The sequence below is a fragment of the Falco punctatus genome, assembly GCF_963210335.1.
Source record: "Falco punctatus genome assembly, chromosome: 2".
Taxonomy (NCBI): Eukaryota; Metazoa; Chordata; class Aves; order Falconiformes; family Falconidae; genus Falco; species Falco punctatus.
In genome coordinates this window covers 83564233-83987062 of record NC_137581.1, presented here as the reverse complement: position 1 = coordinate 83987062, position 422830 = coordinate 83564233, and the positions used below count along the sequence as shown (strand labels likewise).

The 422830-nt window shown below is 40.9% G+C and overlaps 8 protein-coding genes and 3 long non-coding RNA genes across 23 annotated transcripts; 5 read left to right on the top strand and 6 right to left on the bottom strand.

The window, feature by feature from the left end:
* The first annotated feature begins 6262 nt into the window (after positions 1 to 6262).
* On the top strand, positions 6263 to 44906 carry LANCL3 (LanC like family member 3). Of its 3 annotated transcripts, XM_080374358.1 has the most exons (6): positions 6476 to 7095; positions 33206 to 33329; positions 34221 to 34418; positions 36536 to 36743; positions 40507 to 40674; positions 41595 to 44906. In XM_080374358.1, the coding sequence occupies exons 1-5, from the start codon at positions 6550 to 6552 to the stop codon at positions 40637 to 40639; spliced, it is 1209 nt and encodes a 402-aa protein (XP_080230484.1). In that variant the 5' UTR covers positions 6476 to 6549; the 3' UTR covers positions 40640 to 40674; positions 41595 to 44906. The 3 variants fall into 3 exon arrangements, with proteins under 3 accessions (XP_080230485.1, XP_080230484.1, XP_080230483.1); XM_080374359.1 differs by lacking the exon at positions 41595 to 44906 and having other exon boundaries at positions 6263 to 7095; positions 37867 to 40643; XM_080374357.1 differs by having other exon boundaries at positions 40507 to 44906.
* On the bottom strand, positions 40852 to 45944 carry LOC308058502. The gene is made up of 3 exons (XR_013925852.1): positions 45815 to 45944; positions 45507 to 45647; positions 40852 to 40989 (listed from the first exon to the last, which is right to left on the bottom strand). It is a non-coding gene; the product is annotated as an uncharacterized lncRNA (long non-coding RNA).
* Positions 45945 to 46631: 687 nt separating this feature from the next.
* On the top strand, positions 46632 to 65476 carry XK (X-linked Kx blood group antigen, Kell and VPS13A binding protein). The gene is made up of 3 exons (XM_080374356.1): positions 46632 to 46880; positions 57104 to 57366; positions 62355 to 65476. The coding sequence occupies exons 1-3, from the start codon at positions 46636 to 46638 to the stop codon at positions 63179 to 63181; spliced, it is 1335 nt and encodes a 444-aa protein (XP_080230482.1). The 5' UTR covers positions 46632 to 46635; the 3' UTR covers positions 63182 to 65476.
* On the bottom strand, positions 51328 to 57094 carry LOC308058503. Its single transcript, XR_013925853.1, has 2 exons — positions 53639 to 57094; positions 51328 to 53009 (listed from the first exon to the last, which is right to left on the bottom strand). It is a non-coding gene; the product is annotated as an uncharacterized lncRNA (long non-coding RNA).
* A 3476-nt stretch (positions 65477 to 68952) lies between the features above and the next one.
* LOC308058501 lies at positions 68953 to 79640 on the bottom strand. Of its 2 annotated transcripts, XR_013925850.1 has the most exons (3): positions 78196 to 79640; positions 77887 to 78038; positions 68953 to 76501 (listed from the first exon to the last, which is right to left on the bottom strand). It is a non-coding gene; the product is annotated as an uncharacterized lncRNA (long non-coding RNA). The 2 variants fall into 2 exon arrangements; XR_013925851.1 differs by lacking the exon at positions 78196 to 79640 and having other exon boundaries at positions 77887 to 78189.
* CYBB (cytochrome b-245 beta chain) lies at positions 76497 to 99021 on the top strand. Its single transcript, XM_080374353.1, has 13 exons — positions 76497 to 77004; positions 79647 to 79742; positions 81177 to 81287; positions 85113 to 85197; positions 86439 to 86584; positions 87397 to 87587; positions 90796 to 90925; positions 91732 to 91824; positions 93226 to 93479; positions 93770 to 93932; positions 94747 to 94893; positions 96079 to 96203; positions 96910 to 99021. Exons 1-13 carry the CDS (start codon positions 76960 to 76962, stop codon positions 97034 to 97036), a joined length of 1713 nt encoding a protein of 570 aa, XP_080230479.1. The 5' UTR covers positions 76497 to 76959; the 3' UTR covers positions 97037 to 99021.
* Positions 99022 to 110101: 11080 nt separating this feature from the next.
* Positions 110102 to 117866, bottom strand: DYNLT3 (dynein light chain Tctex-type 3). Its single transcript, XM_080374360.1, has 5 exons — positions 117723 to 117866; positions 116499 to 116540; positions 114494 to 114617; positions 113423 to 113500; positions 110102 to 112338 (listed from the first exon to the last, which is right to left on the bottom strand). Exons 1-5 carry the CDS (start codon positions 117750 to 117752, stop codon positions 112262 to 112264), a joined length of 351 nt encoding a protein of 116 aa, XP_080230486.1. The 5' UTR covers positions 117753 to 117866; the 3' UTR covers positions 110102 to 112261.
* A 398-nt stretch (positions 117867 to 118264) lies between these two features.
* SYTL5 (synaptotagmin like 5) lies at positions 118265 to 232946 on the top strand. Of its 3 annotated transcripts, XM_080374350.1 has the most exons (18): positions 118265 to 134575; positions 163893 to 164387; positions 177725 to 177940; positions 188790 to 188905; positions 190292 to 190424; positions 192309 to 192434; positions 196924 to 197080; positions 198631 to 198760; positions 200600 to 200706; positions 205291 to 205383; positions 209438 to 209503; positions 210434 to 210612; positions 211421 to 211523; positions 213696 to 213857; positions 217460 to 217568; positions 219080 to 219215; positions 221798 to 222006; positions 222599 to 232946. In XM_080374350.1, exons 2-18 carry the CDS (start codon positions 164269 to 164271, stop codon positions 222739 to 222741), a joined length of 2304 nt encoding a protein of 767 aa, XP_080230476.1. In that variant the 5' UTR covers positions 118265 to 134575; positions 163893 to 164268; the 3' UTR covers positions 222742 to 232946. The 3 variants fall into 3 exon arrangements, with proteins under 3 accessions (XP_080230476.1, XP_080230478.1, XP_080230477.1); XM_080374352.1 differs by lacking the exon at positions 209438 to 209503; XM_080374351.1 differs by lacking the exon at positions 118265 to 134575 and having other exon boundaries at positions 158391 to 164387.
* A 938-nt stretch (positions 232947 to 233884) lies between these two features.
* On the bottom strand, positions 233885 to 281912 carry SRPX (sushi repeat containing protein X-linked). Of its 2 annotated transcripts, XM_080374354.1 has the most exons (10): positions 281688 to 281912; positions 254015 to 254074; positions 248632 to 248823; positions 247843 to 248019; positions 241596 to 241722; positions 239472 to 239593; positions 238618 to 238797; positions 238031 to 238164; positions 236649 to 236770; positions 233885 to 234433 (listed from the first exon to the last, which is right to left on the bottom strand). In XM_080374354.1, exons 1-10 carry the CDS (start codon positions 281755 to 281757, stop codon positions 234253 to 234255), a joined length of 1365 nt encoding a protein of 454 aa, XP_080230480.1. In that variant the 5' UTR covers positions 281758 to 281912; the 3' UTR covers positions 233885 to 234252. The 2 variants fall into 2 exon arrangements, with proteins under 2 accessions (XP_080230480.1, XP_080230481.1); XM_080374355.1 differs by lacking the exon at positions 254015 to 254074.
* A 1451-nt stretch (positions 281913 to 283363) lies between these two features.
* On the bottom strand, positions 283364 to 350679 carry RPGR (retinitis pigmentosa GTPase regulator). 7 transcript variants are annotated; one of them, XM_080374342.1, is made up of 17 exons: positions 349536 to 349911; positions 347297 to 347422; positions 340659 to 340751; positions 336962 to 337024; positions 335238 to 335396; positions 333671 to 333820; positions 324736 to 324894; positions 316956 to 317111; positions 315805 to 315929; positions 314478 to 314660; positions 313359 to 313524; positions 311925 to 312031; positions 310060 to 310125; positions 294392 to 294676; positions 294139 to 294178; positions 292727 to 292812; positions 283364 to 291700 (listed from the first exon to the last, which is right to left on the bottom strand). In XM_080374342.1, the coding sequence occupies exons 1-17, from the start codon at positions 349771 to 349773 to the stop codon at positions 291479 to 291481; spliced, it is 2424 nt and encodes an 807-aa protein (XP_080230468.1). In that variant the 5' UTR covers positions 349774 to 349911; the 3' UTR covers positions 283364 to 291478. The 7 variants fall into 7 exon arrangements, with proteins under 7 accessions (XP_080230468.1, XP_080230469.1, XP_080230470.1 ...); XM_080374343.1 differs by having other exon boundaries at positions 283364 to 291685; XM_080374344.1 differs by having other exon boundaries at positions 294392 to 294598.
* A 137-nt stretch (positions 350680 to 350816) lies between these two features.
* OTC (ornithine transcarbamylase) lies at positions 350817 to 405586 on the top strand. Its single transcript, XM_080374348.1, has 10 exons — positions 350817 to 353443; positions 357526 to 357664; positions 358255 to 358336; positions 366042 to 366129; positions 372330 to 372483; positions 379403 to 379525; positions 380228 to 380281; positions 380403 to 380552; positions 381592 to 381729; positions 383807 to 405586. Exons 1-10 carry the CDS (start codon positions 353367 to 353369, stop codon positions 383864 to 383866), a joined length of 1065 nt encoding a protein of 354 aa, XP_080230474.1. The 5' UTR covers positions 350817 to 353366; the 3' UTR covers positions 383867 to 405586.
* The last annotated feature ends 17244 nt before the right edge of the window (positions 405587 to 422830 follow it).

Genomic DNA, 422830 nt, shown 5'->3' with positions numbered 1-422830 from the left:
GAATTGTGCTTTAAAATGTGTCAGTCAAAAAGAATTCCTGAGGAGACTGCAGTTTTCTTGAGCATCAACCTCGTTCATTTTCAATGTCTTATATTAAGCCATCTGTTTCATTGAGTGGACAATAACTATACATGCAAAGTCAGGTTATTTTATGTTTTCCGAGGTCTGCAGGCTGTAAGGGATAATTCATCAGCATCCCATGGAGAGGAGCCAGTATTCTGCAGATTCATGAAACCAGGCTACTCTCACTTGCACAAAGCTGGACCTGTGCAGTCTTCCATGACTCAGTGTTCCCCAACCTAGGCTACTTTACTCCTTAGGTTACGCTGAAAATAGCTGGGGTAGAAAGTTCTCAGGAAAAGTCTCATATTAAAGTTTTCATTTTTGTAAACTTAGCCTTGTCTTCTGGTTTTGTTAGTTTGACTGAAAAACACCCCAAACCCTTAAAAAAAAACCCAATAAACCACCTGGATGAGGTTTTGTTTCCAGACAATATTGTATTTCTGTGTGTGTGAGACCATGCATGTGTACACATCTTGTAACATAGAGCACATCACCTGGCACTATGACTGTCTCAAATATGTCACGCTAAGAGATTTAGACCTGGTCAACATGCATAGCCAAGATAGAAATTTTAAAAAAGGTCAAATGCTGCACTAGTTTTGATGATTCAGAACTTGGGAATCTTCCACCCACATTAGCATATATCTAACTTCCTAGCATATAATTAAAGGGTCACTTGTTTCTGGAGGTGCTATCCTTCCTCAAGGACATACACCCATTATTATTATCATCATTAGTTGCGTTTAAGACCCCAGGATATTTCCTATCAGACTTAGCCTTACAGCCTGAAATTCCAACAATGTGCGTTACTACTCAGTGCCTGCAGCTGTGCCCTGTCCCAGGGCTGCAATGGGCCCAGTCACTGTCCCCAGCTCTCTTCATCACCTGCCGGTGCTGTAGGGTGAGGCCTGTGGTGTTAGGTCCCTGCCCTGGCAAACAGAAGCATGACTCATTAATGAAAGTCTAACATTTCCATCACAGCAATTACTAAGACAAGCTAGCACAAAGGCAATTGCAAAATGTACAGAGAAGGAAATTCAAGTAAGACATCACAGATAAAAATGTTAGCTGCTTTCAGGTAAAAACACCACTGATTCAGATATTGATTTTTTTGTTCCTGTACTTTGAAATGTTTCCAAATTTCAGCTCTGACAAAAACGTTACAATTCAAATCTTGGATATTACACTGACATCGATTGTAGAAAAGATGTCCTTAAGGAAATTTAAAATTTACAATATATGTTGTACTGACAGACTAATTAGGAAGACAAAACCAACTATTTTGTTTTAATATTAACCGTGGAGTGCACAGTGGGATTTTTTAAATTTTGCTTCCTTATTCCATTAGACAATGTCAGAACCATGCAGAGAATTGCAGGTGAACTACTGCTCTCGAAGCATGTAAGAGTACTCATGGTTATGGTTCATTAGAAATCACCCTGAACGCAAAAAATAAAAATAAAAATGCCATAATCTGCTGGACAAAGAAACTGTGGGATGTGACAGACAAGTCTGAAGAAAAAAGCTCCACTATCCTTCTAGTCTGAGTAGGTTCAAGCCAAGGGAAGAAATGTTAGGACTAACAATGTCTATAGAAAATGCTCAGGATAGAGTCAAGGTAAAGCTATTTTGAAGTTAGGCTTTTACCAGTTAAGCCAAAACTCAGAATTTCAAACCTCTTGTTCTGCAGAAAGCCCTGGCATTTGTCAACAGCTGAATGGTGACTCACCCATCACAAGTAAGTCTACGCAGAGATGCTGAATAATGTTAATACTGTCTTCAGAGACTTCATAACAACTTCTATGCTTTCATCTAAGCTGAAACCCTTACTGAAATCAGCCCACTTCTCCAAATTAAGAATGTGATATTTGGCAAGCAGAATCAATTCTGTAAGCAATGAGAACCTCAACCCACACTTTCAGTATCTTGTTACAAGAACCTTTAAGTTGTTCAAGGTATATTCTCACAAAAAATAAAACCCAACCAACAACAACAAAAAAAGAAAACAAAAAAACCCACCAAAACTTTTTAGCCCAGTTTCTTAAGGAAACAAGGTTTGCATGGTTATGTGTGACTGTCCAAATATTCAGCATTTCACACTATCCCCATAATTTTGCATCTGTTGGCCAATTTCAACCAAATTTGGTAATAAGACAAGAGTCTCAAAAAAAATTAAACTCCTGTTCAATTCCTAAATTTCATGAAACGGAGCAGTGGACAGAAATTCAGCGTGCCCTTGGAGCAAAAAGTAATTCAGCGCAGCCCCCTACCATGGGCCAATTGTAACTCAGCTCTGCTCACCAGCCACAGATACCTCCCAACTCCCCCAAGCCATTCACAGCACACACAAGAGCATGGCTGGGATGCAGTGACGAAGGTGAGAAATACCAACACAGGACAGGCCTGGGAATAAGATGTGATAATGGAAAGCAGACAAAAAAATCAGTTGGACACCAGACCTTATTAGTTCCACTGCTCATGGACCAGCTTGCTCAATACACGCAAGTCTCAGAGTGTAAGCGGGCTGCAGAAAAGCACAAGAGCAGTCACTGTGTACCTACTGGAATTCAAATGAGGTAGGATAATTTAACTACCTGACACAATATTTAACAATCTCTGTGAAATAACATACTTCTAATTTTTCTTGTGACTAAATGGCAATACATGCAGTAAGACTTTTATCACTTCTGTCACACAGAAATCGGATTATCAACTATACACAAGTAACAGAATAAAACGTTGACTTAGGAACAGATTCCATCATGCAGTGCCAAGAAGCACTCCATTTTCAAAACAGGTCCTCCTACCACTGTCAACTGATCATCATGGAACAAAAACCACAAAAGCTTTAATGTAGCTTTTTAAGTGGAGTCCAAACAGAACAGGATAGCTCAACCTGAGAAATTAAAAAAACAGTTATGGTATGAAAACAGAATATACCGAGCAACCAGGGACTGCTAGGACAATGTGGCTACCAAACATCAATGCTATGAAATCCCTGGAGCTGCCTCCGCTGCATGACTCCTTGTCAGACTCCTCCATATTTTGGGTACTAGGGTGGTCTCTGCAGTGCACAGTGACTTTCCTCTTCAAGAACCTATAGCAAGGAAGGTAGAAGAGCATATGGGGGAATACAAGTACTTCTTTCCTAAGGCAGACATGAAACAGCTCCACCTACTTCATTCCCTTGTGCCACCTGACTGAGCCACTCTTTAGGAGTGTGGATTCCCAGAACAAAGCCCAAACAGGCAGGGAGAGGAGCTAGCTGCAAAGCTGACCTGCAGTGGCAAAGTTCTCTGGGGAGGGAAGAGCAGCACTGGGCAGTGAAGGGAGTACCCTGATTTTAATAGGTAGGATGAGAACTAATTTTGAATTTAATAGCTGGTGTGCTCAAACGAGCCTGAAGACCCTCTAGCACAACCCTGCTAATGCATTCACACCACTAAATACACTTCTGTTACTGAAGCTCAGCCTGTGTACGGGAGCTCAGTGTATCACCTTTGGCTCAGGAAAGACACGGAATACTGGGTAAGAACAAAACTGGCAACCATGTGAGTATCCAAAATTCCTGAAGGCACATGAAATTGTTACCTCAGCAAAAAGCATACAAGACAAATGACAGACTAACCTGTAAAACATTTATTAGAAGATGTCTCCAGTCCTTACACTACAACTGAGGAGACTACTGTGCTCTGTTGGAAATATCAGATGGCACAGATTCCCTGAAGGAATATGTAAATAAAGAGGTAGAAAACAAGCGTACATGAACGCATATACCAATAAGTAGTTAGCCCTACTTGGACCATGAGTTGGACTAGATGACCTCCCGAGATCCCTTCCAACCTGAATTATTCCATGATTCTATATTTTATCAATATGCAACAAGCACATCTCCAGAACACGTGTTATGTAACGATGGATTTATTAGAACAGAAGGAAGAGGAGGGAATTCACATTTTTCTGAAGCCATACACTGGAGGCCCACATGTACTCTGGGACCCGAGAGGAGGGCAAAGGATGACCTGGTAAGAGACGCATGATCTACATCTCAGACATTTGTATCAGGACTGCATCTGTGCTTGGCTGAGTGAAAAAAGAGACAGAATGCATCCAGTTCAAAAGCATGAAACCTCTGTACATGAAAACATGAGCAGTTTAAGACTTAGGGGGTTTTACAGTTATAAGAAGCGTATGTGTAGCTCTTCTTTCAGCTTTGGTGGTGTAATACTTTTATACAAAAGTACAGCAGCAACTGTCATCATCATTTCTTGCTTGCTTGCTGTATGACATCTGCTAACCCTACCGTGGCTAAGCACTCTACTTTGTCAAAAGACTCTCCAGAGCACAGAAGGTGTTCTTTTTCGGCATGTCATTACTGACTCCTTTTTGAAAAATATTATAACAGTCTTATTCGACACTCATATAGAAAAGTGTTGCTAACCCAACTGATTTTCTTATAAAGCCTGTATTTTTATTAAATCCTTTGCTGCTGAAACTGGCAGAGATCCATTTCCCCTTGCTCAAGTTCTCAAAAAGAGCTGCCCCTGCCAAGGTTACTTGCTCAGTTCCTTTCAGTGCTGGGAGACAAGCACCTCCAGTGACAGGATTCCTTCACATCAATGGAAGACCACATCTGACACACTTCCCACCCCAGAAGATTGCAGGAAAATACCAGCCCCTTTAACTTGGAAAAAAGATTGAAAAGATGGAGCAAGCATCCCCAAAATGTGTAATAAATGGTGTCAGAATGAAAAATAAAACTCCTAAATTTTCACTTAAAAGAGCACTTAGGGAATACACTTCTCCACAACAAAAAGAAATTATGCTGGAAAATCCTTAGCTGCCGTATCAATGGGCCAACCCAAAGCCAGTTTATGACAGAAAATAACACATGAATGAGATGTCCTATCCACTGGCAGGGCTTTTTCACATTTTCAATGCTCTAGATTGCCAAGACCTGTGTGGTAGAAACCACATATGGTACAGTTGTGAATAAGCCAGAAAATGGGGCTTTAAGTAACGCTGTACAAAGACTAGTGCTTGGCATTTGGAATGTCCATAAACATGGCAAAAATGCACTGAAGGAAAGCATAGAAACCAAAATCAGAGGGATGGAAGCAAATGGCTCTGAGCAGATCATAAACCCCAAAAAAGGAAGAACAGGACAGATTAGCTGAAATGAAAAGTGGGTGTGAAAGTGCAAGTGAGGAGCTTCACAGCTGAAGGTACTTTGATGTTGAGGCAGGAAAAGGGCTGAAACAAGCGGCCACCATCAAGCAGAGAGGCCAGCCACAGCTCCAGAAGGTCTTTCAAAGTCTAAAGGACAGCGCTTTAGTTCTTGCTACCACTTGTGCCAGCTGCTGGCTACCAGCTGGAGCCTTCAGCAAGCTGCTCCCTCCACCTTCCTTTGGGGAGGTCCCCCCTTACGGTGGCTGCACCCCCAAGAGGAAGCATCAGACACCACCAGGTGACTGCAAGTTACAGACCTCTGATGCTAAATTCACTCATGCTGCACAAGTTCACATCGTCAGTGGAAGATGTATCAACTGTGTGTTTGTTTGCTCTTAGTATCTGTTCCCAGATTGACCTCTTTTTTTTCCACCTTTCTTTAAATCCGGAATCTGTTTGGTGGCCTAGATTTTCAGTTCTTCATAGGCTCTGCTTGACTCGTGCATGAAGGAAAGAAGACAAAGATGGCCTTGTGCCACTGCTGGTCTGCTGGGGACTCGCTTAGCTTTCCACCTTAATTGGCCTCGGGCTGCCCTCAATGGGGTTTGGCGACATCCCCCAGCCTTGGCTGCCGCGCCAGGGACAACCCAGCAGCCTCTGCCCCGCATCTCGGGCGGGCCCGGCGCCCGTCCCCGGGCCAAACCCGCCGGCGGCAGCGGGGCGGGAGGGGGTGGAAAACCCAGCAAAGCCCTTTGCCTGGGGGACCCGCGGGCGGCTCGGGCAAGGGCGCGGCACGGCCTGCCATGCGGGAGGGCAGCACAGCGCCCGGCCTCCCGGCCAGGACGAGCTGGACACCAGAACGGGGGCGCGGCTCCGCGCTCCGGAAAGCCGGGTCAGCCACAGCCGCCTCCTCCACGCCTCAGCGGCCGCCTCGGCCGCGCGGGCTGGGGGCAGGTGGGGCGGCGGCCTGCGGCACCCGCGCCGAGGGGCGCGGAGCGGGGCAGCGCCGGCCGCTCCGCCGCGGGCTGAGGCAGGCGGCGGCCGCCCCGGGACAGACCCGTCCCCGGCACTGCCGGGGCGACCGGCCGGTCTGGCCGCCAGTCCCGCTCTCGGCGGTGCGGCAGCGGCCGCCTCGCCCGCCGCCCCTCGCGTCCTCCCGGAGAGCCGGCGGGCGCCGGCGGGGGCGCCCCGTTCCCGCTCCTCCCGCCTCCCTGCGCTCCCTCCTCCCGCTCCCCCGCCCCCTCCCCCGGCAGCTCCCCGCTCCCGCCCTCCCGCCGCTCCCCGCTGCGCAGAGCGCCGCGCCGCACCGGCGGGGGCATGGAGAGCCAGCGCTGCTTCGCCAACCGCTTCGATGACTACCCGGGCAGCCCGGCGGCGGCGCCGGACAGCGAGGTGGCGGTGCCGCTGGTGACGGCTACCATCGAGCGGATCCTGCGGGAGCTGCCGCCCCTGGGCGGCCCCCGCGGCTGCCAGGGGGGGCTGTACGGCGGCGTGGCCGGCGTGGCCTACATGCTCTACCACGTCGCGCAGTGTCCGCTCTTCGCGCCGTCGCGGGAGGCCTACCTGCGGGCGGCCCGCCGCGTCGTGGACGCCTGTCTCCGCTACCAGGAGGGCGGCGGCGAGGCCGACGCCGACACCCGCGCCGCCTTCCTGCTGGGCGGCGCCGGGGTGTACGCGGTGGCGGCGCTGGTCTACCGCGCCCTGGGGCTGCCCGACTTCGCCCGGCCGCTGGGCAAGTTCCGGGAGCTGAGCGAGGTCTGCGCCCCGCTCTCCTTCCTCGACTGCGGCTCCGACGAGCTCTTCGTCGGCCGCGCCGGCTACCTGTGCGCCGCCCTGGTGCTGAAGCAGCGGCTGGGCATGGAGGTAAGGGCGGGGGGCGGCGGAGTCACCCCCGGCGGGACCGGCCCAGTCGTCGGGGCCGCTGCCGTGTCCTCTGGGCGCTGGCGGCGATGCCCCGGGCTGGCACCGCGGCGTCCCGCTCTGCGCTGCCGCTCAGCTCTGGGCTACCGTGCAGGGGGACGCACCGGTGCCGGGGGACTCGACAGCAACGGGAGGAAAGGAAAGGAACAAAAAAAAAAAAAAAAAAGGCAGCTTTTCCAGCGCACAGTGGGGGCACGCTTCGGGAGGCCCCCCGGGGTGCCCTTCTCTAGTAGCCGTTTCTCCGCAGCGCGCCTCCCCTGAAGCGGGAGGTGGCTCTTGTGCAAGCGGGAGGGAGCGGGGTCCCGGCCCCGCACCCGCGGCGGGTCGCTCGCCGGGCGCGCCCGGGGAACCTGCGGTTGGTTGCCGGGTGGTGAATTCTTCGGCAAAAGCCACCCCGGGCTTTCCAAGAATATTTCTGTAAAATGAAGCAGGTGAGGAGAGGAATAGCGTTGGGTAAAACAGAGTAAGGAACCGTATAATGATAAGCGGTGCTGTACTGTAATTTGCAAGCGAGAAACCAGATATTCAGAGGCACTTGGTTTTATTAACGCCAGCGTACAGAAGCTGGTGGTCTTTTGGAAGTCTGACCACGTATTTAGGTGCTTTTCGTGAATGAGAGCTGGTTTTTTTCCGGAAGTGGGAGATGTGAGTATGGCTCAACAACGTGCTGTTGGTTTCAGTAGTTGGGACTTTACCCTAGGATATTGTCATTGTTGTTGCTGACAATTCAGAGCTTCCACCGACAGCATAATAATTAATGCAACTGATTCTGTTTGCTGTGGTGTTTGTTCCCAAGCGGTCAGTTGGTATCTGAGCAGGCATTTGTTAGTTTTTTGTTCCTGTCCTCTTGTCAGGTCCAATCTGTGTTTCCTCTGTTAATCACTGATTTGCAAGTTCATATGCTTCTGGCTTGCTTTCCTCCTGGGAAGGGAAGCAACTATTACAAGTAAATAAATGATGTAAAAACAAGTGGCTCTGCCCCATCTAGTACCAGTCACTGCAATCAGAGTCAAAGGAAGCTTATTTAATGGAGGACTCGGGAGTCTCCAGGGTATCCAGAGAGGGCAAGAAGAATGTTCAGCTGAATATTTTGATTGCCTTGAACAAAGATGCTCACAGCACTAACCATTTAAAATAGCATAAACATACGTGCTCTTTCTTTGTATAGGATTGTCTGACAATCATAACCATAAAAATGGTTATGTTAACATATGTAACCATAACATAAGCAAACTTTTCATTCTGACAGCATTTTCTATGAGAGGAAAGTTTTGTAGAAGCATCACAATCCTGTGACTGCCATCCTGAGGGGATAGTTCCTCACAGAGGAATAAGCTGTTCCTATTAGTTCAGTTTGCACTGGGGGAGTGTGTCTGGTACCCATGTCAGTGCTTATGACAGTGTCATGACATACCAGCTGAATGAAGTGGCACCCTGGACTCGACTGCGTCATTTAATTCCTTCATCCGTTTTGTCTTATGTCCTTTAGAGCAATTGCTGAACAGTTTGGAGAGAGGTACAATCCCCTCCAACAGGCAGTGCAAGGAAGGGGAAAGCTCTCCTCTCTGCTTGCGTGCTTGTTGAAAAAATCATACTTTATGCAGCTGTAAAGAGCTAAACACCCCCACAGATGAGCACAGGTATGCACTTACTGTGGAATCCATTTGGCAGGTGGGTTAAGTACAATCATAGAGGGGTTTATTTTGCCAATAAAAACATACTATGTAGCCCCTTGCTGACGTTTTAATTGGTAAGCTAACATCCTTCCATAGTATTATTTATGCTGTCACCACATTGTCATTGTAAATGTGTAGTGCAAGAAATAAAACAATCTAAACTGTTAAGTGTTAGTAAAACCAACTTTAATTTTTAATTTTAACAAAAATTAAAACTTCTAATGAAAATATTTTGCTCCTTAATGAGAGAAATTACAATGATTTCTGGTCTGTGTGTACTCTATGCTTGAGCAAAATTTGCATCCTTTGATAAATGTTCCCATCCTAATACAGAATTACTTTAATTAGTACATTGCTAGACCAGACCCTACATCCCTTTACAAATGAAGAAAACGATGCCCAGAGAGAGTGCATGTCATTTATTACCCAAGGTCAAGCAGTAAGCCAGGTACATCCCAGAATAGAAGCAATGTCTTGTGATTCGAACCACTGGAAAATGCTACCTCCTGTAATTTGATTGTGCACAGTCTCACATGGCTCATTGCAGCATGTTGTCTTGTTTCCCACACGCTTTTTTTTGAGAATGCTGTGCAAACATTTCAGCACAAAGTGAAATCCATTCCTTACATTGAAAGACAGCTGCTCCTGCCCGTATGGTTGGTTTTTTCCTCTGAAGAAGTCAAATGGTGACCTATATACAAGAAATTGCTTGCCATTGAAGAAAGGCTCTTTGAGCAAATTTTACAATTTATGTTGTGGGTTTGCTTTTTGGTCTTTTCTGGACAGGGAAGGAAGGAGTTTATTTTATTTTAGAGAACACCAACTTAGCTCAGCTGCTGTGTCCTGATGCTGTAGCTTCTTGCTGAAGAGTCTCGGTGTTTTAAAGCTTCACATGTTCTTCAGAAAGTTAATGGACGGTCCTGAAGGATCCAGTCTGTTGAATAACATTGACCTCATGTGAAGAAGGCATTTGCGTTCAGCTGGTTTTCAGAGTTTTAGGCTAATACAGCATTTTCCCTGATGAATTAATTGGGAGTTTATGCATGGGTAAGGATTACTTCAGCAGTCAAGGCTTAGCAGAATCTGACTTTCACGAGACACTATGCATTAGGAAGGATGCTTGTTTTCATCCTTTCTTTAATTTCCTTGACATTGTAGTTGGTGCTTCTCAGGGAGAGATGGGTAAAATATTGTTTTGGCAGAAACAATGGGTCATTTGTATATGGTACTTATAAATAAGATGCATGTTCTTTAGCTGACCTTAACTGCTGTGTTTTCACTGTCCAGGGGAAATTTTGTTTCTGTTCTGTCTTCTTTGGGTAGCTCTTTTTCTTCTGCTTGTAGTGTTTGTTCATTGTGTGTTCTCGGGGAAATCTGTCAGTCCTGTTTTTAATTGCCTCCACTCCACCTCTGTTTGCTTGTGCAAACAGTGCTAAGACACCGTTTAAATGGTGGTCCCATCCCCCAATGTGGACGGTATTTTATCCTCTCCGCATTTTTTCCCACTCATGTTTCTATCCCATTTCATGGTTGATGGAGCATGGTGTGCGTCTCAGTAGTTGCATTTTCTTGGGGCAATGTAACTGTCAGATGAGGAAGGAAAAGGTACAGGAGTTCAAGTGGCTTCCTACATCACCATCTGCTAAGATGTTACTGCCTTTTAGCAGAGCTCAGGTTTTCGTTTAGAAACTGACTGAACCGAAGGGCTTGACTGACTTCCACTAGTTCTGGGTTACAGCAGAAGAGACAGCTACAGACAGCAGTGTACCACGTAGGAGGCAAGGCAGCATTTTGCATGACTGCCTGATGCTGTGGTTTCATTAGAGACTGTAGTTTTGAAAGACATTGGGGACACCGTAAAAGATCGTTGCCTGTGGTTGCAGTGGTGACAAGCTGAGCAAGCACACTAGGCCAGCAACGCAGCCAAACCAGTTCCCTCGGGGGCTGAGCCACTGGGGTGAGTCTTGGGAGCCTGCAGAGACCTTAAGCTCTTTCATGCCACTATGTGGTTAAGCTTTTTGTCTCTGTGGCAGAGGGGCGTCTCGATTTCCTTTTCCAGTATGTGCGATGTTATGATTTGGTGTGTGTTTCCAAGGTTGCTGTCCTGTTACAGGAAGGGCACAATTCTGGTGCTACTCCTGATGTTACTCTGCTATGGGATGTCCAGAAAGGGCAATGGTCTTTCTAGTAGGACTCCACTGAATGTAGGGCCTGGCTGCTGTCTGTCACCAGAGCCTCATTTCTCTTGGATCTCATGAGATTGCAAATCAAGCTGACCACCTTCACCTGGTATATGAAAAACAGAAGTAGCGCTGCTGTGCAGTGTCTGGGATCTGGATGCCACAGCAAGGGAAGTGGGAGGCAGGACTGGCTTTAAAAAGCAGTGGAACAGACTGATGTGCAGTGCATGTGTCCTGACAGGTGCAGCCAGTGTATTTCATAATGTTCTGGGAAAGAAGATACAAATGAATAAAAATTAATTTTCACTTGTTCCTTAGAGTCTTCCCTCCAGCTAGTGTTAGAAGACTATTGTAGGTTAGTTTGCTCCACATTTTTGGTTGTGGTTTTTTTAGTCTCTTAGAAAAAAAATCAGAAGGTGTGAGAGGAAGGGGATTGCTGAATCCTGCCTAGAACATGTTAATTTGCAACTCTTTAAAGCACAATGTAAATGTATTAATGCTGGACATGGTGTTTATGAAAGGTACTCAATGGACTGATCATAGAAAGGGAGACCTGCAGACTACCCACAGAAGAGATGCATTTCCAAGTGCTGTAGTGCCAAATGTCCATATTAGCCTTTTAATCTCACCTGCACCTGAAAGGGAAGGGTTGTTCTTTGAGGTGAAATTTCATTCATTTTCTGTGTCTATTTAAGTCCTTTCTGTGAAAGAATTTGCCAGTTTATCTGAAACATTGTGGTGTTTGAAATGTCAAATATTGTGGTGCTAGCTGGAGATGTACTGATTTCATTATTTCATTTTACACAGGCCACTACACAGCCAGGATGTTGTTTTTTACCACAGAGGATTAAAAAGAGATAACAGTAAGGATAAAAAGCTTTCGATCCTAGTCTGCCTCTTTTAAATGTACATTCTTCTAGCCATGGTTTCCCAAACCACACACGGTCTAGATTTTGCATCGATTTGCTTAAATTGTTGAATTTAAACAGGGAGTTGAAAACAGGAGTTTTCTAAAGTAAACAGTGAAACAAAGGGAATTATTTGCACCTGGATTTTTTTTTTTAAAGCATTTGGATATAGCTTGGGTCTACTTTTCAGAATTTCTCTGTTTGTCTTCAGGAGGGCATCACAAATCATTTTTATTTTAAACAGCCTTCAAATCCTGGGATGAGCACAGCTTGATAATGGCCACCTGGATGCAGTTTAACACAGTGGACACTGTTGTAGTTAGAGCAGAAAATTTGGGGTTGAAAATGTTGAATTTCAAGTGTATTGTTTAACAGCCAGTATAAAGGCACTGTAGTACAGAGGGTTTACTGTGGATCCTTCCAGGATTGGAGGTTTGATTGACACAAGTTTAGCTACATACATTATATATTCTGCTGCACATTTCAACTGCTTATAGCTGAAGAGTGGTATTAATCTGTCATCGTCTTCTAAAAAGACAGTTTTGCACAAAAGCAGTGTCATATCTCTGTACTGCTTTGTGCTGTTGAAATAATGTTTGTCGATGCAGCAGCATCTTTTTGCTGAAAAAGCAGCCCAAGTGGTAATCCTGATGTTATAATATCAGTTTTTAACAAAAAAAAAAAATATATTTAGTCAGAGCATCTCTTGTATCCAAAGCAAATCTCAGCTTTCCTATCCTCCTTATAACTCCTTTAAATTTCATGTACTGGAATTTAACTCTTAAACCTTTTCAGTTCAGTCACCTTCCTCGTCATCACCATGGAGAACTTTTACATCACCCTTTGGAGTTTGTGGGTACTAGTCCTTAGCGTTCTAGAAGCAAGGGTGTCGAGCACAATGCCTTTGTCCTCCACAGAGCAGAATGTGCTGCCTCTGGCTTGAAGATGAGATCAGTGGAATAAAACGCAGGAATCTGAACAGGAGCATTTTTGTGAAAGAGGTGCTGAGCAGTTCTTTGGACCTGTGGAGTGTATCTGGTGACTGAATCTTTAGAAACATCTGGAACCATCAGAGCGTTTGAAGCAGAGAAGCAGGGGATCTTGCCAACAGAGGTACAGGGCTTGGGTGGAAGCTACTGTTCTTCACAGCATTAGTTACTTGTGGTCAGTTTGCTGGCACAGTGCAGGAAGTTTCTTAAATCTATTGCCTTAGGTTTTTAGATTTTTGTATGTTGTATTTTACAAAATAATTTTAGTACGATGCTGTGTTTCTACAGATAGCTATATTTGATATTTACGATTTCCTCCATGACAAAGGCTAATAGTGATTTTTTGGCATGGTTCTCACAAAGGACCAAAAGCCATGCAGTTAACACTGGATGACATGGGAAGAAGAAAGCCTGCACGTGTAGAACATGCATATATGGTGGAGTGTGTGAAGGCAGAGAAACAGGAAGGCATGGGGGAAAAAGACATTTGAGAGAGGCTGAACAGAGACGAGAAAAAAAGAGCCAAAAAAAAAAAAAAAAGATAAAAAAGCAAAAGAATAAGTTACCGGCAAAAATATAAAAATTGAAAGCTGCAGAGAGGCAGCAGAATTCAAAGATTAAGGGAAAAAAGCAAGGAGTAATGTAGTCCCAGGAGCAGGGGAGGTTTAAAACTAAAATCAAGTTCACTTGCAAACTGGTGTGGATCTGATGGCTGATGTGCTTGATTTGGAAGAAAATAAAAGTTCAACAGAAGAGTAGAGACAGAAATAAAATGGGTCAGGGAACAGGCAGAGGAGTAAACTACATTTCATTGAGGAAAATTACTATTTTTGTCTGCTTGGTTTTTGTCTGTCATTCTTCTGTCACCATATTCTCTGCATAGGCTCATACACTTACAAAAATAGCTGTTGTCACATTCAGTGCTTGCAAATTCAGAACACAACATTGTGTTATATTTCATTTTTTTTTTTCTAAGGAATAACTGAGATGACTACTTGACGTCTGGAAACAAATATGGGCATTTTCATGAACATTGCCATACATACTTCTTCTGACATTTTCCTATTACATGCATATAATACTGTAAATTAGCATGTAACCTAAATGGTAACGCCATTAGTAAATCTTACTTGGGTACCAGGATAAAAAAGCAAAAATATGAGAGACTGAGCTGCTCTTAGGAGGAAGAAAAGAGCAGGAGGCAAACAATCGCCAATGAAAGCGTAACATCCTCAGCACTTTACAGCACTGAAATGGAGGATAAAATTAAGCCTTAAGTTTTCTTTGTACTCATTTAATACACATCATTAGAGCATTAGACTTATACATAAATCATAGCACAGCTATGCCACAACTAGCAGTGCTGAAATACAGAAACCATCCTCTTCTTTCCTCTCTCCTCCACTAAATCAATAGACTCTACTTCTCTCCAGTTAATTAGCTGGACAGTCTTTAATCAACCTACCACCCTATTGACAGATTGTATAAAGATAGCAGAGCAGTTTACTCGGCCAGTAAGCTGTTGTCTTCATCCTCGCCTCCAACCAGTAGAGGGGTTCTGTAGAGAGGATGAAGGAGGCAACTAAAATGGGCAAGTCCTGTGATCCTGCTCTGCTGCTGCAGGAGCGTCCCATCACAGCCTGGTGTAAGGCATTTGGTATAAATGGGAGTTTCGTCTGTCAGCCGACTTCTCTATTACACCCCTTGTTTAAAAAATGAGAAATCAATATATGCAATCAGGTCACCATTTTTGATATGACAGTCTGTCTAAATGCTCATTGTCTGTGTCTGTCGTGTGGTTCCTTGACCATTGACAAGCATGAAATTAAGCACCGAGTGATGTTGCGTAACCTTCTGTCCACTCCATTACAATAGAGCTCAATGAAAATACCCTGTCAAAAACAATTATTTCTTATCTATGTTGTAGGATTATTTTCAAGTGATAGTTAGTGAGCTGATTAATTTTTCTAGGAATAGCAAGGCAAAGTAATTGAAATAGCTATTTCATCTTAGGCAAACATGATCAAGGAGTATCTTAATAGCAGTCCAAGCTGTTGCTGAGTCATTTGGTGTTTCTCAGCTCAGTATATTTTGATGTCTAAGTGTAGAGCCATAAATCTATTTTTGCAGCAGATCAGCATTCCTGAATTCCTCATTTTAATGGCTTAATATCTCCTGCTGAATAACAGTGGATTATAAGTGAGACAGAACGGATGTCAGCACTGAATGACCTGGGGGGGAAAAATGTGGCAGATAGATAAATCTTCTAGCTGTCCAAGGCATTTAGTTGTTTTGTGTGGCTAATCTTTTTCCTCACAGAAGACTACTTTTCCCTCATTGGCACAATGTAAATGTAATTGAGGATTGTAAGTTTGGGGTGAGCTGGTCAAGTTTAGGTTTCATTGTGAAGGAAATGGAAGCTGCTGTTAACTGTGTGTGGGCCTGGGGCTGGAAGCAGCACAAGCCTAGGCAGCCCTTCACTGGGGGGTCAGTGCAGAGCTGGAAAATGGCGGGCATTGCGTATTCCATACTGGCAGTGTCCTGCAGTTTGTCTACTCAGTCCTGACAATCAAGTGATATCCCTACCAGAATCAAAGAAGTGATAGGCACGTTGAGAGGTAATTCAGGCTGCCGTCTAGCCCCCAGGCAGGTGCCTGTGCCTGTGTCATCCCTGGCAGCCTCTCTCTTAACCTGCTCTTCACACCCACCAGCGATGGAAGATCTGCAGTCTGCCGTGCCTGTCTGAGACACTGGTTTGTTAGCTTCCCTGTTAGAAAGTGTAGCCTAATGACTAATCTGAATATTGCTGTAGTTTAAGCGTGATGTTCCCTGTGCTGTCCATTGAGAAACAGCGAGAAATTCAGTTCCTCTTTCCAGCAGCTCTTCATATAGCAAGACTGTTATAATTTCTACACTTAATCTTTTCTTCTCTAAGCAATCCTAATGCCTCTGATCTTCCCACGTGTTGTATTTTCTACACCTCTAGTCATTCCCATTGCATTCTGCCAGACTCCTTCCAGCCTTTCCTGAAGAGTGCCAGAAGTTGGACACATGGTTCTGGCACAGGCCTTTCCAATTGAGCAGAGAGGTAACTTTGTGTTTCTTCCAGGTCTTGTTTCTATTTATACAGCTCAGTAAGGTGTTTGCCTCTCACGCCAGTGTGACACTGACTCACATCCTGCTCATGACCTGCTATTATCCAGCAGTCTTTTAATGGGCCACTGCTACATGGACAGGTATTCATTAGGAAAAACCTCTGAACAAGTGAAGTAGGTAGGGGTCATGTAAAGACAGGGAATCATTGAACCATAGAAGCTGTGCTGTGATAACACAAAATGAGAAGCTTCTTCAGCTGAAGGAGCTTTGTTTCATTATATCCAGCTAGAGAATCTCCTTTCCCTTTTCCCTGAGTAAAACTGGGAATACGTTACTCTCTGTTGTAACACCTGATGTGACACCATTATTTATTCAGAGGGCATCTGTGAAGTGGTAAGAGTTCCTTTGTGGAAGTATAGCTGGAACAATATATCTGAGGGGACCATATTAAGTCAATTATTTTGTACACATTAGAAAATCTGAAGAAGTGTCTGGAGGTTAAATTTAGTCTGTTCTTGTGATTTACTTTTGCTGCTAATGTGAAGATAAAGCTCATTCTTGTCTCTCTCCCTAGTTCCGTCATCTTCAGTGAGGGCCATTTTATATATTCTTTGATTCACCAGCAGCATGAGTCAATGGAAATCTGTCTTTGTATTTTTATAAAAGTTTCTTACAGCTTCATCCAGCATCACCAAATGTGGGGTTTTTTGGCTTACTGGAACTGTCCTAACAAAAGCAAAGATTTCCTTGCAGTAAAGTAATACTACAGGCAGAGGCTGGAAAGCATCAGCCTTGTCGTAGATGTTCATAGGACTTTGAACATGCCATTTTCACTAAGGTTCTTCATCCCTTTGTAAAGCAAACTCCTGATCTCTAGATATTTCTACTTGCCATATGTGAAATGGCTAATGTTATACTTAATTGTTTTAGTTTTCTAAGGCTAAGCCAGTGATTAATTAGTGAAAATTACAGTTATAATAGCAACGGATCCCAAGATACACATTCTATGTGTAGCTGTTTAAATTTGATTAGACGTAAGTTGGCCAAATATGAACTTGGGGAAAATTCTTAAGTAGAACAGCGAAACAAACTTCTTTAGGCTCTTTAAATAAATATTGATTTGTTTGTTCTTGATCTTGCAGAGCTGAATCAATCATGAGCTTTCTTATGCCAGGCTGCTGTTTTCGTACATACGCAATTTTTTATTATGCCAGCAAAAATACCTGGGAAGAATGCTTATATAACTGCAACGCATCCAGAAGACAAAATGTAGACAGAATTGTGGTATGAATGCATTTGTCCTATTTTGATTTTGTTTTCTAAACACTGTGGGACTGCTAGCTTATTTTGGCAAAACAATTATTGTGAGGTAAATTTTTCAAAAAACCACACAAGTAAGCTGAGTCAAACTCAGAGTTGAACCTAAAAATCTCCAGGAGACTACAATCCATACCATCTGTCTGCACAGTGTATCAACATACTTAAATTTGGATTTGCATCAGTCATAGAGTCAAAGCATGGCCAAGGCTGGAAGGCACCTCTGGAGGTCTTCTGGTCCAGCCCCCTGCTCAGTGCAGGGTCCACAAGAGAAAGGCTGTGTCCGCTTGGTTTTGAATATCTCCACTGTACAGCCTCCCTGGGCAACCTGTTCCTGTGTTTGGCCACCCTCACAGTAAAAAAGCTTTCTCTCTACATTTAAGTAGAATTTTCTGTCACTGGGCACTGCTGAGAAAAGCCTGGGTACATCTTCTCTACTCTCTCCCATCAGGTTTTTTCCATGTTGATAAAATCTCCCCTGAGCCTTATCTTCTGCAGGCTGAACAGTCCCTGAAGTTAATATGCGGAAGGAACTTACGGAAAGCCAGAAAAATGTGACTCCCATAAATTTCAGTCATTCCTGTTCAGTTTGCCTCATTCTCCAAAAGCAGGCTAACAATGCTATTCCACCTCCTCTGACTTCCCCTAGTACCTTGGATGGGCAAAGGATTGCAGATTTTTCCCCTGCACCTGCAAGCAGGGAAGAGCCTGAAGTCCAGAAGCATTGAAAGGAGCCATTCAGCACTGTGCTTTGCCATGAAGCCTTAAACACCAGTTGCATCCCTCTTTGTCAATCTTTGCCATATCAAGGAAGGTCAAAATCTTCCCCCAGTAGCTAAGTATTAAGGTTGACAGAATTGTTCCTGGCTCTTGCAGGTGATTGGGGAAGTTCTGGATCTGAAGAGCTGTAGGGTAAAGATACTTCTTTTTCTTTAACAGAAACAAAGCAGTCTTAGAGCATGCTGCAGCCCAAGGTCTTCTTAGTGCCTTGTACCCCTGCAGCACTGAACATCTGTTAGTGAAAATGTCTGGATGATCCTAAGAGGCAGACCATGCCCCACAGTTAAAGACAAGATACACTCTAAAAGTACCTGTCCCCCTGAGCTATAGGAAGATTATTTCCTAAGCGCCCCTATTAATCAAACACCTCATTTGCCGCTGGAGGAGGGGAGTTACCTGTCCCACATTATGTGTGAGGAGCCAAGGATGCACCAGGGGAAGGAGATGAAACCTTTTTCTGAAAGCTGAGTTACAGGCCAGGGGTGATAAAACATTCTTCCTTGTGTCTGCAGATAGCCAGGACACCCCTCAAGCACAGGGGCTATGAGGGAAGTTCTTTTGTTTTGTTTTTACAGAATCTTTCTCAAATTGTGCAAGACACGTATCAGAGTACTTCTGTGTCCTTCTGGGTCCTTAAAGTGAAGCTGCTTTAGTCCAAGGGCATCAGAATATTAAGCATACAGAATAGGTCAGAAAGGCATCTGGCAAAGAACTTTAAATACATGTACTTTGACTTAACAAGCTTGATTTGGAAAACATGTTTTGTCATCTGTAGGTCCAGAAATAGCTGGCTGGGCCCTCTTGTCTCACTTTGCACAGTCCCTCCTGTAGGGCTGCAGAGAACAGTCATATAACGTGTCAAATCCAGCAAAAGAGACATGTGGCATTGAGCGCACCCAGGGCAGCGACAACACAATGTAATCTGTAGCATGAGATAATAGTAATTTCTGTTAGATAATTATACAGCACTTTGAGATCTTCAAATGCAAGGTAATGGCTAAGTGCAGTGGATGTTCATTTTTTAGTGGTGGGGGTGGTATTTCTCTCACAGTTCTTATTCCTCTTCCTCTTTTCTGTGTGAGGTTTTAACTCTTAATCTGTACTGCGCCTTCTGACACAGCAGTCTCTTTTTCCCAAAGCATGCTTAGTTTGTACACAGTCACAACTGAAAATAAGTAGCACAAAGGGAGGATTGATGACTTTCCTACTTTTGTTATAGTACCAAATGGCAATCTTTTAATCAGGAGAAAAGTACAGATGGCGATCCCGTTGCTTACCAAGTAAGCTACATTTTAAAGAGTGCAGTATCCCATACTGCCTCAAATTAATCCCATGACTCTTTACTCTGCCCTTGAAATGGGGCAGTATTGAATTACAAGTGACTGACTATCTGAAGTGACTTGAATTGTATTTGGAGTTGTGGGCATATTTCCAGGCAAGGCTAATGGCAGTGTATGCCACTGGAAACTCTTGTTGCTGTCCTTTTGCTTCAGGACTGTCTTTGTCAATGTGTCTGGGAGGAGGATCTGGGAGCCACATACAGATCATCAGGATTTTTACTACATCAGACTGCTACCACAGTCTAAGGGTAGGGTAAAATTCAGATGACTCAGAGGACTCGATCACCTTCATCTGGTTTTCCTGCATTACGTTGTCAGCATTCTTCTTCTAGCTTAAGTTGATATTTCTATTCAGTGGTTTATTGGCATGGCACAAATTGTAGATCATCACACAAAGTAAAAGTGGCATGATGCCAGCATGGAGTTCTCTAGAATTACCTTTGCTTGAAAGCAATGCTGGTGCTACTTTAAAGTGACTAATTATGCTTCTGTTAGCCTGTGAATTATGCTGCTGTGTCATTTACATCATTTAACTAATTTCGCAGGTAGCCACATTGTTCCTCAGCAGCAAATATTTAGACATACTTCTAGATGTCACATGGCTCATAAATATCTGCATAATAGAACTATGCATATAAAGCAGCATGACTTGGAGGAATAAAGAAGTCTTGTGAGACAAACAAGATCACTTGTTGTAAGTAACAGAATTATAAAATTAGTGCCTGATGAAAGAGCAGTAGCCAATACCCTGTCTACATTTGAATAGGGCTTTTGATGCAGTGTCAAAGATAATCTTCCTTGAAAACCTAATTCATGCTGGCTTGGATGGGGACATTGTGGATTTGGAATTGGCTGAAAGACCACAAGCAAAGCTAATCATAAAGGACTGATGTAGGAACCAGCCTTATTTATTGTCTTTATTAATGATCCAGTAAAGACAGCTCACTGGATAAGAATTGCTTTGGCTTTTAAACCGAGGCAAATGCCAAATACCATACACAGGCATAGGGGAAGTATTAAAAAAGCTCAAGAGATTAACAAATGAACTAAAACAAGGTTTATTTTTAGCAGTACAAGCACATATAGCTGGGGACAATTATCTGTAAGACCTTGTATGCTAGGAAGAAACTGAGACTCAAGTAAGCTGAACATGACAGGGCCGAAGTTACTCATGTACTCAGTTCACATGAGTGTTAGCATATTGTCTGCACGTGTGCTGCTTCACTGCTTTTCTATCTGGATGTAACATGATAGCACATCCGAGTTCTACGCTTACTTTCATGTAAATTAACATTATGTTTCTTTACATTTTTTCTGCATGGAAATGAACAGTTAATATAAATGAAAAGTCATAACCAGTGCTGATAGAGGTTAACACAACACAGCATCTAGAAGGTCAATGAAATTTTGGACTGCCTATGCAGCTGTACCACCCAACAGAGCTATTAAGGATTCATCTGTGATTCTTCAGGCCTTTAGGCTGGGTATACCTAAATGTCCAAGGCATCTAGTTTATGCCCTTGAAGTCTTCTGGGCATCTTTTGATAGGCATGCAAATCCTGGGAGTGCTGTGTTGTGAGGCACAAAAGCCACAGCAAAATTCATAAGGCAGTGGCTGCATCACTCACCATCCATGGAGCTCTGGTACAGATTTACAGTGCTCTCTTTTTGCCGTGTATTTATGCAACTCCTTCCAGTTGCCATCCCACAGTAGTAGCCGTTTGCACTCCATCTCACCTGCTGTAACTCATCTCTACCTCTTCCCAGCGACTCTGTGAAGCTGAAGTTGGGGAGCATGTCCCACGTAGCCCCTCTCTCACTTCTGCAAGTCTCTCCCAGTTTGCTGGAGGTACTCTTCTCACAGAGCGCCAGGCAAGGTCTTGTCTGCCGTGGAGTAAAAGTGAACTAGGCATTCCTGTTAGCCAGGGCAGAATGTGTTCACCTCTCATCACTCTTACAGGTTTTAAGACTAAATTGGTCTCTGAACGAATTACAGTCCAAGCTGGGGTCATAGTTTCTTCCTTTTTATGTGCAGTAACTTTGAGACTTCATCGCTAACCTGGTAATTCAAATTCACATCGCTTCTTTTTCTGACACAGTGCAAGAATTTAAGCTGATGCCTCTAAGCTGTGTGCTGATGGGATTAAGCAAGTCTCCCTTATTGCAGCTGTGATTGAAATTACTTACATAAAATACTCAAACGTTCTTCAGAACAGGGCCTGGAGGAGGTGCCCCAAACTCCAGGCTCCAAAGTTGCTGTGTTTCTTTGTCACCTGAAGTGTAAGCATGGCAAGAAACTGTTCCAGCATGGCAGAAATGCACTAACTGCGGAACAGCTTTGAGTAACTGTTCGCAGGCTCTGTTACATACAGCACAACATGGACTCTGTCCAAACTGTTGAACGCTTCCACTTGTTTGCAGTGAGGAGCACAGTAGTGTATACAAACAAATCTTTCTTCTTCAGGATTTGTTTTCAATATTCCATCTGGTTTAATATCTTGTACCAGTACACTAGATGACTCAGAGTAGCTGCATGTATGTCTGTGGAAGGTAATTTTGAAATGTGTTGTCTGTAACGTGCCTAACATGCACTTTTTAAGGATGGGCTTTATGCTCTGAAGCACAAGGGTTTACCGTTCTTCCAGAATTGGTGGGCTGAGTTCCTGGTGTTGATTGTATGACTTGGCCTTGCAACATCTGTCAGGAATAAATGTTCTTACACTGTAATATTTGATGTGTTTAAAGGTGATAAAATAGTTATTTAAACTACACAGGCTCTGAAGAATTGTAATTGTGGGGCAATTCTGGCGATTAACCCAAAATTTTTTAAAATCATTCTCAATTTAATTATAGAGAGGTTGGTTTGTTAAAATTCTACAGTGTGAGTGGGCTCAGCTGCATTTTGCAGAAATAAATTCCCTAGCTTACTTGAGTCTTGGAAGAGCAGAGAAATATTTTGTCTTTAAACTTGCTGCTTTTCATAAGCTATCATTTTGTTCTTACATTACAAGATAAAATAACTTCTTGTGAGCTTTATCACATCAATTATCTTCTGTCCAGAAAATAAGTGTTGCAGTCTGTTTAACTTCACACACTCTCTGCTTGATTTCTTAAATTTTATTTTATTTTGATAATGGGAGAACAGACCTGGAGAAATACCAGAAGAACAAAGCAATGACTGCTATAGTAGCTTTTTAATAACCATTTCAGTATTACTGTCGTGCATCCTAACACTTTTTGTTTGCTTTCTTCAGTGCAGCAATACACTTAGCCGAGATTTTCACTGAGCTGTTCAACAACACTATGCAAATTGTCACATAATAATTTAGGCCCTTCTTTTCCGTGAGTGTAAGTTTTTGAGAAGGTCAAGGACTCCTCTAAGGTGGTGAACTGTTACAACTATGCATGTGTTATACAGCTACTATCTAGGCATTCCATGCATCCCTACGTATTATCTTAAGATGTAAAACCCCACTTTTTCAAGTGGGGAAAACCCCCACAACACTGAAAGCATTGTGGTTGGGAGCCTCTAACACTGGAACCATGTGCTCTTTCTTGAACCGTAATTTGAAAGAGATGAAGAAAATAATAGTATTTTGTTTTTCTGTGTAACTCTAGTTCATCTCTGCCAGTTTAGCACAGTAACAAGCTATAAGTCTTTTATGGCTAGTTTTCTAAATGCTGCTTTCTGTAGCAGAATTCATTAGCATTTGGTACCAGTGGTTCTGAGTTGGGAGTGAAATATTTGGTGGGGTTGGGTGGAAGAGTGCGAAGTGGGTGCTCTGCCTTAGCCACTCTCCTCCTCCATAATTTTTATTTTTTTCTGGTTCTGACGCTTCTGCCATAAGGCTTTCAGGAGGCATATCTGTTTTCTTTAGTTTGCTAAGCCTGTGAGTGATGTATGTTAACTTGTATAGAGGGAGAAGGTCTGAACACACAGAACACAAGCCTAAAGGCATTGCAGATAGATGGGGAATTGTTGCATGGGGAAGATAAGAGGACTGGTTAGTGATGGAAGATGAGGAATTAAGTATTTTTAACATAAAGAGGAAAAAAGCCATAAGGCTGCTTAATAATGTATAGAATGAAGTGTTTTGTCTTCCAGTGTTTCACATCTACCTGGCATATTTTGTGAGTTGCAGCCAGGTGAACAAAGCTAAACAAAACACAGAAGCAGCCAAAAAAAGGAGGAACAAATAAGTTACAATACCCAGCAACCTGCTTCATATGTATAAGTAAATGATGTGCCATTGTTTACATTGCAATATTTGATTAGTTGAAAAGTGGTAAAATGTTTTTGACAGGTGTACTCCAGGCCCAATCCAGTAGTCCTGACACAAAAAACTTTCCCCTGGAAAGCAGTGGAAATTGGACCTGTGTCCTACAATCACAGCTGCACCTGCGAACCATGACCCAGTGTAACAGCTTGAAAGGCACATGAATTCCTGTTAAACTGAGTATCAAGCAAGATTGTGACGATAGTTCTGTCCAGTACTATTTGATGGTGGGTGTATAAACTGCGATCTTCCATTTTATTGCTAGGTTTTTAGTTCCTCAAACAAGGTATTTCCAGCAGCAAAGAAGCTTTACAGCAGGAGTGTAAAGCTCTGCCTAAGCACAAAAAATAAGCCATTATTTGGAATTCTAGCTTCAAGGGAGTGCTGCCTCGAACCTCAACTGAAATTTTTAATCCTCTTTCAGTTTAGATGTGGAAGATGGTATATTGCCCAGCTTGTCACAGGAAACAATCTCCTTGAGAATATTTGTTGACATGAAGCAAAATTCCTCAGGAGTTCCAGGGAGAGATACTGCTATAAATGCAGCTTTATTCAATAGAGGCAGAGAGTGTGCACAGCCTTGAACTAAAGAAAAAGTGATGAAGAAACCCAAATATTTTTATTGTGTGTAAGTCACACACTCCACAATGGTGTAGAGCAATGAATGAGAAGGCATCTGCTAGTCACTTCTCTCCAAAATGACTAAAATGAGAGTAGGGTCAATCCTTGAAGAGTTAGATGTTTGCTCAGCTGTATCCATTTGGTTTTTCTACATGGCTTCTGCCAGCAAGGTCAGCATTTTACTCTGTCAAGTAAGCCATATTCCTGTAGTCTCGATCTTTAAAGGCTATCTCAGATAGAATTATTATCAGTCTCAACAGACTATGAGCCAGCCTTGTAGTGTTATCAGCCAGACGTGGAATAACAGGAATTTACAAGAATAATTGCATGGCATAGAAACCCTGGGTATTGGCCTGGTTACTAGATGAATTACTGGATTCCATTCCTGACGGTCATGAAACTACTGTATTTTTATATCTGTGTTAGATGCTACACCAAATGGTAAAACTTTCCGTGTTTCTTATATAATACTTGCCAGGAGTAATACCCCCCAAGTCAGATCAGTGAGGACTTTGATATTAAAAGCTATATGAATGATCTGACAGGTGAAATAACTTTGACAAATTGAAAAAAATGAATACTGCATGAAACTGAAAAGGCTGTTTTCCATCACTCTGAGTGATTAAGCTGACACTATTAAGACGAATTGAACTATGAACATCTTTAGAAATATTCTCAAGGAACTCGCAATCAATCTTCCTCAGTCCCCATCCAATACTTTTTATTTATTGCATTACGTAGTTGCTTTCAGTGTAATCTTTTAGCTTTATTTATCTTTTTTGGTGGTCTCACATGAACTATATCATTACCGTTGTTGAAACAAGTAAAGCTTTATTGTTATGTACAATTACAGCATGAAAATAGTGCTTATGATAAGCTGGAAGCTGGTAAAAGGTTGTGCAACCATATAGGTTCTGTTTAGTAGTTTGGTCAGAGACATGCCTCAGCAAAGGATGTGGTAGAAAAACATTTAATCATCCAAATATGCCATGTGCTGACTTTTCTCCAGGCCTGTACCACACTGAATTTGGATGTAGACTCTTCTCTTCAGACACAGCTAGTTAACTTAGACTATGGGGCTCAGGAGCCCTTTCACTCTTTTACCACTCCCACCCTGCCACCCCACCCCTTTACCCCCTTTTCCTTTCTCCCAGGGCCAGGTACGCCAGCCCCAGCTCTGTTTTGTGGCACCTTTTGCAATGCAGCGCCCAGCTGGCCCTTCCCAGCCCAGACGAGGAGTACAAGAGCTGGGCAGCCACCAAGCACGTAGCCGCCTCTACCAGGAGAGATCACTATTGCAGTAACATTTTGTTAAGTCAGGTGTATAAAGTGAGACGCAGTGCTCCTCTCCTTTTGCCTTTTTTAAGCAAGTATCAGTTTAAAGGAATTTTATAGGTATTGGCAGTTTCCCATAGAAACCTTGACTAATTTTCTCAGAGCTTAGATTTTGGAGATGAAGCAGTGATGTCCTCATTTTCTCTTACCCCTTGCAGCAGTGCTTTCCACTGCCTGATTTCACTTCAGTATTTAGTGGCACCTTCAAAATTAACTATGTCCTCATGAACTTGGCAGTAGTACAATTCATAATCTTAAAAGGTCCTAGCACGGACATTTATTTCTCTTTGCACATTTATACTCCTCAGAAGTAAATCATTACATTTTGTTAGATCAGTGCCTTGTCAGATGCCGAGTGCTCGCCTTTCCAGTTGAAGGAATGAAGGAATGGAAGTGTGCAGTTCTTTCTGGAGACCTTCAGGGTATGTTAAAATATGGCCTATCAGCTTTCTTTGGGTTTTAGACACAGTTGCCATTTTCATTTCTAGAACTTGTAAGCCTAGGTCAGCTTCCCTGTGAAAAACATTGGCCTTTACCAGTTGACTCGAGATCAAGTTCTGCCCATCTCATGTTGACCTGCAGATTAATGCACAAACACTAATATATTCATTTTTCCAAGAAACAGTATCCCTAAGTTCCTGGTAGCAAATGGTAGTGCCTAATTAAACTAGACTTGCATAATTTTTGAGTGCAGACTAAGTGCACAGCCATGGTTACTGTAGTGTTTGGGGAGGCTCCCTCATCTGTGTTAGAAAGCTTTTATCTTTTGCAAAGGCTGTTTCATGAACCCTGTTTCCTGCTGTGCTGGAGCTGGAAGAATGGATAGCACTTCTTATGCCTTTGCATAGCTTGCATACAGTCAGCCAGTTCAAGCAGTGGGACAGCTTTGCTACAACAAGAAATGTCTGTGAAACAGATGAAGGCATGGATTCACTTCCAGTGAACCGGCAGACCCGCTGTTAAGGGGAAGTAAGCTGATCCAAAATACACAGGCAGGGCAGATGTTCCTTGCTTACTAGTGTAAAAAATGGGATGGGATCCTTGGGCAGCACAGCTACAACACTGAGCTGCCTGTTACCCAAACAAGAGTGCAAGGTGCCCAGCTTGGAAGGTGTTTGTCATCATAATGCAGAATTGTCAGGGACATGTATCTAGAGTGCAGAAGGATAGATCTCCCTTCAGGAAATGACAGCTTCGCACTGCAGTTTTGGCATAAGGTAACTACAGGGCTTGTGTACTGATGTACTTTCTGACTGAGACTAAACAGAGTCAAAGGATTTCCCACTGGTGAAGAAGTTTTTACATGAATAATCTTCCTCCTGCCCATACGGGGAGCATAGATGGAAGGAAAGCAGTATCTGTGCAGCACTGATCTCTGACTTATTTGCAGCTGTCACAAACAGCTCCGATTTCTGTTGGAGGAGTGGTTGACACACAGGAACTCCAAACAAGGATTTGGTTTGCAGAAAGGTGATCACTGATACATCCATTTTGGCCAGTTCCCAGGGTCTGTGCCCACAGAATGGCTCGACCATGCATTATGGGGTTGTTGAATAATAATAATAATAATAATAATAAAGGAAAAAAGAAGAATTTTACTTTTTTGTTGGAAAAATTTGGGGTAGAAATCTGTAATATAGAAGAAAGCCTCTCCAAGCAGCATCAGGTTTGTTTCTCAGTTAATTTGCAAGTCTTATATTTTTACTGTTTTTAAACATGCTTTTCAATTCATGGTCTTGAATTTGGGTGCAATTCTAGGGAGAGATGCTTGAAATTGAATTGTTGGTGCTCTGTGCTGTGTGGTAACTCTAACCCTTTACTAGGCAGAAGAGAACCTGCAGCTGGGGTGCAGACAGCTTCCATTTCAAAGCTGTAACACAGAAGTACATCCCAGGGTACCTCACTTCTTCTGTGATGGGACTTGTTCTCCTGAGAAATTCCCTGCTGTCTGTGCTGCTGACCAGCCATGTTCAGCTGAACAGCACCCAAGTTCTCAATAGGCAGACTAATACCTCCTCAGTGATGCTGGTTATCTGAACAGCTCTGCTCTTAGATCCATTCCTTGATATCCTTCCTGCTTCAGTTCTCCAGCAGCAGAGAGCGGGGTGGTTGTGCTTCCATACTTTCTTCAAGTAAAGAGGGTGATGGGAACCTCTTGTTTCCTTTCCAGGACCTGGGAGAACCACTATATTAGAACTACACGGCTGTATCCAGCCAGACGCTGGTGCAGTTGAATGAAAGGTGTTGGAGCCTGACTGTAACTGGAGAATCTCATGTTTTCCCTCTCTTTTCGTTGACCCCAGACAAGGGAAGCTTGAAAAAAGGCCAGTTGCCATTTTTTCCTTGAAACTCTCCAGTGTTTGAGACACAGTGAATAGAGATGCTTATTGCATTTGACCCGTGTAGCAGCACCAGCTGCTCTCAGACAGCCTCTTAGCTACAGGCACAGTTGTGCACCATCCTTCTGTGCAGCACTTCACTTGCAGCTGTGTCTGAAATTTTCCCATTCTGAAGATTTAACAGCAGAATTTGACGGGTTTAGCGCTGTGCAGTCTTGGCAGGTGAGACCTGTGAAGATTTTGTATTCCGTTAGCAATAACCAAAGTGCTGTATTGTCATCTTTACCAGTAATCCGATTCATCAGGAATAAGTGCAGTCTTCAGTTTCTGATTGGACCTGTGATTAGTGACCCACAAAACAGGACAGGACTGACATTGTTGCCTTCATGCTGGTGAGGCAAAGAGCAAGCCTCAAAATCCCCAAAATTTACATGTTAAAACCAAGCAATACCAACGGGATCTATAGGGAAGTCTGTTTTACTCAAGATTGCAGTCAAGTACGGTTTTCCAATGAACTGAAACAATCATACTAGTAGTTGTGCTGAGTCTACGCACCTTGTCATGTGGTTGTGTTAATATGAGAAAATTGGGAAAGTATGCTCTCTAGAAATTGCTATTCATGGTGCTGTTACAGCGTGAACATACTGCAGTAGCAACAGTATCGGTAGTACTTCAGGAACTAATCTGATTCCTTGAACAAAGTTTTCAGGACATTTAAAAAATATATTATGATTTTGAAAAGAAGGGTGTGCTCGACACTGCTTATAAGAAAAGCAGACAGGTGTGCACTTGGAGCTGGGTTCCCTGCTGTAGGAGGTAGTTCAGGCAAACTGGGATAACGCTGAGGGGAGGCAGACCTCTCTGTCTTTGTGCCTGTTACATTTCTGTGGCTTTGGGTGTTAGCATCACCTGAAAGAAAAAAAACAGCTGGCCATGACATTGCACACAAGGTCCCTGAAAAATCCCAGCCCGTCTTTGGTAGAAAAAAGTCAAACTTAAGGAGTGAACTTAAACATCACACAGTGCAGTAAGGTATTACCAAGTTGGCTACAGCATCTTTCCGCTTGAGTCAGCTGTCGTGCTGAACAGGGGCATGTGTATCTTTTTGCAGCATTTTTGAGTATTATAACTAGTTCACAAGCTCCCTCTTCTGGGCTTCCAGGATAGGAGACCAATGGCAAAGCTCCTGTTAGGTTATTTGTAGACCAACCCATTTTTTTTTTCAGCTTATTTTGACACTTTCTACAGCATCAGAAGAAGGTTATGATCAAATTCATGTAAATGGATTTTTAGAAATATGACAGAGAAAGGCTTGATGTGTTAGATGCATATTAATATTTTTTACATGCGTAGAAGGTGGCTTTTTCCACAGTGATGTAAATGTCGCTGTTACTTCATAAAGGTACTGATGCATCTAAAAAAAGGTAATGATACTTGGCATTCAGCAAAGATACATACAGGAAAGAGCACTAAGAAAATAAACACAGGTCTGTTAAAAGAACTAAAAGCTTACAGTCCTCAAATATTCTCAATACAGTATGCAGTTTCAGGTAGCAGTGGTTTTCAAAAGGCAAATCATGAGCCAAGGGGCTTTGTAGCAAACATTCAGAAGAATAATGAACCGCTGAAAGTGTTACTGTCATCAGAAGCAAAGAAGAGCTAGTCCTTCTTTCTGCCTGATCCTCAAGGTCAAGATATCTGTCTACAGTTTTTGAAACAATTATCTAGCACCCAGCATTGCCATAACCAATATATTACAAAATCTCTCGTAGCAGATTAAAAGGAGTTGTGAAATTGCTTCCAACTAAACAATCTCAGGTTGAGAAAGATTGCTAACAACAAAAAAGGGCAGTGTTCTCTAATTGCTGTAGACATAGCACTCCTTTGCTGACTTTTAACAAGGATTTACAGAATAAAGTACCTGCCTTAAATAATTCACAAATTTGTGGAGTGCCTTAATGGGAGAAGGCATATTGTCTGCAGTGGCACAACAGAAAAATGGAGAGACTTCAGAGGCAATCACAGTGGCTTTTTACTATAAGTAGGGCTCCTAGGCACAGGCAGTAGTACAAATACTACATATTACAGTGCTGCTCAAGTGTCGTACTTAAAGTAAGAGCTATAGGGGAACACAGCTGTCACCAAGGTGATTGGAACTGTTGTTTAACAGTACACAACATCACTGAACAATGATTTAAAACAGAAAATAAGGAACTCCACTGACCAATTGATACAAAAATTGCAGGGATAATGCGGAACACATGTATTTTAAACTTTGATCTAGTGAGGGTACTAAAATGAACACATCCAGTGTAACATGATAGGTTGTGGTGTCCTTAAAAATACTAAACGTGTTAGCTGAAATATTAAACCACCAGCAATATATCTCTTAATGTCAGTAGTCTTTGTAAGTACTGACATGATAAAGAATAATTTTACCTGCTGTGTAGCCAGCTCATATTAAATGACATTCAAGAAGTTTCTCAAAAAATGTAGCTATCTCAAGCATGAAATTTTTTTCTGAGTATAGGATATTCTCATATTGGCTTTATTCTTCATCAAAGCATCTGACAGCTTTCAACAGTAGGTGTGATATCAACATGCAATTTATTCTTTCAAAGCCTTTGGGATAATCAGTTTATTTCTTTGCCATCCCTAATGAAACATACTCTTTCAGTAATTCCTGGGTCAAGGAGACACTGTGACTACACTGAAATAAAAATTAACTTTGTAGAACCATGGCTACACGTACGTCTGTGGTTATGATTTATGTGGTTTATGATTGTTGTTTTGGTCAAAAGTTTTTAGCTGTTTTATTAAAGCTGTTGTGAGGGAGCCTACAGAGACTGGCCACATATTATCTGTTTCTTGGTAAGGTGAAAGAATTGGTTGAAATAAAATGTAGCAACCAATGGAAAACTTAAATGTGATTTCTGATCATTCAACCTGTGGAAGTCCATTAATAATGATGGTAAATGAATGTTTCTGTTCCAGCAAACCATTTCCTAGAATAAGGAGCAAATACAAAACCTTCATATTTAAGTGTTTTGGAAAACAGAGGTAACAGCGCAATTACTGTGGATTTAGGCAATTGGTAAGAGAGACTTGGAGTCAGCATGGAAGTTTTCTTACCTAGCTATTAGTTAGGACACATCTTCTACCCGTCTTAAAGCGTACAGGTCAGTGAGTAGCCAGAAGGTTGCTTTCAAGATATACAGGTTATTTTCTTTTACATTTTCTTCAGTAATGTGGAAGAGGGTCAGGAAGAGTTGATTTCTATCGTCCATTCTAATTATGATTTTAAATAATCATTTTCATCTAGCTTTGCATGTGAGCTTTTTTTGCATTCTGAAAAAGAGGTGATATTCATTAGCATATTTCATTATGCCAGCCCAAACAGTACACTATGTATAACTGAAGTAATCATAGCGCTTAAGTGTTTGACTTTTTATACTTACATTATATAAAAAAAGGGTGAACAATGCATTTCTTCCTAACTGATACTTCTTTGTGCAGTGTTGTGCAAGGCTGGATTTGGGTAGAAATTTAAATCCATTCAAAATACACCATCAGTACTTTAAAATAGCCATTATTAGGTCCCAAACTGCAAGATGGTAAAATGAGAGCTCTGGAGAGTATGCAGTGTGTCTCACCATGTCTCCGCTGTCCTCATTTGCTTAGGATTTAAACTATTTCTTTAAATTCAGTGAAATTAAAACAATTAATTTAAAAATGACTGGCAATGAGTGAAATCTCCAGATGTTAATGGCTTATTTACTTCTACTGCAGTAACATTAAAGAACACTAATCACGATCAGAAGTAGGTTGTTTTCCAGGTTGTACAAATAGCATAGTCATTTGGAGCAGCTGTAATAAAATGCCTTGTTAACAGGGAGCAAGGCAAGATAGACAAAAAAGATATTTCAGCCATTAGTTTTCAGTGAAGTTTTAAGTGACATTAATTTTCCATACCATCTTATACATGCCAAATGAGAGAATATAGTTTATAACAGATGCTGCATCCATGCTTAACACTGACAGTATTATTTAAAGAGTAAATCCTGTGGTAATACAAACTATGGCGAAACCAAATGTGTTCAGAAACACTTTAAAAACATTATCTTGATATTCCAGTTAGTTTTGGATTGCTGTTTATCTTGACAGGGATATTTCTACAGCCTTTTTCTTTTTTCTGCCTCATTTTGCCTGTTTTCTTTCTCAGTTCACTTTTCCTAAGTTGAAATATATTTTTGCAAAGTACAGCTGCCATACAGGTTTCCCCCTAAAGCCAAAACACTACTTCAACTAAGTTACTTAAATTACCTGGGTACTGGTCCATAACCTACAGGTGTGGCTGACACAGAGGAAATTGCTGATGATTGCAGTGAATTGCATATAATTAGAGCTGTATTTAAAACCTGGAAAACCAGCTCCTCACTGCATGCTTTAGGTCAGTGACTTGGAAAAATGAACATCTGGTGAAAGGTATGGTTTTTTCAGTCTTAGCTTTGATGTAATTAAGGCATTGGTCATTTCTTTGGACTGCATTAAAGGCAGTGTTGACCTGTTCATGATGATAAAGTCCCATAAACATAGCTAGCCTGTCTTCACAGAAACCTGTCTTGCGCTTTGTTTTTCTTAGCATTGTCTTGAAATAAGAAGGCCTGATTCTTTTACTAAAACACTTCTGAACCTACATATGTAGTATTGGTTTTTCAAGAAAATTTGGGATCCTCTTCCTTTCTTCCTCTTTTTTTTTTACCATGCTTGCAGAAAAATCTGCCTAGCTTGGTATGCCCCGATAAAGCCTGTAACATTTACTCCCTCTCTAGGTCTGTTTGTCTTATCTGCTACTCTGGAGGCTGATGTTCTGCAGCTTGCCTGGTTGCTTGTTGTCAGGTGCCATCCTGGGAAGGAAAGGCAGGAGTTCTTAGTGGGCCTCTTTTCACTTCTTTTTTGCAGCTAAAGATTTGACACTTTCCTGAAACAGGATGAAATTCTTGTTTTGAGAAACATTATGTACAGTTACTATTTTGTGTAAGGAGCTCTTAATAATGATGTCTATTATGGCATGCTCATAAGATTAAAGGCAGTACTTTGTCTTGTGCACCAGCAAAAATGCAGAGTCCTGATAAATGTCTAGAAAATAAAATTATTATAATAGACTTGATGTTTGGTTTGATGTTTCTGTTTAGGTGCTGACCCCAGCACAAATAAAATCAATTTGCCTGGCCATACTAGAATCAGGAAAGCAGTATGCAGTGAAGAAGAGGAAACCGTTTCCACTCATGTATTCCTACTATGGAACAGAGTATCTTGGTGAGTAAAACACACCAGCTGTGTTGAAAGTGATGCTGTGTTGTAGATGTTTCAGAAATAAAATATGTAAAAACCACAGGGTGGGATTTCTTCTGACTGAGTTGGGACCATCCAACTGTGTGGAGAAGGTTCACAAAGAGAACAGTCGGGATGTTATTTGTAAGCTGCTGTTGCCACACAGTGACTTGCCGAGCATTTTTTGCTGTAGCAGTACAACTCAAGCATATGGTCAGCTCCTATCCATCACGAGCGGCTTATCTGGAGCTCTTCTGAAGCAGTGGTGAAAGGTCACTGAGCAGGTCCCTAGTGGGGCCTTCAAGGCACGATATCACACTGCAGAAAGTGTGAGATTGGTTTGTGGATGTTAGTGAGTTCTCTGGCAGGGGAGCAGAGGTAGAAATCTCTGAGTGGTGCTGCTCCACAGACCCTGGCAGGTACAGACAGTTCTTGCACTGAAATTCAGGTTTTAGATGACTGATACTGTCAGTCAGTAACTGGGAATACTATTTATGGTCCAGTTACATTTTGGGTTTAACAAAGACTTCAGAATACCAATCCAGATTCAGTAGCGTGTGAAGAGTAGTGTCTTGAAACAGTATTCAGTTTAGGTTCAGTTCAGCTCCACACACTGACTTTCAGTTATATCAGAGTGGAAGTAGAAAAAAATCATACATATTTTTGCATATTTAGGGGAACTGGAAATGACAGAAGTAGTAACAAATTATAGTGTCAAGCACCTAGAAAGTTTTTATTCCAAGCACCTGTAACGTGCATGAAGAAGATGGAAGAGCCATGCACTTGACAAGGAAATCAGTTCCCAGGGAAAGCTGCTGTGAGGTGAAGGCAGGACCTAAACCCACCCTCTGATTTGACTCTTTCTGTTCTTTACAGGTGCAGCACATGGGCTTTCATCAATCCTTCAGATGTTGCTTTCCTATTATGAGTACCTGCAGCCAGCAGATCAGGAGCTTGTATGGCAGAGCGTTGATTTTCTTATGGACCAAGAACAGAACAGCAACTGGCCTCCTGAGCTGGGAGAGACAATCGAGCGGGAGAATGAGCTTGTACACTGGTGTCATGGAGCTCCAGGTTCTTTTCCCATTGATGCTATGACTAGCCAGATGCTGATCACATTGCTTTTCCATGTTAGGTGACTCCATGTGATTGCCATTGATCGCAGGTTAAATTTGACCAATTTTGGCATTTTACGAAATTCAGGCAAACTATTTAGGCTTTTTCTTTCATTAAAGGGTGGCTTATTGCTGAAGCAGCTGTAATGATAGGTTATTTTCTGCTTAAAAGTAGGGGTGATCATAGCTGAAAGAATTTTGGTGATCCTGAACTGTATGTTTGCCAGTCTTGCTCTGTTTCATGACAAGACCTCAAAGAAAGGTACAGCTGAGTCAAAAGACAGCATATGGCTGGACAGAAAAATAGTATGCATAGATGTATCTGTGAGTTTTGGGAAGGCCTTCAGAATACCTTTTTTCCCTGCACATCAGAGTCAAAGTTTATGCTGCACTTATTACATGGATAATGCATAAATTTGACCAAAGTATTTTCATGTGAAGAGGAGTTTGTACTTGCAAGAGGCATTTTTCTGAAAGTCACCCATACAAAACTGCTTTTCAGAGAAAAAGAGAATTAATCCTTAGTTTGGGTTCATGAGGCAAAGCTGGCCGATGTCTGTCAGTTCAAAATCTAATCCTATACCTTAGCAATTTTAGCAAGTAGTGCTGTGTATTGAGTTTTTATCCCCAGACAGAATTTTATTGCTGACTAGTATTGGCTTGGTAACATGAACCTAGATGCTTGCAGAAAAACTTCCTTTTATTAAAGAACATCCATGAGCATTGATGCATTGCTTTTAAAGGTGTTCTATTTAAAGTAACAAAAAGTACATTATAATGAACATCCTTTAAATGTGCTTTCTGGTAATGCACTTTTTTGTTGTTGTTGTTGGTATGATTAAGGAACAACCTTCTTGCTCTTGTACACTAGGGAAATGAGGGGAAAACAGCTTTTGCTTACCAACCTTTTTTATATTTAAGGGGAAAAAATTCTCCTTCTCTGGAGATATTCAAAACCCGCCTGGATGTGATCCTGTGCAACCTGCTGTAGATGAACCTGCTTTAGCAGGGGTTGGACTAGATGATCTCCAGAGGTCCCTTCTGACCCTGGCCATTCTGTGATTCTGTGATTGCTTCTGCAGTATGGCTGCCCTAGTGATGGAACCCGCAGGGAAGATGCCCTCTTTGTTTCAGTATCTTCAGAGTGGCCTTTGACTTTGCTTTAACTATTAGTGAAGGCATATGCAGTGAGACTCAACCAAAGTGACAAAATCCCAAAGAAGTTACTTTAGGGGACATGTAGAGACATGCAAATTCATGAATTGCTATTGTTCTTCCCCAGAAAGTCCTGTATTCCATCACTGTTCTTGGGTAGTAACGCACATGTAGCTTACAAGAACACTTTTCAGCTATCTCAGTGTATGTTATATTCAGACCACAAGTGAGCTATTCTAAACATTTCCTTAGGCACTTGATTTCTTTTTTGTCATATGCATTCTTTTAAGGTTACTGTGAACTGAGCTGCGCAGTGCTCTGTTGAAGATTGTGATTATTTTATCTGAATCCCCTCTAAAAATGTCAGCTGGTTTTGGTTTTTTTACAGAAGTTAGTATGCATATCTGTAGATAGAATAAAGCAGCTTAGACCCCACTGAGAAAAAAAAAAAAAAGAGCAAGTTTCTGTTTCTCATTCAGTAAAAAATTGTATCTGTTGCCAGTGTAAGAAATGATCTTGTCCATCCTTGTGTTTCTGTCACTGTAAATGGGTGAGGTGAAGGGGGATTTGAAAACAATAGAAGACATTGCTAAGACTTTACTGTTTTAAAGGCAAAAATGTGACTGCTGTTTTACATTGATAAAAGACTGGGCATGTTAGAGTAAACCCTGAAATTCAGTAATGCGTTGAAAAAGATTGACAGTGGTGTTGTCACAGGGAGTGGATAAGTACATCTTACCATATGCTTTTTAGCATATCGGATACGCTCCCCTCCATGTGGCATATATAGATATGTAACATTGACATGTGTAGTGCATGAGACTGCAGGTTTTTTAGTGTATTAATCTTCATTTTCGTGTGTGTTGTACAGAACCCTTGCCCTGATTACTACAAAAGACAATCTCGCTGCTATTTTCCTAGGCATTGCATATTTGTTTGCCAAAGCTTACCTGGTTTCCAAGAAGCCTCAATATCTGGACACTTGTATCCGCTGTGGAGAGCTAACTTGGCAGAAGGGCCTGTTGAAGAAGGGACCTGGAATATGCCATGGAGTGGCTGGTAGTGCTTATGTGTTCCTGCTGCTGTATAGGCTCACTGGGAACTCAAAATACATATACAGGGCACAAAGGTTAGCATTCCTGCCTTTCTAGATTCAGGGTCATATTGGAAAGTTGCAGGAACATTTGTAAAGCTGCTCAGTCTGTGATCACCGCCCTTGGATGTAAACTGAGTGTTCAAGCCTCAGGTGCAGTTCTGTGAATTGTGGGGCAGGTGTAGTCGCGTGGGGAGCCCTGCGGTCCTGCTTCCAGGCTGCCTGTGGTGGGAGAAGCACTGAGTTCTCCCAGGCTCTCTCCCTCCCTCCCTGCCCGCAAGCCTGCGCTCCTTCGGAGGGAGCAGAGCAGGTGGGGAGGAGCAGCGTGCATCCAGGTCTCATCCTGACATGAGATCAGAAACCAGCCAAGTTGCGTACCCAAGTCCAGGAGCAGACTAAAATGTGATTTGTTCTGATTTTTCACAGCATTTAACACTATACCTTACTATTAAAAGTGGAAAATAAGTATAGGACCTGCCTTGCTGTTATTTTACGTTTTTTTTTTTTAATTTATCATTCCCAGCTTTAGCCAGTTTGGCATTGTGCTGTTCAGCTTAGCTAGTGGGGTTAATTCCATTTGTCCTGATGCAGGCAAGTATGGTCTGCTGAAAATTCTGTCACAGTGCTGCTGTTATCTTTAATTATATTTCTGTAATTTAGTGTACATATTTAAAAATACAGTATTCAATGTTTGTTACTGTTTTCCTTACTACATAGAATAATGAGGGGAAGTGGGATAGTAATTAGGGTGACATTTTCAGCTGTTTCCTTTGAAGTGAGAATATTTTATTTGTGTAGTTACTTCAGCATTACAGCATTTGTTGCATCAATGTCAAGCATTGCTTGCATCCTGCTGAAAGAACAACCAAGGTAGAAGGTTTTTAAAAGTATGTTTAAAGATGCGTCCTACAAAAACCAGAAAAAATGTATAGCTCTTAAACAAGCATAATGCACGTACAGATTGCAAAAATTTGTTAGATCTCTTCTAGAGATCTAATGGACCTCAGTTTCATGTAAAAATTAGATAGTGTAAAATTTGCAGATAATAATGAACATTCTATTGTTCTTAGTCATTGAATGTTATTGAAATAATGCTTTCAAACAAGTAGACATAGAGGGACATAAAATAGTAACTTTTTTTTTTTTCTCTCTCTCTTAGGTTTGCAGAGTTCTTATTTACAGAAGAATTTAAGGCTGGTTCCCGGGCATTAGAAAGTGTATATAGTCTGTATGAAGGTTTCTCAGGAACTGTGTGTTTCCTGACTGACTTGCTGCAACCCAACCAAGCTGAGTTTCCTCTCTTCAGTGTCTTTGTCTAGAGAGTATCATTCTCCAGTGCCACGTCCTGGTGGCTATGGGAAAGGGCACCTGCGGTTTCACTTATTTGTCAAGACAGGCTATTTACGAAACAAGCCACTGGTACCACTAATGCTAGCCTTAATGTAGCTGGGAGTCAGGTGAAAAAGAAAATACTCTGGGGTTTTGGGAGGGAAGTGTGTGGTCAAAAAAAATGGGTCAGTGGAAAAAAAATGGGGGAAGTGATTGAATCTGATATGATAGATATTTAGCTGTAATAAGAAGCAAAATCTAATTATTGAAATGAGAGAGAAAGGGGCATTATCAAATGTTTAATTTGGTGGTTGCACAGTGGCGGGAAAAAAAAAGCAAGCTAGAATTACAGGGGCATGCAAAAAGAGGAAACAGTGATACATCCATTAGGTTTTAAAGAGACCTGCAAAAACAACTCTTCATGCAGCAATGCATTGATTGGGGAGGGTGTTGTAGATGTGTCACTACACTGCACAAAGGCAAAATCTGGAATTTTTTTACCTAAACCTACATCTACTATTTTTAGTAACATGTATTAGTAGTACCTGTCTCTTGGATCTCTTTCATCTTCATATGCATATAAAGATTATTAGGTAGATAGCTTTATATTCAGCCTGCAGTTTCACAAGTTCATTTCAGCTAGTGGGGTTTCATGTGCATAATTGAGAACTGAACTTGACCCTTCCTTTCAGAACTCAGTCTGTGGCAAGGAGCTGGTCTCCTTACTGATTTACTGTAACTTTGTCACTTCTTGTCAATACTTTCCCTGTCACAGGGAAGATGAGTGGGGCCATGGAAAAGACTTGGATCAAAAATTTCTATAGCAAAGGTACAGCAGGCAGATGCTTTCTTCACGATACAGCATTACTAGATAAGTATTGTTTGCTGACACAGAAGCTTCCTTTAAAAATTAATTGCTCATAGCAGCATTTCTGAACAATAACGTACATATTTCAGAGAACGGAAAATCTGTTTTCCTTGATGATTTGTTCACTACAAACACTGCAAACTGAATGCAGACCTTGGATGGCATACTGATCTTAAGAAAAACCTCATAACAAAGCTCAAATTACTTCTTTTCCTGGTTAACAAAGTAATGTATGTGCCCAAATGATTTGTAGCTATAGAAATAAATGAGTTGCTGAACATTAGTTGCACTAGCACTTAAGGTTGCAATATATGCTGGTTTATATGTATTACGTATATGACATGGTACTTGAAAGCTAAAGAAAATGCTAACGTAGATTTGTACTAAAAAAAATATAAAATCAATGTCTGTATTTAAAATAATACTTACTATTTATTTATTTTTATTTATATGGGAATAATGTAGTGCAATAACCTTTAAAGACAGATTGGGAAGACCAGAATGTCATAAAAATTGAAGTAAGTGTGAAAAAGCTGACATACATGCACTGCCAAACAATGCAGTCTCTCTTCCTGCATTCTCAGCTGGAGAAGATTACAATTTCTTTATTTTTAATGCCTTTAATGGATTAAAGTTCCCATTTAATTTCAGTGGGCCTTGATCAGGCTATAAGTTGGAGCCAGGTCTTGCAGTCCTTCTGCATATTAATACAGTAATCCCATTCGTGCTCTTGCCACTGTTATTTTAATGAGATGGCTTGCATTATTATGAGCTGCAGTTTAGGATTTCTGCTATTTTGTCTTGCACTGTGCAGCTTACTTAATCACAGAAGTAACTATTTTTAATTAGTAAATAAAGCAATGCAGTTCTGTATCAATTTGTGAAGAATTTATGGATTTTTTTGTGAATGGAAATGTTAAAATTCAATATACAGTTGTTACATGTTTATTATTTGTGGGATAAAAGGACTTTCAAGAAAGCCATTAATGTAACTTTGTTACCCTGAGCAGTGAGATGTGTACACGTACGAGGATGTATTTCATCGGGAGGTATACATGTGAGGCTAAATCAAAAAGATAACGGAGATGTGTGTGTGCTCTGCCCAGACATGTTGAAACGTTCCTGTTAGATCAGAGCAAAGCCAGCTGTGAGTAGTGAAGATCCTAAGTCCATTTCTGTAATGAAAGTGGCTCATATTTTTCATAACTGGAACCTTTTCAAAGAGATGCTTAAGGAAGGTAAAACTTGGCCTATCCACTTTTCCCCTGTGGTCAGTAAGTTTTCAGTCTCAGTTTTTATTGTAGGGTGATGTCACTCAGCCAAAACACGTAAGTAACAACATTTGTGCCACAGCATTTAGGTAGCTACAGTAACTGTATTCTACCTTATTGTAAGACAGAGAAGTAGGTTCTGCCATGTAGACTCAAGCTGTTGCAATCTTACATTTATTTCCCATCCTTTTATTTAGAGATGCAAACACAGAACAAAAACACCTAGTGTTTTGGTAACTACACTGTCAAAAACCCAAACAACTCCAAACTTAAGCCTCATGAGAGTATGTGTATCAGAATAGTAATCACGACCTTTTGATTCTGTCCCCAGAGCCTACTTTTTCATTATCAATGGACCACAATGTTTAATTGTTTCCAGTTATTTATTTCTCAGGAGATGCTTGAAGAAGAACGTGTTTGCCAAAACCTCAATAAATCTAGAGCACAATAGATCAGTACAGTAACCTGACCAAGTCACGAATTTTAACATATGCCACATGTATGTTAAAATTTACCATAATAGAAGTAGATAAAATCACTCCATTTTATCATGCTTAACTTCCAACTGTCATGTCTGCATTAATCTTTTAATGTAATTCTTCATAAATGGCAGGAAATACACATTAAGAACTCATGTTAGGCTTCTAGGGGTTTTCCCTCTGTCTCTTTGTAGAATTAATTCCTTCTGATTTACATTCAAAGGAGACTCTGATCTGCTCTGTGTTGTGTTCAGCAGTACCCACAAAACAAATCTTGTCTCCGCAACCATTCTCCATGTGCAAAACCATGTGTTTGCCTTCATTTGATACTCATCCTGTGAGAAAGAATAGTTATTTTTAGAAAGATCTAGTCCATTCAACAAGGAGAAAAACCAATGTAACCGCCCAGTTTTCAAAATCTAGATCCCAAACATCTCTCTGCAAGTTATGCAAATTCGGCACTAGCATCAGCAAGAGCAGCATGCAGACTTTGTTTACGACACAAGATCAGTAACATAAACATCCAGTCTCATGGGATACCTCTTGTAAAATCTTGGAATGTAATCGTTCATCTGTTTTATCACACGTGGCAGTTTGAGCTCATTCTTAGAGCTTCGTGGCTTTTCTCACCTGACCTTGCTAGGTCAAGGTGGCTACTAGATGTGCTGTAGTCTCAGCTTCTGAACACAGTGTAAATATACCCCGGGGCTCTTCTGAAAATGCCAGTCATTAAATGAGCGGTCTTTTTTCATCTTTTTCCTCCTCGTAATTGTCTAATATTTTTTCCTTTGTACTATATATGCTGTTACATACATGCTGTTGCAGCCTTTATTTATTGCTTTTAAGGCATTGACAGGAAAGCAACCTGAGCAGAGCCATCAGCACTTTTCAGTGTAATAAAAAAATAAGGTCCTTTGTGTTCCATCCTTACTGCTTCAAGGAATCGATCATGCAACCTTTGCTAGACATTCTGAGTGAGATGCTGTCTCCTTCCTGCTCCTGATTCAGGCCCTAACAGACTGAAAAAGCGTGTTCCTGAACAGATTCTGCCATGGTGCTGTGACAAAAGACTGTGTTACCGGAAACTTGAGAAGCCTCTTTCAAAGTGTAAAACACAACTTACCACATCATGTTTGCACATTAGTTTCTTGACCGTGTTTAGTTTCTAAAGTGTAGGCAATAGGAATTTAAGTGAAATAATAGTTATTTCTGGTTATGCTGTTAAAGCAAAGAGGATGCATTGTATTGGTATTGGTGCTTATTGTGATGTACCTGTGTTTGTGTGATGCTGTTCGTGAGTAAAGCTGTAGATTACAAATCAGTTTAAGGAGCTATATACTATTCATTTGTTTTGATAGGTCATCCATAGATTATTGTCATGGAATAATTTTGAGGGAAACCAGATCTCTAATGTCCAGATATTGTGATTTCAGGACTTGTAGAGCCAGATGCAGTAAGTTTCAGCAGCAGTACAGTTCTAACAAATACACCTCATTTTTTTCCTGCTACTCACAACTTCTCAGCATGATAAGGTATTGATTTTGTGCCACTGCTTTTAATATCTGCTTTGTTTGGATTGTTGTTTCCATCAGTTTCCCTGCCTGTCTTTCCCAACCTATTAATAACTTCAGAGGGCTGAAGAAGCAGCCCAGGTCTTCTGTTCTTTGAAATACGATTGATAGATTTTACTTAAGAGGGGTGTTCCACTTACTTGCATTACATTATTTTACTCTCCCAGGTTTTCTCACTGGCTCTGCCATTTCCCACCTGCTAAGGAAAAATCATTATACTACATAACAACTGTCACTGATGTTTTAAATCATTAAATAAAACAAAGAGAGACTTTCAAGGGAGCATGTTAACTTCTCTAGTATCTCAGTCTATGCAGATAATCAAAACCAAGTGAAATGGCTAAACATTCCAAAATACATATTTAAATAGTTCTGGGAAAAAATGCACAAACATATGCAAGTAAAGTGGTCGCCCCTTTTGCTACTCTGTGAAATTAAGTAATGCCTCTTGATGTTCTAATAATAATTATATGGACATGTAGATAATATGATAAGAATACTGATTAGTTTTTAAAATACTGTGGAAAAAACCAAATTGTAGGTATCTGATATATTCAGAAACATTCATGTTTAATATGTGCAAATAGAAACTCTCATAAGCAATCAGATTTTTCTACCTACATCGTTATCTGCATATACAGTTATAGCATCTACCAACATACTGCATGTTTTACGCAAACAGTGACCTATTTTAGCCTATGCATACATTTTGAGAATATGTCCTTGTTACTTGGACCTGTAAGATCCATGGACAGAGTGTATCTCTGAGGTCTGCCACGTAAATCTCAGGTGTGGTAATTTCTCCTACATACCTTGAATATTCACTGGCATGAGTGCATATTCTAATCTGTAGGAAGATTAGTGTATATCAGGAATAAGAATTGCCCTGTGAATTTTAAAAAAGTAATCTTCCTGTGAAGAACTATACCAATTGCTGGCTTACAGCACAATCTAGATTGCTCTGAGAAGACATTTCAGTTTATAACAATATGTCCTGGACTAAGTAGTAAGCAGCAGAAAGCTAAATTGAAAAGAAATAAGAAAATGACCAAAAATTACGCTACTGAGGGAACAACATACTTCAAAGCCATAAGCCAAAAATGCTCAGGGCCCACAAAACAATACTGCAATTTAGGGATGTAATAGGCATTTTCCAAGAGAATAGCACAGTTTGCTTCATTGCACAGATAGCGGTACAGCGTGCACTGTACAGGTTTTAGCTTCATTGCCATTGCAGCAAAATCATCATATGCCTCCCTGTGAAGGCGTTGCCTGTAGCTGAACCTACTGCCTACTCCTAGCATTCAACGGAATGGAAGCGATGTACACTATCAATGTTTAGGCAGTTTAAAAAAATAGATTGGAGAGGCCAACATGCACCAACTTTTTGACCTCCTTTGAGTTATTAAACTTCCTAACTAATCTGCACTGTCTCTGATGTCACTGTTGGTCCTGTACCCTGTATATTTAAAATTTTAAATGATGCTCTGAAAAAAGTCAATTTCTAAATAGCAAACAGCTTCGAAATACATAAGGCCATGTTTATTTTTAATACTTACAAGGGAGAAGGTGGAGGCATTTAGGTCAAGTACAGCCATACAAACTAGCATGGCAGAAAATTAATTAAAAACTCATTTTGCCTAGTGGTATAATGATATTTGAATAAAAGATTCTTTATAATGCAGTGATACTTAGCAACAGCACTGCATGACTGTGCATGCATACTCCCCTGAAAATTTTATGTAGAAGCCCTGAAGTCAGTTATATCCCATAGTGAATAGAAAACAAATCCTATTCATTTCCTTCTGCTTCATATAGAAGAGAAAGGCTGTCCGACCAGAAACTGAACTCTGTTCCTGTCTTCATTACTATGACCATGCATGAGAGAAGAAAGAATTTCTCTAACAGTGGTCTGATTTTGTCACTGATTTGGCCTCCTGCACCCATTTTAAGGGCCTGATATGCCACCTGCTGATGTCAGTGGTGAATCTCCCACTTGATTTCCTGTGGAAGGTTAGATCCTTCACACATGTGAAATAGGGGAAAAACTACATAATTCCAGACTCCAAGCTTACAGACTTTCCTTTACACAAGTCCCATGAAATTAGTAAGGCTTGTTCATCCAGTAAGAGGAAAGCACAGGTGTCTGCATATGCAGGGTTCAATTTAATAGCAGTTTTATACCCATTTTCCTTCAACATGTCTGCAACTTACCTGAATGCCAATATGAACAAAAAGTACAGGGAACTGAAATGGCATTATTTCATGTCCAGTTTGTGTTGGTGACACTTGATTATTCAATATTTTCCAACATATAGTGTTCATCTCTTGACTACGTGCTACACCCTAGATTGGTTTCTCAGTGTAATAGCCATTTGCAGCCATAATATGGTACAGGCCCTTAGAATCAAGATAGATTTGATTCTTTAGAAATGCACCTTATTGTTTAAAAGCAGGACCCCTGCTCTTCTAATGTTTTAAACACTGTGATCTTTCAGAATGTGTTTATTGTATTAGTTTTGTATTGTAGATTATGATAGAAACTAGATTTTATAGCTTTTTAAAAGCAGTGATAATACTAAGCTTCATAGTGGCAGAAGAAACTCTGTGTATATCCATATTATGAATATTAAAGCTGTGAGTATATTTTGCCTTAAATAAAAGCCCAACCTTGAACAGTATGGTTTTGCATTGGATTGCTTGTTTCTATACTTACCTTTCATAGTGCTAGCAACTTCCCCTTCCAGAGCAGTCACAGCTCAGGGCTCCAAAAGCTTTTCAGTGGTGTGTTATCAAAGGTAGAACCATTCATTGTGGAATTTGGTAAAACATCCAGGCTGCACATAGTGATTAGGTAAAACTAACTGGTGGTAGTTGCCCACAACATAAGAGAAGACAGGTTGGTTTTGGCCTGTAGGTTAAAGTTTCCCACTTAGGTGTTTATTTTCAGCCTGCTTAAATCTCAGTACAGGTGGCCTCTTCTCTTTCCAGAAAGACCCCTCCGTTCCCAGTGAAGGGCACTGAAGCATTAAATTCACCTAGGCCCGCCCATAACAAGGTTTTCATCTTCGCCACGAGCTGAGCTCAACTAGGGCTGAACAATGGGACTCCAAACTTGCCAATGCAGCAGTACACTTGCCAGAAATGGCCCAAAGCGTTATTGGCATTTTTTGTATATAAATCTGGTGACAGCCTAAGTTGCATTAAAGAATAGTAGGACACATACAGAAGTAGCCATTAGTGTTATCCCATGAATGGTCTAATAGCTTCCCAAACTGTACCTTGCCTTCTTGCTGTGCTCCTCGTAGGTCTCAGGTTGGTAGCTAACCTCCACATGCTGGTCTGCTGTTACTGGGAACAGGCAAGGAGAAATGAGATCTATTGGGACAGGCATCAGAGCCAGCTGTGCACGAAACAAGTACCTGCACCAAGAGGAGCCAAGTGGTGATGAGTGGAGACTGCTGTGCAGGATACAAGCACCGTCTGCCAGCCTGACTTGGTACCTCAGGAACTTTGTTTCTTGCCAGGTGCTTGGATTCAGGATGTTGTGGAGAGACTGCAAAGGCTTGTCTTTCCCTCGGGCTATTACCTTTTGCTGCTTTTCCACACGGGCATCAAGTGATACTGCCAGGGTGACCTTGTGCATATTCAGAGTGTCTCCAGAGTTCTGGTGGCAAGGGAGAGGGGCATGGGGTGGTCTGCTGGCGAAGGCAAGAGGCCTGGAGACAGTAGGCAAATGCTGCTGGCCAGCAGCTGGTGTCACAGAAGTTTGTGACCCAAGGAACCTGTGAAGGAAGAGGCCTGGCAGGCGGTGAAGGGGCACTGCACCAGCCCGCCCGCTGGGGTGACAGGGGTCTGAACCAGGTGTATCGGGGGGGCTCGCTAGGGCTCACTGCTCCTTTCCACAGTTTTGTGGTTGGGGTGGTGGTGCTTTTTTTATTAATCAGCTGTCCCTTAGCCTTTTCTGTTACACGTAGTCATTTCCTGCCAGGTGCAGGCCTCTGCCTTCGCCCCCTCCTGCCAGGCTGTGCTCCCCAGCCTGCCGAGCCCCCGCCCCGGGCCGCCCCGCCCTCCCATCGGCGCTGAGCGCGGTTACCCATCCCACAGCCAGAGGGGACGCGACGAGTGAGTGCCCCTCAACGCGCCACTGGGGAGCGTTCCTCCATTTACGCCCCCATAGGGCCGAGCGCACCCGCACCGGCTCCGCCACTGGGGGGTCCCCGGGGACCCCCGCGCCTCCCCCGGGGCGAGGGCCGCGGGCCGGCGCCGAGGGCGCAGAGGGCGGCGGCTGCGCCGGCGGCTCCTGACGGGCGCCCCCTGGCGGGCGCGGCGCCGCAACGGCGGCTGGGCGGGCCGGGGCGTGGGGCGGCTGCGGCGCGGCGAAAACGCGCCCGGCGGGTGGCGGCGGTGATGAAATTCCCGGGCTCCGTCCTCGTCTCCCTCGTCCTCTTCGTGGCCGAGACGGCGGCCGCGCTGTGCCTGAGCGGGGCGTACCGCGCGGCGGGGGACCGCATGTGGCAGTGGCTGACGCTGCTGTTCGCCCTCCTGCCCTGCGCGCTGGTGCAGCTCAGCCTGGTCTTCATCCACCGCGACGTGAGCCGCGACCGCCCGCTGGTGCTGCTGCTGCACCTCCTGCAGCTGGGGCCCCTCGTCAGGTCGGTGAGTCCCGTCCTCGCCCTCAGCGGGCCGGCCCGGGGGCGCCCCGGCCTTTGTGCCGGGTGGCGGCCGCCGCCGGGTCCTTGCCGGCCTTATTTCCGAAGCTGCGGGGGGACCTTCTCCCCGCGAACGGCCGCAGGCGGGAGGGGCGCGGCGCTCCCCCCGGTGGGCACGGGGCGCCCGCGGGCTGAGCCCGCCGGAGGGGCCGGGCGCGGGCGGGGGCTGCGCTGCGCTGGGGCTGGGGGCAGCCCGCGCCCTCCCGCCGCTGCCGGGTCCTGCGCTTGTTTTCTGGCCGTGTGGCTTTCTATAAATGGTTGTGCCTGCTGGCTTATCCGTAGCGCTTTACTCTGAGGTTACTCTTCCAAGAGAGAAAAGGAGACTCACTCAGTTGCTAGTTCAAAGCCGTGGCGGTACCCATCCCGTCTGTGCGTCTTGGAAATGCTAGCAATGTTTTACTACGGCTCTTCTTTCCAAAGTGAGCTTCTTGCCCCAAATTGCTTTGGAGATTTTTCAGCTTCGGTTCAAATTCTCACTGAAAACGTCCTTGGGGAAAAAAACCCCAACAAACAAACAGGTGAAAAGTTACAGAGGTGCTGCAACCCCATGGCAAAGTGCTTGTTTGCCAGGGGCTTTCATTTTAAATGTATCTTCAAGTCTCTTTTTCAAAAAGAAAAGGAACGAAATACAGTGTTTCTGTAGTAGAGGCTAGGAGAAGTATCCCTAACTTGCTGAAATTCCTGAACAGTGTGGAAAAGGAAGATTTGCTCACGCTAATGAGGGTGAACGGTTTGGGTGTTACAAAACATCTTACACTTCAAAAACAGTGAATTCCTCTATAACTATGGCTGAATTATTTTTTGTTTGTTTGTTTTGTCGATGTTTTAAAGATATATGAGTTACTGATTAACAGTTAAGTTCTTGAAGAGCTCCGATTTTCTAAAAGCTAAGAACAAAATACTGCCACATTCTTTGCAAATGAAGAGTGAGGCCAAAGAGAAAGCAACTATCAAAAATTATGTTCATGGCTTTTGTCATTCTAAATCAATTTCTTGAGGTCAGACAAGGAGAGAATGTCGCGTCAAGCTGCGAGACATGAAGAAGCAAAAAAAAAAAAAGGACGTAAGCAACAAGAACAAATTAGAGGATTTTCTTTCTAATTATCTGAAAGAGATATAGACTTTTTCCTTGACCTTAACTATCAGGCATGATTTCGCTTTCTCTTTCTTTCTGATAGTCAAGTTTATCTGTTTGCTACACAAGAATCATCTTGAGCAGAACGTGCTGTCTGCTGTGTTGGTGAGCTCCCAGCTGCTGTCACTGCTATAAAACTAGTGGGCATACAGAAGCCCTCTCCTCTCCGTGATGCTGCAGTCTATGAGTGTGTCAACAGCTCTGCCTTTCTCAAAGATTTATGAACTTAACGTTTCCAGGAGGTTTGGAGATGTTCTGGAAGTGTTGCAGCACGCCTGTGCCACAGTCCCGGTGGCATTATTTAGGCAGTACGAAGTGATGCATTTTAACCTCTCTCTAGACCCAGGGTAACTGGAATTATAATTACTAATAAAAAAAGGGTAGTACACTTGTGCCACCTGAAAACCTTAGATCTTGCTAAAGACTCTACAAACAAAGAGGAGAAGTTTCATAGAAAACAACCTCTCTTTAGATTCACGGAAATGGGTCTGTAGGATACAGTACAGCAGTGTGGGAGGGTGAAGTGGTTGGTCAGAGACAGACATTAAAATTTTGGGGTGTTTTTTTTTTCTCTTTTCTTCTCTTGTCTTCCTATCCATAGCCTATTGTTGTATCTGTCGGAAGAGGAGACCAATCACTTCCCATCAGGTGTAGGTCTGCACTGTAAAAGATGAAGTATTTCAGCACATGAAATGCCTTACCTTTCCCTCCTTTGTGCAGGAGGCTTTGTGTCCCTTGTGGACTGGAATACACACAAGTCTGAGGTGATTACTAGAAGGCAAAATACTTTTTGGCTGTATCATCACTTCACTGTGACTTGAACCACTGTAAGCTGAAAAGGACCATTGTCCCTGGAGTAGTTTTGTCCCATCCTTTCAGGCAAACCTTTGCTCCTTTGCACCAGAGAGTCCTGCTCTTGTTTGTCACCTGCTTCTCCAGTACGAAGCCTTATTCCATCCCCTGTGTTCGGTCTCTCTTACGTTTCAATGGCACAGTGTTGGGGTTTAACCCCAGCGGGAAACGAAGCCCCACACAGCTGCTCGCTCACTCCCCCCGTAGTGGGATGGGGAGAGGATTGGAAGAGTAAAAGTGAGAAAACTTGTGGGTTGAGATAAAGGCAGTTTAATAGGTAAAGCAAAAGCTGTGAATGCAAGCAAAGCAAAACAAGGAATTTATTCGCTGCTTCCCACCAGCAAGCAGGTTTTCAGCCATCCCCAGGAAAGCCATCATGCGTAACAGTTTCTTGGGAAGATGCCTTAATGCTGAAGTTTGTAAGTAATGCCTCCTTCCCTCAGTTTATATACTCAGCATGACATCCCATGGTATGGAATACCTCTTTGGCTAGTTTGGGTCACCTGTCCTGGCTGTGTCCCCTCTGGCTGGCAGGGCCTGAGAAACAGAAGTCCTTGACTTAGTGTAAACATCACCCAGCAACAACCAAAAACATCAGCATCCTGTCAACATTGTTCTTATACCAAATCCAGAACACAGCACTGCACCAGCTGCTAAGAAGAAAATTAACTCTGTCCCAGCTGAAACCAGGACACACAGGCCCAGGGCTTTTTAGGGAAGAGTGGGACAAATCAGGTCAAACGAGACACAGACAGTAGAGCCATCCCAGGCCCTGTCTGCTTGCAGCATCAGAATGAAATGTTAAAGAGCCTTTAGGTTGCCTCAGGTGGCACGCTTCAACAGAGGGTAGTCTGCTTCATCTGCTTTAAAAAAGCTAATGCTGACTTTTTAGCCACCTCTGTGGGGTTTGTGACATGATACAGGATAGTTAGTATTGCTCTGTTCAGACTGAAATACCCAAATATCAGTGCACTGCTTTACAAACAGCCCATGTACATTGTGTGAGTTTTCATCATCTTAAAAGCTAGATATTTTTCTCCCCTTCCTTTTTTCCTTAAAAAGTTAAGTTTAAATTTTGGGGAATGGTTTGGAAATATCTTGGCAGGGAAGGAGGGTGTTTAGCTTTGCAAGCCAAATGATCCAGCCTATTTTGAATCCCCTGTGCGACAGGGGGAAAAAGTACATTCCCATATAAAACCTTCTTGCATACCACCACCTTCCCAACACACCCACACTCCACCTGTTCGGGAGGCACTCGCTGTCCTGCTGCTGCCACTGGAAGCACTAAAATTAGGAAGCATTCCTCTTCCTGGAGAGGACTTTTGCTGTACTGGGAGAGGACTGTTAACGCACCCTTTTTTTAATTCCTTCTCCCACTCCCTAAGAATGTCTCTGTAAATCCGGAGCAATTTGTAGAGTAAAATTCCTGCCTCCCTCAGTCGCCTGGCTCCGGTCCCCAGGATAGAGGCACACTGGAGACTGTGCAGAGAGTTGGCTGGAACAAAGTGACTGCAGGTCTCTAGACACGGTGGGGGATTCCTGCAGCATTTCAGATAAATGCCATTCCTTGTAAGAGCACTAATTTGTCTGGATGTTTAGAAAATATATTTGGATAATTTTTTTTTTTTTGTAATAGGAGATTCTTTTACCACATAAAGTAAATTATAACACAAAAAATGACTTAAAATGATAGCCAATGTCAATGAGAGCTTAAACACATTTTTCTTTAGAGAAGACCATGATGAGCTTTTTGGCTCATTATCGGCTACTTGTGAGCCAAGGACTGTCTCTTTGTTCCCTGTTCGTTTGGATGGCACCTGTAGCGCTGAGATCATCTTGAGATTATAGGTGTTGTGACAATTTGAATATATAATAACTGGATGTATTTTTGTTTACTGCTCCACACTTAGGGATTTGTTCAAAGTGCAAATAACTCTTCATGAAGGGGGTGCCAGAGAACCCTCTGTTAATTTGCTTCCCCTTTTCTATTCTGCAAACAATCAATAGATCAGGAGCTGAAGTGAGGAGTACAATTTCCAACAAACCGACTTGAACAGAGAGGGCTTACAGTCACAAGCAGGGGTGTTGGTGGTATTGTACCATAAGTCTGCTGGATGTGATGGTTCCCTACCATCTGATTTACTGAAGACAGTACTAAGTGGCATATCCAGAAAGGACTGGTGTAAACTTGGCAGTGCGTCCTTCTGATACTAACTTCATGGAGAGGAAAGCTAAGTCTCTGCTGGTCTTTGAAATTACCTTCCCTAGTGCTCTGTTAGCTGAATGGGGGCCTGCAGGCTCTGCCTTTACGAGGAATATGCAGTTAGGAGATGGCTCTGTCTGCAGAATGATGAACTCTTGCAAAAAAAAAAAAAAAAAAAAAAAAAAAAAAAAAAAAAAAAAAAAAAGGCAAAAGCAAATGTAAGAGGCAAGAGGCCCCTATACAGAACAGTAATGACTGTTTTCCTCAAATTTTGATGGGACAAGGATATAAACAATAGGCTTTTTTTTTTCTTTTTTTAAATGGGATCAGGCTTTGTTTCTCAAGGCATAAGGAGAAACAATTACATGTGTTTGTGTACTGTGTAGACAGCAGTAAAGCAGATGCAGTAGGAAGTTTGCATCAAACTGCCAGAGGAGCTGGTGTTACAGCCAAAGTTAGATTCTGTGAGCTGCAGGAAGTAAACAGAACAAAACAAACAAAAAACCCACCAAAAAAACCCACAAACTCAAACCCAAACCAAAACACCTATAGGCTGAAATTTTCAGTTATTAATGTTTCAGGCACCTAAATCTGCAGTTTGAAATCCAGTAAGCTCTAATGGTGCAGATAATGCTTCAGTCACGTTATACAGAAGCATTGTCTCTCGTGGATAGTGACCTGCTTTATAGTTCAGAATAGCACAGGTCTAAAAATCTCTCTTCTTGAGGACTTCCATTGGTAGACTTTACTGTAGGAGATTCTGCTAGCTCTAAACTTGACAACTGTTGATGCATCTCCCTCTTTTCCAGATGGGAGGAATGTAAGAATATGCCTAGATCCTCTTCAGGCTTTTTTTTCTTTTTTTTTTTTTTTTTTTCTTCTTTTCATCTTTATTCTTGAGCAGATGTGTTAGGCACCCATGATGCGATGAACAGAAAGTCAGCACAGATGGAAGGTAGAATGATGAGTGAGGAACAAATCTTTGCCTGACACAGCTAAGTAAATCTACAGGACTGATAAGTCTTTTGCACACTTCTCTAAAGAAAATGAATTACTAAAAACGGAGTCATTAGAGAAACCTGCCTGTATGTTTGCCGTGAGCATGGCACGTGAGCATGCCTTCTCTTGTTGATGCCCTGTGTGGACCTGTTGAAAGGGCCCTAAACATGACTGCATTGCAGGAGGTGGATTGTGCAGAAGTTGGGATCTCTCACTCCTGTTCCTCTGGATAGGTCTTAAATGGACGTTTGTTCTTGGAACACTTGCTGGCTGTGCATCATTCCCTGTTTTCATTGCCTGCTCCCTCTTCCCACCACTGTTATTTTGCCTGTATTTAAATCCCACACATTCATGATTAAAAGAGAGAATGAGGTGCTCGCTCTCAGCAGGCCTATAAGGATAGGATTATTCCTCCTACTGACTGTATAGAAGACGAATGTGTTGCTGCTGAATCACTCTTCGTAGGCACCATCAGGATCCTTGAAAAAGTGTAGCTCTTCTCCTTGCCAAGGTTTGGCAGCAGGAGAGAAAGTGGCACCATCTTTTTCTTACCTGTTAGGTTTCACTGTAGAGAGTAGATCTGGCGGGGTTTTTTTTCTTCAGAGTAATTTTAGTTCCTTCAGAGACTTTACTGCAGCTGTCATTGCTTTACATGCAGTGAAAATGGCCAGCTGCATGCCTTCTGCTGTTGATGCCACATGTGGACCTGTTGAAAGGGCCCTAAACATGACTGCATTGCAGGAGGTGGATTGTGCAGAAGCTGGGATCTCTCACTCCTGTTCCTCTGGACCGATGAGCAGTGAGCAGCTGGGGCTTCTGGGGAATTCTCCATTCTGTAGCAGTTTGTAACCACGGAGGAAAACTGGTATGTGCAGGAGGGGGCCTGGGAAGCAGGACCACAAGTAACAATCAGTTAGTTGAAAGGAATGCGCTCGAGCTTGTGGGCCATAAGCCCTGGTGATAAAGGGAGAGGAGAAATTACTGAAGGGTATAGAAACAGGGACCAAGTATCAAGTTGAGACTATACAAGGAATAAGGCGGTCTGTTTGTCAGCTTGCTGAAGGACATGGTGCAAGAACTGCAGACTTTGTCTTTAACTATTGCTGAATTGCTAAATAGCTAGCGTGAGATCTTCACGCGAGTTGCCACATAGTTATAGAAATCACAAGTTTTTGGACCAATCAGAATAAGATGTAACAATTGCTTATGTGTATATAATCATGCTATTAGGCTAATTAAAGTGACATTTGCTTGCATCAAGCTGTGTCCCTTCTCTCAATCGCGGCAGGTATGAAGCAATCACCTTCTTGCATTGTCTCTTTAGTGCGTTTCATACTAAAAAAATAGTAAGCCAGTTCATTTAAAGACAAGATGCCCAACCCTTCAGAATGTACTTCATAGGCAAAGTTGTAACCTGGCACAGGTACATGATCTGAATTGGTACTTACTTTGTCACTTCTCATCTGGATGGTTCTTCAAGTGCCTATGCCCCTCTTACGCCCTGTTACTTACACATTTAGATCGGTGGTTTCTTTCTAGTGTATCGGCTGCCAGTCTGCTGTTTGCAGAAGCTGCTTGAGCAGTGGCACCAGCTACAGTCTTCAGTGCGTTTGTTATTTGCCTCAGAAGGCATGACCTCCAGAGACACTCTTGCGTGGGATGGGGAGGGCTTGGGAGGAGATGGGCACCATTACTGCTGTATTCTGAATGCTTGCACATACAGTTTTTATTACTCTGTTGTACTGGTAAATGTCCCCTTTAGCTCTCAGGTTTGCTCATCAGATCATTTTGCCATCATTTGCTTTTCTATACAGACATCAAATTTCCCATTACAAACAATATACTAATACTTAGCTAATAAATACAAATGGAATGCTTTGCTCTGAAACCTAACATTGTGATTATAACATTGGCTATAGTCAGTAGTCTTATGAATTTTATCTCTTTTATGGGATTACTGCATACTTGTTAGATGGGTCCTTTGACTTAACTCTGGCCATGTGATTAGAAGGAGGCTGATGCTGAGATCTCATTTTCCGTAATAGCTCAGACTTGCCCTCAGCTCAGGATGAATAGATAGCTGTGAATACTAAGCGAGACAAAAATGTTCTGGGATCCTTCTTTTGGAATAAAATCAGTTTGTGGGTTTCAGAATCTCTGTTGACTTCATAAGCTGTTGTGCTTTATTAATTTTTCACACTTTATTTTTGGGTGTGTGAATTCTTTCACACAGAACAAGACTGGCAGGGACTGAAAAGATTAACAGGGGAAAAATAGAAAGTCACCACTGTGAATGGAGCTTCCAGCACACCAGGTACTTCATATAGCTTTAGTGATAATGGTAGCTCAAGTCTAGTGAATCAAGGATACTGCTACAGGATCCTAAAACTGCTCTCCATCTAGAGCAGTTGAAACTTGCTAGGGGTCCAGTTTGGGGGGGAGGAAACGAAGTCAAGTTTATTAAAATAAAAATCAGTATGCTTTTATTTGAATTTTTATCGGTGCTATCAGTGCTGCTTTACAGCTCAGTCTGTGAGCTTTCCCCTGAAAGACTGTGATAGACTCTGACTTTGCAAGTGTTAAAAAAAGTCAGGCTGAGAAGGAAACAGGAATTCAAAGTCTCAGACAAGCATAGCTCCATGATTTCTAATTATGAGATACTTTTAAATAGATGATAAACCTTATTTTTACATTACAAAAACTAATTGGCCAAATCTGACCTGTCAGAGACTTGGAGATGCTGCATTCCAGCAAGTATTACCTACAGAGGCAACCGGGCGGAGGAGACAAACCCCAGCAGACACAACAGAAGGGAAGAAGACAGCTCAGTCATCATCAGAGGCTGATGCCTACACAAGAAGATGCTATGCATGTCAAGCTTGGGAGGAGAAAAGAGCAGAGGTGGCACGACAAGTCGCCCTTGCAGTGGGGGTTTCTCTCCCCAAAGCTTCCCTCTGGGCTGGAAGCCAGTCCTCATCAGTTCTGCTGCTCACACTACAATTGCTTTTCTTCTTGAAGCCTGTACCAGTGTTAGGTAGAAAACAGAAAACAGGTTGTGTTTGCACAGGGTTTGGGCTTTTGGGGTTTTTATTTTTCAGTGGTCAATGCCATTTATCCTTTATAGTCTTGCTGTACATGGACTCCTCCACAGCAGGCCCTGTATTTTTAGGACCCTATGCAATGTGACAGAAATAGAGGTTTTTCTTTCCTTTCCCTTCCCCTTCCCCTTCAGCTTGTGACTTCACCTGTATCTCAGTAAATCCTTGCTTGTTATTACTTCCCAAAGTTGACTGTTACCCTGTCTGGTTTGGGACCTGCTTGATGCCCAAGCCACACTTGATACCTTCATATCCAAGCAACTCTCTTAGAATAGTTTTTCTAATTTTTTTTTGCCAATCTAAAACTAGTCATTGGAAGAAAGTTGCAGAAACTTTCCTCTCCTTTCAGAAATCTATCTGAGGCTGTGTTATCTCCTTTAATACTCAAGGAGCCAGATTGCCCTTGCTACAGCATTTGCTGCTGCCAAGCCCTTCAGCTCTTTTCTATTCCCTCCCAAATGTATGAATTATTGTCTGTGCATAGGTAGAGTCAGCAGGTGTGATTTATGAAGTGCATGTGCTGACACTACTTTGTTCCTTGGAAGTTAGTCTGTGGTAAGTTAGACCTACATAAACAAGAAGGTTTGGTTCCCCCCCATGTCTCAAGTATGAAGAGCTGCAGCAACTGGAAATACTGTGTCTTCTTATTTAGAATATTTTTGCAAGATTGTGTTTAATATTCCTTAAACAGTGCAATAAACGTAAGCAAACATAAGGAGTAAAGCTCCTATTTCTGTGTCTTTTAAAAAAAAAATTAATTTCCAGAGTTGTGAGGCTCTAAGCTCCTTCTTCTCTTTATTGCTGCTGTGGCTTGTTACTCATGTTTTGGACCGTTGCTTGGTAAAGCAAGTGTTGGAGTCCAGCTGTGTGAGGTGTGTGCACGTGCTCATACCCTCAGCTTCTCTCCAGTGTCTTGAGATATTTTAAGGCAAAGGTATGAAAAGTGATTTTATTTCCTGTCCCATTAGCATGCCACAGATGTATGGATAACCAGAAGAGAAAGGCAGAGAATCTGAAGACATACTTCTGACTTAGGTCCTGGGTTGGCAGCCTGTGAACATTGTAGTGGATGAGTAGTTCAAGGGCTTCAATAAGACAGCAGAGATCAAGGACAGCTCATAGGAAACAAATAAACCTCCTCTCATGTCTGAGTAGTACAAGCAGTCCAAAGGGCACTGCCAGATTCTTGCCCACTAGTTGCTTGTAGTTTGTAGAACGGCTGCAGAAGCGTGGCTAGAATCTCTGAAGATCTGCACAATCCAGGCCTGGTATTAGAATAGGCCTGTAATCAGAATTGTGCTGAAGTTGCTGTGATGGAGTTAACAAGAAAGGTGGCCTTCAGCTATTCTTGAATCCTGAGACCAAGTAATTATGTTGTGCCAACAGGCCGTGGCTGTAACGAGATACAGCTGCTGGGAAAGCAGGTGCAGGGCCAAGGAAGATAGGGACCGGTATGGGAAAATAGGGAGTAACAAACTACAAGGCTGAAGCACAGCAACACAATTAGCTACATGGATAGAGTGCTTATTTCAGTCATGATAATTAGGGGTGTGAGAACCGTGCGTGTTTAGAGACTACCAACCAATTATATTTCTGCTTTACCAATATGCATGTGTATCGGTTCTATATAAGTAGTGTTAGAAACTAATAAAGTTGAGCAAGATGCATAACTCATATTGAGCGTCTTCTTGACTCCGGCGAACCCTTCTTCCAACAGTAGTTCATGTTTAAAAGAGTGAAATCTTGTCATGTTCCAAATTTACCAGGAGGAGACAATGTACAGGCTTTGCTCTATGAACAAATGACCTAGGACTTGTTATGTCATGGCTTAAAATACTGAGGAGTGGGAAGGCTTATGCTTTTTTTCCTTTTCTTGTAGGTGTGTGGAAGTCTTTTACATTTACTTCCACGCTGGCAGAGTTGAAGAGCCCTATGTCAGCATCACAAAGAAGAGGCAGATGCCCAAGGATGGGTACTCAGAAGAAATTGAAAAAGAAGTGGGACAGGCTGAAGGCAAGCTGTGTACGCACAGGTCTGCATTCAGCAGGGCGTCTGTGATCCAGGCGTTCCTCGGCTCAGCACCCCAGCTCACGCTCCAGCTCTACATCTGTGTCCTGCAGCAGGAGATCACGGCTGCCAGAAGTAGGTAGAGCTGTTATCACCTCCATATTTTGGTGGGAGGGAGAGGTAAAGGGTCAGCAGTCAAGTGTAGCTGCCCTGGACAAGAACCAAACGTATTGCAATGGGTTTCATCTCCCTGACAGCTTTTGATGGTGATGTTGCTCTCAAGTTTATATCATCGTATTTTAGACTATGACACTCCCTGTAGGATACTTGGGTTATTATAAAAACACTAATTTGATAAAGTGGCCATTATGGCATGAGAGGGAGGCAGCTGGAGGGACTGAGCTGTCTTCATGAAGAGGAAAAAAAAAATTACCTCTGTTCCATTTTGGTTTTGGGAAAACTCTGGAAAATTCCTTGGTGTACAGTGCAGAGCATGTTTTGCCGTGCTGCATTAAGGAAGCTGTACTTTCAGGAGTGCAGTTTCAAATATGGACTGAGGACATGAACTGTCTTTACTTGTGCCAGACTCTGAATTTGGAATCAGAAGTCAGGACTCAATAAGCCGGTATGCAAATGTGGCCATCTCGTCTCTGGACTCAGGCTGTTAAGCCTTCACCAAGCAGTGCTGCACCACGTGGACTTACCAGGACACACCTTTCTTATTGTGGGACTCTGCATCTTGTTCCATGACGTGCTGCAGTTCCTTGGGGGTGGGGGGAAAGTCTTGACTTGCTGTCTCGCTGCTAAATGAAGAACCTACTCTAGCTGGTTGTAGGACAGCCATCTTTTGGTGTAAGAAAGGACTGTGGCACCTATGTGAACTATGGAGGTTGTTTCCACTGAAATAGAAAATCGCTCTTGTTACATCGCTGAGGCCCCGAGAGGCCGGGGATCTTTATTAGCTTTGCAGCTAGGGAGGCTGAAGCTAGGGTGACACGTTACAAACCCGAGTGCTTTCTTCGGTTCAGGTGCCTTGGTTGGCAGTGTACCGAGGTAAGGAACTAAGATTTTTTGGAGAAGCCTTTATAACATCAGGGTTCTCCCCTCAACTTGGGGAATAGAAAACATGAGTATAGTAAAGGGTGAGTCAGCACATAAGGGTATTACAACATGTGAAGGTCTTAATCAAAAAAGTACTTGTTTAAGGTCATAGCAGTAATTAATTGAAAGACATTGCTCCTGACAGTTTCTGAAGTGCTTCACAGCTAAGGTAGCTTTTCGAGCAACCATGGCATCTGTGACATGGTATGAGAACAAAACACTGAATCCTTTGCTGAGCAGTGCAATTAGCAAGATTTCCAGTCACTTTGCTGCAGATGACATTTGTTTCTCAAAGATTACCTTTTTGTTGTATTTTTTCTATTACCGATGTTGACCTTACTGGTCATGATTGGCAAGGAGAAATGCTGTGTTCCAGATGATTAGAGAATGGCATATTTAATAATGATTTGTAACACCCTATTACTTCTGACTTTTATCAGTTGCTGCTGAGATGAATTCTGAATCGTAGACTGGTAAGTGACCTTCTGTGGGTGAAGTTAGACAACCAGAGATTGCTGGTTCACCAGGGAGTTCGGTGAATCCGATAGCAAATGTAGTAGTAGTGTTGTGTCTCCCAGGAGCCATCTCCATAGCAGATGTAATTCTAAAATACAGAAATCAAAAGAATTTAATTTCTTTTTAATTCTTTTAATCAGTGAATTAGGAACAATGGCAATGTCTATTAAAGCTCATTCATCAGAAAAATGAAAAATCCTAACTGTATTCCTCTTGTGTGTGTTTTACTTTCTGCAATCTCTTTAGCCAACTTATTTCTGCTGTAGTACCTTGTGTCCACCAGTATTATTCAGTCTCCAGAGTAAAGGGCAATGATGCATAGCAGCACAGTTTCAGCCTGTTGTTTGTTATGTGTACATGGGGATTCTCATATATAGGTACATGTCTTCAACCTTCTGACCTTGCAGCATCGTCAAAGTAGTTTAACAGCCAGTCCAGCTCTTCCACACTTCAGATGCCTTCACCTTCCATGTTCTTTGACTCTCATCCTCCGAAGTGCATGTACTTTTCCATTTGTCTGTTTATAATTATCACTGTTGTCTTATATCTTGACTTCCACATTATTTTTTTTCTTGCCTCCTCATCAGTGTCTTGTTTTTCTGGATTCCTATGCTACCCTGTCCATTACCTTGTGTAAATTCTGCTTGGTCAGTGGTAATGAGGTCAGTATCACCTGTGAACCTAAAACTGTTTACCATCATGCTGCATAGTATGGCTTGTCTCTTTCAGATCTGTGTGAAGCTCATTATTGCTTTCAGTGTTGAACTGAACAGTTCTGAAAAGAGCATGAACCCTTCCTAGCCCTTTGTCAACAGGAGCTGTGCTGCTCCTTTCTTGCGTATTTCATGGCATTCATTATGGTCCTCTTCTGGATGATCAGGTTCTTGCCAGTGTCTGGCATTCTCCAAAACTGCCATTTTACTGTCTGCCAAGAATGTAAAATGAAGAGAATTAGAGAGGTGCAAAAGCAGCACAAAGCCTCTAGGTTTAGTGATGAAAGACACAAAGCTTCAGTGACTGTTGAGCATGAAATTTATGGAACTGTTGTTTGATTAAATGCAACACTGGAAACTACCTGCAATAGCCAAATCTGAGTCCTAGTTCTAGACCCTTGGCTCTTTCTTTTGTTACAGTGTAACTGGGAAGAGGTTTCTAACTTGTTAGGGTGTGAAATGTCCAGTCTGACTTTGAAATGGCCACTCCCAGAAGAGATGCTGAGGTGTCTTGTGTATTTGGGCTTCACCCTGTACTAAATCATAAAATAGTTTGGGTTGGAAGAGACATTTAAAGGTCATCTATTCCATCCTGCTGTAACCTTGCTTCAAAGAGGTGGCAGACATCAGGCTCAGGTTCACTTACACACTGTTGGGCAGCTATCCTGACCTCTTAAGTAGTACCACCTGGAGAAGAGCAAAAGCAGAAGGTGCCAAAAAGACCTGAGTTAGCATTAATTACAAAAACAGCTAGCTGGGGATTAGGGGTGGGGGTGGTGACTTGGCCCCTTTCCTTTGAAAAGGTCCAGTTCTCAGTGTGCAGTATTGAATGTGGAAGATCCGCTTCTGTTAAGAGCAATCTTTTCGTAAGTTTAAAGTTTTTGTGCCATTAACAACAGTCAAATTATCTTTCTCAAGTGTTACTTACTGTGATAAAATAATCCCAAAAGGCAGATTTCCTACCATTTAAAAATAAAATTATTTGCTGAAAAGGGTACTTTTTAAAAATGAAAATTTGTACCAGTGACTGCCATCTTCAAAACTAGAACTTTTGGGTTTATGATTTTTTTTTTCAATTTACCAATGTTTGCAATGTCATTTTCCTAATGTTCATGACTGGGCTTTGTAGGTGGTCTTACTAGATACCTTAGGATGCTGCTACAGTTGCTTCTTCTCAACTCATCAAGCTCTGACCACAGAATACTTTTCTGATTGTTTGAACAACATATTTTCAGTGTCAATAATTCTTTCTATGTTGAAATTATGTCTTAAAGCCAAAAAAATATTGTATTTAGGTGTCTTGCCATAAGTAACAAAAGAAATACCCTTATTTTTCAAGGGTTCTGATTATCAGTTTAGAAAATATAGTATATATAATAGGTAGCAAGGTTCTTCAGCTGAATATAAGATTTCAGTAATAGGTATTTGTGTTGTAGCTTATCTAAGGCAGAATTTACTTAGCAATTTCTCAAGTGGGAAGGACCAAGTCTTGAAAACACCTAATTAAACAACCCAACAAAATAGAACTGTTCTTCCCTGAGTGACTTTGTGAGTGTACACCTCTGAGTTGTAAGAAAAGTACAGCCTTCTGGCAGTAGGAAGGAAGAAGCGAAACACTGCCTTTGTAAGGACTGATGGGGGATTTGGGACTGTTCCAGGGAAAGATACTTTGTTTATGAAATTTTCACTTCTTTGCCTGCTCAGGATGAGTAAAAGCAACCATAATGTCACCCTCCCACATTTCCCTTTGTGGCTGATGCAAACCATCTTTCTCACAGACTTAAAAGTGATGTTTGAGCTGAAGGTTTGGTGGCAGTACTGATCTTTGGGCAAGGACCAGGACTGGACTGCTACATTAAACCAGAGTTAGCAAGACGTGATTCTATCAATGGAGAAATGCCTCTTTTGAAGGGTTGAGTTTTTAAGACAAGTTTGAGATTAAAATAGAATCCCTAAACCAAAAATGGGTAATAAGATTAACGTCTTGACTTATGAAAGCAGAAAGCAAGCAGAGTCCCAGGACAGCAGCACCCTGTCCGAGCTGGGTAGATTTCTTGTTTATTTAACTCTGAGAATGTTCTTCTGCTTCACTAGCTGCAGGAATTTATTTGTTCTTTCACAGTTCTAGAGCCGGCTCAAAACTACTGGAAAGCCTTTGTGAAGAGCCACAGGATATTCTCAAGCTGTATTCTTGACTGCACTCGCTTGCTCTTCTGCTTTCAGCCAGTGTTTTTCTAAAACATGTTTAAAAGTTCTCAGATCAAGTACAGTGCTGTAAGAAAGTTGTTCAAAAACAGCTATTAAAGACTTATGTTAAACAAGCAAATACATAACCATTTTCGGAGAATATATGCATGACCAAACTGGCGTGTGCAAAATTACTGTATAAAATGGCAAATGTTTTCCAGCTTACTGAGTGCTATTGGAAAATTAGATATAAAGGTTTAATTCATTTTTTTTCAAAATAATTCAGATGTTTGAGGATCAGGGTGGGAGAGAGGTTAGCTAAAATGACAGAGAAAATACATGTATGAACAGTCTGTGGCACGGGGAGGAGGGAGAGACACTTGTGACTGTTAAGTGCCTTTTTTTCTTTCTATCTACTTGGAAAAGTAACAAATAGGGACTAAAATAAGAAGCAGAGTTAGAGTAAGAACCCAGGAGTGCATACAAGGAATGACTTCTTTGGCATTACGTTACCCAGGAGTGCTGTGAAGACAACTGCATCTGCACTACTCTGTGTCTGCAACTTCTGCTAAGCTCAAGGTCCTGATTTGTCTTTTCTCTTTGTAGGTATCTTTATGGTCCTTTCTCTCCTGTCAATTGTATACGGTGCCCTACGCTGCAACATCCTGGCTATTAAGATTAAGTATGACGATTATGATGTCAGTGTGAAACCAGCCGCCTACCTCTGCATATTCATGTGGAGAAGCTTTGAGATTGCTACACGGGTTACAGTGTTGGTGCTTTTCAGTTCAGTCCTTCAAATCTGGACTCTCCCCGTTGTACTAGTGAATTTCTTTGGTTTTTTCTTCTACCCATGGATTCTATTCTGGCAAAGCAAGTCTCCATTTCCTGAGAACATAGAGAAGGCACTGAGCAGGGTCGGTACTACCATAGTCTTGTGCCTTCTTACTTTCCTGTATGCTGGCATTAACATGTTCTGCTGGTCGGCAGTGCAGGTGAAGCTCAACGATCCTGACTTAATTAACAAATCCCAAAACTGGTACCGACTGACTGTGTATTACATGCTGCGATTCATAGAGAATGCGTTCCTCCTGTTGATGTGGTACATTTATAAAACCGATATCTACCTATATGTCTGCGCCCCATTGTTGGTCTTGCAGCTTCTGATAGGTTACTGCATGGCTGTCCTCTTCATGTTGGTGTTCTACCAGTTCTGCCACCCTTGCAAAAAGCTCTTCTCATCCAGCATTTCCGAAGGTTTGCTGTCCTGTTTCAAGTTCCTCTGCTTTATTTGCAAGCCTCCCAAAACCACCATACTGACAGACAAGGCAGAGGTGAAATCTCCTGAAACTACTGATGAAGCACGGAGCAGCAGCAAGTCAATAGATTCTCAAAAAGGGAATCCTCATCAAAGTGTTTCTTCCAATGCTTAGTACAACTGGAAGCAAGTAGGTGCCTTTGGAAGGTGGTAGATCACCTCCTGGGAACATTGTGTATCTTGGACATTGCGTCTTGTGGATGGGTTCTCTTTCTTGCGAGTGTAGCACTGCATGATGACTGACAAGCCTACCTTTATGGAAAACTCACGTGTGTATGGAGAGCAATCACTGTTTGTAGACTTCTATTTCAGTGTTCTGCACATTTTATTTTCACATTCTTATTTTGAAGTTATTTGAGGAGGCATCCTTCAAAAACTGGCCTGATGCTCATCTTACTCAGGAGATCTGAGGATGGAAGGAAAGGCATTTTATTTCAGACAGGATGTCATTATGGCATGTCACCCTAGCATGGAAACACAGCATAGACCTTGGCTATCTTATTGACTGTTGTGGTCTGCTTTGATCAAATTGCTCACTTTTTTTTTACACTCTAATCAGTGTAATAAGATAATACTTCTCTCTGTGGTATAAGAATTGGACTCCTACAATGCACTGTAGTCTAGGTTGCCAAGAAACGGTGAATTAGCCAGCACTACTACTGAAATGTGATTGTTACTGAGAATGGACAGATGGGTTATTGGCTTTGCACTGTCTTACCCTTCGTGTTTCCTGCTTGTTAGTAAGGGAATTAAATTTAACACATTAATTGTGATGTTCTGGAATAGCTCCTTTTTGTGATATTATAGTTTATCTAATACTTTTTGTGCTGTTCTGGTATTAGGGTGCTGTTAACTTTATAGAACTTTAAATATCTAAAGGTTAGGCAGATAGTGTGAGCTAATCATGTAGGTGCTCATCTCCAAGGAGTAATTCAACCCATCTTAAAAATGTCCTCCAAGTCAGATGGTATGCATCATTCTCTGGAGACCAATTACTCAGTGTTAACCAGATGCCTTGGCAATTAGTTTTGGCTGTCTGTCTCCCTTTTAAATGGCTGAAGTTGAGACGAGCGCTATCCTGATTGTCAGAGGGTTGGCCATACACCAAGCAGGCAACCCGGTGACTTATGTGGGGAGAGAAGACACTGAGTCCTTATTCTTGAGGCTGTGCTATGTTGTGGTTGTTTAGTATCAGTAGTTCAAAACTCTCTGGCTTCTTTACCTCAGAAATATCACAGGCTTGAAATCTGAGAGAGGAAATGGAAGTCATTGACTTTTTCTTCTATGCACTGTATCACCACAAGTAAAAGCGTTTCTGTATTTTGCAAGTTGCTGAGAAAGCTTTAGCAGATTAACACGCAAAAGTTTATTGGAAATACACAAATGACCTCAGGTCTGAGGTCATTTATAATGAAATATGTTGCATGCAGTGCTGCAAAGAGCTAAGCTGGTTTTATTTTGCTCTTTCCTGCACTGTAAATGAATGTCTTCATACTTCAGTTTTATAATGGAGTTACAGTTTTTATTTTGCTCAATATGTGTCTGTGTGTGGTATGTGTATGTAGGTCTTATTAAATTATTGATGGGTGGTAATTGGAATTTTTGGCCTGAGCTTGCCATGGGAATGTACCTCATGTATCTGCGAAGATACTAAACACTTCAGTTCTAATTTCTCTGTCTGAGGAACACAGAATAGCGAAGTGACTTCTTGAAGACACTACTGTATTTCTCTGTACTTCTGTATGTAGAAGTACAGTATAGTATTTCTCTGTGATTTTCTAGATGTAGGAGAATGTTTCAGATTCCTTATTTGGAGCAAGTGAGAATGTAAGCCTTGCTTCCAAACCTGCAGAGTTCAGTGCACGGGGCCAAATTTTCAGGTTTCTTAGCTAAAACTGAGTATCAGACTTCATAGCTGGATGCTCATCAGTAATCAGGGGATTATGGTTGTTGCCTGTCTGCAGGTGTACCTAGGTCTGAAATGTTAGTCTTTGGGGGGCAGGGGGGGAAGTGGCGTCATATATAGAAGTACTTCATATCTGAAAAGAGAGCTTTCAAATCCTCAAAGCAGACATTGGACACTGTAAGTGATGGTGCAGTTGTGATTTTGCCATTTGGAAACGGTGGAAGCTTCGTAAACCTCAGCCAGCAAAACGTTTGTGCTACAGTGAAGTCAACAGTAGGAGAGTTCCACAGCCAGGAGTGCAGTGTGTATGCATAGTGGGTACCATTGAACTTCACATACCAATGATGAAGACTACTGTATATGCATATTTTTAGAGAGTGTGCCATATTACTTCCTATTTTTATACTAATCTCCTGAAGTGCATGCATAGGGAACTGAATATTTAAATCACTGTTATGAGAGTGAAAAATAATAATAATAAAAAAGAAATATTTGTATGGGTTATATGATTGTCATGTGGTTTTGCCTTAGTTGTGCAGACTAACCAAATACAGTTTAAACACTCCATCAACGTAAAGGCTGTTGCTTTTGTGGTGCCTCATGTCACCACATCATGGAGTGCAGGTTGACTAACAGTGTCGTTGCTCCGTATGCTCTGATCTAGCTGTGCTGGTAGAAAGAAAGTATGAGAGGGAGTCACAGAGGCAGTGATGTTCTGTTAAGACCAGTGTTTTAATGGACAAGCTTATTTTTCTAAAGTGCACTGTATACTAGGAAAGAGATTTTCTCAGGATGACGACAGTCTAGACTGTTGTCAGTACACCCCAGCGGCTGCACTGAGAGGGCGGTATTAGCTAGAGGATGTGTGTGAATGAGTGATCTCTTGCTGCAAGTTTACTGTGGTTTTGCTCTCCTCTATGAATGTTAGAGGCATATGTGTTCAACGGAAGGGTATAGGACTACTCTTAAAAACCATATTCATTTGATTAGTCCCAAGTCACACAAATAATTGCTCAGTGAGGATTATTCACATGTATTAAGAGTATGCAAGATCTGACACATAGGTTTTCTTTTATACTTGTAAAACAACACAAATTAAAATGTTGAAACACTCTCTTGTGTTGCTATCAGTTCTTAGTCTGCTGCTTTCAGAAATCCAAGGTAAAGGTTATAGAGCATGCTGTCATCGGTTACCATGCAGCAGAAGAAATGTTTTCAGGCAGACCTGACAGAAGGATAATCTGTGATTGATTTGGGAGTTCCTTACCTCCAGTCAGCGGTGCTTCCAATGCTGTTTAGCTGGTTGGGGTCTCAGCAAAAAATTTTGCAGGAGCCAGGCAGTTTGAGACCAGCTCAAGAGACAGAACAAGATCAGTATAGGCTACTTATTGGCATAATGAGAATATTCAGTGGGTTTGCATTGGGAGTCAGAAATTATTACTTTATAAAGGATCTTTTAACTTTTTTCTGCACACTTGTTTCATGCTCATCTGGATTTACCAGGTGCTTGTCTCTGACCTTGGGAATAACCAGCAAAATCCACACTGAGGAGGATTGAGGAGGCAACATGACTGCATAAAAACTTTGTAACACATTTAAGTGTTTGTAAATGTATATGTAGACATAAAATGTGTATTTTATAAATACAGGAGTATATAGATACATTGTGATAGATTGTAATATGTGTAAATGAGGAGCAATGAGAGAGGATTTTAGAAGTCCTGGTGGTGATGAATACTACTATCTGCTAGTAAGAGCAGTGCTCCGTAACACATAGTGATTAATCCTTTCTTCTAGACATTATTTTCAGTCTCAAGGTGTGATTTGTAAGTTAATACCCAGCATATATTTTTTTTAATCAAATGTATATTAAAACTTCAATGTGAAATTTCAGATTTAGGCACCATGTTGATAACTTCTGTTTCCAACATGGTTTCTTAAAGAAAAGGTTACGTGACTACGCTGTTTCTCTGTAAGTCCTGTTCTCCACAATACATATCGAACTCATTGGACATACTAAAATTAAATTTTTCTGAGGGAAGACATCTGAGGAAATAAAACAGGTTTATACAAGCTTTGTGAAGACTATCAGTTTCCAGGAGGAAAAGGTGGGAACTGATAAAATAATCCTACTGATGATGAGAAAGGTTGTAGCGTGAACTTCTTGCTGACCACTTAGCAAGCCAAGCAATTGGCACGCTGTAGGTGTTATAAAACTGTATATCACTCAGCAATCCACATAACTGCTACCTCTTTCCCTTAGCATGAAAGAGGACTAGAAGTTCTGGGGATGAAGAGATACAGAGGGAAAGAGGAACTGGTGAATACCTGGGGTAGGTAAACTTTAATCTAATTTAAAACAAAAAAATAAAAGGGGTGTGGGGATTTCTTCTTTAATTCCCCAGTACATTTTTTTTCCCAGGGCAGCTGATAATATCTGGTCTAAAACCATACACCATCTATTACTTCCTGCCTATATTAAGGACTTACGTACCAAAGAAAATGGGATTTTGAAGCCAAACACCATAGTGGATATATATAATCCTGTATTTTAAAATGCAGTCGAGATGACTGCCTCGAGTCACTCAGGAATCATCTCAGAAACATGAATACATGATAATTGGGCAGAGATGGTGAGTTTGAGTCATCAGAGACAGAAGACTTGAAAAGTAAGAGGTGTTAAAGGTTGCATAATTTCTTATGGACCAAGAAAAATAAGTATAGTAAAACTGTTAGGTCTTGGGTTTACCCCAAAGCAAATGGGGCCAAAATGAAAGGTAAGTGCTTTGAAATGACAAAGTGAAAGTTTACTGAATTTCTCCCTTGAGTGAACAACAACTTCATGTCCTGGCAGAAAACCCCAGTTTTATCCTTTTTTGGATTTCTCAGTGTCATAAGGAAAATCTCTTGCCACTGAAATTAAGTTCTACAGAAATGAGGAGTGTCTGCGTTCAGGTATGAAAATACTGCCTTTCAGGTGTGAAATTCAGCTGTGAATGCTGCTGTGTGAAAGGCTTCTAATCACAGACTAGCATTAATGGGTTAAATGCATCTAAGCAAGGGATGGCTGCTAATTAGTTGGATATTGCTTACTGAGATCCTTCTGGAATAACATCACAGTTGTAACTTTGTGGCTCTGAAGGTGAGACCTGATTTAATGAACTAGAAACAGCCTGTCTTAAACACCTAGTGTGCCTTCATGTTCATAATTGCTCAAGCTCCTGTTTTGACAGAGCAAACAGGGTGACAGGGAATAAATGTTACATATTTTAACTTCAGAAGTTTCTTTCATCAGCTATTCTTTTCATCTGATTAATGTGCCCTGTCAGTACAGAGCTTTAATCAGCCAGATACTTTCAGGAAAATGATCAGGGATGGATTCAGATAGAGAGTGATGCCAGAGGTAGTCAAGGTGAAGATTAATTCATATCTGGCTTCTAGAGTGGGAGCTAAATATCAAAACAGTAGCACAGCACCTTACAGATGAGGTACTAGTGTTGCATGTTGTTGTTTTCATGCATGGATTTGCAGTTCTTGTGAATCTGTGTTGTGGTAAGACACGCACTGAACTCAGCAGCTAACGAGAAGTACTTGCAATTGCTGTAGTCTTGCAGTTGGTGGCCCTCGTAACACCAGTTATGTTCTTTAGAATACATGTCCTCACTACTCCTCCTTCCTCTCTGCTGCTTCACTGTGGTCATTTTAAATAGAAACGAAGAAACAAGGCACACTGAAACACTCTGCTGTGTTTTTCAGTAGGGCTACTCTTTACAGCCAAAGTTGCATGGCTGTTGGAAAGGGCTGAACTGATAGAGTGCATCAGTTCTTCATTGCCACGTTGAAAAATTGAGTAATTATGGGCAGTACAGTAACTCAAAAGCATGCAGGTGTCATTTAAAAAAAATAGAATGGAAAGGAAAATTTCAGAAAGGAGTAGCATCAGCTTTGGAACTACAAGGAAAGCAAGGGAGCCTTACAACTGCAGAGTAATTGGGTCTTTATTAAACCCTTTTTTTTCATTGCACTTGTGGATTATTGCAGGCTTCCTTCCCACCCCCTAGTTATTTTTTGAGCAACAAAGACAAAAAAGACTAAACATGAGAAAAAATATTTTATGGAAAAAAATAAAATGTCACTGCAAGCCTTCAGAAATGTGTGGGACAACTCAGAAACATGTTGCGTTGAGGCTGTGCCTAGATCTTTCCACTGGTGCTCTGAGATGCATGATCCAACCCCCCACAAGGAGTCCAGGTCCGTGCAGGCAGTGTACTCCAGCCTCAGAAACAGAGGTGGTCTCCCTGATCTAGACATAGCCTCGTTTTTAGAAAAATTCTTTGTTGTTTGTCTGGTTTAATACCAGCATAGTCTTAATTATATACCTTGTGTTGCAGTGCACACGTTAGTTTTGACTCTGCTTCTCAGCACAGCTAGGCAATTTCCATGCTAATGGTCAGAACAGAAATATTACTACTGACATAATATGTAAGGTTTGCTTAGCTGATTCCAGTTCCCTTATGCATGTAAAGTAAAGCAATGACCCATGCAGTATATCAGTGTTTTTAACACCGTGTGGTAGCTGGCTGGTTCCTGCTTGGATCATATTTTTTTTCATCAGCCGACAAGATGTGATGCCCTGTAAAAGCGGTATCTGTTCTTTACAGACAGATAAAATATAATTGATTGGAGAAACCCAAGACATTGCACATGCTAAGCCTTAGTCACGGCGATTCGGCTGTGTATATCAGAAATGAACCAAACTACTTCAGAGTAAGAGGGAAATGGGAGCATTGCAGGCGAGACAGGTTATCAGGTGGGAGCAGGCAAGGAATGTAATAAGTGAAAAATTACTTCTGCCTTGCCATGAAATACAGACCTCAGTAATGATGTTGATGTTGTGCCATGAAGATAGATGGTAAGGCAAATTCAGGGAAGGCTAAAGAGTGCTGTACCATTAGCTTATCAAATGACTCATATGCCAATTACACCTGGCTCTTCAGCATAATTTGCCCTTGGTACAAAATTAAATGGAAGCCCCCCAAGGGCCCCAAGCAGGAGCCCATTAGCAAACACCTATAAATCACTTGTCCTGTAGCAGTCAAGGGCTTATGTGTTTGAGCTGTCTTAATAAACCATACATCACTGTTCTTCCCAGGGTACAACAGCAAATGAGCAGTTGTCTCTTCAAGCAGAGAAGAAAAGGGGGAAAAAATGGCAAGGGAAAGGGAAAATTTACTACTGGGAGATCTAAAATTAAAAAATACAAACTGTGTGTGGTCTTAAGCATATCACTTATTCACAAGAACTTCTGTTGTGATAGAAAACAAAATGCAATTCTAGCATTTTTAAGAGCGTATTTGTATGGAAAAAAAATTGACAAAGGATTGGAGCCTGATTTGGCAGAGCCTCCGTGCCAGGTAGCAAAAGTCTCAGCGAGGTGGGGTTGTGTCTCTGAATACAAAAGAAAGTGTTGTCAGTCACTGTAATTAGCAGTCAAATGTTCTGATTTTGATCAAGGTGGACACAGTCCCCCTTAGCTTTGGCAGGAAACTGTACGTGAGAAAGATCCCTAAATCCAGCTGAGAAAGGTATCTCCAGCCTATTGCTACTCCCATGAAAGCCTGAGCAATGAAAATAGCAGAATATCATTAAGCCATCATATCGTATATTAAAAGGTCATAAAAACAGGAAAGAGAATGAATAAATAATATTGTGGAAATTGTATTCCCCAATCTAATCCATTCATTTTACTTTCATTTTTAATAGTGGTTTCTCTAGAAGCACTCAAAATGTATTACAGGAGGGAGGTGCGTGTGTGTGTATGCATAAACTGCTGTAACCAGTCTTGTAACAGGAGGCTTCAGTAGCTATTAATCCAAGGGTAATTCAGCCTGGAAGAAAGTCATCCCAGTCCAAAGCCCAGGTTATGTGTCATTTGTATCTTCATTAAGTTTTCCAAAGAGATGGATGGATGCCTTCAAGCTTCTCCTGAGTGTAACTGAAGCCAGCTAGGGCTTTGCAGGCTACTCACAGACAAGTGTCCGAGTTACCAGGGCGAATCTAGAAGTAAAAAAGCTTTATCATGACAAATGAGTGAAGAGAAACGCATGAATCTAGTGATTGTGTGACTGAAGTGGTGTAATTCTATATTAAGAGGCAGTTTTAAGTATGATTTAGCAGCGTATAGGCTTCAGGCTGAATCTTGGCATGGGGGTGAGCTATGTTTTAACATATCTGAAGGATAGTTTTTAAGTAAAGGCTTTAAGCAGAAGCCTGTTCCCTGGTCCCTCAGTTCATTATATTATGTTATCTTGCTTAGATGTGTCCGTTAAATATGACAACATTCCCCAGTGTTTCCCCTGTTGGTATTACTGAAAACTAAAAGCCCCCAGTAAAAACATGACTGAGTCGGAGGCTTTATCTGTCAGGTGTCTGGTTGTGGACAGGCATCTGCTAACTGAACTGTGTCACCTGTCACCTGCATGCTGAGGACTGGGAGAGAGAAAAATCAGCAAAAGCTATCACAGCACTCCTTTGTATTTTATAAGACAAACTGCAGCAATGTAAAGTAATATGGACCTGTGCGGCTACAGCATTCACACCTGGGTAGCTGTTCCTGTGCGTGAAGGAGGATAGTGGAATACTTCTGTGGCTGTGTAGTTACATCGATGGCATTTCTGCCACTGATGTAACACAGGCACTAAGACACCCAGCCAGCCAACAGAAGAAGCTACATCAGGGTATGGTGCAGGTATTTCCCTGTGGAAGCGCTGATCCCTGGATGGCAAATTAACATTTAATACAAAATATAAACTTGCATTTACTGACAGCGGGCTTGATTTCTTCCTCAGCTTTTAGAGATTTTTTTAGAAAAAAAATCACAGACTCCCCAGTGTCTGTAGGAGTACTGCATGTAGCCTAACGAATGGGAACGTGCCCCAGCAGACACCTAAGGAAAACCTGCCTCACCCCTTCCCACTGCCCACCGCCCTGCACGCTACGCCAGGATCCCTTGGGGAGCAAAACAACAGGGTTTCTCCCCAGACAGGAGATTCACTGCCAGAATTAGTCCAGGGACTGCTGCAAAAGGCAATAGGTGCAGACCCCCACAGATCTCACTCCCCAGTGCCTGGCCCAGCCCACTAATGCCAGCAGACCTCTCCTCTCATGCCTTTAAATGGACTCCTCTTTGCACAGCACGCTCTTGGTCATGAGCTACTGATTCAGAGCTTTAGCAGGCTGCTTTGCTTCTCATTGTGGAAGTGGTGATGCAAATGTGTCAGGAGTGACACAGCTCCAGTGGATCCTATTTGGAAGCACAGAGGTGGACTAATGGATCTCTGGAGGTCCTTTCCCAGACTGTGATCGTGAGCTGCTGATTAGAAATGGGCTTTGACAGCCCAGCCCTGGAGGAGAGAGGGAAAAGTAGGAAAGGTTTTGAACAGGGATGCCATGGAAAAGGGGACAGAAGGGCAGGTGCTTACGGTGGGAAGGTCTGGGACATATTGGGCACATCTTCTCTAGCTGAGCTCTGCCCCATGAGTGATGTGGGGTCCTGGATGAAGGTGCTGGCCCCGGGCCGGTGCGTGCTGCCCAGCAGGGGCATTGCCCAGCCGCCCGGCCATGCAGACATCCTGCCGGGCGGGTGAACACTGGCCTCTGAGGCGCAGCTCTCCTGCTGAAACCTTGGCTTGTTAGGTCTGGGTTGAAAGTCTTCTAGGCAATGCACAATAATAGCATAGGGGAAAACTGCCCCCCCCCCCCCCCCCCATCTTTCAAGATGTTCAAGATGTTTTCCTGAGTGGCAAATTGCTGGTGAAGTCCCTCTCCAGGCAGAGAAGCATTACTCTGGCCTATCACAGGCATGTAGTGGATCTGAAGCCGTGGGAAGAGAGGTCTAGATACACAGGGAGAAGCAAATAGATGATAGTTGTATTCCAGTCCCAGAGCCAGACTAGCAGATCACAAAGCCTGGGACTCTGCCAAAGAGCTGCCATCTGGGCTCCCTCTCCCTCAGTCCCACGCAAAGCCAGGTTATTTTGGCCTCTGCTTTTAGGCGTGGGTGGTTATGCTGTCCTAACTCTACTCCAGTTCTACCTGGAAAATACTGCCAGCTTAATGTAATAAAACATCCATCTGTACTCAGGGTACGTCGCTGGTAGTGGCCCTTCCTTCCAATAACGTAGCAGTGCGCAGCCATCCTGACCTGTTCTGTGATAGCGCTGTTTGACTTCAGGCCAAGACTGAGACGGCAAACAGCGCCTGGATCATACGTGGAGCACGTGAGCCTCTCGTGATCATTGCAAAAGGCAGTGTGAGGAAGTACTGGAGCAGGGACCTGCACTGAGGGTTACAGTGTAAAGCAAAGACATAGAAGGATCTGCCAGTCCTTTCTGGAGTCTCACTGACACTTTTTTTCCCAGCTCACATCTGTCCGCTTTTCTGCCCTCCTCTCAGCATGGAATCATTTGTTTTGTAAACAAAACAGAAGAAGCAGAAGTTTCAGACCATGTTCTTCCCTTGAGTGACAGCTTCAGGCTGTGTGTGAAGGCAGTCCCTTCAGGAAAGACAGCTTGACAAGTCTCTTGTCCATTTCTGCCTCTTCGGTGTGGGATCAAGGGAAGGTTGGTAAACAAGGATTGCACAGTATTCAAAATAAAAATTTCAACCTACAAAATAAAAGAAGCTATTTGAGATCTCTCCTTGGCTTTCCTCCTGCTACATGGGAAGGAGCTCCATGATCCCAGCTCAGCAACTTCCCCAGCAATGCAGGAGCTGGGTCTCTTTCACACTGTTCTTCGATCACTCTCTTTCAGGGTTTGTATGTGCAGAATGTTACATTGTCCCTTTTAGGAGGCAGGTGTGAAACACCTAGGCTTATTGCAACTATCTGGCATTAAATTTGTGCGGGAATATGCAGAATACTATTGCACAGAGCAGGACAGGGACTAAATTAATTTTTAAACAAGGGGCTAAAATTACTGTAAGGAAATTAAGAACCCTGAGACCTGAATACTTTTTCAAAATTATCCCACTGCAAAAGGATCACTGTTCACTGAACCTTCAGTGCAAAGAATGAAAAATGCTGTGCATAATCAGCTGGGTTGAAAGACATTTTAAAAACAGAATGAGGTGGTGTTTAATTTTTTCCATACTCTGGTTTCACACACTCCTACGTAATTAGTACACAGCTGCCAATGTTGCCTTTTCTTGTACAGGATGCATTTTTCAAATTAGACCAAAGTACAAAGGATGTGAGTCTTTGTAATATTATAGCAAAGATGTTTTGCTTAAGCACCAGAATTAAGTGAAGGGTGATGCGTGGGTGGGTTTGGTACCAGTTCTGCTCACACCTGTCACCTGCAGCAACTAGTCAGAGTTCTCTGTGTGTTGTCCCGTCACTTTTGAAATTAATGGGAACACGCACAGACATCAAGGAGCGCCAGAACTCACCAGCTGTGGAAAGGCCCAGCACCCCTACCCTTTATTTGGAGTTCAGGCAGTGAGATCAGCTATGTGTGTTTGACAGGTGCTAGGCTGGGAGCAGCTGAAATATATTCTGCTTCATGCCCTGTAGTCAGACTGTTAGGAGGACATCATACGTTGCGACTGCTGTGACTGATCTAAGATCAGCCCCTGCTGGGTTTGTGGCCTGCTAGAAACCTCCTGAGCCAGTAAATCCATGTTTCAGTGGCTCTGGTGCCTGAGGAGCTTCCAGGCAAGGCAGGGCTGCCAAAGCTAAGAGCATCCTGGATGCCTGCACTTGCTCACCCCAGAGAAGCCTTAAGTATCTTAGCCTGAAGTAAGGGGAAGAAAAAGGCAGTGAGAACATTGCCATTTCTGGGCAGGGAGAACGCGCTAGTCTTCACAGCAAGAACGGGCATCCACAAATCAGCACTACCCCCCTCCTTTCCTTTCCTTTCCTTTCCTTTCCCATCCTCTCTAGCTCTTCAGCTCCCAAAGGCTGCCTCCATAAACAAAACTACGGGGGACCAGACCCTCTGCTGACACCCATTTGGGATGGCCATCAAAGGGACTGTTACCACATGAGAGCCTGTTAAATGAGGTTGCTGCAAACCCCATTTAACAGGTTTTGAAGACTTCATTTTGGTTTTCAGCTACTGAAGCTTGGGAGGCTCCTGTGGAGGAAGGTGATTAAAAGGCTGCCAGTCCTGCCTACACGGGGAGGTGAAGGACGGCTGTTCGTCCCTGGCCTACATTTGAGCAGTTACTTCTATATGTCTCAAGAGTGAGTAATAATGAAGAATAGAATTCAGATGACCTGTATCATTCAGACAGCTGTATTTGTCTATTTGTTTTAGCAAAGTGTAGAAACGTATGAGATTTTTTTTCTATAACGGATTTTTCAAGTCACAGTTATGACACCTTATGGAGGCCAAATTCCAGGAAAAGTTAAATAAAGATCGTGGTATGTTGGAAGTAGAGGCAAGAAGAGAGTAGCCAGAACACGGGTATTTGCCCTGGCTCCCCTCGTCCTCGTTTTTACACCATAACCAAATGTCTCATCCCTGCCAGAATCAGGCCCTGAGGAGGCTAGTTCCTAACTGAGTCCAAAGTAAGGTAGGCTGTGCCGAGTCACTTTTCTGATCGATGTGAGTCGTGCAGGTTTTACTCGTGCCAGCTCAGTGGTTCGTCATGCTCTCAGTGGCAGATGAGACCAGCATTTACTCTGGAGAGCAAACGTCAGTCATACAGATGCGGCGCGAGGCTTGCTGCTTGCTCCAGTAGGCACAGGATCAGGCCTGGGGAAATGTCGCCGTGATCTAGAGCCGTTAGTACGACACCAGGCTGCTCCAGGCTCGCTCGGGCTTTCAGAGCCAGAAAATTCTGCAGGGTCCAGTAGGGTGTCACAGGTCTGGCAGAGACACCACTGCTCAAACTGCCATTCTGCTACTTTCCAAAGCCTAAAGAGATCTTTGAAGAACACCATAGGTACATACACACGTCTGTGGAAAGAAGGCAGCCTTGTGTCGGTCGCTCTGGGAGGCGATCTGCATTTCTGTGGTGCGGTGGGTGGAATACACTGGAGAATGAGCCAGCAGGAGACAGGTCTGGATGCCTTGCTCCTCCTGGACCTGCCTGGACCTCACCAAAGGATCCCTGAGCTCCAAACTACCATTTTGCACTCTTTATTGCAGATTTAGGAATTGTGATGCCCCAGAGGCAAAAAAATCAGAAATCATTAAACTCCCTTAACTTTACATTTTTTTTAAAGCAAATACACTTGGAATAAATATCCTCTGGCTTGTAAGCTCTAAAATACATTTGGGCAATTTCCCGTATTTTTCTCTCTAATCACAAAAGCAAAATGCTTATTTCAATAGCCTTCTTACATATAGTGACATGGTTCCTGGGGCTGAGGTCTCTGCAAGAGTGCAAAGTATGAAAAATAGCTTATCTAGCGACACATCTTCAGTTTCGTCCTGAGCAGAGAAGAAGTAGCAAGGCTTCCAAGTACCAGACAACAGGAGTGTTAGATTACATTTGGAAGCCTCTGTAGACATTGAATTACTGGAAGAGAAATAATTCTAGTGATTATTTATCAAAGATGATCAGCAGGAACAGCAACTCAGACCTGAGGTGATTAGAAAAAGACAAGACTGGGAAGAGATAGCCCTTCTGTGCATTCTGTGTTACATTTCAGCATTGAAAGTTATATAAAGTAGCAATACATTTTTAGCAGAAAACCTGACCAGTTATGTTATTTATTTTATCCTCTGTATCACAAGGAAAAAATAGCTTATTTCAACAGTTTATATGTAGTTCAGTTATGAAAAGTTATGCATAAAGATAGTAGAAACACGTTTGAAACCGAACTATGGACATGATTCAATGGTTAACTTATTTCCTAAATGAATGAGAAAGGAAACAGGTTGCTGCAAGCTTCTGCTCTCACTTCCTTGTGAGAGAAGACATAGGCGCTCTCCCAGAAAGAACGGGGCCGTTGTGCACACTCGTCTCAGGCAGTCATGGGTAACTGGGTGGAGAATGAAGGACTGTCCATCTTTGTCGTTGTAAGTACAAGTTTTATTGTGATTTGTGTCTAGTGAAAAGTTCTGCAGAAAATTGTACTAAGCAGCTCTCACTGTGCCAGTGAATGATTATGCTGAAACCAGGGCAGCAAGCACAGTGAAACACTTCAGGAGAATAAATTTTAAGGAGCTCTGTCCAGTACCTCAGTTGCTGTAGGCTTCATTGTCAGCTGAGCAATGATCATATGCTAACTTTCGTTTGCTTTGTTAGAAATATTTAAGTATCTGAGGTTAGTCACTTAATTATGTGTGCTTCAACAGAGAAAGCAATTACAACCACCCTTTCTTGCACTTTTATAAACAAAAGTGAGTGTAACTGGAAGCATAGCATCTTGATGGCATAAAATTTGTGTTATAGTCAGATTCCAAAATTTAGAGCAGAGATTCATGAATTCTTCATTAAGACAACTAAGTATTTGAGTTGAGTTTGTATACAGCTTGCACAGAGTGGCTGTGAAAGTAGGTTAAGTTAATTCTGAGCAAGGTTTAAAAGTATTGAAAATCCCAGTTGCATTTAGAAGTGCTGGAGAGTAAAGCTGTACAGTCCTCCTTGGAGAAAATGTAGACAGAATTTAATATTTGTGTTTTATTTTTTTCACTTCACAGTGTGATACAAAAGCTATAGGCATACAATTTATATATATATATATATATATATACACACACACACATATAGATACACGTAAAACATGTACAAAACCAAAATGTAATACCAGTTAAGGTATTGTTGCCAAGTGTGGTTACTAGCCGTAAAAAATGAAAGGAAGAAAAAGAAGACCTAGAACATATACATTTGTGGTGACTGAAATGTGAACATCTCTTCTCCAAAAGGTATTCCTCCTGCTATGAACAATCAATACTTACATTGTAGATGTGCAGCTCTGATTTAGGAAGATAACCTTGGCACTTCAGTGCTTTGCAAAGCAGTAGCTGTGTTTGCTGTCACCTTCAGTGACTTGAGGAAGTTGAAACTGCCAAAAGGTGAATTCTGGGGTGGGTTTTTTTCCCCACCAGAACTGAAATATTAAAAAATTAGGAGGCCCTTATTTTATTCAAATAAGGAATTTCTATTTAGAGCCTCAAAGCTATAACAAGGTCAGCTAATAAGGAAGGGAACTAACGAAGTCACTGATAAAGAATCCAGCCAAAAGGACAGTTCACTGGAAGCCTTACTGAAGTGTTTGGCTTTGTCCTCTACAGCTTCAGTGCACGCTGGCTGGGTACAGGGCTGTCCAGTGCTTGAAAGAAACAGGACAGCCACAGTTTCTGTTGGTGTACCTCAACAAAACAGAAACATGGCTGCCTTAACCCCAGCCTGTGCTGCCTCCACTGTCCCTTAGCTGAAGAGCACAGATGGCTGCTAACTCTTCAACTCAACCCCCAGTTGCCAGAGGGTGTCACAGTGTGTTTCGGAAGGTCCATGTTCCACATGGGTTAACACCAGGAAGAGCTGTGAGAGACCTTCAAGGATCATGCCAAACATCCTGGTCTTCTGGGCATGCTGACGGGCATGTGGGAGTGGAAACACTCTCACTTTAAATACGTATCCTAAGCATTTAATCCTGAGATGAGTTTGGTTTTTTTAATGAGGATTTGGGGATTTCCCATATACTGCCTTACCCTGATGGAAATCCCTTCGTTCCCTGTATTTATGTCACAAGGGTAATACATTTTCAAGATCTAAACTAATCCCAAGTTTTTTACAGTGTCAGTTGGGCCAAAGAACTAGCAAAATGTATGGGTTAGGAGGGGTGAGGGGCTGTAATGTCAGTTTCTGGCATCCTTAACTTATAATCAGAGGCTGGGTTTTTTCATCAGTTATTAGACTTCGTTTTCACACACCACCTAGTAAATCTGCTTTAGATTGAGGATACTCTGATACAGATTGGTTTCACTATGGGATGTAAAATCAGGAGGGCAAATGCCCAGATTCACTATCATCTCTTTGGATGGATGGGCTTGTAGCTGCCTTAGATAGCTTTGGAAAGAGCTAATAACTTCTCTTTCCCTGAAGAAACCTGCACCATAGGATATGCAAGAATGAGAGAATACTGCAGTACAGTTACAAAGAAGCCCAGTATTGGGTAGTCTAAACACTACCAAAATGCCTGTGTTGAATATTTCCTGCTGACTGCTTTCAGACCTTCAGAGCCCTACGTGCAATTTAGGCCATCTATATTTAGATCTCAAGCTTCTTTGTCCTTTGGCACAGTTCCTAAGTCTTCCTCTTACATAGGTTAATATGTCTGAATAACTGCCGTTTGGAAGAGACCCTAAACCTTAATGATGTTTGGACATTCAACTAGACTTGCAGACTTAGCTAAACACCTGTAATATGATGGTCCTTATATAATCATGCCTAAACCCTTTGAGCTATGCAAAAGTTTCAGCTACCCATTGCTGTATTTTGGTTTTTGCCACTCCCGTACTTCTGTGTGCACACATCAGAGCCTATTTCCACCAGAAACATTTCTGTTGCCTGTCCTGAAGCCTTTATACCCTGCAGTGCACCTCTCTGCAAACAGGAGCACAATGAACCAACTGACCATTATCTGAACTCTGTAAATTCAGATGTATAATCTCTAACAACAAACTGTAAAGCTTCCTGTTCATTTCTATTTCAGCTTGTGTGGCTGGGGCTAAATGCCTTCCTCTTTTGGTGGTACTATCTTGTGTATGATGTTCCACCAAAATTCTTCTACACCAGAGTACTCCTTGGCGTAAGTACAAAACGTGTATTAAATTGGCATAGACAGCACATAGCATTTTTCCCTAGTTTTATTTGATTGAAGGAGGATCAAGTGGCTGGAGCTGCAAGTTCCTGTAGGAGTTAAAAGTCACATGCAGACATATAACTGAATGCAGACAGATGCCCAGTGCTTCTGAATAGAAAGTTGGTACATAAAATAGACAGATCCCATTCTGAAGATGTTTTCAGGTAACTATTATGCTCCTGGTAATTAAAGTGAACTTAAATTTTGGCTGCTTTATTAAGCAAAAGATGAATAAAATATTGCTATTGAAATATTGTGCAATCACTTCCCTTTGCAATTATTTTTCATAGCATGAATATTTTACAAAGCTATTAGCTCTGAAAAGCAATCATCATTCACACATTCATCAAGCCTGTGAATACTAGTCAAGTAGTGAAGTGATCCTGGACCCTGGGCTACTCAGTATAATCCCACTGGTTAATGCAGCATTGTGTGTCCGACTGCTTCCAAAGCTGCCACGGGTCATGACCAACTGACAGAGAAAACTAATTTGTTCACATATTTTAAAAGCCTGATCACTAACAAAAAAAGCAGGCTAAGCTTCAAATTACAGAACATAGCACTTTTTAAAAGGCTTGCAAAGCTATGGTTTAATTCAACAAAGCACGAAATCCCATTCTGCATATGGCTTCGCATCTATGGATCAAATTCTGTCCTTTGCAATCATGGTGCAGTTGCCTTTGAAGTCACAGAGACCTGTGCTTGGATAACTAGAGCTCAGTGTAACCCCAAGTCAGTAACTGTGATCTGAAACCTGAAAGGGTCCGAACAAACGCAAGGAGGGCAAACATTATCTTTTGCTTCCCTTCACTGTGTTTGGATTAATATGGTCATTGTTCCCTCTGTTCAAACAGCCTTTGTTCAAAAATCTGAAATTGTACAGGGTGAAGAGCAACATTAAGGGAATATAATCCTAAAAGATGAGACAACAAATTTCCCTAGACTCCCTTTACTGACAACAGAGAACATAAAACCGCTTCCCTCATAAGCTGCCCTTCTGTCTACCACACCCCCCCAGCCAACTGAAGCCCCAGCAGTGAGACTTTCTTTACAGCCTTGGGACAGAAAATTTACTAATGGCTTCAACTTGCATCTGTGCTTGGCCATTGATTGTCAGACATGACAGGGAGCTTTTTGTACAAGCCTATTATTTCAAAACTGGAAATAAAAGCTGTCTATCTGGTGGAATGTGTTCTGCCTCACCTGTGTCTCTGACTTGGCCAGAGCATGACTACTCTGAAATGTGGACATTGTTAATTAACTCTAGATCTCACACTCACGAAAAGTTGTGATATAATGCATAAATGAAATCTGTGTCTACCCATGTTCTGGATAATGCCTTGGGTAATGCATTAAATAACATTATCTTTCCAATTACAGCGTGCTTTGGCTCTGGCAAGGGCCCCAGCAGCTTGCTTGAATTTCAATTGCATGCTGATTCTGCTGCCAGTATGTCGAAACTTGCTCTCCTTCCTCAGAGGATCAAGTGCGGTAAGATGAAGAAAGAATTTCAAAATTTATGAAAGATAAAAACCTAAGCAGCCTTGCAAATATACTAAGCAACTTCATCCAAGTTCCCCAAATATACCGTACTTTGGGGATGTCCTCTTTTAGGAAGCAGATAAGGCTGATGAGCAAGACTGAGGTCTGTATGCCAATGGTGTACCTAGAGCTCTGTTGAGAGGTTTAGCCTTGAATTAGCCTCCTTCAAGTCTTTAAACTTGAATGCATTTTTTCCTGCCTCCGGGGCATCGTGCTGCCTTGGCTGCAGGTGCAAAGCCCTTCTTCTGGCAGGCAGAGCCATTGGTGCTGCTTGCACAGGTTCACATCATTTGTCACTGATGCAACACCCATTTACAGAGGGAGATACTAGCCCATGTCTTCTGTCTTTGCATGTTCAGTTCTCAAAGTAAATGTAGGCTTTCACAGACTTTCAGAATGGGACTTTTCCCACCTGTTTCATTATAGTCTTTCTTGTCTGAGGTGCATTTCCATCTCAGGGTGAAATAGTTTTCAGACCTTTTGACCGTTTCTAGCTCCCAAATGCAAATGTTATACACAGCACTGAGGAACCACCACTAAGAAGAGGACAACTGATTCTCAGTGACAGCTGGAGTATCTTCCTATGGTAGTACTGACTGTATCACACTGTTGAAATCTAGATTTCTGGCTATTACAGCAGAAATAACACAGAAAATGCATGCCATGGTGCAGTGAAAGAAGCAGTGGTGTCCTCGAGCTCATGAACTGTCCTTCCAAATATATAATGATTCCTCCTTTCTTTCTAGCCTCTTTAATATACACATAGTCAACAAAACCAGTTCACAGAAGTTGGTTTTCATTTATAAATCTAGCATAAATTCTTACACACAAATGAGAGAGCCTGTGGGGGCTGAAAAAGCAGAGCAAAAGAGGAAGCAATAAAATAGATGCACTATTTCAAGAGTCCTTCATAGGGGAAGAGAGCAGAATACAAAGTAATAAGAAAATAATCAGAGACAACCCCGGCTTACCTCCATCTGGTAGATATATCCTGACAATCAGTGAGGCTGAATAAATGAGATGTGTCTGCCTCCTTAAGCTCCTAAATTACATTTAGGAGTAAGGACAGTGCCCTGCCCTTTTTAAGGCATAACACTTAGGAACAGAGAGTTGTAACTACACAGACCAGGCTTTCAGCCTTGTGCTATACCCCTTCAGATTCTGAGATGCTACAAAAGCAGACAGCCATACCTGCCACCTATGTAAAAGGAAAAAGAACAATAAGTAAAACTGTAGGGTTAAAGCTGTTCTTCCCTGCCCTGAGAAAGATCAACTAGTGTCTGCCAAGATTTAGAGCTGACTCCCCAGGCTGCAGAAGTCAATCATGAACGTAAATTTATTAAGAATTAATGTTGCTGTTGCATGAATACAACTGGAAAATATTGATGAGCTCTTGATCATGCAAGGACTTCATGAGGTCTAAAAAAATAGATTTCACGGAGGTCAGGCTGAAAGCAGGTTGGGCAGAGGTCTTCTGAGGTCAAAGCAAAAAAAGAGCTGAAGACACTTTTGGGAACATTACTGGAGGGCTAAAAACTCATTCCAAGTGTTGAGAATTGTACTCCTGCTAGGACTTTAAGCTACTTGTTCTGAATTACTTATCTCCTAACATCTATAGCTTAACTTTTCTAACCAGGATCTCGATGAAGCTGTCCCTCTTATCTCAGTGTTCATGCTACAGAGTAAGGCCTTCTGCCTTGGGCACTGTGGTAGAGTCACTCAGGCTACACCCCAGTGTGCAGGTGAGAGCCATGCAGAGAGCTACAGCTCCCTTTCTGCTTCCTTCCTGCAGCTCGTTGTCTTGCTGGTGGCACTGGGCTGTGTGATGAAGCAAAGGGCCCCGAGGATGAGCAAGGAGGGGAGGGAAGGCCATAAAATAAGGGCTGTTAGATGGTGCTTGTTTAACTTCAGTTGCTTTTTGCAATTAGGCCGTACCTCAGGAAGGAGGTAATTTTATATCTTAGGCAAACATGCACAGCCCAGTGTGCCAGTGGTAGTGTCAGGACTGTGGTGGCCGTAGCACAGGAGTACAGCTGCTTATACTTGTTCTGTTGTCTGTAATTAGCTGTGCTCTGCAGGTAACACCTGTGAGGATCTCTTAAGAAAAATCAGGATTTTAAAATGTCAAATAACTTACTGAAAGGGCAGTGACCTTTCCAACAACAATGTCATTGGGGTTAAGGAGAGGGGAGGATTGTTGAAACTCACTGTTCAATAGGAGTGTGCTGGAAACTCTTGCCCTTTACATCCTGCCATCCAGAAATCATACACTACAAATTTATTTGTGATTAATTGAAAGAACAGCTTTGTTTTCTTTGCATGCCCTTTATTGCCGTATTCATCACTGTTGTTAATGAGCCTCAATACTTTTTTTGCCATTGCTTGGCCTTCTGCTTCTTGAACAGAAAGACCAAGTGCTTTTTGCAAGGCAGTCAAGAAGAGCTCCACTTCCTTTACTATGCTACAGTTTATTCTACAGTCTTCTTAATTGTGTCTCAAGATACATGATACAGGAAAGGACAAAATTCTCCTGGCTGTTGTTATAGTCTGCTGAAGTCATTGCAGTAGCCCCAGAGCGTTAGAGCTGGCCCTTTAATCAATTGCACAGCTGGAGAATAACTGGAGAGAACTGTTTCCTGCTCATCTGTTTATCTGTACAGTTAACACTCATGGGACATTTAGAAATGGACTGGTATGGAAGAGTAAGGCCACTGCTGGTATATCTCCACTAAGTAACGAACAAATCAGAAATTAAATTGTTCTGGTGTTTCAGCACCCCTTCTGTTTCACTCCGGGATGGGAGCTGGGGTGATCAGCTCCACCTTCTCAGCTGGGAAGATGCATTACCTTACCCTGGCCTCCACAAAGTTAATGTCCAGCAAAACCTGGGAGAATATTTTTGTCTCTCTTTATTCATGGTGTGAAACATTTACCTGGTTCCTGTGAGGAAATGTTTGTGTTAGTTTCCACAGTGTTTTCTTCCCTTTGCCAATCAGCAAAAGCAATATAAAGATACAACATAGGATAATCATGCTTTCTACTGTGTGGAGACAGCAAATGCTAGCTTTACAGGAACTTAAAGTTATAGGAAAACTCCCACTGACTGCAGCACCATTTAGATGGGGCCTCTTAGGAACTTAACATTCCTCATGAACGTATTGTTCTGTTTTTCTTAAGAGCCAACTTGTTCAGTTTGTATCAGCAGAGATTTTCTCTTTCTGTTTCTCTTTGTGTAACTCCAGAAACAAGTTGTAAGTGAATGCCTGGCAAGTACACCCAGTATTTTGGGGAAGGAATCACTTTGCATTACTGACCATAAGTGACTAGCACATTTGGGGTGGAAGCTCCCTGAGACAGTCATACCCAGACTTTGCAATCCATTTCTACAGCATGAACCACAACAGGATCCTGATGCTGGGTGGCGACTTGCCACTACCAAAGCAGTCACCCTGCCATGGCAGACTGTGACCCCTCCTTCTGTTTATAGCATGTACTTTAACACAGATAATATATGTACTTTGTCATACTGGATGTTAAGTTTTTTCTCATTATCAAGTGATTTGTTTCAATGGAACACATTAAAACATCATCTGTTATTCCTGTAGTCTGAAGTATGGGAGGAAATATTTTTGTCTATATTTAGGAATTCTAGATTTTTACTAGCAATGCCATCAATTGTTGTGCTCAGGCCCTCTGTTTTTGTTCCTACAATTAAGTAAGTGTGCATAGAAATCACAAAGAGTCTTCAAATACTTTCTTTCTTCAAACCCAAAGTGCTGCTCTACCCGCGTCAGACGACAGCTGGACAGGAACCTCACCTTTCACAAAATGGTGGCATGGATGATCGCTCTTCATACTGGTTGGTACTCAAATGTTTCTTTGTTTATTGCTTTGTCATGTGTTTTACACAGAACCCAGCTGGGATTCAAGTTCTTAAGGATATGTGTAGAGATGTGATTTCACTAACCTAAAGGAGTCAGCATGTGCCAAGGCTTAAATCAGTTTTCAGATACTATTCTGCAACTGGCAGAGAGCAAAAGAAAAATAAGAAATAATACTTTTCCCTTGATCCACCGGCAGCATTTTTGACACAGTTTAATAAAGGATGTTTAGCAATGCCCTGAGAACCACATACTCTGGCTTTAATTCTTGTTCAGACTTTTTTCTTTGCTGGCATGTCTGAAACAAATAATACAAATGATAAAAGGGTATATAAAAACCTGGACAGGCCACGGGAATATTTTCATATTTTATATCTCATTTCCTAAACTGAGGGGTTTCTTTTTTTTTTTTTCCCCCATCACATTTGTCACTTCTCAATGCAAGTACCTTACAAAGGTATATCCTAGAACAGTCTTCATATCAGTAGATTACTTGAGTTAAGCAAGTTCCCTTTCTGAGCTGTGGCTGAAGACTCACCACCTCTTCACAGAAAAGGAGCAGGGCGATGCAGTAAAGTAAGGCCACAGAGGAGGGCTGCAGCAGCGGATTGCCTGGGGGTGTTAGATCTGTACCCATCAGGCCCTGTTTTGAAGGTGAATAGGTAGCCGGTGATACAAAAGGGAGAAAATTTTGAAAAGCATTATACGGCTTGCCCCTGCAATAATGTGTAGTGGAGGTAGTGTGAAACACCTCAGCTGTACTAGGTTTATGAACACATCCAGCTCATCATGAACATTGTTAGTGATTATTAGCAATACAGCAGAACAAAGCAGCACTAGCAAATGTGACACCAAAGAGATCCAGATTCATTTTCTGGCTTTTCTACATAAATCCTGGATAATCCTGACAAATAATTTAAGCCATCCCATACTTCAATTTCCCATGTATTAGGATACTACTACTCAAGTTGTTGAAAGCCTCTGTTGAACAAAGATGTGCTGGAAACTTACCTTTACTTCTTTCTCCCACCCAAAAAGAAGTAAACTTCAGTTGGTAAGGTAGAACATGTCAGTGATCTCAAATTTTGATGAAGAGGGTGAAAGTGGCAAAGGTCTTAAGCTTCCATTGACAAATGTTCCAAAGTTTCATATGGTAGCCAAAACCACTGAGTACTTGTCTTGTGCTTAACAGTGATTATTTCTTTCCTGTCACTCCTAGCAATTCACACCATTGCACACTTATTCAACGTAGAGTGGAGTGTGCACGCCCGTGTTGAAGAGAAACACACTCTGGCAGCTGTGCTTTCTAGCCTTGGTGATAACCCAAATGAAAGCTACGTCAACTTTTTTAGAAAAACTATTGGAGTAAGTGACAACAGACTGTGTAAAGTCATTATTACATTTATTTAGATGATCATATAAGGCTATTTGAGCAAAGTACCTGTTTCTAGTGTGCACAATCTGGATTTGGGCCATCTTGCAGCAAATCCTTTTATAATTCACTCTTATATATTTATCAGTAATATTGTTGCTGAATTTTGGCATTTAAACTTTTTCACCTGAGGATTTCAAAGTAGTTTTTTTAAAACATTATGTAAAAACAAATACTCTGTAAAGCAGTCTTGTGGCTAAGGAAGACATGGCACACAGAAAGGTACACAGAAATCAGGGGAAAAGTTTTGAACTTGGGCTGCTTAAGCCCTGGTTAACAAAAACCAAAAGTAAGGAACTTCCCCATTCCTCAGAAGCACCAAGTGTCCAGTGTCTGTACGAGTTAAGAGACCCACAGCTGCACGCCACCACTGGAAAGGAGAGCTGTCATTTAGCTCCCTGAAAATGGATGTAGGACTCCAGCTTTCAACAACAGAGCTATGCAAACATATTCACCTTCCCCAAGCCCATACTGCTGAGCAACAGCAGAGTAAGAAACAATGTTCGGTGTGTGAATTGGTGGGAAATCTTTTTCCTCTACTTCCACTTACTTTAGTAAAGGCAAATCTGCAGTGCAACAAAAATGGAGTGGGATTTTGGGGTTGTCGGCATACAAAATTGATAGAGGATGACTTAAAGATTTACAACAAAGCAAAGGATTTGCCAAGCAAAACATACTGATGGTTCAGCTGGCTCTGCTTTGATGTGACCCCTTCCTTAGACCAACGTGTGCAATTATTTCACAGAATCCTGTGGGAGGCCTATATGTTGCTTTCACGTACTTGGCTGGTCTCAGCGGAGTTATCATCACACTGGCCCTCATACTAATCATCACATCATCCACCAAAACCATCCGAAGGTCGTATTTCGAAGTATTTTGGTACACCCACCATCTCTTTGTCATCTTCTTCATTGGCCTTGTTATCCACGGTGCTGGGTGAGTATTCACATTTATCACACAGTACATAATAACTACTGTATCTTATTGTAAAGCCTTCTACACACATAAGTATAGGGACTTAAGCTACCAAGCAACAGTTATTTGTGATAGCAATGCTGGGCCAATGCAGGCTTTGAGAGCCAGTGGCTCTCACTGATATGTACAACAAGCTATTCACATGCATGAAGCTTCATGAGAACCTGGCATAGTTAAGCTCACTGATACTCAATTTCTTCTGATATTCTAATGGGAAAGCTGTTTCCCAAGTTTTTTTCTAATTGTTAATTTATCTTTCTCTCCTAAAAGGAATTCCATCACATACATGCATGTAAGAACATCTCAGCATAAAAATTATGTAGGCCCTAGGATTTTGTTGGGTAAATGAAAACTCTAGTAACACAGATTTATCTTTCAGATTTGGATGAACTTTTAATATCAGCAGCATTTCAGAACAGATTTTTAGCTGTTGCAGCTCAACCATAGGCAACTGTAAGGTTTTGTAACTTCCAAATGCCAAACATCTTTTTCCACTATTGGCTCATTCTGTACCTTCTTCTGAAATAGCTGAGAAGCCTAGCAAAACAATTTTAGTGCTATGCAAACTCTATTTTAGCACTTAGAAAAATGAACTTTAGTTCCATTTTTCAAAACCACAGAACTGACGCATAAAGAAAGACAAAAAAGGCTAAAGTATCCAAGCCACATCTCATAGTTCATAATTATACAACATTGTTCATTTTAAAGGAAATTTTAGGTGCACTAGAAAGTATGCTTTAAAAATGCTCAGCAAAAATGACTATTCAAAAACACTTCCTCTCAGTCCAGTAATGCCAGAAAAAAGACAGAAATGAGAGCACAACAGGAAGAACAAAAATAGAAGGCAGATGAGGATCACCACCAGCATACTTGGCCATTCCAACTTCCAAAACAAGAAGGAGAAGGTGTGAGCAAAACCTGTTGAAAGAAAAGGACAAGTGGTTCATGTTTCCTGCAGCAAAGACTGTATAGTTACTGACGAAATGTACAATCTTGCTAGTAGTAACTACACAATGCTATCAGAAAGCAATTCTTCCTAGAGGTCGGTGAGGAGTATGTGTTTCAAAAATGTTGACTTTTTGCTTATTTGGATGTTCAGTATACTTCCACCGTTTTAATTGCACTATGCTGAAAAGACAAGAGTTTGGGCAGCCGTGGGGTTGAATGTGGTTGTCAGAGAACTTCAGCTGTCCTTTCAAAGGAGATAAACATAGGAATATTATTGTCTGTAGAGGGAAGGATGCTTTCTGGCTGTGAACTCAGTGGCCTCACTTATTTCGCCTTAAAGGCAAGAGGGACATTTTGAGTTTAGATAAAATACTAATACACTAGTTGGACAGGTTTTTACACTGAAGGAAGGCATCTTACGTGTGCAAAGATGGATGTTATGGAATAAGTATGATCTGACAGTCTCAAAGTAACATGCTAGAGAGAGGCATAGATGTCAAGTTTATTTCAGGAGACAGAAGGCTGTGTGTCATACTTAAGCATATATACATACATACAGATATGTATATACAGAAAACTGAACGAAAGATAATTAACAGAATCAAAGGGGCATATCCCTGTCCGTTACAAGCCATTACAGCACTTTAGCAGCACTGATGTTTTTTTGTGCATGACCTAAGTGTCACGGACAAACATCCTAAACTTCCCATCACAGTAAATGTAAAGAGGAGAGAGCACAGAGATGCAGATCACCCTGCTTTGGAAGCTAAAGTAAAACTTTCAACTGAAAAAGAAGTAGCTATAAGGCTATACTACTGAAAGCTTAGTTACAGTACTGGAAGAGCATCTGCACTGAGTAATGAGGGAAAATAAGTCTTTTTTTTCTCCTGTACAGGGTACTGGCATTGTCAGACCTTGAATGGAGCATAGGACAAGGCCAAGAACCTCAGGCTCACTTTCCCTTAAGCAACAGGGTGAGGAGTGGCAGGAAATGGGCTCCTCCTGCCCCCCAACTCATCCCAGAGGGCAGCTCAGATGAACCCGTTGTCATTAGTAGGGAAGTAAACTGCAGCTGGTGATGTTCCTGCAAATTGCAACTCATGACACTCCCAGGACAGTGTCATTCCTTCCCTTTATTTTTCAGACAGGATGTTAATCAAACCTTTAATGAGGAAGAGGTTCGTTAGTAATATTTGTGAGCAGTGCAACTTTTAAGATGGTGCACAGGCTTTCTAAAAATCTTCTGATAAATCTTAAAGCTGGGCATATATATGACTTACATACCACGTGTTATTTGAAACATGAGAAACATAGTCTACTTCATGGAAACCGAGCTAGAAAAGCAGAAAGAGAAGTCACGGGAAGAAGATAACAACAGAATCATATTGGCATAAAACTGAACAGCCTGATCAGAACCAGACTGTTTCTAAGGAAAATCAGTAGATCTTAATCTGAATTTCTCTACTATGACCCTCATCCTAATTACAATCATTCTGGGGACTCTTACATGCCCTTGAGGTTGGCACAACTCCAGACAAAGGCAGGAAATAGTGAACAAGATCAGAACATACTTTTCCCCCTCAAAACTGAAACTGCCTTTCAGCTTTAGCTCTGCCACTGGAAATACAGCTGAACTGGAGAAGTCAGACTTCTCTATAATAAAACAAACAACAACAACGAACCCTAACCAAGCAAGAATATAGAGGCCAGATCATCAGCTAACACAAGCTGATATAGTTTGCATAGCTGCTTTGCATCAGGAGTTCATCTGTGTTCATCCACACTGACTGAACAGCTACTCCACAGCTTTAGAGGGAGAGCAAGGGTCAAAGGAAGAATGTATGTTGGAAAGAGCTCTCCAAATTTCTAAGATAAACAACAGAAATTATTTCTGTCTGGTCACTAGGAAACTGGCTACCTTGCCCACTCCAGGTTTTGTTTTTATTGAAGAAAAAAGTAGGGTAACTCTGGAAAGAATGAAGCTTTCCTATTGTGACTGCATCCTGAAAATGGTAATGGACATACCTCTACATTTCCTAATCTTGTAGTCAGTATTTTTCCCCATAAAATTTCTTCTCCATTTTTATCACTTCAATAACATTTTTGTGGTTTGATTGTAGCAGTCAAGCTATATCAAAGCTGTAGAATAATAATAAGGGACATATACCTTCATTTTCATTTCATCGCCTTAATGATTCTTGGTTTGTTTTTTTTTTTCCAGGCGTATTGTACGGGGGCAGACAGATCAGAGCCTGGCTGAACATAATCCAGAGATTTGCTACAAGAACTTCACTCAATGGGGGAAGAAGGGGGCTTGCCCAATCCCCCAGTTTTCAGGGAATCCTCCTATGGTAAGAACAGTTGTCTTGAGTGTAAATCCAATTAAAAATGTTTACAGTTTACTCTTCTTTTGTTAAATAGCATATGCATTTGCTGTGGAAAAGTTGCTGTGTAACCCCCAGCACTCTTCAGTGGCTGCTTTCTTTACATAAAGCAATAGATTTTGACAAAATGGATTATAAGCAGAAATGGACAGACAGACAGACAACCCCCTTCCAGTGTGCCATAAAATGAGCAAAATTAATAGGCAAAACAAAAGCGCAAATCATATCTGTTTACCCAAAATGTATTTTGTGGCTCATGGGGACTTCTAGAAAGTGCTATAATCTACATAATAAATAGTTTCACATTATTAATGGACTGATGATAATTACCAGAAAATTAATGCGTCTGGAAATGTGACATTGAAGCTTCAACTTTTATTGACTAACCAGACTGGTTGGTTGTTCACTTTTCAGACTGATCTGTTAACAGAAACCACATCTCCTACAGTAATACAGACCTGAGTCAACAACACATTCAGAGCTTTACTCCACAACTTTGACTTAGTTACCTTAATTTTTAGACAAAGACAATATCACTCATAGGAAAATACCTTGCTGTAACTCTAGTGGCAACTAAAAAGCCAGCTGCAACTCTCAACAGAGAAAGAAACCCCCTCTGTGACCAGAAGTAATTTTGAAGGTGTCATCTCTCTTAAGGGGTCCCTACGCTGGTTGATACAGAACCTAGATTACTTGTCTGCTCATAGCATTTCCAGGACTCAATCTGAATTGCCATCTTCATTACCTGACTTCTCATTTTATTCTGCTTACAGACATGGAAGTGGGTAGTAGGTCCCATGGTTTTGTACCTGTGTGAGAGGCTGGTGCGGTTTTGGAGGTCACAGCAGAAGGTTGTTATTACAAAGGTATGTGGTGACGCTATGCTTAACACCCAGCAAAACTTTATCAGTTTTTCCAAACGGTGCAGCAAAGCCAGCAACTCCTACAATGTCATCAGTGAAAGGAACGTTCTGGCTGCTATCATGATGCTAACCTCTAACATCTAAATGTAGCCTGCCTCTAAAAGAGAGCAAGAGGAGGAAGTTAGCTATGCTGCAGAACTGAATCTTAGGAAAGAGAAATTAGTTTTCTTTTTATTGAGTGAAAAAATTCGTAATATAGAAATTCCACAGCCTTAAGAATAATTTAAGATCTTTGTTTTCAAAACTACATGGATATTTAAGAATTCTGATTTTTCAGCAGAACAAATGACTCCTGAAAAGGAGAGTGAGGGGGTGCCTATTTTGTGCAGCCAACGCAAATGATGAACTTCTGTTCCCCATTGTGTGTTGCAGACATATAAACACTGGTTCTGAAAGTCTGACAGTCAAATTAGCACAGCACTAAGCTCAAACATGTAAGAACTACCCTGGCCTTTCCCAGTGTAATTTCCTCACATTCCACACATCTTGTGGATGTATCCTGTTCAAATCATAGCAAGCTTTAAGGGATGACATTCGGTGTCTCTACTGTGCCCTAGCACAATGCTGACATGTTGGAAGGATCCTAGTGTGCTTTTTGATAATTTTACTAAAATATCTCTGAGCCATTTCTACACCATATGTCTATGGTGTCTGCTTAGTGTCTTGTTGGCAGAAAATTTCTTCCACGATGCTAAACTCTATAATTAATACCTACATTAATAGATAGACTTGATTCTCCCGTTTGCAAATCTCTTCTGAAAAATGAAAATAACCTTGGCAGACAACTTTAGGATTAAAAAATCGTAGTGATGGAAATACTAGCCTTGCTTCTAGAATACTGTTCTATTTATTCTTGGCTAAAGATAGGCAGAATGCAAATGTCCATAGGTCCCACACACAAAAACATAAGTTTCCAGAGGCACTGTCTACCCAATTCCCTGTCTGTATGACAGCCCTGTGTTTTTGCCCCTACATACACTGTCAAATCTATTAATACTGTGCGCTGTGCCACTGTGTAAGGTGCATCTGGAATTCACAGTGTGCATACATAGATCTGGTGATATGTTACAAGACGTGCCAGTTTGACCTGTCCCTTCTGGAGTGACCGCAAACATGGTGTGAAAAAATACTTCAACCAAAAAAATTCAGCATCTTCTGCAGTCTTTCATCTGGCTGTCAGGTGCTGTTCCTCACTCCCAGTTCTGCTGGGAACAAAATTTCACCTGCTTGCCTTGCTGTCATAGCAGAGGATGTTGTTAGTGATGGAGGATGTAGATACATCCAGTGAACAGTGAAGACAGACTTTTCCTTTTCCCTTTTTTACCCTTGTCCCTCCCGCTGTAGGTGGTCATTCATCCCTTCAAGACAATTGAGCTCCAGATGATGAAGAAGGGCTTCAAGATGGAAGTTGGGCAATACATTTTTGTCAAATGTCCAGCAGTGTCCAAACTGGAATGGCATCCATTTACATTAACCTCTGCTCCAGAAGAGGATTACTTCAGCATTCATGTCCGTATTGTAGGAGACTGGACAGAGGGTTTGTTCAATGCCTGCGGATGTGATAAACAAGAATTCCAAGAGGCATGGAAGTTGCCCAAGTATGTACAAAAAGTCTCCACAGGGAAGTCAACCAACACCTATGACAGTTTAAATTTTGCTCAACCAGTTTGGTGGCACCTGTGATACAATCTTTAACTACTTCCAACACAGATGTGGGCCTTGGATGGCTCTTTACAGTTTCTTCCCATTAACACCACCTCTTCTTTTGCTGGCTGGTATTCAGCCCAAATGTGTGTTGTAGCAGACAAATACCTACCTTTTTACTGTTATTTTAAATGGTGCTGATAAATATTCACTATTGATTTACTAAGAGTACTTTCAATTTCAGGATAGCTGTGGACGGCCCCTTTGGAACAGCTAGTGAGGACGTATTCAGTTACGAAACTGTTATGCTCGTTGGAGCTGGAATAGGGGTCACCCCCTTTGCATCTGTACTCAAGTCTGTCTGGTACAAATACTGCCACGATGCGACCAACCTAAAACTCAAGAAGGTACATTTCCTCTTTCCCAGAACCCATGGAATTGCTCAAGGGATGGCAGCCCAAATCAAAACAGGCCCAGCAAAGCTGATGTGGCTCCAGACACTCATGAGTCCTACGAGAAAAGTCCAGCTACCTCACAAAACTAGCAGGCAGAGAAGTAGGAGGGTCATAATTAAAGGAGAAATGGCCTACAAGCATAATCTCACATACAAATCCTCACTGTGGCCCTGGGGATTTCCAGTGGAGATGCTGTTCAATCTGCATGAGAAACAAGAAGTCCAAGGCACTGACACAGCCCATGCAAATATTGCATTCCTTCCCTAAGCACAGAGAAAGCAATACATCAGTGGAAGAGCACTGCTAGCATCCTCCTCTCCCCTCCTGCCTCTGGAAACTCCCTGTGCAGAGGTGGGGGGTCACACTTTGCTCTTATGGTCATATTCAGAGAACAGAACTGGTTTTGTTACCTATTTTAATTTACCTTGCCTGCCAAGGGAGGTAGAGTCTACCTCTAAATCATTTATTTATGTCCTAACAAACTGTTTTACAATAATGTATGTGGGGAAATATCATGAACTAAAAATGTCACCCACTGGTGGAAGAGAAATAGAAAGATATTTCCTTGTTCTTGCTGTCACTCATTCTGCTTCACGACCCTCCCAGCATCAAAACTCCTGAATAGCTTCCATAAGAGCCTACCCATCTACTGAAGTAGTTGGGGCAATTTCTACAAGAACTCTACAATCCCCATTCTGTCAGCAGACATAAAACTAGGAACCGTAAGTGCCTATGTCCCCTGACAGCTTCCTCTTGTCTCTTCCAGATTTATTTTTACTGGCTTTGCAGGGACACTCATGCCTTTGAGTGGTTTGCTGACCTCTTGCAATCTCTGGAGGCTCAAATGCAGGAGAGGAATAACGCAGAGTTTCTCAGCTATAACATCTACCTTACAGGCTGGGATGAATCTCAGGTAACAAGATGGTAGAAAATATTGCTTCCATATGCACAGAGATCGATGTTCGCAAGTCTGTTATGTTTTGATGAATGTCCAAATGGGCCTCTGTCTGGCTCTCAGAGGTTTTACATGCAGACAGGTATTACGCATCAGAAGTTACACGGGATCAGCTGCTAATGTGCACTCTGACTTCCTTTGTGGACTGCTCTAGGAAGCAGTCTGTCCTCACAGCAGCAACCCCAGCTGACCATGCAAGTATCTCTAAGATAGCTAATATTGCTTAAAATATAATTAATAGCATTTGGGACTAGGGAAGGTAATGCACAAAGTCTGAGCAACAGCAGCTCATTTGTTTGAGGACTCTCATGAGTTCTCTGTCTGGCCCCATGCAGGCAGGTCGCTGTGGGGATAGAAAGGAGCAGCTCGTCATCGAGCCACTTCAGAGTGTGGGATGGAGTCAGGAAAGGTGCTCTCTTTGTTACTTTTAGTGATGTTTTACTTTACTTATGTCTCACCATTGCAAAATTCACCATGTGCCTAAAGTTCTGTAGCTAGCTAGATGGACAGGGAGGGGCAGGAGCAAGATAGGAAGTTCTCACACATGGGAGGGGTGGGGGCAGAGAAGGAAAAGTCCCACAATTTTTGCTTGGGGAGAACATTACCTGTAACTTTTTCCTCATATAAAAGTGCTGCAGAACTCTGCAAGGCCTGAACTTGTGCTCTTAACCACACCTTCTCTTCCTGGCTTTACTTAGCTTAGCTGCTTTAGATGAAAGTTACACAGGGAGAGTGGACAAGACCTCCTCATATGGGTCGAGGCTTCCCGAGATCAAACTGGCAAGACTTCATTAAGGTCAAAGGAGTTGTATTATTGTACCTGAAGGGAAAGTTCTGTTTTAATTTACAGCTTTATTTTACAGTTGTAGACCAAACCACTTAATTGCAAAAGAAATGTAATTAATTGCTGTGTTCAGTGCTTCATAGCTTTAACTCTTGAGATTGCCCAGTCTGGGGAAAAGGAGGAGGCAGACACCGATAGTCAGGACTTCACAAATGTTAGCCATCCTTGCTAAACACTATAAATTCCATATTCTTGGTTTGGAAATAATTCAGTGTGTATTGATGTTACTTCTTTAACAGGACATAATACTGCCATATCTAACTCTGTCTTTACGCTGTCCTTTGTTTCATTTCCCACAGGCCACTCACTTTGTAGTGCATCATGAAGAAGAGAAAGATGTGATTACAGGCCTTAAACAGAAAACCTTGTATGGAAGACCTAACTGGGAAAATGAGTTCAAAACTATTGCAGGGCAGCATCCTGGGTAAACTTGTACAAATTGATAGTGTCCGTGGACTTCCTCTATCTAAATGCCATAATAGCATATTCTTGTTCCTTTGGCTGATAAAGTCTGAGGAACAATTTTTTTCTAACATTCTCCAGGTATTTTATATTCTTGTTTCAGCCATGGATGTGATCTTGACCAAATTGTTCTAACCAATATTTTTTTAAAAAATCATTCCTTTTTGGTGAGGTACCTCATGCAGTGTCTGATTATTAGCAATAGTTTTAGAAACAACATACCCCATCATTCCAGCTAGATAGGAGTATCAGGTGATGTCTGAATACCTCCTAAAATACTATGTACCTCAAAACCCCAAACCTGCCTATGGATGACCTTTAGCTGAGCACCCAAAATCAATAGGAAAAAACCCAGAAGAGTTCCTTTCAAGAATCGGTGCCGTAAGCTCTTCGAAGCTCTATTTCCTTGATTCCACTGAGGTCAATAAACCTGTCTTCACTGACTTCTGCTGAGCTTAGATTTAGCCCACCGTTTGTTTTAAAGGCAGTAGTAAGCGCCTTGCAAGTTTTAAGGGGTTATAAGTTTTAAGGACTAGACATCAAGTTCTACTTCAGTTCCTGTAATTGAGAAAAAAACCTTGCACCTACAGAACATAAGATTGATTTACATGAAGAACATCCAATTGCTCCATACCTAGTTCCTAACCATATTTTCATTTTCTTCACAGCTCCAGAATAGGTGTTTTCCTCTGTGGACCTGAGGGCCTAGCTGACACACTCAACAAGCAGAGCATCAGCAACTCAGAAGCTGACCCACGAGGAGTACATTTCATTTTTAACAAGGAAAATTTCTAACTCCCAAGCATGTGTTACTCATTCAATATAATTTCTAAAGACTGGATCTCTTTTTCTATTTGGAATCTGAGGACAGCCCAGCTTCTAATCTCAGCTACACTAACGCAAATCCCTTTGCTTCTTGGGAATTATTTTGGCACTGTGGCAGGGTAAAAGAGTCAATTTTTACCTTAGGGAAGTTTGCACTGCCCTCTGTATGCTGGCAATTTAGTAGAAATCTACTTTGTCTGTGTGAGGGGATTTCCCCTCAATTAACTGCCTTTATCCTCCTGTTATTTGTAATGACTGCTGAAAGGTCTAGGCAGCCATATGCATTTGGGAACCAATGCACACTGATAAAGCTTAATGCTATTAAACAATAAAGCGTTCTAGCGTAATGCTTGCTATTAAGAGACAGCTTAACCTGGCTGCAGCCAGTCCCTGGAACAAGACAGGGTTGGGGAAGGGTGACTTGGAAAGGTTGTTCCTTAAAAGAGAGAATCTCCTTTGAGCACCAGCATCTTTCAGGTTTCCGAATAAAAGCCTAAACATCTTGTCCAAGAGGTAACACAGGCAGCTGAAAAGCAGCTGTTCCTCTCTAGGGAAGTGGAGAACTGCAAAGGAACCACCTGGATTTCCAAGTGGCACCCCCACCCCAGCTGCAGGGGGATGACAAGCACGGTTTCAAACCAAGTTCTGCACCTGGCATGTGAGACATTGCTCAGCTGCTTTGAACATGCTGTTTCACATCTTCAAATTCATGGTGCAGTGATGCAAAAAAGAAGAGATTTTGTGTTTTCAAGACTCCCATTTCTGATTTTCAAGGCTTAAAAAAACTTGTTCCTAAATGATTTAATGGGTATTTTCTGGAGCGTTTTTAAATACATGCAGTGCTTTTGGCCCTGTTATTCAGCTGTTCCTCTTTGATGGTGAAACAGGTTTCAGAAAGCAATGATCATGTGGGCAGTAGCTGGAATAGCTACAAATCGATCTTCTGATGTGCACAAGACACCCATACACAGCACAATACTTCTGGATGTACACTACAGGTAACAGGTTCTAAAAAAAAAAAAAAAAGAACCAAAACTTTTAATACCAGCAAGAGAGAAAGAAAATAATTAAAAAAAAAAAAAAGCATTAAAACCAGTAGCATAGAAAAAAAAGGAAAAAGTGCAAAAAGCCTTGAAAAAGCTGCCATTTAGTACACCACAGTCTCCCGTTCAGCCATCACCTGCTTAGTGACTTTTAAACTCTGCAGCCAAGCCCTGTGATAGCTCCTACACAGCATGAGACCTTATTGACAGGTTCTTACAGTCACAGAAGAAAGTGGTGGTCTCCTCCTGCAATTTCAAATTTGTGCAGCCATCTGGTTGCATGCAGCATATTTTACATGTCAGCTTGCTAGACAGGATGTGTTCTCCCTTTACACCACTTTTAAATCTTATCCAAGCACCCCATGTGACTTCAAAAGGACAGCTTACCAGTTTCCTATTTATTAATACCAGTTTCTGGCAAAGATCAGCTTGGTGGGGAATTTTCCAGTTCTTTCCCTCAGAAGAGCCATATTTAAATCCACATAATTCTGTTTGAAACACCTCTATTAAATCAGAATAGAACATAAGCAGAATTAAAGAAGCTTCTGCTGTGGAATAAAAATCATTGCTACTGAAACATAATAAGCTGTCATGCTGTGCAGAAAGCATTGAAATATTTGCCTTTGATTTTATTAGAAATGTGATCAGGATGCTATATATTGTTAGTAACTGGGCAAAGAGGAATTACAAGAGGTCTAAAGGAGACAGCGTATTTATCATGTGAAGAGTCTTGGAAGGGTGTATTTTAATTCATACATTCATTTTTTAAACATTGCCACATTTGTTCTTAAAACTCCAGGGAACTTTCCTTACTCAGGCCACTTGCACCAGGGTTTTTTTGTCACCTTAAACTCATGAAATGGATTTCTGTGCTTGTTAATAAATCACTGTTTTCCTAAACCATAAAAAAGCGTCAGCAGGTAAGAGCGTCTCAGTTTCTTTCAAAGGTTTGTTATATTAAATCCTACTAAAATAGCAAGCCATGCATTATCAGTCATGGTATGAATATGAAGGTTTTTTACAATCTAGGATACATGAGTGAAACAGATAGCACTGAAATACAAACATAAGAAACAAACCAGCTTGAGACCTCCCTACTCTTCAGCAAAGTACAAAAGGATGTCGGCAGTACTGTTTTAAGTAAATGTCACTGTCTTATCGAGTGGTAAAAGAGTAAAGCCCTTCCTCCAAGTGCTTGCCTGGTCTATAGAATCTATAGAATCCTATAGAAACCACTACAGAAAATCAGTGGTTTCACTGGTCAGCCACCTTAGACGCAGAGCAGACCTTTTCTTAATAAAACATCTTTTACAACATGTGCATTAGATATAAACCCCATGCTTTGCTAAATTCATTGACAGTTCTGGATGTGACGCCACCACAGCCTACCAGGCAGGACATGCAGGGCTCTTTATTCACCCAGAGGAGAAGGCCAGGGCAACAGGCTACAGGTGAGCTTAAACAACATTCCTCTTTTGTGGCCAAATGCCACTGCTTGCACCCCAACCATTGCTTTCGGCTGGGCCTCTTGCCAAAAAGTTCCTCCTTCTGTGTGTCTGGGGATTTTCTCTCTTGGGGGTGGGGGAAGGGGTCACTTTCACAATAAACTGTTTCTTTTGTTGTCAAACTGCTGACTCCAAAGGGCCTGCCCTAGGAAAAAAAAAGGGTGTCCTCTCACCTTTGTTTGAGAAACTGCATGTGGTATTCTGCAGTTCAGGCAATGCTACCTGGTGCCATGACCCTGCTGCAGCAGCACCAGCAAGGTTTGCTGAAAGGCAGGGACATCTCAAAGTTGCTTCTGTGGGGGGGGAAGCAGTGCAAGGGGAATGGCATTGAATGGTTGAAGGCAGGACTTGAAGACTTGAAGACCGTATTTCATTGACGAGGGTCAGTTGCCACAAAACTCTTGCTCCCATCTTTACCAAGCTCTTGATTTTCTGGGTGCCAGATTAAAGGAGCTATGATGCTTCATCTAGTGGAGCTCTGCCACTGCCCGTGCTCGCCAGGGTCTCTGGGCACCCTTCAGAACCACGCGCACTTTCAGTGGGATCTAACCACTGCAAGCGGCTCTCCCGTTACAGCTGTCTGCAGAGATAACTGTAAAAGAGGCCAGAACCTCTAGCGTTCCCGACACCACCAGCAGAGGCAGGACCACAGTCTGTGCGACACCGTGGAACTCGTGCTGTACCTGAGCTTACAAAGCAGGCAGATGTCTGATCTGTCCTTCCATCCAGTTCCACAGATTCCCTACTCAAATGAAAAATGATCTGCTGATGGCAAGAGAAAACAGTTGTTGGATTATTAAAATAACTGTTTCAACTAATGGAAGCAACTGGAATTTAAATTCAGTGACTGAAGAGAAAAGTTGGTCTCACTTATGGCCTCAGCTCAGCATGTTTTCCTTCCCTTCTTACATAACATTTTATCTGTCTCCCCATATGTAGTCATCTGAAATAAGCAGTTAATCAATTCATTGATATCCTTGATCTCCAGTTCACTGTAATTAGTCTTACAGTTAAGGACCCTGACCCTCCAAGGTGCTAGGCTGCTCTGGTTTCCATTGGCCTCATCTTGATTTTGGAAACTGAAAGGGGCTTTGGAAGGGGCATGGCGCCTGGACATATTCAGACAATATATTCAAGTAAGACCTTGATATGTGCTGGGTCTCATCTAATCCTCCTTCCTTCCCTGGTACATACTTGCAAAGCGTGCACACGGGCAAATGAAACCCAAGTTTTCCTAAGTTTAAACCTACAATTAAAATGCTACTCTGCCCGTTCACCATCTCGCATGTCCCAGGGGAAGAACACCCCGCTTGCACAATACGTCTTCCTCTTTTCAGTCTTTAAGGTTTTCTGTACTGGGTGGAGATTTTCTGCTTTTTAGTCCTCAGATGGTGAGTTAAACTAAATTAGAAACAGAAAAAGAAACAAAAAGCTGCCTGTGAAACACAAGCTATTTTGAACAAACAAGAAATAATGTTAGGGTCTTGTTACTGCACTTTTTCTCAGGATCCAGCTCTATTTTGGAGTGTTCTTCTTGAATTAATGTTGACTCTTCTAATTTTTTCAAATTTCAATTAGTTCTCTTCAGAAATCATAGCGAGGTGTAATTCCTGACACCTCAAACACATAGGTATATATGCTCAAAGGAAGTTAGGAGCATACATTAAGATTCTAATGGTTATAAGCATTGTCAGGATCAAGATCCTCATGTCTGTGTACAACAGTGTCAGTTCCACAGACGCAAACGAGAGTAATTTGTCGTAGACCACACATTTGTTTTTGCATTTCATATAGACCTTAGCCACCTGCTAGTCTCATTTATATTCACCACATACAAACCAGCCCAGACTAGCAGCAAAATTAATTAGAGTGGAAAAGTGTTGAGAGACTTGCTGAAAGCTTATAAATGCTTTCTAGCCCCATCCTGCACCTCCACTAGCCCCCTTCCGTCTCTTTCTGCTGGTTCTCTTCTGCTTGGCTGACTGGTGTATCTCTGCCCACCCAAATACCACCAATTTCTCTCTGTTCATCCTTTCCTAACAATTGTTGCTGTCACCCCTTCACTCACCCACTTGTCCTGCTCCCCAGCTCTGCAAGATTCCTGAAAATTCCCAGCTCCCACAATCTTTTTGCTAAATTTGCAAGCGCTTGTGCCCACTGCAAGTACAGGGAGAGGCACAAGGGCTTCGCTCCAAGCTCCAAACGGTGCAGTGCATGTCTCACATAACATGTTTCAGCTCCAACCTCCCCAGTCACTACAAATAGATCAGCACTGTAGCCACCTCTGTATTGCCCAAACAAACTATTTTGGTCCCCTCATGTAGTATTCTCTCCTCCTGCTTAATGATTTTTATTTTAAATTCTATGATGAAGGAAATTTATGAGCTGTTCTATTCTAGTATTTCAGCATGTGTGGGTCAAATGATGTACTTTCATCCTGTAAAACATACCTCCATTTGACTCTATATTTCATTTGCACTGTTCGGAAATGAGGGAAATGGCCAAAAAACCTCACTCCCCCCACAAATACTCACCTACCTGTCTAAGTGTTATCCTAGAGGGAGGAACGAAGGAAAAGCCAGCCAAAGGGGAGCACCTCTCTGCCTTGGAACTGATGCTTTATAATTCTGCAAAGAATTTACAAAGCAAAGTGCCCTGCAAATAAGTCTTTGATTGATTTTGTTTAGTACTTGTAGGTCAACGGGTGTTAAGATCAGAAAATATGCAAATATGATTCACCATGAATTTTACGACCTTCGGGACAAATGGGTTTGCAGAGACATTTTTGGTCAAGTCACCTTTGAAGTAAAGTGTAGATGCTTCTGATGCTGGTTTTGTCTTTTTACACTCCTGTGAGTTAGACTGGACCATGCAAAAGTCCAGGGTCTGCACTGTGGCTCTGTACGGTTTCTCTTTGAATGATGGAGAGCACTGAGAAAATTCAGGTGGAATTTTCCTGGGTGCAGAAATGGCATAGGGAAGAACTGGGACACAGCAACTGCCGTCATCTCTCTGCAATTAACCAAGACAAAATGCAGTTGTCAATACCACCCTCACAGACCAAAGAGGTTTCTACCCTGCAATCCCATGCAGCCAGGACATAAGTGAATATTTCTTGCAGGATGACCCAGGCTGGGCACGTTTCCATGAACAGCTGATGAAGATAGTTGCTGCTGTGGTTTTCTCTGCCTTTTTCTCACACTTCCCTTTTATCTGTGACAAATCTGATACTAGCTTAAGCCGGTTTTCAGGTGGCAAATTCAGACAAGCCCTCTGAGACCTTAACCGTGCCCAGACAGCAGCAAGGAAATAATCAGCAAAGACTGACAAAGCAACTATGAGAAACACTTTCTAGAGCCAAGCCCCCTGAGAGGACAGAAAAACAACGCTGTATACCATCAGCAGCTATACTCTGCCTCAAAATTATGAAAGTTTCTCTCAGTTGTTAAGAATTCATGAAATATTCTCACTGTAATATGGCTGCAAATGGTTAAGTAAATATGGGCATTGCTGTCCATCTCATATGCATAAATTAAAAACTCAACAGAGACCTAACGCTACAAGCCAAAACAAATAATGATAGAAACAATGTGTAAAGGACAGCAACACGAGTTGCAGTGAAATAGCACTTACAGAGGACTAACTGTTGCTCAGTTACCCAGTATTACTTTGCAACCACTTTACAGGAAACCTCTGGAGATTAGATTCTCTGCCAGTTACTGCTGCAGCTAGAAGTGAGCCCTTTCCCTGCCATTTCACAGCCTCTGAGGCAGGCAGCAAAGCCTGTGTTGCAAACGTAGCTAGGGAATCTTGCCTCAAGTTAGTCATTGTTGGTAATTTAATGAATGCCCCAATGCCTTTATTTGCATTAATCTGTCAGATGTTTAGCTAGTACCACTATAAAAGGCATCGTAAAGAATGAAGTGACCATTTGGGGACTGCGGGTTTGTATGTCATGTGCCCTCACATTGCTGCCTGAGACATACCAGCAGCTTTTCCCCAAGCAGCCACTCCGAGTAACAGCTCTTTGCAAGATAGCCATAGCGATATGAGTGCTGGCCTAAGCGTTGCATTGCAGGGCCAATATATTAGTACATTTAGAGCGCTTGCCAGTACTCCTTTTTGACAGCCTGCAATAATACAATATCCTATTTAAGCCCTTTATGCACTGATTCCCTCTGTAGGTGCTTGCATGCCTAAATCCTTTTCCAGGGTGGTAGGGTGGTGAACTGTAAATTAGCGGAATACAGGTATCAGTGCCAGATTAGAGATAAGATCTCTGTGGCAACATATGGGGAGGGGATCTTGAGGCCTGCAGAAAGGGAACAGTAGTAATCAGGGAGGGAGATGATGAAAGCCACTATGAGTCTTGGTTTGTGAGGCTGGAAAGGAAAAGCAGCATCCCCCAACTATTATGCTGCAAAAAAAAATATCTGACTTTCTCAGACTCAGGGGTTGATAGATACAGGCAACTTACTACTAGGAAAATTTAACAGGTACATCTGCATTTATGTAAGCAAGAGAAACTAGCCCCAAACCCAAAAAAATGATTAAAGTCCTCATGTTACTTTCAGGTCGTTTGCAAAAAGTAAGCTGCAACCCATTAAGATGGCCACTTCCCCTTTAGAAGTAACAGATGTTCCCTCCTTACTTAGCTAATGTCCGCAGTCATTTAATTTGTTTCAGGATGCTGGGCCTTTCCCTTCTCTCCCTACCAGTAGCATGCAAACACTGTTCATTGCCAGCTAATGGGGACAGCTTTTGCATTTTGTAACGGCAGAAGGAAGCTGTATCAGCAGAGAAAATACTGCTGGGAGAGTTAGCAAATTGCTACCTTACATGCCAAGCAGGTATTTACTCCTGCTGAGGGAAGTGTCAGTGGGAAAAGTTGCCCGGTTCTGGCCTTTGCATATGCTGTAAATGTCACACAAGCTGCAACAGGAACCTCGCACTTCATTTGTCTTGTTCTCCACCTAAATCAAGAGTACTCTCATCTTTCTAAAAAACAATCAAACCAATTTCTTGCTAATATAATTACCAGCCCTTCTTTCATCTATAACTGAAAAAGTATTTTGTGTGATTGCCGATGCTCCCATTTTCATCTTAAACCCCTAACTTCTAACTCAGTGCAACTCTCAAAATGCCGTGACTAGAATTTTTAAGCAGGCAGATCCCTAGTCCTCTGTAGTTGTTGCCTTTGACATAGTCAGCATCACCATGCTCAGCCATGATCTTCCTCAGAGATCTTAATCCCTGTCCTCATCTTGAGACATCTTGGACTCAAATTCCTCTCTAGGACCACTGTTTTTGGGGTGGCTAATATTGCTTCTTTGTGTTCCTAGGACTGCTCGTGTCAATCCATTGCAGTTTTCTCAGTCAAACTGAACAGCTTTCAGACAGTAGCTGGGCTTTTCTTTTATGTTTGAAAAACATCCGGCATTGGGGGGCATTGTTCCCAACTTAGTGCTTCTAGGTGATGCAGTAATAATAGCATCATTATAATAACACTTACTACTACTACTGTTATTATTATGGAGAACTAGGATCACAAATTCCAGTGGCTACTATTCGAGCAAAACTTAATTTAGGTTTCCAAGCTAGGTTTATTTGTTTAATCTGTTTTTCTGAATGAGACAGGAGCTGAGGGAATGAATGGATTACTGAAAAAGGAAGACAGAGACTAAGTTTTGTAAATTCAGCTCATTTCAGATTTGGTCCTACGAGCTGGAGTTTGCCTCTCATGTAAATCATCTACCTATGTGGAAAATAAAAAATAAATCTGGAGCTCTGTATTCTTTCTGAAGTTTCTGTTTCAGCTGTGGGTGTTTTCCATGCCCCTTTACACTGTCTCTCTTTGCTTTTCTCTGTTTCAAGTTTGGCTTATAAAAGAGAAAACATGCAAATTTTTACAAGCTTGACCAGCTCCAGGGGGTAAATGAAGGAGGTTGGCAATATATACAACCAATTCTATTTTTAATGCTTCAACATCTGTCCAGTATCAGTAGATATGACTACTGTTGTGGTCTAATATATGAATGTCATGAATTAGCCCCACGTTTCTTCTCAAGGGAAAGTGTTTTTAACAGTAGCAACACTGAAATTAGAAGTTCGTCATACCTACAGTTAAGCATGCGTACAAAATGCTTATTTTTATGAGGCCCAAGAGCTAATACAAAAATAGGTGAAGTCAGAAGATGGGCGGGCAATTGCCTCACACACAGCCCACAGCTGCTGCCAGAATTCCCAGCAGGGAAGTAGTAAGAGCATCGGTGAGGTATCTGCCTCCTTGCAAGGACAGCCAGTTTGCAGTCTCGTCTTTCCCGGAGGCTGCAATTTCGCAGAAAACATGTTTCAAGAGGAATGGCACAACCATAACTGCCCCGTGCTGCTTTGTAAGAAAGTGACTGCTACGTGTCATTGCTGCTAAGACTGCAGTCAGGGCATCCCCACGTTTCCCATCGTAGTGACTGCACTTGCCCTCCCGCCACTTCTCCTTTTCCCGGTTCCTCACTGCCCGGGGGACCAGCCCGCCCCCAGCCCCGCCGGCAGCAGCCGCCCCGCAGCCCCCGGGCAGGTGACGGGCCCCGCGGGCAGGCACCGCCGCTTCTGACGGGTGCGGTGACACGCAGCGCTCGCCCCGGGAGCGGTGCCCGCCCGCAGCCCAGCCCGGCCGGGCCGCGCTCCGCTTCCTCCGCGGCGGGAGCGCCGGGGCCGCGATCGACCGCGCTCGGCCCCGGGCCAAGCCCGCGCTCCCGCCTGAGCCACCGCCGGGCCGGGCCGGCACCCCGGCCGCTGGGGCTCGCCGCGGCTGTGGGCGCGCTGCCGCACCGCCCCCCGCCCCCGCACCGCTCTCCTCGGGCGCGGCTGCTGCGCCCTCCCGCAGCCCGGCGGGGCTGGAGCACGGCCCGTCCCCCCACGGGAGCCCGAGTGACGCTGCGGGGCCCGCGGCCCCCTCCCCGCGGCGCCACCTGCCGCCGGGCCCCGGAGCCGTGAGGGGGCCGCGCCCCCCCGCCTCCCGTGCAGGAGCGTGGCAGCCTCGGCCCCGCAAAATCCCGAATGCCCGCGGCAGGGATGGCCGTGCCCGCCTTGAAATGCGGGGGCGCAGGCCGCCGGCGTGCACCGAAGCTGCGGGGCGGCCAGCTCAGCACGTCCTGCCGTGACAGGGACATCGGTGGGGGCACGTCCCGCCGCGGCGGCAGCCCGGCTCGCCGGCGCTGTGCTCCCAGCCGAGCTCAGCGAAAGGCGGCACAGCCCCCCAGCGGCAGCAGAACTGGGTGTTCGGAGGGGCTGGTCGTTTGCTTCACGTGGAGCTATTCATGAAACGAAAACTGGAAAGCATCTATTTACCGGCTGCTACTCAAACGAAGCCGCAATTTTGCACGACCCCCGCTCCGGCCCGAGGCAACTGCATGAGTTTAAGATGTCCAAACAACGGTACAAAGAGACGAGCTTGGGAGATCTCGGCGCCAATCCCTAAGCTTCACTTGATCCACATCTAAATCTTAAAACCACTCAGTTTCTTCCCCTCCAGCGCCAGCTTTGCAAGCTGTCTCTACGAACAATAATTTCAATTATCGTTCAGGGGACCTGTAAAGAGTGCCATGAAACAGGCAACTATAATTTGTTCACATTAGCAGACCATCTAGCTACAACCATGGTTACAGTTTAAGATTAATTTCCTGAAACGTTCAACTCTGGCATGAACACTATACAGATATTACAGCATTGATCTGGGAGGTCCTTACATATCTTTGAAGACCTTTCAAACTGAAAAATGACATCACTTGGAACCCTGCAGTAGATTCTTGTGTGGTTTGGTCAGATCAGTTTCAACAGCCACTCTAGAGGCTCACACAGAGAACAAGCCCCCAGAGTTATGGCCCAAGATCGGATAAAGTCGTGACGTTGGATAAAGTCATAACATCAGAGTGCTGTGAGTACCAATAAAGGCAGCCACAGCCTTGGCGTTACCGGGCCCTCTCACTTTTTCTGGCTAATATCTAAATGCTGAATTGTATTGTCTCTGGCCAGGATATTTGTTTGTATGAGCTTTGGAGCCTTTCTTTTGATACCTAGACATTGCTGAAGTGGAAATAAGCAACAAGAGATGAAATCATAGATGAACGAGATTATCTATGTATGACTCAGAATTGTTAGGGACATTGATAAATAAAAGGGATATAAATAAATACAAAATAAAATAAAAATATATGTCTGTGTGAGAGAGACTAGTTATATACCAAAAGATCACACTTTTTTGGTCAAACAAGGGCTTCATCCATCTCCCTTTCCTCCAGCCTCTAATTTTACCCAGGTGCTCATGAACAAGCATTGAATAAAAGCTGCCTCAAAAACTTCAGTAAACTCTACAAAAACAGCTGAGAATGTTTCATTTCTTCCTAATATGTTTGCAGATATTATTATGATTCTGATTTAGGAGGTGCTGTTCAGAAATGATTCTACTTAAATCCAGTATAGGCCTATGACAAGAACCTGCTGACTAGAAAGAAGTTTCTTGTAGCCAGGTGACGTAGTTCATCTCACTGCCTTCCCCTGTGGATGGATGATTTTAACAGTCTTGTTTCTGAACTCTGTGGTCTCTACACTGTGAAGCTATGTAAGCATGTATTACAAAGTCAGTAACTAACTTACAGATAGGTAAAACCATCTACTTAAAATGGTAGTGCCACTGCAAATTTTGCCTTGCCTCTTCCTCCGCACTCTTGTACTACCAGTAGCTTCTTTGCACGAGAGAGTAAACCTAAGTGCCTGATACAAACCATAACAGCCTGTGAGGTGTGCTTCTGTAACCCTGATTGTCCTTTCCGAGTCATTTTAGGTCAGATGGTGGGACAGGAGTTACAGTGCTGTTTGTAGCTGTTGCTCTAGCACTACTCTTCCTTTTTAGAAAACTTAGGTTAACAAAGCTGCTGTCACAGCATGTTTCCTGTGTTTGAAAACAGTTGCTTGATAGAACACGAGAGCTAAAACCTCCAGTTACTTGACAGTGATTTAAACTCATTGGAGTAAAAAAACCCTCCCTCAGCAGGCGTCTTGTGTTTGACTGCACCCTTTTTTCTGTTGTGGGGGGAACAGAGAAATTGTCCCACCTACAAGCCAACATCCACAGACCCCTTACCTGGCGTAGACCCAACAGGCTAGAGTGGCTCACAGGCAACAAAACATAAACATAACTGCATAGCTTTGGAGCCACTTTGCAACTGGGTGCATTGCCACATTTACAGAATACCACACCCGAGCTCAGATACTCCCCAAGACACAAACTGGTACTGGCTTCAAGCTGGGAATGTCCTGCAGACACACAGGCAGAGCTTCCTTGCTCAGGATATTGATGGAAGGGTGCAGTCTGGCTCCGTGCTTGTGTCACACTGACTGTGCTAAAGCATCCCTCTCTGAATTGAAGGGGAACAAAACCACCTGGTCAGATTGTACACCCCAGTAATCAAGTAAGAACTGTTCATTACAGGAATCTGCTGCACTCCTCTTTGAAGGATCTGCCGTATTAGAGCAAACCCCTATTTTCTCCACATGGCAGCTACCGTACTAATGCATATAGGCCACCAGTAGTTAACGTTCTCTGTTATGGTTTATTTAAAATATCAGTGCTCTAACATCCATGTCAGACTCTAAACAGGCTAGCTACCAGCTGGGATTTCAGCAGGGTCTGTGAAGCGCATTAGATTGCAAGAATCAAAATTGAACATACCAGGATTTGTACTTGTTTCATCGATCAAGTTGAGTGTAACGGGAAGATAGTCATCAGAAAGCTAACATGTCACTGACAGACATCTAGCAGGCAATAGAAAGTAATGAATCTGTTCCCTTACTTTCCCTTTCACCTCTTCTGTCTAGATGAACAAAATCTGCATGGGAAGAATAACACGCGTTGTCATGAAATCCTATGTAGGAACATATAGCTCTGTATATATGAGCTATACCTTAACGCAAACTCTTCTGTCCCATTAAAAAGATCCCTATAGTTAACTCATTGCCTTGATTGTAACAACTAAGAAAACATATTGATAGAAAATACTATTGAAATGTTGCTGTGGGTTTTCATATTCTGTAACTCATAGTTTTATCCCTGAAAACAAACTACTTGGAAAAGCAACTAATGGTGTTCAGCATTTGTTTTCAGAGTTACATTAAATACAAGTACATGTTTGCACCCACAGAGAATGAGGAAAAGAAAGATTAAATGGGGAAAAAAGTTAAATTCACTAGAATATGACGTAGAACACAAATACTTTTCCCAGAGTTTCATAATGATTTTTCTGGAGTAACAAAACTTTAACTTCCATCAAGACAAGCAGTAAGAGGAAGAGGTCTGAGTAAACAAAAAGTGTAAGAAATTAAGCATCTGGGAACTAGCCTTTGACAAGGCCTCGTCTCTAAAATGCGCACAGAATTTCAGTAACTTTCCCAAGTTCTCACAATTGTATACAAGTGAAGGAAAGTAAGAGGAATAGTTTTATCAGTTCCTGTTTATATTGATCAAGAACACAAGACAAAAATACAACTAAGGCAAAACTTTTTTTTTTTTGGTAGAAAAATGAAGCAGTCTTATAACTAAGCAGTATTTTCTAGGTTTCTTCTGCAGCAGAACCTTAATCAAGCCTCATTAAACTGATAGTCTTACTCAGTGCATCTTGTTTTCAAGTAAAGCAAAAATAGCAAATGAGATTACAGGCGGCTATTTGGAATATTTCTTCTGACCACGGCACCTGAATGCCCATTAAAGGGAGATAACAGCCAGTGCTGCTTTCACTCACCCAATTCTGAAATTGTATCAGCCATACCAAATCTTTTTCCAGCTGCCACCCCACTTGTTTCTTCACTTTGCACAATCTCAAATATCAGTGAAACTACTGCATTTTTGTCAGTTCCACATCTCAGCTCTTGGATGCTGCTGACACCTAGTTCAGAAATTGCTGTCCTAATCCAAATGATGTTAAATTATTGTACATTTGAAGGTCAGTACAACGTAAACATACATCTTCATGCTACACTTGCCCATTAGGCAAATGCAGTATTACAGTATTAATGTGACTTGCACTTAGGTAAAAGGAGAACTATATTTGTCTGCAAAGCAAGGGATCTTGAATAATATGAATTACACATACACAAGTTCCTTCTCATAGGTATATGCATTTTAAGCAATGAAATGGGTTTTAGCTTGTTCTTTGTACAGGACACTTGCTACATGCCCTAATAGTTATCTGAAAAAACACCTGAACAAAACTGCATAATAGTGCTTTAACATTCATTTGTTAAAATCCAAAACAGCCTTACAGTAGCTGTTAGGTAGTTACCAGTCTCTTCCAAAGACATGCAATAATAAAGAAAAAAAAAAAATCTATCCTTAAGCAGCATCTGAGAAAACAACTTAATGTAACTGCCACTTAGTGGCAGCAATCATTTAGGCATTTTTGGTATCGATACATCTCTTTATCATATAATTCATACATTAATCAACAAAAATGCAGGCCCCAATCCAGCAAATACTTGTGTGTGTGCAAATCTTTTTCTTCCACGTGGAATATTTCAAGTTAAGACTCATCAGATGAGCAAAGTTAAGAACTTGCATAAATCTTTACAGGAGTGGAATTCTTAGTGCTTTAAACTTTAACTATTATTTCATACGACTAAGATCCAATTCTAGACTTAGAGAACATAGGAAACACTCCTACAAAGAATAGTTATGTTGCTTTAAGATAAATGTTTTCAAATCTAACAGAAGCCTTTAGAAATGTGTGTGTCTTCTCTCTGAACACGTTCCTACTTGGGAATAATGTGGGTCCAGTCTTATTGCCCTAGCTCCTGGCTACTGCATGAGGAATCAGTAAAGTGCTTATCACAAATTCCACAATTGTGGCATAAAATCAAATTTAAGTAGCTTTGGAATGTTTTCAGATATATAAACTATGAATTAAGGGCTGATGTCTGATCCTCAGCATGTTTCATGGAATCAATAACAAATATTATGTTTTTCATTTGAAGATAAATTGGAATTCTGCTAGGACTAGGTATATTTCACCTTTGTCCCAGTGAAGTCATCCTCTACCTCCAGCGGAAAAGCTTAACTGGATTTAATTTCAATGTAAATGTTCATGCTTGACCAAAACTTGATGCTCATGCAATTTCACAAGCACCAGCATTCAATGTAACAGTTAGCTTTGTTTAATCAAACATGAAGCACCAGTAGTTTACAGTATATCCACTCTGAATTGTGTTCATAATTTGCTCCCAAATGCACCATAATCCTGAGTGGTCTTGCTTGCCCTTCAATCCTTCCTTTGATGTGTTTCATTCCTCTCAAATAAAGTATCTTTGATATTAGCTTTGATATAAATTGTATTGATCTTTGTGGCATCTTCTCATTAACATACTTCTGAATATTTAAACTACTAAAACTTTATCTTTAGATACATACATATATATTTTAAATGTTTTGCTAGCTTTCAGATAATTAATCTATGAGAATCGGCTTAGACTGTATGCTCTCTGTAGAGAACTTCTGTATGCTCCTCATACAAAAACAAATGATGGTTTAAAATATTTAGCCATGTGTTTGGATGATTTTTTTTTAAAGGCTTCGGTGTTGCTTGTATTTATCTTCCAGTCAGCTACAGGATAATAGCAACAGCAAACACATTGACAATGCAGTTCATTGTTCGGTTTTCCCATCTCACTGTGCAGGCTCCTAGAAGAGATTATTACAAAGTAAAAATAGAATTCCAGTGTCTACATTCACTTTATTGCAGTGTAAATTATGTCAAATTAGTATGAATAATTCAGCTGTGATTTAAGTTAAGTACTATTATGTCACCTTGGCTATAAATAGACTCCATGCTGCAAAACATTTTCAGTAACTTGTACATTGCTTACTACCTAACATGAGCCTTTAAAACTTAAGACAGTTTCCAGGAAAAGACAATTTCAGTCTCTTTTTAAAAGCTGGACTAGCAAAAATCCTTGAAAATCTCATACTGAAACTGGCAAGATAACCAGACAAGAAATCAGAAAAAAGACTGGATCAAATACATTCTAGTATAATTACTTTCTGTAACTTTTCCTCTTCTATTGTATCACTGCCTTACAAGCAAAGGAAACATGAAGATTAAACTGTACTTGTTTACATAACTTTTTTTTTTTTTCTTAACATTAGTTGACTTTCTGATGCCATTTCTATTTCAAAGTTAAATCTTGGTGCCCTCTTCTAAAAAGATCTTTCTGAGTCTCTGACAGACATAAGATTATTTTAATCTTGTTCCCCTGTGATACTCTGAACCTGGGAAAAAATGCATAGAACTAATTTGGAAGCAATAAAACACATCTAAAGCCTGGGTGATAGTTAAGCAACTGAAACACATACCATTGGTCAAACTATTTCTATTTTTTACCAAGTTCTGTTCTCCTCCAAAGGAGCACTGTCTCCTACAGCAGACAGGCAGATGTTTAGGACTACCCACTTGCATTTACTGCGGGTAACATTTTACTGTCTCTTCAACTGATCTATGGTTATTGATGAGGATTAAATGTTTTGACTCTCGTTTCAGAATGAAGGTGTTGCTACTCCTGGTTCTCACACTTTACAAAGCAATTGCTCTTAATGCAGGCACTGACTGCTAACAAAATACTTCTGCTGTGCTTGTAAACAGTATCTAATCCTGGAAGCTACTGCTTCTACGATCACTCTTGAAAAAACGTTCAACCTCACTATTACAGCTGAACAATAATTAACATTTCTTTTACTACAAATTTTTAATTTGAGTGAGGAAACTTACCATCAGTTGTGGTATCCCAGAAGCATGAGCTTGCTGTGTGAAGACCAGCTCCACTCCTCTGCATCACTGCGCAGGTTACTGCAAGATACAGTCATAAAATCAAGGAGTTAATTATTAAAGCAGAACAGGTGAATCATTCAGTACTTCTGAACTCAAGCCTGCATTATGTTTTCAAATGGCTGGCAGGTGGCTTTCAGTTAAGTCAACACCTTTTTTGACAACCCCCTCGCCCCCAGCATTTTCCTTAAGAACTTGGTATTCACTTCATGATTATTCTTACTTGCACAAAGACAACGGCTGTAACAAAATGCTTGCTAATAGGATTATGGGTTTTATCTTTTAAACTACTTAGATATGGCTTGTGTCATGTGCACCTCAGAAGGGGATTACAGGTGCTGTCCTCACAGGTACAGCAGAAGTCACAGCTGATGAGTGCTGTTTCCGAGAAGTACTGTTTGACTGTTCTCTGAAACCACCACACTCTGGTAACATGCAGCATTTCTAGACTGACCTGCAGCACTCATATAACCTGTGATAACCTGAATCCAAGACTTTCAAAACAGAATAGAGTGCAAACACTAGCTATTACATTAACACTCCACAAAATGACCAAAATGGGTTAAACTTTTACTTAGTTCCATTTCCCTTCCTCAGATATGCATATAAATATCATGGGACGTGGTTTAACATACAGGACTAAAGTCTTTCAAATGTCTGTATTTATAGTAAGGTTAATTCTACTGAAGATTCTATTTAAGATAAGCAATTCTTTCCTGAACTGATACCAAAAAAGTTGATATAATTGTTTTGGGGTTGCTTAACAGTCAGGAAAGATTGTGTAACGTGTCATCTTGTGTGCTAAGTGTTGCTAGCATGCTTAGCTCAGGTGAAACTGCCAAGGTTTTACCACAGGTATTACTAAAAATTTACATAACCGAAGAGTTCAGGTACCTACTCTGCTTTGTTTACAGTTTAAAACTTTCTACTGAGTATTGCACTGCATTCAAAGGAACCTTTCAGCAATTACTCACTGTGATTATATGTGGTAAAAGTATGACTGCTTGTACTTACCAATGTACTTATATGTTTTTCCGAGTTTTACCAGATGTGTTAGTGACTGTTCTACTATAGCAGCAGTCCACTGGTTGACTTTGTTGGGATTATAATCTGTCTTGCCTAAAACATTTTCTATGCACTAAAATAGAGAATTAAAAAAAATAGTTTCAGTAAACACACTTCAAAATGTAGAAGTTTAAAAAGTCTCACATAATCCGAGGAATTTTATCTGGCAATTTGATTCCTTTAAATCACTTGAGTTTGTCAAGTATCAGCAGCTGAACAGGAAATAAAATGAGCCTTCTCGTAAGCTTATTTTTAGTACGTACTTGCTACATCATTACATGGAGAAAAATGAGGCTCTGACTGAACATTTCTGGTAGGAAAGACCTTAGCCATATGCTTTAAGTACCAAGTTAAGTGAACGGATCTATTCACCAGTGAAGACACTAACACATGCCACTGCTCCTAATGACTGCCTACTCCAGCTTGGCTTTCAGAAGCTACTGTGATGGAATCGTACTACTCAAATCAATAATGTCAGCTTGGGCTGGCCAACCTCTCAGAGCCTGCAAGCAATATACTAAAATACTCAGAGCCAGAGCAACAATAGTGAAATGTATACCCCAGCTCAAAAGATGAGGAAGATATGAGAGAGTGAAGCATCCTATTTTGCAGCACAAGAAATACCTGAACTGCTTGAAAATTGCATGTTCTCCCACAGCTACAGATTGGCCAACTCTTGCTTAAACTTAAAGTGATTGAACTGTAACCCTTCTCTGTAACTGTAACTCTTAAACTGCATTCTCTACTACTAACAAATTCACAATTACGTGCTGATGGATACTGCTCTAAAATTGAGAAATCTGGTTAAAAAACATACACCTGGAAAAGGTAAGCAAAATAGAACTATGTTCTCCTCTGATTTAGTAAGATGAATCCCACACACTAACCATCCGCTAACAGGCTGTGTAAGAGACTTGTGCCCCAGATCTTAAAAAGTCCAATTAGTTCTGAAGACAGTGTATGAAGCTGGACAAAGGACTCAATGGAAATAAATATTCACAAAACAGAAGAGGGACAAAAAGATCCCTTGGAGATTTTGGTCCTTTTAGAAATGAACCCAGTGCCAGAGCTCCTTGGCTCTGGTTAAGCTTTCAATCAGAGGCAGAAACACCTGGCTTTATTCCCAGCGTCTGGAGACTCTGTCATGCCGTATGTGGCCTTTCACGGCAGGGACAGTTACATAAGGGGCTGAATTATCGTTTATCTGACATCTAAGAGCTTGCTGCTGTGCATCAGAACAGTTCTAAAGGTGCAGCCCTTCCCCTTCCTGACAGGGCACGTGGGAAGGGAATCACAGAGCCCCTCTAGGAATTCCTTTCTCAGAACGGTATTTCTCTGCAAAACATGACAGCATGCTGTATGCAGCCAGCTCTTCATTAATCCCTTTCGAGTTACTAGGTATTTAATTTAGACCGTCCGGCTACTCACTTTCAACCTGATCTTTTTGTTGAAATTTTTTTTTTCAAAAGCACCGCTAGAATAATGAGCTTATGTAGTGCAACCTTGTGCTCAAGCGAAGGCTAACTTCCAAGTTTGATCACGTCGCTCAAGGTCTTGTCCAGTCAAGTTTTAAAAATCTTTAAGGATGAAGACTCCACAAGCTCTTCCTGCAACCTCTCTAGTGATTAGCTAGTCTCTAGCTGGATCAAAGAGGAAAAAAAAAATGAATCAGAGCGAACTTCTCTTGCAACTTGTGACTGCTGGCCCTCACCTTTCCGCTGTAATGTGAATTCTGGTACTCTCTTCTCCCATCTACCTTCTCTTTAGGTAGCTGAAGAGAGATCAGATGAGGCTTAAAGCAGCTCCAAATGAAACTCAGTCTTTATTTGATACAAACAATACTTTCATGTAAGACTGAATTTATCTGGGAAGGTCAATGAAAGTAACAACTTTCACTATAGTGCAAGATAAGGTCAATAATTTCTTTGAAATACAGCTTCTAGCTAAAACCTACCTCCTTAACTATGTTGTGGGCCTCATCAGCATTGAAGATCATCTGTAATAAAAATTAATTATTATTATATCTGATAGAACAGAAAAGGAATAATGCAGTTTTACTCTAACATGTAAGAATCAGGCCCCATGTCTGGTTACTCACACTGTGTAGTCTCTTAGTATAATTCTAAAATTACTTTTTTCCCCAGCACCATACAGATGTTAATCGGTATCATTTTGGTTGTCACATTTGAGTGGCTCCCTGGGCCTCAGTGAGCTTGGAAACAGTCTCAATTTACACTTTCTGTAAAGATTAAATTTCACCACTGTCTATGCTTGTCATGTTCTCTAAGCCAAAAAGCTAAATGGCAATTTTTTTTCCTCTGAGCCCTAATCTGGGATTTACTGGAGTCACGGATTTACTAACCCGTGCGTTACACCTTCCTGCCAAATGGCAACACCAGGTTTTGCAACCCTGGTATCAAAAAGACTGGCTTCCACAGTCATTAGTTTACCCAAATAACTTTCTCAAGTGCAGAAAAAGCCTGCCAGTTTTAATGCCTCCTGTTTTCTCCCCGTTCCTACTCATCAGAATTTAGCTTGGCTTCTAAAAGAAATATGGCATGTGCCATGGTGCCGACTGCCTCCTCGTAACTGTGGATTTCAAGCACCTGGGCATGGACAGAAACCTCGAGGGCAGTATGTTTCTATGAGGGTGTTTTGATTTTTTTTTTAAACGCAAACTGGTGGCTAGAGACCCGAAGTAAGGCTCCCTGGGGAGGGAAAGGCTCCTCAGTCCCGGCTGGCAGGGAGCGGCCTGCAGCGCAGACCGGGCCCAGCACTCGCTGCTTTTCCAGGGGTGATACACGAAAGATGGCCGCAGCCCGGCAGCACCCCGCGGGCGGCAGCACCCCGCGCCGCCTCCGCTCCCCCGGCAGGCGCGCTCAGCCCCCGGCCGGCCGGGCCGCTGGCAGCAGGAGGCCGCGGCGGGCAGAGGGCAGCGCCGAGCGCCCCGCCCGCCCGGCACGGGGGTGCCCCAAGGCGCACGGCCCGCCCGCACCGCCGGCAGCCTGCCCGCCCAGGGCAGGGGCTACGGCCCCGCCAGCGACGCCCGCCCCCCGCCGGGCTCTCGGCCGGGCTCCTCCGGCGCGGGGGGCAGCGCGGGCCCGGGGGTGGCTGGCGGAGGGCCCCGCACCCCGCCCGGGCACAGCCCGCAGCCGCGTCGGAGGGTGCCGGCCCCTACCTCGTCGTTGTGCGGGTGAAACTCCTCCATGGCCCCGGCGCGGGCGGCGGCTGTTCCGGCGGCGGCGTCGTCGTCCCTGAGTCCTGCGCGGCTCCGCCTCCGCCGGGCCGGGCCGGGCTGGGCTTGGCCGGGCGGGGCCTCCTGCGGCAGCGGCCGGCTCGCAGCGTGGGGGAACGGGCCGCCTTGCAGGCGCCCGCTGCGGGGCGAAGAGGCCGGGTCTCCGCGGGCCGGCGGGTCCCCGGGGCCAGCCGTGCCGTGCCGGGGAGCAGAGGCGCGGCCGCCGGCCCGTGGTGTACAGCCAGGCCGGCAGAGACCCCCAGCAGGCGCTCGGGCTGGCGGGGCGGCCCTGGCTCCTGCTCCGTGGCCTCTGCCAGCTCTCGGCAGCGCCGGGCGACCCCGCAGCAGGTACCGTGCCCTGGTGGTCACAGTCCCGCGTACAAATACGTATCTGTAGTTGTATTGCTGTACGTGTGCCCCTTGCTGCACACACCGAACTGCACAGGAGCGGCTCCTACACAGAACCCCTGCCCCCACACACACCCCGCTGCCTTTTTTCCCCTCTGTTTCAGAATGGTTCTGTGCCACTAACCGGACACAAAGTTGCCGTTCGATTTTTGAGAATGGCAAATCGCGATTTCAGGTTCTTTTTAATTCCACTTTATTATGAAGAATTGATCCTGAGTTTTATTTGACTCGGTACATCGATACACACAAATACATCACGTCTTTCCTCTCCACGAAGTTGCCCAGGAAACAGGAAAGACACCCAGTGCAAAACAGTGCGGAACTGTCAGACAGTGCGGGCTGTGGTTGTTGTTGGGTTTTTTTAAATTATTATTATTTTGGGGGAAGGTCTTGCATAGATTTCTCTCCTGTGATACCTGGTATTTCTACACCAGATGGAGCACAAGGAGACGACTGAGGCTGCCCCGCTTGTTCCATGTTGGCGGTGTCTGTTGGACAGCCAGCTGCTTGCCGCACCGTGTTGTCTCCATTGCACACTCACTGGAAACAATCTGAAAAACATGGAAGTGCGGGAGGAAGCAAAGCCAAACATTTTGATACAGCCTTGCCCTCAAATTAGCTTTCACATTTAATATTTGCTAATGGCTATAGTAGAAGACTGAACGCAAAGACTGAATCTCTTTAAGAGCAGACACTTTATGAGCAAGCACAGATGGATGTAGTCGTAAGGAAACACCTGAAACAAAATCTCCTTCAGTACAATTTTTTTCTGGTGTGACCTCTGCAATATTTTCGGAGGCTAAGCTAAGGTTAAAATTGCATGTTTATTTTTAAAGAAACAAAAACTACTGGAAGCATGTGTTGTATATGCATTGGCAAGCTGTAGACAAAGCTAATAGTGCTAAAATAACTTACCCATGGGTCCTGTGCATTTTTGTATGCTATTTTCAGAGACCATGCATCTTTACATCTGTATCTTTGGATGCAGTATAATATCAAATGAAAGCAGTTTCTAGACTATTTTTCATTTCTGATTAGAAATGTTCAAATAAATACATTCTTTGAAATATCAGCAACACTCAGTGAATTCCATGGAAAATAGACAGGTTTCCTGAATAACACCGATGAGTGTGTGTGTGTGTGTGTAGGTCCTAATGCAAAAAAAATTACCTATCCTTCCTCCTCCACTACCTTTACAGATAGAAGGGTAGCAGGAGATCTGAGGAAATTCAGAGACCATCAGGCTCAGCTCAACATCCAGAGAGCCATTAGAAAAATAACAAAACAAACCAATATTAATCCAGGAAGTGTTTACAAATAAACACCCAACATCACCCATGAACACCCAACACAGATGTGTCAAGAGTATATGTCAAATAATCTGATTTTATTCTTTGGTAGGACAGCTGGTTTAATGGATGAAGAGGAAATAAGTAAGGGGGATGTTATTTGTAGTAATTTTGTCTTTTTATGTTCTTCCATATAAGAACATTTAATCTAGGGAAAAAGTAACCAATCATTCCTAATAAAGAGTTATCGAAGTAGGAGGAATAAACACAAGAAGATGGGTGGTTTTTTGCCCCAGGAGCAATAAGTTTTAGTTTCAATAACTGGAATCATGGAATAGAAATGGTGCTTATAAAAGGTTTATAATGACAGCATGTTGAAAGAAGTTACAAGCACATGGAATGACAGGATCAAAATTTTTAATATTGAATAGGTTGGAGAGAGCAACAAGAGAAATTTCATTAAAAAGAACTCTCTGTACAACCAGGACATCAAATACACAAATACTAAATGGGGACTAATTGTGTAGGCAGTAGTCCTGCAGAAAAAAATATGGAATTACAATAAATAGGAGCCCAAGTATGATGTTATAAATAACTAAATGTATCAAAGAATACCGTGAAGCACACAGAAGGCAATTGTTTTGCTTGATGTTGATCAGGCATTGAATGTAACTCTCAGCCCAGCGTGATGGCGGGACACAGACAGAACAGTAATTCTTCCTGAAGACAAGAAGACTGAAAAGGAAGCTTAGAAAATGTCATTGGTGAAGGAACTGCATTTGTTTTATATCCCTTCCCAGTCTTCCTCGTAGATGTCTTTGACTGCATAGCGATTTACTGAAAAAGGTGATTAATGGGACAACGATGAAAGCTAGGACAAGAACTAATGGCTTTAATTTGAACTCAGGGAGATTTATGTTAAATATTAGGAAAAAAAGAATCCAAGTATAAGAGTAATAAAGCACTGAAGCAGACCTGGTTTTGGAATCACCTCCGCTGGATCAATAACACATTAGATGAGACAACATGCAGCAGGCAGCTAGCTAGCCTTTAGAGAGGAGGAGGTATTAAATCATCTTTTGAGATAGTTTCAGACTTAGATTTATTCAACTTTCACAACTATTGACTGGATATTTTCCTTTCTTTCCTAACAGATTCACTTTTTATCTAATGTCAGTAACCAAAATCACTAATATTTTAATTTTTTTTTCCTGAGAATGACTAATGCTTTCACTGATTTCATAAGAGCAATACTAAATTGTAACAAGGAGCCAGCACATTTCTTTTCAAAGGGAGTTAACTGATAACATTGCTTAATTCTTTATTACACTACTGCAACTTGTAAACTGAAAAATGCAAATGGGTTGGCAGCATAATTAGTTCTACAAACTGTAATAGGACATGCGAAAAGTGCTGGAAGAAGTGGCTCAGAAACACAATTCTAAATCTGAAAGAGCTGTAGGCTTTCATCTTTCAAATGCAGAACAAGAGCTCCTAAAAAGAGAGAGAGAATAAACAGAGCAGCTCAAATAACTTGTTAATTAAAAAGCAAATATTTGAAGAGGATTTGGTATATTGGAGAGGTGGCAGTCTGCACAGGCTGTGCAGATCCTCCACTGCTTGAGCACAGCCAGTGAAAAAATGTGAATACTAATGCAGCTAAAATAGTATGCCTCCTGCCTCAATTTTTCCTTTAAATTGTTGTAAACATTTTAAACCTTCACATCAACCTTAAACTGCTGAATACGAAATCAGTAGAATTCTAGTATTTAATTTTTCTTACTTAGCTCCTAAGCCACATATGGCTGGATGTTGGAGGAAGGATCAGCATGTGCTGCTCTTGTTCTTGCTCTTTTCCTACACACTCACTGCTCAGTACCACAGGGAACGGAGTGGTAGATTAGATGGACTTTGGGCTAATCAATATGGCAGCTTTTGTGTTGGCCAGATCAGGGATGCTTGGCCCTAGCAGACATTTTAATGATTTGCTTCTCTGAATTATTTTTTTTCCCAGGAATTGTTTTTGTGTTAACTGCAGCGACTTGTTAGACCTTCCTTGAAGAGCTGAATGCCCTCAAACAATTGTTGAAAAAATTCTTAGTGAATTGTCAGAGACATCACTATTTCCATAGCTACAAATGTCCTGCCAAAGCCAATTCTGTATTTTTGGAATCAACAGGGTACTGGGAAAGCACATTGTGATCATGAGTGAGAACAGGAGTACAGCACGGAACCTGTGCAAGCGGCTTAGCCCAGCCCTGTGGAGCAAAGTGTGGAGCTGGAACTGCTGCTACCACATCTGCAGGGTGCTGCCTTCGGCCTGTTCGGCTGCTGGGAGCAGGGCGTCTGTTCAGGCCTGAGCTGGAATGGCTGTATTGCAAGTCCAGGCTGTATTGCAAGTTCCTTAGAAGCTGATGTGATTTGTCAGATGAGCTTTGTGATACGACAATGTACACAGTCAACTTTAGGGTTAATCTTGACCAGCTGTCACAGTTAAATGCCCTATTTATTGTCTGTAGTAAGTGTTTAAAATGTACATCAAGGTAAAGTAAGTTCCTAGTGCTAGCAAGCTTGCATAGCACTCTAGTGGCTTACCCACTTAAATGATCCAAAACATTACCATTAGTGTTATGATATATGAAAAATGAATAAATAGGAAGTTTTAATACTTTTTCCTCTATTTTACAATAGTGAAACTTGTATTAGTATTACTTGGATTTTTATAATGTTATTTTCTGTAATCATAGCTTACACAATGTGTTTGAAATCAGAATGAAGCAACAATATTTTACTCAAGTTAGCTATCTCTTCTAACTATACAGAATTTCCTGATGCTACATATATTTAAAACGTGCAACAAAGTCATAACTGGTAAAAGCAAATGATCTAATGAAATCTCTTCAAAGGAACAAATCAAAAGCACGTTCTTACTTGCACTACGCATTAAGTGGTGCTTTGATTTATGTGTCATTTGCCTTTGAAAGTACAGTACTATGAGCTTTAAAAGGAATAAGAATGAATTCCTTTCTTAATGTGTTGATTTGCAAAATGTTCTATTTTTTATATTATTTCATAATACTGCTTCTAGTTGTTTAGGAGGTTCAGTTGCAAGACTCCACTTAATTACTGAGAATGCTTCCAAAACTTCAGCTATTTGGTCAAAAACTGTCTATGTAACTTGCTATTTCATCTTGAAATTTTTTTGGAAGATTGATGAAAAACTGGCTAGGATATTTCCTAAAATGAAGCTAAGGAAAAAAAATGTTATTTTCATCACAGTAAAAAGACAGACAATTTTTACAGCATTTTATTTTTAAAAAGTCTAGCACCTTTAGAGGTAAAAAAAAGCAAACCCAAACTTATTTGGCAAGGAGATAATCCAAAGAGCAAATGTTGGAGGAGTTTTATGAAAACTCACCCAAGCAAGTCCAATTATAAATCTCTGAAAAACTGTCTGCACATTTTTAGAGTAAGTTTGTTCAAGGTCACCATCATTACTTAAAAATTCTGTTTGTACTGAATACGCTGCTGGTCTATGCTCTACCCACTAGCTACATGAACATAACAAGGCTTTGCATTCAGCTGCAGCTTCTGAAGGCCATTAAGGCTATGTCTGTTACGGGAATGCTTTCTGCTTTCCAGGTACTGATGTGTAGTTGGGTGGCATCCTTATTTCATCTTGGGAATAAGTGTATTACATAACTTCATTCCTCTTCCCATGCTCAGATCCCCTGCCTCCCAGCATCCTGGGCATACTGCCCAGGCAAAACTGTGGCACTGATAAGCAGAGCAATGGTCTGCACAGTTGGTGGACCAGGACCCCTGTAACGTGCTGCAACATATCAACAGGTAGCTGCAGATGAGTCTGTGGCAGTTAGTACTACAAAAGAACACTTAAACCCCCTCTTTTCTCAAGCACCCCTGCCAACTCTTGCATGTTGAGGCAACCAGAGGGGTGCAACCTCACTGGCTTAAACAGAAAAGCCATCATCAGAGAAAGAGGATTGAGGGACAGTGTTACATCTGAAGATGGTGTGGACAGGATAGGCTGAGACAGACAGACAGACAAGAAGGGAGAAAAAGCATGGTAGGTAGGGGACAAGAAGGTGACAGCCAGCACGGAGCATTTCAGAACACAAAGCCCAGCATATCTGAATTTCAAATCAAATAGCTGAGAATCCCACTGGCAAAATCAAAGATACTCTAGCATAGAAAAAATGTCACATGCCTTCTTGCAACCCGAGGGTTAAGTGTCTTAGAAAGGCTATTACAAACGAATGCTGCAGCCATTCTAATATAGCAAATCAGAAGCATTATTCCTATGCAACACGGCTATTCAAACAGAAAGTACAGAGCTGGAAGGGGAGCAGAGGGCTTGCCTCTTTCACTTCCTAAGCTTTGAAACTTGTCCTAGCATGGAGCAGACAGAACAGTGTCATGTCCTTGTGTCCAGGCAACTGTGCAAACATATTTCACTTGGGATAAAAGCTGATAGACATTTTTTATTTCTATTTCATGGGAAATGCTGACATTTCAGACCTTACAGTTTTAGCAGAAATTAAAATTTCAAAATGAAATGCAGTTTGTGGGCACTGGTCACCTGCTCACTGAAGCAATATATTTGTTGTGGCTCTCATAAGGGGACAAAACGATCCACGATGAAAACAACTTCCACTGGTCCATACCACTCATACATGCTGGAGCTAGCAGACAACTACTACCGACAAGTTTATCTGGCAATCAAGAAGAAAAAGTGTTTGATGAAGATAAGAGGAGGCACTAACAAAATGTACAATGAGACTGACTGAAGAGCTGAATGCTGCTGTGCATGGCAGCAATTCAATCAGTACAATGAAATAGCCCAGGAGAAGCTATTACCTGTCCTGAAGGATGTTTGCAGGATTTTCATCTTCATAAAATCTTGTGTTTGATACCAAACATAAGAAAAGACAGTGACATATCTAATATCTCTAGTTTTGAAATGTAAATGTTAGCTTCTAAGGAAGAGATACGATGAGGTTTTAGGCTTGTTGATGATATTGATGGGTGGTCCTTGAGAACAGTTCTCTCCTGGCTGCCTTTAAGAAATAGATAAACTCTTACCTAGAGAGAGAACAGCACGCTTACGGCTTAACACAGGGATCTGACTTCTTCGCGTTTTGTTTCCTTCTGTGCTGGCATAGAGGTCTGAAATAATGGCACAAACCTTCTGTACTGGGTTTACATCGTATAGTGCTGGCAGCGGTTGGGGCGCTGCAGGGGTGGCCTCTGTGAGAAGACACCAGGAGCTGCCCCCATGTCAGCCACAGCTGGTTCCAGCTTGCTCAAAACCAGATCTGCTGCTGCCCAAAGCTGGGCCCATCGGCCAGGCTGGCGGTGCCTCTGATAAAGCATTTAAGAAAGGGTAAAAAACCACAGTGCAGGAGCTGTGAGAGAGGAGTGAGGAAAATTGTGAGAGAAACAGCTCTGCAGACACCCAGGTCAGTGCAGAAGGAGGGGCAGGAGGTGCTCCAGGTGCCAGAGCAGAGATTTCCCCACAGCCCATGGTGAAAACCATGGTGACACAGGTTTTCCCCCTGCAGCCCATGGAGGACCCCGTGCAGGAGCAGGTGGACATACCCTGAAGGAAGCTGCAGCCCATGGAGAGCTCGTACAGGCGCAGGATCCTGGCAGGGGCTGTGGCAGGGGAGAGGTGCCCATGCAGGAGCACTCTGTTCATGAAGGACTGTACCCGCTGCGAAAGAACCCGCACTGGAGTATTTCCTAAAGAACCACAGCCTTTGGGAAGAACTGATATTGAAGAAGTTCATGAAGGTTGTGTCCCATGGGAGGGACCCCACACTGGAGCTGGGGAAAAGAGTGAGAAGGAAGGAAGGAGTGGTGGAGAGCAGCTGTTAGGGACTGACCACAGCCTCCATTCCTCATCCATCTGCAACGCTCAGTGGGGAGGTAGAAGAGTCAGGAGCTAAGGAGTGAAGATGAGCCTGGGAAGAAGAGAGGGCTGGAGGGAAGGTGTTTTTATTTTTGTCCTTGTTTTTCACCATCCTACTCTATTTTTAACTGTCAATAGATAAAATTAATTTTCTCCAAGTGGAATCTGTTTTGCCCATGACAGTAATTGCGAAGTGATCACCTTGTCTTTATCTTGACCCACAAGCTTTTCTATCCTGTTTTCTTCCCCTGCCTTGAGGAGTGATGGAGCTGCTGGGTAGGCATCTGGCAGCCAGCCAGGGTCAGCCAGCACACCTTCCACCAACAGATTACAGCTCCCTGTGTACATCGGAAAGCAACATTTTCTCCAAACTGCTAGCTGTTCTCTAAGTGTTACAGAATAACTGTCAGTGTGGTTTTATTCAGTAATAATCGGCAATTAGAGACACAAGAAAGAATATCAACTTTCTTAGAGCATGAAAGGAAGACACATGTGCTGTTTATCATTTGTTCCACTTCAGTCATTTTTCTAATGATTTTATAAATACAAACCAGGAACAGCAGGAACAGCTAAAGAGCAGAATGCTGAAGTAAAAACCTAGCACAGATGATATGACTAGGCATTCTCCATCCTATGGCTTGTTTTCTTCTGCTGTAAGTTATGCCTATGTTCCAGTAATATAAGGAAATGAGAATATATCTAACCAGTCAAAGGCAATGGACACTGTATTTAGGATGTATTACTAACTTTTTATATCTATCACTCTGTATCAACATCTCTTGGACCAATCCTACCTGTAACTGGATTTAGAAATTCAATGTGTAATTGTGTGTGTGAGTGGAAAAGACTTGGTTTCCCAAGTAGATCAAATGAGCATTACAGAATATATTTTACTTTTCCATTAGCAAAACAGCATGACAGGCAACTTAGTGGGAACTGCTAGTGATCACAATTTAAAAATAAATACCTTAAAGCAAAAAAATCCCATGAGTTTATTCACGTTTGGGTTTTTTGGGTTTTTTTGTGTTTTTTTTTTTTTTTTTTAAATGAGAAATTGGCTGGGTTCAGTTTAGAATGGTTCCAGATCTATTTCTTCAAAATGTATTGAATTACTTCCTCCTACAAATCCAAATTCACCACAGATGGTTTATGAACAGTGTGTGATCCTATATTGAAATTCTCAGTTGCTGTTTGGTTTACTTAGGTACATGGGTAACCTTTGAAGTCAGAGAACCACAAATAGATAAAGTCTTAATGAGGCTATTCGTAACACTATGAAGGCTCAGAAATTTGAATGATTTCTGAGAGGACTGTTTTGTTTGTCAAGATTTGGAAATGTGTGGTAAAGAAAATTACCTTCGGTTAGCTTATAGTGTAAACATGAAAGTCTACCAAAACTGCCTGTTCACCCGTTTCTAACTCTTCATTTGCTCCTGTTAAATGATCTTAAATAATATCTAAAAATGCACAGAAATAGTGTTGTTTTAAATGCTATTCAAGCAGTCATCATAATGCTGTTGTAGGATTACAAATTACAAGAGCTTCTGTCCAGAAACTCCTACAGCATTCATGTTTGAAGATGACAGGTTTTATATGTATAAACATCTAAGTAAAAACAAGAACTGTTTTTAAAATTATTTGTTTAAAAACATCTAGCCTATGAATTTTGTTATTGTGCACTATGCATAAAAACATCTTAATCTCGGTCTTCTATAATTTAGAAATGCTGCAGTATCAGCTACTAAAAGCAGGCATGCTGCTATCCTTTTCTTGAATGCAAGACCTTAATTGCATGAAAGTTAAATAAAACATGTGGTTATTTACCATGACCAGAGGACTTGTCTTTAAAGCTATTATTTGATTTACTGAGATGAAAATAACCATTATAGGACTGGGATGCATTCCTGTCATTGTTCTTAATACAGCAGATATAAAATGCCATACCACTAGACACGGAATTAAAAAGTGACAAGAATGTTACATGAATGCATTTACATTTTGGTGATTATTTTTTTCTTTTTGTTTGGGAAAAAAACCCAAACACACATAATTTTTAAGGTGGAGCAAACACCACAGACAGCCAACCTGATGTGAAGGCTCAGAGCCAGCATATGGAGTGGTCCAGCCCCTCTCCCCTCAATTTCCTCCCTCAGCAGCACAATGCTGCTTTCCCTGGCAGAGGCTCTGGTCCCCCACTGACTCCTCACCCTGGGAACAGGCTCACTAAATCAGCAGCCACAAAAACTGAGTAACTTTCTGCTGGTTTTCTGCAGTGGCTTGCTAAGAGGTCAGACAGACAGCAGAGCAAGGGAGAACATCATCGAAGAAAACTGGTAGTAAATAGTGGATTTCACCTTTAAATGGCTGTAAAACATTGGAGTAACAGCCTTTTAACCAAACATGACCTTATTTTCCCCAGGTATCAAAATAGTTTTTTAAAATAATCCTTTTGTATAGTAATTTTTCATCTGTACCTGTACTAGGAGGTACTGTTAGGCAGCAAAAAATCCTAATCATTCTTGCCAGTCACAGTCCTGCTTTAAGGCTAAAAGCTAAAAGGGAAGAGAAACTGAACATCCCTTTTTGTCATTCTGGCTGAAAGAATTAAAAATATTGTCCAAACTGCTTTCCAACGTTCCATAGAAAAGCATGAATATAAGCTAATTTTTTGGACTGATGGGCTTCTCTGAACTGGAAACACAAGGACTAGCAGTTGCCTTAATATGCTAAGGGAGAGTCAGCCAGCAAGGAGATGTGATTGTACCCTAAGGGCTCTAAGAAGTAGAGTGTACATTGGAAGATGTGCTTTCTACAAAGACAAAACTGGATGTCTGCATAGAAACCGCCTACATAAGGTAGGTATATACGATCTTTCTATAGGGTTCAAGGCAACACAGTCGGGCTGTGTTCGAAAGTCATTTAAACCACATTGAAGAAACACTTCATTCGAGATGACAGCTTTTCTCTTTGCACAAAACATCTCATAAGACTACAACTTGAACAACAGCACTGAGCAAAGCATAACGCAAATGAAAGACAGACAAATTAGTGACTCTTGCCACATCATTGAGTTTTCCAATGGGAGAAGAAATCTTTTATAAAATAAATGGAAGTATTTTTGCTGTGAAGATGTTTTTCCAAACCCTCTTTCAAATGCAGAATGCAGCTTCCCACTTCCTAAGCACTGTTTCTTGTCAAGGATAAGTGGAATCAGTTTATTTGAGATAAATACCCCTTCATTTTCTGACCAGAATGGAAAACTTTGGTGTATAAAACCTGCTTTAAATGTTTGGTGTTGGTGTTAACAAATATCTTTGCTTGCAGCAGAATACTTCCATCAATGAAAGACAAATTTGAGGGTCAATGCTTTGGTACACTATGTTAATCCAGTGTGTGAACCCTGTAGTTTTATAAACTCATTTTCTAGTTGGCATATATCAAAGTGATGCAGTGAGACAAGATGATGAAAAGACACTGCTGAAATATCTTGATCCTAGAGTAGTTCAGTGACAGCAAACAGAGGAAAAAGAAGAGTTTCATCTGAAACCCTAGAAATTTTTGCAAACCACATATTATTGGCAAGCTCTGAGGGTCCTGTGTATGCATTTTCAGCCAAAGTAACTAGTAATCTTCTAGAGTTTTAGCGAGATTTTGTTAGAAGAAATGGCATAACTTTTCACATCTCCAGCAAAAATATTGAGGCTAAGTGTGAGAAGAAATAATTAGTGAGCTAGGAGAAGACAGTATATGCTCATTCTCTGTTGTGTGGCATTTTAGTGTGGTTTTGATTTTTTCCTCTGTATCTTCAAAAGAGTCCTAAATCTTGTAAATCGACAATTAGATGATCACTAACATTTAGGTGACATTGAGCTGTCTTCTTGATGAACCTCACAGATTTTATGTATAGGAAACTACTAGTTTCATGAAATGTTTCTGTATTTTGTAGAGGCCATTAAAACTTTGCAATAAAACATTTGTGAAAAATACAGACACTTTACTGATGGATTTGCTAACTTATAGAAATGTAGCTAGCTATTTTGAAGTAAAATGGTAATTCTAAAAAGTACCTTGGTACATTTAGGGTGAAATTATATGTTAGGCTCCCAGTTTATGCTTTGAAGGTGTGTCACACATATTCAAGTTCTTTTAATGGTCCCTTTAGAGTTGCTTTGAGGACCACTTCCTGATGTCCTACTGTGGAACATGTCTTTATGCAGCATTTCATTCTACAGCTCATAATCACTTTGTGTAGTTCTTGCTTGTGCAAAGAATGCCATAGCTGACACCAAAATAATGGTCTATAGAAATAGTACACACAGCAGTGGGGGCTGTAAGAGCATTCCCTTAGCTTGCACAAGTTCATTCTAGGCAGTAATTGGTTTAACACAGCACAGTGAGACACTCATAAGTGCATTCTCTTACTATTTTTCTTTTAAATGTACTAGAGAAAAACAGAGGCAAGTAAATAGATTCCTCATTTTACGTGAGAAAGAAGTTGCTCTATTTGATATATCTTTAAGTCCACTTTTGAGTTCTCTTCTAAAAATAACAGGAGACACTGTAATTATCCTGAAAAGCTTTTTGTAACTACCTGCTTTTCTAAATCTTTTCCCTGGCTGAAACAGAAATGGCCTTGTCTCAGAACAGCTAATGACATGAGTTCCTCCTTTTTCATTTCTAAGCCTGTGACATATAATTTTCCTGTTCATGTAGTATCTAACATTAAGAAGAACCTTAAATAATTGCCTTTTGAAAATGTTGCCCTCTTGCATAAGAAAAAGCTTCATTCTTCTTGTATAATATTTTCTGCACTCACATCCTGCTTTTGACAACACTTATTCAGTATGGAGAGGAAGAGGAGGCTAAGATGACCATGAATAAATGGAATGAAGCTTGGAAAATATTACTTTTCTCTCAGAGGCAAGTTTCTTGGCTTTGCAATAAGAAAACCTCTTCATGCTGCATACATAAAAATGGTGCTTAGTGACAAGAAGCTCTGATTTGCAGCCCAATACCATTGTTAGAAACACAAAATCCAAGTCCTAAGAAAAGAAGATGGGTTTGGATCCCATGGCCACTTGATTACACTGATCTCATGCACATTTATGATGCTCACTGAATAAAACAGAGTTGACTGGGTTATGTCAAATTCCAGGAAACCCCATATGTCACACACTTGTCAAGCAGAAATTGTGAAGGAACAGTCTCAAATTAAATTAAATATGTTTTAATAAAATTAAAACAGCAGGCATGATAACATTGATTGAATGTCTTATTTCAAGAAGGAATGCTGAAAGAGCTGATGAATGGTTTAAAGAAACATAGTGATGCTATTGCTTCTGCAGCAATTACTGTATTTCTTTTTGAAATGTTATTTTGCCTTATTCATTAGTGCATAAACCCAGGAATTTTTTCAAAACATGAATTTGACTTTTTTTCCCCTTTTAACTGGCAGTGGAGAGAAGCACATCAGTATGACAAGCCATGTTAAAGTTTGTATAGGGGCCCTTTTTACACAAATGGCAAAAAGTTCTTAATTTAAAATGCAGAACATACACGATCTCAAACTGCTGAAAAAATATACAGCAATAAGACGCATGTATTGAAGTAGCTTCCTTAACTTTCTGACCAATGGAAGACATTGCTGAAGTCTCTGTTTTTGGTTGTTTTTTTTTTTTATGCAGACCTCCACCAAGTGACAGCTCAAAACCATGATCAAGTTAGCAAAATGTACACTCCTTCTCTCTTCATTATGACTGCAATTATGCTTTTGGAAAATAGCCCAGGGAGTGCTCAACTCAACAGTGAGAATTTCCATATCTCAGCTTCCTTGACAAAGCTTTCTTTTTTGTTCTCAAATTCTTCCTCTAGCACCTGTGTTATTCAGGAGTGAAATGTAAACAGTTAACCCACAGCAGCTCTCGCTGTTAACAGCCATGGCTGTTTATTAGAAAATTCTTTTCTATTTCATTTCTATTTCTCTTACTGAAAAAAATTTGTTTTAGCAAATTGCATCAATAACCTAGTTTTCTGGTATTTACTGTAAGATTAGATGAAGGTGAGGAGAAATAAAAGTTTGCGGAACACTCTGTTAGGCTACCTGAAGCGAAGGCAAACTAGGTTTTGTTTATTATTAACGTTATTGAACTGAACTGTGGTTTTTTGTGCAGTTTCTTCACATCTGGAAGATGTTGTGGCTGTGTGAACCGGGATGTCAATAATGTTTAAGTTCCTTGATTTCTGGTGTGTGGAGTTAGCAGTTCCATATCCAGAGAAGAACACTGACTGGAAAACAACTGACCCAGATGACAAGAGAGTTGCCCCAGCACTCTGGGAAAGGCTATGAGCACTGCGAGTCATTCCTAATAAAGCTGCAGCCTGGGACCATAGTTGAGTAATTCTCTACAGTGATGCAAGTGTTACTGATGGAGACTGAACCATAGAATCATTTAGGTTGGAAAAGACCTTTTGAGATCATATTGTCCAATCGTTAACCCAGGACTGCCAAGTCCATTAATAAACCATGCCACTAAGTACCGCATCTATGCGCTTTTTAAACACCACCAGGGATGGTGACTCAACTACCTCCCTGGGCAGCCTGTTCCAATGCTTGACAACCCTTTCAGTAAAGACATTTTTCCTAATATCCAATCTAGACCTCCTCTGGCGCAACTTGAGGCCGTTTCCTCTTGTTGCTTGTTACTTGGCAGAAGAGACCGACCCCCACCTCGTTACAACCTCCTTTCAGGTAGTTGTAGAGAGCGAGAAGACCTCTGCTCAGCTTCCTTTTCTTCAGGCTAAACAAGCCCAGTTCCCTCAGCCGCTCCTCATAAGACTTGTGCTCCAGACCCTTCACCAGCTTCACTGCCCTTCTCTGGACACGCTCCAGCACCTCCATGTCCCTCTTGCAGTGAGGGGCCCAAACTGAACACAGCACTCGACGTGCAGCCTCACCAGTGCCCAGCACAGGGGGACGGTCCCATCCCTTGTCCTGCTGGTCACACTGTTTCTGGTACAAGCCAGGGTGCTGTTGACCTTCTTGGCTATGAAAGAAATATCGAAATAATACCTTGATTCTAAACAGGACACATATTTCTGTAATCCTGAATTTATAAAGCCCTCAGTTCTTATGGTCTGTTAGGGATCACAAAGGATGCTTAATAAGTATGGACTGGTATGGGGCAAGGCTATGGGGCCTCCAGTCTGTAAAAGCGACTGCTTTCTATCCCAACAGAAACACAAAAGGTCTGCAATTTTTCTCAGAAATTCTCCCTGTACTTGAGTATCCCGGTTGGTAACGCTGTATCTGAGCTCTCTGGCTGCTGTGCAAATGGCTATCAGCCCTCCCTTCCACCAGCCCCCCAAATGCCATTTGTAAGATGAAACTGGACAAAATCATATAAATCTGAAGCTGTTGTTCTAATACTTAAAATTAAACCATGCATTACAGAATATATTCACCTGTGTATCTTTCTTGATAATGATTCACACTGTTATAGAGACCCAATGTGTTATTCTGATAACTACAAACAACATACCTGAGCATTCAAGCGTGGAGTAGGCCTCTTCAATAGCTTTTCCCAAGTCAAAGAATGATGTTGTGAGTACATGTAGCAACCTCAAATTAGCCTTCAAAGAGGTTGTATTTCTATACTAACCAAGTAAACATTGTACCTCCTAAGTATAAACTTCCCAACATACGTATCATTTAGAAGAATACAAGCACTGTAGTTTCTTAAAAACACAGCTCTAGGAATTTGAAGGTAACAAGTAATGTTACATTGCTATTGTGCATAAACTGCAGTTTTTATGCTAAAATTTTACGTGAGGAAGTCAAGCAGGAGGTTTTGGCTGCACGCATTGAAATTCTTTGAAAATGATAAAATTAGATCAGTTTGAAAGTCAGTTACAGCTGTGAAAAAGAAAAGCCTCTGAAGTATTTTCATGTGGCGCACCTCTGTTTACTGCACCAGTTTCAAAACTGTATTTTAATATGCTAGGAAATATAGTAACTGTTAAATTAGTTTCCTTATCTTTCTTTAGATGCCTGGTATGCGAACTCTTCAGATGCCTGAGGATGCCTGTGAGGGTGAATGGATCATTCTATTCATCTGGATGAATGAAGATGCTGTTTTGCTTGGTTACTATTGAAATTTGGAATATTTCAATTTTTTTCCAAATATTTCAGAATACAAGTAATACTTGCAGCTGTTTGAAAAATCTAGCTCACTTGAACCATTAGAAGCGGTGGTCATAAAGCTTGAGAACTATTGTATGTAGCTGTAGGGAGGGCAGCTACAAGTGCCTTTTATCATTCGCTTAAGCACTGTTCTCCCCTCTGGACGCTTCCCTCACCCAGCACACGGAACAGGTACAGCTACTATTCGCTAATGGCTGAAAACTCCTAAAACTGTAAATAGGATTTTTTTTCCCTTTCCAAGCCCATTCTGAGACACCACTGAATCTCCTCCTGAGCTGCTAGCTCCACGCAGCCGAGACGGGGCTGAGGAGAAGGGGACGGTGCCGACGGGAAGCGCGGCGCTGCGGGCTGCGCACCCTTCTCCGGCCGTGTCGGAAGGGGACACCCGCGGCGGCGGGCGGGGACCCGGGCGGGCAGCCCGCGCCCCGGGGAGCGGGGACAGAGGGGAGAAGGCCGGCTGGCGGCCGATCCCGCTCCGCTCCGCTCCGCCCCGACGGCGGCGGCTCCGGCTCCCGCCCCGCATCCCCGGCACGGCCCCAGCCGGCCGCTTCCCACCGGCGAGCGGCGCTGCGGGGCGGCTGCTGCCGGAGGGCGGCCGCTGGGGAGCGGAGCGGGGCTCGCCCGGCAGCAGCCGGAGCGGCGCGGGGCGGCGGGGACGGCTGGGCGCTGAGCCCGCCCCGGCCGCTGCGGGCGGGGAAGGGAAGGAAGGGGCGAGGCTGGCTGCCGCAGGGCTGCACCTGCGGGGCCGGGGCCGCTCTGCCCGTGCCCTGCGTGGCTCCGTGCGTGCTCGGCGTGGCGTGTGCGCCCCGAGCCCCAGCCGGGAGCTGAGCCCGGCGCCGGCAGCGGGACTTCACCCCCAGCTCCGCAGAGCTGCGGAGTTGGCATCAGCAGCCCTCGGCCGCCTGGGCGGCGGCGGGGATGCTGCCGAGTCTGTGGATTTTTCTCCTCCTGCCGAGGTTCCCGGTAAGTCTCCCTTTCTTAACAGCAGCTGCTGGGGGCTTCTTTTCCCCGAGAGAAGGGCTGGAGGGAGCGGAGGAGGCGCAGCCTGCGGCACGGTCCCGACGGCGAGCGAGTGCCGCGACCTGGCGCCGCGCTGGGCCGGTCCGGTCCGGCCGCGGGGCTCTGGCTGCCCCCGCGCCGCGGCTCCTGGCGCTCGTAGCCTGGCGGGAGGCGCTCGCACGTCTTCCCGGGCTTTATTTCTTGGTGCTTTCTACCGTGCGGTACCGCGCACACTGAAGGCGGCGGATCGCCCGGCAGCGATGCTGTTTGTGGTGGCGGTTCAGTGGAGGGGGTGAAGGAACGGGCGCGTAATTGTCCCCTCTGTCACTGAGCAGGTGAGGGGATCCGCGGCGCTCAGGTGAAGATGAGCTCCTGTGTGCTGCCTAAATTTTTCTTCCAGGTTTTTGCTTTAAAAAAAAATAGTCTACTTATTATTACATTTTATTGCGTGACTATAAAAGAAAGGAGTAAATGCTACAGGCTGAGAACCACTTAGAGAAAGTAGTTTGGGCTACCAAGTAGTCACTGAGTGCAGCCAGCCACTGTGCATTTCAGCGTGCCGATGCGGGGCTGCACCGCGAGGAACAGTTAGCTGGGGATTCTGCACCCCAGAGCAGAGTTTTGGAAAACCTCGGGGGAGCTGATGAGCGGTCAGCCCCGGGAGTAGCCCTTGACGTGAATGTGAGAAGACAGAGGAGCGGGTGGGCAAATTACCTGCGAGGTGCACAAGTGTTGTTTTGCTCTATGCACTTGGGGTGAGAGTCACAAGGTGCAGTCCACTGCAGTACATGGAACATTCGAAAGACACTTGCTGTAAAGCTGCTTGGGTCACATATTGTTTTGAATGGATCCAAAAGAAAGAAGTGATTGGATTATTGTCTAGAAATGTCACGGTGAGGAAAGGGCTCAAGAGAGGTTTACCAACATCCAGTGTTGGAAATTTGAAGTGGGACATCCTGAGACTAAAAAAGCAAGATGCAGGGTTTTTTAAAAATAATAGCACTTATTAGACTAATAAGTTTTTAAAGTTTTTCATCATTAAAAAACTTTAAACCAAGGATGTTCATTCTAAAAACAGGTCTATTTTTAACAGGATTTAGTATGGGGAAATCTTACAGGCTATATATAGGGGAGGCTGAAACAAGTGATCTTAATAAACCCCTATTGCCTCTATTAGGTGCATAGCTGGGAAAGCTGTGCCATTTCTGAGAGTACACTCTTCAGATACTCTCTGTTTCCTTACCTTTGCTCCCCCAAATTCCTTTATACTGAGAGCAGCCCTGAGAAAAAGGACTTGGGGGTGTTGCTTGACAAGAAGCTTAACATGGCCTGACAATGTGTGCTTGCAGCCCAGAAAGCCAGCCATATCCTGGGCTGCATCAAAACAAATGCGGGCCATCAGGTCGAGAGAGGGGATTCTTCTGCTCTACTCTGCTCTTGTGAGACCCCACCTGGAGTACTGCATTCAGCTGTGGGACCCCCAACATCAGAAGGACATGGACCTGTTGGAGAGAGTCCAGAGGAGGGCCAGGAAGATGCTCAGAGGGCTGCAGCACCTCTCCTATGAAGACAGGCTGAGAGAGGTGGGGTTGTTCAGCCTGGAGAAGAGAGGGCTCCAGGGACACCTCACAGCAGCCTACCAGTGCCTAAAGGGGCTACAGGAAAGCTGGGGAGGGACTTTGTACAAGGGCATGTAGTGACAGGACAAGGGGAGGTGGCTTTGAACTGGAAGAGGGTAGATTTATATTAGCTGTAAGGAAGAGATTCTTCACTGTGAGGGTGGCACATCACTGGCACAGGCTGCCCAGAGCAGCTGTGGGTGCCCCATCCCTGGCAGTGCTCCAGGCCGGGCTGGATGGGGCTGTCAGCAACCTGGTCTGGTGGAAGGTGTCCCTGCCCATGGTAGGGGGGTTGGAACTAGGTGATCTTTAAGGTCCCTTTCAACCCAAACATTCTATGATTTTATGGAATCGATGGTTAGCCTTTTGCTATATGCTTTTCTGTGTATATCTATATGAATTATTCCCCAAATGCAATTAAATCCAGGGGTCTCTGTGCTTCTGTTTTGCATCTAGGTGATTATAGTGAAGATCTGTAAGGTGAGAGTTGCTGTTCACAGATCTGAGTAGTTTGAGGAATGTGGTTTGTAAGGCTGGAGGTATGGGTACGACTTCCAGATGGTATTAGTGTGATTAAACATTTTAAGTGATTTAACATGTTAACATTTCTAAGCTGTCTCCAGCACTATGCTTACTGTTAAGAAATACTTATTAACACATTTTGACTTCTATAGACTTCATGGTAGTTGAAATCCTAAGTTATTTAACCAAAATTCTATGTGAGTTTTGGGTTGTAGCTGTATGGTTTAGAGTGGAAAAACAGCAGGTATGAAGGATCTCATTAAACAATTTTCTGTGTGACATTGCAGTCATCTAGTTGTTTGCCTGTCTGCAAAACATGTTCTTATTATATGATGTTCTAAATCTCCTTATCAAGAGAGATTGATTTCTTATCTGATGATTAACAGAACTGTCTGTTGGTAAGACATTTGGTCTTGCAGGGTGGGAGGGAGGAAGGGAATCCATTTGATACAGCGATGGCTGAAGGCAGCTGCAGTGCAGGATTGCTCTGTGACTGAGCACTTTGCTTCCCAGTTCTTTATTGCTATTGCCTTGCCTACATTTACTCTGCCTTCTAATCAAACTTCCTTCATACCGGGGTAAACATGTTGATGTGTTGTCCCAGAGCCTGGAAACTTAGGAAAGCAGAATAGGTAAGAAAGCTGAAAGAGCCGACCTTGAAGAACAGTGTGGACCTGAGTCTAAGGGCGGTAGGTAGGAGGTATGTATATTTGTGGTAGGCACAGGAAGCTGATGTGTGCATATTTCTTTTTGGATCTTTAGAATAGTTTTTCTCATTTATTTATATAGATTTCATAATTTTATATATATATATATATAAACATACATGTAAAGTGTGTACCCATGAACATAACATACATATATGCCAATGAGACCAAACAGCCTGGCTCTGCTGCAAAACAAAGTCTTTTTAAGCCTGTATCTTAGTCTGCCCTGGGTGTGACCAAGTGGACCCATTCTGTGTGGCTTTCCATATGCTGGGACACAGCTTCAGAGCAGAATCAATTGCTCAGGAAATGCATTTATCTGGATTTTTTATGGTTACCTCAGCCTGCACTGAAAATTCTGCATAATTCAATTACTACAATCTATACCCTTTATTTTCAGTGTAACTTTTCCCTGGGTGTGCTTTTTGTATTGCTTAGAAATGTAAATGGATATCAGAAATGAAACAAAATTCCATCATGTTTTTTACTGTATTCCACAGATGAGTATTAACAGGAATCTCCTTAAATGAGCATTTTATTTATTTACTTTTAAGGAGTTGCTTTGCATCTTCAGTGCATCTCTGGAATATTTAAATTATCTGGGGCATCCCTCTTGTTGACATACAAGTTCTCTTTTTCAGTTGCTCTGTCTTGGTTCTAGATGAATTTGTCCTAGTGTTTCTTTGTGAGAGATTACCTTTCACCACAGCCATTTCACATGAGGGAGACTGGTTTTAGGAGGGATGGCATTGTACATTGGGGTAATTTGTGATCTGAGTGCAGCTGAGCTTATTAATGTGTCTCCACTGGGACTCTGGTAACTTTTGGATTGGACTAATATTTCACCTGTACAGCCTGGCAAACTGGAAGTAGCAGTGTATCAGCAGATGGGAGGAAGACATATTCAGAGCATGAATGTCGCCAAGTTTTTATATAATGTATTACAGGGGTGGGGACAATGCAGGAACTGTATACAGCCCCAGCGCATATCCAGGGGTTGAACAGGAGAGTGGAGCTTGAATGAAATGTTTCTTTTATATGTATGGTATGGAACTTGCAGGGTATTATCTGAATACCATGGAAGCAAATGTCCATGGTGATGGGAACATTGTTTCTGAGGATTCTGTTAGACAGATTTCTGGGAGGAAGCATTGTTTGAAAGCAAGCCATTTGTCATTTGCAGATGTATTTTTCATTTGCAGTTACTATATGGCACAGTTGATGGCTTTTTGAGCGCTTGTGTGTGGGTTGAACCTGAACTTGTCTCCTTACTTCTGAGGGCACTGCAGAACTGTACAAAAAGTCAGACTTGGGAAAAGAAGTACTTTAATTGCTTCTAAAACCTCATTCCTTTTCCTGAATCATGGCACAAAGTCCTTAGTGCCTAATGGGTTGGGGAAGAGAAAAATCAAGTGTATAAGGAACTGAATTCCCATTCTCACAATATTAAACCTGCTCATGATAATAAATAGGCTAATGACGCTAAGGATGGCGAGTGCTTATACATACGTATGACTTCAGGAAGCTAAGAGAAGTGTGCTATACATTCAACTAAATAAAGATATGGTGTGGGAATTAGTGTCCATTCACTGTAGGCACCAGTGCAGCGATGATAGTAACTGCATTATGGAGTGTGTTAACATGGACAGGCAAGAACTTGAACTGTGACTGGGAATGGGGAATCTTCATCCTGTGTAAAGTAATCCAGAAGACTGGAATGTGATGTGAGTATTCTTGAAACCTGTAGGTTTGAAACATATTTGGGTTTTACATTGGAGATTATTAGTAAAAAATTGCAATATGGCTGCCTGCAGTGAAACGTTGCATTGCGGAAGGTACTTTTTCTAACAGCTTTTTCTACACTAGCTGTTGTTTACGTAACATTTTTTACAGTTGCCAACTATAAAACAGCTTCTTTGACTTTTGTCGTGGTCTGGAGTTAAAGTACAAATATATACTTCTCCAGGAGTATGTCTATTGTGTGGCTCTACAGATATATTTAAAGAAGACTTAGATGGTAGAGTACTGAAAACATCGATTTTGGCATCTTTATCCAGATTAGAGCCCTCTTCATTGTTATTACCAATGTTAAGTTTTAGAGGGGAAAAATAACAAGGCCATAGCTAAGCTTTTAATAGGACTGTAGTTTTTAACCCTGTATGGATTTGAAATCCTTGCTGTGAGAACAGTATGGGAAAGTGGGATGCAGTTAGGAGAAGAAAAATGATTAATGCACTGGACAATAATAATTTATTAGGTAAGACTGCAAACTAATCAGGGAGAAGGCTATACCCTCTTGGTGTTTCCTGCTGTGAAATGATTATCGCAGCAAAGAAAGGTGGAGAAGTATGAGTAACCTTACTCACCCCAGCACCAGCCAGATGACAGTCATGTTTGAGCAGGAGTGCCCTGAAAGATGGGTGTGAGGGATTCTGCACGCCATGGTGCTGCTGGTGTATTTGTAAACACTGTGCTTTCGTACAGCCTTTCTAAGTGCAGAACCTGGATGGAGGCCATTTAAGGGAATTTAACTGCACATTCTCCCAGTATTTGGGCTGTCAACATTTCACACTAGATATAATATGCCTTTGCATTTCCTCTTTTTCCTGAATGTCTTCAGGCAGGGGTTTATTTTGAGTATGATTGTGAGAATCTTGAAAAGAATTGTTTAAACAGTATCATCCATGATAAGGCACAAGTCCCCCTTGACCAAACCTTTTCTTAAGTTTTTGTTGTTGTTGTTGTTTTGTTCTGGTTCTTTTTTTTTGTGAGACAAGCTCTGATTTAGCAGGAATTTGGAGCTTGCCCTGAAACTGCTTTGAACCATGACCTTCCTTATGATGTTTCATTTCTGTTGTGGAAGGAAGCAGAAACATCCCAACTCTTTGTGGGACATGAGCTTTAAAAGTGCATATTCTCAATTAAGTGTTTAAATAATGAATTTAAGATTGTTTATATCTGAGTTGAAATTATGAGCTCACTTCTAATTAATTTTGTGCAAACGTTTTAATGTTAGTTTACGACACCTTGTTTCCAAATATGAGAAGACTGGGTTTGGAAGTAAAAGCAATTAAGACATGATACCTGCGAAAGTCTCCACTGATTTAGTGAGGATAATGCTGATGATTGCTACAGGTGTTTCTAATGGTGTAATTTTTCAGAATAAAGTTGGATTTTGAGGAAAAGAAATGTTGTAAAGGATTTCTGTTCCTTGCCCACATCCTTCAGCTTCCGATGAGATTGTAGATGGTTTTGATTGACAGTCTACAATGGCCATCTACAATGGCTGTAGATGGTCATCTACAGTGGCCTGACCATTGTCGAAGCCTGGATGTTGCTCCGGTAGCACCACTGTGTGAGAAAAGGGAATTCAGCTACAGTTTACCTCCCTGCGTGAATCAGGGCTGCACAACATCCAGTAGCAAAACCTGTGAATCAGCACAAGGTGCTGTATTTAAGTTCATCACTTTTCAGAACAGAATTAAGTCTTGGGCATATTTAGAAAAAAACTACATATTTGATGCTTTTACACTTAAGAGTAAGACCTGTGGTTCAAAGATAGTGATGTAGAATTGTCTTTCAGTTTGCCACCTTCTGAAGATTGCTCTTTCTCTCCCAGACTCAAGATTGAAGGAATTGCTCCTGCATAAAAGCAAAAAAAAAAAAAAAAAACAACCAAAAAAACAAACCCAAAAAGAGCTGTGAGTTTTGTTTTACCTTGCTTTAAAACTCTTTGCCTTCTACTGCTTTACTGAAATGACCTGGCTGAAAGTCCTCTTTCTGAGTAAGTGCAGTCTGTCTTCTGGCTCTTTCCTGTGCCTGCTGCCATCATGAAGGTTCTGGCTTCGTTGAAGCTCTGCACTCATTCACATGTTGGCTTCTAATGAGATTGATCTGAGTCAGTGCTGTTACTACATTATTTTCATTAACTTAATTTTATACACACTGCAGATCAATTCAGAGACTTACTATGTCTGTAGCATGTCACCTTAAAATGTATAGCAATATCACAAATGATGCTTTATTAGTCTGACCTTTCTCCCTTTATTTGAAAAAGTAATGTTAGAAAAGGAATAACTGTCTCTTAACCTTAAATCTGGGCAACATCATATTTCATTCGATACCGAAAACATAGCAATCAGACAACATAGGATGGATTGCAAGTTTGTTTGGGGGCGGGTGTGTGTGTCAATTTGTATCACTAGCACACAAACAGCTGGATTTGAAAACCCCATGAATTAATAAAAAAAGAGAGAACTTCAAGTGCACAAGCTATTTGTGGTAGAATAGTTTATTGTAAGTACTGTGTGTAGTACGTAGTTTTTTGATTGCCCTGTGCTCAAAAGCTAGAAGTAATCGAAGTCTTGTTTGATACTCTTTGTCTTTTGACTTGATACAATCCTTCTGATTCTGCTTGGAAGTAGATGGCACCTGATGTATAAACTTGCACTTTTTTTGAAGCTGCCTTTATTTTTTACATTCTCCAAAATGCCTCTCTTGACCTTCTGGTTCTTGTTAATGGTGAAGCAATGAGACCAGGTTGAAGTTTATCATTGTGACATTTGAGGAACAGAGGAACGGCAAGAGGAACAGGATGATGTATCACCACATGGCAGTCTCCTGCAGCTAGGGATGTGACTTTCTGTTTTTTAATAGGGAATTCAAATGACAAAATAACCAGTAACAAGGCAGGGATTGCTAAATATAGCAGAGTTGCTTGCCTTGCTGTTGTCACTGGTTTTGCAGTGGAGATACTTTTCATTTACGTAAGTGCAAGCTGAAGCCAGAGGGAAAAATGACAGAGTAGTTTTTTCCCCCTTCAGGTGTCAGAGTGCTCTGTCCCTCCTGTCGTCTCATTGCATCTGGTGAAGATGCAGTGATGTTTGGCAGAGAAGATGCTGGGGCCTACTGCATGCCCCCAGGTGGCTGGATCACACCACTGACTTTGGGAGGGAGGAAAGCACAACCGTGAAATGGGTCAAGGCAATAAAAGACACTTAGAAGTTCAACATTAGAGTTCAACTACAGAAAGCTGTGGCTTTGTTCAAGAAGAATGAATATGTGTATGAACATACACATAGAAAACTCTCTCAGATTGATTCACAAGCAGAAATTTTTTGTTAGGTAACTATGCAAATGTCTTCAGACAGTTATGCTTGAGGACAGCAATGAAGTAATGCTCAGTTATTAGTGCATAAATTATGTGTGAGAGAAGGCTGAAAGCTTTCTTTCCATTACTGCAAATATTCTTGAGCCTTGTTTTCAATGTAAGATCCCTCATTGTTATTTTTTCACTTTTGTCTTTCCTCCCCAAAACAAGCAAACAAAAACCACCTGTAAATCGTAAAGGATAAAATACATAGCAAGACAGTCTTTCAGTATTGTAAGCAGATATTTGAACAACATTTGGGGAAAGAAAGCACTAAAACTACATACATGAGGTCTTAGAAGTGTGTTATGTTTGTGTTCCTGGGGATAAATAATTCTGGCATCCTTTTATGGGACTGTAAGGTGTTGTCTTTTATTGTAATGCTAACGTTCATACCCAGATAGCAGGTTTTGGGCAAGAGAGTAGCAGCAGAAGGATTATGCAGTGTCATGTCTCAAGGGGCAATAGGGAATAAGCAGGAGGCCAGTGACAGCAGTCTGGAGTTTTTTGTGGTTTGCCAGTGAACATGGATAGTGCAAAAAGAACATGGTCCAAGTGCATGGCCCCCTAAAAATAAGGAGAATCTTTTAATTGGTCAAAATTAGCATTCAAGCAAATGTTTCTGAATTATCCAGATGCCATTTACTTTTGTATTATAAAATTTCTGCATCCTTAAATTAAGGTGACCATATTCTTTGCATTAACTATTAATACATTACTACTTTTCTGTTATTATTTAAGGAATCCCACAATGTTGATCCATCCAACTTATTACTGCTGCACCTCTGGTTAATACCTGCTGGAGTCTGAGGATGTTGATTTATAAATACACGGCACAGTACACCATAATTTTGGCTTTCTGCCTGTGGGTTTTGTTGTGCTGCAACAGTATGATCTTCAGTAGTAGAGGCTGACTTCTCTAACTATGTTTGGAAACCCTCTCATATAAAGAAATGTAAATGGAAGATCAGCATGAGACAATGTATAGAAAAAGTTGAGCAGTAACGATCATGACATTGTCATAATGAATTGCTGTGCGGTACCTGAGCTGTCCAGATATCTCTAGAAATAAATGGAAATTTTACCAGTTAAGCTTCTTGGGTAAAAAGGTGTGCAGTGATTCTAGCAGAGGAAGAGCATGCTTTAATGTGCTCAGGGACCGTGCTGGCTTATTGCAGCTACCTGAGACCTTCCCTCCCCCCCCCCCCCCCCCCCAACTATTGTAATAAAACATATTCAAGTGTGAGTTTGAGGGAAACTAAGAATGGAGCTGAACCCACCTGAACAATATAATGACAATTCTTTTTCCTCCAACAGAGCCACCTCAGTTTATGTTACTGGAGGAGATGGATCCCTGTATGTAAAGCAGTTTAAGCTGGGCTCTCTTTTCTCCTGAAGAGTTCTGTCTGGCACAATGGATGAAGGGAGTGCTTTTAGTGTCCTTCCACACACAAATTTAAATGGTTAATTCCCTCATACATGGACACTCATATATGTGCACCCCTACACATCTGGAAATCTGCTGGAGGCTGGTAGTTCTCAAGCTTATATGAAAATTCAAATTGTGTGAAATTGAGATATGCGCGTGTTCGTGGGGGCAGATTTTAATGACAAGCTTGAAAAATCAAAGTAGGCTTTCCAACATTTCTGGTAGTTCTGAACTGGAACAAAATCTATACAGAATAGGTTTGAGTAGGTTTTATTCTAGAGTGAGTTTAGAACAGAATGATTGTTGCAGTCACAATGGTTGAAACACAGAGAAAATAATTGCCTCAAGCTCTAGCAAAACCAGATCATTTTTCATAGCTGTTTTTTTCACCCTTAGAGTCTTTTTTCCAGCCCCCTGTACAATAGTTCTTCACACTCTTATTCCAGTAGAACACCAAGGCTACTTTACCAAAACACTCTTATGCCTTCCCCACACTGAAAGGCTGCAGGTATATGTGTCTGGAGACGTCTCAGGGCAGGGGAAGCTGTGACAAAAGGCAGGGTGCCCGCTTACTGCAGGTGAGCAGTCAGCCAAGCTGAAAACAGCAGAATAGCATTTAAGGTTTACAACCATTAACCGTGATATTTTGCAGTGAGGTTTCATGACCTATGCTAAGTGCAGTTTTTCATGTTCTCTGAGAGCAAAGCATAAGCGTGCTCACATTAGGTCAGAAAAAAGGCGCAGTGAGGCTGGTGTTTCTGACTATGAAAGAACAGAAGAAATGGGGCAAATACCGAATAGCTTCATTTTCCTTCCCACAGTTCTCTATAACCCCGTAGCTAAATGGATCCAGTGACCCTGTGCTTCCTCAGTTATGTTTGTATCTGAACTGTTGCAGTTAATAGACCCAACAGAAGTCTAAAAGTTAAAGCGAGAGCTCTACATTTTGTGAAGCCTCCTGAATGCAGTTTCTTTATTGATACCCCAGGGTATTCGTCTTACCTTTCAGTACCTTGCTCTCTCAATCTACCCATTTAATTAACATTTAAACCATTTATAGTATTGACCTAGACAAGAAAGTTATCAAATGCATTATATGTTTTGGTGTGTGGTGTTTCTTCTTTTTGCTAAGCAAATAGTTTCAGCTCTTCCAGAAACCTCAGTTTCATTGCTTAGGGGGTGACACAGTTGTTTATGGAAAAGTCTTGAAAGACTGTCCATTCTGATAAGGGTGAGAACAGATGGAATTAATTGCTTAAGGTATATTGTAAGTGGCATAACCAGCAATTCTTATACATCAGGTTGCCCAATATGTCTTGCATGTTGGGTGTTTTTCATTTTGAATTAATTTTATTTTGTGGCTTGGGTGGGGTTTTTTCCATCCCATTCCCCCAGAATCAGCGCAAATTTGACCACTGGGAAATTTCTGTCTTCGTGTATTTGGTATCTCTAGCAAGTCTTTATCAAACTTGCAAGAGCTATGCCTTCCTCCACAAGCTTAAAATGTGCTTTTAAGAAGACAGATTGTAACAGCGTCTGCAAAAAGAGAACCCCTGATAGGAAATGCTCCCTATCCTGTTTCTTAAATTTTAAGTCCCCGTCCTACAGCTTGTATATGAATTTGTGAAAATGGAAATCGTTACATCTATGACAAAGTAAATGTGGTGGGCTATTTTTCTTGCTTGTTTCGGAAATTTTAGCTAGAACATGTCCCAAAACATCAGTGTGAGTACCATGGAAAATTTCATCTCTGATAGGTAACTTGGCAAATTGTTAGGAAAATGACCTTTCATAATGGAAAAAATATTTGTTAGTTTTAAATGAAGAGGCTTCCTGGCCCACCTAATGTTACATGCAAACCAGGAAAGAAGGGACCCTATTTGCCACAGGAAAATGGAGGACTTCAGCAATTTGACATAACGTGTGCATTTTAATGAGATGTCTGGTATATGCATAATACCAGAGAGCCTCATGATCCTTGATATATTTTCCCTCGAGATAACCTCTTGAGGCAGGAGAAGAGGTTCTCCCTGTATTGGCTGGCAGCTGCAGTATGGAGAATTTCAGAGATTTGCTGTGGTTTGCGTGCAGTGGAAACAGTTTTTTCTCAGTAGCAGTCTGCTGTTCCTCTCAGAGGATTATCGCTTTTTTGTATTTTTACATGGTGAAAGAGATTCTTGTGAGCAGTGGTGGACTGCTGATTAACATGATAAAGTATCACAGAACAAAAGTGTTTAAGAAACTTTTTGAGGATTTTTGGATTTTATAATAATTTAAATGGAAATTACTTATATAGATGGAACTTTAAAAGTTTCTATAATAAATTACTGACGAGACATGATCTGATTGAAGGGCTAGAGTGAGCCAAATAATACTAAACCTGTCTGATCTTTAAATGCCTTTAAATGAATTGTCGTAAGCTTTGCCTGATACTACAGGAGAAGTGAATACTGGAAAAGCTGATGGAAATTTCAGAGAGCTCAGCACAAGCAAGATGTCAGAGCAGGTAAATTGACAGATGGATTTTGAGAAGTTTCATGTGTTATGTATTCCCCAGCGTTCTGGTGAACTTGACACTGAGCCCTACTTAACCAGTTCTGCAGCAGCATGGAAAATTAGTAATCTGAGTAATCTGTGTCCAGAAATTAAGTGGTCACTTAGTCCTGATTTTTCATCTACTCCAGGCTAGAGGGCATGTTTCAGTGTCTAAAAGCATTCAGATATTTCTGTTCCTTTTGTCTCCACAGTGGGTTGTGAATGATCTTCTTGTCAGGTGGTTTGTAACAGCAGTAAGATCTGCATTCAGTACATCTAGGATCAGTGGATTCATATATTAAACCAATTTTATTCCACGCCTAGAGACCCGGAAATCTAACTGTGCCTCTCCTTTTGCCTTCATGGGTAGGTCTTCCCTGTTTCCAAACATTTGGACTGAGTGTAAACAACTAAGCTGTTTTTTTTTTAAATTTAAACACAGTATTTTTCAGTATCCTGGCTTACTCCCTTCACAAACAATGAGGAGAACATCCTACGGGTGAGATCATCTCCCATTCAGCTCCTCAGTGATTAGCCAGCGACAGCCTCTGGCTCAGTCTGCCTGTAGTCCCAGAAAAATGCCAGTCTGACTCAGTGAAACAAACTGAGTTTTGCTCACATGTGGGCAAGGTGTCCTTGGCCCAGGCCACCTCCAGACCTCTGCTTTCTCTTCTTCTGATGTGCGGGCTTGTGTCTGTTGTTGTGTCATGGGAATGCATACCTGTGTCTTGAGCCACGGGATGGATGCTGCCTGTGCACACCAGGTTGTTTGGAAGGATTGGATCTGCACAAGGAAACTACATCTGGGGATTTGGCTTCCTAGTGGGCTACGAGGTGCAGCACAACAGATTTTATCCTCCCCTATTATCTCATCTGCCCGGTGTGTGATGAGCTGACTAGCTGCATTTACTCATGCAAGTTCACAAGTTGAGGGAAAGCACTTGCATTACTATGAAGGAGAAATAACGGTAAGGGAGCCCAAGGTGGGAGCTGAATGACTCTTATACGTGAGATTTGACAGGTCTGCATCTCTGATGGTAAAGTTCCCCTCAAAAAAGGTTGCTGCTACTGAGAAATAAGGTCATGGCTATAAAGTAGTAACTTAATTCCTTTTTGTGGGAATTCATGTTGCACCTGCATTCAAGCTGTATGCAGAAAATGTGATTTTTCAGGTGACACTGGAAGAACTGTGGGCAAGACTCGCATAAAAGGCTTAACTGTGGTTTGGTTTTTCATTAATGTAATGAATTGAATCTTAGAATAACCTTTTGTACTGATGCATGTGAAACTAAAAAATTAATTCTCTGAGGTTTTAAGCAGTGCCTGTAGCCCATTGCAGTGGTGGGCCATTAAAATCCTGTCGTAGCTTGAAAAAAAGTAAAAATATATCACCACTTCTCTGTGTGCACACCAGTCCTGCAAAGTTTGTTTGTTTATTTATTAATTTTTGCATCTGGTTGAACTTTCATTATCTTTGTGCATTCAGTCTTTTGGTGTACTGCTAGCATCATTGAACTACACAGTAGAGAGAGACCATCCACTCATTTTCCACAGATTAGTGACCATTACTGTAGTATAATTAAACTTTGTGTATATCTCTATTAGTTTATCACATCTACTGGGTAACAGAGCGAAAATACATCAGAGTTAGTTTATCGTGTCTTGGTCATAAAATCCAATGATCTAAAGATGGATCCTTTTCATAGGAAAGTACATTTCAGCCTGTGCCCCTTTTCCTTCCCCCCACTATGCATTGGAGAATGTGCCCAAGCTCTAATTTAATTCAAGGAAGGCTTAAACTTTTGTTGTTGCTTGATGAAGTAGTATCCCCTGCTTGAATGCCAAGTTTCCTTACGGCAGGAAACCTTACTGAGGGTGTTATATGCAAACAGCTCTGCATCCTGTGGTCTCTCCACAAATGCTTGAATTCATACTGTGTGTGACCTATGGACCAGCATAACTGCACCGCAGAGCTGCGTGAGCAAACGGGCTGCTAAGCAATACTGAATTAAGTTAGAAAGTTCTTCCATCTGCCATTCTGTATTGTTTGGAAATGTACCGTGCTTCCATTTTTAAGAGACTATTCAGTATGGCAACAGGTAGTTTATTTATAAATTTAAGATGTGAAGGAGTGGAGGGAGGAAGGCTGAGGCCAAATATATTTGCTAAAAAGAGTTTCTAGGACTCATCATTTAAGAGGGGAAGGAACTGCCCTTTCTATAGGTGATCTAATTTATTATTTGAGTAAATTCTTGCAGTAATGGATTAAAGTACTAAAGACAATTTTGTCTTCAGACACTATTTTTAACAAGTATGTAACACTGAATGACCCCTATAGAGAGAGTCTAGGTTCATAAAAGGGGTCAGGATAGCCTCTGTTCTTCTTGGGGTTGGTCTGTAGTTTTTTGGATTGAGTTTGAAACAGCTGAGAAGTAAAAGGTTCAATAATTTGTTACTAAGCACGCAGTCCCCTCAGATTGGAGGGGAATATTTTATCTTTTGATCTGCTTTTAATAGCCTGAGGTGTGTTCTTTACGAGGGTCTGCTTTTCGTTCAGTAGATCATGTGTGACAAATGCAAAGCTATGTTGTTTGTTGTTAGCTTCTGGTTATATTGTCTGCTTTCAAACAGCAGTTTGAAACTGTAGTGTGTTAGCTAGATTTTACTGCTTCATCATGAGCATTATATGCCCTAATAACATTCGATCTAACTTCGAATTTTTGGGGTTTGATTTTGCATCCTTTTAGAAAAAGCTTATATAAACAAAAGCTTATAGAAACTTATATTCCTTAATGTCTTCCAAGAAGATGTCATCTCACAGCTGGAAAGGCCATTTAGTTTCTGGGAATGGCTTTCTTAGTGTCTTGCCATCCCTTTGTTGGAAATGCTTAGATTTACAATAGTGCTTCTGCTTTTAAACAAATGTTGCAGAGAACAGTTTCAAATTTCCCGTTGGTTTTAGGTGCCCTTTTGAATTTGAATATAGAAACATAATCATGTTGCTTATAACCAGTTTTCCAGTTCATCCGTTTACATGTGTCACTATCGCTTTATATTGAATAGAATTAATTCTCTACAGCTCTGTAATGGTGTATGTGTGCACATATATAAAAATATGTAATGGGTAAATTGATTTCTTTTCCCATGAAAAAAGATGTTTTGTGGCTTTTTGGAGGGCATTGGGAAGACTTTGCAAGGAAAGAAGAGGATAAGCGAATGGCTCTTGTTCTCTGTAACAAGGTGAAGTACTTTACTTCAGGGCCTGACACAAAGGTGCTGGGAGTCCATAAGTTTCTTTAAAATCATATGGGATTATGGATGCTCAATATACTTCAAAAATGAGGCTGTCTGTAACTGGAGTGTCCAGCTTCCAAGGTACATTAAATTACCAAAGTAGTTCCCTTCCACATAAGTCCTGTCATTAACTTAAAGGATTTTTACTTTTCTATCTAAAACTTAAGATAATAAATCAAAAATACTATTTAGATCAGTGTTTGTAAGGCACTTGGATACATATGTACAATATGGTAGAAAAAGTTGAGTCTTTTATTAATTCTGCATTCAGGAGTGAGAAAATGTGCCACAAATGAGGCATGGGCTATGTACGGAATGGTGAAATTTTGGGCATTTACCTTGCCTTTATCTTTCCTGTCTTGAATGGAACAGGAGTCCTATGGAAAATAACATTTGCGATTGCGTATTTTTAAAACTTTCTCCTATTGCTAAGTGAGGGGAATAAAAATTGATACATTTTTAAGGTGTTGAACAGCTGAAAGTCTAAACAAGCTGAAGGCTGTGCCTAAGACTTTATGGCTTAGAGTGTTTTATTTTGTTTCTTGAAGAATTCCAGGAATAGCATTCACAATACAGCAACAATGGCCTTAGGGGTTTTGTGCACGCACACAAGCTTAGTTGCTGAGGGTTGGAGTAGTTTTGATATTCACAAGTGGTAAAGGCAGGAATTGTTATGGAATATTAACTTGGGATGATCAGAAGGTGTTTTTGTCAAGACCTTTTTTTGTTTGCATTTATTTACCCTGGTTTCTGGGAACATTACTTTAGGGGCATTAAATCTATCAGAAAAATATGTGTGTTTGAGTATGCTGATTTGCAATAATGATAAAGGAAAATAAAGATGTAGATAGAGTCAAAATCATAGGCTTTTTCAAGATTGGGGGTGGCTTGTTCTTCTGTCATAAAATAACAGGCTTTCAGTCCTGACATGTTCTTCCTCTGAAGTCTCTGAGGGGACCCAAATGGTTGTCAGTACCCAATAGTCTGCATGTGGAAACACGGGGCAGTATTTGCTGGTGAGTGGTGTTTCAGTACCAATGGACCGGGAAGATCACTTGATCTAGTATTGTAATAACTCACAGAAAAAAATCTGTCTTTTTCCTCAGCCATCTGGGTTTACCATGTAGGGAGACATTTTTTTCTAGATTTTCTCAGAAGATAAGCTATTCTGCCCCAGACAAGGGGCATGCATGAATCCTTTTGAGAATGCCTGCTAGGTTGAAGAGCCTGAGCGATGTGCAACAGCAAGCTGATACACTATTAAATGTAGGGAAAGTAACAAAACCTACCCCAAATCTCTATGCTCCAAGTCAGTGGTCAAATAGATAAATCTTACTAACCTTTCAAGAGTCCCAAGCTAAAACTGTCCTTATCACTCCTGTATACTCCCTGAGGTCGTCTATTAAACTATAGGTTGCTGCACATGATATCTAAGAAGAAATGCTTAACTGTGGAACATGAATATCCCACATTTTACCGGTGGGAAAAAATGTAACTCTAATCACACCGAGAAATTATTAACCAGGCTTCCATAAATGTATCCTTAGCTTCTAAAACCTGTATTGGTGAATAAGCAACTTGGCTTTACAGGTCGTGATGGGCTGATTGCTGTAGGTTGGCAAGAGGCAGCCACAGTGGCAAGGGGTACTGCTATTAGCCTCTCCTGACTGTGTCCCCTCATCTCGGAGAGATGTGCTCTCCTGGTGACGACACACGGCCACCATTCCTTCCATGCTGGCAAACTTGGCTGCCTACTGTGTGTACACTGGACCGTCTCAGAGATGACGTGTCCATCTCTGAAAGACCTTTCATATATTTCCTACTAGAACTGTGCCTCCACTGTGCTTTCCAGCTCAAACACAGGCCAGTGAGTAGTTTCACATAATGATAGGTTGTGGTATCGTTTCAAGTGGCACAAGCTGGCTGTATTGCAAATGCAATCAAAAGGCCAGAACATTTACTATGCAGATTGCTGGAGTAAATCTTGGCCAAAAGGAGGCAGAAAGCTGCTACAGAAAGGTCAAGTTATGATTAATATCCTGTGAATGCAGCTCCGCACAGTCTTTCCCCTGAATAATTTATCTTGCAATTTCACCTAAAAGCTAGTGTCCCAATAAGATGTTGCCTGTGCCCACCACCTGTTCTTCACAAAGCTTGAAAGAGTAGCTCTAGGATGGATAGAAAGTCTGGAATCCCACATTCAGGTTCTTGAACTCTTTTGCTTCTAGCGTCACGGGAATTACACATCTAGCTGGAAAGAGAGAGAGAGGTATCAGGTATGGTAACAAAGGTAGTCTGAAGTGAAGATAAATGGTTAAGGATTTGTTTATGTTTGAGTAGGAGCTGCTTCTTGAGGGCTTCTGTGTCCTCCTGCTGTTTGTGCAGCACCCGCTAGTATCACTTTATGGAATTGCCTTGTCAGGTCATGGCCAGAAGGGAAGATAAGAAAGCTTTGATCCTTTTCTTATAGTCAGCATAAAGTATCATAGTGTAGTGTTTGATAGGTAGCCTTTAAGTCTGGAAAATTCAGATTGCTAACAAAGACTGCTCGAGGCCTTGGGTCTCAGAAGGTATTTCTGCAATGGAAATCTGTATCTTCTGTCATGTCCTATAAAGCTATTTTTAGCAGTTACATCTGCTTCCTTCTAGTTTGGAGCACTTCCCACACTGATCCATTGTGCTTTGAACGTCACTCCTCCAGCTCTGTGCCTGGCTGCTGCCTGCTAGCCACTTTTGAAGACCACTGCCAAATCTTTGCTGTTGCTTTTTGTGCAAACTAGACTGAAGCCAGACAGCCTGTTCAGCACTGGCAACTTCAGCTGCATGCCCTTTTCCCAGGAGACATGCACCTGAGGCACTGCACGGGCTGTTCCGAGAAGGCAGAGAGTTTTAAAACAACCAAGAAAACCATCCCAGATGTTCTCTTCCTTTGATGAGCAGAAGGAACCTGTCACTTTGCCTGTCGTACAGTGTATGAAAAAGGATGCCGATCCTGTGTGTGCTCCTGTCAAGCAGTCTATATAGGTTTTTGCTGAAGCTTCTCATTGGATTCATTGGGGTCCTAGTAAGATCAGGTGGCAGCACACAGTTCTTCTCTCGCTGATCTAAGTTCTGGTCCTCAGTCATAGATGATATGCATGGCTGCTCCCCACAGACCGTGTGCTATTACTTTGAGCCGTCTTGGATAGACATCTCTGTTACAAATCTCAACTTGGGAAGCAGAAGGAAGCCTCCACATATTCCATACCTCCTCTGCCCTGCTGAAAGTGATCCTCAGGACTCTGGTAGCTGATGCGCAACCCAGTCTTCAGACGGCAGCGCAACCTGTGAAAGTGAGAGTACATTTTCTAACTGGATTTTGGTGAGGCTTCCTCCTGCCTGCTGCGAGAATTTTGGAAACTGATATGCTTACAGACAGAGACTTTCCAGTCATGCTCATTTTGAGGTAGGCACACAGGGGCAACATGCTGATGTATTTCATGGTAAGGTTTAAACCACCTTTATTTGCTGTTTGTAGAGAAAAACATTGTAGCATTTTATTTAATGAAAAACAAAACAAGGCAACACTCCAAGCTCATCTCACTTTCTGATTAAGCTGTTTATATCCTCTGGTAGGTTTCTGGACAGGTGGCTTTGTGAATAGCTCATTTTACACTGTAAATGAGAAGCAGGATAATTTTGCTCACGTTTTGTATGCCTGCACTTGAGGTAGTTATGCTGCATCCCCTTCACGGTCAGTGGAAAGAAATGGATGTCACTAGACAAAGATTCCTCTGTCCTTTTCTAAAATCTTCTCGTGAATATGAGGTGAGTCATGCCCTAGAAATGCCTGTTTCTCTCCATCGCTTATAGAGTGGGGCTGGATGACTGGGTCAGAATAAGTAAGAGAGCTGATAGAATAGAATCATAGGATGGTTTGAGTTGGCAGGGACCTTGAAAAATCACCTCTGTCCCCCTGCCTTGGGCAGATGTCTCTCCTAAAGTTTTTTTACGCCTCTGTAGAGATGTCATATACTGTATGGTACCATACCTTTGGTGTGCACGAAAACAGACTTATTTCTTTTCATTAAAATCTGAATCCAGTTCCTTTGCTAAATCAAATAGAAAGCTATTATCATGCGTAGCGGAGGATGAGCGCTATTACACCATACTGTTTTTGCAGAAAGACAAACAAGCACTTAGCATCTAACGGGCTGAAATAATGGAGAACTGGATTTCTCACCTTCTACGCACACACACACATGACATACACACATTTCCTCATTCAAAGCACTCACATGCAAGGTACGGGTTTCCTTCTCCCCAGACCCAGAGGGCATATCACTGGCTTGGTGGATGCTTTTCCAAATGGCTGCTCTTCTAAATGCTAGTTCCCTTTTCTCTGCCTGCAGCCTGGCTGCAGTTTCTCAGCAGTCTTCCTGCAGCCCCCTTGCAAAGTGCAGATATATTTTAATTTTTCTTCAGTCATGAAGAAAGCAAAGTCAATGACAGAATTTTACCTAGTGAACTAAACCTCAGATTGATAGTCATGAGCTTTTCTGCAGAATGAAATATTTGATAAATTCAAAGCATCTTCTTTGGAGTACTCTTAATTCAGCACAGTAGTGAAAACATTTGAACTTGAAGACTTACAAACAATTTTTTATTGAAATTTTTGAAGAATCCTCACCCATTTCTGTAGAACATACCTGCTTCTGTTTTCTATAAGAAATTTGTGTTGGGGGGAGGAAAAACAACCAAGCAAACCTACTGATGTGTCAGTGAATCATTTGCTGCAGCTAAAAGAAACAGATACTTTTTTTGTGAGAACATCTGATTAAATAATGAAAATAATCCTCTTGGTTTATCACACTTTTTCTGTTTTAAGTAGGGTGAAGCTTCCTGTGATAGTGCTGCAGTACAGAGCACTGCCTCAGGGATCTCTCACACAGTCAGTCACACATGACGGCTGCTGTCCAGAGCAGCCTCCAGTCCCGGTGAACAGGGGACAGGGTGTTTAAGGAGGATGGAGACAGGCCATAACCAGATCACAGAGCACCAGCTGCTGACCAGTAACAGAGATGATAATGGCTTCAGGTGTCCTGTGTGTGTTAGTTCATTCCTGTCCCACGCATCCTGGTGTCAAATGCAATCATGTCAAAACATTGCATGTACTAAGTTAAGTTCTCCTAAACTCACTGTGTTGGTAGTTGTAAGAAATGCTAGCCGTTAGAAAGAAGGATTGGGACACTTGCTGGCGTTGTACTTGCTTTCTATTTTTAAGAGAACTCAATATCAAGAAGTGATTTCTTGCTCCAAAATGCCAAGCCTGTGTTAATGTGGGGAATATACCACAAAGTATAGAGACACAGGGCTCTTAACTTAAAAAGTATTAAGTATAACTTAAAAAGTATTAACGTAAAGTTCAGTACTGAATGAATACTGCCTTCATACACGCTGTGACTAAGCAGTAAGACTGAGATGACTCAAGCCCTAAGTCATATTTTCGTGGATGATTTAACATTGTACAGATTTTTTTTGCTTAACAATAGCAAAAATATTTTTTTCTTCCTTCGTTCGTTGGTTCAGATCTGTTTGGCTTGTTTAATTTTGCAAGCTGACGCATTGAATTTTATTTCCATTCTTACCCTGGGAGGGTATAATCTTTTCTGATTAAATGCTCAGCCAGGAAATTGAACCACGTTTACTCAATGATGAGTAAAACAAAAGGAAAAAGTTGCCACCCTGTTGTGTCATTCTTCCCCCTCCTTGCCTCCTGTTTGTAAGTATGTTAGCTAAAGCAGTGTAATATAGAGAAGATTATTAAATATTTGTTTATTCCAAAGCATCACCTAAGAGTTAAATTCTCTCATTTCATTGTTTTGTAGGATCTCTGGGGAGGCTGTGCTTGTGTTCACAGCTGTCTGGTGTACTCTACCTTTGGTCTGTTCTGCACTTGCGTCCCTGCCTGCATGGATGCTGCCTTTCTCCCAGCATAGTGCACTTGAAAAATAACACGAGGTTGTCGGGGTAGCAGCCAAGCAGTATACTCAGCAGGGAGTTACAGTGGGCAGTGGTGTTCTCTGTTGCATGTGGTATGTAACCTGACCATTTGGGCAGCTGTGTGAGCCTAAAATTCTGTAGCAAGGAAACAGAAAATGTCATTTTTATTTTTCTAAAAATGCTTTTTCATGTTACTTGAAGATTTTTGTAAGGGTTGAAAAACAAACAGGTCTCCGCCTGTAGTAGGAGCATGGTGTAACGAATGCTTAGACTGGCTATGCTGAGCTTAGTCTTAGCTGTCTTATTTGTATTATCAGGCATGTTAATTTATTGCTTTTTTACCCAGTAAGGTGGAATACTTCATAGACTCCATAAGCTTTAACATTATTGGTTTTGTCCTCAAACACATGATTTTTGAAATGTTATTACACTAGCGCTAGAAACTAGATACAGCTTGCAGGCATTGACTGTGGCTGGAGAGAGATCTGCAGTCCTGCAGGTATATGACAGTTTTGCCAAGACATTACCAGAAAGCTGGAATTGTGCCTGACCTAAAAAATAAACTGCTTCTGAATCCATTGTTTCTGTTTGATTAATGAATCTCAGTTTTTCTGATTATTATGAAGTCAAACACGCTTATACTATGTGTCTTAGGTAGACTTACAGAATTAGAGTTTCAGCTTTTCTCTTGGCTTTTGTTAATTCCAGTGCACTGATACACATTTGTGTGATGGTATTCTGTGCTTTTAATGTCTCTTCAGACAATGAGGCTGCCACTCATACGTGGCCCTTGCTTTAATGCAATATAAGAATTGCCAGTTCATAAATTTTCCTGTTCCTCTATCTAAAGATCTTTGAAATTTGTTCTTAACCAAATAATCTGCTTACTATTTGCACTGTAATACTGACTAGAGCTCTCACTCAGTTTAACCCGTGTGCCATTAACTGAGATCACATTCAACAAATCTGGTTTGATTTTCTCTTCTTGCCACTTGATTTCAGTGTCTTGAGTTGCTCTTCCTTACCTTGCAAATTTATTGGGTTTGTGCAACAAGTATTTCCAGGTGCTTCAGTACCTCCTGGCCCTTAGTTTGCATACCTGGGCGTGTGTACTCTGCAAACACATCATTGAGAAGTGAAGCTGGTTTTTCTTGCTCCTGTATACCGTATTCTGCAAGCAGTATGCTTAAGTTAAAACAGAAAGAGACACAAGCTGGCCATTACATCTCAACATGGCAAGCTTTACAATTGGTACAGGTTCTTGGTATGATAAGAAACTTTTTATGTCTTTCTGCCATTTTATTAGGCTTAATGTTGGCAGTCTTTCCCTTCCTTCCCCCGTATTAAGCTTGCATACAGCTGTGCATCTCAGAAAAGATAAAAGATAACTGTGAACATGGACCATGTTTTGGTGGTTGCCTAATGATATCGTCTTACTTTTGAATTTTATTTCAGTCTGCCATGTGAATCAACTCGGCATACACGAGACTTGTGTGTTTTAAGCAGCACATATGTGAAATGTGCTTCTTTTCATTTGAGTGCCAAAGCTGGGTGCGTTGGGCCAAAATCACCAGTCTGTGATACACAGCGTGAGCACTCAGCTGGGAGGTGGGAACTGTGGCCTCCTGAAGCATGTGTAAGAGGCAGCAGTGCCATCAGTCCTGCTCCTGCTGAGTTTCCAACTTGGCCGTTGTCCCTTATGCAGCTTGAGTTTGGGCAGTGGTTGGTGCCTTTTCAGATGATAGATCCCAGCTTCTTATGTGATAAAAGTCAATTACAGTGCACCATGCCATGTTGCATTTGGCTACTGTTGGTGCCTGTCCCGGAAACTCCCATGCTAGTAAAGATGTGTAGTGCAGGCTACATATCTCTGCTGGCAAAGAATTTCCCACCAGCAGTAGGTGAAGGCTCTGTCACTCAAGCGATGTGAAGTGGTGCCGTGGTTCCCATGCCACTGCAGTCAGCGCACGTGGAAAATGCTGCCTCTGTTGCTGAGTCACTAAATTGTTCCACATACTGGCTTCTGGCTAAGTAAACATAATGGCTCAGCGGTGGGAGCAATTTCTTGCATCAAGGAATTTGATAATAGCACCATTGAAGAAAAGAGGATAATTCCTCTCCCTTCATCTCGCTTCCTTTTGGCTCTGCCCCTTGAGAGCAGGATGCTTCTCCTGCTTGCTGAGGACATGGGGGAGAAATGAGGGGAAAACATTCTGTAGTGCAGATGAGGGTGTTGGTTTGCTGGGTTTGGCAGGATACATGCGGCAGTGACAGCAATGCTCGCTGCACCTGTGGTAACTACAAGTGTCTCTGATGGCAGTGGATTCATTGTGTGTCCTGTAGCTCTTACCTAATATCCCTCACAACGATTCCATTTGGAGGGTGCTGTATTTCTAATTCTTACAAGCAGCTAGCTATGCTAGCAGTTAGCAAAAATAAATGGTATGTTCTTCCTCACATGTTCTTCCTCTTCCTTAATGCTTTTTCTCTTTTTCTCTCCCCTCCCACCCCCTCACCCCCCACCCCCCCACCCCACCTTAAACAAGCCTTAAGTAATACTTTTGTCTTAGGAGGGTGAGCAAATACTCTCTGGATAGGTGTGCTACCTATATACAGTGGATGCAGGTATACTGCAGCATAAACTGCACCTTACTATTCACTTGTGTCTAATTTTGCTGTCATGTGCTAGTAAGAGTCTGTTATTTCTAATGCATCTTCTCTGAACAATAGCTTCAGAGAGGAAGACTACATTCAAGAAATCCCTTTTTACAGGGATAAAAGAAGTGGGGAAAGCACATGGATAGTCCCAGTGAGCAGTTTTACTCCTTTCCATGAGGCAAGAGAAAGCAACCACATACTTGAGAGGCTCACTGTCTTGCACTTGAGTCACTTCACTCATTCCTCCTCCATTACTACTTCCTTTGCAAGTATAACATTAGATCATTGTTTTACTCTGACTTAAGAAATTAGTGCTCTATCTACATACTGAATGTAGATTAGAACTAAGCTCATTCTTTTAGAGGGCTTTGCATTTTTCCTGTGTGTTCTAATTTGCATTTTAGTGCTCTTCAATTGCTCTGTTGAGTGAAATCTTCACTCAGTTTAGGATGAAAACAACTACATTTCCTAACCAGCCACAGGGCTGCTTAATAAAACATCAAAAGTCTCTTAAAAGGAACATTGTTGCTTTCTAAAAGCTAGCTGGCTGGTTTTGTTTTTAAACCCTAGGTGGGTTCATAATTCAACTTTTGTCAGCTAATTCATTCTTGACTATTTACAGAGAGAGACAAAAGTAGTGCAGGAAAGGAGAAGAGCAAATTTTCCTGTTAAATCTTAATGTGAAATACAAATCTGGTCTCTAATCATGTGTTCTCTAAAGCAGTCTTTAGTGGTAGCTTATTAAAAACAGTATCTCATTACTTATTGCTCTCCTTTTCTATAGAGCAAGGATTCCTGCTGGGTTAACAACTATGTGTATAGCGGAGATGCCCACCACTTGCCCTGCATATATGGGTGCTAAACCAGATGGTTTCCTGCTGTGAGGCAGGTGATGCTTTGGTACGTCTTGTACCAGCACATGGCAGAATGAAGGCAGTGTTACCAGCTTCAGCACAAAATTTGTCTAATCAGACAGGAGTGAAGTAGGATGCAGGGACAAGGGGTTTTTGACTAGACCTGAGTCACATAGGGTAAAGATGCCTGCACTATTTTCGGTCCTGAAAGACAGCCTTGCAAGAGTAATATTATCTAAGAAGTGGGAAAACTCGGCTTATGCAAAAGTTAACTGCTGCTAGTGCTTCAGCTGGCTTGGGGCAGAGTAGTGCCTCAGCAGAGGTCACGAGTGTAATGTGTTTGGAAGGGATCTTGTCTGAACAAATATGAGCTTCTCTTGAGATAGTGGCTGAAGCTTCAGCAGCTAGGCCGTGGCCGGCTAGGAAATCTATTTGCTTTTGAGTAGCAATTTCATAGTGCAGAAGAAAATGTGGGAGGTGAGTCTGAATCTTAATGTCAATTAGCTGGTTAGTACACTTATGTTAGATAGCCTGTGGATGGAAAACTGTCTATCTCAGCATCAGATACGTTACTGCAGTTACGTGCTCAGTGTTGTGCTGGGAATTGTGCTCCCCCAGCAAGGCAATGAGGGAAATCTGAGGATGCTGGGGTTTGTTATTGGTGGGTTTTATGCCTTGCTAATGCTGAGTATGAGATCATTAAGCAGGCTGCTGTCCCGGCTCTTTAGGCAAATATTTTTGCGAATTCACAAGATATTTTAACCTACCTAGAGCTGGTTGAACACATAAGCAGGTAAAATGGCATTTTATGACAGTTGCTAAATCCCACTGTTACTTGACAAAGGCAGTTAAAACCCGCAAGATTTTTGTCATAAATAAGACTAAAGGATCTATTCCCAGGTCTGTTCCGTAAAAATTAGAATTGTGATTAGAATAAAACTTCAGTTGATTATAGTCTTTCTCTAAGAATAGATTTTACTACAAACATCTTTCTGTTAATGTGGGTAACATGAATGTAATTTGGGTCTATCTGTCTATTTGGTAATCATAATATTCTGCATTATTCTCTATACTGCAAACTCTAACATAGTTTCTGTTGTCTTTACAAACAAGACTGTAATAATTTCTATTCAAAATTCACATAGTTCACCTAAAAGGTTGACCGTCAGCATGACATACCAGAATTTTGTGGACTGGACCACTGTCCAGTGAATCTGCTCTGGTGTTTCTAAGCCAGTTTCATCTGGCAAGGAAGCCAGTGGTAACTCAGAGATCAGCTGCAATGTCAGGTTGTGCCTGTGGGCAGTGAGAATAATTCTTCCATTCTCCCCTTTGTTAACCTCTCGCATGCTTCCTCCACTCTTCATGCCTTCAAACCTCTTTCCACCATCTCTGGTGCTGACCCCTATATCTAACTTCCACATCTATTGCTGAGCATAGCCAGGGGCCAGTGTTGATTTGTGGCTCAGAAAGATCTCTGTTTGTGTGGGATTTAGATCCCACCTGCTTTCTGTCTGCAAGTGTTGCCTCTGCTTCCAGTGGTGTGTGCTCTGTGGTTTAGGATTTTCTCACTGGTGAAAGCTATAAGAAACTTAATGGAATCATCTTTCAGCTCATCTATATCTGGCATAGGAATGTGTAACACTCTTAAATTTTAAGTCCATCTATTTGTCAGTTTGTGAACTTATCGCCCTTACCAGTGCTTAGTTCTGCTCTGGAGTCTACATGTTTGACCCTATGCTCAAGATGGCTGCTCCAGGTGGCAAATGAAATAACTGGATTCCCAGTTATGGCATGTCACCTTAGTAATTTTGGATTTCATACGTGTCTCCCTGTATTGATAGAAAAATCTTCCAGGACAAGCAAGGATAGGCGATATGCTTAGCCAAAGAGAATTTTTGTGGCTTTCAGATATTGTGATAGGACTACTAACCTCTTCAGAGTTAAAAGAAACAAGCTCAGAAAATGTGGCCAGATGTCAAGTTAATTATTTGAACTGTTTTTTTCTCTGCCCTGGATTCCCAATACCAGAATACATCTTACAGAGTGTTCTTGTCAGCCTCCATGTCGTACCACTGCACTGTTTTTCTGCAAGAGCCCTAGTTACCTGTATCACATCGTCAAGACAGTAATGGTGCTGTCAGCGACCACTTTTAACACTTCTGTTGTTTTACATTTCTTGTATTGCTCATTCTTTCTCCATAACCTTAGTTTTCCATTTTTCAATAACACTTGGCACTCTTTCTCAGTTAAAAAAAAAAAAAAAAAAAAAAAAAAAGCCTGTCAGAATAATGCTGTGTGTCACCTACGTTACCCCTGTGAGGAAAACTTGTGAACAGAAGTTTGGAGCACCTTGACCAGCCAAGTAACTCAGCTTATCCTCCAACGGCTGAACTTGGCTCTGTGGGATTTATGCCAATGGCCATGCTCCACAGCCTACCGATGTTAGGATCTGTATGGGCTGAAAGTACCGTTTTCACCAGACATTTTGCTAGGCGGTTCAAGAAAGAAGCTAGCCTGGGTAGAACAAAGTATAATTCACATGTTGGACTTCATCCTTTCACTTACAAGTAACTTGGCCTTATGGTAGTCATAGAAACAACATTTTCAAGAATTTAAGAATAAACATAATGGTCCAGTGTTTGGGTTTCTTTGTATGAAATAAACACAGAGAACTAAACTATTTTTTCTCCATGTGTGTTTTTATTATTTGACTTTTATATATGTAAGATAGCAACCTAGCCAGAAGTAGTAGTCTGTGGGTTTTTTCCTGACTTTCAGTAATAGTAAGTTCATAATTGGCAATCCTGACTTGTATTTCTGCCTTGCATTGATTTGTTGTGTGCTTTCAGTTCATGTGTGACCTTTGTCCCATTTTCTTACTTGATGAATGTGACACTGATCGTTGGATCTGTATTACAGAAACAGTAAGATTTATATTACTGCTTTATCAGGAATAAAATAGGTAAAAATATTTATATGACAGCTATATATACTTCATGATTTTTTTATTAATTTGATTCAATTAATTAATTAAATATTAACTGGAACAGGTTACAAAATATCAGAAATCCCCTTGCTCATGTAAAACTAACATGAGGAAAAAATCTCCTTTGAACTTGAATTGTGATATTTGTATCCTTTACTAATAAATAGTCAGATAACAGAGGCAATGGGGTGTTTCAGAACTCATATTCTGAAGTAGTTGGTGAAAAGCAACACAAGAATTTCACTTGATGTCATTGGCAACAGTAGTTGCTGCTTCAGTGGATGTTAGGAAGCGAAACAAAAGGATATCTTGTCTTATATCCATAGTTGTGTTAGACTGTGAATGCTACTCCTTCAATTCTCTGTGCTAGTTATCTTTGTCAAAACCTTTCCAAACTGTTGAAAGCTAGGGAAGCAAGGGCTGCTTTAAAAAAAATAAAAAAAAATATTGAATTTCTTAAAAGCTGCTTTAGAAGAACAAAAACCAGCCATGCATAATGTAAAATAAATATGAATTAAAGCATATATGCACACATATGTATTTGCACTTACATATGATGATGTGGGTGCATTTTTTGTGTATAAATGGGTTAATGTTTGTATACTGTGTATTATATGTGTATGCTTCAACACACAATGTGCATCTGTTCACACATCTTAATTTCTTTAAGGGAAAGTGTCTTGGAGGTCATGCCTTGTTTTGATATGAAATTCTATGTTTACTTATGAGATTGTGAGGGCTGGATGTTCCAACCAGTTAATTAGAAATTTTAGATGTTTTCCAAGTAGCTTCCTGGTGACCCTTTCCAAATAAGGTCAAGTTCAGAGCTGCAATATGGACGAGGGTGTCTCTTCTGGTTTTGTTTGACAGTGGGTTTCTGTTCAGAAATGACCAAAAAAAAGAAGAAGAAAAAAAAGAAAAAAAAAGTTAAATTTGTCTTACTTCTGGGTAGCTCCATTGTAATAAGTCACTGTAAGTTCTAGCTGTATTTACCGGAAGGGAATGGGCATTTCTAGAACATGTCGTCCTAAATTGTCTGCAGTAAGTGGATAAATAACTCCTTGAAAGTTCCTATTTCTCTGTGTTGACAGTGAAGAGAGTATAATGGATGACTTGCAGAGGTGCAGATGTGTAATTGTTTTGAAGTGTCTTACCTGTAGTACTGTCCTCTGAAGCCCTTCCACTTGTTAATTTTTACTTTTCCCTTAAAGCAATCTCAGGCAAATGAGTAGAATCATTTCTCCCCCTCACCAGCATGCTTAGTACTGTTAGGATGGAAGTATTTCAGGGTGAATATAGTCATTTAAATGTATTGCAGTAGGAAGATAATTGCAGAGCCCTTGTGGAAGTATAAGAATCAAGCATGAGTGAGTAAATAAACAACAACATAGAAAACGTGACATATAAGTAGCCTGTGAGATAACCTGGCAGTCTGCAAGCCGTTCTTTGGTGGCTTTCAAACGGTTATTAGATTAAGCCTTTCTCAAGTCAGACCGTGATAGTAATGCCAAAATCACCTACACTTGTTTGTTTTGACTTTCAGATAGTTTGAAAAAAATATGCCCGGCTATCTTCTGGCTCCAAACTGCAATTATGCCAGAAAGTTTATTCTGCAGATGCTTGTGAATGGAGCCTGAAGACCAGCAATGTGCCAGTGAGCGTCGGCCACGACACAAGAGCATTCGCTAGCCAGGAAAATGACGAGCTTTCTTGAGGAAGAAACAAAGAAGAAACCTTAATTTCTTGCATAGTTGGAAGGCAAAGCAATACAATCTTGACTCTTGGTTAACTTAAACATTTTTCAAAAATACCTCTGGACTGTGTGGATCTTTGATGCAAACGTGCCTTTGGACGTGTGCAAATAAATCATTGGAAGAATCAATTGGGCAAAGGAGTCATTGAAAGAGTGGCTGCTGAAGAATCATGACAAAGCACTTGGAGATCATCAATTTGTCATTTTTGCTGGAACATGAAAGGGAAACAATATTGGGAGTATTGAAGAGAGATGAGTATCTGAAAAAAGTTGAAGATAAAAGGATAAGGTAACCCTTTTTATTACTGTTCTTAAAAATATGGTCCATGGTACAGATATTTTTGTGGTACCCAGTGAAGATTTTCTAGATGCCTCAGGAGAAGGATGAATGTTGGGAGGTGGCACAGTTAATTACAATCAAAGTCAAGTGTTAAAAAGGAAGCTGCTTGCTAGTGTGGCCCTCTGTAAAAAAACCCTTGTGTTTGTTGCTTCAAGGCGAAAGAGTAAGAAAAAGTGCGAAAATACACAGCAGAGGTTTTTAAATTTGAGATTTTGTAGATTTTAAATTTTGAGATGGAAGGCTTTAGTCAGGCTCTTGAACTTTCTTCCTCTGAGAGGAGGTACATGCTTTGTGTCTCCAGAGCTGCAGGAGGGGAAGTTCGGAAGGTGTCACAGGGAGAGAAAGTAGGCGCCTGCCTCTGTGCACCGGCCCGTGCAACACGGGGCAAAGGCGAGATAGTGACCTTTTTCTCTCTGTTGCAGTGTTTACAGAATAGGGAGGAGGAGGGACGCTTCATTTTTCAAATGTCTTAGATTTACTAATAAATAAATAAAACTAAATATCTCAGGTATAGATCTGAAGAGTCACTGATGGGAGAAGCAGAGACTCAAGGTGTTAATACAGAGTCCATGTGTTCTTTTCTGAGGGGAAAAAAAGGTAAAAGTCAAAGTTCAAAGAACAATGTGTGGAGGCAGGCTGAGAGTCAGCTATTTTAGATGACTCAGAGCGGGTCAGTTATCGGTTCTGCGAAGGTTCATATGCTTTTCCAGTATGTTGCTGTTGTTGCTTCCTCTCGCTTCTCCCCACTGCCCTCTTAAACTTTTATACAGTGCTGGTTCTGAGAAATGGGCTTAGCGTGGATGTATGCAGCACTTGGTGTTGACAAGGCTGCTGAGTGTCATGGATGACAAAGGGAAGATTTTGAGCCTTTGCTGGTTTCTGTTCATGTATTCCAAGGCCAGACTGCATTGCTCTTCCCATTGAGTTGCTAAAAAGCATTTTAGACACAGTGCCTTGCAGAGATGCACGCTCAGCGCTTGCTGAGGCTTTTTTGTCTAAAACTATTACTTGGAAATCCATGCAGAGTTAACCTCCTGTTTTGGAAGTCTTTCTACCTTAAGAGAACCAAGCCTAAGTGCAATGCCTCTACTGGTGTGCAGCCCATTTAACTGCAGAATATTGTGGCTCATCTAAATGGAGTGGGCTAAAACTGGTTGCTGCTTCTGTTGCAAGACTGGAAGGAAAGATGTTTCTTTATGGTGGTGTGGGCAAATTAATCATTTCATCTCCTTGATGATTTGTCAGATGAAGAAGAAAACAGATGGAGCACTGTTTGTTCCAGGCATTGTGCTCTGTTTTGTAATAGGTTAAACATTTCAAAGTCAGTATTTCAGTTTTCTAAGGTGGTGGCCTTGGAAACATGTGACATGTCAGTAGTCATCGATCAAATGCATGGGTATGAAGTGCAATGGTGTATCAGACCACTAGTGTCCCAACCCCTCAGAAAGCTTTCTTTTCTACTACTGTCATTTCCCAGCCTCAAGTGGAAAGCTGAAACTCCTGAGGTTTTGTGGGTTTGGTTTCTTTTTGTTCGTTTAGGGGTTTTGTTGTTTTGTTGTTGGTTGTTTTTTTGTTTGTTTGTTTGTTGTTTTTTTTTTATATATGATGCCTTACACCCTCTAATCTTCTGCTTTTTTTTGGCACTACTGGAAGTCACTCTGCCAAATGTACTGTTTGAGAACCCAAGACACCTGTGAGGATGCAGTTCAGTAAAGTGGCAGGCAGTATTGCCTAATCTGTGTTTTGGTACAAATGGAAAGAGCACCCTAAGAAAAGGCTGAAAATGAAGTTAATCTAATACCAATTAGGGTAACGAATGATGCAATGTGATGCTTATGCATACTTCTAGCACCTATATATGAACCAATTGTTTTTTAATTCAGAGTATATTTGGAGAATTGCCACTAGACCATACTGTGCTTGATAATGGTGGAATGTAGTCTATAAAAGACTGCTGAGATGTACAAACTATAAAGAATTGGGTGGGTAACTGCTCCCTAGGAGACTTCATAATTTTTTGTTTCTGAATACAGCCTGGCAAGGATATCTTTAATTATGTCTTATAAGTATACTTCAGAGGAACATTTGTTGTCTTTGGAATTCCATTTGGTACAATCTGTTATATATTATATCGAAGTACTTTGCAGAAGAACAAGTCCCTTTGTATTTATTTTCAAGTCATTTTTCATGCTGGCAAGATGCTTACTTCTACATTGTACTGAAAAAATTTTATTAGTCTGTTCCACTCTTTCTGAATCTACCTTGATATTTCTTTTCTGTTCCTTGTTCATCTTCAAAAGCCATCATAACTTGAAAGGATCTTTCTGTTAAACATGAAAGCAACAGTAAGTGTAGGAGGATGTCCTAATAATGAAATTGTTGAGAGTTATTTCCACTAAAACGGCTCATGCTTGTGTTCTGGAGTGCAGTTGGCTATTCTTGTATTTTTACTTGACGTACAAATATTTCACCTACATGTGAGAGGAACATGTAAGGCAGCAAGTGCTCTTTCTGTGGTCTAGTTTTAATAATACAAATAAGGAACCTGCTTAATAAGTATTAGGGTATATGTTCTTAACTTTAAGTGTGCATCTTGTGTGACTGGAAATTTGCTTTGAATATTAATTTAAAGCTGTTAGTAGATTATTTGTGCAAATAACTTACAGTGTTCTAAACATTGCTCTATGATGTTTTTTATGTTGGCCAAATGACCATCATGATTACTTTCAAATGTTAAGTTTATTTAGATGAAATAATTAAATTACATAGAGCTAGAATAGCTAAAATAGTGAACTTGACCATATTGAAGGTGAAAACGTAGGGGTTTTTTTAACATGTGAGTTGCTGGGAGAAGCTTACATCCAGGTAATGTCAGTCAAGGCATTCTAAACTGAATGGTTTGGGTTGAAACGTGTCTTCTTCCTTACTTCCCCATCCTTCTACTATTTCACTATTACAAAATAGTTTTATTCTTTTAGGACCCTTTTTAGGCAAACCTGTATCACATTTAATATGCAGTGTCACAAGTTATTAATCATTCCTAAATTGAACGCATGTATTTGCCAGAAGAGGGGTGTACCACATACGAGGTGTGTTTCATCTAACTGTTGTTTATTTGTTTCAGTTCCATCAGCAGCCCCACTGCATCCTTCCTAGCTGTGGCGTTACACAGGGAGCTGGGTCTGATGGTCATAGCATTTTGCATTTGAAGCTAGCTCTTCATCTCAACCTCATGCTATCACAGAGCAAACACACAATACTGCCGATGTATATTGCTCTCTTGCCTTGACTATTTTCCTAGACACCATTTAAAACACAAAGGTTCTTCTCATTCTTTACCAGGCAAAGCTGTAAACACCGTGGTTTTAGAAGAGGAGATACCAGCATAATAATTGTTGAACTGAGAAAGAGAAGGAAAGCGCCTGTTTCTTCCAAGGATAAGGCTTTTAGTGAATTATTACTTGAATCATTCCCTCAGCGTTTAGGTTGCCAGAGGTTGTATAAGAACTGCACCAGCCCCAGATGTGTTTTGACAAGGAAAGCTGGCATTCCTGTCCTTTCAGTTAACTAAAATGGTATCTCCTTACAGGTCTGAAGAGATCCATAGAAGCAATTTAGGGTATTAACTTCATTACAGTATAGGATAAACTGTTAGCATGGATACCACCATGTGGTAGCTACGGGCAAGTACTTTAGAAAAAAAAAATTGAGTAACGGGAATGTGAATTGACTTATCTGCTGAGTATACATTTGGACTTGTTTATAAGCACAAAATGATTGCAAGACAGCATATAGTATGGTATATGATCTGTGTTTTTATGAGGCTGCCTATAAATATTTGAAGGAAAGAGCTTTTATGTTAAAACATATTGCTTATCCATACGTGTATGGGAAGTTGGGAAGCTGCATGTCTGGCAGCTATCTCATTTGCCAAGTGGATTTAACACTTTGTTATTCCTTCAACCAGAGACTTTTCCATCAAAAGTGGTTACTTTGCCAGTACTCTAAGGGTAGAGATGCCTATTTTGCTCTACAGCGTTCTTCAAAAATGAAGATCCTCTATTGATGAAAGAATTTCTGATGGTGACTAATTCTCATACCCTGGGTACAATTTGATCTATCAAAGACTAGTGAGAAGCTAATAAGCAATATGCATTTTATTTTTTTCTAAATCTTAGTAACAGATTTAGATGAGACGATAAGGGAGTTTCTCAGAAAAAGTTCTGTCTGTGAAAGTTTGTCATTGTTGCAATATTCCAATATAACTTCAGTTCCATTGCCTCCGATCCTTCTGTTCGCTGGGCTCTGTTCTGCCATTCATTATGTCAGTTCTCTTTTCCTTTGCAAATTCATTCTTTGCCTTTGCCTGTTTCCTTTTGTTGTCACGATATAGCTCCCTATTCAAATAGTCTTAAGACAGTTTTCATTGTACAGATCTGTTACATAAGCAAAATGTGAATATCTGTGCTTATAAAATAAGAACCTGAAAAATACTTCAGCTACTCAAATGGCTAAATTTTACAATGCAAGGAGAGCTCGATGGAAATTTGTAATAGCCCATCCCTTTGTGAACTGTCAATATTTACTGTTACTTTCCACATACTGTGTCAGACAGTGGAGGGAATCCGGCTAAGTTTGGAGGAGGTATTGGGAATCAGTCTGGAAAGGAGTTTCCATTCTCCTTCAGCTTCCAGAAGTATGTTGATACCAGTTCCTGCACAGAAAAATTCTCTAGTATCTAAATTAGCAGCTGCACATCTTCAGAAGGAGGATGTGTCACTTATCTGTGTAGGAAACGGAACTTTGTTAACAGCACGTGCAAGACTGGAGCAATTTCATATATTTAAGCTTTTTACTGGCTGAAGTCTTTAATTATAGTTGGTTCAAGACAAGTTTTTGATTTTTTTTAGTGTAATTTTTATGGCTCTGAACTCTGAAAATTTAGAATGTGAAAATGAAATTAAGAATACCTGATGCTGCTCTACATTTTAAGATGAAAAAGGTTTTTGAAATGGGAAGAAAGAAGGTGTAGGAGAAATTTGAAAATCAAACCGAGGAATCATGTGTGCCATTGCATTTCACAGTGGTTTTTCAAACAAGAGAGAGGAGATGAGGTAGAAAAAATTTTCAGAATAAAAAGCTTTCCAAAATCCTAGTGAAATGAAAAAAGAATAAGAAAATCAGTTTGGTATTTAAAAAAAAAAAAAAGTTACCTGACTGAAAATGGATCGTGCTTACAATTAGAGGCATTCTGTGTCTCTAGTGCCTCAAAAGATAACATTTGTTCAGGTGAATGGCTTGGGCAGCGAGTGTCTTGCCTCTTGCAGCATTATAACTATTCTACTTTTCTGTATTGGGGGGAATAAATGTTTTCTAGGGTAAAACATGCTATTAAGAAAAAAATGGATCTGTTAAGATTTGTCATTGCTTCTTTCTGTTTGCCGGATTATCAGGGTTTGGGAATGGTCCATCTCTGGAGGCTGCATTTGTGAGGGAATGAGCGCCTTTGCCTGCCTCATAACTTTCAGTGTCAGTAGGGAAGAATCAGACCGTTTTAGGGCCTCTTTTGTGCCTCTTGCAGGTGGTGGGCAACTGTGCCAAGAGCCATGACTGCTTGCTGCTCCTTGGTTTGTGTTTTGTAGAATTGTGGCCCTTGCTGTCTGCATTTTTTCATTTTTTCCCTCATCTTTTCAAGGCATCATATTTTCATATTTATTTGTTAGAGGGACTTAGTCTAGGATCTGAGTAATTTCTCAAATTTGGTGTTGGCTATCCTTTTTTTCTCCCTGCTTGGATATCTTATGTGGGCTTTATAGACCCCATTTAGAAAGGCTTAGACTAAGTCATTCAGTGTTACCTGGAGTACTAGTTAGAATGGAGCTCTCCTCCAATGCACTTAACGTATTTTCAGAGACAGTAGAGGGATCTTAATATAAATTCACAGTTAGAGGAATGGTTAAATATTCTTCTATCCTTGGCAGTCACAAATTTCTTTTTAATAGCTATCTTCTATCAAACAGCTGTTGTAATAAATAGTTTAGAAACCTCAGTGTATGATAAGATCCTTTTTCTTCAGCAGCATATTAATTTGGCTTCTGCTGAGTTTATTTTCATATTACTAGGAGAGGATTGATAAAGATTAATTCTCGTTTAGTATTTGAGATTAAATATATCTAACTGCATTAATTACATTCCTTTAAAATTAAGATTTCAAATCTTAGAATGACAAAAGGGAATTGGGTGTTTATAATGCAGCTGGTTCCTGTCTTGGGGGATAAAGAGTAGTGGCTACATGCTGTACTTGTTATCCCTTTTCAATATTGTGTAACTAGTGCAGATAGGCTGTGCTTGTTTGGAGGCTGTTACGATGATAGATTTTTTTTTTCAGATGACTCACCCACCTTCTCCTCCTCTTCCTGGCCCTTGAGACATTTCATTTTTTATTTTCTTAAGATCAGAACATATTTGTTACAGTCAATCAGTGGTTCATTTCAACAAATAGTATAGGGAATCCCAAAAGAAAGCTCATATCCAGTATATCTATCTGTATATTGTTTACTTGCTGTTTTAATTTTCTGGTTTATTTGTTTGATTAAATGAGTGGAGAAGCTGTGGTTTGATTTATTTTATCTCAGTTCCCTGAAAGTCATCAAAGGGAGCTCTGTATTAAAAAACATGAAAACAAACACTTTTCAGAATTCATGCTGTTAGCAGATCAACTATCATCTGATAAGAATTCAAGATTTTGTATCACATAGGCAGTGGAAAATAGTGTTGCAATCACCACTACTAGGTAGTAGGAATAATGCCTTTTTAATGTCAAAATAATACTGGTACGTTTTTCAGCATGTTGATCTCTAAGCAAGCTTTTGTATAAAAATGCACTGTTTATTGGTTTGGGTTGATAGAGATTTCCTTATTTAAAATTTGAACTATTTAATATGCAGACTTTGTGTCCAATTATGCTGCTAATTAAGCACAAAAGACTGTGATAGTTGCAGGGAGGAGGGAGAGGGCTGGAATGGAAGAGGTTCAGTGAAGATTCTCTTTCAACATTAGACACCTGGATGCCGTTGGAGTTCCTGAAATGCAATGGGTCACTGTTGATTTTATTTTTTTTTAAGTAAAAATTAACCACTGGAAATAAATCTGGTACAAAAAATGAGCCTTTGCTAGTTCTTAGTATTTTAACCCTTTTAAGATTTGAGGATTAAAAATATTCATCTTCTGAGTTACTGTGACACTTGGGCAAGGTGTAGGTGGTTGTTCTACATGCAGATATTCCAGTCCCAAAAAAAGCTGGAACCCAATCTCATGGTGTTCACATGGGACACAATCCCATGGTGACACATTAAAGGACCAGAAAATCACTGGGAGTAGTCAGCACAGCTTTACGAAGGGGAAGTTATGCTTGACCAACTTGATAAACTTCTGTGATGGAAATGACTGGCTTGGTAGATGAGTGGAGGGCAGTGGGTATTGATTGTCTGCTTAGACTTCAGGGAAGTCTCCCATAAGATCCTCATAGATAAGCTGCTGCTGGGGTCCTTAGTGTAAGAGAGACGTGGGTATACTAGAAAGGGTCCCATGAAGGGCCATGAATATGACTAAGTGACTGGAGCATCTCTCATATGAGGAAAAGCTGAGAGAGTTGGGACTGTTCAGCCTAGAGAAGGGAAGGCTTAGGGGGATCTTATTTATATGTATATATATATAAAGACCTGAAGGGAAGGTGCAAAGAGGATGGAACCAGGCTCTATTCAGTGATGTCCAGAGGCAGTGGGCACAAATTGAAACACAGGAGGTTCCACCTGAACATCAGGAAACACTTTTTCACTGTGAAGGTGACTGAGCCCTGGCACAGCTTGTCCTGGTAATTTGTGGAGTCTCCATCCCTGGAGATAATCAAAAGCTGTCTAGGCATGGTCCTGGGCAGCTGGGTCTTAGTGGCCCTGCTTCAGCAAGGGGCTTGGACCAGATGACCTCCAGAGGTCCCTTCCAACCTCAGCCATTCTGTGATTCTGTGACATACTGGAGCAAGTACAGTGAAGGGAGACAAAGATGATTAAGGGCTTGGAGCATCTTATCGGGAGAGATTGAGATAGCTGGGACTGTTCTGCCTAGAGAAGAGAAGCTTCAGGGGGATCTTATCAATGTGTATGAATGCCTAATGGGCATTAAAGAAGATGGAACCAGACTTTTCTGAGTGACGTCCAGTGAATGGGCAAGAGTCAGTGAGCACAAACTGAACTACAGGAAATTGCATCTGAACAGAAGAAAAATTTTTTTTTTATTGTGAGGGTGGTTAAACACTGGATGAGCCTGCTCAGAGAGATTGCAGAATGTCCATGCTTCAGAATAGCTGAAAGAATCCAGGGCAACCTGATATAGCTTACTGCGCTTTGGAGCAGGAGGGTTGGACCAGATTGGTCTCAAGAGATTCCTTCCAACCCTTCCTCAGCTGTCCTATGATTTTGTGTTGTGGACTTCAGCACTGAAAAGATGAAGCTTGTGCAGGGAAGGAGCTTGTGCTTCAAGCAGTTGGGAAGTTCTGGCAGTGTATTTTAAAATAAGACTTTACTGAGTATGACTTTGCTGAATGCTGGTTTTAGAATGAAGCATGTGACAGTGGGTGCGTTTATTTGTAGAAAAACTTCCAAAGACCTTAGCCACATTCGGGACAGTACACTGTAAAAGTAGTTCTTGCAGATGCTCTTCATACCCTAATGCTGTGACTTACCTTAGAGAATTTTCAATATTAGTAACTTAAACACATTCTTATTTAGAACCAGCTATTTTATTGAAAAGATATCACTGTATGATGAGAAATAGTATTTATCTGAGAAATTGGGTGAGCCCAGGTGTATTTATTTGACTACACTTCTCTAATTTTTGTGCCACAGAAATGTTTCTCCTCTCCTTTCTTGTGTTTCAGGGAATCTAGAAGGACTTGTAGCATTCAGTTGCTTATCTTGAACTCTTCTGCTTACAATTTCTCCTTTCTGACTGAATTACCAATACTCTGTTCATAGCAATCTGGTCCAGCTAGCTGAAAACAATGCCTGTGCTCCAGCTGAAATGTCTCAATGTTAACAGCTTCTATCATGCTGTCAGAAGCCCTCAGACTTTGTTGTGTTTTTCTTAGTCCACAGTGTCTGAGTTCTCTTATGTTTCATTGTGAATGAGGGAAGGGAAGAGGAAAGCCTGTCCCTTCTGGTTGCAAAGAGAAGCTTGAACATATCCAGGGAACTGAATATGATGTTTTAAATTTTTGGTATCATTTTAGTATTGAATCAATCATATGACTCAGAGGGGAGAGGATTTTGAAATTATTAAAAATTTCCAAGATTTTCAAATGCCTAAGTTGACATTATTGTGGATTGGTGACCCCCTGAAACTCTGGTAAGAGGCAGGTAAACAATGAGAGAACATCTTGTGCACAGAGTGTTTAAGGCTGATCTGCTGTCTTCTTCTCCAGAGTCTACGTTGTCTCCCCAGTACTAGTGAGCTGGTTTTGCTGCTGAAGGAGACTCGGAACAAAGAAGCCGATGGAAAGGGGGGAAAGTAGGCTGTGGTGGGCTGACCTTGGCTGGCTGCCAGACACCCACCAAGCTGCTCCCTTCCTGACCAGGACAGCGGCAGAAAATAGGGTGAGAAAACTCGTGGATCAAGATAATGACAGGCAGATTGCTTATCACAGGCAAAACAGACCTGACTTGGGGAAAATGTATTTAACTTGTTGCCACTAAAAAAAAAAAGTAGGATTCAGAGAAACAAGGACAAAACTGAAAATACCTTCTCCTCAATACCCCACTTCGCAGGCTCAACTTCACTCCTTTGTTCCAGAGTCTTCTTTCTCCTCCTCTGCCCCAAGTGGTGCAGGGGAATGGGGAGTGAGGGTCAATTCATAACGCTTGTTCTCTGCTGCTCCTTCCTCCTCACACATGAAACCCCTGTTTCAACACAGGTCCTTTCCACAGGGGTATAGTCCTTCAGGAAAACTGCCTCTGTGTGGGTCCCCCATGGGATGCAGTTCTTGCCAGGAGCCTGCTCCAGCAGGAGCTCTCCACAGACTGCAGCTTCCTTCAGGGCATGCTCACCTGCTCCAGCATGGGATCCTCCATGGGCTGCAGGGTGGATGTCTGCTCCAGTATGGTCCCTTATGGGCTGCAGGGAGACAACTGACTTCACTATGATCTCTGCAGGCTGTAGGGGAATCTCTGCTTTGGCAGCTGGAGCACCTCCTCTTGCTCCTTCTTCACTGACTTCATGTCTGCAGGGCTATTTCACATTTTCCTCACTCCCCTGTCTCAGCTGCTGTGCAGCATTTTCCCCCCTTTCTTAAATGTGTGATGACAGAAGTGCCACCAGTATCAATGATGGACTCAGCATTGGCCAGTGGTGGGTCTGATTTGGAGGCAGCTGGAACCGGCTCTGCCTGAAGAGGCACAGCCCCAATTTCATCTCACAGAGGCCACCCCTGAGGACCCCCAACTGCCAAAACCTTGCTATGCAAACCCAGTACAGATGCAGAGATAGTTTTGTGGGGGCAAGCTGAGTATAGCTGAATCTATTAGTGCTTGCTTGTTGTGTGTAGACATAAACCATAGCTGTCACCTCTGTATCAGTAACTTAGACCAACTGTTTGAGCTGACCTATGAGAAGTGAGTAGAAAGAGCGAAGTGACTGAGGTGCCAAAGAGGCCACATGGAAGCAAGGAGCAGTCCCAGAACTCCAGTTGTGCAGCGTGTCTTTTTCTACTGTCAGCTCACAGGGAGAAGGTAGAACAGAAATTGGTGCGTGCAACTGAAGGTGGTGATCCATGTGGCAGGTGCAAACTGGACCTGCCCTTTCTCTTCTTTTTCATGGGTCCACATTTTCCGTGCTTGAAAGTCTCCTGACAGCAGCATCGCCCATTGCAGCTCTAAGCCCTGTTCATTGTGTGGACCCAGCACAGAGGCAAGTGGATGACTTTAGCATCTTCAGGAAGACAAAAAGTAGGTGAGAGGGACAGAAACACTAAGTATTGGCCAGATTAAGAATTCCTGATGAAGAAGGACATTCAGCTGTGACAGGGGGTTCTTGGGGGTAAACCTGGAAAGTGCTGCAATACCTCTCAATGTGTGAAAACACGATCCAATCTTAAATTTTCCTAAGATCAGTTGGTACTAAAAGTGGCTCTGCAAAAAAAAAAGGGCCATGTAGCACAGTACTTTGACAAATTCACATTGCTGAGAGGGGAGACAGTAAATCAAGTGTTTTGTGAATGTTGTTTGATATTTAGTGAAATGTAAGTGAGCATAACCTCAGGGGTAATTAGATGTCTTCACAAACATTGAAGGGTGTATTTGTTACTCAAATGGATAAGTGTGGTATCTCTTTAAAAATACCGTGGTTGAGGGTGCTCTGGTAGCAGGGTGTTGGTTTGGGGTTGGGTTTTTTTGCCTTAGCTCTCAGTCCAGAAGCAGCAGATTAATTGACTTTTGCTGTTTGAAGGCAGGCTTGTTTAGGAGGTAGAAAGGAGGGGGCAGCAAACCTGGTGACCATCTGCCTTCCCTGTGCCCAGTGGCAATATTGCAGTTCACTTGGTAGCTTCTGTAGTGTAGGTCACTCGCCTGCATTTGGAACTGGCTGATTGACAGAAGAAAATGGATATATATCTGTAACTAAGTGTATCTCTGCAGGAGGTAGGCAGATGTAAGATGCAATTGATAAACTGCCAGACCAGTTAGCGAAGTTCCAAGAAAAGCTGTGAGGCCTGGACAGACTTTTGAAAGCTATGGCATGAGAGCAAGGCTGTTTGGAGTGAACATGGGAGAAGGGTGCAAAGCAGAATCAAGAAATGGCTTTTGGACAGAGGCCAGCAGAGGAAAACGCTTGACAGGATTTGTAGTCACTGCCTGGAGGGATTGGACAGACCCTTTTTCAAAAGCTGTCAGGGGTTGAGCATCTGCAGGCCAGGTGGCTGCAGAGCAGCTGCTGTTCATGGCATCCCAGTGGGAAGCAAAATGCTAGCCTTTTAGCGAGGCAGCGTGTCCACAAACAACCTCATTCTGTCAGAGCTTACTCCCTGGTGGCTTAAGCAATGTTCCCAGTCTTCTTCACTGGGCTGCAACCTATTATCTTTTATTGGTTTTATCTTCCCAGTGGTCTTCTTTTGACATCTTTTGATTGATCTTTAGGTGAAGCCAGTAGCCAGTTTTGTTTTTCTTTTTAAATCCCCCTTAAATCATATATGTGTATGCAGAGAATGTGATTTCAGTGAGTCGGAGTGCTTCATGGTAGAGGGACTCTGGAGTCTCTTGGCTGATGGCAATGCATGAAAGAGAGTGTAAGGAAGGGTGAAGTAACGGGGACACAGCAACACCTGGGCATTAAACCTGAGAGAACTTAGCAGCTGCTGAGCTGGGCCCCTGAGGAGGAGGTATTCTGGGGTAGGGTGGAGTGCAGGAGGGGTTTGAAAGGGTGGAGCAGGGGTTATCAGGGAGTCAGGAAAGTCAGATGGGCATAGAAAACTGCCTCTCCTGTCATCCTTCCTTACTCTTTCTCTTAAAATTCCTTTTTTTTGCTGTTGGAAATACAGTAGTTACCTCTCACGGTTATTTTCACGGTGCAACTCATGCACCATTGAAATTGCAGCCTTCAAAATCTGGTCGTAAATGCAAATATTTTTATCCTGCAGAGTCAGTTGCAGAACTAGTAATCCACAAGTCATGTTATTTATACTGACATTCTCCTTTTTTTTTTTTTTTTCTAATTGTAACATCACACCATGACACCACTATCTATTTTGATGTTTTGGTTTGGGATTTCTTAGGCTTTGAATAGCCAGTGCAAAATTGCATATGTGTTCCTAGCTAACTCTATGTTGGCATAGTACGAAATGCACACTAATTACAGGAAAGATTTTTTCCTTTTCCTTCCGTGGATGCACAGGATAGTCCCAGTTTTAAGCTGCTGTCAACCTGGGCTCAGTGTGACTTGAATTATTGATGAGGGACAAGCAAAGATGGTTTACCAATTGTGCAGAACTGTTCAGCTGTCTGCAGTTACTTATAGTGATCTACCAAAGGGTTTTCTTGACTGCATGTCTGAGATGGAGGATAGATTTATTCTTCTTTGTCCTACGTGTGTCAAAAAATACAGCAAATATTAAAAAAAATAATAATTGTATCGTACTTATTTGTGTCTTGTAGTTTTTAGCACTAAATCTCACTTGTTAAAAAGTTCTTAAAAATCACTGAGATGTATCTCCAAATTAAAAGATTTTATTTTCTTACTTCTAGGAAATTGAAAAATGAGCTTCTGGAAATGAGGAGGAAAGGTGGAAACCGTCATTGTCAACAGGACAACAGCAGGGTCTGTGTTCGCTGTCAGAAAAACCTGGGCTTAATTTTTGATAGAGGAGACCTGTGCCAAACCTGCAAACTTCGAGTTTGCCACAAGTGTCGTGTTGTGGGAACTGATGGACAGTGGAAGTGCTCGGTGTGTGCCAAGATTGCGTAAGTTGTGCAGCTTTCATAATTACGTTTAGGGATTACCACGATGTAAATAATTTTGTGCCGATGCTACTGTTTTACATCTCCTTAGCACAAAAGCATATGCATAGCAAGTACACAAGGGAAGAGGCTTATCTGGTGGTTTTATTTGCTGCACGATCTTGCAGTATCTTTTTTCCCAGTTCCAACTCGCTTGCTTCATGAAGAAAGCTGCAAGCATCACAGATACTAAGCTGTTGGTGGGAAGTATTCTGAAAATGATAGAAAATCAGTTTCAAGCAGGGACAGGTCTATTAGCATTCTGAAGATATAAATGTAAAAATCAAATAATTCAAAATTAACAAAACAGAATTAAGTACAAGTGAGGTCTGTATGTTCTGATTGACATGATAGACGGATTTGTAAGGAAAGAGATGTAAAAACTGTGAGTCCAAGCACTTCAGTCCATGTTTCTATCCATTTTTCCCCCCCCTGTGTTTATAGTAACTGAATATCTCTGCGTGAAGAGAGAGGGCTGTATTTATAATGTCTGTTAGTGAGTGTTCTAAAGTAAATTGTGCTATGGTGGGAGGTAAAACAAAAGGTGATTAGCGCATTTCTCTCAGTTGGAATATGGAGCATGGGGAATGGAGGGAGGAGGAGGGTAGCAGATCACGGTGCTGAAAAGCAGAGTCAGTATTCTAACACAGGATATCAAGGGGATAAACAGAAAGATATTTACTTGGTGTGTGCTTGGAAGAATTATTCACTTGATTGATATAGTAATATGGGGGTTTGCAGCTTGACTTAGTAAGATAACTATGAAGGAAAGGGGAAATGTTATTGTGGAACACAACTTGGTTATATATCCTGATGTAAGAACTGGGTGGTATAAGAAAAAGACGTGATAAAATAATCATGTTAAAGGGGGGAAAAATCAGAGTAATTTCAGAGGGACTTCTTTCACAGATCATCATGAGACCAATGAGACCAGGAAGATAAGACTTTTTGTAAATTCTATCAGCGAGTGAACTCAAATAGGCTTTGGCTACCTAGAAAGTGAAAAAGCTGAACATGGCCTTTAGAGTTTGTGTCTTCTAATTTAGCTTTGGAAGGTTAACATCTGTTTTGTGCTAGATGCCTTAACCTTCTCTGCAGCCAGTGGGCCACATCCAGATGACTATGTCTCACCTCTTAAGATGAAACATGTAAAAGTTCTGGATTTTGTGAAATGGTTTTAAATTGGTGGAGGCTTGGCTCTGCTCCTTATCATTTACTTCAGCTGGTTCCTGAGATGATCTCAGTGCAGTGCCTTTCAGAAACCGTGGGGTGCAAGTGAAATGACCGAGTCAAGAATGGCAAACACAATACTACGCTTCAAAAATGAAGAAAGGAAGAATGGAGGGATTTGTTGACCCTGTCAAGTTACCTTTAATTTCTCTAAAAATGCTGAAACAAATGATTGCTGTGCTGTTTGAAAGCCAGGAGAAGAGGACAAGACAATGATTAAGAGCTGGCTTGAGAACAAATAATGTCAAAATCAATTTAATTTCTTCCTTTGATAGGGTGACAGACCTTGTGAATAGAGGAGGATCTGTTGATATCTTACAACTTGACTTCTGATACTTTCTCTTGTGCCATTCTAATATGCTAATAAACAAGGGGAGCTATGCCCTGGAATAAATTCTGTCAGTGTGATTGCAGAACTGCCTGGAAAATTATAAAGCTCCATTCTCAGAGTAGTTATGGACATTCTGTTGTCAAAAAAACCCCCAACAACCAAAAACCCAAACCAACCAAAAAACAACAACAAAGAAAAAAATGCAGGCAGTGGTATAGTGCAGAACATTTTCTGGCTTTTCACTGGTAAGTATTTTAGTTAAAGACTTTGATGCAGCAGATGAGTTTGCCAGTTACACCTGCAGGTGACACAAAGCTGAGAGATACTGTAGGCATCCTGAAGGACAGGATTAGAATTCATAGGGATGCTTACAATTTAGAGAAGTGGTTTGAAGGAAAAGCATATGGTGGCTCCCTACGGGTATGTGGAAGTACTACATTTGGGCAAAAATGCAGCTGCAGAAATATAGAATGGGGATAAAAAGAACATATGCAGCTGTTCCTTAGGAAAAGATCTGGGTATTGTACTGAATGAAAAGCTGAACATGATTCAACAGTATTTTCCATGGTAGAAAATTCCAGCATCACACAGGGATGTGCAAGCAGAAGTATAGCCTGTAAAATACATGATGCAATACTGTTTTATGTAGAGTACCTGCCCGGTTTTGTGCAGCACACTTCATGTTGGCCAGTTGGAAAAAGTTCAGCAGAAAATAAGCATCACAAGCCTAGCACAACGTATGTCTAGAGTAATGGAAGGAGTCAGAAGTTGATATAGTTAAGATATAAAGAATCACTAACAGAGGCTGAAAGAAAAGCAGTGATTAAATCGACCTATTGAAAAAGTTCACTAAGATATAGAAAGCTTTATGAGGCACCTGGGATATAATAGACAAGAGAAGTGGGGTAACGGAACGTCGCAGTCAAAAACATATAGCGCAGAGAACAAATGAAGTTCTATAAGAACAAGTAGTGCACATGTTCCCCAAGAAAGTTCCGCTGAAGGTCACCAACTTGTTGACCACCAGGGGTCTCAAAAGACCCCCAGCAACGAAGCGTGCATACAGAAGTGCCTTATGCATATGCAAATCGTTTCAGGGAATAGTTACTATATATATTAGATTTTGGGGAAGTATGATGAATATGTATGTTTTGCTGTAATAAATTGAGGAACGCTGGTCAGGTAGGTGCGCGTGGTTTGAGATGCTAATCTCTATGTGCCCAGTGCTGCAATAAGAATGCCTGCCTTCTAAACTTACAAAATGACATCTAGAGGGTTTTCTCTTTGGCGTTTTTCTGGTATCAGAGTGTTTGGCCTAGGCAAGAGAAGGCTGAAAATAACTGAGTTTGAAATCAACAAAAGGTAGCTGCATCGAGGAAGCTTACAGGCTGTTCTATGAACTCACTTTGGATAGGAAAAGTAAAGTGATACTTAAATTGCAGTGAAAGGATTTTGGTTACATGTTATGAATATTGATATAACTTGGAAAGGATGCAGAATCTTGTTTTAAAAACAGGTTGGATAAACCTCTCTCATGAGAGATCTCATATCATGGAATGATATGAGTAAAGATGATCCTGTTTTGGGGCTAAAAGATGGATGAAGTGATATAACTTCTCAAAACATATGCCACATCTACTTGTGATTGTGCTGCAATTCTGTACGCCAAGAAGTGGTCTTAGCAGTCATCTTGGAAATTAATTCTGGTTGAAGCCTGCCTTTGTTCTGACAAACTGTGGTGTAATTTGCTTGCAAAGTGCTAGACTTGGCAAGTGCTAAAGTTTTGTAGAGGTTGGGTATCTATATTAAATTAAAATATCTCTTTTCCTTTTTGTTCCTATGCAGTGTTTTTGCAGGACTGTAGTGACAGTTAATGATCTGTAAAATGCCTTTTATGCTGCTGGGAGTACACAGAGATGATATCTTCTGTGTGGGCAGCCTAGAGATAGAAGTTTGAGATAGGTATTTCAGTGAAAACACTGTGCATAGTTCTAATTTAAATTCATTCAGTTCTGCTTTCCTCTCTCTCAAGTGAGAAATGCAGGGATAATCAGGATTTTTAGGCTTCTTGAATTACATTTGAAGGAGGAGCTGGTTAATTTAATGCAAATAGGCCCTTTGGCAAGATTAAAAGGCAGTAGACAAGGAAAAGAAAATAGGAATCCAGAGTTAAGAGACAGTTGTGCTGTATAAGTAGCAAACAAAAGGCAAGAGAAGGGGAAAAATCTTTTAGCTCTGTAGCACTGATCTGCATAAAGTGCTTGTGTCTGTCAAATTGGATTGTTTCATCACGCTAGTGGCTTTGCAAAAAGTGTTAGGAAACTTTTTTTTTCCCCCTTCTCCTTTTCTTTTAGCAACCTGAACCTCTCTGAGTGAGGCTAGGTTAATGTCCATATCTGTAATGACTCTGGCACCTGCTATGCTGTTCCATTTTCAGAGCCAGGTTATGCTGTTATAATGTATATGTATGTTGTCATACATACTGTGAGACCCTTAAGTGGCCTTCATGAACTCTTCCCAGTTTTGGTGCTGTACTGTTTTTTGTCTGGTCTTGGTGATACGCTACTTCTTGTCTGTTCTCCCAAAATTATCCTCAGAAATGCCTATTAAGTGCCACTGGAGGAGACGGTGATAGTAGTAACCTGTACAAGTCCTGTTATATAGTCATCAATTATACCTGCAGGAATATGTTCAGAAGCAAGTTTTTCAGAACTGTTGGAAAGCCTACTGCATTACATCTGGTGTCAGCGAAGCGGGTCTGGTACTGGGTGTTGAGTATGTTCCTTCAAAGAGACGTTGACAAGTATTACAGAAATTACGGCAGGAACTCCTTGAATTACACAGATAACCCAAACTAATTGCTGAAACAAATAACTTCTTGTGTCAATAAAAGAAAATACAGGTAATATCAGCCAGCTTCTGCCTGGTGATTCATTTCATGCATTTTGACCTTTCCTTCCTTCTGAGCCTGTCCACTTATAGCATAGGAGTTTGGGATACCTTTAGTACAGCAGAAGGAGATTCTGTCACATAGCCTGGGATCAAATGTCATCATTGCTTTAACATTTATGGTGGGTTTATGCCCAGCTACCAAAAAATCAATAAAACCAATGGTGACAAACTACAAGTAGGCTGACTTTGACCTGAGGAGGTAATTTAAAGATGTTCATTTGTTAAGGATATAGTGAAAGGATTTGTTAAGGATATTGTTTTCTGAACAAATTTTTAAAAAATCACATGGTAGCATGATCGTAGCTGTAGGGGTGAGATATCAGTTTATTTAATAATACAATCTGTCTGTTCATCTGTCAAGGACATCATCTGGCAACAAGTGACTTTGACTTCTCGCCTCCAAAATAATCTTTAAACCATTTCATCTGCCATTTCTCCAAAGACTTGCTTCTGGTGATGGGGAAGCTCATCACAACATATCAATTGCACTCTAAAACACTTTCAAAAAGAGGATTAGCAAATTTGAGGAAAGACATTTAAATGTCAATAGTGAAAGATGTTCAACAGTATTTTTAAGTGTAACGAACTGAGGTTTACATATAAATTGTCTTAAAATTTACAGTTACTGGAAAAGGATATTGCCCTTGAATGTCCCTAAAGAGAAAGTTACTAGATTTTTTTTTCCCCAGGGGATTTATTACCAGCTAGAATACAAAGTGGCAATATAAAGCATTTAAAGGTCGGGAAGGGTTAGAGCTAAGTCTTCTGCCAAATTCTTAGTTCTGCAGTTATTGAGGGCATACCAAGACAGTTTTTATGCAACTGTTTGATGGTCACATTGTTGTAGTATTTGATGAAGTAAATGTAGCAATGCACTTGATGAAAGAGGAAGCTTTCTGCTCCATTCCCTGCATACAGGGAACTGATGTCATCAGGAACTTTCAAACAGAGTTGCTAAAAGAAAACCTTTCCATTAAGGTCACTTTTCCCCCCTGAATCTTCTTAAAACGTGCTTAAAATTTTGCATCTAAAACGATCAATAGGTTGAGGGAAATCAAGTTCTTCAAGCAGCCTGCTGACAAGCTGATTTTGCATCTTGGTGCTGTCTGTGTTTCTTATTACGAATGTGTCTAGATATCTGCAAACAATGCCTTCATTTTGATTGAGTTCTTCAGCCTCGGTGGCCCAAGTTATTACAGCAGAACAAAACAGTAATGAGAAATTTTTGTTCATCTTTGAAATAATTGTGTTGTCTTGAAGTGTCATGAAAATTCATCAGCACCTTAGTAACATTTATTCCCATTAGGAGCCTAAAAATAAGGGCATTTCAAATGTTTTAGTATGCAAATGCTTTTCAGATTTCTTATAATTTCTTTTTATTTTAGAAATTTCTAAGCAAGTTTGCCTTCTTTTAACTGGGTCAAATTTTTCTATTTAATAGCCTCACAACATAATAAAAATTCTCTGGAATTAATTTATGTTACAGAAATACTGTATGGAATTGAATACATACAAAGATGAGTGTGTATGTTTTGGTATGTTCATGTATAGACTGCATTTTATTCAGCCTTTGGTCTTGGCATTTTTTCCAGATTTTTCTCCCAAGGTGAAAGTAAGGTAACTTGAGGAACAGGAGAGGGAAAGGAAGCTAGGCTAAATCTCTTCCCTCTGCTGTGGATGCGGGTTAGGCTGGATGACCAAATGGATAGTGAAACTGTTTTACCAATCTGTTTTTTTTCCCCCAAATAAATGATTGAAAGTAACAATTGAGACTTTCCATCTTAAATGGAATTTTTATAGTTGGGCATTTAATCATGAAATGTCTTGCAAAAATGAGAGTGGAAAATAACAGGCTGAGGTTTTGGCAGGGATAGGCCACAGGTTATGTTCCATTTGTAAACTAAACAGCATCTTAGTGAAGTTAATCCATTTAGTATGGGATCATAGAGGGAGAAGGAGCATGGAACCATGATGTACTCCCTCTCACATGAAGACATGAGTAGGTGGATCAGTAATTAATGTATGAGGACTTTAGCAGATACCTAAAGTATTTGGTACTAAACCTAGCTACTTGCATGTGATTTTTCTTTACAATTTTCCTAGCCATTTTGAGTATAGGAAAGAGCAATCATGCAAAAATTGCTGCTATTACAATTCATAACAGTCTTCCTTCTTTCTAAAGCTACTGGATTCAGCATCTGTTGCACACCTTAGAAGGCCAATCTAAACACTGCTTTGGTCGAACACATACTTATTTTTTACTTTGTGTATGCTACGTGCTAACTGAGAAAAGAAAGTTAAGAAAATGCATGCACATACTGTGATTTTTCAGTATAGACCTTGGACCCATTTTAAACCCAGCAAAACCCAGACCTGAAAGCACTGATTTGATGTACTGTTGAGTAAATGCCCTTGCTTCTTTTGCCACTGAAACAGATATTTAGATGGGAAGAGTTCATTTAAGTCCTGTATCAGAAATAGAAGAAAGATGTACTATATCAGTAGGAAAGGTAGTCTCCCCTTGTCATAATTATAAATGCATGAAAATAAAATTATTATAAGACTGTTTAGGTCTCGCTTTTCAATTTTTGATTCAGAATGTCAAATGCAATTAAGAAATTCAAACTTCAAGTCAGAGACTTAGGTGATCATTTAATCTGAATTCATTTCTATTTCTGTGTAGAACAAAAATTATTTAATAGGTACTCCTGACATGTATGAATGATTAAGGTAACGTGAACACTAGTCTTCCTGTGAATTGTTCAGTACACGTGAAAAAACATCTAATACTAGCGCCCTAGAAAATCAAAGCTGCAAAGCTTAGTAGTTTTCCCTGATTTCTTTAGAATGTGATATTTTTTGTAGAGGTGATCTGTTGGGTAAGGATATTTTTGCTGAAGAGGACTGTCAGCTGGAGGATCCCAACATTGACAGCAACATTGGTGATAATAAGGATGAAGGTCTGAAGTGAAAGCTGAGGCCTCTAGATTTCTTTCATGCGATGCTTGCCATGGGTGGTTATTGATGGCTGTTGGCTTTTTCCCTTTTGCTGTGGATAACAGGATTGGCTAGAGAAGTGAAACATTTGACTAAGACAAGGCCATACTCCCTTTATTTGCTGTGTTTCATGCCTCACTTGAGGGAGTTGTCTGTGTTTTACCTCAAACCTGGTTCTTTTCCTGAAATCAGAGCAGAATGGGTGTGGGCATCCTCAAAGTAGCCCTGCCAAGGAGTTGGCACCTCACTTTAAAATATGGATCTTATTACTGCTTAATAAGGTCAGCCTGATGAATGAGATGGGCAATTCAGTTTGCCATCATTAGCTGAACCAGCACACTGTTCAGCTCCATCACTGTAGTGGCTGTCATGCTCCCTTGCCCACTTGTGCCTGCAAAAGGGTTTGATCGCATCCTCCCCTTTCTTTGGGGGTCCAGTTTGTGTTTGCCAGAGCACACGGCAATGATCCTGAACTTCCTTGGCCAAGTAAGAGGGCACCAGCTACATAATTAGGGGGTATTTAATGGTGGCAGGTTACAGCCTGCGGAGAGAGATTATTAAGAGAAGTAGGTTGCTTATTTATCCTTTGCCAGAACATACAGGGGTCAACTGTTGTTGCCCAAACAGACTAACCTATCTCTTCCCTGCACAGCTTTATGCAGCTGCGAGGAAGATGAGTATGGGGCTAGCAGCTACTACTACAAGGAGATGACAAGAGCAAGAGAAAGTCCTTCTGCACAGGAATCCTTCCTCACTCCCAGCCTGGTGCCAGACCTTCCCATCTTGCAGCCTGCTTTGGTCCCAGAGGGGAGGAGTAGGGGATGTTGTTCAAATGGCATGGGATGGAGTGGGGATGGAGAGAGGGAGACTGATGGTGAGCTCTAAGCTTGCGGGTGACCTATATTGAACCACAGTGAAGTGGAGGAGCAGAGGAAGGCTCTCTCCCAGGGAAGGATGCTGGGGGAGGACCTCCTCCCTCCACCAGCAGCACTGCCACTGATCCTTCCTTGCACAGCCCAGCAGCCCTCCATCCTCTTCCTTCCTGGCTTCCTCCCACAGCTGCCCCAACCATCTATCCCTTAGCTGCAGCTCCTTTGATCACTCCAGGGCCCATGCTCCTCCTTGAGCCCTTGGTCTTGCTACTGCAGGGCTGAATCTCCACATCAGATTATAAGACTAACATATGGTAAAACAAGCAGACACACTGGTCTCAGCTACTGTCCTGCCCAGGCTGAGGTCCTCTGGGCACTAGTGAATCAGACGGTACCAGACAGGTTTTCTTTCCCTCATCGCTGTTCAAATCTGGCTAGAAAAAGTAGGAGATGGCTCCATGGGGACCCCGTAGCAGAGGTCTGGGCTGCCCCTCCATGAACTGCAGCAGCCCAGGCAGGTGGCACAAGTCGGGGTCAGGTGTGGAAATAATTGCAAGTTTTTGCTTGTAAGAGCCTGTAGCTTTGCATGGGGCAGCTCCCCCTCCCACTGCTGGAACCCTAGGGTAGGTCATGTCATCTCCTTCAGGCTGTCCTGTGCTTGGAGGAGTGTGAAGGTGCTTATCTGGGTAGTGAGGTGGGGAGTGCCCTGTCTGGCCTTGATCAAGTTAAACATTACTGGTAAGATACTGGAGATGAGTAAAATCTCCATCCAAGAGGAAAATGGCACTTGTGGAGTTTTATGGTCAAACCTGGGAGTAACTGAGGGGGAAAAAAAGTGAATGAACCATGCAGTTCATATTGCAATGTGATACATAATTTATATTGCAGTGGAATATGACGGCGTAGTCAAAGGCCTGAAAGGTTTATGGTTTGATAGAAAATATTAAACTTGCTGTAAATCTTGGTATAAAAATAACTGCACAGAGAAGTGCCTGCTGTAAATGAATTGTGAAAATACACATTCAAAGAAAAAATGTTTTTCATACTAGCCGGACTGTGCATAGTTTTTAATGCAGTGAATCCTTTCCAGTGTTTGTGTCTAACAATAGTAATTTTAAAATTCTGAGCGGAAACGTAGAGATTTTGTTAATGCCTCGCATAATGATGGATTGTGGTGATGAATTATAGAGGGTTTTGTCAGTAGTAGTCTGCAACAACAAGATAAGGCAATAATCTTTAATTTCTATGCTTGTGGGCATGTTTTGGATTTTGATTTTTTTTTTTAATGACTCATGCAAAGGTGCATGATTCATTAGTAGGTTAGGAAGAACTGGTGATGTTAGGGTCTTTTTACCAATGGCAGGATCCTATTCTGTGATTTTTAGTATTTTCTCAAGTAAGACTCTCCATTCAGGCATGACTCAAAAGTAATTTAATAGTGAAGATATTGATCAGTGCTCTAAATACATCTGTAGTAATTTTCATGCCCAAGAGACTAGATGATTTCTTTTTTGGTATAGGTTTGAAAATAAGTTTCCTTATTGAACAGTAAGCAGGAACATGTCTGGAGCTAGATCAGTTTTAAAATTTTGGGTTTTTTTTTTTAGTTTGTTTATTTGCTTTTTATTTGAGTATTCATGATTAGTAGCTTTTTGCCATCAACTGTATGTAGTGAGGCACTAGAGATGGTGATGCTTAACCACAATGAAACCGATTCAGGAAAAGGCTAATGATCAGCATAAAAATATACCTATGGAAAACAGCAATGCTGGTTAGGTCAGGTAAGAGAATTGAAACCAGAACAAGCAGTGTTATCCAGAACAGTACAAAGACAAAAATTCATTGCTCTGAACCTCTGACACATAGGTAATTCATAACAGCATTGTCATGTGAAGAAACTAGGTATAGTGGCAGCATATGAAACTCAGAGATGAAAAATATATATAGGCCTGCAGCAACCTATATATAGGGCATATAAATATATATGTGTGTAAGTCCATGAACTGCTGACATGGCTGGCAGGAGCTGGGCAGTGGGGGGGGTCTCCCTCCATCCACTGTTGTTTCTACATTTCTTGCAGATTTTAAGAGATACTGAAAACTGTGAGGTTGAGTAGTTCACTATCCAAAGGACTAGGGAGATGGTATATTATGTGTTTTCTACAGATATTTGGTCGTTTTTTGCGAACTGAATTTGTGTACTGAAAATTGTTTTTCATTCACAAAGCAAGATGATATTTTTCTGCTACATGCCCTGCTGTCCCAAGCTTTGCAATCTATCTTTTCACTCTTTGTTTTGAACTGTGCAAATGTTGTCCAGAGTTTGTGAGCCTGATGGTTGGATGATGACCTAAAGGTTTAAGCAGGAGTTTTGGTTGGCCAAATTTGTTAATGAACATATATCTCTGACTTTTTTCTTTCCCCTCATATAGACAGCTACGGATAGTCACAGGAGAATGGTTTTTCGAAGAGAGAGCAAAGCGCTTCAAACAATCAAATCTTCTTGGAACTGATGTTGTCAGACAGTCTATCTTACGCAAATTCCCAGGTAGGGACCACAAGAGACAGATAGGCTCTTGCTTAATACATTCAAATCTTGTTTCCAGACTGTTTGACTTGTATTGTATTTTATTCTCCACTGTTGAATATGTAAGTATAATTAGCATTTTAATCTTAATTGATTTCATATTTGGGTATTACTATGCAGTGACTTGTGAATGATTAATATATATGAAAGGTAAGGTGAATAAATATTTCTGTGTAAAGAGCTACTTAAAATATCACTGTCCAAACAGGTGGACAGTATTATTCAGCTGCAAAGCCAGCAGCTGAGGCTCTAAAAGTTCATTCTCAGTTTCTGCCAGAAAGTTTGTCTGTATGCAGAGTTCTAAAACCAGCTATTTTTTTACTGTAGCTCTCTTATTTGTGATGGTGGTATGTAAAAGGTATTCCATTTTTCTTCTTCAACTCTGAATAAGAAAAATAAATGCTAACTCCTGTGCTGTATGCTGGAACATGGGCATCCTCCAGACTACTTGGTACTTCTCAATTCTCTCTTGACTTTCCTTTTGCCTCCAGTAAATTGCACCTGCACTTTTAGGTACAGTAAACAGTTTGGCTGTCTTGACCCTGCACAGCAAAAGTACCATGTCTGCGAGCTGCTGATGGTACCTTGCATGGTATCACAGGGTCACTGGTTTAAAAAACAGGAGTTTTGCCTGAATGCTGATACTTCTGTCTTCACTTAACTACATTACTCTGCACACAGAAGCTGTTACTGAGATAGTCTGTTTTCAGATGTAGCATTTATCAGTTTCAGTAGGAAGGTGATGGGCTTGGTTATTTTGTCGGGGGAGGGACTGTATTTACTGTCATTGGAAAAACGCCTGCTGCAAATACACTGCTTGGCAAAACGCTGATCTTGCCAATATTGCTGTGCTTCGGAAGCTGTCAGACCAGCAAATATCTTAACGGTCTTTGGGTTTTGATATTATGCAGCCTGTCAAACTGGGTATTTTGTGATTTGTTACTTTGTTATTTGATAGGTATATTAAAATGTATTTAAGCCTTTATTCCCACACCTTGCTCCTAGCTGAACAATTTAATTAGGAAAGCATTGTTTAATTTAACACAGGAAATACAGTATGCCACAAAATTATATTTCAGGTCCTTTGTCTAGTAAATGATGTCAGTGATAAATCTGGAAGTGTAGTTAAAGACAAGAGATGATAATGAGAAACATTTCAAGCTATTTAAAGGTTTGTTCCCTTTTTTCAAAAGGAAAAGCCAAAGAACCCCCCAATTTTTTTCATGACACTAGCATTGGTTTTATCTAATATTGAAAAATGGAAAACCTATTTTTCTAGGTTGTTTGACATATGCTGCATTTTTTGTGCAAACATTAACTTTTTTGTTCCTTCCTCCTCCCATGAAGACACAGTTTCCAGTAAGGATGAAGGAAGAACATTTAAAGATCAACCCCAAGAGAATGAAGAAAAAAGGCCAGATGTATCAGTCTGCTCCACAAATGGGCATAAATCAATCTTCAGTGGACCTAGAAAGATAGGGTAAAACCTTTTCTTTGGGAAACTGATAAATCGGGTAACAGCTGCAGATGGTTGGATGGATTTTCTTTTGAGTTCCTCCAGTGTTCCACATCAGTCTCAAACTTCCCAGGGTTAGAAACAGCCTTCATTTAAAAGCATACTTACTATAATTAGACTGCTGTTTCCTAGGAATTGCAGCAGTAATTACTCTTCAGCTATAAAGGTAGCAGAAAAAAGGCAATTTTACTCCTGGATTTTTCTTGCTTATACTCGGAAGTAACAGTGTGTCCCTAAAGGCAGGCTCACTGAAGAAGCAAATGCAAAAAGTAGTATTTGGAGGACCTGGTTTTTATGTATACTAGTTGTTTCTGCTAACAAGTCAATTTTCCTTTAGCTTCCATAGCAAATGCAATTTAACAGTCAAGCAGTGCCCCTTTTCTCTGTGTGACAATGAATAAACAGGTATGTTGCTGGTCATCTTGCAGTCTGTGACACGTGTAACCCAATTTTGGCTGTGCCCTTAGAGGAGTTCTTACTTACTCTCAGGGGACATGGACAGATACATTCACTCTAGGGCTGCACGAGTGGTGTCTGGGCCTAACTTGAGGCTATTGGGCGAGTGGGAAGGAAAATCAGATGAACATTCATAACATTGTTTCCATATCATTGGAAAACTTTGTTTCTGTTGGAAGACAAAAGACATTTTGTTATGGGTCTTAAATATAGGGTAGGTAGCTTTCTACAGTTTTTTTTACTTCTGAGGAGAGCTGAGTATGGAATTACTTATTCCAGTGACTCCAGAAGTTAACATGAATGATTTATCTCTCTTTAATATTGGGGAAAAGAGCATCAGAATGCCTCTGGCTTCTCAAATTAAGGTGAAGAAAGAACCAGCTTAGGAGTCTACTAGAACAGGACTTAGATGTTGCTATAAATCATGCTAATTGGTAGCTATATTAAAAGTGCATTGAAGTTTACTTTTCTAATCCTCTTTCAATTTAAATCCTTTGTGCAAATCTATTAGTCATATTCCCCTATGAGGAATAATTATTTTTTATAATTGTCTGTTTGTTTTAGTGGTGTTCAGACTTTTTTCAGTTTGTGGTCTGAAATGTTTTCTGGTGCTGACACTCCCCATAAAGGAAATCTAATCCTACAAGAATTAGGCTTGCTTCCAAGTAGTTCATTATTCCTTCTCCTCTTTCCTTGTTCCTTTCTTCCTAAGGTTCCACATTCATATATCTTATGAGTGGATTTGTTTTAGCAAAGCTATTTTGTGGCCAACTGCTGCTGACACTTAGTGTCATGGGATGACTTAACAATCTATTGTTGTTTGTAAGTCTGTGAAGAATACTGTTACTTTTCAAAACTTTATTTCATTGCTTTCATTTCTGTCTTTTTAGGCCACATGTTGCAGGGTAAGGGGGTGATGCTATGTTTTTGGGAAACAGCGTGTTTGGGGAATTGATACAATATAATTCTAGAAATCGCGAAGCAATCTTGAAGAGAAAATACATATAGTGTAATTTGCTAAGGGAAAACACACATACTTAGCAAAAAGTAATTTGCTGTGTATAAACTGCAAAAAAAAAAAAAAAGAAGAGAGGGGAATTTTCATAAAAGACACTTCTTGTTCAAAGCTCGAAGTGCCCATGTCGAGTAGGAGGGATTTTTTAATAATTGTGTCTTAAAAAGCAGTTTATAACAAATATGATGCTTTTTTTGTTCATATGAATCAGTTTAATAACCAGATTTGGTGCCCTATTGACCTTTGTATTCAGAGTTGTCCATAGGTCAGACAGATTAAATTAATAAAACACACATGTCATGATATTGCAGTCAGGCGGCTGTTTCCTGGGAAAAAACCTTACAACTTTTAAAATCTTTTATTGCTTGTTTCATCAGGAAGGTAATTAGGGTGGTTACCAAAGGAGAAATTACAAATGCAAAGGATGAAGGTGAAAGAAACACGGGCTCAGAAGCTGAAACCCAAAGTCTGCGCAGTGGCAAGTCAACACCTTGCTCTGAGAGGTGAGGAGCAGAAATGTGGTAAAGCTCATGCCGGGATGGACCTAAGGGTGTGTGCCAGTCCTCTGCGTTGCATTGTGTCTTTGAATGCTCAGCATCAGTACTAGCTGAGAAGCAGAGCTTATGGTTAAAAAAAAACAAACCACATCAAAAAATCAAAAAACAAAACTAACAAAAAAATCCTTACCCAACCCCCCTAAAAATTATCTCCATCTATCTTCCTTTTCTCTCCTTGTGTTCAGCTGGTGATTGTTGTTGGTACAATCTCCTTTGGTTTTTGAGGCCTTTAATTGATGAACTGTGTTCATGTTACAGAACTGAGGCCCTTTGTTCCAAAGTGTTTTTTCAGTAATGACATGTTAATTGATTGTAATTTATATTTTCTTCTTCAAAGGCTCTGTTTGCCCTTCTTTTCCATAATTATTGTCCCAGTTATTTCTAATAAAATTCCATTTATTCTTCTGGGCTTAAGACATCTCAGTTATTGCCGCTGATGGCATTATAAAATGCCAAGTGCAACATTATTCTCAGGTCCCACCTCCAAAATGAAGCAAAAAATAGCTCACATTTTTCTTGTTCAGTTGAATAGTCTATACTGGGTGTAGACCCACATTCTTTGCTCAGGTGCACACACCTAGAAATTTTACAATCTGGATTGAAAAATTATAATAATTTGCTGTGAGATCAAATAGAGATTTCTAGCTCTAAATCAGTGATTCTGGGAGACTCCAAATAGATATATAGGAACACAGGATATCAGGTAAAATGAACATCGTGAAGTTTAATTCACCCACAGATGAGCCTTCTTGTTTAAGCAAGAGCTTGCTTCCCTTTGTTACCTACAATTCAAAACCCCATTTGCTGGACATTCTGCAACATGCCCCAAGTTGATGGTGACAATCTTCTTGAAAGTTGGCAATTTGATTTTTTAAATTTTTTTTCCTCTGAAGCTGCCATACATACTAGCTGAATCAGCTTTATAGCTGGTTTTCTTCTTTAATTCATACGCAGGTTACTAAGGGTTTGGGTTGGTGTTTTTTTTTTTTTTTTCACTAAGCTAATTAGGCCTTCTGTATCTAGCCAGATGCCTACCCAACTTTTATGAGACCAGGAGTAGTATTTTTGCTGTTTTTCTGGATTTGTTTTGCTTTTCATTGAATAGAGATGAGTGAAGGATCTGAGACAAAGCCTCAGGAATCTGGTGTCTGGGCTGCTTAACACTAAGGTTATGCAGATTTCTCTAAGAATTTAACAAAATAAGGACAAAAAGGATGCTTGTGAGAGATCTCTGTGGCTGTTTTGATGTGCCAGACTGCAAGAAAGTTATCATGTAGTTAATCATAAATGAAGCAAAATAATTTTGTCCATGTGGTAGAATTCAGCACCTGATACAAGCTTTGCACACAGACATAGGATAGAATGAAATAGTCAATAAAAATAACCTTTATGTTTGATTTGCTTTGCTTGACTTTCACATAAATCATCCATTTCTAGCTTTTGCCCAGAGCCAGGGTGTGGGATTTATTAAATTAGGGGTATGAGGTCATTATAGCAGGTTCCTTCACTACCTGTCATCTCATCCTCTCCTGGCCAAATCGGTGTCTTTTGTCAAAGTACACAGTAACCTGGCTGCATTGCCAGGACATGTTTTATTCTGGGGGGTGGGGGGAGCTGAATTATTCTACTGTCTATGGAAGATGTGGCACTTTCTAAATATTAGTTTGTGGGAGGATTGAGGAGCAGCTTACATTTCTTAGTAGAGGGATGAAAATTTCTGTCTTGTATGCATAGTTAAATACTTAATTATGTATCTGAGGATGTTTGCTTTAGTTCATCTGTTGCTAATTTAGAAAACTGAGTAGTAATTATTAAAAAATTAATAGCAAAGCTTCCCAGACTACCCTCCATAATTGTTTCAAGTTTCAAATTAAAAGAATATAACAGCTTGTGACACTGTAGCTGTCCTAGACTTTCCTGCATATTTCTGATTTTTGTAATTGCCCTCATCTTTTTAGCTACATTGCCAAAACTGGTAACATTTCACCTACCAGCAGGGAAACCAAGAGAGAAATTTTATTCTTTCTAAACAATTTTGTTTAAAAGAAGATGTACTGAGCTGTCAACAGGGGAGTCCCAAGCGATGAGTTCATCTCTTCAGCTGGTTCATTTCTATTCCAGTAAAAACGTTTACTGATTTTGCAGCTGACCAAACTGGGAGGCTGCATCGGGATACTTCCAGGGGAAATAATATAGGCATTTCAGGTTCAGCTACACAGGCACACTCCCCTATTGTACTGAGGTCTCGTGTACCGCATGGAAGTGCCTGGCATAGTCACCTTGTAACAACATCTTTTATTTGTTGTCTACTTAATGTTTGTATAAAATGTGTTGAACCTCTCTCTAATAGCAACTGAAGTAAGAGCAAAGTACAGAAGAGGTCTGTTTAGCACGTTCAATGTGCAAGTGCTCAGTCTGACTGATGACTCCTGCAGAACCCCTTGTAACATGTTTTTCAATCTTTTATTCCAGCCTGCTATTGCTTCTGAACTCTTCTCTTGATTTACATTAGTTTACACAGTGAGGGAAAAAAAATACCTGTAACAACATTTTTTGTAATGGAAAGTCACAACAATCCATCAAAAGTGGTGTGACATGCAATAAAAATCCAGTTTTTCTACATTTTGGCTGCTTTCCATACACTAGCAGATTTGGAAATTAAGGTGTGTGCATCTAAGTCTGATAGCTTTGATAAAATATATATGACAGCCAGTAACCTTGATTTTTCTGACTTTGCAGCAGCAAAGACACATCTTTGTGGGAATAGCTAGGACTAAAATTCAACTACAACACGTTTAGTAGGATTTGTTGATCACTAGCTCATCAAATTAAAAAGTAGTAGTGTGTGTATATGAAGTGCACATGCATAAGAGCATGTTTATTATGCATTATCTACTGTTTCCAATGTACAAAATTAGATAGTAATGGTTAAAAAGGTTACCATATGCTCAATAAAAGACAAAAATGGGGTTGCACAACATTTGTAGACAGTCCTGGTGTTCAGAGTTTTCCTTTGTTTTCCTTGTTTTCAATAACTCCACCAACATGGATTCAGAGCCTGTGCTCACTGCTCAATGTAGTGGTGAGACAGGAGATGTTGTGTTTCAGAGTGTTTTTTTCTCAGTTCAACAGTAGTTCTGATTAAAATTTCCATTGTGGTAGAGAAGATTTTTACTGCACTTACTCTAAACATGATATGCCACCCTAAACCAAGTGAAGGTCAAATTCAGCTCCTATCCAGTACAATGAAGATGTCTGCAAATCTGAAATATTTATTAAGCAAGCCTCTTTTGGCTGAAAATACACTGTAAGTTCCAAAACATTTCTCCAGTAAATTTGCACTACTGTTTTCCTCAGACACTGTATTTTCCATATGAAAAGGGTACAATTCCTTTATCAATTCCTATTTACCAGTAATTATTTTTTTAAGGCAGTAAGGAGGATTATATGCAGAACTGTTACTGTCCTGCAAGACTTTTTGAGATTTCTCTGAGCTGTAAAGAAAAATTAAGAAGTTTGAACTGATGTTTCTGGAGAAAGAATAGATCAGCCAAGAACTTGTATTTTTACTGCAAATCAGATTTCAAATGAAAGTAAAACTTTAACTGGAAATGTGTTGCAATACTTGCAAAAATAATCTTCGTTGTTCAAAAAGGTCACAAAAAGTGCAAGAGCATACCCTTTCTCACACTCAGTGTTTACACGGACTAATCAGTATTTTCTAATAGAAAATGTCCCATGGAAAAATTTCTGCCCATTGTAGTACTAGACAGCAATTGGGTTCTGGTATGTTGATCACAAATGCTTTTTTGTCACTTTTACAAACATGAAACCTGGCAAAAAAAAACCCTTGTCCAGCTTTCCTAGCTTTCTAAGCTGGTCGAAAGAATTGGTTAGTTTAGGCCAAGAGTCATTATTGCAATATAAACAGGACAGTGAGCAAGCTGTTTTTCTGTAGAGGACAGAGAGCTGATAGCCAAGGGTTTTAGACTTTGTGGTGATAGTGCTGGCATTAACATTCGATGCAGAAGTGGTCAGAACTGTCCTGTCACCGTAGTTTTCCTTTAAACCAAGGAGCAGCCTGCTAGGAAGTTCACACAAGTTGTTGCACCGACTGTGGGGATGGGAATGCAGTGCAAACTGAACGTGGATGAATGCAGCTTCTGCAGCCTGGACAAGAGCTGCCCATTTGGGCCATTTGCAGTTCTGGTAGAAGTGCTGACAATACTTGTATGTATAAAGTAATTGTAATTCACTTTTGCCTCTGTTTTTCTTTCCAGGTGAGCATTCCCTTGCAGCGGATCACACAGTTCATACAGGGCAATGCTATTCTAGTAAACTGTTACCATGGTTGTTTTCTTGCAGTGGTTTGCTAAGCTGGTTGCCTCGGTTTGCTCGAAGCAATAATGCTTTAATACTCTTCTCTCCGTCCCAGAGGGAGTGCTGCTTTGCTGAACAGCAGCGATGCAGAGACCACTGCAGCCCATCTGAGAGGGGCTGTGGGTCCTGTGAACAGAGGCAACGTTTCCACACCTTCCCTCCCAAGGTCTCTGGCGCTCAGCATGCGCAGCATGACTGCAGATTATAGCAGGGTAAGTACAGCGGTGTAGAGCTGGCACCAAAGAGGATGACTTGGCTGGTATCTGCCCTGTTAAATTGATTTGTAGCTGAGAAAGGACAAGCCTGATGGAGGAGATTTTGTTTCTTCGTTAATTCTGCAGGGACCAGTGAAGATGTCTACTAGAACAGTATTGATCGTGCTCTATCAGTGACGTGGCTTTGGTTTGGCAGACATTTTTCTTTTGTTTAAAAATCACTGTTAATGTCCAGCACTACATAATAAGTTACAGATTCTGAACTGGGAAGCACAAGGGATGGGAGTAAGCATTTTTGGTGCACCAGGGCCTTGAAGAAGTGCCGTGAACTGAGGATGTGCCTTTCAGGCATGCAGGGTCCAGCATGCTCCCACTGACTAAGTCTAAGGGAAACTTGGCAAGCTCAGCACTTGCAGAAGATCAGGCCATACTGATTTTAGGCTTTTCTGGATTTGGACATTGGGCTCTGCATAATTTATGGTGTATCACAAAATGTGTGCTAGGTGCTTTATCAAAACGAGAGGTGGGATTCCTCTCAGCTGCTGTTAAGCCTCACGCTGTGTAGGTGGCCACGTCTGAGCTAGCTGTCTCAGCTGCTCTGTAACAAGCAGGAAGATGTGGTTCATGTCGCCAGCAGCAGGCACTCTCCATTTCCAGGCAGCCTGGCTGTGCGCAGACATGCACATGCTGAATTCGTTTCAGTCACCCTCCTTAAGAAATAAGGATGATTGCACCAGCGAGTTATTCTAAGTTGCGGTGACTTAAGTGTACAATGAAAGCGAAATTTATAGTTGGACATAATGCTGTTTTACTGTTAATGTTTAGAAAACAGTAGATGAGCATTTGAGTGCATCAGTCTTTTTCTAACTTCCGAATACTTGGTCTAATATATTGCCTTTCCTAATAAAAAATAAATTAGTATATATGAATGGCAGTTTGGGGAGCTGTAAATAAAATATTTGTTGTTTCATTTATATTCTTGTTGGTGCACAGACCAACTGCATTTCAAGTGTATTAGATTTGGTTGAAAAAGGCCAATCCATTTAATTTAGATGGAGTTAGTCTTTGGCTATTCCTTTACAGGAAGGCAAAAAGCCATAATATCAAGCATATTGGCTTTATTTGAGGGGTTATTCTGGCATAATTTGATTAGTTCAAGTCCATTTGGTTTTACTCTGGCTGAAATCATTATGCTGGTATAAAACTAATAGGTTTTACCTTCTTTTTTTTTTTTTATATTTCCAAGCTAAGTGAACTTTTAATAATTTGAGTGTTTTATTTCCCTCCTTTCACTCCTGATGCCACTGCTCTGATTCTTCAGTTGCAAATTCAGAATGTACGCATGAATCACATCTTTGTGCAAATTTTATACATGATCTGTGCTAAGCAAAGCAGATTAGATTGCAATCTAAATATATTCAGTAATAGAGTGCATGCTAAAGGAGCTTTGGAGTTCTGGGAGCTGATAGAAATCATGCTTTTGTAGACTGATAGTGAATAAGCTCACTTTTTGTATTTATGGGATGTCCATTTTTATTATTGCACAGGACACAGGCTTAGAGAATGGCATGATTATTCCAGCAAGTGAAAGTGTGCCTGAAGATTTAGTAAAGAAGCACTGTAGGAAAGCATCTGGAACACCTTCCATTGCAGTTTCTAGGGTATCTTTGTCATCAGGCAAGTATCAAGTATTTTCCTTCTTTCTGCCAGCCTTTCTCATCAGAGGATTGTTCCTATTCTTGTGACTCTGTTCCTTTTGTTTTTAAAGCACATTGAAAGATCAGGTGTAAGTTTCATAAATTTGTACATATTAATTCTGAAAATTCATCCCTTTTACTAACCAAGTTTATACTACTTCACAAGTTTTACATTTGAAAAAATGTTAATCCTAAACCCAGTAATGTTGGCATGATGTAAGTATTAGGTAAATCACATGGTCTTAGAATTGTTACAAGATTTCATTCATAATTGCACATTGTTAAATCATTCTCTGTGTGGTCAGCTGTATAAAATACTATCTATCTGCAATCGGTATAAAATACTACTGTGCTGCTGCCATATTTCACACCTACTTTGCCCAGAAGCAAATTTGGGAAACAATGAGCTGTCAGAGGACAAGTCCCTTACAGACGTCATGTCATTTCATTTTTGTACGTGATGCACTGAACCAGACAAGTAATCTGTAATTTACCTGATTTCATTGGAAGCTATTAGGTAAATGAGGCTTGCACAGGAAGGTGCTGTCAGAGCCACTTGGCCACAGTGGGTGGACATCCTCCTCCTCCTCCTCCTACCTGCAACAGGAGGCAGGAGTGCCCAGCACTCTTCTGCTTCTCCCAGGCACATGGGCAGCGTCTTACAGGGCCGACAGAGTGGGTTCAGACTTACAAGTTGCCTTCTGAAACACAGCGGGGTTCACTTAATTTCAGCTGAATTTGTTCCAAAGCAGAAACCTAGTGGCATATCCCACAATGCTAATCAAAGGAGATAATATTCTTCACCTTAGATTTTTTGACTTGAAAGCTTCAGTTTCTTTGAGAGCATTGTACAGTGCAGCTCCAGGCAGAGGTGTTACAGGCTGGTACTTCTTTATGAAGTGAAAATTCTATTTCTGCTACCTTATGAAATAAAGGTTTTCCTAGCAAAAAAGAACTGGCCTTGTGTTACCAAAGCAGATGGATGCTGAGCAAAATTGCAGGCAACCTGGGAATGGGCATCAGGCGTTTCATTGTCTCCTTGTTGGAGGATCTCAAAGGCCATTAAGCTCAGGAGAGTGACCTTTCCCATCACATCAGCTATAGCCCAAGTAGAAGATGAACAATTAAAAACTTTCCAGATTCCTACCTGCAGGATCTAGAAGTATTCTCTTCCCCCTCTTTCTTTCTCAAAATATGGAAGAGTCACACAAAAGATTTGTGTGGGGAGGACTAAGAAAATCTTTCTCCAAGACATCTAACATGTCTTATGCCTACAGAGTGGATGAGAGGTCTGCAGTACTGAAAGAAACTTGTGCAGGTCATGAGACTTTTTTGCTTCCTCCTCCTTTCTGCACAAGGAGCACCAGAAATGGCAGAAGTACTTGCTGTGTCCATCTGCATCCCCAGTTGCTTAATTCTGAAGCAGACACTGGGGAGAGTTTGGTGGCGGTGGGAGATGCGATCATCACTGCAAACACTTGGACCACGAGTTTTACAATATTCCAGGCTGATGGGCCTACCAGAGAAAGTCAAAAGCTTGATCTCTAATATTATCCGCAGGAGAAAATTACAGCAGATAAATAGTGCAGGGAGAAAATTGTTGGCCAGAAGACTGAACAGTATCAGAAAACGTATTTTTCCATTTATCATATGATGTTCAGTTGTCATGGAGTTTGTGACAGATACCTAAAATACTGTTTTGATGTTTTTTTCTTAAAAAACAGTTGGGTTTGAGACAACACTTTTAAAAGTGTGGAAGATGGAACATAATATTTTTGTACAAATTATAGCAAATTTTTAAATTGTTTTTATTTTCCAGATCGTAGCCGATCTGAGATAGATTTGAGTGAATCTCTCTCTGAAGGAAATGAGGACACTCTGAGCATAAGAAGCAAATCTGTACCTAGTGCCTTAGATCAGGAACTGGTGAGTTATAAACATGCAAATGTGTATCTGGTGGAAATCCTGGTTGTTCAGACTTATGAAATCAGCACTGTATGTATATCTATGTAAAATATAAGTAATGCAGAGCGTTATCTCAGGGATATTTAATGGGGTTTTACACAGCTTCATCTTCTGAGTATGTTTGCTATAGAATGGTTCCAATGAATAGTCATGGTTACAGATTATTACTGCTTTGCTGGTTTTTGATTTCACAGGTGAAAGAAATCTGGCCTGAAAATAAATTTCAGGCACTATATATTTATTACACATGTTCCAAAGTTCTGTTGATTCATACTTTCTTAGGTTTTAATTTTGATGTTGAAAAATACTATACTTTAAAGGCTTTAATCTTTGTCTGGCTTTGATTTTCCCCTTACACATATATATTTTCATCAAATGAAGCCGTAACTTTCTGTTCTGACACTGTTCCTCGCCTCTTCTTCCTGTTCACTGTTTTCTCCCATACATCTCTATGTCTTTTTCTGTGTATTCTATAGGCTGCTTTTCCTGAAGTGATTCACAACTTCCCCCTCCTCTTATGCACATATTCAAAACACACAAGTTGCAGATGTGCATCAATGCTATAAAAGAATTTCCAAGCTTGTTAAATATACATGAGGGGTAAAAAAAGAAGATTCATTTAAATAGTTCCTCATCTAATCATGGTTTGTTCTGAAGTTTCCAAATGTGTGCTTGTAGCTTACAAAAACCCTAACCCTCTGTGTTACGGTTTATGGATTTTGCCTAATGTCACAGTCCTTCCCAACCATCTGCTCTTCTCAGAAGAGCATTGGCCATGGGAGATGTCTCCCCTTCTTGTAGCATTTAATACTTGTGTCTCGGTGGAAAACCACCATGTTGAGATTCCCAGCTGTTTCTTGGATTGTAAGCACTCAGAGTTTGCCTGCAGCAGTTTTGTTTGTGTTAATTTCTAAGGAAATAAAAAAAGTCCTTCCTGTATGTCAGGTTTCTGTGGAAGAAAAACTTCAAAAAATAAGTGTTTTATTTTATAATAGTGATAAAGAAAAAGAATGTGGTTTTGATTAAGAAGCTGGAAAATATTGCAGAAGAAAAGCGTAAAATAAGAAAATACAGACTTTAAATATCTTTGTATCAGTTTTCTGCTCTAATTGTACAGGGTGTAGTAGTTATCATTTGGGGATTTCTCTGAGGCAGGTGTCAGAGATGCCAAGCCCAGAGTGGTTTTCTGTTCTTTGATTTTTGTCTTCCTCTTATTCAGAGGTGGGTTTTTTCTTTTTTTTTTTTTTCTTTTTCTTTCTTGCTGACTGGATGAAATTTCAGATTGCATCTCAGCAGCTCTCTAGCTTCTTTGCTAAACATCAGAGACCTCTCTTGTGGCATAACCTTGATTCAGTTGCTCTGGCATCTGAGTGCCAATTCCCTTTTAAACTGCATTCATAACAGGGGTCATAGATCTCTGATTCTACCCATATCCTTGCTTGCTCTGTCTTATGAAATCGATCGATTTAATTCATTAGCTTTAGTGTTACCATATTTTTTAGGGTAATTTGACTCACAGGAGTCTTCAGAGTCTTTCCCTATGTTCATTAAGTACGCAGTGTTTTGAGATAAAAGTTGTATTCCTGCTGGAATTTAATTTATTTGGTGCTTGATAGAAAAGGCAAAAAGAAAGATCCGATGAAGGGTAAAAAAAGCTTCTGCAGCCTGAGAAAAGTTATACCTCCTTTTCTCCTGGCCAACTGGTGGAGCTAGCTGAAGTACTTCAGTCTCTGATTCCTGAGTGATGGGAGCTGTGACAGCAGTGGTGGGAGATGCCACATGTCAATAGGATTTGCAGATTGCTGGAATTTATCAGCTGAAAGGGTGGGAATAGGTTTTTAGCTGCTTTGCTCCCAGCTTTATCAGGAAAACCTATTACACATACAGAGAGATCAGCTGGAAAATTGAATGGGTATTTTGCTTCTCTAACTTAACATTGCTTTTGACAGTGAAAAGAGACAAGCCCCAGAAACCCACGAACTGCAGTACATATTTATCAAGGAGTATCAAGGGGAATCAGTTAAATCTTGTGTTGTGTTCGTGTGTGAACACTCTATCTGGAGGGGTGTGTTGAATTCCTGACCAAGTAGTGTTCATTACATGCTCAGCTGCTTTGTTGGAAGTAATTGGGTAATGTGTGTCTTAGAACCCCCACTGGAGACGATGAGATTAATGTCCTACTAGCTCTAACTTTAATAAGCTGATAACACTAACCAGTTACATAGTTGCAGTTTCGTAACACCTCCTGAGAAACATAATCATTGTGGTGCAAAATGAATAAAGAGCATAGGCTGACTTATTTATCTATTTATTTATTTATGTTAGTTTTAGATATCTGATTGCAGACAGAAGATGGTAGTCAGCTAGCTGTCGTTAGGACTCTTACTGAAGCCCTTAATGTTTGAGTGTCTAGACCTGAAACACCCCAGTCTGAAGATGTTGTCTTTTTTTTCTCCCCTGTATTTAATTATTCAGCAACAAAAATGTAGCACTGTTTATGTTAAAGTCCACAGGTATGTATACAACAATATAAAGGAAAGATTTTTGCATGTGTTACCAGAATTGCTTCTTCCTGTCGTATGGGAAAGGAAAACAAATTTTGTTTTAAACTTGAGTACATCACCTGAATTCTGAAGTCAATGAGGAGAGTAGAAGTGAAGGGTGGGGCGTTTTGTTTTTATTTTAGGGGATTTTTTGTTTTTACTTTTGAAGATTCAGCTCTCAATCTGTCTCCCTGATACAGTTTTCTCTGTTGTGCCTGGTTCTCCAAGGAATTCTTCCTTAGAGTATAAAATATCTGTGACTTCTTTTTTTCTATGGGGTGGTAACAGTGCCCTGAATAGATTAGAAAGAGAAGAGACCAGCAGAGGAAGCTTATTGTAAGAACATGAAGCTAAGGGGAATGTTTGCTTCAGTATGTACGTTTTGGTCCCGAATAAAGCGATGACTTGTCCTGGTTTTCCTCTGCCTAATACTAGATATGCAGTTACAATTGGAAAACTGTAATAGAAAAATTTGCATCACTTTCAACTGGTTTTATTTCAGTCACTGGAGCAGAGAAGTGATGTACCAGATGGTTTTATGCATACTAATGACAAATGCTCTGCAGATCTTTACATAAACTGTGACAGTTCAACTCTCCAGCAGCTTTTCTTCTCTGCTTTTTTCCTGATTAGCGTAGAAGTCTTTGAGACTCCCGAGTTTGAATACAGTTCTTCTCTGTTTAGTTTAAGAGAGTGAGAGTAACTAAACAATAAAGAATGATGTAGGTCACCATGTAAGACTTTGATAGCTGCAAAGCAGGTATAAGGAAGCTGAACATTTGATTTCTGTTAAACTTTTGTTAAAACTAAAAGCAGTCTTTCAAAATACCTACCATAAGGTTTATGATTGCTTGAAATTTCCAACCTATGCTTAATAGGATGATATCTATCTGTTGGGGTTTTTTTCTGTGTAACTTTTACTTAAAGTTATCAGTCCTATTAGGACTATCAACCAGATTATTTTTATTTTTAGATTTTACTTTACTGCTGTGTTAAAAAATGAATATTTTTTTTCTGTATATGGGCTAAAGATGTTACAGTCCAGACTTATTAAAACTCAGGCATGTATATGAAACTGTGTAATTACTGATTTTTTTTTCTCCATTTTTTGAATTATTAAAATAATACAGGAATTTAATTATTTTTAAAATATGCACATCAACTGGGGTTTTTGTTTACCCCTCAAATATATTGTGTGTATGATGGCAGGACAAGTTTCTTCCTATTTGGAATAATAACCCAGGGCTTTCAGCACCACCTGTTAGAAAGTGGTTCTATGTTAATGATTGTGTGCACAAAATTGTTGCCTGTCACCAAAGGCAGCATGAAAGGGTGCAAGTGTAATGCAAATTGTGTGCTTGCTCATTTGTGTGTGACTGATATAAATGTGGACCATCGTTGGAAAACTGGATTGTAAAGAATATGTCCTGTAAAAACATGGAACCTGGACTGTAACCAAGAAGTCAGTCATCTAACGGCTTCTGGCTACAAATGTCTTCAGGTAAACCAGTGTATCTGTGATCCCCTGGCCCCTGGTAGCAGACCTTAATTCACTCATTTCTTTTGTTAAGGTTTGAAAAATTCTCGCCATGTCCCTTTAAGATTTCCAAACCTGAACTCCTGAATGCAAAGAGTAGTAAGGTAGAATAAGGTAGTTCACATGAGATTGTTAGTAGGCATGGGAGTGGGGTTTGTTTATGTGCACGGTTGTTGGCCATGCAAAGGTATGCACCTCCAGAATAAGATATAAAGTATGTGTGTAGAGTTTTTCAGTTCTTAATCAATTGAACCCTGAAACTGTAACACTTGTCTTTTCTCCTTATGCTGTGTGCCTGTAAAAAGATGTGGAAAATGTAAATCACAATTCCTCTAGAGATTAGAATTTTGAGTGCAACCTGCACAGTCTTCCTAAAATGGAAAATACAGGAAACAAAACTAAGCAACAGAAGCTGAACAAATACAGAGCAGAACACAATGACTAAAATGCTTGTTTTTCATTTAGGATTATCTGGATGAAACAGAAGAAGACATTGATGACGTAGTGGCTTCTCGTTATTCAAGGAAACATGGACATTTGACAAGTGGATTATCAACAGTAAGATCTCAAGTAGAAAACATATGCTTTGTCCTTCCACAAAAGACCATTTGTTCCTCCAAAAAGGAGTTCTAACTTCATACCGCTTAGCAGCAGATTGTCTTTCATCCTGCACTTGAGAAACATCCTTTAACATTTAGATAGTTTTTCTATTATATTTTTAATGTTGTTCAAAGCTAAAATGCTGTTCTCTGCAGCACATGGAAAGATAAATCATTCATACTCATCAGCAGATTTCCTCACATGCTCAGGTTACAAGCAAGCTCACATTTGGAGAAGGCAAACCAGGTGTTTGCAGTGTGTGACTGCTCAGCTTTGCAGAGGAGCACTTTATCTTAATTTACTTGAAATAAAGAGAACAAAGCTGTGGTGGGATCTTCCATCTCAAACCACTTTCTGATTGTTCAGGTTCTTGGGACACAAATACTTGTCTGTTTTGTTGGCATAAATACCACTCTGTGGCATCATTGTCCATCTTCCAACTTAGCTTCTCTCATTCTTCATGACGTGATTGCTATGCCAGCCACATCTGAAAAGTATTTCTCTTTACAGTGAGAAGGGAGATACTTGGGGATGTTTGTTGGTGGCAACTTTTCTACCTTCTGCAATAATTAAAGTATTTTTCTGTTATATGCTTTTGTTTCTTGTCATACCCACAAACTATATACTGTAAATCAGATGTCTGAGTCTTGCAGTTGTCTTAAGTGTTGCAACTTAATGATGGTTTTAAAAAGGATAGCTGCATTTTCGGGTTGTAACAGGTACTTGAGATGCAGCAAAACTGGTGTAACAAGCCTTATGCAGTTCATTATGCAGTCTTATTCTCTGGGAAAGAAAATGGCTGATAAAAGCTTTTACCATGTCTCATTTATGACTAAGTGCTGTGTACCCCAGTTTTGGGATCTGACACTTAGAATGTGGGCAACTGAAAGCATCTTCAGAAAAGTGGCGGAGCCCTCTCTGGCCACTCTTCTTCACGTCTTCTGCCTAAGAATAGCTCTGGTCAGCATACAGAGTATCAGAAAACTGCAACAAATTCCAAGTAGAAGGTGAGAGAGTTGAAAAGGATGAGGAGAGATGAGAAGTCTGCATGCTAAAAGGGAAGAGAAAATTTGGTCCGTGACAGTAACCAATGAACTGTCCTTTCTAGACTGCATCCACATTAGTCCCCATGCAAGCAGGGCCCGGGGAATGCTGCTGAAGTTCTTGATCCCAAGGGGATGGAGTAGGCTGAATCCAAGCTTGGCTTACCTGGGGAGGAGAAAGGGCTAAGAAAGTTGCCGTCACAGGGCATTTCGGTATCTTACATTTGGCCACATCCAGACCCTTTTCACTTCTGAGCTGTGTAGTTCACAGAAAGACTGTTACAGCAGCGTTGTGTGGCACCGCACACCAAACCAGGCCTGAGCAAAAGTGGCCTGTTGACACTGGTCTAATTAGACCCACTTACCCAAGGATAACTATTACTCGTTGTCTCCAATACTTTTTGTTCCCATGGATTTTATAGACAGAATTATTTTTATTTCCTCTGACTATTGATACGAGGTTGCAGGTGCTTAAGTGCTTTCTGTGTTTAGGCCACTAGCTGCGGAACTGCGCTTAGAGAGCCTTCCCTCTCAGTGCTTCCCTCTCAGCCTTCTGTCTGTGCATTGGGTTTTGTCCTTTGCTGTAGATTTCTCTTTGACCTTTTTCTTAGGCAGAGCACAGCTTTTCCAGAGCTGTAGGTCTAAGATAATCTCACGTCTGAATGCTCTCGTTTCTCTGTATTCACCGTGACATGTTTTTTAGTGTCACTGCATGCTATATTAATGGCCAAGTTGTGAACGGTAAGCTGCTTCTCCCTGTGAAAGCAGGCTAATTTTACAGGTTTTGGTGGGTTTTGTTCCCATTAAGTGTGTGTTACTGATGTTTCCCCTCTTTCTTACTTTTTTGCCTTTACTCTGCTTGGCTGAAGCCTTTCAGCCTTCTGCAGTGTATTGATTTTTTTTCATCTACTTACCTGTCAAATAACTGTGTACTATTAAGTCACATTGAAATAATGTTATTAATGAACAGTAGGCTTTAACTGCATGGATTTTTTTGTTTGTTTTTTCAAATGTAAGAATTTAAAGGATAGCATGGGTACTCTGATAACAAGTATTTGAGTTAAAGGAAGAAATATTTCAAAGGGTAAAGAAACTTGAAATCTACCTGTAACATGAGTAAGCAAAAATGAAAATGGAAAGTGACATTGAACAGAAACTGTATCTCAGCATTAGAGTATTTTTCTTTGTGTTTTCCTAAAGCTAACACATGAACTGTGTGTTTAGTTTTCCCTGCATCCTTCACCAGTTCCTCTCCCAAGCATATTAATGTGTCATTGTCAAGACCCATCAAATCAGTGAGACTGAATTCTTCCAGTGCCTTACTGCAGCGATAAGATATGATGCAAAACAAGTGTAATTCTTGGTGAGGTACTAAAATGAGGGTCTGCATCCTTCATATGTGGTGGCCGTTTACTACTTACGAAGCTGGAAAATGAGTAGATTTCTTAAGGTCATTACATTTAGCATATGTAATGTCCAGTGTAAATGCCACAGAACAGGGTCTGTGGGAGAAGAAAGTCAAGTATATTAAATACTTCCACTAAATTTGTGTTATTTTGTTTGGAGTTTGCAAGCAATTCAGAAACCGTGCTTACGTAAATTCTAGGCTCAGTGGTCATTTATTTGTTCAGGACTTTCAGGGTTTTTTTACCCCAATCATTTATCCCTTGCTGCCCACTTACCTAAAGATCAAGAAAAAGAGTATTTGGATTCAGCAGGGAACAACTCATCCACCTCCTGGTGTTGGTATAACCTTGTTTGTTTTCTGAAGTGGGCACAAAAATTTTACTTTTCTGTTACAGGGATAATTTTGTAGCATATACTGTTCACCAAGGGTGTCCAAAGATGCCCATTTTCACATATGATTTAGGTGAAATGCATAAATGATAAAGACTGGGATTTAACTTGAGGCATATTAGGAACAGGAGGAAATATGATGAATTTGTTTGTGTGTGTTCATAATACTCTAGTAATTTTAACGAGTCCTGTTCATGGAATTTCAGCCAATTATACAAAGGATTAAAAGGACAAGCATTTTTCTTTTTTTTTTTCTTTTCTTTCTTTTTTTTTTTTTTAAAGGAAGGATAAAGAAGGCCAGCAGAAATAATAATAATAAAAAAAAACCAGCACTTTTTTTTGCCTTTTATTATTCCTATATGACATATAAAATTAACTTTATGGGTAATGATTGCTTGTTCTGTTTTTTCGTGTCTGTCATTAAATTATTGACACAGGCCTGCTTATTCCTCCAGCTTTCTGTGCTGCAGGGCCCTTAGGCGAGGTGCTGGGAGAGTTGAGTTTTGTCACAGACCAATTCTTTTTGTGTGGCTCTTCCCCTTGACTGTGCTCTTCCTTCCTTCCTTCCTTCCTTCCAGCAGCTGGAAGAAAGCAGATCAATGTGTAGTTTCCCTTGAGGTCTTTAATAGAGACTTCTGGATACTGCACTAGCAAGCACAGGGATGAAAATATTTCCCCCCATATTCTATTTGTTCCCAAACAAGCATCATGTTTCAATATTTGTGTGCATTTTTCATCTATTCTTACAAACTCCACAGATAAATGGATTTTTTTACAAGGGTGCTGATTCTACCAATATATGGATGCTTAGCTTTTGACTGACTTAAGTGAGGATTGTCTTCATGCAGACGTGAAGACAAATCCAAATACAAACCGATACAAATCCAAATCTGCTGAGCTGGTGTTCTAAAATGTAATTTGTTTATTTTGAAACAGCCGATACTTCATTTCTGTTTAATTACCTTGAGCTCTGTGTCCTTCAATACTTGAAGTATATGGAAAACAGCACTTCTCTGATTTGCTGGTAGCTTTTTCTTGCTTGCTATGGCTTTGCAGTACAAACTCCCTTTACTTGTCTGTGTAGGTAAAGATTTACTTACTGCACTTACTCTTTCTTATTGCAGCTATCTAATGGTCTTTTCTCTTGATCTTTTGCACTGCCTTCTTTAAAGAACTCCACAGAAGGCTCTGACAGAAAATGGATGTATTTAAATGTGCCTGAAACAGATGGTGATACTGTGAGTTCTCCTGAATCCTCTGCTTAGCTTACTTTTAAGGTTTCTCTCTCTTTTCTCTCTTTTTGTTGAAGACTGTACCTGTGTGTCTTGCAAGGTTCCTATGTGTTAGAATTTAGATGGTTTTATATGTTTTTGAGCTCAGTGACTCAAAGGAAAACATGCATCAGATTTCTCGAATGCCTTTAGTTCTGGCAACACGCATATTGCTCTGGTTTTCTTTAAAAATATTTAATTCTTTCATAATTGCAATCTTTTGGAAGAGGAAATCCTCATAGCAATACTCTGCATGGTATGAGTGAAAAAAAGAAATTGAGGAATGACATGTTTATGTTGCAGTGGAAAATTTAGTGGGATTATTGCTAAAGTTTTTTGGCTTTAGGAAAATTGCAGAAATGGTGGATATTGAATTTTGCTCATTATTGTAGAATTGCTAGTGAGAGGTGGGTGTCACTTTAAACAAATATGGTTTTATAGCATCTAGTATTACGGGGAACCTCCTTATAACTTTTTCTAATGGTTCTATCAGCAGCTGCCTTATGAGACTCAGTAAAAATTAGGTGGACAAGTGAGCCAGACAGGTGATATTTTTTCTGCTTGGAACTTACGTGAGCTTACAGTTTATGTAGCCCGTCTGCTCTTCAGTTCATGCATGAATTAAATGGTGGTAATTTAGATTTAGTCATGTTTATAAATAGGCTTCAGTCCTGCACGGGAAAACATCAACTGTCTAGACATTTAAGCTATCATTAATTATAGTTCTCATTCCCTTTCACATCAAATGGTGGTATTCTTGTTCCACGAAATAATCTGTTTTCATAGCAAGTCCTAACAAGTGTGATAATATTGCAAGGCTGTAGCTGTACAAAACCCCCAGATTCTGGAAAAGAGTAATTTTTTAAGCCTCTAAGACCTTTTTCTCTCCCCCTCCAGACTAGCATTAACAGCATGCTGAGTGTATATAGTGAAACTGGTGACTATGGCAACGTGAAGGTCAGTGGTGAAATCCTTCTCAACATCAACTACAGCTACAAAACAGGTGCCCTCAATATCCTGGTGAAAAGCTGCAGAAACCTGGCTCTTGCAGATGAGAAGAAGCAGAGGACTGATCCGTAAGCACAGAGAAGAATTTCCTTAAACTCTGCTAGTGGTGTCCTCCACCATGTCACGTGCTGTATTCTGGGGTTGCTGTATGAGCCCGAGAATTCATAGGATCCAGTTGCTACAAGGCAGCATTCTGATGATAGTTGGGTTTGGATTCCCTGTGGGAAATGCATTTTCAGTATGTTTCTTAGGGCAACATGTGCCTGTTCTGGGGAAAAAATAAGATTATTTGAATTATCAACCTGTTTGGTAGTAAAAGGGAAAAAATATGAAGGAATAGGGAGGTTGAAATTATTTCTTCTAGAATCAGAACTAAAGTATGTAAGAGGAGTAATGTTTGGGAGGGATGGGGGGATAGAGATAACTTTGGTTTCATGCATCCATAGATTCACTTTGCAAAGACCTTGTTTTCTGAGCTTCTCATTATAGTTTTCAGTATAATATGTAAATTCTCTCATGAGGAAGCAATAATTAGTATCTCTAATCATGTGTAATCCTATAGTATGTAGGGTATGAAGTTCTTCGCTCTCATATACTACAAAAGAGAAAGCGTTAGCAAAGCTTTCTGCATTTCTGAGGATAAGTAAATTAATTTAGCTCTGCCTTTTGTTATTCTGATCTTATCTGACTAACATTGCTATGTTTGTAGATAAAGACAAAACCTTTCCATGTTTCACACATTCTGTGTTACGTGTGTATGTTGTTTAGACTGCAAAAATTAATTTCCACATACGTGTTGCTGATGTAGCGATGTCAGGTACTTGCTCAAACTGATCATTTTTATTCCTTACTAATAATTTCCTACTTGATCTGCAGATATGTCAAAGCATACCTTCTGCCTGATAAGTCCCGCCAAAGTAAACGCAAGACCAAAATTAAAAGTAACCGCACCAATCCAGAATTTAATGAAACACTGAAGGTGAGAACACTGTCTCTCTCTCAGGCTGGGATGAATGTTCGACTTGTGCTTATAGGCATTTTCTATATGTGTTCCAGTACGGGAATTGGAATTTGGAAGAGATACCTCAAAAGGGAAGGTATTTAAGCAAAAACTTCTAGCCTATGAGTTGTAAGTTCTGGCTTTCAGCATTGAGGAGGTGTTTTTCTTTGGTTCTCCTCTTTGCAGGTAAAACTTGTATTAGTTTCCATAGATCTCTTTCAAAACTTATGTTCCCGTCTAACCTGAGCTCAGATTTGTTAAAAGCACCTTAAAGATTTCGTATACCCTAAGTTAGCAACTAATGCTGCAGTAAAGCTAGTTTAAAGCTTCCCATCTAACTGATTTTTAAGGTAAATTAAATTTTTCCCATAAGATCTGAATTTTTCTGGAGGCTTTAATTTATTTTTAAAGCAGAACTGACTTTGGTAAGAAAATGCCAACAACAGTTTCACTACCTGCCTTCCTAAAGAGCTGTGGTGAAGTTAATTTTCTGTTGCAAAAGGCAATGACATTAATTTCTTGAGGCCTGGTGGAGCACAATGCCCAGACTCTTCCTCTCCTTGCTGTTTACCCACATCCACTACAGAGGGTGAATTTTTTTGAGCTCCTCACAAGCATCTTACTCACCACCTCAGCTCTGTGGTGCAGGTGGGAAGGGCAGAGTGTCTGCCCAGTTCCCTGCCTGTCTGGTACCGGGACTGCAAGGCTCCTGGTGATTCCCCATGATTATCCTTCCTGGCAATTGATGAGAGCTATCCCAGCAGGCTGTCATGAGGCCTGAAACTTTTTAGTTTGTCCTGACATTTGGTTTTTTTCTCTTTTGTAATTTCAGCGATGTTTTAAATAACTTTCTTATACTAGAGGCTAAAAGATGTTCCCTGGCCAGTATACTTGGCTTAACGTGGCTACAAAACCATTCTGCAGATGCACACACTTGGTCTGGCCAGACTGCTTGCCAAGGGAAAGTCTCTTGTATAGCCTCATTTTTAAATGGTTTGTAGTAAAGTTAAGACTTGCCTGAACTGGAAAAAAAAGGTGTTAAGACTATTTAGCAAGGAACGTAGTACTGAACATGTTTGTTGGTAGGGAACTTGCTGAGGATGGCACCTGGCAGCTTGCTAAAAATGCGAATTGTAACAGAGGGCTTGCTTGAATTGTGGGTAGGTAAGCAAGAGCTGCATCTGTTCATCCCAAGTGTAATTACTGTTAAAAGAAGAAAAGAAAAATAATTAAATCTGTCTGTATCTTCCCTCTTTGACTTTTATCCCATTGTTGCTAAATACGGCATCTCTCACAGTGGAATTGTTGGCATCTAGGATTAAGTTCTGCAGACATATCTGTACACAAATAGCCTACTTGTGTGGCTGGCCAACTGACCTGACCGTTTCAGCTTTTGGAGAATACGTGTCTGTGTCCAGACGTTATTCCTGATGCAAAAGAGAAGACATCTGGGTCTCTTCAGCTAACACTAGGAGAAGGGTGACTTTCAGGGAATTAATAGGCCTTTTGCTAAAAGCAGTGTGTGCAGAGCTAGATTTCCAGATGTTTATAATTTTCTGTGTATTTGCTAAAATACAGTGTTTCTTCAGAGGAGTTTTTTAATAGCCCAACAGTGGTTCTTAAGACTGATACGCTTGGTGCATGCTTTGCAGATGCAGTTTTACTTGTTCTTAGAACAATTTTTTGTAAGTTACAAAGATACAATTGAAAAGGAGATAACACTATTTCTAGGAAGTAGTGTACAGCGGACTCTTTTTCCGGGTGAAAGAACCAGTGGGGGTTTCTTCTTACGAACTAAACTTGGATGTCGAACTGCTTCTTTTACATAGACTTATAAGAAATCAGCAGGTTCATAGTTTTAAGCGTCACAATTTACTTTATAGTCATAAATACCCAGTAAGTAATACAGAAAAAACACAATTATGATAGTAACAATTACCACTGTATGTATACTGCAAAGAAGAGAGTTAGATTTAACATTGTGAGTTTTCTGGCTAGATCAATCTTGTTTGCAAAGAAAACAAATCTTTCATGCTTCATTTGTTAGCTGCTGTGGGCTTTGTGAAATTGAGCTAGAGCTATAAAAGGCTCCATGGAAACTATTATTTCTGCTTATTCTGAGAGTTTCTTTTACTTTTTTTCTGGTGGTAGTATGTCATCAGTCACACACAGCTAGAAACCAGGACCCTGCAGCTTTCTGTCTGGCACTATGACAGATTCGGACGCAACAGCTTCCTTGGGGAGGTGGAAATTCCATTCGATTCCTGGAACTTCGAAAATCAGTGTGATGAGTGGTTTGTGCTCCAGCCCAAGGTAAGAGTTTTCAGGGGCCAGTGAATGCGCTGTGTAGCGAAATTACCAAGGCTTAGTTATTTTTCCTTTGGAATGTGTTTATAAAATGGGACTTTATGAGCGTCTGATATGGTAATAAAAATAATACCTTTGTTCTTTATTCAATCAAAACATACTGGATTTAAAGTCTTTATGAAAACTTTAGACATGACTGGCTACTTAAAAACAAACAGAAACCCCACCTTTTAATAAAGTATAAGTTCATCTCGTAATAAAGTGCAGTGGAAAAATGACCTAGTTAAGAAATTACTTTTTAAGAATAGTACATAAAACAAGGGACTTTCCTACCACTCCCCTTACTGAACCCTTAACAATTTATTAAAGAAATAGACCTTTTTTTGGTTTCAGTTTTAAGTGCTTTACACCTTTCAGCTGTGACAAAATGACTTCTTAACCTCTTATTCACCTTAACTAGGAAGGTACAAGATAAAGCTTCTCAGCAGGCAAATCAATTGGTCTCTGAAACAAGATTGTCATTGCACTTAACTAAGGATAGGATGACTTCTGTGTCTAGGGCACACTCAAAAATAAACACCTTTGCCAAAGCAGGAAGAGGTTCAAAATGCTATTGTAAGCTAGAGGATTAAAGGCTCCTGCCTTGCTTGCGGCCAGAATCCCCAGGAATTCCAGTGGCTTAGACTGCCGTTTCAGAAAGAGTGTTTTTCTTGTTGCAGAAAAATCCAAGGCTGTACCGTAAGCGATGTGGAGATTGACTCAGATGACTTGTTTGTTCTGTGTTCCTTATATTTAAGGAAATAGTGTTACATTTCAGATTTCAGGAGGGTGTGTTTGATTTGTGCCTTTCTCTCAGATGGGAAATGGATGTGACTGCTGTATAATTGATTGCTAGGTATAGTGCTAAGTGGGGCCTACATCTAAACTGTCACAAATTTATATTTTAGTAATTAATTTGCCAGAAGATACATAAGGAAATTGGTCTCTTCTTTGAACACTTACATACTTCACACTTTATAAGTGGCAAGGAGGATCATTCCGAGTTTTCTAGTTCAGCTTTGTTAATAAGGGCGACCGTGACCACCAGCCCTTCCTTCATGGTCCAGGCAAAGTGAGACCAGGACAAGAAAGTGGCAAACATGTTTCAGTCAGCACTGTGTCCAGGCCAAAATTATACTGTCCTCCTTACAAGCTTACTTCATGTAAATTGCTTTTGTTGGGTTCCCTTGAAGTAGAAGAAATGTCTACTAATGTCTAATAATCGCTGTCATAGCTCTGGCTGGTGTCAGATGTTGCTATTATACGGTACCCACCAGTCTACAACAAGAAGATACACATCCAGTATTTGTTTTGCTTGCAGTTTTTGCGCAATGTGGGTCTGAAACTGAGCTTCTTCTCATACAGTAGTTTCTTTTCATCTCATGTCAGTCTTAGGGGATTTGTGTGTGTATGGGTGGTTTCTTTTAATCCTAAGGGGAAGGGAAAAAAATTAAAAAGATAGTCATGAAGCTTTCCTGCTCAGGAAAAAAGTAACGAGGCACTAAGCGTTTAAACCATTCCAACTGGAAGGTGCTGTCTGATTATTTCCAAACCCATTAAAAGGATTTTTAAATGAGTTCTTTTTTACCAAAGAAAGCAAAGACAGAATTGGTCTCTGCCTCCTAAGTTGTTGTAAATAATGTTTCTAAATTTAAACTGCTGCTAAGATTTTTGATCAGCAAAGGTAATAATATCAATTATTGCATTTTGAATTTTTTTTTTTAAAGCTCAGGTTAATACACATGCAAATTACATGCTGTTCTTTCATATGAACTGCCCGATAGAGACAGGAATGGTGGTGAAATTCCCCAGGTTTTATTACACTTTACTTGTCATTTAGCTGCTTTAGTGAAAAGGTTGGAGACTTTAAGACCTACTTCTGTGAGCATTGAATGTCTGTTTTCAAGAGGAGTGTGATTAAATCAGAAAAAGATAAAATAGTTCTATTGTTAAAGAGGGGGCAGAGTCTAGTGCCCTGTTATGTGTATGGGTTTGGCAAGGAGGTTGACAAATTGTTCCTGACGTAAGAACTTATACCATCACTTGTCCACCAGTAGAACAGAAAAAAATAATATTTGCTGCCTTCATGGGAAACTTGATCCTAAACTTGCATAGTTTAGACCACAAGTGAGCTGTCTGACTGGCAAGATTTAGATGGTGTGCAAAGTATTCCACAGCCATTTACCACAGGTTTTCTTTTGTCCTCTGTTGAGCAACTGGCATCAGACACTGGTGAAGATAGGACTGTTTGAGAGTCATTGCAGGAATGCCTGTTTTTGAGTCACAAAAGGGCTGTGTTATCACTAAAACTGCTTTGTTCCCTGTCCCATCCTTAGCTCCATTAAACATGGTTAGTGCCTCAGCCTGGAGTCTGATATGAAGGCAATGATGACTCTGTGCGTATTGCTGTATGTATTTCTGGTGGATTTTTTTTGGTTCAGTTTTCTCATGATAATAGACTTTTGACTTCTCCTGGGGAGTCAGGAAACAAGCTGAATGCATCTCAGAGAAATACTGTCACAGATCAGACATTCATCTATAAGCAGTTCTTTAAAGGCTTGTGTGGTACCTTGGAGTGTGTCTTACAACACTTGAGGGTCCTCTCCCTTTATACATATGCTTTTTCTGCTGTTATAGACATCAGGAAGATTTGTTTGTTTGTACCCAAACCAAAGCACTGGAGCATGTACAGAAATGCAAGCATCTGAGTAGTCCCACCTCCTTTAGGGACATCACTGAGCGAGGTTAGCATATGCCTGCGTTTTTCATAGACCTGATCTCTAATGTAAACGTGCAAGACTTATTTTTTCACTGCACTCTATTTTTCTAGAAGTCAGTTTGAAGTGGCATAACATGTTATCCCTGTGTTGTTGTATCTTTTGTTTTTAAAATGTAGTTTCCCACTTCGTAAAATGTGAATGGAAATTCAGCACACATCAGTGAAGGCCTGATGTTCATCAAGGATGCTCTGAAGCACACTGAATGCATTTTTTCTGACCAAGATTCAAACATTTATAAAACAAAAATATACAGAAATAGTAGCTGTGTAGAAAAGGAGAAAGACATTGGGAATAACAGTTTTCAATATTTTTTTTCTATTTCAGAGCTATGCTCTGCTCTCTTCCCTTGCGTTTGTACCCCACACCTCTGTTGCAAGAGTGACTCAGGAATGACTCCTCTAAAATACATGAAACTGATTATGGTTTAAAATACTGATTGGAGGAAATGAGGGCTGAATGTCATCTTAAATTAGCTACAGCTTATATGTCCAGAAATAAGTTTGAGGGTTTTTTCTGTTTGTTTGCTTCACTTATTCATGTTAGGGTATCTCTCTCCTTTGTGTGTTCACTGAACAGTGTCTAATGCCACGTTCTTCTGGGAGCTTGCATTCCCTGGCTCATAGTTTTCTGAAATATGATTGCATTCAGTCTGGAATGTCTAATTATCTGAAAGTGGCTTGGTATGTTTAAGAAGTGTACTGTATCGGTACAACAAAATTAAAATCAAAAGGTGAAAGATTAACCGTAGCTGGGTTTCTGGGGGTTTTGTTTGTTTTTTTTTCTTTTCAGGTGGAGGTTGTGACAGATGTTGGGCTTCAATATAAAGGAGAACTGACAGTTGTTTTACGTTACATTCCCCCAGACAGAAACCTAATGCTTCCTCTAGGGCAGTTTCAAGGTAAAACAAACATTAATGGCAGCATATGACAACATCCCTCTGAGTATTAAAAATCCTCGTCTAGGGTGAAGTAATGGTGTTACTGAAGATTGAAATCATACTTAAATATGCTAGTTGTCTTTATTTGTGGAAATTTTGAACTGTGAGTATTTTCCTCCTGCTCCATCCTCTTCTCTTACGTTGATCTTAAGGAGAGAGAAGTGTGCAGTCAAGTGTTGATGCATGGCTGTGACCTAATTAAAAAAAAATGCAGACATTAGATAACACGATTGAGGGCAGCCACATAGAAATAAATAGTCTGTAACATAGTCTGTGGGTTCTTTGTTCAGCTAGTTATATACAGCATATAACTGATCAAAATAATAACTTCACTTAGTTCTTCGTGCTTAATTGTCCTTAAGCATACCCATTTCCTCATTTTCACTTTTTTTTTTTTTTTACACTGTTTTCTTTGCTCTGTTTTACTGTATTACTGCTGTAATTCAGTATTCAGTCCTGTGAAATATTATTTTAATTCTTTAGGGTGAGCCATTATTTTCATCAGCAATGAATAGGGGAAACCAGTTACTAACTTTTCACATTGTAGTAGCATGAAGCACAGCAATCATCTGAAGTGAAGGCAATCACTGGGTAGCACCTGAGTGTATATGTATATATCAGACACAGATATAGCACAGATATAGCACTGTCTTAGTGATGGTATTGCTTGTTAGCATTAGAATTTGATAGATATATGACGACCTTTTTTTTTTTTTTTTTTTTTTGGACAGTTGACATTCCCTCCAGTAATTCCAAGGTTTTCTCTCTTAAGAGCTGATGTCTAAAAAGTGCAGATAATCACTATCTGCATTTTTTTAAATTAGTACGTTTTAACATCACTCCTGATCTTTTTTTTTCTGATTTTTTTAGCCTTAATGAGTGTGTACAATCCCTGCTGATAAACCTTTTAGAATCTGCAGCAGCAGCAAGTACACGTGTCCTCATGCTGCTGTTTGAAAGCAGTAGGGTGTCAGTGAACACTGGTCCTTTGTCATGGTCTCTGAGGAGCAGTGCATCCTTACACACAGAATACTTCTGGTGTATTTCTACATTTTAAGCTTTGGGACAGAGTTTTTTATACCTTTCTTGTGGTGTAGGGCTGCCTTAACATCAGTGGTGGAAGTGGATTCTGAAAAGAGGGTAAGACATACAGGACACGCAGTTCTTTGCGTTCAGCATAGTAATCCACAAATACTTACCAGACAGTACTTCAGATGGGGCACCCTATTGTGTCCAGCAAGGACTAGCTAGTTACATGGTCAAGTTCTTTATCATATATGGAGTGATATTTCTGCCCCAGCCTTATTAGTTTCTCTACCCACAGAGAATTAGAATCTCCTTATAAGTAATACTTTAATCCCATTGCATTAGATGATTTTTAAAAATCTAGGAAAGACAATCTACATTGCCTACAGCCTTGCAATGTATATATAATTTCTGATGACGATGTTGCAACTCTGTTGTATGTATAGGAAAGAAGACCTTTAAAAAAGGAAAAAAGGGAGACTCTCACATGCCATCTGGAGGTATATTAGAAGTCCTCATCAAAGAAGCAAAGAATTTAACAGCAGTGAAATCAGGAGGCACATCCGACACATTCGTGAAAGGGTTTGTGGGGGTTTTTTTCTCACCATTTTTTTAATGGCTGCACTGAATCATATTTTGGCTGACCCATTTTTTTTCAATATGCCTGTATATTTGTGTATGGAGTGTCAGTCCTGAAAAGCAACTGGCACCTTGAAATAGTATGCTGAAGAGAAGAATGCTGTGGAATAAGGGCAGAGAGGTACGACTTGGCCCAGCGGTTAAATACAATTGTATTTACATACCACTCAGTCAAGAAACAGAACCGTTCATACATAAGTATCCAGTGTGCTGATGTGCATGCTGTTATAGAATATAATGTTTAGAAAAGAAAACATTTCCACTGAGTCAGTAGAGAGAAGTAGGTGAATATTCATCACTCCTGAAGGCAAGAAATTGTAAATTAGGGCTCTCACACTGGAGATGATACCTGATCTGATGGTGGCATTTACATTTTCAGTAAATTGAAACTGTACATATTTTTTTAATAAGAGGAATAACCAGACTAGTCCTGAATAAGAAACTTATTTTCAGGAAGATAGAAGTCTGTTTGGATTCCCTGGAAAACTGCAAATAGCACCTATAAAAGCTGGCATGCTCCATCAAGTTGAGCTTCTTTCTAATGGACGTCACCTGAAACATACAGAAAAAGAAAACTGATGAAGTGTGTGAGGAAATTCTGTTTTGATTCCAGTAAATATGCTAAGTGAGAAAAGAGTTTTCTCACTTAAACTATACATAATTTTGGCTTGGGGTTTTTTTTCGTAGTGCTTAATTGGGAAAGCTCTTTGACATGCAGCACAGTGTCAAGGCGCACATTTAAACCCTAAGGATTCCAAGGAAGTTTGTCACTGATTTTAAACATAGTGTCTTAACTCTAATTGTGTCTTGTTAACATTTAATATTCTTTGACAGAAGATGTTTAAAACTTCTGCTCTGATGGCTTTCAGGTTTGATTTTAAAGATGTATAATTTTGAAATGTTTAAGGTCTGTGTCATGTGCCTGTATGCATGTAGATACATAAAAATATACGGAGTATGACATATATGCACCTTTTTATTAGATAAGCAACATTTTGTGTCAGACAGTCAAAATCCAAACTATACAGAAAATGTTACATTTAGAATATACCTGTTTTGAATAAAATGACCATAATCCTGCATACCTCATTATACTGGATTTTTCATAAATGTAAGTTATATGTTAAAAGTGTTACATTTAGGAAAAAAACAGATAACTTAAAGTGTTTCTCTTTACCAGTTTTTGCTCTTATTGCTAGCTTTCAGAACTGCTGATTTTTAGATACGCTGTAGTTCATTAGTAATGGTTTGAGCATTGTTACTAAATGGAGATCATAGAAAACATCCCAGCTTTAATGCCTTGGAGGAGCCAACAAAATTTATCTTGATGTTGTAGTGTGCTTCAAACTATCGCTAAGCTCATAGACTTCACGCAGAAGAAGTTTGAGCTGTTCTTCCTATGCATTTGTTCTCCCATGCCATGTTTCTTTTCCTAACATGTGTGAAGGCATTTCCTTTTACTGAAAACAGACTGTCTGATACCCCTACGGCTCGCTCGCACCTGGAGGTCGCAACAGAACTTCAGGGAGAAAATGTTGTCAAAGTTTTTTTACATTAGCAGTAGCAAAGTGGGGCAAATCTTCGGACTATAATTAGTTAGTGGTGTCAGCTACTGCTGACGTGGATCATTCAGTACAGTGCAACAGGACCCTGTTTACCTTGGACTGCTGGTCTGCCATGTGTCATGGCCAAATGCACAATCAGGTTGCCATGAACCAGTTGAGATGCTGCAGTGGTCTAACCTGCACTGTTAGCTTGAGGTAATCTGGCATAGATTAGCCCACAGTTAGCCTACTGTAGTAACTAGCTCATGTTTATTGTCAAGTAAAAGCCTGCACAGGAATCCTGATCGAGGTCTAGTGATGCAATTTGTCTGTATGTCTGACCCCTTGGTGTTTATGTGCGACCACATAGTTACTGCATTAGCTTTGCTGAAGGAGAAGGTACAGACTATGAAAATTTGTAGAGACCTCTGATTTTCAACTAGAGTATTAAATTCTTCTAGTTTCACTAAAGGAATTCTCCAGTGAACGTGAAGTGTGAAGAACCTGTCAGACTTCACAGCTTCTGTGTTTCTGCACTGAATGGGGCTTTAGGCAACTCAAACTAATGATGCAAAGCTGCTGAAGTTCCTTCCTTATCGGTCATTTTCATTTCTTTCTGGAGGACCTCGTGTCCTGCTTTGGGAAGGACACTGGATGAGGTGATTCCAGAGGCTCCTTCTAGCCAGTGTTTTTACAATTCTGTCCATATTTATCCTCACTGAATTAAAAAGATGGTGGTTAAGACCCAAGACTTGGGGCAAGGAGACCTAATTCAAGTTTCTTCTGGTGATAACTGATGAACAAACCGAAGAACAAACGGAGCACAAATGTGAAATATGCACTTCAAGTACATGCTAGATATATTAACAGTGGGAAGTTGGGGTCCTGATCCCATTTAAGCCTCTATATGATTGTAATTATATGTTAATATGATGTGACAATCACTCTACAGACTCAGTTTTCCTTTTCTGTATCTCCCAGATACCTACTCCCAGATGACAGCAAAGCTACAAAACACAAAACTCCCATAATAAGAAAGAGTGTGAACCCCCAGTGGAATCATACCTTTGCTTTCAGTGGCTTGAATTCAAGGGATCTACATAACGTCTGCCTAGAGCTGACTGTGTGGGACAAGGAGTCGCTCTCCAGTAACATTTTTTTGGGAGGTGTCCGTTTGAGCACTGGAAATGGTAAGGACCCATCTGACTCATGATTGCTTTCCTTATGCTGCTTTCTTTCCTCACCCCACATGATTCGTGTATATGGACAGAAATGTTACTGAGCATATGGAAAGTATATGGGAACTTGGGGCAGTAGGCAAGGGAGAGAAGACATGTAATCTGTAGATTAGTTCTTTCCTCCATTGAGTGAGACACAGAAATTTGGTGCCCAGTTGTATTTCTGCACAGTCTAGAACAACTGGGAATACCTTGGAAGTGTTTCTTAGCATCCTGGTGAGAAGGAGGAGACTACTTATGTCCAGCAACAGCCTTTCTGCTGACAATGGTGTGATCTGGAAGAGGCATGAATCCGTTCCTCCTCTGTTAGGACAAAGTTTCTTGTGGTGCAGAGTGGGGAGGTTTATGTGCCTCTGTCCATGTGCCACAAAGTTTAATGACAAACTGGTGCTCTCCAGGAGCCACCTGTTTTCAGTGTAACTCCCTGTATAGGTGGTGTAAAGCGCTTATCATCTTTCTTATACACTGTTGGAGCGAATGAGCAAGGATGTTAAATAACTGCTTACTAACATGGAGAAATACCTCGTGTTTTTATAATTGCCAGGTGTAAGTAATGGTAAGGAGGTTGACTGGATGGACTCTCAAGGGGAAGAGCAGCACCTCTGGCAGAAGATGATTGACAGTCCGGGAGCTCCTGTGGAGGGGATATTAATGCTGAGATCCAGCATGGGAAAACGCAGACTCTGAAAGACTTTAACTACTGAGGGGTACCACAGGTACTCCTGACCTCGGTGGTGTTCAGGCTTTCGTCACTTTGCCCATTTGAAAGTGGGAAAGTTGTTGTACTCTTTGCCTTGGATATTAAGGCTCCAAGTGAGATTTTAATGCATTCTGCACTTTCATGCGCATGTTTTTAACCCAGGCTCCTTGTACGGATTAAGTTTTACCTGAAGCCAGTGAGAATACGACCTTGTACAGAGATCGGACTGGCTTTCTCTGTCCCTTCTGGTGACTGGTGTGCAGCTGATGAACACCTCTGCCTATGGGGAGCACAAAGTCAGAAAATTCTCTAGTTAGTAACTTTGTAAGTAATGCCTGACTTACGTATCTCCTTCTGGGTCAAAGAAGGCCTAGGAGACAGCAGTGATACCATACAAGCAGATCCAGGGCAAGTCTGTGCTTTGGCACTTAAAAGATAAGAAGCCATAATGTTGTGAAGGATAAGAAACAACGTTCCTTTCTCATGTTTGCTTGTTGGGCTGTGCAGGGTGGCAGGCTTGGCACCGGGCAGCTCCCCAAGGAAGGTCAATGCACTGTGCTGCACGCTAGAAATAGGCAGCAGGTGAGCTGGTGTACGGTGCTGGTGTCCTGGCATTCTCTGGGTTAGTTTAGTGCACCGTATAAAAGGCAGACTTGGGTCAATGTAATCAAAGAGCCTCTAATGACAATAAATCATAACAAATCCCCAGTTTCCAGAACTACATGGCATTACTGTGTTTTTCATTCAACTGACAGCTCTAGCCAAGACCTTCTGATGCCATACAGAGGGAGTATGTTCACATGCCTGTCCCCATCTCATACATCGCTGAGATGAGACACATACTGCGTTTGGAGACAGTTATCTGAGACCTTCATTCAACAGATCATGTAGCAAAGTGACGTGTAAAGCACAGGCCAGATTGATTTGCACAACCGTGGAATTTTCTCTGAATGTGCTGGGATTCAAACACATGCCCATTCACGTTAATTATTAACCAGAGTAGGTCTTTTTTTCTCCTGAATATCCCCCTGCAACTTAACAGTAGGTTTAATGATAAGAGTGAGGTTTGGCCAATTCAATCATTAATCTTATTAACTGTGACAATTGTTCAACAGTAATTCTGCTACTTGGTTTCCTAAAGTGATTTTACACCTGCTTAAATCCACCAACCTTTGGGGACTTACACAGGTCACCTGTGAAGAGCATACTGTTTTGAATAGTTGTTGTGGGCTACTCCTACCATAATGAGATAAGATTATAATCTTTTTTCAAGGACAGCACATGTCTGCTTGCAAGATTGGATGATAATGTAATTGTGTGGCATGTCATTGCTCAGGGTATAAGACAAAGGAAGATCAGTAAACTGACTGAACAACATTTCTTCTGAATTTTCCAGAATTAGAAAGCTTCCTACTTGAACTGGTAAATTAATCTGTGGCCATTCTACCTTTTTTATTCTTCTCCTCAAATGTTTTATTTTTGGAAGTAGTATTAGTACTAAGGAAACAAATTGAAATATATGGAAACATAATCCTTACATAGATTACTGGAAAAAACCCAAAATTTCAAAGAATGTATCATTCCCTGTAGATCAAAACATCAGTATTCAAAAGATTTCTGCGAAGAACAAAGACCATAAAATCTGATTTTTTTTTGAGATACAAATGTTGTTCTTCACAATCAGAACCTGCAAGAAATCTAGACTGAACAACAGAATATGAATAGCCAGAGTAACGACAGCTGGAAATTTGATATCTCTAGCTGTTTTAGTGTACAATTATGTACATGTATTTAAAGCTGAATCCAAAACCTTAAAATGTGATGTCCATTCCTTTTTTTTTAGGATATTGTATACTGGTTTTGGTTTGAGTGGCTTGCAACTGTGGGGAAGGTTACAAGCAGTCTTTTAAAATCCTAATACTAACAGATAATTTTGTTGTTAAAAACAGTATCTTAGTTTTAATAAAACAGTTTGTTTCATTGTGAATATTTTCTGTTACAATTCTGATATAACTTTAAAAAATCATTGGAGGTACTGCTTTGCCCAGTTTGAGATCCACAATTTTCAGAAATTACCAAGTCCTCTTTGAAAATAAAATTCCCTTGGAGAATCTGTTTGGGAACCAGAAGTCAGTACTTGCTCAAGGAAATTGACTTTATTTTCCTTCTTTATCAATTCTTCATTTTCTCTGAAGTTCTGCTCAAATTGGGCACTGAAGCAAGTGTAGTCTAGTTTTAGCTGGCTTTTCATTTTATGCCACAGATGCTGTGAACTGATAAATCAGAGCACAAATATCAAGCACATACATTTATGACCATTTTCTTATCATAGTAGTCTTCCTTTAAGTATTAGGTTTGGGTTGTTGGGTTTTTTTGTATCAGTATCCCCAGTGAAACCAAACATAACTTTTGCCACCTGAACTATCCCTCTCTCTAACAGAACTGGTCTGAATTTTCTTGGTTGTTTGTACTGCAAACCTTTATTTATTTTGGGAATAATAATATTATATTGACATAGAGGAACAAGCTTGATTTTTAACTTCCTGGAAGTTGATTCAAAAAGGTAAAGCTTATTAAATCTAAAGAAAATGATTCTTCAGGGCAAAATTCCAGCTAGAGTTGTAGAGGAGCACTGGGCAATTGGATAGTTCCATTTCATTTCATTTTGACGGTGAAAATGGGAAAAATAATAAGAACACAAAAAATCCTCTGAAGTTGGACACTAAAATGGACACCTTTTTTCTTGCAAAATTGAAAACCTTAAAATAATTTTGAACTGAACCAAACCATTTATTTTTACATGGAGTACAAGAGTTTGTCTAATTTGTGAACAGTATTTTCTAACCACCTAAGCACGAACATTTTAGCTAAATCAAGTCTTGCTTTGAAAGGAAATTCTGTGCTTTACTACAGCTTCTGCCTATTTTGGTCCTATGGTAGAGTTTGTGGTGAATGGACTTGCCTGGGAAGTGCCACCCAGCTCATACGCAGGCTTTTAAATTCTGCTTTTTCCTTCCAAACGGCCAAAACTTCACTCTAGGCCTGCACCTGAAATTATAGACCCGGCTATGAATAGGCTGTAGTTGTCAACTGCAGTTCAGTATATGAAAGGAACACTTTCACCTGAGAAGTGGTTTCGGCCAAGGCGGTTGTGTTTGCCGTTGATAGGATTTGGAGTATTACGGTGGAATTACCTTCTAGGTTACCTGTGACAATTCTGAATTATGGTAGCATATAATAGGTATCACACTCTGCCTCAAATGAGCCTTGGAGGGATGATGAGCATCATATCAATACTAGAGCAATTTGGAAAGCTTTGCTTTTCTATGATGTTATTGGCACATTTGTAGGAAGCATCTGATTTGTGGAAAATGTCTCATTTAATTGTATCTCTTACATCTTTGTTCTCTTCCTTTACAAAATTGATTTATGGTTTGGAAAAAGCACAAGATGATTAACTGCAGATGTGATTTCTTGTTTCCCAGATATTTGAATTAATTGCCTATAATTGTGCATCATCCTGTACTGTGTGTTACTAGGCTGAACAAAAAGACACAAAGCCAGGAATTAGGCCAAAGCCTTCCTTTTGTATATGTATGTTTATGGTATTGAAGACACATGAATGGTTTAGTCAAGGTTAATTTTTAGGAGAAAATAGCCACAATTTTAACATTGATTCATAAACTGCTGTCCTGAGTAAACAGACACAGCAGAGCTGATATTTCTAAAGCATTTTTCCACACAGACTTGAATAACTGAAGATGCATCAGTGGTGAAGAAATCTTCTCTGCATTGCACAGTGCATTTTAGTCTGATACATATTTTTCTAGCAAGGTAACTACAGGGCTTTCATCACTATTTCTTCCCCCTTGTGATCAGATTTTGAGGGTTTGACCCATTAAAGAAGAGTAAAAGTGCAACTTTTACTGTAAAATGTCAAGTGGGGACAGTAAATAAATCTTTAGACAGTGTGGTTATTGCCAGCATCCACCAAAAAGAGCTGATGCTGAGGGCTCTCCAAGTTCTGCCATCAGACTTTAGTATCCAGCCCTGCTCTCCAGAAGTTTCTCTGCTCACTTTATCAGCTATATGGGGGCTTTAGGCTTCTAGATGTTGATGCTCTCACTCGCATGCTTAGATGCCAAAAGCAGGTCAAAATGCGTTTGAAATGGCCTCCCCATCTCCTCCACCTGCATTGTTTTACATTTGAGCCAGGGTGGGAGGAAAGCTGCAAAGCCTCTGAGGGATTCTGTTGCCATCTTCCTGTGTTAATCCAAGTATCATTGCCTTCCTTGAATGCCTTTTTAGATGCCACATTTTGATCCTTCTTTCCCAACTGGATGCTTTAGCAGATGGTTTACGAGAGAAGGCATCGGGATGATGAGCATGTTTTGATCATGATGCATTAGACTGGAAGCTTATTCTTCTGTGCATCTTCCAATGCAGATTATGCTAAGGTAGCATGAAAGAAGCATTTTTTAATTTTATTTTATTTTTCTTGTCCTGCCTGGTTAGGCCCTGCCAAGTGCAATTATTCGAAGTTGTAGTCTGCAAAACATCAGCTAAACTGTAACACCAGAGCAGCCATTGAGCATCCACTGGTGCTAATTGATAAGAAGAGGTAACAGGAAGGTTGCATTTAGACTGGCAGAATTTTGGTTTCTTGAGGGATATGCACATTGCCCAGCTTCAGGCACATAAAGTTTGCAGTGTGCTCTGTAGAGTCAGTGAAGAGAAAGGCTGCTTGGATCTCTTACACCTTCAAAAAAGAGCTGAGTCCTATTTCCACAGCTGTCTAGTTTGTGAATTCACATAAGATAGTAAGGGTTGTACCTGTATCTTTGTAAGGGTCCCTCTTTCCTTCACCCCTCCCTTCGGTTCTGCAACCCTCACCAGAATGTTCTACCTGAATCTGGATACCCCAGTATCTGGAAGGAGGCAGCACGCAGCAATTAAGTGATAGTCCCACTTATTTTCACCTATATGAGGCAAAATCTGAAATTTTACTTCCCTAACATACAGTACTGATTTTCAGCACTTTGCAACAATGGCAGAAGTAATTATCTCATGAGAACTGGTCTATGCGCTTTGTTACCTCTTTTTTTTTTTTTTTTTAATAGTTTCTAGAAAATTACAATTATTTATTTATTTTTATTAACCCTAGAGAAATGGTGTTAGAACATGTGATGAATTCCAAAATAGGATGCAGACTTCTATTTGTAGTGGTGTTTTTTACCATAGCCCAGCAGGAGATACTGAGAAGCACGCTAGCAGAACCTTAGCACTGTGTGCCATGAATTTCCTGCCTGGTGATTTCATGTTTTGCAAATGCTGTTTGAGAAGTGGCATTAATACAGTGTTAATTATACTGTGTATATTGACACTGACACTGGAAGGTGAATCTCAGCTTGCTTTTTAGGTGTGTTTTAGGTTGCTTTTGAAACTTACCCTTGCTGCATCTTGGGCCTTTATTTAGATTAGTTATTTCAGCAGTTCTACTTTGTGGCAGTAATATATATATATATATCTGTGTGCTACTACTCCTGACAGCTCCGTGCGTATTTTTGAGGATAGTTCTAATTATTAAGGTTTGCCTACAGCCAAGTGTAGTCATTCATTGTAGCAATTAAGTGAATGTCACGTATCCCTCACTCTGCCTTTGTTCTGCTTAAGATCTGTTGCTAGCTCTTTGTTTAATTATTCTGCTGGACATGAACAGTATTAGCGGTATGTTAAGTTCTACCCAAGTTTAGACAAAACAAAATGTTTTCTGCCCAGAACATTTTTGTACTGTGCACTGTACGTTCAGTTTTGTGGACAAAGGTGGCTGGTAATACATTTGCAGCTGTTGTCAAGATTACTGTTCTATCTGTTAAATTAAAATACTAAAACTTTGCTGTGTCCTGTCTCTCCTAAAATGCATTACAGCAAGCTATAAGCATGTCTCCCAGGAATATCCCACATTATCTCATTGAGGTAAAGACATTACTTCACTTACATGTGATGAATACTGCAAGAGGCCTGGCCTGTCTTCAGAGGTGGGACGCCATTGAAAGTGTCATGCTTTCTGCTTTTTTGTTTGTCCCAATTTCTACACTTCATGTGTTTTTAAGCTATTTTTTATTTCACAAGCATTAAACCTGTTTTAACATGCAATTCTAAGAATAAGGGAAATGCAGCATTCTCTTCCCTCTTGCTAGACAGTTATTTCACGTGTGGCTTAACCCTGCATGTTCAGGTCCTCCCTTCCATCTCTGAGTCTCCCACCTCTTCCCTAGTTCGAGGTCCTGCCCACCTGAAAGTCCAGGTATGTTCAAATTGCAACTTTTCTGTAATTACTGGTCCTGATTTATTTATTTATTTTAAAGAAAAAGCAAAAAGCATTTGAACACTCAATTTACACTTTCAGCTGAGTCACGTTCACTTGAATTTACCTCTCAGAGCTGAGGGCTCTCTTCCATCTTCTTTTGGCTCTCTAGTTGCCTGGGCTTTTGGGGTCTTCCTGTCCCTTCCCAACCGCCTGAGGAACTAGGAGGTAAATAGTGCTCCTGGGCTCTGGGTCTGTGCTTGCCTTGGCTTGCTTTGCAGGACTTTGAAAGTCTGGCTCGGTCCGTTGGGTTCCTGCACCCAGGTTAAGTGGAGACCATCTCGGTGGGATTTGCTGGTCTCTTGGTGTGATTTGGGCACAGACAGCTGGCTCATTTGCCCTCACACCACTCCCGTCTAGCTTGTCTCCATGCTGGCTCTGGCCTTTGTGGAGGTGGGAGGTCAAACACCCATAAACTGGAAGGCAGCTGCAGGGGGAAGAGCCCTCCTGCCTTTTCTTCACTCCCTGTACCTTTGCTGGGACTGTTCTTAAGGATTCGCTTGGGGGGTCTGGAAGACACTTCTATAACTTCTGTACAATTGAACTGCAGTTTCTCCTCCCCTTCTCTATGAGGTGACAGATGAGAAGTTCTCCTTGTAAATCTGAAGTATGGACTAACCTAATAATTCAAATGCAGGTCTTGGTTATGTCCTGCTTTCAGCTGGGATGGAGTTACCCTCTTAGGAGCTAGTATGGTGCTGTGTTTTGGCTTTGCTGTGAGACTTTTCAGTTCCTCAGGCCGTGCTTGCAAAAAGGCTGGAAGGGCACAAGGAATGGGGAGAGGACACAGCCAGGCCAGCTGACCCAAACTACCCAAAGAGGCATTCCATACCGTGGGACATTGTGCCTGGTGTATGTATGTACCTGGGGGGTGGCCAGGGAGGGCAGGTCACTGCTGGGGCACTGGCCGGGCATCGGTCGGCGGGCGGTGAGCAGTTGCCTTGTGCACCATGTGGTCCTTTCTTCCTTTCCCTCTGGATTTTATTCTTTCCCTTCCCCTTTTCATCATAACTGTTATTGCCATCATTGTTGTTATTGCCCTTTCATTTTTATTCTGTTTCAACTATTAAATTGTTCTTATCTCAACCCTCAAGTTTTACATTCCTTTCCAACTCTCCTCCCCATCCCTCTGGGCTGGGGGCAGTGAGCGAGCGGCTGCGTGGGGCTTGGTTGCCGGCCGGGGTTAAACCACGACAGGTTACTTCTTGGGTGCATGGATGGCAATGGGAGACACGGTGGTAACCAGATGTGCACCAGCACACTCTGCAGTGACAATGGCTTTCCCATCTGTTCCCCTTGCATTTTACAGGGTGTGCAGCAGCTGGATCACCGCTTGAGAGGCCAAAGAAATGCATGTGCTATCCACAGCTGCCAATGTCCTCGCTGGCTCCTTTGGCCCCGGCAGCCTTGCTGCTCTCTGCCTTCCAGTGTCTGCAGATGCTTTCCCACTCTTCCCGTCACTGAGCTGCCATAAAAATATCCTCCAGCCACAAACGGGGAGAGAGAAATGGGCAGCAGCTACCAGCTGAGAGGAGCAGTGCCATCCGCTGATGGTGTGAAGCGCTCACTCCCTTCTCCCTTTTCTGTGGACATAACAGCGCCGAGACTGAGGTGAGTGGCTGGAAGTCATCTAGCGCTCAGATTGCACAGTCTAAGCTCCATTATTTCACCACCTCAATTTAAAAAGTGGGTTGTGAACATAAGAGCATTTAAATGTACTTCAGGTTACTTTTTAGTCTCTGATTTTTCATTAATTATGTGATGCAGGCTGACTCATGCTCTTATGTAAGTACTGAGCTATAACGAAGCTGCATGTTGTAGTCATTTAGTGCAGAGCTGTAAGGGTCACCGGTGTTTTCATTAAAACATAATGCTTTCTGTCCCAGAGGGGACGGTTTGAACTTCAAGAATAGCGATGTGTGACTTCAGTCTTTCCTCTGCAGATATAGAGGAGGTGTGTGATGGCAGGGGTTGTTCTCATCAAATTAGGTGGATTCTTGGGTAGGATCTGGGGAAAATCAGGCCACTCACAACATTGCTTTGTGCTCATGAGAAACTGATGCCTCCCACAACTTATCCCAGTAGTTTTGTCTGCAAAAGACGTTGCGTCACAGAGACATGAACTCTTTTCTTGTCTAAAATGATTGAAATCTTTTTGTTCCTTTTCAAAAATTGAAAAGTGTCTCCAGACTGATGTAGTAACCCCCAGCCTGTGGCTGTATCCACACACTGTGATCTGTCACATCTCCTGCAACGAACAGCCCTGAGGTGGGAGTGGAAAGGACAAGACTCATGGCAGGTCTTGCTTCTTTGAACCAGCCTGTAATCCTCCCGACTAAATTTCATGTTTTAAACAGGATTTGCATTTTGAACAGCAGTGGTAGGATTAGACCTATGGCAAGAAGAGCCATGTTGGTAGCACAACAAAGATTCCAGCGGGATGAATTACTGGAATGTATTTGAATATTTGGAATTTATTTGAATATAAAAATGCTGTGCTAAAGCGAGAAATACTAAGTCCCTTGTTAAATCACTCCTTTCCCAAAAGGCCGATCTGCAACATCCCTGCAAACCATATACGCAGGCTGATTTGACTCCAAAACAGAGATGGCACATCATGTTTTTCACTGTTCCCCACAAAAATGTACAACAGAAAATGCCAGAAACCTTATATTACTAATCAAGAACAGCTTTCCTTAATCACAAGATTTTAATAGATGTTCTGTGTAGAACTATAACTAGTAATCCAATCACTCATGCACTCTCCTCCACTTAATTCAGTTTCCTGTAACAGCCTAGTGATTGCAATCACTTTCCTGATTGCAGCAATTGTAAAGCCCCTCCTGTTCACCCAGTCACGAGAGATGACTGGATGCACTGATTCTGTAACTACATCAAAATGGAGCACCCGCAGATGGGAACTGCAGCAATACAGTAGAAAAATCAGACCCATTAGAGATTTTTTTTTATTTTTTAAAATTTTAAATCATTGGAGATTAGTTGGTGTGCTTTTCAATGAAGAAAGCAAGGGGGAGAAAACCCCTGTCCACCGGTGCATTCGCGCAATAAGCATATGCATGCTGAAGAACCTGAGCCAGAGAACTGTGACCACAGGTACGTGTATGTATGTGTCCTCAGGCTGCCTCAGTTCCATGTGCAACACTTAAGGCATGAAGCGATCTGGTGTGCCCAGCTATGTCTAGTTTTCTTAACCACTGGTGTTAGGCAGCAGAGGAAAGGAACTTGCGGTACCCCTGTGTCCATCAGCATGCCAGCTGTTATCCTCCTTGCTCCTTTATAGCGGGTCCAGGTCTTACTTTCTTTTTTGTCTGGTCAGGTCAGGAACAGAAATGCTATTTCTGTGATTATTTTTTTTTAATTATTATTTTTATTTATTTTTTTCAGTCACCAGTTCTGTCCTTGCATCTCGCTCCTAACGACAACACTCAGAAAGCTCCATCAGGGCTTCCTTGCTCTCTGGTTGCTCATCCTTGCACACCTGCCACCACCACCTGCGGAGTCCAGGGTGTATCTGTATCTTCTTTGCCTCTGGCACCAGCACTGCAGGGAGCCCTCACCTGGGCTGTGCCATGCTTTCATACCTACACTTTAGTGTTTAGTAACAGTGTCCTAACACTCTCAGAAGCAGACCACCCTGTTCAGAAGACAAGGCTTACTACCACCCACCCACTCCTTGGTGCTGGCACATTTCAGTCCACAAATTAGCTTTTTGCTAGCTAGTGTCACAGTTGACTTCCCTCTTTTCACATTCATCCCCACATTAATTCACTTGCAGGAATGGTCTTTTTAAAAGGGATTTTCTAATTTCAGCAGCTGTGAGAGACAAAATTCTGGTAAGGATTACTTTCAAGATGCTGCTAAACTGTTCCTCTGCTGAGTGTAAAATTAAAAAAATCTATCTTACAGTCAAAGACTAGCAGTTGGCTGAAAAAACAGGGCTGTGCTTGAGTGACAAGAATGAACAGCACAGACACTGAAGTGCTGATTTTTAGGCACATCAACTTACACATCATACATATCCTGTAAACAGGTATCCAAAGCTGTAAGTCACAATTTTCACTCCTTTGATGCTTATATTCTTCATGCAGGATGTATATTCTTCGCAGTGGATTGGCAAGTTTGTGGGCTCTAATAAAACAATAGAAAACTCCTTCCTTTTTTGATTGCCTCCTATCCTTTTTTATTAAGCAGGGAATATTTTTGTTAATTTGTAAGAAAGCAATAACCTGCAAACAAATATTTTCACAGATCTGGAAATGACAAATGCTTGATGAAATTTCTCTGGGGTTAATGCTTCTCTGCCACGAAATGAACAGCCTGGCTGTCTCCAAGATCAAGAGGGAACAGAATTCTGCTACCCCAAGCCTGTTGACTAAAGCAGAAGCCTATCAGGTAAGAGTGTATTTTTCTATGAAGCATTGCCATATGGGCCTTTAGAAATTACTGCCCAACTTCTACACTGCTCACTGTTCATCTATGGTATTCCTTCTGGCAGTGACTTCCATACTCCTGCCATCAGCTATTCTCTCCTTGCTGCTGCTGAAAACAGGTACTTGCATTTCCTTTGATGTATGCTTTGGGTCCGTGATCAACCATATTATTAGTGGAAATGAAAGACACCACTGGGTTGCTTGTACGCTTTGAGGCCAATGTCTCTGTTATAACGGTTTGCAGAGAGGCATTTTGATTCAACTTTTGAATTAATCTATCAACTTAACCCCATGAGGAACTTTAGACAACTATCTGTTTGCAAAACAATATTTTATTAATAAAAAGACTTATAAACAGTAAGAAAGAAACCCCAATTTTACACTGAATGAAAAATCCAAAATAAACTCCCAGAAGCGTGCCTCAGTTTTTCACTCTCTGTACAAGAAACTCCATTGGGTAGTAATCCTACATACACATTTATCTAAAGATGGCTGAAAGTACAAAAAAGCATCATGCATACTTCTCTGCAGAGTAGCTACACAGCTGGACAGACTTAACAGTACACATAAAAAATCTGTACATCAGTGATTAAAAAAGCCATGCTTTGTGTAGCACCAAGGGGAGAATCACATGGAATAAAAAACAATTCACTGAGAACTGCAAGCTCTGCAATCATGAATTAGGGACATGACTGACCAATTTCTGCTTGCAGTTTCATCTCTTCTTTTCTCAAGGGAAAATTGTCAATAAGTGCAAAGAGCTCAGCTGGTGTTGCTGGGAAAGGATAGCGTTCCTTGTCCATTCCATGCTTGTCCATCACCACAATGTTGAAATTGTAATGGGGGATCCTCAGCAGCAGCCTGCAAAATAAGGAACGCGTTTTATCTGCCTGTGCACTTCCAACTAATAATTGGCAGAACCAGCCTGCTGGGCCTAAGCAGCGGAGGCTATACAGGGTCCGCTCTGTTGCAGCTGTAAGAACAAGAGAGCACAGGTGCCAGCACGTGCTGCAGGCCGCACCTCTGCATTAAGAAAGGGTCAAGTTAACTGCACTCAGCTCTGTTTTCTTCTTAGACCTCTGACTGTTAGTATAGCATACGCCATTACTTATGGTTATCATAAGAGAAAAAAACACACATAAGACCTAAAGGCCTGGAGAAAACCATTGTGATGAAGCTAGAGTTACAAGCAGACTATTCCCTTTCTTGGCTGCCACATGGTATAAAACAACAATGAGAAAAAGCAGAATGAATTTATTGGAGTCAAGTTTTCATCTTCCTAATAATAACCATCTACCTGGTGGTAACTCCAGTTTAAGAGAACAAAAGCCACTGCTAATCATAGTGGAGTCCTTTCCTTCCAAGTGGTGAACTCCCCTGGAGGTGCAACAGTAGTAACAAGTGGTGCTCTCTTCATCTTTTCATTGAAGGAGTGATGAACTAGAAGATCCTTAGACATGCCATCAGTCAACATCATTGGTGTGGGGAAACTAAATTCAGGCAGCCGTAACAGACAGGCATCAGAACAGGAAAGCTGCCATGAAGAACAGGGTCCAGGGGGGTGGGGATGTTGGTAACATGTGAAGCGTCAAAATAGACTTTCCTCAAGCCTTTAACCAAGTTTGAATGCTCTAGGCATTATCTTGTTGCAATTAGGAAGCCTGGTGATTAAATTCAAACTAAAATAAAGTTTGAAGCTAAGCTACAGTGAAACTACATTCCTCTTGTGCCTCACCTAAGAAAAATGCTTACTTTCTACAAATCCAAATGCTAACCTTCTGAGATTTCCAAGTTTTAATGAGTGTACCTGTGCTCATTAATTTACTGAATGCCAATTCCGGACAGCATTTTTATTCAAGATGTTTAAGGGTGCATTTCATTTTGATTTAAGTGCCTTCCAGAACTGGAATGCTATAATTCACATACTGTAGGAACAACAGAGAAAAAAAATCAAATAGAAAACTTAGAGTGCAGGGCAGGGCAAAAGGGGTTACCAGAGCTTATTATTTTCTACAGAGTCACAAGAAAACTATTTTAACTTCAGTAAAAGTACTTTTATTCAAAAAAAAAGTAAAAGACAAGCTTTTTGTGCTCTCTTTCTCCTTTTACAGAGAACCAATGTTTTTATTTTTTGTAATCCAAAAAAGCCTCTCTGACTTGTCAGCCTTTTTTATTGTCTCAAATTAAAATTCACTCAATTTCCTCAGGCATAACACAGAAGATGTTGCCTAAAATGCTCCTGGACTTTTTTCCTGAATAACTACTACTTTCCCTGCCAATGAGGCTTTCACTTTTGGCTCTTGTAGTCCTCTTGTCCCTAGAAAATACTGGCACTTGAAGTTTGCCTTTCAAGTGCAAACCAACCTCCTGTCAGTCTACAACCAAGTCAGAACAGTTTAGGCACCTCAGTAAAACTGCTGAATGTTGTAGTCAAGCTAGGGAGGCTGAGATAATTTCCCCTTTGAAATACTGCCCGTATCATTTCTACATGTGGGACTTCAAAGAGCAACCATTGCTTCCCTTTCTGGCCTGGCCACAACCACCAGCAGCACTGCAGAGATGAGCTGCCACTGCCATCTGGGGCTGCACCGGTGGCTGCTCCAAGGCTGTCCTTGCTAAGTGATTGCAGCCTGTCATGACTGCATTAGACCAATTCCAGCACAAACGCGGACATACTTGAAGTGTTTTCAGTGGTAGCATCCAAAAAATACAGACCTATAATGTGATCAAAGTGATAGCCAGGGAGTTCACATGAATCCAGAAATTCACTCAGTTTGAGCAGAGGGACAAGGAAGACATGGCACTTGAAAGAATGATGTATACTTCAGCTTGTTTAACATTTAAATGGGTCACAGCCTTAATTTCATAAATAATAAATGCCCATAAATTTGCAGTACCTATTACATGGAGACAGCAAATTAATCCTAAAACTTCCTCATCAACATCTACCTTCCAGTGTCTAGCTATGTACATTAGAGTAGAATATGTATGTTTAGAGATTAAGATGCAGGGGATCAAAAGCTATACATCATGCATGCTAAGGTGCAAACACACCAGTAGTGAGAGCTTAGTTTACCTGAGTTGCAGGGCAAGTGATGGGGGCAGCAGCTTTACACCTATTCTTCCTATCTGTGCTGGGAAGACACCAACCAATTCAACTACGGTGACATGTCGGAGGTCTAAACCACACTGTGCTGGCTGGAGGGTTAAAAGAAGAAAGAGGTGTGTTAATCATCAGTGAGAGAACAGGGGGTTGTTTTGAGCGTGCAGCAAGTGCTCACAGAGTCCAATTTTATGTGAGATGGTTTAAGCTAAAACAGGAGCATACTTTGAAAAGTCTCTAATTCTCTCTGCAAAGAGCTAGAGCTTCATGACTCCAGGGGATATTAAATGACAGATTATTAACTACCCTGAGAAAAACAACACACAGAGACCACCCTAGGAGAAATAAACTTGTCTTTGTAATGACATGAAATGATGCCAGGGCATTAAACACTGTGCCAGTAGTCTAATTAATTTAGCAATCAAAACAAGGTCTGTGAAATGGAAGTTGACTGCAGAAAGTTTTCTTTCATGACAACTTGTCTGACCACTGTCAAGCAGTGGGAAATGTACTACAGCCATTAAATTCAGCATTTTAAACTATTTCATTTTGATCAATATATTGAATTCTCTTGCCAAGTTAATCTAATAGGGAGAAAGAAAAAAAAATATTATTTTTTTAATACAACAGTCACTTAAGCCAGCAGTTTGCTACAGTTGTGAGAAAAGAAACAAGGCAGAAGCACTTACTGCTGTGAAAGAATACAGGACTGGCTCTTTTCCCTAAGGACGCAGATACATTTCTGAGATACATCCCTATGTCTAGCAAGAACCCAACAAGAGCATCCCATTTACAATACATAAGAAGGACAATTACCAGAAGTTTTCTTTTTTTTGGAACAAAATACAAAGATAGCTCCAGCACTCTGGATGATTTCTATGCTGAGGCTCTGGTCCTTTCTTTGCTGGTGCACTGGTTATTTCTGAAGCTATTCACATTTCCTTGCACTGTAGTTACCAAGTCTGTAAGCCTGCATGAACTGCAACCACTGAAGTGCTGGATGGTTTGGGGGGTTTTCAGCTTCATTAGGAGCTGCATTAGGGAATGATTATTGAGCACAAGTTAATATTAAATTAATATGGGGAGGATGGAAAAGGGCCAGAACTGCCTGGGATTCAGCAACTGGTCTGTCAGAGGCAGCACAGTCCAGAATGGAGCTGAATTAGAGACTGGGGAGACGTTTCAACTCAGACCCCTCTGGATTATTCCAGAACTGTTACTGCTTCAGCCAAGTTCTTCAGTGGCTGAAATATAACAGCTGAAGTTTGTGGACTTATATCAAACAGTGAAGTTTGTCCTCTTGTGTCCTTCTTTATAGATAAATAATAGTTGCACCCCCCCTTAAATGTGTTTACCTGCAGCATTCCCAACTGCATCCTGTAGAAAAAGTTGGCTGCAGTAGGTGTTGAAATAATTAGCAGTCTCCGCTTCTCATAAAACTGATCCAGAAGTGCAGCTGCAGTCCTCACATTCACATTAATATTCATGGCTAGAATTAAAGCAAAAGTTATAGAGCATACTGAAAACAGATCTATTTCTAAAAGCACAAACTGTTAAGACAGAAGAAGCATAAGAACAAGAAATAATAATAAAGAAGATATGGGTGAAATACTGGCCTCATTGAAGCCAACAGTTTTATCTTAAGCTGTTCTGACTTGCAAGATGGACTGACTCCAGAATGAGAAGTTTTGGAGAGAGCTCTGAGCTAAAACACCTATCAGTTGTGAGGTACCACCACCATCCTAGGAAAGAGCAGCCAAAGGTGGCAAAGGCTTCAGCTGTAAGCGCAAATTGGCAGAGGAGACAGAGATTAAGTTTCTTACCTCTAGGGCATTAAAATTTACAGTTGTATTCCACCCCACACCCCATTCCCAAATTCTCATTGCCACAAGAACCATTGCTCTGGCAGCCCTTCTGGTAAAGTGGTGAAATACTCACTTACGTGCACAGGTTGGCTCCACTCCTGACCACCCCAAATTGTACTGGCATACTCTAGCTGGGCTTCCTTGCAGCTCATAGCCACCAATGCAGGAGAACTCACACGTAGCACCATAGTTATTTCCATCACCTGAACACTTGATGTATCCATTATCTGGGGCATTTAATTTCACACAGCGCCTGACTTTTAAGCAAGAGGCCAAAAAAAAAAAATAAAGACAAGGCATGAATCATCCTGTTTATTACTAGGGTAGCATGACCAGCGGAATACCAGTATTGAAGACATTTTTCTGTTTGTTTTCTATATTATTAATATATTTTAAAATCCCAACCAAACAAAAAAACCTCCTCTTAACTCATATTTAAACTAAAATGATACAGATATATAGCTGTATGCTGGTGACAAAAGGTCATGGAGCACAAAAAAAAGCTGAAGCTGAAACCTACAGGTTTCAGCTCTGTGTATTCAACTCCAGACTTCAAGATCTGGACTTGTGAAAGGGCGGCTCTGCTTCACAGCTGTGAGTCACAGCTGAAAAAACCCCTTCGCATACTTGTTTCAGCAGCTCACAAGCTAAGGATCAGGTAGAAGCCAGCAGGAGGTAAAGGATGAGGAGCTGGAAGCAGGACAGATCAATACAGCTCTCCCCTGATGTGCAGAGCGCAGGCTGTCCATCCTTCTGCAAGCCTGGCCCGCAGGGTCATGAGCAAGATGGCGTTCTCCCTTTCAGCATCAACATACAGTTTGCATACACATACATATGGAGACAAATACAGAAACGAGGATATTTCTCAAATCACCTACTAAGCCAGATGGAAATCAGTGACTGTATTTATAGGGTAAAACATCATTCTTACCTCTGACTTTAACAAGAAATTTGCAAGTGCCTTTGTTTTCAGCTCTGTCGTACACAGTATATTGGATTTTGTGGTCGCCTTCTGGAAAATGTGACCCTGGTGGCAAACCTTTCAAAATAACACTAAAACAGGAGATAAAACAGGGCAGACATTTATAAAGTCACCAGTATTTTCCTCCTGGCAATGCTGTAAAAGCCTGAAGAGTGACATTTGTGGCATGCTAAGATTGTCTGGCTGCACTGCATGACTGAGGGCTGAGAGTAAGCAAAGGAAGAAGCTGGGAAGCAGCAGCCAGAGTATTTAAACTTGCTACCAACAGCCCACCCTTAGAGTTGTACAAAAGGGTCTCACCTTGCTGAGAGACAAGGGAGGCAGAGCAGGCAGGGCCCACTTGCTTCCATAAGACAACCAGTAGTGTAGCCAAGCATCACGCCATGCCCAAAGGAACTCGAGCTTCCCTTTCCTTACATATGGGAAAGAGACTGATCTTCCCACATTTTGTATTGTGAACAATCCACTGTCAGGGCTGCAGTGTAACCCAGAGCTGGCAGCGTAAAAAAAATTTCCTGCCTCTTACAGTGGGGATGTACCCTGGCTGGCTGGCTGTACTGCTCCTATGATTGTCACTTGCGGCTGTTCACGTGTACAGAAGTGGAATAGAAAGCAAGATTTATTGCCACAGCAGAAGGGTGTGGTGATTCACAGAAATGAAATCACAGAAGAAGAAGAAAACACCTGGAACTTGTTCCTATCATGCAAACGCGGCAGGAGAATACACACATGTTAAGCTTCTCCTCATTATTGAAGCAGTAAGGTTGAGCAGTGTTCCATGTAATGCAAAAGCTTATGTACTCAAGGCACTGCAGGACTCAGTGTATTTAAGGACAGCACTGCATGTTCTATAAAATATCACAGTTTAGCAAGATTTTATAAAATTAGAGATGTAATTTATGGAAAAGCTCCACAGATTCAACCTCTTGGGATGAGAACAGTTATCCATATGACAAAGTCTATGTGGGATATTCCTCATTTTTTTTTGTCTGCCAGATATCACTTCATCAAAAAAGACTATGGGATTTCTTTGTTCTGATGCTTTTCAGGTTTTGTCAGGCTTAATTTTTTTAATGCTGTTAACTGTCAAGGAACTATTACATCAGATATCAACAGCAATATATTTTTAATTGTGCAATGAATTATTTCTGATATTATTTAAGTTATAGCAATAAAAAGGCAGTGTCACTGTGTCTTTCAACAGCTTTTTTGTATTTGCATAAAACCGTAAACATCTTTAGGCTTACAACTCTTGAGATTTTAAGCTTAACCAGTCCACTAATATGCCGTTAGAAGATGTAATTTGCTTACTGAAAGCAGCAGATTTTCTTTACCCTTACCATTACAATACTCTAGCTAGATTGCTATAAATCCTGCACAATAAAGATGGGAAAATCAGAAACAGCGGTGACATCACAAGTACACCTTGCTTTTCTGGAAGACGTGACTGTGAAACCATAAAATTGACAAGGAAATTTTGAAGAGTTAAGTTTGAATCCAATGTTTAAAGCTACCAAATATTCAAACAAGAAGTATTGAAAGGTAACTGCAGAATGCTGGGACATCAGCAGCCAGTGCTACTTCAGGAAGAAGCCTAAAGATGATTGCAGACACTGTTTTGTGACACAATTCACCTTGATTTTTTTTAAGACAGTCAAAATTGCCTCTGCTGCTACCTCCAATGCACTATTCTCTTTTCATTGTTATGTATAAAAGGTAACTTTCTGTAAGAAAACTTGTTGACTATGAGACTCACAAAGCAGCTCTGGAAAATTTCACAGGTGCAGTCAAAATACTATTGTTTATTCCACCAGCTCTAAAATAACCATAACAATCTGCTATGCTTCCCGTAGAAGCCAGTTCTGGAATAGTTCACCCCCGTATTGTCAACTTTTCCTTTTTCAGTTAAACATGCAATTCTTCACAGGCCAGTGACATGTGACAGCTATAAATAAGCATCTTGGATGAATTAAGGGGAATGGGTACCTGGCCCTTCTCATCAGCTGAACTGCTAACCAAGAACCCCGGGAATAAAAAGGAGAAAAATGCAGACATCTACGGACTTGCACCTACTCTGTCAGAATCCCGTCAGCAGTGTCCCGTCCCTCTGGGGTGTCCCAGAACACTCTGGCTGTCAACTTATTGGGCTCCGCAGTTTTCTCCTTCACGCTCGGGCACTGGATTCTTGGAGGTTCAGTATCTGTTGAAATAAATGTCACAGAAATGGGCACCGGTGCATCTGTTACAGCTATGCATTTTCTTCACAGCTCTTGCCCTGTTGTCAGCCTAACCCAGGACCACCTTCAGCTGGCCTCTTCAACACTGGAGCCATCCCAGCCAAGGCATGTGGAGCCTGTGCTTCTCACCTTTTTGTAAGAAGAGTAAGAGATGACAATGATCAACGCCTTGCAATGTAAAAAGTTAATGAAAAGTATTTATTGTAAATTTCTTTACATAGTAGTCCCCAGTTAAAAAGCAATGTCAACAAATGGACATATATTTAACCCTAAGCTCTAAGGAGGGCTGCCCAAGATGTACCCCAGGAGCCTGGATGTTCTATTTATCTGCTCTTCCTTTCTTTGTTCACCTGTGTGGTAGATACTGTGATTAAGAACATTTTAAAAGTATACTGAACATAAATCTCTCTCTGCATGCTAACTTTGCACACTGGTTATTTTTCCTGCAATAATGGCAAAAAGAGAAACAACAGAAGACTGACACAATTGTCACTTTGCAGAGAATTGCTGCTGCATTTGATTTTTTTTGAATAATTCTTATAATAATGCCTTACAGGTAACACAAAACAAAAAGTAGACCAGTATATTTGGAAAGCTGGTTTAACTGCTACCAGAACACTGTGATTATTACTCAGGAGTAAAGGAACAGTAGGAATGATAAAAGACCCTGATGGATGATAAAGGTGATGCACAGCTACTTGTCTTCAGCCATGTTCATTGCCAATCCTGCCAGCATAACAAAAATGCGTGGGCCAACCAAATACAATCACAATCATTAACTGAAAAACCTACATTTAATAGCTTAGTCTCAGGTTTTTGACCATGTCTTGGGTTATGTCTAAAATGAGGACTAAATCCATGGAGTCACATACCAGCTTTAAAAATGAACAGAGACAGGACTGCTTTTTACCTGCAAATAGAAAGCAATCCCTAAAACACTGCTTAGATTTCAAGGATGGCAGGCCTTGTCTTTTCATTTGCAGGGTAGATATAAAGCACAATCTGGCTTGCTTTCAAAAATAATAAAAAAAAAAAAACCAATGAAAAACCATTTAGGTCTTTATAAAGCATCAAATATATGAAACGATTTCATAGACCCTCATATTCTACAAGTTTAACTAGGGCAAGTGCAGCCCCGCCCCTTCAAACTTTTAACAGGATTCCAAGAACTTTGGATCCTCGAAAACTAGCTTCTCTCTGTTTCTTCTGTAGAGCTTTCCTCCAACCCCTGCAGCTTTGTGAGGCATTTCCATAGGAAGAGCTCATGTCTTAATTTTGCACATGAAGGAGTCAGGGAGACACAGGCAAGTAAACATCGTACTGAAGTTGCTCAGAAAACATCATGAATACTGCAAATTACCTTCTACAAAAGCTATTTTTTGTGGGATTTTTTTTGGCAATTAAACAATGAAAATGTATCTCCTTCCTCCTATACTGTTGATTTCTTTGTAGATCCTACTGGAAGGTGAAGCTAGCAAGAGTGGGTTCCCACTACAGGGAGTGGTGCAATCACAAATGAACAACTGAATCTGCTAAACAGCTTTTGAAGCTTCCTGTACTTTACAGGAACACCCTTCACTACTTCTTTATGGATTCTTCAACTGTTTCATTTCGTAAATTCATTCACTCCTCCTTCCTTCATCTGCTACAGTATGCAAATGAGCAGGATTTTCAAGTACTCTGGCTGTAGGTAGCACTTTGTCTCCTTTCCTCACATCTCTTATTCACTCCATCATTTTTAGAGTACCTTCCCATTATGTGTGGAAACCTGCTCACACTGCAGTCAGTGAGAGCTCTGCCCTCCTCTACAAAACCACGTAGCTCTCAATAACCCCCCAGTGTAGCTGAATTAAGGTAAGAAATAACCCAGTCAATAACCCAGTCTCACCAAGGCTGCTTCTGGCTCTAGTTAGTTTACTGTGGCGACAGCTCACCGCTGTGCTATGGACAGTATACATTAAATAAATGATGCTGGAATAAAAGACAGAACAGCATTTAAGGACCCAGTGTTTTAAGCATTTAATTAAACGGAAAGCTAATTACACTATTTAGTACAGAGAAGACTGGTTGGCATGAACCAGCTTGGACTTCCACATCGTAAAGACAAACAATACAGTTACTGTGGGAACCAACTCACCAAGCACCCGGGGGTCAGGCAGCCTTTTTAGCTGGATTTAAAAACTCCTGGAAAAGATATTTTCTTTGGTCATTTCAGCTGCCTCTTAGCATTCAATAGGCACTAAATGAACCCTACCAGAATAACTCTGCTTTGAAACAGACCAAGAGAAAGCAGCTGTCTACCAAAGAGGCTCTTTAACTGCAGTGGCCACTGGGATGCCTTAAAACAAAGAATGCTCAGGTCTTTTCCTTATGTCCTTGTACAAAGTTGCAGCCAATCTACAGCACGTTAAGCTCCTTGGCCACAGCTTGCAGAAGGAAGACTGGTCTAAAACCAACCCAACCCGTTTAAATGCAAAGAAGGTGACCAGAGAACAGGCAAATGCATAAGTGACAAAACTGAAACAACCTGCAAAAAACCTTCAACAAAATGTATGATGTGAGCAAGATGCCCAACCTGCAGGTCAGAAAATTAAACTGGTTCCAAAACAAACCCCAACAGAGGAACTCACGACTGCTGGGGAGGTTTTATCAGAGAGAAAAGCCATCCTGGAAGCACCGGATTGTCAGACTCTCTTGCTTAATAAGTATTCCTAGCCAGAGTTGGAGCCAGGACACGATGCAAGGTTATCTGACCCCATACAGCTCATCTTATGCTTTTACTAGTGTCACTGCTGAAAAGCCAAGCGCATTTATTTAAGCTGTTTAGCTGGGTTATGTATTAAACAGGTGGATCTTGCCCGTGAGGTTAAAATCATAGGCAGAGAATTTGAGTTTTCAAAAAAAATGTGGTACCATTCAGCAACATTCTTGTAAGCTGTTGCTTTTCTTGGCTACTTGGCAGCAGCAACTGGTACTCTGGCGCCATATGGGGAAGCAGCACTACAGACATGGCATCTGGAGGTCAGCAGTGGAATACTGAATTTTAAAGCAGCCTTTTGAACTTTGTGGTGAAAACCATGAAGTTTTCAAATAGGTTTTAGATTTCTTTATTTATGTCTTAAACATACTTCTGGGGGTGGCCATATTAACAATGTCAACAAAATTTAAAGAGCTTGTTAACTGCCCTTCTCATAATTTGTTACGGTTTACATTTACTTGCTTGTGAATTTGGGACGACAAGAGGAAAGAAACAGAAGGATGGTACTGAATGCTCACTGCTTGCTTATTTAAGAGGCTGTATGGGTCAAGTAAATGGTCTGCTGCTACATTAATACACTGGTATTACCGATTTCTGATGACATTAAATGATGGCTGGAAGTTAATTCAAAACATTAGTCTGTGTCAAAAGCATAAAGAGATGCAGAGACTGGAAATCATAAAAAGGGGGAATGAAAAACATTGTCCTGCACTCCCCAATCCCCTCCACAAAGAATTGCTCTGTATTTCAAAATTCCATTATCAGGGCCTGTATAATTAATGACTCAGAGTGCAAAGCTTATTTCAGACATCCACAGTTGGAAGCTGTTAGTTAACTGCCTATCGGTACAGACTTAGGATGTGACAACACGATGACTTAGCACAGTGACAGCCGTTTACCACAACCTCTGTTATTAAATCAGCAGGAAAATTAAACCTTTATAGAAGAAAAGACAGTGACATTTTTCAATCTTCTAGAGGAAAATACTTATTTCAGTCTATGTTACAGTGCATTAAGGATATAATAGAAACATTATTCAAGTGAGTACTGGCATTTTTAGCTAACTGATAACCAAAAGCAGCTGTACATTGATCTTTTTTAATCAAAGTTATTTCGGCAACATGAAGGATATCTTTCCTCTTACAGCAGGGGGACAGGGAACAAGACGGTCTGCTTTGTTAGGATGGAATACTCACTGTAAGGGCTTCTGTAAGCAACTGCTAAAACATACCTAATTTTCTTTTTAAAAATATCTTTTTCTCCCCCCTTTTAATGAATACCTGTTTCAGCAATGACGTCAGCCTTATGCCGTTCTTTACATGGATCTTTGCTACTGCACCGCAAACCCCACACAGTTTTGTGCAAAAATGCCAAGCCGTGCAACTGCAGTACAAAAGGGTAGAGGAAATCCCCTTGTTTTCAAGAGGATTATAAATTCGGGTCTGTAGTATTTTTGCCATACTTGATGCCAAATAGCTGTTGTGTCCCCAGGACACTTCCCCACCTATTGGCAATGACATGAACTTTACCAGCCCACGTCTATGATCACACGCAACATCCCTGCTGAGCACAGTGCAACTAACGGCTTATATGCTAAGGTAAGATATAAACCAGTCTCTTCACCTGCATTTCATTGCTCCCCTCACCTTAATTTTACTTTTCAGCTGAAAGCGAGCTGTTCAGCCAGTTCTCTCCTGGCCACTGGTAAGCTTTTGTAGGCTGCAGTTCACTGATGAAGTTTCTGTAACTACTGAATTACAGTAAGGGATATGTGTTCAACTGCAAACTGCATCATACTTTTAGAGTCGTGTCTTGCCAAAAAAAAAAAATATCCTACCTATCAAAAGGTCAAAAGATACCAGCACACATTATTAAACAGTTTGCTAACTGCACAATTCACTATTTGCGCACAGGAACTGTGTGCACACAAGGTTTGAAGGGGTCTTCTCCATACTATGTAGTACTACCAGAACTAAAATAATAGTATTACTTTTACCGGGTTACTTGGGACTTGCAATAACCTGCGTAACAACTATCCTGCATTTCTGGTCCCAAAAAGAAACGTTAGTGCTAACTTAGCCTCTTTTTGTGCTGAAGAAATACTTGCTTACTCTACTCTGCCAGACAGCATCCTCTGTAATAAACATCTCATTACTGCAAACAGATGAGGTTCTGAAAGTGCCAGGAAATAGAGTACAACATTTTATCATTCCCAGACTTAAAAGGGTTTGGTTTTCTTCCTCTGCCCACACCACTGAGAAGGAGAAGGCTTTTTTTGTTTTTTGTAAATAAAAACAAGAGACACCATAAACAATCTTGATCAAAGCAGCAGGCTCACTTCTACATTTGTACAACATCAAGTAACAGGAAACCTGAACAAAATTCTACGAACGTCAGGCCACAGTGGAGCGACTCCAAAGCCATTTGCTAACTTAGACTGAGCCACAGGCATTCTGAGGAAAACCAAGTTATTGTACACAGAAAACACTGAGCATAAATACTCCACCACCCACACGGTAGCCAATTCAGATGGCAAAAAAATACACTTCTTTGTGGGTGGCTGCTGAAGCTTTTATCAGAGACTTCCCAGAAACAAGAGTAGCAGCTGAGACTTCACTATCTGCTGAAATCTCATTAGTAGGAAAGCTGAATCTCAATATTTGTTTATCTCTCTTTTGATTTATGTATATAAAAACAGTTATTCCAGCTGAGGTTCCCAGGAAACCGCTGACTATGTAATGAATATTGCTCACATAACTAATGTGAATTAGGCTGAAATTTAGTTTAGGCTTACTGCAACCATGCTGGTAACTACAATCCATTCATATTCCATGGATATATTTGGAGACCATGATCTCAAGAAAGAAAAGTAACAAGTCAGACAAAGAGTTTAGTTCCAAACCTGCAACTCAGTAAGCTGCAGAGAGCAGGACAGACTCCAGCATAGAGAACATGCTAAGCAAGCAGCACAGTAATTACAGACTACCAGCCAGTCACCCAGGAGATCAGTGAAGGCTGTTATAAGCATTGTAAAGCACTGGCCATTTACACCAGCCTCATCTTTATTAAAGTGATAATGCTTGGAGCTGATAGCCTGTGTGTAAGGAAGATGGTTACTTGGGAATGAAAGTACTAACTGACAGAGAATGCTCTGTATCCCCTGGAAAATGGTTCTCTGCTTCCTCAAAAAGGACAGTTTCTTTTTTCTGCCCAGGACCTGAATTAAAAAAACATAAGCAATTTGCAATTTACTTGGAGGACTTGGGCACCAGCAGGTACCTCAAGATGTACACTTTCTGGGATGCAGACCAACCATCCCACTTACCAACGCAGGATGCTGGTCGGCCACTCCAAACTTTGTTGTCCATGCACGTTACTATACGGTCACCTTTCAGCTGGTATCCTGGTGAACAGTAGTACTCACACCTTGAGCCAAAGTAGGCACCATCTAAACACTTGAAGCCCCCGTTGGTCGGCATGGACAGGGTGGGGCAGCGCTTTTCTGGAACAGAAAACAAAGACTTCTGGAAACCTGCTATCCCACCTTTAGAGTAAAGTGAGTATGGAGTATTACACAGAAATAAAGGCACAGCTAGCAAATGACAAGTGGGAGAAAGTCATGTTCCACATGAGTTTTTTCATGGGATTCTTATTAGCCGCATTTCAAATTTAACTTTACATACACATCAGTGGTCTAACACAATATTTGTATTAGAAAAAGATCACGAGTACCTATTTGTCTGTTCTCAGAAAAGGTTTTACTGCAAGAGCCCATTTAGACTCCTGATACAAATTGCATCAACTTATAAAATCCAAGATGGACAATACTCCAAAGCAGCTTTATGACTCTGTAATAAAACTATTCCCACAAATTAAAATCCCAGTCATAAAACATTCCCTATCGGCCAGGAGTATTCCTACCACTCATGATACTTATCATGCCATGCACCACGGTAAGATTCTCAACCATAAGCCAATCTACATATCCAAGTACATTGTCAATGTCTAAAATACCAATAACAACCTAAAGATCACTGTTTCAAAAGCAAGTAAGAGTTTATTGTCTGCTGAACCTGCGGTGCAAGCTGCACACACATATTTCATAGCTACTTACGTTTGCACAGCACTTTCCCAGACCAGCGTTTGTTTGACTGACAAATTAGCTGCTGAGGGCCATGCAGTTCGTAGCCTTTTTGACAGCGAATATCACACCTTGTTCCCAATACATTCTTGTAATATTCCCCTTGAGGTGTCCTGCAGTTTGCATAACCATGTTTCACTTTAATGGGGGAGCACCACGGTGTTTCTGGCACAGAACAAAAAACCACACATAGTACTTTGCAAAATGTAAAAGGTCAGACAGGAATATAAAATCACTTACTTTATTCAAGGTCAGAGAGAAGAAATGGAAAAGTGTTATTTAAAAACCACCAGTCCTCAAAGTGGAGAAGTAACACTGCAGCAAGTTGCACTAAGTCTTATACATCAGAAGGTCAGCCCTTCAAAGACTGGCAGACCTTTGTTATTACAAATATTAAAGACTGTAGCCGTTAAATCCAGGGGTGGGGGGGTGGGGGGGGGGGGGGGGCTATGTTTTTTTGTCCGTGGAATAAGTGTGCCACCATGTGGACAGTTTGATGACAACCAGACCTTTTTTCCCCTCTTGTTTTTACATGGATACATTTAACTTCCCTTTGGTAACAAAAGGTTGCATTAGGAACACCTTTGGTCTAGCTGTAGTTGTCATCTTTAGAACTTTTAGCTCTTACTGCCCATTCAAAAAAAAAAAAAAATCTTCTGTAATAATTTGTGCAGTAAAGGACATTGCCTTGGCTGAAGTCTTTGATAGTTCAAGCTCTCGCACAGTTTAGAAGGGATGCAACTTAAATAAATCATATTGCCAATACATCAAGCTTGTCTGTACACACCCTCCACCTGTCAGAACAACCGTTCAGAATTTAAGTACAGCTCCAATTTTGCAAAGTTACTTTCCAAGTTAGCACCCAGGGTTAAACTTGAACTGAAATTTGTGAAGTGTGCAAGAATGGCAGCTCCCTCGCTGTTCTCAGCAGTTCCAAAGTGCCACACTGAAACACTCAAATACTCTTTATACTGCCAACACAATATAACTTCTACCAGCAAATGAACACGATACCATTGCCATGATGAAATCTGAAGGCAAGTATGCAATCCAACAGACTAAGCAAAGAGCTTTCAAAAAAAATCTGTTCTTATTTCTCTCTTTCTGGTAGTAATTTGTAGCTTCCTAGGGCAACAAGCATTCAGGCACAATGCATACATTTGACAGCACAAACCCCTACACCTCCTACTGTCAAATCCTTTGGAGTGTGTTGATGTTCATTCACAAGCATACTACATGCTTAGTTCACATTCAGAAAAGGGAACTCAAGCTGCAGAAACTTAAATTCAGTTCTAAATGTTCTAAAAGGTCTGGACTTCATGTGTGATATTCTTCACCTCAAAAGAAGTATCATGGAAATGTAGCCTGGCATACAAGAACCACCTTCTAGTTTTCCCTGGATGCAGGACAATGACATAGATGGATCTGCTGAGTTGGAGGAAAACTGGAATTTGGCTGGGACTTCTCATGGCTAATGCTCCTACCAAACTCATAGGAAAAAGGGAAACATGCACGTAAACCTGAAACTTTAATAATGGGTTAGGGCTACACTTGGAAATACTCAGGGTATGGGTACTGTCTGCTTGTGAGGATTTAACACCGTACTGTGATACTGATGGCTGCTGTATCAAACAGAGACTTCCCCTTCCCAGCCAAAGCTTCAAAATCTTTATTTAGCTTTGACAACAGGGTGCACCAAGAAAATCATGCTTTTTCTGCAGCCGGCAGCTTTTCAGGAGGAGTTTCCTACACAAGGAGTGACTAAGCCTGCCCATTTTCAGCTCCAAGATTTGAAAAGGACATGGCAAGAGGGAGGGAGGGATTGCAAGGCAAAAAGAGAAAGATGACAGGTCCTGAAATTGTGTGACATGCAGGAGGCACATGACAAAGCTTTTGAAGTTTGCAAGAAAGTTTGCAAGAAAGACAAAAAAAACTCAAAACAAAACAAAAACTCAAACAAAACAAAACTTTTAGCCTTCATCCTTACAAAATCACAGGAGAGATTTAAAAATAATTTCTAGATCATCTCTGGCAGATGTTCACTTCTAGCTCTTAATAGCTGTAGTTATGATGTGCATTTTTCTACACGATTTGGACCAGCTTCACACATAAATAAAGATCAATATGGCCTATTTCTCATATATGAGATATTTACATTCGGCATACAATGTCTCTAGGACATATTTACACTTTCCCAATGGAAACTACATTTTCCACCTACATTTTGCTGTGCTGGTCCTGAATCAGCAAAAATAGCATCTGAGGACTAAAATCAGAGACTAACTGTCAAGCTTTTGACTAGACCAAAAGTATGTTCCTCTAAACTAGTCCTTTTCTGAAGCAGTCATATTGTACTGTGACATGCTTATTTTTGTATTTCTCCAATACATGCGAAAAGCGTTTATAACATTTAAAATAAATGCTAACAAATGCAGTTTAATGCACAAATGGAAAATGTGTTGTTACAGCTACGGTGGTCTACAGAGAGAAACAAAGCAAGGCTCCTAGGGAGGGGTAATACATCTTTTACTGGACTAAAGGATACTGTCAGAAAGAAAAACAAAAACAGACATGCTTTTGGATGCATGCACTTGAAGAGCTTAGGAGGAACATCTGTTTGATCTAAAACATTATTATGCTTACTGTAGAACTGAACGTGATTAGAAGAAAGTGGGTGAGGCAGGGTTTATAAGGGGGCAAATAGCTGGGTTTAGACCAATTGATATCAGTGAAAAAAAAACAGCTAACTTGAAAAGCTTATGTGTCTGAAAACACATCAAACAACACAAGAGAGTTTTAGATCAAAGTTTAAGTGAAGGCACATACTGGTTTTCAAAGGCTAAGCAGCTACATGGAGTATTTATGGAATATTAGGGCGGGGTGGGGCCCTGAGAGGTCACATAGGCTGTTCCCTGCCTCAAAGACAAGATCAGCCAGCCATGATCCTGAAGACTTGGGAATAAGAATGAAAATACAGGTTTCCCAGGCACCTCTTCTGGAGCTTCACCATTTGTACTGGGCTCGGTTCACTTACCTGAAATTTGAATTTTTAGGTACCAGGACCTATGTACTGTTTTCCTGTTTAATAGAAAGTCTGCGCTATTCCTCAGCAATATAACAACCTGCATTACTCAATCCTGTGTTTGAAACCACTGGAAGACAGGCAGAAAGCAAAAATGGTTGAAGCCACAATGTTGCCTCTATAGCTAGGGCTACCGTTTGATCACAACAATATTTAATAAAACATGTTAAAAATTAGGATTATCAGAGCAGTGGCACTAGAGCTGTGATGAACACAAGAACTGCTGTATTTGGGAAGCCCTGCCTCACCAAATACGATCTGAGACAGCCACGCCAAGTGGCAGGAAGGAAAGCACTTTCTAGAGCATTGTTTCCCCCAGCTCCTCAGTCCTGTTCAAACACCAGCCTCAGCTGAACATTTCCTTCACAAGCAGCATGCAAAGTGACCAGCTGTGCTGTTGCTTGCTGGTACATCAGCCAACTGAGCTGAGGGTTCACCAGGGAGGAAGGGAAAAAATCCTTTAGAAATGCTGTGGGCACAGAAGTATCTTTTCTCTGAAAAGCTGAGCAAGTTGAAAAACACCCAGATAAAGACAAAAGGGTCTGGTAGGAGGCTGTCTCCCCCTGCCTGGCCGCCCTGCTCCGCCCCCCCCCTCCCCCCCCAATAAACTGCAACGTTTTGTTTGTTTGCAGATGCCAAAGAGGACAAATTTGTGCGCTTGCATGCACGGTTTAATAAGTATGTGTGCAAAGAAAAAACCAATGCTGCTTACATATGTTAACATCAGTTAAGAAAATTCATTTAGTTATTTGTTACTGGAAAGTTTTATTTGCTGAGCAATGGGCCATACCCAAAATGCTAGACTGCACATATAAGGAGAAGCTCTGAATGTAGCCACACAGCCCATTTTTCCTTGCTTTGTCTTTCCCCATCCCCTTCCCCCCAATACCAACTTAAATAAGTATGCTAATGAAGAGTAGCCTTTTCTACTCCATACTCCTAGATTCACATTGTCTGATCCTCAACATTTGGCAGTAGCGCTTCCAAACTCAGGGCAGTTTTTAATATCTGCATGAATGAGTCATTATGTTTCACTTAACCTGGTGACATTTTGGCTGACAAGAGTATAATCCATTTTGGATCACCATATAAAAGGAATTTATACAGAATCCACATTTTAACTACTTGCCTGCCCTGGCATGAATTGGCATTGATTTACCTTCATGATCTCTGGAATTCTTTTTCTATGTGTCTGCAGAGCATTACATGTTAAAAAGCAAAGAAAAATTAATTTACCTAAATAAAGTTTTAGATAAATATTTCTGCATGTGTTTCAAAGCAAAATTTTATACTGAAGTATTTTACTGGGAGGAACGTAAGACATTTATGAAAACAGCAACATAGCCATAACATCTGTGCTTTCCTTTTTGTTGTTCATAAATGTCTGAATTACTTTATGACTTACCTCTTATAAGGCCCATTGATTCTTTGCAGAGAATCAATAATGTACAAGACACCAATGCCCAGTATTTTCAAGTAATCAAATGATTACAATTCTAGCACATCCACAGATTAGTTTACTAAAAAGAAATGCAGTTATCAATTAAATATTGACAAATTAAATGCTGAGTTTCTTTACCAGCTAGGCTTCTGAGGGATTCTGGCAGAGGAAAAGGGTACTGAGAGAGAAGCAGACTTTTTAAGAAAACGGACATAGTAAATGGAAGATTTACTGGTAGTGGCAAAAACCTTCTTAGTCTTGCTGAATGGCAGAATCTTCTAGAACAGGGAAGAAAGCCTGAATTTGCTTTATAAACATGTCAGTCCATTCACTCATTCATCCAGCTACATAATTAGTTTTTGGAATGCACATGTTCATTTGATAAACACACTTCACTTGGCATTTCAGGTAGGAGGTGAACCTGAAATGCGAACGGTTTTATGGGAGGGGGGGGAAAAAACAGTCATGAAAATCAAGTTCTCTTTCATGTACCCTCTACACATTACCATCAGCAGGCCTAGGTTCTGAGTCAGCTTATCACTGATGGTTATTTTAGGATGTATGAAGAAGAAAGAGCAGCTCTTCCTAGATTTTCATGATTTAGCAACCTGATCTTCCAAGAGCAAAGGCAGTGCAAAAGTTACTTACTCAGGTGCATAAAAGAGTGGTGATCAGTACTTGGTCTAACTTCCAAGTAGAAAGTAAATCTTGATCTAAAAATCCATGAGAAAACCCATGGATCACCAAGATTTTATAATCCATTAGAAGAAAATGAACGAAGCTTTCTCTCAGCAATCAGCTGATCCTCTTTAGCACATAAGCAAAGCATTCACCTTTATATCTACTGCGTGCATACACATCTTCGTCATCTTCAAGGGGTGAATATCCCGATCCTACAATACAAAATAGAGAAAAAAACTGCAGCAAGAAAGGAAATAAAAATTAAGAATAAAAGAAAGCTTTGCGAAAAGACATGCAAGATTAGGATGCAATAATCTATGCAATGCCATCAGCGCGGGCTTCTCTAAAGCTCAGATTCATAGCAGAGCCAGTTTATAGTGAATTTGGAAGGGGAAATTTTTTTTTATAATCAAGCATAATAGTAAATCTCTCTCACTGCTCCTGAAGCAATGTTGTGCCATGCCATGTTGCACATGTCAAGTCACACCTCCTCTGTTATGGAAAGCCCAACAACCATGAAGATGATCTACTGAGCATAGAGAACAGAGGAGGTACAGATGAAGGGGCACTTCAAAAGTTTCACTATAAAGTGGTTCCATAGTGTCAGTGGCTGTTAACAGCCATCAGGCCAAACAGCAGCAGTAAAATATGCATAACTGAAGTACAGTCCTCTTTTACAGCCTGCATGTTCTTCATACCAAGAACAAAACATGAAGGTACATTACCTGCAAACACAAGTTACACTCAACTCAAAAACACAGTTTGGTATCAAGCATCTTCTGGGGTTGTTCAAAATAAAGACATGGTATAATTCTGTACTTTTAAAAACCTGTTCCAATAGTTAAAAGCTTAAAATAAAAGTAGAAACTGCTTTATAAAAAGCAGAAACCATTCGGAGCACCACCATTCAAGTAATTCATCAACAAATATGGCAGCCTGAAAGACAGCCTTCATAATATCCTTAAGTGACATTTATTTAAAATCAGCAGCTTCAGAGCATAGTCTAGTCTCAATTCTAGATAAGTCCTCTCCAAGAAGAAGGGCTCATACAAATCTCCCCTCCAAGAAACCTTTCTCAAAACCTTGCATGCAATAGGCAGGTAATAAAGAGGCTCAGCACGATGCTACAGGAGCTTCTCACACATGGTATCTTGAATTACAGCTATGGGGATACTTCATCACTATTTGTTGAGGTCTGAGACCATGTTCTCTACAAGCTGCAGCTTAAAGTTATGCTAAATTAGATAATTTAGACACCTCAATAAGCTACTCATTTCATGTGCAAAGCACACAGCTTTTCTGCAGAAATCAAAACAAAGAGATGTTAATGGCTAGGATGATTTAGCATAAGGATAAAAGAGCTACCCAAACAACATTTGCCTCCCCAGCATAACTGTCACCATCTGTCAGCAGATTCCACTTCTTATAAAATCCAAAATAAACTGCCCAGAAACCAGTGAAACTCTACTTCTTAATCTACCAGCCTCAGGAATACCCAGAAGCCCAGCCCACATACCTACAGCTGCTCCACGGGAGTAGATTTAGCACATAGGGTCTATCTACAGAAGGGCAGTGCCTTTCCACAGCACCAGCCGCAGCACTGCTTGCAAGCGTTCAGACTGTCTAAAGATGACACTCTGCACCTCCCATCACTCTTTTTGCTGCGTTACTTGTGCATCAGGCGTTAGCGCCAGGACCCACAACCAGCCCGCAGTACTCAGTGGCTCCTTCTGGGAACCACAGGGAAGTGGCAGATACATGTGCTTCACGTCAGACCAAAATCTTGCACCAGTCCTGCAGCAATGTGAACCATTTAGGTGACTGCATGTGAAAAATCAAGAGAGTTGTGTTCACACATACCATAAAAGTAGCAAAAAACTCATAATTCACCTTGGGCCTAGATCAAAGCTTGTTGTTATCACTGAGAATCCTTTCACTAATTTTCAGAAGGCTGCGAGCTGGGACCTGATGAAGCGAACTTGCACACAGTTTCTCCCATGAAAGCAAGGGCTTTATATATAGCACAGGCTTCCTATCGCTTAGGAGCCACTTCTCTGGATTTTTTGTATTTATTGTTGTGGTTGAACTTTTGATGCCTAAACACTGACATCTGAGAAACTTCTCAACATAAAAATGTTAAGCTTTGTTGAAGTCTGACTGTATAACGTAAAGAGCAAGCTGTGATCCCTGAGGGCTTCATGAAGACCTTGATATGTAAATAAGCACCTCTCTAAGCATCAATTATTCTGTCAGAAATTGGGATACTCTTAGGTAATTACTTAGTCTGAGGGTTATAAAACTGTTATCTTGGTGTTACCACTCTTAATTGACCAAATTTTAGCATGCAGCGACTTTAGCACTTAAAATTGGTAAATGTTAGAGCTACGTGCGCTCTTCCATACTTACCTTTCCTTAGACAAGAAATAATGAGCTCCTTTGAAAGTCTGCTAACAAAAATTGGCCTTAAAGAGTTGTTCACTACTCTTGCCCTGAAATGAGGCTCTGCTTATGGGAGTTTGCCATCTCCCATTTCCAGCTCATTTTCTAGCTCAAAATGAGAAGCGAGTCAGGTTTCCTTCCTAATAAGCAATGTTTCATTACTGTTAATAACCACAACAGGTCCAGCTTGGGGAACCACGGGAAAGATCTTCGTCAGGCCAACCCTGGCAGGATCTCGCTCCTCACGGACAGCCCACCAGCTGACGCCAGGCCCCAGCGGGGCTGGCAGGGCCTTCGCAAGCCGGGGGCACCACGGGCCGCCTGGGCAGCGTCCGCCAGCCCAGGGCCACACCACGGAGAACCAGCCTCGTCCAGAGGGCTGTCCCTGAAGAGATGGGCTGGCTCTGGGAGGATGCACCACACGGCCATACACTGCCCTGGGCACTGCCTCACCCAGCGGTGCTGGATTTTCTCCCGTCTCCAGGCACACCTGTCCCTGCTACTCCTCCCTGCCTCTCTCCATGCTGACCCCCCAGCCCCTGCTCTGACAAACCTGCCCTTACCACACCTGACGTGGCAGCAAGGCTGTCCCGCCAGCCACGAGGCCTGACCTGGCACCTCATGCCCCACTGCTGCCACCCCATAAGCGACCCTGAGCAATCTGCCGTTTCATCTTCATCTTCTTGGCCACAAAGCAAGTATTTCTGCTTCACAAACATTCAAAATTAGCTACCAAGCCACATAAGGACAAAGCATTGTTCTGCCTTCAAAGTGCTAAAATTACCACAGGATAAAAACTGGGTATTTGAGGAAGAATGACAAGAACAACAAGCTGCTTTACAGATGTCCTGCATCATGGTTCAGGGTACACCAGGTTGCTGCAAAGACCAGCTGTGGATTTTGTTGTAGCAGATGACAAGCCAAATACATGAAATAACACTTCCATTTTAAGATTGATCTATTATGAGATTAATTTATGGACTCAGACAATTTTCTTTATGTTAGGAAAAAAGATTTCTTAATTCACAAAATAATCACCACATTTTTATAAGGGGGGGATGCATAGGAAAGCTTTCTCTTTACATACCTTTTATTAGAGCATAGTTTTAATGCAACTTCACACAACATAGTAGAAAACACATAGGCAGCGTCTATCACCACAAACCCAGAAGTCTGTGCCAAATGAATAAATCCTGGGATATGACTGCCAGGCAGGGCAGGAGGAGCTATGACAGTAAGCCTTCTGACAAGGTAAAAATCCTCATACAAGAAGAATTCATTACTAAGAGAACACATTTAGTGTTCAAACCAGCAAGCCAACGGGACATTGAGACACACAACAGTTACTTATTTGTGCAAAACCCAAATTAGACCATTTCAGGATCAGTTTTGCCTGTGTTTTATGGTTGCCAAATTCACTCCAAGTGTCTTGATGCCAGCCTTCAGGCCAAATCTCATTCAGCAAAACACAAGTATCTCCTTAAGTGGTCTCACCAGCCTCAAGGAGACTACTCGTTTAACCCTAAACCCACTCAAAATTGATCACAGACGTTTACATGCAACATCAAGCAGCTGATGAAGTACTCCACTGCTTTAGTACCACAATCTACACTCAGTGGAGACTGCTATTCTCGGTTTCTCAAGATGGCTCCATTTCCACACTTACAGCCCAGCATTTGCTGTCCTGGCCAGGGGCCTTGGTCAGCTGAAGAAAGAGAAGCAAGCAGAGCATATAGCTGCATTCATGAATGAGCACAGATTACCGTGACACATTCACATTTGCACACAATACAAGATAGGTAAATTAAATACACACAGCCAACCAGGCGTTGAGCAAGATACTTCCTATATTTCTAGGATCTGATCGTCCTTCCCTTTGTCTTTTTGCTAATGTCTGCAAAAGCTTTGGGAGGAGAGTACTTTGCTACACAAAAGCGACAATCAATTTGTTGGTATTTGCTGAGCTGGGGAAGGAAGAAAGATGCCATCAGATTGCAGAGGAAGTTTTAAGAGGACTTCTGCTGTCCCTCAGTTTTGCTCAAACCCTGACTTAAGTACATTACTCTTTGTGCACCGCAGATGACTAAGCAGACAGAAAGACACTATTCCAGACAACAAGATCCCAAACTTCACCACACTTGTCAGGCACACCAATTCAGGCTGTGGCAGGCAAAACCTCTCTAATGGGTAGGTAACCTCCACAATAAAACCTTTCAGATATTACATGGCATTAACCTTTAAATGAAAAACAATCTTTCCATTCTGCCTTACCACCTCAAAGGTCTCCAGAGCTGGAAGAGGTATCAATAATTGCTTAGGCATCTTGATCCTACAAACAACAATAAAACCACACCATCTTGATCCTGAAACCAGGTATTTTCTCACTGGATCATTTGATTGTGACAAACAGCAGCAAGGCAATAAAAATGCACAAAAGATAAATCAATACCAGTAGAAGACTTAAAGGTTTCTTTAAAAAAAAAAAAAAAGTGAAAAGGAAAACCAAAGCACCAGTAAGTGAGAAACACAACATCAAAGCCGATGATCGCATATAAACCTTTGTGGAGTTATTCACTGTAAGATCTTCACCAGGGCCACGGGGATTACCAATACGGACAAAGGGAATGAGAACTCTTGTGCTCCATTTTTTGTTGCCCCTGGTTATGTGAGTGATGGCACATGGGCAAATTGAGGGTCACACACACAGGACCCCTCTCCCCATTGCAAAGTTTCACCCGTGCAGGTCTGCTAGCAGAATTGGGGCACAAGAACATGATGCCAAGGCAGGCACTGCGTACGCAGGTGTGTACATGAGCATTTAACACGCTATTGTGCTATAAATCCTCTATAATTGAGAAAAGGAAGCAATGTGTGCTCTAAGAGGCATTTTCCCAGGACTGAGATAGGCATTTCTTAACTCCTTTCGAGTTGGATCAAATGAAAACAAGCTATAGACAACAACAATATAGTTCACAAAACCAACTGGAAACTTCTTACAGCGTACTGCCCTGAGACAGGACAAGTTCAGGCACTTAAGCACAAGAGGCTACAGCATTTAGCCTGCAATAAGGGCTTTTTTCTCAACAGCAGTGCTCTCCTCCCTAGTTCAGCACCAGACACACTAAAGAGTTTCCTATCTACTGTACTTGCAATCCAGCAGAACACATTAACAAAAGCTCATATTTTTTAGGTGATACTATTTTGTCAATTTACACCACTGAGTTTCTTAAGCCCCCCCCCCCCCTTGTTTTTCTTTTCTCATGCTTGTTTGCTCCCAGTTTATGAGGACTACCAAAAATTGAGGTAAAATTTGTGAAAATCAGCAGAAGTCAATGTTCCAGTTTATGCTCTACTGAAGCCTGAAGTCTTAAATATAGCACTAATTTGGTTGACAGCTGAATATGAGCCAGCAGTGTGCCCAGGTGGCCAAGAAGGCCAACAGCACCCTGGCTTGTACCAGAAATAGTGTGGCCAGCAGGACAAGGGAAGGGACCGTGCCCCTGTACTGGGCACTGGTGAGGACACATCTCAAATACTGTGTTCAGTTTTGGGTCCCTCACTACAATAAAGACACTGAGGTGCTGGAGCGTGTCCAGAGAAGGGCAATGAAGCGGGTGAAGGGTCTGGAGCACAAGTCTTATGAGGAGCAGCTGAGGGAACTGGGCTTGTTTAGCCTGGAGAAAAAGAGGCTCAGGGGGAACCTTATCACTCTCTACAACTGCCTGAATTTCTTGGTCGGTCTCTTCTCCCATGTAACAAGTGACAGGACAAGAGGAAACAGGCTCAAGCTGCAACAGAGGAGGTTTAAACTGGATAATAGGAAAAATTTCTTCACCAAAAGGGTTGTCAAGCGCTTGAACAGGCTGCCCAGGATTGTGGTGGAGTCATCACCCCTGGAGGCATTTGAAAGACATGTGGATGTGGTGCTTAGGGACATGGTTTAGTGGTGGACTTGGCAGTGCTAGGTCAGCAGTTGGACTTGATAACCTTAAAGGTCTTTTCCAACCTAAGCGATTCAACAAATTTACTTAAATATGTATTTCAGAAAAGATCACTGCATTTACAACTTTTTGAACATTGCTGGGAAATGGAGAACAGAAAAAAACCAACCCTAAAAATATAGTGATAATTTCCAATTTCAGCTGCATGGCAAACTTCACAGAACAACCAAAAGGAAAACAAAGTGGGGAAAAAAAACCACAACAAACAAAACAAACCAGTTGTAATGACACTGTGTGTTGCACACAGGGAAACAATGTGAATTAAATGAGCTTAGATGGCATCTCGTCTGGTCTACGGTCACTGGCTACTGTTGATAATGGGAAGAAAGAAAAGATTCATTCCGCATGCTATCTATCCTTCAAAACAGAGGGGAGCACTCCGAAATTCCTTCCATATTCAAACAGCTGATCAGTTTAAGTGTTTGTAAGAAAAGGATGGTCAATTTCCACCAATAAGCTTATAACATCTGGATTTAGTTACTCCGATGCTTTGCCTTAGAGTTTTATGTTCCACAGTACCTGAAGCCAGATCAAATATATGAATTTAAAAACCTAGCTTTACGTGCAGCAGACTAGTGCTTCTTGCACTATGGCAGGGCTAGGTCACTCTAAGACCTCAGAAGTCTGGAAGATGTACATGAGGAGGTAGAAAAGGTACCAAAAATGGTCATGACCTTCACATTAGAGGGCTTTATTTTGTGTATAAAAATATTTGCACTCATTTTATGATGGTAGTAAAAATAGAAAGCCAGTTTTTTCATCTCATTCTTTACTGGTTTAACATTATGCCCCAGTTCGGCAAAGCTCATGCTTAAAAACCATTGGCTTCGGTGGGATTTCAGTATTTGTATACTCAGGTGTTTTGTTGCATCTGGTCTGTAAGGCTGTAAGGCTATAAAAAAAACAAAACCCAAACGCAAAACTTTGTTACAGAAATCAAAGCAGAACAAATAGCAGAGGAAGAGTCAGCAAAATCAATTAATACATAGACAGATGCTGCTTTACTTTGAAACTTCCTACAGGTTAGTTGATACAGAAATGCAACTGTTATTCATGAACATGCTTAAAATGTAGAGAATCTAAGGGCAACTGCTCATACTAAACAGTGTTCAACATGCACAGTAACTCAAAAGATCTCATCTGCCCTCCTCCCTCCTCAAAGGATGTTCCCACTGGCCACATCACTTTTTCAGTCCCCTGCTTGACTCAGTCAGTAGTCCAAACTGTCTTTGCAATGCACGGGAAAGCAAATTAAAGCACTGAAACCCCACAGTCTCGTATTCAGCAAGAACAGTGCTGAACTGGGAAGTAGAGGGCTCCTGAATCCAAACACAGCTCACTCATCCAGACCAAGTTAACAATCATATGCACAGTTTAGTAGCCCAGATGATTAACTTCCAGAGACGTTTAGAAATTTCCCTGCCTGTATTTATGGAAAAGGACACATAGCACAGATTTGAGCTTCGACGCACACTCACAAGCTCCACACCACTGTTGTGCTTCTATTCCTTGCAGGCATAAAGTCTTTCAGGCACAGAAAGTAATCTTATACCAAGAAGATCCCCTCAGGGCTATACACAGATTAATTCACTGTGTCTCAGTATTGATAAAGATGCAAGCACCGTGTGTTACAGCACAGGTTTTAACTTGCTTCAAGAGAGATGCCTCATACAAGATTCCATCAAAGAACAGTTCTTTCAAAGTCATCATAATCAAAGCACAACTGAAATGCAGAACAGAAAGCTTCAGAATTAGCAAGTTCAAAAGAGGTCAAAGATGTCTGAAGTTTGCATGCCAGCAGTAGCTTATGCTTTGTGAAATAAAACTGTCCAATTACACAGAAATCACAAATCTGATTAGGAAAATGCAGGCAGAGGTTCTTTTCCCAAAAGATAATTCTTACCCCCTCCCTTGCCATCTGTGACACAATGTGACTTATAAAGAAACTCTGCAGCTGACACCAAGACATGAAGGTGTTTCAAAACAGATTAATTACAAATGTTGAGAAAACTATCGCTTTACACAGAAGTTATCTAACACAACAAAATTCATTTCACATGCTGGCAAATCCTGTGTGACAAAGAAAGCACTACTCCTGGCATAAGGTGTCTCATTCATTTCAATGAAGTCACATATCCAGAAATAGGCAGCCATGCTCATGCAGCTTACTCTTCAAAAATCAGTGGTGAGATGGAAACTGCATGGACACAGAAGTTAGTGTTAGTCCAGGAAAGCTCTGTAAAGTACAATTCAACTCCGCTTTCTTTTATGTACACATGTAGATATCTTAGATACAACAAATACAAAGCAAAACGCTTTCCACCACTGATTCTGGTTTATTTTTCCCCCTCCAGACTGGTAATAAAAGTGGAAGTTGTTCAAGTGGCTCTGACTCAACCCAGGCAGAAGTCCTATAACACAGCAGCAGTCAAGGGAAGAGCTGGCAGACTTAAGGATAGGCTACAAACGTCTTTGCCAACACACACACGGTCCAGGAATCTTAGTGCAGTCGTAGGCTGCTCCCAGATATCCTGCTCCACTACAAACGCATTTGCTTCTACTGCAATTATGTGTTCAGTGTTAGGATAAACAGTGTATTCCAGTACTGCTTGCAGTATACCCATAAAATGACCAAAGGCCTTGCATAATTATTTTTTAAATATTCTTCACTTGAAGCCATAAAAAATAATATACTTCATGAAATTTGTGTCCTTACGTTCCATGAAAACAAATGAAGCATTTCCAGAATCCTAGTTCTGGAAAATCTGGTTTGTTCTGGCTTGCTCTTGTGATGTGACATTTTGAATGATTCAGTGGGAAGTGAAGATTTCATCAAATTTTGCTTAAAATGCAATTTCAGAGTTGTAAAACATATATACAGCTGGTTTTCAACAGAAAGTTAATTTAAAAAAAAATATAGACAAAATGGTGAAACATACAGATGAAAGGCCTCTACTACTGAAATAAAGTGTTGATTTCTGTGTGTGTGTGGAGGGAAAGCACCTCAAGAAGCTAATAAAGATATACTTAGGAGCTGACATTAGTACATTTTCAAGAGAAATATCAGTCATCTCCTGGTTTTGTTCCTTATATCCCACACAAGCCACATTCCCTTGATTGCTGAACAGGGCAACTTACAAGGTACCACTACGATTCATCAAGTAGATGTGCTATGGGGAACAAGCTGGGAGCTTGGCTCAAAGGGAAAAATCTGAACATAACATACATGAACAGTGCTCTCACGAAATGCCAATTTTCAGCATGACCAGTGAGGGGGTTTAATTTTTTTTTGTTAGGACTCATTGCCAAATCGAATTTAAGTAACTAGGTGCAGAGAAAGAGGAAGAAGTTAGCTTCCATGGTTTTTAAGCTGGCAAGCGAGGACCCAAAAGCATTTGCTCTCCCTTTTAATGGGCTCCATCGGATAAGGATCTTGCAATAAACTGAAATTCAGCAAAACAAAATAAAAACTGCAAAAAGACAGGTGCATGAATGAAGTCCCTTAGTATTTTGAATGGCAGCTACTTATGCCAGCAGGAGACCAACAGGGAGGAGGTTAGAGAAGAATGTTTCCTTTGTTCAGGCCATGAGGAACTCAAAGTTTGATTTTTGCTTAAGGAAGTCTTCAATAAATAATATTTTAAAAACTAATAGCAGTATCTCTTTTTATGATCAAGAACAGTCACAGTACCACAGAATATCATCAAAGAATGGGCAAAAAGTGTCATGAGCGCCAAAATGTAAATGGATTCAGCTGAACAAAATGTACATTTTTTAATCAACAGATTTCAACACACTGCATTACTTCTACATAAAACACAGCTACCATAGCTGCATACTGCGTAATATATTTGTGATCCTGAGCACATATGTGGTCTAAGCCAGAGGTTAGGCCTACCAGGAAAGCAAAGCCTTCTTTATTTACAGCAGCTGTAGGGTTGTGTATGGAAAATACAGACAGCTCTTGATATAGAAGGATTTGCACTCTGTTCCTCCCTAACTACAAGAGGCTCTGCGAAGGCTGCCCACACACTGCCCATGGTCTGGACGTCTGTAAGCACCACTGGTTTCTTTGCTGCTCTCACACAGCATCGTCCACCAGTAACATTTGTCAACAGATAAACCTGGACTCTGTCCCATCCTGTCAGACACCAGCTCATATTAATTATTCACAGCTTTGTCACCAGTCAAATGGACTACAAAAGCCTAAGCACAAAGATCCAGGCAATTAAGGGAATTCCAGCTATTTTATAACCCTGCAGCACATCTCCACCTGCCCTCTGTTTTCTAGGCTAGCTTCTCTCAGCACTTCTACTGCTGACGAATGTTTGGTCCTTTTCTCCACAGTGGTTCAGCACCCTGAGCTGAGAATTGCCCACCTGCACCCTGCTAGCGACCCCTCCGCTTCTGCCAGGACTTTGGAGACTCTGTGACCCCCTAGATATGCGTGTCCAGTGCCCAGAGGCACTTATTTCCGAAATTGTTTTGCTGATGGATCTTACTCACACATCCCAAAAACCAAGCTGCTGTGTGAATTTGGAGTCATGTGGAAATGATGGGCTGGCAGAGAAAGCTTTCACCTCACTGAAAGAAAGCAACATGGGTCTGTTAACAGCATCATCCAGCTGCGCATACCTGGTCTCATCAGAGTTTCCTAAGAGCTGGGATGGCTGCAGCCCTCCAGGACACTGGATAAGCTGCATACCACTGAAGTCAAGAGCCACCCTCACTCAACAGTTTCACTGACTGATCTGTCTCTTGGTTACCTGAAAGGGTGAAAGACGACCTCAGGCACTGGGATGAAACTCTGTTCAGATAAAAATGCTTACATGTCACAGCACTTTCCATCCCTGATGGCAGGGTACACCTCCATCAGGGCAGCAGATCCTGAGCGTGGGACTCCTGCCTGTGTCACAAACTCTTCCAGCACAAAGGGCTCTCACAGGCCATTGCTACCTTCTGTGCTAAGCAGAGGCAGTCGGTGGTTTTTTTCTAGACTTTTCTCTTGAAATTTAAGAAACCAAGTTTATAACAAATCCAGCTTGAATTACACATAAAGCCCTACATAAACATGACACTTCAGAGGCTTCTTCAACGGGGAGAGGATGAGAGGACAGCGTACGTTGTGAGCAGGTGAAATGTTAGGTGCACTAGAAGGCTGCAAGATGGAAAAGCAAACTGGGACTCTGAAGAGGCAAATGTTATCTTACAGGTAAGTGTGTTATCTTTTAAGATCCAGAGAAATAATTCCTATGAACATACTTCAATATGCTTTTTCCCCCCATACATTAAGATATTATAGGGTCTGTAATGCAGGCCTACATTTTAGGAACAGACTGAAAAGGCAGAAAACCAGGAGAAAACAGCAGAAAAACCTACAGAATGCCAATAAAGGACTGAAAAGATGTATTAGTACTGGTAACTAAAAAAGGTAGAACTACTAGTAACTGGTTAATTAAGTAAAGAATATTTAAACTGAAAGTCTCCTTAATTACAAGTTCCAGTGGACTTTGGGATAACTTTCCAAAGGAAGAGATCGAAAACTAATCCTGATCTATTCTGAACTGGTGACAGATGGAACAAATTATTTTTTTTTAAATGCTGAAACTCAAACTGGCACATCTCAGTATCCTTTAATACCACAGCACCAGACACGCTGCTTTCCTCTCTTCTCTTATCCTTGAGTCACATGTTACTTCAGAAGCTCTGCCATTTTAAATATATTTTTCAGATTTTATGAGAAGACTAAAAGAAAGGCTCCCTAGGAAAAAAAAAATCTCAGCTGTAAGTATCAGACACTACACCAACACTTGAAAACTAGCATCAGGAGCACCTGTAATCCATAGGGAACTCTCCAACAAATTCCTAGAAAACATAAGGGGAGTGGAAAAAAACATAAGGGGAGTGGAAAAATTTGAAGTTACTGACCGTGATCTCTTCTTGCTCTTTAGTAAGTGCAGTGAGTGTCAGAAGTGACAGAGAACCACTGTAAACCCTACACTGGCAGCGAGCTCCCTTGAGGACTTCTCCCTTGAGCAACTTTCCTTCACTTTCTCTGCTTAAGTCACCACTTAAAAAAAAAAAAATTGTATCTTTTGTTGTGGCTCATTATCCTCAAGTGCCTCAAGCAGGACTTCTCCTCAGGTTAGCTTCAACTTGTCAGCTTACATTTTCTCACTAGTTATCTTCTTATGAATAAATCCAAATGCAGTCCAGAAGTCTGTCACAGCACACTTATGTCTCACTTCCATGTGAGCAGCTTTCTTTTAGAGAAACTAGAAGCATGAACGTTGGGTTTCAAAGTCTCTGCTCTAGAAAATTTGTCATTTTATCCTTGACACCTGCAAACAGACAAAAGCATTAAGGGCTGTTGGTATTAATATCGGAGGCCCTTCTTGGAAGAAAAACAGACTTCTAAGGACTCCAGGACTACTCATGCTTTACCAAAGCTTTGCAAGGGTATCACAAAGGAGAAAAAGCAGGCATTACACCAGGGAAGAAGAGCTGAAGGAACAACTCAGAGCTATGCAGGGCAGTCAGCAGGTCAAAAAATGAGCAAAGACGACTGAAAAACAGGTGGGGAAAGAAAAAAGGGCAGAGGAGCTTAAAATAGCAAACTAAGCAATTGAAGGAAAAAGTAAATAACTGCTGTCAAGGCTCAGGAGGTAGGAATTTAATTTACTCCTGAAGACTAGTAATAAAAACAGCCTCAAAACAAACAGTGTTTAATATGGAGTTCACAGCCAAAAGCACACAAATTATATAAACCAACCAATGAGAAGTGGCTTGCTCATATTGCTTAAAATAACAAATGTTAATTATATCCTAAGGTAGATTCAAAAGCGCTTTTGCTACAGTCAGCATAAAATAATGCTGATTAGATTTTAAAGGAACGTTTGAGATACTCCCTCCAAACCCTTGCTCATTTTTCATTAATATCCATGTCAGGGCAACTCCCTATCAGAAAGATATCCTCCAAGTTCCCACTCCCACTGAAAAGAAGAGGGTAAACAGATTTCCTTCTGAAAGAGCGGTTACCAAGGCCATTTGTAAGGATATGGGCTTAGATGCTCCAGTTTCACTATGATACATTTGTATTACGAAAATACTACAAAAAAATACACTGTATTGATGGCTTTTGATATATTAGACTTTGATCTTCTGGTGGTTCTCTTGAATTGTATCTGATGAAATTACATGATTCATGAGAAGTGTTAGCTTTATATTATATTTATATATACATTTAAACCATACTGCCAAAGACAATGCTCAGAGACATCAAGTGCCCCAAACAAGGAAGTAAATAAAAATACATCAACATAAAATTAAATTTCCTTAGTCTTTGGAAGCCTAACTGTTGGTTTAAGGCAAAGAGAAACCTGGCAATATCAATATAACACCTTAAAACTCATTACCCCAATGCACCGAGGCCACGTTTCCAGAATTGCCCCTGCTCCTTCAGGAGAGGGAAGAGGGCGGTGAAAATCTACTGCCACTATTAGAAACAGCAGAGGTGACTGAAGCACCTAAAACAGGACCCTAAAAAAAACCTTTTTGGAGAGAAGAATGTGTATGGGGCTAATCTGTAGGTTCTACAAAAGGTACGAGCTTGAAGACAAAATGGAAACACAATTTTTCCTAGTCCTTGCAGCAAATACAGTGGGCTTCTCCTTCTCCCTTGGTAACCCAGTCCCAGCTTCAGCAGAGCCTCTGCACCACTCAGCCAGGCAACAAGACACCTGGGGAAGCACAAACCAGAAGTGCATCCCCAGCTAGTGCAGGGCAACACAGACAGTGATCATGCACACCTACCTCTCCCCTCCTCCCACCTGCATCACATCACTACCAAATACCCAGCAGCACCCCTTTCTTCTCCTCATCCCTCCCGTTCTGTGAGTCCAAGAGCAGAAACTGAGAGGCTGTGGCCAGCACCATGGTCCTCAGCAAAAAGGATAATGCCCCGTCTCCCTTAATTCCTGGAAATGCAGCAGCAGGTTCAGCCCCAGCCTCCTGACACCAGGGCAGAGCGTGCTGGGAAGCAGCAGGGCTAAGCAGGGAAATATGAAGTTGCACTGTATTCAGTGTAGCTACGTTACTGTAGGATAGCCATGCTCTGGGTCCCTTTCGTTAATGGGGAGGCTGACACCTAGCATTGATGAACCACATCTGGCAGGAAAGGAGCAGCTCCAGCAAGCAAGCTCGCAGACAGCTTCAAATTACCAAGGTCAGGGTTCACTTAAACTAATTAGGATATAATCCTTTAGTAGCCAGTTCTATGAATTTTAGTTGTTCACAAAGGCAGCTCAGTACTGAAAAACTGCTCAAGTTTCATAAACATCCTGAAGACGGCAACTAGAGGCTCACAGAACGAACAAGCCAAACTCACAGCAGAACAGACATTTTTAAATAACAGGTTTATGGGTTTGTTTGTATTCTTGTCCTACCAAGTTTCTTCTGAGTGTCAAAATATTATTATGTTCAAAGAAACTGGGGACGTCTGTACAGCAAAGATCAGTTGTTTTTCATAAAGGCAGGATAGGGATGCCATCGTATTTCTCACTGTTTCCTCCTCACAGAAGCATCCAAGTCTGAAAAACTGACTTGTGAGATTTCAGGGCTTGCCATTAAAGGCAGACTGACAACCTGCAAGTTTGTCATACAGACTGGAGATAGGGATGTGAAAAGGGAGAATGTCAAAGAATGAATGGGGAGCGGAGGGGTGGAATTAAGAAATCCACACAAAAAGTAATAAGCTAGCAATAATTTTCACAGTAAATTGAAACCATACCCTAAATCATTACTAAGAATTAATACACTGTAAATAATGTGGAATTTAACCCAAAATCCAGCTGGAGGTCAAACACTCCCCATAACACACCAGCTCAAACCCTGCCAGCCCCTCACCCATCAGGCCCCCTGGCTTGGCCTCTGAGCCACCCTGTCCCTGCAGCAGAGGCTGGTCCCCATCCCAGCTCTGCTCGCTGCCTCTGGGCTGCTGGGGGAGGTCCCTGTCCTGCTGCCAGCCCTCATGGCACCAGGACAACCCTAACCCTGAAGTCTTCTATGTAGAAATGAGAAATCTGAAAGCCTCCTCCCGACCCCCCCCTTTTTTTTTAAATAATCGAAAAATATCAGCTCTGCAGTTTTCTGTGTATCTCAACCAGGCACGATGTTTCACAGGAGGGGAAAAAAATAAATCTCTTCAGCTTTATGGTTTTGGAATGCTCGGGTTCCTTGATTTAGTGCTCTCACCTTCCATTTACAAGTCTGATCCCATGTCATTAAAAATTGTGAAAGATTTGACATGGATTTCCACTACAGTTAGACCAAATAATAAACAAAGGATCCATGCACTTGCCTGTTTACAAACGTGCTGTCAAGTTTGTTGATTTCTTTTCATGATTTAAAGTTTCCCTGCTTTCTTATGAAATTTTACTACCATATGCAAAATTGGAAACATACTGTGCAGTCAGTTCCACAGTGTGGTGTGTCCTGTGTGCAGAAGGCAATCAGCATTACTCTGCCGCTGTTTACACGTAGTCCAGTACCAGCCTCGTTACGTCAAACAAAGTAGTATGTTACATTCAGCATCAACTCCCAGCAGAAGGCAAGGCGTTACACAAGCTGTACATGGCAGCTGTCCAGTCATTTGCGCCTCACCACTCTGTCCCTCTGCAGTGCACAGGCTCTTTGGCATCTCTTATTTGCAAAGGCACCAGTTCAACAGCAGCCTGAGGCAAGTCAACATTTGCCAGAAAGAAATCAGGCCAAGGGCAACCTCCAACAAGACCTGGCAATAAGCTCCCTGGTTCCAACTCCCTCACCCAGCTAGCTCTGAGAGCAGAAATCGTTTTCTAGGAAAAACCAGCTATATTACAGGTCGTTTCAACTATGCCTCGACAACCTGCCACCTTGGCAAGAAGCTGTTAGCAGGACCAGTACATCAGCCAGCTCCCTGATATAAAGCTTACTCCAGCCTTCAGAAATTTTCAGGACCTTGTTACAGGACTGGAGCACTCATCGCAGGCAGCTGGCAACTAAAGGCTCGAAAGAGATGCAATTCTGTATGAATTTGTAGGCTGCTGCATACTGCGGAGCCTGCCAAGCCTTCCTCCTCCCCTGCTCACACACACACACAGTGTATCTCACTGTGATGGCCGGGATTCCTCACAGCTCCTTTCACAGTGGAAACTAGAAGTGACTAGAAATTAAATAGGATGGTTTTTAAAAAACTGTCTGAGCAAATATAATCCAAAACGTAAGTTGCTGCATCAGCTGTCACAAAGGCTTGGGAGAAGGGTGATGAGGAGGAGAGCCTGCAGTTTGTTGGATAGTACTGGTGCACAGGGCTTTTCAGTTGAAGTTTATTTAAACTGTGCAGTAACTAATCTATGCAGCTTCCCTTTGCACACTTCTGTTGCCAAGGATTTGCCAGTCTCACTTACCACGGTGTCTTCATCCAAGAAAGCCTGAGAACATTTTGGAGAGCATGGCTTCTTGTGAACTGGAATCTTGAGAAGCATCAGGCTCTACACCACAAAACCCATTAATAATACATGGAATTATTCTCATGTGTACACACTACAATATGAATTTTTTCTGTTCCCCACCCTGCCTTCTCATTGTCTTTGTGCAATAAAGAATAGCTTTGTTAAAGGCAGAACAGTAAAGAGAGACCAGGGATCTAAAATATAACATCCACCCACTGCAAATAAATTAAACCCCATTCTCCTTGTGAGGGGCTTACAAACAGGGAAGTATTTTTTAACTCAGATGGAGGACTTACTTTCAATTCCCTTCTACTCATCTCTTCTAGCAAACCAGTTTATTCTGCCAACAGGGAAATCAACTATAAATCAATCATCTTTCTCATGAGTTACAAGCTGTCTCTAATTGCACACACAATATATGTGGGTTTTAATGTATGTTATAGCTAAAATGTCCAAGTAATTTTATAAGTATGCCACATATTGAAGATTTCCCTACAAACTGGCAAACAAAAATACTGCAAAAGGATGATTCTGGATAAGAATACAACAAAAGAACTTCCACGGCTGTAATGCACATACCGCGCTGTTACTAGTATCTAAGAGGTCTGAAATGCCTTGGAGCCATCTAAAGGTACAGTTTTATATTCTTGGTTTTGACATTCAGCTGGAATGAGGCACAGAATCCCCAATCAGAAGCACTTCTCTTAAAAAACAGATCGAAAAACCAATTCAGGTGTTCATATTTTCCAAGAAGATGACAAGTCATCAGCCAGTTAACCACTGCAAGCTTCTAATGTACTGATGGAAAGGACAAAAAGGCATCAGTGATACACTAACAGCACTGCTGGCATTTATACAGAAGTTGCCCCCACCCTTACTATAGAACTACTTCGGATTTGATACATTTGACTGGAAATTTCCTTAAACTCAAGTCAAAGCAAGCTTATGCCTACAGTTACCTCCTGTTTCTCCCAGACGTTGTAATGAGGTAGGAAATACATAACTGTCAAGTACCAATGAGAAACTCAAAAGGTGGTTCCTGATACCTACTGAAATGGAAACACAGCCAGAAATTGTAACTGAAGCAGTAATGAAAGCAATGGAAAGATTCACCAGAAGAGCACACAGGTATGCCCAGAACCACAACCAGGCACAGATCATCCCTTTTCAGCTTTAAAGAGACCCAAGAGCAACCTGTAGCAGTTCCGTAACTCAAGGCACCCACACTGTTTTACTTAATATGATACGCTGCACATACAACAGCAATAACTGTACTTGTCCTTGTATGAATGGTTTGAGTCAAAGCTCTCCAGGCGAACCACATTACAAAGGGAATGCAGACCCAGGCTAGCCAGCTGCCTTCATGTCACAAAAAGAAAACAGTGGTACAAAGCTGACACAAATTACCAGTCAGATGCCATCACAAAAAAAACCCCAAAAAACAGCTTCAGCAAGTCACCCTTTTTTTCCTTACTACAGTAATAAGAAAGGCACCTCCTTTCAGCATGAGGCACCCACATCCATTCCTTTCCCAGAAAAGTAAAGTATGCCACTGTAACTCAGCATGAGGGGTATTGTTTCTGCTATCTCTCTCTGGGCAGCTTAGAAGAGTGAATGCCTGCGAGCCAACATGTTTTTAATCTTCAAGAATAGCTGGATAGAGGCATGTTAATTTTGGCCTGCTCCACTTCTGAGTGACACAGTACAACTAAAAAGCCACAATGGATGGACTCAAGACAGGCAGATTCAAACCAAGTAGTTTTTTATAAGTGCACTGCCCTAAAGTTGACATCTCTAAAAAAAAAGCGTAATTGGCATAGGCTCATAGCTTGACTCTTGAGGCAGGAGTTAGAAGCAGCATCTCCCCCCATCTGGCCAGTCAGTATCAGGAAGCATAACAAAAGACCTCCGAGGGACACCAGGATGGACCACAGACCCTAGCAAGTTAAAACTCTCACGGTACAACCTAAAAGTAGACAGACTTTGCTAAGTGACTCATGTTGCCAGCCCACACTGGTTAAGTGTAGGCTTTGGGTAAACCATGCAGCATGACAAGGCACTGCTGGAGAAGCCTGAATACATGACTACTTTCAAAGTCCAGTGCTATTCTTAGTGGATATATGTAGAACACATCTAAATCCAGTACCCTAAGTGGCAATGGCATTTCCTGAAAAGAACAATAAGAGGGCGAGAAGTAGGGGAAAACAAAATCAGATGTCTTCAATCACACTGCTCAAATTGTAAGAAAACCTGTCTATTCAGAGCTGTAACAAATTTTAAATTTTACATGACTAGAATACAAAAGTTTCCTTCTGTAACACCACCAAGTAATTCCAGAATCTTCAAAGCAAACTTTCCTTATAACACAAACTTCTAAATCACCCAAATTGCCTATATGGAGTAATCTCGTACGTGTATATTTTTATCCACTGCAAGATCTGGAGCAAATGATAGCAACAGCATAAACTTTAATGCTATATATTTTCCTACAAATCTACAGAAGTTTCTTCTGTGCCTCCCCAAAGGACACAGCTGCATGTCACAATTCAAAGACTATACAAATCAAATGCCCATACACACATGTGTAGACAAATTTACTCACCAGTTTTGATCAAACAAATGCAATCAAGACTCTTAACAATACACATCCTGCATGTTTTTTGTTATGGATTTTGCGCCAGCTCCTTGAAAACAGCTCATATGACCTAGCGTCTCACAAGAACAACCCAGAACATGCATCACTTAAAGCATGCTCATTTCTTTTTGAGGTCTATGCATCAGAGCAGCTAATCTGAACCCCACTGATGTCACTTGTCCTCAGATGAAGACACGTTTTCACTGAGTAAGCAAGAAGAGTGAAGTTACACAAACTGTATCTGCTCAAATGGCAAAAACCTTCGCTAAAAAAGTCCAACTGTCTCCAGCCCAAGTTGCACACGTCGGCAGAGGCTCAGCACCCCAGCACGGCTTTGGGGTGTTTCCCTCTCCCAGCCTGTAATTTGCCCAGCACACTGCCGGGAGGGGACAGCCGTTCTCCCAAGTACCCAGCTAAGGTTCGACAGCCAAAACTAGGGCAGCAAAGACCCACAGAAGGCTTGCTGAAAGAGACAGCACCATTCAAAGCTGTAAAATGGGTCCCACCCTCGGTGCCTATTTCACACCAAATAGCACAACAGAGTAAAGGAAGACATCCTACACAAATTTATGTGAGCCACATCCCAATTTGGCCTCACGAGCAGGCTTCCCTCTCCCTGGAGGACTGCAGCAACTTGCTGCGAGATCAAATGAAACCACCACGCTGCTCACACCCAGGGAGCCAGGGATGCTCACACAGGGGAAGGCCAGAAAGCAAGGCTTCCCACCTCAAAGTCAAGAGGTAAGTTAAAAAACACAAGCAGAAAAGTAGAAAAAGACTTGAAAACTGCCACCCAGGCGAGAGAAGAGATGTTTCCAGCAACGCAAAATAGGAACAAGAGGAGGTTTGAGACAAATCCATTTTGGAAATCTCTCCTGTACTGCAGACATGCCTGGGAGCCCTGGCCAGGGCCCTACCATGTCAGCACCTGAACAAACAGGGACCGAGGCAAGGGATCCTGCCCAATGTCAGCAAGCTTGGAGTCAGGCAGATGGGTAGGAGGAAGCCCAGGACAGCCGTGAAGAGAACAAGGAGTCCACCCTGATCAGCAAAAACAGGCCAGAGTTGTCTAATGTTTCCTGGAGAGTGCATCTCCCAAAATTAACCAGAAAAAGAGATGCTGTTGAGAAGGATATGGAGGAGTGCAAAGTAGCTGCTTGTACAAGGTAGCATCTGCTAAGTGCTAAAGAAGAATGCACAAAACCAGCACTGAAAATAAAAAGCAGGAGTTGGTGATGAAGGCCAGCCAGCCAAACCAGGGAACTGCAGCACAGCCAGTCCAGTAACTTCTGTTCAGGAAAGAAGCAAAAAGCTATGAGCAAGACTTTCTCCTCCAATAAGCCTTTCAGCAGAAAAGTGTCATTTTAACAGTAGTCCAGCACCAAGGTATTCTGACAAGATTCACTTTGGCTGCCAGTAGAAAGGCTCTTAACGTGTCCCCACACTAAACAAATTCTCCTTCCATCTTCACAGAACTGAAAAGGGTGATGTAATTTTAGACATTTCTCTCCGGGAAAATCCCTGCAGCTGCCAAGAAACTAGAGATAATGGTGGGTGGGGGAAGGATTCCTTATCAACCTGATGTTGCACTGGGCAGAGCTTAACTCTCCATGTAACTACTCCTTCCATGTTTCTGTGCAATGCACAGCAAAGCCACCATTTATTTCCTCAAGCACAACAAAAACTTGTCAAGATTGTTCAGGTAAACCAAAGGAAACTACTGGCAAAGCTGAGCTTCCCATATGTATTAACTTGGGAAAATGTAATTTATTTCCATGCGTGTCTCAAGAAATATAAAAATCCTTTCTCTTCATGAAAAGATATCCCACATGACAAGTTGAAGTGGTTTCAAGCTCTGGCAGAGCTCTTCAGTGGATATTTCAAGTTACAGGAAAGATCAGAACTGTTAAAGTTAAAACCTATAATTTGGAGTCACTTTCAAGGTACTGCAGCATCAATTTTCAGTTTGAACAACGTTAACAGTGCCCTTTGAATATATTCAATAGCTAGAAACAGTGGCAGAGAAGTGCTGGTCAGCCAGCCATGTCCTGTATACTGAGCTGTTCATTTACTGCACTAAAATAATTTAAGTGAATGCGTTGTGAAACAGACAATCCCCAGCACACCGCGATTTTTAACATGTAACATAACTCGAAACAGCAAATCAAAAAGAAACAACCAGCCATTTCAGAGGCAGAAAAATTAGCCAAGTATTCAGAGGAACACGCAATTTGTTACCTCAGTTGGGGAAAATACATTTGTACTTTCAGAAGTTTCACAGAAGTGCCATAAAAAGGCACGAAGATTGACAATATTAAATAACAGTGTATTAAAATACAGTATACACCGCAATTTCATGAAGTATTAGATTACTGATGCGCTTTTCGGACAAAAAGTTAGTAGTGTGATGGAGGTGGAGGCAGGGAGGGACGCGAGTGTTGGTGTTTGCCTCTTCATTGCTCTCCACTCCAATCACCTTAGTGGGCTGCGTACCCATCCCCTGGAAACAGTCTTTCCAAACAAAGATGCTCCTGAGACCCTTAAACTACCTTATCTCATGTATGGCAGCACAGTATAGAGCTCAAGAGTTGAGATTATTGTATTAGTATCTAAAAAATTAAGTGTATTTTTACACATCAGTATATTTTCATACATGATTCATCATCAGTGTCTTTACAGCACATCCATGTGAATGGCGCTCTTCACACACTGGTCTTCAGTCAATTATGGTTTATGAGCAGTGCATCAAGACATCTGACAGTGGAGACGGCCATGGACTTCACCCCACAAACTCCATTCTTCCTGTAAGTCAGCATGCAGCAGTATCTAAGTAGTAGACTTTTTACACAGGCATCTCCAACCAGGAAAAGCAAGGAAGAACAAGTAAGTCTAAGCAACCTGCCTAAGGTTATATATCAAATACATAAGGACTCTGAATTTTCAACCCAGTTGCATATTCCACTGAATGCTGATACAACAGCATGCCAAATCTTGTTCCCTGCACCTTCACCACCCACAAATTTGACCCAATTGATAACCATCCCATTCATGTCTCTAAAGTGAGAGGAAAAAATAAAGATCTATTTCAGTAGTGTTCATTTACAACTACTGGTTTAACTGTCAGAGATAAGACTACAGTAAAACACACCTCAACATCAACATTTCCAAATTGGTTTTAGAATCAGCATTCCTGATAATCCAATTTATAAGCTGATTCTTACTTTTCACAGAAAAAAGAACCTCACCTGTACTGATGGCAATCTCAATTGCAATTTTTTTATTATAAACGCTGAGTTTATAAGCTCTAACTGTTTGGGAAGCCCGTGTCATGCCTGCTAGCATTTACTATTGCAGTGGACCAACAATAAAAGGGATACAGCAGCTTACAGGGATAAAAAATAACTGCCACCAGTTGTTCTGCTGCACCTCCTGTACCATCTCCAATGCTTGCCTAGACCTAACTCCTCAAGCCGTTATATGCAGGTAGCTTGCCTGTGCTCTTTGGCAAGGTGTATTTCACTGTGGGGAAAAAGGACAGCTAAGCAACTCATCCAAAGCACCTCTTAAGATTTTCTGACTTTCACTCTTTGTTCCTGTGATCTCACCCTGGAAATTGCAGTTGCGCCAAAGCCCCCAGGTGCTGCTGAAGAGCGAGCTGTCAGAGCAGGCCCAGCACGAGGATGTCATGACCTGATTACTTAAGGACCACGCAGAAAGAAATGTAGTGCTTTGGTAACGCTCAAAACCCTGAGGAGTTTTCAGTAGGGAATTACTACAGCTCATGAAAATGGCCCACTTCACGTGGGAAAATATGAAAGCAGTGTCAGGGGATGAGTTAACATTATTGGTTGATATAAACAGATCTGTTGCATTTGAGGTCACTTGAGAATGTCATTTCCATTAGCTCTGCTGCTGGAAGTCTTATTCATTCCTACGCAACCACTCAGCAAACTGGAGCTAATTTAGAGGGAGCCAACCCATCCAAAGCACAACTCTTTGGATAAAGCTGTGTGTTAGGACATACTTATCTGCTTGTATTCCTGTGCTGGTTTTTGTCTTTTACTTGGACTGCAAGTGATTTGAGGGCAGCCCCTGCCTTTCTGTTCTGTGCCGAGACAGCATACACAACACCCAGGTCCGTGTCCACCACCAGCTCAGTATCAACACCCGCATCTTCAGGGGACCTGTGCACACAAGTGGATCCTATTTGTACCTCTTCAGGAATTACCACCTAAGACTAATAGGCAGACAGCAAGCTGGATCTAAAAAAAACCCACACATCAACAAAAAAACCCTCAGCTGACACAACAGGCCCCACCCTTGGCAATGCAGAGCACCAGCTGCTTAGGGACCTGGAGACTGTTTCTTGACCACTTTGCAGCTTGGTCTGATGGATAGGAGCTATGAGTGGGAATCAAGTTATTAATTGCAATACCAGATGTTTTTTTAAAGCCTGCCATCTGACTCTAAGCAATCTTAAAAATTTTGCTTCCTTCAATTTTGTCTTCCTATCTTTTGCCTAGTTACAGTATAAACTCAATTGTGCAAGGACTGCCTCTCTGAATGGCTGCAGAAGTCTCACCCACAGATGGACCCCTTGCTCTACAATGCAACCTGGAGAAGAACTACCCTTTCCACAACCACACTTCCATCTGCTCATATTTAATTCAAATATACACATATGTTAGAAGCATACCACACATATATATTGGTTTTCATTGAATTAAATCTCATACAGCTTTTGAAAACAGTCTTGTAAATATTACATGGTCTTCAAGTGATTTTAATGGCATCTCTCTAAAGGTTCACTGTTCCTTGATGTCAATATCCTGTTCCAATGCACAGTTTATTTTTTAATGCAGTATAACCACTTCCCATTAATTTTATCATAGATTAGCTTTTCCTTTCCTCAGTCTAAAGTGCAAAGACACAAGCACAACAGTCTTACACTGTGCAGCGCCACTTGAATTCATCTCCATGTACCCAAAACACCAAACAAATGATTTCCACATGTATATAGAATCATAGAATCATTTAGGTTGGAAAAGACCTTTAAGATCATTGAGTCCAACCACTAACCCAGAACTGCCAAGTCCACCACTAAACCATGTCCCTAAGCACCACATCTACACGTCTTTTCAATACCTCCAGGGATGGTGGTGACTCAACCACTTCCCTGGGCAGCCTGTTACAATGCTTGACCACCCTTTGAGGGAAGACATTTTTCCTAATACCCAATCTAAACCTCCTACAACTGGCCTCAGCCCACCAGTCCTGCCTGTCCAGATTCCTCTGCAGAACCTTCCTACCCTCAAGCAGATCAACACGCTCCCCACAACTTGGTGTTTTCTGCAAACTTATCGAGGGTGCACTCGATCTCCTCATCCAGATCATTGATAAAGATATGAAACAGAACTGGCCCCAGTACTGAGCCCTGGGGAACACCACTTGTGACCGGCTGCCAGCTGGATGTAGCTCCATTCACCACCACTCTTTGGGCTCGGCCAGGTTTTCCACTCCGCAAAGACAGACCCACACACACACACATATATATATATGTGTACAGCTGTACCCTCACCCTGGATATTACTGGATGCTCAGCAGTGCTCTGCCCGAGCCCAATAGGAAAAGGATCTACACTGCTTTTTCACAACTTGGAAAACAAGAAAAGATGGGACGAGCTCTGGGGAAGAGTAGAAGAATCTGATAAGAAACAGTCACTGAAGAGCTCAAATATCCTATCTCCCCTTTTAGTCCTTAAGGAAAAGGTTTTAAGCTTGTTTTAACTTCCAAAAGGTGCATCTCTAAAATGGTCTTGAAGAGCAAATGGACTTTTCTCTGAGTAGCGCCATCAGACAGATTTCATCAGTGCATCACAGGCTTTGAATGGAACAACATAAAAATACCATGGGCATCCTTTCGAGATTTGAAACTACAGTTATAGGTAACAGAGCAGTTGCTTTAAATGCTTTTAAGTATTTTAAGAATTTTAAATATTCAAGTATTTTTCAATTGCCGTCTTTATGCCAAAGAGACAGTTAATACAGTGACATTTTTGAAGGAAGAATACTGTCTTGATTTTTACTGCTTACCATCAAATACTGATCACAGAACTCTATGGCATGTAAATTATCTCTAGTTAGTGTGGCACTCACCATAATCTTTGGGCAATTTGAGCACAAATGTTCTACACTTAAAAACTTCAGTGTAACCACACTGTGAATTCAAGAGCTGACTGGACAATTCCTGATGTTTAGATAACAGTCTACTAATCCAAAATAGATTGTTTGGCTTTGTCTACAAAACAGTCAAGTATCAACTTCGTGGTAACAGTTCACTAAAGCATGTGGCATATATAATCTGTATTCGAGATGCATCCTATGGAGATTTTTTTTGAAGAAGTCTGTTTTAGTTTACTTAATGGCATTCTGTACCTAATGTGCACAGTTACATACCAATGCAGTACTATTAAAAGAAAATATCTATTTACAGTTTTGTTAGATTTCATATTGAGAATAAAGATTTGAAAGATTATCACATTTTACCTATTAAGAAACAAACAGACAGATGAAATGGAACATGAAACATTAACTTCATATTAGGGTTTACAAATACAGCTGCTGGTGATTTAAGCCCTTTGGAGCCTTCGACACTAAGCATAAGAGGAAAATTGGACTTTCAAATGAGTGAAAGCTGAAACAAGCAGGCTATTGTGCAGCCAACTTGAAGATTACATGCAAAAATTAGATTTTTGAGATTAGAGAGGTTACATTTGACCTTTTAGGAAAAAAGGGGACAGGATATTAGCATCCTCTGCAAACCAACTGAAGACAAACATTTGCATGAACCGCAAAGTAAAGCATTCAGCCGCCTTCCTAAGAAAATAGAGTCTGGCAGTACAACAGTCCTCTGAGAAATACTAGGACAGAAACTTCTGTTGTCTTTGTTGATTTAGCAACTGTTGTGTCCAATACCTTAGTGTTTTGTAAAGAAAGAGCATAAACGTGTGTTCCAGCATCTTTCATACTGGAAAAAAGTCACTTGAAGCACGCCAACAAAAATAAGAAAAGCTAACTTCAACTCACAAATACCATCATTATGCCATTTTATGCCCCTCTGTAGGCAGAACTATGTCTTAAGTAGGGATAGCTCTGGATAGAAAAAAAGAGGTATCCCCAAGAACCAGAGGTTCTCTGCATGCACAGCTGTGAATTGTATTAGACACCTTCCTCACCTGTTCATTGCCTCCCTTCACCATCAGCCTGCAGGAACGCACCTCAGCCTGAAGCAATGCCCACTTGGAAGGCTCTGTGCTGACCACCAGTTTTCACTGACTACACCTGTCAAACCACCACTGCATGCCAGTTTACAGTGGCTTCGCTTGCGAGGTCTGCCAAGTCAGCAATGCTCAATCTGACATGATGCAGCTGCTTTAAAACAACAGGCAGACCTACATGCCCATTTCCTTTTGCATGGACACAGACCTAAATTTGAGCTTATTTCAAATTCTGCCGAAGCAAATGTGTATAAGTGAAACAGCGTAAGCATACTTTTTTTTTTTTAATTAATTACTAGAAGCATTAGAACCCAGCCAGATTCACCCTTTCATGTTTTACACTGAAAACTCAGATTAGCTTTCTACATGCGCAGCCACACATGGGCAACAAAAACTGGTGAAAGGCTACTAAGTGCCAAGGTCCAGGAGCCCCGAGCTAGTAGATCACACACATACTGCCCGCCTCCCTTTACAATTCAGGGCAACACAGTCTCTATTTACTTAAGCTGCTTTGAGCGGGTGTCTTCTCCTTCCTCGCCCCCCTGTAAGTGTGCCCGGGTAAGGGCACGGCGAGGCGAGTGTGATGCCCGGTGTGCAAACGCCACCGGCCACCGCCGCGACCTGCACCCCGCACCCTCCCAGCCCACACGGACAGAGCCCCGAGTGGCGCCCACACCCCGCGACTCCGCACCGGGGGCGAGGCCGCCGGCGAGCCGACGGCCGCCCCGGGGCGAGACGGAGGAGGACACAAAGCGCTCCGGGCGGGGAGCGGGCAGCGAGGCCCCCCCGCCCCCAGGGCTCCGGCCCGGCCGCCCCTCCGGGCTCCCCGGGCACCGCGCCGAGCCGCGGGCGGGCAGCGCCCCCCTGCCCGGCGGGGGGAGGCGGCTCCGCCACCGCGCTGCCCGCTCCTCGCCGCGCCCCCGGCCGCTGCCCCGCCGCGGGGCGCTCCCCGTCCCCCGCCGCCCCCTGCCCTCCCTTCCCTACCCTCGTACTCCAGGCTGGGGCGGGCGCCCAGGGCGAGCAGCGCGGCGAGGCGCAGCCAGCAGCTCCCCATGCTGCGCGGCGGCGGCGGCCCTTCCCGGCTGAGCGCTGCGCGGCAAAGGGGCAGGCGGAGGAGGAGGAGTGGGACGGAGACATTCTCCGAGCGGGCTCCCGGGCGCCGCCGGAGACTCCTCCTCCTCCTCCCGCCGCCGGGGCAGGCCCCCCGCCCCGCCACGCCTCGCCTCCCGCCGGGACGCCATGCCCTCCCCCCCTTCCCGGGGCTCCGCGCTGCCCCCCGGGGGGCTCCGCTCGGCTGCCCTCCGACGTGGCCTGCAGGAGCCGCCCGGTAGCGCCCGGGCCCGGCGAGAGGTGCGGGGTCCCGGCCCGGCGCCGTGCGCGCTGACCTGCCGCGCCGAGGCCAAGCAGGGCAGGACCCGGCCCCGGCTGCGCCCTCCCGTCAGCTGCGCTGGGCTCCCCCGGGCGCATCCCGCGCTCCCCTGGCCCTTCTCGGCAGCGCGGCGCCGCGCAGGGGAGGCAGCCCCCGGGGGCGGCAGCGGCCACCGGCCCAGGCCCGGAGCGTGTGGCGGGCAGCGGGGGGCAAACACGCTGCGCTTTTCGAGATGAACCGCGCCGGCTGCTCAGCAGTTTGCAGATGGGCAGCCTTGCATGTCCAAAAATCATGATTCAGATCCTCAAGTCATGAGATTAAAGTTTGAAGACTTCACATTTCCCATTAGCTTTTTGAGCTGCTGGGTGTTTTGGGGTCACATTTTCGGGCTTTCTTCCATAACCGCAAAGACTAGAGGCTTTTTTTCCACTTTCCAGGCAAAAAGCAAATTCCCCAATCGCTCCTAGCCTCCAGAAGCAAGGGCTTCAGGCAGAGCAATCAGATGTTCCAACACTTCTGATTTAAGTTTGAGATCTGTCAACCCTGCAACTTGACTACAGCTAGACTTGGATGTTGGGGGGGGGTCTTCACTTTCCACTGTTAGAGGTAGCATCTAACGTGTGCTGTGGGCTGGGGAAGGTGTAGGAGAGCACTGGCCCCAGCTAGCGTGCCGCCTGTAAAGGGTTTGCATGCTGGGGCAGTAAAAGGGAAAGACCCCAAGGGAGTTCCAAGAATCCCACCTGCTTGCTGCACTACCTGCAGCAAAGCGCAAATAGGGAAATACTATCTAGTAAGTAAAGGAATATTGCCTTAAAACCGAGGGACAGCAATGCTCAGAGGGAGGGTAGTCAGCTCAAGAGGAAATGTTTGTTTAGAAACAGAAGACAGGTTGCTGGCCTTTGAGGCTGGCTATACCAAAACGGCCTAAAAAAGAAATGGAATCTCACTGGTAATTAAAATAAAAATCTGTGTGTGCACTGTGTTTGGGAGCTTCCTCCAAAAGGTTTTCTTCTCATCAGTTTTCATGTGGATCAGGAGTGCACCCGAAGTACAGCTGCCCCCTTGAATCCACGACATTTGGCCATCTGAAGCATGCACAGGAGTGAGTGCACCTCCTGCACCCATGGGGACGTGCTGGAGCTCCTCTTGAGCAAAATACCTGATGGATATGGGTAGGCACTGCGTTCTCAGCACCAGCTGTTCTCCAAGTTGATCATGCTCTGCCCAGTGCAGGTGCAGCTTGAGTATGCTAGGCTTCAATATTTAGTTTTGATCACTCTGTTTAAAAAAAAAAAAAAAAAGGATAGTAACAAAATCAACAGTAGCATCATCTAAGCCATTGCAGTTTAACGGCCTAAGGAAAGATTAGATTTCCATGTGAGGAGAGATTACAAAGGCTAACGTTAGTCTGTTTGAAATAGAAAATAAGGAAAAATGAGTGCTTTAGGCTGTTATTATTGGCACAGATATCATAGAAAAGATCAAAGTAAAAAGTTAGAAATCTGGAATAATGATAATCTCTGTAGTTTTATCTGTGCTGCGAGGCTTCAGCACAAGTTCAGCACTTGAATGTGCTGGAACAACAGAGGTACCTGAAGCGGATTTTAATGGGTCAGGTGTCTCTTGCTTGCTCTTTGCCTATGTCCCTTTAGCTGCCCATTTCCAAAACAGTGGCCTTCATTGAGATAGTCTTCCGAAGAATATAGTAAGGACAATAGTACCATGATAGCATTGTACAAGAAGTCGCTGCCAGCAGGTCTTCACGCAGCCGCAGCTTCTCCATCAGCTGTCCCGGTATCATTCAACCCAAAGGGTCACAGCCTCTGTCTTGGGTAGCCTTTTCTAGCCATTTGGAACAGCATTGCCACAGTACAGAAACGTGGTGGTGGTGACAAACCCTTCTCTGGTTAGCCTCTCGGTATGAGAAGTTAAGTCACTAAGTAGGTGCAGTTGGTTAACTGCTGCTGTGGTGTCCAAATTAGTACAGGCCTGCATCCCATTTCATTGACTGTAATCAACACATTTTTAAACTGCTTTTGTGTTGCTCCTGATTACAGTAGACGTGATGCCATCCGTTCAAACAACTTAACCACGGGTGTTTTCAGGCTGGATTTTACTATGTCTTGGCTGTTGACTGCATGGCTTTTGTCAAAGTTTACTATGTGCACTGTCTGTGAGCTTGCCTGGGACACTGGTTTTGCTCTAGCATCCAACTCTGGGGAGTGTTCTAGCTGCCCTGAGAAAGGCAAGAGATTTAAGACTTTACATAGTCTGCAAGTTACAGCTCAAACTGAGATGCAAGTGCGAGCATAGCTAGCAGTGTGAATGCATCCTTCATGAACCAGCCTTGTAAACATGCCAGTACTGAGGTGTGCATTCATTCAGATGAAAGCTGGCTGTGGAGTTTCTCTGCGCAATGTAACCCATATTCAATGTCTTTGTTACAATGACACCTATGTGAAATTACCCAGAAGATTGGGGCTTGAAAAACAAGTTCAAGGCATCTTGAAAAAACTTTTTTAAATTTGTAATACATATTAGATTTTTATAAAGTAGTTTCCTCAAGGGACCTTTTAATAGGAGAAAGCATTTGGAACTAGGAATATATTGAACAAATGTCACATTTATTGCATTTGAAAGCATAGTCCTGGCCACTTTTTCTTCACAGTTCAGCTTTCTGTTTTCATGGAAAAAAATTCCAAATGTTTAAGCTTGTGGTTATTTGGAGTTCCAGGCACTACTGGCATTACACAAGAAATAACCAGCATGCTTTTCACAGAAGGTTCAGTTTTTGACTGTTCAAAGGTAAATAAAAACTTTCAAAACTGAAATTAAGCAATAGTACAGGATGAAAGTGTATGAGAATTTCTCAGTTGAATAAATAGTAAGACACAAAGAAAAGTTAAGTGCTTTTGGAGACTTAAAGATATGTTCTTATTATGCCAAGGGGTTTATTTAAGCACATAATTTCTCTTTCATGCTTTAATAGCGGTTCAGAAATTTAATTTTATTACTTTACCAGAATATCTGTAAGTTAACTACAGTTGCAGTGATAATAAAAATACAGCTTTTGATGGAGAGGAGAAATTCATTAAAGTACAATTTTTAATAATGTTTAGCAGTCTAATCATTTCTCTCCAAATAGCAAAAGAATGATGAGGGAAAAAAACCCAACCCAACAACCCAGCTGTGTGTAATTAAGTTTTGGAAGCTCCAGCTAAGATTCGATTAGCTGAGATAACAGGATGACAAACTGGGGGCCCAATCCAAACTACACAGTGTTTTTAGCCCAGTGAGTGGCCTTACTGAATGAGAATGCTCTGGTACTTAATCATGTAATATCTGCAGAAACAGCTCTAAAATAACAACAACAATAATAATAATGCAATTCTTGTGTACAATTCTTAAAATTATTGAAGTTTATGAATTACTTTCTGATGTTTAATGACAGCAACAGTATGAAATATGCATTTGTTGCTCATTGTTTGGTATTACTAGACCCTCCTTACAACTGCTTGGAACTGCCATCTTCTAAGGCAGATTTTTCCCTCTGGATGTCTTCCTGTTGCATATGAAATTCGCTAGGATGCTGGTCCCTGTTAGCATCCCACTCCAGGGGCGTTTTGGGTGCTTGCAGGCTGGTTGGGTTTCACTTCAGTGTTGGAATGTTTCTGAAGCTCTGACAGTCTGGGAGAGGGAGACTGAAATGGAAGCAAAGACTGGGATTGACCTCTGGAGGTAACGGGCAGGAAGAGAAGCTCTGCTGCAGGCACTGCTGTGGTGAGGAACAGGAGGCACTGCAGTGGTGAGGAACTGAGAGACAGAAAAATAGAAAAGAAAAAAAAAAAAAAAGAGTGGGGGGAAAATGTGGTCAGAAGGAGGTAGGTAGATGTGCATCACATAGAGCACAGTCTGGGAAAGGACAGACAAATTCCTCAGTTTTACCATGCTGCTGCTGTCAGCACATACCCATGAAACCCCACTGCCAGCACGTGTACTTCGGTTCATGCCGAGGTGCTTCCCCCAGTGACATTTTCAAAAGGCATCTCCACTGCAGACGGCATGTCTGTCAAACAGACTTTGCTCATTTTGCATTTTTAAGTGATATATTCATGTCCCTGTTTCCTATTAGAAAGCTGGTTTTCCCAAGATGGTAACACGAAAGAAACACTAGAGGCCAGCCTATAAGAAGGCATCACTGGCTAAAAATGTCAGGACATAGACCAATGGAAGTTCTTGTTTCACGAGCTTAAATAACAGAATTAATGATCAAATTGTTTCTTTTGTGAAATAATAACCTTAAGTTATATCCCAATAATTTTCTTTCTTCAGCAACACCTAAACATTAATGGCACACTCCTTGACAAAAATATAAAAGAATATACTGCCTTGGCTGTAGAAATAACATATTTTAGGGAAATAATATGTTCAGGGCAGCACTCTGTCTGTGTTCCATCCCTGAGGACTTATGTGGTCCCTACATCAGTGACCTGGAGAAGTCTTTGTGTCTTCCCAGTTAATGGTGGCCTCGTGCCCTCCCTTCCAGCAATGGCATGAAGGAGATGGCTAGACTAACTTCCCCTCAATTTCTCCACTATCTTCTTACGGAAAATTTCAACCTGAAAGGCTGTGTCAGGCACATACATATCATATACATACTATACATACATAGCAAGTCTTCAGAATCACCAGTTGCCTCTTTCCCCTTCTATCTGGCAGAGGGTGCATGTGTCCTACTCACAGAAGTGTCTTAGGCAGCCAGCAAATCAGAAAACTTTGGTGAGGACACTATTGCATTCTTAGATACAGACTGATGCATAAATACGTGATATATATCAGCAGATACATGGTTTAATGTTTAATAGATATATTGGAGAACAAAAACTCTGTATTTTTTTTTAAAGCTGTTAACAACTCTTAAAATTCTGTTACTATCTCTTCAACTTTTGATGAATGTTATTGGAAACAGCTGCATCTAAACTGTTTCGACATTAAGTGAGAATCGTCTTGAAAATGAAAGATTTCTTTGTGTACGAATAAAAGAACAACAGTTTAGCCAGATTGAGATTTTGCAATGCTTCTGTTGAGTCATTACTGTCTGGTCCTGAAAAAGAGACTGATAATTATATAGCATGATTAAAATGGAATTCCAACACCATCTTGAAAGGCCAATAGGTGTAAAGTTTGATACCTCATCAGTATGAGACACTGAGCAAAGCAGACCAGCTACCACACCATCGATTTCTCCAGTTCTTACCATGACAGCAATCTCATCACACTTAACCAGGACACTATTCATGTTCTTAAAGGAATTTAGATATAACAGGGTGTGAAAAATTTATAACCCCCTGTAAGTAGTGAGTAGGACAAATAATACAGTTCTTAAAAACACTCTGAGGGAATTTAGGGTAGTTTATTTATGTTTTAAAGAGATAAAATAGTCCAAGGATGAAGCAAATGGTTATAATTTTCCTATACAACGTTCAGGCATTTTTGAATGTGCTCAATATTGTATATTAATATTTAACTCAAACAGATTTCCTTTCCACTGCTAATCCAGATATTTTAGGTATTGTGGAATATTTCTTTCTTCTGTGTTGTCACACATCCATGCTGCTAGGTACATGCCATAAATCTGAGTGAAGTGTTACTCCTTCACCAGGGGGGTATTATCATAGAATCGCAGAACGGTTTGGGTTGGAAGGGACCTTAAAGATCACCTAGTTCCAACCCCTGCCACAGACAGGGACACCTTCCACCAGACCAGGTTGCTGACAGCCCCATCCAGCCTGGCCTGGAGCACATCCAGGGACTGGGCATCCACAGGTTCTCTAGGGAGCCTGTTCCAGCGTCTCACCACCCTCACAGTGAAGCATTTCTTCCTAATATCTAATCTAAGTCTCCCCTCTTTCAGCTTAAAGCCATCTCCCCTTGTTGTGTCGCTACATGCCCTTGTAAAAGGTCCCTCTCCAGCTTTCATTTAGATGTAGAGTAGTGATCGCAGTATCAGTAGCAGTAGTGTAACTGTTGCTTTAAGAACCACCCCTTTCTGGGTCAGCAAGGAGCCTGGCCAGCAATTTCAGCAGAAATTGAGTACAGAATGGGCTTTGTGTGCAAGAAAGCATTTCCAATACACTAAGTAAATGTCAAAAATCCTAGGTGTTAAAAGCTAGACAAGTGAATGTGTTATTCATAAGTACATTTTAAGTGAACCCATACTTAGTTTATCAATAGTCATGTAAAATAAACTTGTGTATATATGATTATCAGGACTTAAGAGTGGTTTACCATTATGATATTAACTCAATTTACTTCAACTACCCTGGTGTCAACAGCATGAATTAAAAATCTTCCCTAAGAACAAAGACTGGATATAGTTTGCATATTATACAACTATTTCCTGGAAGAAAAAGGAAAAAGTTGCACAAAGTTCATTTGATATACTATTATTATAATCTTCGGATATATAAAATACTGTCCAAACAGCACGCTCTCTCCTTTTATACTTCAATCGCCACAAACTTGCATAGGAACGGTAGCTGCCTAAATGAGTCCTGTGCTTCTGCAAATCAGTAAATATGCATATGTTAATATATGGATGAAATGGAAATTTCAGGAGGTTAGGTACACGTTTGGTCATTCATATACATACACATGTCTACATATACACGTATATTCATATATACATATACACATACATATTGGTGCATATATGTGTATATATATGTATGCAAGATGCACTAATAGCACTTCTTTTTAGATCAAACATATATACCTAGACTTACATTTATGTATCAGAATATGACCACTGAATATCTATGCATATATTGAGAACTAAATAATTGTATTTTTCTGTCTTTACATTTTTACAAATACACAGTCGAAAACTTTAAAAATACACTATATATACATGTCAAGGAACCAGAGTACTTTAACGCCAAAGCAATATGCCAGCAACATAAAAGTTTTCAGGGATTTTTGAATGAGAAAATTTGATACAGAGTAAGTATTTTCAGGGGCCAGGGGAAGGAAAATTTCTGGCTCCAGAGGCTGGTTACACCTTCAAAGAGCACAAACTCCATCTAGGGGTAGATGGTGAAATTTTAGAAAACCAGCAGTTCTAAAGCACAACCTCAGTTGTACGACAGGGCTGTGCAATCTGTAAAGAGAGATTTAAGTTGATACAGTTATCTTTGGGAAAGTAAGAAAAAACTGAGAAAACGTACTGTAAATGTTCCTACAACTTTTTGCTAACTAGTTTCTGAAAGCCTTTCAATAATAAAACACCCTTACATTTTTAACATAAGGATTATGAATGTGTTAAAAAAAAAGCCCTTTAAATTAATACACATGTACATGTAACTTTTTTTATTTGTTTAATATTTTTTATTACCGAGGAAGACATGTAAAAAAGACATCTGAATGGATTAATTTGTTCCTGCTTCTTAAGCAAAGTGTATGGACAAGATAAACGTACAAGTGCCTGAAACTGCTTGATGTACAGCCGTTTAGAATCCATTAAATACACTTCTATTACATTAGATTTAAGGGTAATTCCCCATTTAAAGCAATATTTTCCACTAAACTAGTTCACATTTTAAAGAAAGAAATTGTCCTTACGGTAACAGTTTCTGCGATTGCTCTCCCCTTAGAAAAATAATTTCAGCTTATTTAAATTAATGATGATAGTAGTCACTTTATTTCTCCTTTTCCACTTCTTTACTGTTTACAGCAGTATCCAAGTAGGACAGAAACCACATGTGCATTCAGGAAAACATGAAAATATGTAAATATAATGCACATTGGCAGAAAAAAAATAGGTTATGTAAGGTTCACTGCAGAACCAAAGAGTAGCCCAAATAAAAATAACAGAAACAGAAGGATCTTAATTAACTGTGGAAAACGATGACTCAAGCATCCAGGTTTTCAGTATGATGCTTACAGTAGCACTGAGGAGGCCCTGTGAAAAAATCTGGGCACCTGCCACACTTACAGGGACAAAGTGTTCAGCTGAATCAACTTCCAGGTTGAAAACAACTCCAGACATTTCTGACTGTATTATATAATATTTAAGCCACTCTGAAACTAGGAAAATCTGATAATCCAAAGGTGAAATACAGCCAAAGGCACATTAAAATATATTCATACATTTTCCTAGGTTTTCTACAATGGTCATCTGTCCCATGTAAAGTACTCTGAAAAGTACTCACTTTAGAAATAATTCTTTATCTTTTATTTAAGCTAGAGCTTGTGTATATTCATAAAAACCTAAGCATATTTTAATAAAGGGCAAACACAGACCTTGGGTTAGATTCATCATGGTAAGGGTTACATTTCTTATTCACCTGGACTAAGTTTTCAGAAACCAAATTTCATTCAGAGGGAATGCTAGTAATTAGAATAGTCGGTTTGTCACTTCAGCTTCTTGGACTAATTAAAAACCCATGCATTCCACTCAGCCATACCAGTAATGGGATTCATTACTCCTGGTGCTCAGACTCTATGTGAAGAAAACCAGGTTGCCTGAGAAAACCATGAATAATTAGCCCATAACGATCTATTTGTCATACCAATGGATTCCATAGTAACTCTGATTACATTATTTTCCTGCAAGGAAAGCTTCACTAGAGACTCATTAAGGTACGAATGTTCAAAGAGTACAGGATTAGAATCCAACTGAAACAACAGTGAGGATGTTCAGTTTTTACGGGGCCCGATTCTGTGAGGAAAGAGTCCCATCAGCAGGAGCGAAGGTGTTCAGCATCTCTCAGAAATGAAAGGTTTCTCCAAGTCTCAGTTTGTCAGGAAACTTAACTTACTCACACTACTCTTAGGTACTGTTTCCAATGGAACTGCTGCTATAGATGACATCAGGCACATACTTAAGTAACTTCCTCAGTAATGGCCTATGTGTTACCTTGAAAGTTTATTGCTATTTTTCTAAGTCAAAACAGAAAGAGGCATATGTATTTCTAAGTAACTGAGTACCCTCTTTAAAATGTGAACTTCAATATTCTTACCTAGGTTGTTAAAACCAAATAATATCTTACATCAAATATAATTTTGCAAGAGTATCATAATGACAGTGGTACTCTGTAGATGAAACAGAATAAAATTATTTAGCAAAAACCATGAAATGCCTGTATCCAACTTTTCACGTAAAAAAATATATTTTGCTTTACAACACCAACATTAAAGGCCACAGAACTCCAGCAAGGTGCTGATAAGCATTGCAACTATTAAGATTACCAATAAATATCAAGAAATTCCTCTGCATGTTTAAAATCACAGCAATCAATAATCAAAATAGCAACCATCAACAGCTCTAGTGAGTCGTAACTGTTTTCAAGTAAAAATTGCACTATTGTGCTTTAAGACTGTCACATTCTTACATACTATAACAGTGTTAGAGTAATATGCAAGTAGAAGATTTCATCCGTCTGTCCTGGTTAGTCACAGTTTCCCTGGAATCCTCCAATGTATGATTCTGGTTTTCATCTTTACTGCCTTCACCAGATAAATCTTCCTTTTCTTTTTCTTCACTCTGTAGTGGCTTTCCAGATCTATCTTCCATTCTGCTACATACATTCTTCTGGCATGTCAGTGGCTTTCGCTTAAACAGGGAAAACTGAAGTAAAAAACAGGTAAATAATATGCCCAAAACAGCTGTGAAATTCAAGGTCAAAAAAACACGAAAAGCTTTTTGTATATACCAAGGTCAATTTAGGTCACAAATTTCTTCTTGGTAAAATAGATCATTTTTTCAAACCAAAAAGACTACTTAAAAAATGTTAATGAAAAACATTCTGCTGCAGTATTTTAAATGTGACAAAACAGGATATATGAATCTGAGGAGTGAATGACTGTGTTTTGTCAAATTACACACTGTACAGTTTGTACGAAATACTGCAAGTGGTGCAATTATTTGTGTTTCTTTCAGACAAGAGTCTGAGGCAAAATCCAAAAATAGCGGCTCAGATCTGCAAAGCCCCAGAGCAGTAAATGCTTAATCTGCTTCACTATAAACGTGTGTAGTCCCATTAAAGTTAATGGCAATGTGTTTTTATGTCAGTGAGACTACACACGTGCTTGAAGTAAATCGGTGCTTAAGGTCTTTGTTCAACAGGAAACACAGTAGCCAGTCTCTGCAGAAGCCTTTGGGTCCTAAACCTGTAAGAAATTCCATATAAAGTACTCCTCAACATGCATATATATATATATATAAAAAAACCCACAGTCTTTAAATCAGTGCATGTTGGAAATTAATACAAGGTCAACTAGCTCAGCTGCTGCTTTCAGAGGGAAATATGGTTGGAAATATTTTTAGACAATGTCCCATAGGAATCAAGTCCTAAGTTTTCACCCCTGCCAAAATCTGATGTGATTAACAACCTGTCTTTTATGGGCATGCTATATATGAACAGGTGGTAATAGGCTTGATCTCATTTCTACTGACCGAAGTACTATGATTTACTTTAATAGAGCAATTATTTGTTTTAAGTTACCACAAAATCAAATCTTAAAAGGAACAGACTGCTCAGCAGTTGAATTGTTTATGCAGATCAGGTAAACTGGGGTATTTGCTTCAGCTCGGTAAATGCCCACTGCCTTTTTGGTCACTGATAAAACTAGAAGGAAAAATCAGACCACATACCTTTTTTCTCCCGATGCCTTCAGTTTTTTGGTCATGAGTGTTCTCCGAAGAACTGTTCACAGTGTGATTGTCAGTGCTTTCTTTCTCTACAATAACATAAACGTTTACATAACTTCCTTCTGATTTTTGCAAATTAAGAGCAGAAAAAACTGTTCTTCAATTATTTTTGAAGTAAAAGTCACTAAAAATGTGGATCTTAAAAAAAAAAACAAAACAAAAGTAGTGGGGATATTCAGTTCAACTTGATGTCCAGCCTGACAAAGCTATTTTTATTTTTTAATCTCTCTCTCTATAATGCCCTTACATTCTCCAGATGCTCAATTTTCAAGAATAGAATGCTTATGGCAGTGATATTATATAAAATGTTTTGACTTGACACTCATAGTTTCCTCTTGCTGACAGAAGACAATGCCTTGCACAATGATTTTGAATATATATTCTAATTTGGAAAAGCTGACTTTTAGGGCAGGAGTTATGGTTCACCATGAATTTTATTCCATAGAAACAATTCTGGGAAAGGAAAAACTTTCCATCTGAGTTGATGCTTCTGTGTTTAAATTTTCCTATACTCCTTGTATGAATGATATAAATTTAGAACTTAGTATCAAAACTTCCAGATCACTGGATGATGGAAAAATATTTAAGCATCTATTCTGGACAAACTATTTCCATTATAATATTGAAAATAAATGTCATAGCTTCTTCATTATTGAGGCAGTGGTCTTTTTTTATATTACATTTGTTATTTACTTTCAAAAGAACAATTATAGATTATTCCAGAATTTCTAAAATAAGTATTTTTGACTTGTCTTGCATATAGGGCACCCAACTTCACGCTCCCCAGCTTTTCTAAAGGAATATGCATCTAAAAGATGACAGTTCACTCAAACTGCCATGAAAACTACAAGTGACTAGATCTAGAGTTACATCTTCAGCATCCCTGAACAGTATTCAGTAATTACCGTATTTCACCTAAAATAATCTTTTTGTGAACCTAATGAGGAAATGTCAACTGACAGAGATGAGACAGACTTTTGACAAGCATCTCTGTTGAAGTGAAGAAATATGGCATCTAAAGAAGTTCCTTGAGAGATAATACAATTACCATTACTGTGCCACCACACAATGAGAACTGCTCTTACCAAGTAAGATATAGTCCTGCTAAAAGAAAGTCCTTTGTGTGGACTTCCTCCAATACCCAACTAGGAAAAGAATTTTTTTGCTTTCAAGTAAAGATTTTTGCCTCTCAAATTTCATCCCCTCTCAAGAACTGCTTTATCAACTACTGGCAATAATTGTATTGTTCAGTATTTTTATAATAGAGATTGTTTAGAAGTTTCATCTTTTGGAATGTTTTATTTGTTTTTAGAATATCCGCAATGGTCCAGAGTTCTTAGGTATTGTATTCTTACCCTGTTGAACGATGGTCTCTTTCTGAGTAGTCTCTTCTGTCTATAGAGACAAAACAATGAAATCTCCGTCAAACTTGTTAAAAATCTAAATGTTTAACTATTAACACATAAATACATGTTCCTTCCTCTACCAAAACCACCCCAAACAACAACTTTGCATTTACAAGATAGCTACATATATATTCAAACTAATGTTAGTTATAGAACCAAATTATTTCAGAGACCAGTAACTTAATAGTGTAAAAGCTTTTACCTCTACACTTTCCACTGCACTATTACTGCTTTTCTCTCCATCAGGTGTTTCACTATGTTTCTCTTTTCCGCATTTTTCCTCTATTTCCTCCTCTTTCTCTGTGCCTCCTCCTCCTGCTTCTTCTCCTTCTGCTTCTTCTTTTTCTTCTGCTTCTTCTTCCTCCTCCTCCTCCTCATCTGTCTCTTCATCTCCAGAAAAGTTTTGTTCCTTTGACAAAATGGCCAAAACATCATTTTGAAACTCATGCTGCACAATGGTATCATGGTCCTCATCCCACATCATAATCTAACTAAGAAAAGAAAATTCAATATAAAATGTTGCAAGGAGTAGACAGACTAAGGACAAAAACGGGAGACCTCACTCAAGGTTTGCTAACAGATTTTTTGTTTAACAGATTTAAAAAAAAAAACCAGACTTCCAGTGAACATTAGGAGTGCAGCTAACTTGTTTCCTTTCCTCCCTTCCCTTTGGATTTCATTCCTCTCCCCCTCTCCCTCCTTTTCATTATAACTGCTACTGTTATTATTATTATTGTTCTTGCATTTTAATTTTATTTCAATTATTAAATCGTCTTTATCTCAACCCTTGAGTTTTAATTCCTTTCCGATTCTCCTCCCCATCCCTCTGGCAGAGGGGGGCAGTGAGCGAGCGGCTGCGTGGGGCTTGGTTGCCGGCCGGGGTTAAACCATGGCAAAGGCATTCAACCCCACCATTTCACACTGGAGGAAATTTAAGATTAGTAAGGCACGTATGTACGTAACAGGCATCTACAACACACAGCAAGAGTGTGAAGACAGCTAAACGTAAAAGAGTTTAGTCCAGTTTTGAACTACTGTTTATCCCACTCTACAAGCACACATAAGTGTCTCTGGCTCTGCTGATACAGAGGTACTGGTCAAGCAGTTAACCACAAAAATACCTATGTTCCATATAGTGTGGGCAAAAAAGGTAGTCACGATTTGAGTTCTGAGAGTGGAACTTCTAATTACATAGTAAAGATTGATGACACATTCACATGAAAGTCAGTCCCAAAGTCAAACTGACAGGAAAAAAAACCCTCTCCTTTCAATCCTCACCTTTTCAGTTACATAAGGCAATCTCAGAATTGACCTTATTTCTAGCTTCGCCTCTAAGTACAAATGATCTCCAGCTTTCTATCCACTGACAACTGTTTTCATCTAAATATTCAAAACATCATTTAAGAGATGCAAAGCTTATTTTCTTTCAAAACCATTCCTCCTGCACAGATAATAAGGTCTCTAATGAGGAACAGCACTCTAATTCTCATTCAGCTGGCAACTAAATCTACTGAAAGGAAACCGAAAACCAGAACTTGTATAAATACTTCCTAGAAGCACAGTCTAGTGCTAAATTAGAAAAGATAGGAAGAACACCGTTTTTTCATAAATTTGGTGAAAATCTCATTAGAACTAAATGCTGCAAATGTCTAGGAAAGTTGTCATAGAATAACATTTAAGAAAGACCTTTTTTATGCTTCTTCATGAAGCCAGCATTGATCAGTGGGCCTTAGAATAGCTTTATTCTAAGAATAAAACAACATCTTAACAAAGTACAAAATAACTGCCAGCATTCTAGAGTTTGCTGATCCTGTGGTGAGCAGAATCAGGTGGACACGTATTTAGCAAACTTGAATAAAAAAGCAGAGCACAATCAGTATGGTATCATCTACATCAACATAGTTACAGCATTTCAGAAACTGTACAACAAGATCCTACAATAGCCTTATAGAACTTACAAGACTTATGTACAACTCCTATGCTGACAAAAATCACTGCTCTTTTGCAGCCACATAATGGCTGAACTTCCACTGTATGGCTACTCAGGTTCTGCTCACAGTGAACTTGCGTATCAGGTTTGGATTCTATCATAAAGACTATGTTTCCTATTAGCCACCTCAATGAAGACATCTAAATGCAGGAGTCTACAAAGGAGATCAAATATAAGCTGCCATTGTAGTTACTGGAGATCTTTCGTGGAATTTATTTGATAAGCATCACTCAGACATCCTAGGAATCTGAGACATCCTTACACGGGGCTTACGGAGACCTGCATCATTCTGTACCCCAACTCACAGCCATGCAGGATACCCCCCAACACCTAAAATCACATTAGCTATGTTTGTTTAGGCAACTGAGCTATGGTCCTCATCAACAAAATTGATGGAACTGTGACACTTATTTCACTCCAAAGACACCTATTGTTGTTAAACTGAACGACTTTCCAGACTGACCACATTTCTATTTACTGTATTTGCGGTTTGCCACAGGTTTCTCTGGCTGCCACCTTATCTGTTCAACTTTTAAAACAACTTGTTCTAACTCTGACAGCCCAGTTTTATTACTGCCACTTCTGCTTGTCCATTTATAGGCATGTTTGGGAGAGTTTTTACCGATAGTATGGAAGGAGAGATGAGAATATCATAGAACAGATACTCTTTACTTTAAAAGATGAGTCATCTGGCCACTAAAGAACAAGTCTCTGAATAATTTTAGGCTACTAATTAAAGCAAATATATATATGTATATGTATATAAGTATACATGTATTATACATATATGTACATATTATGTTATAGGTATATATTATATGTATGTATTGTCTCTGCATTACTCTCTTTCATAATACTTCAGGAGGTTTATGCTGTAAGACATCTATAGTTTCACCTCTAAAGCTCAGATACAGAGAAGCTGGCTTGGCCAAGGTCTCACACACAGAAAGTCAAAAGTTGTAAAGAATGTACAAGTAAAGTACTTGAAACTGTTTTCATTTAAGCCTCAGGTTCCAGTTTCTTCAAGGACAAAAAAAGTGGTTGGTACTATGAAACAATCTTAAACATTTTGTACCTCTAGTATGTTAAATCAGTACAGCCGAACATGAATCTTGAAAGTCTGGTAGACTTAACAGATTTTGTACAACTGCTTTACTTGCTTAATTTTTTGCATGCATTTACACTGGTTTCCCTGCAAACCTAGACCTTCAAAACAAGACATTCTTAAGGATAAAATTGCTTTATCCATGCGTTAGAGGACGAATGACCTCACTCCCTTACTGTTTTGGCAAATGTATTGCCTCAGTGGGTATAACTGTCTTCTGCTACAATGGCTGCAGCTAGCTTTCTTCGGGCAGATTAATACATAATACAGACATTTCATTTATGAATGCTCTATGAAAATGGTCTTATGTCTACAGGACAGAGGGGGGGAAATTTCACTCTGTTCCATGCCGTATCCCACCTGGTATCATCCTCTAGCTGAAAGACAGTCTCATGGTAGACCTTGCTCAAAGGACAGCTGCAAACTAGGTTTCTCGATATTGTAGTAACTATTTCACTGGGGATCCCTCTTGCATACTTTGTGGAAACTGAGCTCTGGCAGACAGGCTGTTCATAATTAGCATTTCAGAAGGGGAGTTTTATGGTATCTTTCCAAGCCTCCTCAAGAAGTCAAAATATTTTATGTCTGCCACCACCATTTTATGTTTCTAGGGAAGAAAGTCTCAAAACCACTGACGAGACAAATTTAGTTGCAGATTTTTAAAAAATCTGGTGAAAACTCAGTGATGAAGAGGAATCTGTAATTACTAGGTGTACTACTCAGAAACAGAGAGTTCTGGGAAGCTGTGGTTTACAGAAAAGATATTTCTGTTTCTAGTTGCCCTGGAAACTGTTGAATATCCACAGAGAAGATTATTAAAGAGACCTGAGAATGAGGTAGTTAGCTACATGCTTCTTCCTTGGAGTCGTTCTGCCAAGCAGCTATAAACCAGCAATTGCTTAGCAGAGTTTTTAATCATTTAAGGAACAGATTTCTCCCATTACTTGTCCAACCCATTACCTTTAAATGCTCCAAAGCATGCCATGACTCTCTTACATGCCTATACGACAACTGAATGGAATACATACCTAGTAGGAGCTGCACTACGAAGTAGAAGACTCTTAGTAGATGGGTATCAGGCCTAAGGAGGTTGGTCAATGGGCATAATGTTGTCATATGGGACTGAACAATGCTTCCCTTGTACAGCATCAGTAAAAACAACTACAAAATACATTTCTACAGACCATCCGTCTTTTTTGATGCAGGACTGAAAAGGAATAGGTAGAGGAATCACATCCTCCACTAGCTATCACTTTGCTCTCCAAAATACTAGTGCACATCAGCATCACCCCTGAATTGTCCACGCTGGGAAAATACACTGTGTTAAAATTGTATTAAAACAGCATTTAAAGTAACAATATTAACCATGACTTTACATGCAGATGAGAGAAAAATAAAAATAGCTCTGTCTGCCCTTCATGGGCTGGAGATGTATGGGGGTGGGCAGGCACTTAACATTTTGCCGATACCAGTCTTGTCATGATGTCAAGTTATCAGATATGAAATGACTGGAAATACTGCCTGACGAAACTCTTAGTAAGGCTAAGAAACATACCTTGTAGTTTCTTACTTAGCAGTTACAGTGAAAGCTTAACACCTTACAGTCCACATAGTGCTAGCCATTTGTGGTCAGGAATTTGAACTGGGCTTTCATTTTGTAGCTATTAATATAGAGAAGCTATTAGCTCAGCTACTCTAAACCTTAGAGAATTATCTTTCATTTTAATGATTACTAAAGAAAGAGCTGTCCAGATTGATGACTGACAAAATTCAAAGACATATCAATCTCAAATGAGAGATTTAACAGCTTATTCTTTTAATTGCAAGCAGTAAGGCAGTCCACAAGCCAAACTAGGCTTTCCTTATATATTGTCATGTAGTCAAACAGAAGAGCTCAGCTGAATAAACTTAAAAGAATTTTCAGTAAAAAGCTGAGCCTGTTGCCATAACTTGTCTAAAAGTTAACACCTAGACTTCCACTAGGTTACACTAGCTTCCTAATTGTACAATTCTACGTCAAGAGCACTTGACATGGATTACCTGATACAACAGTCCCTTAATGCTTCTGTCATGCGTGTATCTTGGAATACTAATGCAATGCTGAACTTAGAATTTCAGGCACGCTGTGCAGACAGTGAAACAATTGGAAATAATTTTTATGTCAGGCGTGAGTTTCCATTGCTGCATGTCGAGCAGAAACTGAACTTTAAATTAGAGTTACGTCACCTTCTAAATATGACAGAAGAAAATGTTTCAAAGTAGCAGATGCCCACATAGTGATACACTGATTACCCTGATAATGTGATGACTAATTACCACACTAATACTTGTGATACTTCAATTGCATCCTCCAACAGGATGGTGTCACCCTGAGAAAAATGGAATAAAATAGTGAATACCTAGCTGTAAATAACGTTGTTAGAAACTGACTGAGCAGACTAATTTTTCATGTTGTTCTCCTGTCTTTTTCTGCCAATACTTTGCTACACAATATATTTTATTTACTAAAAGTCCAATACAAGGACCTACAAGTTTCCACAGATCTGTGCACTTTTGCCACAGACTGACAGTACACATACCTTGCATTAGGAGAGTTAATCTGATTACATTTATTATTCAGGACTTCAGGTGTCATTCTGCAATTGTACACTGACAATTATTACAAAGTAGTAGACATTCCTTTTTTTGATGGCATTATGTTAAAGGTTATTTCAGTTGGCTTTCGTGTCATTATTCTGTGGCTTGCCAGCTTGCTGCTGTCAGTGTACGTGGAGAAAGATTACTCTGCATTCTTGTTTGAGTAAAAATAACTAATTAACAATGTATACAATTCTAATGTAAATCTACATTCTAAAAAAGACAGTATTTGTACTTTCAGGTTTGTTTTAGGGTTTGACTATTCACTACAAAACCAATATAAATAGTTATTGAAAGGATTCTCCTTTCCCAGCAATTCAGAACAAATTTTTATTACTTATTCCCCAAGATAAATCAGCATCTGAAATAGCTCAGACGTACTACAGCTTTCATATACAAAACTGCTATCTTCTCAAAAATGTTTGCTTTCTTTGGAGAACAAATAAATTTAATACCAATTTCCAGGGTGAAAAGGAAAGAAAACATCTCTATAGAACTATAAAGGATTTTTAAGGTGTTTTGTGAAGAATCATAAAACAAGCTGGAGACTGTTTACATCACGTATAATCTCTTATGAGCTATTTTACATAGTAATATAAATACCTTTTAATATTCAGTCACTTGGAAATAGCATACCAAAATAACTCCTGGGTACTTAAGCAAAACATATGAAATATAATAAGCAAATCCAAATGAGAATATGTTGATGTTACCTCAAAAACTTAGCAAGTCTCTGGAAGATACTATGCTGCATAAAATGACTTCTTAATGCTAACAGACACAGAGAAAAACTAGCTTGGGAATATTAGTGCACACTTGGATGCATTTTGTGCACTTTTTCCAAATTCTTAGAAAAAAAGTTTTAGTGTCTGGAGTTTGTCATGCAGCTCCCACATATCTGCAAGTGAATGAGGACAGTCACTACTTCCCGCTTTTACTGTGCCACAAAGCTTTGAGTACTACATACCTCTCCAAAACCCTGTGCTTTTCATTGAAATCCTGCCTTAATCATGCTGATTATTATTCAGTGCTCAGATAAAAATACCGGCAAAGGCAAATTTTCATCAATAACATCACAGCATGCAGGAAGGTTCTTCAAGATTCTTTGGTCTCTGTACGCTCCTGAACAGGATGCCACACAAGGCACTGCTAAAATCTCCACACCCTGCAAGAGTGGGTCTCTCAGGGAAGATCCCCCATTTCAAAATGCTTTGATGTAAAAGTGGCAATTTCTGTACAACCGTCAATAATCTTGGAATGCATTCTCATCTTTTACAGGTTGACTTTTCAAGGCACACCCAACTTACTAACACAACTCTCCAGCTATTTGAAGGCTGGCTTTAAAGCACAGCTTAACTTCTTTCTGTACTCTTGATACAGGACACATGCAGGTTTCCTTTGTTCTCTTCCTCAATGAAGTGCCTAGTAAAAGAGATTAAATTTTGCAGCAGTTGTGCTGCTGTGTTTCTAGTTACGAGAGTTGTTTTGTGCCTTGGCTAGAATGAAAGTAAGTATTTTAAACTTCCTGTAAGAATACCAGCCTCTGCCAGGGTGGCCCGCAATCCCAAACTCTTATTAGACTGGTCATTATTGTTGACTTTCCAGTTGAAAAGCACAGCCCGGGCTCTTGTATTATCACTGGTATACAGGGAGTGGGAAATATTACTCTTCAATACTGCTGTAATCTATATCCTTACAGGTATAGGTGCATATAAAGGCATTGCTTAATACAAAATTCTGCTTAGAGCTACCTTTTGTTTAGCACTCTCTCATGCTCTCAGTATGAAACCACAAATACTTTATATTTCACAGAAACCACGAATGCAACTCTGTGTGAAAGGTGGGGTACGCATGACAAATTATAAATCTCTAAACCCATAACACTGAACCTGGGACATTCCAGCAGGCTGCCCTGCAACCTACCTCAAACAGAAAAAAAGTCATGTCTGATTTTCAGTGCTGGGACTTATATGAAAGCCAGAATGGTAAATATCTTTACATTTGACATTTCAGGGCCCTGATAATAAATATTTTCATAACTAAGTATAGGGTTTTGAGATAATTATATTAATATTTGTTTAAATTATTATAGCATGAGATTGTCAAGCAAATAAGCAATGGGCATTATCACAAATCCTTAAAAAGGACAGCAATTAAGTGTACTTGCTTTTTCTTTTGGCAATAGATAAAGCCTCTGTAGCTCTCAGCAGTGCAATTTTCAAATGCCAAATCTATCTCTCCAAAATCTTTTCAATATGCAAAAGTTAACCTCTCCTCTCTACATTAAAGCATGAAAAAGTGTATAAAAATATTACAACTCAGTGAGTGACTTCGGATCACGAACATGCTCAGAACTTCACAGAGGACACAACTATAGCTTTGCCATTTGTACAAGCAAAATATTTGCTCAGTTGCTCACAGAATGCCACAGTATTAACACTGTTGTTTATTTGAATTGCACATTTAGAAATGAGTTGAGGATTTTCCCTTTTACATTTACTTTGCCCTTTTTTTGCCTTTTTACAGATCTGACAACGTTCTTCTGTTCAAAGATCCTGTTATTTCTGAGTTTGCTTCTGCTCTCCAAATACTCATTATAAAATTAAAGACAATACACAGAAGTTCAGGTGAGTTCACAGTTCATAAATTCAGCCTATATGCACCAAGAAAAAACTCAGATTGCATTAAAAAAGATGCTCTGTCTTTATCACTCTCATTTGTTTTAGAGTATTTAACAATACTTTTGTTAAAGGACTAGATTCACACCAAAAATTCAATCAGTAAAAATCAAAGACTGCTATTCTGAGAGGTAAGATCTAGAATGTAGTGTCATCTTTGAAGAAAGTAAGCTAAAATTTATCTGAAGAGATGGGTACAGCTAATAAAAGCTAGTAAAAAAAAAAAACAAAAGCAATGGAAATTAAATTCCTTTTCTGCACGATTCCTAAAGGCCCATTTTAAAGAATAATCATGTACATACCCAGATAAGACATTTTCTGGTTATTCAGCATCAATTATGCAAAGGGAACTATTATTTGAATGCATATGTTGGTATATTTCAGATAAAATGGGAAAATTTACCTTCTGCAATTTTGCAGGCATAAGAGAAGACTTATGCTAGAACACATACCAGAGTAATCTAGAGCACCCTCATCTCTAGCAGGAGCTGTGTGGCAAGAGCAGACTTGCACCCTGCCCCCTGAAAATGGAATACGTGCCTGCTATAAAAGGCAGTATATGCATATGTAATTCCGTGAGCATGTATGTGAAAGCGTGCAGGGGGATTAAAACTTCTGAGATTAGAGGCAGAAGGGTGCTTAAAAATTTGAGGGTACTTATTAACATTTATAGTTGTCTGGTGTTGTTACCTGCTGTATTACCACTCTTGATCTTGAATGTGTAGTTGGTTGATTGCTGGTTAACTGTTATTAATAAATCAATACATCACTTCAATCTTAACTTGATTTAAACCACACAGCTGAACAGTTTTTCCATGTGACAATCATGAGGGAATTAAACATGAAGAGGAAATACATGCTCTTTTTTCTAATACAAGAATAAGAGACATCAAGTAAAGGTACCAGGAGACAGATTCAAGACAAATAAAGGAGTTATTTCTTTAAAAAAATGTGTACAGATCTAATAATTGTTTGCCAAAACATGTACTGGATGCTAAACGGGTTAAAAATTGATTGAAAGAAATCAACAGAAGAAAAATGGCTATTAGGTGTAATAGGTGTATCTTCTGAACCACCAATTATTGAATACACTGAATATATTTGGTATACCGACTGATTACACAGTCAGTATACACATAACACACAATTACATAACACTCTGTATGTGCTCTACTCTTGTATTTTTTTGCCAGGCATTCACTAGTAGCCACTGGTAGAAAAAAGACCGGACTAAACCTTTGGTCTGAGCAATTGCCTGTTGTATTCTCTCTATTGCAGGGTTTTTCTGTGCTAAAAACTAGTTCAGGACTACTACTGCCATGTTGCTTTAAATACTGCGCATAAATCTTTTTGTATCCCATAATAAATACCAAGGACATACTGAATTTCCACAAAACCACAGGTACCAAACTTATAAACCAGTATGAGTCAAACTAAATAAAATTCCACTCGTTACGCTAATGGAGTTCCAAAGTCCCACCAAAGCCCAGAAATGTTGGCACAGTGTGCAATTTATGTAACGATTCTGTGGAAAACCCTTTCAAGTGCTGGAGTAATGCTCTGCTTTTCCCCCACCACAGGAATGATCCACAAAACAATACAAAACCAGTTCTCAATTCAATGAATTTTCATCCAGACAAAACAAAGAGGTGGAGATGCCTACAACTTGGCTTCCTTTACTCTTCTGGGAAGCTTTATGCTATCAGCACATGTTAAGAAAGGAACAACAAATGGTCCCCATTTGCCTAAGAAATTACATTAAAAGCTAGAGCCAAACAGTAAATGAAGAGCCATGTGGAATTAGAAATCACTTGCTTCAAAGCGCTCTCACTCACTCCCCTTCTCTCTAGCAAACACATTTCAAAAGAAAAAATGAGTTGTTGTTGTGGGTTTTTTCCACAGCACATTGTCTTCCAAAGCTCTATTTTAGAATCACAAACAAGACGTCATATCCAAGAACCAGTTTTAGGCCTATAAAAATACTTTTCAGTATTACTCTAATTTTAATCACAGTAGTATCCCAATCTTTCTTAAGAAAGATAAAATAACACAGCTTAGCTCCAATTAGTTTCAAAAGTAAATACTTTCACAGCAGTTCAGTGATAACGCAGCACTTCTGAGAAATAACAGAGGACTCCGTTGTTAGAGAGAGCTGTTTTCTTCGGAAGTGCATGTAACTGCTAAAGTATTCCACTCTACCAGAATATGAGGATACTTACCCTTTTCCAAAGACCTACACATGATATTCAAGAAAATGTATTACAGAAAATTCCAAAACTTGAAACAAATTTCACAGGAACAAAATACAGTCATTGGACTAACTTTTTGTTGTAGTTAGGCACTGCATGTGACTGAAAGTGATCTTACTTTCAAATGCAGTATATGGAAGGGGTGACTGAGGTAGGAAGGATAGAACTGGACTAGAATCTACTGACAATTAATCTACTACAGCTTTTTTAGAAAATAAAATCTGGAGACATTGTGTGAAAAATAGTTTAATGCCAGTATCTTTTACAAAACAACATTAAAAATGTTTCATAGTCTCAACATAGGTATTGATTTCATTAACGTTTTTATTGAATGACATTTACTCATTTTGATTCCTTTTTTTTTCCTGTCCTCATTTTCAAACAGAAATTAAATAGCTATTTTTCTAGAGAATCTCAACAGAGATCTGTTTACAAAAATTTCTCAGACCACCCATTAGCATAGTATCTAAATAATAATGCTGTATGACAAGTCCCTGTCCCTTCTTTTCCCAGTTTGACCACTAATAGTTGAAACAGTAATACAATGTCTTACAAGAATAATTTGCAAGATTTGTTTGTGTATTTTAAGGAAACTCCAAAAGTATTAACATACTTTGTCTTTTCCAAAAAGAATTCAGACATTCATGCTACTTTCTCTACTATTCCATCTAGCTTCTTTGTTTATTACATTGTCCTCTTTTTGGAGATCATAGATGTGATTTTTAGGAGGGGAAAACACAAATCTCCTCCAATGAGGAGAAGCTTAGGCTCTGATCCTGAAAACATATATACACTTCACACTGCAACAAATTACATCCCCCTCCCTGAGAACCTTAGAGTTAGATGAGTAATGTAATGCAGTCTTTTGTAGGCAGACATTTAATCTTTTGTGTATTGCACAGTATAAACAAGTAAACGAAGTTTTACAGGTGCGTATTTTCAAATTCTTCATTATATCTAATCACCAAATGTGATAGCCCCAAATTATCCATAAACAGATGCATTGTGACTCTAATGTAACCTAGGCCAGATTCTGAGAATTGTGTTTGTCTTTTTTCACATAATTGTGTGCTGATACCAAAATAGAAGCCAGCCTTAAGGCCTCTGAAAAAGCCCAGGCCACCATTTACCCAGGAGGCCTGCATTTCCACTTACTTCCCATCTACCAACCCACGTAAATTTGGCAACTTGTCCTTTCTTTAATTTACACTGAGTACTCAAACATTTTACCAACACATGAACAGAAGCAAAGTAGGGAGAATGAATATGGAGTGATACCAAAATTTAAAAATATGTATCTTTGTTAATTTACTGACACTTCTTTCATATAAGGCACGCTAACAAGTAAGCTCTCATGCACCAAAAATTGATGTATTACCTTAAGAAATCTGATTCAAAGGCAAAGAAGATTACACTGTTACAATGTGTAATTCATGTTGTCAGCATGACATTATAAGTTAAGAGACAAACCCATTTTGCCTCCTCAGTGATTATTTTTTTAAATCTGTCATACGTAATAAACATCATTGTGCAAATGACTATTTCAACAATTTATATGATTTCTCTCACAAAAGCTTCCCCAATCTAAACAGCTTCTTCATTTTTTCCCAATAAATTGGCACTTAAAGTATATGTATAATGTATTTTTACTACATTAATTTTTTTATGCAATAAAAATCAATCTGCCATAGTTCCAAAGTTTTCTGAATAGGCTTAAAATGCATCTTCAGTAGCCTATGCTACTTTAGTGTTAAATAATGAGGTAGCACATTGTTCCAAAATTGTTCTGAGTTATGTGAACCATTTGCTACATGCTGTTTGGACTTCATTTTTTGTTTAGAGCTGTTCAGTAAAGCAGTACTTTCCGTCTTCTCTGGCTTCCTGGTTTTGCTTTTTTGTGGAAGCGTATTACTATATCTTTTTCTTTTACCTTTTGCTTTTTCCTCTTCCTCTCCTTCTTCCTCCTCTCCTTCATTTTCTTCCCCGTCCTCTCCCTCATCCCCTTCCTCCTCTTCTCCTTCTTCCCCCTCTCCCTCTTCCCCTTCTTGTTCCTCTTCTCCCTCTTCCCCTTCTTGTTCCTCCTCTCCCTCTTCCCCTTCTTGTTCCTCCTCTCCCTCTTCCCCTTCTTGTTCCTCCTCTCCCTCTTCCCCTTCTTGTTCCCCCTCTCCCTCTTCCCCTTCTTGTTCCTCCTCTCCCTCTTCCCCTTCTTGTTCCCCCTCTCCCTCTTCCCCTTCTTGTTCCCCCTCTCCCTCTTCCCCTTTCTCTTCTTCTCCCTCTTCTCCTTCTCCGTCTTCTAATCCCCCATTTTCAGCTCTCTCTTCTTCCTCTTCTTCCTCCTCCACTCCCTCATCTTCTTCCACTCCTTCCTCTACTTCTCCATCTTCTCCCAATCCTTCTTCCTCTTCTTCATCCTCTTCCTCTTCATTTTCCAGCTCCTCTTCCTTGTTTTCATCGTCTTCCTTTTTTTCATCTTCTTCCCCCTCCTCCCCTTCTGCTTCTGCCGCTGCTCCTACCTCTTCCTCCTCCTCATTTTCTCTTTCCTCTTTGACTTCATCCTCCCCCTCTTCTTCTTCCACTCCATCATCCCCCACCAACTTAATCCTCCTATTTGCACATTCCTCTTCCTGTTCTTCCAATACCTCTTTTTCCTTCCCTGCCAATGATTCTAATTCCTCTTCATCCTCTTTGTCTTTTTCATTCTCCCTTTCTTTGTTTTCTTCTTCATTTTCCTTTTCATCTCCTACTTCCTCTTCTGCCTCTACCTCTTTTTCTTCCTCCTCCTCTCTATCTTCACCTCCTTCCTCACTCTCATCTCTTCCCTCACTTTTAACCTGTTCTTCCTTTTCTTTTTCAGTGTCTTCCTCTTTTGCATCCTCCTCCATATCCTCCTTTTCTCCCTCAGTCAGCATTTCTTCTTCCATCAGCCTGCCTTCCTCATCAACTTGCTCTTTGCCATCTTCCTGCCTAATCTCTTCAATCTGTTCTTTGCCATCTTCAATCTCTTCTGCACTCTCATTCTCACTGCTTCTTTCAGCCTGTGATTCCTCTCTTTCATTTTCTTCCTTATTATCTTTTTCCTCTTCGCCTTCATCTCTTCCTACTGAAACTTCATCTCTGTCTTTTTTAACCTGACTCTCTTCTTCTTCCTCACCTAGTTCACCTTCACTGTCAACTGTTTCTAGTTTCTCTTTTTCACTTTCACCCTTTTCACTGCCTTCACTCTCCTGCTCTTGATTAGATTCCTCCTCATTCTTAATTTCTAACTGCCTGTCTTCATCAGCTTTTGCTTCAAAGTTTTCTTCCTCATTCAGGCTTTCTACATCAGCCTCTTCTACATACTCTTTCTCATTGTTTGTAGCGTGCATCTCCTTAGTCTCAGTGTCTTCTTTTTCTAAATGCAAACCTTTCACTTTTTCTATTTTCATTGCCTTCTGGACCTCTCTGCCTTCATAGTAGTGCTCTTCTTTTTCCCTACTCTTAAATACATATTTTGCAAGATCATTACTACTTTCCTCAGTTGAAGATGATGACACACTTACAGCTATGTGTTTCAAAAAATTCTTTTTTTTAAAGCCTCTCTCCTCTTCCCTACTTTCTTCTCCTCTGACACATATTTTTTCACATTTATCAGATTTTTCAACAACATCCTTTACTTTGTTTTGACTTTCTATTGCTTCTTGATTTTCTTGGTTTTGAACAGGATTGTATTTTTGCACAATTAATGAATCAGACTGGGGCCGATCCCTGGATGCAGAAGGAAGTACATCTATTTTAAGGGGTTGCTTAGATTTAATAGCTTTTATCTTTTTATTGGAAGAACTTGTTTTTTCAGTCAGAATTTGTTTTTCAGTGGGAAGACTGTAAATTACATCCTCTCTGACAAATTCAGGATTTTCTGCATACTCTTTTTCCCTTTTCACTAACCTGCATTTGTCCATAGTAATTTGTTGAACACCACTTCTTAAAGTACTAACACTTTGCGCATGCTCAGATGTACCTTTCTTTGTATTTTTGGGGGGCACAGGCTTCCCTACAAAGGCACTACTTTTTTCTAAATCTTGTCCCAGTGGCTCTGAAAATGAAGACTGCTTTTGCAAAGAGCCAGAGTCTAATTTTGAGCCCTCCTTCATGGAATCAGAATCCTTGTTTTTCAGCTCACCCTTACCATTTCTTTTCAGTTTCACATTTTTATTGTTCTTCTATTCCATATGAAAAGCAGAAAATTAAAAAGAAAGAAGGAAAGCATTAAGGACAAATGAAAGCAAAAGAAAAAAGGTTACAAAAACATCTAAACAAGCAAAGAATTTCTGTGAGGGGACTAGAAGATAGCATAAAAGGTAGAGTATTTCACATGAAATGAACTTACAAGTGCACATATTAGAAGAATGTAACGTTCTGTTTATGGTAAATGTACTACTACACCTTTTTCACTATCCAAGCACTCAGAAGTAAATGCAGTAAGAACTGTGCAGCCAGTATCATGTCCCATAAGCTAGAGCACATGCAATGTGTGAGGCTGTGTGAACAGAAGGAAAAAACTACAGTTCTCTTACACCTTCTTCCACATATCCTCTTGGGAAATCTGTTATGCTCTATTAAGTTTGAAAATCTGTTGTCTTTCTGTTTTAAATTTTAAATTTATTTAACAAATGCTACAGCACAGTAAATATAAAATAAAAGTATAATGAATTATACCAAAATGCTGAAATTCTAGGATCAGTTTAGGAGTGAAATAGAAAGGCAATACGAAAGTATTTTAATTTCATATTTGAAACCAGTATTATTGCTCCTTTAAATAAACTCCATGGTGAATATCTTTAAATAAAATATTTACGTATATTGTGTTTCCAAACCCAATTAAAATATTTTAGTATCAACAAACCAGTAGGAATATGTTATCAGCTTAAGTCACAAAGCGTGTATGATAGTCTCTTGCTCCTTAAACTGGTGAAGCACTATATACTCTCATCTCAAATGCTGGATATGAGGAGTTCTATGTGCCTGCACAAATGCTCTCTTGACTTCAGTCAGCTTCTTAGAATGTAACTCTGTGGATATTTAGATAATTAGCAAAAGGCGGCCTACAAAATTTGCCTAGCTTTTTTAAAACTCAAAGCAAAACAACAAATATAAGGATAATACAAGAATTCTAGATCTTCTAAACAACTGTATAAGTATACTTTTATATATATATATAATTAGTTACAGTACCTTTTGTTTTTGGAGTGGTGATAATTTTAAGGACTGGTCACTAGGATTCAATTTCATTGCATGTGTCTGCAAAAAATAAGATCTCTATTAAAAAAAATAACTAAAAGGGAAAGCAGCATCAAAGCCCAGTTACTAAACAGAGGTATTATACAAACATCTTAATATTATTGCACAGGTTGAGACAAAACTGTATGATTGCTCAACTCGCCTATTTCACTTCCCCTCCCTCATTTATTGCTTATGAAGAGAAAGTAGAAACCAGCTCAGATGTCAACATCTAAACTGTCTGTAGACACTGAATGCTACATGCTCTCTCTGACAGCCCACAAGCACATTTTAGATCTACCATCCTCTTACTGGGACATTGTGGCTACAAATACAACATCTTACTCCCTTATTACCACAACCTTCAACTTAACATCCAGTTTGATAGCACAGCCTTGAAAGTTAGAAGAAACATTACACAGCAAAAATTTTCATTGGCATCTAATGCCCTTATCTCTTTCTTCTACATAAAGCAAAAAAACCAAAAGGCAAGGCAATGCAGAATACTACTAGGCAGGCAAGTATAGTGAGATTTTGGTCCCATATAGTCCAAATGACAAGATAATGCTCTCTGCTGCTGTTTGTTAACTGTGTATGATTTAACTACCATATGATTTTTCAAGACAGTGAGCATGGAAAGTTCTGGTTTCTCAATCCCAAGAACTTGTATCATCAATATGATATTAATGGTTTTTCCTCCTCTTGTCACATTTGTCAATAAGATGTATGTTGCCGCACTTTAGAAAAATTGAAACAACTATGCAGTAACCAGAATACTTTCATCCAGATTCAAGAAAAGCAATCATTTTATTTTGTATTTTGACAAGTTTGTCTGACAGACTTCCTTCAAATTTACTGTTTCATTCTGATAAACATTTTACAATTGATTCATGATGGGTACAAAGACAAAAAGGAGAAGGAAGCTTAGTACATAAAGTGTGCAATATGTTATAAATTATGCCTCAATACATTAATGAAGGCCATGTTTGCATCGTATCTGATTTTTTTTTTGTAAATTAAGTTTTGTAACTGTTAAATAAATGTTACGCACAAACAGATTGTTAAATTACTAAGTACTGCTAAGCACAAACAAGTAGTAATTCCTGTAAAATGTGCAATCCCTCCAGTATAACTGACAACATATTCTGAGCTCAGTTCGCAGTGAGTTGCTCATTTGTTTCCATTCCACTGAAGTTAAAAAAAAGACAAAAAAAGAACACTCTTTGCAGTGTACTGCATTAAGGCCAGGACATGCACAATCCTGAGAGAGAACAAAATGTTTTGGAAAGGTGTACAATTTTTTTACATAAAAGAAATATGTAGGAACATGCTTGGGGATCACCAAATAATCAAAATGCCTGCATTTTGGCCTTTCCTTTAATATCATCCACCTGTACTAAAAAAGCTCTTCTTGAAACAGGAAAAGACAGCTTCTGTGCTTCATTTCCTGCAATTCTCCCTCTTGGAGAAAGACCATCAAGAAGAGGAAGGTCAGAGATAGAGATCACCACATAGAGATGTGGTATCCAGTGTCCTCTTCTTTCTGACATCCAGAGTTAAAGCGTGGGGAGGCACCACACTATTTGAACTACATCAATCTCATACTACAACATTACTTGCAAAATGAAAACAAACTTCAGCATTGGATAATGATGATACGAAATGCATGCTCATTTAACAGTATGTCAGTACTTCTTGGTGCCACATATGACATTCTGGGCTAGCCAGGAGTTCTGTACTAGAACCTGAAACATGACGTAGCTGCTTTGTTCTTCCCCTGCAGAAGAATGAATCACAGATTCATTAGTAAAATATATTACCATATTTAGGATGTCAGTTGTATCTCCAAGGTTTCTGTCATTATTTTCATTATCTGAGTCTTCTTCTGCAGAGCCTTCACCAGGTTTATCTTTTTGATGATTCTTTTCTTCAAGGTAAAATAGGAGGAAGTAAACAAATACCATAGGAAGCAATCTATAGCAAACAGAGCACTCCACTCTTGTAAAATACAGAATATCTCTATTTCACTGACATAGGACTGAAGTCTTGAGATTACTCATTCCCCCAGCTGAACACAAAGCAGAAACATTTCCACCTCCTTTCCGTCAGTATTAATATTAGAGGCAGCTCAACAATCTGGCCTCAGTGCACTGTTGATCTCTGACATTTTCTGCAGGCTTTCAAAGCATAAATATTACATGGGACAAAGCTGCTTTTGGATAATCTCTTTAATAATAGTGTACCGATTAGACTAAATTACCTGCAGTCATATTATCTACACCACATATTATCTGTGTAACGGATGGAGAGACAGTGAGTTTAACTGCAATGTAGCATCATAAAAATGTACCTACATAATTTTCAGGTTCACCTGGTTCATCAGGTATATGACCAGTTTCAGATGGCACGAAACCTGAGGTATTACGCCTCAGAAGATTCTAAAGGCAATTCAAATTTCACTGCATTGCTTTCCTAGAACCAGAAATGCTAATGGGCGTGCTGGCAGCTTTACAAATAATCATCTTGATTCTAACTGATTTACTTTCAAATTCCATTTGACTGCCCAGTAATTCTGAGCTAACTTTTACACCGAAGCACTGCACTCTGCACTCTTCAGCATTACTCTTCCCAGGAAATCACACATGCCCAGCAACCCAGGTGACATCCAAAACTGCTTCTAGAGAATCTGTGCAAAACTCCAGCACTGTATCATAAGCATTGTTGTCCAGGCTTTTGCATTAGCTAGAATATTGAAAATCCTTATTATCTTAGATAACAAGGCAGTGAAGAGTAATTCTACATTTCCAAGAAGAAAGATCCCATAAGAATTAGCAGGCTTCTTTTCTTATCCAAGGTCTATTGTAGGCCTTCCTATGTCTTCAAGACTGTTTCTAGTAAACTTTTTTTCTGTAATTCTTTTTCTTTTTTGTGAAAATGGAGAAAGCAGTTACTATTCTTATATTTTTCTGAAGTCCTATTTCTACAGGCTTGAGAAACCACAGGTACCATTTAGAAGTTGTTTTTTCTTTCACTCAACCCGCCCCTAAATCTTTAAGCACATTTTCCAAACATGAGCAGTGTGAGGCCATTTCTTGTATGCATTTAACTTTCACGTCTGTGTGCTGCCAGACCCTACTGAGGTAAGACTGAACTTAAACCTTCTTTCATGTTCAGACTGAGCATTTATTTATGAATGATGAGAGCCAAACAGCATAATTCTAAGAAAACAGCAACAAGATATAGGGACGCTTCACCTTTTTCATGGCCTCTATCCTTCACAGGTTCCGCTTTAGGAAGACTTGTGGCAGAAAAACAGAGTGGGCTAGTGTTGCTAGTCACAGGCAGTGAAGATTTTAAGAAGCTTCCTCCCAGTGGAGGCAGAGTTCGTGCCATTCTAATAAACTGTTCGGGAGACTTTTCCTTTAGAAGAAAAAAAAAAATGTACTGAGAGTAAGAGCAGGAGAATAAAATATAAGCAACCTCTCATACCTAACAGTGGTATTTTCTTTTAGTAGACGACAGTGTTGTAACTTTGTATACAAAGCATAAACTGAATTTCTTTACCAGTTTAATTATTTATAGTGCTAAAAAGTGAAGAGGTATATAGGGGAATATTCTACGTCTTTTCTACACAATAATCTCTAGCAGTCTTAAAATACAGGGAAAGAAGAAACAAACCCTTGGATTTTTATTTAAAATTACAATACTAGTCTCTTAAATAACATTGAGGTATTTAATGCATAACAACAAAATATTTTTACAAAATAAACGTGGTTTTGTGGTAGAGTTAGCTTTCAGACAGGTAAGTGACACGATCCAACTCATTCTGCTGTTCAAGGAAACCACACGGAATGTGTAGTGGAGATTTAGGAGAAGAAAGTACTACTTTAAGTAGCTACAGGATCTTAGGATCATTTTAAGCTGATTGCAAAACTCACCTTTGATATTTTATAAACTACAAACTTGCTTAATATATTCAAGGACTCAGAGGGAACAACAAAAAGAGCCAGCTTCTTGTTCTTTTAAAAAAATACTTAATAAACATAAAAAAAATATTTAAAATATTTCAAAGGTATTTTAAAAAAGCAAAGGAACAGGCTCCCATTTTAGAATTTAAAAAAATACAAAATTAATTGCAGTCTTTTTCATAGAAATAAACAAGTAAATCTGACCAATACCTATCTTTTATTGGTATTGGACCAATTGCAACAATTTTGGGACCAGGGCAGATATTATTCTTCCTTTTATACATTAAAATTAAACACATTTTAAGGAGAACTATTTATCTCCTGGGTATATGCTGCGATTTTAGCTTTAAAAGGGATTTTGTTTCCTTAAAAAAGTATGGCAGCTCTAAGCAGCTCTGAATTTACCCTCTCTCGACGTCGTATTCGTGCTGATGTTACTTGTAAGGTGTTTGTTAGTAGTGAGTCTCCACTTGTTTTAGAGGTAGTAGAAGTCAAATGGCTTTCATACAAGTTTTCTAAGAGTACTTCTTCAGATCCTTTAGGTCTTGGAGCAGCAACAACTAGCATGTGACAACCACCACAAGCAACCTACGGCACCAAAAAAGGTCTGATTATTTCATTTGCAAGTGTCAATACAAGGATCTCATTTTCTTACAATCATCTCTAGGGCCTTAGGTTATAAGAAAAACATAATAAAAGTAAGAGATACTCAATTGCTTCAAATTTAGCTCCTAGTGACTTTAGCAAGATAAAAGTACTTAATTGCATGTATTAATGACTAGTGATCTATATTCACTTCTTCTTACTTAAATACAATGTATTTGTATTGAACAGAACAGAAGATAGGTCTATTAATTTATTGATACAGAAGAAAGAAAAGATATTTCCACTAGACTTTCAAAGGAACTGAGCTAATTATTTTGATGCAAGTCAAATGTGGACAACGCTGCTAGCTTCAGTGATACAAACCTAGAAATTTTATCACAAAATCCACAAAGCATAAAGCAAGTCCTACACCCTCCAATAGACAAAGTATTAATACATAAAAATCAGATGTTCCACTTTTTAAAAAGTTTCAAACCCTTACTACTTCTGACAAAATTTCCTTAAACTCTTAAGTCTAGTAAACAAACAGAAGTGATCAACAGACTTCTGTCCCAAATTTTGCTCAGTCCTGAGTCATGTTTGCATTTTTGGTGCTGGCAATTCTGTGACATTTATTTCTTAAACACTTCAAGAAACAGATGAAAACAATGCCCTTTTAAAAAAAAAAAAAGTATTTCTGCTTTCTCATGGCGTTTGGATTAAAAAAGGCAACTTCTCAAATTTTGTTAAGGTTTAAAAATACCCCACTGGAAATAATTGTTAAAATAAAAAAAGAGATTACACTGGTGTTTTCAGAACAGATATTAGTTTTCCCCTACTGTCAACAATCTAAGAGCAACAAGTATTTAATTTTATAGGCTACCACAGCTCTATAGATCAAAACATTACAGCACAGCACTACTGAATAAAACCCTAAGGAGGAGACTTTATGTGTAATCCAAGCCAAACACATTCCAAATTAAATGAACAGTGTGCTATGCAAATACAATTTCCTTTTTCGTTCGTATCGTCTACTAATTAAATGTTATAAAAATAATTCTATACTGAGATTTCAACCTTCATTAATAATGTGTTTCATGAAAAGATAAATATTTTGATGTCTGAGAAGCATAAACAAAAGTTTTACCAAAAGGACTGTGAACTTCAAGAAATTGTAACACAGAGTAGGATCAAACAGATTTGTAAAATTCTCTTGTCCAAGGCCTAACTTGCCATGTCTCCCATCTCCAAAAGTAAACAGGAGGCCATTCTCTGTACGTGGAAAAAAAAGACGTTATTAATACCAATGACTCAATACAAAACCAGTACAAAACCAGTACAAAGTAACAGGTCATGCAAGTAAGGAATATTTCTCTTCCAAAAGCAAAACTGGAACAATTATTTTTAGATTTTCAACAGATTAATACGATCAAAAACTATGTATATTTTCAGGCAAAGTACAGCCTGAGATGAGTTAACCTAGACAGTTTGTAAAAAACCAAACCAACAACACTAACTGTCCTGGTTTCAGCTGGGATGGATTTAACTTTCCTCTTAGTAGTTAGTACAGTGCTGTGTTTTGGCTCTGATGTGAGAACAGTATCAATAGCACACGGATGTTCTTGGTTGTTGCTGGTTAAGTGTTTATATTAAGTCAAGGACTTTCTGGTTTCTTGGGCCTTGCCAGTGACAGGGCTGGAGGGGTGCAGGGAACCGGGAGGGGACACAGCCAGGACAGGTGACCTGAACCAGCCAAAGAGGTATTGCATACCACGGGACGTCATGCTTGGTATATAAACTTGGAGGGTTAGCTGCGGGGTGGGGATCGTTGCTTGGGGACTGGCTGGGCATCAGTCAGCAGGTGGTGAGCAGTTGTACTGTGCATCACTTGTTTTCCTTTCTCCCTTTTCCTTTGGATTTTATCCTTTTCCCCACCTTTCCATTATAACTGTTGTTGTTGATATTATTATTGCTATTATTGCTGTTGTTCTTACCTTTATATTCTGTTTAAATTATTAAATTGTTCTTATCTCAACCCTTGAGTTTTACATTCCTTTACGATTCTCCTCCCCATCCCTCCGGGTGGAAGGGAGTGAACAAGCGGCTGCATGGGGCTTAGCTGCCAGCTGGGGATAAACCACGACACTAACTCACTTCACCTTTAGAACTAGCACATCTTCTTCTACTGCTCATTTTATAAAGAAAGCTTTTACAGTACAATAGTGTAGTATAGTATAGTACAGTATAGTATAGTATAATAAGAGTAGAAGTGCATTTCAGAATTTTTCACTTACATACCTGCTATTACAGCAGTATGATTTTCCCCACAGGTAATATTACATATTTTATGCCTCCTCAAGTGTTTCACAGACTTTGGTACTGAAGTTTCAAAAATAAAAGTACCATGTCCCAGCTGCCCATATTGTCCAAGTCCAAAAGTATATACATCTGTCTCTGAAAATGTACCGACAAAGTTAACAACAAATATGCTTATATATGTATAGTATAACCTTCTTTCTGTTAGCCAAATGGAAGTCAACCAACATCAGCATCAAAAAAGCAACATTTTATTAATTAAAAAATGTTCCAACTTCTCAATTATATTTATCAAATAAATAATAAAAAAATACAACAAAATAAAAAAACAGGAAAGGAAGCACTAAAATACATACAGAAATTAATTTTGAATGGTTCAATACGCAATATATTTTCTAACATAACTGCAAAATAATCCACTGATCACATGTACACAAAATACGAGCAAACAAAAAATTTACGGGAGTTCACATACTGTAATTAATTAAAGACTGCAATGTTTACATATAAGTGTATTTTCAAGTACAGTAGTCTCAATTTCTGGTTACATACATACATACATACACTGTATGAACCTAAATTTAACAGATTAGACCTCTTTAAACCAATGCTAATTTGCGTGCAAGAAGAGACTGGAACAGTAACAGAATAGGTTACAGTATTCTGTTCAGCTACCAAATCAGCCCTGCATTAAATACAGAGAAAACTATAATTGTGTTATCTTGTGACAGAATAATCATCTTTCCACATTTACATTTTGTCTGTTTAATGGACTGTCTGTGCCAGGAAAAAGAACAAGCACTTCTCCAAAGCAATAAAGATTCTTGGTGTGTCCATCCCTGGCACTCCATCGCAACAGGGGAAGACTGTGAAGCTTGGAAATCTTGATGAGGTCATGTTTGAAAAGGGAAATACAAAGACTAAAGTTTTTTTGGAAAAGGAGAAGTTTTCCTAGAATTTTATTCCCTGCCCCTTTTCCTTCTGCAAGTAGGCAACAATGGAAAAGCTAGAGAGGTACTACTTAAAGTACTTGAAAAAAATTTATGAAAACCTGGGAAAGATCAGGAAGGACAAAACGTATTCTATGACAAGCAAAAGGAACTGAGACTTGGGAGCAATATATCATGACATTATTGTAATGACCATGGTGCAGAGCATGCCTGCTCCTGCTGCACAGATGCCATCGAGTCAAAAATCTCACCACCTTCAAAAGCAAGAGAGGAATAGCCATCCACGGCAGAATATGGGGAACTACAATCGACAGAGAATCTTTACTTTTTGAACACTTCTTTGTGTCAAGGAAACAAGGCCACTGGAATAGCGAACTAAGTTTCAGTGCCACAGAAGTACTTTATACTGTGAGACCAAATTCTCAGAGCAGCCACAAACTGGAGATACATTAAAAATTATGTTACCATTCCCTCAAACTAATCCTTCACTGCTGTCAGGGAAAGAGAAAGCAGAGAACAGACCTTCCATAGTACACTTACAAACTTATATTGGACTTTCCAATTTCAAAGGAACCATGATGAAATACCGTAACACTATGTATGCAGATGTTCTTTCTAGGAAGGGGCTTGCCCTTTCTGCCCCTTTTAAATTGTTTCATATTAAGAAGTCATAAATTCACACCAAAGAACCCCACCGGTTTCACCTTTTTCAGATTGTCGATGTAAAGTAGTGAGTAAAGCAGGGTTTTTACTAAATGTAATAGTAAAGCTCCCTCTGCTGGAAATTCTAGTGCAAGAAAGCAACACTTCAGGATCTTTAAAAAGTAAAACAAGTACTAAAGCATTTTCTGGAGCATTTAGACTTTCTGTATAAGAATCAAGAAACCACACTTGAAAGACAGGAGCTTTCTCTAAGCGAAACAAAGTCTCATCTTCACTTTAGTAAATTACTTCCTCAGGATGGCTGAATCCATAAATTCTGTTTAGAAGTACTGCATTTGTCTTAACAAGACCATGGAAACTGGTGGACCTTGTAATTTTCAAATTATATTGCTTTATCTGTTTAACATAATTATTTTGAGTAAAGCTGGAGCTTTTTCACATCATCTTTAATCCTAGCTTGAAACATGCAATGCCTTTTGCATTTGTGTTTACAGGGAGATGCTCTCAAACGCTAACTTTAAAAGCACAGGAAACTTTTCTTTCCTCTGTTTCTACTGGCAATGAGAAGAACAGACCAATCCAGAACCAGGTTAAAGTGCCTTTAGAAGAAGAATTATATCTTCTCCTATCCCTAGAGACCAGGGGCACCTAAACTTTGTTCCTCCTAAATTTGCTTATGAGTCAATTATCAAGGCACAGGAAGACAAAAACTTCACCTTTCTTAATGATTCACCACTGGTGCCAAAGTGAGGCCAAACCTCAGTAATAATCTCACTTAACCAGAAATGAGGCATTTCCTCCAATCTGTCTTTATCGATACATGGAAAAAGAAGTCTATGGCAAACCAACCTCACAGACTTAGGGATAAAATGACAGAGGTGAATTTCATCATTCTGAAATTGAATTCCTAAATGCATTTGCCTACAGCATGAATCCAAAAGGGTATACAGCCCCACTGACACCTTCTTTTTACTGTCCTTATTCCCAGTAAGGATATGGTTGGATGAGACAAAGAAAACATACTGCCAGCAAAAGGGCTCATTCCCCCATTCTCTCTCTCCAGTCCCAACTTGTGCTGTCTCTGCTGTCCTCCTGGCTATGACGTGAGCCAGCTCAGCTCATAAAGACAGTTTTGGGGTATGGTTTGCTGATGTAGTTTCCTGTGGAATGGTCAAGGCAGCACCACAGTGGTACAAAGGTTGAGGAAAGACATAAAGCCACAGCAGCACGACGGAAGCAGCGCTGCCTCCAGGGCATCACAAGGAAGGCTCAGCCGTATCGCCAGCACCCAGAAGAAACAGAATACAAGTCCTGTCTTGGCCTGGAGGAAGGAACTGCTGCCTCCACAGCAGCAGCCCATGAGAAGGCATCTTGAAGGATGAAGAGAAATGGTTTCAGCGTCTGCACAGAAGCCAATGGCTTCACTGTTCCAAGTGACCTCCAGCACTTAAGTGCTGGGACTGCTTCTCCTTTACTTCCTACATTTTCTTTTTTGGAAGAACAGGGGTATTTTCGTGTAACTGTGTACCTTCCACCTTTGCAGGCATTTGGAGTACATACCAATTTTTTAATCTCGATGACTGTTGCCACTTTCAATAAAATAGTCCTAGGTAAAAATCGATATAGCTTTCAGATATTTTTTTTAACATGTGCTGTTTGCTGAAATAATTGAGTGAGTGCCAAGAGTGTTTTTAAGATTCATGCATTCCTTGCAATGTATTTAAGGCTACAGAAAGAGTTTAAAATCTCAGAAGAAAAACAGACAAGTAAGCTTATATCTCTCCACACAGATTCATTTCCCTTGAACATTATTATTACTATTACTACTACTACTACTACCACTGCCACCACCACTACCACCATCACCGCTACTACTACTATTATTATGCCAATGGGCTATTCACTCTTACAATAGCTTTATTTTTAAACAGCTTATGCTGAAAAATGTTACTGTAAAAATGAGCTGTCAATACAACACTCAGCTTTACCAGAGCTAGTAATTGGATTTAGGGATTTCAGTATAAATAGTATACAGACTTAAGTATGGTTTGAAAAACCTAGACAGTCCCATATGGTTTGAACAGTCAGTTCTATCAAGAAAAGGTAGAGCTTTTTCATCCTTTTCATTGTCTTTCAAAAGGGTATCTTGACTATCTTCTCTTTTTAAAAGACCTTGAGACGGAAGATGAAAAATCCAACATTTTACATACCAACGTGCTAACGTGCCGTATTGTTATGTCAAACCACCTATTCCTGAAGGACTGCTTCTCCTTTTCCTTTGAAGAGGTATATTTGTTTTTTCTCCTTTAAGAGAATAAAAGGAGGTAATATATTCTTTTAGAGACAGGATTATTCCCAGAGGACCTGTCATCATCTGAAAAAAACTGGAAGATATTAAGACCACTCCCAGTCATCTTTTTCTTCTTCTCCAATTTCTAGATTCACAAGTTATTATTCTTCTACTTTTTAGAGAGCTTCACTGAAGAACCATGCAAATTGAGATTGCTGCTCTCTCACATTTCTTTTGAAAGTGACGATACCAACAGCTTTCATTTTCAGTAGGAAGCACTTGCAAGCATTGTGAGTAGTGGATGCAATTTTTTTTACTCTCTGAGAGAAGTCATTCAGCATGAGGATATGATCTTCTTGAACGGGCTGATAGACTGTCATAAAATGAATAGGTTTGCGCTGCTACAGTGAGAGAAAGCTTTTGCGTGCTATGATTTTTAACTTTGATTCTGTTTATTCTCTAGAACAACTGCAAATATTAAAGGCAGAAGTAACAATAAGACCTGTAAAGAGGATGGTTTCCAATACCATATTCAACATTTCTAAAACCTTCTATCTTTAAAAAGTTTTTTTCCAAATAATTGCTCTCAACAATTTAATTTTTTCTGGGAAAAAAAAATTAGTTTCCCATTTTGGAGTTTCAAAGGAAAAAATGAATTATTTTAATATATACTTTCTACCATTTACACTGATACTTGCTGGAGAGATTCCAAACAGTAGCTTGGTTTAATAACCCAGATAACAGTGGTTCTTACTATACAAATTTGCCAATAGAATAGATAAGACAGTCATAAAAAAGAAATCAAATTAAGTGCTTTGGAACAGACTAATTATGTATGCAAGTCAGGAAGAAACTTGCCTCGTACTCAGTAAGATAACTGGATTATGCTTTCTTCTACTTTGATAAACCCTAAGTAGAACTGATGACATGAAATGAGACAAGATGTGCAACATTTTCTCCATATGACATTTTCTCCTACACTATTCCTATGCTAAACGAGATAGATGAAACAGGGGAGTATACAATAGTCAGACGTTCAGTTCTTATTTTTTAAGACCGAAATGACACACCCAAAAAAACTGGAAAGAACCCCAAAAGATGAAAACAGTATCAGTATATATACAGTGTTACTAAAGCCAAGCAGCACCCATCTTCATGGACGATGATACATGAAATTTGGAATTTCTTCCAAATTGTACTACTTTCTTAATTTAGGAAAACTAGCTTAGAAGAAGTATAAATGTTTCTGCTCCTCTTTAAAGATATATCACCCATCAAAATGTGGCCATGCCACTTCATCTCAGGATGCAACATACCCTTCAGTACTGATTTCAAGTTAAGTTTCTGGTGCAAAGTTTATAATGCATGTACACTAAACTCACTTTTTAAATTATTACAGTGTCCAAATCTCTCTCTTTTCTCAATTTTTTCACCAAGTATTGGTTTGAGTCAGAAAAATTTCCATGTGTCAGCACTCCTGATGAAGAATCTTTCACCTGAGACAGTATTTCCTTTATCCTCTACTCTTTCATTCAAAGTGTCTTAGGCAGAAGTTTGCAGCTGTAGCCTATTTTACAATAGCTGAATCACATTAAAAAACATCTATCTGACCTTTCGCTCTTATCACAACTATTAGTCTTTAGGAAAATTTATTTTGTTGAGAATATGGTTTTCCTCTTCTCCTGACTCAGCTGGATCTTCTGGCACTCAACACTTTGATCATCAGCTGCCAGATAAGCCAGCACTGAATTTCTTAGTTGCCTTCTACTACAAAATCTGTTTCCACAGGCAAGTAAACCTTACATCCTAAGACAGTGACTTACTATGGTGTTTTCTTCACTGTACTTGGTTTTTGACATTTATATTTTGCCTCTTTGTTCCAGCACTTTGTAGAGAATTCACTATAATGATGATATCATCCAGGTGTATATCTTACTACTAAATCTCTCTAAGAGTCATTTGTTATAATGAAGTTCTATCACATGAAATACCATTAAAATAAAGTATCTATTGGTTGGCTTCAGATTTACAGTTATAAAAAATGATCAATAATGATAATCAAATTCTTCTGCAGAACTTGACTTTATAACCCATAAAATAATGCTATGATTTATACATTTGCTTGCCCAAAATTTATGGTAACTTTTTTTCCTAATAATGATAATCTGATTCATGTAAAGAAATTTATTTTATGACATAGAATACTGCCAGGGTAAGACTGGAAGAAGAGAGACAAAGGCATTGAAATGTAGACAAATATTTGCATTATTTCCTGGATTGGCTACTGTTATTTCCTCTTCATAGTTTTCCCAAAGGAGTTCTAACCTACCCAGAATCTTTGCAGCTTGACTCATCATTACATACAACCTTTCCCAGTACGTTACTTCCACCACTCGCTTGAGTGGCTTGCAGTACAATACCACACCGTATTACTCACAATCTCCCTCAGTTAGATCCTCAGTTCGTATTTTAGAAATTTTGTTTACCTAACCTTGAAGGCACACCGTTACGAAAGTGATGACTATTCAGCATTTTCAAAACACAGATTTAAGGACTGGTATGTATACATCCTACTTTTGGTAGGACATTAACTACATTTTGGTAGGAGATTAATTATAGACATATTAAACATCTGTAGAATTTATTACATGCCAAAGCTGATATTTTTTAAATCATCTGTGGGCAAAGCCAAACTTCCCTTTCCTGCTATTATACTACTATAGTTCAGGGTGGAATTTGTGGAAATAAATAGCTAGCAACGCTTTGCATATATCTCTTTGAAAAGCTAATTTACTATGGGCATGCAACTGTTTAATAGTACAATAACATACACCATCTTCCAAGTACTATACACACAGCCCTCTGAAATAATATGTAGCAGTTGTATTTGCTGATTTTTATAACTTGTATGATACATGACATGTTGAATGTCTATATCTGTACTAGTTTTATATGTATGCTAAAGATTCTGCTCAATGTCACACGCAAATTCTGTATCACAAGAGATAGTTAATCCATTTAGGCATCCATTAGATTGTGCATCTCCATTGCTACTAACAGACAGCTATTTGGAACGTGACTTCCTAAACATCATCCTAAATATTCAAGGTCATTTATATTTACTACAGAATGGAAGCTTTCCTCTAAATTCTTTCCCCCTCACACCAATACCACTTCCAGGATCTTTAGAGAAAGAAACGTCAATCATTTGTGTTGCCCTAGGAAGTGCTGGATTGTTAAAATTCCAGTAAGAAAGGCACTCAGACTCTGTAAAGCATCTCTTAAAATACTATTTATTGGAGCTGAGACTATTAAAAAAAAAAAGAAGATAGTATCAATAGTCTTATGTCCCTTCAGACGCTGGGAATCCTGAGTTGTGTGGAACCGAACAGGCCTCCAGCCAGGTACAGCATGCTACACAGATCCCATATGTGGAAGATTACTCCATTTTGGTCATTTTAGCTCTTGCACTATTTTCTTCCAAGCAAAACAATTCTATTCATCATTTATACTGTCAAATATAAAGGACATTTGCATGGGAACTTCCTGCTGAAGTTTTAGATAAAGGCAAGGACACGCAAGTTATGTAACCAGTGGTACCAAGCAGGAGCTGCCTGTAAGCTCCTCTGTTACCATCAGCTGGCTAAGTTTATCCTTCGGCCAAGGGATATGCATAGCGCAGCACAGGCCTACACTCAGGTTAACTGTTACGCGGATTTCTACCTCCTTGATGTACAATGGTCTTCCAGTTAGGATTACTACAGCATGTTACACTTCAGTTGGATGCAAATTCTTTAAAATAAATTGAGTTTACTGATTAAGTCACAGGGCTGTAAAAAAAGCCAGTTAAGTTGCATACCTGTCAGCACCACGGTGTGCTCTCCACCACAAGCAACCTTATTAACCTTTTCCATAATTCCCAGTACAGGCTGTGGGACTCTATTGTTCTTCAGCTGTTCAGGCAATAATCCCAGTTTCCCATTCTCAGGTTCTCCAAAAGTATAGAGCTCACCATCTCCTTTGAAAACACAGAACAGAGCAGAATTTCCAGCATGCACTCAGAAGCAAGGATGGGTTGTCAAGAGTGCTGCAGACAAATCAGTAAGATAAAAAAGTGTACAAACAATACAGGATAATTTAACATATCTGTATAATGTCCAAACAGCTCTGCGAAGTAGTCTGCTTTGACAGCACAAGAAGGGGCTAAATTTTTAGCTCCCTCCAAGATGAGAACCACAATATTTAGCCTGCAACAAATCCAGCCAAGGGAAAAACAAAACTAAGTATATCCTGCTTTGGAGACGTTATAATTCCCTCTGTAGCAGTACTTATGTCAACTGAAGTTGCTTTTATGAATCTCAACTAAAACAGAAAATTGTTTTGCATGGAATTTTGATGCAAAAGCCATGCTTTCTTCTTGTAAGACATAGAGAAAAAAGAAAAGAAAAAAGAAGAGGAATGACATGAAACTGTCTGTGTGGTCTGGACAGCAAGAAAAGAGCAATATATCCAACAACAGGGATAAGAGCAGTAGTTCCACAGCAGTAACTCCACCAGAATTAAGTTAAAAAAAAAATACTGACTTGTCTTTACAGATCTCTTCCTGTAACTTCTTTCTGATCTGCTACATAATCATGTAAGAAGACCCTTCTCATTCACCCAGACGTTTTAAGAAACCAGTTCAAATACTGTTCAATCCCAAATCTGGGTAATTTATTTTACTTTCAAGTTTCCTTTGTTTTATCTTTTCCAATCACTCCCTTTGCTTTCTCACTGCTTTGTATGTCTGAATTACTATTCAATTCTATAGCATTCTATATATCCTTCTACCATAGTTAAAAATGGAACATGGAAAATGTACTTCCCATTGCTATATTTACAATTTATCTACATCTTTTACATTTACCTACTTTTTTATTTTATTTTTTTTATAATTTATCTACATTTACATTTCTGATTTTCCGTCCTAAGGGGTCCAAATTATTCTAATGGGGAGTGAGGTTTGGGTAGAAAATGTTTCCTTACTGGTAGGAAAGCAACAGTTGAGTATTCTGCACTCATGAAAAAAACTATTTGTGGAGTAGTGTCCTCTTAGCAAATTGTGGCCCACAATCTGAATTTGAAATTACTTACCAAAAAACTCATCATGTGCCATTACATATGGAAAAGCTTAGGGTTTAATCCCAGTTGGATATAACAAAGCACAAGGATAAACAAAACTCTCACATGGAGCTAGTTCAAGACAAAGAAATGTTTAAATTACTGTAGGAGCTAAAGGAAATTCAAAGAGATAGCTACAGTTACATAACAAATATAATAACAAACCCCAGATGTATACTCCATTATTAAAGCTCAGTCATCAGAAGCACCCATCTACAATATTTTTGGAAACATGCAGATTTGTACTTCAGTACAAAATGTGCTTTTACTTTCAGAAGGATACATCTAGTGTTCACAAATTTATTTTTACACCATTTAGAAGCATTGCTATTGCATGATGCAAGTATCTGAGAGATTTTTATTCAAAAGCTGTAACTTCCTTGCCAACATGGAAGTTGGGTTGACCTTGGAAATGCTGGTCTTTCCCCACACACAGTGAAAACAGATGAGCTCAAACAAAGTTTCAAAGCTGAAGCCTCATTTAGGTGTTCAGAATTGACCATTAGAGAAGTTCATCCCTCTCTCCACTGAAGGCAGGCAGAGCATAAGAAAACACACTCATTACTAGTTTTCTGTTAGCCTTTGTGCATATTCCCCCATTTGCATAGCTGTTACGTTTGTTGCTTTTTCCTTGCACTTTTTTAGCCACAACTTAAAATTTGGGAATTTAAGGACAATGGAAATGAACAAAAAAACAAGGCTACAGAGAAATAGGAAATAAGGAAGAGCTAGAAGTAAAGCTGTGAATAAAAATGTAAAGTACAAAAAATGAAGCTACGTATGCATTCTAAAAAGCAAATGCCATTAGTGAAATTGTAAAAAACAAGTTAATAAAAATTGAAGGATATGATTCAAAATGAACTGAAGTTTATTAAAACTTGGGCATACCAAGCAAAGAGAGGAAAAGAATTTTACTGCTTTGAATTTTTAATTCTGATGATGAGAAAGTCAAAACTGGTGTCAGTAAGAAATGTGTCATTTTTACTGAATCTTCCAGAGCTTTGCTCTAGCAGTACACTCATTTAAAATTGCCTTTTGTGTGAATAAGAACTGAGCAAGAACTTCAGGTTGCAAAACCGCATCTTCATTTTGTGTAATTATGGGACAACTAGTTAGTAATACATTTGCATTTAAGTCATCTGGTAAATCCAATAGATAACCTTGATTCAAAATGGTTTTCCTGGAAAACTCTTCTGCCAGCGAGATATATATATATATTATTATTTTTTTAATTTGTGGCACTTGGCTCTCGATTACTTTGTGCTAAAGAGTGACTACAGCAGTGGGTGCATAGAACAGAGCAGCACAGCCTGCTTTTGCCAGGACCCTCCATCAGAAGGGCTTTGATTCATTCTGAAAACCCTTAAACTACTATGTCTTTTAATAAAGCAGTGCTTCTCCTCCCATCTTATCAGAGGAAGTAATTCTTGACTAGTCATGCTGATCTGTGATGTATGTTACCTTTGGTATTGACAGTCCTCAATAAGCAAACAAAAATGGTCTAAATGATGAACTGTTCTCTTCAGAGAAAGCCCAAGGATAGGTTTTCAATTAATTATAACTATAGGGAGAATCTGAAGCGTGTCTCTCATTTTATGGTAAAGTCCATTCAGGACAAAAAATAAAGAGGTTATGCAACTTCTAAGATACCTCAGCTTCCACTTAATTTAAATGCATACATTTATCAATTTACTTGAAAATTCTGGGGAAAAAAACACGTGACATACTCAAAGAGCAAAAACTGTAAAGGAAAAAAAAAACTTTTCATAAAAAACAAAGTCCTGTTTTAAATGGAAAATGGGTCCTAAGCCTCAACATAAAGTTGCAGCCCAGCACTCCCACCAAAGACTTAGAACCTAACTTTGATGACAAAATATTTATTTGTAACACTTACAAAACCTAAGAAATTTAGCCTCTGCCTTAGTCAAAGAAACCCCAGACTATTTTATATTGTTTCTCTATTTTCCAAGGTCACTTCTGCCTCTCACAATGGCAGATTCTTCAAGTGCCATGCTCCTGGGCCACTAAGGCTAGCAACTGGACTTACCATCTTTACATAATGCTCTAACCGCACAGAGGGGCAATCAGGGAATGACAATAATACAATCTTACTCTATATCAAGCTGCCAGAAAGGTTTCACAGGGCTCAGGCCATTAAGAGTAGCCACTCACAATCTATTCACAAGAGCTACACACTCTTCAGCAAGATGATGAAACAGGATAGCTGTATTGCCCAACTATCATCATCAGAGGTGTAATCCCATCCTGCCATCTCTCCTTAGATTTTCTATTATTCTGACATTTTTTTTCCTGCACACACAAACTACCCTAATAATATTATACCACTTAATTTACCTGCAGGTATCTGTGCACAGATAATCTTTTCTGCATTCTTCTATACTTCTTTTTTAAGAGGCATTCTGCAATCATTTCAATCTGTGTTTTTTAAGAAAGAGCACATGATCTCAGCTGCAGAAAAATATATTTCATTTCATTTCTAAACTAAGGACTGTGTTTAGGCTTCTCTGTTAGTTTTATTTTCTGGTTTGATTCTGATCTTTATTCTTATACCTACATAAAGAAACACTCTGAACAGGCTGGTACTTAGCAGTTATTTGCGGCAGCATCAATTTTCTATTATAAAACAGTAGCCCAATTAACAACAAAAAAATCAACTGCAATGTGAGGTTGTCTGTAACCAAAACATTCCATCGACAGAGAGATTTTATTAGGGATTCTAAGTGAAGAGAAAGGAAAAAACCCAACAACAGAAAGAACCTTGCATTTTTTGGAAGGTAAGTGCTGTTTTTATACTCTTGGATTTGCCATATACTTCTAGAAACAAGCCGATAAACCCTCAAAAGCACTTGAGAGTTAACTAATTAGGCAGTTCTCTTTGAAGAGACCAGCACTTCTTTTCAAACAGTACTGCACCACAAATATTAATCCAATCACAATCTAATTAAGAGGATTAGAGATTCAAATGGCCAAGCTTCCTTTGACTTCCCAAACTAATCAAGTTTATTACATTTTTTTCAACTTAATAATCCAGCTAACAAAGATAAACCCATTTATTAAAGCAATTTTTTAATACATTACACATCCCTTTAAGGCAAATAGGAGTCTAAAAACTATGAAGAATGGCTATCAAACATAAAGGGAATCCAGTTAAACCCAGATAAATTTTGAGTACAGTACGTGTGCAATACAACTGCATTTTAGGGACATTCTGTTCACAACGGAATCTGGTTATTTAATATTCTCCTCTCATATGAGTCACATTCTCACATGTTGAATTTTCCCTAGTGTGGCACATTTTCTGTATCACTAAACCTTAGGTCACAGGAGCATGTCAAGAAAATGGGAAAGCAAATGGAAAACTATTCTTGGCCCCTCAAAGGTAAATATGTGAACTGCAGATGAGAGAAGGTATAAGACCTGTCTGATGGCAAATGAGGGCAGTAGAATTGGATCCCTCTATGAATCCTTGAATAAAATAAGAAAATAATAAAAAAAAAAAAAAAAAAAAAAATTAAAAAAATAAATAAAAAATAAATTAAAAAAAGGAAGAAGTATTTATTCAAGACCAAAGTGATTGAAACCACCTCAAATGCTGAAATTCTGAGCAAGGAAGTAAGTGTTTGTGGAATGGTCCTTAAAAACAATTACAAAGTAAATTTAAAAAAGGAATTCAAAGAACCTGCAAAGCTCTCTATGAAAAGCTATCTTTGTAGCAGGACTCTATCTTGACATTGCTTACAGTAGCAGTTCAAGCAGGGGAAACAGCAGAAGAGGTCCTTTCTGGCTCCACGAACCTAATTCTGCTGGAGACACCAGAGGGGTTAGATACATTTGCTTTTCCTGGTCTCCATCTGCTCCAGTGGACAAATGAACCATGTACACTTGCCAAGCTTAAGGCTTTCTGAAAAACTTGAGTGAGCATGGTCAAAGACTAGTCAAGTAAAGGTCTGTGTATGGACTCAAAATTGGGCTTTACACTCTTTCAGCTCTTTCTTCTTCTGTGCTTTATTTGAGACATATCTCTACCATGAGGACCTAATGTCCCAAGCCTGAACAAAGAAAGGAAAGGAAACAGATACTGTAAATAAGTCCTAAAGAGGGCTGGAAACTATAAATTAAAAACTTATTTTCAGTGGAACTCTTGGAAGAATCCAAAGTGAGAGGAAAAGGGAGTAAACCATCATTTAAACAGTACATGAGTAACCAGACCAGCTTCCTAATTTGCATATGGAAATGAGCTAGCCACTGCCTGTGTTTATGCCTAGTCTAAATTTCAGAAGTGTTTTTTGTGAAAAATAATTCAGGTTATATTCTGATCTTCTATTCTACAACTACTTTTGGTGTCAGTGCAGCCACATGTACACTGTAGAATACAGGTGACTGACACATTTAGCAGTTAAATTACCATCTGCAAGGAAGGCATTCTAAAAAGGAAAAGTAAGAAAGATGACAAATCATCTTTTTGGAGCTACTAGGTAAGAGAACCGTCGGGGGTGTGAGTAGGGTTGTAGGACTGAAGTACAAATTCAGGATTGAATAACGTACAATTTCCATAAAACATGCTTTTATCTACTAAAGGTTTACATCAGGATTCCACTCTACTTCTTATTGACACTGCACTTGGCTTTACAGTCGTTAAACACCTGAAAGACAAATGCCTACTAAAAAATCTTTTTAAAACCAGCTGTTTCAAAGAAATAACAATTTTAGGGTTGTTTTTTTTAAAAAAAAAGAGCTGGAATACATACTTCACCACTTTTTTTCTCAATAGTCTCTTATTAATGAACATCCTGCCCTGGAGAGGGCACTCTGTGACCACACTATGTATTCTAGTGTCCATTAACCACCTCCTAGTTTTAACCCAGTATGCCTGTGATCCTAACAATTTGCTTAGCCAGTATACAGCTTGTGTGAAACATAAATATAGTAAGAAAGGGAAACATTTAGTGCCATGCTTATCAGTTCAGCCCGACAACATGTATCAAGTCCTACATCCTGCAACTACATTTTATTTTTAAAGACAGGGTATTACTTGATGTTTAAAAAGTCAAAATGTAGCAATTCTGTAGTATTCTAATAACTGAGAAGTTACAGGTGTTGAAAGCTTCGTATTAACAGTGTTTCTTCCATAATAACAGCAACCACAAACTAAGAAAGTTCCTCTGGTATACTTCATAGACGTTGAGGGAATTACTACAGATTACACACTCACCTGAACAGTTCAGAATTCATTTGTGGAAATACAGAACCACCTTCTTTTCCAGATATTACTTCCAAAAGTATATATTAAAAATAACACTAATCACTCCAAATTCTAGTATACAAGATAAAACCATACAATAAAAATACATGGAAAACTCCCCATGCTAGGCAACTTTTAAACATACTTCAAGGCACAACTCAGCGACTAACTGGCAATTCAGGGGAAATTAAACCCTACCCTTTTAATATGAATATTCCAAATACATCATAATTATCCAGTTTGCTATATTCTGCCACCCCTCAGAGGCAGAATACTGACGATGTCAACCACTGTTCTAAGTCAGTCTAGCAAGTCCTACAAGCGTTTTCCATAAGTGAAAAAAGAATCCTAATAATACTGAAATAATCACCTTTTTTAAAGAAAAAAAAGCAAAAATTCAAAAGAAAAAAAAAGTTTTAAGCAACAGCATAGTAACTTGACTTCCTTCCTAACTATGCTGTAAGAAAAATAAGGTAACTACATTTGTACTTAAACAGACTCAGTCTGCAGAATTTCCACATTTGTAATTTAAGGGCTAATTTCATGGCTAAAATTATGTATGACTATGGTACACTTATATTAAATGAGTAAGCTTTGTTTTTAAACACTGTCTGGATATACACTGGCACTAGCACAACAGAAGATGAATTCAGTAAAAGTAACTGGATGTCCAACGCTAAATGTCTATGGTAGTTAAAATATCAGTCAAATAAAACTGTCAGCAAGGGCCCAAAAGAAAATAATTTTAAAAAACCCACAACCTTTCACCACAAAAGTGGCCATCTGCATGTCAGCAGTTCCAGTGAGACTGAAGCCCAGTTTGTGCAGGATTTGCACATACTAAGGCTGAAAACCAAGATTTTCCACTCACAACCAGGCCTCTTTAAACAGTAACAGGTTCAACAACTCCTCATTGTCACAGGTGATAACCAGTTCATCTTCCTATTAATATTTTAGACTCCATTTTTCTTACCCAGCTGCTACCCTAATCCTTTTTCTCATCCCCCTCCACTAAAAGTTTGCACTTCCTTAGGGCACTTGGTACACACTGTTTTCTCCTTACTCTTAGATGCTTGTCCTCAACCCTTCTTCTAACAAAGGTTTTGTCACACCTCACTGCAGTCTTGTCAGAGGTTTAGCTCTTGGCTCTAAGGCAGAAATACACATCTTCTTACTATATCCTTGAAGTACGACTTAATTATTATTTTTTTATTTCAAGTTCAGGAAGCTGTAGATTTCCTAACAAGCACTGAGCTCCTGATCAGTCAGAGGCACTTCATTCATTTACTGTAATAAAGCATCTGTAATAAGAGTTGCACACTACCAGCATAACACATAAATAACTTCCACCACAGGAAGCTCTCATTCGGTTAACAGCATGTTCTCAGAGAGCTATATAGATATCATATGTGGAAAAGTAACATTTATCAAGTAACCTGAGAAAAGTATCTGATGGAATAGTTCCTGGGTACCCATTAAAGGCTTTACAGTCAAAACTACTGATTCTTTGAAATCTGTAATTACTCTGAGGGGACTAAACTGTAAAGCTTAATAATGTAAATCTATATGGCTGAGAGGAATTCATGGCTGTCCATGTATAATACCATCAATATTGACTGATAAATTCACCCATACGGGCATTATTAAAAAATGAGTGGCATCACTGCTTTGGAAACCAATAGATAGCTGGGAAGAGAGAGGTGGAAAGCAACATGGAGGTGGGTTGGTTTGGAGATCAGAGACCAGCTCACTTTAGCATATGCTTCTCCTTATATTGTATACTGCCCATTTATTTGACTTTAAAACCTAAAATTTAAGACAGAACATCAAACTTTGACAACAATCTTGCACCACTAGCAAATGAAATCAGTTTTTCCGCAAAACACAGTAAGTCTCTTCAATATTTATATTTCTAGAAGAGATTATTATTTGAACATCACAAAAAAATGAAAGAAAAGTTGGATTATTGAAACCACAGTATTAATCCAAATCTGTCGCAACCTCCATAAACATAAGTGTGATAAGACAGTCATTCTTTCTAATATGCACAACAATGTGCAAATGCCAAAAATTAACTGCAGTTTTTTCTCACAGTACTGTCAGCTCATCAATAATAAACAATAATACAGTAGATTACACACAAGTTTTCCAAATAAATCAATTAGGAACACATTTTAGAGACCCTGTCTTTGGTAAAATCTCCCAATGTAATACAAAACTACACAGGTGACATTCTGCCACATGGCAGCTTTTAACAGCTATGGCATATCTAGTTTCAAAAGTAATGAATGCCTCATTAACTGCCTTTACAAAGGCAACAATCTGAGAACCACTGACTTGTATCCACTAACCACTATCCCCATTTTCTTACCTGTTATCAAGGCAGAGTGATAATACCCACAGGATATAGAGGAAACAGGTTTTCCAACATCCACTTGACAAGGGACACTGACACAGGCTTCATCAGCCAAGCCAATCTGACCTTCCGAATTGTCACCCCACACAAAAAGCTGCCCATCCTCTAAAATGAAGACACAGACAGTTAATAGATTTAAAACCAAAACTAATAACCAGTTATAGTACCCATTTAAGACCATTTCATAAACTCTTGTGTATGACACTACTAAATGTCATGATCTCAGGTCTGAAGTAAGAGGGTATTGCTTAAGCTTTTCAGAAGTGACACAGAGCACACAGTCATCAACTGGTGTTAGACCATGAATAGCAAGGGGAAAAGTACTATGTACTATGTAAAAAAAATCTTTCAAAAAGAGGAAGATCAAGCGTATACGACAATTCAGCTGCCGAAGGTCAGCACGCAAATACCATCGTGAATTTAAGACATCTTATTTCTAGTAGGAAGGCACCACTTTCTCATTCTTCCAAACTTATTCTCTGTTCTGACTTCGGTACACATCCTGCTTCATCCAGTCTTATCTTTCAGTCCTCTTCACAGGTAATTTTATTGCCCAGCTTCATTTTGTTTTCCTTAAACTATCACAATAGCTGCTCCAGGTTTATTAAGACCAGCCTCTGTTGACACAAAGACCAATTGCAGCAGTAACAAACAACATGAAAAATCTGTTTTTCCGAAACAGATGAAGTCTTTTCCCTGCATATTTCTTAATGGTGGGAAATAAGTTGTGAATAAAAAACTGTACCATCTATAGTGCTACTGAGATGCTTCTGGAAACTAAACAAATCTCAGGAGAATGTTAGTAATTGTCACAAAAAAATACAAACCAAATGAGCAGGCTAGCATCTCTCATACACTCTTATGCGTTCTGTCACATTCTGAAATGACAGCCTCAGTAACTTATCCTAAACATGTACAGAAACAGCTGTTTTATAGCAAAACTAGAGAAATTACATTATAGGGTAATAAAGGACCACTCATTCAATGGCTCAAAGTATTATAACTGACTTCAACATGTTGCAATTGTGTAATTCTGCCACCAGAAAGATAGGTCATAGGTTAGGTCCCTCCCAGAATTACTGATGACACAGCTGTGTAGCCTATACCAGTAGACCAGAACAGCTGCAGTAAGAAGTGGAATTAGGGAAGTCAGTTTTCGTAAGATTCATGTTTTGTAGTTGGCTTCTCTTGGAAATGAACTGAAGATTCTTCCCATTTTGAGGGCACTCACACTGTCTCTCCTTCGTAAGGATTCCTGCTAACCCTAAAACAGGTTGAGCTCCCATTGCAGGCCATTGCTCACGTAAAAGGTTTACTTCCACAAAATTTGTCAGAAATTAATGAGACTGCCACCCTTTACCAGATTGTGTTGATATAGGCAAATGACTACGGTTACTAGGGAAGGACGACAGGGAGGCACAGAAAACGCACCAACATAAGCAGACAGAATGCTGGAATACATGTTTCCCTGGAACACCAGGCTGGACACACATAAATGGCTTATATTAGTGGTTGCTCTTACCAGTTACAGCTGCTGAGGTGTATGATCCAGCTGCTAGCTGTTTGATCTTGTGCTGGTTGGTAAAAAAACTAATTAAGTGAAATGTGGTCCTTTCCTCTGTGTCACCCAATCCCAACTGACCTTCACTGTTACCTCCAGCAGCGTACACATTTCCTTTTTCTGCATACAGAAAAGCACATGTAATACACAGAATGAAGACATTATCATCGTTGTAAAAAAAAAAACAGAGAAACTAAAGCAAGTCATTTAATTTTCAACACAAAAAATATTACAGAAAAGCTGGGGTCTACTGCCCTGAAATATCCTCGAGCTGACATTAGCAGTTTCTGTTGTAGCTTGCACAGAGGCTTGATCAGAACTTTCTAAAGGCCTTCTAAGTAACCTAGGCTGTCTGCGTCTCCCACCATTCTGGAGACTGATCCAAAAAGTAAATACAATTTGAAGTTCTGCAAGAGTTCCGAGAAAGTGACTACTAGTAGCCCTGGCAGCTGGAAGCGGCTTCTTCCGCAAATAATGTATAATTTTAAGATAAAGCAGAAGGAAAATGGTGCATGCTGTCACAGATAAGAAAACTGGAGTCCTATTAGTCCATAAATTAGAGAGATACATAACTTGATAGTTTTGATACTGTGAATGAAATATATTTTTGCTTAGGTTTTTATTAGAAATCATTTATTCATTTTAATATTTAAATTACTTTTGATTTAATTAACTAGGTCTTTATTTTGTTTTAGAATCTTAAAATTGAAGTTAAAGCTGTTGATTGATATCTGACTTAAGAGAACTTTAAGATTTATATTTTTAATTTTAGTATGTTTCACATCTAAAGTGCTCATCTATGATGAGAAAGATAAGGCCCATTAATAACACAAATCCAGACACAAATGTGATAAGCAACTGACATACACTCTATAAATGGTCCTTCCCATATAAATGGCCACAAATTATCTAGTCAGCGTGTACGCTGGAAGTGACTAATATTTACCCTGTGCAGTCTTGCATACTCAATTGTTATTAAAATGTTCTGCTTTATTCTGATAATCTTATTTACAGTGTTCAGGGTCTCCACATGTATAAACCTCCTAATAATCAAACAATTCTCTTTATAACATTGCTGCAAGCTAACGGATTGCAACCACAAAGATGGCTATTCCATTACATAAATTTTAGAAGTATGACAAGAATTTGCATCAATTCTCTGAATACTGTCTCTCTAAAAAAATATTTTTTTGTTTAAATTTATAGTTTATTTATTTATAGCTTAATAAAGCAACTTGTCATTGAAATAGCAGACTATCTTGGCTAACCAAAATGCAACAAAATTTGAAGTCCTGAAAATACTCAGTTCTACTATATTTACTCAAATATATAACTTTATACTACTAAAGATAAATTACTTGTCACAGTTAAATTCAAGTACAGATATGTAAAAAATACTAATATACCTTTACAGGGCTTTAATTGTTAACCACACCTCAAATGCCAGCAAGAAATTTTTTCATCTGTCTGTTGCTAGCAAACACTTATATAACATTATTCTATAAATGTATTGGCTCAGAATAAATCACGCATTCAAAGAACTGGATATCAAACCCCCAAGTTTTAACAGTACCATTTTTGTTTATTTTTCCTTCTTTCCTCCTGGGGTTCCTAATGTAATTTTGCATGAAAGCAAAGGAAGAAATCCGTCTTTATTTAATATGTATATAATATGTGTTACATACCTGTGTAAACTAAAGTGTGGTTTCTTCCACAAACAGCAAGTTTTGTTTTTTCTGGTTTTAAAGCTATGAATTAAAGCCAAAGGGGGAGGGAGAAGTTATACACAAGCTGATAGCTGGTTCAACAACAAAATATTCTATGCTCTAGAGGGAGCTCTGATTTTTTTTTCATATTTTTACCAACAGAATGACTACAAGATTTGCTGCCCATTTGAACCCAGCACGTGACTTCATAAATCAGGATTCCCCCAAGACAAGAAAACAGATAGAGACCTTAAAAACTTACAGCTGACACTCAGGTTAACTTGATGATAGCCACTTCATCCCAGTGCCACATTCCCCAAAATTTACCACTTATGGGACATGCCTCAAAGAGTATGTCACATTGCAAGACAAAATGCATGCTTAAAGCTGTCTTCAGTTTTCATTAGCAGCATTATTCTTATCTCCCTTTTATATGTTTCCTCACTACCTCAAATCTCCCAATCTTACTGTTCTTTTGTCTGATCATCCCTACATTCCTTCATTAAGCACAGCTACCTTTTTTGCTAGACTTTTGCTCTGCACTGCCCTCTTACTGATCACTAAATTAAATTGCTAAGAACAATCCTATCTGGACTAGTGCCTGAAATTTTTGCATATACCATCCTGTCTCAATTCCAGCTCAATTACCACCCACCCACTGCACCTATTTCTCTGCAGTCTGGCCATTGTGAAAGGCTGGTGTCCTGGTTTCTGCTGGGGCAGTTAATTTTCTTGTTAGTAGCTCTGCAGTGCTGTTTTGGCTTTGGTGTAAGAACAATGCAGATAGGACACGGATGTTGTTAGTTGTTGCTAGGTAAAGTTTATACTAAGTCAAGGACTTTTTAGTTTCTCAGGCCTTGCCAGCAAGGCACAAGCAATTGGGAGGAGACACAGCCAGGGCAGCTGACCTGAACTAGCCAAAGAGGTATTGCACACCATGGGACATCATGCTCGGTATATAAACTGGGGGGTTGGCCAGGGCCTGCCACCTGCTTCTCGGGGACTGTCTGGGCATCAGTCAGTGGGTGGTGAGCAACTGTATTGTGCATCACTTGTTTTCTTTCCTCCCTTCCCTTTGGATTTCATTCCTCTCCCCTTCTCCCTCCTTTTCATTACAACTGCTATTGTTATTATTGGGTTTGGTTTATTTTTTCAATTATTAAATTGTTCTTATCTCAACCCTTGAGTTTTACATTCCTATCTGATTCTCCTCCCCATCTCTGTGGGTGAGGGGGGAGTGGAAAAGTGACTGTGTGGTGCTTAGTCGCCAGCTGGGGTTAAACCATGACAACTGGGAATGCAGGCAAGCGTAATAAGAGTTATTTTGGTGGGAAAGGGAATACAGAGGTGCCTTTCTCCCATGGCAGGTACACTACATTTCAGAAACAAAGGATCAACTTTTCCATCCTCTCCCCGGTAACTGAGTTTTGGGCCCCTCACTACAAAAAAATTACATTGAGGTGCTTTAGTGTGCTCAGAGAAGGGCAATGAAGCTGGTGAAGGGTCTGGAGCACAAGTCTTATGAGAAGGAGCTGAGGGAACTGGGGTTGCTTAGCCTGGAGAAAAGGAGGCTCAGGGAGAACCTTATTACTCTCTACACATACCTGAAAAGAGGTTGTAGTGATGTGGGGGTTGGTCTCTTCTACCCAGTAGTAAGGAACAGGACATGAAGAAAATACCTCAAGTTGTACCAGGAGAGATTTAGATTGGATATTAGGAAAAATTTTTTCACTGGAAGTCTTGTCAAGCATTGGAACAGGCTGCCCAAGGAAGTGGTGGAGCCACCACCCCTGGAGGTATTTAAAAGACGTGTAGATGTGGTGCTGAGGGACATGGTTTAGTGGTGGACTTGGCAGTTCTGGGTTAACGGTTAGACTCAATGATCTTAAAGTTCTTTTCCAACCTAAACAGTTCTATGATTCTATGACTGTTGCCAACAATTTATCTTCCCTCAGCCATGTCCATGTGCCCTATACAATCCTCCTAAAACAACACTATTTTTACATATCTTTAATTCCTTTTCTACTGCACTAGTCCATGACAAAGCCAACAACTATCATCTCTCTCACAAACCCTTTTCAGTCCTTCCAAATCAACTTCTATCAGCTCCATAACATTCAGATTAAAGTCCCTTCTCCGATCTTCCAAGTCACCGCATAAATCTGCTTACTTAAGCATGAACTGTCTCTGGTCTGTCACACAGATACAATCATCAATTGTGCAGACTCAGGTTCCTGCCTATCCTATTCAACACCTACCACTACCGCCAGGCTGGAACCATAACACTCCCAATGTTGCCTTCTTCCTACAATTTTAATTTGCTGCTTTATATCCCAAAACTCTGCCTCCTAGCTTCAGTGATGATCTTAACCAGCTCTTCAGAAGCCTGTGCTCCATCACCTTCCTCCCACTTAGGCTAATCAATTGTATTTGATGAGCCATGCTATACTTACAACGTTGCTGGCAATTTTTCATGACTAAAGGCTAATGAAATTAGTTTAGTTCCCAAAGATATTTTCTCAGAAAATATGGAGCCACAACTGTTTGGCCCCAAGCAGAAACTGAAATCTGTCCTTGCAACCCCATTCCCAAAGCCAAGTGACGACAGAAAGCTAGTGAGAAAAGCTCCAGGACTTTCTCCTGCTGCCTGCTTCCAAGGGAAGAAAGATAACCCTCTTGTGACTTTTGTCAATGGATGCCAGGTCTAGTTGCAATTGCTGTCATCTTCTCTACATCTTTTATTCTCCATTGCAAATTGACAGTAAAAACAAAACTTGACACCCAGCCCATTTAAGCCAAAGTAAGAATCAATCTCCTACATGGCTGACAGAAGCTGTGAACCTGAGAGTAGCTGCATTCTCCCTCTGAAGTGAAATAGAGAGGAACAGATAAAGGACAGTAGAATAAACTAAATCAGGAAGAAAAAAGTTTGAACAAGCAGGATAATTTGTTTTTAACAATAAGCTAACAAATCAATCTGCTGGCAGAAAGCATGAGGATAAACATTCAATGGTGAAAAGAAATGTGTTATTTGGATAGCTCTGACTGGACATAAGGAAGGAGACAGGGAAAATGTATCACTCTAGTTTTGCTTGACAAGATACAACTGGCTAGGAAAGATCAAGATGTGCAATGAAAACACATTTTACAACCCAGGAAAGAATATGGGCATTTACTTTACTGCTTCATACAAATATATTAACATTTATGCCCCTCGGGCACTTCTTTAAGTTTCTAAAAATTTAGTAGTACTTGCAGAAAGCTCCTGATAGATTTTTTCATTTATAAAGGTGCTAAGACAAAAGTGATAAAAAGGTTACACAATGCTGTTGGAACACACAGACAACACTGCAGAGACGAAGAATCTGATTAACGTCTTTGCAGTCACAATGAAGATGTGGTTTGTCAGAAAAGGCAAATATTACATAGAATGAGAGCCCTCAAAAAAGAGAGGACTCTATGTATTCAGACGCAAAAGGACCCAGAATCTGGAGCTGATGGAAAATCAAGTCAGGGATCCTTTTAAGCCGCTTCTATGAGCTTATGCAGTAATATGCTACACATGATGAGTATACAAGGCTGAATCAGTTATTTTGGAACTGCATCCTATAAAATACCTTTTCATAAGGGTTGCCTTTCAGAAAGACAAAAAAAAGAAAAGAAAAATTAAACAAACCTTTAACACATGTTGGTTTGTTGACAGTGTTCTTTGATCCTAATCCTAACTGGCCCCAGTTGTTACTGCCAAACATGTATAGTTTACCATTCCCTGAAAAAAAAAATGCAGTCAGTATCCATACAAGTGTTTGAATATCTCATTCAAGGCAAGATGGTCATTCATACACTGTGCTACGTATTACTTCCTTTTAACATAAGGTTTAAGATTAGGCAATTCAATACTTAAGTGTAAACAATAATGAATGTCCTTGTGATTTTTCAGTACAAAAGTCATAACCGCATTAAGTAAGAAATCCCTAGCCAGAAGAAGGGACAAAAAGCAGAACAAACATCCCCTCCTTTAATTACAGCACAGATAAAATGCTCTTCAGAAAATAAAATGCTGTACTCTTGGACAGACCCTGCAGTTCAGAAACCACAGTATCTATAGGCCCACTTATAAAATAATAGCACATTTAACTGAGCACCCACATCTTTTACCCCAAAAGCAGGAATGAATAATGCAGCTATATTATGAATACAAACACAAATTTGTAATATTCAGTTTATTTTACTGTTGGGGGGGGGGCTATTTCTTTTACTGCTAAATGTCTTAAAATGATTTACAAATCTGCACTTCTACAGAACATAGTTACTGATAAATTTTCAAATGTGTTCTCAAACTGTATTAATGTGTTACTCTGCATATAAAGGAGGAATGCATAAAACCAACATGCAGCCAGGGAGTTTTACAAACCTAAATGCAAACATCAGATTACAAATAGTCAACAAGAGCAATGCTAGAACCGTATTTCAGAAACTGGTATGACATGTCATCAAACTTGCAGGTTTGACCAATACAAACAATGAATTGTAATTTCAAATAACCAGTGTTCTTTTAAGAGAATAATGTATGAACAGATGAAACTTTTGTTATCAGGCATGCAAATTAGATAGCCACACTGACTACTGACAATACCTTAAGATGAATTAATTTAATTTCACTTTTTAAACTATTACCTTTTGCAAAGCTGTGAAGTTCATAACCAAAGACAAAATCCTTGTTCCAAAAGAAATCTTTGCGAAACAACAGAAACTGATTTTTTAGAAAAACCAAACCTTTTACAACTGTTAAAAAGGAGTTTGTTTACTTTAGAAGAAGGCCTGCAGCGCTTTGTGAATCAAAGTCCACCACCGGGCTGTTATGTAATAAACTCTGTCACCCTAGCCATCAACAATTATCACATGATCCCAACACATAACAGCAATTCCACATAACAACGCCAAAATATTACGGCTGTTTGCACTTCAGTAGCGTAAGTTCCCAGTGAAGGTTCTGAATGTGATTTACAAAGAATACAAAACATGATATTGAAATGTTTAAAATATAACAAAAATACTCTGTTAAAAAAATCTGTTGATTTTCTTAAATATAATGACCTCGTGACTGCTATATTTTTTTTGTTTTAAAAAAACCCAGCAAACCATCAACATCTAGCAATAACCGGTTCTAAAGTCCCAATCTAATTGTTAGATTTGACAATTTTTTGCACAAGCCTATGCATCAATATTATGTCTTTCCAAGAAAGTTAGAAGGGAAGAAAGTCTGAGGTCAAGTCTACTCTCGTGGTGTTTTACTAATAGCATTTATGTCACCATCCCAATTTTGCTAATGCAATCATGTCAAAACACACGCAGAGCTGTCTGTCACTGAGAGCCACACACACCTTAACAGAAATAATTTTTATTAGCAAATGGCATCCTAGATTGGTATATGCTTCCTTATATCCTTGGTTTATACTTTTTAACTGCCTTTGTAAGACAGTAGTACTCCTGTGGCAACATGATGCCAAACTGCCATAATTCCACTTAAGCACATTCTCTTTCATCCATTCAAAATCCCAACAGGTCATGCTTTTCATCCTATAATCTGCTGTTTCTTATACCAGTTTTTAAATTCTCAGGCATTGCTTTGTAAGTCAACGAACTTAACAGACAAGAGGAACTTATTTTACATTCTTTTACAACTGAGTGACAGCCTTTTATAATTTCAGGCTTCCAACACTTAGCAGTGTAACAGAATGTAAGAAAACTGGGAACCAGGCAATTCAGACAGTGAATGAAAACTAACAGGCACTACAGAGGAACCTAAATAAATGCCTGTAATGAAGCAATATTTCTGGGTCTGTACAGGAAATCAGGTTTTGGGACAGACATGATGCAATCTAACTGGCCAGGAAACACAACAGAATTTTGCATGCCCTTTTTTTATAATTGTATACCGAGATACCTCCAGTCATCACCACAGATGCATTGAAGTGAGAACTAATTCAACAGCACACAAATAGGCAAGGATTGTATTTGAAAACTTTGCAAGCACAAATTGCTGGGGTTTTTTTGCTTCTACTTTGGTGCTTACAGAGATTGTGGCCATCTGCTATATGGAATGGAATGGCAGAAAATAGATCCATAGGAGTAAGATTATGACTCTGGGCAGCAGAAGAGAAGCAACAGGATATAAAGAAAGGGACTACTTGGACTGTTTTGGTGATGAGAACATACTTTCAACACCTGTCTCCACCTTCATCCTGATGCAAGACTGGAACATTTCTCCAAAGTATGCAGGTGTTGGCTTAGCACCAAATATTTCACCAACATCAGTTTGGGGCTGTTAGGGAAGTCACAAGATGCTTACCTCTTTAGTAACAGGTTTTGAGAGACTTCAGGAAGAGTGTCTCCTAACTAGGACATTTCTTATATGAGCAGCTGCCATCACAACTGTAATTCCTGGGAACCCCATCTATCACATGCTCCCCTGACTCATAAAGCACCCTTAAAGGCATTCATTCAGCAGCTGGGAAGTAAGATTTGAAAACCTCAACATGCTTCATGATAATAGCAGGAAGCCAAGTATTCCTATCACCTATGTTTAATATGTTTTACACACACACACACCCCCAGACACCCACACACACCTTGCTTTCTAAATGATATTAGTGTGGGAGGAAAATAAAACGGGGAGACAATGTAAAGACTTTGAGCATTTATTACAATATTCTATTGAGAAGCTATATCTGAAGAAAACGTAAAAGGTAGTATTTTGGACAGAGTATTATACACCCGGCACCATGTTTTGTTTTGTTTTAATTTGTGCTATTTTGTGAATAAACCATGTCAACAGTTCATTTAAAATTCATATACAATTAAAATGCATTTCTCATAAATGGGAATGACATCAGTTTTGTTAGGCAAGTCACGATATTCTCAAAAGCTTTATTGAGCAGTAAGAACAGTCACGCTTAGGACATTTAGCATCACAAAAACAAAAACAGCGCAGTATGTTGCTTACTCCTACAGAACAAAAGATCAACATAAACATGTACAAATTTTCCTCATTTTCCTCTTTCAGTTGATGGAAAAGATACTTTGCCATGTTCTGATGGCCTGCTGGTAAGCAGAAAGAGTAGAAGGAATCTGGTGTCCAAAGACCTGGAGAGATTCCAGGCTCTCTTTGGCATCATTGTTGAATGCTTATGCCTTACAAAACCTGAAATTATGAGCATAATAATCTTGTGGTTCCATATGCACCTCTTTTCACTCCTACTTTTACACTTGATATTTCTTTCTTTCCTTCTACCCTTTTGCACTGGGGGCTTCAATTCTCTCCAGAGCTCTGAGTTCAGGAAATGTCTTTTCATCATCACCATTTCCCCTCCTTGTGAACAGGATCAGTCTCTTTGATCAAATATGGGCAAGCTGCCTAAGATACTCTAGTCAAGGCAAATAAACAATAAGACAACTGTTAACTTCAAGAGGCTTGTAGAAAAGAAAATTGATAGAAATGTATTGGGAGGGGACTCTTAAAAACACGCGCAACATCACTTCACACCAGCTCCCAACAGGATTAATAAATTGCTTTCCAAAGCCTGCAGTTATATCAGATACACGGAGTGGACTTTCAACATTCTTGGGAAAAAACAAAACAAACAAAAAAAAAACCCACAGAAATGGGGCAAGAAGCATTATTAAACATATTACAAGTGATGCTGGAAGAGATACTGCTCATGACCACATTAAAGAACTAAAGAAGACAACTGCTTAAAAAAACCAACCTACTTGAACATTTTAATAGAGATCGTGCTAATAGTACAGAGTAAATGAATAAAGAAACACAATTTTAATTCCCAAACTCCAAAACTGGAGAAGGAAAATGCTTCTCCAATTAGTTCAGCAAAACCAACCCAAAGCCAGCAAGTAACTATCACTGGTCCTCTCTATTCCAACATACAGACACAGTATGTAAATAAGGCTTTGGACTCCAATTCCTGACCTAGAAAGCCAAAGAACAGTGTTTTGTATTTACTTTACACTTTTCTTCCTAGAAGTCATATTGGAATATTGATGCTGTTAAGATGAAATATCTGAAAATTTCTGAATATTTTGTTTGAATGCTTAGTATTAGTTTCTGTACATCATCTTCATTTGCATTCAGTCAAGATGCAGTGCTAGATGTAGCTGTCTCCTGCCCAAAACCAGCTTTAAGGCATGCTTTGTATCAGTTTGGGTGACTGTTTTACTTATGATTGTTGAGACATGTTAGTGTGAAACTGATACATTTCTATTAGATTTGAATTTACCTCATATTCCCACTGTCCCCTACATACATAGGTCCAACTATCTCTTCCAGGGGGTGGAAAAAAAAGGGAGGGAGGAATTTTGTAACCTGTAAATAAAGACTGAAAATAAAATGAAGCATGCATTAACACACACCTGCTTGAGATCCATTTCATTCCTCAGTGATGTTTGTCTTTTATATCTTCCAGGTCAGGTTCATGTGGATTTCAAGAAGCTCCTGGTTTCCCACAAGGTCTGTACCCTTCTCAGTAAACTCATTATCGGCACACACTTCTGCAGTGTTTATCCAAGGTGTTACTGCAGTTCAATGCCATTCACCAAGGGCTGTAATTCCAGTGCATCATCCAACTCCATCTAACAGCAGAAATGTGAGGTGCACACGGGCATGCACAGGTGTGAAGCACAAATGAGGCACAAAGGTTTTCTGTTTCCCTTCTTCACTTTTTTGTATGACTCTTGCAGTTTCTCTACATTTGCTTGTTGTTGATCAGTATTGTACCCTTGCTTTTGCCACTACTTTACCAAGTTTCAAAAAACCTTTTGGTACCAAATAAATTTTGTAGTCATGCTTCTACAGTTCCTTCTCCTCAAAAGCTTTGAAAAAATAAAGATCTGATTATCTAGAAGTTTCCCTGGTAACCTATCTGCACACTACAACGCAAAGGCCAACTACAAAGACATTTTTGAAACGTGCTACACATATTAAAGTAACATGGAGAAGGGGAGATGCTATAGAAATGATGCTGCATGCAAACCTATGCAAGTCAATTTCTTCAAAAGCTTTATCTACCTGGCCACTATTGCAGTGACATGGGAAAACAGTCCTGGCACAGGCACATGCTGGGGGATCTCAAGGAGGCAATTTAAATTGACTTGTCTAAACTGAGAACTATACCACCGTTATTCTGAACTGGGTGTGGGCATGTGAAAGGATATACCAAGAAAATTTCAAAAGGGAAATTTCACAGTGCCCCAGGTTATATTCTGATTAATTTTATGCAACAGGCAATTTAATAGAACTGGTTCAATCCAAGAAAAAGTGTCAAGTTTTGTTCAAAATAAACTATTCATGGATAATTCATCTTCTGTGAAGTTAGGCTTGAAAAATTAATTGTATAATTTCCCTCAAGATGTTCCGCAGCCCATGAAATCTATACTTTTTTTTTTTATCATGCCTGGAATAGTTTGTTCTAAAAATCCAGCATCTCAAACTTTGCCTGCGGACATAGTAAGAAACCCTCAAGACATTACTTAATGAGTAATGACCAGTTGGGAATTCAGGAGAAATTAATATATTAAAAAATAATAATATTTTCCTGAAAATATACATATAAATGTCATACCAAAGTCTTGTTATCCATCAGCGGTTGTTTGTCAACACATGCTTATCAACAAAACAGTAGTCCCTTCCATGTAAAATAAATAGAATAAATTCTTCAATGAGTATTGTTTCCATCATTTCCAAGAAATGAAAATAAACATTAATACTGCTCACTGTATTGCATCTGAGCTTCTTTGAATGCTTCTGCAGTTTATTTCTGATTTAAGTAACATTTTCTGAAGTTTTTTGAGTTGCTTTTTCAAGGCTTATTTTCAACTGGCAGTTAACAGTAATACAAATCTTCATTTCAGAGATACAGTTTTATCTATTGTTTCAGGCAGATTCCTAGTGAACTTGTTGACTGTGTTCAACAGGTACTGTTTACTTCCACAATACAAACCTCTATATTTAAGATTGCTTACTAAACACTGTCAGATTCACACAAGAACATTCAGACTGAACAAAGTCATTTAAGTCCTGTGAGATACATTCAGTTGTTACAAATTCATTAAAAACGGTTCTTGTGAAAACTTTCATTGACCTCACACTAACTTCAAAGGCATCTAACAGTTCCCACAGAACAGTCCTCATCTGATATATTAGCTCAGTAAGATTCACGTAAGAATCACAATTTTCCAAGCTGTTCAAAAATATAACCTGTTATCTCTATTTCCAATTTTAAGTCTATTTCCAATACTGACCTGTAACAATAGCAGTATGTTCATCTCCACATGATATAAGCACAGGCTTGTCATTTTTGAACCAGAACTTGCTGGGAACATCTTCTGCAAATTTGCTTTTTCCAAATGTGAAAACAGCACCTGATTCTAAAACACAAAAAGATAACGTCAATTTTAGTAAAAACAAATTTTGCCTCATATATTTTGAAATAGTCCTTTCCTATTAATTCAGTGCACATTTTAGTTTCCTTTCTCTTTTTTTAAAAAATGGCTGAAGCATTTTCTTCCATTCTGTTTCACCAAGACTATGTCATTTTCAGGCTCCCATTTTAGTCCTCCTGATTCTTCTTAGCCTCCACGAATGTCCTAATAGAATAGGTATTGTTGCTGACGTACTGTGTTCTGAGGATAAAATAATTTATTTTAAAAGTACATTAATGTCCTTTATCACTATCCTCGAACATGAATGACTAGGTGTGTAAAAGAAAGAATAAAGAACTCTGAATAACTGCCCCCAGAAAGTAAAACGAGACGCTCATCCTGAAAACAGGTCGAGACAGAGTTCTCACTTATGTTTGCACTTGAATTCAAACAGGTTTTCCAAATTGGATTAGAGACAGACAACACACTGTAAAGAGATGACAGGCTCCAAACTGACCACTCTTCCTCAGCCATCTGAGAAGATATGTGCTCTAAAAATGGCCACCTAAAATCAAAACTCTGAGCCTTCAAAACTATCTTTGATCATATGACACGATCTAAAAAACCCAAATGAAAACACCCCAAAATAAAGTCAAGACATTTATTCTGCACTTCCAATCTGTCTACTTTTCTCCCTTCCCACTTTTGAAAGTCAGCAGGGTTGTTTTAAAACAACACAGAATGTTAACTATTCATTCCACTTTGGGGTAAGTATGTGGCTTGACACAGAAAACATTAATTCTACAGGAAAATAAATGAACTTACAAGTTAAATAATTTGCCAAAAGCCACACAGACAATGTGACAAAGCACACTTAGACTTTCTATTTTAAAATGTTAAAGCCTGTGCTTTAAGCATAGAACTATTTTTTGGAAAACAAAGGGAAAAAACCCTTGCCTCTTACCTGCAGACTTTTTGTAACATGTAAACTATGATAACACAAACACGCACAGTAACACTAGACTGCTTCTGTAAACTTACATATGACAGTAGCATTGAAACATCTTTGTGGATTTACTTTCAATGAAAACAATCAATAATTTGCACCTCAGCTCCAAAACTCAAAGCTCTCTCAAACTGTAAATTTGCTATTCATTTTGAAACGGTTCTTTAATGCAAAAGTTTCTCATATTTGCAAATGAAGTTACTTTATGCATCAGGTTCAGCAGACACATGTAAAATTGTATTTACTACCCCCCCTAGACGTGTGTCACTTTCAGTATTTTATTAAAAACAACCCTTGTGCAGGCCAATTCAAGCCTTTTAAAGAAAAGGTGATTTTTCCTCATTTCATGTAGACACATCTACATCCACAGCCACGCTAAAAGGCATCTGAAAACGCTTTATTTTTTCTCCAGCCGGCCAGCCACGCTGCCCATTTGAACAGGGCCGCGGTGCCCTCTGCACTCGCGCCCACACAGAGCACACGGGTTCTTCTCTTTTTCTTTCAGAAGCATCACCATGAAAAGGATTCCTAATTCAATGTATACGAAAAGCAGACAATTTAATTCACACACGTCCTTCCCACCTCAGCCATTTCACAACTAAAACCTAAACCCTCAAAACTTAAAATTTGTAAATTAAACCCTACCAACCCAGAAAATTAAATCCCACCGAATGTACAGGAGGTTTTGCTGTCTCGGCCCTGAGAAAACCTTTAAACATTGCCGTAGGTGAAACCACGGACCGAAACTCGTTTGCGCACTGAAAAAAACCTGCCTGCCTACCACGGCTCCGCGACGCCATGCCGGTGACGGCAGCAAGGCTGCCCCGTCTAATCTCTGACGTCAGCGGACGTCACTCTCCCCGGCACCGGAAGGCACCGGCGGGGGGACGCAGCCCGGGGCCCCGCCGCACTGGCGGGCCGGGGGCAGCCGGGGGCGGCCGCCAAGCGCAGCGGGAGGCGGCCGCGGCCGCGCCGGGGCAGGGAGGCGGCCGGCGGTGATGGCGCTCAGCGCCGCCGCGGTGGGGAAAGCGGGCAGGGACTCCCACGGGCGGACAAGGGCCGCTCCCACCCGGCCCGCAGCTCCGTCCCTTGTGAGGGACCGGCATCACTCACCGGGCACCGGCAGCTCGTCCTCCTCGGCGGGCTCGACCATGGCAGCTGGCGGCGGGCAGCCGCCCCCCATGCACAGCGGCGCCGGGCTGCCGGAAGTAAACAGAGGCCGTGCCACGGGCAACGGCCATAGAGAGCGGCGCAGCGGCTGGGGCCGGGCGCCGGGAGCAGGCCCGGCCTGGGGGCTGGCGGGGCCGGGGGAGCGCCCCCTGGCGGCTGGCGGCGGGGCGGGCACCGCCATCTTAAAGTTCCCCCGAACTGGCGCGGCATCCTTTGTGCCTCCTCGGGCGCGGGGAGCGCAAACCGGCTGCAGCGCTCCAGGTGGGGGCTAACGGTGCTCAAAGGAGGGAAGAATCCCCTCCCTTGATGGCCCTTTGTGAGTCTCGTCTCCAGCAGGGCTTTGCTTTCCTGGCACCGTCCCTGCCGTGGGCATCGTTTCTGGCTCCCTCCTCTGCAGGCTGGCCCTGCCTCCGGCCCCCGAAGCAGCCATCTCGCACGGGGGCTCTGCCCTCAGCTCCCCGCTTCGCCCAGCCGGGCTCCGAATCCTCTGCTTGGTTTGCCGAGGGATTGGAGGGGCTGCTCTGCCTCAGCCGGGTAAAACAGAACGTAACTCGGGAACTTCTGTTTTGTCACCACGGGGATTTTGCTATCCTGAAAGACCAGTGTCCTCTGATGGTCTCGGTTTCACCAGGATGTCCGTGTAAAGTCTTCTGATCCGATGCACGAGAAGACATCCACGCAGCCGGGGACATTTAGGTGACGTTGACTGTGCAGACCCCAGTGGAATATGCCCAGGGGCTTGTAGCTTTTTAACCATATGCAATGTGCAGTCCCAAACTCCCGGTGGAGCGTTTCCCCCCTGCCAAAAATCTATGATCATTTATGGATTTCATTTTTCTTGCTGTTCCTGTGTGTTTCAGGTATGCCAGGTCACCCTTTGCCAAAAGAAAAAAGGTCTTGCTTTCAGGATGATGTACAGCAATAGAGGCTGCAACTGGCAGCCCGGAGAACCTATTTAAGCCTTGTTTTATGCAGAATTTAATGAATACAGTTGTCGGTGCATAAGATGAGGTATCCATGTAAGTACACACAAAGAAGACTGGCCATGTTTTCAAAAAGGAACAGAAAGTGTTTGTGATTTTTGACCCCACATTAGACATTGAACCCAAAGATCCCTCTGATGCTTTCTGCCCTAACTGCTTCTCATAAGCCTGGAGCAAGGGGATATCCAGCAAAAGCTGTTCAAAATAAAACTGAACAAACATTGTTCCATGAAGTGATGCCTGAAATTGTAGTTGCCAGATACTGTGGTTGCCAAGAATACAAATGGGTTACAAAATGGTTAGGAAGATTCATGGGAAGAAGGTGTCTGCAGCAGGGTTTTGGTTTCTATGGCTGTGGGATTCAGTTTGAGGATCAACATGTGGTTGGAGGAGTTGGTAGCCACCTCTCAAAGTGGGACAAATGTATCTCTGCTGGTAGGATGGCTGACCTGGTAAGGAGGTCTTTGAATATCATTCCTTAATGACATGGAAAGGACAGTTACCAGCAGTGGCTACAAGTGGCTGGACACTGAACCCTGTGAAGTCTTCATTGGCCACCACTGAGTGCAGGATGGATGGGAAAAGCTGTTTATAGAGTGAGCATTTCATTCTGGTTTCGGTTGACCACTGCATGCAAGTGAAGCAGAAGTCATGCTGGCAGGTATCCTATTATGCCACGTTGTCCCAGGTGTCCAAGCAGGTGTATCACTGGAAGATAGAGCTGTAGGCATGGCAGGGTGCAGCAGGTTGGAAGCTGCTCCTCCTCAGAGGTACCCCAGCTTCTGAAGCCCCACTCTACAAAAGAAAGGAACCCTTTTTCAGTGCAGGAGGCCAGGGAGCAAATGAGCTGTAAAAGTACATTCACCTCGCAAGGTGTTTCTTTCAGGTTGAAAGGAAGCAGCATGGGCACTCTTGGTGTACCACCCCACAGCCACTGCTCTATAAATGCTTTTCTTGCCTTTCCCTACTCTGACACCTGCTTCCCCTCAAGAAAGGAGGTATCAAGGGTCAGTTTCCTGCCAGCTCAGAGGGGTAAGAGGCCTTATGTTCATATTAGATTACTATATCAATATCATTCCTTTATCCTAGTCTACTTTTCTCTTGCACTACATTATTCTTTCTTCACCAGAATGTCTCAACCCATGTACTACCATTATTTCATTTTCAATATCAAGCCCTGGAATACGCCAAACCAATTCAATCCTGATTTCAACATTGAAGCATTTTATGGTGTTGAGATGAAGTCAGTTTTTCACATGGTAGCACATTGAGACCTGGCTCTGGTGGCAGCTAGCAGGAACAGGGGGTGGCTCCAGGGGCTCACGTTGAGAGATGCTGCTGTCATCCCACATGTAAGAGAAGTGCAATGCACCAACAGCAATGCTGACACCAGTCTGACTCTCCTCCCGCACTTGTCATTACTGCTCACTCACAGGAGCTTACAAGGGGACTGATCCACACGGGAACTGTGGTCAGGCAGTCCCTGTACAGGGTCGACCTGCACTGGTGCTGTACCCTCCCTGGGGGGCTGCAGGATGAGACTGGGGACCTTGGCACCTCGACCAACTTTCCCTTCTGTCTTATCTCCTGGGCACACACGCTTAGTCCCCAGGGGCTGGCTTGAAGGCCATGGCAGTAATTCACCAGAGAAAGGTAACCAAGAGAAACCATGGCCTGGCTTTTTCTACGTGCAGCTCTTCTGGGTCTTTCATTCCCTTCCATTCATTTCTGTTGGGTTTTGCTTCTGCCTGACATTTCCCCTGGCAGCTACTGTGTTTTCTTGAGCATCTCGGGGTTGGTTTGATGTGAGGGGTCCTGAACAAATTGCTCCAAGAACTACCACCCTGCATGACAGCAGTCTCTTTCTGGGAAAGTCAAACTTTTCTTCTTTGTGTTTTAATTGTATGATCCTCACATTACAATTTCAACACATCACCGTCTGACAGATATGCCATCACCTCGATTTATGTGAGTACATTTCTCTTTACACAGAGGAGGAAATGGGAAAGTAACGGTCATATTTCAAAACCACCTACAGTGCAGGTGGCATAAAATCTTACCTGACAATTATATTTGAAGGTAGAAATTAAAGTGAAATGACTTTAGTATTTAGCAATTGACCAATATCAGATTATACAGCAAGCAATTTAATGCAAGGAGGTATGCAGGCCACAATATTTAAGTTTCTGGGCCTCACTTTGGGCTGTTGAACACTACCATAGCACCACTGAAAACTTAGTCACACACACTCCCCCCTGGAAAATATATACATTTTAATGTAGTCCTTTTCCATTCTTGTCAGGGCCTTGAGGGCATGACCAAGCCTTAATGGCCCTGCCCAGCCCCACGCCTGTGGGCCCAGGACCTTCATTTTGGCTGCGCGCGGGGCCATCAGTCCTTGCCCAGACTGTGCTCGGCCCAGGGACTCCCCACTGTCACAGTCCTGTCCCCACAGCCCCACTTGTGTACTAGCACATGCTCCTGTACAAATATTTAACAAACACGAAATTGCTACAAAACGGTATTGACACAGGTAGGATATGATGGGCCCACAGAGAGGAGCACAAACTGCGAGTGGTGCAATGGGCCCTGCGAGAAACCTGTAGAGTCTGACCAAGGCCAAGCTTCAGTGTCAGTCCCCGCCAGGCCCAGCCCTCGCTGTGACAGCCAGAGCGAAGACTTTGGTTCTTGGTTTTCCCGTGTTTGTACAGCAGCACAGCTTGCTCTCTGCTTCATACACCTTTTTTTCTCCTTATTTGTGGGACTAAGAGAAGTCTAACACAAACAGAAGATGCTGTTTAGCACGAGGAACTTCTTCAGTATTGCAAAGCTAACAGGGACCAGCAAGTGGTTGGTGCGACAGTTTTGGTAAGTTTATGCTTTAGTTTTGTCTGGCGTTCAGTGACATTTAGTCAGAAAGCTGGAGGCAAAGGCAGCTGAATCCTGTCAAATTAGCGTTTCAGAGAAAGGTGCTTTTTTTCCCACATTTTTAGTGTTCTTTTGCCTCCCAAGGCAGCAAGCTCTGCATCTCCAAGGGACTGAAAGATTGTCCCTTTTAATGTTTGTGAAATGCTGTTAATTCTTTCTGTGGGATTTAGCAGCAAAGTCAAGAAGGAAAGTTTCTTCTTAAGGTCAGCGTATGCTACAGGTACTGTAATCAATAAATACCTATCTGAATAAAGCACAGTAAATTCTTAGGCGTTTAGACAATTACCATGGCCAGTACCGGGGTGGGGGGGAATTTTCTCCTTGAAGCTGCAAGGTGAATCTCCGCTCTCCATATACATTGGAGGTGTGCAGGAAAAGCATCGTGTGATACAAGGTTCAAAGTTAACCAGGTAGATCTAGCTCCGTAACCTGGCTTTGGGTTCTTTCTTCAGCTGCATGGATGTGCCTGTCCCCCATGCCTGCAGAAAAGCACCTGCATGGCAGTGTTTCAGTAAGCTGCTTCTCATGCCTGTCACTTTTCTAGGATCAGGTTAAAGTTACAGACTTGAAACTTAATTCCACATCTTTCTATGCTTTCATGTCAGTGTCAGTAAGAATAGCATTAACAGCATTACATAACAAATGATTAGTGCTAGAAAACAATATATGAGAATTTCATATTCACAGGAATCCTAATATGCAGTAAGTTAATTTTATTTATCATTTCTACATTACATCAGATGAAAACCAAAGGTTTTCCAAGTTCTGTGATTTATTTGCTACATTTTTAAGGTGGTCCTGAAGCCTGAGTGATAATTTTTTTATGGATTTTGGATTTTCACTGCTGGCAATCAGTGGGAACTTTCTGTGGTTAGCAGAAATGATAGAAAAGCAATTTGGAAAACAGCTGCAGTAAAGTTGTTTTCCAATAAAGTCATCCAATTTGTTAAGCTCTCCACATAATGTTTATTATTTTTAGGGGTTTCTTTAACATTATATCATAAAATTGGCATACACTATCACCGCTGTCTATAAGCATTACAAATTAAGCACACTGTGGCTGATAACCACAGGATAACCTAACATCTTATCAGTCTGTGCTGAGAGTCCAAAGTAATTACTGTGTCTGCTCAGGAAGGAGCAAGCCAACTGCTTGACCTTGCAATTTTGCCTGTTACATTTTAACTTTGGTATGGTGTCTCATGCTCCTTCTGTGGAATTTATTGGTCCACTTCTGCCTGTCTTTCAGAGGATGTGGACAACAGGGAAGGGAACACATTTCTTGAAGGTCATCATAGCAATAAACCAGAGTCATCATGGGAACATAGAGATCAGGAGCAGATCTCTGGTCCAACTTTATGCTTGTAGCCTGACAACAGTATGAGGTCAGCTGTGTCTTTGCTTAACCACATCTTAAAGATCAAGGATGGTAATTCCAAATCCTCTCTGGGTAACCAGTTCAGTGCTTCACTATCTACCAGTGCAGAAATTAGTGGTGGGTATTTCTCAGTCCAATTCTCAATTGTGTCAAGTGGTAAAACAAGATGAATTAACAGAAGTTTGTGCCTGGCAGGTTGAGATTAAACAATCGCTAACTCCCTGGAAGGAATTGTAGGCTGCAATTAGAAACTCAAGGAGCAGCACCAAAGCTGCTCTAGGAATAATGCAGCAGTGGAGAGTAGAGTGACCAAGCAGTAAGCAATTGCATAGATTTTAAAACAGGACAAGTGTTCTTTCGTTTCCCCAAACTGGATAGAGTAGGAAATTCCTTTTCTGGAAAACAGTAATAAGAAAGTCACAGTTATGAAACCAATTTCCTTCAGAATATACACATTTAAGTTTGAGCCAATCCCTTGAATATCAACTAAGAGCCTTGGTACGCAAGGCTGGATTTCAGTAGCTTACCTTGGTAGGCTGTTTCTTATGCTATGGTGGAAGCTACCTGCCCAGCCTTTCTTATAATGTCAGATATGTTCTGTTCTGCAGCTGTTGAATATAGAATTACAGGAAATAATTTTACTGACTTTGTAACACCAACTTTGAATTCAAAAAGGGGGCATTTGGATGCTTCCAGACTGTTTCTAGGTTGTTTACATCAGGTTGGAAGCAAGCATGGTGGCAGAAGGATAACACTTACAGCAAAATATGTAACTCTATTTTACTAATTATTATAATGTTATGAAGACTAGTCTTTCTGGCTTGGAAATGTGCATTATTATTTTAAATGGTATTGCCACAAATATTTATTACATGTCACACATACAGTTTAGATCGTATTTAACTTAAGAATGAATTTTCAGAGACACTCAAAGAAAATATATGGGCAACATTACTTTAAACTTAGAAGACAAGAAATCTGCTTTTTGTCTGCATGGTGCTACAGAAGGGTGCAGCCCCCCTCCAGTCTGGGGGCCTATGCAGAAACTGGACTCTGATGGTGCACATTCATAGGGATCTTTGTGGTGTTCTGTGCTTAGTTTAGTGGTGGATCTCCTGGCAGTCTGCATAATCTCTGGAGCACATTGTGCTGATATATGACAGCATATACAGAGTTCCAGCAATATTCATCTGCAGGGCACCTGCATGGGCTACTTCTTATGTTGTCTCTGTTTCTGCCGTTACACATAATCCTTTTCACTGTGGAAAAAAGTAATCTTAATAATGGCAGTGGTTTAACATGTATCTAAAACACTTTTAAGGTGCCCAGAAGGAAAACACAGAGCATTTAGATATCTTCAGTTAAAGTTCTGCTACTTGATTTGAAAAGTCATGCAGTTTGTGCTGGGATGTCAAACGGACAGTAATAATGTGTGGTACCATTGCCTTAAGAGCTGCTGTCTTCCTCCAGTTTCCACTGAAGCTAATTATGCATGTCTTTCCCTCCAGATTTAACTAATAGAACACCATAATCTTTAGAAGCCATAATAGACCTATCCAGTACCAGGGCTTTTTTTCACTGGAGTTAACAGAAGAACGAACAGAAATTCTGGGGCTTTTCCCCTGAATTTTCCCAGCTGTGAGCTCTGGGGCTTGGCAATTGGCAGGTGCTGTAACTGAGCCTGGCCTCAAAGGTGAGCCAAAGGGAAGCCTACTTGGAAATACAAAAGTGGTAATTGCAGTCAGTCCATTTGTTTGCATTACTTTGGTCTCCATTCCATCAGATCAGTCTAAAAATGCTGCCTTTAATTAAAAAAACATGTTTGGCTTGTACCCATTCAAACCTTAGCAAGAGTAGAGTGCAGGCTGTGTTATGCTAAGGAGGGCTGTAGATAGAGTGTCAGGGAAGGGGCTAAGGTGCCACTCTCCCTTATTAATCTTAAGTGTGTAGAAACACAGGCTTGGATGTGACTTTCATTAAGACACCTAGTCTAAGCTAGAGGAAATTTGATGATGTAACTTCTGTGGGTGATTACCAACATACAATTTCATGTGATCCTGAAGTTATAAATCTGTCTGGAGGTCAGAATGCACTGAATAAATACACTGCACATGCCCAGAATATCTCTTGTGTGGTAGGAGAAGGATCAGAGCACATGGCTATTTTGTTGGGTTTTTTTACCCTCTTCCCCAGTGTGATCAAGAGATCACATACACAAAAGAGATTTCATACACATCTAAATGCCACCATTTGTATTGTTGGTGGCGGAACATGGCAAGTGTCTACTCATCCACAAAGCACAAAGGAGGGAGAAAGAGCACCAAGATCCGTTCCTCATATTCTGTGCCCCCAAAATACAGTTTTGCATATGCATATCAGAAGGCAAAAGAAACCACATCTAATTACAGTTTATAATACAATTTGAGACACTGTTAAGGTGGTGATCAATACAGTGCATAGTGGCATGTTGTGTTGTCTGACAGTAAAAATTATTTAAACTCATTAACACAGTCCATCAAGCTGATCCATCTGGGTCAAATGAGAGGAGTGGGAATGATTTCAGCTGCTTGCTCATTGGCTTGAACATGAGAACAATTTTGTGTCAAATGACAAAAAGCATGTATTTTTTGCTCTTTTGACACAGGTATGGGCCACCAGCTCAAATGAATGTTCAGCTCAGAGGTCGTGACCTCCTTACTCTACAAAACTACACAGCAGATGAGCTGAAGTATTTGCTGTGGATGGCCTCAGATTTGAAACAAAGGATAAAGAACAAAGGAGAGGTAAAATGCTTTAACCGTAATTAGGTCATTCAGATGTTGAAATAAATATTGTTCTGAAGAGTATTGGGAATGAGCCATTCAGCTGTCTCATCCTAAACAACATCACCTGAATTCTTAAATACTGTAAATTGTGTGCTACAAATCAAAGGGCCTTCCTTTGTGTTCAGAGATATTCTTTAAATACTCCAGAGGACTTTGCAAGTGAAAAGTTTAAATAGTTTTGCATAGCTAACTCCCTGTTGTTAGCTAACCCCATCCATCACACATGGTGTACATGGAGCATGAAATGTAGGAAATGGAAGACACTTCCCTGCATGGTATTAAATCAGAATCAGACTTCTCCTTAATGCTAGCTCAAATTGAGTGCCAAAATGCAGTTGCTTTTTGTCCCTAGAACAATATTTGTTTGCTTCTTTCCCTTTAACCTTTCCACTGCTCATAGATTCCTTGAAGGGCAGGAAGACAAAGCTACAGCTAAAACCACACCTGTATAACTTCTCTAATGCTGAATTAAAATGTGAAAGAAATATTTCACACTTTAAAGTGTATAATGACTATAAAATTGAAAAGCTTTCCATTTTCATGTCTAGTATTTGCCTTTGATGCAAGGAAAATCTTTGGCCATGATTTTTGAGAAGAGAAGCACAAGAACAAGATTATCTACAGAAACAGGTAGGTCTCAGCAATGTCACAGTCAGATTTTATAAGAAATTGTATAGTGTGAGTACATACTGAAAAACACTGCATAGTTTTGTGTTTAGTAACTTCTGCTCAGGAGAAACCTAAAGATTGAAAGCAAAAATAGGAAAAGGTAGCTAATTGTGTTTCACCTTTTGTATTAATGTCACAAGGACATCACTTTAGTCACTGAAATTTCACCAAACCATTCCAAAACATGATAGATCAGAAATAAAGTAACTGTCAGAAAGAAGCATTTCTGGTGTAAGCTCCTAGTTGTACTGGCAAGATGCATATTTCCTAACATTATTTCAGTAAGCATCGCAAAATTTATTCTGTGCAATCTCTGAAAAATATTTTTCTAATGTATTATGCATTACTGTTGTCACATTTCAGAGTATGTGTTTTGGCTGGGAATCATACTAATGCCTTGATATAAATTAAGGGGGGGAGGTGGGGGGGAATTAAAATGATTACCTCCAGGAAAGATAACTTGATGGAGACTCCAGAGTATTGGCCTAATACGATCAGGCACTGGAACATTATTCTTTTAGGATACAGTCCTGCAAACACAGAAATGCATACATGTCTTTATTTACATGGTAGTTGTTCTGAAGTCAATGGGACCACTGAAATAAATCATTCATATTCTTGCATCTTAGCAAGGAATAACTATGAATTGATGACACATCAAGGAAGGAGAAGCTTGCCCTTCTCACATTTAAGTTGACCCAGCATCCCTTAAGCTGACTTCTCCTTAGTGAAGGGACAGGAAATTTATTGAATGTTCACATCATTTTCTACAAAGTGTGAGGGAAAAGGTAAAAATAATGGAAGGAAGAAGCAGATGCAGTAACCACAAGCATTTCTGAATTTGCCTATATATCATCTGACACACCTATTTACCTGCTGATCCTGGTCCTTATGGAGACTACTTGTTGCTTTCTGTTTTCTCCAGATAAGCAGGACTTATGAATGGGTTTCTCTTGTGCATTCCCTCTCTGTGAAGACCACCTAACTTTTAATTCCAGAGTTTTTAGTGCAGTTTCTTGTTGTCTGCAATACTGGTGCATGGGCAGGTAATGGGGAATTCTCTGAATCCGTTTATCCTTCATGCTTCTGTATTCAGAGAGAAGCACTATTTTGTCCTTTGCTTTTGAAGGCTTATGGAAAGGGGAAGCTCAGGGAAGTTCAAATGAATTAGCTTAAGGATGGAAGTTAATGCACATAAGTTCTTCCAAGAGGAATTAAGCACCAGTGAAATAAAACCAATTTATTTCTGAGTGAGAGCTTCCACAAGGGAGTTTAATGCAGTTTAACTTCTATGCATTAAATTCACACCTTCAGTTAATTGGTCTTAAGTCTCCTAAGCCTAAGACTTTCTTTCAAAGGCAGACTCAAGTTTTTTCTGTCCATGGAAACTATGCATTTCAGCTGCTTTTTAACGTACGTGACTTCTCCCTTGGAACTGCTAACTCAAAACAAATGTGGGGTCATATGTGTTCCTTTTAGCTAAATAAGCTAATTTAATACAATTTTCTAATGTCCAATGAAAGTGGACATTGAAGTGGATTGGAGTATTTATAAAATACCTGAGTCATCTCAAATAGCATTTCCTATGTGTTGCATCTTCAGTATCTTGAAAGAGGTCACTTGTGGGACAAGGTTCTGGTGATAAGATTAATCTAAATAAACTTTGCAGCTCTCAGGAACAACTAGATGAAAATCAGTGTGTTTCTTTACAAAGGAGTAGAGACTTGGAAAGCACTGATTACAAAGTCTACTCTGTGCAGTGTCTAGGAGATTGTTGCCATATATTAACACCATGGAAGTCTTTTCAGAAGTCCTGCTGTCCCAATGCCTATGAAGAATAACTTTATTGAAAAATAAACAAACAGAACCACAGAATGGTTGTGGTTGAAAGAGACCTCTGGAGGTCATCTGGTCCAAATCCCCTGCTCAAGCAGGGCCACCTAGAGAGCCAGTTGCCCAGGACCATGTCCAGGAGGCTTTTGAATAGCAACAAGGATGGAGACACCACAATGTTCTGGGGCAACCTATTCCAGTGCTCAGTCACCCTTTCAGTAAAAAACTGTTTCCTGATGTGCAGAGGGAGCCTCCCATGTTTCAGTTTTTGCCCATTGCGCCACTGAAAAGCACCTGGCTCCATCCTCTTTGTACCCTCTCTTCAGGTATTTATATACATTAGTAAGATTCCCCTTGAGTCCTCTCCCATCCTCATATGAAAGATGCTCCAGTCCCTTAGTCATCTTGACAGCCCTTTGTTAACATAGTCATACTGACTCTCTCCAGTATGTCCATGTCTCTCTTGTATGGAGGAGCCCAGAACTGGACACTCTAGCTGTGGTCTTACCAGCGCTGAATAAAGCAGAAGGATGGCCTCCCTCCAACTCTTTGTCTAGTGCAGCCCCGAACTCCATTTGCTGAAACAGCACATTGCTGGCTCATGTTGAACTTGGTGTCCACCAAGCTGCCAAGCTGCTTCCTAGCTGGGTGGCCTCCAGCATGTACTGGTGCATAGGGTTGTTCTTCCTTAGGTGCAAGACTTCGCACTTCTTGCTGAACTTATGGGGTTCCTGTCAGCACATTTCTCCAGCCTGTTGAGGTCCCTCTGGATGGCAACACAACCCTCTGGTGTATCATCCACTCCTCCCAGTTTTGTGTCATCAGCAAAATTGCTGAGAGCACACTCTGCCCCATCATCCAGATCGTTAATGAAGATGATAAACAGGACTGGAGCCGGTACTGAGCCCTGGGTTATGCTGCTAGTCACTGGCCTCCAACTAGACTTTGTGCCACTGATCGCCTGGCCATTCAGCCAGTTCTTAACCAGCCTCACTGTCTACTAATTCAGCGTATACATCAACAGCTTGTCTATGAGGATCTTATGGGAGACAGCATCAAGGGCCGTATGAAGTCCAGGTCGACAATACCCACTGCTCTCCCCTCCTCTACCAGGCCAGTCTTTTCATCAAAGAAGTTTATCAAGTTGGCCATGAATGACTTCCCCTTAGTGAAGCCATCCTGACTATGCCTGATGATTTTCTTGTCCTTAATTCACCTGGAAATGCTGTACAGGGTTAGCTGCTCCATCACCTTTCCAGAAATCAAGGTGAGGCTAACCAGTCTGTAATTCTTGGGTCCACCTTCTTGCTCTTCTTGAAGATAGGGATGACATTTCCTTTCCTCCAGTCTTTAAGCACTTCTCCCAGTCTCCAAGATCAATCAAAGATAATCAGAACATTGATTTATAATGTGTTGTAAGAGAACAGTTGATGTTTGTGGCTTTTCAAATGTCTCTAAACTGTTTTATTCTGATGACAGTGCAACTGTAATGAATAATGTACAGCTCCTTGTGGTATAATTCATTGCCTCTTTATTCTCTTGAATATAATTTTGTCCTAATGCATACTTCTGAAACCCATATTATTTTACTGTTTTGAAGAGTTTTAGTGGTGGTGTGAGTTTTAGTGAAGTTTGGTGAAGAACGACAAGTAAATTCCATAAGGTATTGGCAAAGTAAACCCATTTTTGTGGAGCCTTCTAGATATATTGCTATCACTGGCTATTATATTGGAAAATGTGACATCTCTACTATTGTACTGGAAAATGTCATCAGTTTGCAGTCAGAATCCCATACCTATTCCGCATAAAATCTTGCGTGCTTTTTGAAAACAAAGGTATTCCACATGGTCATATATTACTTGTAAAATAAACATCCTCAGGCATGGCATAAAGGTGAATGCCCTGTTTTTGTTATAGCTTTGGTCTAAAATATTCTGATTGTCACTATTGCTCTGAAAATATACAGCTGCAGTTATGTTTTACTGAACAAGTCATAAATAAATCCAACCATTTCACAGATGCTGAATGCAGACAATATGTCACAGGGTAGAAATGGAGAGGAAACAATAGAGGCAGAAAAGCTCTGTATACCTTCTTTTGTTCTGCATTGGAATATCCAAGGTCTTAACAGCTTTAGAGAGGTTCACTGCCACTGGCTTTGGTGGAATTGCTCCCAACTCACTCATCATACGTAGCGGGGTGAGAGGAACATGATGTCCATGCCTGAAGACTACTACATACAGTCACAGAAAAAATAGCACCACTTCATGTGTTCTAATGTAGTCGTGATGGTATTACATGGCAGGAATACAGGGTCTGTTTTTTGTTGGAATGGCTGGTATTATTTAGCTTGGCCATATTAAAGAGGGGCCAAGAGTACTCTTTTAGCTTACTTACCACTGAGAGGGGTAGTTTAAAAAACCGCTTATCAGTTTTTAGGCTTCTACTTTAGGAATATTCCTGTAATCGCTGCCTAAAAGAGTTCTGTGTTATCAGTCTAAACTGAGAAATACTTTCTAGATTGTAAGTCCTGGCAGGCAGTGAGGAAACTAACAAATCCAAATCCAGATATCTTGAGATATAAAAAAAGGATTCTTCCTATGAGTTTGAGAAGATGGCTGTGTATGTCTCCTGGTGACGGCGAGGTAGCCACACAACCCTGTACCCAATGTGTGAACTAGAGGATTCACTTTGACCCACTTAATTACCCAGTGTAGCAAGGACAGGCTGAAACGGAGATCTGCCAGCACTCATGTCCTATGTGAAAGAGTTTGCTCGATAAAACTTAAAATGGGCTCAATAATGTGCCACAGCCTGAGGCATAAAACTGTCAATTTCTGAAAACTAACAGTAATAAGAAGTGTGGACATGAAATAACAATCTATTCCGGCTCTGCAATACAAACATTTAATACAGTTTTTTGAAGATACCAAGATTCATATAAACAGTTAGCATGTGGCTTTGGATATGACCAGCTTGTGACAACAAAGAGGATTAGATCTTCTAGTTTAACAAAGCACTCTAGCATGTGCTTGTTTGCTGAACTGGTGCCTGCATATCTTCAAAAGTCATCATTTTTTTCTTTCTACTAGTAGTCTGGATGAAAGAATTTGAAGCAAAGGTTCTGTTTCTGCAACTATATACAAAGCTAGAGAGAAGAGCTCCTGTATTTCCAGATGGAAAGTTTTGGATGGAATATGTTCCCAGGCCCTGCACAGATGGCCAGTTCATGAGCAGAAAGCCCAACACATTAGGACTCTGCTATGTATACAGACTCCAGGTGGTAGATCCAACTGGGCTGCCTGACGTCTGGCAGTTCTGAATAAATGGCCAGATTCCTCTTTTTCTACCTGGGCATTATTTATAGAAAACAGAACATGTCCATGGGAGGCTGCCTGGACTGTGAAACATCTACCAAAGATTATGCATTTAAAAAGGCTAAAATGCAGAGCTGTTGTATTGTGTGGAACTTGCAGGGATAAATCACTGACATAATTGTATATGACTTTGGAAAAAAACACAAGAAGTTGGACAGGAAAAGTTACTACAAGTGACACTTCATCCTTGAGGTCTTGACTTAAAAACTTGCATTGACTAGATAGGCTGTAATGTCTAGGGAACAGTTTGCATGTACATTCCCATTAATACAGTGTTTGTGTCTGAGCTGCAGAGAGGAGGTGAAAGTATTTGAGGAAAACTAATCATTTTTCCTGCCTTAATATAAAAATGCTTCTGTATAACCAAGAAAGGAGGGCAAAGCAACCAGCAAACATACAGTGCTTTTCTAACAGCAAAAAGTAATCGTAGAATAAATGATGCTTAAGTCTTAAAAGTTTACTGTGTCTGACTCTAATCTTAATGAGATTTGGAGCAATCTCTAATCAGAACAAAAGGAAAGTAAAATTGGGCTCATTCAATAAAATGAGTATACACTGGCTGGACAGAGCAGAGATTTGCCCTTCAGGTGGGCTCTGGAGCATCATTAATTTTAGTCTGACTTTTAAGGAAATTGAGGCAATGATTTGCCAGTATTATTTTGTTCTATTGCATTTTAAAGGCTAGAGAGTGGCTGAACTGATGCAAAGTGGAAGACCTCACCTCAATCCTGCTGCCTGTATGGGATGGAAGTTAATAAGGTCTGCTCTGTGTTAGGGGCACAGCTGTGGGGCTCAGACCTGCCACCTGAACCTAGGTGTTTGGTTTCACCTGTGAAAGGTTTCACTGTTCACTTCTGGTTTAATCCTTTTTTGAAGAGTAGCTGTAGGATCAACTTTTTAATCTTTGGCAAGCCTGTGCAAAAATAATGTTGAAACTCAGTCCTGGAGCTGTCTGCAGTGCCATCTACTGACTACAACCAGCCCAAGCAGCTTTTAACCTTTTTTCCTTTTCCTCGCCTTTTTTCCTTTCTCTTTTTTTTTTTTTTTTTTTTTTTTTCTTTCCACAGCATGAAATGTGTTACCACCCCCAAGAGATCACAGTTTAGTAGAGAACGGGGGTCTCTGCTCTGCTGCTCTGTATGCAGTTTTTCTCTTCCTGGCAATAAAAATAAGATGGGTTTCTAAATTTTTGTCACAATAAAAAGTTTCCCCGCAGTGTTGTCTCAACAAGGTTGGTTTGTCCACACTGAGATTCTCTGGAAATTTTCTCCATCATGGATATTAGTGACAGGGCAAGATCTCCCTGAAAAGTTCTCTATTAGAAGGGAGTTTTTCTTATGCAGAATGTCTTCCCCAGTGCGCAGAAAATGCCTTACAGGGCTACTACTTACAGCCCAGTTCAAGTCCTACACTTTGTACATCCCCAGCTGTAGGACTCTGTGTCCTGTGCTAGGCTTATGCTAAACAATTTGTGACAGTTCATCAAACAGCTCCCCTCAGGCCCCATCCTCCCAGTATGTAGCCATGGTGGATTTTGCACTGTAATTCAGTGGAGGGAGGCTTTAGGCTTAAACCAGGCAAAGGCAGGGAGATTCAAGTGTTGGTGGAAAAAGCTGGTTTTCTCCCTGTCTGTCAACTGGTTGCTTGTGATAGCTTTCTAATGGTGGTGCAACGGAAATAAGGCAGGACAGAACCTGAGGGTTTCCCTTAGCATGTAATTTGCCTTTATCCAAGATACTGTCCAGACACCTTTTAAGTTCCCCAGAGTGTTTTATATTCTTAAATGATGCTCAGGTCTTTCCATGGTTTCTTGTTCGGGAATGGATTTCACTCTTTGGACCTAATCGACTCAGTTCCTTGAGTCACCTTGTAAATTCTTAACTAATGCAAGGTGGAGAGAAGCTGGCAGTGCCTGAGATTTTTCCTTCTCTCTCTGTCACATTATAATTTTTAAGGCACTTGGTCATTTGTGGGCAAGCTCAAGTTTGTTATAGTGCATAAGGAGACTTAGGGTTTTCTATCTGAGTGACTATACTGGAAGCATCTTGCAAGCACGTGGAATTACACCTAGTGACTCAGATGGCCCCTCTAGGGTGCTAAGTCCCTTGAAGTAGAAATTCAGCATGATGAAAGGATTACCTAACTCTTAGCAGGGAGCCACAGTGATGCTTTTGGCAATATGTAGCCTTGCAGCTTGAATGACTGTTCCTGTGAACACAGATCAGAACTCATGCCTAAGGATTTCAGCAAAGCATGACATTTGAATGGTTTTATTCCAAAATACATTAATTTGTGTCTTGTATGTCAGACTTCAAGTGTTTGAAACATTTGAATGCCCTTGCTGAGTTTTAGTTTTATTGCTGGAAATACTTTTTACATGAAGAAGATTTTTAATCTTGGCTGTAAATATGAGGTGCTGGTGTTTAATTTCTCTTTTTTATTTGCCCTCACTGTAGGATTTGCTCTCCTTGGAGGACATCCTTCCTTCCTTACAACACAAGACATACATCTGGGCACTAATGAGAGCCTCACAGATACAGCAAGGTTGGTAAAACATCCCTTGAATGATCACTGTGTATTTGGTAGTTGATCAGGCTGAAACCTGTCTTATAGAATTTGGGGAGCTAGTATTTTCTTTCTGGAAAATGTCAGAAGGCAGTCCAAATTTCTTAAATATTTACAGTTCAGCTCACAGAATCTGTAGTTCAGTACATCATCATTCCATCCACTCTAGCTCTCCAAAACGTCTTGTGAGAAATATTTTTATTAAATTTGGTATATAGAGTGTTAATGAGAGTGGCAATCACAAACAGAAACACTTTATGAACCTCAGTAGTATAGCTCCACTGATGACAGCACATATATTCAAATAAGACTAGAACCTTCTGATTTTGTTGTTCTTCATGGAGCTAGACATACAACTGACTGGCAAATCAAAAAATAAAATCAAAAAGCAAAGACCTTATTTATCCTAGTTAGGACAGCTGCTCGTGGGCCTTAGCCTACCTGCAGTGGCAGGGGGGCACTGAAGGCCACTCTGATCCCCCTATTTCAGCAGAACCAAACTAGACTGACAATTTGCAGTCAGTTCCTGATTTCATGTGCCTTCCACTGCAGCTGTACCCACTGTCAGGACTGCTGTGGAGGCTGGATTATAGCATTGTTCTCTTACTGGGACCCTGGAAGATTTTAATCAGTCCCACATGCACGCAGGTAGCTAGCAGCCTATCCCCATTGCCATAGCATGGAAGAACTGAGCTCAAGGTTTTTCTCCAGTAAATTCCCTCCAATGTTGCAGAAAGTAGGCAGAACATGAGGTTATCTTTTTCAGGTGCGTTTGCTCTTTTTCATAGCACTCCATATATTAAACACTCATCCAGCCTCAGTATTGTACTTCTTTCTAGGCAGCCCTTTTCACAGCCTGAGGTCAATTCTGTCAGGCTCAGCTGTTGTCTCTTAAAGGTCCTTTTTGTTCTGCTGAAAGATATGCAGTACCAAGCTTGTCAGCCTCAACTCAAAACATGCAGCCAGCCAGCTGAGGTTCCATTGCCTTTGCTGTATACTACAGCTTTCACAGTCAGCGGGAGAGACTGCTTGAGAACTATGTCAATGTTCTCTCTGTGATGAAATCCAAGGAAAATGTAAGAAAAAGACCAAATATTTGAACATTTTAAATTTTCCTTTCTTGCTTTTAACTACTGAAGTGGAAGACATATGGGTGTTTATAGTAGAAAGTCAAGATTTCAGTCTCTTGAGGCTTGAAAGTACTTAGCTCTCACTCCCTGCTAGATACATAACTCTGCCAGTATCAAAGTAAGGTGCAACAACAGTGGTCAGATGTTTCAACAAAACTGCGTTAGTAACTACAAGTTTAAAAGACTCAAACATCCTGTAAACCTGTGGGCCTACAAAGGGAGCAGATTAATCTGAGACTAGTCTGAGGTACATTAGGCCACTGTGTCCAGTGACCACTGTATCCAGTTCGGCAGAGCTCATACACTACTGTGGGATTCAAATACATGCCCTCAAAAGAGATTCTTCATGCATCATGGGACATAGCCCCAGATTAAGCAGGACAGCTATAGCTTCGTCACAGTGTGCCATTTAAATGCTTCAGAGCACTTGCATCCCTGCCACAACTCTACTGGTGTGAGAGATGGAGGATTTTCCAAGTCAAATATGCATAGCTTACTATGTCATGTTAAAGATGAAAGGGAAACATATCGAAGGTAAATTCCCCACACTGATGTAAATAAGTATTATTCTCCAAGTGTCTTGCCTTTTCTTCCATTCTCACTGGACCATTGTAAGCAGAGAGCCTCTTGCCTGAGAAGGGAGAGGAGGAGAGGATGCTGACAGAAGGCACAGAGGCAGAGAGGCTGGGGCTGAAGAGACAGAACCTGACATGGTGAACAGGGATACTGGCATGCCAGGCTGGAAAGATGAGGATCAGCTATTTACATCAACTTAAAGGAACTGAAATTTTGAAGGGATGTGACACACCTGAGCAGTGGAGAACGAATAAAAAAGTACAGAGATGTCACATTTGGGAAAGAGTGAGCTCAAATCCCAAGTCATGTCCCAGATCCAAGACAATGATGTGGAAGGACTGCAGTGCCACCAAAGGTGTCAGGTGAAGCCAAAGAAAGAATTGATTTACCAGGGCCCATGTGAAATTGGACTGTGGCACTTGTGAATGAGAAGGGAAGGGTGGTGAGAATCTTCAGAGCAGTATGTCAGGGTGCCATGTGGGCCAGCGGCTCCTTGGGCACTACGGAGGCTGGGGTGCCAGGAGCTCCCCCTGGGCCAGGCAAGGCAGGGTCTTGTCAGCCAGCACTGGTCCCCATGCCTCCAGCCAGAGAGCAGGGCAGCCGGGAGGCAGCCAGTAGCAGCCACAGCCCAGAGCATCAGGCACCTCTGTGAATATGGGGGTGGACCAAGGCCAGGCTGGGACATCAGCCTGCATGTAGGGGTCCAGGTCAGGATCAGCATGGGCATTGTTACAAAGTAGCAAGAGATGTGACTCCCAAGAGAAGGGGATTGACCCTGGTGGAGGCTCCTCACAGTGCTGTCTAGGAGCCTCCTCCCCCCGCGACATCAGAGCAATGAAGGATAGCCCTCAGCTGCGTTATTGCAAAGGTGGCTCCGAGCCCCAGAAGCCAAACCTCCAGGAAGGGAAAGATGTGGTCAGGGCCGTTACGCAGTGCTCCCCTGCAATAAGCTCTCCAAGCACCATCGCACCAGATGTGTAGGACTGTCATCCTCTCTGGCTTTCTACCATTCAGATGCCAGCCCTGCAGCAAATCCAGGTGTGTTCTGATACACAGACATGCTTTGTATAGGCCAGTTTTCATTTCTTCTTCTTCCCAAGTGGGATAAATAAAGGGCCATTAAATCTTCGGTTCACAGTCTCTTGAATGTCCTTTGTTTACACAAGCAAAGGGAAAAAGAAAGACAATAAACTGCAAGGAATAAGGCAAAACAGTAGAAGCAAGCAAATCTTCCAGCCATTCTGGAGGAGTTCCAATTCCATGGACAAATCTCCCACAATACCCACTTCCCATGCAAGCCTTCAGCCCCTCTTTTCTCTGTCACTGCTTGCTCTCACAGGTCAAGTCCCTGACAGGAGGGTTTTGCTCCTCTGCTGAGTCACAGCACTCACCTTCTACAGTGGAGTGAGGGCTTCCCAAGTCTTTACAGAGCCCCACATGCTCTGCTTCCCTCCTGCTCTCTCATTAGCCGAATTATTATTGACTTTGCATAATCAAGGCTGAGCAATTTACCCAAAAGAACAACCGGAGTGTTAATTCCTTGGCATTTCTTGTGAATGAAGGATAATATCCCAACCTCATTCAGTTAATGTAAGAATAAAAAAAAGAATGCTTTAGTAGACCCAGAGGGTATTTCAAATATTTACAGCCATGTGTCTGGGGCTCTGAAGGCCTTAGAAGTACTTGAGATTGAGACTTAAAGCAAAAAAGGGCACAGACCTATAAAAGTCATGGTTTTTATTAGAATTGCTGCAGGTAAGGGTTGAAAGCATTTCTGCTGTGAACATAGTTTTAGTGACTTATTACCTGCTCATGATACAGTTCTTCCATGCTTCACAAGGCATTTACATTTACGCTGACACAGTAGCAAAAAGTTACCACCCATTAAGGAGCTCTAAGCCTTTCAGTGCTGTTTAGCATGTTTGATATATTACGTTAAATGAAATGTAAGTACTGTATCTGTATTTTCCACTGTAGAGCAGTTCCATTGTGCACCTCTATAGTAGCCATAAGGTTCAGTGACAGCACTGAAGAACTTACAGGATGATCTTACCAGTCCACTGGCATTATTAAAGAATGAATTTTTGCATCTATGGGGAATGGATTTACTTCTCACCACTTACCAAGAACACATCCACTATATGCCCCTGTAAGACTATGAATGACAATGAAGTATCCTTGTCAGAAATTTAAACCTTTTGAATGGATGCATACTTTCAAAATAAAACCAAAACTACCCTAGATAGCAATATTCTACCCAAAATATATGCAAATACCCCATTTTCAAATTCATAAATCAGCCACACAAGGAAAGGCATACTTTTATTTGTGTTTAATTTTGGATTCCTCAGAGGATACACTAGAGTAAAAATGTCCAGCTTTTCTCTGTAGAAAGGTTACTTTGAGGAGAGAGATATGCAGCATTCTAATATATTCATATATTTTCAGGCCCTGGGATTTTGAAGTTTATAGGCTTACAGTCTTGCAAAAAATGAAAAGATCAGAAGACATTGTAGCTGATGATAACATAGGAATCTTAAATGAAAAGTCACCTGATGAACATGTGCTTACTCTCCCCCACCTCCCCAAACTTCACCTTTAGTCAAGACTCTTACCTAGCCAGGTCTTTCTTCCTATGCAATCCCAGCCTTACATCGTTTCCTTTAAATTGGCCTGATTACAGGAGATTTAATCTCCTCAGGTGAGGTCAGGTTTTTTCTTTTGCTGAATTCAATTTGGTTTTGATTTTACAAAGAATAAACCCAGTTTCCACCTGAGTTTCCTATTACAAGATATAAGATATGACATCTAGTGATGCTGGAAGAAGGACTGTCTGATGTCTCACTGGTTAAGTGTCTAATAAGTATAGTACCTACTTTCAACAGATTAAGGAAGAAAATCCAGCAGTTTTCACTAATTGCTAATTGATTATGACTGAATTTCCTCTTAACATCATACCCTGTAAAGGAACCATCTTCTTTAAATTGTTTATCAGTTGTGTTGAGTAGGAATCAACTGTCCTGACATCCTGGGAGAAAGAAGTCTAAGGAAACTAGGCAGTTTCCCAGCATGATTGCCTCTTTTTCCTTGACTGGTGGGACTGGCTATGTCTTGTTTAGGGTGAACACCTGTCAGACGATGGCTAACAAAAGGAACCATGCATCCCATCCCTGATGACTAGTTCAGAACAGAACAGGTTTTCCACAGTCACATGCTTCAAGCTAAAATAAACACACAGAGAGAGAAAAAGAAATGGGCTAAGAAGAAATAAACAATCAGAACTGTTCCAATACCTTGCAATCAGTAAATACTTTGTTAAGTTCCTCCTTTTCACCTGTATCTGCTACTGGCAGTCTTTTCTTCAGAAAGCGCTCTACAAGGAATCTTGTAACATTTTTCTAAGAGTTTTGCTTGTATGAGGAATGTCTGGTGTCAGTACAAAATACTTGTTACTGACTTCATCAGGAGATTTGTCTGTGTAAAGGCCATGGCATTGACAGCCATATTTCCACAAAAGGAGATATTGGAATTCTTCATGGCTAATCAGGAAGATAGATACTTTAAGGATATTTCATACTCTTCTATTCAGACTCTTCCTTGTTTTGTTTCAAGGTCCTATTAGAGATAACAAGAAAACACACAAAATGGTACTTCAAAGTCAGGCTTCAGGGCCTGATTAAAACACAGAAGTACAGAGATCCAATCCATATTTAATTTATCTGAAGAATTCAGAGCATATTGAATATACTATGCTAATCCACTCTGCTAATCTCTGAGTCTTTCACACTTTGGCAAATGAGATTAAGGCCAGAGTGGTAGTGACTCCTGCATGCTCCTATCCATATACCATGTTTCAAATTTGGGCATCACTTCAATGCTGATACCATGTGTGACAATAGACAGGTGTGTAGGCAGGAGAGAGAACTGGCTTGTTGGCTTGCTGTTTATGTTTTCATTGAGATCAGTAAATAATTGTGGTAATCTAAGACAGATCTGTATTCCTAATCCTCACAAAGGTCAGGCTACCATACAGAGACACTGTAATATTCAGTCAATGCTACATTAGTTCTTTGCTAAAAGACTGAAGAAACCCTATACCTTACCTTACCTCTTTGGAAGTCACCAAATTCTTCAAATGTTATGGTGTCATGCAATCTCTTATCCTGTTCAGATAATTTAACATTTATTGATATTACATCTGTAGCTACATTCAAATGCTAAAGAGAAAAAGCCATAAAATATAGCAGCCGTTTTAATTTACTTACTATAGCTTGTTAATAAGTAAAACTGCTTTTTAGCAGCTTGTTAAATGTCTGCATTTAAGTGTGTTATGCAGGCTTGATAAATTATTCAGATAGTTGAAAAAAATTGATTCATTACTACTTCTCATTAATATTTATGCATTGCATATTGAAAAGTGGAACAGGGATATATTTATTATGTTTGACTTGGGTATTTTCTGCCATCCTCTAGGGTGCTGTCCAGCATGACAAATGCAATCTTGGCTCGAGTTTATAAGCATAACGATTTGGAACTAATGACCAAAGAAGCCACGATCCCAATAATCAATGGATTGTCTGACTTATACCATCCTCTCCAGATTTTAGCTGATTACCTAACTCTTCAGGTAACAACATAATCCCTGAAATTTTTTTTGCTGAGTCTTGGCCTTGGGAAGTAATTACATGGCACTTGTTATTTAAAGAGATCTTCATCCAGTAATATAATTAAGGACCAGTTTAATTTAAACAATTACCTAGTCCTATCAGCTGTAGTGGGACTGAAGTTAAACATAAAATTAAGTACTTCATTGGAATTGGGCTGCAATTCAAAAAATGTGCTGGGCGTTTTACATATTAAGATAAAGGTGAGATGTTGGCTCAACCAAAGCCAGTGAAAGTTTTCCCACTGACTTAAGAAAATTTAGTAGTTCACTCTTGATTCCTTCCTAATCTATGAACCGTTTAAAAGGAATCATTGTCCATATATTAGGAAATTGGTTGAAGAAATTTGTTTTAAAAAGCCAGTTAATGCTACCTGTGCAAACGCCTAGTGTTCTGGCATTTAAACCTATTTAAACTTTGCTCACATCAAAGGATAGTTAGAAAAGTTCATATTTAGAAGTTTAATCTAATGGAATAGTTGATTTGACAGCAGGATAATGTTTTACACAGAATTCCAGATGTTTATCTGTGAACAGAAGGACTATGCTCTTTTACAATCAATTGAGGAACTGGCTTATAAAAAAGAATATTACACTGCAGGGCTGGTTGACAACTATGATGAACTCTTCTGACCTTGTTTACTTTCTGAATAAATAAAAATTGCACTGCTTGAAAAGGGAGGACAGAATAATTTCCTGATTCATTCAGCTGCGTTTCTCAGCTGTCAGAGGCTTTGCTATGGGACATTCAGTATGTGGAAAAGAGCTAGTGAGAGTAATACTAAATTATTCATTCCTTAAACTTGAAATACCGAAAGACTCATATAGTGAAAATTACTTTTTCCTTACTTTGATTAGTATTTTTCATAGAATTTTCTTTACTTAGAGTGAAAAGACCAGCAAAAATTGGCAAACTTTAATGCTTCACATACCTCAGGATAAAGTACATTTGCAAGATGACATTGAGCCAGCCTCAATGAACTGTTCAAATTACGTCAGTCAGAAAGCTATAATGAGAACATCACCAATCATTAAATGTCATAATTTCATTTTAACACTGTGTGCAACTGTAAAACAGGTGAATCTTATGGTTGTGTTTTGCAGGCAGTTCTGTCTTGCAAACACCTTAATTATTAGCATTTTATCACTTGTGAATAACAGGCTTCAGGAATAATCTGTGACTCATAGTCTACACATTTATTGATATCTCTGCCCCTAAACCTGGTTTTATCCAGGCCACTGACTACAGCACCAGAGTTCAGAGTGATATTGCCCTGTACTCCATCTCCAGTCAATGAAGAGAGACTGCTGAGCTTCTCAGTCACCTTCTAGAGATGCATCTCTTTCTCCACTGATCTTGGGAGGAAACCTATGGAGATCAGCAGAATGAGTGCATGCCCTGTTGATCATCCTCTGCTCTTCCTCCATTGTGTCCTTGTATAGGGCAACCATGGTAGAAGCTCCAGGTGAACATGAGCCCACAGGCTGGACTTTTCCTTGGTTTGAATACCTAGGGCAGCAGCAAGGGCAGGCGTGTGTCCTTGTTGCATCAAGCATTGGGGACGATGTGTTTGGAAGGAGCTGTCTCTGCCCATGTTACATGATGAGGAAACAGGACCATAACAGTTGGTGCTCAAACAAAAGAAACATTTGGCATGGAGAGGTATCATGACAAAGCAAGCACTTACAGAGGTCTCAAAGAATGGCTCAGCTTTTGAACAGCCATGGAACCTTTTTAAAATTTGCAGCACCCAGTCAGCCTGATAAGCAGTGCACTGTTTCCTCCAATTGTGTTCATCCCTCCCCCGTCTTTCTAGCATGTTCCTTAGCCCAGAGTTTGTCAGAAGGTTTTCAGAGGGCAGCTGGGTGGCTGTCCCACCTTGCCAAGGACATGCTACGCCACTGGTTTCTGACCCACTTTCCATTCTTGCTTTCTTACCCAGGAGAAAGGGGCAGGCAGGGGGGAGCTCTCAGCAGCACACTGTGGGTGTTGGCACTACCTGCTCTTTCCCTTTCTGACCTGCCCGTCTGCTGCCTTTTTTCTGCTCTGCACTGTGCACTGAGGTGGAGAAGACTAGTCTTACAGCCAGTAGCATGTAATAAAATGGCATTTTAAGCACATAATGAACTTTACCATGTCACAGGAGTAGGATTAACACTTGAAGAAGTGTGAGCCACAGGGTCTATTGTTACTTACCGCAATCAAACTTCTTGCGGGATTTTTGGCAGTGTAAAAAGAAGTTATCCAAGTACTGCCTGCAAGAAGATTAATATAGGGATGTTGAATAATACCACCGATTCTTTAGATGAGTTAAAAGGTCACATATAACATTTGGACTGGCTTCCTGCAATGCAAGGGCAATTTATTTTATACATACATACAAACTACAATAGAGGCACAGACTGCTAGCCTTATATTTAAATGTAAAAACAGATTTTGTGCAGCCTATTTCTCTTGAAAAATTACTCTTTCTTATCTCTCTGATGATTTTCTTCCCTGGATCTGCTCCTCCCTGCTGTCAGTACATACCCAAAATGTACTTTTTTTTTTCTCTCTTCTTTTTTCTCCTTCTGCATTTGCCAGTGGAACACTACATGCACTCTGGGCCTCTTCATGCTTAGCACATTTTTATTCTTCCATTTTCTAAATCCTATGAATTTTGTCACGTGCTGCCTTGAATCCTCTTTGAGCACTTCTTCTTTGGTCTGAAGCTGCCTCATTTCCTGGTTTGTTTTATCAGAGTGTCTTCTTGCTTATGGCTTCTTATTCGCTTTTCACAGGTGCATTTTAGTGTGGTTATTTTAGTATAGTCTGTTGCATTCCCCAAACAGTGCAGATGGTTTATTTTGAGGACTGTCAGTTCTCATTCTGTATTCAAGGTGTTCTTGTCAGATCACGAAGTGTGCTCCTGTCATGGATATAGTCTTCAGATTTAACATCCTGTTGCCCAGTGCCTTCTTCCTGAGCAACCTGGATCCCCTCACATTTGATATCTAAGCTGGCTCTGTCCTTTAATACTGTGGTCAGCATTAATGCCCCCTATTATGCCAAGAGGGATATTTTCCTTAGCTTCCTTACATGCTTCCCTCTCCCTTGAAAGTTGGGTTAAACTGAGTTTGCTCTAGAGTAATAACCCCCTAGAAATAGTTGTAAACATTATGCAACCTGATTTTGAGGGTTTGGGGTTTGGCCTTTAAAGACTATGAGTTTGCATGCTGGTACTGTGCATGCACAGAGCCACTTTACTTCTCTGTCTATGCTGAAGGGATGTTACAGCCACTTGCTGAGTCCACCCAGTGCCTCTCTGTCTCCTGGGCAGAAGCTGTGCCTCACAACTTCTGCTCTGTGAAGCTTGGCTGGAGGGCAGCACATCATACAATCTGTATTCCAGGGACAAACTGTGTATTGACATTGATTCAATTGATATTAATGTCACCAGCCAAATCAGCTAACTTGTAGCTGACTGCAGGATGGCCAGACTGGTAATTAGAGTGGATCCATATGCCACTAGCTTTTTATGTCACTGGCTTGAAGGGAAATTTCTTTTTCAGAAAGAAATGGTTGACATAAGAAATACATCAGTGATTCCTTTTTAAATTGTGCCAAAAATTGCATTGCTCAGCTTGAAGAGGGCTGCTGTATATTCTCAACTTTTCCTCAATATGTGACCCAAAGAGCTTAAATTATTAGTCTTCAAATTCATCATCATCATCATTGTTATTCTAAGAATTAGAAATCCCAGCTAAGATCCAGACTGGTCCTCGAGAATATGCTGGTTTGATAACCACGACAAAACCCAGTGTGAAAGTAAGAAGGATAACTGGCCCAGCATCTGTGTTCAGATCAGTTTGCAAGCTAGTACATCCAAGTTTGCCCAGTTTCTCATTTACTGGATTGCACTGTCTCCAAAAGGGCTAATGCTTTGACTGATCCCTTGCTTTCAGTTTTAAATTTTGACAGATTATCAATTCATTATTCCAAAGCTTTTTTTAATTGAGGGCTGTTATGACTGTTGTGGTCAAACCTTTCAGAAGTAATCTATAATGGTGTCAGAATCTCAGCCTAGTTGGAAACAAGTCCAGGCAGAGGCAGACACGAAGGTCCCTAGTTAGTTAAAGCAGTCTTCTGTAAACATACAACAGTGCTAAATCACTGAGCCTGCGTATTTTTTCCCAGCAATTGATACACTGATATACTGCAATCATGAATAAGAACAGAATGACACATTGTAAAAGCAGCATGAGGATGAGAAAGGTGACTGTCAAATTGACTATTTAGCAGGGACTTTTCATGAGAATAGCAAAGACAAGTTTTGTGGCACTGAAGCAGCAATCACTGTTTGTTGAGGCATTCATAAGGGAGAAAGGCTCTAGACTTTCTGAATATGTTAATTTTTTAATGGCTTTACTGGGAGTACAAGTATTTTGAAGTCAGGTTCCCAAGCCAAAGAGGTAAAGCAGGTAAAAAGCCTATATCAATATAACAGAGTTTGGAAAAACTGGGGAGGCATGTGAGGGGAAAAATATCTTCAGAGGCTCAGGTGATCATCATGTATTGTAAAGGTCCTGGTTTAACCTATATTGTTACCATTGTGGCTAAACACTTCTAGCAAGATTTTCTCTCTGCAGTTGTATAAGCATATACTATAAAACAGGGGAAAAAACTGTATATCTCATAAATAGTAACTTTTGTATTTCCTCACAACACAATCATCTCGTCTTTCTTGGAAGCTCAGGATGTATGCATATAAGCAGTACAGTCACAGTCATAGTGAGCTGGCTTTAGATGAAGAGGTTTGAGTTAGAACAGCAGTGTACCAGTGGCAGCATAAAGCTTAGCACAGGATATAAAACAGGCTCCAGTAGCACACACACAGCTTGATTCTACCTTGACTATGCCTTCTTCCATTAGCTAAATGTCTTCATTAAGATTAGCTCAGCTATGTCCACTCTGTACAGTAGTCACTGCAGATGTGGCTTTGCAATTTGCAGTGCATATTGACAGTCATTATACAGATATCTCCAGCACTTTGTATTTTATCTGTAACAGCTAGTAGCTTGGGAAAACAGAAAAGTATTTAGTATGCACTGTGCTGCTTTTAATGCAGAGTAGCAGCTGGTAATAAGGTGGAAGTTATTTAACACAGCAGTATATTTGTGACTCACTAGTTAGTGCTTTGAGCATTACAGGCTGAGATGTCTATTTTTAAACAGTAAGATCAAAAGAATGCAGGGCAGTCTCATTTGCTTCTGACTGTGGGTTCATGTCTCAGCTATCACTAAGTCCTAGGTGGAAACACCACCTTAAATAAATGCTTTAGTTTGGCCTTATCCTAGGAGCACCATTGCTAGGAGATGTGGAAGGATTTTGAAAGACCCTTAGAGACCTGAAGAGCTGTTATACTGAAATAACTTCCACACCACAAAGTCCTCATTTGCTCTCCTTGCATCAAACCTCTTCCAATGAGCCTGCTGCTAACAAACTTCAACTGAAAAAACAATAGTTTAACAATACTGTAGTTTTAGCCTTTAAACTGTAGGCAGCCTAGGACTCTATCAGGTTTAGATTTCAATGGCTTTTTAATATTATTCAATATTTCAAGTGCTACTATTTTTGACTTATTTTTGACTCAAAATTGTGGTCACTGGCAGAAATGCCAATAACTTTGGTGTGGAACAACTTCACAGCTATTTGTTTAGGAGAAGCTGCTGACAGGAGAGGAGGGGGTAGTCCCAGCCCTTTTCCTGTTCAGTCTTTTGGCATCTTTGCTGTGACTGTCTGCAAGGTTGCCAGTTAGTACAGCTACAGTATGGATGCTTATCCTCTCTGACAAGCATTGAATCATGTTACACAAAGTGTTGAGACACTGTCTGGCTTCCAGCTAATACGATGCAATTGTAGCATGGCCCAGTTTTGAACGAAGAATAAAAGGCTCTCCATTGTGTCTTTAGACTTGAGGTGGAGCTGTACAGAGCTGGCACATACAAGTGTTCGGTTATGTCTTTACAAACTTCCTGGTATCAACTTGAGTATATAAATATGCATATTTCAAATAAGGCTTGCTAAAGGGCCTCAAGTTGTCCTGCTCTGGAAATATGAAATTCCTGTTACTCTTGTTCCTCCTTAGGCCTTATCTGTTGGGTGGCTGAGGGCCAAAGCAGCTGCATATATACAATCTGTAACTGCCATCAAGCAAAGCTACAGTTAACACTGTAATGCTGTTTCAAGTATGGGTAATCCACATTTTAAAAAAATCACTGCACTCTGGCTGTACAACAGAGCGCAAACCCTGCAAGCCATGAGTGGCACAGCTGCTTTCAAAGTATTGCTCTTTGCTGTTCTGTACAGCTGTGATGGTTAAAATGCACTCCAAGGGCATGGCCGCTGCCGTGGCCACAGGGAACATCATGTAGAGACAACCAGGCCAGAGGAAACCTGAACAGGGATATTTTCACAATTTGGGAGAAAGCTGGAAGGAGTGCATCTTAGGCATTAGGGCTGCCTCTAAATTAAGAATTTCTACTATTCACTCATAATTACAAGCACCAAACCATGACTGCATGTCTTTGGTGCTAAAGTTACTGTGTGTCTGGTGCTAAGTCTCTCAGCCTGGGCCTTACCATATGGCATATGTGTCAATTTGCCCTTCACTGGAGAAAGCCGCAGCACTTTGGCCTTCATGTAAGACATGGAGGACTTTCCTTCCCTGACCATCCTATAGTTGCAGTGAGTTAATTAAAGGTATGGTTCTGCAGAGCTAGCATTTGAGAGTCACCAGCCTTCTTTGCTCTAGACCCATTTGATCAATCCCTCCTACCTACAGCATCAGCTTGCTCAGTTCGCTTGAAACATAACCCCAGGGCTGTCTGATTCATTTGGCAGGAGCACTATGGTGGGCTGAAGGGGCTCACTATCACCTGGATTGGGGATGGAAACAACGTCCTCCACTCCATCATGATAAGTGCTGCAAAGCTGGGAATGCACCTGCGTATTGCAACTCCCAAGGTAAGAAAGCCATGGGCAAGGAATAAGGAATGCAAACTTCACCCACTCTTGTCTCAGCCACTTGCATATATATACTTCCAAGGGCCTCAGCTAGTGGTGCTTCCATGTATCTTGAGTGCCAGCTTTCAGAACCAAGGTTCAGAATCCTGATTCAGTTATTTTGAAGCAAAGCAAGAGTTATTCTACTGAGTCCAACTTCAGAAGGGCTGAGGGGAGTTCATGACTGCAGTATAAGTCATGGAGGACAATAATTCCGTTTGGGAAAGTGTTATTAAGTCACCTAATGCCCTCTCCCCCACAAAAAAAATTTGAAAGTTGTTTCAGATTGGTGAAAATGTTGCATCTTAGTTGGTTCAGACTGGTGATACAGCTTTCTTAGAATGCTGCATTGTAAAACAATATAAAATATAAAACAAGTAATCTGTTTAGAACAAAAAAATAAATGATGTATAGGCATTTCATTCTGTAACTGTTGAAATATATTTTTCTTACTTTATCAGAACACTTTCCAGCAGCTTATGTCAAAATAAAATTTCAACAAAATCAACATGATTTGTCTAAATTTTATGTTTCTGAAAGACGTTCTTCTTCCCATGGTAAATGGTTCAATCAGTATTTTTCTAAGCAGTGTTAATAATGAGTGAAGATATTATACATGTTCCATGATACATTACCATCATCTCTTATCACCTCTTTTCACAGGGCTTTGAACCAGACCTCAGAATAACTAAAATAACTGAACAGTACTCCAAAGAGGTAGGAACCTAAGAAACAGCCTAGTAGAGTAGTTTAAATAGAGTGCTTGATTTATAATTTTCATTATAAATTAAGTTGAAGTTCCTTGTCTTCCTGATCTTCCCTATTTTATTCACATCAGCATGGTACCAAGTTACTTCTCACAACAGATCCTTTGGAAGCTGCAGACGGCGCCAATGTCTTAATTACAGACACTTGGATAAGTATGGGGCAAGAAGAGGAAAAGAAAGAAAGACTAAAGGCATTTCAAGGTTATCAGATTACAATGCAGGTAAAAATTGAGATTTAGGGTTTTGTTGATGCTTTTACAGTTTGCATTTATAAGAATCAACATCAGCAAAGCATGGGTTTGGTATTTTTTTGAGTGAGGCCATGGAAAAACAACATGCAAATCTTCCCCCAGCTTGAAAAACTCACAAAGATAAGAAAGTTTGAGTTATCTTATACACTTCACAAGCCTTGGCCTCTCTCAGAGCTTCCTAATGAGCTCCATCTCCAGAACATGCGCAGGAGAGCTAACCCTTTACTTCTTTATGACCTAAAATCTATTTCTAACTTTGCATTTCCTCTTTGCTGCCAGAAATGATCCCTTATATTTTATTTAGAATGAGCAACTTGCAGATTAACTCTTAAATGCCTGGGCAGCATTTGGGGCAATTTTGTGTATATCTGTCAATGAACAAAGCATTAAATACATGTCTTTGAAGTAATCTAATTGAGATGCTTATCAGCGCAAAATCAGTTAGAGAAAACATAAGCCATCAATTGTCCAAGATAATAAGGACATTTTCGTTGCTGATAGAATTATTAGTTTAATTGACTGTATTTTAACATAAGTTCACATAATACTATTGATGGATGTGCCTCTGAAATGGCCTAAAGTGCTTTAATTCATTGTTCATTGGTATTAGATCAATATATTATGAGTGACAACATAGAAAAGAAAAAAATTACAGCCTTTTAAGTCATGGTTAGGTATATTCTGGTTGCAATTATCAATAGTATTATATTACTGTAAGGCATTCAAATAAAGATTGCCCCTTATTGATCCACTAGGTCACTGAGCATTTTACTCCCCTACTAAAGCCTGAGAAATAGGGGTAAATATTTGACTTATGTGAAGTCAGCATTGAACTCTGACTGACTTAAATGGCAATATTCCCATCATATTCACAGATGATGAAGTCAGTGGAATTCTGAGTTCATCATCCAAGTAACAAGAGTGGTAGCTAATATAAAATTTGTAAACCTTTTTACTAGTTAAAGATTTTATTAATGTCCTTTATTTTTATATGCTTTTTGATCTACAGACTGCAAAATCTGCTGCTTCCAACTGGACTTTTTTACATTGTTTACCCAGAAAACCTGAAGAAGTTGATGATGAAGTATTCTATTCTCCGCAGTCATTGGTTTTCCAGGAGGCTGAAAACAGAAAATGGACAATTATGGTAAAAAAAGAAGATAACAGTAGTTAGGTTAGGGTCAGCTTCTATTCTGCCTCACACTACAGGCTTGGATTCAGATTGGTTCCTCAATCAATAGTACAAACTAATACATATGTTTCAAGTGCACCCCACAGTACATCACAATTTTGACTATAGACAACATATATATGTAGCACAAATACTTCTGGACACAAATGTGACCTATTTTGATGATAACATGCTGTTGCTTGACCCAGTTTTTATCACTAAGTGAAATCCATAGTATAAACTGTAATTTTTTGGTATTTCAATCACTGGATTTATTCTAATGATTAACTCAGCTGCTCAGTTTTAAGATGTGTTAAATGCTGAGATCCCAGAGACTGGTCTTAGAAACTACAATTTCCCTACCACTTAAAGCTAGAGATTCTGCAGTTTTCTCTCAGGAAAAATTGCTACTTACACCAATGAGAACTTCCCCTGAGAAAGTGCTGCAAGAGCAAATCTTTGCAGGATCCTGAAAAGTTACGGTGTGGGTAATACTGTGTGATTCATGGGAACCATGAGAAGACACTTGGCATTTAAGATAAACCATAACTCCCCTCGCAGCATTCCTAGAATTTCAGAAAATTACTGCCAGTTCTCAGTAGCTTGTTATTTATTGTCAGCTTCAGAACCATCTTGTTTACAAAAGCTAGTGAAAACTTTCAGAAGTGAAAAAAATCCCAACCAGAAATGGCATTGTCAGAGCTCTCAGACAAACTCTAGATGTGCTTCAAGTGAGTAAGTGGTTGAGTATTGTATCTACCACAACCTCAGATTTTGGACATGGTCAAAATTATTAACAAATTTGTGTTAAATTCATAGTTTTGGCCTTAAAATTCTGGAAAGTGTTTGTATTTTTTGTTTTAATTTTGCAATGTTTTCAATTGTCCTAACTGTTATTTTTTAAAAGGAAAATAAACCCTTTACTTTGGGTTCCAGCTGCACTTCTTTTGGGAGGGATAAGAAACATGTCATATTTGTATTAAGCTATAAAAATAATGAATATATGGGTCTTATTTATATATTCATTTCTATCACTTTCAGCTCAGACAGAAAACAGAAAAATAAATTATTTGCTGAGCTGTAGTTCCAAACAGGGCTGAGTGCAGCTATGACATGGGTAGCAGCGAGGGGCTGCACAGCTGCATGTTCAGTCCCCCCTGTGTGCCTGGGACTGCCTGCTACGTTGAGCAGTGCTGAAGGGAAAGGAAGGACAGGCAACCAGACCACAACCCTGAGGAACCCTTGTAAATCCAGTTCTGGGCCCAAATAACAATTTGCAGTCAGACATTACTGTGAAATCACAACAGCGTGAACCAGGTAATACCTTGTCAAAACCAAGCAAGCATGGGGCTTGTTATGTACACAGGTGCGGGGAGGACGGCAGAGCTGCTGCAACGCTATGTTTTATTTAGCTGACATTCCTTTAATTCTCATTTCACAGCCATACCTAAGGTTTGTTGGAGTACTAGGGGAGGGCAAGAGGGGTAGGTGATTTAACTATTAACCTCAGTGAGGATTTTCCATATTTTATCACAGAAAGTACAGCTAAACTGGGATAAATTTCAGAGTCCTTATTCTAATATGGCTCTCACTGATGCTAATGGAAGTTCTGTGGAAATCCACGAGCAAGCCTATGTGCTGTTTGGGTAGCCACAGTGTCTCCTAGCAGTGGCCGAGCGTACAATATAGCATGCCAAAAGGGCCTCAGCATTTGATCTAAATGCTTTGTCTGAATTTCTCCTAGGCTGTTCATTAATATAGAATCGTTTAGGTTGGAAAAAACCTTTAAAATCACTGAGTCCAACCATTATATATATATTTTGTTCACACTGAGAAAACCTATCAGCTACAATACAGAACATCGTAACTGATTTTCACCTCTTTCCTGATTCATCACAAGAAATTTTAGCAAATAAATCTAAGTGTGCGGTTTTTGTCAGGACAATAATTTTCAGCACAAGACTTTAGAGCTGGAAAATATTTCCCCCTTATTTATTTTTATGGAGTATCTGTTTCCAATGTGATTGGATTTTTTCTTTTCTTCCTCCCCTAGGCTGTCATGGTTTCCCTGCTGACAGATTACTCACCACAGCTACAAAAGCCTACATTTTGATGCTTGGATTCCTGCCAAGAGAAAAATATTCCTCATTGGCAGAATATTCTGGTCTGCAAATACATAGATCTTCTTCAGAAAGGATCAAGGCAATAAATGATTCTTTAATAAAACCATATAGTTAGCTGTAGAATATTGCATTACATTTGTGAAAACGTTCAAGACAATAAATGCAAAAGCTGCTTTTCATCTCTATGCTCCAAGTTGGCTATCCTTTCTGGTGATCAGCATCATGGAAAATGTTTCAAGGTTGTACTTTAATGATTGGCTCTGCCAGCATCATAGGTGTAGAAAAGTCTACACGTAGCTGCATTGGAACTCGTGTAGTGTAATAGGACAAACATAAACTTCTCCCTAAACCTGTCCATTTAATTGCTGATCTCAGGAAGTGTGCACAGAGAAGCAGTGCTTTAGTTTGCCTTGGTTGCTTCCAGCCAACCTCCAAATCCCACTCCTGTTTGACACCGAAAATGTAAAGGTCTTGTGAGCATTATCTTCCTCTGTGACATTCCTGTGGGCTGGCATGGGAGGATATTGCTGCAGAACCAGAACAGAGCAGCTTCCCCAGAGCTGGATCCGACAGAGAGAGACAGCTGGAAAGAACCTGTTCATTCTTTGTCTACTTCCCCTAGACTTTCACTCCCAAAATAGAATTTGGGCTAAAGAAGCAAGTTTTCTATATTTTTTTTTTTTTATGCAAACATGAGGGGCACCATATGATGGAACTATATACAGCTCCTGTGTGGAAAGAATTTGTTGCATTTTGTCTGGCACTGTAACGTGGTATATGTTTCAGTTTATCCTTCTCAGTAGTAAACAGATTCATGACATTTGTAGTTTTTATGATGGCTAGATGTATGCGTTTAATATTTCAGGTAAAGCTTGGAGTACTATCAAAAAATACCTTCTTTTTTGTTTCTAATTAGTTTCAAGAATCTGTTGATTTTTTTTTACCCCACTGTAATACTGGAACAATGTCTGTGATTTTTTTAAAAATTCTGCGAATGGGTTTCCATTTTCTCACCAGCTGCAAAACATTATCTAATTCCTTTCAAAATTGGAGTACACTGTGGGGCCGCACAGATCACTGAAATTAAAATAAAAATGCATTTGTTTATCTACCCACTTATGACTGATTCATTGTTTTTGCAGGTATTTGCATGTCTCTTGTTAAAATGAACATTTTCCATTGCAACATTACAAGGATTTCAATAATTCAGTGATCATTTACACTTCAGCAGAAATCTAGCTGCATCGATGATGGAGGATTAGGGTATGTGCTCAAAATCAATGTTTTACTTCCCAATGTAGTATCTGGAGGAAAATGCACTCAGTACAGTATACTTCTGGTTGCATTAGGTCCTGCTTTGAGCGTTAGGTTCCAGTTCAGCAAGATACTTAAAATTATGGTTAGTCCTCTTGGAGCTAGTGAGCTGTTCAAGTGCTAAGAATTTTAGATATTCTTACTAACCTGATTTTAGTGCTATTTGAGAGTAAGACAACCATTCTGCTAGTCCTTTCATAAAAACTGCATTAATATCAGTTTTATTGTGTTGATTCATGTGAATTCAGGCAGATTTATAATAATGAAGCTGTATTATTAAATGCTTCATGGTGAACAGGATAGCAATAAAAATCTGCTACTCTTTTGCTTCTCTGTGCTCTGATTAGAGCTAACATGCATCTAGGTTATTGCAGACTGTTTTTATACTTAGGAATCTGAGCAGGACACCAAACGTCTGAATCCCCTTGACATTTTTAAAACACATGCATAGATCTGCTGCATAACATGTGAGCAATGGAGTCCAACATTTCCAGAAGGGGGTGATTTCATATGGGTCTATTCCTCTGTGAACATATGCAGCAAGGGATGATAGTCCCTTCTCTGTCTTTGCACAAACCGCTCACACCGTCAGCTGTTCTCATGCTTTTTGGAAGTGCTGGGTAGACTTGATGCACGTGTTCTGAGTGACTGACCATTGCGTGGAAGCACTGAACGAACATACTATCCAGTTTGTGTGCTGTGTGCTGGGAGCCAGACACATCCCGGCAGGGCAGATTTACGGAACATGTGCCGGCTGTCTGTGCAGTGCATGTAGAGCAGATCTGACACTGACTAGAGGCGTTGGGTTGGTACCAAATAGACATGTCTATTTCTGCCCCGGGGACCAGAAATATGCTGCCCTGAAGGGTTCCTCTTCTGCCTGAAGGGACTTGCACCGCTTCCCCGCACAGCAGAGCAGCACTGTGAGGCTTAATCCACTCGCACAGATTAAGCATCCTGGGATTGCCAGGTAGTAGCTGTGGTAGCGTGCAAGGTGACGGTATTATTATGCCATTCAGAATCCTCATGAATTCGTTACTTGAATTTACAAGCGATGACTGCAAATGTGGTGAGTAAAGGAAACAGCAATAATGCAGAAAGATTTTCTAGGGAGAAAAAACAGTTACCAGCGTTCAAAGGGCTTAAAACAAATGCATAACAGGTGGCAGTCACTAATAGCTTACAGTGTTTTTCATTACATTTATTACACTTTAATCAGTAGAAGTGCTGTTTTCATTGCTGAGTGCACTTGAAGGATAGGGTGTTGTTTTCTCTGTCTTTTTACAGAGAGGCTCCTGCCTGGCTCCTGATAGCCTAGACATTCCTTCCACAAAAGCCCCGCTCTTCTGTTTGACCTACAGAACAGTCCTGGGCCTGTTCGGGTCTATCAAGTCTTACCCACATGTGACTCATTTAATAACCCCCTGCTCTGATATCTCACCTTCACGCATTTGCAGCACTGCGTTCTGGTCCCTCTCCAGGAGCATGCACCAGCAGGGGCAGCTGCCAGCCTAATCCATCACCTGCTCCGCAGCACAGAGGGAGGTCTGACCTCCCTGCCCTGTTCCTCCTCACTGGGGGTTGGTTGTGTGCTACCGCATGTACAGCCACATCCAGACCTCACGCACACAGGTACCGTGGTTGTGCTGTGTCCCCAGGGGGTAATATGCATGGTAACTTCGGAGGCCAAAGCCCAGCTGCAGCTCCAAAGCTAGTGCTAAATCTGGCTTTGATATGACCAGGGTAGGTCTGATCCCAGCTGAGGCCCTGGGGGGGATCAGGGACCCAGAAGTACTCTAATGTCATTTTAGAGAGACATCTGCACAGACATGGCAGATGGGACACGGAACTGATGGCGTACTTAGAGCAGAAACTGGTGGCCGGCAAGGACAACCCATGGCACCTCAAATGGCCCTAGGTCTTGTGCTTTGGCACCCTACGCACTCCCTCAGCATCTTCATGGCCCTTTAGAGGGTTACTCCTCTTCTACACCTAGAGTTAGAAATGCAGTAATGTTTAGTAGCAATTTACTCACTCTGTAAGCACTTGCTCTGCCGCTTATTACCAGCAATGGTGGGATTCTTTGGTTACCCTTATGTGATCTCCTGAAAGACCTAACAGTAGTTAGAGATTTAGTAGAGGAAGAGGGGAAAAATGCTTCTCTATAATTTTCTCAGGGAGTAAAAATAACATTTTTTTCCTGAGTACTACGAAGCTACGAGACAGCACACTAACTACCGCAGGTGAGAGACCCGCAGAAAGAATTTACAAAGAATTAAAGTCTCTAAGAATAAGAGCAGCTTAGGAAGGACTGAGTGGGGAGCCTGCACAATCAGGAAGGAACAAAGAAAAGTAAGAATTTTCAAAAAGAGTTAATTATTTTATTTGCACCAGCTTACATCAGGAATGACACTGGAAAAAAATCTACAGCAGTTTTACTCATTGTCTGGTAGCAGCAGCAGCCTCCTGTGAGAAGCTGAGTTGCTAAAAGGGAAATACAGAAATAATCGCATCAACTAAACAGCAAGCAGGCACTCAGGTCTGGTTGCATGAAGTCCTCCAGAACTCCTGAATTAATGTTTACCTCTCATAAGACAGGCCAGTAAGTTAGCCGTAATTATTTTGCTGCCTTTCAAATTTTGCGAGAGGGAGAAGGAGCTGCATGAAGGTGTGAGTGATGCGCTGAGCTGATCGTTCAGTCTGGGGAGAGTTTTCATGACTGAGTTGAGGTATATTGAACTTAGTTTTGTTTTCCAGGAACCTGTAGTGTTGGTGGAAAGTCTGAAAAACAGACCACACAAAGGGAAAGGATTCTTCTTTCTTCTGGGTCTCCCATTACTCAGTTAATCACTTGGTTAATGTATTGTGCAAATAAACAGTGTTTTTTTGATTATTTTGCCACAGCTATTTAACCAGATGACTTCCAAATGCAGAGCCCAGAATTTCTGGGGCTTGCCCAAGGTTATGTGTACAGAGACACTTCATAAGCCACAGTAAACATTTCATTCAGCCCAGCCTTTGCTGTCATGACTAATGGGATATAGCTATTTGCAAGGCTATTTGATTCTTACACAATCTTGTTACCAACTCTTTGAAGATATCCCAAACCTTTGTGGCCTCTCTAAAGGCTGATGATCCCTTCCATGCCTGCACGTAGGGGATTTTTCTCTCGAGGCAAGCAATCTGAGATGACTTCATTCAGAGAGCAAATCTATCTTTCGCAACCACAGTCAAAGCATTGCCTGACCCTGCCAAATCCCTTGCGGTCTGCATTGTATGTTAGAGGGCTATTGAATTCTGCTGCTCTCTAATGGGCCTGTTTTAAGGGGATTGGCACTAGTGCAAAGCAGGCTCCAACACAAGCATAATATATCTAGAAAGAGGGACGAGCATCAAAATTGCAAACTTTGCTGATCAAAGTTACTTGGTTTAGCCAAGACTTAAGTTCAACTGTGAGGAACAGCAGTAACAGCTGGAGGAGAGTACTGAAGCGTGGGCAGGGCAGATGCAGGTCACGCTCAGTGATATAAGCACAAAATATTGTTCATTGGAGGGAGAAAGCGAAACTACTCACGCAGGTTATGGGGCTTCACAGGTCCCTCTATAGATGATGGCCTCTGCTGGTTCAGTGGTGTCGCACCGGACTGACTTCTGTCCTCCCCAGCATCCTCATCTGAATTTCTCACCTGCTGTCTGAATGGGAGGTGGATGTTCCCCATGGGACACACCATGGTCCCACTCCTGGGCAATTTGGACTAGTGGACACGGGGGAGCATGCCGTGGCTCCCTTGCTGATTACGTGTCCTGACTCCCCGCTGGTGGGAAGCAGGGCGTATGGGGTAGGGTGTGCACTTGGTTTGCTGTCCCAGCCCTGGGAGGCGGGAACCGCCCCACGCCCCCAGGTACAGCACATGGGATCCACAACCGCTCTGCATGTCCCAGCGTGGAGCAACCATTTCTGAAGGTAAAGACATGGATGATCATGGCAACGCACATTTAGTGATGCTAAAACACCTGTTTCGGGGTGGCCCACAGAGCATGGAAAGCCATCTGGCAGAACCCAGATTCTGTCTGCAGCATGAAACAAAGGCCATAGCCTTTCCCATCCTGCTTTCTGTGCTGTGCCTCAGCTGAATGTGGCCTGGGTGTTTACTGTGCTAAAGAGTCATGTCTGACGTCTGCCAGCCACTACTCCCTGGGTTCTCTGCCAGAGACAATGCTCACAACTAGCTGTTGCTCATACTTGGGTAACGAAGACAGAAAACCTGTGAGAACCTGAAACAGGAGACACCAGTGTGCACACAGAAAAATTATACTGCTGAGTCTGAGTACAGGCAGCTGCACAAAAGCCTTCGCTTAGGTGTCCTCACAGGGCTGTAGAAGACCCAGGTTAGAAATGCAGGTGCAAGCGTGCTCTCCTCATATGTCACCCCCCACCAGAGCAGCCTGCTGTGCTCTTCTGTGGTGAAAGGATGGGATCTGCATCCCTCTCATCCCCTGGGAGGCTCTCCCGCACGCCTGGGGCACGCTCTCCCCACAGACAGGCTCCAGCGACAGCGACGTCCTTGCTGCTTTCTGCCAACCGCTCTGCTCAAGAGCAGCTCGCGCTGTCCCACTGATGGGCCCATCTGCACCCTACATCCTGCTGCACTGCTGGAGGGCCAGGACACCCTGGGACCCCCTGCCTGGAGCTGTGGGGCTGAGCCCCAACCCCACTGCAGCCTCAGCAGGGGGAGGTTTGCACCCACCCTGCAAACCTGCCAGTGCAGGGCCCCCCAGGGATGCTGCCCCGCAGGCGGTGCATTGCACCTTTGCCGGGCAGACTGGAATATTTTGTAACTGATATCACTTGAAGGATATTTGCTTACTTTGGGAATTTAACTAATTGGAAAGAAATGTCTCCCAGCACCAGGGAATCCCTGCATGAGTCACCAGCAGGCTTTCAAGACCCACTCCACAGCTCAGACTTCTGACTTAAATCCCAGAGCGGTTTGGGGGGATTTCTGAGGGCCAGACATGAGAGGGTGAATGACGTGCACTTCTCGGGGAGGGGGGTGGGGGGCTGTGTGTGTTCCCCTGTGGTGGGCAGCCCTGCAGGCTCCTCGGCGCACAGCCACCTCTGAAGAGAGCAGGGGCAGGAACAGGAACAATGGAGGGTTTCAAGGCACTTCAAACTCAGGCTGACTTCAAGCAATAAAATGTCTTCATCCCAATCCAGCAATTACAGAACATACCTCAGTGGTGATCTATACATACACCTTATAGGCATATAATCCTGTAATGCAGAGCTACTGGTAGTATGATGTACAGAGGAAGAAGAGAGAGCTTTCAGATCCCCCTCTCTTACTCCTCTGTGCTGTGATACAACTGGGTCTTTCTTAACTACACCTGTAACCCTGAATTTCTTGTGTCTTGCGTAATTACGATGCCCTATGTTTTACTTTGAATTGCTTACGCATTCTTGCAATAAGAGGAATTTTAGAAGTGTGGCCAAGTAATTTGATTTTGAGAAGTGCTGTGGAAGAGAGAAGGGTAGACGCATATAATTTGTCTCCTACTAGCTTTATGAGTGTCTCTCTCTCAGGAAAGGTAACAATTCCATCCAGAAATAATTCCATTAGACATGAAATATCAGAGCTGTGAATCACTGGGCATTTCAGAGCATCACTTCACAGCAGGAGAGCATCTGAAAACTCTGCCAGAGACAGGAGTTTAATTCTTATTGTAGCACTAGGGAGGAAAATGCAATCAAAAACAGCTATAGGAAGTTGCAGTACAGCAGGGCTATCTATTTTACTAGTTGCCTTCCTGGGAAAAGGAAACCAGGAGATTATAGTTATTCGCCCAGCAATACTGTTGATTTGGTCAGGGTAGTAACTAGGATTCTAAAGGCTGCAATTAAGGGCTTAGGAAAACATGTTAAATAAATTCCTCTGAAAGACTGTATTGTAGTGACCACGCACACGTTGCTTTTAGGTACCCGTATAGCAGGATAATAACTGGTCTGCCAAGGAAAAGCTTTTCTGATGCCTGAGAGGGCAGTGAGGCCAATCTGGGTTGCAGGTTTATAAAGGCAGAATGGACTCTGGGGTGTGGGGGCCGTCAGTTATCACCACTTTGAAGGTTTTAGCTCTGACTACATCAGAAAGTCACCCATTCCTTGTCCCCATCTCTGCAGCTGAACATAACACCACTGTTTCAATGTGGATGACTGTAGGAGCTTCCCTCCCAGAAAGGCAGTCCTGTGAGATTGTCACGGGTTAGCCAGGGCAGTTGTTTACCCCGTAAATTTTAGAACTTGCCCCATTCTGCAATGGGATAAAGTTGTTTCCCAGTGCCTGCTGCTGATGATCAGGATCACGATGAGTTTTCTTACTCTTCCCCATTGCTGAGGTGGACATAAAAAGGAGAACAAGCATGTTTATTCTAATCACCATACATTGCCAGGCTAATTTATAGGCATAGGACCTGACCTCAGGAGAAATAAATTCACAGAAACTGCATGGACCTTAAGCACTCAGTATCCCTGAAAGCTAGCACATACTACCTGTCTCCAGATTAATGCTGCCTGTGTAAAACAGGTGTTAAATGCTATTAAGAAAAATAAAGAAGGCCCTTGTAGCTGGCAGCACGTCAGAGTTGTTATGCCAAAGTCTAGGCATCTAAAAAAGGTAATCTGCAGGGTACTGGCCTTACATGGCTTAACTGGATTAGCCTTTACATCCTAAATGTCTGGACTGTCTCCAAAAGTGGTCGTGAGTGCCTTTCCTTGAAGTTGTCCTCTTTTTCAACCAGTTGATGGAGAGCCATTCTTCATAGAGGTGTCTGGTTGCCTAACACCACAATGAAGACAGAGAACTTGTATTACAGCAGCTGCTTGCAGAAGTGAACACAGGACATGCTTAAGCACATGCTTAAGCGGGAGGACACGCTTAACCACAAAACCTCTGCAAAAAATGGTGGCAGTTTTTTTCAGTTGTAGTTGTGACACTGAGTATCAAAACACTTCCCCAAGTCAGTTTTTCATGGTAGAGCTCAGCCTTTCTTTAGGAAATGTTTTACTTCTGAGTTTTTTCAGCAGGCTGCTGAAGAGAATGTGTCCTTTAACCCAGGTGTTTACTTGGTGAGGGGACAGGGAGATGATACCCTACAAACTTTGGGCATCTTCCTTCTCAGGAATCCAAGTCTGCGGCTGCCTGACACCCTGGGCTCCTGGTCTGACTGTCCTGGAGCCACCTCCAGTGCTTGCACTGAGGTGCTTGTCAGGGGATTGTCCTGCAGCCAGGATCTTCCTTCTGCTTTTCAGAGACTCTCAACATGGCCAGAATTACCAAAATTATCTGTGAAATGGATGGACTATTCCTTCCCTGCCCATTCCCATCTCTCAGTCCCAGAATGTCAATGCATCTCCCAGCTTCCCAGCGCCCAGGATTTAATACAGTGTGGAGCAAAGGCCTGGAATGAGAGCTATTTTATGGACTCACACACACCCTTAAATAATGAATACAATGTGTTGCTCAGTTTATGTCATATATTGTCTGTAACCACAAAAATAAGAGAAGTGGTGCTATGTTTATCTCAGATGGAAAACTTTGGAACAGAGTGAGATGTCTGAGTCTAGAGAAATGTCTGTGCAGCAAAGAGGTAGATGTCCAGTGTGGCAGAATACCTTACTAAAATCATTCATGATGTATTTCCTGGATCTGCTTCAAACTGTCAGGAGGCTTCCAGCAAATCCTTTGCAATTTCCCATCCTTTTTCTTTTTAAACTTCAGTAAATGCCTTGTCATTCTGATCTCAGCTGAAATTCAGGAGGGATGCTCTTCTGGTCTCTGAATGCTGTTTTGCATTCAAAGTGGTTGGTGGTCGTCAGCAAGTGATATGAGCCATTCCAACCTTTTATTTAAACATTCCTGTGCACTAATCCACACAAAGTTATAAACAGTGTGATCAATCATGTATGTGCATAACTGTAAGAAACTCTGCTGTGATGATGTATGTCCTTGCTAGAAATGTGTTGAGTTTGTAAAGGCTGGGCAAAAATAAATAAGAGGGGGAAAATTCACTGGTTCCCACCTGCCTCCTAACAAATAAATCACGAAGTGTCTCCATGCCTCCCTTGAGATACATATTTGCTCTGCTCTCCCCCCAGCCGCAATGAAAGGAGCTTTTCTCCCACTTGAACTGACCTTTGGCAAACATTTCCCTTTCAATTAAGATCTGAAATGGCCTTGTGGACTGCTGTTGCTGGAGACAGCAGGGAGAAGGCTCTCTGAAGCCACTCACACAAGAGTGTCGTCGTTTAACCCCAGCCACCAACTAAATACCACACAGCTGCTCGCTCACTCCCCCTGCCCCAGCAGGATGGAGAGGAAATTCGGGAAAAGGTAAAACTTGTGGCTTGAGATAAGAACAATTTAATAATTGAAATAAAATGAAATATAATAGTAGAAACAACATCAACAAAACTGTAATTAGAATGAGAGAGAGTAGAGATGAATAAAACCCAAAAGGAAAAAACCCCAAATTATGCACAACACAGTTGCTCACCACCGACTGCCTGATGCCCAGCCAGTCCCCGAGCGGTGATCGGTGGGTTCTATCCAACCCCCACCCCCCCCCACCCCCCCCAGTTTATGTACTGAGCATGCCGTTCAGTGGTATGAAATACCCTTTTTTGTAGTTTGGGTCAGCTGTCCTGGTTCTGCTCCCTCCTGACTTCTTGTGCAGCTGCTCATTGGCAGAACATGGGAAACTTCAAAAGTCCTTGACTTGGGGTAACACTGCTTAGCAACAACTAAAACATCAGTTTGCCATCAACATTATTCTCATCCTAAATCCAAAATACAGCACTGTATCAGCTACTAGGAATAAAAATTAATTCTATCCCAGCCAAAACCAAAAGTCGGGACAGAGAATAATTACCTGAATTCATAAAGTTAATTCAGTCTAGACAAAGGCACAGAGAAGTCATCTAGAGGTCTCCATCGGAGAACAATATGTTTCTCTTTGTGGACTCTCTGGTCTCTTTGTGCTGCCTGATTACTATATACTACGCATATTTCTCTCATGGACTGTCGAGCAATTACTATGTCTGAGCACTAGGCTTGCTGTCCTCATGTCATTATCAGTTTTATAGCCCCGTGTGACCTTCCCAGGAATGCAGCTTCGACTGGGGCTTGACCTGGCTCACTGGAATAAATGAAAAGCCTCCTGTGAACAGCAAGCTGGGTGTGGGTGTTTGGCACTGGGGAAGTTGCTGCCTGAGTGAACTAAAGAAAATTTATTAAAAACGCCCATCAAAAACTTGCTGCATGCAAACTTATAGGTGAAGTCCAGAGTGACTTAATATATAGTCTCAATAAAAAGGGACAGGATGACTAGAAGAGGTAAAAGAAAAACATCAGATTAATGACTGCAGGAATTTCAGAGGGTTGCACTGAGCATGTTCCTGTCCAGCCTAAGTTCTCCGTATTTGGCAGTTTCTTGCTAAGGGGTCAAAACTGCAGGCAGATTACTGACTGGAGACCAGCTATGTGATGTGCTGTGAAACACTCCGGTTTTCGCAGTACAATTATCTGGGTTTCATAGCACTGCCATGTCAAGTCAGCTGTATTAACAATGGTGTCACTATTAGGATGGTTGAAGGATACAATATAAGCTTGGCTCGTGAAAAGTAATAATATCCTTCAAGGCAAGGCCTTTGTCACACAACTAAAATTCTTTCATATACTTCTGTGAAAAGGTAAGTGAAATGGGAAGAACAGCGGCCTGGTGCTCATGCATTTCTTGCTGTGTGGCACATACATGATGTGCCATCTCTTCTTTCCCAACTACCAGTCCATATATTCCTCAAGTTCTAAGCCTCCTAACTGGCTTTGGTGCCATCAATTTTTCACTCTTGCTGAAATCTTTTCTTTCTTTGGCTTCGGCAGTTCTGCCCTTCTCAAGACCTCTCTCTTTTTCTCTGGTTATTCCTTTAATGCCTTTTGTCTCTGTTCTTCTCCTTTTTTCCTTTGAAAACAGAATCTCATAGTACATTGGTCATCTTCTCTGAATCCTGACTGTGTACTGTTATGTGCTTATAAGAGCGACTCATTAACCTGGAAGTCACATTATTAGACTAAAACTTCAATATCCTTTGCATCTTACTCCCCTTTCCTTAGTCGTTACCATTCTCCTTGACCTCAGCAGTCTCTCACTGACCACTTCCCTTGTCTTTCAGGTCCACTGTAAGGTGAATTCCCACAGCCCGAGTTACTTGCTGTGCCCAGCATGGTGTTCATAATAGTCCACTGTGATGGAATTTTATGGATCCTTCCTCCTCTTGGCCTTCCTAGTATCAAACTCACTTAAAACTAATGTATGTGCAGTAATAAAACAATTTCCCTCCCTGTTTCACCTCTTTCTGCTGTTGTCTTCCTTATAATTACATCAAGCACAAATATTCTCTGTTCCCTTTCCAGGCTTCTATCTGTTTATTTACTTCAATGCCTTGTTGATTTGCATCCTCTGCTATGCCAGAAATGCCAGCCTCGTTTGCCTGGGTATCTAGCTTCCCGCTGAGTATAGGCACACTTTCTTCGTGGAAGGACGGCCCTTCTGATGCTAGTCTTTAAAACCTGGATCTGATCATTTTGCTAGGCATTTTTATGGTGCTGCCTACACAACGGTGCCAATTAAGCATGACTGTGCAGGCGAGCCAAGGGAATAAAAAGACCTATTCTGTGTGGGTTTTTGCCCACACATTTACATGTATGTGACTGAACTGTTCATAGGTACCACGGGATCTATTTAAACAGAACCAAAGTACGAGAGGAGGAGGCAGCGTGAGTAAGTGTGTAAAGAGCTGGTCTGTGCCTCAGGTTTTGGTGCCAGCTCTGCCACTGCTTTGGCATGCTCTGAAAAGTCACCTGCTTGTGCCCCTGTTTCCCCATTTTTGAAACAGAAATAGTTTTGCTTTCCCTGTTTACCAAGTGCTTTGACACCAAGGGATAAAATATGCTACGTAACAACCATACAGTGTTGTTTGTCCTGTCCTATTCTTATGCTTCGCACCAACTGGTTTCATCTGCTGCTAAATTAGACCATAGGCATCTGAAGGAATCCTACCTTTTTCACAGTATGATGGCAGAGGCGTTGCAGTGCTCCCTAACTTTCAGGTACTAATGCAGCACAAACAACAGTTATATTAAAAGCACCTCTCCTGGAGCTATAGCAAGTGCTACAAAGGGGAATGCTAAGTGTCTGCACTACATAATGGGGATCTAAAGCAATTTCTTGTGACATTTAATAGTCTGACAGTTGCCTGAAAGAGACCCCATATGGGATGTAAATTGCATGTGTAGCTGCCATATGCTTGGGGAAGCAAGATCCATTTGTTCTTTTAGAATAGAGAAGCCTGCTGAATTCAAACCAGAAGTCAAATACACATCGTGTTCATCCCAGCTTGTATTAGGGCTGTAACGGTTCTTTATTCTTTTGCTTTTGAGTGCTGCATAAAGCTCCATTTGGTGTAACTGAGCTTCTATCACAGGGAATTTGAGTACTATTTTTGAAGGGATGCATGACATCCTGATTGAAAACTGTGTTTTCACGCCAAGGAAAAAAATATGAGCTCCTCCATATAACGTATGAAGCCAAATTTAGGCATAAGCCTGACTCTATGAATTTCCTGACTTCATGAGTGTTCCAGTCACTCACACGAGGGCTGGATTTGACCTGGGATGCACATTAGTACATTGGATTGCTATTTGAAAGCTAAGAAGTTTCTATGTAATCTTTTCAAGATTTTTACCCTTCTCTAGTAATTCATAGGAAAGACAGATAAAATGGGTAGGGAGTGTTGTCTGAGTTTTCTCTATTTTCTGTTTCTCTGTTCCTCTGTTCCGATGCCTTATAGTTTTTTGAGATTCTTGTTCCTTATTTGAGACCTGTAACAGTTTTATGGCTATGCAGAAATACAAGAAATAGCAGCTGGGGAGGCACTGAAACTGCTAGGCTGAACATCTCCATTAGAAAGATGCACAAGATGCTGATCTTACCTGACCTCTGCTGTAATTCTAAAAACAAGCCAAGTTTTCCTTAAGCAATTGTATTCTGAAAGGAACAACACAACAGTTCAGGCCCTTAATAGTATGTGTGACTTCCTAATAGCACATTTCTGACTTTGTTTTGTTTTTTCTTTGGCCTTGAGCCTTAAGAATCATGAAACAGAAACAGTATGATCCTGAGAGGATATTTTCCCTCAGGAAAAATAATGCCAGGCTGTCAGATTTAAAATTTTTGCAAGATCCATGCATTGGATCAGAAGAAAATGGGTTTCCTTCCAAAATACCCGTTATACAGGTGTCATCAAAGGTTAGAGGGTTTGCAGCCACTCAGCAGCTGCATCAAACAAGATACCGCAAGGCAGTTGCCACTCACCTAACTTCAGGCACCTTCACTGCTGATACCTGGGCACACGTTGGCAGTTCAGCTCCCCTTGTAGGCTTGGGATAGAAACTGGCATTTCTGAGAGAGACACATTTCATCCTGATGTGGATATTGAAAGCAGTCCAGAGGTAACATCCCTTAGACCCAGATGTTGCTTTCTCCTAGCTGTTAACAGGCTCTACGTGAGCACCCCACACACAGATATTTCCAGTGGAATACTTCTCACAGTGTTTTAGTTTGGACTCCTAAAGTTAATGGCTGCTTTGAAAATGTGTGTGAATGACTTTCCTCAGGTCAAAACAGGAAGTCTGCAACACAGCCCTGAGTAAAAGTGAAGATGACTCAGTTCATACACCTGTCACACCCCTATCTCTGACTTTTTCTACCATGTTCCCACCTCCTTCATCGCTTATTTTTTGATAATGTGGCCAAATTAACACTCCTACCGTGAATGTTTGAAAGAGCCACTTGCTGTCTTTCATTTACATACTGATAAAAGTCATAAACCATGAAATAGGCTAGCTTTATACCATCCATGTTTCCACCTTCCTGCAGGGATTTGAATATGCCTCCCATGAAGAAATTTCAGGCAGTTTGCCCACCTCTAGTCAAAGGCAAAGCAGTCCTCCTTGTTCTCTAACCTACATATGGACCGCCAACAGAGAGCATTGCACTCACCAGAGCATTTAAGAAAAAAAGAATAAGCAAGCCAAAACTGTGAAAAAAGTCCCTGGAAGAGAAAAAAACCCAAACCACAGTAAACCTGAGAAGTAAAAGCAAATAGAGTGGGTTAAAAGGGAGTTTTACAGGGACATGGCTGAATGGAGCTTTTATGGCACTTGGATGCTGTGATACCGAGCAGAGACCTCAGGCTGTATCGAGTGCTGCATCCCTTTGGTCCTATTGCAATGTCATGATCAGCATTACAGTCTGTCTCATGAATGCACCAAAAGTAGGGGCATCCCATCCTTAGGAAAGCTGCAGGGCTTTGAAATTTGGTTTCGTTCTGAATCATAAATTAAAAAATACTGTCATGGACTTTTTTCATGGAGGGAAATGTTCAAACACTAAGGACAGATTGTTTCCTTTGGAGTTACTCAAGTAGACTTCATTTTGCATTTATGTAAAATAGCAGTGTACATAAAAGCTGTAGCGAAAAAGGTAAGAACAGAATACTTCACCATCTTCTGCAAATGTTTTAATGAAAGCCATATGTACCAGTAAAAAGAAAATCAGTTCTGTCAAACCAGCATTTTCCACAGGAAAAAAAAAAAAATCCCTCTGAAAAACCTCTGCCTTGTCTTTCCAATACATTCTCCTACTAGTTAAAACTAGGTATTAACTAATCAAAAATATGTATCTGCTGTGCTCCTCTTTCAGTTTCCTTTCTGGAAGACATAAGGTCATCTAGTAATTTGTGGAGACCTGTGAAGACCAATAGACTTTTTTTTTTTTTTTTTTTTTTTTTTTAATGGAGATAACCCTGAAGATTTTCACCTCTGCGTCGTATTAGGATTTAGATTCAGGGACAAAAAGGACAGGTGGTAGGAGAGTGAGCAGAGAGGGACCATAAAACACCCATACTGGATGGTTGCAGATGAGTAGAGGTTGACCTCACTATTTAAAACTAAGTCAAGCTGTGTCACAGCACTCTCCAAACTATCAAGCTGCAACAAGGTCTTTTATCGTCTCATACCAACACACTCTTCATGCCAGCCCCTCTGCTGCCACTTTCTCACCTCATCCAGGGCCCACTCTCTCTTCTCTTGCTTTTTCCTCCCTCCTTCTCTTCCTTGGCCACTCTCTCTTGGTTGGCTCTCAACCACTTACCAGAACCAGCCACAGCTGCACTTTATCTACATCGGCCAACCCACCGCCCCTGAAGCCAGCCCACAGCTGTATATTATCAATGTTAACTAACCCAGCTTCATCCCTCTACAAAGATGAATGTCAAATATCTGTATAATCACATCATCACTTGTCATTAGTCCCTTATCAATATGTTGTGGGACATGGGGGCCAAGCGTCCATCACATTTGCACTTAAAAGAAGCAACACCATAGGCAGCAAGCAAGTAAAATCCCAGATCATTCAGGAAAGTAAATATTCCTCTGTCCTTCTGGGTCATTTGTCCTCTCCTCAGTGGTCTCATTAGTGATAGGTTAATAAAGTAGAATAATGTATGTAGCTGAGCATTTCTGAGCTTAGTCCAGAAGATGAGCTCGTGTACTGATAGATAATCCAGCAATTACCAACCCTCATGCTAGTTTTCTTTGGGAGGAAACAATGATTCTAGGAAAGTCACACCACAATGCATTAACAAAGCATTCAAAATGCTTTTACAAAGTAGATAATATTTTACAAATAGTTCTGTAAATATATCCTAGGGCAAGGAGATTCAAACTGAGGCTTAATTTAGGGAACACCTCCTTTGATTAAAAAAAATATGTTCCTGAGAACAGCTGGAGCCATTTGCCAAGATAAATCAGATGCTATTTTCAACTTTTACGGGTTGCTAAACCCATGAAATATATGGTATGTCTAGGATCTGTTGGCTGCATTCTTGTACTACGAACACGGATACTGTAGTTTGCTAACAAAGAAAAACGATGGACCCAGCAGGCTATGGCAAAGTCATATCTTCTTTTCTCATTCCTACAGATTAGAGCTGAGAGAAAACTGCTCTGCTGAAACCTCTGGAGCCTTCTGACTTTTCCCATATTAGGCATGAGCTGAAAACAGCCTGGGTCTCCTATTGCCTCTTTTACTTCTAGAAAGGAAAGTGAAGGAAATATCACAGAGCTTATTTTTTTACGGTGGAGCAGAAGGTTCGCTAGCTTTTACAAAGACCTGGAAAGAATAATGGATTTTTAAGAATGCTGCCTTAAGAGGTAGTTTCAGGGACCACTAAGTCCCTCATATCTCTAGCATCTCCAAGTTTATGATAAATGCATCTTCTTTTCTGGGCACTGCCAATTTATCTAAAGGAAAAGATAATACCACTTGTCTTAAAGATGACCAACGGGTTGCAAAAGCAACAAAAGAGGAAACGCATTGCATTATCTTTCCTCCCTCCTCCTCTCCCACGCTGGATAGAGCATCTCCACAGAAAAACAGTTGAATCTAAAGACTCTTGGTCAGGGAGCCATGGGGCCATGATCCATATCATCCTATGGGTATTCTGGGTGCTGGAGACAGAGATGATCAAGCGTGAGGATGATGTAAGCAAAAAAAGCAGGTATAAATTAATAAATACAGAAGGCAGGTCTCCAAATACATAAGGTATCACGTATAACTACGCAATGAGCAGGCATCACAAAAAGATAAACAGAATGCTTTGCTGCTTTGCGGTGTAAGTTCAGAGCCCACAGAAAGCTCCACTTCCACGCATCGCTAGAAAAGAGGGGATGTAAATGATCTGCCCAGTCCACATTTTGTTTCATTTTCCTGAAGCTGTGTTTTTTGGGTGGGGTGGCTGCCTAGGTAAGGGGCAGACTGTTGTGCTTACAAGACTTAACTGATTGCCAGTGAGCTTCACAGTGGTTATTATGGAGATCTTGCATTTTTCCCTTCTATTGTTTTGCTTAGTCTCTGGTAATATTCACGTTACAGTTGTTCTTCTGATAATCTGTAAACTGCTTTGAAATTCTCCCAGTTGAATCATCAATCAAAATTCAAAGTGCTGATTTTGTTGGCAGCTAGGAGAGAAATCACAACACTGCATTATACAAAAGTGTTTAGCCTTCTACTGTCACTCCTTCTTTTTCCTCTCCCTTTCTTTGGCCTGGATAGAAAGCAATGGCAAATATGTTACTAACACTCACGGGGACAATATTTCCATTGTGAAATCTCCCGGAGATATTCTATTCAATTTGGAATTTCAATTCTGAACTTTGAGACTAATTTTCTTAGCAGTCCCTCTAACTTAGCCTCAGGAGGAAGGAAATTGTTCCAAAATTTTTCAAAAGCCATTTTAGCAGGTTGAACTATTACGCATGCTTAAAAAGAAGCTATTTCTTCCTTTTACCCCCACCCTGTTTTGTTTCAGCAGTGACAACCGTGTAGCCTCTTGCTACGTGGAAATGTGCAGTTTCCTAGTGACTGGTGTAATGGAAAGTACCACAGGTTAGCTCCAAAACCCCTGCAGGGAGAACGTCTTTCTCCACTTTCATGCTGAACAGAAAATTGCCATATTAAAATAATGACATTTTGAAAACAAACAGTATTGCTTAGACCAGTCAAGATTTACATTAGGGATGATTTTAAAAGTAGCATGGATTAATTTAGAGAAAAGTCACCCAGTTACCGAAATGTGCTACCAGTTTGGTAGCTTGAGTTGAAGTCATTAGCACCAAGTTTCCTGAGAACCTTGCAGTGCTAATGGCACCGTGTAGGGTAAGCGTGGACCCGCCTGCTCTTGCGGAGGCCAAGAAACAGGGTGGAATACATACAGGAAACAGCCTAAAGAAGATAAATCCATACATCTATATTCATACCATTTCTTTCTCTCACCCACTTGCCCCTGCTTTCACAAACCAACAGACATGTACATTCTCCCACCTTTCTAAAATATTGCACATTGACTTCTGCTGATAGCTAAGAAAAGCAAGCGGTTCAAAAGGTCAGAGGAGTGATGTATTTTTTCCATCTACTCTAACAAGGAAACTTAGGAAACACTATGACAATCCATACTAACAATAGCAAAGAGTACTAACAATAGACCATTCTCCAAAGAAAGATCAGGGCAAGGGGTGTGTTTGAAGTGTGTGTAGGAGGGAAGAAGAGCATTTTGTAAGCCAGATCATTTCTGTGGTGTTGATCATTACAGAAGAGATATTTTTTCAAAACTCTCAGAAACCAGGCAAGGGGAGCTCTCCACACCTTTCCCACAGTTCCTCCTTCTGGACTGGAAAGTAAGCAACATTTGACATGTTTCCGAGGATGATCTGTGCACAGTTGTTCTCACTCGGCTACAGTGGCACCAAAAAGCCTGAAGCAGATGGCAAGCGCATGGGTGGGGAGTGGATTGCTGAGATTCCGGGAGGAACCAAGGGGCAATCGCTGGTTATTGGGAGAACTGCAAATGCACATGGTCACGGCTCTGTGCATGTTTAGCCACCTTTTGCTGCACAAGTATATGGGACATGAACACTCTGGAGTGGTATCAGCTAGTGGGAGGAATGTGGTGGGACAATAATACTCAGAGATGATTAATAGGTGCATGGTGAGAGTTGCTGTTTATATCTAGTTATTCTTCTCCCCTGTGTTATGAATCATCCAATGCACCAGAAACTGAGAACAGATTGTAGTGGAGTATGTAGTGCTCATGACTGGGTGCTGCTAAGGCAGCGTAAGCCACGCTGGCACCGTGGCGAGCCCTGCAGACCTTCTTTTATTTCAGTTAGAAGAGCAGGCAAAGCATGTCACTGCTCCTCTCTAGCCAGCTCATGCAGGCTTTTGGAATTTGGGGTGTGGGGGCAGGAGGCTGGTGCATATCCAAGTCTTGACTCAGCCCCAGGTCTGGAAGTGGGAAGAAGGCACACACAGATCCGGAAGCTGGGAAATACCCCTAGGTCCCACAGTAAAGAAATGGATCTGGAACTGAAATTAGTAGACAGATAGATGAACCATTAATTCAGACAGTTTTTTGAAAGGCTTCCCCACCATTCCCAGTAGTCTACTTATCCACCAGTACCCTCAGCAGAAACTTATAGCACAAAGCAGCTTGGGATGCTCTACAGAGCCTGCTGGAGGAAGGTGCCTTTGGGGCAAAAGAGTGGCCTTCACCCAGTCTAGCAAGAGGGAGAGGAAATCACGTGACTGACTGTTTTTACATTCCTGTTAACAAGATGTGTGAACATGAGCATAAAAACGTAGACACCACAAAGAGATCAGGAGTTGTCTTAGAGGTAATGTTCTGGCACAACAACTGGTAAGGAGAAAGAATTGAGAACCTAATGCTATTTTATATCCTCTTTTCTCTCTCCTCAATGTCTAAAATATCCCATGTGGAGTCCTAGGCAGTGTCAATGTCATCTTCTGTCACTGGAGACAGCAGGAGGTACTTACACACAAAGACGCAAAGACTGGGATCACAACTCTGCATACAATATTCATTGTCGTGTGCACACACCCATGCTCAGAAATCTGTCCCTGAAAATGACACTCAGAATGAAGTCACTACGAAGAACATTAATCCGAGCACATGCCACTTCACAGCGATGTGAGGCCACTCATGGCAGGATCTGTGCTGCAAGGCACTGGCTTTTCAAGGTGGTGGGCTCAGGGTGGGCTACCCTTTACACTGGAGCTGAGGGTCATGTAACATGAAATGTCCCTTCTTTACTTGTAGCACTTCTGCTAGAGGAATTCCCACTTAATACTGTAAATTCCTAACACCAGGGATGTGTCTGTCAACAGGTATTTGTGGAAAGCATGTCTGACTCCCAACAGGCACACTGTTTCTGATGATGCTATTTCAGAAGATCCAGGGGTATAGACAATATACAGAATATTATTCCAGGAATGTCAACAGCAGCAAGGCTAAGAGGTCTCCTGAAACCACTTAGAAGAAAATAAAGGCAATCACTCATTTTCTCTCAGTGCTTATATCTAGTTTATGTACCTTGTCTTGGTCACTATTATTTTTGTCTTTCCATCCTATCCCCGTAGCAGATGGTTCATCTTGTATTAATTTGATTCATAAGATTTCTGGGATAGAGAACGTATCTCACTGTGCTTGCAGTGTGTGCATCTGGCATTTCCTAACTTCCAAGCATTTGACTACACAAGCTAAATAAATATAGGGTTTGTTCAGTGATATTTGTATTAATAATGTATCATTAAACATTGGAAGAAAGTGATTTGAAATGAAATAATTTCAAATTTGAATTTTCATTTGAAAAATGAAAAAATTATAATACTGTAAAATCTAGAAAATTACAAAATATTCACAAGATAACTGAATTAGATGTTGTGGGGGTAACTACATACAGCACTTCTAATTTTCAAGTACCTGACTTCACAACTTGAAAAGTTATTTCTTAACACAAAGGTTTTGCATGTTTGGGGTTTTTGTAATGTAATTCCACAGGTTTTTTTCCCACATAGTGGAAAATGATAAAGAACCAATTATATGTATATATACACATATACATACAGACAGACACACACACTTATATATACGTATATATGTGTGTGTATATATATATAACAACCTGCTGCCATTGTGAGAGGAACTTGAACTCCAGGCACAGAGGTAGAGGATGCAACTTGGCTCCAGACCCAGACACCTAAGTTTGGGTGTTGCTTGAATAGCTGTCTACACATGAGCCACTTACCTGCCCTGCCACTGTAGTCAATGGGGTCTACAGGGCTTCCCTGAAACGGGCACGTCTGGTGCACTCACAGCTCCCCAGGTTCTACTGAATGAGCCCCAGGTGTGCCCTCCAGGCTGGGGGATGGACGGATTCAGGACCGCCACCCTCAGCCTGCTCCTGACTCACTTTCTATAGACAGGGGGTCTCCATGGCATGTGTGGGGAGCGAGGAGCTGAAAGGAGGAATGGGAACACTGCTGTTTAACATGGTGCCCCAGAAGAGAAGGTGCTCTGCTGCTGTGTACGGGGCTCAGATAAATGTGTGATTGTACAGGGAGTGGGAAGACCCCTGGCCTGTTCCTCTTCTCGTCACTGCTTGCTTCAGTAGAGCTACTGGGGCATCCCGAGAGGAGTGAGATAAGCAGTTTTTCTACGGCCACAGCCCATCCTCTGAAAGCTGATGCTGGCAAGAAACCAAGTTTTCCCAAAGATGAAAAGCAAGGGTAATTTTTGTGGGGACAATATACTTTCTCACAATTAATCAGTCAAAATCTAACAAGAATTGCACTTTTCCAGCCAAAAGGCTTTGCTGCTGCTGAAACTCTAGCCAGCCACACACACAACTTTCCCCCCCACCCCCCCACCCCCCAAAAAGAATGAACATATGAACTTTTTCATTAAATGTCACGATGGTCGTTTGTAATGGAAAGCATTAAGAAATGTAAAATTACAGGGCCCTTATCCACTCATGAAGTAATCAGTAAGCGGTATAGGCTTTTAAGAGAGGATAATGAGGATAGAGTTGCTTATCACAGACATGATGCCATTTAAACGGGTGCCTGACAGGCAAATCATCTTGGAACTTATGAGTACTGCTGTGCCAAGCCCCTGTGTTGGCTTGTGCGATGCTCACCGAGTCTGGAATGCAAAATCAGCTGCTCTGACAAAAACCGCAACTCTGTGACCTATTTTCAAAAGACATTAATGAGGTTTTGCTTTGAGATTATCAGTACAAAACTGGAAAGCCCAAGGAGGATAGAAGGGGCCGTTGCTCTCTAGCAAAAATATAACCACATCTACATAAAACAGAAGTTCAGGTTTTCCAAGAATTAAAAAATTGGTAAAAAATTAATTTAAATGGGTCAGCACCTGACTTGATACAAATCTGGCGCCATGCTGAATTAGAAGTGTACCAGTTCGTACATGGACAGCCCTTCTCAATCATGCTACAGGCAGGCTGTCTATAACACCGCATAGTCTGATGTCCTGTCACGTGTCTTCCTGGCTGATGAAGACCCTGTGCCACGTTCCTAAATTGTGCACAGCTGACAGGTGGTCATTTCCATGACTGTGTCATCCAGAAACATATCCTGATACACAGTCATGCTTGTATCCTGTTTTACTGTAGATGACACGCTCACCTAGTTATGTTCAGTCTGGAGATGCGACTTCAGTGAGATGTCATGCCCTCTCTATTAATGGCATACTCAGCCACATGCCACCACAGCAGCTGAAAGACTTTGCAACTTGTTCAGGATGGGGATGTTAGTACACGGGTTTCAATTTCTCCTGGGGTGCTAGGACTCTATCCTAGCTTCCTGCAATCAGGGGTTTTGTGTTTTCCTACGCTGCTTCCAAACCGCTGTTTAAGAGCTACTAATGATAGGTTTTTGTACCCTTGCTGCTGGACATTTGTATCGGCAGGCTGTCCGGGAGCTGGAACAGACTCACGGTTCTGCTGCAGGGGTGGCAGAGCAGCCTGCATCAGAGAGCACATCCCACAAGCTCCCTCAAGCACTCCAGGTGCAAACAGCTTTATTTTTCTTCACATGCAGCCTCTATACACTCAAGGCTGGAAAACAATTCAGCGGTGTCTGGGAGGTGGGCTGAACAGTGTGCCCCAGCTGGAACGACCCATGAAACTATCTCTGGATGGTGCTGAACTCCGTCTGGAGCTGAGCTGAAACAGTGAATGAACCCACTCAGGCACTGGGATGAGGGTCAATATCTGTGCTTGCATTAACCACTCCTGTGAGTTCTTTCTCCAGCCAATGTGCAAATGTCCTAGTTCAGATTTTTATATAGTCTCATCTGAGATCATATCAGCTTTCCTGATGGACATTTTTCTGGTTTACATTCTGAAGCAACAGACACCACAAATTTCTGCCCATACTGTAATTAATTCATATCTGACTGCTCAGAAAGTCTCTGGGAAAGTCCCTGATGTTGTCTCCATTTCTACTTCTCAGCTGCCAAGTTTTATACTTTGGAAGATGAGGCTATGTTATAATGGAGCAACTTGTTATACTGCCTATTAGCAAAAGGCCACTGTGACCTCTGAAGAAAATTATTGGAGTGCTATAAGAAATACAATAACCTTAGTCGTAAAATATGAGTGAGTTAAAAATCCACAGCTCTTTTTTTAAATATTGTGTTTTGGGCAGAGCACAGAGCTGCTCATAGTGTGCTATTAAAATACTGTTAGTCAGAATATTATATAGTAATGGAAAACCATAACAGCGATAGCAGGAGAGCTGTGGTGTGGAACCAAATCAAACCATGTATTTTGTAACAGCTCAAATGCACCCTGACTCTAACTGATTACTAAATTACTGCTGTAGCTGCTGCATGGACATGCTGGGAATATACAAAGAGTCGTTCTGACTGTTACTCAACCCCTTTCTTCTGTGGAATGACAATTTCCCACTTTTCAGTCTCTGGTACTCCTTTCTCTCAGTCTATTCTATTCAGACACATTTAATTATTTGTGTTACTGTAGCACAATTCATACCCCAAGACTCAACACAGTAACTGTCATACCAAGAAAAAGCCATGATGTCACTGAAGACACTCTCTTCTGAACAGGTTACCTCTTCCTTTTCCAGTGGAAAACCCTTTTGCGTGGTTTTATCCTCCCAGTAAGCCACAAGCTTTGCTTTCTCAGAGCAGTATTTCTTTTCTGTAGCTACTGGGTACAGTATACAGCTATTTTTGTATCCTCTTTTGTTCCTGTCCTTTACATGCATTTCTCCTTACAAGCACAGAGCCACGCTGTCTGCCATCAGTTCTGCACATTTCTACTCTTAAACTTTCACTGTTCACCCAACATGAGAGTCTTGTGCTTCCCATCCTATAGTAATATATGTAGATTGTAGATACACAATATTATACAGCAGGGTTTCCTAGTTTTGGGGTTCCATTCACAGCTGCCTCAATGAGTTTCTTCACACTGTTTTTCCTCGTATGTCAGGCTGCCCCTTTCTGCAGCTGATTCCTCTTTCCCTTGCTGCTCCCTTAGTAGGAGCCTTGCTTGCTGACCTCTGTACCTCACACTTAGCATGCGATGTTCCTTCTTCAGACACATTCGTCCCCAGCACAACCACTTCAGTTTTACGGAACACATGACTGCACCTATACACACACACAAACCCGTGTCCGACTCCACCACCAGCGCAGCCAGTGCTGTCCTCGCTGCTGAGTCCAGTCTGCTCCGGCATGTTTGCACGCGCATGTACACTGTCGTTGCTACACGAGAAATTAACTCCCACTCAGCCAAGCCCCTGTTGAGTCTTAATCTTCTTTAGCACAGGGGAGAGCTCATGTCTCTCCCCAGAGGCTCCATTTCAATGTCCCTTTGTATCCAGGAGGGCACACCCAGAGAATCCACTAACCTTGCCCAGAAAAAGCTGCATATGAAATATTTCAAACCGGTATCACCTGTCTGTTACAGGCTTTTCCTCTCCCCAGCCTCACCATTCTCAGTCTGCTCAGAGACACCCCTCAGCAGAGGGAAGAAACCCCTTTCCAGGTACTTTGGCTTTTCTGGGACAAAAAACATTGCACAGCTCCCCACGACCCCCACCGCCCCGAAAAAGACTGACGTTTGGCTTTGTGCATGAATCAAGACAAAGATGGAGCAATGCCCATTTATCTCGGTCTGCCTCTGTGGCCTCCTCTTAGGGACTAGGCCAGCAAAACCGGTTGATAGCTCTGTATTGCTTCATAACTTACTACATTTGTGTTTTCTTCCTACTGCTCCTCTGGAAAAAGATGCTGCCTGAGGCAATGAAGGCTTTATAGTATCCTGAATTATGCCTCACATGAGGCAGGGTGATCTCAAAAGCAACAGTTAGGTTAGGTGACAGTCTGAAAAGTCTCCTGGTCCTCTCTCCACTCCAGTATAAGCATACTGGTCTCCTTTTCCCTCAGTTCATTTGCAGCAACTGTGCCAAATTGTAGCAGAGGATGGTCACTGACTCTTTTAGGTTTTATCTGGTTCTCCCTGAACAGAGTCACTGCCAAAGCACAGATTTAAGAATTAAGAAATATGGGCATTTCTTGAATTAGTCTCTGTAGACTCACCAAAACTGTCTATAGAAGAGAAATATCGGGTAGAGAAACTTATTGTAAACTTTTGTTGCCTGAACATTGATCCTGTCTGGTTGTAAACATGAGTGGCCGACCATGCAACTCTCATCCATTTCCTTAAATCCTCACTATGGCTTTTGCAGTATGATTTTTTTTTTTAGCGGACTACAAATATTAGGACCCTGCTCTCCCTGACTGCTATAGACATGGAGAAGGAGGTCCTTCTGAATTCTCTACAGAGCAGGAGTTGCTCTTCTCTAGAGCATGAAAACAATCCAGCATCATCAGAGAGAAGAGGTATAATAATGACAATGAGCAGATACAGCTTCCTTAGTGGTGGTCCCCTTGGTCCCCACAGCACAGGCACTGCCTTTCATCAATGTCCCTGGGAGGGCAGGTCAGCACAAAACAGGTGAAGCGCAGCTTTCTGACTGTTTCCACAAGTGCACACAAACACACACACATACAAACAGACAACCACACACACACGATCCATGTCATGAGTCAGTGAAGACAGCCAGAGGCCAAGCAACATCCTCAGCTAAGCCATGACTGACTCATATCTGATGACATAGAAACTCTTTATCTGAGCCATGCACATAGAGTTCAGCCAAACCCTCAATGATTTTCAGTCATAAATTGTTAAAAAAAACAGAATTTATTTCCCTTAGTCTAAAACTTGAAAAATATATGAATTCATTAGCATAAGACCAGAAAACGGAAATTAAATGAGTTTTGAAAGTAAGATCTGGGACAGACAAAACTGTTTCCAGATGGGCAGAACCTACACGTAGGTTTAATGTAGCAACAGGTGGGAAAATCACACTATGTGATGCTAAGAAAGGAAGGGAGGTGACAGGGAAGAAAGAAGGTGCACTAGTGGGTATAGAAGATGGTGCAAATCCTTCTTTGGTTTCTAGGCATCTAGAGTCTCATTTCTACAGCAGCCAGATTCCAGGCGTATATTCCTTTTGCCATTAACAGAGTCTTCTGCAGACTGAAAGATATAGGTACGTTTTCTGTACAGGCTAAGAAACAAGAGATAAAAATAGCCCTTAGAGTCAAATAATTCTGAATATTCGATAATTAAATTATACTTAGTACTTGCACAATACATTAATCTCCAGAGCAGTGCACGAACAGGAATTAATGGTCATCATAACAACCAAGAGAGTTTATAAATATTATCCCCGATTCATAAATATGAGAAAAAGGGGAGTGACAGTAAGTGAAATGCCCAAGGCTACTGAGGAGTTATTAGGAGAGGCAAGATCAGAAAGTCTTGGTCTGTGGACCTCATCTACCACTGGACAGTAAAATGGGTTGTACTTCACACCACTGAAAGGTGAGCACAGACTAACACCAGCTGAGAGGGCAGGAGCATTACACATACTGCTGGCTGCTTTAAACAGCTGCAGGAGAGGTAGGCAAGGGCACATCGGGTTCTTTGTCTCCTGGTCCCAGGTTCAGATAATAACATCCCCATACATCATCCTTCTGCAAAGGAAGTATGGTTCAGTTACCAGAAACTCAGGGCAGAAACGGAATCAATTAACTCTACATTAGAAGTGTGGGGGGAAAAATCTATGTTAAACATTAATACTGGCAAATAATTTAACTATTACACAACAGCAGAACACAGTATGAAAGGACGTTATACACATGGGCAAGTTTGCGCACATAAAGTAAAATCCATGCCCCACTGAAGTCAGTAGGATCAAGATTTTACTTGCTTGGCTTTAATTAGTTTAGTAATTTGTCCAGAGGTTCTTGGCCGGAAGACTGCAGAGGACACCATATGGTTCACCACTCTCACTATTAAACAGCAGTGAGAAGGAAAAGGACTGAGGACTTCCATTCCCTAGGATAGGTTAGTAGTAATCACATATTTCCATCACCCTGCAGAGAGGTGACACAAGTGCTCACCAGCTATGCCTGCTAATCCACATGTTTCTCCCCCAACACCATTCTCAGGAGTGTTACGGCAATATTTATACTCTGCCAGAATCGCTTCTCTACAAGTAAAAAATGGTTATACCAGCAGAGAGTACAGCAGCTGGATGTACCTGCGAGCCCCTCTTCTTCATGTACCCTCCCAGTATTTCGTTTTCAGAGGCTGTGGCTGCGGGGCACCTCTGGCCCATTTCTGCTCTCACGTGAACATGCTGGTTGCTCCGTCCACCAAAGTTAGGAGCTGCAGCCAGAGCCCAGCCACAACTGGGCGCTCTGATTTTGCAGCTGCACTACATTGCCACTAGTCAGATTCTGCAGGGCACTGATGCTGGCCTCGGCAGTACAGCTGCACCCATGGACGCTGCCTATATGACCCTGTTTAAATTGGAGCACTGCAGAAAAGACAAACTATTGTGATTGCTTTTATTCCAGTCTCTACAACAGATATTTTCCAGCCTGGTGTTTTGATAGGGGGGAGAGGAAGAATAAACCTTGACTGTCTTAGCTGTGTCAGCAGAAGCCTCTGGTGCAGATCCAGCTGTACTGGCAAGAGTTCATGTTCTCTGGGATAGTTTGGCTTGTTCATAAAATACAGCTTTGCTTTCCTTAGGAGCACAAAGAGCAGAAATGGTGATACAGCTACACACCCACACACGAACAGATCTGTTCAAATCAGTGTACCTATATTACTATATAAGTCCTTCTAGGACCAGCACAGCTTATAACTGCCACACATGAGCTTTGAGAAACTTGAGCTACTGCTTTAATATGTGACCAGCTTCTGCTGTCACTCACTCCCGGTTGCAAAGGTTATCGCCCCCTTAGCAATGTGTGGAGAAGGAAATGTCACCTGTTCCTTGGTTGCTTCAAATTATGGTCCACAGCATTAGCTGAAGGCCTTAACAGGCAAGACTGTGAATGGGAGCAGATGCAGTTGGGTGTACATCCTCTTCTGCTGACTCTTACAAGGTCATAACTTTGAACAGAGGGACAGAGCAGGCAGCTGGAGGCAATAACATCTTAAACTGCTACAGCAAGGGTTACCATCTGGCAAAGCCCTTTGTAATGAAATGGTATTAACGGAATTGACAAATATAAATGCTAATAAGATATCAGCTGTCAAAGCCCCCAGAAGTAGGGGGAATATCTGGGAAATTTCCTTTGTGTGCCAGCATTGCCCCAGGACTTCTGTGTCTGAAACCAGGATCTAGCCCTGGTCTTTTGACTCAGACTTTTGACTCAGCCTCTGGCAAGAAGGGAGTGGTGTTTTTCAAGCTTTCATGTGCTTGCTGGTAAGGAAATCTGCAGACTGGGACCCTTCTGGTGCCGGCGTGTGTGAGCAGGGTGCAGAACACCCCTGCGACCTGTTCTGGTAGACACCTAAACATGCAGACAACCTCCCTGCTCACCCTGACCCTCGCTGGCTGGAAGGTGAGGGTGATGGAGCCAGAAGCAGAAGAGGCATGAGGAAAATTGCTTCAGTTAGCCACTTTAAGAAAGGGCAATTGGTGTTCTTGTCCCAGAACACCCTGGATCCTACTCCATGACCACCTGTGTTATTACTGACATTGCAAGGAGCAGAGCCTCCTGCCACTTCCCAGATGAGACTCCGACTCCCTCTTGCTAGCTTTCCTGCTGAGCCCTATCAGGTTTGGGAGCTAAACCCCATTAATGATTGCAGAGCGATGCCCTGTCAGCAGGAGGAACAGAGGGTTCCTCACACTCCCTCCCTGGCTCCCCTCCATACTGAGGTTGACACACTCCCATTTCAGACAAAACCAGATCTTCTTAGACTGAGGAAAGCACAGAGCCAAGGCTGCTCACACTCAAGGCAAATTTCCCACCCCCTAGTCTTATTACATGGTGAGATGATAAAGAGAGGCAGATGAAGAAAAAGACACGCTACTGCCGCTGCCTTTTCTTTAAAAAGCTGCTGCTCCTCCTCAGAAAAGCAATACCTCTGGTGGAATGAGTCACCCAGCATTTCCTACTCATTTCTTAAATTATCAATGGAGAGAGAGAGAGATGCTCAATCAAAGATGCTGAATTCATATCTGGAAGTTTCTAGGGACACCTCTTTTCCTCTCTGAATGGTACAAAGAATTTGGTTTAGGAAGGCTGGAATAAATTTTCCCATGCCATGGGCTAGAGGCCTAAAAGGTAGGCTTGTGCTGACCTAAATTAGGCTTTTGCTGACCTAAATTAGGTATCTTTGGGTATTTGTGCTTGGACACCACTAACTCAGGAGACACACTGAAGGAGTACATCTGTGGTGCTCCAGCCACTGACTGGACCTCAGCTCATGGGACAAGTCCAGAGCCAGACTCGAGTAAAACCCCCGAAATTCATGTAGTAAGGGTAACGGATCCTTGGTGTCAGAAGGCCATTCCCTGGTCTCCAAGGTCTCTGCTGCTTCTCCTCACTGGCTGACGTGAGCACAGCCTAAGTCAGCGGTGCTGCAGCTGCGGTGGCATTTATCAGGCTGTACGCTCCCTTCCCTTGTGGCTCATCCTGCTGCTTTTCTTCTGCCTCTTCTACCACTGTTTTCCTGCTTGCTCTTCTCTCGTTCCCGCTTGGCAAGCTGCTTGTCTTCCAAGCATAGCTTTGCCCTCCAGGTCACAGCTGCTGCTAGTAACTACTTTCCTTCTTATTAGTGTTTGGGGAGTTTCCCTCCCTGCCTCCTAAGTCTGCCTGCAATGCCTGTAATGACATATCTATAAAATATCTGCACCTCCAGCCTAATGACACAAACTAGATTTCAAGGCTATTGAACTAACAGGGTATCTTAGCAACAAATATTTATTTTAATAACAGCATTCACAGCCATGGTAAACAAGCACCTACCGCAATAGTCAGAATGCCCTACAGCATTTTATTTTGTCCCACAACCCATTTTCTGTTGGCTCACTCTCACTTAAAAGAGTTAACTAAAGTCAGAGCCATTGTCTTAGAGACGTTGTCTTCAGTGTCCTCCCAGCTTTTTAGAACAGTATCAGAAAAGCAGGCCACTGCGGTCCTACTAGCCACCCACACAGACTTGCTGCGGGGGCTTTCCTCTCACCACCTGCTAGAAATTTCTAGTTGTTGCTTATGGAGATCTGCTCAGAGGAGTGGTGTTGAACTGCTTTCCTGCATTGTCTGTTTACTGCATATACAAAGATTGCAGCACTCCAGCTACTTCCCCAGCAATGGCAACCAGGCTAATGCCTGCTCTTTTCAGAGTCAGTTCTTGACTGACATCCTCACCCTAAAGCTGTCAGGCAGCAACAAGTGACATCTCAGCTAACTTTCCCACTACCTCTCATTCATACCTGCTCACCCAACTCACCACGAGGTTCACCATCCATTTCCTTTGGCCCTCATTAGAATTCTAGGAAGGATTTTTCTTTAAAAGGAATCTTCCTCTTGAAAATTAGATATAGTGGAAACATGCACACATCAGGAATAATTGCTAACATAACCACCCAGCTTTGCTATTTTATTGTCATTGTACATGCTGCAATTACCTTTCTCTTTCCCTAATAGCTAAACCGTGAGACTGCCTGTGACATCAAACCATAATTTGTATTGTCACTGTTATAAATTTGTGAAAACAAATAATAGTTTTTCTATAGGAATAAAATAACACAGCATGAAATTATAGTAACTTATCTTCATATTCCTTGGGAGCACATTGTTGTTCTCTGATGGGCTGCAAGCTCTTTCTTTTGATAAATCCCACTAGTATCTGCCTTTGAACTCTCTTAGTGAGGTATTTAAGTAAGAGAAATATCCAGAGACTTTTTTCTCAGCATATCTCTACACGGGATAAATCCAGCACTTCTTACCCCTGGCACTCATCAGGGTTCAGCTTTGTTTCAAGAAGGGAATACTACAGTCACCAAAAAGCACAGCTTCTCCTAGCGCGTATCCTCTGTGGGACTGTCGAGCAGTATGCTCCCCATCCCTCCCCGTTTTTCCCCATACTGCCTCCCATTAATTTGTGTGTCACTGGCAGTGAATCAAGTGGTGCCTGAGCAGCTCTGCTCCAGGGACTCAGCATGGGCCAGCCTGGGCCAGCAGGCACTCACTCAGCTCCCAGGCACTGCCACGGGCTCCTCACTGAGCTACTCTTCTGTGAGGTTGACTTCAGTCCAATTATTTTCTCTCTTCCTCCTGCCACCCTCATCCCGTGGTTACAAATGAGTGGTTTTGTACAGCTTAGGGAGAAACACCTTTCACAGTTTCATAAAAATAAATGTCAGCCTGCCACTGAGTTAGTCAGGAAGTTCTGATGAGGTCAAAGCTGTTCAAAAGCTGCCATCATGCAGTATTTAGCGATCCCGCCTGCCTGAAGAGGGTAGATCTGCTAACCTACAAACTGTGTGCACAGCCAGGGGAATTACTAATGAAACCCATCACCCTGAAACAGCCACAAGAGTTTAAGAAATGTTATGGCAAGACTTAGTCTTTACACCTGGATAGCTGCACACAACTTATGCTGGAAGAGGAATATCGCTCATCTCTGTCGTTCTTGCTTGGTAAGGGTCTAAGTCCAAACCAAACACGTGGTGCAACCTGTGTGGCTGCCCAGCCAAATGGAAGGAGCGTTTTGGGTAGGATGCCAGATACTTTTGGTCTGAAAGCAAACAACCCTTCCTCTGATTCACTCAGTACAACTTCATTAATGACAATGACTGAAAGTGACAGCCCCATCATTTGATTTGATTGCTTATTGTGTTAATTTGGTACGGAAGCACTTTGAAGCTATTAATCTATTGATTCATTCTTAGATGAGAACATAATTTTATTACTGTATTTTTCCATTTCTATTAGTTTTGTAAATAAATAGCATGCTTGCTTCGGTTTATGTTTGCTCTATTATTCATTTTGATAAATTCTATAAAAAAGGCCGCTGAGCTGGTTAGGTTAGACCACAGCAAGGGCTGTCTATATAATACAGCAAAGACAAGCCTAGCCATGTGGGTCTTCTTCAACACCAACTATATACAGCATATACATCTGTACTCTGTGTCCAGCAGCATGACTCACTCCCCCAGCGTACCCTACTCATAAAGCACAACTGACTACTCCAGATGCATTGCAGTCCTTTTTTTCTGATTTAGGAGCCACATTTTTCACAGCTGCACTAACCAGCCTTTGCCAGTGTCCCTCTAAGCCTGTAACAGCCCCAAAATACATTAGTTTTTCCAGGTGGAGCTCTTCTTTCCATTCACCCAGGGTAAATGTGCACACACATGCACATACAGCCGTATAAACCAGGGCAACCTGAATTCATAAGAGCAGGCAAGCTGTTGCTGTTTATGTCTGGTTTTAGCACTGCTGCACAGCTGAAGAAGGAAAAATTGACACAGGCTAGTCATTTAACTTCCTGCTCTTCAAACACAAAGCAGGTTTAACCATTGCCGAGATGTTCGTTTCCAATCTCTGATTCTAAAAGAATCTGACACCTGTTGCAAGGCAACACCTCTTTGTATAAATTTGCTTTTTACGACTCTCAAAAGACGAGATGCCACGTAAACTGTAGTGTTGAGTGCTACTTCATAAACTGGCCTAATTTTAGGTTCCTTTACAGGAGAACAGCAATGCATTTCAAAGCACTGGTTGGATTGTACCTAGGAAATGAAAGATCTGACCTTGTCTAATAAAAATATAGCCACCTCTTCTTCCTCCCTCATCCTGTGAAGTCTGACCTTCACCCTCCAGGCTTTGCAACATCATCACCTTCAGTTTCTCCTAGGAGAATGAAACATACGGTATTTTTTGATCATAGACACTGACAGTGAGTGATCAATTAAGTAAGTAGTTAAGTATATAGCTGGAAATGAACTGATAAAATGGTGAAGAAAGGTTCTCAAATATTTGTGCCTAAGCAGACAGAGATCCTGTTCAGTCAGACTTGCATCCCCTTCCTTTTTTCCTTTTTGAATTGCCACTGTTTGTTTGCAGGCCTATTTGGAGAGGGACCATAGTGCATCAGTAACTGTACACAGACACGGATGCTGCAGGAATTGGTACCAGTCTGGTTTAACCCTCACTGTGCAGGCAGGGGGTATTTGAGAGAATGTGAGGAAGCACAGGGAGACCAGGCAACAAAGCAGCCAAGCCTTTTAGACCCGACTCACATGACTGATGGCTGGCAGCAGTAAGGAAGAGGAGGAATCCTCGAGACATGGTGAAGTCCTCAATCAGAGATAAAGTGTTTGTGGTCCACCCCAGGAGCACAGAATGAGGCCTCTGAGCAGGAACTGGGCAGGAGGTTGCAGCTAAAGACCAATTCCTCATGTGCTCAGCCCCGCTCTAGCTTTGACGTTAAAGATAACTTGTTTGGGTGGAAAAGAGAGACACTGATAACTATTCAGTACATGGTTCAAAATCTGACTGTTCACTGAACGAAATGGGCAGCTACCAGCTTTGCTGTACAGAGATAAGTGTGGAAAGAGAATCGGGCATCTTGGCAAGATTTCTGCTGGAGCTGAATTCAAACTGCAAACTAATACATCATTCACGAAGTCTTCAATCCTCATCACCCTCTTTGCTATGTTGAATCTAACTCTTCTGTCTTCCTGGAGTTCAGTTCTTTTAACTGAGACATTTTATCTGAAGAGCAACTCTCCAGTTTAGGGGCAGGCAATAAATTAATAAAAAGATTGGTATAAATCATCATTTGTGGTTTGGAATAGCCCTGCAGTCATTTGGGTCTGTAAAGCTTAGCTAATGTTTCTAATGTAATGTTCTGCCATAAGATTTAATTTACCTCGTACAAGCCATTTAGTAGTCTAAGCACAGATGTAGAAACAAGTAATATTTATTAAACCAGTATGTCCAGATCCAATGGGGTGGATTTGTCCATTGCTAGCTATTACGGTGACACTATACAGATGATTTTGGATAGACAGCCTCAGATCTAAACTCCATTTAATTACATGTTTGCTGTTCTCTTATTGCATTTGTTTTCCATAGAGCCATGTGCATCATGAGCTCTCACACGAGTTTTCGGGTTACAAACAACCAATTTACATTATGTGGTTTTCTTTGTCATCTGTCTTATTATTTTACCTGGACATAGAGCCACACCGAGGACTGGCCCTGTTTCCACACATTTGGACTGGCTAGTCATCACTCCAAGAGCTTATGACTGATGTATAAGAAAGGATACCACTGAGGTCACAAAAATCATAGTAGGATGTAGCCACAATTACCATCTATTCAGTTATTTTAATTACATTGTCCATGACATTCCCAACATATCTCCATGCACTGTTCTTTGTGTGTGTTAGAAATGATATTACACTTTTCTTAAGTTAACAGCAATTAGCAGTATCACGGTTGGCAGCTACTTCAAGCAGTATTATCTCTTAGGTAAGCTCTTCATTTTCTTCTCAGCAGTTGTCATGGTGTACTTGTATTTCTGTGGTACGTCTCTTGGTCATGTGGTCCTTGACTATAAAACTGCTTAAAACTGGCTTCAGCCCAAAGTAACTTGCCATAAAAAAAGCTCTTTCAGTCAAAAGCATTGGGAAAGCAGCGACTGATTAAAGAGAAGAATGTAAATGGAATTGAAAAGCAAAAGCTAAGCGAGGAGGGTATTCAGCCAAGACCTGACATTTCTGTATCTAATCTGTGCTTTTCTTTGCCATCTTTCTCCAGATAGGAAAAAGTGATACTTCTTGCTGCATCACCTGCCTGTTACCCAGGGACATATATTTCTTCAACAAAAAAATGAAATGCAAGGCTGTATGCTTTCAGAACTAAGCTTCATTATTTAAATTCAAACTCCTCTCATTTTCAGGAAAAATAGCATGCAATATTTGATCTATAGACTTCTTATTCCTGTGTTTTGAATTAATATTAACCATGAACAACTTTACTTCTAGAAGAGTGAACATGAGTGTTGCAGAAGCAACTCCTAGATGTATACAGGTTCCAGAACAGACCGTCACCATTTCCCTTCCTTGTTTTACTGTGCCTAACTAGACAAAATTCCCAAACGCTCAGATAAGCCTGGTACTGTGTGGCCCTAAACTTGCCTTGTCATCTACCTTCCAGATTTAATTTCTTTCTGCCCCACCCCTACTGCTCTTTAGAATAAAACAGGGCTAAACAACTTCTTTTTAACAAGTGTTGATTACAAAATGCCCTGGTCTTATCCTGCTTAGATTGTGTCAATAGCCTACTGCTAGACTGTTCTGAACTTGACCCTCATTCTGCATCCAAATTCAATGATACAGCCATTCATCAGCTTGATTTTGGCAGTGTTATACATGCCCTCTGAAACATTATTTTTGGCAGGCTCTCAAAGCACAAGTGACTTTCAGCATACAAATCTCACTGACTTGCTGCATAGCCTCCTTCATGATCCTTGATCAGCATGAGCTCAAGACCTCGGCTGACTAGCATAAAACCAAAAATAGTGCATTTGACAATGCAAGTCTGAACAACAATTAATATGCAACCTCAGTGATAGCAGTTGGTATGTGCATCAGCTGCTCTGAAACTGCTTTTCTCAACCTCTGTTCAGGTGAGTTGGTCAGCAGGAAGAAGATGCCCAAGAGGGACCTGCAGCTGGTCCCTAAATGAAGCAAATGTTGCTGTAAGTTGACTTGTCCCACCAAGAACATCTGAAGATGGTAACTGCAAAGAGCAGGCCCCTGAATCAGGGTCTTTTTGGTAGAAAAGAAGTAGTAATAACCCTGCATATTTTTCTAAGTTTTGGGAAATTTTAGAAGCATTTATATTCTTTCTGACCACCTACAGCTGAACGTTAGTTAGCCCTGGGCTACCAATGGGGAAATGGCAGCACAGAACAGGCCAGGGGCTGTCCCTGCCACTCAAATTTAATACCTGAGGACCAGTTCTCAGGCTAAGACCACTAGATCTCACCTCTTTGCGTTCTCAAAGCCTCTAGAGAAAAGTACAACGTGCCCTGGGATGCTTGAATGCAAACTGTGAGTATCCCTGCAGTAGTTCTCTGGAAAAGCAGCAGGAAGTATTTGATTGCAGCAGTGCTTTATGTAATCCAGCAACTAAATATCCATATGCAAAGGCATCTAGCCCACCCATAACTGAAGTGTTGTGGGGATCTGCTCAAGTCTACTAAGGCAGAATTGATGCCACTGCACCCCAACCACCTTTCTTCAGAAACCCCTGCAGAAAAAAAATTGTAGGAGCTACCTGGACCCTGGCACCATCCTCCACTCCCTCACAGGGAAACCTCGGGATCAGAAGTGATTCAGCAGAAGACGATGCAGCACAGAAATGAATTTGCTTGGCAACGAACCCCATTGCAGGTCCACTAACGCTGTTGTACAACATCTCTTTCACTGATAATGAGTGAAGCCAAAACCCTTGCCTCTCACGGAAGGGAGATACTAAACATGATGCAGTTTAGCATTGTTTTCTGAAGAAAACATCCTAACCTAGCAAGCAGGAGTTATCCTTCATAACAGCAACCCACCCCTCCATTCTTTCAGCCATGCTAACCAGAGCCTTTGTTTTTCTCATGGTCTGGGAGCTGAAGCCAGTCCTCGCCAGAGCAGGTCTTGGTGCCCCTTTAATGAAAGAAGAAACAAGCGCTCAGACTACAAGCCTGATTCTTCAGTCAGTTGTGCATATTTCATGCCACTAAATAACTGCAGTGAAATCTGTGTTTTAAGCCAGTAAAAGCTATTTTGTGATGAGGGACCAGGCTCTGTAAAATGTATCCAGAAATCAAAGAAGTAAAACAGAGCAAACAGCTCTGCCCTATCAAAGTAATTTATAACCTGTTAACCAGAAAAAAACAGGCACAAGAGACATCTGGAAGTGAAAATTAACTAAAACCAGACTAATGACATAAACAAGAGAGAAATAGAGCCTCCAGATCTCTGTAGCTGAGCCTAATAGATATCACAAGCTAGATTGCTAGGGGGGTTTATTTTTAAAAGGACACAACAAATCAGGGAGGAAATTTTCCATTTAAAGCCGTAACTACTCAATTCAGAGATTTCTGAGGGCATAAAAGACAAAAGCACAGAGGAAAATAGCAGCTGCCAACAGCTCTAGTTGCATGTTGGTCCCAGAACTAATTGAATAACAATAACCATTATCTGAGAATAATTTTTGTTGCCAAAATTCACAACTAATATTATTTACAGTCTGCTGTAGGACCACCTGCAGATCTAACTGAATTAAAAAAATACATACTCACAAATACACATATAAATAGTCATGAACAAATATTTGAAAAAAATTGCATAGAATATGCATTTTAAAAATGCCAATTAAGCAAGCAAACTTTCCCCCTGTTGCAATATCAACTTGCACTGAGGGTATTGGTTCCTGGTAGTGAAGGAATTTCTGTTTGATGCATTTCTTTTAAATGTGTGAGAAAGACTGCACATGTTCATAGCTGAAGAAAATCTGGTCACAGTTTTCACCTCATCACTGACCTTGAAACCACTTTAGTATATTCTTGCATATCTCGCTATGAAATCTTCATCCAAACTGCAGTGGGCCCTGCCATCTGTTTGATTCCCCTGCAGACCTGGGCAGAGCAGTTTTATGATCTGCTTTCATGTCTATAACAGGGAGTATTTTTATAAAGGTGACAAATGCTACTGCTTAAAATAGTGGGAGATGTTGGGGTTTTATTTAATTTCAGTGTTGGCAAAAATATCTTTATGGAGCTTTTATTTGCTCATATTACCCCCAAACCCCATCAAAACAACTATTTGCTAAAATAACGGTAAACTAAGCAAACAGAAAGGATCAAGTTTTGGATTATATACCATTATATCTTATGCACCCACAATTCTGCTTGGAAAATTCAGTGTCCACAACATATCTAAGCACAAAAGTAATTTTCAAATCCCAGGCTACATTTGCAGTGCTGACAGTTTAAAACGCTCTCTTTCTTTACTTAGAAGTTGACCCAATTTGACAGAAAAATCTTCAGGAGAAAGTAAATATAGAACTCTTTATTTTATTTGATACTACTTTACCAACTACAGCAATGCTCTGAATGTCAGTGGTGTTATCCAGGCGCTAAAAAACAAATCCTGCATCAATACATGTCCCTGCAAGGTGTACCTGGTTCTCTCATTCGTGCATGGAAACGGTGAAGTCGTCTTCCTGTGGTACCACCTCCGTGGCGCACCCACCATGCATCTTTTTTGTCCTGTTCCTGCACAGGAATAATATCCTGTCAGTAATTCAGAAGCATTATAGAGGCCCTAGATGTGCTTCTGAGGTCACCAAAACCTAGTAAAAAGACAGTACATTATTTAGCTTGGCTTCTTCGTGTGTCTTGTGCAGTCCATGTGGCTCCTTCACTTACATACATGGTGCAACTGCCATGGCACAACCTCTCCAAAGGTGGCCTGTGGGATAAAAGATCCTGCACATGTCTGCAGGCTGGGCTGGGACTTGGAGAGGGCTGTAAAATGCAAGGTGGAAGGAAAACAAGCAAATTGCCTCCCTGAAATGGAAAAAGAGAAGTGACAGAGAGACTTCATTTTCTAAAGCCTGTAGGTTCTCAGGCACCAAAGTGATGAATAAGAGACTTGCTGAGTTGCTCTTCCTCACA

Bases quoted from the DNA above. Each gene is read 5' to 3' on its own strand.
- LANCL3 (XM_080374359.1), top strand. From the start codon at position 6,550: ATGGAGAGCCAGCGCTGCTTCGCCAACCGCTTCGATGACTACCCGGGC. The intron at 7,096-33,205 runs GTAAGGGCGGGG...GTTTCTGTTTAG, and splicing joins AGCAGCGGCTGGGCATGGAG to GTGCTGACCCCAGCACAAAT. The intron at 33,330-34,220 runs GTGAGTAAAACA...TGTTCTTTACAG, and splicing joins CTATGGAACAGAGTATCTTG to GTGCAGCACATGGGCTTTCA.
- XK (XM_080374356.1), top strand. From the start codon at position 46,636: ATGAAATTCCCGGGCTCCGTCCTCGTCTCCCTCGTCCTCTTCGTGGCC. The intron at 46,881-57,103 runs GTCGGTGAGTCC...CTTTTCTTGTAG, and splicing joins CAGCTGGGGCCCCTCGTCAG to GTGTGTGGAAGTCTTTTACA. The intron at 57,367-62,354 runs GTAGGTAGAGCT...TTCTCTTTGTAG, and splicing joins GGAGATCACGGCTGCCAGAA to GTATCTTTATGGTCCTTTCT.
- CYBB (XM_080374353.1), top strand. From the start codon at position 76,960: ATGGGTAACTGGGTGGAGAATGAAGGACTGTCCATCTTTGTCGTT. The intron at 87,588-90,795 runs GTGAGTATTCAC...TTTTTTTTCCAG, and splicing joins CTTGTTATCCACGGTGCTGG to GCGTATTGTACGGGGGCAGA. The intron at 93,933-94,746 runs GTACATTTCCTC...TGTCTCTTCCAG, and splicing joins CCAACCTAAAACTCAAGAAG to ATTTATTTTTACTGGCTTTG.
- DYNLT3 (XM_080374360.1), bottom strand. From the start codon at position 117,752: ATGGAGGAGTTTCACCCGCACAACGACGAG. The intron at 114,618-116,498 runs GTAGGTTTTAGC...TCTCTATTTTAG, and splicing joins CCCACAACATAGTTAAGGAG to TGCATAGAAAATGTTTTAGG. The intron at 113,501-114,493 runs GTAAGTACAAGC...TGTATCTTGCAG, and splicing joins AAAAACATATAAGTACATTG to TAACCTGCGCAGTGATGCAG.
- SYTL5 (XM_080374350.1), top strand. From the start codon at position 164,269: ATGACAAAGCACTTGGAGATCATCAATTTGTCATTTTTGCTGGAACAT. The intron at 164,388-177,724 runs GTAACCCTTTTT...TCTTACTTCTAG, and splicing joins GTTGAAGATAAAAGGATAAG to GAAATTGAAAAATGAGCTTC. The intron at 192,435-196,923 runs GTGAGGAGCAGA...TCTCCGTCCCAG, and splicing joins TCAACACCTTGCTCTGAGAG to AGGGAGTGCTGCTTTGCTGA.
- SRPX (XM_080374354.1), bottom strand. From the start codon at position 281,757: ATGGGGAGCTGCTGGCTGCGCCTCGCCGCGCTGCTCGCCCTGGGCGCC. The intron at 248,824-254,014 runs GTGAATGCTTTG...GTTCTGTGCCAG, and splicing joins TGCACGCAGTAGATATAAAG to AAACACCGTGGTGCTCCCCC. The intron at 241,723-247,842 runs GTAAGTGGGATG...TTATTTCAACAG, and splicing joins CCGACCAGCATCCTGCGTTG to ATACTGAACCTCCAAGAATC.
- RPGR (XM_080374338.1), bottom strand. From the start codon at position 349,773: ATGGCGGTGCCCGCCCCGCCGCCAGCCGCCAGGGGGCGCTCCCCCGGC. The intron at 347,423-349,535 runs GTGAGTGATGCC...TTTGTGTTTTAG, and splicing joins GGACGAGCTGCCGGTGCCCG to AATCAGGTGCTGTTTTCACA. The intron at 337,025-340,658 runs GTTTGTTTAATT...TTTAATTCATAG, and splicing joins CAAACCAACATGTGTTAAAG to CTTTAAAACCAGAAAAAACA.
- OTC (XM_080374348.1), top strand. From the start codon at position 353,367: ATGCTGTTTAGCACGAGGAACTTCTTCAGTATTGCAAAGCTAACAGGG. The intron at 357,665-358,254 runs GTAAAATGCTTT...TTTCATGTCTAG, and splicing joins GGATAAAGAACAAAGGAGAG to TATTTGCCTTTGATGCAAGG. The intron at 358,337-366,041 runs GTAGGTCTCAGC...CCCTCACTGTAG, and splicing joins AAGATTATCTACAGAAACAG to GATTTGCTCTCCTTGGAGGA.